Source organism: Bos indicus x Bos taurus, chromosome 29 (assembly GCF_003369695.1).
Source record: "Bos indicus x Bos taurus breed Angus x Brahman F1 hybrid chromosome 29, Bos_hybrid_MaternalHap_v2.0, whole genome shotgun sequence".
NCBI classification, from domain to species: domain Eukaryota; kingdom Metazoa; phylum Chordata; class Mammalia; order Artiodactyla; family Bovidae; genus Bos; species Bos indicus x Bos taurus.
The window spans coordinates 33,302,734-33,794,259 of NC_040104.1; the positions used below are offsets into that span (position 1 = coordinate 33,302,734).

Genomic DNA, 491,526 nt, shown 5'->3' on the forward strand with positions numbered 1-491,526 from the left:
TATGATTGTATAGCTATACAAAAACCTCATGGTAACTGCAAAAGAAAATCTGTAATAGATATAGACACAGAAAAGAAAAAGCAATTCAAGCATAACACTACAGGCAGACATCAAATCACAGGAGAACAAAAGAAAGGGGAAAAAAGACCTACAAAACAAATCCAAACGATTACCAAAATGGCAGTAAGAACATACATATTGATAATTATCTTAAATGTAAATGGACTAAATGCTCCAACCAAAAGACACAGTCAGGCTGAATGGACACAAAAACAAGACCCATATATTTGCTGCCTGCAAGAAAATCACTTCAGATCTAGACACATATACAGACTAAAAGTGAGGGGATGGAAAAAGGTATTCCACACAAATGAAATCAAAAGAAGCAAAAGTAGCAACACATATCAGACAGAAGAGATTTTAAGATAAAATCATTACAAGAGGCAGAAAATACCACATAATGATCAAGGAATCAATCTAAGAAGATATAACAATTGCAAATATATATGCACTAGTATAGGAGCACCTCAATATATGAAGCAAATGCTAACAGCCATAAAAGAAGTACTCAACAGTAACATAATACTAGGGTACTTTAACACCCCACTTACACCAATGGACAGATCTTCCAGACAGAAAATAAGGGAGCATAGGCCTTAAATAATATATTAGACCAAATGGATTTAAAGCAGCAGAATACATATTCTTTTCAAGCGCACATAGAACATTCTCCAGGATATAACACATGCTAGGGAACAAAACAAGCCTTGGGCAAATTTAAGAAAATTGAAATCATACTAAGCATCTTTTCTGACCATAATACTATGAGACTAGAAATCAGCTATAAGGAAAAAAACCCTGCAAAAAACACAAACACATGATGGCTAAACAATATGCTGCTGAACAACCAATGAATCAATGAATAAATCATAGAAGAAATGTAAAAAATACCTACAGAAAAATGAAAACAAACAAACAAAAAGTCCAAAATCTATGGGCTGCAGTAAAAGCAGTTCTTGCAGTGATACACACCTACTTCAGGAAGCAAGACAAATCTCAAATAAACAACCTAACATTACATCTAAAGTAACTATAGAAATCAGAACAAGCAAATCCAAAGTTAGCAGAAGGGAAGAAATCATAAAGATCAAAAAAGAAAATGAAAAATACTAAAAAAAAGGTAGAAAAGGTAAATAAAACCAAGAACTGGTACTTTGAAAAGATAAAATTGATAAACTTTTAGGCAAATTCATCAAGGAAAAAAAAAGGCCCACATCAATAAGGGTTTCCCAGATAGTGCTAGTGCTAAAGTGCCTGCCAACACAGGAGACATAAGAGATGTAGGTTCAATCCCTGGGTTGGAAGATCCTATGGAGTAGGAAATAGCAACCCACTTTTGTATTCTTGCCTGGAGAATCCCATGGACAGAGGAACCTGGCAGGCTACAGTCCATGGGTCAGAAAGAATTAAAAGATGCTTGCTCCTTGGAAGAAAAGATATGACCAATCTAGACAGCATGTTAAAAAGTGGAGATATTGTTTGCTGACAAAAGTCTGTCTAGTCAAAGCTATGGTTTTTCCACTAGTCATGTATGGATGTGAGAGTTGGACTATAAAGAAAGCTGAGCGCTGAAGAATTGATGCTTCTGCAGCTGTGGTGTTGCAGAAGACTCTTGAGAGTCCCTTAGACTGCAAGGAGATCAAACCAGTCAATCCTAAAGAAAATCAGTCCTGAATATTCATTGGAAGGACTGATGCTAAAGCTGAAACTCCAATACTTTGGCTACGTGATGCGAAGAACTGACTCATTTGAAAAGACCCTGATGCTGGGAAAGATTGAAGTCAGGAGGAGAAGGGGATGACAGAGGATGAGATGGTTGGATGGCATCACTGATTGGATGGATATGAGTTTGAGCAAGCTCCAGGAGTTGGTGATGGACAGGGAAGCCTGGCATGCTACAATTCATAGGGTCACAAAGAGTCAGACATGACTGAGCGACTGAACTAAACTGAACGGAACTGAGTGACTAACACTTTCACTTTCAAATCAATAAACTCAGAAGTGAAAATGAATTTACAACTGACACCACAGAAATACAAAAGATCATAAGTGATTACTATGAGCAATTATATACCAGTAAAGTGGACAACCCAGGAAAAAAAAGGACAAATTCTTTGAAAGCTACAATCTCCCAAGACTGAAAAAGGAATAGAAAATATGAATAGACCACTTACCAGTAATGAAATTGATTCAGTAATTTGAAAACTCCCAACAAACCAAAGTCCAGGACCAGATGGCTTCATAGGTGAATTCTACCAAATATTCAGAGGATAGTTAACACTGATTCTTCTGAAATTATTCCAAAAACACTGCAGAGGAAAGAACAATTCTGAATTTATTCTAAAAGCCAGTATCACCTGATACCAAAACCAGATAAAGGTATCAGACAAAAGGAAAATCAAGGGTCAATATCACTGATGGTTATATATGCAAAAATCGTCAACAAAATACTAGCAAATCAAATTCAACAATGCATTGAAAGGATCATACACCATGATCAAGTGGGATTTATCTCAGGGATGCAAAGAGGGTTCAACATTTGCAAATCAGTCAATGTGATACACTACTTTAAGAAATTGAGGGAAAAAGCTTTTGACAAAATTCAATATCAATTTATGATAAAAACTCAATAAAGTGGATGGTGGAGAGATGGGGAAAAAAGTGGAAAGTTACAGATTTTATTTTCTTGGGCTCCAAAATCACTGCAGACAGTGATGACAGCTATGAAATTAAAAGATACCTGCTCCTTAGAAGAAAAGCTATGACAAACATCAGTGAGTCAGGCAGTCAGTTCAGTCGCTCAGTCATGTCCAACTCTTTGTGACCCCATGGACTGCAGCATGCCAGGTTTCCCTGTCCATCACCAACTCCTGGAGCCTTCTCAAACTCATGTCCATTGAGTCAGTGATGCCATCCAACCATTTCATCTTCTGTTGTCCCCTTCTCCTCCTAACTTCAATCTTTCCCAGCATCAGGGTCTTTTCAAATGAGTCATTCTTCCCGTCAGGTGGCCAAAATATTGGAGTTTCAGCTTTAGCATCATTCCTTCCAATGAATACTCAGGATTGATCTCCTTTAGGATGGACTGGTTGGATCTCCTTGCTGTCCAAGGGACTTTCAAGAGTCTTCTCCAATACCACAGTTCAAAAGCATCAATTCTTCAGTGTTCAGCTTTCTTTATAGTCCAACTCTCACATCCATACATGACTACTGAAAAAACCAAAGTTTTGACTAGACAGACCTTTGTTGGTAAAGTAATGTCTCTGCTTTTTAATATGCTGTCTAGGTTGGTCATAACTTTTCTTTCAAGGAGCCAGTGTCTTTTAATTTCATGGCTGCAGTCACCATCTGCAGTGATTTTGGAGCCCCCCCCCCCCAAAAAAAAAACAGTCTGTCACTGTTTCCATTGTTTCCCCATCTATTTGCCATGAAGTGATGGAACCAAATGCCATGATCTTAGTTTTCTGAATGTTGAGTTTTAAGCCAACTTTTTCACTCTCCTCTTTCACTTTCATCAAGAGGCTCTTTAGTTCTTCTTATTCCTGAGAAATCTGTATTCAGGTCAAGAAGCAACAGTTAGAACTGGACATGGACCAACAGACTGGTTCCAAATCAGGAAAGGAGTACGTCAAGGCTGTATTTTGTCACCCTGCTTACTTAACTTATATGCAGAGAACATTATGTGAAATGCTGGCCTGGATGAAGCACAAGCTGGAATCAAGATTGCTGGGAGAAATATCAATAACCTCAGATATGCAGATGACACCACACTTATGGCAGAAAGCAAAGAACTAAAGAGCCTCTGGATGACAAATATAGATAATGCATTAAAAAGCAGAGACATCACTTTCTGACAAATGTCTGTATAGTCAAAGCTATGGTTTTTCCAGCAGTCATGTATAGTTGTGAGAGCTTGACCATGAAGAAGGCTGAGCACTGGAGAATTGAGGCTTTTGAACTGTGGTGCTGGAGAAGGCTCTTGAGAGTTCCTTGGACAGTAAGGAAATCAAACCAGTCAGTCCTAAAGGAAATCAGTCCTGAATATTCATTGGAAGGGACTGATGCTGAAGCTGAAGCTCCAGGACTTTGACCACCTGAAGCAAAGAGCCTTCTTATTGGAAAAGACCCTGATGCTGGGAAAGACTGAAGACAAAAGGAGAAGAGGGTGGCAGAGGATGAGATGTTTAGAAAGCATCACTGACTCAATGGATATGAATTTGAGCAAACTCTGGGAGATAGTGGAGGACAGAGGAGCATGTTATGCTACAGTACATGGGGTCACAAAGAGTCGGACATTACTTAGCAACTGAACAACAATAACAACAACTGGCAGAAGATCAGTGAAACAGAATAGCCAAGAAGTGAACCCACATTCTGGGCAATTAATCTGTGACAAAAGAGGAAGAATATATAATGAGAAATGACAATCTCTTCTATAAATGGTGTTGGGAAAATTGGACAGGTACATGCAAAAGAATCAAATTGGAGTAATCTCTCACACCAAGCACAAAAATAAATTTAAAGTGTATTAAAGACTTAAATGTAAGATCTGAAACCATAAAACCTCTGGAAGAAAACAAACAGTGAGCTCTTTGACATCAGTCTTAGTAAATATACTTTTTGTGTATGTCTCCTCAGGCAAAGGAAACAGAAGCAAAAAATAAACAAAACTACATCAAACTAAAAAGCTTTTCAAAGTGAAGGAAACTACTGTCAACAAAATGAAAAGGTCACGTACTGAATAGGATGCGATACTTGCAAATGATATATCCAGTAAGGGTCAGAAAAGGTAGAGGAACCAGAGATCAAATTGCCAACATTCACTGAATCATAGAAAAACCAAAGGAATTCCCCAAATCATCTACTTCTGCTTCATTGACCATGCTACAGCCGTTGACTATGTGGATCACAACAAACTGTGGAAAATTCTTAGAGACAGGAATACCAGATCACCTGTATGCAGGACAAGGAGCAACAGTTAGAACAGGACATGAAACAGTGGACTAGTTCCAAATGTGGAAAAGGGTACGTCAAGGCTGTTTATTGTCACCCTGCTTACTTAACTTATATGCAGAGTATGTCATGCAAAATGTCAGGCTGGATAACTCACAAGTTGGAATCAAGATAGGTTATGGAATCAATAACCTCAGATATGCAGATGACACCACGCTAAAGGCAGAAAGGGAAGAGGAATTAAAGAGTCTTTTGATGAAGATGAAAGAGGAGAGTGAAAAAGATGTCTTAAAACTCAACATTCAAAAAACTAAGATCATGGCATCCAGTCCCATCACATTGTGGCAAATAGGTGGAAAAAAGGGAAACAGCAACAGATTTTATTTTTCTGGGCTTCAAAATCACTGTGGGCGGTGACTGCAGCCATGAAATTAAAAGACAGTTGCTCCTTGGAAGGAAACTATGACAAACCTAGACAGCCTATTAAAAAGCAGGGACGTCATTTTGCCGACAAAGGTCCATATAGTCAAAGCTATGGTTTTCCCAGTAATCGTGTATGAATGTGAGAGTTGGAACATAAAGAAGGTTGAGTGCTGAAGAACTGATGCTTTGGAACTGTGGTGCTGGAGAAGACTCTTGAGAGTCCCTTGGACAGCAAGGAGATCAAACCAGTCAATCCTAAAAGAAATCAACCCTGAATATTCATTGGAAGGACCAAAGCTACAGTACTTTGGTCACCTGATGTGAAGAGCTGACTCACTGGAAAAGACCCTAATGCTGGGAAAGATTGGGAGCAGGAGGAGAAGAGGGTGACAGAGGATGAGATGGTTGGATGGCATCACTGACTCAATGGACATGAGTTTGACCAAGCTCCGGGAGATAGTGGAGGACAGCGAAGCCTGGCATGTTGCAGTTCATGGGGTTGCAAAGAGTGGGACACAACTTAGCGACTGAACAATAACAACCAAAAATATACCAACAAATCATACAACACCACATCAAAACTACAAACAACCCAATTTCCAAAGAAGACACACAGATGGCCAACAGGCACATGAAAATATGCTCAACATCACTATTCATCAGGGAAAACTAAATCAAAACTACAGTGATATCACTTCACACCTGTTAGAATGACTACTATCAAATAGACAATAGATAACAAGTGTTGAACAGGATGTGGAGAAATGGGAATCCTTGTGCACTGTTGGTGGGAGTGTACATTGGTGCATTCACTATGTAAAACAGTACCACTACAATACTGTAAAGTAATTAGCCTCCAATTAAAATAAATATATTAAAAAAAAGAAATAAAGTAAGTGGTGGGAATTAGTCAAAAATAAATAAATAAATAAAAACAAAACTGCAGTATGATCCAGAAACTCCACCCCTGGTTATTTATCCAAAAAAAAATGAAAATATTAATTAGAAAATATATATGCATCCCTATGTTTATTTATAATAACAAAGATATGGAAACAACCTCAGTGCCCATCAATAGATGAATGAATAATAGAACAATGATCTACCTATGCATCTATATCTATATGCATGTATATAGAATATTTCAGTACAGTTCAGTTCAGTCGCTCAGTCATGTCTGACTCTTTGCGACCCCATGAATCGCAGCACGCCAGGCCTCCTTGTCCATCACCAACTCCCGGAGTTCAATCAAACTCATGTCCATCGAGTCAGTGATGCCATCCAGCCATCTCATCCTCTGTCGTCCCCTTCTCCTCCTGCCCCCAATCCCTCCCAGCATCAGGGTCTTTTCCAATGAGTCAACTCTTCGCATGAGGTGGCCAAAGTATTGGAGTTTCAGCTTTAGCATCAGTCTTTCCAAAGAACACTCAGGGCTGATCTCCTTTAGAATGGACTGGTTGGATCTCCTTGCAGTCCAAAGGACTCTCAAGAGTCTTCTCCAACACCACGGTTCAAAAGCATCAATTCTTCGGCACTCAGCTTTCTTTATAGTCCAACTCTCACATCCATACATGACCACTGGAAAAACAATAGCCTTGACTAGATGGACCTTTGTTGGCAAAGTAATGTCTCTGCTTTTCAATATGGTATCTAGGTTGGACATAACTTTCCATCCAAGGGGTAAGCGTCTTTTAATTTCATGGCTGCAGTCACCATCTGCCGTGATTTTGGAGCCCAAAAAAATAAAGTCTGACACTGTTTCCACTATTTCCCCATCTATTTCCCATGAAGTGATGGGACCAGATGCCATGATCTTCTTTTTCTGAATGTTGAGCTTTAAGCCAACTTTTTCACTCTCCTCTTTGACTTTCATCAAGAGGCTTTTTAGTTCCTCTTCACTTTCTGCCATAAGGGTGGTGTCATCTGCATATCTGAGGTTATTGATACTTCTCCCGGCAATCTTGATTCCAGCTTGTGCTTCTTCCAGCCCAGCATTTCTCATGATGTACTCTGCATATAAGTTAAATAAGCAGGGTGACAGTGTACAGCCTTGATGTACTCATTTTCCTATTTGGAACCAGTCTGTTGTTCCATGTCCAGTTCTAACTGTTGCTTCCTGACCTGCATATAGATTTCTCAAGAGGCAGGTCAGAAGGTCTGGTATTCCCATATCTTTCAGAATTTTCCACAGTTTCTTGTGATCCACACAGTCAAAGGCTTTGGCATAGTCAATAAAGCAGAAATTGATGTTTTTCTGGAATTCTCTTGCTTTTTCCATGATCCAGCAGATGCTGGCAATTTGATCTCTGGTTCCTCTGCCTTTTCTAAAACCAGCTTGAACATCTGGAAGTTCACAGTTCACGTACTGCTGAAGCCTGGCTTGAAGAATTTTGAGCATTACTTTACTAGTGTGTGAGATGAGTGCAATTGTGCAGTAGTTTGAGCATTCTTTGGCATTGCCTTTCTTTGGGATTGGAATGAAAACTGACCTTTTCCAGTCCTGTGGCCGCTGCTGAGTTTTCCAAATTTGCTGGCGTATTGAGTGCAGCACTTTCACAGCATCATCTTTCAGGATTTGAAATAGCTCAACTATTTCAAATAGTTGAGGGAATTCCATCACCTCCACTAGCTTTGTTTGTAGTGATTCTTTCTAAGGCCCATTTGACTTCACATTCCAGGATGTCTGGCTCTAGGTGAGTAGTCATACCATTGTGATTATCTGGGTCATGAAGATCTTGTTTGTACAGTTCTTCTGTGTATTCTTGCCACCTCTTCTTAATCTCTTCTGCTTCTGTTAGGTCCATACCATTTCTGTCCTTTATCGAGCCCATCTTTGCATGAAAGGTTCCCTTGGTATCTCTAATTTTTTTGAAGAGATCTCTAGTCTTTCCCATTCTGTTGTTTTCCTCTATTTCTTTGCATTGATCGCTGAGGATGGCTCTTCTTGCTATTCTTTGGAACTCTGCATTCAGATGCTTATATCTTTTCTTTTCTTCTTTGCTTTTCTCTTTTCTTATTTTCACAACTGTTTGTAAGACCTCCTCAGACAGCCATTTTGCTTTTTTGCATTTCTTTTCCATGGGGATGGTCTTGATCCCTGTCTCCTGTACAATATCACGAACCTCAGTCCATAGTTCATCAGGCACTCTATCTATCAGATCTAGTCCTTTAAATCTATTTCTCACTTCCACTGTATAATCATAAGGGATTTGATTTAGGTCATACCTGAATGGTCTAGTGGTTTTCTGTACTTTCTTCAATTTAAGTCTGAATTTGGCAATAAGGATTTCACCATCTGAGCCACAGTTAGCTCCCGGTCTTGTTTTTGTTGACTGTATAGAGCTTCTCCATCTTTGGCTGCAAATAATATAATCAATCTGATTTTGATGTTGACCATCTGGTGATGTCCATGTGTAGAGTCTTCTCTTGTGTTGTTGGAAGAGGGTGTTTGCTATCACCAGTGCGTTCTCTTGGCGAAACTCTATTAGCCTTTGCCCTGCTTCATTCCGTATTCCAAGGCCAAATTTGCCTGTTACTCCAGGTGTTTCTTGACTTCCTACTTTTGCATTCCAGTCCCCTATAATGAAAAGGACATCTTTTTTGGGTGTTAGTTCTAAAAGGTCTTGTAGGTCTTCATAGAACCGTTCAACTTCAGCTTCTTCAGCATTACCGGTTAGGGCATAGACTTGGATTACTGTGATATTGAATGGTTTGCCTTGGAAATGAACAGAGATCATTCTGTCGTTTTTGAGATTGCATCCAAGTACTGCATTTCGGACTCTCTTGTTGACCATGATGGCTACTCCATTTCTTCTAAGGGATTCCTGCCTGCAGTAGTAGATATAATGGTCATCTGAGTTAAATTCACCCATTTCAGTCCATTTTAGTTCACTGATTCCTAGAATGTCGACATTCACTCTTGCCATCTCCTGTTTGACCACTTCCAATTTGCCTTGATTCATGGACCTGACATTCCAGGTTCCTATGCAATATTGCTCTTTACAGCATCGGACCTTGCTTCTATCACCAGTCACATCCACAACTGGGTATTGTTTTTGCTTTGGCTCCATCCCTTCATTCTTTCTGGAGTTATTTCTCCACTGATCTCCAGTAGCATATTGGGCACTTACCGACCTGGGGAGTTCCTCTTTCAGTATCCTATCATTCTGCCTTTTCATATTGTTCATGGGGTTCTCAAGGCAAGAATACTGAAGTGGTATGCCGTTCCCTTTTCCAGTGGACCACATTGTGTCAGACCTCTCCACCATGACCCTCCCATCTTGGGTGGCCCCACAGGTCATGGCTTAGCTTCATTGAGTTAGACAAGGCTGTGGTCCTAGTGTGATAGATTGACTAGTTTTCTGTGAGTATGGTTTCAGTGTGTCTGCCCTCTGATGCCCTCTTGCAACACCTACCGTCTTACTTGGGTTTCTCTTAACTTGGATGTGGGGTATCTCTTCACGGCTGCTCCAGCAAAGCGCAGCTGCTGCTCCTTACCTTGGACGAGGGGTATCTCCTCACCACTGCCCCTCCTGAACTTAAACGTGGAATAGCTCCTCTAGGCTCTCCTGTGCCCGCGCAGCCACCGCTCCTTGGATGTGGGGTAGCTCCTCCTGGCCACCGGCCCTGGTCTTGGGCAGGTAATAATAGAATATTACTCAGCCATAAAAAGAATAAAATCTTGCCATTTATGACAACATGGATGGACCTGAAGGTTTTGCCAAATGAAATGAATCAGACAGAAAAATACAAATACAGTATGATTTCACTTATATGTGGAATCTGAAAAGCAAAACGAACAAACACAACAAAACAAAAACAGAGTTGTAGATACAGGGAAAGAACAGGTGGTTGCCTGCGGGGAAAGGGAGAAGCGGAAGGAAAGAAATAGGTAAGGTAGATTAAGAAATAGAAACTCTCAGTTGCAAAATAAGTGAGTCAGGGTATGAAATATGCAGTGTGGGGAATACAGTCAATAACTCCATAATGGTGACATACTGTAACTCTGCTTGTTATTAGTAGGCCGTGCTACACGGCTTGTGGGATCTTAGTTCCCAAACTAGGAATCGGACCCAAGCCCTTGGCAGTGAAACTGTGGAGTCCTAATCATTTAACCGTCAGGAAATTCCTGTATCTAAGCTTATTTTGGTGGTCATATAGGCATTCCCTGGCCCTGGGGCCTTCTCAGTGGTGGAGGTGGTGGTTTGGGGCATCAGTTATGAAGCCAACTGCCTGTGTGCAAAATCCTCCTTCAGCCTCTTCCTTGCTGTTTTACTTCCCTGAGCCTCAGCTTCTTCACTGTCCTAGTCAGCTAAGGGTACCATTACAATGTATCAAAAGCTAGGTGTCTCAAACAACAAAAACTTATTTTCTCATAGTTTTAGAGGTTAGAAGTCTAAAGGCGTCAACAGGGTTGGATTCTTTGGAGACCTCCGTCCTAGGTTGCAGATGGCCCTGTGTCTTCACACGGTTCCCCTAGTATGTCTGCCTCTGTCCAGGTTTCCTCTTCTTAAAAGAACATCTGGGCTTTGCTGGTGGTCCAGTGGTTAAAAGTCTGCCTGCCAATGCAGGGAACATGGGTTCGATCCCTGGTCAGGGGAGATCCCACATGCTGTGGAGCAACTAAGCCCATGCACCACCACCAACTAAGCCCATGCACCACCACCAACTATGTCCGTGCACCGCAACTAGAGCTGGTGCTCCGAAAAAAGAGAAGCCAATGCAATGAGACATCCACACACTGCAATGAAGTGTAGCCCTCTCTTGCCACAACTAAAGAAAGCCCGTGTGCAGTGACAAACACCCAGCATAGCCAAAAACAAATACATAAAACTTAAAAAACAAACTAGGTGGGGAGGAGCAGATGCAGCCCACAGGAAGTTGACCCAGCCCTGCCACCGACTGGCTTTGGGGCCCTGGCCATTTTCCCTACCTGTAAAATAAAGATGGTGTGCCAGGAGTGAAGGAAGCGAGCTTCCAGGGTCGAATTAGCCCAGGGGGAAGGGTATGCAGACCTGCAGTGCCATTGCCTCTGCTGGTTAATGCTGGATTTCATTTACCTAAGACAATTTCAAGACACAAGTTTATTTTCTATTTTACCACTTAAGAATAAATGCCATCGGGTACTTCCTTGGTGGTCCAGTGGCTAAGACTATTTGCTCCTAATACAGAGGTCCTGGGTTCAATTCCTGGTCAGGGGACTAGATCCCACATGCCTAAACTTAAAGATCCCACATGTCACAGTTAATACCTCATGCAACCAAACAAATATTTTAAAAAATAAGAATAAAAAATAAAAAAGAATAAATATTGTCAATTATAATCGAAAGTTCCTATCAATTGTTAAGTCTCCCCCGGATTTCAGAAATGTTGGAATGTGAAAAAATGTCTTAGAATTGATGAAAGAGGATGTCTTGTTTCTCTCCTTTTGGAAAAATCTACTGAAGGGGAACAGGCAAGGCCACTTGGCCTTCAGCCTCAGATTTTGGCCATTATTCAATGTCAGATTTATGCAGAGAAGTAGGGTGGTGAGACACCTTTCCAACTGATGCTCATCACTTGCAGAACTAGCTGAATTCATGGCTGGGGAACAGATCTAAAAAGCAGCATAGGCCTCACTTGAGCTTTTGGTGCACCTCAAAGAGTGAGCTCATGGCTTTGGGGCCTGACAGACCTGGGTTCTGGTTCCAAGGCTGCTAACTCTCCAACCAAGATGTTGAAAGAAGAAAGACCCCCCCCCCCAAAAAAAAACACACAAAAAAAAACCCCAACAAAACAAAAAACAAAAGCCAAAAGAAGAAAAGAAGAAAGGCTCCCATGTGCAAAGAGGGCTTTGTAAGATGTGGTGTGGACAGTTGCAGTATATGGGAAAGAAGAGGGCTAGGAGGCAAGGGTCCTGGGTCCTCCCTGGCCGTGTAGCTGGAACAAGTCCCTCCACCACTCTGGACCCATCTCCTTATAGGTAAAGAAGCAGAGTTCAGTCATTTATTCAACAAATGTGAACTGAGGAGCTCCCCTTGGAGGCAGTGTACTGAAGGCTAGGGATCTAGAGGTAGAGGGGTGGTCCCTGCTTTGGGAGTGATCCCCCCATCCAGTGTTCCAGTGTGGAGAGCAAAGAATTCAGAGCCAAGGTAAGGGAGCTAGGCGCTATCCATGCATTTCCACATTTCATCATTTCATTCTTATAATTACTCTATGAGGTAGGGAGCAGGTATTTTTATCCCCACTTCCTAAATGAAGTCATTGAGACTGAGAGAGATGGTGTTGCTTGCCAAGGTCACACAGCAGAGCCAGTATTTGGACTGGTCTGCTTGACCCAAAGCCAATTCTCTTTCCTCTTCACCTTTGGTGGTCAGATATAAATTTCTTCCTGTCACAACATTCTCAGATTCTATGCCCAAAATAGCCAATGAATGTCACATTTTGACAGTCTGTTCTCTTAGCAGGCAAGTAAGGAAGCCTCTCAGGAATGCCGGTGGTGGTGGGGGTGGGGGCTCAGCTTGTCTAATCTGCCTCTCCCTTTAAGGATGTGGGGGTGCTGTGTTTCAGTGGAATGAACCTCATCCTCACAAAAACTTTAGGGCTTCACTCTTCACTCAAGGGAATATTCGACTTCCCTCGTGCTCAGATGGTAAGGAATCCACCTGCAATGTGGGAGATCTGGGTTCAATCCCTGGGTTGGGGAGATCCCCTGGAGGACAGCACGGCAACCCACTCCAGTGTTCTTGCCTGGAGAATCCCCATAGACAGAGGAGCCTGGTGGGCTACAGTCCATGGGGTCGCAAAGAGTTGGACACGACTGAGTGACCAAGCATAAGGGAATATTAGTAGTATGACATGATATTTGAGTGATTCCCCTTTGCTTGGTTGTTTTAGCCCCAGAAGCACTTAATAACGTTCAGCATTTCACACTGGAAGGTACAAAAATTCCAGGACTGCTCTATCAGTGAGTATGTTCACAGGATGAAAAGGTGGCAGAAGACAAGCAAGGCCAGTCCAGTGCCAGGAGCCCCCTGACCATCCCATCAAGGGATCAAGGGATTTAAAACTCTTTGCTCACACAGCTCCAGAGCTAGGAGGATCATTCTTCCATCCAACTCTGGCTGGAAGAGACTTCTAGCAGGTAGAGCTGAACTCTATCTTTTTGTCTTCACCCAAGGATGCTTTCTGACCCAGGACTGGATGTGATTTGCCTGAGGTCACCTGGAACATTAGTGGAAAAGCCTAGATCAGAGTCCTGGCACTTGGAAGCCTAGTTCTGTTTTTGGCTTCACAACTGAGGGGAATTAATCCTGAAGGAGGGTTCAGACTGGGTTTTCGTCTTGACTTGGCCACTTAACTTGAATCAAATGACGTAGAATTTAATTTCATAATTGGCCACCCTGGTGGATCAGTTGGTAAAGAATCTGCCTGCAATGCAGGAGACCAGAGTTCGATCCCTGGGTCAGGAAGATCCCCTGGAGGAGGAAATGGCAACCCGCCCCAGTATTCTTGCTTAGAGAAGCCCATGGACAGAGAAGCCTGGCGGGCTACAGTCCATGGGGTCACAAAGAGTCGGACACAAGTGAGCGACTAAACCTACCTACCTACCATATGCTGGTACTGTTCTTACACACGGTGTGTTCACAGGCAAGTCATTTCATCCTCATCTATTAAAAAAAAATCCCTCCTTTGCTTCTTCTCTCAGAGCCTTGCTGTGAGGATTAAATGAACAAAAGAGAGCAAACTGCTTTGTAAATGGTAAAGCGGCATGAACACTGAGGCTGTCCCATCTCTGTGGCCTTCTCTACCTGGAGCAGGCACCTTAGCACTGCCCACCCGATTGGAATTTGTTTACCTCTCTCCTCAACAAAGGTCCGTCTAGTCAAGGCTATGGTTTTTCCAGTGGTCATGTATGGATGTGAGAGTTGGACTGTGAAGAAAGCTGAGCGCCGAAGAATTGATGCTTTTAAACTGTGGTGTTGGAGAAGACTCTTGAGAGTCCCTTGGACTGCAAGGACATCCAACCAGTCCATTCTGAAGGAGATCAGCCCTGGGATTTCTTTGGAAGGACTGATGCTAAAGCTGAAACTCCAGTTCTTTGGCCACCTCATGCGAAGAGTTGACTCATTGGAAAAGACTCTGATGCTGGGAGGGATTGGGGGCAGGAGAGAAGGGGATGACAGAGGATGAGATGGCTGGATGGCATCACTGAATGGATGTGAGTCTGAGTGAACTCCGGGAGTTGGTGATGGACAGGGAGGCCTGGCGTGCTGCGATTCATGGGGTCCCAAAGAGTCGGACACGACTGAGTGACTGAACTGAACTGAACTCCCCCACTGCATACCCTGAGGCAGGAATGTGCAGGGTTCATCTTTACTTTCTCAGAGGCCCAACCCTGGGGTCGGTATACATTAAGCATATAAAAGAATATGTGAAGAAACAGTCCGTGTGATTTGAGAATCTGATTTTCAGACCCACGCATATGCCAACCAGAGGGCGCTGAAAGGCCAGAGGAGGAAGGGCTCAGTGAGAGGGTGGGGGGGCGGGGCAAGATGGGCGTCCACTGTGGATGGACAGGGTTTGGGTCACTGGAGAGGAGAGCTGGGATGCTTCAAGCAGTAGGAGTGCCTTGGGCAAAGGTCAGGAGTTAGAAATCCGTTCGGATTGCACAGGGGACACTGAGGGCATGAGTAAGATAGCAATGAAAGATACAGACAAAAGAGACTCGTGTACCCCGGTGTTCATCGCAGCACTGTTTACAATAGCCGGGACACGGAAGCAACCTAGATGTCCATCAGCAGACGAATGGATAAGAAAGCTGTGGTACATATACACAATGGAATATTACTCAGCTATTAAAAAGAATGCATTTGAATCAGTTCTAATGCAGTGGATGAAACTGGAGCCTATTATACAGAGTGAAGTAAGTTAGAAAGAAAAACACCAATACAGTATATTAATGCATATATATGGAATTTAGAAAGATGGTAACGATGATCCTATATGTGAGACAGCAAAAGGGACACAGATGTAAAGAACAGACTTTGGGACTCTGTGGGAGAAGGCAAGGGTGGGATGATTTGGGAGAATAGCATTGAAACATGTATATTATCATATGTGAAATAGATCGCCAGTCCAGGTTCAATGCATGAGGCAGGGTGCTCAGGGCTGGTGCACTGGGATGACCCTGAGGGATGGGATGGGGAGGGAGGTGGGATGGGATGGGGAGGGAGTTGGGAGTGGGGTTCAGGATAGGGAACACATATGCATCCATGGCTGAGTCATGTGAATGTATGGCAAAAACCACTACAATATTGTAATTAGCCTCTAATTAAAATAAATAATTAAAAAAAACCAAAGCAGAAAATGAAAAAAAAAAAAAAGAAAGATATGGAAAGATGATGATGATAGTAATGCTTACAGTAATGGTAGTAAGTATACTCCTGGCCCTATTCAAAAAGCTGAAGATGTAATCCTCATCAAACCCTGGGAACAACACTATGAGTTGTAGATACTATCACCATCACTTTACAGACAAGGAAACAGAAGTTAAGTAACTTGCTGAAAGTCATATAGGCATTAAGTAGCAAAGCCAGGATTTGATTCTAGGCAGTCTAATTCCAGAATCTGTGCTCTTAAGCAGGTTGAAGTCTGTCTGTAAAGAGCCAGGGACCTTTGGACTTTTTCTTGTGTTATAGGAAAAAGTTTGAGCAAGATGGAGTTTGAGTAAATTTGTCTTACTGTAATAAGACATGGTAAAAATGTCTTATTTCACAGGTGGAGGATATCTTATTTCACAGGTGGAGATGTCTTATTTCACAGGTCCCTCAAACATAATTGTGCACTTTCTGTGTGCTGGGAACCAGTGATACAAAGAGCCAGGTAGAGCCCCTTCCCCCAGAAACACAGGGTTCAGTGGGAGGCATGGACGTGTGCTGGAGGAGGCTCCCTCAGGCTCTCCAGAGCCCACTGTATGCCTCTCTCCCCCCATGATCAATGACTTCATGTTGGTGCCTTGAAATTGATTATGGTGGGAGTATTTACACCATGAAAATTGGCCGATGCTACAGATCATTGCTTTTCCCTGAGAGCTGGTTGTTAAATATTTACCAGTATACCACTGCCTGTGAACAGCTGCAGTATGCTGATAAAAGTCCACACCAGATAGAGGGTGGTACAAAGCCGGCTGGAACTGACTCTACTTGGCGAGCCAAGGAGGCAAGGTTTATGCAGAGTGTTGAAGGATGAGCTGATATGGAGGCAGCAGAGGAACGGCAGGCAGCTCTGGTGAGGTGTGGAATGGCCTCACACCGTCATTCTTTTGCTTTGTGAAGGCAGACTGTGGATGGCAAGAAGTTTGGCAACCTATGAGATGCCAAATGAAAGGGTGTTTATTAAGCAAATTCAGTACTGGGTTTATTAATTTTACTTATTTTTGGTTGTGCTGGGTCTTATTTATTTACGTGTTATTGCACTGGCTGTTCGGAGAAGGCAGTGGCACCCCACTCCAGTACTCTTGCCTGGAAAATCCCATGGACGGAGGAGCCTGGTAGGCTCCACGGGGTCCATGGGGTCACTAGGAGTCGGACACGACTGAGCGACTTCACTTTCACTTTTCACTTTCATACATTGGAGAAGGAAATGGCACCCCACTCCAGTGTTCTTGCCTGGAGAATCCCAGGGACAGAGGAGCCTGGTGGGCTGCCATCTCTGGGGTTGCACAGAGTCGGACACGACTGAAGCAACTTAGCAGCAGCAGCAGCACTGGCTGTTCTCTAGTTGTGGAGAGTGGGGGCCACACTATAGTTGTGGCATGCAGGCTTTCCAGTGTGGTGGCTTCCCTTGTTGCAGGGCGTGGGCTCCAGGGCACAGACATCAGCAGTTGTAACACATAGGCTCAACAGTTGTGGCCTCCAGGCTCTAGAGCATAAGCGTAATAGTTGTGGCACATGGGCTTAGTTGCTCCTCGGCATGTGAGATCTTCCCAAGTCAGAGATCGAATCTGTGTCTCCTGCATTGGCAGGCAGATTCTTTACCACTGAGCCACTAGGGAAGCCCTATAATGGGCTTATCAAGTGAACTAAGATCCAACCAGTCCATTCTAAAGGAGATCAGTCCTGGGATTTCTTTGGAAGGAATGATGCTAAAGCTGAAACTCCAGTACTTTGGTCACCTCATGCGAAGAGTTGACTCATTGGAAAAGACTCTGATGCTGGGAGGGATTGGGGGCAGGAGGAGAAAGGGATGACAGAGGATGAGATGGCTGGATGGCATCACTGATTCGATGGACGTGAGTCTGAGTGAACTCCGGGAGTTGGTGATGGACAGGGAGGCCTGGCGTGCTGCGATTCATGGGGTCACAAAGAGTCGGACGCGACTGAGCGACTGAACTGAACTGAATTGGGGTTGGGGAGGGAGAAACCATGTTGCAATGCAGCAGGATCTCTAGAGGATTTGTGAGTTCACTGGGCCTTTACCCAGCACCTCAGTAAAAGAGAAGCAAGGCTTTTGGGAGGGACTTAAGAAAGGGCTTGAACACTCTAGGGCTGTCACTTAACTGGAATGTTGACAAAGCCTTTGAAATACTACCAAATACATATATTGGGGTGGGAGGGTCAGGGAAGTTGGTGGGAAAGAGGACCAGGAGCGGGAGCAGTGAGATCAGACAGACCCGACTGGGTGTGTACTTCTGCCCAGAAGTCTGAGCCAGGCAGCGGCACCACTGAGCTTGTTCTGTTGCGGGGTGGGGTGCCCTGGATGCTCTGGGTTGCTCAGTGATCCTCTGGCTTCCACAGAGCAACTCTTCTTCTCAGGGCCCCGCTTGGTCCCTTTGCCCCAGACTGAGGTAAGCATGCCACCAGACTTGTCTCCACGGCTCTCTGCTTGAGGCCACACTGTCCTGAAGGTTCTGAAGGAGAGTGAGGTCACAGGGCTGTCCTGACAGATGGAGCTGCCAGAGCCAAGACCCCACAAGGCCTGGAAAGGAGCCTGGGCCCCTCTCTTTGCTGGGCCAGTTGTCAAGGTGGTTTTGCTCTGCAAGATGATCAGGGGGTCTCATTTCCCTGCCAAACGCTGCCCTAGCCCTGAGTTCCCTGGGACATAGGCAGACTCAGGCAGTCAGTTTGAATAGACTGCAGTTCAAGAAATGGATGGGCTATGAGATTCTGTGTGATTTGAACGCATGAGAAATTGGCTCAAGGCTGACCTTGACTATGCCCCCACTTACAGTAGCATGTTTTAGGAATAATTTGTACGACAAAGCTGAAAGTTTGGGGTGAACAGAGGTGCAGTTACAAAAGTGCCATGCTTTAGGCCACACAGCAGTTTACAAAGCAGAGTGACTGCATCTCAGCCTGGGGGGCTGTGTAGGGCACTGAGATGTGGGCAAGGGGGCTGGCCACCTCGGCACGGGGAGCTCTGGCCCAAGGGTGGCATCATGAGCTTGTCCTTCAATAAAGGCAAAGGGCTTCAGGTGGTCCTGAGGGTGAGGTCTCAGGGAGCGGTGCCTGAGGTGACAGCTCTGCTGGTCTTCCCACAGGTAGGGGCCCTGTTTGGTGGCCTCACCAAATGACACACCAAAATGCCCTAGGGTTCCCTTGAGCACCCTTCCTGACCATCCCTCTGCATGCCCAGGGAATGAACAGAGAGCTGACAACGTCGTGCGTCCAGAAGTGCTCTTTAGTTGGGACAAAGCTCTCACCTGTGCAAAAGGCTAAATGAACTGAGTCCAGTTGAGATCACTGATCACTATCGGGTCTTGCTCAGGGCAGTAAGGGGCTCAGACAAGCACATTACCTGCCTCCCAGTCCACCCTGACTGGTCCTCTGGGATGGGGCCACCTGCAGGCTTATTATCTGTTGCACAAGCAGGTGGCTGCACATACCAGAGTGAGATGTGTGCTCAGTGAGGGCCTTGCATGCGCTGCCCGTGGCTCCCCTTCTGCTACGGCCCCGAGTGGACACTCCCCCACCCTGCTTGGCTCCTTGGCCTTGGCTCATGGTGTTTCCTGGTACAGTGCAGCCTACCCTGAGAGGCCCAGCTCGACCACCCATTAAGCCCTTTCTGAGAGCTAAGTTTACTTTCCCCAAGTTCCCAAGCCCAGGGTGTGGACCTCTAATCTTTTCTACGCTGAACATATCTGTGACTGTTCCCATCCTCAGGGCCCATATACCAGGTACCCCAGAAGGCTTGTTAAATTGTTATATGTTTGTGGTGTCTCCAGCTTAACAATCCATCATTACTTCTAAGAGAGCAAACATTTATTGAGCTATGTGCCAGGCCTAGCTAGGAATTTTCACATACACAACCAGGTCACATAACACTGGGAGGTGGGGTTGTCATCAGATGAGGAAACAAATCAGGGAGGCCCCGGGACTTGTCCAAGTTTACACAGCACGTGCTGGAGCCAGAATTGAGACTCAGGTCAGCCTGATTCCAAAGCCAAGGTTTTTCCCCTTATATGTAGACACAAAATAATAACAACCATTTATCATTTATACTGTATTCTCATATACATTATTTCATTTGATCCTCACAACAGCCCTGTGAGGTAGATAGGGTTATGGGTTACTGTTATGCCCATTTCACAGATGAAGAAACAAAGGTGGCTCAGTGAGGTGAGTGACTTGCATAAAGTCACACAGCAAATTAGTGGCTTCACAGGTCCTGTGCTTTCTCTAAAGTCAAGCTGCTTGAATTAAGAAGCACCAAAAAGACGGAGAAATACTTTTTATGAAAAGGAACATGGGACAGTAGTGATTTATGAGATTTCTTCCTTAAATTGTTCTGCTGTGGTCACACCTTCTGCTGGCTGGTCTGAACTGTGTTCTCCTGAGTGGCTTTCCAAAATACCAATAGTCTGGTGGCCTGGGACAGTTGTGAGACTCAGGGGTCCCACTGTACCGGGGGGGGCGGGGCGGGGAAGACCTTTATTACTTAAGGAATGTGGCCTTTCCCACAGCTGAGCACACAAGCTCCTTCCTCAGCCCATCCCCTGGGGTACCTGTGGCACCAGGCGTCTCTGGCTTTGTCTGAGGGCCCCTGCCTAGTGGGGAAGACTGTGGGACTTCCACGGTCACCCTCATTCCAGGGATGAATCATAACATGCAGTTTTGAGACTTGCACTGCTTATCACCCCTGGAAAGTGGTGGCTCAGGGTGTCTTGCCCTGGGTCTCACCCCAAGGAAGTCAACAGACTGGTTATGCACAGAAACAGTACCACATTCCTCAGAGCAGTGTTATAGGTGCTGGACACTTCCTCCAAGGGCAGTGTTATGGTTCAGACCACTCCTGGGCTCCTTGCTACACACTGCCAAGACCCTGGTCTCCTTCCTCTGGGGAAGCAATCTTCAAACTTACCAGAAGATGGTCAAAAGCTATGCAGGGTCATGTCTGGTGAGGAGGGAGGGTCATAAACAAAGTGAAGCTGTAAAAACAGGGATGACCTACAGGGACAGGGATGACTTACAGGGAATGTCAGGGGGCTAACCTTGGTTTTGAAGACAAATCCCAAGGGGAATCCTAATTCCAAGTAGTAATATTTTCAGAATAGGTATGTGGCCTCTCTCAAAGTGACTATTCTGAAAAACAAAATACACATTTGGGTGAGAAGAAAGGTCTACCAGGAACAGAAAATGCTTGTGGGAAGACAGATTTCAGCTCAAGATAAGGAAGGACTTTCTAACAGCCAGCCATGACAGGGGCTGGTTGTGGGGATGACGGATGTTCTGTTGCTGAGAGTATGTAAGCAGAGATAGTTATCTCCTGAAGGTACTGGGGGGAAGCCCTCAGCCTCAAATGTGCTGGGGTGTGCTTGGGGTGGGAGAGCACTAAATGACTGTTGAATTATTTTCCAACCCTGAGAGTGCATAATATATTTGTTTAAAAGAATCTGTTTCAATGACACTTCAAATTCTTGGAGAAAGAAGTCAGGGATCAGGCCACATGATGAAGTGCCTTTCATTGTAGTGGCTCCAGATACTTTCAAATCTTCACAGGGATTAGCAGCTCATTCCTGAAGCCAGGAATCCCAAGATGCCTAGATTTGGCCCTGTCAAGAGGGACACCCCATCTTCTGAACATGCCTGGAGACTCACTCCTCTATGCCGGGCCAGCTCAAATCCCACCCCCACTACCTACTTCATTTCCAAGCCAGCCAAGCAAGCCCCAGGTCCTGGCCACATCCCGGGGATGGAGGGGCAGGCAGGATGGGAATCTCTGGGGAATTCCTGTTCTGAGAAACCAGAAGGAGCCTCTTATTCTCACTTCACCCCCCTCTACCAAAGGAAGGGCTGCAGGCAGTGCCTCATGGTACAGAGAGAGCTGGAGTCCAAGGGAAAAGTGCTGTTTTCTATCTAGCCAGGAAGTCCTCCTGTAGGACATGATGGCAGACTTCACTTACAGCAAACTGCCCATCTCCAGCTCAAAGCGGCAAGGAAAAAGGTGGCTGTGTCAAGAGGACACACAGATTCCTATGGGTGGACTGCATTGTTGGGGGGAATCAAGTCCTGCTATACGATTAATGCAGATTAGTATGGTACCCTGCCTCACACCACCGGTGAGACATTCTCCAACATCCTGGCTTTGGGAAGACCCCCTCCAGTGTTGCTGGGGTCCTTTTACCTATACCGTATTAATCGAATAATCTTATTGTTCATAAAATCCACAGCGTGTGGGTGAGAAGAGTCGATGCAGAAGCCATCACTCAGCGCAATCTTGAGCACCTCCTCCACAAAGACCTGGAAGCTGTTGATCTGCTTGTTGGCTGGCACCACCCAGAGCCTCTTGAGGTTCTGCTTGGTGTACTCCTCCTCTGGCAGGCCCTCCACATTGGCCACCCAGTCCAGAGTCAGGTGGTTGGGGTCTTGCAGGTGGCTGGTGATGGAGGAGAGGTTGCCATTGGAGCAGTAGAAGAGCTTGGAGCCGAGGAGCTTGAGGAAGAGGCAAGAGGTGCTGAAGATGTTGGCATTGAAGACCTCCATGCTGGAAGAGGAGAGGCTGTAGATCTGGGGTGCCTCACGCACGGTGAAATGGACCGTCTGCACACGCTGGTTCAGTGTGATGTTGAGCATGGCGTTCTTCTCGGCCTTGGACAGCTCCACCTCCTTCTCCTGCAGGGCCTCAATCAGGGGCTGCACCTGGTAGAAGTCGGCCTCCCTGCGCAGCAGGCCCATCTCCTGGAAGTCCTCGGGCAAGTCCAGGTGGGAGGTTCGGAGGAAGTTGAGGATGTAGCGGAACACTTTGCCGTCACGGTCAATGAAGCAATTGCCCTGGCTGTCCCTCTTGGTGGGCATCTTCCCGCTGAACATAGCACCCAGCATGGAGTCAGGGAAGCTGGTCAGGGTTGCCAGTGAGGTTGTATAGAGCTTCCCCCCGACATTGAGCGTGATGGGGTCAGACATGGCAGGAAGGCTGGGGTGCAGGAAAATAGTCCTACAGAGAGAAAAGAAAGAAATGACCATTACCCAACCATATCTGATGTCTTAGTCTTTTGGGGCTGGTATAACAAAATACTGTAGACTGGGTGGCTTAAGTAACAAATGTTTATTTCTCATAGTTCTGGAGGCTGGGAAGTTGAAGGTCAAGGTAGGGGCAGATTTGGTGTCTGATGTGTTCTAATATGGAGAAGGGGCAAGAGAGATCTCTGGAGTCTCTTTTATAAAGACAGTAATCTCTTTCATGAGGGTGGAGCCCTCATGACCTAATCTCCCAAAGGCTCTACCACCTTATACCAGCCCATTGGAAGTTGGGATTTCAGTGCATGAATTCTGGGGGACACAAACACCCAATCCATAACATCTGGGTAGTCACGGTTCTCAATTTCTTATTGTATGTCCTTGGAGTTGAAATGAATGAATAACTCGATAAACAACTGGATGGGTAATAATTGTCACTCAGACAGTAAAGCGTCTGTCTACAATGCGGGAGACCCGGGTTCGATCCCTGGCTTGGGAAGATCCCCTGGAGAAGGAAATGGCAATCCACTCCAGGACTATTGCCTGGAAAATCCCATGGACAGAAGAGCCTGGTAGGCTACAGCCCATGGGGTCACAAAGAGTCGAACACAACTGAGCAACTTCACTTTCTTTCTTTCTAAAGCATGTTAGGTTCACTAAGGGAGTTAAAAAAGAAAGAAAGAAATGAAAAGAAAAAGCAGAGAGGGATGCCTTCTGGCGAGGGTTACCCCTGCAATGTCAAGAGTCACAGTGACAGCTTGGATGTGCCAGCGGAGGGGAGCTTTGTAAGCCTTCAGGCATCTGTTTTGCTGTGAGACTGAAATACAACCCAAAGAACTGCTAAGAAAGAGAAATATCAAGACTCTACTTTCTCCAAAGAAATCTCGATTAAAACTTAGAGAGAAGAAATACAGCTCCACTCACCAGAACACCGACACAAGCTTCCCTAACCAAGAAACCTTGACAAGCCACCTGTACAAACCCACACAGAGCGAGGAAACGCCACAATAAAGAGAACTCCACAAACTGCCAGAATACAGAAAGGATACCCCAAACTCAGCAATTTAAACAAGATGAAGAGACAGAGGAATACCCAGCAGATAAAGGAACAGGATAAAAGCCCACCAAACCAAACTAAAGAGGAAGAGATAGGGAATCTACCTGATAAAGAATTCCGAATAATGATAGTGAAATTGATCCAAAATCTTGAAATCAAAATGGAATCACAGATAAATAGCTTGGAGACTAAGATCAAGAAGATGCAAGGAAGGTTTAACAAGGACCTAGAAGATATAAGAGAGTCAATATAAAATGAATAATGCAATAAATGAAATTAAAAACACTCTGGAGGCAACAAATAGTAGAATAACAGAGGCAGAAGATAGGACTAGTGAATTAGAAGATAGAATGGTAGAAATAAATGAATCAGAGAGGATAAAAGAAAAACAAATTAAAAGAAATGAGGACAATCTCAGAGACCTCCAGGACAATATTAAACGCTACAACATTCGAATCATAGGGGTCCCAGAAGAAGAAGACAAAAAGAAAGACCATGAGAAAATACTTGGGGAGATAATAGTTGAAAACTTCCCTAAAATGGGGAAGGAAATAATCACCCAAGTCCAAGAAACCCAGAGAGTCCCAAACAGGATAAACCCAAGGCGAAACACCCCAAGACACATATTAATCAAATTCACAAAGATCAAACACAAAGAACAAATTTAAAAGCAGCAAGGGAAAAACAACAAATAACACACAAGGGAATTCCCATAAGGATAACAGCTGATCTTTCAATAGAAACTCTTCAAGCCAGGAGGGAATGGCAAGACATACTTAAAGCGATGAAAGAAAATAACCTACAGCCCACATTACTGTACCCAGCAAGGATCTCATTCAAATATGAAGGAGAAATCAAAAGCTTCTCAGACAAGAAAAAGTTGAGAGAATTCAGCACCACCAAACCAGCTCTCCAACAAATACTAAAGGATATTCTCTAGACAGGAAACACAAAAACGGTGTATAAACTCGAACCCAAAACAATAAAGTAAATGGCAACAGGATCATACTTATCAGTAATTACCTTAAATGTAAATGGGTTGAATGCCCCAACCAAAAGACAAAGACTGGCTGAATGGATACAAAAACAAGACCCCTACATATGTTGTCTACAAGAGACCCACCTCAAAACAGGGGACACATACAGACTGAAAGTGAAGGGCTGGAAAAAGATTTTCCATGCAAATAGGGACCAAAAGAAAGCAGGAGTAGCAATACTTATATCAGATAAAATAGACTTTAAAACAAAGGCTGTGAAAAGAGACAAAGATGGTCACTACCTAATGATCAAAGGATCAATCCAAGAAGAAGATATAACAATTATAAATATATATGCACCCAACACGGGAGCGCCGCAATATGTAAGACAAATGCTAACAAGTATGAAAGGAGAAATTAACAATAACACAATAATAGTGGGAGACTTTAATACCCCACTCACATCTATGGATAGATCAACTAAACAGAAAATTAACAAGGAAACACAAACGTTAAACGATACAATAGACCAGTTAGACCTAATTGATATCTATAGGACATTTCATCCCAAAACAATGAATTACACCTTTTTCTCAAGCGCACATGGAACCTTCTCCAGGATAGATCACATCCTGGGCCATAAATCTAGCCTTGGTAAATTCAAAAAAATAGAAATCATTCCAAGCATCTTTTCTGACCACAATGCAGTAAGATTAGATCTCAATTACAGGAGAAAAACTATTAAAAATTCCAACATATGGAGGCTGAACAACACCCTGCTGAATAACCAACAAATCACAGAAGAAATCAAAAAAGAAATCAAAATTTGCATAGAAACTAATGAAAATGAAAACACAACAACTCAAAACCTGTGGGACACTTTAAAAGCAGTCCTAAGGGGAAAGTTCATAGCAATACAGGCATACCTCAAAAAATAAGAAAAAAGTCAAATAAATAACCTAACCCTACACCTAAAGCAACTAGAAAAGGAAGAAATGAAGAACCCCAGGGTTAGTAGAAGGAAAGAAATCTTAAAAATTAGGGCAGAAATAAATGCAAAAGAAACAAAAGAGACCATAGCAAAAATCAACAAAGCCAAAAGCTGGTTCTTTGAAAGGATAAATAAAATTGACAAACCATTAGCCAGACTCATCAAGAAACAAAGGGAGAAAAATCAAATCAATAAAATTAGAAATGAAAATGGAGAGATCACAACAGACAATACAGAAATATAAAGGATCATAAGAGACTACTATCAACAATTATATGCCAATAAAATGGACAACGTGGAAGAAATGGACAAATTCTTAGAAAAGTACAACTTTCCAAAACTCGACCAGGAAGAAATAGAAAATCTTAACAGACCCATCACAAGCACGGAAATTGAAACTGTAATCAAAAATCTTCCAGCAAACAAAAGCCCAGGTCCAGACGGCTTCACAGCTGAATTCTACCAAAAATTTAGAGAAAAGCTAACACCTATCCTGCTCAAACTCTTCCAGAAAATTGCAGAGGAAGGTAAACTTCCAAACTCATTCTATGAGGCCACCATCACCCTAATACCAAAACCTGACAAAGATGCCACAAAAAAAGAAAACTACAGGCCAATATCACTGATGAACATAGATGCAAAAATCCTTAACAAAATTCTAGCAATCAGAATCCAACAACACATTAAAAAGATCATACACCATGACCAAGTGGGCTTTATCCCAGGGATGCAAGGATTCTTCAATATCCGCAAATCAATCAATGTTATACACCACATTAACAAATTGAAAAACAAAAACCATATGATTATCTCAATAGATGCAGAGAAAGCCTTTGACAAAATTCAACATCCATTTATGATAAGAACTCTCCAGAAAGCAGGAATAGAAGGAACATACCTCAACATAATAAAAGCTATATATGACAAACCCACAGCAAACATTATCCTCAATGGTGAAAAATTAAAAGCATTTCCTCTAAAGTCAGGAACAAGACAAGGGTGCCCACTTTCACCACTACTATTCAACATAGTTTTGGAAGTTTTGGCCACAGCAATCAGAGCAGAAAAAGAAATAAAAGGAATCCAAATTGGAAAAGAAGAAGTAAAACTCTCACTGTTTGCAGATGACATGATCCTTTACATAGAAAACCCTAAAGACTCCACCAAAAAATTACTAGAACTAATCAATGATTATAGTAAAGTTGCAGGATATAAAATCAACACACAAAAATCCCTTGCATTCCTATACACTAATAATGAGAAAACTGAAAGAGAAATTAAGGAAACAATTCCATTCACCATTGCAACAGAAAGAATAAAACACTTAGGAATATATCTACCTAAAGAAACTGAAGACCTATATATAGAAAACTATAAAACACTGGTGAAAGAAATCAAAGAGGACACTAATAGATGGAGAAATATACCATGTTCATGGATTGGAAGAATCAATATAGTGAAAATGAGTATACTACCCAAAGCAATTTATAGATTCAATGCAATCCCTATCAAGCTACCAACGGTATTCTTCACAGAGCTAGAACAAATAATTTCACAATTTGTATGGAAATACAAAAAACCTTGAATAGCCAAAGCTATCTTGAGAAAGAAGAATGGAACTGGAGGAATCAACCTACCTGACTTCAGGCTCTACTACAAAGCCACAGTTATCAAGACAGTATGGTACTGGCACAAAGACAGAAATATAGATCAATGGAACAAAATAGAAAGCCCAGAGATAAATCCACGCACCTATGGACACCTTATCTTTGACAAAGGAGGCAAGAATATACAATGGATTAAAGACAATCTCTTTAACAAGTGGTGGTGGGAAAACTGGTCAACCACTTGTAAAAGAATGAAACTAGAACACTTTCTAACACCATACACAAAAATAAACTCAAAATGGATTAAAGATCTAAACGTAAGACCAGAAACTATAAAACTCCTAGAGGAGAACATAGGCAAAACACTCTCCGACATACATCACAGCAGGATCCTCTATGACCCACCTCCCAGAATACTGGAAATAAAAGCAAAAATAAACAAATGGGACCTAATTAAACTTAAAAGCTTCTGCACAACAAAGGAAACTATTAGCAAGGTGAAAAGGCAGCCTTCAGAATGGGAGAAAATAATAGCAAATGAAGCAACGGACAAACAACTAATCTCAAAAATATACAAGCAACTCCTACAGCTCAACTCCAGAAAAATAAATGACCCAATCAAAAAATGGGCCAAAGAACTAAATAGACATTTCTCCAAAGAAGACATACAAATGGCTAACAAACACATGAAAAGATGCTCAACATCACTCATTATCAGAGAAATGCAAATCAAAACCACTATGAGGTACCATTTCACGCCAGTCAGAATGGCTGCGATCCAAAAGTCTATAAGCAATAAATGCTGGAGAGGGTGTGGAGAAAAGGGAACTCTCTTACACTGTTGGTGGGAATGCAAACTAGTACAGCCACTATGGAGAACAGTGTGGAGATTCCTTAAAAAACTGGAAATAGAACTGCCTTATGATCCAGCAATCCCACTGCTGGGCATACACACTGAGGAAACCAGAAGGGAAAGAGACACGTGTACCCCAATGTTCATCGCAGCACTGTTTATAACAGCCAGGACATGGAAGCAACCTAGATGTCCATCAGCAGATGAATGGATAAGCAAGCTGTGGTACATATACACAATGGAGTATTACTCAGCCATTAAAAAGAATACATTTGAATCAGTTCTAATGAGATGGATGAAACTGGAACCTATTATACAGAGTGAAGTAAGCCAGAAAGAAAAACACCAATACAGTATACTAACACATATATATGGAATTTAGAAAGATGGTAACAATAACCCTGTGTACGAGACTGCAAAAGAGACACCGATGTATAGATCAGTCTTATGACTCTGTGGGAGAGGGAGAGGGTGGGGAGATTTGGGAGAATAGCATTGAAACATGTATAATATCATGTATGAAACGAGTCGCCAGTCCAGGTTCGATGCATGGTACTGGATGCTTGGGGCTGCTGCACTGGGACGACCCAGAGGGAGGGTAGGGGAGGGAGGAGGGAGGAGGGTTCAGGATGGGGAACGCGGGTATACCTGTGGCGGATTCATTTCGATATTTGGCAAAACTAATACAATATTGTAAAGTTTAAAAATAAAATAAAATTAAAAAAAAAAACATACAAAAAATAATAATAATTAAAAAAAAAATGAAAAGAAAAAACAAAGCCTGGGTCCCACCCTCCAGAGACTGTTTTAATTGGGTGTGGCATGTAAGCCCACCATTGACGTATTTTAAAGCTGATTCTAAATGTTCAGTTAGGACAGAGAACCACTGGTCTAAGGAAAGGCAGAAAATGCACCTGGACTGAATGCTATGCTGGCTGCCCTTACGTACATTTGCTTACACACTATCCTTTGACATACACAATACCACCAGTCATCCCCACTGTGAGGGAAACTGCCAGGATTCACTCCCCAGGCTTACAGTGGTACAGGGTCCTGCAGGATTCAAGCCCAGCTGCCTTTATACGAGACAGAAAAATGTATTCATCCTTACTAGCCAACTACTGGGCCATTCTCGGTACTTAACAGACATTCTGAGGTGTAGAACTCCAAGCCCCGTTCTCCTTCTGCTGTATCAATGTTGCCTTATTTATTTTTCTATCTAAAAGAATGCACAACAAATGGCTGTGATTAGTACCATTTCCATCTATCTTTCAGGCCCACAATGGGTCACTCGGTCCTCTGGACTCCCAGTGACGCTCCTTCTGGATTCTCACCCTCCCATGATGACCTGCCTGGCCATGAAGATGCCCTTGGCTCCTGATGGCCTTCCCTTTCCTACCATGATGGAACCCCAGGCTCCTCTGAACCTTGCTTTGTAGTGTGGATGTGGGCCTTTGCCACCGAGCACCCTTCCTGAGGGCTCTTTACCCACTCCTTAACAACTCTCCCCTGCTATCCCCCCACTGACCTCACAGCCTCTAGTGTCCATGGCTGGTGAGTCTCCTTCAACCTGAAGTCTTGGATTCTAACTTTTCTTTAAGGGTCTAGAAATCAGGGGATGTACTGTTTTTGTTCCTAACATGATACCTTCCCAGGAGTCAAATTGTGCAGTGAATCCAGGAATCTTTCCCTAATGTTGGGTGTGGGGCACAGGTAGGAATCAGTCCCAGTGCTGCCCCTGAGAAGAGGCCAGGCTGGCAGAGGAGACCACAACAACAGGCAGTGATGAGGAAAATGACCAGCTACAGCACAGTGAGGACAGCTAATATTTCATAATAACGTTAAATGGTGTATATATCTATAAAAATGCTGAGTTGCTACGCTGTAAACCTGAAACTAATGTTGTAAATCAACTCTACCTTAATAATAAAGAAAGAATAAAATAAAAAGAAGGAAGGAAGGATGGAAAAAAGGAAGAACAAGCAGGAGTAGGCCTGGGGTGAATTCTGGCACGCTTACTGTCCAGATGGGAAAACTGAGGTCCAAGCAGGGGACTGCCCTCAAAGTCACCCAGCAAGGGTAGCAAGCGGGCCAGGGCGGTTGTCACCAAACATCTGCCTTCCGAGGGGGCTGACTGCACTGTGAACCTGTGAGTCACTCAATCGTGTCTGACTCTTTGCAACCCCATGGACTATTTGCCCCACCAGGCTCCTCTGTCCATGGGGATTCTCTAGGCAAGAATACTGGAGCGGGTGGCCATTCCTTTCTCCAGGGGATCTTCCGGACTCTGGTATCGAACCTGGGTCTCCCATAGCGCAGGCAGATTCTTTACCATCTGAGCCACCAGGGAAGCCCGACTGCACCGAGACCCCTTTACTCCAGAGGGTGGTGGCCATGCTGGGTGTGGAGGACTCTTGGCTGCCTCACCCAATTCTTTGGCGGGGTTGGGGTGGGGGGTGAATTCTGTCCCTGTCCAACAGGGCACTTTGATATTGCAGAAAGGCATTAACCATCTGGAGTGTCTGAAGAGAAACAAGCCCATGATGAAGTTACAAAATCATTAACAGAAGCCTGGAGCAGATGGGCTGTGAGACGGTGGTGGTGGGTGGGTTGGGGTTGGGGGAAGGGGGGTGTCCAACAGAGAAGGCTGGGGGAGGGCTCCTAGGAAGGGGCGGTAACCACGCTGCTGAGACTTGCAGCTGAGGTGTATGCTTGGCCTGGGGCCCGAGTCTGACCAATTTTCCCTCCAGGGGGTGCAGGCAGGAGCTGGACCCAGGAGTGGGCCACCTGCTTTCTCATTCCAGCATCTCCTTTTCTTTCTAGATAATAATCTGCACCTTCAACTTTCCAGTCTCTCTTTCTCTTTAAGGCTCAGGCTCTGTGAAGTGGCTGAGCTCCAAGGAAAGGAAAGGGCAGGCTTTGGCGCGGCAGAGAGGCTGGGATGTCTTTCCTGACAATTCTCTGGGCTGCAAACCCCATATCTCCTAAGTACATAACTTCTGAAGAGCTCAAAGCAGGTGGGGAGGACAATCAGGTGCCACAGGGCAAACCGGGGCCCTTGGATGGGCACTCAAAGTCCTATTTTTCTGCATGCAAAGCGACAGAGCAGCTGCCTTCCTGCCCCCGCGCCCTGCTGTGCGGCTCCTGGTCATTCATCCAGCGCAGTGCCAGGGGTTGCAGTCTGGGCCGAGGCTGGTTAGAAGGAGGTCTCCTGACCCCTGGAATACAGACTCAGACATAGAACACTTATGGACGCACTGGGGGAAGGAGAGGGTGGAATGACTAGAGAGAGTAGCACTGAAATACATGTTACCATATGTAAAATAGATAGCTGATGGGAAGTTTCTATATAGCGCAGCAGGGAGCTCAGCCTGGCGCTCTGCAACAACCTCGAGGGGCAGGATGGAGTGGGAGGTGGGAGGGAGGTTCAAGAGGGAGGGGATATGTGTATACCATGGCTGATTCGCGTTGATATATGGCAGAGACCAACACAACATTGTAAAGCAATTATCCTCCAATTGAGAAAAAAAGAAGGTAGGTCTCCTGACCCCAGACTAGGGGGCTCCCTGTGCTCTTCTCCACAGACTCAGGAATCATAGAAGTCAGCCCTTCCAGCCCCTATTTCCTAGTCACAGTGCCCAGTGCCCACCGTGGAAAGTCCACAGGCTTGGTCTGAGAGCCATGATGACACAAGGGGGTAGGAACTGGCATCCCAAGGCTGAGCAGCTTCCCTGAGGGTGGCAGGGGCTTTCACCACTGAGCTCCAGCCCCACTGTGTACCCAGCTGCCTCTTAGACATGCCCACCTGGATTTTCTGTGGATACCAGAAGCCTCACAAAGAGTTCCTCTTCACCAGATCCTGCTGTGACTTCTCAGCCACCCATCTGCGTGAGCCCACAAGGCAGCCCTGACTCAGCATCCCTAACATTTTTCTCAACTGTCTCCTTGAACCTGTCCCTGTAGGAACTCCTGGAGCTCAGGGCTCACCCCAACTCCCCCAGCATCCTCACGTGGCTCCCTGCCTCCTTTCTGTCCACCTGCCATTTCAGTTTGCAGGCTGATTTTCCTGAAGCAGTGCTGCCTGCTCTGACTACTGTGTGCAATCCAATCTCAACTTCAATCCCGCCTCTCCCCACACTCTATGCTCCGGCCGTCCTGACACCACGGGATCCGCCCTCCCCTGCCCTGCCTTTGCTCTCCTTATACCACCCTTCTTCACTTTTTTCACTTTCTCTGCATTCAATCTATGAGTCACTGCCTCTATCTATCCCCAAACCTCCACTTTGCCAGCTCTCTTCTTGGGGCTTCTGGTCCCTTGCACAGACCACCATTCTATCATGTAATCAATCATGTAATGATCTGCTTTGGATTTGGCCCTCCTCCCTAGTGCTCTCAAGGTGAAGATCACTGGACATCGATATGCATAAAAAGAACCTCAACTCTTATCTCGAAACACAGATGAAAAATTAACTCAAAAGAGGTCACAGACAAATGGACTGTGACTCAGCAATACAAGCCAACTAGCTACTGACACACAACACAGAAGCCCCAAAGCATCCTATTAAGTGGAAGAAGCCGGCCTCAAAAGGTCACATGGTGTATGATTTTACTTATACAACATTCTGGAAAAGACACACCTATAGATACAGAAGTCAGACCAGTAATTGGAGAGGCTGGGGATAAGACTGGCTACAAAGAGACTGGAGGAATATTCTGGACTGACAGAAATATTCAATATCTTGATGTAGTGGCAGTCAGATGACTATATAAAGATTATAGAAATTCGTGTAACTGTACACCTAAAAAGCGTGACTTTTACTGCACATAAATTATGCCTTCATAAACTGGAAAAAACCAAGATTGTGATTATGTCATGAATAATATAATACACTGGGTTATGACCAGTTTTATATATATTGTTGTGAAACTTTTGTTTCATTTGTGTGTGTGTGTGTCTGTGTGTGTGAGAGGCAGAGAGAGAGAGAAAGGAACTGGAAGGTGATATAAAGTGTACCTTCATAACGTGGGTTATGATGAAACTTGTTTGTGAAAACCGCTGCCTGGTTTGTGATCTCTGTGGCAGCGGTGACCCAGCTCCTGTCCCTCTGTGTTCACTGCCGAGCACATGGCGGGTGCTGGGGGTACTGCGGAGGAGGGGCCGAGGGAGGAAGGGATGAACACGTCCTGAGCATTCTACTACATCCTAGGCCTGTACACCCACCAGCCCTTTAAACTCATATAGCAGTTCTACAAAGCAGCCATCGTTCCGTTAGGCAGATAGGAAACAAGAGACTCAGGAGACTGAGGACTTGCCCAGGACACACGGCCGGGAGTGGAAAGCTCACTCTCTTTCCCCTGCACAGGCTGCTGAGAGCTGGAACAGCAACAAAAGGCTGTTTCATAGCTTTCACAAGTTTGAGAATCCCTGAAGCAGCCTTTTAAAATAGTGCTAGGCAGCTTGCTTGGCAAGACAGAGCTACCACCTGCTGAGCACACACTTCCTGCTTTTATAATGCTTTGGCTAACACACAGTAGCATTTTATTTATTTTTAACAAATTATATAGAGAAGTATAGAGAATGATACTACCGTGCTGATTCTTTACCTGCATTACCTCACTTGATGTCTATATAAGCACCCTGCCGGACAGATGCTATTATTTCTGTTTTACAGATGAGGAAACCGAGGCTCAGGAAGGTTAAGAGATTGCTCAAGATTACAGAGCTAGTCACTGGAGGAGCTGTGATCTGAATCCAGGTCGGTGCGAGTCCAACACCTCTCACTATTTCCCCTTCCCACCCTGAGGCCCTAACATGAGTGGAAGGTGCACATTCCCTTATTCTCTGCCCAGATCCGACTGGGGTAGGTCTTTCGGCAGCTAGTCTGGGGCTGGCCTGGGACTCTGCCCACTCACATCTGAGGATATGGGGACTGGATCCTGGATGGCCTGGAGCCCCTCCATAGCTGACATACCACAAGTCTAAACCCTACTGTTTCAATAGCAACCCATGATCCTTAATGACAAAGCAGCAAAATACAAAAAGCCAGGTTTTTTTAAAAAAGCCAGATTAGAAAAGATGAATGAGAATTACAAACCGGACCATGAAACAGGAGATAAAAGAAACTCCACCACTGTCTGAACAAATAATTTGTCCTAAGCAGGAGAATTTCCAAGTCTGCCTCTCGACTCAAAAAGAACCAAGAAAAAAGATCAGCCCATTTCCCTCTCTGAGAAAACCAGGAAATTATCCCAGGCAGATCCTCGGACCATCTGCCTGGGCAGGGAAAGTCAGGGGGCCTGGGAACTTGGGAGGTGGCTGGAACTCTCTCCTCCCTGAAATAAGTCTGTGGCCCAAATGAGGGGTGGTGGATCTTAAAGCCCAGCCTGGTACCATGTGGAGGGCAATCCCAGTCTAGAGTCTGAAAATCACCCCGTTGCAACCTTTAATTGTAACAAAGGAAATAGAATTCTCTGAGAGTGAGTGTCCTGTAAGCAGGGGTAGTTAAGACATTGCTCTGGAGTCCTCCTTTAAAACTATGTCCTTTAAAACCATTCCCACAGGTCTCAAGAGACACAGCTACTGCCTGGTGAGTACTTATTAGGTACTTGCTATTAGACACATTTGCTCAGTTAATCCTTGTAACTTCCTTTGAGGAAAGCATTCTCTCCACTTCATAAATGAGAATCTGAGGCTCTAAGAGGCAGGTGACTTGCCCAAAGAAATGTGTGGCGGAGCCAGGATTCAAGCCCAGGCCCGTCTGCCTGCCATACTCTGAATGACCTTGGGAATTCAGCAGTCAAACCCCTTGCAGAGGTTTGGCACTTGTCCTCTCCTACCTCTTACCAGGTGCTCTCATACCTGCCACCTCATTTTGATTCTGACACGCATGACCAGTGAGTGTGCAGAGAACCAACATTTCCTGAGCACTGAGGACATGTCCCGAGCTATGTGAGGCATTTTCCTGTAGATTATGTCACTGCAACACCACACTGAGGCTGTGAGGCAGGTACAATTATTATCTCTATTTTCTGGATTATAAAACTGAAGCACAGAGCAGTGAAGACAGCTGCTTAAGATCACACAGCTAGCAGTAGCAGAGCTAGAATTCCAAGTGAGGCCTCTCTTCAAAGCCTGTGCTGCCCAGGGACTTCCCTCGTGGTCCAGTGGTTAAGAGTCCACCTTGCAGTGCAGGGGATGTGGGTTTGATCCCTGGTTGGGGAACTAAGATCCCATGTGCCGCGGGGCAACTAGGAAGTCCATGCACTGCAATGAAAGATCCCACGGGTCAGGCCTGCAGCCAGGTAAGTAAATATTTTTTTTTTTAAAATTACACCTATCTTAAAAAACCCCTGTGCTCCCTTCGAAAACAAAGAAGCATATGCTTCTTTATTAAGAAGCATAAATAGGACTCGAATAAACAGAGACCTGTGATGATTCTGAGAGGCAGTATCTTAAAGCTGTTCTTCCCTGGTGGCTCAGACAGGAGATCTGCCCACAAGGCAGGAGACCCAGGTTCAATCCCTTGGCTGGGAAGATCCGCTGGAGAAGGGAGTAGCAATCCACTCCAGTATTCTTGCCTGGAGAACTCCATGGGCAGAGGAGCCTGGCAGAATACAGTCCATGGGATCGCACAGAGTTGGACACGATTGAGTGACTAACACTTTCACTTCACTTAAAAATTAATTATAGTTGTTATGCTATTCTAATCCCACTCCCAAAAGTATGTTTTCAAAAGATTAAAAAAAAAAGGATTAAAATCTTATTTTGGAAAAATTGGTGATAACCTAAAAGAGTATTTGAAAAAGTATATTTTAGTATAATGTATGAAATCAGACTGTGAGGCAATGACATTTCAGACTGTGGTGTTAAGACAATGAAAAGGGGAAGGAATTTTGTAGTAACCATGTTGAAAAGACTGATTATCAATTAAAAAAAAAATATTGATCCTTACAACAACTCTGGGATGTAGGCAAGATAGATCACATTATCTTTATTTCACAGACACAGTGAGAATGAATCCCTGGCCCAGGGCTTTGTGTCCATTCTTGACCTCTGAGTCATGGCCTCTGGGAGGTTCCAGGTTTGGACACTGCTCAGAGGACTAGTCCTTTGGAGGCAGCCTAAGGTCTTCTCTAACCCGGGTCCTGAACAAGAGACTGAACCCAGATGCAGAGGTCCTAGTTAATAGCCCACACACTAACAGAGCCTTAGAACAAGCAAGGGCTCTTTCTGTGCAATTCCCTACATTATTGCCCACTAAGCCTCCATAATGAAGGTATTTTACATGCAATCTACTCCTTTTACACACCGAGGACCAGTTGTTTTAACAATCAAACTACAAGGCTTTGATAATTATTTATCTTTTTATCCATCCATCCATCTATACATCTATCATGTCTCAGCTCTGCTCAGAGCCTAGAAATGATACTCCAAGTAGCAACGAGCACACCTGACTCCGGATCGTGGTTTTTAAACCTTAACTCCTACAAAAACAAACTATGGTTTCCTGGGGAAACTGGTGATTCCAGGACTTTGACAGGAAAAATTCAAGGTGAGCCTGGAACATCTCTTTCCAGACAGCAAAGAAGACATCAAAGATTAACGTGATCAAGTCAAAAGAACGCAGATCTCAAAAGCTGTCATCACAAGGAAAAATTTTTTTCATAACTATGTGATCATTCCACAATATATACAAATATCAGATCATAATTTGCTGTTTTTCTTGTTTAGTTGTTAAGTCGTGTCTGACTCTTTGAGACCCCATAGACAGTAGCCTGCCTGTCCATGGGATTTTCCAGGCAAGAATACTGGAGTGGGTTGCCATTTCCTACTCAGGGAGGTCTTCCCAACCCAGGGATTGAACCCATGTCTCTTGTTATCTTCTGCATTGGCAGGGGCATTCTTTACCACTGTGCAGCTGGGAAGCCCACTTTAGTTACAAGAGGGAAAAACTTAACCTTTTATGGAAAGATCAGGCTGTTATGACCTTATCCAATAATCAAACTTAGCATTCATGGATAGGATAGTAGGATTCTGATAACATATGCCTCCTAATGTGATGCAATTGTAAGTACACAACATTGCCAGAAAAGAAATAAAACAAGTTGAACCTAGTTATTGCTAAAATAAATTTAAACGGGTAGAGGGGCTCTATCTAGATTAAATGAATTGCTTAGAGAGATATAATTAAATGCAATGAATGAATGTTGACTGCATCTGATTAAAAAAATATGAGATAATTTTTGACAGTTGGAGAAATTTGAATCTCAACTGTTTAGTAGATAATATTGAGTTCTTGCTATTTTTCTTAGGTATGATAATAGTCTTATGGTTATGGTACAGAATGTTATAATTAGGAGATAATATGCTGAAGAATTTAGGGGTCAAGTGTCAAGACATCTGTAACTTTTCAATAGTTTAGCAAAAACTGTACATGTGTAAAAACAAAATTGTCAATGTGAATCGGTGCATCGGTGAAAGGCTATTCCTTCAATGTTTCTGTATGCTTAAAAATTCTAAGAATATTTTTATTTTGAAGGAAGAGGGAAGAAAAGAGCACTTCTTTCCTGCGACTACAGATGTAAAGTTTAGTCAGAGTGCCTGGCCCTAGTAAATAGCCAGATTCCATAAATATTAGATGTTATTACTACTACTAAGGTGCATTAGCATCTCATGATCTTCTCCTGATGTCTCAGTGCTCTGGAGGATGAAGAAGCTAACCAGGGCTAAGCTAAAATAGCCCACAGTTGGTGGAGGGCAACTGAATGTACATCCAAGTAGTCTTCATACTCAGACGAAACTGCCCACAGGAACCACAAAATTAGGCCTGCCTGTCTCCATGCTGAGATCCAGGCTGGGAGAAGATGGCTGTTTAGGCCTTGTTTTCCCTGCTTCCTTTTGAACTCAGTCTCTGCTACTACAGTAGAAAAGAAACTCCTGTGATGGTTTACCAAGAATGTTAACAAAGAGGGGCCACTTCTGGGCCTCACAGATGTTTATGGGAAGAGGAAAGTGCTTGGGCTTTGGTGTCACCTGGGCTTGCATTTGAATCAGGCTCTGCCACTTCATTAGCTGTGTGGCCCTAGACCAATTCCTGGGCACACGATGGTGATCATAACAACAGCAGCAGTAATAATAATGGCTGACGTTTATTGAGCAGTTACTACTATGCTATGCACTTTGTGTGTGCTTAGTTGCTCAGTCGTGTCCGACTCTTTGCAACCCCATGAACTGCAGCCCACCAGACTCCTCTGTCCATGGGGATTCTCCAGGCAAGAATACTGGGGTGGGTTGCCATGCCCTCCTCCAGGGGATCTCCCCAATCCAGGGATCAAACCCAGGTCTCCCACATTGCAGGTGGATTCTTTACTGACGGAGTGACCAGGGAAGCCCTTTATGCATGTTAATTTCATAGATGAAGATGCTTATTATTATCCCTACTTTACAGACCAACCACATCACGCCCTCTCCTATCTCTGCAGTTTGGCATCTGCTATCCCTCTGCCTGCACTGCGAAGAAAATGCCATTCATCTGCCAGACCCATTGGCTGCAATTCATTCCTTTCTTCTTTGCATCTCCAGAGCATTTTATTCTTACTCCTTACCAAGGCTCACTTTCCTTAAGTAGACGGTTGCTTGGCCACCCTGTCAGGTCAGGGATCTGTACCCCAGATCTGTACCCCAAGAAGTCGGCAGGCAGGGGAAGGGGGAAAACTTTCTCCCCGTTTAGTCATATCCATTTTCCTAGTCCCAGACTATCATCTACCAATAGGGAGGTTTACCAATCTCTTCTGAATTTTCAAAACTTTCTATTTTGAAACAGTCTCTTGAATTTTCAGTTTGGAATCTGAGGCACATGGCAAAGCCCAGGTAATTACCTGGAAGTAAATATAAGAACTCCCAAAGTATAGGGGATGCATAGAACACAGCTAGGTAAACTTCAAGGATGACAGCACTCAAAGTGAGTAATGTGTCTCCCAAAAAACTAGAGCAGTCTTCCCCACCTTACTTACACAGCCCACCAGATAAAGAGTCTGGCTCACAGCCCTGGAGACTATCTGGGGATACCACCCTCCACCTCCCCTTCCTGGCCTCCCCACACCCAACAGCTGTATCTTTAGCTCTGCTTTGCCCAGTTCGTATCTCTAAAAGGCCCAAATGCTGTTTGCTCTATTATATGCTCACCAGACAGAGAAGGTGCTTCCCAACTCAGATGACACACTTGGATCTTTGAAGGAGTCAACCAACAGGGCAAAGTCAACCAACAGGGCTGGAGAAGGGAAGTCACCTGACCTGGCTTGCACAGCAAAGCATTCTCTCATCTGGTGTAGATTTCCAACAATCATCACCATCCTCTACCCTCTTCCAGAACCTTCCTTCATCCTTTTGGCTCACCCTTAGGCTTCACCTTCTGGTTTTCCTCAGGCCCAACCACTCTTCCACGGTCTTCCTGCTCCTCACAAGAAAGATAATTTATGAACAAACGTCTTTCAAACCTACCTCCTCATTTCATCCTAACAATAAGCCTCGGAGGTTAGCAGTGAGGAAGCTGGTCCTGTCACACAACCTGTGAAGGACCGGGACACTTGTCATCTATTCCCGGCCATTCACTACAGATTAAACCTCTACCTCCCTGCACTGCAGGAAAAAAAGCAGTGCCTTGAGAGTAAGGAGTCCTTGGGTGGTTTGGGGCAAGTCATTTTACTTCTCTGAGCCTCAGGTTCCTCAACTGTAAACCGATATGGTGACGTCTTCACAGGGTGTGAGTTGAATGAACTCAAATGTGTGACGCCGGGTTCAAAGGATGGGCTCTTTATTTTCTAGTCACAAGGAAAAGATGCTCCGTGCATCTGTAGACATTTGCCCATCTGGGCACTCTCTTACTCAAGTCCTATCAGCGCTGCTGATCCAGGGCCGAGAGGGATCCTTTTCATCTTTCCGTCTCCACCCTTCCCTCCCCAACGCTTTTCGGCTCATTCCACCCAATCCAACTCAGGCTTGCTTCCTTGGCTTCCTTTGCACCCATTTCCCCAGCCCCTTCTCCGATCTCACGCGCGTTCCACTTCTTATCTAGAGACCCCGCCCCTCCTTAACCCACCCACCGGACTCCTCCCACAGTCTCGGCCCTTATTATCCGGGCTTTTCAGACTATCGCCATCCGTCCAGGCTCCTTCCACCAGCTCCGCCCCTTCTTCCCCATAAACGTCCCCTCCCCCGCAGCCACAGGCGTTGCTATTCCCATTGCACGGATGAGAATGGCGAGGCTAGGGTAGGCTAGATGACTTCTCACGGTAGGACAGGTGTCCAGATGGGTCCGTGACCCCTAGCCAGCAGTCCCTGCACCCCACACCCCCGTCCGTGCCGCACCCACCTCCTGCCCTCGCTCAGCAACCTCCCCTCCGCGGGCGGCCAGCGCAGCTTTGCGAGGGGGGCGGAGGGCCGGAGCCCAGCCCAGGGGCGTGGCGGCCCGGGACCCGCCCGCTGCTCTCTGGGACTTGTAGTCCTCCAATAGGCTCTTTGTAGCTCCGCGTTTCGGGCGTCGAACTTCATCTCCCGGGAGGCATTGCAGTTAGCCGGCCCGCTCCCGCCCCGCCCCCACCAGAGCTCAGGCCGGCTGGCCTTAAAGGGGACGCAGCGTGAGTGGCGGTTCGCAGGGTGGCCCCCGCTGGGCTCCGCCCCTTTTCCCGCACCTCGCCCCTCCCCCCAACTTCGCCCCGCAGCCCTGTGGCTACGCCGCTGAGTCGAGCTCCCCAGTTACAGACTTGTGCAGGGCCGGGTGGAGAGGTTGGGCTTTGCAGTGGAAGCAGCATCCCTGCTGTCTGGGACTTGGCGGAGGGCGTCCCCACTCCGGGGGAAGCCAAGGACCCGCCCTGACCTCGTCTGGCCCAGCCTGGCTCCTTCCCGGCCAGAGCTCCCCTCCTTAGGAGCTGACTCCTGAGGCCGGGGCCACCAGGCTTCCGAAGGTAAGGGGACTGGGGCGTGTATGAGGGTTGGGGGAGGGAGTGTCTGAACCATCCTTTTGATGGTTCGAGAGCCCGGACACGCGCGTGGGGCTCTGAGAATCCGGGGCTGGGAGGCGGGAGGTCTGGGTGCATAGTGGGCCTGGCTGTGTGACCTTGGGCGAGTAGCTACCCCTCTCTGGGCCTCCATCTCCTTCATCAATTGTGTACATAGAGACCCCGCCCCTGCCCCCGCCCCCCTCAGGGTTGAGGGCACCGGCGCCCAATATATCATGAAGCTCACCGGCCTTTCGTGGGATCCGCAGACCCAGTCTGGGCTGGGAGCAGGTGCAGTGGTATAACTGGAGGGGGTGGGGTGGGGCCGAGGTGGGTTACAAACTGGGGGCGCCCGAGAGGCCACCTGCGCTTGGAATGGGCTCTGCTATTCTCTGCATTCTCGGCCAGGGCGTACTCCAGCTACAAGAAGCCTTGCGCACGGGAGACCCCGGATATGTCAGCCTGGTGCCCGCCCTTCCAGAAAGCCTGGGGTGGGGTGGGGATGGGGGCGCGGCCACCAGAAGTGTGTGAGGGGTGGCCCCCATTGCTTATGTGTTTCTGAGAAGGGAATATATCCCACCTCCTTCCCTTCTCTTCCTCAGTTCCCCTTCAGTAAAATCGTAGGTGGTTTTTACTGATAACCTCTCCCCACCTCATTTTTTCCCCTCCTTTCTTTTGGGGTGACAGTTTGGTGGCCCAAATGAAGGTCTCCCGGTAGTATGACAAGGGAATCCTTCCCAGGGCTGCCTTGCATAGAAGTTCAGTTAAAAAAATCCAGAGAGGAATGCTGCTGTCCAGAGGCCTGAGGGACCAGGGATGGAGAGCTTCTGGGTGTCAGGAAGGACAGCCTGGTGCTCCCGTCTCCCCTCCCACAGGCAGCTCCAGCACCCAGGGGAGCCAAAGGAGGGAGACTGGGTCTGAGGGTCAAAGAGGAAAGGAAATGCGCTTCTCAGTGCTGGGCTGCTGGGCCGGGGGTGGGGGTGGGTAGGGGGGGTGGGTTGCTGTGCTCCGGCATCTGAAGAGATTGAGTGAGACCTTGAAGCACCCTTCCGTGTCCCAGGAGATTCTGTGAGCTTTCTACCTGAGAGTTAACCAGGAACAGTCTTCTTTGTTTGTTTTCTTTTTCTTCAGCTCTGGTTGTTGGAGTCATTTCTAGAATGGCCCATCCAGTGACCTCTGTAGGGGCTCTCTTGGCTGAGGTTTTCAGATTCTCAGGGTTGTGGATATGCACGACTGGACCTGACCAGGGGGCGGTGAATGGACCGAGGGTCAGGCCTGTCCCTGGAAGGAGCTTTTCTAGCGACATCCTTGGTTTTATCTCATCTTGCTGTCATGTCTCTCGGTCACTTGGCACTCCTTCACCTCTGTGCCCGGTCCTGTGCTGGACACTGGGCACAGACAGGGGAATTGGACCTACTTCCTCCCCAAAGAGATCCCCACCTGGTGGGGGAGATGGATATAAAATCAATCTGGTTCCACTGCTGAAGGATGAGAGAATGAAGACGGCCTTGGGAGGCCAAAGCCCAGAGACTTGAGTTGCAGGGGGATTTGGAAAGGCTTCCCAGAGGAGGGGTCATGTGACCCGGGTATTGAAAAATGAGTCAGAATTTGCCGGGAGAGAAAAAGAGGATGTTTTCTCTTTCCCAGCAGAGAAAACATCCCCAAAGTGTTGAGCAGGAAAAAGCCCACTGCCCAAATTCCTGTAGACTCACCACCACCAAATGGAGTTTGTCAAGTTCATCTCTAACCCTGCCCCATATTAGCTTAGTGTCACAGAAAAGACTTGAAAGACAGGCTCAGGAGTTTGGACTTTACCTTGAAGGGATTGGGGAAGCCTTGAGGGTTCTAAGCAGGGACATGGCAGGATGGAGTTTATTATCTAATGAGGTTGCTTTGCCGACATTTGCAGGGTGAGTGGGAGAGACCGGGGAGGGATGGGGAAGTCTGAGCTGGGGCCCGGGGAGAGAGTGAGGCAGGGCATTGTGCACAGAGGCACACACACAGGGTGCTTTGGGGTTGATGAGTGATGGACAGTGGGTACATTCAGTCTCTATCATGCAGGAACAGAGACTGTCAATACACCGTGGAAAGGCAGAGGGTCACTTAAGAAGGACAGTTAAAGGGACCTGGGCTTTCCAGGGGAGGGGTCATGATTTTCTTCTCATGTGCTTTCCCACTTCCTGGAGCAGGCTGGATGTTGCTGGGACTCCCAGGCTGCCCATACAAGCCAAGGGTGTGGGGAGGAGCCGCAGCACTGGCTGGGAAAGGCTAAGGAGTGAGCAGGTGGTCATCTTCCATTTGGGGCTTCATAGACTCCAAGAGGTGGAAAAACACCAGCCTTGATGGTTGTGGCCACAATGGGGGTAGTAGCTGGACTAGATCTGAAACCTGGACTCTGTACTCCTACAGGACACATGCCTCTAGTGGAGGTTGGATTGGGGAAGGGAAAACGGGGATTGGTTAAGAGGCTACTGCACTAGTCCAGGCAAGAGGTAAAAAGAAGCTGATATTGGGCGGGGCTGGAGCTCAGGAGAAAGAATGGAAATGATGAGTTGGCAGTGAGGGTTAATGGATGAAATTCCTTCCAGAATCAGCTGGATCAGGAGTATGTGTCTCCTTTGTCTCCAGACAGTATCAGTTTTGCTTCTCAGTGTAGATGTCCCAAGAATAGACTCTTATTTTTTCTTATCTATTATCCAGCCCTTGGGGCTTCCCTAGTGGCTCAGATGGTAAAAGAGTCTGCCTGCAATGCAGGAGACCCAGGCTTGATCCCTGGGTTGGGAAGATCCCTTGGAGAAGGAAATGGCAACCCACTCTTGCCTGGAGAATTCCATGGATGGAGAAGCCTGGCAGGCTACAGTCCATGAGGTCACAAAGAGTTGGACACGACTGAGTGGCTAACACTGTACCTAGCCCTTGATGTGCCTTGTGACTTGAGGGATCTCATTTCCCTGACCAGGGGCTGAACCGAGGCCATGGCAGTGAAAGCGCCGAATCCTAACCACTAGCCAACCAGGGAACTCCCTGCCCTCTCAGCCTCATCAGCGGTAGGCTCAGAATGGTCCCCATTTCCAGATGAGAAGGCTGAGGAGTCTCAGGAGGGACTCACCCAGGGTCACCTGGTGATTCTAAGGCAGAGAACCCGAGTCTTCTACTCTGACTCAGGCTTTTCTGGGGGAGGGCACAGCTGCTGTTTGCTGCTGCATTTGGCATGGGGCAGGTGCCTCTAGGGTCAGAGCCAGCGTTGACAGGGTGTGTCCTCCTCCAGAGCCTAGAAGGAAGGTAGTTCCCCACCCTCCCCGTGGCCCCCCCACACACCGAGGAGCACTGGCAGTCTGCTTCCTCCTCCCCAAGGGCGGCCGAGTGCAGGTTCTAATCCCACCCTGCCAAGGTGCGTCTTTGTCCCTTGTTGGTTCTCAGCTTCCCCACCCGTGCCGTGGGGAGAGCAGGCATTATTCTACCTCCCTTCTGTGGCCTGGGATGGGTCAGGTGAGGTCCATGCCTCTAAAAACCCCGTTGCATGAATGCATCCAAGATATTCCTGAGTGGGTTCGTTGGTGACCATGGTGACAGCTGACCTCAGAGTGCCTGTGTGGGAGTGGGGGCGGACAGGCAGAGCTTGCCAGAGTGGTCAGGCCACAGACTGCACAGAGGCTGCACAGCTGGCCTTGGAGATCACACCCTCGTAGAATGGCTCCACTGACCAAGCTCCCGGCTGCCAGGCATGTATCATGTATTATGAGGCAGGTATCAAGTAGAACAGTAGGAAATTGCCAGCCTCTGATCCCTCGCTTTTTATCCCCATTTTACAGAAAAGAGGCTCATGCTATTATGTGGTCAAGGTCACACAATGAGTTGCAGGACTAAATGGGATTTATTCCAGGTCACACTTGAATGCAGGACTCCTCGTTCCTAATTTGATTTTCTTTCTACTTCCAGAGCCTTCCTTAGCGCCAGAACTCTATTTATGCCTGCCCCAGGTCTTTTTCCTCCACACATGATGTTAATATCTCATTGATTAGAATTTCTCCTTGGTTGCCTGAACACCAGGGTTTCTCTGCATTTTGGGTTGAAAGTATTAAGTCCACTAGTCTGGAGGGTAGGGGTTTGAGGGATGGTCTGCAAGGGACTGCCCAGGAAGGAGAGGACCAGGGCTGAATGCAGATTCATTTTTAAAGACACTTTTAAAGGCCTTTTGAGAGCACGCCTTACTTACATTGACACTCCACCAATGCATCTATCTCCACCACCGGACTGGAATCTCCTAAGGGCGAGGACTTTGCTTCTAAAGCAAAAAGCATTGACACTTTTTGAGCACTTTCTTGTGCCCAGCACCATGCTAAGGCCTTTATATTTGTCTTCACAACAGCCCTACAGGGTGGAAATAGAGGCTCAGAGAGCCTCTATCATTCTGGATGGTAAGCAGAATGGATCCCGGATGACTCTCAAAGAATAGAGTCTAACACCATTCCAGACTTGGGGGATATGAACTTGTATTAAATGCTCAGGTGATTCTGAAGCAGCGAGGCCAGCATTCAGGAACTGCTATCTGTGCCCTAGCTACACCCTCTAACCACAGTAAACTCCTCAGGGGCACCTACTCTGCAGTGACTGGTCCCTACCTGGAGGACCTCACAGTCTGGTGAGAGAGAGAGAGAGAAATGAGTCCATTACATTGTAACACTTGTAGTAATGGAGGTTTGGTCTCAGTGGAGAGCTAGGACAGAGAAGGGAGTGTCTCCATAGGGCCTGGCACATAGTTGGGGGTCCCACAGTATCTGTGGTTTTGAATAAAAGTTTCTGGCCCATCATCTATGAAATTTCTGGCGTGTCTTCACACCTACTCCAGGTCTTAAGAGAGTAGTTTTTACTGATCCAATAAGTTTAATTAAACAATTACCATATACTGACCCTTATACTGGGTCCTGCCCAGTATGGGATTAAACAAAAGAAGCAAAGAAATGATCCTGCCTTTTAGGACCTGAACCTGTGGGAACCAGCATGAGAGTCAGGAATCAAAGTGGGTCAGTTTAGGATGAAGTCTTCCAGAAAACAGCTCAAATGGAGAAGGGCAGAGATTTGGCTCAGAGGAATAAGGAATAACTCTCAACACACACTGCATCTGCTCATTCAGCAGATCCCTACTGTGTGCCAGGCACTGTGCTAGGTACTGGGGATACTATGGTGAACAAAATCTGACTTGGTTCCTGCCCTCAGGAACTTATATATTAATATAGTGCAGGAGGATGACCCCAACCAAGAAATCATGATTAGTACTCTATAGGAGGATAGGATGCTGTGAAACTGTTAAACAGGGGTGTTTGACCCATACAAGGACGTCAGGCAGGCCCTCTGTGAGGAAGAAGTTGGAGCTGAGGTTTGTAGTGTTAGCCAACCAGGGAGGGGACAAGCAAGTGCAAGCGCCCAGTGGCAGGGAGGATACAGTGAGCCCAAAGTGAGGGGCTGATGTAGGCTGAGGCTCGGGAGGTGACAGGCCCCCACTGTGCAGGGCTGAGCACAGAGACAAGGTGCTCTGCCTTGGTGGAGGAGATTCGAATCCGTACAACCCGGCACTGTGTGATCCCAGCTACAGTGGACGAAGTGGCCAATGGAGGTGACCAATGGAGAAATCCAGTTGAGGGGTGAATTCAAGCCTGGAGGTCCAGGGAGTTCTAATTAAGGTCTGGGTGTTTTAAGTGGGCTTTAGAGGAAAAACAGGACTTTGCCTGGTTGTATGAATATGTGTTCATGGTGGAGGTCTTGGGAGATAGGATGTTTCGGGTGAAAGGCACGGTGAAGGCGAAAGGCACGGTGAACACAAAGAGGAAAAGGGTAGGTCATTTGAGAAAGAGCAAGAAGCTGACTGGGGGCAGAATAAAGTGTGCAGGGATCTCTGGAAGCCCTGTCAGCCCTCCCTTCCTGGAGGAGTGATTTGTGTGTGCGCACAGCTCATCTTCCCGCAGGACATGACTTGGTCAGGGCTCTGGACAGCAGCTTCTAGATCCAGCTCTTACCTGCCTTGCCAAGAATGGACTAGGTGGTCAGGAAGGCCCCGGGGTGGAGGTGGGAATGGGTAGGGGAGAGGCAAAGGGGCGGAGCAAACGGGAAGACTCAGATGTTGCCTTTGTGAGATGCATCAGCAATAATTACAATCCACTGGGGCTTATTTATGTGCCAGGCATTGTGCTTTTACCTCATTAGGATACCTCCCAGGGACGAACGCATCGTTGCCCCATTACACGGATGGGGACCTGGGGTCCAGAAAGGTTGAGCTGCTCGCCCCCAAGTCTCAGCACGCAGGAGACCACGTGACGGGGGGAGGAGGGGGGCGTGGAGCTCGGTCCTGTCGGGCAGATTGTGACCCTGCTCCCTGTCCCCCACAGCCTGGTCACCATGGACAAGATCCTGGAGGCCGTGGTGACATCATCATACCCGGCGAGCGTGAAGCAAGGGCTCGTGCGGCGCGTGCTGGAGGCGGCGCGGCAGCCGCTGGAGCGCGAGCAGTGCCTGGCGCTGCTGGCGCTGGGTACGCGCCTCTACGTGAGCGGCGCCGACGAGCTGCCCCGCCGCGTGGGCTGCCAGCTGCTGCACGTGGCCGGCCGCCACCACCCGGAGGTCTTCGCCGAGTTTTTCAGCGCGCGCCGCGTGCTGCGCCTCCTCCAGGGAGGCGCCGGGCCGCCGAGCGCCCGCGCGCTGGCCTGCGTGCAGCTCTGTCTGCAACTGCTGCCCGAGGGGCCCGGGGCCGACGAGGTGTTCGCGCTGCTGCGGCGCGAGGTGCTGCGCACGGTGTGCGAGCGCCCGGGCCCCGCGGTCTGCGCGCAGGTGGCGCGGCTGCTGGCACGGCACCCGCGCTGCGTCCCCGACGGCCCTCACCGCCTGCTCTTCTGCCAGCAGCTTGTGCGCTGCCTCGGCCGCTTTCGCTGCCCGGCCGAGGGCGAGGAGGGCGCCGTGGAGTTCCTGGAGCAGGCCCAGCAGGTGAGCGGGCTCCTGGCGCAGCTGTGGCGCGCGCAGCCCGCCGCCATCCTGCCCTGCCTCAAGGAGCTGTTCGCCGTTATCTCCTGCACAGGTGCGTGTGCCCTGGGGCCGCAGTGGGGCCCGTGCGTGCAGTCTTCTGCGTGGCGCGCCCGCTTGGTGGTGTGGTGTATGCACGCTAGTGCACAGGGGTGTGTGGGGGGATGTGCCTTTACTTAGCAGGCCCCTCCTGAGCTCCTGCGGGTGGAGGTGGGGGCTCAGATCCTGTGGTCCACTCCTCTAGAGGGCCAGGAGGAGTTGGGGGAGGGGGATGAGTGAGTCAACGGGAAGCGGGGATGGTCATCATGCTCTGTGGGTCAGGTGAGTTTCCAAGTGATAATTTTTGAGGCTGGCCTTGAGAGCTGGGCAGCGCCAGGCAGCAGTAGGGTGCTCAGGGCAGGCAGAGGGGTAGATCCAGAGACATGATGGAGCCTGTACCTGTCAACTGTGAATTGTAAATCTTGGCCCTGTTGACAGCTGTGGAAATTGGACTGTAGTTTAAATGGCTAAAATAAAATTTGTGCCTTCCCTGATTATAGGGTTGTTCATGGGAAAGGAAGGGAATGCACCTGGCTTGGAGGAACCAAGGCTGGGTGTGTAAGGACCTAGGTCTTTCATACAATTGGACAACAAATTTTGATGACTAATTTTTTTTTTTTTAATGTCTATTCGGTTCACCTGGAATGTCCTTCCTCCCCTCAAGTTACATTGCCCTCCTTCCTGTTCTTTCCAGCTCCACTGTTACTATCTAAGGGCCTTGCCTATACAGGCGTAGTTAGGGGTTAGTACTTTTTTCTTTGCTCAGCTCAGGGCCAGAGCAGTGCCAGTGAAGGTCTGTTGAGTGAATGAACTAAGGTGAGATAGAGGCTGGGATGCTGTAGGAGGCGAGGAGGTGGCCCCAGTGTGCTCTTTGCAGAGGGCCCCTAGTTCCTTGGCAGCATGAAGGACATGGGGTGCTAGGGGAGGGGTGGGGCCCATTTGTCCTCAAAGCTCAGCCCCGGCCCCTGTTCCAGAGGAGGAGCCACCGTCTAGCGCCCTCGCCAGTGTGGTCCAACACCTCCCGTTGGAGCTCATGGATGGTGTCGTCCGGAACCTCAGCAATGATGACAGTGTGACGGACTCCCAGATGCTGACCGCCATCAGCAGGTGGGCTGAGAGACAAGTGGTGGTCAGGTCTCTCTCTGTGTCCCAAAAGCCCCTTCCACTGGGTGGGATTGCTGGGTTAGATTTAGTGTCAGAGGGCCCAGGCCCTCATGCTTGTTCAGTCCATCCATCCTTTGAGCCCTTCCTGTGCCTGGCCCAGGGCTGGATGTGGGAGACACACAGAGAGCTTTGCTCTAGTGATGCTCTCAGGCTGTCTACCAACTCTGTGCCCCTAGACCAGTCAGCGGAATCTCTGAGCTTCAGTTGTCCCATCTGTAATAGCAGAGGTAGTATAAGAAGTTGTCAGGCTCCCATGGGGTCAATGATAGGAGATAAAAAGTACTTTATGAAGTGCTTTCTGAGTTTGGCAAGTATGGTAAACAGAGTTTGGGTACTTTTCAGCTCACAGAGCTCTTGCACATCCCCCACCTCATGTGAACATCATCACACCTGTGATCTAGCCACACCTGCCTGGCCAGTGACCTCAGAATATGACACCTACCCTCCTGCCTGCAGGCCTTTGGCTCTGCAGACTCCATCCGCCTGGCATCCCCCCTCCCCTACCATTCTTTCCATTCCTGTGTGCAGATCCACTGTCTCCTCCATTGGGCCTTCCTGGATTCCTTGTCTTTAGTGGGTGAGAGAGTGGGCTCTAGAAGTAAACTGCCTGAGTTCAAGTCTTGGCTCTTCCACTTCTTGCTTGTGTGATTCTGGGCAAGTTACTCAATCCCTCTCTGCCTCAGCATCCTCATGTGTAATTTGTAGTATAATTGGGCCCATCTTACAGGGTTGTTGTGAGGGTTGAATTAGGTAAGATGAGATGTTACATGGTGCCTAGAATAGTGCCGTGGTAGCTGTTACTACCATATTTACTACTTCTTTGTAGCAGGAGCTACCAAGCATAAAAATAATGATATTAGTGCTTTTTTTCCCAAGTACCTACTGTGTGGCAGCTTCATGGTCTGTGCATGCAGGTGTTATCTTGTGGGGGGGTCACAGGGGTTAATACATGTAAGGCAGAGCAGTGCCTGTTGCGGAATGAATAAATGTTATCGGTTAGCCATTGTTATCTCTTAATCCATACAACAACCCTGTGAGGTAGGTGTCGTCTCTATTTGACAGAGGAAGAAACTGAGGCTAAAGAGAGTAAGTGACTTGCTCCAGGTCACGAACGAAGGTTTGCTGGAGCCAGAGCTTCTGGCCTCGGGGCAGTACTTCTCCTGCCGTTGGGCCCCACAGTCCAGGCAGAGGTAGCTGAAAGCCCTGCTCTGCTACTGCAGCGCAGTGTGTGTGGGGGGAGGTTTGGGGCGTTGAGAGGGCCTGGCTTCCCTCCTGCTGGGCTGGGAGCCCCAGTCTCTGCCGGGTGCCTGTGCTTGGCTTGTTTATAGTCCCCAGGGTGTCCTGTTCATCCCCCAGATCCCAGGGCTGCCCTGTGTAGGTGTGAGTCAGTGTGGGGGGATCTCAGGTCAGTATGGCTGGTCCCTGGGCTGCCCGCTCCCAGGCATTTGGGACTCCCCGGTCCTTGTGTCGCTGTCACTCCCCTCACCAGGATGATCGACTGGGTGTCCTGGCCCCTGGGGAAGAATATTGACAAGTGGATCATTGCACTGCTGAAGGGTCTGGCCGCTGTTAAGAAGTTCAGCATCTTGATCGAGGTTTCACTCGCCAAAATTGAGAAGGTTGGTGGGCCCCTGTCCTAGCCCTGGCCTCTGGCCTTTCCCGCTAGTCTCTTGCCAGGGGCAGTGCAGGTCTGGGAGGCAGAGCACTGAGGCTCCCACCCAAGCTCACTGTGACCTGGGACAATTCACTGCTTTCCTCTGGGCCTCAGGTTTCCCCCATTCATTCCTCTGACTCTTCATTCAAGTGTGTGCATCTGTCACTTTTGGTGCATCCATCCATCAGATATCTGACCGTCTTGCTGTCCATTTCACCAGCTGTCCATCCACCCAAGTCTGTGAGCACCTCTGTGTTCTGGCTCCCTCATGGGTCTGCTGCTTTGACTCCGGTGTCTCTGGCCCCCTTTCAGGCCTGTGGCTACACTTGGCCCTGGGTGGCCCAGGTCTGTGGCACTCCTGACCAGGTTTTTTTTTCCAGGTTTTCTCCAAGCTTCTGTATCCCATTGTCCGGGGCGCCGCCTTGTCCGTCCTCAAGTACATGCTCCTGACCTTCCAGCACTCCCATGAGGCCTTCCACCTGGTAAGGACACCTGCATGTTGCCCTGAGGATGGGTGGGTGGCCCTGCATCCCCCAGTGGTCTGGCTAGAGGCCAGACGTGTTGTCTCTGTTGGGGCTTAAGGGGTTGGAGCTTGAAGGCTAAGACCTCCCAGTCCTGGATGTTAGCACTGGAAGAGACTTGAGATCCAATTTTACAGATAGAAAACTGAGGTCAGAGAATGCATGTGACGCTCCCCCTGGGCCCTGAGTACCGGCCTAGAATGAACGGCAGCAGTGTTTCTTGGGTGCCAGCTGTGTGGCAGGCACAGTGCTAAAGACATTACACATGTTCATTCATTTTACTCCCAGAGTAGCCCCAAGACAGGTTTTTGTCATTTTCTCCATTTTTCAACTGAAGAAACTGCAGATTAGGGAGATTAGATGGCATGTTGCAGGCACACTGCTGGTGAGTGGTACAGGGAAGATTCCAGCTGAGTTGGTTTCACTGAGTTGGTCTGACCCAGTGTAGGTCAGGAGTCCATCAGGAGTCCAGTCTAAACCCTGCTGTCCATCAGCACCCAGGAGGCCTGGCCTCAGCTCCGGGCCCTTTCTGCTGCCTTCTGGGCCCTCCCTTGGGAAGAGCAGCCTGCAGCCCTGCAGAAGGGGCCCGGGATTCTTGTGGCCCTTGATCAGTGCTGAAAAATGCTTCCTGACTTGTGCAGTGGGAAGAGCACCGAACCAGGGATTGGGGTTGCATGGGGTTGAGTCTCAGCTCTGCCATTGATCAGATGTGGTGACCTTGGGCCAGACACTTAGCTCTCAGAGCGTGGGTTGGGGGTAAACCCTTAGGCTGGTGGAACAGGGTTAGATGAGGTCACATTTGTCATAGCCTGTTACGTGCAAGGGACTTGATATATATATATATATATATATATATATATATTTCCCCCCCGCCCTCATCCTTCTCCTGGGCTCCCCTGCTTCCAGTTTCTGTGCCCTGACTCTTCCATCCTTGGTACATTATGGTGTGGCTTCCCTGTAGGTTTGAAAGTTAACACTATAGCACAGAGGAAAAAAAAATGGGCTTTGGGTTCATACAGACCTGGCTCAGACAGCAATGGTGAAGTCCTTGCCAAATTACATAAGCTGTCTCATTTAATGTCTTCATCTGTAGGATGGGGAGAGTAATCGCCACATGTCACCGTGGGAGGAAGTGCTTTCCACGTTAAACATTTGCTGCCACTCATCTCTGTCAGGGCTGCCACAAGCTGACCACACTGTGGCCCCAGCATCACTCCTGGGTGACAGAGTAGCGCGGGTCACTCTGCCCTTCAGGCTCTTCAGGCAGATCGGTTGGCTGATACTCGATAGCTGGGGCTCAGGCCTGCCCTCAGCTGTGAGCAGGGAACTGTTTTCCCATTAAACAGATGAAGAGAGTGAGGCAGACTCTTTATTTGTGTTGTAAAGAGTCAGCTGCCTGCAGAGCTTAGAGCCCCAGGCAGGTGAGGGGCACAGTGGTCAGGTGGGCACAGCTCCCTGCTTTGAAGAAGCTCCGGGTGCTTCCAGCATTGATTTCCACCCCACAACTCAGGCGGGGAATCTGGTGCTGACTGACCCTCCTCTGCTCTCCAGCTCCTCCCTCACATCCCCCCGATGGTGGCGTCTCTGGTCAAGGAGGACTCCAACTCGGGGACCAGCTGCCTGGAGCAGTTGGCGGAGCTGGTGCACTGCATGGTGTTCCGGTTTCCCGGCTTCCCGGATCTGTATGAGCCTGTCATGGAGGCCATCAAGGTGAGCGACAGTCCCCACTGTTCCCGCACCCCACTCTGACAAAGGTGCCAGTTGGGGCTTTGCTCAAGGCCATGCTGCAGGTTGGTGGCAGCCGTCCCTCCTTTAGCCCTTGACTGCCTCCCGTCATCTCCCCCGGCGCATCCTGTGCTTCAGGCACCCTGAGCCACCTTTCATTCCCCTAGATGGCTCTTCCTGTCTTGACTGTTCTGAGCCTTTGTACGTGCCAATCACTCTAACTTAAACTCCTCTCTTGTTCTGCCTGGATAGCTCCTGCTCCTCCTCCTAAGCCTTCTTGAAGGCTCTGATGACTCTGAATGAGCCCCCACCCCAGCCCTGTCCCTTGGCTGGATCATGGCCTCTTTGAGCTTCCACAGCCCTAGTCCATCCCTCTGCCACACAGCGTCACTGTCTGTGTGTCGGTCTGCTCTTAGACTGAGCGCTCCAGGAGCAGACTTATGCCACACTCTGTGCCAGGCCCAGGCTGGGAACTGTGGACGCAGGCATGAGGCAGATCAAATCTCCTCCCTGTGAGAAGCTCACAGCCTAGTGGGGTGACTGACGTGTTTACCCATAACTCTGATCTAAGCAGCTTATGAAATACCTGTGAGGATCAGCCCAAGAGCAGTGAGGAGGCAGAAGAGGGACAGATCTCCTCCAGTCAGAGGTGGAAGCTGCAAGGAAGAAAAGGCTTCTGAACCCAGCTTCATCTGAACAGCTAGGACAATAACCAGTGTTTGTAGCTAGAGTCACACTTGGCAGTGTCTTCTAATACATCTGTCTTCTGTTGCTTACTAGAAACCTATGAGGCAGGTACTGATGTTTCAGTTTCATAGATGAGGAAAATGAGACTCTGAGAGGTATGGTATTTTATTCACAGTCGTGGAGATAGTGAGAGATGCAGCCAGGGCCCAGGGTTGCCGAGCCCTTTCCCACTGCATGATACAGAGGACAGGTTCAAGTGTGGGTGATGGATGTCCAGGTAGGTGGTGATCCTTTTAGGACCTCTGATCTGACTTCCATATCTGTAACACAGCAGATAAGTAACCTGAGAAATGTCCCATTGGAAAACACCCAGAAATGCTTGTTAAAATATAACAAACATCTTTTTAAGTATATAGCTGAGCTTGCAAGAGAGTAAGTAAGGATCCACAGGGTCCGAAAAGGAAGAGAAAATCAAATTCCAGAGTGGCGAATGAGAGGTGATACTCTTTAGCCATGAGGTGGGGAGGGAGGTTGGGTGAGATGGCCAACCTCAGCCCCCACGGGGCATGAGCTGGTGGGGACAGGAGTTGAGGTTAGAGCCTGCCGTCAGGAGGGAGTTAGTATCAAGGGGCCCCTGTAATTCGGGACCCAAAAAAGGCTTTACTATTAGCAAAATGATGTTCTAGAAAAAATACACATGGTCCCAAATAGACATCAAGGAAAGTTCTCCGGCTTGGATTGGGAAAAAAGAAATTTGTCATCACTGGACTGCTCTCATCTGATTTTAGGGGTTCAGGTTCATATCTTTTTCTGCAGTTATGGGACCTCTTAAGCTCAGATACTAACACTGAAAGTGGTCATAAACTTGTAATACCCAAGGGTTGCCTGATAAAAGCAGAGAAGAAACCACTTTCAAGCCACAAAGATAAAATTCTATTAAAGATGAGTTTATAATCCCCAAATACAAAACACACAAGGGAACAATCCACCATGAATGAGAGTAGGAAAACACAACATTTACCTGTCATTTACTTGGATTTTCTCAGTTCTTCCAGTTGAGCATGAGAGAGTTGTTTTTTTTTTTTTAACAGTCAGAACTAACCAACAGCAGAAGCAGCTGCCTTATTAGATCATGAGCTCCTTGGCACTGGAGGTGGTTGAGCAGAGGAGACAGGACTCAAACTTGTTGGAAATGACTGTTCCTGTGAGCTTCTGATGGGCAGGGACCGTGTCGTTTTGATCTGTGTGTCTAATAAATGAGTGAATGAACAGGACTGTGGTGTGACGTATGGTATCATGGAGGTGTGAACAAAGAGGGAGCACGGCCCTGAACTGGGCACCAGGGGAAGCTCACGCTGAGGAAGACCCGGGTTTTGCACACTGGAGGCTGTGGCCTGATCCAGGGGGTCAAGGTGAGTCTGCAAATACATATGCAATTGGCTGTAGGGAGTTAATCTCTATAAGACAGGTGTAGATAGTGTGAGGGCCCCCACTTGAGAAGATTATGGAAAGTCTTCTGGAGAGGGGATATAGGAGTTAGACCTTGAGGGACAGGAACTGGGAGGAGGAGGCCAGGGGATAAGGTGTGGGAGCAAGAACGTGCATGTCCAGTTTGGTGGTCACATGTGGTGGAAGGGAGGCAAGACGAGAAGATGGGCAGAAAATAGGGCCGAGTGACTGCATGGTCCAGCAGATCTGGGCTTCTCAACGTCTCCTCCGAAGTACTTGACCTCAGAACAGGGGACTTACGCCAAGCAGCCTGACACAAGCTCAGTTTCTGTAAAATCTCATGTCATCTCAAAGATTCAAGTATATGCTTCATAATTATAAACATCTGTTTTAATAGAAACATATTTTTCTTCCTTGGATTTTAGCTAATATAGATCTAGGAAGATGTGTGATACTTGCTGTATGGCTTTGACTGCCTTTTGGTACAAGCTAGTTTGAGAGGCAAGTCTGCCAAGTATTAATAGGATTTATTGTTTATAAAATTCTTCCACATTTTATTCATCCTTTGAATTGTTTTTTAGTTGCTAAGTCATGTCAGACTCTCTGCAACCCCACTGACTGTGGCCTGCCAATCTCCTCTGTCTATGGGATTTTGCAGGCAAGGATACTGGTGTGGATTGCCATTTCCTTCTCCAGGGAGTCTTCCTGACCTCTATATACAGGCACCTTTATAAATTCTGGAAAGTTCTCTCACTTAGGGAGTTGTGTTAAGTTATGGCAGTTTCTCTGGGGGCTGTGGTCCTTGCTGAGGGAGCTACATTTTATGTAGATTTCTAGTAACAGGAGGAGCTTGAAAGTTATTTGAAAGTTTTTGTTTTATTCTCTTTATTCTCCTATGAGTACAAAGTTACCTTCTTTGGGAAAAATGACATTTGATTTTTTTTCTAGTGTGGATATTTTTGCATTTTGTGGTGTTGGGGAGCAGAGAGTGTTGGTTCTGTCTTTTTGTCCCTATTTGTTCATGTTGTGTGTGGGTGGGGTTGGATTGGCGATCGTAGGAAGAAAAAAGAAGGGACTACAAAGTTACTGAGCCCTTAGCTTCTTTTCTTTGGGTTTCTCTGGTGGTTCAGCTGGTAAAGAATCTGCCTGCCAGTGCAGCAGATGCAAGAGACGTGGGTTCGATCCCTGGGTCAGGAAAATCCCCTGGAGGAGGAAATGGCAGCCCACTCCGGTATTCTTGCCTGGAAAATTCCATGAACAGAGGGGGCTGGCTGGCTACAGTCCATGTGGTCGTAAAGAGTTGGACACGGCTAAGCACACATGTCTAGCTTCTTACCTCAGGCACCTCCTATATTTTTACTATCTGTGGGAGGTGACTGACTAATCTGATAAATTATCTGATAAATAGTCGTGGGAAATGAGTGAGCAAATGTATTAAACCACTGCCACTGCTTGAGCCCTGCCTTTTGCACTGATGAGGGCTTTCAGTGCTGAGCTAGTTTGAAGCTCAGGAACCTTAGACAAATCTAGGAACTGTGCTAAGATCTGGAAATAAGAACGGGGCTAGAGGAACTGTCATGAATATCATCACTTAACTCTAGTAAATAATATTGCATTATTATGCTAGGGTGTCTTTCTTTAGACTATGTCCTCCTTAGAGCCAGTGCTTTGGTTATACTCTCTTCAGTGCGGCTCTCCAGTGTGAAAAGGGTAATGAATGGTAAAGTGTGCCAACCCCTGCCCCTGTGACCAAGGACTCATACCTCAGACCCCCAGGATCCTCCCACCGTCCTGACTGTGGGATCAAGTTCCCAGGGCTGTGTGTGTGTGGTGTTGATTAATTTGAAAAAGCTGACTGTGCGAACTTTAACGTGAAGAAGGTATAAATAGGAGCAGGCCCCATGAAAGTATAGGGTGCTGAACTGACATACGAGTAGGAGTGTCCTCATTTGACAGATGAGCAAACTGAGGTCCAGGGAGGTTAGCTGACTGAGTCAGGCTGGCTTACTGACCACAGCCAGAGAGCTGTGAGGATAGGAGTCAGGACCAGGGTTGAGATCTCAGCACGGCTGGATTGGGCCAGGGGGCCAGTGTTGTCATTGCTTAAAGCGTGTCACATCCTGGACTCATCTTAACATATAGTAGAGTCTTCATTTACTGCCTCTTAAGAAAATCCTTTATCTGGGTCTTGGTTTTTTCATCTACATAGTGAAGATTTTACCCCTTTCTAAAGGCAGTTGTGGCATGAAAGATCATCTCGAAGGCCCACATGTCAAGACGAAAACCTAGAGTATGTTTGAAAGCAGGGGACAGTTCACACACATCTCTGTGACATTTTTTGGGTGGTATGCTTGACCCGTGTGTAGTAGGCTGTACTCCAGGGTTTCCTGGAGGAGGTGGTATTCTTAGAGCTAACCCTGGTGCTCAGTGACCCTCTGGCTTGTTCCTCACTCAGGACCTCCATGTTCCCAATGAGGACCGAATCAAGCAGCTGCTGGGGCAGGACGCCTGGACCTCGCAGAAGAGTGAGTTGGCCGGCTTTTATCCCCGGCTCATGGCCAAGTCAGACACGGGCAAGATTGGTTTAATCAACCTGGGCAACACGTGCTACGTGAACAGCATCCTTCAGGCCTTGTTCATGGCTTCCGAGTAGGTGCTGTTTTTATATGTCTTGTCTGCCTGTGCCTCTGTCTGCTGGGCTTCCCAGTGTGTGGCGGTGGGGATGGGGGTGGGGATGGGGGGCTCCTGCTCTGTATCATGGGCACAGTTCCCTGAGGTCTCTGGGTAAGTGAAGGGCAGGTGAGAGCTCCCAGAGGGCTGCAGGCCATTGTCTAGGCAATAGGTCAAGACTTGATGGGAACTTGAGATGGGGATTTGGGGGCCAGGCTGCAGCAGGAAGTGGGTCTGCTGCGTTGGTCGACACACTGACTTTCCTCCTAGGTCTGAGAGGGTGGACAGTGTCTTCCACAGTAGAACTTCCACCTTCCTTGGCATTAGTGAAACAAAATTGTTGTCGTCAGTGGGTACCTATTCAACTGATGACTTGCTTAAAGATCAATCAAGGTTTCGGCCACAGAAGCAGACATACTTTCCTCCCTATTTTCCTTTTTTTAAAAAAAATTTATGGCTGCACTGGCTCTTCGTTGCTTCTTGCCGGCTTCCCCTAGTTGGGGTGAGCGGGAGCCACTGTGGTTGTGGTGCGCAGGCTTCTTGCTGCGCTGGTTTCTCTTGCTGCGGAGCACGGGCTCCAGGTGCTCGGGTTCAGAAGTTGTGGCACATGGGCTTGGTTGTCCCGAGGCGTGTGGGTCTTCGTACCCAGACCAGGGATCGAACCCATGTCCCCTGCGTTGGCAGGCAGATTGCCAACCACTGATTTTCCTTTTGTGTGTGTGTGTTTAAAAATGTGCATAACATAAAATTTACCATATTAACCATTTTTAAGTATACAGTTCAGTGGTGTCAGATTGTATTCACAATTGTTGTGCAGCCGTCACTACCATCCATCCCTTTAACTCTTTTCCTGTTGTAAATCTGAAGCTCTATGCCTATTAAGTAATAACTCCCCATATTCCCATTCTCCCTTCCCCACAGCCTCTGGTAATCACCATTATACTTTCTGTGATTGTTGTCTCTGCTTTAAGTACCTCATATATGGTACTTGTCTTTTTGGCTTATTTCACTTCGCGATTCATCCATATTGTAGCGTATCGCAGAATTTCTTTCCTTTAAGGGCTGGGCAATATTCCATCGTGTGTATAAACCACATTTTGGTAATGTTCATTGGTAAAATGATAGACGTATGATTGCATCTGTGTTTTACCTGTTATGAACATGGGGGCACAAGTGTCTCTTAGAGACCCTGCTTATGATTCTTTCAGATACATACCCCGAAGTGGAATTACTGCGTCATTTGGTAATTCTGTTTTTTAGACTTTTTGAGGAACCTCTGTCTTGTTCTCCGCAGTGACAGCACCAGTTTACATTCCTACAAACAGTACATAAAGGTGTAGATTTCTCTATATCTTTCCAACATGTCTGGTTTTTTGTTGTTTGTTTTTTTAATAAGTCATCCTAATAGGTGTAAGGGTTTCCCTGGAGGCTCAGTGGGAAAGAACCCTCCTACCAGTGCAGGAGATGCGAGTTTGATCCCTGGAGAAGGAAATGGCAACCCACTCCAATATTCTTGCCTGGGAAATCCCATGGACAGAGGATCCTGACAGGCTATAGGGTTGCAAAAGAGTCAGACGGGACTTAGCTAGTAAACAACAACAATAACAAATGGGTGTGAGGTGGTATGTCACTATGGTTTTTAATTTGCCATTTCTGTAATGATTAGTGAATCTTTTTATGTGCTTATTGGCCATTTGTGTCTATTCTTCAGCAAAATGTCAATTTAAATCCATTGCCTATTTTTGAGTCAGGTTGTTTTTGTTGAGGTTTAGGAGTTTTTTTGTATGTTCTGAATATTAATCCCTTATCACATACATGATTTGCAAATATTTTTTCCCAGAGCCTTCTAGGGTTGTCTTTTTACTCTGTGGATAATCTTTTTTTAAAAAAAAAAAATTTATTGGAATATAGTTGATTTACAGTATTCTGTTAGTTTTTGCTGTTTAGCAAAGTGAATCAGTTATACATAGACATATATCCACTCTTTTTTTAGATTCTATATAGGCCACTGCAGAATATTGAGTAGAGTTCCCAGTTCTATACAGTAGGTCCTTATTAGTTATCTATTTTGTATACAGTAGTGTGCCTATGTCAATCCCCATAGCCCACTTTATCTCTCCCCCCCTCCTTTTCCCCCTGGTAACTGATAACCATGACTAGTGTTTGTTTGTTTGTTTTACATCTGTGACTTTTTCTACTTTGTAAATAAGTTCATTTGTACCATTTTTAAAGATTCTCTGTGGAGTGGATAGTCTTTTTTTTTTTTTTCAGTTGTTGAAAGAGGTTGCTTTTTAAAAAATTTACTTTTATTGAGATATAATTGACATATCACATGACATTAATTTCAAGTGTATTGTGTAATGATTCGGTATACCATTAGTTGGCCCTTGAACAGCATAGGTTTGAATTGCATGGGGCCACTTACATGTGGATTTTTTTTCTCATAAATATATTGGGAAAATTTTTGGAGATTTGTGACAATTTGAGAAAAAATTGAAGGCAAACCTTGTAGCCTAGAAGGTATGTTATGAATATATGAAAAATCTGTTGATATATCAATAACATAAAAAGTGTATGTTAACTGCTTATGTTATTGTTAAGGCTTCTAGTTGACAGTAGGCTATTAGCAGTTATGTTTTGGGGGAGTCAAAAGTTATGCATGGATTTTTGACAGCATGGGAGTTGGTGCCCCTAACCTCTGCATTGTTCAAGGGTCAACCATATGTCTATATTATGAAATGATCACCATAATAAGTCTACTTAACATCCATAACCACACATAGTTACACATTTTTTTGTTCTGATAAGAAATTTAAAGATTTATTCTCTTAGCGACTTTCATATTCGATACAGTATTACTAAATATAGGAACTATGCTGTACATTACATTACATTCTCAGGACTTTTTTTTGCAACTGAAACTTTGTTATCCTTTGACAACCTTCATCTATTTCACCCATACCCAATCCCCATCTCTGGCAACCATCGATCTGTGTTGATTCCACATATAATTGAGATGATATAGTTTGTCTTTTTCTGTCTGACTTATTTTACTTAGTGTAATGTCCTCAAGGTTTGTCTAATTGTTGTAAATGGTAAGATTCCTTATTTCTTGTGCCTGCATAGTAGTCCATTGCATATATGCATACTGCATTTTCTTTATCTGTTCATGCGTCATTGGGTACTGAAGGTTGTCTCCATGTCTTGGCTCTCGTGAATAGTGCTGCTTTGAACACGGGGGTGCATGTATCTCTTTGGATTGTAATTTGTCAGGTGTGTGCCCGGGTGTGAGATTGCCGGATCATATGGTAATTCTGTTTTTAGTTTTCTGAGAAGCCTTCGTGCTGTTTTCCTTAGTGGCTGTACCAACTTACATTCCCACCAACAGTGTAGAAAGGTTTCCACTGCCTCCTCCAGCATTTGTTATTTGTAGACTTTTTAATGACTTTTCTGACCGGTGTGAGGTGAATTGTAGTTTTGACTTGCATTTCTCTGATAGTTTAGTGATGTTGAGCATCTTCTCATGCGCCTACTGGCCATCTGTATGTCTTCCTTGGAGAAATGTCTATTCAGGTCTTCTGCCAATTTTTCAATTGGGTTTTTGTTGTTGTTGTTGAATCGTATGACCTATTTGTATATTTTGGAGATTAAGCCTTCTTTCTTGTCTTTTAATATAAGCATTTTTAGTTATAAATTTCCTCCTTAGGAGCACCACTTTTGCTGTGTCACATAAGCTTTGGTATGTTGTGTTTTTGTTTTTGTTCATATCTAAGTATTGGGATCAGGGGCAGGAGGAGAAGGGGATGACAGAGGATGAGCTGGCTGGATGGCATCACCGACTCGATGCACATGAGTTTGGATGAACTCCGGGAGTTGGGGATGGACAGGGAGGCCTGGCATGCTGCGATTCATGGGGTCGCAAAGAGTTGGACACGACTGAGCGACTGAACTGAACTGAACTGAAGTATTTTCTAACTTCCCCTTGTGATTTCTTCTTTGATCCATTGGTTATTTACAAGTGTGTTGTTTAGTTTCAACAATTTTGTGAATTTTCCAGTTTTCTCTCTTACTGAATTCTAAGTTTATCTTGTGGTAGTCAGAGAAGATACTTTGTATGAGATCTATCTTTTAGATCTATTGAAACTTAATTTGTAGCTTAACTTACAGCCTCTTCTGGACAAAGGTCCCTGTGCACTTGAGAAAAATGTGTATGTTGTTGTTGTTGGGTGGAATGTTTCTTTAATATGTGTTAAGTTTCCCAGTTTCTCTGTTTATCTTCTGTCTGGTTGTTCTGTTTGTTATTGTGAGTGGGGTCATGAGGTCCCCAACTGTTAATGTAGAATTGTCTATTTCTCTTTTCAATTTTGTTAACTTTTGCATGGTTGCTTGTAATTAGGGGTGTAAATGTTTGTAATTGTTATGTCTTTTTGCTGTATTGAGCCTTTTATTAATATATAACGTCCCTTTTGTCTCTTACTACCTTTCTTGACTTAAAGTCTGTTTTGTTTTACATTAGTACAGCCACTTCTGTTCTCTTTTGGTTATTATTTGTGTGGCATTTAGTTTCCCATCCTTTCACTTTCAACTTCCTTGTGTCTTCGTATCTCAAATGAGTCTCTTATAGACAGTATTAAAATTGGATGTATTTTTATCCATTCTGCCACTGCCAGTCTCTTCTGGTGACAGAGTTTAATACATTTGCTTTTATTAAAATCCTTTATAGAGTTTTTAAAATTTATTTTTTGATTGGAGGATAACTGCTTTACAATGTTGTGTTTCTGCTGTACAACAGTGTGAGCCTCTCTCTTGAGCCTCCGTCCCACGTCCCTGCCTTCCAGGCCATCACAGAGCACAGAGCTGAGCTCCGTGTGCTGCACAGCAGCTTTCCACTATCTGTGTTACACATGGTGGTGTATCTGTCTCAATGCTACTCTCTTAATGCATCCCATCCTGTCCTTCCCCCACTGTGTCCACACGCTCATTCTCTACGTCTGTGTCTCTTTTCCTGCCCTGCAAACAGGTTCATCAGTACCATTTTTCTAGAAGGGAACTGACTTCTGCCATTGGGCTGTTTATTTCCCATAAACCCTCTAGCTTTTTTATCCTGCATTTCTTGCATTCCTGTTTTCTTTTGTGTTGAGTTGATTTTTTTTTTTTTTGGTTCAGTCCCCAGTTTGGGAAGATCCCTTGGAGAAGAGAATGGCAACCCACTCCAGTATTCTTATCTGGAGAATCCCATGGACAGAGGCACTTGGGGGGCTACAGTCCATGGGGTCTTAAAGAGTTGGACACAACTGAGCGACTAATACTGCTACTACTTTAATAACATACAAAAACTCTGCTCCTTCACAGCTCTATCCCACCTCACCTTGGTTGTTGATATCACAGAATTACATCTTTATAATCATGTGCCCTAAAACATAAGCAAGTAATTCTTTTAGATGCATTAGTCCCCTGAATTATGTGGAAGAGTTTTGAATTTCAAATCAAAGTTATAGTAATACTAGCTATTGCATCAATAATTGTCTTTTTTCTTTACATATAATCATTCACGTATTTACCTTTGTTGAGATCTGTATTTTTCTATGTGACTTTTAAAAATTTATTTATTTTTAGTTGAGTGATGATTGCTTTATAATATTGGTTTGATTTCTGTCATACATCAACATGAATTAACCACAGGTGTACATATGTCCCCTCCCTCTTGAATCTCCCTCCCACCTCCCGCCCATTCCTACCCCTCTAGGTTATTATAGAGCCCCAGTTTGAGTGCCCCGAGTCATACAGCAAGTTCCCATTGGCTGTCTGGGTACATATGTTAGTGTATATGCTTCCATGCTACTCTCTCCTTTCATCTCACCCTCTCCCTCCTTTCCCTCATCCTTGTCATGGCATCCGGTCCCATCACTTCATGGGAAATAGATGGGGAAACAGTGTCAGACTTTATTTTTTTGGGCTCCAAAATCACTGCAGATGGTAACTGCAGCCATGAAATTAAAAGACGCTTACTCCTTGGAAGGAAAGTTATGACCAACCTAGATCGCATATTCAAAAGCAGAGACATTACTTTGCCAACAAAGGTCGGTCTAGTCAAAGCTATGGTTTTTCCAGTGGTCATGTATGGATGTGAGAGTTGGACTGTGAAGAAAGCTGAGCGCCGAAGAATTGATGCTTTTGAAGTGTGGTGTTGGAGAAGACTCTTGAGAGTCCCTTGGACTGCAAGGAGATCCAACCAGTCCATTCTGAAGGAGATCAGCCCTGGGATTTCTTTGGAAGGAATGATGCTAAAGCTGAAACTCCAGTACTTTGGCCACCTCATGCGAAGAGCTGACTCATTGGAAAAGACTCTGATGCTGGAAGGGATTGGGGGCAGGAGGAGAAGGGGACGACAGGATGAGATGGCTGGATGGCATCACTGACTCGATGGACGTGAGTCTGAGTGAACTCCGGGAGTTGGTGATGGACAGGGAGGCCTGGTGTGCTGCGATTCATGGGGTCACAAAGAGTCGGACACGACTGAGCGACTGGACTGAACTGAACTGTCCATAAATCTGTTCTCTATATCTGTGTTTTCACTGCTGTTCTGCGAATAAGTTCATCAGTACCATCTTTCTAGATTCTATATATATTTGTTAATGTATGATATTTATTTTTTCTCTTTCTGACTTACTTCATTCTGTATAATAGGCTCTAGGTCCATCCACCTCTTTAGAATTAACTCAGATGTGTTCTGTTTTATGGCTGAGTAGTATTCCATTGTATATATGTACCCCAGCTTCTTTATCCATTCATCTGTCGATGGACATCTAGATTGCTTCCATGTCCTAGCTATTGTAAATAGTGCTGCAATGAACATTGGGGAATATGTGTTTTTCAGTTTTGGTTTCTTCAGGGTATATGCCTAGAAGTGGTATTGCTGTGTCCTATGGTGGTTTTATACCTAGATTTTTAAGGAATCTCCCTACTGTCTTCCATAGTGGCTGTATCCATTTAAATTCCCACCAGCAGTGCAATAGGGCTCCTTTTTCTCCTCCACACCCTCTCCAGCACTTATTGTTTGTGGATTTCTTGATAATGGCCATTCTGACAGGTGTATCTCATTGTAGTTTTGATTTGCATTTCTTTAATAATGAGTGATGTTGAGCATCTCTTCATCTGTTTATTAGACATCCATATGTCTTTGGAGAAATGTCTATTTAAGTCTTTTGCCCACTTTTTGATTGGGTTGTTTGTTTTTGTGGTATTGAATTGTATGAGCTCCTTGTATATTTTGGAAATTAATCCTTTGTCAGTTGCTTCATTTGCTATTATTTTCTCCCATTCTGAGGGTTGTCTTTTCACCTTATTTATAGTTACATTTGGTGTGCAAAAACTTTTAAGTTTAATTAGGTCCCACTTATTTATTTTTGTTTTTATTTCCATTTTTCTAGGAGGCGGGTCTTAAAGGATCTTGCTATGATTTATGTTATACAGTGTTCTGCCTGTGTTTTCTTCTAAGAATTTTATAGATTCTGGTCTTACATTTAGGTCTTTAATCCATATCAAGTTTATCTTTGTTTGGTGTTAGAAGTGTTCTAATTTCATTCTTTTACACATAGTTCTCCAATTCTTCCAGCACCATTTATTGAAGAGCTCTTTTTCCCATTGTATATTCTTGCTTCCTTTGTTAAAGATAAGGTGTCCATAGGTGCATGGATTTATCGCTGGGCTTTCTGTTTTGTTCCACTGGTGTGTACTTCTGTTTTTGTACCAGTACCATACTGTCTTGATGACTGTAGCTTTGCAGTATAGTCTAAAATCAGGTAAGTTGATTCCTCCCAGCTCCATTCTTTTTCCTCAAGATTTCTTTGGCTCTTTGGGGTCTTTTGTGTCTCCATATGAATTGTGAAACTTTTTGTTCTAGCTCTGTGAAAAATGCCTTTGGTAGTTTGATAGGGATTGCATTGAATCTGTAGATTGCTTTTGGTAGTACAGTCATTTTCACAATATTGATTCTTCCCACCCAGAAACATGGAATATATCCCTCCATCTGTTTATGTCATCTTTGATTTCTTTCATCAGTGTCTTAAAGTTTTCTGCATACAGCTCTTTTGTTTCCTTAGGTAGGTTTATTTCTAGGTATTTCATTCTTTTTGTTGCAGTGGTAAATTGCACTGATTCCTTAATTTCTCTTTCTGATTTTTCATTGTTAGTATACGGGAATGCAAGTGATTTCTGTGTATTGATTTTGTATCCTGTGACTTTACTAAATTCACTGATTAGTTCTAGTAGTTTTCTGATAGTATCTTTATGGTTTTCTATGTACAGTATCATGTCATCTGCAAACAGTGAGAGTTTTACTTCTTCCTTTCCGGTCTAGATTCCTTTTATTTCTTTCTCTTCTCTGATTATTGTAGCTAGGACTTCCAAAACTATGTTGAATAATAGTGGTGAGAGGGTACCCTTGTCTTGTTTCTGATCTTAGAGGGAATGCTTTCAGTTTTTCACCTTTGAGAATGTTTGCTGTGGGTTTGTTGTATATGGCCTTTATTATGTTAAGGTAGGTTCCTTCTATGCCCATTTTTTGAAGAGTTTTTTTAAATCATAAATGGGTGATGAACTTTATTGAAAGCTTTTTCTTCATCTATTGGGATAGTCATATGGTTTTATCTTTCAGTTTGTTAATATGGTGTATCAGATTGATTGATTCGTGTGTATTGAAGAATCCTTGCATCCCAACTTGATCATGGTGTATGAGCTTTTTAATGTGTTGTTGAATTGTTTGCTAGAATTATTATTGCAGTTTTTGCATCTATGTTCATTAGTGATATTGGCCTGTAATTTTCTTTTTTTGTAATATCTTTGTCTGGTTTTGGTATCAGGGTGATTGTGGCCTCATAGAATGAGTTTGAAAGTGTTCCTTCCTCTGCAATTTTTTGGAAGAGTTTCAGAAGGATAATAGACATTAACTCTTCTCTAAATGTTTCATAGAATTCACCTGTGAAGCCATCCAGCACTAGGGTTTTGTTTTTTGGAAGATTTTTGATCACAGTTTTAATTTCAGTGCTTGTAATTGGCTTGTTCATAATTTCTGTTTCTTCTTGGTTCAGTCTTGGAAGGTTGAACTTTTCAAAGAATCTGTCCATTTCCTTTAGGTTGTCCATTTTATTAGCATACACCTGTTCATAATAGTCTCTTATGATCTTTTGTATTTCAGCATTGTTGTAACCTCTCCTTTTTCATTCCTAATTTTGTTGATTTGATTTTTCTCCCTTTTTTTTTCTTGATGAATCTGGCTAATGGTTTGTCAATTTTATCTTCTCAAAGAACCAGCTTTTAGTTTTATTAGCCTTTTCTATTGTTTCCTTATTTTTCAGTTATTTCTGCTCTGATCTTCTTGATTTATTTCCTTCTAACTTTGCAGGTTTTTTGTTCTTCCTTTTCCAGCTGCTTTAGGTGTAGAGTTAGGTTGTCCATTCAGTGTTTTTCTTGTTTGTTGAAGTAGAATTGTATTGCTATAAGCTTCTCTCTTAGAAGAACTGCTTTTGCTGCATCCAATAGATTTTGTGTTGTTGTGTTTTCATTGTCATTTGTTTCTAGGAATCTTTTGATTTCCCTTCTTATTTCTTCAGTAACCTCTTTGTTACTTATAAATTTATTATTTACTCTCTATGTGTTTGTGTTTTTTTGCAGTTTTTTCCCCTGTAATTGATATCTAGTCTCATACCCTTGTGGTCAGAGAAGATGCTTGATACAATTTTAACTTTCTTAATTTTACTGAGGCTTGATTTGTGACCCAAGATTTTCTGTGTTACTTTGAGGTTCTGACTTGTGTGTTTTCTTTTCACCTTGTAAGACTCCTTTGAGCCTTTCTGTATGACAGGTCTGCTGCTGCTGCTGCTGCTAAGTCACTTCAGTTGTGTCCGACTCTGTGCGACCCCAGAGGTGGAAGCCCACCAGATTGCCCGTCCCTGGGATTCTCCAGGCAAGAACACTGGAGTGGGTTGCCATTTCCTTCTCCAATGCATGAAAGTGAAAAGTCAAAGGGAAGTCACTCAGTCGTGCCTGAGTCTTCGCGACCATGAATTCCTTCAGCTTTTGTTTATCTGGAAATGTCTTGATTTTTCCTCACTTTTGAAGAACAATTTTGCCAGATTTAGGATTTTTGGTTGACAGTATTTTTTTGTCCTTTGAGCATTTTGAATATATCTGTCCACCTTCTTATGGCCTCCAAAGTTTTTGATCAGAAAATCTACTGATAATCTTATGAAGGATCCCTGGTATGTGATGATTTGCTTCTCAGTTGCTGCCTTCAAGATTTTGCTGTTTGTCTTTTGAAAGTTTGATTATAATCAGTCTCACTGTGGGTCTCTTTGAATTCTTCCAATGGATTCTGTTGAACTTGGATGTTTACATTTTTGTCTTCATCAAATTTGAGTTTTCAATCATTATTTGTTTCAGATGTTCTTTCTGCCCTTTTTTCATTCTCTCCTCCTCCTTCTGGGCCTCCCACAGTATATTGGTCCTTCTGATGGTGTCCCATGGACCTCTTAGGTTCTGTTCACTCTTCTTCAGTCTTTTTTCTTTCTGTTCCTCAGCCTTGATAAAATTCCATTGTCCTGTGTTGAAGGTCACTGAGTTGTTGTTCTGCCTGCTTAAACCTGAAAATTTACCTCTATTAAGTTTTAAAGTTCATTTATTGTACTTTTCTGCTCTAGGACTTCTTTTTTTGTTTCTCTTTTAGTTTTTCTCTTTATTGATATTTCGATTTTGCCCACAAATCATTTTCTTGACTTTCTCCATTCTTTTAGTTATCACCTTGAAGACCATTGCTTTAAAGCCTTTGTCTCATACATCTGCTGTTAAGTCTTTTTCAGGGACAGATTTTGTTGAATTTTTTTTTTTTTTTTCCTCTGAGTGGGCTGTACTTTTCTGTTTCTTTGTATGCCTTGTGATTGTGGAGCTTTGGACATTTGTTAAATAATATGGGAACTCTGGAAATCAGATTCTCCTTCTTCCCCTGGGTTTTGTTTTCTTTTGTTTGTTTCATTTTTGGTTGCACTGGGTCTTCATTGCAGCATGCGGGCACAGCAGTTGGGCTGTGTAGGCTTAGTTGCCCCATAGCATGTGGGATCTTACTCCCCCAACCAGGGATTGAACTCGAGTTCTCTGCACTAGAAGACACATTCTTAACCATGGGACCACCAGGGAAGTCCCTGCTTTTGTTTTTTATTGTTATAGTCTGTCTCTGTGCTGCAGGGCAGCCTGAAGTATAAATTTAGTGTCTTCTTATGTCTTTTCTGAGGCTTTCAGATGGGCATGTGCAGTCATTTTCTAGTTTTTCCCACATGTGCAGTTGTCTTTTAATGCCCTAGTCACTAACGTTTAGCTCCTCAAAAGGGAAAAACGAAAAATGAAGCGGTGAAGTAGGAAAGTGGGAGTGGGGAGAGTGCTGGCCTTCTAAGTCTCCTGGAAGTCATAATTTAGCTTGAGGTGGAAGGATTTGTAACAGTGGTGGAACCTGTAACAGTGATGGCTGCCCATGTCTCTGTCTGCATCTGTGTGATCAGGAGCAGCAGCTGGAGCAGGAGTCCTTAATACTGGGGGATGGAGTCCTTTTTACCCACCGCAGCTCCTGCAAGATGTGTGAAAAACACTCCAGGAGCGTGTGCACAGCCGTACTCCTTCTGTGCAGAGAACTGAAACTGACTCCAGCTCACCCTGGAAGCTTTCGCCTGGAAGTTGCAAGCCTTTAACACACTTCAGAGTTCCCAAAATAGTTACATTAGACAGATTCTGCCAGTACAGTTATTGTCGAGGTGGGGAGACAGTTTCCTAATACATCCTACTCTGCCATCTTCCCAGAATCCTCTTTCTTCTTTAGAGTAGGTTTGGTTCCTCAGATGATAAAGAATCTGCCCACAATGCAGGAGACCCAGGTTTGATCCCTGGGTCAGGAAGATCCCCTGGAAAATGGTATGGCTACCCACTCCAGTATTCTTGCCTGGAGAATTCTGTGGACAGAGGAGCCTGGCAGGCTACAGTCCATGGGGTTGCAAAGAGTCAGACATGACTTAGGTTTACAGAAAATTGACTCTTAGGTTTACAGAAGATTGAGAGGAAGATTGATTTTCCATGCCCTGTGTTCTCACAGTTGCATTGCCTCCTCTGTTATCAACATCACTAACCAGACTGGTACTTTGTCTTTTCCCGCTGAGGAGAAACCTGCACAAAGACAAACTGTAATCACCCAGAGTCCATAATTAACATTATGTTCACTCTGTATTGTACATTCAGTAGGTTTGGAAAAATGTATAATGACACCTATCATTATGGTATCATATAGCGTGTTTTTAAAATTTATATTGGAGTGTAGTTGATTTACAGTGTTGTGTTAGTTTCAGATGTACATCAGAGTGATTTAGTTACAAATATATATCCATTCCAGAGAAGGCAATGGCACCCCATTCCAGTACTCTTGCCCGGAAAATCCCATGGACGGAGGAGTCTGGTGGGCTGCGGTCCATGGGATCTCTAAGAGTTGGACATGACTGAGCAACCTCACTTTCACTTTTCACTTTCATGCATTGGAGAAGGAGATGGCAACCCACTCCAGTGTTCTTGCCTGGAGAATCCCAGGGACGGGGGAGCCTGGTGGGCTGCTGTCTATGGAGTCGCACAGAGTCGGACATGACTGAAGTGACTTAGCGCAGCAGCAGCATATATCCATTCTTGTTAAGATTTTTTTTTTCCATATAGGTTATTATAGAATATTGTTGAGTTCCTTGTGTGATACAAGAGGACCTTGGTGGTTATCTGTTTTATGTGTAGTGGTAGTATATACTAGTCTCCAATTCCTAATTTATCCCCCCACCTTTCCCCTTTGGTAAGCATAAATTTGTTTTTTATGTCTGTGAGTCTGTTTCTGTTGTGTAAATAAATTCGTTCCTGTCATCTTTTTTTAGATTTGACATAGAAGTGCTGTCATAGGATATTTTGTCTCTCTATCTGATGTACTTTACTAAGTATAATAACCTCTGGGTCCATCCATATTGCTGAAAATGGCATTATTCCATCATTTTTTATGGCTGAATAATATTCCATTGAGTATATTTACTATTCTTTATCCATTCATCTGTTTATGGACGTTTAGATTGCTTCCATGGCTTTTTTTAAAAATTAATTAATTTATTTTAATCAGAGGGTAATTACTTTACAGTATTGTAGTGGTTTTTGCCATCCATTGACATGAATCAGCTGTGGGTGTACATGTGTCCCCCATCCTGAACCCACGTCCCACCTCCCTCCCCACCCCATCCCTCAGGGTCATCCCAGTACACCAGCTTTCATTGCCCTGATTCATGCATCGAACGTGGACTGCTGATCTGTTTCACATACAGTAATATACATGTTTCAGTGCTATTCTCTCAGATCATCCCACCCTCGCGCCTTCTCCCACAGAGTCCAAAAGTCTGTTCTTTATATCTGTGTTTCTTTTGCTGTCTTGCATAGAGGGTCATTGTTACCATCTTTCTAAATTCCGTATGTAGGGAAGTTCCGGGCAGAGGTCCAAGTGCCAGCGAGTCCTGTTAGGTGCGCGTGGAAACTAGGGTCATGGCTGCGCCCGGTCCAGCGCTCTGCCTTTTCGACGTGGACGGGACCCTGATGGCCCCGTGGCAGATTTTGTTGCCATGGGCACAGATTTTGTGATGACGCTCATTCTGACCTCCCCCTTGCATGAATCAGTCACTGAACAGCAGCCATTCAAACTTGGGACTGGTTCCAAGTGGCCTCACTGTCTTCAAGTTCTGTCTCTACCCTGCTTGGTTCAGGCCGGATGGTAGCAGTGAAAATTACCAAAGACATGGATTGCTTTCTGCAAAAACTGAGGCAGAAGATCAAAATTGGTGTCGTCGGCGGGTCGGACTTTGAGAAAGTACAGGAGCAGCTGGGAGATGACGTTATTAAAAAATATGATTACATGTTTCCAGAAAATGGCTTGGTAGCACACAGAGATGGGAAACTCTTGTATAAACAGAATATTCAAGGTCACCTGGGTGAAGCCCTAATCCAGGATTTAATCAACTACTGTCTGAGCTACCTCGCGAAAATCAAGCTCCTGAAGAAGAGGGGCACTTTCATAGAGTTCCGTAACGGGATGCTGAACGTGTCGCCGATCGGAAGAAGCTGCAGCCAGGAAGAACGCATTGAGTTCTACGAGCTCGATCGGAAAGAAAACATAAGACAAAAGTTCGTGGAGGATCTGCGAAAAGAGTTTGCTGGGAAAGGCCTCACGTTTTCCATAGGAGGCCAGATCAGCTTCGATGTCTTCCCCGATGGCTGGGACAAGAGGTACTGCCTGGGACACGTGGAGAAGGACGGCTATAAGACCATCTATTTCTTCGGCGACAAAACCATGCCAGGCGGGAATGACCACGAGATCTTCACAGACCCCAGGACGGTGGGCTACACGGTGGCGGCGCCGGAGGACACGCGCAGGATCTGCGAGGAGCTCTTCTGCTGACTGGCCTGCACCCCATGGGAGGGGTTGCTCCCTGTGGGAGGGCTCCCCCCAGCCCACCCTGCAGTCCTCGCTACCATCCCCGCTCGGCAGGGGAATCGCCCTCCGTTTTCAGGGCCAGAGAAAAAGGCTTGTCAAGAACGGTTCCCAGGACTGCCTCCAGCAGAGAGTTACATCCCCACCCGAGTCTCCGACCACCCCCACTCTACCCGATATGTGCAGTCACAGTGCCCCCGGGGGTTTTGTTTTTAAACTTCCCCATCATTCCAGAACAGTCCAGAGAGAATGAAATGAGTGAGCCTGGACCCTCCCTCTTCATGGGTCTCGTGGAAAATATAACAGATGTTCATGTTGGGACCCCCTGCATCAGCACTGGAAGGGGGCTCTCTTGATGAGAAAGGACAGGACGTTTATGATGAGGCCGACCCCAGCACAGACAGTTAAGACATTTCCAGAAATGAAGCCCATGAATGTCTGCGCTGGCCCAGTGACCACTGACCCCTGGGACTTTGCACGTCACTCGCTGAGGACTCGGGGTAGCTCCATATCCACTACACATTGAAGAGCCCGTTGGTTCCGGAGACATGGACGGTGCAACCAACAGCCCCGCCGAGAACCGGCCCGCAGGCTGCCCGAGATGCTGCTCTGAGCCCCAGCCCCGCGAGTGCCGAGGCCTTCACACTTCACTCCTCAGGGAGAAGGGCCTGAGCTGCTAACAGATCTGGAGCCTGGTCTTTGAATAATAAGCCCGCCCCCTCCCTCACTCCCTCACCTAGACTTTGACCCCAGGGCTGGAGCAGCTCTGTCAGGCCTCTAACCCTGTCTCCCCTCTCTCCTGCCTCCTGCAAGTTCCTGTGTGGCTGGAAGGACAGCAGCTCTGGCCCTCACCCAGAGCATGGACATGAGCTTTCCAAGAAAACGGTTCACACATCATTTTTCAGCTTTGGTCCCTCCAGACCGGGGTGGGGTCAGTCCAGGCGTGACCTCTGCTGGGGACTCTCAGACCTGAACCTGAATCTGGGGGTGGGGGAACTGGAGAGGGGTGTTCTGGCACCCCACTAGTTGGTCCCCACCAGGTGCCTTCATCACAGAGGAACCTGGTTCCCCCCTAGCCTCCCCTGAGCCCAGCTTGTCTTAGCCTGGAAGAGAAAAGCAGCACCAGTTTGGAGGTCAGCCCCAACCGGCCCCGCCCGCAGTCACGTGCTAGGGTGACCGTTCTCAGTGGTCCCCAGGACTCAGCAGTCCTGGGGCATCTTTCCTGGCTGGATTTTAAGTGATACTGTAATGATCTTTCAAAATGAAAAGTAGCAAATTAAAGTGATTTTATTGGTAAAAAAATAAAAATAAAAATAAATTCCGTATGTATGCATTAATATACTTTATTGGTATTTTTCTTTCTGACTTACTTCATTCTGTATAGTAGGCTCCAGTTTCATCCACCTAAAAAATTAGGGTTAGGGTTAGGGTGGATTATAGTAGGCTCCAGTTTCATCACCTTCACTCAGATGCGTTCTTTTTAATCTCAATTCAGTTTAGTCGCTCAGTCGGACTCACTCAGTCGTGTCCAACTCTTTGTGACCCCATGGACTGCAGCATGCCAGGCTTCCCTGTCCATCACCAACTCCTGGACTTTACTCAAACTCATGTACATTGAGTTGGTGATGCCGTCCAACCATCTTATCCTCTGTCATCCCCTTCTCCTCCTGCCTTCAATCTTTCACAGCATCAGGGTCTTTTCCAATGAGTCGGTTCTTCGCATCAGGTGGCCAAAGTATTGGCATTTCAGCTTCAGCATCAGTCCTTCCATTGAATATTCAGGGCTGATTTCCCTTTGGATGGACTGGTTGCATCTCCTTGCAGTCCAAGGGACTCTCAAGAGTCTTCTACAATACCACAGTTCAAAAGCATCAATTCTTCTACACTCAGCTTTCTTTATAGTCCAACTCTTATATCCATACATGACCACTGGAAAAAACATAGCTTTGACTAGATGGACCACTCCTCCTGTGCAGTGACTGCTTATTCTAGGTATTTTATTCTTTTTGATGCAATAATAAATAGAATTGCTTATTGATTTCTCTTTCTGATCCTTCATTGTTAGTGTATAGAAACGTAACCAGTTTCTGTGCATCAATTTTGTAACCTGAAACTTTACCAAGTTCATTGTTGAGTTCTAGTAGTTTTCTGGTACATGTAAGATATTAAGAAGATGTGGCAAGAATACACAGGAGAACTGTATAAAAAAGAGCTTCATGACACAGATAATCATGATGGTATTATCACTCACCTAGAGCCAGACATCCTGGAATGTGAAGTCAAGTGGGCTTTAGAAAGTATCAGTAGGAACAAAGCTAGTGGAGGTGATGGAATTCCAGCTGAGCTATTTTAAATCTTGAAAGATGATGCTGTGAAAGTGCTGCACTCAATATGCCAGCAAATTTGGAAAACTCAGCAGTGGCCACAGGACTGGAAAAGGTCAGTTTTCATTCCAATCCCAAAGAAAGGCAATGCCAAAGAATGCTCAAACTACCGCACAGTTGCACTCATCTCACACGCTAGTAAAGTAATGCTCAAAATTCTTCAAGCCAGGCTTCAGCAATATGTGAACCGTGAACTTCCAGATGTTCAAGCTGGTTTTAGAAAAGGCAGAGGAACCAGAGATCAAATTGCCAGCATCTGCTGGATCATGGAAAAAGCAAGAGAGTTCCAGAAAAACATCAATTTCTGCTTTATTGACTATGCCAAAGCCTTTGACTGTGTGGATCACAATAAACTGTGGAAAATTCTGAAAGAGATGGGAATACCAGACCACCTGACCTGCCTCTTGAGAAACCTATATGCAGGTCAGGAAGCAACAGTTAGAACTGAACATGGAACAACAGACTGATTCCAAATAGGAAAAGGAGTACATCAAGGCTGTATAGTGTCACCTTGCTTATTTAACTTATATGCAGAGTACATCATGAGAAACACTGGGCTGGAAGAAGCACAAGCTGGAATAAAGATTGCCGGGAGAAGTATCAATAACATCAGATATGCAGATGACACCACCCTTATGGCAGAAAGTGAAGAACTCAAAAGCCTCTTGATGAAAGTGAAAGTGGAGAGTGAAAAAGTTGGCTTAAAGCTCAACATTCAGAAAACGAAGATCATGGCATCTGGTCCCATCACTTCATGGGAAATAGATGGGGAAACAGTGGAAACAGTGTCAGACTTGATTTTTGGGGGCTCCAAAATCACTGCAGATGGTGATTGCAGCCATGAAACTAAAAGACGCTTACTCCTTGGAAGGAAAGTTATGACCAACCTAGATAGCATATTCAAAAGCAGAGATATTACTTTGCCAACAAAGGTGTGTCTAGTTAAGGCTATTGTTTTTCCAGTGGTCATGTATGGATGTCAGAGTTGGACTGTGAAGAAAGCTGAGTGCCAAAGAATTGATGCTTTTGAACTGTGGTGTTGGAGAAGACTCTTGAGAGTCCCTTGGACTGCAAGGAGATCCAGCCAGTCCATCCTAAAGCAGATCAGTCCTGGGTGTTCATTGGAAGGAATGATGCTGAAGCTGAAACTCCAGTACTTTGGCCACTGCATGCAAAGAGTTGACTCATTGGAAAAGACCCTGATGCTGGGAGCGACTGGGGGCAGGAGGAGAAGGGGACAACAGCGGATGAGATGGCTGGATGGCATCACCGATTCGATGGACGTGAGTTTGAGTGAACTCCGGGAGTTGGTGATGGACAGGAAGGCCTGGCGTGCTGTGATTCATGGGGTCACAAAGAGTCAGACATGACTGAGTGACTGAACTGAACTGAACTAATGTATGGTATCTGCAGACAGTGACAGTTTAACTTCTTCTTTTCCAATTGGATTCAGCTTTTTACCATGGAGTATGATGCTAGCTGTGGGTTTGTCATATATTGACTTTATAATGTTGGAGTACATACCCTCAATGCTTACTTTCTGGAGAGTTTTTTTTAATCATAAATTGGTGCTGAATTTTGGCAAAAGCCATTTCTTCATCTATTGAGACGATCATATGGTTTTTATTCTTCAGTTTATTGATATCATGTATCACATTGATTGGTTTGTGGATGTTAAAAAAAAAATCCTTGCATCCCTGGGATGAATCCCAGTTGATTAAGGTGTATGATCTTTTTAACGTATTCTTGGATATGGATTGCTAGTATATTGCTAAGAATTTTTGCATCTATATTCATCAGTGATCTTGGCCTGTAATTTTCTTTTTTTGTGATATCTTTTTCTTGTTTTGTTAAGAAGGTGATGGTGGCCTTGTAAATTGAGTTGCAAAGTTTTCCTTCCTCTGCAACTTTTTGGAACAGTTTCAGAAGGATAGGTGTTAACTCTTCTCTAAATGTTTGATAAAATTTGCCTGTGAAGCCAACAGGTCCTAGACTTTTCTTTGTTGGGAGGTTTTTAATCATGGTTTCAATTTCAGTGCTTGTGATTGGTCTGTTTATATTTTCTATTTCTCCATGGTTCAGTCTAGGGAGACTATGCCTTTCTGAGAATTTGTCTATTTCTTCCAGGTTGTCCATTTTATTGGCATACAGTTGTTCATAGTAGTCTCTTAATATTTCTTGATATTTCTGTGGAGTCAGTTATAACTTTCCTTTTTTCATTTCTAATTTGACTGATTTGAGTCCTCTCCTTTTTTTTTGTTGATGAGTCTGGCTAAAGGTTTATCAATTTTGTTTATCTTTTCAAAGAATAAGCTTTTAGTTTCATTGATCTTTGCAGTTGTTTTTTTTTGTGTCTATTTTGTTTATTTCTGCTTTGATCTTTATGATTTCTTTCCTTCTACCAACTTTAGGTTTTGTTTGTTCTTCTCTAGTTGTTTTAGGTGTGAGGTTAGGTTGTTCATTTGAGACCTTTCTTGATTCTTTAGGTAAGACTGTATTGTTATCAGCCTGCATCTTAGAACTGCTTTTGCTGCATCCTGTAAGGTTTGGACCATTGTGCTTTTGTTTTCGTTTATCTCTAGGTATATTGTAAATTTCTCCCTTGATTTCTTCAGTGATCCAATGGTTGTTTAGTAGCATGTTGTTTAATCACCACATGTTTGTGTTTCTTAGAGTTTTTTTCCTATAGTTTATTTCTAATCTCATAGCGTTGTGATCAGAAAACATGCTTTACATGATTTTGATTTTCTTAAATTTACCACGGCTAGTCTTGTGTCCCAGTATGTAGTCAATCCTGGGGAATGTTCTGTGTGCACTTGAGAAAAATGTGTGGTCTGCTGCTTTTGCATGGAATGCTCTAAAAATATTGATTAAGTCCAACTCGTCTAATGTGTCATTGAAGGCCTGCATTTCCTTATTGATTTTTTTGTGTGGATGATCTGTCCTTTGACGAAAGTGGAGTATTAAAGTCCCCCATGATTATTGTGTTACTGTCAATCTCTCCCTTTATGTTTGTTAGTATTTGCTTTACATGTTGAGGTGCTTCTATGTTGGGTGCGTATATAATTGTTAAATCTTTTTGGATTGAACCCTTGATCATTATGTAGTGTCTCTGTCTCCTATAACACTTTCATTTAAAGTCTATTTTGTCTGATACGAATATTGCTACTCCAGCTTTCTTATGATTTCCATTTGCATGAAATAACTTTTCCCATCCCCTTACTTTCAGGGTATAAGTGATGGTAGGTATGAAGTGGGTCTCTTGTTGTTGTTCAATCACTCAGTCATGTCCGACTCTTTGCGACCGTGTGGACTATAGCACGCCAAGTTTCCCTGTTCTTAACCATTTCCCAGAGTCCTCTCAAACTTATGTCCATTGACTCAGTGATGCCATCCAACCATCTCATTTTCTGTCACCCTCTTCTCCTCCTGCCCTCAATCTTTTCCAACATCAGGGTCTTTTCCAGTCAGTTGGCTTTTGGTATCAGATGGCCAAAGTATTGGAGCTTCAGCTTCAGCATCAGTCCTTCCAGTGAATATTCAGGTTTGATTTCTTTTAGGATTGACTGGATTGATCTCCTTGCTATCCAAGGGACTCTCCAGCACCACAGTTCGAAGGCATCAATTCTTCAGCGCTCAGCCTTTTTTATTGTCCATCTCTCACATCCATATGTGACTACTGGAAAAACCATAGCTTTGACTAGATGGACTTTAGTTGGCAAAATAATGTCTCTGCTTTTTAATATGCTGTCTGGGTTTGCCATAGCTTTTGTTTCAAGGAGCAAGTGTCTTTTAATTTCACGGCAGCAGTTGCCATCTGCAGTGATTTTGGAGCCCACAAAAATAAAATCTGTCACTGTTTCCATTGTTTCTCCATCTGTTTGCCATGAAGTGATGACACATGACACAACAATGCCATGACCGTTGTTTTTTGAACATTGAGTTTTCAGCTAACTTTTTCACCTTCATCAAGAGGCTCTTTAGTTTCTCTTCACTTTCTGCCATAAGGGTGGTGTCAGCTGCATATCTGAGGTTATTTATTGATATTACTTCCTGTAAAATTGATTCCAGCTTGTGCTTCATTCAGCCTGGCGTTTGGATGATGTACTCTGCATATAAGTTAAATAAGCAGGGTGACAATATATAGCCTTGACATACTCCTATTGCCATTTTGAACTAGTCCTTTGTTCCATGTCCAGTTCTAATTGTTGCTTCTTAACCTGCATACAGGTTTTGCATGAGGCAGGTAAGGTGGTCTGGTATTCCCATCTCTCTAAGAATTTTCCACAGTGTGTTGTGATCTACACAGTCAAAGGCTTTAGCATAGGCAGTGAAGCAGAAATAGATGTTTTTCTGGAACTCTCTTGCTTTTTCTATGATCCAGCAGAGGTTGATGTTGGCAGTTTGATCTCTGGTTCCTGTGCCTTTTTAAAATCCAGATTGTACATCTAGAAGTTCTCGGTTCACATACCTTTGAAGCTTAGCTTGAAGGATTGTGAGTATTACTTTACTAGCATGTGAAATTAGTGCAAATGTGAAGTAGTTTGAACATTCTTTGGCATTGCCCTTTTTTGAGATTGGAATGAAAACTGACACTTTCAAGTCCTGTGGCTGCTGCTGGGGGCAGTTTAGTTGATAAGTCGTGTCCAACTCTTGCAACCCCATGGACTGTAGCCTGCTATGCTCTTCTGTCCATGGGATTCTCCAGGCAAGAATACTGGAATGGGTTGCCATTTCCTTCTCCGGGGGATCTTCCCGACCCAGGCATTGAACCCGGGTCTCCTGCACTGCAGGCACAGTCTTTACCAACTGAACTATGAGGGAAGCCCAACCAAATTTGCTGGTATATTGAGTGCAGTACTTTCACAGCATCATCTTTCAGTATTTGAAATAGCTCAACTGGAATTCCATCACTTCCACTAACTTTGTTCATAGTAATGCTTCCTAAGGTCCACTTGACTTCACACTCCAGGATATCTGGCTGTAGGTGAGTGATCACATCATTGTGGTTATCCAGTTCATCATGATCTTTTTTGTACAGTTTTTCTGTGTATTTTTGCCACCTCTTCTTAATCTCTTCTGCTTCTGTTAGGTCCATACCGTTTCTGTCCTTTACTGTGCCCATCTTTGCAGGAGATGTTGCCTTGGTATCTCTAACTTTTCTTGAAGAGATCTCTAGTCTTTCCTGTTCTATTGCTTTCCCCTCTTTCTTTGCATTGTTCTCTAAAAAGGCTTTCTTATCTCTCCTTACTATTCTCTGGAACTCTGCATTCAGATGGATATATCGTTCCTTTTCTCATTTGCCTTTAGCTTCCCTTCTTTTCTCAGCTATTTGTAAGGCCTCCTCAGACAACCGTTTTGCCTTTCTTTTTCTTGGGGATGGTTTCTTGTGTAGAAAGCATATATTGGTCTTGTTTTTGTATCCACCCAGCCAGTCTATGTCTTTTGGTTGGTACATTTAATCCATTTACCTTTAAGGTAATTACTGGTATATATGATCCTATTACCACTTTGTTCATTGTTTTAGGTTTATTTTTTATAGATCTTTACCTTCTGTTGTGTTTCTTGCCTAGAGAAGTTCCTTTATCATTTTTTGCAAAACTGGTTTAGTGGTGCTGAATTCTCTTAATTTTTGCTTGTCTGGAAAGCTTTTGGTTTCTCCTTAAAATCTGAATGAGAGTCTTGCTGGATATTCTTGGTTTTCGGTTCTTCCCTTTCATCATTTTGAATATTTTGTGGCATTCCCTTCTGGCTTGCAGAGTTTCCGTTGAGAAATTGGCTGATAACATTATGGGTTTTCCCTTATGTGTTGTCTTTTTTCCCTTTTTTTTTAATAGTTTGTCTTTAATTTTTGTCAGTTTGATTATGTGTCTTGGTGTGTTCCTTATGGGGTTTATCCTGCCTGGAACTCTCTGCTCTAACTGGACATGGTTGACTGTTTCCTTTTCCATGTTTGGGAAGTTTTCAGCTATTATCTCTTCAAATGTTTTCTTGGTTCCTTTGTCTCTCTCTTCTCCTTCTATGACCCCTATAATGTGAATATTGGTGCATTTAATGTTCTCCCAGAGGTCTTTTAGTTCAGTCCAGTCGCTCAGTTGGGTCTAATTCTTTGTGACCCCATGGACTACAGCATGCCAGGCTTCTCTGTCCATCACCAACTCCTAAGTGATGTTAAGGTGATGTTAAAGGTCTGTTAGGCAGTCTTCATTTCTTTTCATTATTTTTTCTGTATTCTGCTTTGCAGCATTGATTTCCACTATTCTCCCAGGTCACTTATCCATTCTTCTGCCTTAGTTATCCTGCTATTGATTCCTTCTAGTGTATTGCTCATCTCTGTTTGTTTGTTCTTTGTTCTTTTTCTAGGTCCTTGGTAAACATTTCTTAAATCTTCTCAATCTTTGCCTTCATTCTTTTCCTGAGATCCTGAATCATCTTCACTATCATTATTCTGAATTCTTTTTCTGGGAGGTTGCCTATCTCTACTTCATTTAGTTGTTTTTCTAGGGATTTATCTTGTTTATTCATCTGGGAAATAATCCTATTTCTTTTCATTTGAGGTAGCTTTCTGTGATTGTGGTTTTAGGTCTGGAGGCTGATGGGATTGCAGTTCTTATTTCTTTTGCCTGCCCTCTGGTGGATGAGGATAAGAGGCTTGTGCAAGCTTCCTGATAGGATGGACTGGCTGTGGGGAAAACTGGGATTTGCTCTGGTGGGCAGGGTAGTGCTCAGTAAAATTTGAATCCAATTGTCTGCTGATGGGTGGGGTTGTGCTCCCTTCCTATTAGTTCTTTGGCCTGAGGCGACCCAGTCCTGAAGTCTATATGCTTCTATGTTGGTGCTGCTAAGTCTCTTCAGTCGAGTCCGACTCTGTGCGACCCCATAGATGGCAGCCCACCAAGCTTCCCCGTCCCTGGGATTCTCCAGGCAAGAACACTGGAGTGGGTTGCCATTTCCTTCTCCAATGCATGAAAGTGAAAAGTGAAAGTGAAGTCACTCAGTCGTGTCCGACTCTTCGTGACCCCATGGAGTGCAGCCCACCAGGCTCCTCCGTCCATGGGGTCTTCCAGGCAAGAGTACTGGAGTGGGGTGCCATTGCCTTAGTAAGGCTCAAGAAAATAAGGTCTGTCACTGTTTCCATTGTTTCCCTGCCTGTTTGCCATGAAGTGATGCGACTGGATGTCATGATCTTAGTTTTTTGAATGTTGAGTTTTAAGCCAACTTTTTTACTCTCCTCTTTTACCTTCATCAAGAGGCTCTTTAGTTCCTTTTCATTTTCTACCATAAGCATGGTGTCATCTGCATATCTGAGGTTATTGATGTTTCTCCTGGCAACCTTGATTCCAGCTTGTGCTTCATCCAGCCTGGCATTTTGCATGATGTACTCTGCATATAAGTTAAATAAGCAGGTGACAGCTCTGGGAGATGGTGAAGGACATGGAGGCCTGGTGTGCTGCAGTCCTTGGAGTCACAAAGAGTTGGACATGACTGAGTGATTGAACAACAACAAAAGTAGGGCTATTGATGACCTCCAAGAGGACTTATGTGGAGACACATCTCCTAGGACTGCTGCTGCTGGTGCCCCCATCCCCATGACAGACCACCATTGACCCACACCTCTGCAGGAGACCCTCAGACACTCAGAGGCAGGTCTCGCTCAGTGTCCTGTGGGGTCACTGCTCCTTTCCCCTGGGTCCTGTTGAGCACAAGATTTTGTTTGTGCCCTCCAGGACTCTCTGTTTTCTCCAGTCCTATGGAAGCTCTGTAATCAAATCCTGCTGGCCTTCCAGATCAGATTCCCTGTGTATTCCCAGTCCCTTGGCTGGATCTTCAGGCTTGGAAACCTAATTTGAGGCCTAGAATCTTCACAACAGTGTGAGAACTTCTTTGGTATTATTGGTCAACAGTTTGTGAGTTGCCCTCCTGGCAGCTATAGAGTTTGATTTTATTGTAATTGTGCCCCTCCGACTGTCTTGTTGTGGCTTCTCCTTAGTTCTTGGATGTAGGGTATCTTTTTTTAGTGGGTTCCAGTGTCTTCCTGTCAATGGTGGTTTAACAGCTAGTTGCAATTTTTGTGCTCTGGTAGGAGAAGATGGGAGAAGGCAATGGCAACCCACTCTAGTACTCTTGCCTGGAAAATCCCATTGACAGAGGAGCCTGGTAGGCTGCAGTCCATGGGGTTGCTGAGAGTCGGACACGACTGAGCAACTTTACTTTCACTTTTCGCTTTTCATGCATTGGGGAAGGAAATGGCAACCCACTCCAGTGTTCTTGCCTAGAGAATCCCAGGGAGGGTGGAGCCTGGTGGGCTGCCGTCTATGGGGTCACACAGGGTCGGACACGACTGAAGCGCCTTAGCAGCAGCAGGAGAAGATGAGCACACATCCTTGTACTCTGCCATCTTGCACCAATCCTTTCATTGTAGTTTTGATTTGCATTTCTCTAATAATTAGTGATGTTGAACATCTTTTCATGTGCCTCTTGGCCACCTGTATGTCTTTTGTGGAGAAATGTCTGTTTGGGCCTTCTGCCCATTTTTTGATTGGGTGGTTTGCTTTGATGATATTAAGCCTTATGAGCTCTTTGTAAATTTTGTAGAACCATCCCTTGTCAGTCACATCATTTGCAAATATTTTCTCCCAATCTGTGGTTTGTCTTTTCATTTTATTTATAGTTTCTTTTGCTATGCAAAACCCTTTTAGTTTAAGTAGGTTCAATTTGTTTATACATTCTTTTTCATCTTCTTTTCCATTATGGTTTATCACAGGATATTGAATATAGTTCCTGTACTATACAGTAGGACCGTATTTATCCATTACATATGTAACAGTTTCCATCTGCTAAACTCAAGAACTCGATCCATTCTTCTTCCACCAGTGTCCCTCTTGGCAGTCACCAGTCTATTCTCTATGTCTGTGATTCTTTCTATTTCATATATAAGTTCATTTGTGTTATATTTTAGATTCCACTTAAAAGTGGTATCTTATGATACTTGTTTTTCTCTTTCTGACTTATTTCACTTAGTATGATAATCTCTAGTTACATCCCTGTTGCTGCAAATGGCATCATTTCATTCTCTTTATGGCTGATTAGTGTATTCCATTGTATATATGTACCACATTTTCTTATTCCATTCATTTGTTGATGGACATTTATGTTATTTCCATGTCCTGGCTATTGTGAATGTTGTTGCTATGCACTTAGGAGTACATATATCTTTTTGAATTATAGTTTTGTCTGTACAGATGCCCAGGATTGCAATTGCTGAATCATATAGTAATTCTATTTTAACTTTTCTGAGGAACCTCCATACTGTTTTCCATGGTGGCTGCAGCAACCTACATTCCCACCAACAGGGTAGGAGGATTCCCTTTTCTCCACACTCTCCGGCATTTGTTATATGAAGGCTTTTAAAAGAAAAGTGATTAATTATTTATTTTTGGCTGTGCTGGGTCTTCGTTGCTATGCATGGGCTTTCTCCGGTTACGTCGAGTGGGGGCTTTTCACTGCGGTGTCTTCTTCTGTGGCAGAGCACTGGCTGTCGGGTACCTAGGTTTCAGTAGTTTCAGCCCTTGGGGTCGGGCTCTGTAGTTGTGGCATGCGGCCTCTAGCGTGTGTGGGCTTCAATAGTTGTGGCATGTGGGCTTAGTTGCTCTATGGTATGTGGAATGTTCCCAGAGCAGGATTTGAACCCGTGTCCTTTGCATCAGCAGGCAAATTCTTAACCGCTGGACCATCAGGGAAGTCCCTGTACACTTTTTTAATGATGGACATTCTGACTGGCACGTGGTGGTACCTCATTTGGTTTGTGTTTCTCTAATAATTAGTGATACTGAGCATCTGTTTTACTGAAAGTTTTCACTTTCGTCTCAGGTTCAAAGAATTTGTTAACAAAATAAGCTATTTGTTTTATACAAATAATACAAATATTTATTAGAGAATTATCTAGCTTACTTTCAGTATACTAACATTAAAAGAAAAGAGAAATAGAAACAGCAGAGGATACATCACCAAATTGGATTTTGACCAACATCTAGACTCAAACAGTGCTGGGAAGTCCTGTGTCACAGCACATATGGAGTCCCAGCTGGGGAAAGGTCCCAAGTAGCGTGTCCACTCCATGGGTGAGACTTAAAAAATTGCAGTTTGCGGTTCACGCTTGAAATCCTTGGATGCAAACTGATGTCATCATCAATCTGCATAAAAGTAGAAGAGCTGTCAAGGTGACTAGAAGAAAGGCCAGCCAGGAGAAACAGGACCAGACATTGGACCATGGTGTTAGTGTTTCTCTAAGTATGAGAAGATTGAAGAATTTGGGCTCATAAAAGATAAAAAACATTACCTGAAAACATCTGACTATCTGAAGGCCTGTTTTTTCCCTTTTTCCTGGAGCACAGAGTGAGCGCCTGCTTCCTGATATCCACCCTGAATTCTTTTCAGAGAATGTTGAAGGTCAGCAGTGTAGTGGCCGTGATTTAATCTTTGCAGAGGCAGTCTGCTAGTGCCAGTTTCCAGTTAGCAGGGCCCTTCACAGCCACAGAAATGACTATGCTTTGGGGGCATTTCATGGCCATTGTGTCCCATGGTGCTAGAAAGGCTCGTTCCCAGGTCTAGACAGGATTTCATTGATAGGCCACTCAGTGTGCTGTCATTGGACTAGGCCCCATGAATACCAAAAAGTCTCCAGACCATACCTATCTTATTAGCCTCTTGAACCAGGAAAATATTCTCTCTTGTTGCTTCTTCCCATATCTGGAGTTACATTATTAAACCCATTGATTTCGTAGGGAACTAAATACATCCTTTTATCAGTAGCTCAGTCATATACTTGGTAATGTGAGAGACAACAATTTTCTGGAACAAGTGACATAGAACATAATATAGCTAGCCGTTATTACTAAGGTCACAAGTAAGAATTTAAGCCAGGAACTGTCATTAGGTATATCCCCAGGTCATCTGACTTAGGTAAATAACTTACTGTTATTCTTAGTGTTAACTTAGTGTTAATCTCCTGGTTGTAGATCGTGGAGCATCTGATCTTTATCCAAAGATTGACTACTGATATAAGAAACAAACTTAAAGTGTCCTTTTAACAACTTAATTAAATTTTAAACACTATAACAACAAGGAACTATATCTGAGAAATGAGTAACAAAACTGGAATTTAATGTTGTTTGAAACATAAACATTTTTCATTGTTAAGGGTTTTAACCCTGCAGCCAGGGAACGCTTTGTCCCATCAAATAAAAATGAAGTTTGTCAGGGAGTAGAGAATAGCTAAGTGGATGTTTTGGGTTTCCCATAGCCCCTGACTGTTTGATTTACAGCTATTGCTTACCCATTTTAAACTCCCCAATTTAATTGCACTCATCTCACATGCTAGCAAAGTAATACTCAAAATTCTCCAAGCCAGGCTTCAACAGTACGTGAACCATGAACTTCCAGATGTTCAAGCTGGATTTAGAAAAGCAGAGGAACCAGAGATCAAGTTGTCAACATCCATTGAATCATTGAAAAAGTAAGAGAGTTCCAGAAAAACATTTACTTCTGCTTTATTGACTATGCCAAAGCCTTTGACTGTGTTCAGTTCAGTTCAGTTGCTCAGTTGTGTCCTACTCTTTGCAACCCCATGAACCGCAGCACCATGTGGATCACAACAAACTGTGGAAAATTCTTAAAGAGATGGGAATACCAGACCACCTGACCTGCTTCCTGAGAAATCTGTATGCAGGTCAAGAAGCAACAGTTAGAACTGGAAATGGAACAACAGACTGGTTCCAAATTGGGAAAGGAAAACGTCAAGGCTGTATATTGTCACCCTACTTGTCTACCTCATATGCAGAGTACATCATGAGAAATGCTGGGCTGGATGAAGCACAGGCTGGAATCAAGATTGCCAAGAGAAATATCAATAACCTCAGATATGCAGATGACACCACCCTTATGGCAGAAAGTGAAGAAGAACTAAAGAGCCTCTTGATGAAATTGAAAGAGGAGAGTGAAGAAGTTGGCTTAAAACTCAACATTCAGAAAACTAAGATCGCGGCATCCAGTCCCATCACTTCATGGCAAATAGATGGGGAAATAATGGAAACAGTGTCAGACTTTATTTTTGGGGACTCCAAAATCACTGCAGATGGTGACTGCAGCCATGAAGTTAAAAGATGCTTGCTCCTTGGAAGAAAGCTATGACCAACCTAGACAACATATGAAAAAGCAGAGACATTACTTTGCCAACAAAGGTGTGTCTAGTCAAGGCTGTGGTTTTTCCAGTAGTCATGTATGGATGTGAGAGTTGGACCATAAAGAAAGCTGAGTGCTGAAGAATCAATGCTTTTGAACTATGGTGTTGGAGAAGACTCTTGAGAGTCCCTTGGACTGCAAGGAGATCGAACCAGTCCATCCTAAAGGAAATCAGTCCTGAATATTCATTGGAAGGACTGATGTTGACTGAAACTCCAATACTTGTGGCCACCTGATGTGAAGAACTGACTCATTGGATGAGATGGTTGGATAGCATCCCTGACTCAATGGGCATGAGTTTAAGGAAGCTCTGGGAGTTGATGATCGACAGGGAAGTCTGGTGTGTTGCAGTCCAAGGGGTCACAAAGAGTCAGACATGACTGAGCAAGTGAACTGAACTGAATTTAGGAGTAGACTATTGCCATGTTTTAAGGACATCAGGATAGCAATAGTCTGAGAGTGCTGGGAAAGCTTGAAGGCAGGTGGAGAAGGGGATGACAGAGGATGAGATGGTTGGATGACATCAGTGACTCAGTGGACATGAGTATGAGCAAGCTCCAGGAGATAGTGAAAGCCAGGGAAGCCTGGTGTGCTGCTGTCCATGGGGTGGCACAGAGTCGGACACGACTGAGCGACTGAACAACAGCAAAGCAGAATGAGCTTTATGTTCAGTGCTTTACCAGAGTACCATAATCTTCAGAGATCATTGTGAAGTAATACTTATTTACTTTACCAAAGGGATAAGATATTTAAAAAAATAGGATTTTAAAAACAAATATAAATAACTTAAAGGCAAAGAAATTCACAATCTGTTACCAAAGCTGCATTCTAAGAAAACTTTGTTTTCTTAACAAATTTCAGTCTGGTACCGTGTTAACTGTTAATAACAAAATGTGTTTATCTGGTTTCTCTTAGAAAGTCTTTTCTATAAATCTTGAAGACGTAGCATTATTTTTGCAAAGGCATCAGAATGAAACCATAGAAGGCGTGTTTAAAATCTGATTATGTTACAGTTGACAAAGCAACCTGGTCATTGCTGTGACACATAACACTTTCATATGAAAAGTAGAATTTTAATTGACAACATTTTATCAGGACATATCAGATCTTTATGAATTCCACATAATTTTAGGATATCTATATTAGTAAATCAGCCATACAGTATAACCAAAGATTTGTCACTCCTCCAACAATACTTCTCATGTAATTTAACATGTCAAATGAACCCAGGTAGTTTAATATCTCTCTTTGGGATGTCTCAGGGGCCCTCTAAAGCACTTCAAAGTCAGCTAGAGATCAAAAGAACTTCATTATATGCAGAGTACATCATGAGAAATGCTGGGCTGGATGAAGCACAAGCTGGAATCAAGATTGCCAAGAGAAATATCAATAACCCCAGATATGCAGATGACACCACCCTTATGGCAGAAAGTGAAGAAGAACTAAAGAGCCTTTTGATGAAAGTGAAAGAGGAGAGTGAAAAAGTTGGCTTAAAGCTCAATATTCAGAAAACTAAGATCATGGTATCTGGTCCCATCATTTCATGGCAAATAGATGGAGAAACAGTGGAAACAGTGTCAGACTTTTACTTTTTGGGGCTCCAAAATCACTGCAGATGGTGACTGCAGCCATGAAATAAAAAGACGCTTACTCCTTGGAAGAAAAGTTATGACCAACCTAGACAGCATATTGAAAAGCAGAGACACTACTTTGCCAACAAAGGCCTGTCTAGTCAAGGTTCTGGTTTTTCCAGTAGTCATGTGTGGATGTGAGAGTTGGATCATAAAGAAAGCTGAATGCTGAAGAATTGATGCTTTTGAACTGTGGTGTTGGAGAAGACTCTTGAGAGTTCCTTGGACTGCAAGGAGATCCAGCCAGTCCATCCTAAAGGAAATCAGTCCTGAATGTTCATTGGAAGGACTGATGCTGAAGCTGAAACTCCAATACTTTGGTCACCTGATGCAAAGAGCTGACTCATTTGAAAAAACCCTGATGCTGGGAAAGATTGAAAGCAGGAGGAGAAGGGGATGACAGAGGATGAGATGGTTGGATGGCAAAGATGGTTGGATGGCATCACCGACTCAATGGACATGGGTTTGGGTAGACTCCGGGAGTTGGTGATGGACAGGGAGGCCTGGCGTGCTGCAGTCCATGGGGTCCCAAAGAGTCAGACAGGACTGAGCCACTGAACTGAACTGAACTGAGAATTTAATTTTAGAAAGTTTTGCCAAAACTATAAAAAAGGTTTATAACACTCAGTTAGATAGGATCATATAGGTCACCGTGAAACAGTTATTTACTTGGCCAAAGTAACAAAAGATTTTGAAGGTTAACATAGAACAGATCACTTTAGAGGTAAAGAAACTTAAAATCCATTATCAAAGGCAATTAGATGTCTGAAAATTTGTACTATGCACAAAACTCTTTTCTTGGCGTCCGTCTTCCATAAACCTCTGTTTAAAAAAACAAAAATCACTTTGTTCATTTAGAAACAGATACCTGTATGTCAGACCTTTTTTTCTTAATAAAATGTAATTTCAATTTTCATACTTTTTTTTTTAAACTAAAAACACACATCCTACTATCCTTAAGCAACCCTGAACTGTCCTTTATATTAGCATTCTGTAAATTGGTGAACATAAATACCAGTGATAATTTCTAAAAACATTTGCTTTCTTATAGAGAAAATCTCAGGGTGGCACCAAACATACTCATTAATAGTGCAGGATCTCTTTAGTTTCTCTGTAAGAGGAAGTTAGTGTTCAGTAATTAATATTTTAGAATCTTATTTTATTTGGAAATGACCTAGCTATTCAGTAAACTTTCATCAATTAGTTTAGCACAACTCTAGAAATTCAAGTTACTCCAACCTGGAGAGACTATTTTAGATAGACATTCCTAAAGCATAATGAAGCATTTATAAATTAATAGAATTTATCTAAAAGCTCCTGTCTCTTTTACATTTTTCTTTGTTTAAAAGTTTCTTCATTTGAGTTACTTTCCTTATGGACAAATTTAGCTTACATTAAACTAGGCACAATAAAAGTATTACACAGTGTTGATGACTCAAGACATGTCTTAATTAGATTAGCAAATAAACATTAATGATGAGTTGCTTCAGTTGTGTCTGACTCTTTGTGACCCCATGGACTGTAGCCCACCAGGTTCCTCAGGTCATGGGATTCTGCAGGCAAGAATCAGATCAGATCAGTCGCTCAGTCGTGTCCGACTCTGGGACCCCATGAATCGCAGCACGCCAGGCCTCCCTGCCCATCACCAACTCCCGGAGTTCACTCAGACTCACGTCCATTGAGTCAGTGATGCCATCCAGCCATCTCATCCTCTGTCGTCCCCTTCTCCTCTTGCCCCCAATCCCTCCCAGCATCAGAGTCTTTTCCAATGAGTCAACTCTTTGCATGAGGTGGCCAAAGTATTGGAGTTTCAGCTTTAGCATCATTCCTTCCAAAGAAATCCCAGGGCTGATCTCCTTCAGAATGGACTGGTTGGATGTCCTTGCAGTCCAAGGGACTCTCAAGAGTCTTCTCCAACACCACAGTTCAAAAGCATCAATTCTTCAGCGCTCAGCCTTCTTCACAGTCCAACTCTCACATCCATACATGGATTTCTATTTCCTCCGCTAGGGTATGTTCCTGACCCAGGGATCAAACCCATGTTTCTTATGTCTCCTGCATTGGCAGGCTTTATCACTAGAGCCACCTGGGAAGCCATAAAATATTTACTATTTCCCAGTTCATGTGAACCTGAAATTCATTTAGGTTGATTTCTCTTGTAATTGTTTGATTTGTAAATGCTTACTTTTTTTAAGTCAATTGAATTAGAGTTCATATGCAGATTAACCTCAGCAATATTATCCAAAACAAAGACACACTGAGACATACATAAATCCAGACAGAGATGTCATAGTTTTCTGCTTGAGATTTAAAATGTCTCTTTGACCCCTCCCCCCAACCCTTTCTTTCTTGGCTTGAAGTTATAATTTACCCAAGGCTGAGGTTTCAGGCAAAGTGGGCTGTGTATTTCAAGGACATGCAAGGGTTAACTTCAAGCTTTTCCCTGTGTGAGTGCTTAGTCACTCAGTTGTGTCTGAGTGGCGGGCTTTAGCCTGCCAGGCTCCTCTGTCCATGGGATTCTCCAGGCAAAAATACTGGAGTGGGTTGCCATTTCCTTCTTCAGGGGATCTCCTGACCCAGGGATTGAACTTTGGTCTCCTGAATGGCAGGCAGATTCTTGACTGTCTGAGCCACCAAGCTATTCTCTAGGCAATGCTTTTTAACAGCCTGCCTGTGTTTTAACTGCAAATGCAAAAAGAACCAGTTTTGCAGTTTCAAAGAGAAAAAAAAATCCAGAGTCTAAAGAATATCATGGCCATCCTGTGTCCAAAAAAAAAAGTCATCTTTCTATAGTCACAGTTGTACAGCTGAAATATAGACCAAATAGTGCTAAAATTGACTGTGATAAAAGGGGCAGATGGGCTGATAAAAATCTTGGATTGTACCCCTGGGGAGGTGGGGTCTTTGATCAGAAGAATCTGAAGGGGCAAAGAAACTTGCTAGAGTTGGGGAAGCTAGGCTCCTCACTCCCCTGATAGGGGAAGTTAGAAGGGGATTAGCTGATGGAGAGGGAGACAGCGAGTTGGGGAGGTAGAAGTCCACAACTGCACAAACAGGAGAGAGAGGGCATTGGGGGACACTGTTAGAGCTGTGGGCAGGCGCAAGGGAGAGCCTACTTAAAAAGTGAACATTTAATGCCAATTTTTTTTTTAATGCCAGTATAATTTTGGCATTGTAGCATGGACAGTTGCCCTCACAAATCTCATAATTCTTTTTCCAGTTGTAACTTCTTAGACAATTTTAAGTTAGCTTCATGTACCTTACAGTAGGCAGAGAAGAGGATCCAGCGTCTCACCCAGAGTGTCACATTCTTGTCCTTTTTCAGTCTGTGCGAACCGCAAACATTCAGTAACTGCTCAGGGTTTGGACCACTTTTTAAGATTCCAATTCTCACATAATCCAGTGACTATGTACCGTTCATTAGCTGACGAGCAATAAGGTGAATCTTGCCATCTGGAAATAAACTCTTCATCAACCTTAATCTCTTTCTTCTTGAAGAGGGCGTTTTGTTTCACAAATCCTACTCAGCCAACTAGTGTCTTGTTTTCACTTTCGTCTCAGGTTCAAAGGATTTGTTAACAAAATAAACCACTCCTTATATACAAATAAGTAATACAAATATTTATTAGGGAATTATCTAGCTTGGTTTCAGTATACTAACATTAAAAGAAAAGAGAAATAGAAACAGCAGGGGATACATCACCAAACAGGTAGGTTTTTGGGAAAAGGTCCCAGCTAGTGCATCCGCTCCATGTGGTGAGACTTCAAAAATTGCAGTTTTGGGTTCCTGCTTTTAATCCCTGGATGCAAACTGATACCATCAATCTGTGAGCAAATTGCAGCTCTGGTTTCATGTCAATGCTATTTTTTTGTCCTGTAAAACTTGGAATCTTGTTAAGCCTGGCGCTTGGTTGACCAGTACCCCTCCAGGGGCTCAACGATTTCAGAACCTGTCTCCGATCTTATCTGTGGTGCCTCAAGTCTTGCATTCACAGCAGGCAGTCAGGGCACTCAAAGTCAGGGCAGTGTCCAGGCAGGTGAAAAGCTAGGTCAGAGGTCTGCTCTGCTTTGTCTCTGAAGCCTAAACAAGACTATTGATTTAATTTCCCTAACAGCATTTTTTCATGCTACTGGCCATCTGTTTGTCTACTTTGGAGAAATGTCTGTTTTGGTCTTCTGCCTGTTTTTCTGTTGGGTTGTTTTTTTGGTTGTTGAGTTGTATGAGCTATTTGTATATATTTTGGATATTAAGCCCTCGTTGGTCACATTGTTTGCAAATATTTTCTTCCATTTTGTAGGTTATTATTTTCATTTTGTTTATTTCCTTTGCTTTGCAAAAACTTTTAAGTTTGATTAAGTCTCATTTGATTTTATTTTTATTTCTATGGCCTTGGGAGTCTGTCCTAAGGAAACATTGGTACGTTTTGTATTAGACAATGTTCTATGATCTTTGTTTTGAAGTCTGTTTTGTCTGATAAGAGTATTGCCACCCCTGCTTTCTTTTCATTTCTATTTGCATGAAATATATTTTCCCATCACCCCACTTTCAATCTTTGTGTGTCCTTTGCCCTAAAGTGGGTCACTTATAGGCAGCATATTGAAGGCTCTTGTTTTTTCATCCAACCTTCCATTCTGTATCTTTTGATTGAAGTATATTTAGTCCATTGACATTCAAGCATTCAAGGTAATTATTTATAGATCTGTATTTTTTTTTTTGCCATTTTAAACCTTGTTTCCCTGTTCATTTATTCATTTGGCTGTGCTGGGTCTTTGTCACGGCGTGTGCTGTCTTTTAGTTGTGGTATGGAAACTGCTAGCTGTGGATGTGTGATTTAGTTCCCTGATCAGGGATCGAGCCTGGCCCTCTGCATTGGGAGCATGGAGTCTAAGCCACTGGGCCACCAGGGAAGTCTCCCTGTTGATTTATATTTCTTCTTTGTCCCTTTCTTTTTCCTGTTGTGGTTTGATGATTTTCTTTTGTATTATAGTTCCCTTCTTTGTGTGTGGGTGTGTGTGTGAATTTATTGTATGTTTTTGATTTGTCGTTACCCTGGTTTTCAAGCACGGTAACCCCTTCCTGTATCTACTTGCCGTGGACTGGTGGTCATACACCCCCAGGTGTAGTCACACTGGATTCCAGCCCCAGTCCTCTCCCCACTTCTGATACCTGAAGCCTGAGTTCCAGCACTCCCTGCTGCCAGCTCCAGTGGACCTGCATGTCAGGCTGGGGAGTGCCTGGTGGTACTGACCATCTGTGCAGTTCTTCCTCTGCTCTGGCTGCCACGAACAGGCCGCTGCGCTCTCCTCTGAGGCCATGAGGCTCCCCTTCCATCCTGGCTGACCTCCTTGCCAGTCAGGAGGCTTCCCAGGTTGCAGAAGTCTTTCCTCCTTTATAGCTCCCACCCAGTGGTAAACATCCCATCCCAATTCCTGTCTTGCTTGCTTGCTTTTTTTCCCTACCCAGTTACATGGAGATTTTATTTTTTGCCCTTTTAGCCTGTCTGAGGTCTTCTGCCAGTGTTCAGTAGATATTCTGTGAGGATCATTTCACATATAGGTGTATTTGTGGCAGAGGGTGAGCTTCATGTCCTACTACTCCAACATCTTGATCTCTCCCTGTGGTCAGTACTTCTAATCCCTAGTGTTGTGGTCAGAAAAGATGCTTGATATGATTACAAGTTTTCTTAAATTTACCAAGGCTTGCCTTGTGGCCCAGCATGTGGTCAATCCTGGAGAAGTTCCACCTGCATTTGAAAAAGAATTTGTATTTTGCTTTTGGATAGAATGCTCTATGAATATCAATTAAGTCCGTTTTGTCTAATATGTCATGCAAGCCCGTTATTTCTCTATTAATCTTCTGTTTGGATGATCTGTCCCTTGATTAAAGTGTGTGGGGAGGGTTAGTGTCCTCTCCTATTCTTGTACTGCAGTTGGTTTCTCCTTTTATGGCTGTAATGTAAGCATTTGCCTTATATATTGAGGTGCTCCTGTGCTGGGCACACATATTTATAGTAGTTAGATCTTGGATTGATCCCTTGATCATTATGCAGTGTCCTTCTTTGTCTCTTATGCTATGCTATGCTATGCTAAGTCACTTCAGTCGTGTCCGATTCTGGGCGACCCCATAGACGGCAGCCCACCAGGCTCCGCCATCCCTGGGATCCTCCAGGCAAGAACACTGGAGTGGGTTGCCATTTCCTTCTCCAATGAATGAAAGTGAAAAGAGAAAGTGAAGTCGCTCAGTTGTGTCTGACTCTTCGCGACCCCATGGACTGTGGCCCACCAGGCTCCTCCGTCCATGGGATTTTCCAGGTAACAGTACTGGAGTGGGTTGCCATTGCCTTCTCCATTTGTCTCTTATAACAGTCTTCATTTTGAAGTCTGTTTTGTCTGATGAGCTACTCCAGCTTTCTTTTGATTTTTATTTGCATGGAATCCCTTTTTCCATCTCTTCATTTTCAGTCATATGTGTCCCCAGATCTGAAGTGAGTTTCTTGTAGACAGTATATATATGGGACTCGTTTTGCATCCATTCAGCCAGTCTGTGTCTTTTGGCTGGAGCATTTAATCCATTTATATTTAAGGTAATTATCAATATGAATGTTCTTATCGCCATTTTGTTGTTTTGACTTTGTTTTTGTAGGTCTTTTCCCTTCCCATCTTCTTTGCTTTCTTCTCTTGTGATTTGTTGACTATCTTTAGTGTGGAGTTTGGATTCCTTTTTCTTTTTTTATGAGTGTATGTAGTGTAGATTTTTGGTTTGCAGTTACTATGAGGTTTTGATATAACAGTCTCTACCAGATTGTTTTTTAAGTTGCTAGTCTGTTAATTTCCCATGCATTTCCAATATGCTGCATTTCTGCTCTCCTCTTAACGTTTGCTGGTCTTGATGTCATATTTGTGGGTAGATGATTTCTTACCTTTTTGTATGTTTGCCTTTACCAATGGACTGTCCCGTTCATAATTTTCTTGTTTCTAGTTGTAGCCTTTTCTGCCTAGAGAAATTCCTTTAATATTCGTTGTAAAGCTGGTTTGGTGGTGCTAGATTCTCCTAGTTTTTGCTTGTCTATAAAACTTCTGATTTCTCTGTCAAATCTGAACGAGAGCCTTGCTGGGTAGAGTGTTCTTGATTGCAGTTTTCTCCCTTTTATCACCTTAGCTATCCCATACCACTCCCTTCTGGCCGGCAGAGTTTCTGCTGAAAAATCAGCTGATAAAGGTATGGGGATACCATTTTATGTTATTTGTTGCTTTCCCCTTGTTTTTAATATTTTCTGTCTTTAACTTTTGTCAGTTTGATTAATATATGTCTCAGTGTGTTCCTCCTTGGGTTTATCCTGTATGGGACTTTTTCCTTTCCCATATTAGGGAAGTTTTCAGCTATTACCTCTTAAAATATTTTCTCAGGCCTTTTCTCTCTCTCTTCTCCTTCTGGGACCCTGTAATGCAAATGTTGGTGTGTTTAATGTTGTCCCAGAGGTTCATTTAGTGTATTTTCACTACCCTAAAAATCCTCTGCTCTATCTGTTCATCCCCTTCCAACTCCTGGCAACCTTTTTACTGTTTTCATAGTTTTGCCTTTTTCAGAATCATACAATTGGAATCATATAGTATGTAGTCTTTTCAGATTGAGTTTTTTAACTTAGTAATATGCATTTAAAGTTCTTCCATTTCTTTTCATGGCTTGAGAGCTCATTTCTTTTTAGCACTGGAAAATGTCCAGTGTCAGGATGTACCACAGTTCCATTTATCCATTAACCTGTTGAAGGATATAGGATATTTTGTTGCTTCAAAGTTGGCAGTTATGAATAAAGCGTGCATCAACATACTTGTGGAAGTGTTTGTGTGGACATAAGGTTTCACCTCCTTAGGGTAGATACCAAAGAGTATGATTGCTGCATGGGATGGTGAGAGTATATCTGGTTGTGTAAGAAATTGGAAAACTTTCTTCCAAGGTAGCTATACTATTTTACATTTCCACCAGCAATAAATGAGAATTCCTGTTGCTCCCTGTCCTTGCTAGCATTTGGTGTTGTCAGTGTTCAGGATTTTGGCCTTTCTTTTTTTAAAAAAGTAGTACTTACTGGAATATAGTCGCTTGCTAATGTTGTGTTAGTTCCTACTGTACAGCAGAGTGAATCAACTATATGTATATATTTACCCCCTCTTTTTTGGATTTCCTTCTCACGTAGGTCACCGCAGAGCACTGAGCAGAGTTCCCGGAGCTGTACAATAGGATCTAATTAGAGCACTGAGCAGAGTTCCCGGAGCTGTACAATAGGATCTAATTAGAGCACTGAGTAGAGTCCCCGGAGCTGTACAATAGGATCTCATTAGTTGTCTGTTTTATACGTACTGTCTATAGTGTATGGATATTGGCCTTTCTAGTAGGTTGTTGTTGTTGTTCAGTGGCTCAGCCGTGTCTGACTCTTGGTGACGCCATTTACTGCAGCATACCAACTTTCCCTGTCCTTCACCATCTCCCGGAGTTTCCTCAAACTCACATCCATCGAGTCGGTGATGCCATCCAACCATCTCATCCTCTGTCGTCCCCTTCTCCTCCTGCCTTCAGTCTTTCCCAGCATCAGGGTCTTTTCTAATGAGTCAGCTCTTTTCATCAGGTGGCCAAAGTATTGGAGCTTCAGCATTAGTCCTTCCAATGAATATTCAGGGTTGATTTCCTTTAGGATTGGTGTGATTTCCTTGCTGTCCAAGGGACTCTGAAGAGTTCTCCAACACCACAGTTAGAAAGCATCAATTCTTTGCTGCTGAGCCTTCTTTGTGGTCCAACTCTCACATCTGTACATGACTAGTTGGAAAACCATAATTTGACTATACAGACCTTTGTCGGCAAAGTAATGTCTCTGCTTTTTAATATGCTGTCTAGGTTTGTCATAGCTTTTCTTCCAAGGAGCAAGTGTCTTTTAATTTCAAGGATGCAATCACTGTCTATGGTGATTTTGGAGCCCAAGAAAATAAAGTCTGTCAGAGTTTCCATTGTTTCCCCAATGTATTTGCCATGAAGTAATGGGACTGGATGCCATGATCTTAAGGTTTTTCTGAATGCTGAGTTTTAAGCCAGCTTTTTCACTCTCTTCATTCACCTTCATCAAGAAGCTCTTTACTCCTTGCTTTCTGCCATAGGGGTGGTGTCATCTGCATATCTGAGGTTATTGATATTTTTCTTGGCAATCTTCATTCCAGCTTGAGCTTCATCCAGCCCAGCATTTCACATGATGTAACTCTGAATAGAAGTTAAATAAACAGGGTGACAATAATAAACAGCCTTGATGTACTTCTTTCCCAATTTTGAACCAGTCCATTGTTCCATATCCAGTTCTAACTGTTGCTTCTTGACCTGCATGCACACGGGTTTCTCAGGCAGGTAAGGTGGTCTGTTATTTCCATCTCTTTAAGAATTTTCCACAGTTTGTTGTGATTCATACAGTCAAAGCCTTCATTGGCTAGGCTTTACTGTAGTCAATGAATCAGAGGTAGATCTTTTTCTGGAATTCTCTTGATACTGTAACAGAAAAATTTTAACTTTAGTGAAATTTGGCTTATTATTTTGGTGATTTTTCTAAAAAGGTATTCACCACACTCAAGGTCATTAGGTTTTCTCTTGTTGTTTTCTAGGAGTTTTATACTTGAGCATTTTATGATCCATTTTGAGTTAACTTTTGTGATGGGTGTAGGGTTTGTGTTCAGATTACTTTTTTTGGTGGGGGACGTGTACTTGTTCCAGTACCATTTTGTTGACCAGAGTGTGTCTGCCCCATTCTACTGCCTTTGCTCCTTTATTAAAGATCACTTGACTGTGTTTATGGGGGTCTGTTTCTGGGCTCTTTATTCTATTTATCGGTTCCCCTGTTCTTTGACCAGTACCACACTTCAGCATCTTTTTGACAAGTCTCAAAGTAAGGCTTGTTTTTGGCTGTGGGAGGAGCTCCAGGCAGTTTGTCCTCTCAGCTTCAGCTCCAGGGGAACGAGGTTGGAGCTGAACTCCAGGACTTCCTGACACCACTGCTGCTGTGGTTCTCAAGCTGCCTGGGGAAGGACTAGCTTTGTTTTGTTTTTGGATTTCCAGTCTGCTGTAGACTCCTACTTTTGTACAATATAATGCAGTGACTTACTAGGTGATGATCACGTGTCTGTATAACAGTGGTGTCAAATCACTATACAAGTTTCTAAATGCTCTCTCCAAACTTGCTTTGTCACAGCCTGCTAAGTGGACCACATTTTGGTTACACTGCCCCTGTATGCTCAGAGCTTTTTGTGAGAACAGGAGCTCAGCTGGGGCCTGGGAACTGGGTTGTTCCAGGGGATGTGGTTGTCAGGAAGGGCTTCTTCTCGTCTCCCATAGGATCAGACGTGTCAAGAGCCCCAGTCTACCCCCACAGCGCCCTCTTTTTTTCAGCATATTCTTCACATTGACCCCTGCCTCGCTCATTTGAGGAAAGAGGAACAACTTGGGGGTGGTCCTAGTGGAAGGGGCTCTGGTTGGAGTAGGGGCCTGCTACTCTGGACGGTCTGAACACCATCACCCAGGGACGCAGGGCGGAGGGTGTGCGCGGCTGGTGGTGATACTGGCATGGACTCTGGAGCATGTCTGAGAGTTCAGATATTAGAACCTTAGGACATTGAGCTCTTGGAGCCAGGGGCTGTTAGAACTGGAAGGGGGATGGCAGGGGTCATTTAATTGTCCAAATCGAGTTGTTCACCTGCCCCCCTGCCCGGATTCTGGCTGAGTTGAGCTACAAGTGTCTGTCCTGCCTGTGGCCTGGAGGCCTTGGGTTGCCACAGTGTGGGTGAGTTAGAGGCTCTTTGGGTGCCCCGGCTTAACTCTGGGTGCTCTGTTTTGAAGTTTCAGACACTGTGTGCTCCGTTTGACCGAAAACAACTCGCAGCCCTTGATGACGAAGCTGCAGTGGCTCTTCGCCTTCCTGGAGCACAGCCAGGTGAGTGCAGGGGGAGCGGGCTGGGGGGTGTGGGGCATGCTGGAGAGGAGGCCTGGTCTGACGCCTCGCCTTCACCGGAACCCGCCTGCACCTGCCTCCAGGCCCCTGCTTGCTGTAAGCTGTTGGGCCCCAGTCCAGGCGGGCGTGGGTTCAAGGGCAGAGCCCATGGGGCCGGCTCAGTGCCCTGACTGGGCAGGAGAGGGCGAGCCAGCAGAGCCCCCCTGTGCAGTGCTGCCCACTTCGCTCCCGTCGGTGATCCAGTTCACCGTATGAGGTGTTGCTCTGTTGGCCGGCTGTCATTTTGGAGCACTCACACTGCCAGGCACCCTGAGGGCTGTATTTGTTCAATTCACTGCCTCTGCCCTCATGGAACCTAAAGGCCTTGACCAGGCATCACACCAGGCCCTCTGCAGGGGCAGGGGCACAGAGGTGCATCAGCCAGTCATGCTTTCACAGGGCGCAGTCTGGTGGGGAAGATGGACCTGTAGACTGGAACTGTAGTGCTTAAGCAGAGAACGAGGCGTGTGTGGTTTCCACGCAGGGTAGGGGAGGCTGATCATGAGGGGGATGGTGGCCCTTGGAGGACTGCGTGGGACAGGGGACCGTGCATCTGGGACTTGAACTCTAAGCTAAGCTTCTGATAGGGGAAAGGGTGTTTCAGGCAGAGGGAATGGCAACAAACAAGGGAAGAAAAACACATCCTCTATGTGGATGCCGTGCTCTTAGGTGGCATGGACTTGGAAGGATGGGAGAAGTCAGGGACGGACAGCTGGGAATGAATGGGGAGGCTGGGAGTTTGAGGCAGTGACTCCCCAGGGTGACCCTCAGGCCCGGCACGCTGTGGAGCTGGTTGGTGAGTGGCCCCCCAGCTCCTGACTTGTCTCTCTCCCGCTTTGGTTGCAGCGTCCCGCCATTTCTCCAGAGAACTTCCTTTCTGCATCCTGGACACCCTGGTTCAGCCCCGGCACCCAGCAGGACTGCTCGGAGTACCTGAAGTACCTGCTGGATCGGTAGGGGAGACGGGGCCTGGCTCTGCTCAGGGCTCCGTGTCTGCAGAGGGTGCTGGGGGGAAGCCCCATGCCCCTGGGCGGCGCTGTCTCTTCCTGGAAACTGGGCTGTGGCCGGGCGCTTGTGGAAGGCTTGGAGAAGATGGGGACAGGGGCTGCGGGTGGGGGCACGTTCTGGAGGTGCTGAGGGGAAGCATGTCCGGGGAGGGTAAGTGTGTGTATGTACACTGTGCTTGCCTGAGTGTGTACCTGTGTGTTTTCTCATCAGCGCCCTGGGGGCACGTGCACAGCTTTTTGTGGCAGGTTTGTGAGCTTTATGCAGGTTTAAGTATATAGCGTGCGTGCTTGTCCTGAGAACACGTGCAAGTGTGTTCCCTGTGCCATCTCCTGCACGTGTATAAACGTGTGTGACCCATGCGTGTGGACGAAAGCCCTTTGCTCCCCGCGCCAGGCTGCACGAAGAGGAGAAGACCGGGACGAGGATCTGCCAGAAGCTCAAGCAGTCGAGCTCGCCCTCCCCGCCAGAGGAGCCCCCCGGCCCGAGCGCCACCTCCGTGGAGAAGATGTTCGGGGGCAAGATCGTGACTCGGATATGCTGCCTCCGCTGCCTCAACGTCTCCTCCAGGGAGGAGGCCTTCACGGACCTCTCACTCGCCTTCCCCCCGCCCGAGCGCTGCCGCCGCCACCACCACCATCACCACCACCGCCGCCGCCGCCTGGGCTCAGTGATGCTCCCCGCGGAGGACGCTGGCGCCCAGGAGCCAGGCAGCGCCGGGCCTCGGAGGCAGAGGAAGCACTGCATCACGGGGGGCGTCCCCCCCACCATCCTGGACATGGAAGGCCTGGGCCCCCATGGCCTCGGGGGGCAGAGCGGGCAGGAGGAGAAGGTGGAGAGAGGGGAGAGCACAGAGGAGGAGGAGGCGGCGGGAGAGGAGGAGGAGGAGGAGGAGGAGGAGAAGGTGAAGGCGGAGGTGGAGGAGAAGGTGGAGGAGGAGAAGGTGAAGGAGGAGGAGAAAGTGAAGGAGAAGGTGGAGGAGGAGGAGGAGAGGGCAGCCCAGGAGGAGAAGGAGAAGGTGGAGGAGGAGAAGGAGAAGGTGGAGGAGGAGAAGGAGAAGGTGGAGGAGGAGAAGGAGAAGGTGGAGGAGGAGAAGGAAAAGGAGATGGAGGAGGAGAAGGAAAAGGAGATGGAGGAGGAGAGGGCGGCCCAGGACAAGGAGGAGGAGGTGAAGAAGAAAGTGAAGGAGAAGGTGGAGGAGGAAGAGAAGGTGGAGGAGAAAGAGAAGGAGGCCCAGGAGGAGAAGGAGGCGGCGGCTGATGGGGAGGAGGCGGCTGCCGGCCCGGGCCCAGGGACCCTCCAGAGTGCTGCGGCCGCCTCCGGGGACGGCTCCCGCTCGGTCCTGGACCTGGTCAACTACTTCCTGTCGCCCGAGAGGCTGACGTCGGAGAACCGCTACCACTGCGAGTCGTGCGCGTCCCTGCAGGATGCCGAGAAGGTGGTGGAGCTGAGCCAGGGCCCGCGCTACCTCATCCTGACGCTGCTGCGCTTCTCCTTCGACCTGCGCACCATGCGGCGCCGCAAGATCCTGGACGACGTGTCTGTGCCCCTGCTGCTGCGCCTGCCGCTGGCCGGGGGCCGGGGCCAGGCCTACGACCTGTGCAGCGTGGTGGTGCACTCGGGGCTGTCCTCCGAGAGCGGCCACTACTACTGCTACGCCCGCGAGGGCGCCGCCCGCCCCGCCCCGGCCCTGGGAGCCGCCGAGCGGCCGGAGCCCGACAACCAGTGGTACCTGTTCAACGACACCCGGGTGTCCTTCTCCTCCTTCGAGTCTGTCAGCAACGTCACCTCCTTCTTCCCCAAGGACACGGCCTACGTGCTCTTCTACCGGCAGCGACCCGAGGAGGGGTCCGAGGCCGAGCCTGGCTCACCCCGCACCCGGGCAGAGCCCACCCTCCACAAGGACTTGATGGAAGCCATTTCCAAAGACAACATTCTTTTTCTGCAGGTGAGCAGACCCCCACGGGCTTCCAGCAGCCCACTGGCTCGGATTAAGTTGCTGCTCCTCTCTCAGAGTCTTTTCCTTTTTCCTTTGATCCACTCACCTCACTCAGTGCTGGGGAAAAAAAAATCAGTGCGCCAGACAGACCTCCTGCTTTAGAGGGACACACATTCAGTTCAGTTCAGTCGCTCAGTCATGTCTGACTCTTTGTGACCCCATGAACCCACAGCACGCCAGGCCTCCCTGTCCATCACCAACTCCCGGAGTTCACTCAGACTCATGTCCATCGAGTCAGTGATGCCATCCAGCCATCTCATCCTCTGTCGTCCCCTTCTCCTCCTGCCTTCAATCTTTCCCGGCATCAGGGTCTTTTCAACACATATTAGGAAGGACCGTTTCTTTATCAAGCTGTCGTGTGCTGGAGGAGGGGCTCCATGAGTAGTGGATACGAGTGGGTGGGAAAGGCCTTTGGGAGGGTTGCCGTCTCACTGTGCCAACTCCAAAGAGTCTAGGGTGGCATCACTTAGCAGTGAAACAGCCAGGGCTCTGAGCAGCGTGAGGCATGCTGCCGTAAACAGCTGGGGTGGTCACACCTGGACCCTGGCCTGCAGCACCTGGGTGGGGACACTGGGTCTGCTTTTCCATTTCCGCCGAGTCCTTCAGGGGGAGGTGGGTCTGGGGCCAGTGGTGAGGGGTCTCCAGGGCAGGCCCCAGCGCGGCAGGAGGGAGAGCTTTCTCCTCGGCAGAGTCTGTCCCTCCTGCCTCGACAGGAAAGAAGCCTGCAGAGAGGTCCTGGTGGGGCAGGAGGTGACCTTTGAAGTCTCTAGACTGTCTCCTCCAGGTGCCACCTGAGGCCCCTGTCCGCTGTTCAGTCTAGTAGTGGAAGTTCACCTCAGTAGAAGTGAGGTGCTGGGAGTTCAGTCTAGTCAGTGGGAGTGAGTTCCTTTTCTCCAGGGTGCTGGGAGCTTATACTGGGAGGGGAGGAGGAATGGTTTCAAAGCCTAGATACAGGATGGCTGTGGGTCCGGCCCTCCCATCCTCCGGCTGAGCAGGAGTGCCCTTGGGGGGAAGCTGGGGCTCTCCTCTGTGCCCGGCTCTGGGGCCCTCCCCAGGGGTGAAGCTCCGAAGGGCTGGGTGGCCGCGGGAGGCGGGGTGGGTGGTGAAGGGGGCACTGTGGCTTCAGAGCCTACGTTTGAAGCCTCCTGCTCCATCCCCATCTGTTTCCAGGAGCAGGAGAAGGAGGCGCGGAGCAGGGCGGCCTACATCTCCGCGCTCCCCGCGTCCCCACACTGGCGGAGGGGCTTTGACGACGACAAAGACGAGGACAAAGGCCCTCCTGGGGGCTGCGGCCCTGCAGGTGGCAGCGGTGGTGACTTTAACAGACTGGTCTTCTGATGGGAACCTTCGACCCACCCCTCAGCCCGATCTCGCTTGTGGGGTGCCACAGCCAACCTCGGGGTGGGGGGCCCAGGTCCCGGGCAGAGGCGCTCAGCCAGGTGGGGTCTGGGGGAGGCCATGGAGGCAGCCCCTTCCAAGGGCGAGAGCGATGGAGCAGGGGCTGCCGACCTCAGCCTGGCAGGCACAGAGACTCAGAGGCGGAGGTGAGACCCGAGCCCCTTAAACTGCCCTCGGGCCCCCACGCTGGGATCAGCCCCCTTAAGACTTGCACCTGAGAGTTGTGGTCAGCTTGGAGAAGCCGAGATGGACACTCCCTGGGCCTCAGCTCCTGCCCCGTGTTTGCCATCAAGTAGCAGTTCCCGTCCAGCTCCTTTCAGACGACAATCCTGTGTGTCTATAGCACAGACCTGAGGAGGGTCCCAGCCCCAGCATAAACAAGGGGCTGCGTGTCGCCCCTACGGCCGCATCTTGCTTCTCCGAGGGGACTGAGGCGGTGTGTGTGGGTGCCGACGCTGTCCTCTTGTGAGGCGCGCAGGTGGGAAGCAGGCTAGCGCGGGATTAGAGAGGCACCCCCGCCCCCTCCCCGCGAGCAATGCAGAGGGGAAGGACGGCCGCTTAGCCCCCTCTCCTGCCTCAGTGCCTGAGAATGCCCCCTTCTGGGTACGAGAGAGAGTCCTTATTTTACTGCAGGTGTGTGTGTGTGTGTGTCTCACGACGTCTGTCCTGAGGGACGCTGGCTGGCTCAGCGCCTCAGCTGTTGGTCACGGTCCCCGGGGCTGGTGGGGAGCAGATACTGCCCGCGTTGTGCCCTGACACTGCTGTACCCTTTCTAAACGGAGCGGAGAGAACCAGAGTGTCAAACAGGAATAAAAAGAGGTTCTCTGAAGCCTTCAAAGCTGTCGTTCTTCCCGCTCTAGCCATGGCTTCTCGCGGTCTCTGGGCAGGAAGGCAGGGACACCCCCTTGCCCTGCCGACCTGCATGCTGCACCAGGGAGGTGAGTGTGCCCTGCACAGAAGTGCTGTGTAAATGTGAGGCCTGGTGGCCGGGATGTGCCCAGATTAGGGGGGGTTGACTCTGGAGGGATGGGTGCACAGGCTGGGGCCACCCAGACAGGACGCTGTAGACGGATTCATCTATCAGCTCCTGGATGCCTGGAGCTCGCGGCTGCTCCCACACTCCTTTCTTACCCCGGAGAACCTGGGTGAGTGGGCTCAGGCCAGGAGCAAAGCAGCCTGCAGCCCTCAGGGCCTGCCCATCTGGGAACCTGGCACAGTGACGGCCTGGCCGGGGGCTTCCTGGGCTACAGTGGAAGAGCTGAGCTTTGGCCCCAAAGCCCACAGAGCCCCGAGACTCGGACCAGCGCAGGTGGGCTGACGGGTCTGTCAGAGACCGAAAGGTCATACTCAGAACTCACCTCTGTGGTCCAGCGCGCCTTTTAAGAAAGATGAGCGGACAGCGGTTGCTATTACTTCCATTTCACACACCAGGAATACAGATTCCAAGGTAAGGGGGATTCGCACTTGTTCTTACAGCCAGGAAAGGTCCCCAGTTGGCTCCTGTTGAGCGGAAGGTGGAGTGGCCGGGGATGGGGGCGGACCGTCTGGCCGAGGACCGCTGTCCTGTGAAGCCCGCCGCCCGCCCCCCGGACGAGGCAGACGCCGCAGCCTCTCTGCTTTCTTCTCACGGACTTTATTGTCATCTAGCTCCGCCTCCAGTAACAAGGGCCCTGCAAGCTCCAGGCCTGTGCCACCACCGCAAAAACAGGACGCCTGTGAACGCATTCCCATCCCACCCCAGACCTACTTACAGGATAAATACATGTTACATTTTTTTTTAAAGAAAACAATAAATTAATAACTTAAGTGATTAGGCACCAACAGCGATTTGAAAAATTAAATGTCAATTTTAAATGGTAACAGGGCCAGAAACCTAAGACCAGGCTTCTTCCAGCCCATTTTCTCTTCTTGATAAAGCAATGATTCCGTGGAAAATGATTCTACATTTCAAGACACGTGTAACCAACAAACACATAAGAACACACACCACCAAATATCACACGCCAGCCCCACGGCAGACGGCCCACTGGTCCCCCGAAGAGGTCAGTGGGTTTCAGAAGGCGGCAGCTTGGTGCTCCTGTGCGCAGCCTCTGACGCTCGCCGTGCGCAGGACGGACGGACGGACGGACGGACGGAGAGGGGAAGGACACACCGACTTCCCTCCTGCCCCGTGCTCTGCTTCCAGCTTCCGGAGCTCCCTCAGAGGGCTGTGGGCAGGGCAGGGTGGGGTGGCCACAGCTGGGGGCCTTAGCCCCGGGGCAGGCTGAGAACCATTGTGCTTCTGTCCTAGGGATGGGACGCAGTTGAAGGTTTCGAATGTAAAAGTTACTGCAGTCAGGTCTAGGGAGGGCACTGGGTTAACTGGCCCTCAAGACAGGTCACAGAGCAGGGAACAGCCACAGACAAGGCCTCAGCGCCCAGCTGACCCCACCAGTGGGGAAGAGACACAGCTCCCTGCAGGCACTCCTCCCTGCCTCTGACCCCGCGGAGCGGGGGAGCTGGACCAGGAGGGGACAGCTGCTGCTCCTGGGAGCCCCAGGCAGGAGGGGGCTCTGCTGGCTGATGCAGGGCTTCCTGGGGTCTCCGTCCACGCTGGGCCACCAACAGAGGTGAACTCTGAGCCACCGAGGGAAATCTCAGACACCTGGTACTTGGGGCTTTTGAGCCCCAAGTCTCTGCTTTCAGCAGTCTCTGCTCCCGCCTCCACCCTAAGGGTTTGGAGGTTGGAGGAACCAAGAGCTGGAGGGAGGCCTCCTTGTAGGTTAGATTTGAACACCTCCATCTCTCGAGACTCCAACCAGTCTCACTCACCTTATGGCACATTCGGAAAACATTGACATCATTAGGGCACCTGATGATCAATAGGGAATGATACTGGGAACTGACGCATCCATACCTGGGCCCACCTGTAGCCTCTGGGGTGGGGGTGGGCGTACCATTCAAAGCCCTGCCGTATGAGACTGTCTGCAGAGGGCCCTAAAGGGACACAGGGCTGGGCAGTGACCTACCAAACCCTGCCCAGGGTAGGCCACTGCCACCATCACGACTTCATCTGTGCGAACACCAAGGCCTTGCTGCTGCTGAGGGCCTGGCCTGGGCCCATTCTCCCAAAGGTCTCCTGTTCCCAAAGCACAAGTCTCTCCATCTTCCTCCACTGGAGCCCAGACCCACCCTCCTTCCTCTAAAAATCTGACCCTTCTTCCCCTCCGGCCAAGTCAGGCACCCGCTTTTCCTAGAAACCACATTCCCTGATCTGCACACCTCCCCACTCCTGCCCACACACCAGCCTCCTGGAGAAGTGGTCTTGACTTCTCCACACATCCCCAGCTTTGAGTCTCTCACGGCCATCATCAACGTGTCCTTGTCTTTTTTCCTGATCGAGCGTGACCTTCTCAAACACAAAGTCTGATTAACTCCTGTGTCCTCAGGGTGCAGTCCAGACCTGGCCACAGCAGCCGCTGCCATCACTTAACTGAGTTGATGTGACTAATACTAGGAAGAGTTCTCACCTGTTGAGACCATCTCTCCCAGGACAGAGTACAGTCAGGCCTCAGGCTGCTGAGGGGGTGAGTGTGTGTGTGTACACACGCTCACAGGACCAGAAAGGTGAGCAGCAGCCACCTCCCTTAGGTAGGGTCAGAACTCATTTCTTTTGGAGGAAGAAGGCCTGTTCTCCCCAGGGTAGGATAAAACAGCTGGTCCATCCAATTGCCTCTGAAACTTTTTAAAAATTTGGCGAAGAACTTTAACATAAGAGAGTCTCCCTCCCCAGACTTGGGAGAAGGAGCCTGGGGGTGATGCCCCACTTCTGTCCTGGCAGAGGGTGACACCGACCTGGGGGCCTTTCCAGCCCTGCCCTTTCCTGTCCCTGTAGCCAGGCCTGAGTCCAACAGGGCACCTGGGACTCCACAGAGCAACAGCGGGTGACCTGAGCTGACTGGGCACCAGGCCACGCCCTAACCTTTCCTGGGCCCTGCACAAACCTCAGTCGGAGGGCACAAGCCACCAACCACCCTGCCACATCCTCGGGGCTCTGTTCCACCCGCCGTCCGTCAGTCCTGGGGACTGCCCTCGCCTGCCACCAAGCCAGCTGCTCCCCGACAGCGACGTCACCAATCCCTTTCTGCTCAGCCTGCGCCTCCGCGGCACTGCCGGGGGCTCTCTCTCCGGCAGGCGTGCTGGGTGGGGCGCAAACCCCACAGCCCCCACCCCAACTCTCAGCCGCCCCAGCTGCGCCGCCCGTCTTACAGAAGAAGCTCACTTGCTGTGCCGTCTCCATGCCAGTCCCGGGCACCCCCAGGTGCCTCCGCCCAGGCTGTCCCAGGGTGGCCCCTCGGTACCCCCACCCCTGCACGTCCCGCTTGCACCCCGCGTCACCCCCCCACCAGCTCCACCTCGCCATGGCCCCCCCTCGCCATGCTGGCGCCCCCGCCCCCACGCTGTCACCCAGCACAGTCCAAGCCTTGTCCAGAGCGGCGCCTCCAGGCTGGCAAGGTCAGGGGGAAGGCTCTCTGTCCCGGACAGCAGAGCCAGCCCGGTGCTTCACGTTCCCAGGGGCCGGGCCCCACAGCATCTGTCTCCCCATCTCCTGGGCTCTGAGCCCCGCTCCGTGTTCTCGGTGGCCGGTTGTCCCCAGCCTCTCCCTCCTTCCACATCTCCCACTCCTGAAAGTGGGGGGCTGCCCCGAAACCCCTGCGGGGCTCCACTGCCCTTCCGTGTCTCGGGCTCTAATTCCTCTGTCCCTCAAGACGGTCTCTGACGGTCCTCCGCCTTTAGGTGGCCTCGCCCCGCCCCTGTCAAGGAAGACCGTGTCCACACTGGCCTGCTGATCCTTGGGTGCCTGGTCAGCAGGACAATGTGGCCTCTTCTGGGACCGAGGTGGGGAGCCCAGTAGCTGGAGGCCCAACGGTGAGGTGGGGAATCAGCTCGAGCCGCGGCCCCGCCCCCGCACATCCTGTAGATATTCGGGTCTGAAGGGCAGGCGGAGGCTTAAGGATGCTTTTTGGCAAGAGCTCTAACTAAGGTAGGATGGCCATTGCTGATAAAAATCAAAGGTGGGCCCGGAGAGGGCGGAGGAAGTGCCTCCATCAGGCCCTCGCCTCCCAGGGCGAAGGAGTCAGGGTCCCTGATGCCAAGTGCTTTGAAGGCCAGACTGGCAGAGGAGAGAGGAGGTGGGCAGGAGGGCGCGCTGGAGAGGCGAAGGGCAAGAAGACAGGGAGGCCGGCTCTGCAGACGTGGCCTCTGGGCCCCTCCCTGGCACGGGGTGTCACAGCTTTGCGCCCTTGGAGGGCTCCGAGGACTGCCGCACGTCTGTCCACTCCTGCATGGTATTCTGCAGGGCCTGGGTCTTCTCCTTGTCCACTTGAACGTAGTCCACCTTCTCGTCGGAAGTGACCGATGATGTGGATGGCTGGGGGACAGGCCAGGGAGGTGAAGGGGCTGTGAGTTAGCGTAACGTGGGGAGCAACAGGTGGCTGTTCCTGAATGGTGTCTGGGCGAGGAGATGGGCTTCTACCTGCCTCTCTGACCTGTTTTTTCCCCCTCAAAGTGGCCTGTAGAGCCTGACCTCCACCTTGCACCAGCCCTCCTCCTGCTCAATGCCACAGCCTCTGCCAACCCTCTTGCTGTTGCAGTTCTGAGGGGACCCAGGCCCTTCCTTGGGTCCAGGCCTCCACCCACTCCCCATGGCTCCTTGTCCAGGAGAGGGAATTGGGCAGGCGCCACCAAGCGCCAGCTGCAGGGCTCTGTGGGGGAGCGTGGTGAGCACGCACAGCCGCCCTGGGTGGAGGGGACTGTGTCAGTGCTGCTGTCGGGACCCGGCAGCTAAATGTGCCTCTGGGGGTGGGGTGGGTGGGGTGCGGGTATGCCTTTTGCAGGCTGTGCCTGGACAGCGCATTCTCAAAGAGCTCAGCACCGGGACACATGATCCCCGCATCTCAGCTCTGTCACAGATTCACACGTGATCCTGAGCGGATCACGACTCTGTGTGTGCTCATCTGTCCAATCGCATGGTGAGGGGAGGGATGGGTGGATGGACGAGGGCCTGTGGACTCAGGGTGCCTGAGTGCTGAGGCTGAGGGCGCATCAGCCCACTTGAGACCCAGACCTCAGTGCAGCCCAGCCGGATGAGGCCCCTGGCCTCCAGGACCCCTCCCCCCAGGGCCCCTGGAGCTCAGTGGGACCACCCCCCACTCCCACCCTAGGCACCTTGCGGTGGGGGCTCGGGGAGCTCGGCTGGAAGTCCAGGGCCAGATAATCCACACTGCCAGTGCTCTTCTTAGGGGCTGGGCTGTTGGTGCCGCTGGGAATGGGAGATGCAGACACGGGGTTTTGCTATCACAAAGGAGGGGAAAAACTGTTAATAACTTCAGGAAGTGGACTAACCGACCACTGGGGGAAAAACATGCCTCTGGGAGTGAGAGCAGCTAGCTCACCAAAGGCCTGCTCTGTGCCGGGGACAGCCCGTGTTCCTGTTTAAACCCTCACAACAATCCTGTAGGCATTATTACTTCTCTTATTATTTTTTTTACAATGAATATAAAACTGGTTCAGAGAGTTAAAGCAACTTGCCCAGGGCTGCACAGCTGGTGGGCAGGGCAGACCTTCCAGCCTGGGCTGCCCTCGCTGTGCCGCGCTGCCTCCTGCCTGGGCCGTCAGGCCGCGCCTCACCCTCCCTGCCTCCCAGACCGGCCCTCGCTCGCTGCCCTCAGAAGGGAGCTGTGTCCAGTGTGCGCTGGACCAGCCCTGCTTCTCTGGGGCTCCCACCACAGCCTGGAGCGGAGCAGTTACCCCGCAGCAGCCTGGCCCCCAGCCTGTCCCAACTCCTCAGGGGTCACTAGAGAGGGACCTCGTCACCAGGCGGCATGAAGCCCTGGTCCCCCAGCAGCTCTCGGATGACCCACTGCAGGGCCAGTCTCCCCAGGCGCTGAGGCCAGCTTGTCTGGCTCTCTCCTGAGGACGCCTTCTCATGAGAAAGGCGACAGTCCTGTGCTGCGCTTCGGTTCCTTCACTTGACGGGTGGGTTCGCGCTCTCACTATATGTCTCTTACATGTCCATGTGTCTCTGTGTCTCTCACATGTCTGTGTGTCTCTGTGTCTCTCTGTCTCTCACACGTCCGTGTGTCTATGTGTCTCTCACATGTCTATGTGTCTCTGTGTCTCTCACATGTCTGTGTGTCTCTCACATGTCCATGTGTCTGTGTCTCTCACACGTCCGTGTGTCTGTGTGTCTCTCACATGTCCATGTGTCTGTGTCTCTCACATGTCTGTGTGTCTGTGTGTCTCTCACATGTCCGTGTGTCTATGTGTCTCTCACGTGTCTATGTGTCTCTCACGTGTCTATGTGTCTCTCATGTCTATGCGTCTCTCACATGTCCGTGTCTGTGTGTCTCTCACATGCCTATGTGTCTCTCTCATGTCTGTGCGTCTCTCACATGTCTGTGTCTATGTGTCTCTCACATGTCTGTGTCTCTCACATGTCCATATGTCTATGCGTCTCTCACATGTCCGTGTCTGTGTGTCTCTCACATGCCTATGTGTCTCTCTCACGTCTATGTGTCTCTCACATGTCCAAGCGTCTCTCACATGTCCGTGTCTATGTGTCTCTCACATGTCTGTGTCTCTCACATGTCCATATGTCTATGTGTCTCTCACATGTCCGTGTCTGTGTGTCTCTCACATGCCTATGTGTCTCTCTCATGTCTGTGCGTCTCTCACATGTCCGTGTCTATGTCTCTCTCACATGTCCGTGTCTCTCACATGTCCATGTGTCTATGTGTCTGTCTCTCACATGTCTATGTGTCTGTGTCTCTCTCACGTCCATGTGTCTACGTGTCTCTCACATGTCTGTGTCTACGTGTCTCTCACATGTCCGTGCAGCTGCACCCTGGGGAATCCCTGTGGCCCACTCTGTGAGCGCCCCCCCAACACGTGCGCTTTCCTGCCACGGGGCACTCAGTGGACGCCCATACTCCCACGCCTCCTCCCAGTCATGGGGACAATGGGATGAACAAATGAGGAGACCTTTTGCTTCTAAAGTTTTAACAGGATGGAACAAGGGGGTTAACTTGGGAAGCTGCCCCAGTTCTTCCCTGTAGGCTCCCCCGATGACGATTCTGAAACACGGTCTAACTGCCTGGCCTGTGGACCCTTGCGTGGCCCCCACGGGACAAGTGCAGGCTTCTGGAGATAGCATTAGGGGTCCTTCGTGGTCTGACTTCTAGTCCAACCTCCCCGCTGGCCGCCCCCACCTTCAGACAGAGTTAATGACCATGATTCTCCATGTCCCCATCCACACGGCCATCTCTGCCCAAGGCCCCCCGTTTGCCCACCCTGCTGTGATCGCCCGTCCTGTGGGTGCGCCCCCATAACATCGCCTCTCCAGGGCACTGACCACACTGCTTGGGTCACAGTCGTGAGAGAGGCAGGCCTCCTCTCCTCCCTGAGGGCAGGGACTGCATCTTCCTTGCCTCTGATGACGAGTCCACAGAAACTGACATGTATGTGCTCCAGACAGACAGATGAGTAGCAGCACACTGCCCTGGGGCTGGGGTGAGTCAGCGGGCTGGGAAGTGCGGAAGCACTAGGTGGGCTCCAGGGGTCCCCAGAGGACTCACCATAGGGACGTAGTTCTCTTCACTGTCTCCGGAGTCGGTGCTGGTGATGCTCTGTGTAGAGATGGGGCGGCAGTACTGGGAAGAGCTGGGGCTGAAGGAGTGGCTGTTGGGGGGCGAAGACAGGGAGTAAACCCTGGGTACGGCCAGCCTCCTGCCGGGCCCTGGACCCCACACCTCTGGACAGACCTCTGGCCTCCATTATCAGACTAAGATCTGACACGGAGAGGGGACTGTCTTCCCTTCATCACAAAAGAGGAAGCCAAGCCCTGAGCTACCAACAGCATCAGGAACGTGGCGGCCTGTTCCACTCACCAACCCACTGCCCCATCCCAAGCTCTCGCATCCACAGACAGACACTCACATGGCCCTGGACCAAGACCTGGTGATGGGGGACTTGAAGGGGAGCTCATCGATGACGGTGTTGTTTCTCAGGTCAAGTGGTGTTGGCTTTGCTGCAGCAAGAACAGAAGGTCGATTCATCAGCCAATGATGACAAGGCCACACATACAGACCCTTACACATAGCACACAAGTGCGTTGAAAATCCCTCCTACTCATCCCAGTTATACATGGGGAGACGAGGCTCCGTGAGGGTATACGATCTCTGCTCATGAAGTCATGTCTTCAGATACCAAATTATCTATTCCTCACACTGTACTGATGGCAATCATACTTTCAGATCTAAAATGAGCACATGGGCTGTGAAAATATTTGTGACTGAGAATGAAAACAAGAGATGATATCTGAAACATCATGGAGAAGGCCACCATGAGCCCCCCTGCCACTTCTGGGCCAGGACTGTGGAGCCTTCTATGGAAGAAGGTGAATGTCACAAGGCCCTGAGGGCTCCGATTCAAATGCTGAGCTCTGCATTCTCTGCTGACCGGACCCAAGGGGGCTTCTGTCTGCCCACTGACTCTGCTTCTCCCCTTGAGTCCCTGCCCCTGATGCAGGCCTGCAGAATGCGGTCGAGGCAGACCCGGAACCTGAACTGCAGTTCTTCTTCCTGGTCTAAATGCACCAGTCATTGTCTTAGATGCTTTACTTCTGAACAAACCCAGGAAGTAGGCATGACCATCCCCACTTCACAGATAAGAAAACCAAAGGCTCAGAGAACTCACATGATTTACTCAGTCACACTCCTAGGAAGCACATCTACCCGGTTTGAGAGCTCAGTACTTCCTTTTATAGCAGAGTGTATCTTTTAATGGAATACTCTGACAGTTCTACCTTTTTCAGCCCTAGAGCTAATAAAAATCTCTTATCCTTGAGTTGCACTTCATACACTATGAAGCATATTAAGATATATTATCTATGCCCTTCAATGTCTCTGATAGGCATGTTTTTAAAAAATTAATTTATGTATTTTAATTGGAGGCTAATTTCTTTACAATACTGTAGTGGTTTTTGCCATACATTGACATGAATTAGCCACGGGTATACATGTATCCCCCCTGTCCCGAACCCTCCTCCCACCTCCCTCCCCACCCCATCCCTCAGGGTCAACCCACTGCACTGGCTTTGAGGGCCCTGTCTCGTGCATCAGACTTGCACTGGTCATCTATTTCACATGGTAATATACATGTTTCAATGCTATTCTCTCAAATCATCCTGCCCTCGCCTTCTCCCACAGAGTCCAAAAGTCTGTTCTTTATATCTGTGTCTCTTTTGCTCTCTCACATATAGAGTCATCGTTACCATCTTTCTAAATTCCATATATATGCGTTAATATACCGTATTGGTGTTTTTCGTTCTGACTTCATTCTGTATAATAGGCTCCAGTTTCATCCACCTCATTGGAACTGACTCAGATGTTTTATACTTCCCACTTCACAGATGAGAAGCGAGGCATAGGGACAGAGAAGGATTCGTTTACAATCACATGTTAGCAGGTGGCAGGGCTGCAACCTGAATCCATCCTATCTTTCTGATCCCTGCACTTCTGCATTCTGGTAGCCAGTCCCTACTGGGATGAATTTGGAGAGTGTGTAATGTGTGTGCGCGCACATGTGTGTGCGTATTTGGGGCGGTTTAGGCTCCAGAGGCTGTCACTTCCTTGCAAGGCAAGTTTAGGATCCACGGGATCCCTAAATGAATGCACAGTCCCTGAAGAGTGTCCAGAGCTGGGCTGGGGAAACCGTGGACTTACCCTTCCGGTCAGGTTTGAGGTTGCGGTTGACAGGGGGTGGCTGGATCTCACTCCCTCTGCTGGAGCCTCGGTGCAGAGAGAGGGCTGAGGAGGGGTAGCCGAGCGGGTCAAAGTGGTGCGGCCCGGGGCTCATGGGGATGTAGACACTCTGGGAGTTATCACCGGCTCGCTCCAAAGCCAGCAGGGTGGAGGAGCCTGGGTTCATGGGCACGTAGTTGTCCTCGGAATTGGTGCTGTCTGATCGACCCACGACTGCTTTCGCTGGCTAGAAGTGGAGAGAAATACTGCTGTTACCAGGGAGAGGAAAACAAGAGGGGGTGCAGATCTGTACACCCAAGGGCAAGAGAAGACGGAGCTGGGCGCACGGTCAAGCTCTAAGGCAGACCCTGGGAAAACCAGGTAAGAAAGCAGCGGGGAGACAGGAAGAAACGAAGCCTGTGGGCCTCTTCTAGCTTCCACGATCCCTTGAAGCTTACTTATAATTTGTGATAAACCTTGTATAAAACATCCACAGGCTTTCTGGCTGCCTGACCACGTCAGAGGGCCTGGGTCACAGGTTTGGTTCAGGACCTGCCCCCCTCCTCAATTCCACACTCATCACTGGAGGTCAGCGGCTTAGGCCCTGGGCAGGGCAAGGAGCCTCTGGGGGGCCTCGGCGCTGGCAGGCGAGGCCTGGGTGGGCAGGCTTCCCCAGGGCAGCTCTCAGTGTGACTGCCGGGCTGCAGTCAGGGCTGCAGTGCGGCCACCACCCTGGCTGCAGCCTTCCTCTACCTCCTGTCCTGTCTGCTGGATGCATATACACCTAAGCTGCTTTTGTGCACGATCTTCCCAGGGAAGCTGAAGGCAGGCCCTCGTCGGCGTAGCTGGGCCCGACACCCAGCAGGGCTATCATCGACGCCCTCCTGAAGGCGGCCTGGGACGCTGCTCTGACACCATCCTTCTGTCGCTGTGCCCGACTCTGAGCGCCACCCCTGCCTGGGGTCTCATCCCCCGGTGGGACCTCACGGTTAGAGTGCTGCACATCCCAGCGCCTGCGTCCCCTGCATTCTAGACCCTCCCTGCTCACCCTCGGTGATGAGCCTTCTTGTCTAGGGCACCTAAGTACACACATTTCTTCCAGACCAGGATACGTGCATCTTTCCAAACACTCAATCCAGGAGTTCTCAACGAGGAAGCAAGGCAGGCTCCTAAGAGGTAAACACCCAGGCTGTGGTTTCAGTTCTGTGGGCCTGAGCCTTGATCCACCTGAGCTGCCTTAAGGACCCCTGATTAAACCCCACTCACCAGGAAAGCGCTGACTGCATCGCTCATGGACTCGGCAGACCGGCCGGCACTGTCTCCACCACGCTGCGGGTAGTCGTAGGACTCGCAGGAGGAAGCTACAGCAGAGAAGAGAAGACCCCTGAGAACTCAGAGTTTGTCCCTGTGCTGACACTTTCCCACACCCTCCCCAGTGTTGCTCAGGATCGTAACTGCTACTCCAGGAGATACCGCTCTCAATTCCTAAGACAAGGTATTGCTTCTACCACATCACCCCTCAACTCACAAATTCCTCCTGGGCTTCTGGGCATAGCTCCAGGGTTGTTCAGTCGCTAAGTATTGTCCAACTCTTTGCAACTCTGTGGACTGTAGCCCACCAGGCTCCTCGGTCCGTGGGATTTCCCAGGCAAGAAGAGTGGAGTGGGTTGCCATTTCCTTCCCCAGGGGATCCTCCCGACCCAGGTATCAAACCCATGTCTCCTGCATTGGCAGGTGGATTCTTTAATGGTGAGCCACCAAGGAAGCCCAGCTACAGGGTTATTACCAAGATGTAAAATGAAAGAGATTAATATTATTCTACTTTTTCATCAAACGGAGGAGGTTACATGCAGAGTTGGAATACTCTCAGTGGGAAATGAGCAACAGTAGAATTTAAATACCTCAAATAGACATTCAGACTTTAACCAGAATTGCAAATGTGGCTTAGAAAATATTTTGTAAATCTAATTTTAATAGTCTGTTGGTCCACAAAGGTTTGGCTCCAGTTTGGACTAGTCTTCTAAATTTATTTTTGAAATCTTTCATTTGATTTATAAATGAGTAAAAGACTATGATCTGGACCTCTAAACCCCTAATACGTTGTAATGTGGTTAACCAGGAATGTTGTTTCCTTAGTGGAACAGTAACTTCTCTCAGGCAGGATCTGCTAAACTCTTGCTGCTGTGGTGTTCACTAATAGCCTCCAGGGTTGGGGGCCCAGCTAGGAAAGGTCTGGGGTGAGAAGATGCCTAAAGCTGTGAGCATCGCTGACCTAGGTGGGCCTTAAGCCCCTGTGGCCTGGATGACCGAGAACTCGTACAATGCTGAGTGCCCTGTGCCCCTTCCCTTCCTCCCACCTGCTCTGGGTGCAGCCAGGGCTCACACTGACCTCGGTGAAGCCGGCTGTTGTCCATGGCTGGGAGGGTGTTACGCCTGGGGATGGTGGCGGCGGCAGAGACCGATCTGCTGCCTTCCCCGGTGGGAGGTCTCTGCTGAGGGCTGCCCCATCGAGGTGTGTCTGCCTGACTCGGCTTGGGGGGCCGGGGCGGGGGAGCTATGGCCGAGTCCCCAGGCGTGGCCACTGCCATGGCGTTGTGGTTCTTGTCCAGCGTGAACGTCCTAGGGATCTGGTAGGCCGAGAGCGGGGTGGTTGGAACGTCCACGTTGTCCACCAGGAGGTCCCCAAACTCCCGGCACAGGGTGCTGCTGGGCGTCTTGAAGGTATACACATCCTCGTTGTCTGTCTCGGAGCCGGTGAGGCTGCCCTTGGTGTGGCCGTGGGCGGCCAGGCTCCTGGGGAGGTCGTAGGCACTGTCTCTGAACTCTGTGTTGTGCCGGCTTGGCTTCGGGAGGCTGTAGAAGCCGTGGACTTGACCACCGACCCCGTTGACACAGTGCCCGTTGCCCTGGGCAAGTTTCTGCACAGCTGTGTCGCTCCTCATGAGGAACGAGGCCCTGGAGCCCTGAGAGAAGCTGGCACTCCTAGGAGACAGAAAGAGGGGGGCGCAGGGGTTAGAGGAGGCTGGCCAGAGTGTCCATACCCCGCTGCAGCGACGTGGTGGGGAACAAACACAAGCTGAGGAGGCTGGAGGCCTGAGGCTTATCTGGACACAGTATATCTCCTCTTGGAGTTTCAGTAAATGCATCTGCAAGAATGAGGATTAAAATCATAACTTTGCAGCTTGTTTAAAACTGGACTCTGGCGCATCTGGTAAGTATGTGTTCAGTGTCAGCCTTTGTCCCGTCCCCTACCCCCTCATGGCTGCGATGAATAGAGGTTGGTCTTACCTCCTCAAACAGACATCAACAAACTACTCGCATCAGCCACGTGTTCACCGCTTTAAGTGGCACAGAATATACGCATGTGTATACAAAGGCTGTGAGACAGTGGGAAGAACCCTTAAGTTGGTATCAGAAAACAGCAAACAAGTCATTTTACCTGAGTCTCAGTCTCCCCACTGTAGAACAAGTCAGCTGACATGTTCTAGGTTAAACAGAAGTATTCAAATGTAAGCTATAGATTTATTTTCCATCATGTTCACTGAGAGGCATTCGGAGGGGAAAATCTCTCTCCAGAAGACTAAAATACTATAGGAAAAATGTTTTCCAGTTTAGGAACTATACTCAGGAGAGGAAAGGTCTTGATTATTACTTTTTAAAATTCAGGTTTTGGGAAAACAAGGCAAGATTAAAAACTAAATGATCTGGGGGTGAAGGGTTTGTGTGAGTTCCATCCCCACCACTAATACACGCTGTGGGCTTCCCCAAGGAGGGACCTGGGTGTCTTACACACTGCAGGCTTCCCCAAGGTGGGACCCGGGGGGTCTTACAGGCTGTGGGCATCCCCAAGGCGGGACCTGGGGGGTCTCCAGGGTCTTTTCAGGTCCATCTGGTTCTGAAAAGCCATGACCCCTTGGCTGTACTAGCATGGCTTCCAAACTGCATTCTGTGTTCTGTGTAGGTCCCTCCAGAAATGAGAAGATGACGTTCTGAGCAAGCAGAGATTCACGTCTGCTTTTCTCTCTCTCATAGGATGACTCTTCATAGGATTCCATTTGGGGAAAATGAATCAGAATTCTAGAATAATCCTGTACAGTGGTGATTCCCAGCTTTTGGGAGGCTATATGCCTCTTTAAGGATCTGATAAAAATCTCTTCTGGCACTTCTCACCAGAATAAGGCAAATCTCACACACATACAGATTTGCAAGCTATCAGAGGGATGGGCAGCCCTTAACCCACTGAGGCCAATCCATGGAACCCCTGCCTTATACAAGCTCTCTCAGCTCATGGGGAGCTTGTTATTTATGGATGTAGCCACCAGATGGTGATAGATATTAAGGCCCATCAGCTTAGAAAGCGGAAGGGAAACAGGTGTCTAGGCCAGGCTCTCTTTGTTAGTTAACTTGCATCTGTGACGGCTGGGACTGACATTTCAGACCCCACACCGTTCACGACCCTCGTCCCTGGGCCTCCATATTCTCTTCCTTTCTGTTCCATTTCACACACGTAAGCAAGCCAGCATCCCTGGCCTAGAGCACTGAACATCCAGCCTTCAGATCCTGGAGGGCCTGGGTCCGAGGCCGGGGAGCCAATGGTAGACATCAGGGGCTCACATCTGTCTTTGATGCCTTTCATTGTGTCTTTTGGAGCTTCCAACTCTGGCGGATGTTCCCATCTGGATCTGTCCATTGAAACAAACCTTTCCTGACATCTCACTTTCCATCTGGGCCAGGCCCAATGGATACAGAGAAGCCTCCTGCCCTGGCGGAGGGGGCACTGTGGTAGAGGAGGTGACAAGCCTGCAAGCCTTACAGTCAGGCCTGTGAATATGCGGCTGTTGACATATTTAGAGCAACCCTCCCCGGCGGTGGTGGTGGTGCAGAGTGTCAGGGAGGCTTCTTCAGCGATGTCACTCTGGACTGACTGGCAACTGGCCAGGCAAAAGCAAGAGAAGGGAAAAGGTGTTCCCATAGAGGCAGAGAAGTAGAATGCCATCTGGCAAGTTCAAGAACCACAAGCTGTTCAGGCTAGAGCAGGAGCCTTGGGAGGTGGGGTTGAGGGATGACAGTGGAGGGCCAGGCCTGGGCCGAGGAGAACAGGAGTCCTTGAGAGTCTAAGGTGGTGAGGGGTGTGGAGAGCATCTCAGGGAGCCTGCAGTGGCCTTCGTTATCTCTCTGCTGACTCTCCGGTTTGGGGAAAGGCACCAAGCCACTCAAGCCAAAGCCCAGGAAGAACCTTTCTCATTTCTCACTCCATAAGCACATCAGGTCCTACTGACTTCACCCCAGTTCAGGTCCTCCTGATTTTCTTCCGCATTAACAAAAGGGCTAGTAACGAGACTCCGTAATCATCTGCCCGGCTCTCTGGTCCTCTTTTCATCCCACTCACGCTTCCTTTCCTAACTTCCCAGCTTAACAATTCTCAATGCCGTCTCAGTGTCTTTAGGGTGATGGCATGTCCCAGCTCCACCTCACCCACCCAACCTCTTCTCCCCAGCCACCCTCCCCAGGCTGGGATCTACGCAGTTGGCTCTCCAGGGTTCCCAGGCAACCAGGCAACCGGGCCTCTGTGCCGTGTTCGCTGTCTCTGGAAGGCCCCTCTCTCCCATCTGGCAGCTCAAACTCAGCTCCAGTGGCACCTCTTTTGAAGTAGGTTCTTGCATTCCCCACCTCCCAGCACAATCGCTTGCTCACTCTCTTCTTGGAGCAGGTAGGAACTGTTACCTGTGTCACATACCAGTTGCTTATTTCCTCCACCAGGTTGATTTCCTTGAGGAAAGAAACAGTGTTTTATTCATTTTCCTCTCATCAGCACCCAGATTAGTGCATGTCATATAGTGAATAGTGAATATGTGTTTGCTGAATGAACAAGCAAATAAACTTATAAACAGACACACAGGTAAAGAAAAGCCTTGGTGCTGCCATCCACTTTCCCCGAGCTTGGCCTGAACCCTCAGGAGCAGCAGATGGAAACTCTTTCCTCTTCAGAACACGAGAGCTCCTGTCCCAGCCTCCTGCTGCCCTGGTGTCTCCTCTCCAGTTACCGAACTGCTCACTCATCCCTGAGCTCCCGGCCTGGGCTGGCATTATCTACATTTCTCTGGAATGTTTCCTTGATGCATCACGATCTTACAAAGCGCCAAAGAAGCCTTTCTGCTCCACAGAAGGGTTTCAGTCCCTCAGACTTTCCTCGTCACTTCACTCACTCTTCCTGCTTTGCTCCCACAGCACTCCATGTCCCCCGCACACACTCACCTCAGCCGTGTCTTGTGTGACAGTTATTTGAGTCTTGGTCCTTCTACCTGACCCTGTGTTCCCAGAAGGCAGGGCACCAAATCCCATCCCCAGGCACAGCCCCTGGCATGTGGTAGACGACACCCATGCCTGCTGAGGGGACTGGTCATCACTGCAAGAATCGGGTCAAAGGAGCTGAGCAAGGGAAACAAGCTTGCCCAAAGATATGCACTTTGGCAGCAGAGCCGGGGCCAGCTCCCAGACCCCTGGACTCCCTGCTCCTAACCCACATGGCTGTAGTGTGATCACTCCAGACAAGAGTCAAGAGCAGGCATTCTGAGCACTCAGGAGTCCTTGGCTTTCTACCACCTTCCCGGAAACCTTCACTGAGGCCGGTATCACCCTGATGTGCCGAGGTGCTTTCTGGGACAGATACCCAGAAGCAGTAGATTTGTACAAGGGTTTCTCTTCTGGGCTCTGGGCTGACGGAGACCTCATAAACTGAGCACCGTACTGTCCCAGGTGGGCTTCCCTGCTGGGTCAGGGATAAAGAACCTGTCTGCCAACGCAGGAGACATGAGTTTGATCCCTCAGTCGGGAAGATTCCCCTGGAATAGGAAATGGCAACCTGCTCCAGTATTCTTGCCTGGAGAATTCTTGCCTCTATCCACAGGGGTGGATAGAGGAACCTGGCGGGCTACAGTCCATGGGGTCACAAAGAGTTGGACATGTCTTAGCGACTAAAGAACAACTGTGCCAGGGCCATCATGTGTGATATTGCTTTTAATCTTCCTGACGGTTTTGGGAGACAGGTATTACCCTCGTGCATCAGAAGAGAAAAACAGTAAATGGCAGAGATGGTGCAAGAAGATATTCAATCACAAGTGTATAGGGGAGCTCCCTGGGGACAGAGGGAAGTTTGCCAGAAAATATTCCCCCGTGCCAGCAGCTTCCCTTTCCATTGCTGGCCCCCTGCTGCTCTAGAGGCTGCTGGTGGGTGGGGCTATCCTGCCACCTCGGTCTGAAATCAACTCCAAACTTCTCTCTCGGCTTTTAGAAACGCTTTCTTAGTTTTTCCCAGCCACTTTATTTTGCACTTTTTTTATTTTTTTAACACATTGTCACACATCATGGAACATACAATTTCACTCTTTTCCACTCTGTGAGATACCAAGTACGATAACAATAAAAGGCCCGGTTTGATTTTCTTTTACAACTTCTTCTTGTTCAGTCGGTAAGTTGGTTAAGTCAGGTCTAACTCTTTGTGATCCCATGGACTACAGCATGCCAGGCTTCTCTGTCCACTATCTCTTGGAGTTTGCCCAAGTTCATGTTCACTGAGTCGGTAATGACTGTGTTCCCATTTAAGGAAATCTTGTAAACACTTGTAAGTAAATTAGCCACCATTTTAGGGTTCTGGCCCTGTCGCTGGCAATCTTGAAAGGTCATTTGGACCATCATTCTGCATCTGACTCATTCCAAAGGGATCCTTCCAGTGAGGGAAGAAAGCTCAGAAAATTCTGTCTCACAATCTCTAAGAGGTGACATAGTCTTTGTATCTCAAACTTTTCTGGCTGCAATATTGAGCTTGCCTTCTCTCTGCAGTGACAGAGAAAAGCTGTGTATGTGAAACTAACTGAAAGTAAAAGCTGTATCTTCTGCCTTTGGTTAATCACAGCCACAAACAATCAGTCACCGGTTAAATTCTCCGTCGACATTTCTGGTTTTACTTTTTACCCACCATCTTTCTGTAGAAGACTGCTACAGGGTCCGTGATGCTTCCATTTTGGAATTTCATCCCTTGAAATTTTGCTTCCCTCAACTCTTACCAGAATTATGGCTTTCCAGGACGTGTGATTTACCACATCACGTCACTTGTTGCCAGTTTAACAGCCTTAAGACAGAGGTTGGTTAAGACTCGCTAGAATCTAGAATGAGGTCCCGAGTGCGTGTGTGTGTTCGTGTGCTAAATCAGTTCAGTTGTGTCCAACTCTGTGACCCTGTTAACTGCAGTCCGCCAGGCTCCTCTGTCCAAGGGATTCTCCAGGTGAGAATACTGGAATGGGTTGCCACGCCCTCCTTCAGGGGATCTTCCCAACCCAGGGGTCGAACCCAGGTCTCCCGCATTGCAGGCGGATTCTTTGTTGTCTGAGCTACCAGGGAAGCCCGAGGTCCCAAATACTAGAGGATAAAAATAAATCTAGTGAAACTAAATTGTTTCCAAAAACAAAAATGATTCTGCTTGCTTTGACAGAATCAGTTCAAAACTCCTTCCACTGGCAACAGTTACTGTTTTGAATGATTACTTATTTTAGCTCAGTGGAAGAGCTGGATTTTTAGAACTGAAGTCATTTTAACCAGAATACATATTATCCAGTACTTAAAGAAACATTAGTGGCTAGTAGTGTAGTAAGAGTAATAAAAAATTCATGGTTTTATCTCTAGGATGCTTAATTTCTTGTAGCTGTATATCAGGATCCCTCATAAATATAAAAGGGATAGAGAGAAGGCTAGTATTTTTAGCCTCAGTAAATATGATTTCAGTAATCAATCAGGCGTATTTACATCTGTGCTAGGCAGAGATGAATGAGCTGATTCTCTCTCAAAATCCCTACTCAAAAGTAATCCTGTGAGATTACTTTGGAGATCAAAAGAGGTAACTACTGTTAAAGTGCTTTGTAAACTGTTTGTTTCCAGAATGAAGTATATAATGAAGCTGTGCATGACTAAAGCCCATCCACACACTTGCCAACGCTTGGCATTGCTAGTTTTTTTTTTTACTGAAGTCATTCTAGTGGAGATTAAGCAAAACCTCACTGAGGTTTTAATTTGCATTTCTCTGATGCTTCAGCATGTTTTCATGTGCTTATTATTGGCCATTCTTATATCTTTTTTGTGAAGTGTCTCTTCACATCTTTTGCCCATGCAAAAAAATTTGCTTGCTTGTCTTCTTCTTGAGTTGTAATAGTTCTTTATGTATTCTAGAAATTAGTTCTCTGTCAGATATATGCTTTGAGTATTTTCTAGTATTTGTTGAGTAGTATTTGCTTTTTGTTGTTGTTGTTTTACTTTTTTGTCTGCACTGCACAGCATGCAGGATCTTAGTTCCCTGACCAGGGATCATACCATGTCCACTGTAATGTAGGGCAGATTCTTAACCACTGGGCCACCAGGAAAGTTCACCATTGTATTTTCCTAATGGGATCTGTTACAGAGCAAAAGTTTTAATTTTGATAAAGACTATCAGTTTTTTCTTTTATGATTCCTGCTTTTTAAATACCATTTAAAAATCTTTTCTTACCCCAAGATCACAGAGATATTTTCTTCTGTAAGTTTCAAAGTATTAGACTTTACATTCAGGTCTCTGATACTTTTTAGCTTTTGAGTAGTGTGATAGAAAGTAAAGGTTTTTAAAAATTCCTATATAGGTATCTATTTGTTGAAAAAACTTTCATTTCCCTATTGGCACCTTAGTAAAAAACAAACAAACAAACAAAAAATATATATATACACACACACATACATATATTCATTCTAGCCCCTCCAGATTCACAAATCTGTTCCAGTGATTCATATGTTTAGCCGGTCATTAATACACCTATCATGATTAACCTTAGTTTGACAGAAGGTCTTAAAATCAGGTAGTATAAGTCCTCTAACTTTGTGCTGTTTTTTCTTTTTTTAAAAATCACTTTGGTTATTCACATTTTCATATAAATTTTAGAACTAGTTTATCAATTTCTGTGAGAAAGCTTGCTGGGATTTTTATTTGGACTGCACTGAATCTACAGATTAATTTGGGAAGAATTACCATTTTAATAATATTAAGTCTTCCAATTCATAACTATAGTATATTACCCCCCTCCATATTTAGGTTTTTAATTTCCCTCAGCAATGTTAGTGATTTCAGTGAAGAGGTCTTGCATGTCTTTTGCTAAATTTATTCCTAAGCAGTCCACTTCTTTTGGCATCATTATATAGATTTTTAAAGTTCATTTTTTTCATTTTTTTGTTGCTAGTAAAAGTTATTTTTGTATAGTAATCTTTTCTCCTGTGAATTTGCTAAATTCACTTATTAATTCTAGTACTTATTTTCTATTTTCTTTAGGATTTTTAATACAAACAAGCATGTTACCTACAAACAGAGACTGTTACATCTTCTTTTCTGGTATTTGTGCCTTTTATATATTTTTGTTCCCTTATTGAACTCACTAGGATCTCTAGTACAACTGTGAATAGAACAAGGCAGAGCAGGTATTGTCTCCTTGTCCCCAGTATTAGGGGAATATATTTACTATTTTTCCACTAGGTGTGATACTAGCTGTAGGCTGTCCTTAGAAATAGTTTGAGATATTTCTCCTCTATTTACAGTTTGCTAAGAAATATTTTTTATAAAGATGTATTCAGATCAGATCAGATCAGTCACTCAGTCGTGTCCGACTCTTTGCGACCCCATGAATCGCAGCACGCCAGGCCTCCCTGTCCATTACCAACCCCTGGAGTTCACTGAGACTCACATCCATCGAGTCAGTGATGCCATCCAGCCATCTCATCCTCTGTCGTCCCCTTCTCCTCCTGCCCCCAATCCCTCCCAGCATCAGGGTCTTTTCCAATGAATCAACTCTTCGCATGAGGTGGCCAAAGTACTGGAGTTTCAGCTTTAGCATCATTCCTTCCAAAGAAATCCCAGGGCTGATCTCTGTCAGAATGGACTGGTTGGATCTCCTTGCAGTCCAAGGGACTCTCAAGAGTCTTCTCCAACACCACAGTTCAAAAGCATCAATTCTTCGGCGCTCAGCCTTCTTCACAGTCCAACTCTCACATCCATACATGACCACAGGAAAAACCATAGCCTTGACTAGATGGACCTTTGTTGGCAAAGTAATGTCTCTGCTTTTGAATATGCTATCTAGGTTGTATTATGTTTTGTCAAATCTTTCTTAGCATCTACTGAGGCATATACATGCAATGAAATATTTCAGTTCAGTTCAGTCGCTCAGTCGTGTCCGACTCTTGCGACCCCATGAATCACAGCATGCCAGGCCTCCCTGTCCATCACCAACTCCTAGAGTTCACTCAGACTCACGTCCATCGAGTCAGTGATGCCATCCAGCCATCTCATCCTCTGTCATCCCCTTCTCCTCTTGCCCCCAATCCCTCCCAGCATCAGAGTCTTTTCCAATGAGTCAACTCATGAGGTGGCCAAAGTACTGGAGTTTCAGCTTTAGCATCATTCCTTCCAAAGAACACCCAGGGCTGATCTCCTTCACAATGGACTGGTTGGATCTCCTTGCAGTCCAAGGGACTCTCAAGAGTCTTCTCCAACACCACAGTTCAAAAGCATCAATTCTTCAGTGTTCAGCTTTCTTCACAGTCCAACTCTCACACCCATACATGACCACTGGAAAAACCATAGCCTTGACTAGATGGACCTTTGTTGGCAAAGTAATGTCTCTGCTTTTCAATATGCTATCTACGTTGGTCATAACTTTTCTTCCAAGGAGTAAGCGTCTTTTAATTTCATGGCTGCAGTCACCATCTGCAGTGATTTTGGAGCCCAAAAAAATAAAGTGTGACACTGTTTCCCCATCTATTTCCCATGAAGTGATGGAACCGGATGCCATGATCTTCATTTTCTGAATGCTGAGCTTTAACTTTTTCACTCTCCTCTTTCACCTTCATCAAGAGGCTTTTTAGTTCCTCTTCATTTTCTGCCATAAGGGTGGTGTCATCTGCATATCTGAGGTTATTGATATTTCTCCTGGCAATCTTGATTCCAGCTTGTGCTTCTTCCAGCCCAGCATTTCTCATGATGTGCTCTGCATAGAAGTTAAATAAGCAGGGTGACAATATACGGCCTTGACGTACTCCTTTTCCTATTTGGAACCAGTCTGTTGTTCCATGTCCAGTTCTACCTGTTGCTAATGAAATATTTACTTAGCCTTAAAAAGGAAGAAAATCCTGACACTGGCTACTATATAGATGAATTTTGAGGGCTTTATGCTAAATGAAAAAATCCAGTCACAAAAAACACTGTAAGAGAAGCCTAATTCATATAGATAAAAAGTAGAATGGAGGTTGTTAGGGGCTGGAGGGAGGTGAAATGAGACATTAAGGGTATAGTGTTTAAATTTTGAGAGATGAGAAGAGTTCTAAAGATTGGTTGCATGAGTGTGAAAGTACTTAACACTACTGAACTGTACACTTAAAAATGGTTAAGATAGTACGTTTTCTATCATGCATATTTTAACACAATTTTTTTAAAAGAGAAAAAAATCAGAGGAAGAAAGATACAATTACATCCAGGAGAATAAGAATATAAAGAACAATTGACCTCTCATCAAAAACAAAGAAAGTCAAGAAGACCATAGGATGGCATCCTTTAGAATGCTGAAATAAAGCCATTTTTACACTCAGCAAAAATGTCTCTCAAAAATAAAGGTGATACAATATGGCACAGGGAACTATACTCAATATTCTGTGATAAACCATAAGAGAAATATGAAAAAGAATGTGTATTATACTTGTGTATAACTGAACCACTGCTGTCGAGCAGAAATAACACCACACTGTACATCAATTGTATACTTCAATAAAATGAATAAAATCAAAGGTGAAATAAAGGTATTTTCAGATAAGTGAAAGTTGGGAAAACTGGTCACCAGGGGAATCACATGGCCATGACTGGTAAAGGAGGCTCTTCACGCGAGTTTCCTGGCTGTCCAGTGTAAGGACTTGGCACGTTCACTGCCATGGGCCTAGGGTCAATCCCTGGTCAGGGAATGATCCCCACAAACCACGCAGAGTGGCCAAAATGAAATAAAGTTAAAAAAAAAAAAAGGAACTTCAGGTTGAAGAGAAATGAAACCATGTAAAAACACCACTAGATAATGTTTAATATTTGTTTTCTACATTCATACATATTTTAAAGAATTTAGAAGGGAAAAAAACACTTTATAATTTTGAAGATATTTACTATTTCTGCTTGTCTTTCTTCATTCCTGCTTACAGTTCTCTTCTGGTAAGACCTTGGCTTCAGCCTTATTATTTCTTTAAATTAAATCTCCTAGAAATTCTTTTACTTCTTTTTCATCTGAGAATGTCTTTGTTTTCATTCCTGAAGGAATACTTTTGCAGAATTCAGACCTCTGGGTTGATAAGGGTTTCTACTCCTTTTCATTAATTTCAAGTGTGTTTTCTTTTCTCATATGGAATATCATTATAATGTGGACTTTTAAATCTGTGTGTAGAAGCTCCAACACTGGTAATAATGAGATTGGTCCCTGTGCTCGCCCTTGAGAATTAGTTATAGTTTGCTCATTTTCTGTATGCCCAGAAATTTTGGATTATATTCTGAATGTTATGCAGACTGCGTTCTTTTATCATCCTCTGGAAAATGCTGATGTGTTTGTTTTTGCAGGCAATCAACATGGTTAGGTTTAGCCTTTTAAGTTCTGTTTCTCCTTTTGTGTGTAGTAGTAAAAATCTCAGTTTAGTTCACAAAGCTCTTGTTATGCTGGTTTGAGTCTACCTCACACATGGGTTCCCTGGTGGGTCAAACAGTGAAGAGTCTGCCTGCAGTGTGGGAGACCTGGGTTCGATGCCTTGGGTTGGGAAAGATCCCCGGGAGAAGAAAATGGCAATCCACTCCAGTATTCTTGCCTGGAGAATTCCACGGACCCTACAATCCATGGGGTCGCAAAGTCGGACACGACTGAACATCTCACTGTCTGCACGGCTCCATGCCCATCCCACAGCCTCCCATCAAGGTGAGCCTGAGACTTGTGTGGTTTTCATATCCAGAATTAGGAACTCCCTTCTCTAGCTCTCTCCACTCTGGGATACTCCACTCTTCCCCAGCCCCCGAAGGGCTCCTTTTCTGGTTCCTCTAAGCAGAAAGATGAGATTTCTATTAGAGTTTCAGCAGCCTGCCCCACTGGGCTGCTTTGGGAGGGGGCCCATACTCAGGACAAATCCACCAGAGACAGAAAATTCACTCTGCGTAGTTGCATCTCCAAATTTTGCTCTGCTACATAATCTGCTTCCTTTCATTTACAGAGTCTTTGGGTAATTATATTTTGCCTGGAGTTTTTAGTTGTAATTAGTGGGAGGGATAATCTGTAGTGGCTTCTGCCACCACAGAGAAACTGAAACTTATACATTCTTTTTCAAAGTTTCTTTTTCCTAAATTTCACCATCTCTTTACTCATTATCCGTTTTCCCTCCCTGCCACAGATTAAAGCAATCAACACAACTATTCTAAAGTCTTTGTATGCTAACTCCAAAAGCTGAGCTTATTTTGTTTCTATGACCTGAGTTCTCTTGACTACAGGTCAACTTTACAGTGTCTTCAAATGTCCAGCAATTTCTCACTATCTTCCGAACACTTGGGATGCTACGTATGCGAATTTCGTTCAAAAGAAAAGTCATGTAAATTGAATCTTGTTCAGTGTGGGTCCCTTTTTTTAAAATAAATTTGTCCTGCTTTTTGATTGCTTCAGTGCCTTCAGTTGTTTAAAGTGTTTTGTCTGGAGTTTGTAATTGTTATAGTATGTTTGCTATCATGCACACTACTCTACTACCACCAGAAACTATGTATCCCGCTGAAGAAAGCTTCCTTCCCACCCTCCATTCCTGCTTGGAATCCTACAAACACTGAGTTTACTATTTTTTAAAATCTCCCTGAGATCCTACTCATCAACCTCTTGCTCCCTCACCCACACAAGTCAAAACAAAGACCCAGAGGAAAGCACGACTTGATCAAGGCCCCACAGTCAAGTTGCTTCCCCAGATGTAGGTAAGTTCTGTTTCATTCATGAACATCCACAGGCTATGGAGATAACATATTTCTGTAACAGATTTGTTCAAATATTTATCATGCAACGATACGCGATCTGAGTCCTGTCCCAAAGGACAGTAACGCATTAATATAAAAATGGAAGGGTGACCTGCAGTCTGTGCTAGCATCATTTACGGTTTTGCAGAATACCAGGATCTCAGGACCCACCGCAGGCCCACCGAATCAGACGCAGCATTTCAACAAGATGCTTGGGTATTTCGTGTGCCGTTCCTGTTTGAGAGACACTAATATAAAGTGCTCTGTCTTTCACTAAAACTATGACTGTACAGCCTCTCATTCCTTACTCCCCTGTGATCCTATGTGTAGCAGAAGGGGTGGGGGCCTGGGAGAGCATCTGGCAGTATGTCCCGAGGACCTCCTACCTCATGGGTACCTCAGGAATGTTTTGCCATTTTATGTTCATTAATTATGCTCATGAGTTAATTATTCTCACTCTGCAGAGAAGGAAACTGAAGGTCAAGAAGGCTAAATAAATGGCCCCCAAGGTCACAAAGTGGCCAAACCTGAATCTGAAACCATAACTGACTGAACTGAAAAGCCTGTGAAATACTTTGCATTCTACCAGTGTCCCTGGTCTGTGGTTCAGAAGAATTAGGTGCTAACTAGTTCAGGGATCTTGGCTAATTCATTCTACCCATGTAGAACTCAGCCCCTCATGCGTACACTGATGGAGGTCACCTGAATTAGCGAAAGTTCACAAATGAATCGTGCTGCTTGAGGAAAATGAGTTTTTGAGGCAGATTTCAAACTGAGTATTGGGAGTGTATGAAAATGACTCAGAAAACCAGAATCACAGAACAGCACAGTGTAGAGAAAAGAGTACACGACCAGAAAGGAGAAGCCTGGGTTCTAGTCCGACCTCTGTCATTCAGAAGTTGTGAGTCTCAGTTTCTTCATCCGTGAAACAGAGAGAAATGATCGATCCTAGCAATTTCTCAGTGTGTTTGATTGGTTTAAGTGTGATTATGCATGAAAATATTCCGTAATGTGATTTATCAATAAACCAGCTCTCTAACTGCCTTAATTCTCATAACACAAATTAGTTATTTCTAAATTAATTAATTCAGGAACATGATTTGCAATCTGCTGGCCATGGTAGAATTGGGAACCAGTTCCAGCAAAGTCCAGAAGCCCTGTGCTTTTGTTTACCCTAATGATGAGACTAAAAGGTAATAAAAGTATGTACAGGCTCTATACCTGAGAGAGTTTTCGCTGTCAGAAAAACAAAAACTTACTCTAGAGCAGAGAGTTCTTGCTATGACTTTCTGTGATGATGAAAATGTTTTGTATTTGCATGACCCTGTATGGTAGCCAGTGGCCACGTGTGGCCACTGAGCACTTGAAATATGGCTGGTGCAACTGAATAACTTAATATTCAGTGCAATTTAATTAAAATAATTTTCTTTTAAATTTATGCTGTTACAGACATCTTTGGCATCTATTTTCTTTCATCATCACCACAGTCACAACTGTTCTTTATTTCACTGTGTCTGGTCTTAGCTGCATCATGGGGGACTTTTGTTGTGGCTCACGGACTCTCTAGTTGTGGCATGCAGGCTTAGTTGCACCACGGCTTGTGGGTAGTAGTTCCCCGATCAGGGATCAAATGTGTGTCCCCTGGGCTGGCAGGCAGATTGTTATTCACTGGACCACCAGGGACATTCCCGAGTTTTATTTAATTTTAATTGATTCCAATTTAGATAGCCACATGTGGAGAGTGGCTGCCACATGGAACGCTGCAGTGGTAGCAAAACTGAGATACGGATTTACTCAACAATGTTAAGGTTTTATAGCTATATTGTTAGGGTCAACAAATGCACTGACTTTGTTTTTGATTCTGAAACTCTAGCTTCTTAACGCCTTTTTTTCCAAATTAAAGTTTTTATAGCAAGATTTTTGATAATGAAAGGATTCTTTGGAATCCAAGTATCATTATATAGCAATGTAGATGATACCCATAAAATGTGAAGGTTACCTAAACTAGAGCAATGGTGATTTTGTTTTATAATTATGTATCTGGTCACCTGGAGAGATGTAATGATAGTTTACTCCCGCGCCTTCAAAATTAAAAAGCAGAGGCTGAAAAGGACCGGGCCCTGCGAGCGCTCGGCAGCGCGCCTACCGTGTGCTCTCCGCCCTGCGGCTGATGCACTGGTGCAGATAGAGGTACTCCTGAGGCGCGCTGGCGGACAGGGCGGGCTGCACGTGGTTGGACAGCGCGGGCTCGAAGGTGAACAGGGTCGGCTGGCTGGAGTGCGACGGGGCCGAGGCTTTCCGCTCTCGGAGAAGGTGCTGGCTGGAGCTGCTGAGCTCGGCTGGAGAGGAGCGCGGCCCGTGCGGGGCCGAGGAGATGTTCCGCAGGGAGTCTGTGAACAGAGAGCAAGAGCTGTGTGAGGGGACGGGGAAGGGAAGGCGGCCCTCTCCCGGACCGGGCGGGCGGAGGACGAGGGGCTCTGAGGGGCAGAGGCGATGTCCCGCAGCGGCAGCGTCCTCAGCGCCTGCCCGCCCGCTGCCCTCCCTTACTGCCCCCTCCCGGCTCAGGACCTCCGCGCTGCCCCCGGGGTCGCCCGGAGGCCACTGTCGCCCGGTCACCACCTGCCCCGCTCCGGGAGGCGAGGCTGCTCAGGGTCCAGGCCCTCGGCGAGGCCAGCCTCGGGCAAGGGAACGCCACTGCCTCCCCTCTCTCTGGGGGCTCCTGGGGCATCGCCTCCCTCAAAGCTACGCTGGCTTTATTAAATGAAGCTCTGCTTCCCGAAGACTCAGGCAGCAAGGGGCCTGGACCATGTCACCGCACTACCTGGTAAAGTACACGGAACGGAACCACCAGTCCCTTCAGACCGTCCGGGGCCCCTCCAGCCTGCCCTTCCACGTCCTCCCAGGACAACGCTGCCGGGCTCCTGTACTCTATGGGTCTTTTTTTTCTTTTTCTACTTAACTCTTATCTTAAACTCTCGCTGTTGTGTTAGAAAGGAAGCGAGGTACTAAAGACAGATAATAGTTTTAGAGTGCTACACCCCAAGCCAAGGGCATTATTCATTTGGCTGGCTCTCTAAGCTTAGTCCAAATGCCTTAGCACAACATACAAGGCCTTTCACAGTCTGACCCATTTCCTGCTTTCCTCCTCCCATACCCCAGGCATATGGAAGCTTCATCAGTCCGTGGACACACCAGCCCCTTTTATGATTCTTTGCTTTGGTTTGTGCTCTTCCTTCCGCCTGGATTTTACTTCTTTAGCATCCACAGGCAGACTTTTAAGACCCTACACGGATATCATATTCTCCCTGAAACCTTCCTGGACTTGGTCATTGTTTTGGGTGTGAACAGCACGTGGCCCACGCTTCATTATACCCACTGTCACCCTGCTTCCTTGCCTGGCCCATGGGTGTCTAAGAGCAGTGACTGCTGACGTTACCTCTTCAGTGCCAACATTTATCTAATAAAGCCCAGATACACAGAACAAGTTCTGAGTCTCTTTGCAGAATAAGCAAAAAATAAAAAAATGTATTCGGCATACAGTAACTCCACCAGCAAAACTTTTTGTTCAAAAGAAAGGTTAGATGTCATTTCTGGCAGTGTGATGGCCAGTGGGGCTGATGTTTTAGTGGTGATGATGGGGGCTTTCTGGGGCTAGTGAACATTTCAGAGGGGACTTAGTTCTCTTTCTGCCCTTTGTTATCTGACCTGTTTTAGCACCCTTCTCATGGCCCTGGGCGGGATCACCAGCTCTACCGCATTAATGACTCTCCAGTCTTTTCTGATGCTGGAGAGGTCAACTAATGCCAGCGTATAGCAGGAAACGCCATGGGCCTCTGGGGAAAAACTGTTCCATCGACAGCTCTGTCGACCTCCAAAGTGAATGCCCATTACAGGTCTTGTGAACTGGATGTCTGTTAACAGAATCGATGGCTATGTTACTCCATTAGATGTGCGAGATGAGCTCTCCAATGGCAGAGGGTTGACACCCGGGAGAGAGGAAGGCCCAGCGCCAGGGGAGGTGCCAGGGCAGCCTCTTGGGGGGCATCCTGCACTCTCCGTGGTCTCTGGACCCCCTCTCCCCCGGCCAGCCCATCCAGGGGGCTTTCCTCAGTGCTCTGCGCACACCCTCCTGTGACCTTACTCTCCCTCTGGAGACTCTCCAGGGTATCCTGTCTGTTCTCACAGCTTCAGCTATGTGATGACAACTCACAGATCTTAATCTCTGGCTTGGTTCTGTCTCCTGAGCTTTCTGTCCTATAACTGCTCCCCCGTCCCTTCCTCCCCGCCAGCCCCCCAATCTGCCGAGCACCACCATTCAGCTCTCCCACAAGCAGGTCAAGCTCAACAATCTCAATGGAACTCCTCCTGCATCCTGTGTCTCAGTGACGCACACCAACACCGCCATCCGGTCAGTTCTCCGAGACAGAAGCCCAGGCGTTATCTATCACCCTTCCCTGTTTCTCAATGACCACCTCCTGTCTTTGTGCCTCTGCCCTGCTTAAAATGCATCAGTGGGTCCCTGTGATCCTCAGGAGGACTTACAGAGGTCTCTCTTTTTAAAACCACTTCCTGTTTATTTCTTCAACTGTGCTTCTCACTTGAACTTTCCTGTGTTTCAAACAGAATTTCAGGAGAATACCAACTTCTTCTGCATCACTGCATACATTAGGCGATGAACTCAGTGACGGCAGAGGTACTGTCTCTTTTGTAAGTTTTATTCCTAGAAGGAAGCCCCATCTATGACACAGGTCCACAATCGTGTGTTGACTGAATGTCTGAAGTACACAGCATAATAAGTCAGACCCCCTCAATACCACCCATGACTCCTCATCACCTTCAGAATAAAGACCAGGTTCCTCAAACTGACAAGAATAGCCATGTTGTGACAACCAACTTATCCTGCCTTCTCACCCAATTCCTTTTTCACGCCCCCTGTGTTGAATGCTTGTGGGTCAAGCATTCAAAGGAAGACTGACCCAGCCTCAGTGCCGCCAGCTCAGGCTGGGGATGCAAATGTGACCCGGTCTGTTTAGTCACAGAGGAGGAGAAATCATTTCACCCTGGTCTCAGTTTCCTTGTTTACAAATCTCCAGAGGGTGGCTGTAAGGATGAAACGCAGAAAGGGCCAGAGAAATGTTGCCAGTTGTAGTACTCAAGATGTGTTCCAGTCTCCTCTGTCATCTGTGGTGCCTAGAACAGTCCCAGAACATAGTGGGTATTCATTACATATGTGTTGAATGAATACAATAATTTTCTCTGGCACAAAAATCCATACATGCTTGTTTCTTGTGGTCAAGATCAAAGAGGTTTTCGAGGTCTGGTAATAAGATGGAGTAGGTGTTAGGATGAGTTGGGCCCAGAGACACTTGGAATTTCACTCTTCTGACATAAAACCACGTCTATGAAACCAGTTAGCTCCATAATGGTCTACAGCCCCAGGAAAGTTCTTCCCAAGCTGTTTTGGTATGAAACCTTGCCAAAAATCCTACCTCAGCTTGCAACTTTAAAAGACTTCTATCTGAATTCATGTGATTACTCCTTCGTGTCTTTATGGGTTGAACAGTGTCCCCTCCAAAACTCAAGGAACCTCAGAACATGACATTTGAAAATAGGGTCTTTGCAGATATAATGAATTAAAATGAAGTTACATGGGATTAGTGTGGGCCTTACTCCAGTGACGGGAGTCCTTATAAGAAAACAGAGATAGAGACACACAGGGAGAACACAATGGGATGACAGAGGCAGAAGCTGGATAAATAAAAGGTGGGATATTCATACAAGGGAATATTATTCAGTCATATAAATGAATGAAATACTAATAACTTGCCACAGTATGGCTGGATCCCCAAAACACTGTGCTAAGTGAAAGAAACTAGTGACCAGAGACTGGATCACATGACTTTGTTTATGTAAAACGTCTAGAATAGGAAAATTCAAAGGTAGCAAGTCAACTAGCGGTTGCCTGGGAAGGAGGTGGGCTGGTAAGCAGGAATGGAAAGTGACTGCTAATGAGAACGGTGTTTCTTTTTGAGGCTGATGAAAATTTCCTAAAATTAGACTGTGGTGATGGTTGCACAACCCTGGGAAATGCTAAAACCACTGAACTGTATACGTAAATGGGTGACTTTTATGGTATGAGAAATTGTTGCTTAGAAGCTAAGCCGTGTTCGACTCTTTGGTGACCCATGGACTGTAGCCCGCCAGGCTCCTCTGTCTGTGGAATTTCCCAGGCAAGAAATCTGGTAGGGTAGCCATCCCCTTCTCCAGGGGATCTTCCTGACTCAGGGATCAAACCTGCATCTCCTGCACTGGCAGGCAGATTCTTTACCACTGAGCCACCAAAAAGCCCAATATGGGAAATATATCTCAGTAAATTTCTAAACACACACACAGTTGACAGTTCCTCAAAAAGTTAAACACAGAATCACCACATGACCCAGCAATTCCACTTGTAGGTATGTCCTAGGAGTAAAGGAAACACACATCCACAGAAAAACCCGTAAACAAATGTTCACAGCAGCTTTACTCATTATAGCCAAAGTGGAAACAACCCAAATGCCTATAAGCTGATGGATATATAGAGAGAATTTGGGATATCATATAATGGAATATTATTCAGCAGTAGAAGAATAAAGTACAAATACATGTTACAAAATGTGTAAACTTTGAAAGCACTGTGCTAAGTGAAAGGAAGCTAGATTCCACCGGTATGAAATATTAGAATTGGTAAATATTCAGAGACAGAAAATAGATTAGTAGTTGCTTGATGATGGGAATAGGAAATGACTTCTAATGGGGACAAAGTTTCTTCTTGGGGTCATAAAAACGTTCCTAAATTAGACTGTGATGATGGTTGCACAATCCTGTGAATATACTAAAAACACTGACTTGTATACTTTGAGTGATATACAGTATGTGAATTAAACACACACACAAGCATAAGCCCTTTGCAAAGCGTGCAGTGTAAAATATATGCAAGAGATTAACAGTCATCCAGTTAAACTCATGTGACCTTTATTTTTTATTTCCTCTCTGAAAACTGAACGCTCAGTAAATACCAAGCCCTTGCTAAACTCCCTTGAGAAAAAGACATTCCCTGCTTCCTACCTTCAGTTCCCTATACTTCCCTCCAACCCCACTGTAGAGGGTTTTACCCCATCATCATAGCAAGGCAGTGGGCAGCTCAGGTAAACAGAAAGCTAGAACTTATGGTTTGGGGTGAAAAGCCTCAAGCAGGTTGGAATTCCACCTCACAGTGTGTGGGCCTCGTGCATGGGACAGGAGTCAGGAGACCAGGGACCCGGCTCCAACTCTGCCTTTATGAGGTCGTGGACAGGTCTCTGAGCTCTGGCTGCTTACCTGTGAGCTTGGGAGGATAAACCCTGGGCTGCCTACCTATCTCACTGGGCTGCTGTAAAGGGCAAATGAGATAAGCTTGTGAAAACAAGTCTAAGCACTCATATAAAATGTTCGTTTAAGATTTGTTTTTATTGCCTTGGGTACCTCCTGAGGAAAGGAAAGAATGCTAAAAATAAAGGAAAACATTAGACAATATGTGGCTGGGCTGTTTTTGGTGTGTGGCTATCAGGCAGTTGTAATGATGTGTCTTGGGTCATTAGGAAGGTCAGTTACACAGCAAGAAGAAAATGGGCATTTCCAGACTTCTGGCCTGAGCTTCGATCTCCAAGTCTAGACGAAAGATAATGTCAGAAAACGCCTGAGTCAATTTGTTTTCTTTTCAACAGGGTTTTATTTTTTCCTCGTCTTCCTGGCTTCTTTTTAGGGCCCTACAAAATCACTCCCCTTCCTTTCCACAATCACTCATGGGAAGCCTGCCCAGCATAAAAACACTCCTCCCACCTTCTTGCAAAACTCTAGAACAGGAAAGCTCTGAAGGATTTCAGCAGAGGAGCCCAGCCCAGCCCAGCCCAGCCATCCACTGGCTAGTGATAACAGGAGCAGGAAAGGGGCGGTTGGCGAGAGTTTCTGGAAAAGATGACTGGCCAAATAATGACTGGTTCCCTTATCTCAATGCCCTTTTAATCTTTATCCCCCCTCCCAAACCCTCACCCCAAGCCTCGGTGGGTCTCAGAACCCATAAAATGGCAGACCAAAGCTGATGCTGGAGCCCAGGCTGGACTCAAACCCTGGCCCTGGTCACTCCTGGCTCTGGCCTTGGACGGGTTACATAAACCTCTTGGAACCTCATTTGTTCAACAGGGAGAACACATAGTTTGCAGGGCTGCTGCAAGGACTGGAGATCATTTATACAAAGTATTTAGCAGAGCACCCCACTATTCTTACTGCTCCTATTCCTAGGGTACACATGAAACTGACTGAGACCTTGACATTGGCCAAGGTATGGAATCGCTTTCCAAGTCACAATTATACCTTGTATAGACGTTACATGTGAAAGTAATAAGAACAAAAATGTCTATATTGACTGTAACAACTACAGCTGCCATTTAGCAAGCACCTGCTATGCGTCTCTGGTCTACCCTGTGAAGTAGATATTATTTCCTCCGTTGTTTGTTTGTTTTCTTTTATGGGGGGGATGGAGAAATTGAAGTGCAGAGACGTTAATAATGAGTTCTGGGTCACAGGCCTAGAACGCAGCAGAGCCTAGATCTAAATGAGATCGCTTTGTCTTCAAAATCAATTCTTTTCAACCATGGAGAGAGAAGAATTCCTACACAGTCCTTATGTGGTGAATGGTACTAGCTTTATGGGAGGCAGAGTCAAACAACAGAAGGAGGGTCAAGGCCCAGCTCTGTCAGCCTTGGCGGACTGACCTCCGGCATGCCATCTCACCTTTCTGAGCCCTCTTTTCTCTATTTATAAAAGCAAGGACTTGGATTAGATGAGGGATTCACATCAAAGTCATCTTTGGGGAACTTAGGAGAGCTGCTCCATGTAAGATCTAACGAGTTATATTTACACAGAGATTTAGATTCAGAACCAGTGGCTTGGTTTTTAATAATCTCTGGTTCTTAATTCTGGGGCAGGGGCAGAAGTGTTAGGGCTGACTGAAAAATCAAGGGCAAAGCAAGCTCTGAAAGCCAAACGAAAGAACAAATTCTTCCCCAAATCTTTCTTGGTATCATCAAACTTCCAAATTGGAAACCATCCACATTCTTCCTGGCCCTCCTTATCATCTGTTCATGGCCAATTCAAAAGGAACGGGCGAGCAACAGAAAGAGGCTAAAGTGGGTCAGAAACGTGGGAGTCCACATTCTCAGATGACTTTGCCGCAGGGCCTTGGACAAAACTTTTAATCTCTCTGCACCTCCTCTCCCACACTGTGAAATGCCAAAGAGAACCGAACACTTTACAGGGTCCTTTGAAGGACTCAATGGGATAAAATATGAGTAAATAGTAACTATTAAATACTAAGTAAATGGTTGTTGGTTGATACTTGTTACATTATATCATTTGTTCCTAGAAGTAGAAAAGTGGTAAGATTCTGAGGGTTTCTTCCTGGGAGAAGATGAGTAACGAAAGAATTTTGCAAACAACGGTGTAGGATTTTATGGGATGAGTGATCCCTGGAGAAAGCTAAATGAAAAGCAAGAATCAGATAGGCGGTGAGTTCTAAAAACAAAAGCCCTGGACTTCTCCGGTGGTCTAGTGGCTAACTCTGTGCTTCCAATGCAGGGGGCCTGGGTTCAATCTCTAGTCAGGAAACTAGATCCCACGAGCCACAAATAACAGGCTGCATGCTACAACTAAGAATTTGTGTGGCACAAGGAAAGATCCTGTATGCTGCAATCAAGACCTGGTGCAGCCAAATAAATAAGTAAATATTTAAAAAAAGGAAATAAAAACATCCTGTTGACAGGATGGCTGATGGCAAAATTGGATCAATAGATCCAGGTCATTTTAACTCACAATCACAAGCCTGAAGTAATTTAAGAAGGAATAATCCTCAAAATCCTCTCACAGACATCATCATTAAGAGAAGTTATTCTTACATTTACGGTCAAACACAATAACTCCCATAACACGGCAACTGGAAGGGATCCTGGTGTCCAGTCATTCATTTATTATCACTGCCCAGAAAGGTGAGGCTACTTGTCCAAGGACATACAACGGGTCAGATGTAAACTCTGGAATTAAAACTTAGCTCCTGTAGCCCAGAGGTCCTTCTGAAGTACCAGTAGAAAGATGTATCCATGTGAACAAAGATATATTCTCTATAATGGGGGGAGGGGGGCAGGGCGGAATCAAGTCAGGAGATCTGATGACCAAGACACTGGGTATCAGGACTGCTGTTTTGTCATGAGTTTATGTTACTCATATTTGCATGGAAAGTAAACATTTGCTGGATCAAACTACTGAAGACTAGTATAAATAATTCCCCAAGTTCAAAAATATAAGGCTCCTAATGTTTATAAAAACTATAAAGCAGAGGAAGAGAAAAGAGGACGCAGAGACAGGCAGAAACATGGGACCCTGTGAGACCTTTCAGGGGCCAGACTTCCCCATCGCCCCCTCCACCACTTCTGAGGAAGGATCTGGGAAAAAACAGCATCCCAGAGATCCAAGAGCCAAGTCCAAGGGCCCTGACCTTGATGGATATGATCTCTCAGTCTACTTTGGCAGAAATCGATCCTGCAAAGGGCCCGGGGCAAAGGCAGTGAGTGGCTGCAGCTCACGGGCATGTCAGCCAGTCTCTGGTCACACATCCTTACGTAAGGGGCATCTCAAGTCAGAGATGGGAACCTAAGGTCCACAGCAAATGCCATGCTTTCTAGGTCTCTGGTGAGAGCCAATCGTGCCTTCCTCTAAATCTTCGGCAGTGTTTCATTCTGCATTTCATGTTGGGAATTCACAAATCTCTTGTACAGAACTAGGCTGAGAGCTGTTAGGACTCAGGACCTAGACTGTTTTCTCTGACAGTGTTCAGTACAACACTGTGTGCCTACTCAACGTCCAGATCAGAACAAAGGGCTCAATAAACACATCACAGCAGCAAGTTTTGTCAGAAACGATCCTTTTTGGGTCAGAAGAAGGAATGAAGAGCTCCAGGATCCACAGGTCAGCTGCTGTTCCAGGTGAAGGAACTGTGATCACTTAGCGAGGCTGTCTGAGCTGTGCTTGCTTCTGGGTTGGGACAGCTGGTCTATATTTAGGCACGCATGCACTGTCCTGTCCATGACAGACAGATCAGGTTACGAGCTGCCTTCTCATCTTACCTGCCACGTGGACAGCACATCTCAGTTGTGACAGACCTTACGTGGTTGACTACTGACTGTGTTCCCCCCTCATCCCCAAATCTCTCATTTACAGTTGGAGACACTGTGGTTCCCCCACAAAGCCAATCCATAAATGGAATGAAGCACTCTGCTGTTTACTTAGGGTCATGAGGACTGATTGTGGGAACTCTGCTAAGAGCTGCAGGCCTATCAAAAAGAGTGGCCCTGGTCCTCGCTCTAGGAGTTTATACTACAGTTGGGAGAACAAGTTTATACTCAGGGCAGCACTTCTCCCTTCCCCCAAGGAACTTTGGGAACCCATTAGTATTCCCATGAGAATCAATCCATCTAGTGGGCGCCATAAGCTCACACATCAATGATGCATTTGACCTTTGTGACCTTTCCATTGAAATACTGAAACCATATCACTGTATTTTTAAACTAACCAACTCCACAAGAGGCAAGTTTCCCCTTTCTTTGACAGTGGCTTTCACTAAGAGACAACTGGCCACCAGCATGAACCATGAGTGTCAGACGTTAATAATGGGAGTTTATCAAGGATCATTAGCAGTGGCAACAATCATAAGAACAATTCCTGGAACTGCTCAAGTCTGGATGGGGAGGCTGGGATTCTAAGAGCTCCAGCTTGCCGAGGGAATTCTCAGATCCACAGCATTACTTGACCCAGAACTGTGCCTTCGGGAGAGGCAGCGTGGTTCAGGGAAAGGAATGTGGGTTCTGAAACTGGAATCTCAGCTGGTTTTGCTGTGGAACCTAGGAATGGCATCTGAATCTGTGTCCTAATGCATAGAATTGGTACCGACAGCTCCCTGTAGGGTTGGCCCAGGGACTCCAGAGGTGCCCCAGTGCCTGTGGGTCAGTGCTCCACAAAGGAGCCCTCTCCCTCAACACTCCATCCGGGGGTCACCTGGTGTGTGAACTGCGTGTGCAGACCTTCAGGGTTTGGTTATAGAGGCAGGATTGGTCCTCTGGACTTCCAGAGGTGGCAGAGGGCAGCAGGCAGAGAGCCTGGCAGGACTCAACTTCCCGCTGGCAGCTCTTTCTCAGCCGCGGCCTCCATCCTGGGGTCGTAACAATCGCCCAGCTTCGTATCTTGAGCTTCCCTACTCATCTCCCACTCTTGTGTCTTGATGCCTCAGCAATCCTCATTTTTTCCCACTGGGATCCAAAAGGGAGAGTTATTTTTTTTAACATCCCCAGGAGGGCCCGCACACTACGACCATATGTACATGGATCTGAGCAGGCTTGCCAAGGCATATTATCATCACACCAGAACAGGGGTTGGCAAACTAAGGACCGTCAGTCAAATCTGGTCCCCTGCCTGACTTTATAAACAAAAGTTTTACCCCTAGTCATGTACATATTGTTTATGGCTGCTTCTATGCAAAGTGGAGTCCTTGTGACAAAGAACATACAGGTGGTAAAGCCTAAATATTGACTATCTGGCCCTTCAGAGAAAGTCTGCCAGCCCCTAGACTAGTAATTCTCTGTCTGGTTTGTACAATCATGTCCTCTCTCAAAAATCTTAGTATCTAATTTAAGTTTGTCACTAAGGATACAGAAGTGGGTTGAAACTAAGACCCATGAATCCTAAACTCATGCTTTGGAATAATCAAGAGAAAGAACCACAGGAAAAGCCAGTTTGGAGAGCTCATGAATGTAATTATAAGAAATCATACTCATTCTCATTTTAGCACACCTTGGGCACAAACAACAAGCTAGCTGCTGGTCAGCATACAGAATCAGAAGGTGTAAGAGGATAACAGGACTGATTTACGCTGCCAGACTTGGGAGAGAACACCAGTTTTTTTTTCTGATTCTTAACCATTTCTTCTTCTTCCATATCATAGATGCACAGATGTCATTTTCTGTATAGAGATCTTGTGTGTTTCTGGGGGCGCTGGGGAGGGGGGTTAGAGTTGCTTTACAATGTTGTGTTAGCTTCTGCTGTACACAGAAGGACATCAGCTATATATGAGCGTGTATATACACATACATATATATCTATCTCCACTCCGTGGGTCTCCCTCCCACACGCCTAGGTCAGCACAGAGCACTGAGCTGAGCTCTCCGTGCTATACCGCAGCTTTGCACTAGCTACCTATTTTACACATGGCACTTCCAGTCACTCCGTAACACATTACTTTGTCTCCTTTTCATCAAAGCACTTATTACTACTATTTCACCTCATGTGACGCATCGCTGATGCTTCAATATGGTGGCCATAAAAACACGCCTCTCAGATCTCCTGATGTGGGTAGCATATTTTCTAACAGCCCCAGCTGTTGGCCCTCTGCATCCCTTAACTCCCCTGGGCTGTTCTCATCCACTGACAAAGAACAGCATCCTGTTCCTATGAGGAGATGGGACTCCTTCAATGGGAAACCTTGGCTTGAGACTTCCCAGTGACCAGCCCGAAGCTGTCTTAGATCTGCACTATGCTCCAATCCTCCTTCCTTCCTTCTCTTCATCACTGGTGTCAGACCTGCAGCCCAGTGAGGGCTTTCTTCCTTTCTCAGGGTCCTTCCCAGCATCCTTCACAGGCATCTCCCCCAGTAAGTCTCTCGCACATCTAAATGCATCTCGACAGCAGCTTCTTGGAGAACCTGAACCAACATACCCAGTGTCTACAAGAGTCTGATGAACATCTGGTTGGCCCAGGTTCATTCTGCAAGTAAACCACAGACCCAGAATCACAGCCCAGTCCTCCACATCAAAACCTTTTCTACCGACAACAATCATCTGAGAATTACGTCCTTGGTACCTTTGTCCAGAGGGCCACTGCTCTGAGGAATCTGATGAGAAAATGTGTCCACCAATGACCAATCCCCACGGCTAGCCTCTGAGCTCTCTTTACAGTTATGCGGACTCTAGTGGGCATGAGGACATATGTCTTAGATTCAGAGAAAGCTAAAAATATGGTTTAGGGCAATCAAGAAGAGCTGGCTTAGGTTGAAAATAAAAGCAGAAAGAGCTCTGTGTGATACTCTCTTAAAGGAATGTAGGGAAAGCAGCTACAAAGGTAAAGACAGAGAAGGTCATCACAAAGGAGCAGACACAGCAGTGGCCCTCCCCAGGTCATCATATGTGCGCTGAGGACCCCACACAGGCACTGTGACAGCATGAAGCAAGGAACAGTACCTAGAATTTCAGGGTATGGTTTAATTATTAGGAACAGATTCTGGAGCCAGGTTGTCTGTGTCTGAATCCCAAGTTCTTTAATTAGTAGTTGTAAGAACCAGGGAAAGCTGAGCCTCTTTGTGCCTCGGTTTCTTCATCTGTAAAGTGGGACTAAGACAGTAAGATCCCTACCTATGAACCTTCAACCTCGAACTTTCAAAGGTGTGACTATGCATTCGTATGTCCAATCACGCGAGTTAGTGCCTCTGTCTGGTGTACACTGTGAGTGAGTGCACCTCTACGAGTGGGTATGCTCCTGTGTGCTTTACTGTACAGAGCGCAGTAGCAGAGCAGCTTCATTTCAAGCTAGGTCTGCAAGAGGATGACTTCACTGAACTCCTGGCTGTGCAACCCGAGGAGCTTATTGATGAAGACCTGATGGAACTGGAGGCCCAGAGAAAGGATGAAGGGAGACAAGAAGAATTAGTGAAGGGGTTCACAATGCAGGAAATGGCAGGGGGTTTTCTTTGTCTGAGGAGGCACGGTCAGTTTTTGAGGCACAAGACCCGAATGTAGACCGGGCCGTGGCAGCTGTTCAGGATCCAACCCGGCATTACCGTGTCGTCTAACATCCAAAGAGTTGGACATGATGAGAAAAAAAGAGCTACTACCCAGGCATCACTGTATCGTTCTTTTCAAGAGGGTCGACAGGATTGACTCCAGCAAGGAACCAGAACCTGAGCCATCAACATCAGGCATGAGTGATGCAGCTTGTCCTCCGTCTCCTACTGCTGACGATTCTTCAGCTCTACCATCTCCTGCCTCCTCTAGTCAGTAACTCTTCTTGCCCGTTCACGTGATGCCAGCCTGTATGTCAGCTGCTGTACTGTAGCACTGTACTTTTCAAGGTCCTGGACTGTAAGACTAAAAATGTTTTATTTTTCTGTTTGTCTGGTATGTAGTATTCGTGTGAAAACTATTATAGACTTATTATAGTACAGCGCTATGCAGCCAACTGTGTTAGTTGGGTCCCTAGGCTAACTTTGTTGGACTTATGCACAAACTGGACTTACTAATGTGTTCTCGGAATAGAACTCATTTGTATGGAGGAGACTTCACTGTAATAGATGTCCACTTCGTAAGATTATGAGTTAAGATCTGTGAAATGCTTTGAACACTTCCTCCTACAAGGTAAGCTCTAGGTAAAGATCTCTTTGTTAGTAGTAGTACATTTAAAGAGACACCTTTGTTTTTGAGCATCTCAGTAACTTAAGTATAATGCATTTCAAATTAAGAAAGTCAGCAAAGTTTGTATGGTAAACATATAAATCACACACAGTAAAAATGTTTCTGAATTTAGGCAAAACAGAGATAGTGTTCTTTAAAATGGTTCATTTTGGGGGAGATAAGACTCTTGAGAGTCCTTTGGAGATCAAACCAGTCAATCCTAAAGGAAATCAACCCTGAATATTCATTGGAAGGACTGATGCTGAAGCGGGAGCTCCAATACTTTGGCCACCTGATGCGAAAAGCTGACTCATTGGAAAAGACCCTGATGCTGGGAAAGATTGAGGGCAGGAGGAGAAGGGGGCAGCAGAGGATGAGATGGTTGGATGGCATCACCAACTTGATGGACATGAATTTCAGCAAACTCTGAGAGATAGTGAAGGACAGGGGAGTCTGGTGTGCTGCAGTCTAAGGGGTTGCAAAGAGTTGGACACGACTTAGCACCTGAACAACAACAATGACAAAGAATAACATGCCATACACACTCAAAGGACTGCTTTGAGGATCACGGAGAAGGCTGCAACAATTTATTAGCTATATACTCCACAGATAATTCATGTGTACTTATCATGTACCAATGGCTTCCCAGATGGCATTAGTGGTAAAGAATCTGCCCGCCAATGCAGGAGACACAGGAGATACAGGTTTGATCTCTGGGTCAGGAAGATCCCCTGGAGAAGGAAATGGCATGCACTCCAGTATTCTTGCCTGGAGAACCCCATGGACGGAGGAGACTGGAGGGCTATAAGCCATGGCATCTCAAAGAGCTGCAGATGACTGAGCACGAGCACAATACAATGCTATCAGGGACCAAACACCACGCTGTGTGGTTTACATGGATTCTTATGTAATCTTAAACAATGCTTACAGATGGGAATACCAGACCACCTGACCTGCCTCCTGAGAAATCTGTATGCAGGTCAGGAAGCAACAGTTAGAACTGGACATGGAATAATGGACTGCCTCCAAATTGGGAAAAAAGTACGTCAAGGCTGCATATTGTCACCCTGCTTATTTAACTTATATGCAGAGTACATCATGAGAAACATTGGGCTGGATGAAGCACAAGCTGGAATCAAGATCGCTAGGAGAAATATCAGTAACCTCAGATATGCAGATGACACCACCCTTATGGCAGAAAGCGAAGAAGAACTAAAGAGTCCTTGATGAAAGTGAAAGAGGAGAGTGAAAGCTGGCTTAAAATTCAATATTCAAAAAACAAAGATCATGGCATCTGATCCCATCACTACGTGGCAAACAGATGGGGAAACAATGGAGACAGTGACAGATTTTGTTTCTCGGGCTCCAAAATCACTGCAGATGGTGACTACAGTCATGAAATTAAAAGATGCTTGCTCCTTGGAAGAAAAGCTATGACCAACCTAGACAGCATATAAAAAGCAGAGACATTACTTTGCCAACAAAGGTGCATCTAGTCAAAGCTATGGTTTTTCCAGTAGTCATGTATGGATGTGAGAGTTGGACCATAAAGAAAGCTGAGCGCTGAACAACTGATGCTTTTGAACTGTGGTGCTGTATAAGACCTGTGAGAATACCTTGGACTGCAAGGAGATCAAACCAGTCAATTCTAAAGGAAATCAAACCTGAATATTCATTGGAAGGATTGATGCTGAAGCTGAAACTCCAGTACTTTGGCCATTTGATGTGAAGAACTGACTCACTGGAAAAGACCCTGATGCTGGGAAGATTGAAGGCAGGAGGAGAAGGGGACGACAGAGGATGAAGGGTTCGATGGCATCACTGACTCGATGGACATGAGTTTGAGCAAGCTCTGGAAGTTGTTGGTGATGGACAGGGAAGCTTGGCATGTTGCAATCCATGGGGTCACAAAGAGTTGGACCTGAGCGACTGATTATATGGTCTTTATAATAGTCTTGGAAGAATGTCGTTTCTATTGTACTAATGGAGAAACTGAGGCTCAAAAAAGTAAATTGACTTGCCCAAGACCATGTTAAGACTGAACTCATCCATGCTGTGGATTCATGTATTTATGATTCCAAGACCTGTGCTCTTTGCCCCTTACTAAATTGACCTTCTGAACTGGTGTGTATGTATGTACGTATATACACACATATATGCATATACACACATACATGCATCACACAAGTGAGAGGTGAAGCCTGGGTTTCATCTCTAACCTTGCCAGTTAGCTATATGATCTCGAGCAAATTAGCTCCCCTTTCCTGACCTCCAGACACTGTCATCTGAGGAGTGTGGAACTAAACACCCTCTAAGGGCCCTTCAAGAGCTCATATTCTAGAATTTTCTCAGTCTATGAAATCTACTCCCTTCTCTGTCTTGGCTGAGTGTTTTGGCTATTATGATTCACAAGTTATGATGAATTTGTTCACTGATCTCACCCACAAAAGGAGTGAGGAGGTGGGAAATAAAAGCAAACAATAAATAAGTGATAGATATATAAAATAAAGTTCAGGTCACTGGCATATTCTATCTTTTCAGATTAGTTAGATCATCATCCATTTTGAATTTTTTTTTTTTTTGCTGTCCTTTTTCATTGTATACCACTGTTTTATACAGAATTTTAGACTCTATGTCCTGTTAATAAGGTTAGCATTTCTTGAAGCTTCTTTTTGCACCCCCCACCCCCCACCCCCAACAGGGAATTTCTCAAAACAACAATGTTTGGAAGTAAACTGTCATTTTCAAACTGTCATTTTATATAATTATAACTATTTACAAAGTTATAAGCAAACACTATAACTAAATCATTCATTTGAATCATCACTGGCCAGCTGCTATGAGTCTCTACTAATGTGGTGCCAGAAAGATAGAAGGGCCATGTTCCCAACCTCAGTCTCTCAGTCTCCCCTCATTCCCAGACTCTGTACTCTAGCCTTGGCGAATTAGTTTCAGTTCCCTAAGCTCTTGGGAACTTGAACATGCAGCCCACAGAGAAAGCAAGAGAAACCTGAGCTTTGGGGTGGTAGATGTGTTAATTGCCCTGACTGGTAATCATTTTACAATGTTTGCATATATCAAACAGTCATGATGTATACTTTAAATATATACAGCTTTGTTAATTATAATTCAATAAATAGATGGAAAAATAAATATCTGGTTATTTATTTCTATTTATGTGGGGATAAAAGAAGAGAGAAACCTGAAGTAACAGAAAATCCTGTATTGATGGGTTTTAACCTAAGTTGATTAAAACTTCAATTTCTATCACTACCTTGATATTGAAATTAAACTCAGAAGTCTGAAAAAAACTTTTTCTTTTCACACTTGAGGTTAACCTCAATTTTTTTTTTTTTAATCTGTTAGTCATATTCTGGCATATAGCCAAGGCAGAGTTCAGTTAAAGGCAGGCAAATCTTGGTGAAGACAGAGGGCCCCAGAGTACCCCAGACTGTGGTACAACACACAGAGGAGGCAGGCAGTCACTTTAAGAAGGGCTCCAGGGGCAGTGTGGCAGAAAGAACACAAGCCAGAGGACTTGATAAAGCTCGAGAGCGAGATCATGGCTTAAGCTCTTCGCTGGCACATGACCCTAGAACGTGACCCAAAAACAGGTACTCAGTGTGCTGAGTGAGTGAATGTAGAGCAGAAACTGGGATCACCCAGCCACGTGGGCAGCAGAGGCCAAGAGGAGGAAGAAGCATGTTTAGGGAAAGCAGAAGCAGATTTTCATCAGAAATTCAGGTAGACCACTGGCCACCTGGAAGTCAGCCACTGGGTAGATGGGCTCCAGCCACTGGCTTACTGGTTCGGGTAAGAGAGGGGCTAAATAAAAGCAGGAGAGGGTACAGGCCTAGGTGGAATTCGAGATGACAGTCAGGTTAACAGGAAATGACTCAAGAATAGGAAAAGTAGACAAAGTCCCAGGGCTGACCTCAGTTTACACGCAAAATGAAGGTCAGAACTGAGCAAAAAGGATGAAGAATCCCAAAGCCCTGACTCAAGGCTGGGGTGCAGGGTGGGCCTCAATGGGAAGGCAGAGTCCAAAGGCCTCTGGCCGAGTACAGAAGCAGAGGCTGGGAACTGGGTGATCCCGACACCATGTAACCTCTAGATGACCGCTCCCCAGACTTTTCCATCTTATGGAGGAGTGAAAACACTGCCTCTCTGTTTATTTGTTTGTACACTTTAAAAAACTGACACACAGGGTTCACAAATTTTTACTGTGAATATGGAAAAACTATTGTTTACTGTAACTGTCATTTCACACACACACAAACACAAGGACACTTTGACAAACACGCACAGCCCTAAGAAGAGAAGCTCTGGATAAAGGCAAGTTATGAAATCTGACTACATTTAGCCTTATGAAAACTGACTACATTCTCATTATGTTTTTGTTTTTGTTGTGGACTGAGGACATTTTTCACAGCTCAGCACTGGTCTGTGGGACCTTGTTTGGCAATAGTTGCTGCAGACCAATATTTTTGCACTGTGTTCCAGCCTTCCCAGGCCACCAAGGGCGAGAAGGAGGGCAGGCCATCTGGGCCCAACGCCAGCTTACAGTGCTTGACTCCACCTCCCCTGCAACATTTAGAACAGCTCCTTCTCGCCTGTTTCACATATTGTGTCCATGTAAGATTTAGTTAACAAGCATTGCAAGGAAAAAAAAAAAAAGTTTGAAAATCACTGATCCCCAAGCTCCTCGTTTACTGTTGAAGAAACCAAGAGCTACACACTGGATTCAATAACAAAGCTGAAATAAAAAATCAGGACTTTGACTCCCAATTCAGATCTCAGAGAAAGGTGACCATACCTACTGATTTTGCAGAGTTCAAAATCCTGGGCAGAACTCTATATAGCTGGATGTTTTAACCATAACCAAGAGCTTTAGAGGTCCAAGGTGACCTTACCACTAAATTCAAAATCCTAATTCTACCTTTAGCCAAAAATTAGAGTTATGTTGGGCTTTGGAGTCTGGTCTGGGACCAATTCCACAATAATTTATTACCCTCCTTCACTAGAGATAATTAGAAATATTCAAAGAACAGGAAAGGGGGGAGCATCTCATGGGATGTCTGGAAGTTATCCAAAGCTTCTGGTGTTGAAGAGCTGGGGTGAGGCGCTCTCATTTCTAACAGTCTGTGGGTTTGGCAGGTAACACTAGACTTAATCTAAGCTGGCTGGCTGGGGTGCTGAAGGGCAGTCTCTGGTACACGAGGGAAAGCAGGAAGGAGGATCAAGGCTTAGAACGAAGCAAAGAGGGTCAGGTTTCTCCCTGTCTCCCTTGCCTCCTCCAGAGGGTCTGGACTTTGCTGCAAGTCAGGGTTGAAGCCTGTTCCAGGACAATGCAAAAGTGTCTGTGTGGATTTTATGGAGTTCATGTCCCAGCTCAGAGCCTACTCTCAGGGTGACCAGACCCAGCTGTGGACAAAAAACAACAAACAAACAAAAAATCGAGGAAGGTCTGATATTTCAGGGTTATTTAGAATAACATTTTCTTTTTCAAAATAGGGCTTGAGGACTTCGGATCTGGCTGGAAACTGGTCTGGATGTTTATTTTCCTCATTGTCTCTGGAAAAAAAGGGTGGGTGATTCAGACATCTGCCTCCGCCTCTGGGCTGGGGCCTGGGTCAGTCTTCACTCTGATCTTCACTCCTCAAGGGACCTGTGTCAGTCTGCGGGGGAAGCTGCCTACCACCTCCCACATTTGCTCTAAGCTTCCCACAAAGGTCCCCCAGAGGAGTGAGAGATCTGAACTCAGTTTAAAAAGGCAAAATACAAAAGGTAGGGGAGGGAACAAGGCAGGAAAAGGTCCTCCCAGAATGAGAAGAGAGATAGGGTGAGGTCTCCAAGAAAGGCTTCTTCCCTCCCCAGCCTCGTCTACTCCCAGCTTTTCCCTCTAACCCCTGCTTCTCCCTTGGCACCACTCCCTGTGTGAGGGGGAAGGACCAAGGTCACCAGAAGGTATCTGAGTGGACTGCCTGACTCCACCACAGCCCTCCCTGCTGTAAGAAGTCCAGCTGGAATAAGGGGGCCTGACCTTTCAGGCACTAATCATTCTCCTGGAGAGGAAGGAGCTGTTTGAAGACCCTGATAATATTCCTCCACTGGAGGTTGAAGACTTTCCCAAAAGCATATTGATGAGTATCATTTCATCTCAGAGGGAACCAGGACTTAAAATAATTCTGCTATTGAGTTACTGGGAAAACTCATGGATTACTAGAAGTTTATGGCCCCTGCCCAAGGATAACATGCAAATTCGTGAAGCATTTCCATATTTTATGGAGCTTCCCTAGTGGCTCACACAGTAAAGGAACTGCCTGCAATGCAGGAGACCTGGGTTCGATCCCTGGGTTGGGAAGATCCCCTGGAGAAGGAAATGGCAACCCACTCCAGTATTCTTGCCTGGAGAATTCCATGGACAGAGGAGACTGGCAGGCTACAGTCCGTGGGGTCACAAAGAGTTGGATACAACTGAGTGATTAACACTTTCACTTTTCAAATATTTACAAAATGCTTAAAGGGGGGCAGTCTCACCCAAAATTTTAGTAGGGACAGATAAAGAACAGTTGGCTGGAAGGTCATCTTTCCATAGAGTTAGTCATGCAACTGTCGTGAAATTCCTGCTAGGGAGTTTAAGAAGAGAAAAAGCTACAATAAGAGACAGGATATGGAGGAGGCTCTGGCCTTATTTCAAAATCTTCAAGAGTTGCAAATGGGGGTCTGGTGATCTAACCTCCCTGAGCTTTTAGTTCACAGTAGTTTGTTGGCTACTTTGAGATGGATCATGTTGTCTTGCTAATTTAGCCCTTTGAGATTAATATTAGTGCACAGATAGCACTTTGTATATGTAAAGCTCTCAGTGATATATCAACTTCTTGCTTCTCTTCCTTGCTGGCTATTTTGTGATTTACAAACAGCCACAATAAACAGGTCTACGAGGCCAATATCACTGATGAACATAGATGCAAAAATCCTCAACAAAATACTAGCCATCTGTATCCATCAATACATCATAAAGATCATAAACCATGATCAACTGGGATTCATCCCAGGTATGCAAGGATTTTTCAACATATGTAAATCAATCATTGTGATATACCACATTAACAAATTCAAGAATAAAAATCATATGATCATCTCAACAGACGCAGAAAAAGCTTCTGACAAAATTCAGCACCCATTTATGATATAAACTCTCCAGAAAGTGGACATAAAGGGTACATAACTCAACATAATAAAGGCCATATATGACAAACATCAATAACCTCAGATATGCAGATAACATCACCCTTATGGCAGAAAGTGAAGGGGAACTAAAAAGCCTCTTGATGAAAGTGAAAGAGGAGAGTGAAAAAGTTGGCTTAAAGCTCAACATTCAGAAAATGAAGATCATGGAATCTGGTCCCATCACTTCATGGGAAATAGATGGGGAAACAGTGGAAACAGTGTCAGACTTTATTTTTTGGGGCTCCAAAATCACTGCAGATGGTGACTGCAGCCATGAAATTAAAAGACGTTTACTCCTTAGAAGAAAAGTTATGACCAACCTAGATAGCATATTCAAAAGCAGAGACATTACATTGCCTACAAAGGTCCGTCTAGTCAAGGCTATGGTTTTTCCAGTGGTCATGTATGGGTGTGAGAGTTGGACTGTGAAGAAAGCTGAGCGCAGAAGAATTGATGCTTTTGAACTGTGGTGTTGGAGAAGACTCTTGAGAGTCCCTTGGACTGCAAGGAGATCCAACCAGTCCATTCTGAAGGAGATCAGCCCTGGGATTTCTTTGGAAGGAATGATGGTAAAGCTGAAACTCCAGTACTTTGGCCACCTCATGCGAAGAGTGGACTCATTGGAAAAGACTCTGATGCTGGGAGGGATTGAGGGGCAGGAGGAGAAGGGGACGGCAGAGGATGAGATGGCTGGATGGCATCACCGACTCGATGGACATGAGTTTGAGTGAACTCCGGGAGATGGTGATGGACAGGGAGGCCTGGTGTGCTGCAATTCATGGGGTTGCGAAGAGTCGGACACGACTGAGCGACTGAACTGAACTGAACTGATGACAAACCTATAGCTAACATAATACTCAATGGTGAAAAGCTGAAAGTTTTCCCTCTAAGATCACGAACAAGACAAGGATGCCCACTTTTACCACTTCTATTCAGCATAGTTTTGGAAGACCTAGATATAGCAATCAGAAAAGAAAAAGAAGTAAAGGGAATCCAAATTGGATAAAAAGTTAAACTGCCACTGTTTGCAGATGACATAGTATTATACATAGAGGATCCTAAAGATGTACTATAAAACTACTAGAACCCATCAATGAACTTGGTGAAGTTGCAGGTTACAAAATTAATATACAGAAATCTATTGCATTTCTATACACTAACAACAAAAAATATGAAAGAGAAATTCAAGAAATAAATCCATTTACGATCACATAAAAAAAAAAAAAAACAACCTAGGAATAAACCTACTTAAGGAGGCAAAAGACCTATACTCCAAAAACTATAAGATGCTAATGAAAGAAATTGAAGAAGACATAAACAGATGGAAAGATATACCATGTTCACGGATTAGAAGAATCACTATTGCCAAAATGACAATACTACCCAAGGCAATGTATAGATTCAATGGAATCCCTATCAAATTACTAATGGCATTTTTCACAGAACTAGAACAAAAAAATCTCAAAATCTGTACGGGGACACCAAGGAACTCGAATAGCCAAAGCATTCTCAAAAAAGAAAAACTGAGCTGGACAAATCAGGCTCCCTGACTTCAGACAATACTAGAAAGCCACAGTCATCAAAACAGTACGGTACCAGCAAAAAATATAAATCAATGGAATGGGACAGAAAACCTAGAAATAAGCTCATGCACCTATGGTACAGTAATTTATGACAAAGGATGTAAGACTACTCAGTGCTGGAAAGACAGTCTCTTCAACATTTGGTGCTGGGAAAACTGGATAGCCACATGTAAAAAAATGAAATTAGATCATTCTTTAACTCCATACACAAAAATAAGCTCAAAATGGATTAAAGACCTAAATGTGAAACCCAACACTATAAAATACCTAGAGGAAAACATAGGCAGAACATTCTCTGACATAAATCACAATAACATCTTTGTCAATCCATCTCCCAGAAAAATGGAAATAAACAAAACTAAACAAATGGGACCTACTTAAGCTCAAAAGCTTCTGCACAGCAAAGAAAACAATAAACAAAATGAACCGACAATCCAAAGATTGGGAGAAAATATTTGCAAATGATGTGACTGATAAGGGATTGGTCTCCAAAATTTACAAACAGGTTATGACCCTTAACAGTATCAAAACAAACAACCCACTCCAAAAACTGGGCAGAAGATGTGAATAGACATTTCTGCAAAGAGGACATACTAATGGTCAATGGGCAGAAGAAAAAGATGTTAAACTTTGCTAATAATTTGAGAAATGTAAATTAAAACTACAATGAAATGCCACCTCATACCTGTCAGAATGGCTATCCTCAAAAAACTCCACAAACAACAAATGCCGGAGAGGGCGTGGAGAGTAGGGAATCCTCTTACACTGTTGATGGGAATGCAAACTGGAATAGCCACTATAGAGAACAGTATAGATGTTCTTTAAAGAACTAAAAATCGAGCTACTGTAGGACCCTGCTATCTCACTCCTGAGCATATATCTGGAGAAAACCATGATCTGAAAGATTACACGCACCCCAGTGTTCACTGCCTCACTGTTTACAGCAGCCAAGACGTGGGAGCAACCCACACGTCTATCAACAGAGGAATGGACAAAGAAGCTGTGGCACATCTATACAATGCATCTATACTCAGCCATTACAAAGAATGAAATAACGCTATTTGCTGAAACATGGATGGACCTAGAGATTGTCATACTGAGTGAAGTCAGTCAGACAGAAAAGGAAAAATATCATATATTCCTTACTGTGGAGTCTAAAAACAAATGATACAAAATAACTTACAAAACAGAAAGAGACTCAGAAAACCAACTTATGGTTGATGGGGAGGAGAAGGGATAGTTAGGGACTGTGGAAAGATCATGTACAGACTGCTATATTTAAAATGGATACCCACTGGGGACCTACTGTATAGCGCATGGAACGCCACTTAATGTTATGTACCAGTCTGGATGGGAGGGGGTTTGGAGGAGAATGGATACATGTATCTATAAGGCTGAGACCCTTTGTGTTCACTTGAAACTATGACAACATTGTTAATTGGCCATACCTCAATACAAAACAAAAAGTTTAAAGTTTGATTAAAAAAAACAGGTCTGTGAAAAGGGATTGGGACCAATGAAAAGGAATCAGAGCACACAGTCCTAGGATGGAGTTAAAGCTCTTAAGAGTCTGGACCTGGCGACACTGCTTCTTCGGGAACGTCAGTGCCTTTAAACCTCAGCTTCCTTACTTGTGCAACAGGGATCACGCTAGCGGCCCTGCCTCTCTTGTATCTTTATGCTCAAAGGAGACTGCGTATAAGTGTTTCTATAGACTGTACAGTTCTCTAAAAACAACAGGGACTTAAATCATATCCTGTTCATCTTGACCTTCAGATATAAACATCGTCACATTCACCGAAAGCACTACATGGAAAGCAGAGAAACAAGCCACTGCCATTCACACTGCACACCTATGCACTTCCCCAGCTTCCCCCCAACCCCTCGGTGAGGGAGCATCATCTCCACATTACAGATGGTAACACCTCCGAGAGACACTTATTCAACGTCTAGAGCACATAAGTAGCAGCAGCCAGTGTGCCTTTCAGAGCACATGTGAGAGTGAGGGGCTGTGCAGGCCCTGCACTGGCCATGGGATTAGAGGAAGGCGGGGGCCACCGGGGACGAGAAGCTCTTGGCTTAGAGGATTCAAAGGGCTGGGGGCCTTCCAAGCAGTCGGTGGCTCCTGAGCCCATGAATAATTCATCCAAGCTCCGCACTGGGAGCTGGTTCTTTTTGTGTGTGGTACATCTGGTCAGGGACAGCTGCCCATGACGGAGCCACAAACGTGAGGTCTCGGCTCTGCCTGCTCGTAAACACAGTTCAGAGCAGCTTTCTGCTCCCTGCTCGGGGGACTGAAGGCTGTTTTGATTCCCAGAGAAGGCAGGGTTCTTACTGTTGCTTGTGCATGCGTGTACACACACACGCACACACACACCCACCCCCCCAAACAAACAAAAAGCCAACTCCACATATATGACCTGAAATCCTGATATTCACTCTTGGAACTGTTTTTCCTTCCCGAGCGTTGTTCTTGGCTTCCTGTCAGCCTCCTGTTTTCCCCACCCTTGGGTCAATACTCACACTCTGTGTCACTCTTGGTTTGGTCTTGATACTAGGCAGGTTTTATCCTAAGCATTTTTGGCTGAAATATGTGAGGAATTGGAGAGTCGTAGCAGAAAGAAGAAGCTGGGGGTGGCAAGAAGGATTAAAAAAAGACTCCATCTGCCACAGAACTCCTTCCAGCTGAAAGTGAAAAACACAAGTTTTTTTTTTTTTTTTTTTTAAATGACAGGTCCCATCACAACTCTTAAAAAAAAAAAAAAAAGAAACAAGGAATATGTACTTGGAGGAGGCTCTGTATGAGAAGGAATTTCTACAGGACCAACAGCAAGTGAGGGTATGGACCACACAGGTCTTGGGGACACCTCTGCATAGAAACCAATGTGAATCCTCCATTGGGAAATATGAAACTTGAGGGGCTGCCAGTGGTCTAAGGTCTGTGCTGATAAGCTCATAGAGAAACAGAACTGGTAGATGAAAAGATTTTCTCTGTTTGAAGAAAGGAAACTAAGACCTCAATCAAGTGACTTCTTCACATCATCCCAGAGTTGGGATGTGAGCTCAGGCACACCCCTCACCCACCCACCAGAGACTGACCAACAGAGACTGATGGCTGGGTTAAAGCTCTACAAGTTACTAAATTCTTGGAATAGTCCAGCCCGAGGATTTCAGCAATATGGACCGGTAAGGAGGGAAACCTGAGCCAGCTGCAGGACCCCGGCGGAAGGGGTCAAAGAGTGCTTTCAACCTAATATGTGGCATCCACAGGGGCGAAAACAACAGGGCTTGGTTCTGGCTGATGTTCACATTCCAGGAGGGCCGGGGCAAAGAGATGGCGTGTGAGAATGCAGAGTCAGACTCGGGTTAGACTAGAATCCCGGCTCCATCATTTTCTAGCTGTGACCGTGAGTCAAGATCATTGCTACCTCAAAGGATTACTGTGCATTTCGAGTAAGAATGTATTTTACACACCCTATTTTACAAAGGGTAGATGCTCAATACACAGCTCCTATTATGTCCTTTTGTGGTCACTGAGGGTTACCTATGAGTACAGGATGCATCCCACATGAGGCAGGTGAGCAAGCCCCAGCAACAGGAGAGTGGCGCTGTATTTAGGAGAAAGCTTGGCTTCCCTGGTGGCTCAGAGGTTAAAGCGTCTGCCTGCAATGTAGGAGACCTGGGTTCGATCCCTGGGTTGGGAAGATCCCCTGGAGAAGGAAATGGCAACCCACTCCAGTATTCTTGCCTGGAGAATCCCATGGACAGAGGAGCCTGGTAGGCTACGGTCCATGGGGTCACAAAGAGTGGGACACGACTGAGCGACTTCACTTTCACTTAGGCAGATGAGGGCTGCAGAGTCTGTCTGAACCCAGCCAATGCATGGGTATGACAGACAAGAGCTTTAGTCCTAGAGTGTTAGGCATGGGAAAAAAAATAGCACTCAGTTGTTTTTTTTTTTTTGAAAGAAATGGAAACACAGTTGATTAAATGAAATAAAGCACTTTAGCAAAAGTAGGTAGTCAAATGTTAACTTCCTTCCTGCTTTTCCTCATATCCTGATTCTAAAAGAAACACTGACTTAGATGATTAATCTTCCTCTCCTTACCTGAGGGTTTCATAGATAAGACACACTTTTAGGAAAAGCTTCTAAGTTAAAACAAAACCTATTATGTGGCTGAATCTTGTTACATACCAGATTCTACCAGAGGAAGAAAAGCCCATTTGGTTTCATCAGAAAGATCTCACAAAGAATCCTAAACCTCCATCATAGACAACTAATATTCTTGCTCTGACAATTAACACACTAGAGATCTATTAAATAATCCCTTATAAAAGAAGTTAAAAGTTAAAGGGAATATACTGTCTAACAGACAAAGCTGTTGAAAAATACTGACTTGCTTACTTGTTGCCGCCTTAACATTCTCCCTCTTCCTTCCTTCACTGAGCTGGTGGTGTGTGGGCTGGTGCCTCCATCCCTGGTGATGCTTCTGTTATAGAACTTCCCTGGGACTGTCTGGTTATGTCTGTTCCCTCCACTAGACTATGAGGTCCGAGTGCTGGAACTCTACTGTTCATCTTTATAGTCTGTAGCCTCAGTGGTTATGACAGGGACTGTCACAGAATAAGTCTTCCATAAAGATCTGCTGAGTGAATGAACAATGTATGAATGAACAAATGAATATTCCTACCAAAAGAAAGTAAGCCCAGATGATGCAGTTCTACATATTTGAATTTGAATCATACTTAAATTCTATATAGTTAAAGTAGGGATTCAGACAGTAACTGTTTTTAAAATACATGATTTAAAAACAAGATATTTGCACCAGGAATAAATTTTGCTACATTTTAAGGATAAATTTTTTTTGTAGGGACACCTCTAATCCCATAAGAGAATAGTTCAAAGTAACTTTCTTTCCAGTTCCTCCCCAACCCCATTATACATATTTCCTAAAATCTGATGTATTCCTTGGACTTACTTCTCACATTTACGAAAGCTTTGAGACTAGAGGGTCTCTGGATTTTTTCTCCTGCTTTTTAAAAACCTCTTTCTTATTTTCTTCCTCTTTTTTTTTTTTTTTTTTTGCATAAGCATTTTATTCCTCCATCAAAAATAAAATGTAAAACAAAATCCATAAAAGCTATAATAATAAAGATTTGGTCAGATGGAACCAAAAATTCCACCCAGAAAGCAAAAATTGTACCAAAGAATTTAAGAGCAAAATGGGGCTTCATAATCCTTCCTCAAAGATCACACAATTCCTAGGGAAGGACATCTAGTCCAGGCACAATCAGCTACATAATTTGCAGAGCCCAGTGCCAAGTGGCAAAAGCCCTTTGCTCAAAAATTAAGGACTTCAACACAAATAAATGTAAAGATAACTTGTGCTCATGGATTTTAAGAATCTGTATTGTTAAAATGTCTATACCACCCAAAACCATTTACAGATTCAGTGCAATCCTCATCAAGATTCCAATGACATTTTTTTTTTACAAAAATAGAAAAAACAATCCTAAAATTCATATGGAACCACAAATCACCCCAGATAGCCAAAGCAATGTGGAGAAAGAACAAAATTGGAGGGGTCACACTTCTGGATGTCAAAGTATATTATAAAGCTACAGTAATCAAAACAGCATGGTACTGGCATATTAATAAAAAAACAGACACACAGACAAGTGGAACAGAATAAAAAGCCCCAGTATATGGTCAATATTTCATAAAGGAGCCAAGAATACTCAAAGGAGAAAAGTCTCTTCAGTAAATGGTATTGGGAAAACCAGATATTTACACGCAAAAAAAAAAAAAAAAAATTAAATTAAAACCCAATCTCACATTATGCACAAAAATTAACTTGAAATGCATTAGACTTAAATGTAAGACCTGAAACTATAAACATCCTAATAGAAAACACAGAGGAAAAGTTCTTTGACATTGGTCTTGGCAATGATTTTTTTTTTTTTTTTGATGTGACACCAAAAGCACAAGTAGAAAAGGCAAAAATAAACAAGAGGGACTACATTAAACTACAAAGCTCTGCACAGTGAAAGAAAGAAACAATAAAATGAAAAAGCAGCCTCAGGAATGTGAGAGAAATACTTGCAAACCTCATATCTGATAAGGTGTTAATACCCAAAATACACAAGGAACTCATATCATTTGACAGCAAATCTGAATAGACCTTTTTCCAAAGAAGATATCTGAATAGTCAACAGGTACAGAAATGCAAATAAAGTCAAAACCACGAGATACCATCTCACACCTGTTAAATGGCTAGTATCAAAAAGATTGCGGTAAGTGTGACCAGAGATATGGGGAAAAGGGAACCCTTGTGGACTAGAGGTGGGAATATAAATTGGTACAGCCACTATGCAAAACAGTATGGAGGCTTTCCTCAAAAAATTAAAAGTATAACCATACAACCCAACAGTTCCAGTTCTGGATATATCACTGAAGGAACTGAAATTACTGTCTGGAAGAGTTATCTGCCCCCTCACGTTCATTTCAGCATCATTTACAGTGGGAGTGACATGAAAACAACCAAAGGTCCACTGAGGAATGAATGGATAATGAAAATGTGACCATATATGTGTGTATATATGTATCAAATTATACACACACACACACACACAATTTTTTAAACTGGTGTATATTTATAATGTTGTGTTACTTTCTGCTGTACAGTGAATCAACTATCCATAATACACAAATCTACTCTCTTCTAGACTCCAAACCCATATAGGTCACTGCAGAGTCCTGAACAGAGTTCCCTGCACTATACCGTAGGTTCTTATTATCTTTTATATACAATAGTGGGTACGTGTCAATCTCAGTCTCCAAATTTATCATCCTCCTTTCCTCCATGGCAACCATATGCTTGTTTTCTGTATCTGTGAATCAATTTCCATTTTGTAAACAGTTTCATTTGTACCATTTTACATTCCTACCAGCAACATATGAGGTAGGATGCATGAGCAAAGTATGTTTCTTCACATCCTGGCCAACACTGGTCACTGTCCATATTTTGATTACAGTCATCCTAGGGGTGTGAAGTATTATCTCATTGTGGCTTTGTTTCACATCTCCCTAATGAGTAAGGATGTCCAACATTTTTGCATCTTCTCATGGGCTTACTGGTTATTTGTATATCTTCCCTGGAATAATGTCTATTCAGATCCTTTACCTATTTTTAAATGAGGTTATTTTGTTGTTGTTGTTACTGAGATGTAATAGTTCTTTTTATATTCTAGATACTAGACCCTTATCAGATATGATTTGGAAATAATTCCTCCCATTCTGTAGGAGGAGTATCTCAAAACTGTTTTGCAGCCCTAAGTCAGATCTACTGAATCAGTACCCATAAATTAAAAGAGGAAAGTTTTTAGGGTGATTCTGATGACCCACCAGGTTTGTGAACAAATAATCCAGACCAGAGCTTCTCAGATTTTACTGTGCCTACAAATCACCTAGGTATCTTAATACAATTCAGAGGGAGATACAAAACTTCCTTAGGATACCATGGTAATAACGGTTGCAAACATGATCAGCTGATGAATGCTAAAATTAGTGGGCAAAAGTTTAAGCAGAAATGGGGTATTTGCACATCATTAAAGTACTTCCTGCAAAATATTTATTAATTATGAAAGCACAGATAGCAGCTTTACAGCAGAAGAATGTGTCAGATACCATCTTAACCAAGCGATGAGGTAACATGACCAGTAATAAGGCATATTGATACCATGTGTCTCCTGATACAACGTGCAGAGAAAGGCACATTACCTCTGTGGTAGTCTCCCCTAGACCTCAATCTAATCATGAAAAAACATCATACAAATTCAAACTGAGGGAGATTCTACAAAATATCTAGCCAGTATGCCTTATAAGTGTCAAGGTCAAAGAAAAACAAGAGAGGCTGAGAAACTGGCATCCCAGATTGGAGGCCCTAGAGGCAGAACCACCAAATCTAATATGCTATCCTGGACCGAATCCTGAACAGAATAAAGACGTTGGTGAAAAACAAGTGAAAGCCCAATACACTGCAACTAACTGTATTGTACCAATCAATATTTTGACAACTATACTCTGGTTAAGAAAGATATTAACATTAGGGAAAGCTGGATGAAAGATACATGGGAACTTGCTGTACAATTTCTGCACCTCTTCTGTAAGTTTAACATTATTTCAGAATAAGAAACTTAAAAAAATATGCAGATTCTGATCCTGTAAGTCTGAGCAGAAGTTTTCTGTCTTCCTAACAAGTTCCCAGGAGAGGTTGATGCTGCTCATCCATAAATCCCACTCTGATAGTAACAGTCTAAATCGGTGGTTCTCAAACTTAACCATGCATCAGATCACCTGGCAGGCTGGTTAAAACACCTCCAGAGTTTTCTGATTCACTGAGTCTGGGGTGGGGCTTAAGAATCTTCATTTCTAATAGGTTCCCAGATGAGGCTGATGTTGTTGATGTGCTAGAAACAGTTTTTATGTTTTTAAAGGGTTCTAAAAAGTTTAGAAAGCAGGTATAGGAATCAGAGATTGTATGCAGCCTTCAATTATTTACAAAAAATGGATGCTGAGCCCCAGACCCTTGCCACTCGGTGTGAAGCCTTTAAAAGACGGATGCCTAGGTCCCACCCCTGACATTCTTAGCTAACTGATTTGATATGTATCTTTAGCATCAACATTTAAAAAATGTTCCTCTTTAATTCTGATATGTAACCAGGTTTAGGAAACTACTAACTTAGGCTTTCCATCAGCCACACACACAAAAAGAACCCTACTCCTCAATCATCCTAGAGTTGGGGATAAGCCCAAACAAATGTCAAAGAACATTTCTGCAACTGAAGCCTCACTTAAAAATGTTGAGCTACTCTTTCTGTGAGGGCTAACAAAATCTGAACACAAGTCAGAATCTCCCCCTTCTCATGTGTCCATTCCCAGGGAAACATAAAGAACAGTGGATTGTACATCAACAGTACTCACAAAGAATCCCACACCTCCCCTTGCCAGAAAAGTGGCAAGTATAACCATGCAGGTTGTTCTGAAACAAAGGACAGGAGTGGACAGAGGATGCATCAAAGAAGAGAGCAAGGTGCAAGCTGCCCGTGTGTGGGTGACAGGTTAACCAGGCGCAGACAGCTAGAGAGCTGAGGGGGGGGAAGGGCAGACCTGAGAAACGGGGTAGCATGGAGGTACCTGAAGAAATGCCATCAAGTACCTCGAGCTTCATCATAACCCCAGCATGCCTGCTTTCCATGTGAGCAGACTCAGGGCTAGGAGGCCCTCTACTGTGGCCAAGCCCTTCACACTCTTATCCTCTGCCTACTTCCCCCCCGCCTCAGAGGACAGCCTTTAGCTAAAGCCCACTCTGCTGTTCAAGAAGTCTGAAGGCCGTTCCCTGGGCCCCAGGGGCCCAGCCACTGCCAGGAGGCGCCTGCCTGGTCCCTACCGAGAAGCGTCTCGTACCTGTGCTCTCTTCTGCCTGGTTGAAGCCGCAGATCTGGCAGATGCTCTGGACCCACTTATTCATGTCCTCCTCCGTCTCGGCCACCAGGTAGAAGGTGCGCTCGCTGGTCTTGATGTCGAACACGAAGCTGTCCTGCAGCTCCTTCTTGTTGAAGGTCAGGCCGGCATCCACCTGCTCGCAGAAGTTCAGGTTGATGATGCGCAGGGGCTTCTTGGAGTGATCGTTCTTGTAGTATTCCAGGACGTCGGGGTCACCGCTCATCCGGCCGCTCCGCAGGATAAACCAGCGCTTCTTCCAGGCCTGAACAGGAAGGAGTGAGAGGAGGGGGAAAGTCATGAGTTACTTCAAAGCTTTTCACAGGTCCTCAGATATCACCAGGCTAAGGGTGGGGACTGTTGCACCTGCCGGCCGAGCGTGGCCTCTATCTCCTTTTTGTGTTTCCCCAGAGTTTAAGACGGAGAAGGCAATGGCAACCCACTCCAGTACTCTTGCCTGGAAAATCCCATAGATGGAGGGGCCTGGTAGGCTGCAGTCCATGGTGTCGCTAGGAGTCAGACATGACTGAGCCACTTCACTTTCACTTTTTACTTTCATGCACTGGAGAAGGAAATGGCAACCCACTCCAGTGTTCTTGCCTGGAGAATCCCAGGGATGGGGAGCCTGGTGGGCTGCCGTCTATGGGGTCGCACAGAGTTGGATATGACTGAAGCGACTTAGCAGCAGCAGCAGCAGAGTTTAAGACACAGCAGATGACTTTAGTACACACGTTACTGCAGCATTTCACTACTGAAACAGGGTCTTATCACTATGAAATGAGATATGTCATTTCAAGAAGTCAGATGAGGGCTAAAAGACTTTACACAATTATTCCATCAAGCTAGAATACAGCCTCAAACTCACAGGACTTTTAGTCAGGGTGGAACTTGCAAAGCTGTAACATCTCAGTTTATGGATGGGGCCCCCCACTAAGACAGAGTGAGCTGAAGCAACAATGTCACAAACAGCAGGTAGTGGAGAAAAAAGCTTCCAAGCTTTCAGCACCTGGTGCTTTTTACCCAGAATCACACAGAAACCCTTCTAAAACTTCCCTGAAGCACATAACTTCAGAATTTCCCCCATGTCATTCACTATATACAGTGGATAATACTATGTCCCTAGTATTTACAATACAGCCCTGTACCTAATAAGCATTCAATATATATTACTGAATGAATAAACTCCTTATGTCATGCCATATTATAGAATTTAACTCAGTTGCACACTTCCTTATGTGGTTGTCTACATTCCACGTCTTCAGTGAGACTGAGTAATCTGTGAGCAGACATCACACGAAGTGGTAAAAAGATACCACAAATAAAACAGAGCCTCGGGTGGAGTCTATGCTTCATCACGGACTAGCTGTGCGATTTTCACATAAAGTTATTTATCTCTTTGGAGCTTGCTTTATCTATAGAATGAGAACCACCACTTTATCTATAGAATAGAAGATCACCACCAACTGTCCTACCTACCATATAGGGTTTATACTGCACACAAAGCACTGTGATGCAACCCTGAAGCGCCACCAATGCCAAGGATCTGACTGCCATCACGGTTCTTTAGACCTCACTGAGACTTCACTCCATTAATCCTGGCACCTTGCACTCTCACCTTCTATCTCCATCCTCACTTCCTTCTACCTGTCTTGTTCCTGTGATCCATCATTATAATCATTCTCTTGCTTCTCTTCCTCTCTTTATCTGGGAAACCATAACCCTTGACTAAGTCTAATGCTTAACCTACTCTGCCTGTTCCCACTCAGTGGAGCCGGAGAAAATCACACAACCACATTGGCTGCTCTCACTTTAAGCTCAAGTGAGCCCTCATGCTGTGACAGTCTGACTACATTGATCTGGTCCGTGATTTTCCGTTGCTCTTTGGCAATCTTCTGAACCTTCCCCTCTTTAAACCTGTAGCACCTCCACTCTTTGGTATGAGAATATACAAGCAAGCAGAAGAGAATCTACACATGTTCCATTACCGTATTTACCAGTCTGTTCCATTACCGTATTTACCAGTCTGCCTGCATTAGAGCAAAGTACTTTATTACTGTGCAGCAGGGGTGGTCCACCCAGTCTAAGGCCCACTTTCTTCCACTAGAGCATCACCCCCTCTCACTACAGGGGGCAACACTGTATCTTGGCACTCACTGCATCTTCCTTCCCTCCTAGGATCATTCCCACCAGGACACCAACTTGTCCCATCTCAGAAAAAAAAAGTTTGGCTTGATCTCACATTCCCTTCCAACTATGGCCCAGTTTTCTACTCCTCTTTACAAAAAAACCTCAGAGATTTCTACAGTGTTAATCATTGTTTCCTCTCCTCCCATTCTTTTCTTGGAAGCAATACAAACAGGCTGCCCCCAACCCCCACCTCCTTCAACAGAGGTCTTAAAGACTTCAACACTCAAAGCAACTTTTGGATTTTACTTGATCTCTCAGCAACATCTGAGAACAGTTTATTATTCCATTCTCTTTGAAGCATTTTCCTCATTTGGCTTCAGTGCTCACTCTCAATCTTCCTATCTCCCAGCTTCCCTTTTTCAGTTTCCAGTTCTGGTTCCTCCTCGTCTCCCTGACTTCTAAAGGCTGGAATGCCCCCATGCTCAGTTCTTAGACTCTTTTCTTTCTATATCTACTTCTTAGGTTATTCTATTTAATTTCACAACTTTAAAAGTCATCTAACTGCTGTAATTCGCAAATTTATAGCTCCGGCCCAAACCCATCTATAGAACTCTAGAGTCTCATACCTGCTCCTCACTAACAGGCATCTCAAATCTTTATTTATTATTTTTTTTAATTTAAATTTATTTATTTTAATTAGAGGCTAATTACTTTACAATATTGTATTGGTTTCGCCATACATCAACATGAATCCGCCACGGGTATACATGTGTTCCCAATCCTGAACCCCCCTCCCACCTCCCTCCCTGTACCATCCCTCTGGGTCATCCCAGTGCAGCAGCCCCAAGCCTCCTGTATCCTGCATCGAACCTGGACTGGCAATTCGTTTCTTATATGATATTATACATGTTTCAATGGCATTCTCCCAAATCATCCCCCCCCCCCCACAGAGTCCAAAAGACTGTTCTATACATCCGTGTCTCTTTTGCTGTCTCGCATACAGGGTTATGGTTACCATCTTTCTAAATTCCATACATATGCGTTAGTATACTGTATTGGTGTTCTTCTTTCTGGCTTACTTCACTCTGTATAATAGGCTCCAGTTTCATCCACCTCATTGGAACTGATTCAAATGTATTCTTTTTAATGGCTGAGTAATACTCCATTGTGTACTGTACCACAGCTTTCTTATCCATTCATCTGCTGATGGACATCTAGGTTGCTTCCATGTCCTGGCTATTATAAACAGTGCTGCAATGAACATTGGGGTACACGTGTCTCTTTCAATTCTGGTTTCCTCGGTGTGTATGCCCAGCAGTGGGATTGTTGGGTTGTATGGCAGTTCTATTTCCAGTTTTTTAAGGAATCTCCACACTGTTCTCCATAGTGGCTGTACTAGTTTGCATTCCCACGAACAGTATAAGAGGGTTCCCTTTTCTCCACACCCTCTCCAGCATTATTGCTTGTAGACTTTCGGATCGCAGCCATTCTGGCTGGTGTGAAATGGTACCTCATTGTGGTTTTGATTTGCATGTCTCTGATAATGAGTGATATTGAGCATCTTTTCATGTGTTTGTCAGCCACCTGTTCAAATCTTTCTTTAAAAACACATTTTATTTATCTGGCTGCATCGGGTCTTAGCTGGGGCATGAGGAAGCTTTGTTGTGTCACGTTGCATCTTTCATCAAGCCACATGGACTCTAGTTGTGCACGAGGGCTCAGTGGCAACACCGCTCAGGCTTGGCTGCTCCACGGCATATGGGATCGTAGCTACCAACCAGGGCTCGAACCCGCGCCCCCTGCTTTGGAAGGCAGATTCTTAACCACTGTGCCATCAGAGAAGCCCTGGCATCACAAACTTCCTTTAAACTGAGCTCTTCCTATCCTCCAAGTCTGTTCTTCCTTCAACGTTTCCCATCTCAGTTACAAGCAGCTCCAACCTTCCAGCTGCCCAGGCCAAAAATCTTGATGTCAGTCATCAAATCCTAAACCCAACAGCAAATCCTGTTGGTCCAAACAGTTTCAAAATACATTTACAACCCGGTCACTTCTCCACACCTCCACTGTTACCCACTTGGTCAAGTCCACCGTTCGGCCGCCTTCCTGCTTCTATGCTTTCATCCGGCAATCTGTTCCCGACATCGAAGCTGGCGTCAATCAGAGCACAGCACTTCTCTGCACAAAGTGTCCTCTGGCTTTCCACTTCACTCAGAGCAAAAGCCGAAGTCCCCACAGTGGCCAGTGAGCCCCAGGCGACACCCCTTCACCCACAACCCTCACCTCAGCCCTGCCCCTCTCTGCCGCGCCCATTCTGCTTGAGCCACGCTGGCCGAACACTCCTGCCTCAGGGTCTCTGCTCTGGCTGTTCCCTCTGCCTGGAATACTCCTTCCCCAGACATTCCCATTGCTTATGTATTCCATCACGTCACTATTTAAATGTCACATTACTGGACAGACGGTTTTTCTGGCCGCCCAATAGTCACACTCTCTCCCCCTTACTCTGCTATGCTGATCTCACCAGCAGCCACACCACCTAAAACACCGTAGGGTTGCTGATTCTATCCAGCTCCTAGAACGGAAACTTCACGAGGGCGGTATCGGCTCTTTTTATCCCACGCTATATTCTCCGTGTTTACAGCTGAGCCTGGCACATAGGTGGTTATCAGTAAATAGGTACTGGATTGATTACTGAATCATCCTCTCCCATCCAAGTATTAAGCAGGCCCAACCCTGCTTCGCTTTTGCGATCAGACGAGATCAGGCACGTTCAGGGTGGTATGGCCATAGACTGAATCTTCTTACATGAACTCCTGACAGAATCTAGAAGGTCAGGGGACATAACTGGTGCCTAATAAGCCTTCGGTGGAAGTGAAGATAAAGGAATAGGATAGAGCTGAGGAAAATAAATGTGAGTACCTTCAACTACAGTTGCCTAAAATCTTGCTCAGGCCACTGTGTACCAAACTCTGTGTGCGCTTGTGTGTGTGCAAGCCTCAGGTGCCTGTATATAATGCAGGGGTGTGGACAGCACAGTGAAGGTTTTAGAGGTATTAAAGTGTGTGTTTCAGTTGACGTGTCCTCCTTTAGGGCCTGGCTCTGTAGAAAGAACTGTCTCCAAATCACTGGGGTGCAGGTGCAAATGTAAACACACACACAGGCACCGTCACAAGCAAGGAAAAGGTGTGTGTGCAGATAACATCGGAGCCTGTCAGGTTCTGCTCGCAAGAAGTGGTGGGGGCTCATCAACGGCTGCGTACGAAATGCTGATAAATTTATGATAGAGCAGGCAAAGCCATCTAGTCTGGTCCCAGATTCACATCCCTCTTCTGCCACAACACCCTCTGCTCCAACTTTCATGTGTTATTTTTTTTTTTTGGAAACCACATAATTCAGAAGCAAATATAAGCAACTCCAAAGAGTCTAGCTCAAAAGACAACTTCTCCAATGCCTCAGCTGCAATGGACTTCTACTTCCCCTGAACCTTCATAACACTTTTTATGAACTTCTCATGGCATGTCACTTTTTTTTTTTTTACAACATATTACAGATATTTTAGTATTTGTTATTTCTTCCCAAGTAGACAATGAATAAAATCTCCTCCTACTCCTCTCTGAATCTCCATGGTAGGTGTTTGCTAAACATTACTAACTTGAACTGCTCTTATCTCCTTGGCCTCAGGTATGTTTATGTTTCCTTCCTGCCATCCATCTATCCATCCATCCACGCAACAAATATTTATTTAGTGCTTCATATACTTCAGGGCCTTCCCAGGTGGCGCAGTGGTAAAGAATCTGCCTATCAATGCAGGAGACACAAGAATGTGGGTTTGGTCCCTGGGTCAGAATGATCCCCTGGAGTAGGAAATGGCAACCCACTCTAGTATTCTTGCCTGAAAAATTCCATGAACAGAGGAGACTTTACTAACTTCTCAAAGGAGGACAAAGGCATACAGATTGCTGCATTTAGAGGGTATTGTGGCAGAAAGTGAAGAGGAACTAAAAAGCCTTTTGATGAATGTCAAAGAGGAGAGTGAAAAAGTTGGCTTAAAGCTCAACATTCAGAAAATGAAGATCATGGCATCCGGTCCCATCACTTCATGGGAAATAGATGGGGAAACAATGGAAACAGTGTCAGACTTTATTTTTGGGGGCTCCAAAATCACTGCAGATGGTGATTGCAGCCATGAAATTAAAAGACGCTTACTCCTTGGAAGGAAACTTATGACCAACCTAGATAGCATATTGAAAAGCAGAGACATTACTTTGCCAACAAAGGTCTGTCTAGTCAAGGCTATGGTTTTTCCAGTGGTCATGTATGGATGTGAGAGTTGGACTGTGAAGAAAGCTGAGCACCGAAGAACTGATGCTTTTGAACTGTGGTGTTGGAGAAGACTCTTGAGAGTCCCTTGGACTGCAAGGAGATCCAACCAGTCCATCCTAAAGAAGATCAGTCCTGGGTGTTCATTGGAAGGACTGATGCTGAGGCTGAAACTCCAGTACTTTGGCCACCTCATGAGAAGAGCTGACTCATTGGAAAAGACCCTGATGCTGGGAGGGATTGGGGCAGGAGGAGAAGGGGACGACAGAGGATGAGAAGGCTGGATGGCATCACCGACTCGATGCACATGAGTCTGGGTAGGTTCCAGGAGTTGGTGATGGACAGGGAGGCCTGGTGTGCTGCAATTCATGGGGTCGCAAAGACTTGGACACGACTGAGCGACTGAATTGAACTGAACTGAACTGAACCGAATGCCAAATGAAATAAAGCAGACAGGGAAGGACAAAACACCACATGGTATCACTTGCATGTGGAATCTAGAAAATAAAACAAACTAGTGAAAATAACAAAAAGGAGAAAGACTCACAGACACAGAGAACAAACTGGTGGTCACCAGTGGGAGAGGGAAGAGGGTAAGATGGCGGTAGGGGATTATGAGGTACAAACTATTACGTACAAAATAAACAAGCTACAAGGATATGTTGCACAACACAACGGAGTGTAGCCAATATTTTTAGTTGCAAGTGGAACATAACCTTTAAAAATCGTGAACCATTATGCTGTACACCTGTAAATTATATAATATTGTACATTAACTAGATTTCAATTTTTAAAAAGGCATACAGATTGAAGAGGAAGAAAAAAAACTGTTCCTATTTGGATGGCATGATTGTCCACATAAAAAATCCCAAGGAATTCTGGAAAAAAAACTCCTAGGACAAGTAAGCAAGTCTGGCAAGGTCACAAAATACAAGCGAACCTCACTGTGTGGAGCATTGCTTTATTATGGTTTGTGGGTGTTGCATGTTATACGAATCGAAGGTCTGTGGCAACCCTGTGTCAAACAAACCTGTTGGTACCACTTTTCAAACAGCATCTGCTCAATTTGTGCATCTGGCTCACATTTTGGTAATTCTTGCAATATTTCAAACTTTTTCATCATTACATTTGTCATAGTGATCTGTGATCAGTGATCTGACGAAGCTCAGGTGACAGCATTTTTTAGCCATATTTTTAAAAATAACTTTCATATGCACCAGGAAACCAAAAACTTCAGATGACTGCAATATTTGCTTTATTGTGGTGGTCTGGAATCTAATTTGTAATATCTTCAAGGTATGCATGACAAGATGAACATACAAAAATTGATTTGCTCCTGTAGTCTATCAAATAAACACACTGGCGTAGAAAATGAAAATACAATGCCATTCATTTATATAATCATTTCAAAAACACCAAAGAGGCATGAATCTAACAAAACATGTTCAATACATGTATGCTGAAAACTATACAATGTTGATAAAAGAAAGTTTAAAAAACCTACATGGAGAGGCACACCATGTTCATGGGTTGAAAGACATGACACAGTACAGCTCCCCAAACTGATGTCCAGATTTAACACAACTTTAATCAAAATCCCAGCATGAGTTTTTATGGATGTAGGCAGAAGTATTCTAAAATGTACAGGGAAAGGCAGAGAAAGTATAATAGTTCAAGCAACTCTGAAATAGTGGATAAAAGGGGAGAAACAAGTCCACTAGATTTCAGTAATTACAGTATAGCTACAGAAGTCAAGACCACGTCATCTGGCACGTGCATGCACGCGCACACGCACACACACACACACACACACACAGAACAACGGAATGGAACAGGAAACCCAGAGAGAGTGAAAGCTGCTCAGCTGTGTCCGACTCTTTGCGACCCCATGGACTATACAGTTCATGGAATTCTCCAGGCCAGAATACTGGAGTGGGTGGCCTTTTCCTTCGCCAGGGGATCTTCCCAACCCAGGGATCGAACCTAGGTCTCCCTCATTGCAGGCGGAGTCTTTACCAGCTGAGCCCCCAGGGAAGCCCACACAAATATGTTCAACTGATTTCTGACAAAGGTGAAAAAGCAATTCAGTGGAGGATAGCGTTTTCAATAAATGATGCTGAAGCAACAGGGAAAAAAGTGAATCTCAATCTAAGTCTCATACCTTATACAAACATGAACTCAAAATGAATCTTGAACTCAAATATAAAGTTATAAAACATTTAGAAAAAAAATTGGAGGAAATCATTGGATCTAGTGCTAAGCAAAGAGTTCTTAGACCAGACACCAAAAGCACAGTCCATAAAAGGAGAAGTTTATAAATTAAGATTTCACTGAAATTCAAAACTTTTGCTCTGCAAAAGAAGAAGCTAAAAAATAAGCTATAGAGTGGGAGAAAATATTTGCCAACCACATATTTGACAAAGGCGAGTATGGAGAACACATAAAGAACTCTCAACACCCAACAGTTTAAAAAGGGAAATAGTCCAAGTAGGACATAGGCCGGAGAAGGTAATGGCACCCCACTCCAGTACTCTTGCTTGGAAAATCCCATGGATGGAGGAGCCTGGTAGGCTGCAGTCCATGGGGTCGCTGAGCGTCAGACACGACTGAACGACTTCCCTTTCACTTTTCACTTTCATGCGTTGGAGAAGGAAATGGCAACCCACTCCAGTGTTCTTGCCTGGAGAATCCCAGGGACGGGGAGCCTGGTGGGCTGCCGTCTATGGGGTCACACAGAGTCAGAGACGACTGAAGCGACTTAGCAGCAGCAGCAGCAGGACATAGGCAGAACATGAAACATGAAGAGACATCTCACTGAAGAGCATATACAGATGGCAATTAGGCACATGAAAAGTTCAACATCATTAGCAATTCAGGAAACACAAAACCACAAAAAGATATTATCACAAATGTAACAATGGTTAAAATTTTTAAAACTTGTAACAACACAAAATGTGGGCAATAATGGCAGAGAAAATGTGTCACTCAAACATTGCTGGTAGAGTCTAAAAGAATATAACCACTCTGGAAAACAAGTTTGGCGTTTAAAAAAAAAAATTTTTTTTTTATTGGAGTATAGTTGCTTTGCAATGCTGTGCTAGTTTCAGGTATACAGCAAATTGAACCAATCATACATAGAGATATGTCCCTTTTTTTTAATGTTCTTTTCCCACATAGGTCATTACAGAGTACTGAGTAGTTCCCTGTGCTATAGAGCAGGTGCTTATTAGTTATCTGTTTTATATATAGTGGTGTGTATATGTTAATCCAATCTCTCTGTTTATCCTCCTCTCCATTCCCTGGTAACCATAAGTTTGCTTTCCACATCAGTGCCTCAACTTCTATTCTGTAAATAAGTTCACTTCCACCCTTTTTTAGATTCCACATATAAGCGATATCATGAGATATTTGTCTTTCTGTGTCTTACTTCACTCAGTGTGACAATCTCTAGGTCCATTCACATTGCTGCAAATGGCATTACTTTTTTATGGCTTAGTAATATTCCATTGTCTATACTAACAGGTGTCACATCTTTATTCATTCATCAGCTGATGGCCATCTAGGTTGTTTCCGTGTCCTGGCCATTATAAACAGCACTAAAATGAACACTGACGTGCGTGTGTCTTTCTGAAACATGGTTTTCTCTGGCTATATGCCCAGTAGTCAGACTGCTGGGTCATACAGTAGTTTTATTTTTAGTTTTTTAAGGAACTGTAATACTGTTTTCCATAGTGGTTGTACCAACTTACACTCCCACCAATAGTGTAGGAGGGTTCCCTTTTCTCCACACCTTCTCCAGCATTTACTATTAGTAGATTTTTTTTGATCATGGCCATTCTTATTGGTGTGAGGTGATACCTCATTGTATTAATAGCTTTGATTTGCATTTTTCTAATAATTAGTGATGTTGAGCATCTTTTCATGTGCTTTTTGGTCATCTGTATGTCTTCTGTGGAGAGATGTTGGCAATTTCTTAAAGAAAATAAACATGCAACTGCTATATGACCCAGCAATTGTATTCCCGGGCATTTATCCCAGAGAAATGAAGATTCACATTTATATAACTTTCACATGAATGCTCATGTAAGTTTTATTATAATAACTCAAAACTGGAACAATCTAGACTTCTTTCAGTGGGTAAGTGGTAAATAAACTGTCATACTTCCTTGCCATAGAATACTACTCAGCAATAAAAAAGGACAAAGCATTGACGCATGCAAAATCCTGAATGAACTTCCACAGAATTATGCTGAATTTTGTTAGAACCAATCCCAGAAGGTTACATAATGTGTCATTCCACTTATAGAGCATTCTTGAAATGAGAGAATTTAGGAACGGACAGCAGATTAGTGGGGCTTCCCTGGTAGCTCAGTTGGTAAAGAATCCACTACAATGTAGGAGACCCTGGTTTGATTTCTGGGTTGGGAAGATCCTCTGGAGAAGGGATAGGTTACCCACTCCAGTATTCTTGGGCTTCCCTCGTGGCTCAGATGGTAAAGAATCTGCCTGCAATGCAGGAGACCTGGGTTCAATCCCTGGATTGGGAAGATCCCCTGGAGGAGGGCATGGCAACCCACTCTAGTATTCTTGCCTGGAGTCCCCATGGACACAGGGGCCTGGCAGGCTACAGTCCATGGGGTCGCAAAGAGTTGGACATGACTGAGCGACTAAGCACAGCACAGCAGAATAGTGACTGTCAGTGGTTGAGGAGAGGGTTGGAATGGGATAGAAGTGGGTGAGGCTACCATAATAAATAATAAACAGCTGGTGGGAACCCACTGTATAGCACAGGGAGCTCAGCTCAGCACTCTGTGATGACTTAGGTGGGTGGGGTGGGGGTGGGTAAGAGCGAGGTTCCAGAGGGAGGGGATCTATGTATACATATAGCTGATTCGCTTTGTTGTACAGCAGAAACTAGCAAAATATTGTAAAGCAATTATACTCCAATAATTTTTTTTTTTTTTTTTTTAAGGAAAAAAGAATTGGCTGTGGCTTTCCTGGTGGTTCAGAGGTAAAGAATCCGCCTGCAATGCAGGAAGCGCAGGAGCCGTGGGTTTAATCCCTGGGTTGGGAAGATCCCCTGGAGGAGGAAATAGCAACCCACTACAGTATTCTTGCCTGGAGAATCCCATGGACAGAGGAGCCTGGTGGGCTATAGTCTACGGGGCTGCAAAGAGTTGGACACGACTGAAGCAAGTTAACACGTGGCTATAAGAGGGCAGTATGAAAGAGTCCTTTGGTGATGGAAATGTTCTGTATCTTCACTGTAACAATACCAACATCTTTGTTGTCATACTGTAGCACAGTTTTGGAAAATGTTACCAGTGGGTAGAAAGTGGTACAGGTTACTTGGGCTATTATTTTTACAACTATGTGTGAATCTAAAATTACCTCACAATTGAGAGTTTAATTTAAAAACTTATCCACAAGAGAACTGAAATGTTCATAGAAGAGAAGTAAAGATCATGGAGAGAAAGGGTGTTCATACTTGGCGGATGATTATAACCAGACCTAGCTGTCCTCAATCTTTCCCACTCAAGGACAAGAGAGGGGCTCTTCAGGAATCACATGAAAATATGATTAAACTTAAGAGCATTCAGGGTCCTGAGCAGGAGGACACAAAATGGAGTGAACTAAGAGTTATCAGCATTTCTAAACTCACTGAACTATCTGCCAGATCTAGAAAATATTTGCTGCAATGGCATACATGATTCTCTGCCTTGGGGAAACATATTAAATAAGGTACCAGCCAGCTTCTCCTATTTTTCTGTGTAGTAGCCAGGTTCCAAGACAGCCCCTAATGAATCTCGTTTCCAAGTGCAGCCTTATGTAGTCCTCTTTCCTACTGAATGCAGATGAATAATAGGATACTGCTTAAATGAAAGTGTGTGACTTCCAAGGGTAAGGCATGAAAGACACTGTAGCTTCTGTCTTGCTCTCCTTTGGATCGGCTGCCATGCTATAAGGACACTCAAGCAGTACAAAGGAAGAATGTATATGGTGGGGAACTGAGGCCTCCTGCCAGCTGTGAAAAAGAGCTGTTCTTAGAATCATATCTGTCAGTCCTAGTTAAGATCACAGCAACTATAGGTACTTTTTGACTGCAATTTCATGAGACCCTGAGCCAAGTCCACCAAACGAAACTGCTCCTAAATTCCCAATTCACAGAATTCACATTAAATACTAAATATTTATTTCTCCTTTAAGCCAGTAAGCTTTAAGGTAATTTGTTATCCTGCAATAAATCATACATTTTACTTTGGGCTTCCCAGGTGGCTCAGTGGCAAAGAATCTGCCTGCCAATGCAGGAGTAGCAGGAGATGTGGGATTGATCCCTATGTTGGGAAGATCCCCTGGAGGAGAAAATGGCAACCCATTCCAGTATTCTTGCCTGGAAAATTCCATGGACAGAGGAGCCTGGCAGGTACAGGTCATGGGGTCGCAAAGAGTTGGACATGACTAAGCATGTATCATGAGCACAAGCACATTTTAATTTTCACTACTAGGGCCATTTGGGAGAAGGCAATGGCACCCCACTCCAGTATTCTTGCCTGGAGAATCCCATGGACAGAGGAGCCTGGTAGGCTGCAGTCCATGGGGTCGTGAAGAGTCGGACACAACTGAGCAACTTCCTTTCACTTTGCACTTTCATGCATTGGAGAAGGAAATGGCAACCCACTCCAGTGTTCTTGCCTGGAGAATCCCAGGGATGGGGGAGCCTGGTGGGCTCCCGTCTACGGGGTCGCATAGAATCGGACACGACTGAAGCGACTTAGTAGTAATAGTAGTAGTAGGGCCATTTGGGTGTAACCTGAAACTCCAGTACTTTGGCCACCTCACGCGAAGAGTTGACTCACTGGAAAAGACTCTGATGCTGGGGGGGATTGGGGGCAGGAGGAGAAGGGGACGACAGAGGATGAGATGGCTGGATAGCATCACTGATTCGATGGACATGAGTCTGAGTGAACTCCAGGAGTTGGTGATGGACAGGGAGGCCTGGCGTGCTGCAGTTCATGGGGTCACAAAGACTCGGACACGACTGAGCGACTGAACTGAACTGAAAGGTATCCACTAGGAGGAAAGCCTTGTCTATTTAGAAGACTAAAAGTAGAGCCTAAAAGATGGATTAATAGGCTAAAGGAACAGAAGAATCTAGAAAGAGACCCATACATACATCACCTCTAGATTTAAGAAGAAGACGATACTGCAGTGCTGTGGAGAAAAACAAAACTAATTCAAACCTGTCTTTTCAATAAGTGGAACTAGGTCAATTTGATAACGGTGGGAAAAGATTCTTTATCCTTATGTCATGCCATATGTGAAAATTAATCTCAGATCACTGTAAACCCAAATGTGAAAGATGAAATAATAAAGTATTTAGAAGAAAACAAAGGAAAATATGTTCATGACTTTGGGGTAGGTAATGATTTCTTGAATACTCAAAATGTACTAAGACAAGAGATAAAGAGAGCAATTATACAACATTAAACTTAATTTCTGATCATCAAAAGGTACTGCCAAGAGAGTGGGAGGAGATATTTGCAATACATATGTCTCATATTCAGAACACATCTAAAAAAGTGTACAAATTAGCAGGAATAAGACCACTCAACAGAAAAATGAGCAGACACTAAACAAGTTTGATCAGACACTATACAAAAGAAAATATTCAAGTGGCAATAGACATAAAAGGATCTCAACTTCTTTACTCATTGGAAAATGTAAATCAATAACACGAAACCACCAGAATGTTTATTTTTAAATTTTTAAAAAATTTTATTTATTTTAATTGGAGGCTATTTACTTTACAATATTGTATTGGTTCTGCCACACATCAACATGAATCCACCACAGGCGTACATGTGTTCCCCATCCTGAACCCCCCTCTCCCACCTCTCTCCCTGTACCATCCCTCCGGGTCATTCCAGTGCACCAGCCCCAAGCATCCTGTATCAAACCTGGACTGGTGATTCGTTTCTTATACGATATTATACATGTTTCAATGCCATTCCCCCAAATCATCCCACCCTCTCCCTCTCCCACAGAGTCCAAAAGACTGTCCTATACATCTATGTCTCTCTTGCATACAGGGTTATCATTACCATCTTTCTAAATTCCATATATATGTGTTAGTATACTGTATTGGTGTTTTTCTTTCTGGCTTACTTCACTCTGTATAATAGGCTCCAGTTTCATCCACCTCATTGGAACTGATTCAAATGTATTCTTTTTAATGGCTGAGTAATACTCCATTGTGTATACGTACCACAGCTTTCTTATCCATTCATCTGCTGATGGACATCTAGGTTGCTTCCATGTCCTGGCTATTATAAACAGTGCTGTGATGAACACTGGGGTACACGTGTCTCTTTCAATTCTGGTTTCCTCGGTGTGTATGCCCAGCAGTGGGATTGCTGGGTCATAAGGCAGTTTTGTTTCCAGTTTTTTAAGGAATCTCCACACTGTTCTCCATAGTGGCTGTACTAGTTTGCATTCTCACCAACAGTGTAAGAGGGTTCCCTTTTCTCCACACCCTCTCCAGCTTGTAGACTTTTGGATAGCGGCCATTCTGACTGGCATGAAATGGTACCTCATTGTCGTTTTGATTTGCATTTCTCTGATAATGAGTGATGTTGAGCATCTTTTCATGTGTTTCTATCTGTATGTCTTCTTTGGAGAAATGTATGTTTAGTTCTTTGGCCCATCTACCACATTAACAAATTGAAAAATAAAAGCCATATGATTATCTCAAGAGATGCATAGAAAGCCTTTGACAAAATTCAACATCAATTTATGATAAAAACTCTCCAGAAAGCAGGAATAGAAGGAACATACCTCAACATAATAAAAGCTATATATGACAAACCCACAGCAAACATTATCCTCAATGGTGAAAAGTTGAAAGCATTTCCTCTAAAGTCAGGAACAAGACAAGGGTGGCCACTTTCACCACTGCTATTCAACATAGTTTTGGAAGTTTTGGCCACAGCAATCAGAGCAGAAAAAGAAATAAAAGGAATCCAAATTGGAAAAGAAGAAGTAAAACTCTCACTGTTTGCAGATGACATGATCCTCTACATAGAACACCCTAAAGACTCCACCAGAAAATTACTAGAGCTAATCAATGAATATAGTAAAGTTTCAGGATATAAAATCAACACACAGAAACCCCTTGCATTCCTATACACTAATAATGAGAAAATAGAAAGAGAAATTAAGGAAACAATTCCATTCACCATTGCAACAAAAAGAATAAAATACTTAGGAATATATCTACCTAAAGAAACTAAAGACCTATATATAGAAAACTATAAAACACTGGTGAAAGAAATCAAAGAGGACACTAATAGATGGAGAAATATACCATGTTCATGGATTGGAAGAATCAATATAGTGAAAATGAGTATACTACCCAAAGCAATCTATAGATTCAATGCAATTCATATCAAGCTACCAACGGTATTTTTCACAGAACTAGAACAAATAATTTCACAATTTGTATGGAAATACAAAAAACCTTGAATAGCCAAAGCAATATTGAGAAAGAAGAATGGAACTGGAGGAATCAACCTGCCTGACTTCAGGCTCTACTACAAAGCCATAGTCATCAAGACAGTATGGTACTGGCACAAAGACAGAAATATAGATCAATGGAACAAAATAGAAAGCCCAGAGATAAATCCAAGCACCTATGGACACCTTATCTTTGACAAAGGAGGCAAGAATATACAATGGAGAAAAGACAATCTCTTTAACAACTGGTGCTGGGAAATCTGGTCAACCACTTGTAAAAGAATGAAACTAGAACACTTTCTAACACCATACACAAAAAGAAACTCAAAAGGGATTAAAGATCTAAACGTAAGACCAGAAACTATAAAACTCCTAGAGAACATAGGCAAAACACTCTCCAACACAAATCACAGCAGGATCCTCTATGACCCACCTCCCAGAATATTGGAAATAAAAGCAAAAATAAACAAATGGGACCTAATTAAACTTAAAAGCTTCTGCACAACAAAGGAAACTATAAGCAAGGTGAAAAGACAGCCTTCAGAATGGGAGAAAATAATAGCAAATGAAGCAACTGACAAAGAACTAATCTCAAAAATATACAAGCAACTCCTGCAGCTCAATTCCAGAAAAATAAATGACCCAATCAAAAAATGCACCAGAATGTTTATAATGAAAAAGACTGATAGTAGAAGTATGGTGAAGACTGTGGAGAAACTCTCATACCCTGTTAGTAGGAATGTGAGTTGGTATAACCACTTTGGAAAACTATGGCAGCATTTACTCTAGCTGAACACACACCCCAGGGCCTTGGATTTACTCCCAGATGCCTACCTCAAATAACTGTGTACATATATTCATTCAGACATATAAAAGTATGTTCACTGCAACATCATTCATAATAGCCCAGATCATGCCTGCCTTTCCGCATTCCTTATTTCAAGTGCTTGCTATCTATAGTCTGAACTATTTTCATAGCTTCCTACCGTTATTCTAATTTAATGCTTATAAATGACTCAAGTTTAATCTTCCAATCAGAGAAAAACTCCAATCACATCATTTCCACTCCCCTATCCAAAAATCTAATGACTCCCTATCACTTGCATAGCAATGGCTAAGTCCTATGGCTTAGTTTTTTTTTTTTTTTAAAGCTAAAATTTGAAAAAGATTTTCAGTATGGTAAAACATAACATAAATTTTACCATTTAAATGTATAGTTCTGTGGCATTAAGTATATATACACTGTTATAGTGTCATTGATATTATCCATCTCCAGAACTTTTTTATCTTCACAACTGAAATTCTCTACCCATGAAACATTAACTTCCCATTCCTCCCTACACCCAATCCCTGAAAACCACTATTAGACGTTCTATATCTTTGAATCTAACTACTCATATATGTGGAATGACATAATATTTGTCCTTTTGTGATTGGCTTCTTTCAACTTAGCCAATTTGACTTACTTCACTATATGGCTAATTCCTGGCATAACCCAGTCAGGTAGAAGAAACACTATTAATTCAGATCAACAAAAACTCAACCAAGGGGCACCAAGTGCAGAGAAATAAGGAGAGCAGTGAGAATGAGACACTGAGGTAAGGAAAGAATAAGATAGATGATTCAGACTGTGATAAGCAAAGCAAAGCTTGCGATTACGGTAAAAGACTCAAATTAGGGTAAAAGACTCTTGCTCTACAATGTTGGACAAACTTAACATCTCCTAAGCCTTAATAACCAAATATATAAAAGGGAAAATAACAAAACTAATAATATTGACTTGAGAATTAAATATGGTTATTAAGTGTGAAGGCAGCTAGGACCAAACTGCATGACACACTCCAAGAACATAGTTATTGAATCGAAAGCAGCCCAAGGACATTCTGAGATCATGTAACTGGCAAAAGACTTAACACTATGAATGATTCCCAGATTTCCAACTTATTTTTTTCACCAGTAAAAGGCGTTATTTTGTCCTTTGTCTGGCCCCATACCACACAATAGCAACTCCTCTGAATTTTAGTTAGAAGTATCAGGATTCTTCCAGTCTGTTGGATTCAAAATCATCTACTTCCAATTCAACTCTTCTTGCTACTTAACTGTTCCTGACAAGTCAATAGTTATATTCACTAAAACAAGCACAAATTCTCCTAAATGCTTTGAGGGATAAAGAAAGGAGGCAAGACCCAAACATTCCTTTCAAGTAACTTTCAATGTTTACAACAATGCAGGGAGGTAAGACATGATCACATATCCCTAAAACAAAAAGCAGATTTTTATAAGCAACATAAAAGGAAATACAATATGATATTGGACCACTGAAGCAGAGAACCAAACCTTTAGGAATGGGCAGGAAAGGGAGGGGGAGAGAGAGAGAGAAATGAACATGAATGAATATGAACTGAAGAAGGTAGGGTTTGATATATGGTTTTGGGAAGGAAGGAGAAAAGGTCAGTTCTTATAGAGCACATAGAATGACCAAGACCTGGGTATGGGAAAATATAAGACAGGTTCGGAGAACATGGAGTAGTCTTCTCTGAATGTGGAAAAGAAGGAGGAAAGGAAGAGTTTGGTGGTCCTGGAAAAGTCAACACCATCCTACAGATTTTTTAAAATTTAGTTTTTAATTGGCGCATCCTATGAATTTTTAATCTTTCCTTTATTGATAAGGGGGGGGGGTCACTGAAGTGAACAGATCAGCAGAGAAATGATTACTACTGCTGTACCCTTAACTGGCAGAATGAGGAAGACCAACACGAGAAAGGAAAAACAAGAGGCAGGAAAACTAAGAAGCTGTTGCAACAGCCTGCAATAGTGAGAGACGATGGTGGGGGGACAAGAACGCAGAAGACAACGCAAGTCACTTTACTCAATGACAGGGCTTAAAGAAGTACATGGCACCAGGGTCCACCCTCAAGAAAGAACCTTCCATTTGCATCAGTGATTTACAGAACACCACCACCATCTCTGTTGAAATAGAAGTGACTGTTTTCCTTTTGTGCCCAGATTCAGTAAAAACAAACAAAACAAAACTGTTTCACAACCACCCAGACCACAGACGTGCACCGTGGATACACATGGCCCAGAAGTTGCATCATTCTGGCTTTAAGTGGAGAATTCATACCCCACATGAAGCTGTCTCTGTTCTTCAGATTAGATCCCAAGGTCTCCTTCCAACCATGTAGAATGCAGCCATTACTTCTTCCTATTGAACCTGGCACCTAGAATACTTAGAGGGATCCCAATTTAGCTTTACACTGGCCAGATCGCATGGGAGCACTATGATCAGTTTCAGCGGTGTGAAGGGTCTTGAAATACAATGGTACCAGGATTTAGCAAGGTTCTGACCAGAATCTTGACTGTTGTCTTCTGAGCTACAAGGAGCTGATGCACAGCAGAACGATTTGATGTGTTCTGGGTGATCCCACATACTAAAGCTCAACTAGGGTCAGCAGGGGCATGCCACAGAAAAGTAGATGTTTTTTACACTGTAAATAAGAACTTTCTAAAAGAGTGGTCCAAAGCAGGTCCTTTGGAAACTGCAGAACTACTCAGCATCAGAGATACTAAAGAGGATTTAGCCTAGAGCAGAGTTAGCAAACTTTCTCTGTAAAGAGCAGAGAGTAAGTATTTTAAGCCTCACAGATCAGACATTCTCTTACAACTACTCAGGTCTATAGGGGCATGGAAGAAGTCATAGACAATTTGTAAGCAAACAAGAGTGGCTATGTTCCAATAAAACAATTTAGAAAAAGAGCTGGTGGGCAAGATTCACTCGCTGTCCCCTGACCCAGACTAGAAGGAGGGAGGGAGATTCAAGCAGTAGATCAGTAAACAGAAAGGGACTAAGGTCTCTTCCCACCTGGAGAGCTTTATACATTTTTAACCAAGAAAATCTGACATGGTAACACCTCATTTAATCAGATTATTCAGATTCTTGGAACGGAGGGATATGTTCTTCCCTCAAACCAAGTATTAACTAGAACTCCCTTAGTTTCAGCCTTGACAGTTGAAAATATTTCTGAAACTCTAGAATTGTCTGCTTTGCCTTAGGTATTTTACCCAAGATAACAGAACTTTGATGACTAAGGACTTCTCAGAGCCTCAAACCATCTTTCCAGATACCAAATCTTACATGTCTTGTGGCTAAAGTTGTAGAAGGGTCAAGGCATTTCTTGGAAGAGGGTTTTGTGTAACTCCTGGAAATGGGCGTGTCCTTTCAACTTCCCTCTTTCTGATGAGGGTAAAGTCAAAAACTGCCAACAAACCAGGAGAACCCTGTTAAGTGAGAATTATAGTTAATTAATTAGAATCTAACTGAGGTTACTGGCTGATGTCAATAAAATGAACTTACTAGTCAGGGACATTGAAAAATAATACATCTTCAAAAAGCTCTTTGCTTTAAACACATTAAAAAAAAAAAACAAAAACAACCCCACCTATAACACATGCACACAGTCATACTCACACTTACCTCTCCCCTGGTGAAAACTCCCAAGTGGTGATATGATTTGAGTGCCAGCTCAAACGTCACAGAGAAGAATTTGATCTGACCTGTGAGTACATGATACACAACTATATCCCAACACACAGCAGATCACACTTATGCCCCATAACAGTTAAGAGCAAACAGTAAGAGTACAGCGGGTTCCCTAACAGTCACACATTTCTAGAGGAACACTTCCTGAGAAAGAAGCTTCATGCTATCCTTCCTCTAGGTATCCTTCAGCTACTTTGGACCATGGTGACTTTACACTCGGAAGGGGAAAAAAGGCACTTGCCTGAGCTCCTGCTACATTCCAGGTGCTTTCTATCTATTATCACATTTAATCCTCAAGCGTGTGCTACAAGGCAAATCCTTTTTTACAGGTGAGGAAAAAGAACTTCATCGAATTTAAACCATTTGCAGAGATAACAGCCCCAATCTTCTGGTTCAGTGAGTCAGGACTTAGGTCCAGAAAGAGAAGAAGAAGCTAATGCAGATGAAGTGCTGACTACATTTTGAGAAACACTGGCCACAGAAAGGTTAAGTTCACAGTCAGTAGGTGATGGCTATAGAGGGATTAGAAAGAATCTAGCTCTCAGCAATTAGTCCAAAGTTATTTCCAGTCCTCAAATCCAAATGCCTGAGATCACAGTTATATGCTCCCGACTCGGACAGAGGATCCTGGTGGCTGCCGTCTATGGGGCTGCACAGAGTCAGACACGACTGAAGCGACTTAGCAGCAGCAGCAGCAGCATTCATCTGAGTAACAATGTTTCTGACTCTAATGAACCTTCTTTGCTTCTTTGGCACAGAATGAACTTTACCTTACCGTAAGATGGGTCCATTCCGAGGTCAGGGGCTTTTTTATCTCCAAAATTTAGCACAGTGCTTGATAGATGTTATCCACTATATAACTCTCCAATGAAAGATACACCAAAGGAAAAAAAAAAAGGAAAGTGTCTATTTGCCCCCTCTTTTGGTGAAAACAAACAAAACCTCTCAGTTCTATGGTATGCTCTAGGATTCTAACCTAGAGAAGGAAATGGCAACCTACTCCAGTATTCTTGCCTGGAGAATCCTGTGGACAGAAGAGCCATAAAGATCTGACATTAAGATTCAGCTCTAGGGCTTTTGTTTGTGTTATTCAGAGTGAGAAGGTTGGGATGACAGGAGCCTGAAGTTGCAGTGACCACCCTTTGGAGTCTAAGAACAACCAAGACACAGAGAGCAGAGTGAAATGGACCTGCGTTAAATGTGAGTCCTAAATCAAGATGATTCGGAAGCCAGGTTTCCCTTCTTGGCTTAGGTGTCTCCACAAACTCTCTTTTCACTTCAGGCAATTTAGGGCACTAGCTAATCAACACAGGTTTTAAGTATGTGAACTATTCTGGGACCCAGGACCAGTTTGTTATCAAAATGACAACTCAGGGGTCCTTTCCACATGCTCTTGTCAAATTCATTATTCAATCTATTTTCTACTTCCTTCGCTTTCAATTTCTTTTCCACTAGTATTTACTCCCCTTTTCCTTCCAATCATTCAATCAGCATTCATTAAATGTTGATAAATGTTAGTGCTTACTAGCGCCAGCTAGCTCCTTTAAGGTCTCATGACCTGTGGAAAGGACAGGCAGGTACAGTGCACGGGGCACTCAGAGGCTGAGGTCAGGGCTCCGACAGAGGCATGAACAGAGCGCTCTCTGCGTGGAGGGGTCACAGAATGTTGCAGGGCACAGGTGACACCTGGATTGGGTTTCAAAGGATGAGAGGAGTTTTGCTAACTCTCTCCAGTAAGAAAAAATACTGGAGGAGGAACTTTCCAGGGAAAGAGAATACTACAAGTACAGTTAACTTTCATTATTCACCATAGTTATGGTCTATAAAGTCACCACGGACACTGAATTAGCAAATACTGAATCATTTCTCCTCGAGGAAATTCAACGGTTAGGTTCCTGCAAGCCTCTGGTCACATTATCTTTACATAATCCATACATAATCTTGTTTTATGTTTGTTTCTGTATAAAGACACCTTATTTAACATATACCGCTCATTCGTTAGTATTGAACTCATGGCTAACAGGGCTCCAGCTCAAGTCTGTTGAGTATCTAATATGTGTTTTCTCCATAAGGCACATGATGATCTTCTTGTGCTTAGGACTCTGGAGAATAGTTCAGCTCTCTGTTTGGGAGGCATTTTATTTTGGTTTAATTAATCAATTTTTTTTTTTTTTGCTAAGTAGCTCCCATTTCTTTTTTAACATTTGAGTATAGTTGCTTCACAATGTTTTGTTAGCTTCTGCTGTAAAGCTAAGTGAATCAGTCACACACACACATATATATATATATATTATATTCCATTTTTCTTGGATTTCCTTCCCATTTAGGTCACCACGGAGCACTGAGTAGAGTTCTCTATGCTATATGGTAGGTTCTCATTAGTTATCTATTTTATTCATAGTAGTGTGCATACATATAGTGTGTATCCATAGTGTATACATAGTATGTGTGTGTGTAAGCCACTCCCAGTCTTGAGGGGGCATTTTAAATAGTAAAATCATCAAACAAAACAGTGAATAAAAATGGCATTAAGAGGAAAAGGCATTAAAGTTATGTCTTTGAAGCTGAAGGATGAAGGATAAAAAATAGCATGGAAAGGTGACCACTGAAAGGAAGGCTACAAGAGTGATTTGTGGCTGCTTTAAGTAGGGTTTCACATGCTGGGTTTTACATATTTCCTGCAGGCCAATCATTTTCAATGTAAAATTTGATACAAAACTAAAAATTTGAGGGGCCTCCCCAGGTCCAGGGGTCAGGACTCCGCCTTCCAGTGCAGGGGTGCAGGTTCGATCCCTGGCTGGGGAACTAAGACCCCAAGTGCCTCCCAGCCAAAAAACCAAAACATAAAACAGAAGAAATACTGTAACAAATTCAAAAAAGATTTTTTAAATGGTCCATATCAAAAAAAAAAGAACCTTAAAAAAATTGAGAATTCCCCCATAGAATAATAATATACATTTTGTGTGCATACTCAGTCACGTCCAACTCTTTGCAACCCTATGGACTCTAGCTTGCTAGGCTCTTCTGTCCATAGAATTTTCCAGGGAAGATTGGAGTGGGTTGCCATTTCCTACTCCAGGGGATCTTCCCGACCCAGTGACCGAACCCACGTCTCTTGCGTCTCCTGCATTGGCAGGTGGATTCTTTACTACTAAGCCACAGAGAAACCCCAATATACACTTTAGTATTTATTAATAAACAAAAGCCACTAGGAATTCATTAACTCAATTATTTTACTAACCACGGTATCTACATATTTTTTAAAAATACAAACATGAAAAACATTTATTCATTGCATAAGTAATGCATGGTGCCAGAGAATGTGTGTGTTTTCAAGGATCCAGTCCATCGTGCTGGAATCACTGTCGTGTACCTAATGGAGCAGCCCAGGCAGAGGGAACAACATGTGCAAAAGCCCTGAGGAGAAAGGAAAGCTGGCTCATGGGAGGACCTGGCCGCAGGCCACGGAGCAGAGAGACGGCAGTGGAGACCATCAGAAGGAAGGCGCACGGGCAGAGCATGATGAAGCTCTGGAGGTCACTTTATGAAGTGCAGCTATTATCTTAAATAGAACAAGACTGGAACTTTTCCTGGTGGTCTGGCCAAGACTCTGTGCTCCCAATGCAGGGAGCCTGGGTTTGATCCCTGGTCAGGGAATTAGATCCCACGTGCTGCGGCTAGGAGTTCACATGCTGCAAGTAAAGATCCATGTGCCACAACTAAGACCCCAGCCAAGACCCAGTGCAGTCAAATAAATAAATATATAGATTAAGAGAAAAAAAATACGACTTAAAAACAATACAGCAAGATCCCTCAATGGGGGTATATTAAGTAAACTTAATTAAGTAAACATTAGAATTGAAGAATCAAGAACAATGTGGTATGATCTGACTTATAGCAAAAACCCTGTATGTTTATGGATTCATATATGTGCACACCACATATATGTGTGTACATATGGTTTACATATACAGTATATACCTGCATACTCACAGTGTCTTACAAATGCTCAGAAAAGCATTCCAAACTGTCACCAATGGGTTCTTGGGGAGGAGAAGGGGTAATAAGAGACTAAGGGACTCTCACACCCTAATCCACATACTTCTGTATTTTTAAATACACAGACATGAGACCACTGGGTGGATCTTCATTTTTTTTGTATTTTACATTTCTTAAAGATCATTCTGGCTTGTAGCAAGTGAAGGGCAGGGTGGAAAGAGCATGAGCAGGGAGCTCAGACAGACAACTGGAGTCCGGATCAGGACAGTGGCAAAGGATATATACTTTCAGGATATATGTCAGAAGCTGCAATGGCTGACTCTGGTGATGGACTGAATATGGGGGATATGGGAGAAGGAAGAACAAAGCAAGTCTCTAAGACTTCCAGCTTGAGCAAGCAGGTTTTCTGTTATGACTTATGGGGGAGAAGGGAGCCACAGCCACGATTCTCTGCCCTCTCACAGTGCATTCTAACAAAGGAGTAAAATGAATTTGACATGTGTGAGAGGGAGAGGGTCACAATCTGGGAAACCAAAGAGCCTTGTACCAGTGATTACATTGACTGAATTCTATGAGATTGATTCCCCAAAGACCAGGTCAGTCTTTTTGCAGAGGACTCAGGGAATCCATTAGTGAAATTACCTCTCCCATTGAGAAAACGGCAAATGAATCATTGCCAACCCTTTGCGTTTTGGAGGAACAAAGGTCATTTCATTGAAGGGTTTCCCTTTCATGTCCTTCAATGTTCTGACCTGAGTTGTATTCAATGCTTTGAATTAAGCGAAAGTTGCCAGGGCAAACAAGGGCAAAGACGGGGAAAGGGTAGACAAATAAGGCCCACAAATATAATTAAACTGTTTCCTTTCCTCTAGGACAAAGGCTTCTCTCATGCATCTCCCCTACTCCAAGTAAGAGAGAGAAGACAGCTTCACAGGTTTCTGCTTCCCTAAAGACCTGGTTTCGCGCTTTCTTAAGCAACAGTGGTATTTAAAACTCCGTGTGTCAGGATCACTGAGACACCTGTTCATAGGTAGATGTTCCCAGGTCCTAGTTTCAACAGAGATTCAGACTCGGTAGGTCTAGAGTGCGGTCCAGGGACACAAACTCCACACGACTGGCCCAAGGAGCCCAGTGTGAGAAGCACTGCACTACACTGCTCACGACAGTTGATTAAATGTCGTCATAATTTAGTGAGCTGCTCTGCAGAAAGAAGCGGATCATGCAGCTCTGGGTTATACTTTTAACTCTGTCTCTGGTCAGTTGGCTGGGCATGGAGAGAACACTTCTATGCTCTGAGTCATGGTTTTCCCATTAATAAAGCACAAGTGTGACTTTCTGGATCTCAACTTCCCTCTAGTCTCTGACATTTTAGGACCCCAGGAAAAGAGAAAGGGTTGGAAACATCAAGTAGGGCTTCCTACTTGTACCAGAGTGACTCTCCCTGAGGTACTCGGACAGTGGATATACAAGAATAAGAGCGTAAGATCCAGTGCTTTCTGGAACTGGCTGGTTATAAGCAAATATGGAAAAGCTACTCTTAAGGTACAAGATGAACCAGGCGTGGGGCCCTTCTGGAGCCTGGCTTCTGTTTCCTAATCACAGCACTCAGTATAAAAGCAGGGAAGTAATTCAAAGGATGGAAGGAGAGACTGAACCCAATTTCAAAGATTAACCCAGGTGTTCAAGTAAATGCCCTGTCTGCCCCCTGGGAGCCCTCATTTACATCAGTCCAGCTGCCTGAACTATGTATATCTGAAAATACATTCCCACACAGAGACTCCTCTATGGCTTCCATGTGATTTATGGAAAGGCTTTCGTTTAATTTATAAGTCAGTATACACCATTAGAAGAATGACCTCTGGAGCTAACATTTCTTTTTGTTTCCCCCCTTGTTTTAAATCGATATTACAGAGGTATATAATTTATATGCAATAAAAGTCACCGATTTTAAGAGTTCAGGCCGATGGGTTGTGATGAATGTAAACACCACATAACTACCATCACAAGAGAGAACACTTCCATCATCCCAAGGATCTGTCTTCTCTAGAGCATCACAGTAACGGGAACATACAGTAAATATTCTTTTGTGCCTGTCTTCTTATGCACAACATAAAGTTTTATGACTCATCTAGACTGTTTCATGAATCAGTAATTGCTGATTTTAACTGCTGATAGTATCACATCTTAAGGAGTTACCATATTTGTTATCCATTCACCTTTTAATGGACAGTTACATTCCAGTTTGGGGCCACCGTGAATAAAGCAGCCAGGAATAATCACGTGTAAGCCTTTTTGTGAAAATGTCAATTCTCTTAGGTAAATACCTATAAGTGGAATGGCTGGGTCACATGGTAAGTATACACTTGATTTTATAAGAAAATGCCAAACCGTCTTACAAAGTGGTTGTCCATTTTTCAGTTCACACTAGCAATCTGTGAGCATTCTAGTTTTCCACAACACTTCAGAGCCAATCTAGTGGGTAGGTAGTGGTATCTTGTTGTGGTTTTAATTTGCATTTCCCTGACGACTAATGATGCTGAGCATTTTCCATGTGCTTATTGGTTGTTTTGGGGAAGGAAATGGCAACCCACTCCAGTATTCTTGCTTGGAAAATCCCTTGGACTGGTAGGCTACAGTCCATGGAGTCGCAAAGAGTCGAACACAACTGAGCAATCTCACTTATTGGTTGTTTATCTTCTTTTGTGATGTCTGTTCAAATCTTTGGCCCATTTTTAAATTCACTTTTTATTACTTAGTTTTAAGAGTTCTTTACATATATTTTGGTTATGGTCCTTTGTCAGATATATGTATTGAGAATATTTTCTCCCAGTTTATGACTTGATTTTTATTTTTTATTTTTAAATAGTGTCATTTAAAGAGTGAATGTCCTTAATTTTGTCCAATTTATCATTTTTTAAGTAGCTGAGGCTTTTTGTGTCTTGTATTTCTTACCTAAGAAAGTCCTAACTCAAAGTCAGAAAGATTTTCTGCTTTGTTTTCTTGTAGAAGTTTTATAATTTTCGTTTTTATGTTTAGGTCTATGATCCATTTTGGGTCAGAGTGAGGTAAGGGTCATGGTCCATGTCTTTCCACATGAATATATAGCTGTTCGAGCAGTGTTTGCTGAGAAGAAATATCCTTTTTTTATCAAGTTGCCTGAAGTATAAACGACACAAAATTTAAAATCTTTAAATTATACTTTATATATGTGAAAGTGAAAGTCACTCAGTCAAGTCTGACTCTCTGAGACCCTGTGAACTGCAGCCTGTCAGGCTCCTTTGTCCATGAGGATTCTCTGGGCCAGAACACTGCGTGGGTAGCCATTCCCTCCTCCAGGAGGGATCAAACCCAGGTTCCATCGAACCCAACCCAGGGATCAAACCCAGGTCTCCCGCATTGCGGGCAGATGCTTTACCATCTGAGCCACCAGGGAAGCCCTTGATATATGTGGGGACCTGATAAATATATACATCCTATCTCTTAATTTGCAAAAATTTCCTAGAAGTTGTCTACAACAACTTATCTTTACTTTAAGATGTGAGACTGTTATCAGATGGGAGAGATGGAGTTGAATGAATCCTGAGTGTTGTACAGAGCATTTCACAGGGAAGGGGCAGTGACACACTGGGGCTCTGGTGCCCTGAAGCTTTATTACTTTACAAGCTACTGTTGGTCACTTAGCTGATTCAGAGCTGTCTCTAGGTGTGGAAGTGTGTATTGACCACTTCAGAAAATAGAAGAACCAGGATCTTTTCATCTTAAGAGGTAGAAACCACTTATTCCATTTATTTCTAGGTATCCTCTCTTCCTGCCTCTGCGTGAACAATGCAGCTGAATAAATATCAGAGTGGAAAATTCAGCTCTCAGATAATTTTCCATCTTGAGGCAACCCGACTCTGTGATATAGGGTCCTCTGGGGCCCTAGACTCTCCCAGAGTCTCAATCTCTTCCATGACTTCAGGACAAAAGTTTTCAGGTTCCTCAAGCATGTCCCAGACTCAACCCTGGTTCCTTTCTAAATAAAGCTCTGTGATTGAAACCAACCATTTCTGACCCTAACCCTTTTCTGAGAAAATAATGTTCCACTGTAGCAGTTAAAAATACAGAAGTCCAGCAGTTTAATATCTAGACTGCATATTTCTACATTAAAAACCTTATACCTATTCACCATGCCTGACCTCTACAGAAATTTGGCACTTTATTTTTGTTAGAACCTTCAACTTCTACTGTATCCTAAACTCAAATGAGCTTTCCATAAATCTGGATATAACATGAGTCATTAATCTTAATAAATCAATCCCAACCAAATAAAAACCTATACACTTTCTAAAATATCAACCCAGAGTGAAATTAGACCAGAAAATTTCTCTAAAAGGATTATGAGTAAGCAGTCTTTATTTATAATAGCTCCAAGTTTCATCACGAACATTATTACTTCAGATGCAGAGGTATTTTGTAAGCTTCTTGAAGGTAGAGAAAAGATGCATGGTACAGTGGAAACTAAACAGGATTTAGAATCTGAAGATGTAGGTTCAAATTCCTGGAATCACTTACTAGTCATGTGACCCCAATGAGTCACCTAGCCTCTGCGAGCCTTAATTTTCCCACCTGTAAAACAGAACGAAAGCCACCTACTTAACATGGTTATGGAGAGAAAAAATAAGGCAAGGTTTATGTTTTTAAATGCTATGTACAAATATAAACCTTATCTTCTAATTGTTTGGAACATGAGCTTATTATCCATGTATTTGGCCATAATTCAATGCAAGAGACCATAGTAAGTCAAAAAGGATCTCCTGATGTCTATGTAGGAGACATAAGTGGCCACTGAAATCACACACTCTTAAGAAAAGTCAGGTACGGCACCCATATATAAACTCCTAAATTTGAAATGTTAACTTTCCAACCCGGTCACTAAGGATGCTTAGTGAGCACCACCAACTCTCACGTGCACCTGTAGTCCTGGATGTACAGACTTCACCCTTTTCCATACACGAAGCTGCAGCTGTAACACATGGCACAAGGCTCGAGACAAGTGGTGGTGGAACGCTACACGTCCTAAGCCACGGGCCTTCTCGGCCAACTTAGACTTGTCACTATTAATATCTGGGTTTCTATTAATACTCTCCCTTTCCCTGTGAGCTAATTTAAATCTGTTCTGTAAAGCTATTCTTAAACCACACATTCTGGAGCCTGGGCCTGGTTCCCAACTACAGATCATAACTCTCCATTTTGGCTTTTCTACTTGCAGAAATATTAATAATAGGAATTTTGCCCCAACTGATTCTCAGAGGAGAGGTGGCGCTCTGTTGGAATTTGGGGAGGGACAAGTCTTTGTTATGCAGGACTGTCCCATGGCCCTCACACACACACACATTTCTACATCCCAAAGGGTGTGGTACTGCCACTGGCTGAAACCCACTATAACCTGACATCCACCTGTCTCTGCCACCTTGATCCCTGTTGACTTTAGTCTCTTCTCAAGTAGAACGAGGACTGGGGGTGTTCCCCTCTACATCTTGAGAAAAGGTTCTTAGCTTCTCCAGAGATCCCATCTTTATGGAGAGACAGATTAAGGTTCTGATACAAGATCTGCTGAGGACTGGGTTGCTGAGACCAACTGAATGTCATTGTTGCTCTACTGAGACAGTTTTAATCAACACAGGTTTTTATTCTCTTCAAGTCACATGAGGGCTGAGGGGCGGGGAGGCTCAGGTAATGGGGTGCATGCTAAGTCACTTCAGTCGTGTCCAACTCTTTGCAACTCCATGGACTGTAGCCCGCCAGGCTCCTCTGTCCATGAGGATTCTCCAGGCAAGAATACTGGAGTGGGTTGCCATACCTTCGTCCAATGGATCTTTCTGACCCAGGGATCAAACCCACATCTCTTATGCCTCCTGCATTGGCAGGCGGGTTCTTTACCATCTAGCACCACCTGGGAAGCTCCCAGGAAATGGGGAGCGACTGCTAATGAGTCAGTGAGCATGGGACCCAGGGAGGTGGTAACCAGACAGAGAATGGTGGGTCCTGAGAGAGGTTCCTACCATAGCTCAATCACAGAAATCAGCTTTGTGCTGTGCTGCAAATGACTAAGAATACTGACTTCCCTCCCAACTCCAGGCTTCGAAACAATTCTTTTTCCATGTCTACAAGGCAGAAGGTTATGCATTAATAAGATGCCCTGAACCCACTGAATGCCACAATCAAATGAATGCCCCTGGTGTTTAATGTAAGCTCTGAGCCAGGCTGTCCCGAGGAGGAGGAAGAAATGGAGGAGGAGGAAAAGTGGAAAGGATAGATCATCTCCCTATAGTTCTTTAGTAAGAAAATACAGAAAGGCCAGCCTATGTGGCTGAGGGGAGAGGGAGGGGGTTGAGGCGGCGGGAAGATGCTGTACTCTGGGGTAAACTGCAGTCAATGAGGGATCGTTTCTCAGAAACGAGCCAGAAGTGAGTTCAGGCAAGTGTGGATGCCGATGCTGCTTTGAACACCTCAGAAGGGAGGATGGATTTCTCAGGAGTGAAAAAGATGAGCTCTCTAGGAGTCAAAGAAAAGGATAACAAGTTGAGCACTAGGCCTCCTCCTCCTACCAAACGCAAAGGCTGCTCTGATGAGAAGTCCAAGGATCGCTCTAAAGAAAAAGGGGCCTCCAAAGAGTCAAGCGAGAAGGATGGTGGTGGGGATAAAACTCTCAAGAGCCACAGCGCTGCCAGTGGTAGCGGCAGCACCAGCTCTCCTCCAGCTCCTCTTCGGTACTGAGCCGCCCAGGAAGTTCCAGCACACCCCCCAGCCCCAGCAGCTCTGTGGCACCCCGAGTCGCACTCCTTCCTGGTGTAGACAGGACAACAGGAGGCATTCCTGTTCCAAATTGAAACCACCCAAGAGAGAAGGAAGGGACAGGAAAAGGGAGCCATTCCCTTATATCCACCAAGGAGCACACTGGGATGCTGACCAGGAATGTGCCCAAGGATCATGTCGGGCAATCCTCTCCAGCTTCGGGAAAATAAACATGATTGATGTGCCTCCAGAAAGGATGCACCCTCATCTGTCTAAAGGCTATGCCTGTGCGTGGTTTGAGAATCCAGATGAAGCCCAGAAGGCACTAAAGCACAGGGATGGAGGACAAATGTGTGGCTGGGAGGATCACTGTCACCACTGGGCTGGGCTCCTGGCCTCGGCCACCCACCGGGTGATTCGGCCCTGCCAGGAGAATGTCGCCACCGCCTCCCAGGTGGCGCAAGTCACCCTGACGGTGCAGGAGAAGGTCATGGTCCTGGCACATAGGTCCCTGTGTGTGGTGATCCTAGCCCCCACCTAGATGCCACAACACGAGCCACTCCAGCTCCAACTCCGCCCCGACAAGCAGGGCTGCTGAAGCTCTGCCCCTGTGACTCACGTCTCACCCAACTCACTTCTGTCAGTTTTCCAGCCAATGGAGGATCGGTAGGAAAGAAATCCCTCACTTTGGCAGGCTTCAAAGGTGCGGGCAGCAACCAACACGTTTCCCCTGGCGGTGGACTTTCGGCTGCAGAAGGGTTGTTGCTTTGGGGTCCTGCCTATTAAGACACCCCCCAGTTTTCCGGCTGGCCAGCTCCCACACTTCTGGTGCCTGAGACTCAACTTAGTGGCAAAGCCAGCTGGGATGAGCAGAGGGCTGCAGGTTGTGGTTCGGCCCCAGCCTGGGAGCACGTTTTCCATCCCACAGATGACCTGGGGCCAATCTGGTGGCCCGGTCAGGCCCTAGCCTGCGGGTCTGCAGGGTCCCTCAGGAGAGAGTGTGATTTTACGCAGCTGCCCTTCCCGTTAGCCTGGCCCTGCTCGAGTCCTCTCCTGACCTCTAGGGTCACATACCCACTGTTCAGCTCAGTTCAGTTCAGTCGCTCAGTCGTGTCCGACTCTTTGTGACCCCATGAATCGCAGCCAGGCCTCCCTGTCCATCATCAACTCCCAGAGTTCACCCAGACTCACGTCCATCGAGTCAGTGATGCCATCCAGCCATCTCATCCTCTGTCGTCCCCTTCTACTCCTGCCCCCAATCCCTCCCAGCATCAGTCTCTTGCAATGAGTTAGTGCTTCGCATGAGGTGGCCAAAGTACTGGAGTTTCAGCTTTAGCATCATTCCTTCCAAAGAAATCCCAGGGCTGATCTCCTTTAGAATGGACTGGTTGGATCTCCTTGCAGTCCAAGGGACTCTCAAGAGTCTTCTCCAACACCACAGTTCAAAAGCATCAATTCTTTGGCACTCAGCCGTCTTCACAGTCCAACTCTCACATCCATACATGACCACAGGAAAAACCATAGCCTTGACTAGACGGACCTTTGTTGGCAAAGTAATGTCTCTGCTTTTGAATATGCTATCTAGGTTGGACAACTTTCCTTCCAAGGAGTAAGCATCTTTTAATTTCATGGCTGCAGTCACCATCTGCAGTGATTTTGGAGCCCCCAAAAATAAAGTCTGACACTGTTTCCACTGTTTCCCCATCTATCTGCCATGAAGTGATGGGACCAGATGCCATGATCTTCATTTTCTGAATGTTGAGCTTTAAGCCAACTTTTTCACTCTCCACTTTCACTTTCATCAAGAGGCTTTTTAGTTCCTCTTCACTTTCTGCCAGGTCATCTGCATATCTGAGGTTACTGATATTTCTCCTGGCAATCTTGATTCCAGCTTGTGTTTCTTCCAGTCCAGTGTTTCTCATGATGTACTCTGCATGTAAGTTAAATAAGCAGGGTGACAATATACAGCCTTGATGTACTCCTTTTCCTATTTGGAACCAGTCTGTTGTTCCATGTCCAGTCCTAACTGTTGCTTTCTGACCTGCATACAGATTTCTCAAGAGGCAGGTCAGGTGGTCTGGTATTCCTATCTCTTGAAGAATTTTCCACAGTTTATTGTGATCGACACACTCAAAGGCTTTGGCATAGTCAATAAAGCAGAAATAGATGTTTTTCTGGAACTCTCTTGCTTTCTCCATGATCCTGCGGATGTTGGCAATTTGATCTCTGGTTCCTCTGCCTTTTCTAAAACCAACTTGAACATCTGGAAGTTCATGGTTCACGTATTGCTGAAGCCTGGCTTGGAGAATTTTGAGCATTACTTTACTAGCATGTGAGATGAGTGCAATTGTGTGGTAGTTTGAGCATTCTTTGGCATTGCCTTTCTTTGGGATTGGAATGAAAACTGACCTTTTCCAGTCCTGTGGCCACTGCTGAGTTTTCCAAATTTGCTGGCATATTGAGGGCAGCACTTTCACAGCATCATTTTTCAGGATTTGAAATAGCTCAACTGGAATTCCATCACCTCCACTAGCTTTGTTTGTAGTGATGCTTTCTAAGGCCCACTTGATTTCACATTCCAGGATGTCTGGCTCTAGGTCAGTGATCACACCATTGTGATTATCTGGGTCATGAAGATCTTTTTTGTACAGTTCTTCTGTGTATTCTTGCCACCTTTTCTTGATATCTTCTGCTTCTGTTAGGTCCATACCATTTCTGTCCTTTATCGAGCCCATCTTTGCATGAAATGTTCCCTTGGTATCTCTAATTTTCTTGAAGAGATCTCTAGTCTTTCCCATTCTGTTGTTTTCATCTATTTCTTTGCATTGATTGCTGAGGAAGGCTTTCTTATCTCTTCTTGCTATTCTTTGGAACCTGCATTGAGATGCTTATATCTTTCCTTTTCTCCTTTGCTTTTCGCTTCTCTTCTTTTCACAACTATTTGTAAGGCCTCCTCAGACAGCCATTTTGCTTTTTTGCATTTCTTTTCCATGGGGATGGTCTTGATCCCTGTCTCCTGTACAATGTCACAAACCTCATTCCATAGTTCATTGGGCACTCTATCAGATCTAGGCCCTTAAATCTATTTCTCACTTCCACTGTATAATCATAAGGGGTTTGATTTAGGTCATACCAGAATGGTCTAGTGGTTTTCCTTACTTTCTTCAATTTAAGTCTGAATTTGGCAATAAGGAGTTCATGATCTGAGCCACAGTCAGTTCCCGGTCTTGTTTTTGTTGACTGTATAGAGCTTCTCCATCTTTGGTTGCAAAGAATATAATCTATCTGATTTCGGTGTTGACCCTCTGGTGATGTCCATGTGTAGAGTCTTCTCTTGTATTGTTGAAATAGGGTGTTTGCTATGACCAGTGCATTTTCTTGGCAAAACTCTATTAGTCTTTGCCCTGCTTCATTCCATACTCCAAGGCCAAATCTGCCGGTTATTCCAGGTGTTTCTTGACTTCCTACTTTTGCATTCCAGTCCCCTATAATGAAAAGGACATCTTTTTTGGGTGCCCCCAAGTTACATGTGTCTTTTCACATGTACTCATGCGCGTGGCACGCATGCACACATACCCCATGGCTCCCTTTCTCTGTCTGAAAATGGTGAGTGAGTTGACAGCCAGCTCTGCCCCGCTGTCACGGAATCCCCAGTTGTGCTGGTATCCATGGTGGTCTTACAGGTTACCCTGGCAGCTTTTTTGGCTCTTCTCGTAGAGTCAGTACTACAAATTTTCTGTTCTGAGTTTTACAACTTTGTAGCGTTGTAGATAGTGTTGTGTTTGTACTTTATTGTGTAGAATAAAAGGGCTGTGTTTAATAAACCTAGGATTAGAGTGCAAAAAACAAGAAAAGAAAATATGGGAAAGGCAAGAGGGAGACTATTTTCTGCTTTCTCTAAGCTGTGGGGTGTTCAGCTTAAGAATAATAACTAAATTCATCTACTCTATGTCAGGCACTGAACTATGCACTTTATTATATATATTTCATCCTTATAACCATCCTATGAGTAGTTACTATTTCTGATCCCATTTAAAAGATGAAGAAACTGGGGTATAAAGCAGCTAAGTAAACTTAAGAATAGATAAAAAGCTATGATGTGTCAAAGCCAGGATTTCTGATTCTGTCTTCTGGGCCCTTCTTGCTAACCAAGGCTTCTTCTCTTAAACTCAGATCTCAGCTAGAGATGCCTGCAACTTTTTTAGATCTGAAGTAGTAAGACTCTCAACAAGGGTGGCAGAAACTGGAACTGAAAATAGGACATTCCATGGTGGTTTAGTCTCTCAGTCACGTCCAACTCTTTGCAACCCCATGGACTGTAGCCTGGCAGACTCCTCTGTCCATGGGGATTCTCCAGGCAAGAATACTGGAGTGGGCTGCCATTTCCTTCTCCAGGGGATCTTTCTGACCCAGGGACAGAACCCAGGTCTCCTGCCATGCAATAATATACTGCTTTGTGTTAAATCTGTCTTGTTTGGCTGTGCTGGCTCTTGCCTGCGTGTGCAGGATCTTCGCTGTGGCACCCGAGCCCTTTAGTTCAGCCTGCAGGATCCTGACTTGCAGCACACGGGCTCTTAATGGTGGCATGCAGGTTCTAGTTCCCTGGCCAGGGATCGAACACCGGCCGGGGTCCCTGCACTGGGAGCACTGAGTGTTCACCACTGGACCACCAGGAATGTCTCTATGTTGAACCTTATAATTAGAGAAACTTTCAGTGGTGATCTGTCAGAAAAACTGGGTTCAATTCTTAGTCTATCTTTTATTGTGTAATCCCAGCAACGTGCCATGACCTCTCAAAGATGCATGAAGTATCACCTGCTCTGTTTATCTCATGGAGTTGTAGTATTTATCTCACGAGGTTGTAAAGAGAATCAGGTGTGTGTAAGCATTAATGTATCGGCTTTGGGACCACTTTGAAGATTTTTTTTTTAAGTTCTCCAAATGTTTGGATCAATGCAGCTGCTGGATAAACCAAGTGTTACCCACCACAATAAAGCAGTCCTGAGACCAGACCAGAATCCTGGATTGTTGGGAATATTAATAGCCACTCCTGCTTTCTTTATACATGAACCCTATGGAAAGCACCTGATGTGATTTCTCTGTGACTCAGGTGCTCAGGGAATGATTCCCTTCCTCACTCCTTTCCTGCACCGATCCCTCCCCTACTCCTACCCTGCCGGCTTTGTGCTTTTATCAGTGAATTACGAGGGGCTTGTTACTCCAGAGCCTAAGAATAATCCAGATACGAACAGAACAAGAACTGTCTGGGATTCCCCCATCTCAGGATCACTGGGGCTCACAAGCAGCGCTAGCAGCCTCCCTATGGTTCAGTTCCCCATCCCCCAAACAGGCTGATTCATTTGTTCAGGGGACACCATGGAGTCCTGCCAAATGCAAATAGACTGACTATGGGGCACGTGCCAAGCTATGCTGGGAGCAGGCTCATTACTGCCACAGTCACTACAACAAATAACAACAAAAGCCTCTAGGTACAAATTAGCACACATAATAAACTTAATTCAAGAAACACTGAAGAGACCCTTAGTCGCATTTTAATTCAAACAGCACCGTTTATCACAGAAGGGCCTGGCGGCCTCTACAAACTGAAAATAAGATGCTGGTACAGATTAGCTTCTACTATGCTCGGTGACCTTACCAACCTAAATTCACTTACTACTACTGCTACACACACACACACACACACACAAATGTGAAAGGAATGCTGGGAAGAGTGCAGAGTAACTGAAAAGAACTCATAGTCTGGAAATTATGAAGGGGGTCTGTGTTCTATTCCAAACTGGATTATTCCTTAGCCTCCGGACTTAGAAGTATCAAGTCCCATGTAATTCGCTCATAAAAGCACAAAGCCAGGAGGGAAGTAAAGGAATCATTCACTGAGCGCCTGAGTCAGACAGCAATCACATGAGGAACTTTACATAGGACTCACACGTGAACAGGAGTGGCTATTAATGGTTCCAACAAACCAAGACAAAACCACTGTGATGGGACTGGCAAACCTCTTTTCCAAAATAATAAACGCAGTGTGCTTCAGCAGGGGCAAAACACCAGCTACAGAGACAAATAATACTAGTCAGCATCTGAGCACCTATACGATGTGCAGTATTGTGCTAAACTCTTTACTCATGGACGCTGTCTGATTTTCAATACTCACAACCACCTAGGAAGTACATGATACTGTCTTCAATTTGTGGATGAACGAACCGAGTTGCTTAAAGTGGTTAAGCATCTTTTCTGGTCAGTCAACCAGGTTCAAGTCCCACCTCAATCATCTGCCTGTGTGACTTCAGCAAATCCCTCAGCTTTGCTGGTGGCTCCAGAGGTAAAGAATCCGTCTGCCAATGCAGGAGACACAGGAGACACAGGTTCGATCCCTGGATTGGGAAGATCCTTTGGCAAAGGAAATGGCAACCCACTCCAGTATTCTTGCCTGAGAAATACCATGGACAGAAGAGCTTGCAGGCTACAGTCCATGGGGTTGCAAAAAATTCAGACACGATTTAGGGACTAAACAACAATAGCAGCAATATCCCAACAGTGAACGGAGATAAGACCAGTCCTCCCTGGCACTCACTGACTGCTGCAAGGACTGCATATTACACAGAAGAGTGATGTGTATATAAAACTATTTCACCTTCTCTTAAGTGGACTGCAGTCAATGGCAGGCAGAGACTATGCCACATGATCTTTTAAAAACCCTGGAGGCTCAGACTGTAAAGTATCTGCCTACAATGTGGGAGACCCGGGTTTAATCCGTGGGTGGGGAAGATCTCCTGGAGAAGGAAATGGTAACGCACTCCAGTATTCTTGCCTGAAAAATCCCATGGACAGAGAAGCCTGGTAGGCTACAGCCCATGGGGTTGCAAAGAGTCAGACATGACTGAGCGGCTTCACTTTCACTTTCAAGACATAAAGCATGTACTGAATGATTGTACAGTCATCATCACTATGAATGAGTAGATGGTATCAATACAAATATGAATACGATGATTATGCACTCAAGATTACAGATGAACAAAGTCTGTCTGCCTAGTCATCTTTTCAACATATTTACTGAGCACCCACGTCTGTGACTAGCACTGTGCCGCCTGCCATGGAGACACAGGGATGAGTATGAGGCCCTGGAGGAGCCCAGCAGTGCACTAAAGGGAGGCTGAAAGGCGGCAGTGAGAACCAACACAGCTCGAGTCGGGGTTCATCATGGCAAGAAAGGAGAGACACAAGGAAGACAGGCTGGGACAGATGGTGGAAAGGCTATAAATGACCCTCTAAAAAGAATTTCAAAAGAATCAGCAAACTGCAAGAGCTACCATGAGGAAGGAGGGAAAAAAAGGGCAGGTGGAGAAACTGTTGTTCAGTCCCTCAGTCGTGTCTGACTCTGCAACCCGTGGACTGCAGTATGCCACGCTTCCCTGCCCTTCACCATCTTTTGGAGTTTGTGCAAGTTCATGCCCACCGAGTCAGTGATGCCATCCAACCATCCCATCCTCTGTAGCCCTCTTCTCCTCCTGCTCTCAGTCTTTCCCGGCATCAAAAGTCTTGCGTGAACTTGAAGCCCACCCCTAAGTTCTGATTAGGGCTGGCTGCTTATGCGATTTCTTCCCCTCTTACTCCATTCCTGTCTTCTTCTTAGCCTATACTGATATCATACAAGTCTTCTTCTTTTATGCCTTTGGCCTACCTAGGTTACAAACGGCCCTGATTTTAGAGGGTCTCCAGGCACATTTCAATTTCTGTTTTCTTATCTGCTAGATCTTTATAACATCCCAAGAGTATCATGCACATAACATGAGGTGTCATGTAACTGCTCAACAAGTAGATCTCCACATGCAAAAGACAGAAGATGAAACTTAATACGGTATACAAAAATCAACTACAGATGGATTAAAGACTTAAGTGCAAGGGTTAGAACTATAAAACTCTTAGAAGGAAACACAGGAAAAGCTCCGTGTTGGATCTGGCAATGATTTCTTGGATATAACACCAAAAGCACAGGCAGCCAAAGGGACAACACAGGTAAATTGAACCACAGAAAAATTACAAACTTGGGTGAATCGCAGGACACGGTCAAAGGGTGAAAAGACAGCCCAGGCTGAGAAAAAGAATTTCTGCACATCGTATATCTGATAAGGACTTAATACCTAGACTACGTGAAGAACTGTTACAACTCAACAACAGCAAAAACCACCTCAGTAAAAAAAGGGGCAGATGTGAACAGACATTGTTCCAAAGAAGATATACAAATGGCCAATATGTGCATGAAAAAATGTTCAAGCTCACCAATCATTAGGGAAATGCAAATCAAAACCATAGTGAGATACCAACACATGTTCACTAGGATGGTTGCTATCCAAAAAAAAGAAGAAAGTAACAAGTGAGGCAAGGATGTGAAGGAACTGGAGCCCTTGTACACGATGGTGGGAATGTGGGTGGTGCAGCTGCTATAGAAAACAGTTTAGTGGTTCCTGAAAAAATTAAAAACAGAATTTCCATATGACCCAGCACTTCCACTTCTGGGTATATACCAAAAAAGAATTGAAAACAAGGTCTCAAATGATATTTGTATACCTGTGTTCACAGCAGCATTATTCAAAGTGACCAAAAGGTGAGAGCAATCCACTGTTCATCTATGGATGAATGGAGAAACAAAATGCAGTATATAGATACAATGGAATATCACTCAGCCTTAAAAAGGAAATTCTGACACATGCAACAACATGGATGAACCCTGCAAGCTGAAATCACAAAAAGACAACTCCTGTACAATTCCACAATTCTCACTGAGTTTTGGAATTTTAACCATTAAAAAAAAAGAAGAAAAAAAGGATTAAACTACTCTACATTTCCTTTCAGCTGTAAAAATTACAAACACACTGAAGGCTAAAAAGATTAAGAATAGGCTAGCAGAAAGGAAGCATTTTTGAGCGCTTATTATGTGCAAAATACTGTGATGGGGCCGAGAGATTCACGAATACAAACCTAGAAAAGGAAGGCAACAGTTTCTGATTTGAGAGAAACAAAGGTGGACATCACCATGTAGGTGTAAGGTTACAGGAGATCGTGATTACCTGCTAGGGGAAATCCAGGAAAATCCACCAAAGAGGTGATAATTGAGGGGCCTTGATTTTTGAGGAGGGATGCGAGGGATTAGGAAGAGTCAGTCGGGCAGAACGAGGCAGAAGGACCAACGGGAGTCCTTACAGAGAACGGACGCACTAGCAAGGGCACAGGCCACAGCAGAGATGGGAGCCAGGCTGGAAAAGCAGTCTGGGACCTGATTGGTAAACACCAAAGAGTGGGAAAGGGAGCTCGGATTTTATGCTCTAAGCAGTGAGGAAACACTGACAGCTGAAGCTGGAGAGAGACAAGATCGGACGTGCATGCCATAGAAACATCACTTTGGCAAGAGTGGACAAGAGGGAAGGTTCAGGGCAACAGGAAGCTGCCGCGGTCGCACAGACAAAACAGGATGAGGGAAGGCCGTGGCAGAAGAGGAGGGAAGAAAGCTCTCCCTGCCTCCCGCAGCTCCCACTGACGCAGGCAGGAACGGTGCGCGCGCTCCAGAAGGTTGGCTCTTAACATTATGGGCCCTCAACCACATTCCTACTATCTAAATGGTTTCTCACTATTTGTGAATGTCTCCAGGTCCAGGGCAATCACTCAAAGGGAGGAAACTGGCACAAAAGTTAATCTGTTTCAGCTGCGAGGCTACCTCTTCACCCTCTTTGGACGAGAAATAATGGAAGGCAGCAGTGGAAAAGAGCATCTGGCTGCAGCAAAGACCCATCCCTTCCCGTGCTGGAGCTGTTGCCTCATCCCTGGGAATCACGACAATCAAGAATGGAGAATCGTTCTTTTCATCCCTTCTCACAGCATTATCCCTGCGACCTCATCCCCTAACAATGGTGGGGTCTGTGTTATGTTTTCCCTCCATCGCCACCCCTCCCCACCACGGCCCAACGGAAAGGCTGTGCCCCAGGGACCCGTGATGGTGAGGCTGTGAGCCTCACAGCCTCTGAACTGTCTTTGAGGGGCAGGACACTCCTTCAGAAAGGGCTGCCTGAAGGAGCTGATTTAAAAAGACCCATCGTTAGCTAGAGGGAATGGGGAAGACTTGTTTCCCCTCCCTCTATTACACTAGCAAAAAAGATTTTCATGACGTTCCCCAGTGGTGGTAAGTGTGTGATTAAACAGACACCCCTGTCCATTGCTCAAAGCTATTTGCTGATATGATGTATTTGGAAAACAATTTGGCAGTATTTCAAGAGCCTTAAAAATGCTCATTCCCTCTTGCCCAATAATTCTCCTTTCTGGCAAGTGACAAAGGAAAGAAAACTGTACATGCGTGAAGACACACAGCATCAGAGGCCAAAAAAAGTGGCAGTTTCTTTTTATTGAGATTTTTTTTTTCTTCCCATGTCTACCTCTCTGACTTTCCCTTAGGCTTTGTAATGTTGATCTCTGCAAGAGAACCAGATATAATGACAGAAATTGTAACCTCTTACCTGAGTAAACAACTTAAAGTAGACATGCTGTAAGAAAATTTACATGACTAACCAAACTCAGCAATGAGTTACACGAGAGGCTTTCTATTCATTTTTAAGGCAGGAAATTATTATTAAAAATTCATTTAAGGTAATGAATTTATACATTCAGTATTCTACCATGTACTCTTCCAGGCACTCTGCCAGGGGCTGAGGGACTGAGTAAACAATACAGACATGGTCCTTGATCTCAGAGCCTGGTGCCTAGCAGAAATGTCAACAAGAAACAAGTAATTACAATAAAGCATGATCAATATTATGATAAAGATAAACATGGTGTGCTAGTGGGATGAATAGAAGAGTGTCTTATCCTTACTGAAGGGATCAGAAAAAGCCAGTGGAAACAGTTAGGGAATTCGGACTTTATCCTCAGGACCAGAGAAGTATTGTAGTTTCCAGAAGAGGAGAGCTTATGGCTGGATTTCTGTTCTGGAAAGATCACTCTGGTTGGTGTGTGAAAAGCTGGAGAGGAGTAACTACAGTCAAGCACCATCAACCAGGAGGCTATTACAGTCCCAGTGAGAGGTGAGGCTGGCTTGGGCTACTGTGGGGTAATGGAGAGAAAGAGGAGGCCACACAAAGGACATATTTAATAGCTAGAATCAACTTCCTATTCATTGCTAGGACTTCCCTTGTGGCTCAGACGGTAAAGCGTCTGCCTACAATGCAGAAGACCCGGGTTCGATCCCTGGGTTGGGAAGGTCCTCTGGAGAAGGAAATGGCAATCCACTCCAGTACTCTTGCCTGGGAAATCCCATGGATGGAGGAGCGTGGTAGGCTAGAGTCCATGGGGTCGCAAAGAGTCGGACACGACTGAGCGACTTCACTCACTTGATTCATTGCTAGAATGTGAGGGCTGATACAGAAGAATGACTTCTAGACTTCTGGCTTGAGCCAACTGAATGCAGCTTTCCTGGAGCACTAGGAATTTGGTACTGGGTAGATGATACTGAGTATAATTTTAGACATTTACACCTGGAAGGTCTCCAAGACATTTCTGTGGCACTGAACTATGTAAGCCAAGGATTCAGTCCTCACAGTGCACAGGTGGGCTGGAAATACAGATTTGGACGTCATCAGCCTATAGGCCTGGTAACTGAGGCAATGGGAGTGGATATGATCATCCTTCTAACAAGGGTTTATTGAGCTCAGCACAGTACCAACTGCTATGAGACACGGCAGAGGGGAAGAGTTTCCCCAGATCACTCCTTCCAGGATGCCTTCCCACGATCGTAGACTAATGGAAATACAACTGACCTCTGTTACTGTTACTACTTACTTACCTATTTATGCTGTACCACTCAAGAGGTAAGTCTTGGCTGGCTTATCTTGCCTATAGATTGTAAATAATTCCTCACAGGCAGGAACCGCGTCTCATATCTCTTTACTTCCAGACCACAGCAGTGTCTGGAGCATAGTGTGTGTGTTTAGTGTTTGGAAATTGATGTTGTAATAAGGAAATACAGCACAAATTACACTGCATTTCCTCTAACACCATTTGTTTTATAAACATTACACAGGAGGAGGGAGAAGACTATATTATCTGTTTTAACCAAACTTTTGTTTTTGGACAAGTTTTCAAAAGTGCTCCACTTGCTGAAAAAAACAGATACGTTCTTAAATTGTGAAATTATTTCCACCTCCTGTCAAGTCTTTGGTCACGAGCATATACCAGGTGTCTGCTACTAAGCTCTGGACAGCTCTGCAGCAGTCTTCAATGGTACCTGCCTAAGAGAAGCTCTTTTTCATAGTACTCTTGATCCTGAGTGGTGATTTATTAACACTTATTTATTCATGGTGTTGTGATGGAGGCTAGTCTGAGAGACACAGAGCTGGCGTCTGCCCACAAGTGTGCCTATAATCTCCAACAGCATAGATTACCAAGAGAGGTTTGGATAGAAGATACAGATAAAACATTAAGACTAGGTAAGATTAAATACTGACATTCCACTCAGACAGAATACTGAGTACATCAGAGTAGAGCAGAGAAAGGAAAAGGGAATGTTAAGGGAGTGTAATGGTTAGAAAAAGAGAAGGGTTGGAGGGAAAACAATGACAAGTTTTTTGGGAGTCTGAGAAAGATAAAAACACAATCAAGCATAGCAGCCTCCACACTGTTAAGGAGAGGGGAATATCTGAGGTCACAGAAGGGGACAGGCTTTGTGCTAAGTGATTTACATGCAGTCTCTCATTATTGATTGCAATCCTATGAGGTAGGAATCCTTCGTCCCATTTTATGGATAGAGTAACTGAGCTCAGGGAAGTGGAAGAATTTCATAAAGATCTCATGACACTCAAGTATTTCCAAACGCAAAAGACTGTAAAGCCTCTGGATAAAATTCTGTAGGGTGGTTGGTCATTTTCACTTATTTAATTCAAATTAATTCACTTATTAATTCACTTAGTTAATTCAAAGTCATCCATTTTACAGTGATGTGCTGGAGTCAGCTTCTATCAGCTCACAAAAGCTGATTGTTAAATTTTCAGTAATTCTGCAACTCAGCTGACTTCACCTTAGTAATCTGAAATCAGTCGGTGGGAGTATTTACATCATGGAAACTGGCAAATTCTATAAATCAGGGTATCTTTTTTTTTTTCTTTCTCAGAACCTGCTGTTAAACGTTTATCAGCACACTGCTGCTTAAGAACCTTAGAGACGGAAGGGAATGATTTTTATCTCACTTGCCAAGTCCCATCCAAGTCCTACCTATGGGTTCCAGTTGGACTGTGCTGAGAAGCGTTCTGAGACTTCTTTTGTGTTTATCTACCGTAAAGAAACTGCTAAAACCACAGAGATGTTTCTCATGGGCAGAGAGGGGGAAGTGGCAGCAGCCGTTCCTTGTACCTTCCACCTCTGGCACAATCTAATGCTTTGAATCTAGAGATGGAGAAAAAAAGAGACCCAGAGACGGAAGGTCGTTTACCTGAAGCCACTTAGTGAACAGGGTTGAGGCTAGACGTCCGATAACCCGATGTCTTGTCCAGTGATCTCCCTAGGCAGCACAGAGAGGGTGAAGTTGAGGCACTCTTACTTAGCTAGCATTAGTAATGCTGAGCAGCATTTAGTAACTGTGGCCACCAAGCAGGAATGCCACAGAGGGCATACAGGTATACAGCGACGGGCGAACTGGACGAACTCCTGGGCCTCTTGGCCCTGAAAGCCTATGATGCTAGGTTTCCAGGAACTCTATCAATCCTCATACGCACCTTCTTCCTGACCACAGAAACTACTACCAACCTAAAGTATGCGATTTCTAAGAATCTTACATGACTTAGCAACACCCTGACAACCACCACACTGTCAGTAGTCGAGAGATATAGAGATTATACTTAGAGGGTGATTTTACCAGAAAACATGAGCTGAATAATGCCATGAACAAAAAAGAAAATCCACAATTGCTTACTCCTATGAATTCCACTAGTAAATTATTCCTAAAGCATTTTCACTCATTTAAACACTGCATTTTTTGAAGTAACAATGCTCAAGAATCAAGAGGTATAAAATGGCAAACAGAAAAACGTCTTCTTTCACCGTAACTCCAGCCATCTTGCTTTCTGCTTTGTAGAGATAATCACTGTTATGAGTTTCTTGTGTTTCAATTCAGAGACAGTTTATGTATGCATCAGTGAATATGTATAATATTTCCTTTTTCATACAAATGGCCGTATACTATGATTCAGTATCATGACAGATAATGTAACTGAGGCTTATTTTTTTCCACTTAAATTATATCTTGGGGCTCATTCCATATTAGTACCCAAAGAAGATGCTTCCAACCTTGTCAGATAAATGTCTTATTTAAAACCATCACAACTTGATGCCAGAGGAGGGCCAGCAAACACAAACACCATTCAAATGAAAAAACTACTTAAGCTCATGTTGATAAACATTTCGGGGGATTTTGCTTTTGCATTACTTTAGTTTTCCTTGTAAAAATGAAATGATACGTCATGGTCACAGGTCAATAAAATTAGAGTAGTAAACTCTAATTGAATCAAATTTGTACAGTATTTTTTCTGTGGGTTAAAAAATCTAAATGAAGAGCTAAAAACTAAATTATGGTCATGAAAGTGTTCTGAAGGGCTTTCCTATAGGAAATGAAATTGTTACTTTAAATTAGCTTTGTCTTATTCCAAAAAAGATTCAGATTAATTATTTCATTATTTGCCTGTGAGGTGTCTACATTCTCCTCTGAGTTTCCTGAAGTGCTTGAGCTTCTCAAGAGTAACAGTTTGTTCATCTTTGTATTCTCAGATACAGACAGAGACACCAACATGAACAGGGACCTCAGTGATTCTTGTTGAATAGATGAAAACACAGATTAGACAATATTCAAATCACTTGAGCACTCAGTTTGCTACCCTGAAACATGTCCAGAGAAGACACAGTTCTGACCCAGTGAGATGAAGGCTAAGGAGAAACTGAATAGAAATGTATTTGGGCAGAGGACCCTGTCTATTTAACCACAGCCTATGCTCAAGATCATTCATTCCTACTAAGCGCAAATGCAAGTCTCGCTTCAGTCGTGTACGACTCCGCAACCCCATGGACTGTGGCCTGCCAGGCTCCTTTGTCCATGCGGATTCTCCAGGCAAGAATACTGGAGTGGGTTGCCATGCCCTCCTCCAGGGGATCTTCCTGACCCAGGGACTGAACCCGCGTCTCCGTCTGCTGCGTTGGCAGCTGAGTTTTTCATCACTAGTGCCACTTGGGAAACCACACCTCTTATTATTCAATACAATTCTGCAAGTATGTACTGAGCATCTGTGCTGGGTCCCCAGTGGGAACTGGACACGTCTATATCTGGGTCAATTTTTAATCCCTATATTATCATCACTTCTGTACACATCTTATTCCCACCACAGACTGAAACTCTAAAGGAGCATGATTCAATCACCTTTGTATCTGAATATGGAATGGGACTGCTGGGCATTCGAAGTCTAATATATGATCAGAATAGAGACCCATGTACCTCATGCTCGGAATCAGCAGAGAGGGGTGGGGGCAGGGGAAAGTAAGTGATCCAGGGATGTTTCTTGTGGAACTAATAATATCAGACACAAGTCTTAAAGGATTGGAAAAAAAACAATTCCCAAAAGCAAATTCTAGGAACAAGAGATCAAAGATGGAAGAAAGAAAAAAAAAAAAAAAAACAACTTTGAACATAAAGGGGAAGCCATGATCATCAAAATGTATGGAGGTACCAATACTCGTGAAGTGTTCAGGAAACACTTTACTACTGAGTGTTTCTAGAACCGAGAGAGTCTCGGGAAAAGAAGAGAATGAAATAGTAGGTTGAGTCCCAATCACAAGGGGTCTCAGATCATTTAAGAAATAAAATGGTGGGGCCCCAAATTTTAAGTAGAAAAAATATGATATCAGGAGAAAAATTCAGGCTTTAAGAGGAAGACAGAGCTGGGATTATACCCTAAACTCTTAATCAACAGCAGTGAGACTCTGGAGAAGCAATTTAATTCCTTTGACATTGAGTATTTCCTTTATAAGGTGAGTATAATATATACCTTACTAGATTGAAATGAGGAAGAAATGGATGTTTATGAGCTTTATAAACTGGCAAGGGCAACATAAATATTAATTGTTGTTACAATCATAAATTGTGCTTTGGGAAAAAGTCTTATAGCCTTGTTGAAGATTTGCTGGATGTGAGAGGAAAGCCTAGAAGTGGAATAGATAGAAAATGGTGGTGGAGCAATCATTTGCTAGTGCAGACCCTGTTCCTCCACCTGCAGACCCAAGGCCCTGACCCTGAGCTCTTCCTGGAGCAAGACCCTCAGGAATGAAAGGATATATATATTAACCTCTAGACATTCATGATTCCAACAGACTGGACAAAATAAATCCTGGGTCAATGATTTAAATGGGATGACAAAATCAATTTCCTGTTGCAGAGTATTTACTGGTAGCATTGCATCTTCAGTCTTTCCAAACATCAATCCATTAAGCAATCAGCCAAAAACACTGAGTCAGAGGGAGTCTTAAAAAGGACATTAAGTGTAAGATGTTAATAACAGGGGAAATTGGGTATAGGTATGTGGGAACCCTCTGTACTATATTCTTGATTTTTCTACAAATCTAAAACTGTTTGAGGAGATAAAAGTCAATTTTTTTAAAGTAAAAGTTCAGAGTTCCCCACCCCACCCCACCCCCCCATATTAGCCCCAAGCTGAAAACAATCCAGGTATCCATCCATAGGAAAACAGATAAACTATGGTGTGTGCATGAAATGGAATACTGCTAAGCAATAAAATGGAATGGGCTATTAAAATAAACAACAACATGGATGGATTTCAAAAGTATTATGCTGAGTGATAGAAGACATACACAAAAAAGCACATGCTGTAAGACTCTATTTATATGAAATTCCAAAACAGGCAACAATAATTTACAGGGGGGAAAAAATATCAGAATGATGGTTGTTCCTGGAGAGTAGGGTAGGAACTATCCAGAAAGGGCATGAGAAAGCTCTCTGGCACGATGGTAATGTTTTATAGATTTATTGGTGCTTGAGTTACTACATAGGTATATGTCTACCAATTCTCAGAGAACAACCACTTAAGACTTGGGCGTTTCACTCAGTATTTTTACTGAAAGTGAAACTTTCAGTTAAGTTCAGTTGCTCAGTCGTGTCCGACTCTTTGCAACCCCATGGACTGTAGCACGCCAGGCCTCCCTGTCCATCACCAACTTCCAGAGCTTACTCAAACTATGTCCATAGAGTCGGTGACGCCATCCAACCATCTCATCCTCTGTCATCCCCTTCTCCTCCTGCCTTCAATCTTTCCCAGCATTGGGTCTTTTCCAATGAATCAACTCTTTGTATCAGTTGGCCAAAGTAAACTTTACCTTAAAGAAAAATACTGAACAAATACTGAACAAACCCTGGACTTTGGTTAATCAGTTAGTGATATGCATACTGAAATATTTAGGGGAAAATACAATGATGCCTGCAACTTATTTTAAATGCTTTAAAAAATAAGATGAATAATGGATCGACAAAGGGATTGATAGGTGGATAGATATGCAATACAGCAAGTGTCGTAAAATATTAATGGTGGAATCTGGATCGTGGATATATGGGCATAAACTGTAAAATTCTTTGAACTTTGCTGTATGTTTGACATTTTTCATTAAAAGGTTTTGGGAAAAATAAAGAACATTTTGGGGTCTTGTGTCTGGGTTGGGTGATTGAGAGAAAGAGATTATATCTAAGCTTATCAGACCACACTTATAGGCTCCTAAAATTAATAAAAATCCTTTACACTTAACTCTTTACATGAATACACACAGTGTTTCTATATTTATCCTCATTTTATCCCCCAATCTGATTTATGTATCTTTCATCTGTGATCCTTGAGAACATCTTCATTTTAGCATTTGTTGTCATTTCCTATTTTCATTCTGTGTCACCCTACTGGACTTTCGAGAGCTCCTTAAAAGCAGCGTCCTGCCTCTCTTTTCTGACTTTGTGTTCCCTTTGCCTGGGACAATATCTGACATATATACAAGGCATTCACCCAACATTTTTCGGTATATCCCATGAGTGACAAGGAGAGCCGACCAGGTGAATCAGTCCCCTTTGAAAGCCAGGTGGAAACAGAGAAGATTTCCCACAGAGATATGCATCCAGAACATATTCTATGGAAGCAGTTCTGCGCTTGGAAGGAATCAACTAGATGGAGAAGGGCCTGTATTTCCTCTTCTAGTTTCTATCCTGACATATTGCTACCCAAAATACTTTCTAGATGAAACCAGTGTGGCATACACTGTAGGTTGGCTCACTCCACTGCCATCCCACTCTCCTTCTAGTTGAAAATAGTGGAAAACTAAAAAATCACTTTACAGACTGCTTGCAGTTAATCTACCAATTATGCGTATTCACACAAGACAGGTAAGCTGGAAGTGGGGTGACGGCCACTGGCCTCCTCTTGGCTACTTCTTGTGTCCTCTGGCAAGTAAGGACACAGATATTGATACCACAGTGTTCATGAAGCTGAGGCGTTTTTCAGTTTCCTGAGTGCCATGGGGCAGTTGCAGCAGGAGCTTCTCAAGTGTGACCTCCTAACTGCCAGATCACGGCAATGGAGCAGGGGAAGAGGGTTGGATTGATCACCTCAATGGTATTCTAGGGGCGGGCAAAGAATGCGTATCACTTCTGGAGTCCTAGACCAGAACACACAGCTTTAGTTCTTGCTAACATTTGGTTAGCATCTAATACCTAAAGTTAAATTCCTTCCTGTTCAAAGTATCTGGAGTGGTTTCCATTTCTTGCACTGATTCCTGGGTATAAAAATCAAGAAATAAGTTTGAGTTTAAGGGCAGGCCCCTGTGGATGGGAAAGAGATTGCACTTCGGGGTTTTTCCGAGTACCCATTCAAGTACGTGTTGAACCCTACTCTGCGCTGAACATTTGGCTAGTGACTGGCCCTCAAGAAACAGTGGTTTGCTTTAGGTAGAAGATCCATGCAATCATGTGAAAGAAGAGGGCACAGTGATGGATGTTTGAAAGAAGGAAGGAATGGTCAGAATGAGGTCAGATGAACTGGGTGGCTTTAAAGGAGAGAGAAAATGCTTATCCTGAGACCTCAACTCAAACACTAACTAAAATGGTTATTAGGATTTTATGCATAGCACAGTCATCTCCATTATCTCCTTTAACGCTCCTTTCCCACCATCCACTCCCATTTCTGGGGGTTAATATTTGAGTGTTTCCTACGTGGCAGGAACTCACATACATTTTCTCACGTAAACTCTGGAACACCCTACCAAGTGGGATCTGTTATTAGCTCCCTAACTTGCCTGAGGTCTCACAGTTATTAAAAGAGCAGAGCCAGCACTCAAACTCCTATCTTTTGATCCAAATCCTACATTCTTAAGGGATCACAAAGCCAGAATTTCACTTCCTCAGAAGACATAACATGTTTAAAAACTAACACTGTACAAATATGAGGAACTGTTATCCTTGTCACGGAAAACCTCTTTCTCCAAGTTTGAAGTCTTCAAGGTAAGAGAAACAGTGTCCAACTGGTTTGGGCCCTGGAAAGGGACTGAGAGGTCCTAGGCTGGCTTAAGTCAGACTAAACCCACAATGGACAAAAGCAGTGAGGGGCAGAGAAGGAAAAGCAGTTGCTGCCACTACCGCGTCTTCACTAAGCCAGCGCTTTCTCTCCTATATCACTGTTTACAGCTCGCAGGACACTATCCGGGCCTAATAAATGAACGTATCCATTGGGAAGGGGGAAAACACACATGCCCCCTCTGCGTACAAAGGGACATTTGTGTCGGGCAGTCTCAGAGGCTGACACACACCAAGGGTCTGCCCCTCCTCCCCGCACGCCTAGAAACAGACAAGAAAGGCAGCTTTCTGGTACCCACAATGGGGGGAGGCTGTGGCAGGAGAGAGAGCACGCTCTCTCCAAAACTGCTGACTTGATTCATCCCCAACTGACACAATGTGGAGAGGAAGACTTCAGGAAATGGGCAGATTATGTCCAAGAAAAGATTTCCTGCAAGCAGTTAACGGGAAACTAACATGAAAAGCAAGGACTAAAAATACACAGGCTATTGGAAGCTAGCGGTGAGGCCCCAGGGCCCCGCAGTTCTTCAAGAAGTGTCTAAGGAAGCTACTGGCTTGAAACTCTCCCTGAACACCAGCCTAGGAAGACCAACTTGCCACTGGCTTTATTCCTTAGAAAAAGCTCATCAGGCCCCCAGTGTGATTTAAATTTCAATCTAACATTCATCAAATCCTCATTGTATTCTAGGCTCTCTGTTCATATAAGTCATTACTACACAGAAGGCAAGGACCCTAGAGTCTTAGACACAGAGCCTAACTCAAATGACGAGCGAAGGGGATAGGTAGTGTAAATGATATCCCATGTCCATGTGAATTTCGATGATCAAGGAATAAACCTCACAATGTAAGACTTAGGAAGATTTAAAGGGTTGGAAAACCTGCCGGAAGGTGGCTCTGGAATGCAGGAAATCTATTTGTACTTGAAGGCATTTGTAATGACAGATCAAAGCTTGGCTTGAACAGTGAGAAAACTAAAATGCAACTTGAGGAGACTAAAAATTATCTATTACAGGGTGTTGTTTGTTTGATTTTTAAGAAAGAACGTTTCTGTAGATGTTTAAAGGCAGAGGCAGGCCCATGGAGTTTCCTCCATGCCCTAGGGCCTGAGCAGAAATTTGAAGAGACGGAGTTTGTTTTCAGAGTCTTCTCTTTCCCCTTCTCTTGTTTTACTTCTAGAAGCCTAATTTTGCCAACTCTTTATTGAGCCCCAGCATCAGAGTACCCCCTGCAGCACTGAACAACAACAGATCAAGAATCTCAGTTTAAAAGGAAAAACGCATTCTACAAACATCAGAGGGAGGAGGGCATAACTTCTGAAGGGTGTATCACCCTGCCGCCCCATGAATACACTCCTAACCGAGCAGTTTATAAGTCCTCACACCCAGAACCTTGGGCCCCGACTACAAGAGGAAAATCTCATCACAAGTCATCTTTCAAACACTCAAACATGTATACTTTCAGGTTTATAATAAATACTCTGAGACCAAAAATCTTTCTGTGCCATATTTTTGCACCCAATGGGAGCCAGATGTGAAGGTACACTGGAAACCAAAACGTAGGTGGTCCTACGTGATCAGTGTCTAGGGAGGCTGGGCAGGGAGAACAGAACGTTGTTTTTGCCTTTTTTCTTTCTTTTTTTTTAACCAGGGACGATGATCTAAGACTTCTTTTGTTGTAAAATCCCCTGGATGCCTTTGTTGTTGCTGCATTCGACGCCTCTGAGAGCTCCTTCTCTCCTAATGCGGCTCCCAAATCCTTTGGATTATCTGACACCACCACTTCCTGCATCTCTGTGCTCCTTTTCAGTCTTATGGGATCCATTTAAGATCCACAATCCCCCAGGATTTCATCCTCAGCTTCCTCTGTTCTTACTCTCTATACTCCTTGGTGGTTTAGATTCCACTCATTGCAGAGAGTTCTCCTAGACTTACCTTTCCAAACCACACTTAAGGAGCTAATGGGTGGCTGTGAGTAGAACTGGCACCTTTACCTCCATTTGATACCTTCTTCCTATCATCTGTATCAGAGGGAAAGGGGAATTATTTAACTGGCACCCTGAATCTCCTAAGCCTTGGTGAACTGCTTTATTATATAAATAGATAATGAGGATTTTGTGTTTTGTCTCTGTGTGTCTGCACATTAAGTTTATTTTATAACTTGGAAATGTACGTACTGCACCTGTCATTTCATTGCATGTGCGTGTTTGTGTGTGCTCAGTCGTGTACGACTCTTTGAGACCCCCAGGCTGTAGCTCACAGGCTCCTCTGCCCATGGAATTCTCCAGGCAAGAATACTGGAGTGGTTGCCATTTCCTTCTCCAGGGGATCTTCTGACCCAGGGATCAAACCCTCATCTCTTGTATCTCCTGAGTTGGCAGGCAGATTCTTTTCTGCTTTGCCACCTAGGAAGCCCATATCTAAATAATAAGCATCATCAAAGAGTGAAAATTGGACAGGAATTAAAAATATGGGAAAATCAAGTGGCCAAAGGGTGTGAAAACATGATGTTAAGAAATTCTTGGTTTTTGTACTATTGGAAATAAAGAACAAATTCGATCAGTGACGTAAGAAGTGATATAAATTAAACTAGAATATGTTAGCAAACTCTCTGCTTCTAAAATCGGAGTCATGATGAAGAGAAGAGAGCCACTGGATTCACCTACTCGGAGTCTGGCTGTAACTCCCCTGGCGTTACTTCTGAAGACTACGGCGTTAGCCAACGGTGATGCTGAGAGAATACTGGACCCGGCAACGGGGCTCTCCAATGAGCTCTGCTACTAAACACTCCTGTGAAGCATTCACTTAATATATACATTCTTAGCATGTGGTCTCAGCAAGAGATCAGATAATGATTCATACCTCATTGCATATTTCAGTCAATGGGCTTGATTTCCTCATCCAATACTATTTGTCTCTTAAGCCAACTCTCCAAAAAGTTGTAAGGACAGTGGTGGAATATACAAAAGGCACCAGAGAAGCAACCCTGCAATGGTTTCCTTTGGTTGCAGTCTCACATGCGGCAGTGAGGGGGCAGGGCCTAACAGAAAGAAAAGGGCGAAATTCTTCTTAGTGAAGTCAGAGTCAAGACTTAGTTCAGAAGAGGCTAGGGAGTCATAACACAGTACATTGGGGAGAGATGATATACTTCACCCCCTGACAATTCATACTGCTCTCTTAGGAGGAAAACAGCAAGAAGGTGGAAGCTGGAGAAAATGGTGGAGGTCTGAGCAAAAGAAGATAACATTCTTACCCACAGAAAAGCATAATTCAAATCATATTCCACCCCTATACTGTATCAAATCCAGCTAATGGTGAGAAATAGGAAATGTTCTGTCAATCAAAGAATAGCAATTGAGTTCCTCCCTACATTCCATTTCCTTCTCCAGAGGATCTTCCAGATCTAGGGATCGATCCCATATCTCCTGCATTGCATCTGATGGCTGAAAGGCAAGATATTTACCCCTGAACCTCCAGGGAATCCCCGCTTCATACATTCCAGAGGGCACATTCTATGCAAACTCTGAAATTAAGGAGCTCAAAATCTAGCTAAGAATCCATGTGTATTTAAAAAATATAAGTAGCAGATAAACACTATAAGTCATAAGTGATATCAGGAGTTTAGAGCAGTGAGTAACTGCTGCGCTTCTGGGTGGTCTAGGAAAGCTTTATAAGCAACAAACCTGGAGCTGGGCCAGGTCAATGTCAAGGCTTGAACTATGCTGTCCTTCCTGGTTGACCTTTATTCTTTGGATCAATCATCAAGGAATCTTTAAATATGCAATAACAGAAGCCACCAAGTTCATTACATGAGTAAGTAAAAGTACTTTGCAAAATGTAAAATATCATATCACTTGAATCTTTAGAAGAGTAAGATTATTTGTCACCATCAGCATAATAATAGCATTTAACAGATGCAAACTATTATACAAAGGATGGATAAAGAAGGCCTTATGGTAAAGCACCAAGAACTATATTCAATATCCTACGATAAATCATAATGGAAAACAACATGAAAAAGTATATTTATATGTATAACCGAATCACTTTGCTGTACAGCAGAAGTTAACCTATATGTAAATCACCTATACGTCAATAAAATGTAAAAAACAAACACCATTTAATGTTAATTGAATGCTGTGCCAGGCATTACATTATTGACTGGAAAACATAATACCTATTTACAACCTCTGTCTTCCTCTATTATAGTCTAGAAAAGCAGAAGGTTTGCTTTCCTAGCCTTCCTTCTAACTGTGGGTATCCATGTTTCACAGTTCTGGACAGAAAGACATAAGCAGATATGTGCTGAGGGCTCCTGAGAAAGCCTTTGATTTTCATGTAACCATGAGGTTGAAGGCTAACACATGATGAATGGGTGAATGGGAAGATATACAGAATAAACGTCCTTGATCACAACACTGAGTCTCTAAACCAAAGGCAGAAACTTCTTATTTTAGACCTGTAAGGTGGTAATGCTATTTAACATTATTAATGAACACGAGCAAACTCTGGGAGACGGTGAGGGACAGGGAAGCCTGGCATGCTGCAGTCCGTGGGGTTGTGAGGAGTCGGATACGACTTGGTGACTGAACGACAACACTATGTAAACCCCCATCAGTCAGCTTAATAAACTGAAGATATTCCTGACATACTTACCATACACTTAGCAAAGGTTATAGAGTAGACAGGTGACAGAAACAAACTTCAAGCCCGTGTCTGCCAGACCCGAAGCCCTGACCCTTAACTACTGCACTAACAATGGTGTGAGCGGTGTTAGGAAAACCTGGGTCTCCCAATGACCCAAAGCCCTGACCCTTAACTACTGCACTAACAACGGTGTAAGCGGTGTTAGGAAAACCTGGGTCTCCCAATGACCAATCCTGTGTTTGTTTCAGTTGGAGGAAACTTTACGTTCTGGGTACATCTTAGTGATACATTTGAAAGAACAATGACGCTAACTTCCTTGGCTCTCAGTTTAGGAGTAAAGGGACTCAACTTATTGATTTATACCAGTTATCTTCTCCTGATTCCCTTCTTGACAAGTCTATGACCTTCTTCTTCCACTCTGATTTTCTTTCATGTTTGAAATCCAGAAAAACATTTCCCTGCAGAAAATTTTCATATCCCCTGTCTGTTCTGCACCCATCTGGACTTTGGAGATGGCCACAAATGAATTTTGTCCTTGTTTTCTATACAACAGACAAGTTTCATTTCCACAAGCATCTGATAACACTTAAAAATAAACAGCAGACTGTTTCTGGAGCATCTCTTATCCCCTTGCAATAGACCAAACTGGAAGATCATTCAGAAATATCTCAAAAAGCCTAAAACAACACTGAGCTGATGGGGATAGTGATCAGCTGTTGGCAGCTTGTTAGGGTTTTCATGACTTCACTTGAGAGTGAAATGTACTCTTCCTCTGTGGTTATGACTGGTCATTAGCAGGAGGATTAATGGGGCTGCTTTGGCTGTCATGGAAAGCTTAAGACACGTTCTTTATGTGGATCCCTTCTCTGCAAAGCTGATGGGTCACCTCCCTCAGCCAATTAGCTAATTGTCTGAAATCACTCCTCATAGATCAAGAAACACTGTCTGGTGAATGAACTCTGTTCATGCAAAAAGCAAGAGCCTTTTGTTTCCTTTTGAAGACCCTATTCAACTCTAAGGCCCCTTCCATCTACAACATTCTAAATTCTACAAATATGAACAATCAGTTCCAATGAATGAATCTTTCTGGGTTTATGACAAATGAATGTTTGTTTTTTTAAAACTATGGGGGCTTTTTTTTTTTTTAAAGAAAAAATTGTTTCTTAAATGCAGCTTCCTGACTGTGCCAGGTGTGAAACAGTCAGTCAGAGCAGCAGCAGTGGTGCTGGGCATCACTGGCTGTTCCCCTCAAAGCTTGTTGGATTAATGTCATCCTGGATGCTTTCTAGTCTGCTGACCAAGCACGGTCTTCCCAGAAAAATCTAGACTGACTGCTCAATTCTAACCAAAACAAAGCACCAAATCCTAAAAGTTCAGGGCTATCTGGAAGACTGGTAGCTGGCTCTCACTATATAAACAAGAGTGAGTGGCCCCTTTTTTTGTGGCTAACACTAGAAACTGGAGACAACGTCCATCTTCGGCCTGCTGGGAGAAGATGGGCTGAGAATCAGTCACCTTGCATTGGGTGGCAAGACACCCTTACTTACACTATTTGCATAATGTCTCTCAATGATTCTTATTTTCTTCTTCCAAATACAGTGTTATTTTACTCAGGTGCTATTCCCCCTAGTACTAAGATTTGTTTCTTCAAAAGACTAAAATCCCACAAGGACAGAAAAAAGGGAGAGCCCAAATCTCCTGCAACTGAGAATATTGGAAAAACTTTACTGGAGATGTAATATAAGACCTAAATTAAGGATGGACAGAATTTTACTAAATATAGATGAGAGAAGGAGTAAAAGAAAGTTCCCCAGGAAAGAGATAACGGAAAGAGTACATATCATGTAACAGATACCATGCTTTCATATAAATTCTTATCTATGCCTTATAATGACAATGCTAGAAAAGCCGGGTTCTCTCATAGCCTTTAAACACTTGAAGAAATCTACCCCAGGTTACAAAGCGAAGAAGTGACTCTAGGTCTCAAACCCAGATCTGGCTCCCAAGCATCTTTCCCACCACACTACTGAGGAATGGCATGCAGAGGTGGGAAAGACGTGGCTCATTTAGGGGACGTGAACCGAAATAATGTGGCGGGCAAGGTTACGGCAGCTTCTGAGTACCTGCTCTTTGGGAGTCACCCTTGAAAGAAAAGAACCCCGTAAGACAGACCCTACCAGTGCTTTCAGGTATAACCACAGTGAAACTGTCAACCCTTTGACAAGGGAAATCAGAGAGTAAGGTCATGTCTTTTAGTAGTCATGGAGCTGACACTCTTGTTCAGGGCCATGATGGTTGCTTCTTTCATCATCTCCATTTGGCAACATATTCAGATTGAACCTCAAAACTATCTGAGCCTTGATCCCACTGTGTACTAGTGACGCAGGTCAGCGTATACAAAAGGCAATGGTTATTCAAGGGGAACACATGGTTATTCAAGGATATTCAAGATATCCTACATATCTACATTTTGAACTCTATATGGATTCTCCCCAAATATCTCATAGTCTTTTTCCATTTACCAACATTATGCCTTTTCCTATTTCTCTATTCACAGGCTCTAAAATAAGGGCTAATGCATAGAAGTTGCTTATTAGAAGTTTACTGAAAAAATGATAAATAATAGGCATTCAATAAGTGCTTGTTGAGTAAATAAATGAACTGGATATTTCTGTTAGAAGTGCATGAGAGATGTTAAGCCACAGACTCAAGGTTAGAGGACTGGGGTACAATGTAAAGTAACATGGTAAATACAAGCTAGAGCCACTAGACAGACTAGGGGCACCCCGAATGCCAAGCATGGGAGTCTGACTCATTTTAGGCAACGACAAAGAGAATCCTGAATGTTGCTGAGGATGAAAACCTCATGCACGATGGTGGTGGGGTAAAACCCCAAAATGACTCCAGGGTTTTGGCTAACAGCCTGAAGGTACCAGACAGCTGTTGGGAAGACAGTGAACTCTCTGAAGGGAGAGGGCCAGGGAGATGGAATGAAAGCAGAATCCTTGTCTGTCTTTGCTTCACAAAGTTCCTCACTTTTCCATGATGATCCAGAAGATCTAATTCCCCTGCTATTTTCTTACTGTCATCTTCACCCTTTGTCTCAGCTATTTTTCTCTTTGGAATCCTCTGACCACTCCTCACATTCCTGATGCAAGTTACCATTTGATTGGATAAGTGTAATAATGTGTCACCGTCTCAGAAATGTTTAAAATGCCTCAGAATTTCCAACCTCTGTGGGAGAGAAAGGTCAGTGTAAATATATTGTGTTCTTGTCCCTCTGGACAAGACAAACTTCGCCTACTCAGTTCTGGCCAAGAGCCAAGGCTGAGTGAATTGCTTTCTTTCCACCTACCCTACTAAAGCAAAGCAGAAATAAATACAGGGAGTATCTCACTGCGTGGCCTATGCGAGTAAGACTGCACCTGCCTTTTGCTTTCCAGATGTGCCTACATGCTAGTGGGAACACCATTAACTGTTCTGCCCGGAACTCAGCCCAGTGCCTGTGCTTAAGCTCATCCTCACACCTCCAGGACCCTCACCTCACTCTCCCACTGTGCTGAAACTATACTCCTCCTTCAAGGCCTACCTTAAATGCTACCTCTATGATGCTTTCTTTTATCTTTTAAATGAAATGCAAAACCTTCCCCATGTAAACCCCTTTGACACCCTGTCCCTTACAAATCACAAGACTTGTGAGATAGTTTCTGCTGAATGTCTTTTCTCTCACTCTATTCCATTCATAAGACATTAGTTTTGAGGCCAGGGGCTATGTAATTTGGACATTCCTTATGGTTCCAAATAGGAAAAGGAGTACATCAAGGCTACATATTGTCACCCTGCTTATTTAACTTATATGCAGAGTACATCATGAGAAACGCTGAGCTGGAAGAAGCACAAGCTGGAATCAAGACTGCCGGAAGAAATATCAATAACCTCAGATATGCAGATGACACCACCCTTATGGCAGAAAGTGAAGAGGAACTAAAAAGCCTCTTTATGAAAGTGAAAGAGGAGAGTGAAAAAGTTGGCTTAAAGCTCAACATTCAGAAAATGAAGATCATGGCATCTGGTCCCATCACTTCATGGCAGATAGATGGGGAAACAGTGGAAAGTGTCAGACTTTATTTTCGGGAGCTCCAAAATCACTGCAGATGGTGACTGCAGCCATGAAATTAAAAGACGTTTACTCCTTGGAAGGAAAGTTATGACCAACCTAGATGGCATATTAAAAAGCAGAGACATTACTTTGCCAACAAAGGTCCGTCTAGTCAAGGCTATGGTTTTTCCTGTGGTCATGTATGGATGTGAGAGTTGGACTGTGAAGAAAGCTGAGCGCTGAAGAATTGATGCTTTTGAACTGTGTTGTTGGAGAAGACTCTTGAGAGTCCCTTGGACTGCAAGGAGATCCAACCAGTCCATTCTAAAGGAGATCAGTCCTGGGTGTTCACTGGAAGGACTGATGCTAAAGCTGAAACTCCAATACTTTGGCCACCTCATGCGAAGAGTTGACTCATTGGAAAAGACTCTGATGCTGGGAGGGATTGGGGGCAGGAGGAGAAGGGGACGCCAGAGGATGAGATGGCTGGATGGCATCACTGACTCAATGGACGTGAGTCTGAGTGAACTCTGGGAGTTGGTGATGGACAGGGAGGCCTGGCGTGCTGCGATTCATGATGTCGCAGAGTTGGACACGACTGAGGGACTGAACTGAACTGAAATCTGGTTCCCAGTGTAGTGTCTGTACTTACTACAAGTAGAAAGCTATCAAACACTTGCTGAAATAATGAAATTATTACTTTCAATGAACTTCCACACATATTACTTCCAGGCATGATTATCCCTACTTTACAAATAAGAAAACGCAGGCCACGTAAAAGTGACTCAGAAAACAGACCAAGTTTTTCACAGAGGCTGAGATAAAAGGCCCACATAAGAGGATGCAGATTGACTCTGGACACTTCTTGGATAACTGCTCCCATCTTTTATTGAATAACCCATCGAGAACATAAACTGCTAGATTTTTGGGGAGTAAATTTGTTGATATGCATATTGAGTCAAGAAGAAATTCACGCAATCTGAACCAGTACGTCTATTTCGCAAAATTCATCTTAAGAAAATATCTAGAGATGTGGACAGACTTGCACAAGAAGAGGACCACTGCACTGTTGTTTAAGACAGTAATAAAATCTGTAAAATCTCTTGCTTCCCAATTGACAGATTGAAAGTAAGTTTGTATCTCTTTCTTTCCAAATCCCAAAGAGGCACACAGGGAATAAATTAGTACTTGTGGTTATGGTGGAGAAAGAGAAATAAAGGGAGAAAAAGGAACAGACTAGAATTTTTTAACACTTTTCAAAAGATGAAAAATAGATGTATGTACATAAAACCCAAGTGACAACAGGCCAGGCAAAGAAACATGGGGAAAAATTGCATGCAGTATTCAATGTTGATCCTCAGTGGGCTGGGAAAGGTCCCATGATGAACATTAGAGCATCACTGTCCAATAGAAATGTAATGCAGGCCACATACATAACCCTGAAATTTATTTTTACATTTAAAAAGTAAAAAGAAGTAGGTGAAATCAATTTTAATAATGTCAACTACAAATTGGCACTTGCCATCTACCTCTACAAGGATTAAATAACGTGCTGCTGTAGCCACTGACTTTCAATACCCTCTGAAAGGAGTTCAGGGTGCAGAAAAGAAATGAGGCACTCTTTGCTCTAGGAAAAACTGGCACAACAGGTCTTCAGATAGTTAGGTATTTTCAGGAGCCAATTTTATGAGCCCAATTCTTGTATTTCCTATCTAGAAAAGCACTAAACTCCTTCATGGTGATGACTACTCCTCATTACCAGTGCAAGGAAACCTTCTGCAAAAAAAATATGTGCTTGACTGCATGTACTCCCCCTTCACCAAAATCTCATATATACTGACTTGTACCTTACCTCCCTGGAGCAGTTTCTTAGAGTTATATGAGATGCTGTCTCCTGGGCTATAGTCCTCATTTTGCCCCAAATAAAACTTAACTTAAAAAAATGCACAATGTGAAAGCTGCAATTCAGCAATAATATATCCAAAATATCATCGTTTTAACATATAATCAATATAAAATGAATTTTGAGTTTTTCTTTGAAATCCAATGTGCATTTTACACTTATAGCAGATCTTAATTCAGATGAGCCAGGTTTCAAATGCTGAACAGCTCACACTTGGTTACTGGCTATTATACTCCACAGTGCAGAATTAGAGGTTAAGGAGAACAAGGTCAGGAAGAGGAGCAGAAATCAAAGTGATTAATTTCAGGGCTGCCTAAATAACCATCTGGGCAAAACATTTTAGATATGCATGGACTTCAAAGTTTAATTCCTATGCGTTCTTTCTGAAACTACTACCAAGGATGCTAAAAGCAAAAAAATAAAAAATCTTAAAAAGAAGATGACATGGGGCACAAGAAAGGAGATTTAACTCAGGACTTCAGGGAAATGGCAGCAGGCTTTGAAAATAGAAATGAAACTCTCTGGACTTAAGAGAAGAATGTGTCAAGATGGAAGTCATTTCCCGCAAAAAACAGTATGAATACGAGCTAAATGATGTGAGTAGTCATAAGGTAAAGGCAGATGTTTCTTTCTTCAGTCCAGGAAAAAAAGGCAATTAGAAAATCCAAGGAAAACAAAAAGCAAAGACAAGGTATAAACACAAAGCAAAGAGAATGTGGCAAGTGATGGAATGTAGAAAGAGAATCTCTTTGATCTTGATGTTTAGAACATTCTGGCTTAAATGTCACAAGTTTGTATAGCTGAACCTTATTTTCTTCCTAGTGAGTCAAACTATGCAACTCAGTTCTGTTGTGATAAGTAGGTAACTGTAATACTACAAAATATACACACTACTTAATTCTTAGAATCAAATGCACAGGTAAAACTTCCGACTTATTTTATAGATCTGAATATAAATATTATCTAGCTACACAGTACATGTCTTAAGATAGGAATGGACTGATTTTCTCTTTTTACCCGGTGGAGAGTCAAAATATTCTATATACAGTAGGGAGGGAAAAACACAATTTTAGGACTAAGTGGTATGCTGCATACAACAAGTTTGATGTACTGGCTTTAATGATTCAGTGATGCCTCTTTGTGCAGGAAAACAAAGGTTCCAGTTATCTAGTGTTACAAACTGGCTTCATGAGTGAGCCACACTACGGCCATTAAATTATCCTCTGAATTTATAATAAGTGTTTTTAAGCTTAAAATGTTAAATGAAATAAACTGTACCCAAAACTGTAGAGACAGAATGAAGCCTAGGCAAATGGAATGAAATCTGAGCTACACTTACGTATTAGGAGAGATTTAGGTTAGAGTTCAGTAAGCACGAAACTTAAAGAGGCGTGGGACTCTAGCTGAGACAAAAGTGCTACAAGGAGCAGCCAAGGTTAAGAGTGAGGCACTGGCACCACCTCTGATCCAGCTCTGTCATTATTCCCTCTTTCCCAAAGCACACACTTTGTACTCATTAAATAGCCACAGATTTAGATCCTCAAGGCTACTTGAATGATTTAGGATGGCCAAGGAACCATCAAACTAGGCAGGGTAGTCAAGGGAGGCTTTTTAAATTTTTGTTTATCTATTTAATTATTTCTGGTTATACATTTTATTGCTCTATTGTTTAAACTTTTTATTTTGTTTGGGGGAATAGCCAATTAACGATGTTAATGCTAGTTTACTTATCATTTAGTTAGTATGTGATAGCTTCAGGTGGACAGTGAAGGGATTCAGCTATACATATACATGTATCCATTCTCTCCCAAACTCTCCTCCCATCCAGGCTGCCACATAACACTGAGCACACTCCCTATGCTATCCAGTAGGTCCTTGTTGGTTATGCATTTTAAATACAGCAGTGTGTACATGTCCATCCCAAACTCCCTAACTGTCCCTTCCCGTTATACTTTCCACACCCAGCTTCGCAACTATAAGTTCGTTCTCTGTTTCTATTTTGTAAGTAAGTTCATTTGTATCATCTCTTTTTTAGATTCCACATATAATGGATGTCAAATGATATGTCTCTTCTGTCTGACTTACTTCACTCAGCATTTTTTTTTTTTTTAATTCAAATGTGGGCTTTCCTGGTGGCTCAGTGATAAAGAATCCACCTGCCAATGCAGGAGACGCAGGTTCAATCCCTGGGTCGGGAAGATCCCTTGCAGAAAGAAATGGCAACCCATTCCAGTGTTCTTGCTTGGGAAATCCCATGAAGAGAGGAGCCTGGCGGGTTACAGTCCATGGGGTCGCAAGATTCAGACATGACTTAGTAACTAAACAACAAAACAGTTGCTGTAGAATATTATATGTTATAGGTATACACTATAGTGATTCACAATTTTTAAAGCCTGTATTATAAAACATTGGCTTTACTCCCTGTACTGTACTTGTAGCTTGTTTTATACCTAAAAGTTTGTACCTTCTCCTCCCCTCCTCCTCTATTGCCCCTCCCCTTCCCTTTCCCTACTGGTAACTACTGATTTGTTCTCTGTGTCTGTGAGACCACTTCTTTTTTTTGTTATGTTCACTAGCTTGTTGTACTTTCCAGATTCCACATATAGATGATAACACAGAACACTTGTCTTTCTCTGTCTGATGTATTTCCCTTGGCATAATGCCCTCCAAGTCAACCCACATTGCTGCAAATGGAAAAATTATTTTTTATGGCTAAGTAATATTCTATTCTGTACACCACATCTTTTTTATCTATTCATCTGTTGATGGACACTTAGGTTGCTTCCTTATCTTGGCAATGCTGCCACAGACACTAGAGTACATGTATCATTTAGAATTAGTGGTTTTGTTTTTTCCGACATATACCCAGGGGTGGAATTGCTGGCTTATATGGTAGTTCTGTTTTTAGTTTTATTTGAGACACCACCATCATATTTTCCACAGTGGCTGCACCGATTTACATTTCCACCAACAGTGTACAGGGGTCAAGGGAGATTTCTTGGAAGAGCTAAGCCCTGAACTGTAACCTCAAAGGATATGTAGGTTGGAACATGGTAACTGTGGAGACCACGGAATCCTTAATGGACAAAGTGGAAGCAGAAACCAGCTCCCAGACTGAAGTGCTAAGGAGGATCTCATGGAAGGCAGGAGAACGCGGTCAGCTGGAAGACACGGTGACCAGCAGGCACTGGGAGACGCTGTCTTGTCCTCACCCCACCGCCGACACAGAGACTGCTTTTCAGGACTGTATTTCAGAAGATGGAGGTGTAACCACAAATGGGTAAACTGGGTTTCCGTTTTCCTCCCATCAACCTACACTCGATCCTCTCTGTATGAGACCGACTGTCCTTTCTCTACTTGTCTTACACCTCACATTTCTCCCCATAAGTTTCCCACTAGCAAATAATCACATCAACGACAGAAGAGTTTGCTTCCAGGGACCAGGACAGTCGACTTGGCAGCTGGTCGGACAGTCCAGCAGGCAGAATGACTACAGTGCTTTCCCACGCCGGACTTTGAAATCTGACTGCCCCACTCGGCCAGAGAGAAAGCAGGGTATTTATTAAGGCGCCTTAGATAGATCTTTGTACTCAAAAAACATCCTGTGTAAGTCTCAAACACCTCTTCTCTGCACTTTCCGGGAGCTGGGGTTGGAACCTAAAACTTCTCACCCCAAGTTCCATGCTCTTCTCTCTATACCATACTACCTCCTAGAGAGTGAGGAAGAAGAGGGAGTGAATTTACCAAAGCTACAACGATGAAGAGCAAGAACTGAGCACTATAGCCTGTTATCTTCCCATTCCCTCCGGTATTTTTAAAAAGAAACAAAACACTCCTGCTAAGCAAGACTCAGAGATTCCTCAAAGACGACAAAAGTGAACAGCCTTAAATAGACTTTTCTTTAAAGGGCAGGAGGGCACATTAAATATCAGAGCACAGGGGACTTTTCTCTGACATGATTCTGTCCTGGCTGAAAGAAGGTTTTTGGGGGAAAAGACTATTTCCCCAGTATGAGCACAGCATCTAAGAGATTCCACAAGGGGTAGTGAGTTGGAGAGGGAAAGGAGGGAGGCTGACTCACTGTTTGTTTTCCAAAAATAAAAACTCAAACCAAACACAGTGAGACTCAGCTATCCAGCTGGGTATTCCAAGGATTAACTGTCTGTGTGGCCAGGCACTTAACTTCATATTTCTGATGGACCAGCTGTAAAATGGGAGAAGAATTCAGAATATGGTTTCTGGTCAAGAGAGCACCAAGAGAGCTGTATTTATAGCTTCTGAAATACAAACCAATGCAAATGGCCTGACATAGAACCCTTGGCCTTAGGTCCCAACATCCTTACTATGGAAAATGTAAGTTTGGGCTGGGGATATGAATGTCCTCAGAAAGGCAGTGTTACCTCACATTTTTATATTCTTTTCACAGGTTACAGCTGGGCATTTTATAATATAGATTCTACCTCAATGTTTAAAACAAAATGCCGGCATAATAGACTAGAAAGTATATGCATTTTGTTGTTGGGAAATTATGAGTTTGAATTGTGGTTGTATGATTTGAGCAAATTACTTAATCTTTCTAAGACTTCTTTTCCTCATCGTTAAAATGGGGATATTTGTCTATCTTAGAATCTTTACTTATTCAGAATTAAAGTTTCTGATACATAAGACACTCAAAAGATAATTTCCATATCAACCCTTACCTCACACCACATACAAAAATTAACTTGAAATGGATCATAGATCTAAGTGTAAAAGCTCCCAGAGGGAAACACAAGAGAAAAGTCTTTGTAAGACTGTGATTTAGATAAACAAACAAACAAAAAATTATAAAAGAATAAAACAGATCATCAAAATCCAAAGCTTTTGCTTCTCAAATGGAATCATTAAGAAAATGAAAAGGCAAGCCAGCCCCAAGGAGAAAATACTCACATGTTTTCACAAAAAGAAACATTTCACATATTTCTAGCTTACAAAGAGCTGTTACTCAGACCATGTTAAAAAAAAAAAAAAAAAAACTCTTAACAACTTAATAACAAGAAGATAAATTATGCCATTTTAAAAACAAGTAAAAGATGGGAACAAGGACTATACAAAAGAAGCTATATAGACAAAAGACTAGTTATCACCCCAAAAGATGCTAAAGATTATTAGATATCAAGGAATGCAAAATTAAAGCCACAATGAAATACTACTACTTGTAAAGCCATCAGAATGGCTAAAATTAAAAAGGCTGACCACTCTAAGTGCTGGTGAGGAGGTGGCACATCTGAAATCACACACATACACGGTCGGTGGGAATGTAAAATGGAACAGACAACTTTGAAAACAGGCCTGCAGTTTTAGAAAAAAGTTTAACCAACAACTACCATATGACCCAGCCATTTGCAACCCAGGAGAAGTAAATATATATGCCCACACACGTGCAAATGAATGTTCATACCAGCTTCGTTTAAAATAGCCAGAAACTGCAAACGACCCAAATGTCCAGCCACAGGAGGTATAACCATGCAGTGGACTAGAACTCAGGGATAAAACAGACATACGCACAATGACACGGACACATCTAAAAAAATCATGCTGAGAGAAAGAAGACAGGCAGAAAAACGCACACACTGTATGATTCTATTCATAAAAGGCAAACTAATTTATAGCGACAGGAGAATGCTAACCTGGGGCAGAGGGCAAATGGAAGGACAGAACACGAGGAGACCAGAGAAGTCTTTGGGGGCTGACAGAGATATTCCGTATCTTGACTGTAGGAGTCACTTCATAGGTATACACAACTGTTAACATTCAGTGAATTCATTCAGATGTAATTTATTGTGTGTAAATTATCCCTTAAAGTTGATAAGGAAAAAATAAATTCACTATGCTACGCCTCCTGCTACTAGAATCAAGGGAGAAAGTTACTGTTGCCAATCTCATGGCCACACGGAACACGGGAAACTGCATACACGTTGCCGAGGACAGGAATGGTGCTGCAGAAGCCTTTCATTTACTGAGGATCAGTTTGGGTGTTTGGCAATGTGCTGGGCACTCTATACATCTCTATACACATTATTTAATACTGTGTAAATAATATTCAATGTTGTGTAAAGCTATCTTATTAATTCTAACAAGTTTGATGAGGTAGGCACTATTACTTCTGTTACACAAGAGGAAACAGGCTCAGAAGGAACTCATCAAATCTACCCCACATGGTAAATGGTAGGTCTGGATTCAATGATGGATCTGGAATCAAACCAGGTAAGCTAGACTTCAAAAGACAATGCTATCATTTCCTACAGTGCATAAGGCCTCCTCAGGAAGGCAAAGCCCTGACGGCCCACAGACAGGAAGGGTTCCTAGAGAGCCTGTTCATCAGGACTGGCAGATCCTCGCAAGCCCTTCTCAAAGGGGCCTGAGAGGGTGGGAAGAGGGGTATGCCTCTGCTTGTGAGGCCAAGGAGAATCCTCTCACTGGGCTCCAGCATCTGCTGGTATTTTGTTAATTCTTGGCTCCTCCATACTCACCCACCCACTGGTTTCCCAGAGAAGAAAAGCCAAAATATCTTGGCTGAACAGGCGAATGGGTCACAGATGACAGAGGTAAAAAAAAAAAAAAAAAAAAAAATCAAGAAGTTCTGTAATAAGCTTTTTAAAAGCAAAAACAAATTGCACACTTCCTCGTTCTGCATTTTCCTTATTCTCTTTGAGTTATCCATCTTGTGAAACATTCTTCCGTCCACATTTTCATTCATCACAATGGAAAATGTGAGGCCAATGGGTCATGCTGAAAGTTTAAATAAATTTACAGTCTTCCCGTTTCAGACCAGCAATAACCCAGTTTCCCTGAAGCCAGCCAATGGATCAAGAAGAAGGTGGCTTGAGCTGCAGAGAGTGGGCCACGGAGAGAAAACACGGGAAGCTCAGATCTAAAGGGGTATTTCAGGATGGGGACCAGCTCTGAGACGACGGGGCAGAGACCTGAGTTCTGGGATTAGCACTGTCGAATCATCTGTGAGGCTCTGGCAAGTCACCCCCTCTCTCCGAGCCAATCTCAGAAGATTAGATTGGTTATGTTTTTCAACTCAAAAACAAAGGCCCTCCATTTATAACCAGAAATAATCTTTCCCCTAAACCTTTAAGATTCTCATGCACTTCCTCTTTGCGAATTGCTCTGTTGCCTCTTTAATTCCCCAGTAGCCAAGCTTTACTTTCTGAAATCTGTACTATAAAAACGGGCAGCTTTTCATTTATCAGCATATATTGTGACACCAAATAAAAAATCTTAAACTATATACAAACATACAGTGAAATTCTGTCATAATCCTGAGCGTGTGTTAACTGATGGTCAGGGATTAAATGTGCTAATTAATGTAAATTGTGTTTGGGGTGGTTCCTCATTTCCATTCCTGACTTAGTATGAACTGCAATATTACCAAAGCTCTTTGCTCCCTCCTCACGCAGGTTAAAAATTCATTCACACAGGGAGGTGTGCTTTTGTGATCATATAACTGGCTTCTCCTCCCCCAACCAGACTCTGCCAAATTGTTTCTGGTAAGTCAGCTCTGGAAAGTAAAAATTCCCTAGACGCTCTGGACGTGGGGTGAGAGGAAGACACATAACCCAGCAGGGGAACTGAAACATTCCCCCTTGTGTTCACTTCTGTCCCGGGAGGATGGGGGCAGGGAAGCTGCAGAAGAAGCTTTCAGAGGAAACAGACTTGCAGGACTTTTGCTGCAAACAATCGGGTACTGCATCCAGCTCCTGACTGAGGCAACTAAAACCACTGGAGAACAAGTGGGCCAGAGTTCTTGCTCCAAAAACAAGAAAGTAGCTCACTTCTGCTTCACATATTATAGCCTAAAACCTATATTCTAGTGTCATCCCTGGAGCTCAACGCCAGTGTTGGAAGGCAACTTTGACATCATTAGGCCAGTGACCCCCCCTACCCCCTTTTTAAAGAAGTAGAACCCTTTATTTCTACATAGAAAGTTTCCTGCAGAACCATGACATATAAAAACAAAAACAGAACTGCTCGGGGGTGGGGACGGGGGACACACACAGGGAGAGGCCTGCCAGCTCAGCGGCCGTCATCCCTCTCATCGGGCACCATTCTGGATTCCCAGGACCGTAACCAACACTATTAAGTCTGCTGATGTGTGCTGATTTGTGTGTGAATGGTAGGTCCACTGATTTGTGGAGTTTACAGATAAAAACATCGATGACCACACCTTTATTTTGACTCAGTAGGCTGGGGTGGGTGCTCTCTGTGTTTTCCCTTGGATCTTCTCCTCCAGTGATCTCATTAACTCTCAGTGCTTCACTTACCATTTCTACATGGAAGACTCAAACTGTACATTTTTAGACATACAATCTCTCTACTGGGCAAAACAGGGTGTCTGCGACATTCTGACGGGAGGGGGCAAGCATGGATCCAGGGATCCATGTAGACAGGAATCTGGACATCTGGAGGCAGAATCCAAAATTCTGGACAGGTCTCTAGTTGTAAGAGAACTACTGAGAAAAAAAGAAAAACAGGACTTTCTAAAGACTCAGGGTACAAGGCAGGGACTCGGTCAAAGGAACAGATTTTGAGCAAGAGCCCTTTTTAAAATTGGGGGCCAAAGGCAGAGGGGGACTAGCTTTCAGGCTGACATGATGTCAACTTTTAGAGGTTCAGATCTGGTCCTTAAATTCTACCCCACCTCACTCCCATCGTGAGCAGAACTGCTTCACAGGTCTGTCATAAGCTCCGAGAGGACAGAGCCAAGCAGACCTTCACAGCTGAGAAAGTCCAGGTCCTACTTGTCTAGCAAGCTGGAAGCATGTGACAAGCTGAGAAGATGCAGGCCAGATGTCCCTAATCCTTTTTCAGGTCATTCACTGGGACAGATGCAGATCCCTATCAACCCTAGAGTCATTTCTCTCCTTATTGCTGCTATAAAACTAATGTTTTGTCCACAAAACTGCTATGAGACACTATGGTCCCAGGGAAGGTAAACCTCCTCCCATTCAGCCCCAGAAGTCGAATCCCAGTTAGTCTAAAGCAATTATGCAAACCCATTCCCCTTTGCCAGGAGTGGCCCAAAGGCGGGCCTGTAACCTAGTTCTGACCAAAACAACAACAACAACATCAAAACCCAACTCCATAAGGGGTTTTTGAGGAGGGAAAGCGCCTAACTTTCTTGGTGACATACTTGAGCCACTGAAAGAACCCTGACACTTCCTGCCTCTCACTCTGCTAAACGAACACCAATGTCCTTGTGATTTAAGTCACTATTACTCAGATTTTCTGTTAACTGCTGCTAAAAGTTTTCCTGACTGATCTGCTGACCTACTTGAAAACCAGATGAGCTCTGTATCCTGTAACCTTCATTATGTGGATATACAATGTTTCTTGCCTTCAGTTTTAGGAGGTTTACAGATTTTAGAATCCTTACTCTGGATTAATGGTTCTCAAAGTGTGCTCCCTGGACCAGTAGTACTTAGTGTCACCTGAGAACTTGTGATACTTGCTATTTCTTGATGATGACCCCGGACCTACTAAATCAGAAACCCATTCAATGGGGTCTTGCAATATGTGTTTTACTAAGTCCTCCAAGTGATCTGATTCATGCTGAACTTTGAAGAACATTGTTCTGAGCCAAGCATTACTCAATTTTTGTGATGATAGAAATGTTTATATCTGTACTGTCCAGTATGGTAGTTGCTAGCCACGTGTCTTCTGAGCACTTATGATGTGGCTAGTGTAACCGAGAATTAGTTTTAATTTATCCAAATACCTGCCCACAGCTAGTGACATCTGTAAAGGGATTTTATATTTTCAAGTCACAAAATAAGCCAGCGGTTCTTACACTTCAGTGTGCATCAGTGGCCCCCCCTAACCTTTTTGGCAATAGGGACTGGTTTCATGGAAGGCAATTTTTCCAATGAATGGCGGGGGTGGGGGGGTAGTTTGGGGATGATTCAAGCACATTACATTTATTGTGCACTGTATTTCTCTTATTATTACATCAGCTCCACCTCAGGTCACCAGGCAAGATCCCAGAGATTGGATTGCATTAGAGGATTTTGTAGAACAGACTGCAGGCCCCAACATGTAGAACTGATGATTCAGTAGATTTTCCTAGGGCCTGAGAATCTGTCTAGTTGGTTCCTAGGAGAAGGGCATGACAACCCACTCCAGTAACCTTGCCTGGAGAATCCCATGGACAGAGGAGCCTGGCTATGTGATGCTGATGGCACCAATGCAGGGACAGCACTTTGAGAACCACTGGGCTTCTAGCGGCACTAATGGTTAAGAACCCGCCTATCGATGGAGCAGACACAAGAGACTCGGGTTCAACCCCTAGGCCAGGGAGATGCCCTGGAGGAGGACGTGGCAAGCCACTCCAGTATTCTTGCGTGGAGAATCCAATGGACAGAGGAGCCTGGCAGGCTACAGTCCATCGGGTCGCAGAGAATCAGACACACACAGCAGGAGGTAAACCAAACTTTCTTGTGCCTTCCTACAACCTATATGAAAGCCACTTTTCTACCATTCTAACCAATGTTTTCCTTTGTGTTCATCAAATTAACAAACTGGTAAAGTTCCCGGACAGTAGACGCTGGCATCTTCGAGCTTTGTATGTCCCACTGTACACTCTAGCTCAGTGCCCTGGGTCTAACAGGTGCCTGATATTATGAAAAAATGACTGTTCCCTCAAAGAGGAAAAGTTTTGGAAGGGTCTACCATGCTCCACAGACCATGATTATGTCCTTTTAATCAGGTGGCAGGCCATAGGTTTCAAAAGAGATGCACATAAAGGTTAAGTGACTAAGGTACTAGGCCCTACTTCTTATCTTTCTATATTTCAAATTATTACCTCATAAACTGTTTAGATCTATTTGTAGAAGTGATGTGTGTGTGTGTGTGTAAATACTGAAAACTAAATTATTCCAGAATCAAAAATACTTCTGACGCTATAATGGTGGTATGAAAGGCAAAAGGACTGGTGATCTAGACAGGGTGCTCCACCTTCTCAAATTACACCACACAGAAAACCATCTCTGCCAAAGACCTGGCTGGCCAGCAATCCAGCTTTTTCAAGCAAGCATTAATGGGAAAGACAAGAATCAAGGACAAACACACAGGGGACTTTTCTGAAGGTCAGAAAAGCAACAATAAATACCATGCCCAGAAAAGCTTTTAAACCTGACCTTTTTCTCTGCCGAAGCCATTCGCTTTCCAGCATCTTCAATCTAATAGACTGAAGTGGGCTGAAATGGCTCTTAGGAGAGAGCTGGGGCTAGTCTGTTCCTTAATGCTGCCTCTCCAGCGCTACTCTAGCAGCAGCATTCCGGGTAATTACATCATTATACCATAATGGAACACATGCAGTTCGAGTGAAACAGCCCAGCAGCTCCCCAGTTGAGAGAGGAGAAAAAGGCTGCCACTTTCCCATTCAATTTCCATTAACCCTTCAGGTTCTGGATTATTCTCAAAGGCAAACCACCCTCATATAGGACTTTTCATAATTTTAAAACAGAGGCCGTGGAGGTGGAGCTTAGCTGAAGACTAGGAGCCAAGTGTATACGTTCATGTCATGGAAATCTTTCACTAGAACAGCCATCAGGAGACTTGGCTACAGCTCTGGCTGTGCTATGAACATCTTGCATAACCTTGGGGGAAATCATTTGCGTCTTTTAGGTTTCAGTTTCCTTATCTATAAAGAACAGTAAAACTCTCAGAGGATCCCAAAATGTCCCGGTAGGCAATTTGGGATTAGATCGAATGATTGCAAGAGCTCTTCCAGCTCTAATCTATTATCTAAAAAGACTCCACCAATAGGGAAGGCAGAGAAGGAGTAAGAGATGAAAGGCCAACTCAATATGGTTTTCAATAAGTTAATTAGATAAGGGTTTCTGCCTCTACTCTGATCCATGCATCAGTGTCAGACTATCTTCATCAATATCCATAGCAACTTTTCAAAAGACCAAGGTCAGAACTCATTAATGTATCTTAAGCCTGTCTCCCCAAAGAGAGAAAAGACACAGGAATACAAAACACATTGGGATAGAAGCTAGGAAACCAAGGTCCTAGCTGTCACTGACTCCTCCTATAACCCCGAGTCAGTCGCTTAACCTTGGCCAACTCATCTTTAAGGCACCGTGGTACAGGGGAGAGGGGTTAGGATTAGACCCTTTCAGTTCAAGCAGTCTACGATTTGAGATCTCTGAACAAGTTTCAAATGTGCCTACTGGATACTGAGGCTGCAGGGGTGGGTGGCGGTTGGCACCAACAGCATGCTAAAAATGTCAAACCCTGCAAGACAGAAATGAGTTCTCTTATGATATTCTAAAGGTTTTCTCACAGACATGTCACAAATATTATCTAACAGACCTCAAGGAAAGAATTAAAACATACAAAGAAAGAATTAAAACATACAAAGCTACATATTCATCGTATATCTGAGAATCTTCTCTTTCTAGTGTCCAAAAGGAAGAATATAAAATGCGTTCTCTGCACTTGTCTTCTGGGCTTCATACAGAAGGTAAGAGACTTTGATTTTTAGTGGTAAGGTAATGTAGATATTCTGGAAGATCTTCCCAAGAAAACAATTTAAAAAGCTAGATAAATAGTCCTAAAAATTAGTTTTAAAAGTGCATCATTGGCACTTCCCTGGTCCAGTGGCTAGGACTCCATGCTCCCAAGGCATGGGGCCTGGGTTTGATCCCTGGCTGGGGACCTAGAACCCAACTGCCACAACTAAGACCTGGTGCAGCGAAAGAAATATTTGTTAATTAAAAAAATAAAAATGCATCATGCTGAGCTGTCAAGAATACTTGAGGGAATGAAAATTAAAGGAATCTGCACAGAGCAAAAATTAAATGAGATGAAAAGCAGGTGGAAACAACCCAGATGTCTGTTAATAAATAAAGGATAAACAAAATGCATCTATCTTATGCATATGATGGATTACTATCCAGCCTGAAAAAAGGAAGTTCTGACACATGCTAAAGACATTATACTATGTGAAATAAGCCAGAGACAGTGCAAATTTTCTGTGATTGCACTTATATGAGGTAACTAGAATAGTTAAAATCAGAGACCAAAACTAGAATGGCAGTTGCTGGGGGCTGGAGGTAATGGAGTGTTATTGTTTAATGGGCACAGAATTTCAGCTTGGGAAGATGAAAATGTTATGGAGACGGATGGTGGTGGTGATCACCACTGTGATATCTACCACCACTGTGATATTACCACCACTGTGGTATCTAATAACACTGTGAATTATCTAATGCCACTGAACTGCATACTTAAAGACTGTTTACATGGTTAAATTTATATTGTATACCTTTTCATAATAACAAATAATTAAATGAAAGCAGAAATCCTGGAAGGAAAGAGAACACTACAGCCAGCTTTTGCCCTGTGGCTATGTAACAAACACTAGTGACCACTGCAACGATCACTTATGGTATGGGCAACTGAAGATAAAGTCCGGAGCCCACCTTAGGTGAAGCAGTCTTATATGAAATCTCCTTTTAATTTGGGATGCCAATGGACTATACCCTCAATATAGAGACGAAGCATAAACAAATCCACAGCACTGAAAGGACCACAAAGAAGCTATCCTGTCTCAACCAGAAGAGGAGAAATGTCTCTCCTAAGAATCCATAACCAAAAGCTGGCTCTGATGAAGATTTGTGATCAAATTCATGCAACCTTAAGTGAAGATCTACAAATAGTCCACTTAGCAATATTTTCAAAGATATTGGCAAAAGCAACTCCTCATCCTTTCTAGCAGGATAAAGGTTTTACCCAGGCCTCAAATAATTCCCACAGATAAAAGTCCTAAGGAACATTAGATCTTAAAACAAAAGCAAAACAAAACCCACACATCCCAAAATAAGCCACATGAGGGACAGCCAAGAAAAACAGAGCAAAATAAGATCCTCAAAGCCTTCAGATATTGAAACTAGAGACAAAATATGAAATGTCTATGATTTTTATATCTTAAGATTTAAGAGAAAGACTGGAAAAAAACTAGTGAGGAACAACAGAGTATTGAAAAAGAACCATGCACATTTGAAAACATACCAAACAGAACTTCCAGAAATGAAAGTTATAGTTGAAATTAAAAAGTCAATGGCCAGGTTAAACAGCAGATTAGATACATCTAAAGAATTGATTAGTAAATTAGAAGAGCAATCCCAAGAAATTCCATCGAACGTGACCAAGAAATGAAGATAAAAAAAAAATCAGAGTTTAATGGATGATAGTGCTAGAGGAGTCTAACATGTATCTACTCTTTTCACTGAAGTTCAAGTAAAATTAGAAAGAATGGAGAAAGGCATTATTCAAACAGCTAATGGCTGAGAATTTTTCCAGAATAGCTGAAAGAACACCAAACTTCAGATCCAGCAAGCTCAACAAATGTCAAAAAGGATAAATAAAAAACAACATATTATGATGAAATTTAAGAACACCAAAGACAAAAAAAGATATTAAAAGAGAAGCAGAGAGAGATCATCCACAAAAGAAGAGCAATTAGACCATCAATTGGCTTCTCAACAGCAAAAGTAAGATCTAGAAGACCACAGAAAAATATTTCCAATGTATTAAGAAAAAATAACTGTCAAGAGAACGAGGAGACAAGCCACAGACTGGGAGAAATTTGTGTAAAACAGAGATCTGATAATGCACTGCCATCTAAAATATACAAAGAATGCAAGACCTCACTAAAGAAGACACACAGATGGCAGGTAAGCTATGACAAGATGCTCCGCATCATATGTCACTGCTGCCAAGTCGCTCAGTCGTGTCCGACTCTGTGCGACCCCATGGACTGCAGCCCACCAGGCTTCTCGGTCCATGGGATTCTCCAGGCAAGAACACTGGAGTGCGTTGCCATTTCCTTCTCCAATGCGTGAAAGTGAAGTCGCTCAGTCGTGTCTGACTCTTAGCAACCCCTTAGCCTACCAGGCTCCTCCATCCATGGGATTTTCTGGGCAACAGTACTGGAGTGGGGTGCCATTGCCTTCTCCCATATGTCATTAGGGAAATGCAAATTAAAACAATGAGATATCTCTACATATATACTGCTGCTACTGCTAAGTTGCTTCAGTCGTGTCCGACTCTTTGTGACCCCTTGGACTGCAGCCTACCAGGCTCCTCCATCCATGGGATTTTCTAGGCAAGAGTACTGGAGTGGGGTGCCACTGGCCCAAATCCAGAACACTGACAACACTAAATGTTGGTGAGGAGATGGTACCAATAGGAACTCTCATTCACTGCTGGTGGGAATGCAAAATGATACAGCTATTTTGGAAAACTTGATAGCTTCTTCAAAAACTAAACATGCTCTTAGTTTATGATTCAGCAATTATGCTCCTGCTACATTTACTCATGAAGCTGAAAACTTATGTCCACATAAAAACTTGCGCATTGATACTTAGAGCAGCTTTATTCATAATTACTAAAACCTGGAAGCAACCAAGATGTCTATCAGTATGTGAATGGATAAACTGTGGTACATTCAGACAGTAAAATATGATTCAGCACGAAAAAGATACATGAATTAGTCCCAACACTAGAAGAAATAATTATGCTACATGATAAAAGGTATTAACTAATGCTACTGTGGCAATCACAAAGAAAATACAAGTATCAAATCAGTATGGGGTACACCTTAAATTTGTATGTCAAATATAATCCAATTAAAAAAATACATGATCAAGCCATAAAAAGATATGAAGGAATATTAAATGCATATTACTAAATGAAAGAAGCCAACCTGAAATGGCGACATACTGTGTAACATTCTGGAAGAGACAAAATTATGGTAACAATAAAAGTATCAATGGTTGTCAAGGGGAAAGGATGAACAGGCAAAAAACAGAGGTCTTTTACAGCAGTGAAAAATACTCTGTATGATACTATAAGGATGGATACATGCCGTTATACATCTGTGCAAACCCACAGAATGTACAACCATAATGTCAACCGTGGACTCTGGGTGATTATGACCTGTCAATGTAGTTTCGTCAGTTTTAACACATGTACCACTGTGGCAGAGAATGTGGATAGTGAGGAGGCTATGGGATTTCCCTGATGGCTCAGATGGTAAAGAATCTGCCTGCAATGCAGGAGACCTGGGTTGGGAAGATCCCCTGGACGAGGCATGGCAACCCACTCCAGTATTCTTGCCTGGAGAATTGCTATGGACAGAAGAGCCTGGCGGGCTGCAGTCCAAGGGGTCACAAAGAGTCGGACAACTGAGCAACTGAGCACGGCGCACGCATGTATACAGGCAGGGGGTATATGCGAAATCTCTGTAATTTCCCCTCAATTTTGCTGTGAGCCTACAAACGCTTTGTAAAAATCTTAAAAATATTAACTATCAATGCATAAGTGTATAGCTAATTAAACTTTCAACAATGAAAGCAAAATAAAGCTATTTTCAGACAAAAACCGTGATTGCCACAGACAAACCCTCATTGAAGTCAGTTTTAAAGGATATATTTTAGGAAGAAGAAAAACAATCCCAGATGGAAGGTCTCACGTGAAAGGAAACAAAGATGGGCAAAGATACTGATAAATACGTGGGAAATCTGAATTCTGCCAGTAGGAAATAAGATTACTACTTAATCTGTAAAGTAATAAAGAAGTTAAAACTAAAATACTGGGTAACAACAGCATAAGTTGGGAGGAATGATTGGAGTTTTTCTAGGTTTCTTATATAATTTAGAAAAATGGTGGCTCTCCAAAAAACATGTGCACATTTTAATCCCTGGAACCTGTGAATATTATTACAAGCCAAAAAAAAAGAAAACCTGGAGCCACCATAAGCTTAGAGAGGCATGGAAAAGATTCTCCCCTAGAGTCTTCTGAGGGAGTACACCCTATGACACTTTGATTTTGGACTTCTGGGCCTCCAAATTGTGAGAGATTACATTTCTGTGGTCTTAACCCAACGAATTTGTAGTTATTTCATACAGTAATGATGGGAAACTAACATAGAAGGTAAAGATGTTCACTTTAGACCAATCAAATTAAAATTTATATGCGGATAAAGAAATCAGTTCTCACTAAATGGATTTATAAAAATTAAAACTGAGTAAAAATACTGACTTTTAAATAGGAAAGGGTAAGTGTAAGACTCATACAGAAAGACAGAATAGCAGGAAGGAGAGACTTAAGCAACCATATGATAAAAATATACTATAAAGCCTCATTAATTAAAACAAAGTGCATGGTCATATATACAGATAGACAAATGATTGGAATTTAATGTATTATAAATTCACAAATGGGTACTAATGTGTAAAATACTTAGTTTATGATAGAGGTGACATCTCAAATTCTGGGAAACAGGTAAGCATTAGTGCTCAGTCGTGTCCAACTCTTTGCGACCCCACGGACTGCAGTCCGCCAGGCTCCTCTGTCCATGGGATTTCCCAAGCAAGAATACTGGAGTGGGTGGCCATTTCCTTTTCCAGGGGATCTTTCTGACTGAGGGTCTGAACCTGGTTCTCCCACTTTGCAGGTAGACTCTTTACTGTCTGAGCTACCAGGGAAAAAAGATATGAGATGGCATTTAAGATTTAAATGAGACTGACAAATTTGAATCTGTCCTAAGCACAGATCAAGATAAATTCCAAGTGATCAGAGATTTAAATGTAACATAAAAAGAAACTATGAAAGCAACAGAATAAAATGTAGTACATTTCTTTTATAACTTTTTATTACAAAGATGCCTAGAAGCCATAAAAAAAAAAGATGATTAAAGTGACTACACAAAAATCTATAAATCTTACATGGCAATACAAACAAGTATGTGTAGGAGCATGCATACCCAAAGCATGCTAACACATACATGTATAGGCAAAACCAGAGAACAAATGTTAAGCTGTGTTAGAAGTAATAAACATTGTGCTAACATTTGCGATTCCCACTATAAAAGGCCAATCTCTGAAATAAAGAGCTTCTACAAATCAATGAGACCAAGAACTGGAGAAAATGAGCAAGGTATGTGACAGATTGCTCATAGCAAAGGAAACACAAATGATTTTTTAAACACGTGAAAAGATGATCAGTGATGACATACAAAAGGAATACAAATTGAAACTATACTGAAATTCTATTTTCTACCCATGAGACTGGCAAAAATCCAGAACTTTGACAACTATGCTGGTAAGACTGTGGAAACGCACTCTCATATATTGCTGTGGGAGTGTAAACAGATCCAAACCCTCTGGAAGGTAATGCGGGAAAATTACATAAAACATATCTAAATTACAACAGTACAGATATTTTAACTACAAGATTCTTTTCTAGAAATTTGATCTAGAGACAGACTAATACATGTGCATAATGATATAGGTACATTTTGTAGATTTACTTAAAGAAGAAGATAGAAAACAATGTAACTGTCCATCAATAAACATTTAGTTATGGTTCCTTCAATTGATGAAATACCACCTGACTATAAAAAAAAAAAAGAAAAGGGGGCTTCCCTAATAGCTCAGCTGGTCAAGAATCCGCCTGCAATGCAAGAGACCCCAGTTCGACTCTTGGGTCGGGAAGATCTACTGGAGAAAGGATAGGCTATCCACTCCAGTATTTTTGGGCTTCCCTGGTAGCTTAGATGTTAAAGAATCCATCTGTAATGTGGGAGATCTGAGTTCGGTCCCTGGGTTGGGAAGATCCTTGGAGGAGGGCATGGCAACTCACTCCAGTATTCTTGCCTGGAGAATCCCCATGGACAGAGGAGCCTTGGCAGGCCACAGTCCCTGGGGTCAGATATGACTGAGCAAAGAGTCAGATATGACTGAGCAACTAAGCACAGCACATTAAATACATGTGCGTGTGTGTGCACATATATAGTGGGGAAGTAAACCCATGTATCAATATGGAAAGAGTATCAGGATATACTAAGTAGAACAAGCTAAGTACATAGAAAGTTGTGCTTTATTACTACCTGTATAAAATAGTTAAACAGAATACTTATATACTTGTATCTAATAATTTGTATTAGAATATAGCAGCCTAATATATATTTATTATAGGCATATATATATATTGGGGAATTGGAATTGAGCATATGGACACAGGAGGATAAAAGGGAGATTCTTCATAGTACACTTTTTGAATATTTGATATTAAAACCATGTGAACATACTGTCAATCACATTTAAGAATTTTACAAGTATGAATAACAGAATATGTAAGATAACTTCTAATCATTAAACAGAGTATAGCTTCCAAATTAGTAGAGGAGTAAAAATAAAATGAGGAAAAGTAAAGTAAAATACTCAATCCAAAAGACAAGAACACATATCACAACCCTAGATGGTTGAAATAAATCTAAATATTTCCATAATCACAATAAATGTAAATCCGTTAAACTCACCAATTAAAAGACAAAAACTGTCTTAACGTATTAACCATAACAAACGTGAATTAATGAAACTCTTGACTTGAAAGACAAAGACTGTCAGACTATATAAAACATAATCCAGTTATACATTGTTCTTAAAAGGGACTTCCCTGGCAGTCCAGTGGTTAAGACTCAATGCTTCCAATGCAGGGGACACAGGTTCCATTTCTTGTTGGGGAACCAAGATCCTATATGCCACACTTGTGGGGTCAAAAAAAAATTAAGAAAAAAAAAGATACACCTGAAATATAAGAGCAGTGGTAGGCTCAAAGTCACAGGATGGAAAAAATAAAAATTGCTTGAGGCATGTATCCTATGCAGAAGAATGCTGGTGCAACTAAATGACTATCAAGCAAGGAGATATTAAGACAAAAGGTTAACTTTACACAGATAGGAGGTTCAAAGGTCCAGGAAGATACATAATTCTAAAACATGGCTTCAAAATATATAAAGCAAGAGCTGTGATCACTGCAAGTAGAAATCGACGAGTCCATTATCATAATGGGAGATTTTATACAACCTCTTAGTAGATTTAAAAAGGGCAAGGCTCCTTCTGTCCCCTCAAATTAATCTGCTTTGGACCACTACACCATTACATCAGAAAAAAAGTTTATCACTTATTACTGAGAAAATCAATCACGATGGAGAGACATGCTTCCTGTCTGGTTTTAGTGACCAATATTCAAACAGAGAAATGGGAAGTTACACATTATCCAAACATAACAGCTAGATACTAACTCAGATGGCTTTGTCAGCACCTCTATGTGTTTTACGCTTCAACTTTTTAATCCGTAAGCTCCTCAAAGGAAAATATTGCTCTCACACATATGTGTATCTATCCCAGCATCAACCACATACCTGGTATATAATAAGTGTTCATTAAGTGTTTTATTGAATCATCTGTTGTCGGAGAAGGCAATGGCACCCCACTCTAAGTGTTCAGTAAGTGTTTTATTGAATCATCTATTGTACACCCCTTTAAAAAACGCCTATTCACTCCAACATTTATGAAGCACCTCTTATGTACCAGGCACTAGGTTAAGTGCTGGGAATACACAGATGAAGGAAACAATGTCTGTATTCCAGCAGAAGAGAAACAGGTATTTTTTCAAAAACTACAAATGGAGACTATAGTTATAACTATAAAAACTACTGATGGAGAGGTAGAAAGAAGAGCCCAGAAAAAGTACCTGGAGACCTGAGGGAAAGTTCTCAACCACTTAACAGGTTATTTACAAGCAGTTACTGTATTTCAGTGGAGAAGGCAATGGCACCCCACGCCAGTACTCTTGCCTGGAAAATCCCATGGATGGAGGAGCCTGGTAGGCTGCAGTCCATGGGGTTGCGAAGAGTCGGACACGACTGAGCGACTTCATTTTCACCTTTCACTTTCATGCACTGGAGAAGGAAATGGCAACCCACTCCAGCATTCTTGCCTGGAGAATCCCAGGGATGGGGGAGCCTGGTGGGCTGCTGTCTATGGGGTCGCAAGAGTCAGACACAACTGAAGTGACTTAGCAGCAGCAGCAGCAACTGTATTCCAGAATCAGACAGATGCTATAGAAGGGACATTTAAGTCAAGCCTTACCAAGCATATATGGGGGGCAAAGTCAGGCAGAGGACATTCAGGACAAGAAAACAGCAGCATATGAAGTTGCAGGGGAAACGTGATTTGCTCAAGTAGCTTGGGTAATGACCAGAACCTACATTCCCAATGTCTTTTCCATATTAATTCTTGACACTCATTCCCCTAGGACCCTATTTATTCCAATAGAGATCCTTGTCTAGGTCCAAGTCTTTCAACCACAATCCAAGATGAAATTCTCTTAAAATTACAGCAAAGTATCCATAAATTTAACTTAAAAATTTCACGAGATTAACTGCACTGAATACAACGAATGCTACTATTTCATGTTCAACAATGCTGCTTACAGCTCACTACTGACTTCACCACTTGTTAATTGCTTTCTACCCCAGAAGACTCTTGAGAGTCTCTTGGACAGCAAGGAGATCAAACCAGTCGATCCTAAAGGAAGTCAACCCTGAATATTCATTGGAAGGGCTGAGGCTGACGCTGAAGCTCCAATACTCTGGCCACCTTGATGCGAAGAGCCAACTCATTCAAAAAGATCCTGATTCTGGGAAAGATTGAGGGCAGGAGGAGAAGGGGACAACAAAGGATGAGATGGCTGGATGGCATTACTGACTCAATGGACACGAGTTGGAGCAAGCTCTGGGAGATGGTGAAGGACAGGGCAGCCTGGCCTGCTGCAGCCCGTGGGGTCGCAGAGTCAGACACAACTGAGTGACTGAATGACGACCATTTTGTAAAACTCTTACTGTTTGTCACAGTTCAAATGTGTTTTCCCAACTGGAAGTGTATCTAATTCCTCACTGGATAGCCTAGGACGAGCCCTTTTCAGGCGTATTTACTGAGCAACTGCTGCGTGCAGAGGAAACACTGTACTAGGCCTCAAGTGAGGTGTGTGTGGCTAAGTTCTCCAAAGAGCATAACCCAAGGATATTCTCAAATTTTTCTGGAAAACTTTTCCCAAACTAGACACATTCATCTCATATCTACTAAGATAGAGTAAGATTTGGATACACAAATGTTGGGAAAAGCTTCCCAGGTGATAGCAGCTTGATACTATTACAAAACAAGTATTTGTTTTGCAAAGAAATAGACAGCAGACAAGAAAAATGAAACCTCAGGTAAGTAGAGGGACTCTCACCAGTGATCAAAAAGCCACTAGAAGCAAAGACTAGAATTCAGCTTATTGGATGCCCAGTCCATTTCAGAAAGTTCCCATTAGGAAAACTCTCTCTATTGGTGTTCCTTCTTCTTTTGTACTGACCTTTATCAGAAATTCCCCAAGGGGGCCTTGGCTTACTCAGTGCTAATTAGATTTCCTCCACCTGCTCTGGGATTTAGAGGGCAGTGCTAATGCAGTGCCCTCCTCAGCTAACAAAGCCACTGGCATTCCCGGTATGCAGGGGCTGGCCTCCAGTTCTTCAGTCAACAGCAATTAAAGGGCTCCTATCCAAAGCTCAAGGAGGAAGACAGAGATGGGAGGGGTATTCCTCAAACCAAAAAGTCAAGTCCAGCCAAAGACTGGGATTGACTTACTGAAGAGCTGAGGGGAAACAGGGAAAGTCTTGGGAGGTAGGAATGGAATCTGGGTGAGGCAAGCCAACTAACAGCTACTCATCATCCTCTCACTCCCCTGAGGAATGCAACCGCCACCCAGACTGAGGGGATAAAGCCTCGGGGGGATAGGAGCCCTCACCTAAAAATAAGTTATCAAGAAACATTTCCCTTTCTCGTTTCAAGGCGGGTCTGAACTGCTCAGCCAAGAATGATGACCCCTCCCTCTCCAGGCATCATGTGTAAGTGGACGTTCAGCCACTGACTGGCAGAGTACAGTCTGGATGTCCAGTCATTAGCTGGTGTGTGACTCTACACCAGACACAGTTTCTCTGGGTTTGATTTTTCTCAACTCCCAGAGTTGATTCTAAGATCAAACGGGAGAACAAATATAAAAATGTTTTCTAAACTATAAAATGGTGCAAAAGCTTTAATATACTCACAATATAAACTCAATTAGATTCCAACATTTACTAAGTTCCTAGAACAGTGCTTATACAGATTTGGTGCACAGATGTTATAACACAAATACTAGCTGTTGGATGTAAAAAAAACAAACAGAATTCTTATGTGGAAATCAGACTGGCACAGAAGATAAGGTCTCCAAAAGAATATTGTGAGTGTGAAGACAGAGTAGCACAAAGTGAGGAATAAGGAGTAATTTATCCTGCTACTAAGGAATAGTGTTTGTCTGGCCAATCAACAGATTAAAATTGCTCATTGATATAATTAATTTCCAACTGCTCTATGATAGGCTTGCTCTCCAGAAAGATATTCAAAAGAATTTTGTCACCTCAAATTCTCAAACCAAGGACTTTATGCATATTATTCTAGGCCCCCCCAAAGTTACCTTAAAAGATACACACACAAAAAATGAGCCCATTCAGTTCTCTCATGATTTTCATCACTTCTCTTAATTTGACAGCGAAAATCCACATATACTTTGACCCAGAAATTCTACTAAAAACTGACTCTACAGCTAAATCACATATGCCTAGAAGTCATTGATATATAGTACTGGTGATTAGAAAGCACGCTATAATCTCAACTAAATGTATACAGATTGCTATAAAGGTAGTCACACTTTAATAAAAACTGGAACAAAGTATACTATAAAAAGCAGGAATTTCACTAATTATTTGTACAAAGTAAGTAAGAGAAGCAACAATGGACTCGAATAGAAGGTGGTATTTCAATGAACATGGTAGTTTCCCCTTATCCGCAGTTTCACTTTTTGGGGTTTCTGTTACCTGTAGTCAACTGTGGTCCAGAAATATTAAATGAAAATTCCAGAAATAAGCACCCCATAAGTTTTAAATTATGCACCGTTCTGAGTAGCATGATGAAATCTCTGTCCTGTTTGGAATCTGCAACCATTGACAACATCTTCTGAGATTCAATCATTGACGCTGTCATGGCTCGATGACTCAGGATCCCACAAAGCAAATGATCCTCTTCCTGATATATTGTCATAAGGTCAACAGTGGCCTAATGCTTTGTCACAACACCTGTGTCATTCACCTCACTTCACTTCATCTCATTTTTCCATCTCACATCATCACAAGAAGAAGGGTAAGTACAGTACAATAAGATATTTTGAGAGAGAGATGACATCTGCATAACTTTTATTACAGTATATTATCATTGTTCTATTATATTATTATTGTTGTTAATCTCTTACTGTGTCAAGGTTATAAACTGTGTATACATACACAGTGGTATATGTATAGGAAAAGACAGCATATATACAATTTGGTACTAGCCACAATCTCAGGTATCCATTGGGGACCTTGAAACATATTCTCCCATGCATAATGGGGGACTACTATAGGTATACTATATAATAGTATATAGTATACTACACTATATGTATACTATATAATACTATATAGTATACTATATGTATACTATATAATAGTATATAGTATACTATATTATATAATAATATATAGTATACTATACTATATATAGTATATATATACTATATACTATATGTATACTATATAGTATGTACTATATAAGGAACTATACAGAATACAAGTTATGACAAACCTAGATAGCATATTAAAAAGCAGAGACACCACTTTGCTGACAAAGATTTGTATAGTCAAAGCTATGGCTTTTCTAGTAGTCATGTATGGATGTGAGAGTTGGACCATAAAGAAGGCTGAGCGCTGAAGAACTGATGCTTTTGAACTGTGGTGTTGGAGAAGACTCTTGAGAGTCCCTTAGGCTGCAAGGAGATCCAACCAGTCCATCCTAAAGGAAATCAGTCCTGAATATTCATTGGAGGGACTGATGCTGAAGCTGAAGCTCCAATATTTTGGCCACCTGATGCGAACAGCTGACTCACTGATAAAGACCCTAATGCCGGGAAAGACTGATGGCAGGAGGAGAAGGGGGCAAGAGGAAGAGATGGTTCTATGGCATCACTAACTCAATGGACATGAGTTTGAGCAAACTTAGGGAGATAGTGAAGGACAGGGAAGCCTGGCGTGCTGCAGTTCATGGGGTTGCAAAGAGTCAGACACAACTTAACAACTGAACAACATACAGAATAACAACAGAAAAGAAAAATAATAAATTGTGTAAGTTTTCATCTTCAACTTCAGGCTCTAAAAGATCATCTTCAGAGTCAGGTAAACATCCCTGAGGCCAGGAAAATTCATCATCCCTTTTGGTCTCCAATTGATTCTTTTAATCACTGCCACTCACTGCAGTAGAAACTTAGTCACCTCTGCTTTTAACATTGGGTTCTGTTGTCCATTAACTGGGTGAGCTGCAGTGTATATGAACTTGATAGTTAAGTATGTGTCTCTACTACTTTTGAGCCACAACTTAGTGTAACAAAATTTAAATCTAAAATGTAATGGAATAGCCAAAAATGTACCTCTGATCAGCTAACATGGCCTATAGCTTCTTTTGGTTGCTAAAACTCTAGGATCTGAAACTTGTATCTCTGTCACATTTTGTGGGGACATCCTCCTCCATTAGAAGATTCACATCAGGGCAGATCATCTTGCTGTTAAGTATCTTCTGCTTTGGGCCAGAAACTTTCCTCTGCAAAACAGGTGCATGTGACACAAAATAAAAAGTGTTTTTGGGGGTGGGGGAGGAAAGAAACACATCTTATGTGTTAGGAAATTACAGGAATAACAAAAGCATTTATCCGCACATAAAACTATACAGTTGTGAAAGCCTGAAGTTTACGAGAGCTGTATGGAATGTTATTCGGTGAACAGTTATTCTCAGATGATGGGATTTAGGGGGTGAATTCTTGTTTTTTTCCCTTTGAATTTTCCAGCATTTTTGATTAATAACAAACACGCTCCATTTTAACAAAAGTGATAACCATCCTGCCAAAAAATAAAAATGTCATTGATCTGTAGATGCTAACACAGAACTATCGCCGTGGTTTATCTCACGGGGTTGCAGTGCACAAAGTCATAAGGAGTCAGAACAGCACCTGGGATACGAAGCATTCCAATGTTACCTGTTATCACACGGTTGGGTGAAATATAACAAGAGGCAAGACAGCGCCATCTCAGCAAGGGTCTGGGGTGGAAAAGATACTTATTTTTCTTTTTTAAAAAAATCTTTATTTTTTGCCGTGCTGGGTCTTTGTTGCTGGGTGAGGGCTTTTTCTACTCGCGGTGAGAGGGGACTACGCTCTAGGTGCGGGGGCGGGCTTCTCCTGTGGTGGAGCACAGGCTCTAGAATGCGGGCTTCAGTAGTTGCCGCGTATGGGCTTACTTAGCTCTGCGGCCTGCGGGATCTTCCCTGACCCGGGATTGAACCCTGCGTCCTTGGCTTCGGCAGGCAGATTCTTAACCACTGGCCCATCAGGGGAGGCCCATTTATTTTTCACTGAATACCAACCTGCCCAGATTCCTCAGAAAAGAGTTCCAGGCCAAAGTCACCTGATTCCTCAGCTGTTGAACTGTCAGAGCAGAGGCAGGGGGGGAAAAAGACTAGTGAGGCAGGGTAAGGAGGAAAGCAAACACAAGGCTGTGTATTAATAAGCTGGCTACAGTTTAATATGAAAGTACAAGCAAGGGCACAATCATTCGGAATGTTCCAAGCTGAATGACACAGAACTACTGTAGCTAAGAACAGTGTCTGTGAGGAACAGAGGGGGAATGATGGGAGGAGAAAGGCAGACAGCAAGTAACTCATCTGCTGGCTCCTTCCCCTCCCTAGCAGAGGTGTTAAGGCCCCCAGAGCCAGGCTGTGCTACCCCAACCCCTTGGGACAGCCCCTGGGGAAAACACACCCAACATCTGCATGTGGAACTGCTAGGAGGAGCCAGAGCCTTCGTCGGTCTGGCTGGATGGAGCTCAGGCCTCAGAGGGGCCACGGCTGTCTCCATGATGGGCATGACAGAGACGTACCAGAGCCCAACCCTCACTCAGGGAGGTGAGACACGCAGCAGTGCTAGGAAATGAGGAGAAAGCCCCAGCAGCTGAGACTTGCCATTGAGCAGCCAAGGCAGGCCTGCAGTGGGGGAAGGGGCAGGCGGAACCAAGGAAATCGACACTGAGTCCCACACAACACATACACTTGTGTATAGAATGGGACTCACACCACTACGTATATGTTATTTTTTAAAAAAACATTAGAAGAAACTGTACTTAGTCTATACTCAGTGGCCTAATGGAAAGGGCAAGAACTTGGAACCGGAAAATCCCATTCACTGAGTACTTGCTGTGAAACTTTGGGTGGGTTGCTCATCCGTATAATCAGGATATTACATGGTTATTGTGAAGATTAAAAGAGCTCAGGTGGCTAAAACAGATGTTAGGCTCTGACAGACACGGCTCTGCCTCTTACATGCGCGAGGAGGATCCTTTTCCTTCTCTCATTGGCGCCTTCATCCACGCTCCTCCAGGAGACCTCAGGTTACACGACCAACATCATTCTACTTAGCATTATTTATATTATGATCATTCACTACCCTGGAAGCTCCTTGGGAAGAGGGTTATTATTTGATTCTCTAGTGTTCCCTCTTGGGATCCAGCATAGCTATGCTCACATGGGATGGGGTAGGGGGCAAGCACATGATTGCTGAATGAAGGAGAACTCCAAACACCAATTCTTAAGGGAGACAACTTTTGTTATGGCTATTAGTAAAGTCACAGAAAGGACCCACGCGACTTCTTGAACATAGTCTAACATCTGTTCTGAAAGGTAGGCAAAAATAAAATTGAAGGCTCTGAAGTTAGGCAGATTTGCATTCAAATCCCTGTACCATCCCTACAAGGGTGACATTTGGGTAAGTGACACAAATCCTCTAAAACTTTAGTTCCCTTAAACATAAAACGAGGACCCTACCGGATTTAATAGAGTTACTGTAAGAACTGAAATTACGTAATACAAACTATGCCTCGGGATACTCTTATCCCCCTACATTCACCCTGACCAAGGCTGCATAGTCCTACAGCTCCTAAGAGCTATCATCCTTTTCCTAACCTCCAAGGCACTGTTCTGCAGGAGAGACTCCGTGAACCCAAGTGAGAGAATGATTTGTACAGCTATAATGATGACACAGTTTCTTTCCACTATATTCGAAGAGTCATTCATTCATTTGATGAACCTATATCCTCTGGGAGGCTCCAGAGGAAGGACACTTGAGCCCTACAAACAGCATTCTTCCACCTGTTTCCTTCTTTTCTGAAAACTTACCATCAGAGAGAATAAATGGTCTGTCGTCCTTTCTAGGAAAAAGAAACTACTTTGAATTACTACTGGCATCTTCCAGGATACTGATTACCTGCACTGTTAGTGGTGTTGTTACAGATTATACACACAGCAGAAATACAGCAGATTCAGCAGCGGTTCATTCTGTGTTTTGAACCTTTTGGTACAGGCTGATTTTTGGAGCACCACTGTTATTTCTATATTCAAAGCAGCAGCAGAAAGGGGAGAGCTTTCTCAGCTGGTTAAGGATGAAAGTCACCAGCAGCAAAGACAGAAGGACCCTAGGTCCCTAAAGACTCAATGCATCCATTAGACCAACCCTGGATTCCAATCTCTGAGCTTCTTTTACATGAGAGAGTAACACTGGTATGTTTAAGCTGCTGTGGCCAAGTTTCTCTTACTAGCAACCAAAGAATTCTAACTTACTGAATGGTGGTCCACCATGTGGGCACCGTCCACATAGGTACACACAGGATGATCAGCAGGTTCAGGCAGTTGGGCAACTCTTTGGCAAATGTCCTAAGATGTAACTAAATGGCTTTTTTGGGGGGGGGAGGGGTGGTAGGGTGGAAAAGAAGAGATTTTTGGTATGGGTAACAGGTATCTGCTTTTTTTTTCCTCCTCTTTTCATTTAACACACTTTTACTAAATGTCACTCTGTGCCAGGCTTTGTACAAAATAGCATCCTTTGTAGGTTGACAAAATGCTTTCACATCAGCCACTCTGTTTCAGCTCCTACCCTCCTGCCTTTGCTTTAGACCTGCCAGGGACACTCACCAGAGGTGCTGAGAGAGTAAGAGCGTCTGTGATCCCTGCTGTGGATTGTAGCAGCAAGCACAAAGGCAATAAATAAGAAAGACACTGAAGTCTTAGTTGACAATATGGTAACAATGCTTCAAATCAATCTGACCAGTCCCTTAAGGTTCAACACTGGGTACTTAAACTACATCATTCCACTAGTGGCCCTAGGGTTAGGCCCACTCTATCCCTCTAAATGGAAAACTCTGAGAAGGAAAATAAGAATTCCTCATTTTCCAGCTACTTGCCTAAAGCGAAAAACTATGAAGCAAGGAAAGGGACAAAAAACCAGCTAAAGTGGAGAGCGATACGTGTAACCCGAATAAATCCTAACAGTCTAAGTGCCTTAGTCCTGGGCAGAATGGCATTTAGAGACATTCCAGCAATTAAAGGTTAAAAAGAAGAGGAATAATCTCAGTCTTTACTTATCAGTGGGTATAACCCATCATTTTACCTTCTCATCATCAATGGCTGAAATCGTTCAGGGTGTCTCACTTACCAGTCTACCTACCCCAACCTTCCACACCCAGTTTTAAATCTGTACTCTTCTCCTTTCTCTTTCTCTTTCAACTCTTTTCTATGGAGATTCAGTGTGACTTCCTGATTTTTACATTTTTATCCCTTCAGTTTATTAGAACAAAGTTGAGTTTTGAGAGAAGACCCAGAAAACAAGAATCTGTCCACTTCAGCAACCAGGGAGAGAGTGGTGGGGAAACCATCAATACTGATGTGAATAACTATTCTGTTACCCATTCTATACAGTCAGATCTAAGGCTGCCAGGTGGTTGTCATGACTCCCTCCAATCAAATTAGGGACCCCAAGTCATAAAACAGCAAAGGTCAAAGCTTCTAAACATGGAGTTTAAAATTCTTTGATACATACTGAAGGGGGCCAAGACAAGGAGAACTTTCAAAAACATACACAATACTTAATACATGTAAACTGTTTAGAACACAATGCCTGGCACGGCACTCAATTAATGGAGCTATTATTATGCTTTATGTTAACTAGATCCTTTCCATCTCCAGCTCCTCTGTTGTTAGAGTATCCACACGTATTTCTGTAATAGATTTACTATGTTGTGTAATACAACCATCCCTTGGTATCCCAGAGATTGGTTCCAGGAGCCCTAGTGGATAACAAAATCTAGGGATACGCACATTCCTTACATTCAATGGTGAATTACAATGACTACAGTTGGCCTTCTGTATCTGTGGGTTTTTCCATCTGTGGATACTGAGGGGTGACTACCGCTCAATCTAAGGAGTGTGGTGGACTTGCTAGCTCCCCTAAAGCCAGGCTCTGTTCATGCTTCCTTGTTGCCCCAGCCCAGTGCAGGGCCTGACACAGCTGGTATCAACACCTGCTTGTTGAAGGACTTGCTTTTGTTAAGTGAAACATTCCAGGCCCAGTTTACTTTCCATGAGACCCCTTGGCAGAGATTTGATACATCATGAGGTCCGACTGAAGTAATACCCTATTAAAGCACGATCAGCAGACCAACCTTGGTCACACATTCCAACCAGTGACTTACAAAGTTGATCCCAATTTGGTCTTATAACCTCAAAACACCAACTTTCTCAATAGAGATTTTCCACACACTTGACTCCCCCAGGTGTCTCTCCACCCTCAAGACTTCCTCATTGGCTCTCAGAGAAAAACAAACTTTGACAGACCAGGGTCTATGATGCAAACGATCTTGTATTTATGACAGGTGTGGCTTTGGTTGTGCTATTTTTGGACTCATTATAACATGATGTCCCTGTCAACAAACACTTACAAAAATGAAGGACCTGGAAGGAGGGTAGATGCGAAGCCCTGAGTTCGTGGCTCAGGTCTGCCAGTCTCAGATATGTCAGGCATCGTATCTCACTAATCATTCATTTCTTACTGTGTAAAATAATGATTCATTCAAATATTTGCTAAATGCCTATTATCTGCCAGGCACTATTCTGAGTGCTAAGCCTACAAAGATGAATAAGAATATCCCTATCTCCCAGGTTTTGATAATTCTATTGGAGTTGGAGAGAGATTGTATGCAACAATAATACAGTGTGGTAAGTATTGTAATTCGAGGACACAGTTCTACAGAAGTACGAAGGTAAGACTCTTTATTTCCTCTGCGTGGGTGGTAGACACAACAGGGAACTAAGAACTAAGGGGAAAAAAACCATGCTAGGGCTTTATTAATTCTGTGCATACAACAGGTAAAGGGGTGGTGAGGAAAACCAATGCAAGAATGCAGTTGCTAAGTTGGATCTCAAATGAAGAACAGATCAAACCCATTCAGATATTGTTTTAATTGCAGTGTATACTGAAAATTCTACTTCACACACAGGGACATGTGTAACAAAGGGAAGATCATAAACCATACAGTTTCCAATATTCAGGCATTTGACTTAAGCTACTATTATGAAACATCCTCATCCATCATATTAACTTTTTCAAATCAAAGGCTACAACTGTTCACTTTGATTTTAAAGTAGTCTGATTTTTGTCTTTTAATCCAGATACAGTTGGAAGGATCCAAGGCTCTGCCTCTGTATAAATGTCTCTACAGTCTCACAGACATGGGGGATGTTTTTGTTGTAAAATGCTTCATATGGAAAAAGCGTTTAACTGTACAGCAAATATGGATAAAATGACAAAGACAGAGGCAATAACAGACCAGTAATCATTAAACAACTGAAAGGCGTATGGTGGTATCATTCCAAATGTGGCCACTGGTAAAGAGGCAAAATCTTCAGACTTATCGATTATGAGTTCCAGATCCAATCCTAGAAACCAGGTACAAATATATGAGCTAGAGTGCGAGGCAGAGAAAGGGCCCCAGACGTGGGCCACCCCAAAACCTGTGAAGCTTATGGAGCCAGTGTGTGGTGTGTCTCCATCGCTCTCTTTGACTCAGTGACTGGGGCTCCAGATTTTCTTTGGGAGCCTTGCAACCCTGAAATCCTGCCAGGATGTCCTAGCTCTTCATTTAGTAAAGTGTATTCCATTCAGAAGCCACACACACAGACCCTCTTACCACATACACTCGGACACTCCCAGTCCTCACATCACCCTTTTGCCAAACCACCGTCAGTACCTTGGAGGAAGTGACCACTGTGCCCTCCAGACTCATGCATTTACCCTAGTCTGATGGATCTGACAAGGGAAGCTTATTTAAACTCACATGTTTAAAAGATCAGTATGTAGTTATGATAAAGGGACATACAAGAAAAATGTTAATAGTAGGTGTGTAAACAGGACCAGACAGGCAGGAAGACGGATTTCCCTTTAGAGCTGTGCTCCCTGATCATAGCAGTTTATTGCCTTAGACTATACTAAGGTGTGTTTGCTTCTTTGAGAGCTCAATGCATACACCCATATATGAATCCAAGTAACAAAATGAAGATTCCTTAAGTGGAAAGTCTGCCTTTTTTTGGCACTAATCACAAGAGTCCACTAAAAATCACACACTTTAATAAAGAGATCTAACACTGATACAGTACTTGCAGGTACTCTAAGTGCTTTATATATTAGCTTATTTAATCCTTGCAACTAACCCTATGAACGAGGTTCTGTCATGAGCCTCACGTCATGGGTGGATATGGAGAAGGCAATGGCGACCGACTCCAGTACTCTTGCCTGGAAAACCCATGGACCGAGGAGCCTGGTGGGCTGCAGTCCATGGGGTCCCTGGGAGTCGGACACGACTGAGCAACTTCATTTTCACTTTCACTTTCCTGCATTGGAGAAGGAAATGGCAACCCACTCCAGTGTTCTTGCCTGGAGAATCCCAGGGACACGGGAGCCTGGTGGGCTGCCATCTATGGGGTCGCATAGAGTCGGACACGACTGAAGCGACTTAGCAGCAGCAGCAGTAGCATGGATGGATAAACTGAAGCACAGAGTATGCTGCCTCGCTGGTAGTTAGTGGGATTCAAATACAGGCCATCCAGCTTCGGCTACAACTCTTGTGCTACTTAAGTAAAAGGCTGTGTTCAGAAATCTGTTTTCCAGTTTTAGGTCAACACCCAGGCATTTAATTTTATTTTAGGGGGAACACATTCTTTGTCTATTACGGGATGAGACAAGGATGTTCTGTAGGTCTGGAAGAACCTCGGTTTCAAGTTACAGACCCTTGTTCCTTTTCTTTTTGTCTGTGCTGTGTGGCTCGTGGGATATTAGTTCCCAACCAGGGACTGAAGCCAGTGGTGAGAGCACAAAGTTCTAACCACTGGACCACCAGGGAATACCCGCCCCACTCACCCAGGTTTCAAGTCTGACTCCAGGCTCCTGACAAGGGAGAGATGGGGTGGGTGTCCAGGGGAGGACAGGGAATGACATGCCGGCCAGAAATGTGTAGCTTACTTCACTCCGAGAGTGTGCTACACTTTGGAGAAAAGAGGACCCAGCTTTAGCTCCTGGCTCCATCACCTGGATGTTTGGTGGTCCAGGGTGGTCAGTTTCTTAGCCTGCACATGTTTCTGGCTGAAATGGCAGTATTATCTACCTCGCAGGATTATACTAAAGATTTAATAAGAGGTAATAGACTAATATATGCAAAAGTCACTTACTACGTAGTAAGTGAACTGTAAGATTCACACTGAACCTCCTTCCCTACTTCACATTTCTTGCTTCCCACTCTGATTAGAGAGAGGAGGAGAATAAATCTGCTTAGGAAGAAAAGCAAGACTGAATAACTATGGACACTGGTTCTACTATTCAGCACCATTTGGGAAAAACTGCTCTTCATGCAGTGAGGACATGAACTCAGTGGTGTGGCCACTCACACCCCGCCCCACCTACAAGGAAGTGTTCAACCAAGTTCTCTGAAACCTGGCCGCAGCCCATGATCCATATTAATATGACCCAAGCTGTTAGCATTCTTCCCCAAGACTTTTTAATTTGGAGTTTCAAGAACAGGGACCTTGCCTTTTGGGTCACGGGACAGGAACACTAGAGGCTGCAGGTGACTTTCCTGCTTATGACTTAGAGAAAAGAAATCCAACCACAGACAAGCAGTCATGAGACACAGGGGGAGCCCCGGGGCACTGAAATCTGACTGCGGTATCTCAAGCCCTCAGAGTTGCCCAGGCATCCAGAACACGTCCTTCAATTTTCTGAGCTTCCGTAGTACCTTTCTAGCTTTCTGCTTATGTTTGTCTGGGGTAGTTTCTGTCATCAGTAATTTAGAAAGTCCTTAAAGCATTAATTCGTATTTTATGCCAGACTTTCTGCAAGGTGCCCTATGAACTCCCATGCAATCTTCACAGCAGCCCTGACAGGGAGGCACTGGTTCTTTCTCCCTTTTCACTCCAAGGGCATATCCACAACAGCGGGAACCTCTTTGGAAGCCTAGGGTCAGAGTACAGATTGATAGCTAACTCTCTGTAACCAAATCACACCCACACACCACACCAACCAGAGCTTATTTAGATTACACCTCCTAGGTCACATTCCCAAGTCAAAATAATCATGGTGGCCGGGGGAATGGAACTTTCTGACTGGCCAAACCTTGATTAAGGGTGGATGGAACCAGCATCCTCAGAGTCACACATTTGTCTTAACAGAAATTAAGGCACTGCTAGGATGGAGACAGGGGAAGTGGATTCAGGGGAAGCAGTCAGCAAGTGTTCACTACACACTTAAAAGGAAAAAGAGAATAAAAATGTTTTTAAGGTGATTTAGATTTCTGAACTATCTGATCAACAACTCCCTCTGCTCACATTACTGTCTCTTGTGATCTCATACTTCCTTAGTCTAATTTAGGACTATTTTCCTTCTGAGGCTTCAACTATTCTCCACGGGCAAGCTAGTTAGTTTACCAGTGACTCTCTAAACACTCATGAGTACCAAATTGAAATGTGGATTTGGTGAGATTATCAAGAGATCTCAAGGCGCTTTCCAGAAGCTATAACACTAAAACCTGATTAAAAGCATGTCCCATTTGACTCAATAAAATGTCCTTGGCTGTCTCCTTGCCCTGGCTTCCTCCTTAGTAAGCATAAACCTGAAATTACGGGAAAATCAGGCTTCCCTGGTGGCTCAGTTGGTAAAAGAATCTGCCAGCAATACGGGAGACCGCCTGTTAAATTACTAAAGGATAACTGTGAACTTGTGGAGGCTTTATTTTATGCTTTGTTGGGTCAGGGCTATTTCGGTATTACGTTCATCAGTCCCAAAAGGTCTCTTTGTCTGGGGATATAATCTTTAATTCTAAACTGCAGCCCTTCTAGGGTTTCATTGAAAAGTTTCAAGTCTTTATCATACCCCCCAACCTGACATATCTCTGCTATGTATGAAATCTCTCCTGTGTTGAGAAGCAGCTGAAATCTCAGTTCAGTTCAGTTGCTCAGCCGTGTCCAGCTCTTTGCAGCTCCATGGGCTGCAGCACACCAGGCTTCCCTTCCATTAGCAATTTCAGTCTTCCAGTCGTGGTTTCCTCCCGGCTCCTGAAATTCTTGCTTGGTGGTGGTGGTGATCTAGTCACTCAGTCATGTCCGGCTCTTTTGTGACCCCATGGACTGTAACCTGCCAGACTCCTTTGTCCATGGGATTTACTGGAGTGGGTTGTCCTTTCCTTCTCCAGGGGATTTTCCTGACCCAGGGACTGAACCTGTGTCTCCCGCATTGCAGGCAGATTCTTTCCCACTGAGCCACCTGGGAATAACAAAAGTCTCACTTCTCCAAGTACAATCCGGAGGTCATCCAAATACGTGAGGGATGTTTATACGCATAGGCTCTATTGCTCCCGTCTTCCAAGATTTTCCCTTTCAATTTCCAGCTGTTTTGTCAACCCAAACTCTTCAGGCAAAGAGTACAGCTTTCTATCTGAGTTCCAGCCACCCTGCCTTGTGCCTCCTGGGAGATAATAAAACCCTCAGAAGAAAACCCACGTGACTGTGGCTCTCACTCACGCTTTGTATCTCTCCCTTATTTCAGGAGTCAAACCCTCTCTCGTTTTCGTCTACTCTGGTTTCTCTTCAGTGACATCAGACGATAGTTTTCACATAGTTTGTTAAGAGCTTATAATTTTTTTAACTTCTTATTTTGTATCGGGGTATAATGATTAACAATGTTGTGATGGTTTAAGGTGAATGGTGAAAGAACTCAGTCATACGTATTCATGCACCTGTCCTCCCCCAAACCCCTCCCATCCAGGCTGACATTGAGCAGAGTTCCCTGTGCTCTACAGTAGGTCCTTGTTGGTTATCCATGTAAAATATAGCAGTGTGTACATGCCCATCCCAAACTCCCTAACTGTTAGAGCTTAAAATTTTTTTTTCCTGCAGATTTAATCTCATACAAGGTACTTCACCATTACCAGAATTGGAACTTCTTCCACTCAACGTTTAAGGATGAAAAGCTCCACACTCCTGCAAGAGAAACCCATCTTCAATCCAGACATACATGAAAACAGTACGGAGAGAAAGTGTTTCAGGCACTCAGACCATACATCATTTAGTCACCTGACCCCTTAATTCCTTCAGAATGCTTCTTTCACTTTTACCTCACTCAGTTAATATGAAATACCCTGCTCAAGCTTTCTGTTTTTAAAAACTTGGCTGTGTCAGGGCTCAGTTGCGGGGCATGGGATCTTCTGCTGTGGTGCACGGGCTTCTCTCTAGTTGTGTTGCGCAGATTCCAGCGCGTGCGGGCTCCGTGGTGTGTGACACATGGGCTTGAGCTGAGGTGCGCAGGCTCGGTAGCCCCTTAGCGCTAAGTTTCCTATGCCCCCTCACCTCTTCATGTCCTACCACACTGCCCTTACTCGGGTGCTCCAAATGCTCTTTTACCCCAAAGCCACTGCCCCTGAGGGTCCTTCTTCCTGAAAATTCCTGTTCCAAGTAACTGAGAGGTTTCTTCCGGCCTTTTAGTTTTGTTCAGGTGTCAGTTTCTCGGTCAGAGGCCTTCTCTTTCTTAAACGCACGTTCCTGTCTATGCTTTGCTTTTGCCTTCACTGCCCCTGTGCACCTCCTCCCTGGTGAACTGAAGCCCCTCTGTCAGGCACCTTGTCTCTTTCAGTTCCATACTCGATGTCTAGAACATGGCTGTATACACAGTAGGTGTTTACTAGGTATGTTTTCACAAAAAAGCACTACATTTCATTATGCATGTATAGAGTATATGCTTCTTCAAAGGCAGGGAACTTCTTTTATACTGCTGTATCACTAACACCTCCTATGGAGGCCTTAAATACAGTAGAGACTGTCTACTGAACTAATTTAATAGGACCAGATAGAAGACAGCATGCAAATGCCAAGTGACACCCAGATGTTTTATGATGCCCTCATTTGTGGCTTTTATTATAGATGTTTTGCAAAGATATACTGCATTCCTGATTTATACTCTTACCTTCCACTACTATGGTCATTTATTCTTCCAACCAACAGATATGTCTAATACAGTGAAAGAACCTGGTGAATGCGGGTATCTGAGGCGCTGACAGTGTAAAATAGTAATGACAGCGAATCTGGGGAATGGAAAACAAGTTGGAATCAAAAAGACAGACAAACAATAAAGATGAAAATGAAGGGAGGAAGCAGAATTAGAGCAGATATTTCTAAGGATCTTGAATTCTTAGAAGTAGAGAGAGATTTTACTTTAGACGTTAAGTAAGGAACCTGTATAAAAATGCAAGGAAAATCATTAAGATGACAGAAATAGGACGCATGTATTCCAAACTATGGGAGGAAGAGAAAGAAAAATGAAGGAAATCAGATGAATTCAATGGAAGGGGGAAAAAAAGAAAAATAGACTAGCTTGTCTCTGTGCTTGGCTTTGACCAGCGAAGCCAAGGTTTTTTGTTTCTTTTCTGTCTTTGTATATAGCTTTATGGTTCTGAAGTAAAATGTGCATTTTAGACTGAAATGTCCATATGTTAGCTTCCATCTGTTGCCACTGAGGAAGGTTTCTGTGAGGGCCTCAGGAGAGCCCTGGTGTCTGTGCTGACCTGTGTGTTCCACTTGTACATCAGGCAACTAAGTGCAGTCTAATGACCTTGTGAGTTGGCTCTGTCATGTCTGACTCTTTTTGCAACCCTATGGACTGCAGCCAGCCAGGCTCCTCTGTCCATGGGATTTCCCAGGCAAGAGCCCTGGAGTGGGACTGCCATTTCTTTCTCCAGGGGATTTTCCCAACCCAGGGATCAAATCTGGGTGTCCTGCACTGCAGGCAGATTCTTTACCATTTGAGCCACCAGAAAAGCCCTTGAAACCTTGGATCCTGGCTTAAAAATGGGGAAAAAAAAAAAAAAAAAGGACACTGAAGAGCCAAATGTAACAAATGGAGAAAGAGGTGGTTCCTAGATAATTAATTATAATCCATGCCTCAGGGATGCAGAGCAAAGGAAAGAGGGCAACAGAATCAGCTTGTTCTGGAAAAGCTTATTCTTGGGAGAGAAGACCCTGCGGGGAAGGAACAGGAGTAAGATACTCCCCCATGTATCTTGCTTTTGCAAGGACTTTTGCCTTGACTTATTCCCTCTCACCTTTTCTCTCTGCTTAGACTAAGAACAGCAAAAATACTGATTAATAATCAACGAGGCATAACTGGAGACAGGTGACCTAGGAGCTCTTAAATGTGCCTGATAAGGAACAAGCCCCAGTGGCCTCTTCTGGGAGGAGACCGGCCCTGAGATGCCCCCATCTTCAGGTCACTGGGTCCAAGTCTTGCTCTGGAATGCCAGATCTAGCTTCCTTGCTATATTTCCCTGCTACATTAGTAGACATTCACACTATTATTCACACATTCGCAGACTTCACCTATTTCAGAAAACAAGAACACACAGCAGGTCCCATGTTAGTACTGGAGACAGAATTATCCTGATGCTGTACCATGTCTGGACATGTCTAAACTATGAACACATCTATCTGGCAACCAAAGATGATAACTCTTCCAAGACTGCAAAAACACTGAATGTTTTTTCTGGGACCTCTATTCACTCTGACCATGGGCTAGCTCTGCAAAGCATGGTCCACAACCCTGTATCTGTGTTTTGGATATAACCAGGAGAAGTAGAAATAACGAAAACAATGGAAAGAGCAGTGAACAAAACTACAAGTCCCAAGCCTGCCACTGACTAGCTCGAAGGCTGTGAAGGAGCCGATTTCTCTCAATCTCAACTTTCTCCTATTAAATAGGCCAAAGATTAAGCACTGAAGATACATTGCAATGCTCTATACATGTTAATTCCTCCTGTCAAAAGTGTTATTAATCAAAGAGAATATATACAGAGTGCATAATAAGTGCCACTTAGTAAGGCACTGTTCTAAGCGCTTTGCAGTTACTCTTCTCAATAAGATAAGTTACTATCTCCATTTCACAGATGAGGAGATTGATTCAGAGAGGTGAAGAAGCCCGCCCAAAGTCACAGAGCTTGTAAGGGGAGGATCTGGGCCTAGAATCTAAGCAGTCTGTCTCCAGGATGTATTCTTCTTATTTCTGAATACTGGTCCTGCTGCTTCTACCACCATTTGAACTTCAAAAAGCTATCATATTTCATTGATTCTAAAACCCTTTCTTCCTTAAACAGTTTAACTTCAAAATCAGAATGTTTTTTTTTAAAGTATTTATTTTTAACTGAAAGATAATTGCTTTACAATATTGTGTTGGTTTCTGCCATACAGAAATGTTACACTTTTAACCTGTCAACTTTTTTAAGTCTTTTTAAAAATACATATTTATCTGTTTATTTGACTGCACCAGGTCTTAGTTACAACACAGAGGCTCTAGAGCCCATAGGGCTCACGAGTTGTGCTCAGGCTTAGCTGCCCTGTGACACGTGGAACCTTAGTTCCCTGACCAGGGATCAGACCAGTGTCCCTTGTATTGGTAGGCAGATTCTTTTTTTTTTTTTTTTTAAATTTTATTTAACTTTACAATATTGTATTGGTTTTGCCATATATCAAAATGAATCCGCCACAGGTATACATGTGTTCCCCATCCTGAAAGCCTCCTCCCTCCTCCCTCCCCATACCATCCCTCTAGGTCGTTCCAGTGCACCAGCCCCAAGCATCCAGTATCGTGCATCGAACCTGGACTGGCGACTCGTTTCATATATGATATTATACATATTTCAATGCCATTCTGTTTCTTACAGGCAAGCTACAGTCAAGACACAGCTGTCAACAAGAATGTACGTGGTTGTCATTTCTGGTGGTGTGACCGCATCGGAACAACTCTGAACAAATAACTCAAGGTCCGTTTCAGGGAGAAATGTGAATTTCAGTAGTTGTGAGAAGACTTTGTTAAGATCTTCCGGTCAGCTCAAGAAGGTGCCAGCACTGAAAATGGCAGAAACATCTTAAGACAAGTGGTACTATCGGTGCTCTTGATGACCCAGAGGACAACTATCAAATAGCAAAATATGGATAAGTCAAAAACTGATTCAAAGCTGGAACTGAATATCAGAAAGTCTTAGAAATCCTTTACCATATACTTCAGATACATTTTTCTTTTTGTGTATGCAAGAGAGTAACACACTATAAATCCATGTCCAAGTAAGTCTAAGAGTGTTCTGTTAAAAAGGCATTTTCTCATAAAATAAAATGCATAAAATAACAACGTACGTTTAAATATATACCATCTCACACTAAAGGAACACTGAATAATAACGTTTTAAAGGCCTCATTTGAAAGCTGGGACGATAAAATGCAAATAAAACACAAATAACACACAGCATTCAAAGGCCTTCTACAGACCGACTAAACCCCGCTTTGCCAGTCCTGTCTCCTCCCACTCTTCCGAATGGGCTACATATCAATTATTATATATGTGGTTCCTTGAAGTCTGCCTACCCCTTTTTACTTCTGTGCTTTTAAACTGTTTCTTCCACTGAAAATGTTCCACCCCTGACCCATCTAAGACTCCTTATTTACTAAAAAGTGACTTTGAATAGTTCCTTTAATCTTTTAATTCTTCAGTTTTCTTATCTCTGAAATGGGAACATAACTCTAGGTTTGATCTAAGGATTTAGTGAGCTAATGCATGTAAAGTGCTTAACACAGTATTTAATTAATTTGTAGCCAGGCAGTATCATATGTGCCTGGAGGCTGAGTTTCAACACTGAACTGGTCTTAGGCACACAGTATACTTAACAGCAAAGCCAGAACAAGAACCAAAACTTCCTCGTGCCCAGTCCAGAGTTCTCTTTAGTTTAAGAAATGGCTCCCCTTCCCTCCTCGCCAATCCCAAATATTGATAGACTGGTGAACAAGGTTCTTCTATTTTTCTAGAAGCCTGTTGTTCCTCCCGCTCCTTTCTCTTTATCAGACGTCCTACACATGATAAAAGGTAAAAGAAATCTGAAAGTTTCCATGTTTGAACACGCTGGACCATGCATGAAAAAGTTAAAAGGGTTTATCTTTCAGAGCCTTCGGTGTGGTTATATACACAGAGTCTCCAAAAAAAGAGAAATACTGTGTGGAATGTTTGCCAAATTATGCGATCCCCAAACCAAAGGCATCACATATGTGAGGTCAGGCTATTAAAACCTATGCACACACCTTCACAGTTTCCAGGATCCCCAGAGAATGAAAGTTCTAATTCCCTAACATGACACATGAGTCCTTAGAACATGACCCCATCGACCTTGTAAATCCCACTACTCCTCCCTCATATCAGCTCCATTCCGATCATTCCAGCATGTCAGGGGCCAGTTTCACAAGGTCTCCCTCTGGCTGAAATACCTTTCTTCTCCTCTTTCAGTCAGGTCCCTTCACTGAGACCTTCTCTGATCATTTTCACTCAATTAACTGGACCCTCCTCTGTTCTCACATTGCACTTTGCTGATGTCTGTACTGTAGCACTTTTCTCAGTGGACCTCAATTAGTGGTTGCTTGATCAATGTCCTTCTAATCCAGGCTCTTGAAGGCCAAAAACCGTATTGTTTACATCCCCAGAGAGAGGCGTCCCGCAGACACTCAGTACAAGCCTATGCACTGCCTTAACGCTCTTCTGCTGGGACCTCCATATTCCAAGATCCACAAAAGGAAGACTCGAGTTAGCGCTATTCAAAGGGATACTTATATTTTTAGGTCTAATGGACCTTCCAAGAACAGCAGTTAAGTAAGTCTTTGTGTATTGCACAACTCCTACACAGAACTAAGTCATCATGCATGCAAATAGAGCCAATCCTTCCTGTTTGCAGTCAGTTGTCATCCTAAGCCTCCCTTAGACTTAGCCACTACAAATTTTTTTTACAGCTCAAAACACTGGAAAATACTCTTCCTCCAATTTTAATAAAGTCCCTGTAGATTTGGGAGCAGAAAACATTTGATTTATTTGTGTCTACTAATAATCAGGAATTCTGACAGGATCCATGGTTATGAGATCAAAACTAGTGGTTTATGAGCCATGATTTTTCTACTCACAGGGAAAGTTTTGTGCTTCTCAGATTCTCTACATGAATGCTTTTCAAAAAATACATTTAATGTAACTTTGATCTGACTTTAGAAACAGGCTTCCAGCAAAGGCAGTAAGTCATTAGGGAATTCTACCATTTCCACGGAAAGTAGGAAGAAGATAAATAATTCACAGACTGAAACACTGAAGACACTGGTGGTCCAGTGGTTAAGAATTTGCCTTCCAATGCAGGGGAAACAGGTTTGATTCCTGGTCAGGGAACTAAGATCCCACATGCCATGGGGCAACTAAAGCTGTGTGCCACAGCTAGAGAAAGCCTGAGCACTGCAGTGGAGATCCAGAATAGCCATGAATGAACAAACAAACAAATAAACAAACACTAAATTTAGCACAAGAAAAATCACAGCTAGAAGAAAAGTAATCAACTTCCTCTTCTTTTCCTCACACCAAAAGGGCTCTGAGGCTCTGACCACTCCTTTTTTGATATAATCCCTTGGGTGTCTTCTCTAGATGTACAAGCACTGGTCAAGATTTCCAGGTACACACTTTCTGAAATACACATTTCTAAAGTCTGGGGTTCTATATTCTCTCTCTTCATTGATAGCAAACTAAATTGAGCATCATATTCCCAAGCTCTCACCAAGTTCATATTACTAAAATATTTCCCACCAGGTCAGAATTAAACCCATAGTAACAGCGAGTTTAGAATGCAACGTTGTAACATGGCCAGAAAAGGACATGCTGAATAGCTTGCTTGTTATACAACCAAACACCAAAAAATTTCAGTTGAAATCTGCCATCATGCTCATACTCTGCCTCTGAAAGGCTGTGTAATATTAGCCAAGACATATTTACATGGAAGTAGCAGGGGGAGCTAAAAGGAAATGAAGAGCTTTACTCCCAATCTGCTGGCTACCTGAGGCTCAGAGAGATTAGATAAACTGTCCAAGGTCATGTTCTTATTAAACAGTAGAGCCAGGATCCAAACTCGGACTTGTCCCACAAAAACATGTGCTTATTCTATATAGACAGGCCAGGCTGCTTGGGGCCAAAAATCTGCTTCCCTTCTTTTCTAAGGGAGAAGACTTGGCAAATTTCCTAAATTTCCCTATTTTTCAGTTCCTTATCCATAAAATAGAGAAAATAAAAGTGCCTATCTCTTACGGCTGCTGTGAAGATTAAATGAGATAATACGTAAAAAATACACAGGAAATGCTCAGAACAATACCCCATATACATAAGAACAGGCAAGTCTATCCGCGAATAGGCAAATCCATGTAAATATTTTATACACATACCTACATATACGTATTTGTGTGTTTGGCTCACAATATATTCTCATAAAATAATTTCTTTCCTCTTGACTCAATCCTCTCTACCAATCTTCTGATCTCAGAGCTATGGACATGCTTAGAGAACATAACTTCACAGTAAGTAATGCAATAATCCTACTCCCACAACTAGTCTTGCTTATTTTTGCTTTAAAAAAAAGAAACAAACTTAACTCTTGCCTTGCCTTAACACATACTTCTTTGGGCGGAAAAAGAAGAATGAGAAACTCCACATAACAGAGACATGAACTAGGGATTTTGTTCAGAAAACAATTTTCCTCTTAATATCTAGTTGAAAAGAATAAGGATGCTAATATAATTCAAATCAATATTTAATGGGCATATATATGCTCTGCTGTGCTGTGCTCAGTCCTGTCCGACTCTGCAACCCTATGGGCTGTAGCCCTCCAGGTTCCTCTGTCCATGGGATTTCACAGGCAAGAATACTGGAGTAGGTCACCATTTCCTCCTCCGGGGAGATCTTCCTGACCCAGGGACTGAACTCATGTCTCTTGTGTCAGCTGCACTGGTAGGCAGATTCTTTACCACTAGCATCGCCTGGGAAGCCCCAGGTGTATAAACAGGAAAACAAGACTTATTAGTCTTTCCTCCCTCTCTAGGTGCAATCTAGCAGGAAAGGGGTGTACACATGACTTGATCACTGGCAGAATTTGTTTAGTGCTAGGCAAGAGTTTCAGTCAACACGCTCTGGCAAACGGCATATATTTTACTATGGGGGAAACATCTAAGATTTACATGAAGCGTGAGTCCATGGTCTTCTCCATTTCTTCTTTTAGAGACTCTGACAGAAGGAAGTTCTACTGTTCTGATTTTGTGACTTTATAAAAAATTAAGAAGCAACAGAACTTGGTGAGGTCCAGAAAATACAATCAGAACTAGATATATACGCTTCTTAGTAACCCTGTAAAATTTTCTATTTTAAAAGTCAATTAAAAAATTGATTCATAACTACAAAAATAGTGCATGATATATTCTTTTTATTAAAAAAATTGAGAAAAACCATTTGGCAGCTCTTTAAAAAGTTAAACATAGAGTTACTATATGACCTAACAATTCCACTGGGTCCTTTACAAAGAATGGGATGGGAAATTGGTTTCCATACAAATCACCCAAGCATTCATTTTAACAGTCACGTTAAACCGGTTAAACAAAATGTGACATAGGCACACAATGGAATATTATTCAGACAAAAAGGCATGAAGTACGTAAATGCTACAGCACAGATGAACCTGGAAATGATTATGTTCAGCAGAAGAAGCTGAACATAAAAGGCCATGTATATGATTCCATATATGAAATATCCACAACAGGCAAACCCACAGAGGCAGAAAGCAACGGTGGTTGCCATGAGCTTTGGGGAGGAGGGAATGCAGAATGGAATGGAGACGGCTACTTCAAGGGTTACAGAGTTTCCTTTTGGGGCGAGATTGCTCTGGAATGAATAGTGGTGGTGTACAACCATGGGAATTACGCTCAAAACAATGAACTGTACACTTTAAAGTGCCAAATTTTATGGCATGTGAATTATATCTTAATAAAGTAAAAAAGAAAAGAACTGAAACATTATAAAGTCAAAGTCCCTTTGACCATCTCTTCTCAGCCAAATCCCCTCAGGGTACCAGTGTTATCCGTTTCATATGACCCCTCGTTATAACATTTATCCCTCACCGCGCCTAGCAGAGGTCCCTGCACCCGGCAGGCATTTAGGCATTTGTTGCACAGCAACTTCCTACACGGGCAAGATAATGTTATTTTGTTCTCTTAAGGATCATATAGGTCCCTTTGTAACCACCATCACACAAATTCATCCATTTTAGGATCAGGCAGCTTTAGACAGTCTATGTTAACACCACGCACGGCAAGTGCAATAACAAAAGAGCACAGCACTTGCTGGCTCAGAGCTCACCAACCACAAATCCAGTTAACAGAAAACCCTGATAGGGACATTCATGCAAATGAGGAGGCCATTTGCATCTGTCCCCTCTGTTTACAAAGCATTTGGAACTGAAACTGGGCTTGGCAAGGCTATTATGCTGAAGCCCACAACAGCAAGCAGTAAATAAGTGATTTCTAACCTGGTCAAGTCCAGCTTAAAAAGAAGTCTTACAGAGTCTCATAAAAGGACTCACTCCCAGAATACTACAATATTGTATTTCTAGTCTTTTTTTCTGCAGAGGTCTGTATAATCAGGGGGTGCACAAAGTCACATGAACTAACTTTTTAACACATACTCCTGGGCCCCATCCCTCAGAGGTTCTGATTTATTTAGACCAGAGCAGGCTGGCATCTGTATTTTCTAAAGTTCCCTAGGTCTTTTAGAAACAGTGTTAGGAAACTTCAGGAAGAATGGGATGGGAAACCGGTTTCCCACACACATCATCTAAACATTCACGTAACGATCCTGCTAAACTTACCTGAGCTGTGTGCTCAGTCCCTCAGTCGTGTCCAACTCTTTGCAACCCCATGGACTGTAGGCTGCCAGGCTCCTCTGTCCATGGGATTCTCCAGGCAAGAATACCGGAGTGGGTTGCCATGCCCTCCTCCAGGGGATCTTCCCAACCCAGGGACTGAATCCTGCACTGCAAGCGGATTCTTTACCATCTGAGTCACAACAGCTGCCAGTCAGAAGACGTGAGTGTATTCCCATTTTACTGAGGAGAAAATTGACACTCAGGGGTTCACCTTTTAAAGTCAGTAATGAGGACAGGGCAGCACTTCACAGTCCTGACAAACACATCCCATCTTCCTCATACAGACTCTCCAGACTCCTTTTATGGTCCTGGAGCTGTGAAAATGTGGTCTGGTAGTGCAAATTTGGTTGATAACCAGTTTAGGTCATTTCACTTGGGACTTAATGTAATGGAGCGTAACTGCTTCACTATCTTTGAAATGCTTCCCAATTTGTGTTCCCTTGTTGACGTAGCAGTTTCTCATCATGTGCTCCATCTATAAAGTGCATCCTTATTTGCAGCGGTTTGAGTTGGAAAGGAGGATGTGATACGAGAAGCCCCAGCCATGGAAGGGGAAGTAAAAGAGAAGCCTCCCCACCCCCCACCCCGCCCACCCCCGCTTTCTGGGGAAGGAAAAGGGCAGAACAGGTAAACAAAGACCCAGTCCCCATTCACACACCCGCTCCTCACACACATGCCTTCTTGTCACCAAAACCTGCTTCAAGTCAGGGAGCAACGGAACTTAAAAACCCTGAGACTCCAGTTTCCCATACGGTAGATGTGGGTGGCCTTCAGGCTCCTGAAGCTGAAGCTTCAGCTCTGTGCCAGTGTATGCTACGGGAGCAAGGGACTGGAGGCAGCAGCAGGCGGCCGCCAGAAAGAGGAGGTTGGGGCAGCACCATCCACTCTCTAAAGTCTGAGCGTGGCATTCAGGGCATCTAGAAGCTGCTGAGAGACTGGTGGGCCAGCAGAGGTCTGCCGTTGGCGCAAAGAGGCCTCAGTGCACAGGGACTCTGGGACAAATGTCTAGCACCACCACCTCCATAGCGGCTTCCTGCACATTGTTCCCGAAGGACAGACACTATTAGTAACAACTCAACAGACAATGCCAGGATACTTCCCAAACTAGATAAAGAAGCAGAGGACACCACACAGACATCAATACGGATGGCCACACAGATATCCTCTTCTAACTCACACAAAGACATAACAGGCCTTCTCACCAAAGCAGTCAGTAACAGGTACTAAACATCAACTATTTGTCCCACACTGTTCTAGGTTGGTGAAGACCTGCAGATAAATGATGCAACAAAATCTCTACCTGATCAAGTACAACTTGGGGGTGTAGAAAGGGAAGGGGGTAGAGTTCTGAAGAATGAAGTATTTACTCAAAAAGCTCTGATTAGGAAGTTGAACTTGGAAAAGAGTCAAAGGATATTGTTTATCTGGAAAAATTAAACTACTAATATGGCAGTTTTAAAAAAATGGCCACAGATTCTTTGACATTCCATCGACCAAGAAATTTTGAGTCTGTGTTTCCGCCCCTTGAATTTGAGTGGGCCTGAGACTCCTCTGATCACTAGATTTGGCAAAGGTAACACTGTGTGACTTCAAAGATGAGGTCCTTTAAAAAAGGCCATGAAGTGTCTATCTTGGCCACTAAGACCCTCACTTTCAGAGCCCGTGAGCCACCATCTAAGAAGTCTGATTACTTAGAGGCTGCCATATTGGGAGGAAGCCCCAGCTTTGTGTAAAGGCCACTTGCAGACACTCTTAGTCAACAGCCCCATCTGAGTGAAGCCTCTGAGTCATGCCAGCCCTGCTGACACTTTTCAGATTCCAGTTCCCAGAAGTTGAGGGACCCTTTGCCATTCAAGTCTTCACAGCTGAGGTGCCAGACATTTGGGAGCAGAAAAAAGTCCTTCCCATGTCCTGTCTGAATTTTTGACCCATAGTATCTGTGAGCAAAACAGTGGTTGCTTTATGCCACGAAGTTTGGGGCATGCCTTATCATGTCCAAAGATTTATTATGAAGCAAAAAAATTGGAACAACAGATGAGAACTGACAGAAACCCAGATCAATGATGTAAAAAAGATATGAAGCTATATTTTCTTTGATTGCCTAAGGCTGGTTTGAGAGAAACTGTTATCATGGGGGACTAAAGAAACTGGAATACTCCTTTGATTATTAAGAATATCTATTTTATCCACAGCTGCTACAATAGAAAAAGCCTCAGTTATGTGGAATCTTAGCAGTCCAAAAAGCATCAGGTAAGATACCACACTCCTGTGATGATTTTCAGCATGGAGCTAACATTCACATGATGCCATTCAAGGTTGCCCAATGACTCATTTTTGCCTATTTTCCATGGTGCATGGTGTATAATGGCTATTCAGTAACTCTGCAGAATGACTGCTAAGGTCTGAGAGCTATGGGAGAGACATTCTAGACGAGCCAAAGGGATCATGGTGAGGAAAAGGACTGAAAATGGGGTCCTGGCGGCCACTGGAGCCTCATTCTTCCTCCTTCCTCATCTACATACGTTCCTTCAACTGCCTGTATCTTTAGACCTTAGATAAGCTGTTCTCTTTACTTGAAATGTTCCTCTCCCATCTGCTTGATGAACACCTACTTATTCTTCAAAGCCCAGCTCCACTGTCCTTTTTGCTGTAGCTTTCTCTGTGGCCCTATTTTTTAAAAAAATTTTACTTATTTATTTATTTATTTTAATTAGTGTGGCCCCATTTTAAGTGAAATTAATCCTTCTGTTCCACTCTCCTGCAACACTTTCCACAACCCCGAGTACAGAAGAATGCTCTCCATTATATTAAGTTTAGATGTCTACTTTCTTTGATAAACTGTGAGCTGCCAGAGAGAAAGGATGGTTCCTACTCGTCACCTTACTTCTTGCCTAAGTGCCTGTGTGCCAAACACCAGAGGTCAAAACCAAACAAACAAAACTGCTGCCTCTGAGATACCCACGTAATTAAGAGGAGCAGTCTAAAAACACAGTCACAGCAACATCCTAAGAGCTGGACAGAGGAGTGGGGGGATGGTGTGAGAATTTACATGTCCTTCAGGAGGGGACCTGGGAGTGGCACAAAGTAGGTGACATTCTAGGGAGGTCTTGCCATTGAATCGAGATGAGAAGCCTGCCCGGCGGAAATCTATGGAGTTGGAGCTAAAAGTTCCCAGAAAGCAACGACTAAGTAAAAGGAAAGCCTGGTCAGGTCTGGTCATTTGTTTCCCTCCCTACTGCTGGAGATTCCCTGTTCAAGCTATTTTAAGAAGCCCCCTGCCCCACCTTTTTTCACACCCAAAGCCATTTAATCTTCCCAGTTGTGTTAAAAAGCAACTAGTATCTGAACAAGCAATTTGTTAAAAAAAAAAAAAAAAAAGAGTCTTTGATACATGAAAATGTATTCAAACCAGTAGCCATCAAATACATCCAAATTACAACAAGGGACTACTTTTTCATTTGTCAGATTGTCAAATATTTTCAATAATTATACTGCCTGTTATCGAAGAAGAATCAGGTATCAAAGAAGAATCAGGGAAATCAAAACTCCATCCTTTCTGAGAGGCAGTTTGGATATAACAGAACCCATGCAAATAACTCCATTTTTTGAACTAGACATTCCATTTACAGGACTTTTTCTTAAGGATAAAAGTCTTTGCTATAAAGATCATCAGACTATTATTTAAAAGAGTGGAAAGCAGTAAACCACCTAAAGGTCTAACAACAGAAGAGTCAAATAAACACAGGACTGCGAAAACTGTGACAGTACCGCTTACAGAGGGATTGCAACGTGCCTGGCACTATCATATTTAATGCCACAGCAATGTATAAAGTAGGTATTGAAGTGAATGCTGAGTGTGACTTTTCCAGCTGCACCAGGTTGGCAAACAGAGGCCACAAAAGAAAGAGAGCAGTCAATAACTGAGGCTGGGCTCATTCAAGATTTTATTAATAAAGTATAGTGTGAAACCTTTTTAATCCAACCCCCTGTGCCCCTGCACTGCCCCTCCCCCTCCCCCGCCCGCAAAGGAAGAGCAGCAACTGGAGGGGGCCTTGGCTCCTCTGACCTCATGCGTTGTGTGGTCCTCTGGGGTGATGCTCTCCCTCCTCCCACAGTGGGCTTCTCCAAGTCAGTCAGTTACAGAGCTTATGCGGCTACTGCTGCTGCTGCTGCTAAGTCGCTTCAGTCGTGTCTGACTCTGTGCGACTCCACAGACAGCAGCCCACCAGGCTCCTCTGTCCCTGGGATTCTCCAGGCAAGAACACTGGAGTGGGTTGCCATTTCCTTCTCCAAAGCATGAAAGTGAGAAGTGAAAGTGAAGTCGCTCAGTCGAGTCCAACTCCTAGCGACCCCATGGACTGCAGCCCACCAGGCTCCTCCGTCCATGGGATTTTCCAGGCAAGAGGACTGAAGTGGGGTGCCATTGCCGCACAAAAAAGAATTGGGACAAGAATTTTTAAAAACTGTAAGGCCTGGTGAACATCTGCTCAGGCAGCTGACTGACAGATCTGCCCTGGATCATCCTGGACGGGAAAGGGAGGAACGGCATGAGAAGGGCACCAATGCTGCTTGAACCATGCTTTGGCATGGACGTGAGTCTCCTCCATCAAGGAGTCCCATGGACCCTGAGGACCTTAAGCCCTCTTGCCAGGTTCCCAACCAAGACAGCCGTCCATTAGGTAAGTGGACTCCAGCTGTGGGGTGCCAGCAGAGGGAAGGGTTGGCCTACAAGAAACTGAAAGAACGGAACACCAGTTTCCTCTTGGTGTCTGGAGAACACACAGTGGGGAAAAGCCTGTTCTCTAGAGAGCTTACAAGTGCGGGGAATGCACACAGGCAGTGCTGGTCAGGTAACCAGCAGGTGCCATCAAGGAGGACCCAAGGGCAGCCATTTTTTTTTACTTTACTTTTTACTTTTTTTACTTTACTCCTGGCCCTCTCCCTCTAGCCCATCCCTACACACCAACCACTGGAGCCGAGACAAGAGCAGGGAAGAAATACTCCAGACATACATATACATCCTCCCACCCCCAAACTCTCTGAGGAGAGGAACAGGGAAGAAGAGTAGAAAGACAGACCAAATCTACCTTTTCCCACTTCACAGCCCCAGAGTCACAAGTCTGGACAGTACTAGGAGGAGGAAAAGCTTTCAACCAGGTAACAGTGAGATTTTACAATGATGCACTTTCAGTAACCCAGGGTGACCGAGAAGCCTGTGGACTCTGCCCTCAGTCTCATCAGGGATCGGGCCCCTGGAGAAGCACTCCCCAACCTTTTTGGCACCAGGGACTGGTTTCGAGGAAGACAATTTTTCCACGGACTGCGGTGAGGGCAAATGGTTTTGGGATGATGCAAGTGCATTACATTTATTATGCAATTTATTTCTCTTCTTAATACATTAGCTCCACCTCAAATCATGAGGCATTAGATCCTGGAGGTTGGGAACCCCTGCCCTAGAGGAAACGGAGATTTTGACAAAGCACAATTGGGAGTTCTGACTAGAGGAGGGCAAAAACGTTCATGTTTACACTCCTCTGAGTTAAAATTATGCAATTAACTGATTAAAGTTATCCCTGTCTCCACTTCACGGATTATGAAATGAAAGCTCTGGAAAGATTAAGAAACTTGCTCAGGGCTTCCCTGGTAGTTCAGTGGTAAAGAATCTGCCTGCCACTGCCAGAGACGTGGGTTCAATCCCTGGGTCGGGAATATTCCCTGGAGAAGGGAATGGCTACCCAGTAGAATTCTTGCCTGGAGAATCTCATGGACAGAGGAGAGTGGCGGGCTGCTGTCCATGGGGCCGCAAAGAGTTGGACACGATTGAGTAACTAACACAACACTTCTTTAAATTTGATACACTAATGACTAATGAGAAAGAAGGACAGAGGTGATGGCATATAAATAATGTGGTCATACTTATTAAAAGCTAAATAAATGGCTTGCTAGACAAACTCACTGTAGGTCAAACAAAGAAAGGAATGGGACACAGAGCAGACAGCCTCCATAAGAGTAAGGGCTATATCCACATTTTAAACAATTTAGTTTCAGCAAAATATCCAGTGTTGCTAATGTGAATTATATTGATTTCAAAGTTAAATCTGTAAAATTTTTTTGTTTTAATAATTGTAGAAGGGCTGTAAGAAAACATTTCTACATCATAGTTTTTGTTTATAGACATTTGGGTAACATAATAATAAAGATAAATTAATTCAACATCAAGAACCTGTAAAAAATGTTTATAAAGTGTCCTTACATTACACATGCTTGAGAAGCTCTGTGTTATGACACATTAGGGCTTTCCTGGTGGCTCAGACAGTAAAGAATCTGCCTGCACGATGGGAGACCTGGGTTCGATCCCTGGACTGGGGAGATCCCTTGGAGGAGGGCATGGCAACCCACTCCAGTACTCTTGCCTGGAGAATCCCCATGGACAGGGGAGCCTGGCGGGCTACAGCGCATGGGGTCGCAAAGAGCCGGACACAACTGAGTGGCTAAGCACAGCACACGTGACACATTATGCCAGAGCAACCATTTAAAGCCATGTCTTAGCAGACCATTTGTGTCACAGGGAGATACTTTCAATACTATATTAACTTAAGCATACAAAAGGTGGTACAGTCTTGCTCCGATTTTGTAAAATACAGAAATCACATATAAGCATAAGAAAAAAGAGATTAGGATATACACTAAAACGTTAACAATGTTTATGCTACAGTAGGTGCTACAGTAGGTATTACAGGTGCTTTTTATTAATGTCTCTGCTTTTTAAATAATATTCTGTATTTATAAGTTTATTACATGATTAAAATTTAAACATTACCAAAAATTCAATTTTTACAGCCTATCCCAAAGTTTCCACAAATTGCTGCTAAAAGACAAAAAAAAACAAAACACCACTCTTTCAGTCCAATTCTAGCTCAAGCTCTTTATTCTCCAAAGAAATGTAACCAACCCTAAAGTAATATTTGTTCAAAACTTAAAAACATATAAAGTCCTCTGGTGGCTCAGACAGTAAAGAATCTGCCTGCAGTGCAGGAGACCTGGGTTCGATCCCTGAGTCAGGAAGATCCTCTGGAGAAGGGAATGGCAACCACTCCAGTACTCCTGCCTGGAGAGTTCCATGGGCAGAGGAGGCTGGCGGGCTGCAGTCTATGGGGTCACACAGAGTCGGACACGACTGAGCGACTAGCACTGCTACACTGAAAGCACAGAAAGTCCTTGTCAACCAGTGACTCACTGGGCTTCAGCACCTGGGCTACAAGGATGAGCAAGGTCACGGTGCACTCCAGAAGACACCATCCTGGGGAAAGCACAGCATAGATTACCAGTGCTGCTAGGGCACAGAGACACAGGAGCACGGAGAAGGGGTCCCATAACTCATTCTGACGGGGCCGACAAGGCAGGAAAGGCAGCCACAAGGTGACACATGAACGCAGAGCTAAGAATGCGTCAGGAAATGGGTGCAGAAAGGTGAAATGGCAGATTCCTCAGCAAGTAAAATCTAGACGTACGTCTTGTGACACTGGCGTCACTGACCACACTATACCAACCTCTCCTGGGCTCTTTGCCATTTGTATTGTCTGCCATTAAAATCCACGCTGCTTCCCCAGCAGGACTGTAAACTCTGAAGGGAATGCCACGGACACTGCAGACCCATTATTCATTAATGATAGCATCTTCAGATAGGCTTCTAATGGGCACTGAACTTAACATACTTAGCCTTTGCTGGTATGCAAAAAAATTATATATCTATTGAGCCTATATTCATATTTTCCTCTAGAAAATTATGTCAAAAGATCAAAGTAACAGATTCATTCCTATAGTCCTCAAAAGAAGATTAATCTCTTCACTACTGTATATAAAACTTAGCTCTCTTCCTTGCTCTTGTAAGTCAGCCAAGCTCCAAAGAGTATGTTTCTCCAAGGTAGGCTAAGGAAAGATATACAGACTGCCTGTCCAAGAAAACCTTTCAAGTGTCCCGTGGTGACACTTAATGATACTTAAACGCTGTGACTTGCCAGCTAGGGTGAAACTCTCAGATGATGCTCTACCTGATAACACAATGAGCCTATACTGCCTACAGCTGTGAATAACTTGAAGTAACATCCTCGTCTAACCGGAGGAAATGTGTACATAAGGGATGGTATATTCACACATCTTTTTTTCCTTTGTTTTCACATATATGCTTATAAGACTTATGTACATGGCGAGAAATTTACTTTAAAATATTCCAGCAAAGAAACAGTAAAAGGGACAGATGAAGCCAATGAGATGAAGTCCTGATAGTATTTGGAACTGTGTGTGTGACCAACACAAAAGTAATGAGCGCCCCTTCAAGCCCATGAGGGTTTCTAGATACCATTTTTACTAAAAGAATTCTTACAGGAAACGGCTAATTCCAAGTCTGGATCAGAAATGTACAAGATAGGCCTGGAACATCTTGTCGTTATCAGATAACAAAGAAAACTATCAAATGCCAGTAAGGTGAGGTCAAAAGGACCCAGAAACCAACTTGAACAGGCTCCCACTAGCTAAAGATAGTACAAGCTGGACATCAGTAAGGACAACAACCAGAGCCGGTTCAAATATATCAAATGTGTATAAATATGTCAGCTCATAATACTACTCCAAAACACCTTAATTAATCACTTTGAAAGTTATTAAATCCAAAATTTTGACAACTGGTAGATAAAAGAGAAGCAAACATAAACTGGGGGGGGGGGGGGTAGTTGTAAAGCAAAAATGACAGTGACTTTGAACGTGCCTTGCTTACAGCTGGTGCTTACACTGTAATGCAAGGGTTCATAATCTCGCAAAGGGAGACAGACAAAAGCCTAGCCTGAGCGTCCAAACTAGAAGTGAAAAAAAGTGCCACAGAAACAAGCCAAAAAGAAGGCTCACTTTGGAGGGGCCTGGGAGGTAGGAGACATCAGAGCTTTAAAGGGTTACCACTTTGTCAGTTTTTGCATTTTAAGTCATTCTCAAACATGGGTTCCTGAATCACACATTAATTTTTATATCCCTTAGCACACAAGGTTATAGCTGCAGACAAAACCCCATGTGGTTTCATTTTCCTTCCTTGAGATCAGGTGACCCTTGGGATGTTCCTTTTCGGAAAAAGAAAATAACTTCTTACAATTGGATGTAATTGTAATATCTAGCTTGGGAATTCCACTTACATTCCGTCATTGTGAACTTCAGGCCTAACTCAACCTTGAAAGGGATGTGAAGACAACCATGCTCATGTCCTAAATGTCTATGGAATAATAAAGAAATATAAACAAACATCAGACCCTACTGCCACATCCCTCAATATTAAAGGCCTACTCTAGTCTAGACATTATGCTAAGTTTTTTTTTTTTTTTTCCCCACATGTTATCCAGTAAATTCTCAAACCCAGAGAGGTAAGATGTATTTCGCCAATTTTTACAAACAAGGAAGCAGACTCAGAAAATCACCTCATTTGCCCAAGGACTCAGAGCCCCTTGAAACACTAAGACAGAGGTCTTCTGAAGATAAACAGTGTCAACACACCATTGACATTTCGCACTGAAGGAGTGGCTATCTGAAGGCAAAACCTTCCGGAGTTAGAGTGATGCTCTTCATTAATAAATGTCATCCTACCATCTAAGGACTACTTTTATGGACTATTCTCAGCTTTCACTTACTTCTCAATCCTCTGATTTCTGCTATAGACTCCTCCAGTCTGGATGGATTTCCACTGCCTCTCAAATGCCATGTACACTGCCCACTACCCATTTTAATTTCCAAGTTCCTTTCTAAGTCCAAATCTTTTGAGTTCAACTCACATCCCAACTTTCTATTCCAGGAAGCTCTTCAATCTTTTTCCAGGCTAAGAGCTCTCACCTCCATGAAACCTGTTGTCTGGACCACACAACTCCATATAAGGACATTGCTCTGTTTCACATGTGTATTTCTGGTATCTGTAGCCTGTAAATTCCTTGAAGGCAGGGTTTAGTACTGATTTATGCCCTTTGGATGGTAAAAGATACAAAATACACTCTATAAACAAGTGTCAATGTTAGCTTTGATGCAGGCAATTAGCCTGCTCAGGAACCTATACTCTCAGCATTTCTCATAAACTTGAGGTTACCATAACCTCCATTTTCCCTTTCCAGTTAGAGAAAGGTCAGCTAGAGATAGACAGCAACATCAAAGCTGTTTCATTAAGCAAAGCAGCAGGCGTGCCTTCCTGATTTGTACAACTTTACGCCCTCTGGTCCTTAGATCCCTGAAAGAACATTCCATTATCATTCAAGGCTGTGGAGATTCCATCCTGTTTTTTCTCTCGGATAAGTACTAGCAGTGCCGAGTACTAACAAATAAGGGGTCTTTTAACTTGTGGAAAGATACATATAACATAAAATTTACCATCTTAGCCATGTTAAAGTGTACAGTTCAGTGACTTAAATATTCACACTGTTGTGCTAACATCATCAACATCCACTTCAAGAACTTTTCATCTTGTAGAACTGAAACTCTGCTCATTAAACAACAGCTTCCCATTCTTCCCTCCTCCTAGTTCCTGGCAAGCCTCTATGAATTTGACTCCTCTGGGTACTTCATATGAGTGGAATTACACAATTTGTCCTTCTGGGATTGGCTTATTTTACTTAGCATAATGTCATCGAGGTTCATCCACATTGCATCATGGCCTTGTGTAAAAATTTCCTTTCTTTTTAAGGATGAATAACATTCCACTAATATGTATATCCACACTTTGTTTATCTGTTGATAGACATATGGGTTGCTTCCAAATGAGGAATGCTGATCCAATGCTGGTGACAAGCAGCTCAGGAGACTGGCCCTGGAATGGAGCAGTCTCTCTGATGCTGTGAACACAAAGAATGAATCCAGTGATTAGGACCACAGAACACAAAACCGCTAAAAGGAATCTGCATATGCTTCTCTCTCCTAGGAACCGGAACTAGAAAGAGCTTTTGTTTAAATACTCAAATAATACGTTGGAATACAGCTGTGGCTGCCTAGGATGGTCTAGAAACAAATCCTGAATTCTCTAGTTTCTGCAGACCTCCCTTCTCCCCTGTTCTTTTCTTCCCCTCAGCGTTGAGACATAATCGACATATAACACTGTGCTAAGCTTAAGGTATACAACATGCTGATCTGATAGCTGCATATGTATCCTATGCTGATACGATTTGATATGATTCACATGCAGGTCTCCCTGGTGGCTCAGACCGTAAAACATCTGCCTACAATGCGGGAGACCCGGGTTCAATCCCTGGGTCGGGAAGATCTCCTAGAGAAGGAAATGGCAACCCACTCCAGTGTTCTTGCCTCGGAAATCCCATGGACAGAGTAGCCTGGTAGGCTATAGTCCATGGGGTCTCAAAGAGTCAGACAAGACTGAGCAACTTTGCTTTTCACATATGCTGCAATATGATTACCACTATAGCATTAGCTAATACCTTCATTCACATCACATTCTTTTCTGTGGCAAGAACCCTTAAGATATACTCTCCTAGAAATTTTCAAGTGTACAATAAACTAAAATTATAATGCTGCACATTAGATCTCCAGAAATTATTCATCTTCTGATCTGAAGTTTGTACCCTTTGATTAACATCTCTTCAATTTCCCTACCCCCTGGTCTCTTAAATTCTACGATTTAAGTCTGGCTTTTTTATATGCCATACATAAGTGAGACCATACAGTATGAGTCTTTCTCTGACTTATTTCATTCAGTATAATACCCTGAAGGTCTCTTCAGTTGCTGCAAATAGTAGGATTTCATTCTCTCTCGTGGCTGAATATTACTGTATTGTGTGTGTGTGTGTGTGTGGGGTCACATCTTCTTTATCCATTCATCTACTGATGGATACTTGGATTGTTTTCATATTTTGGCTATTGTGAATAATGCTGCAATCAACACTGTGGTATACATATTGCTTCAATATCCTATTTTCACTTCCTTTGAATATATACTCAGAAGTGGAACTGCTGGATCATATGACAGTTCTATTTTTAGTGTGGTGGTGGTGGTTTAGTCGCTAAATCCTGTCTGGCTCTTGCGACCCCATGGACTGTAGCCCACCCTGCCAGGCTCCTCTGTCCATGGGATTTTCCAGGCAAGAATCCTGGTGTGGGTCGCCATTTCCTTCTCCAGGGGATCTTCCGGACCCGGGGATTGAGCCCCGGTCTCCTGCATCGCAGGTGGATTTCTGCATTGCAGCCGGAGTCTTTACCGACTGAGCCACGAGGGAAGTCCCCTCCATACTGTTTTCCATAGTGGCTGTGACAATTTGCATTCCCACCAACACTAAAACAAGGGTTCCCCTTACTCTACAGTGGCAAGTATTCTTGCCAAGACTTGTCGTCTCTGGTCTTCTTGAGGAACAGCTGCTCTAACAGGGGTGAAGGAATAGCTCATAATGGTTTTGATTAGCAGTTCCCTAATGATTCCTGACCGTGAGTTCATTTTCATGAACTGTTGACCATTTTTGCTTCTCCGACCACATGTTCTCTCTCGCCTACCTCTCCAGTCTCACAGCCCTCTACTTTCAACATCCTGCTGGTGGTCCAGCAACACTGAACTGTTTTGTGTCCCTGGACACACACCACGCAGGTCCTGGCCACCTGGCCTCCACTGTCAGTGGTTTCTCTGGCTGGAAAGCTTTCCTCTCTTGGCTTCCTTCTAGTTATGGCATCTCTCCAGGAGGCCTTTCTTTTTCTTCTTTGTAATCCCAGGATTTGAGTGCTTGGCATGTAATGGCTGCTTGATAAATTATTGAACTAAACTATATTTGTTACATTCACAATCTCTGTTGAGAAGACAAGTTTAAAGAAAAATTCAAGGTCAACGGATTACAGGTAATTTTTATTTATACTTCAATATTGTTCAAGCTTTCTAACGATGTGATGACCTGTCAAATTTTAGAAAAATTTAAGAACACTCTGATCAAGAATAAAGTGGAGGAATCAGTGTACCAGATTTCAAGACTTATCAAAAAGCTAGAGTTATCAACAGTATGCAGTATTGCAGAAGGATAGACACATGGGAACCCACGGATCAGTACAGAGAACCCAGAAACAGACCAACACAAATATACCCAACTACTACTACTACTACTAAGTCACTTCAGTCGGGTCCAACTCTGTGCGACCCCAGAGACGGAAGCCCACCAGGCTCCCCCGTCCCTGGGATTCTCCAGGCAAGAACACTGGAGTGGGTTGCCATTTCCTTCTCCAATGCATGCAAGTGAAAAGGGAAAGTGAAGTCCCTCAGTCATGTCTGACTCTTAGTGACCCCATGGACTACAGCCCACCAGCCTCCTCCGTCCATGGGATTTTCCAGGCAAGAGTACTGGAGTGGGGTGCCATTGCCTTCTCCGATATACCCAACTACTTTATGACAAATGGAGAAGGAAATGGCAACTTGCTACCTATTCTTGCCTGGAAAATCCCATGGACAGAGGAGCCTGGCAGCACAGTCTTGTTAACAAAGGGTGCTGGAGCAATCAAGCATCCACTCCCAAGTAATAATGATACTATTAATATTAATGAAAATAATGAATAAAATAAAAATCTCAATCTAGGTCTCACATCTTATGTAACAATTAACTTAGATCATGGACTTAAGTTAAAAATATAAAATCAAAATATTTGGAAGGAAAAACACAGAGAAAATCTCTGCAACAGGGCTAGACAGAGCTCTTGTATTTGACCAAAATAATACAACCCATAAAAAGAAAAATTGCTAAAAAGGGCTTCATCCAAATCAAAAACTTCTCCTCTTCACCCTGTCTGGTAGATGAAAAGACAAGCTTCAGACTGGGAGAAAATATTTGCAAACTATGTATTGACAAGAACTGATAGCTTGAGCATATACAGAACTCTCAAAACTCAACAGGAGAGCTTCTCCAGTGATTCAGTGGTGAAGAACCCACTTGCCAATGCAGGAGACACAGGTCTGACCCCACGTGCCTCAGGACAACTGAGCCCGTGTGCCACAACTACTGAGTGCATGAGCTACAAGTGCTGAAGCCCTCACGCCCGAGAGCCTGTGCTCTGCAGCAAGAGAAGCCACCACCGTGAGAAGTCGCGAACTACAGTGACGAGCAGCCCCTGCTTGCCGCAACTAGAGAAAAGCTTGTGCAGCAACAACGACTCAGCACAGCCAAAAGTAAATAAATAAATAATTTTAAATATATGTAAAAAAATTTTTTTTAACTCCACAGTAAAAAAACAAAGAATCCAAATAGATAACAGACAAAAGACTTGAAGAGAGACATTTGACCAAAGAGTATATACAGGTGGCAAGTAATCATATGAAAAGATATTCAACAACACTGGCCGTTAGAGAAGGTAACCAGTGGGTGAGTGGCTAAACAAATGAACTGTTTTACATCCATGCCATGGAATATTACCCAGCAGCGAAAAAGAATGGACTAACTAGTGATACGTACAACAATGTGGATGAATCTCCAGTGAATCACGCTGAATGAAAAGAGCAATCCTCCAGAGTTATGCTGTGTGAATCCACTTATATAAAACTCTTGAAATAATATATTAGCACGGAGAAGGAATCACAGGGTAAGGATGTGGTGGGTATGGGACAGTAGAGGTAAATTTAGAAACGTGACTGCAGTATGCACAGACAGGTACTCCCTTAAAAGCTTCGGTTTTCTTTGTGAAGGGGTGGGCAAGGTCGTCCGCTAAGACTGAAGGGATGGATTAACTTCTATTCCCAGAATCTAATACAGTTTCTGGGACACAGATCTTTTAATAAATGAGCTTACTGAACAAACAAGAGTTTTCTTAACTCAGGTTGTTCTTTAGCGTCAATACACAATTTTCTCCAAACCAGCCACTAGGGGGCAGTGCTGCTGCCTATCTTTTCCCCTAATATTTTAACCCAGTGAAAACAACAGAAAATAACCGGGCAGTGTGTGTCAACGTGTTTTTTTTTCCTCAAGAAGATATCGTTTCAACTTTACATCCATGCATACGTGCATGCACACACATACACATGCAGACTGTGGAATGATGGGAGGGCAGTTCCTTCTGCCAGCCTCTCACTGCAACCATACTATGTCGCCCCCGAGGTAATACTCACCATTTCCCAGAGGTCATTTTTTTGGTAATTCCTCGAGGGCACACAGCAAATAATGAACAGACCCTTTAAACTTTCTTACAATTGATAACTTAGACCACACATTAATGAAGGAATCCCTAAAGTTAATCCTGGTAACTAACATACATTTTCCATAGCTTCAAGTTGATTTTTTTTTAAAACCCCTATACCTACCACCAACCCAAATTAACTAAAAAGTAGATTAAAAAAAATAATTTTAAATGGTGTAATCTATTTCATAAACTTCTTTTTGCTTTGTTTCAGATTCCTAACACAGTCTTATAATAAAGATTTCTCAATCTATAATATCACATGGCTAACATATATAACAGAATAAGCAACAGTTTGGGGGTGTGTGTTTAGTCATGGGGCTAGAAAATTTCCTACTTTGGTTCTAGTGAACTTGGGCCTCTAATGAACAGAGGAAGCTGGCAGAGTTCTAACTTAAAACAGAAATTCTCAAAACCCCCAAAGAAAAGAAGATGTAAAGGAAGACAGGGTTACACAAACCAGCTCAGCTTCAATTAAGACAAGTGAACATCCACAGTAGGGGAGACTTCCAGTCATACCAATGGAACACATCACACCCTAGCCTAAGAAAACCTACCAGTTTGGCCTTATGGTCTGGAGTACGAGGGAGATAACGAAAAGGCTGAAGTCATCTTATGACTTAAGGCTGTCAAGTACTTCAAATGAGGGCAAAAGGTGCTTGACCCCAAAGCCTCTGAACCCGGTTATTTTGAACTAAAGTTGCTTGGAAACAAAAATACCCAAGAAATAGATCATCATCATCATCATCTACAGTCAATGTAGATAAAGTGTCAAATTGCGAACTGTTTCAAAAACAAAGTTTCAAGGTTGTTTAGGGCAGTGTTCTAACTTGACAATTAAGTCTCATTTTTATTGGATACTTTATTCCACTAGCTCTGGTAAGGGATGGTATTACACTTTGATTGACAGTCTTCTGAAGCTCTTGGGGCCGAAGATTTTGTTTGCTTTATACTTGTGAAAAGATTAATAGCAAATTACTCTTCTTAGCTAATATAAAAATGCACCTTTGCTAAGGAACTGATATGGCCCTCAAGAGGAGAAAAGCTTCTTTCTTAACAACTATAGTTCTTTGGCTACATGGACATCTCTGAAAATGAGCTTTAAAACTGAGATGAACACTTTATTGTCTCATACCTTCTATATTTAAAATCTGTGTCCACTTTTGAAAGTCATGTGCTAAATCCTTAGTCTTTTTTTTCCGCCAGCAGATGATCTAAATAAGAGCCTGATTTCATTTACATACACACTCACTTGCACTCCCCAACAACACTTCCTTTGAAAAACAGAATGTCACTTCCTCAATCCAGAGGCCAGAAGTCCCTTGGTTCTGATCTGGGGAGCCAAGACAGGAAACTCTGGTAAGCTTTTGCCTCTCCCCCTGTGGACAGCCACGGGTGCAGCTGACAGCGGGCAGGGTCTATTCAGAGCTCCCTTGATGCACTGCAGCTGGAAGGCAACAGCTCACTTCCATGCTGTGGGAACGATCCCAGAGTCCAGCACGGACAGGCAGTTTAACAACGGCATTTCACAGCAAGGGAAGAGGAGAGGATGGGAGACCCGGACATCTTTTAGCGACCTTACTTCTATTTCCAAACTCAGTCGAATAACCCAAGGCTGATTTCAGCCAAATCTCAGTCACTGGCATCATCTTGTACTTTGACCCCACCAAGCCAGGCATCTTCTGGTGGGACCGGGGCGGGGGGGGGGGGCGGGGGAGGGGAGGGGGACCAGACCACTCACAGCTCACACCAGGCTGCACGACCCTCCCCAGGAGTGGAGCCTCTCACTTAAAAGGGAGCGGCTGTCCCGGTAATTTCAGTAAACTCTGTCGGTTAGCACCACCTGGCAACTGAGACCCTTGATCTCTCCTGACCCCAGACGCCAAAGGGCTGTACAACACAAGAGCCGGGCCAGTAGTAGCAGACCAAACTGCAGTGTCACCTTCGCGGGGTGGGGGGATGCATGTGAGAGACATACAGCATAAAGGCAAAGAAGGGGGACAAACAAATGAGTCACTTAATACAAGGGCTGCACATGCTGCTGACGCTGCCCGTGATGCAGCGGCTGTGGACTGGAAGGAAGCAGGCGGCCACCGGGAGGGGCGGGCAGGGAAAGCGCGGTGGGAAAGGGTGGGAGGCGCGTCGCCCTTTGTGGGGGGCCCGGCCGCGCGGCCCCTCGGCCTACGTCCCCCCTTTCCCGCCCACTCCCCGAGCCCCGCAGGCTGGAGCCGCTCGGGGTCAGTACGGACCCCCCGGCCGCGGGAATCAACTCTTTACGGTCTATGAAAACAATCAATACAAACTTCAATACGGGGTTTAGTTTACGGGGAGGCTGGCCGGGGAGGCGCCGCAGCCTCAACCTGGCCGCCCGCCCGCCCCGCCCCTCGGCGGCGCACCTGTGACAGGTGTGCAGCAGCCCCGGGTCGCGGGGCGCGCCGGCCGCTCCCGGCACCCCCGCTCGCGCCTCCGCGAACCCTCCCGGGGAGCCCGGCCCGTAGGCAGGCCGCGGAGCGCCCCTCGCCCCCGCCCGCACTCACATAGCGCCTCAACTTCTTCTCGGGGGGCGATTTCCTCAGCCAGCCAGTGCACACCACGTCGCCGCCGCCGCCGCCGCTCATGCTGCCGGCAGCCCGGAGCCCGCCGCGGGGTCGGCGGACGAGGGCGCGGGCCGCTGGCTCAGCCGGCCGGCGGTGCGCGGCTCGCGGCGAAGGGGAGGGGCTGGGGCGGCCGGCGGCCGCGGGGCGAGGGCGAGGGCGAGGACGAGGCGGCGCGGCCCGGCTGCCTCGCGCGCGCCCGCGCCTTCTCCCGGCCCGGCCGCGGCGGGGGCGCCCCGGCAGGAAGGGCGGCGCGCGCTCGCCACGCCCACAGCCCGCCGCGCCCCCGGGCGGGCCGCCTGCGGAGACGCGGACACCGCCTCGCGCCCTGGACCCAAGGCTCTCGGGAGCGCCCGCGGCCGGCCGCGCCCCCCGGGGTCTTTTTTCCGAAGCCTCCGGCAGTCAGCGGGGCAGGCGGCCGCGCCCTTGGTGGGCGTGGGGTAATGGGCAGGGACTGCGCGCCCTCGATGGTGAATCGACCTTTCACAGAGGGTCGTCAGCCAGGGGCCCGAGGGCTGCTCCTCTGTCCATTCCCCCTTCGTTTCAGGTTTCAGTGGGTCAGGTTCTGGCTGAAATGAGTGATTCGCTTTCCAAGAGTTTCATTAACTCTCACCCCCTTGGTGGGAGAAGAAAAAAAAAAAGATTACTACGTGTTGGGCTGGGCGTACGTTCCTTGCTTACATGATCTTCGTTACGAATCTCCAAATTGAGTGGGGTGCATTATTACCATTTCACAGATAGCCTAAAGCCTTGGCAGTGCAGTCAACTTTCTCATTCTAGGGATGGGTCGGGGTTGGGAGTGGTACTGCTCATCTATTTAAAGTGGAGAACTGCTTTCACGTCCGCATTAATTTAGGGTCCTCTTATTATCAGAATGGAGCAGGAACTGGCAACCCACTCCAGTATTCTTGCCTGGAGAATTTCATGGACAGAGGAGCTTGGCGGGCTGCAGTCCATGGGGTTGCAAAGAGTAGGACACGACTGAGCGACTAACACACTATTATCAGAAAATAAAGTTCTGCTGGCTTCCACACTGCCTCTGGGAAAAGCAATTCAGTAGAAAATTCTTACGATCTGTAGAATCAAGGGGGCAAAAATGAGTCAAAAATACTATTTCATAGTGAATTGGAAGGCAAGATGGTGTAGGGCAAGAAACTGGGGTCAAAATTTTTTAGCGCTCCAACTTACTGACACAAGTTACGAGAACTCTCTGGGGCTCATATGATGCAGATGCCTCTTACTGCGTTGTGGAAAGGCTTAACTGAGATGGAGAACGCAGAAGCACATACCTGATGAATCTAGCATTTTGTGGGGAGGGAAAAGGGGAAAAAGCCCTCAGCAAAACCGGAAACCTTTGGTTAAAGGCTCTTTTGAACTCACAAAGTACCTTTACAAGCAGCGTTAAAAGGTTAGGCTCTCCACCCTCGCCCCGGTTTCTTTGAAGAGTGGATAGTAACCCGTTATGTCAATAGGGAACTTCTGCGGGCATCTTGCACTCCCGAAAACATCAGACTAAGGCTACTTTGCTCATTTCCCGATCTCTGTGCAGCAAAGCTAGCTGTTGCAAGCTGTTGGACATCCTTCTGATTTTACAGATCTTTGTTGGGTTGGGGAAAACTCAACCATTTCAGTTTGTAAACGCTAATTCTAAGCTAATTCTATGCTTAGCTCTTCTAAGCACCTGGGAGGGTTTAGCAATCAGCAACCCTGGACCCAATTTTCACTGATTTTCTTCACTATCCGGTGTGCTGCTGGATATCCATGTAAAAGCAGGACAATCGGGCTATCTCGGGTACCAGGGCCTTTTAGCCTTTCAACTGAGGTATACTTAAGACACATGCAAGGGCCACCACCAGAATTATAGCCATTTTAACCTCTGGCTTTAAGTACCTTCTATAAAACCTGACACAAATATCAAAATATTCAAAGCCTGCCAAATCAATCAGGAGGCGGTGACTCTTGACCAAAATAAAGCAATCCTCTGACTTCATTCACATCTGAGTCATGGTGCCAAGACTCAGGGATTGCAGAGTCTGAGAAATCTGCATGGCTTGTTTGCAGCTGAGGTTTGTGATGCAAGTCAGGCATACACACAGGAGGCCTTATCTTTCCTTAGAAGAGTAGTCTTCTGTTAAGTGTCTTTTTATAGCTATAGGATTCAAGACAGACTGGGAGACTGTTCAGCAACCATTAGTTGGGAGTTGGGCTGCACTTGGCCAGAAACTCTTGAGGGTCTTATTTTGTTTAGCTAAAGATGCCACCCACCTGTATTTTATTTACAATTTCCTGTGGAAACATTTCGAGGCCAATGACAGGAGAGAGCCTTGAAATACAAGAGTATCAGCGTCAGAAGTCTTCTCTGAACATACCCCTCCTCCCCCAAAGGTTAGAGGAAGGGGCTCTTCTTGGTGCTCGCCCCCGGCTCCCCAATCTTTTCATTACTCAGTTGCCAGTACTTAGCTAGGGCTGCTCATGGGTGGAGGGACTGCTGCTGAGGTCCTTGGCTGCATCCCCATGTGGCTCAGTCTTCTGGGCCTGAGATAGGTAGAAGCCAGGCCTAGAAACAGACTTCGCACAGGACGTTCCTGTCCGGGCCTTTGCTAAGTCCTCTCCATTCCTTTGCTAAGTCCTCTCCATTCCTTGCCCTTTTTTTTTTTTTTTTTTAATGCTCCTTGGTTTTCACTGGGGAGGGATGGAAAACAAATCATCTGAATGATTTATTTAGATGAAGATCGGCGCCATCTATTGGAACCAGTTGGGACGACAGTCCCCCCCTTCCCCCGAGAGGACGTGCATCACTAGTCTATAATTTAGGCAATTTTGATTAAAGACCACAGGTATTTCCTGGGGGAATTAATGACCCGCTGCAAGGAGCGCCGTTAATTCTGTATTCATTAAATCCCCAGGAAATGACCCATCTTATAAGGAGGGTTTCTCTGGAGGGGCACTGCAGAGATTAGAGAAACGCACACCTGGGAGGAAAGCCAGAGCACCACGTTTCGCTCCCGCCCCTCCCCCCACAGAGCCTGAGTTCTAAAGGGCGCACTCTGACTTTTGAGTGTCCTCAGCGACAGCCTGCATCCGTGCCTGTCTCGGAGTTGAGGCTTTGTGGCCGGTGGCAGGTGCATGGCTGGTGGAACGCTCCCAGGAGCGGGCTGGAAGGAGAGATGTCCTCAACTGCACACCAGACCGGGTGATTAATACCGCCCACGCCAAGCCTGACGTCAGTGATCGGACTGGGGGTGGGAATAGATGTTTGTGTCCTAGCCCTTCTGCCTTTTCTCCCTTTCAGTTTAGTTGACAGGTTAATTTCTGCTTGCTGCTTGTCAAGGTCAGTATAACCAGCTGGGCCACCTCAGCTGGTGACTTTCAGGACACTTCTTTCTCAGGCATGTTGAGCTGGCAGCCTTTCTAACACCCAGGTGCTTTGAGCCCACTTGCTTCCCTCCATCACATTAATCTGACCTACTCAAATCAACTTTCAGCATTTGGGTGGGACTGAGATCTGAAAGTGAGCTTGGAGTGTGGTTGAAGACCTAACTGGGTTTCCTCCCTGTTATACCCAATGGGAGACATTCTGGAAGTAAGCTTTCTTAAAGAGAAAAGTTTGAGCAAGTTGTTCCCCAATTTCTCCTTTGTAAAGAATAAGAACCTGTGCTAATTGCTTTAGGGCAGTTAGGTTCCTGGGACATCTCTGCTGCCATGGTGGTGACATCACACTACCCCCAGATCAGGCTGCAAAATCAGGTACCAAATTCTTGGAAGAACAAAGGCTGTCAAGGTCCCTGGCAAAGTGCCTTAGAACTCCAAACCCTACTTTGCAAGATGACTCCTTACCTCCTTCAGAGTCCTTCTACCTTGAATTAGGCCTTGAACAGATTATTTCAAGACCCCTTTCCCTAAAATTCATGTATCTAACCCCCAAAACAGTTGTTCATTCTTAAGGGTCACACTGCACCTGTATAAACTGGGTTATCACACTGTACTGTAAAAAGTTCCTGTTTACTTGTCAAAGAACTGTGAGTTCCCTGAAGGCTGGACTGCGTTTTCCTTTTTTTTTTTTGTATCCCCAGAACCTCCAAGCATGATGTCAGGCATAAAATAGATGTTCAGTAAACATTTGTGAATGAAGGAACCAGCCCTTAAAGGATGACAAGTGAGAGCTATGGACCCTTGGGGCATCCAGTACTCTCGGATCATCCACACCGGATAACAGTATCTAAGAAGGTACCTGTAACCAGCAGAAGTGCTTAAACCCAGAGGGACTGGCCTGATGGGAGGGGCTGAGCAGCTGGAGGTAATTCTTTGAAGTTTCACTTGTTAACCCTCGGTTTCCAAATCTGTGGTACAGATTCCCCAGAAACCCCCCTGTCTGGGACTAATAATTAAAATCATTTGTGGTTGATCTGGTGTCTGGCCTCGTTCTGACAATTCGACAGGGTGCTGTCACCTGTACCAACAGTACTAGCAGGGGCCAGAGGAACCATTCTCCCTGACTCAAGCTGGGTTTCATAGCACGGTGGACCAGAAATGCCTTTCTTCTGCACCAAATGCAGGCAGAGTTGCTGTGCGGATTTGTTAGTCTTTGTTTTGCTGGGGATCCAAATGCCACAGGAGATTATCTAACTAATTCCACCAGTTATCCAAGATGACGGTTGGACCCATACAACCAGTGATGGGCTGGTAAAAGTTTAAAACCTGGCTCTCTGGTAGGGTCAGCAGTAGCCTTGATTTGTAGTATGTGACAATTTTTGTGCAGCAAATATGAACCTCCCCACAATTTTCTCCCCAACTATTAATGATTTTAAGCTATCAACTTCATGTCTTTGAATACAGAGTTAAAAAATGCACAGTAATACACCTTTAGTACTTCCATCAAAAAGATACAATAGACATAATGCCAAAAGCAAATAGTAAAATGTATCAAAATAATTAGTAACTGATGAATTCTGGTTAGTTTTTAAATTAAAGTATCATTCACATACCAGAAGTATCACGCTTTTAACCTGTACAGGTTAAAAGCGTGTACAGGTTTTTAGTATATTCTTGAGTTGTGCTACCATCACTGCTATCTAACTTTAAAACATTTTCATCACTCCAAAAGAAACTCCACATCTATTAGCAGTCACTTCTCATTTCCCCAACAGCATTTGCTGGCAACCACTAACTTACTTTCTGTCTCTATGGATTTGCCAATTCTGAACATTTCATATAATCGGACTCATATACCACATGGCCTTTTGTGTCTGACTTTTCACTTAGTACAATGTTTTCAAGGTTCATTCCTGTTGTGACATCAGTTTTTCTTTATTCCTCTTTATGGCTGAGTAATATTCCAGTATAGCCATGCACCATGTTTTACTTATGTATACTCATCAGTTAATACATATTTTAGTTGTTTCTACTTTTGGACTATTATGAGTAATGTTGCTGTGAACATTCATGTACAAGTTTTTGTGTGAATCTATGTTTTCACACTCTTCACTATACAGCTAGGAGTCAAACTGCTAAGTCACACTGTGACCCTGCGTTTAACTTTTTATAGAACTCTCTGTTTCCCACAGTGGTTACACCATTTTACATTTCAAGCAGCAGTGTATGAGGATTCCAAGCTGTCCACATCTTCTCCAATACCTGTTATTTTCCACTTTTAATGATAATTTAATTTCAATGTTATTCTTTAGCAATCAGCTTGCAAAATTTTCCATAATTTAACAATCCCTTCTCACAGGCTGGCATGAGCCAGCCCAGAACACCAGTACATACAGCCCTCCACAGAAAATCCCACTGTCCTTCTCTGTAGTCAGTTCCACTTCTTTTTGCTGACAAGAATAATGCCCAACAGATTTGGATTTCCTTCTTACATCCTTCCTATAGAAAACTGAAACAGAAAACCTCAGGGTTTTTTTTCTCTTTCATTTCTGGAATTAAGAAGATTTTTGAATCTGGAGAATCACAAGGTTTTCAGCTCCCACCAAGCACTCTGGGCAGAATAGAGAGTTTCCCTCCTCCATTTACGTTGAGAACAAAAATAAAACCCAAAATGTATTTTCCTGACACCCAGATGTATCTTCTGGATGAGCTCTTGAGCAGTTGCTTCAACAGGGCAAACAGCTGTGGTCTGTTTCAACATAATTTGATGTAATCAGGGTTAATTTTGATGATGCAGTAACTCCGAAGACTGTTTTTTAACTGGATTACTGTTGGGTCAACAATCATGTGGCATTACATTTAGTGGCTGAAACAAAAGCCAGAATTAAAGCAGCCTTCCCCCCAGCCCCCTTCTAAATGACAGCCCCGCTGGGATTAGAAGTTATGAGGCACATGTAACACAATTAACTAAAAAAAGAAAGTAGCTGCAGTGAAATTACACGCAAGCTTCTCCAAGGTCCAGAGGGTCCACTGAGAGAAGAGCTGGAAGCGTATTTGTTGTTGTTGTTTTCTTTTCCTAGAGTAGTGAGAACACGTTGGCAGACATCATTATAACTTCGTATTTGGAACCGTTTCTGCAGAACAAAGTCTTTATCTTACTTTGAGGGATCTGGCTGTCAGTGTTTATGCCAGCCCAAAAGCAGGGTCTGAGCTGCTCTAGGCACACACACGCTTTATTTAGTCTCTTCCCACTTTTCAGTTTTGGCTAGTCTGAAACACAGCTAAGGCCCGTGACAAAAGCCATTCTTCAACAGTTCTGGAAAGCAGAATCTTCAAAAATAGATGTCTTGGGAAGCTGCCAAATGTGTTGGTTCTTCAAAATCTCTTTAATTCAATTTTGTAGTTCAAAAAATATCTCATATGCATCCAATCCCCTCTGTAAATAAGTCTCCATTCATTTCTGTTTTTGTGATTTAGGGGATCAAAAAACTTGAAAAGCAAAGAAGTCATCACCCTCCTACTGCAACTTATTTATTAGGAATTCCTCATCTAAATAATTTCCTGATCAACAAATATTCTGAAATAATATGTAAGTGTGACAAAAAGGTAATGAGACAAAGAATAACAAGAATTTTTTTCTACTAGTTTACTAGTGTCTTTAGTTGTAAAAGCAGATATCCATTTTAAATTTGCTTATGCCCCTACAGGGAATTAACTGGTTTAAAAAAAAAAAAAGGTATATCCCATGGAACCCAAGAAAAAGTTGAATGTGGCCTCAGGAAGAACAGCAACCAAGGACTAAATATAGCAAGAACTAGGCAGCCAGTTTGTATGTGTGTGTGTGTGTCTCTCTCACAGGCCATATGGTTTTTCATTTCTGAGTTTTTGCCTTTAGTTCTCTCTGCAAACTGCTTTCTCTGTCTCTTATGGTACATGTTTGTATTATGGCTCCTAAGTTTGTGTGTTCCTGGTTCAAGCAACCAGTCCAGGCTCTCTAGTGTTCTCAACCCCAATTTCCTAAGAGGAAAAGAGACTGGTCCACTTGGGGTCAGGTATCTACCCCTAACCCTATCAGCAAGGGAAGCTCATGTCCCCCCGCCGTTGGTGGGCCACCCACTGGCTAGTATAAGGGTGGGGGATTCTCAGGTGAAAGATGGGTTCAGTAACTAACTAGATACCTTGAACGGTGTTTAACAGAGACACAAACACCAATCTTGTTCTTTCAGGACATATCCAGTATTTATCATCTGAAGTTCAGAGAATACTTAGGAAGGCATGTATTTCTATTCAAATACAAAATATGTTTATATTCATATATATATGTGTATATATAAAATTTAGGGGTTTCACATACTTGTTTGTTACTCAGTTCTCAATAAAGATTTTCTGAGAACCTACTATGTATGACAAATTCAGCATAGGAATACTGAGGTAAGATCAAGGTCTTATTAAGAAGTTCAAGCTATTTCTGGGGAGAGAAACAGATAAGCGGGTGTCTACAGTGGCATCTGGGCAAGGTTAGAGCATGAGAAATGATCAGCTAACTATAAGGGACAAACAGAAAGGGCTTAGGTTTTGCTTGTCTTCGGGTGCCTCACAGAGAGGCACAAGAGTAGGCATCAATTAACGTTTGTTCAATTAGATGATGTAAGCAGTAGCTCCTTCCATTTTTAGACAAGAAACTTGTCTAGATTTAGAGAGCAAGGTGGAGAAAACCACTAACTGAAAATATGAGTGACTTTCCGTAAGTTCATCTTAGGACTTGCCTCTGAATTTCTTCCATCAATCAAATACATTCATTCAACAAATATTCACCAGGAACCTACTAGGTACAGGGCACTTGGCAAGGTGCTGGCTATGAAATGATGAACAGCATGGAGAGGCTCTTGAGAAGCCTACTAACTCACTGTACTCTGGAAGCAGTATCGGAGAGATGCCCTTGAAATTCACATTCAGTAACAGATTTCAACAACAAATTACGAGTTGAACTCATAGTTACTTCTCATTCCTGAGTTTTTGCTCTATGTTCAGGCAAGGCTGAAAAGGTTAATTTAAAAGTTCAATTTATGCAAGATTTTAGAGACATTTAGGGGAGAAAACCAGTTTGGGAGTTATATTTTAAGGAATATTTCCCTTTTGTCTAGTGGACACATTTCCCTTTTTTGTTTTTGGACACCTAATTCATTCAAGGGTTATTTAATGAGTACTCACTATGTTTCACATACTCTCCAAAGCACTAGACACACAAAGATAAATGCCCTCTCCTTCTCACGAAGCTCATGTTCTGACAAAGAAGAAAAACGACAGCGTGAGACGACTGGTACTTGCGTATGGTAGGAGGGAGGGAGTCTGGAAACCGCTGGCCAACCCCTGGTATCCTGAGATGCAAGTACTACAAATACTAACACCAGTAATACAAACATATGAAAATGCAGCAATCCTAGCTGCATTTTGGAGTGTCACCACTCTTGAAATAAAACCCCATGGCCTCGGAGAGCGTGGTTAGAGTTGTTAATATCTTGAATCTGGGTGACTAAGAGGCGACAGGTGTGTAGCTGAGAAAGCCACCCAAGCCCTATCACAGGCATGTGGAGACAGGCAGCGCTCAGCCAGGGTGCAGGGCACACTCCAGCTCGACAGGCAGGACAGGACTCTGTTGAGGGCTGCCAACCCATGAGAAAAAAGTTAATCAAGAGTGAAATGACAGTCAAAATAAACACCCGAAAGTTTCCATACGTATTTTTGTGGTTGTTGATCCATGAATAGCCCACTCCTACGTTTTCTGAGAAACATTAACCCGATACAAGAGCCTTCCAGCACAAGTTAGTGAATTGGGTTAGTGAGCTGGGTTTTTTTTCAATAAAGGTGACATGTGTGGTTGGGGGCAGGGGTGGAGAAAGGAAGGGGAAGCACCTGGATGTCACTTTATTACAGGCAAAGGAGGAATCAGAGTGGGAGAGAAACACATCACAGAGAAAAACACAGGAGAGGTAGTGGAATAGAAAGGAAGAGAGGGAGAGGGAGAGGTTGAGAGGTGCGGCAGGGTCTGGGCCTCATGGGTTCCAGGGCCACAGCCTTCTGTGGGCTGGCTGTCCAGTCCTTGATAGAGAGGCACAGAAGCCAGCTCAAAGGTCCAGACAGAACGGTCAAATTCTTCAATGAGCAGATCTGTGTAATTATTACTTTTTACTGTAAAAACATTAAGACCTCACTGAAGGTTTCACACTAATAGTGTGATATTAAACCATCTATATTAGAATCATTCGGGTTTCACAGGTGACACAGAAGTAAAGAATCCGCCTGCCAATGCAGGAGATGCAAGAGGTGGCTCAGTGGTAAAGAATCTGCCTGCCAACGTAGGAGACATGGTTTCAGTCCCTGGGTTGGGAAGATCCCCTGGAGAAGGAAATGACAACCTACTCCAGTCTCAAACTTAAACTGAAGAAGTAGGGAAAACCACTAGGTCATTCAGATATGACCTAAATCATAAATCAAATCCCTTATGATTATACAGTGGAAGTAGATCAAGGGTTAGAGCTGACAGACAGAGTGCCTGAAGAACTATATGGATGGAGGCTCCTAATGTTGTATAGGAGGCAATGACCAAAACCATCCCCAAGAAATGCAACAAGGCAAAATAGTTGTCTGAAGAAGCAAGAATATTAAGAGGTGGCAAGAATACACAGAAGAACTATACAAAAAAGATCTTCATGACCCAGATAACCACAATGGTGTGATCACTCACCTACAGCCAGAAATCTTGGGACTGCAAAGTCAAGTGGCCCTGAGGAACCATCATTATGAACAAAGCTAGTGGAGGTGATGAATTCCAGCTGAGCTGTTAAAGTACTGCACTCATTATGCCAGCAAATTTGGAAAACTCAGCAGTGGTCACAGGACTGGAAAAGGTCAGTTTTCATTCCAATTCCAAAGAAGGGCAATGCCAAAGAATGCTCAAACTATCACACAATTGCACTCATCTCACACGCTAGTAAAGTAATGCTCAAAATTCTCTAAGCCAGGTTTCAACAGTATGTGAACCAAGAACTTCCAGCTGAATTTAGAAAAGGCAGAGGAACCAGAGATCAAATTGCCAACATCCATCAGATATTAGAAAAGGCAAGGGAATTGCAGAAAACATCTATTTCTGCTTTGCTGACTACACTAAAGCCTTTGACTGTGTGGATCACACCCTCTTGATGAAGGTGAAAAAGGAGAGTGAAAAAGCTGGCTGAAAACTCAACATTAAAAAAACTAAGGTCATGGCAACTGGTCCCAGCACTTCATGGCAAATAGATGGGGAAGAAGATGGGAACAGTGACTTTCTTTTCTTGCACTCCAAAATCACTGCGGACAGTTAACTGCAGCCACGAAATTAAAGATGCTTGCTCCTTAGAAAAAATGCTGTGACAAACCTAGACAGCATATTAAAAAGCAGAAATTTCAATTTGCTGACAAAGGTCTGTAGAGTCAAAGCTATGGTTTTTCCAGTAGTCAGGTACAGATGTGAGAGCTGGACCATAAGGAAAGCAGAGCAACTAAGAACTGATGCTTTCAAATTATGGTGCTGGAGAAGACTCTTGAGAGCCCCTTGGACAACAGGGAGATCAAACCAGTTCATCCTAAAGGAAATCGACCCTGAATATTCATTGGAAAGACTGATGCTGAAGTTGAAGCTCCATACTTTGGCCACCTGATGCCAAGAGCCAACCCACTGAAAAGACCCTAATGCTGGGGAAGACTGAGGGCATGAAAATGGGGTGTAACTGAGGATGAGATGGTTGGATGGCGTCACCGATGCAACGAACATAAGTCTGAGCAAGCTCAGGGAGATAGAGAAGGACAGGGAAGCCTGGCACGCTGCAGTCCATGGAGTCACGAAGAGTCAGACATGGCTGAGTGACTGAACAATTAGAATTATTCAGGATGACTGTTAAAAGAATGCAAATTGTGGGCTGTTCCATCCTAGACCTTTTAGGGTGAAACAGACTTTCCAGGGTGATACCAGGATAACCTGAATTTTTAATAAGCTTCCCAGGTGATTCTTACACATAATCAGCTTTGGCAAAGATTATACTAAAGGGGAATCCCTGAGTCATGGGAGCACCTCCTATTTATCTCTGTATCCACAGAATGGAGCACCACACCCAGCACAGTGAGCCTACTGAACTGAACTGAATACACCAAAGACGTTTTGAGAGAAAAGTCACTCCATCCCATATCCTGAAACAGCTGATTCCATTTTCCCCCATACACTTCTAGTCCATCGACATAGCTTTTACATTGTTGTAATTCCAAAGTACAGTTAAAATTTCTTTTTAACACACTTTTTCTTATAATTTCTATGGCTATAAAATATTTCATTCAACATGCAATAAATACCTTTGTTCATACAGATTTTTTGTTTGTTTGTTTTGAAAGGGATTCCCTTTGGAGATTTTACATTTGTGTAGTGTTTTCAATTTATGAAACACAACACTGTATGTTAAATATTATCCTCATTTTGCAGATGCATACACAAACTCAGAGATAAAATAACCTGCTCAAGGTTCCACAGCTAGTATGCAGTATGTCAGACACAAACCATAGTCTTCTCCCTCTACATCTAATACCCGTTCCAGGACGCCAAACATCCAGCACATTTTCTGGCAGGAATCTGACCCCACAGTTTCCTGATGCAGAAACCTGTAATGGAGGATGTAGATGGAAATTACATTTCAAGAGATCACTGGCCAGCTGTACCCTAACTGTATAAGGCATCACTTCCTGCCTGTTGCTGCTGCTGCTGCTAAGTCACTTCAGTCATGCCTGACTCTGTGCGACGCCATAGACAGCAGCCCACCAGGCTCTTCTGTCCATGGGATTCTCCAGGCAAGAATACTGGACTGGGTTGCCATTTCCTTCTCCAATGCATGCATGCATGCTAAGTCGCTTCAGTCGTGTCCGACTCTGTGCAACCCTATGGACAGCAGCCCACCAGGCCCCTCTGTCCATGGGACTCTCTAGGCAAGAATACTGGAGTGGGTTGCCATTTCCTGCCTGTTAGGGAAATGCAAAAAAAAAAAAAAAATGTAATAGTGGTAGAAATCTTCGGTGAAAGAACTTACTGTTCTTCAACAGCAAATTCATAGCTGACCCAAGTCCATTTCTGCAAAGGGGGCTGGGACTGTCGTGAACACTGTGACACTATTAACTGAGCTTCTTCCACAGCATGACAGATAACAGGAGGAGGAACAATCACTATAGGCTACATAAGATGACAGGAAGGAGGCACTTGAGATGTTAAGCCCTTCTAACGTCACGACTGGCGTCACAGGGCGCTTGGGTAGCAGCTAAGTGGATGGTGCAGGGAAGCATTCCTCGACCAAGAGAAAGGCCCGCTTTCAGGATACACTGCCTGGTGAACACCCTAGGGAGGGGTGCAGCCCTTCGGGGAAGGACAGACTGTCCCAACTGAGCAGCTACAGAGTCTATTCTGGAGAAGAGATGGCTGAGGAGAAGGAAGTGTGAGGTGGTTTCTAATTTATTATATTTGCATGCCATGGAGAAGCAGGTTCTGTTACTATCAGGTCACAATCAAGATTTCTCCAAGGCTTTAAAAAAAAGCTATCTCTTGGGCTTCCCTGTTGCCTCAGTGGTAAAGAATCTGCCTGCCAATGCAGAAGATCAGGGTTCAATCCTTGATCCGGGAAGATCCCACAGGCCTTGAGCAACAAAGCCCGTGTGTCACAACTGCTGAGCATGTGCTCTAGGGCCCAGGAAGCCACAACAACTGAGCCCACGTACCACAGCTACTGAGGCCCGTGTGCCCTAGAGCCCATGTTGTGCAAAAAGGAAGCCGCTGCAATGAGAAGCCCACACACCGCAGCAAGGGAAGAGCCCCCATTCGCTGCAGCTAGAGGAAAGCCTGAACAGCAATGAAGATCTAGCACAACTAAAAATGCATGCATAAATAAAATTTTTTAAAAAGTCTTAAGATAGACAGTTTTTACTCACTGACGCTTCAGTGGGTTAATTAGAAACTTGGAAAAATACAGAGGCGAATAATTTATATATTATATACAGGGGGACGGACAGACGAAGAGATTTTTCAAATCTGGGACCACTGGAAAACAGCAAACTAGCAGTTCTTGTTTAGCCAGTGTGCAGAGAACATTCTGCACGTGACAAAAACCAGGTTCTGAGAAATACAGTTCTCACTGTATATATATGTATTTTTAGCATGGAAAAAAAAAAAACCCTTTGCTACAAGGACCCACCAAGTTTCTATTCTCAGAGTATCATCTTGAAATATCAAAGGCTGGTCACTCTGTGGAGGATATTAATAATTCCTATCAAAGCTCTTTCATCTACCTTCCTATGTATATTCTAAGATGATCCCAAGAGAAAGGTAGGAAAAATACAAACACAGACATGAAACAGAGAAAACACACAGTGAGCGTAAGTACACTGCTGGGTCTGGGACGCTATATTCCATTTTCAATCTTTACTACCATGTATGTGGGCTCAAGCATCATTTTCCATCACATTCTTAACTTTCTTTTTCCTGTACAGAACAAGGAAATCAGAGGCCAGTGTGCTCTGCACTGGGGCTTAAGATGCAAGATTCGTTGATGACTATAAATAAAGTTTTGTGCTTTCAGTTTTCTCTGGGGGCTGAGAGTGGTGAGCTTTATTTGTAGTCTTACTCTCCAGCATTATTAGGAATTCCTAATAACCAATTTCCGTTAACAAACAAGCTAATCTAACCAAACAAATTTCTGGCACAGTAAGCTACAAAGGAATGAGGTCCATAATCCATTGTGGATATGTTAAAAAAAATATAGTAAACTATAAAACAATGCCCACATGATAGCTGTATTACAAATAACAATTATGAACAGTAAAATCACTGCAGATGGTGACTGTAGCCATGAAATTAAAAGACATTTGCTCCTTGAAAGAAAAGTTATGACCAACCTCAACAGCATATTAAAAAACAGAGACATTACTTTGCCAACCAAGGTCTGTCTAGGCAAAGCTATGGTTTTTCCAGTAGTCATGTATGGATGTGAGAATTGGACTATAAAGAAAGCTGAGTGCCGAAGAATTGATGCTTTTGAACTGTGGTGTTGGAAAAGATCCCCTTGGACTGCAAGGAGATCCAACGAGTCCATCCTAAAGGAAATCAATCCTGAACATTCATTGGAAGGACTGATGCTGAAGCTGAAACTCTAGTACTTTGGTCACCTGATGCAAAGAACTGACTCACTGGAAAAGACCCTGATGCTGGGAAAGACTGAAGGCAGGAGGAGAAAGGGACGACAGAGGAGGAGATGGTTGGATGGCATCACCGACGTGATGGACATGAGTTTGAGTAAGCTCCGGAAGCTGGTGATGGACAGGGAAGCCTGGCGTGCTGCAGTCCCTGGGGTCGCAAAGAGTAGGACACAACTGAGCAACTGAAATGAACTGAACTGAAAGATGTAGTTGAAGAGTCATAATCTGTTAATTCAGTGACTAGCTGCCTGAACGGCAGTTTAAAAACCATCTAAACTCCAGATTTCCTTATAAAAGTTCTCCAGAAACTACAACACACTGTATTAATAATGGATGTAAATCCACTGGATTCCAAACCAAACTTTACAGGAGCCAGCTGGAGTCTTAGCTGACCCAAGGGGCAGTCTAGGGCTCCTGTCAACGGTGGAATGTCTCAATTTCTGGAGGGGTGCTGACCATGATCTAACAAGATCCATCTTACAGAAATCCTACTGAATCATTTTGGCTCAGGGTGATTAAGGATGGTTTCCATTCTTTCCTTAATGCTTTTTCCATTTTTTTAAAATAGGTATTTTATTTTTGGCTGCACTGGGTCTTTGTTGCTGTATAGAGTACTAGCTAGTTGTGGTGTGGGGGCTTCTTATTGTGGTGGCTTCCTTTGTTGCATGCCCTAGGGCACAGGGGCTTCCTCCCTTGCAGCATGTGGGCCCCGTGGTTGGGTTGAGTGGGTTCAGTAGATGTGGGGCACTGGCTTAGCTGCTCTGTGGCATGTGCAACTTCTCGGACCAGGGATTGAACCTGTGGTCCCCTGCATTGGCAGGAGGATTCTTGACCACTGGACTACCAGGGAAGTCCAGCTTTTTCTATCTTTTAATTGGAATATAAACTGGGAAGAACTACAATCAGATATTACTCCCACTTCTTTTTTTTTCTTTTTATTATACATACTTTAGATTGCAGACTGAATACAAATATTGATCAGAAGCCAAAAAACCCCAGACATTTCTTATCAATTCAATCCAGGCCAATCTGTCTTTCAACTCTGCATTTTTATGTTCTTGCCTCACCACTTACTAAAATAAATACATGAATAAATAGCAATCCAATTCAAATAAGCATCTTTCATCTATAATTATCTGAAGTAAAAGATTTAAAGAAGGGTAGAGTTAATCCATCTCACCAATTGCATCTTCAGTGCCTGTTCAGTCATGCTTGAACGTCTACATTCAATTTACAGAGAATATAAACGTACAGCTCTGTAGAGGGATGTTTCTGGCCAATCCCGTTTTAGAGGAACAAAAGGTCAAACAGTCCCTTTGCTGTTCTGTGACAGAGTCTCTGGGCTCGGTCAGAGGCTGGGAGAGCTGTGTCTAGATCTGGAATGGATCACTTACACAATTAAGTTCTTGTCAGACCCTCCTACCCACAGCCACCCCCCACCAAAAAAAAAAAAAATTGACAGCACAACTTCCCCAGGCAGGAGGATAAGCAGATGGAAAGTAACTATTTTTCTCCACCTACTTCAAAATTTGAAACAAGAAAGGGAATTAATGATGGAAAAAACATTCCTAAGTTTTAGAATACATTCTTACTTGAGTTACTATTCTGAGGAAATGTTTGGAAATCTTGGGAAAGCAGAATCTGATTTTTTCCCTCATTGGAAACTGGTTATTCAAGAGAAAATAAACACCCTCAGATCACCTTTTAACTCACAGATTAAGTCCTATAACAGAATAGTCTGTCCTTAAGTATTAAATCCATACCTTTATTCATTATACACAGAATTATACAATGCTGTTTCTGTGTAGAATTTGGATATTCACATATAAGCTGACAAGTTAACATTTAAAAGTTTTTTTCCATTGATGCTGCCTACAAGCAACAGTTTAGTTTTGGCATACTGCCCCCCGCCGGCACCCCCCTTTTTGGACATGCTGTGAGGCAGGTGGGATCTTGGTTCCCTGACTACAGATGGAACCTGCGCTCCCTACAGTGGAAGCATGATTTCTCAAGCCCTGGACCACTAGGGAAGTCCCTAGTTTTGGCTTTTCATCATCCTTATCAGATATCAGTACTTGTTGTTTGTTCACTTATTGGTAAAATGTTAAGTACTGAGTCAAAGATGGGAAATTACTAGGCTGTTATATAAGTGGCCAAGTGTTTGGCTTCAATCAGATACTCATTATGTAATCAACTGTGAGAGAAAAGAATGAATGAGTGTGACAGTTTGGAAATACACTCCTGGAGACTCAAAAAGATAAGGAAGAATATATGTTTGATGCCTTGAGAAGGAACCCTTTCTACCTCACATACACACACATTGAACACACTTAAGTCTACTGTTAAACAACCTTATTATACGTTTGCAGAGACCAAGTATGTACTAAAAGAAAATCTAAAAGTCAGACTCTAAATCAATTATTGTTAGTGACTATGTCCAACAGATTCATAGAAGATTAAGAGACAGATCCTTAGAACTGACCTACTTTAACATGATAGCTCTGCAGCTGAAATAACTGGAGGCCACAAGGATGATCTTACTTGCCTAATGTTCCACAGTTAAGCTACTGGTGGCACTGGGGCCAGAAACTGGGGTTTCTCTCATTCAGTATTCTATCACTGTTCTTTTTGATGCCCAGCCATCATGTTAATTACCATCACAATTCTATCTGGTTCCTCAAAGATCACTGCAGGTATGATTCCTAACAGCCTTGGAAACTATTACTGCATCCAGGTTTCAGGCCTGTGAATATTTGTGATTCTTGCACCACAAAATATAGTATCAAGGCTTAAAGGCCAAATCAAATTAACTGACGTCACGAATGTTTTAAAATAGTTTCTCTCTTTTATCTTCCAGGTCTACGGCTAAATATCATCTTTTCAGAAATGCCTCCTCTAGCAAGCTTATCTACAATTGTCCTATTCTTTACAACTTTTATGTGTGTGTGCGTGCTAAGTCGGTTCAGTCATGTCTGACTCTTTGTGACCCTATGGACCACAGCCCACCAGGCTGCTCTGTCCATGGGGATTCTTCAGGCAAGAATACTTGAGTGGGTTGCCGTGCCCTCCTCCAGGGGGTCTTCCTGACCTAGGGATCGAACCCATGTCTCTCAGGTCTCTTGCATTGGTGGGCTGGTTCTTGAACACTAGTGCCACCTTGGAGCATAGGTCACATTTTGAAACAATACATTTGTTTACTTATCACTGGAATATCTTCTCTAACACACTGTAAATTCCATGAAAGCAAGGATTCAGGACACTACTGTTTATTTAGCAACTAGCACAGTTTGTGGCATGTAGAATAAGCTCAGATAATATTTGCTGACTAAACAAATGAATTTATCTCACTATCCCATGGTTGAAACAAGTCATATGGAAGCCATAATTGTCCCTTTTATGCTGTCCCAAGGCTTCCCAGGTGCTCAGTGGTAAAAAAAAAAATCCTGCTGATGCAGGAGATATGAGTTCAATCCCTGGGTTGGGAAGATCCCCTGGAGAAGGAAATGGCAACCCACTCCAGTATTCTTGCCTGGGAAATCCTATGGACAGAGGAGCCTGGAGGGCTACAGTCCATGAGGTTGCAAAAGAGATACAACTTATTGACTAGACAACAACAACTCAAACTTAGTATCTAAACCCAAGGATTAACGTTCCAGGAAAGCAGATTTTAGCTCAGCAAAAGCAACCAATTAGATTCAGAAATGGAATGAGCTGTTTTGTGGGGTACTGAGCTCTTTCCCAAGAGGCTGCCAAGGCACACAGATCCCACTGCTTTGGGCAGAAGTCTGACCCTGACATCTTAGTGTCTCCTATGACTTCCAACTCTAGGCTCTGCAGTTCTTTCCAAATGTTTGATTCTGAGTTAGGTGCATACAGTGCACACAGAAATTCATTAGGAAATAAGCTAAGAGAAGTTATCTAATGAGACTTGGAAAATAGATTATTCACGTATGCATGCCTTTTTACGATTATTTGCTGCATATGAATTCTGAGTTTACAATCTGCCATAAGTCCATGTACCTGTACGTCAATGAAGACTAAAAACAGAGTTAAAAAAATCTGGGTAGCATTTTATGGTTTTAAACACACACACACTTTCATATAATTACCATATCAAGTCTGTGAGGAAAATTATACCTGAGCTTGTACAGGGTAAATGGCTGATCCAAACTCATACATGTACCTGCTAGAACCGTCAGGATGCAAACTCCCAAAGTCAGTGATCTTTCTGACTCCAAATTATCCGCCCTTTAGGTTTAGCTATATATCCTCCTCTTGGATGAAAAATACCTTTCTTCTAAATTCAATGGGAAAAGGCCAAATAGAATTTAAAAACCTGTTTTTTTTCTTTCATAGGTATCAAGAATATCTTTTATTGATTATCAGAAACATTACAAACATCTAATATGAACAAACTGTAACATGACAGTGATTAGTTTGAACAATTAATACATCTCATTAGCTTTTATACTTAAGGATCAACAGTTACTAAATGTGATTTTTTTTCACACAGTCTGATGAAAAATATTTCAATTCACAATAGCAACTTTCTTAACTCAAGATTCAAAAAAGGAATATTTTCTTCTTTAGTAAAGCACTGAGAATAAGATGGGAATTTATCACAGGTTAAATGGCAAGGGAGAAAAGGTCCAGCAGCATTTTATTTTCAGCCAGTAGTTTCTTGTCAAAGGTCATAGAGAGCAGTGGTCTACGATTAATACAAAGGGAAATACACGTCATCCCATCCTAGTGTTTGAAGGGACCTTTGAGACCATCTAGTTCAATTTCTTCTCTTTTTTCTTATTTGACACAATAGCTTTGAGATTTTATTTGCTATAAATACCTATTGAGAGTTCATGTTTCCAAGAAATGCCTTCAACTTTCTAAGAAAATCATGATCACATGTATTTTTCAGGCATCTTCTGGCATGACAATTACATACCGAAACATTTGCAATTTTGTTCTCCTATATGCATATTTATGTTCAATACCTCTGGCACAGGGTGGTTTTCCTTAGTCAGTCTTCCAGCTACAAAAGACACGAATGAGTAAATCTTGGAAAAGGGATAACATCCTTGATATTGTCAATTCCTAAGATGCACTGCAGATAGCGTTCAAATCCCATCCCAAAACCTCCATGTGGCACAGATCCAAATCGACGGAGGTCCAGGTACCTGATTTTGAAAAACAGAGTATCATTACCTATAAATGCTTCATTTAAGATCAGACGTTATGATAGAATTTTATGTTTCAAAAGTATCTTGCAGTCATTTGTGCTCGTCACATCATTGTGGCAGACCCGTCTTTCCACCTTAAGACAGATGAAGGACACAGGAGTTAGAGTGATCTGTCCAAGATTATGGAGACGAAACAGCAGCAAATCCTGCCATGCATTCATGGGCTTTGGTCACATGATCCTAAGTTTTTGTTTATTGGATACTTATATACAGAAAACTTGTCTCATTAGGCTATAGAAAAATTCCTAAGAACTGTATTATTTTTCTTTAAATACACTCCTCTTCTGCTTCCTAGTATATCAATGATAATGTTCTTTTTTTCCTTATCAAAATCATACTGTTCAATATATAGAGGAAGGTGAAGCAGTTTGCCTGATGTATTACAAAAAGAGATTCCCTTCCTACTAGTCTGTAAGCTACATCAAGGGCAGGAACTGCATCTTATTCAACCTTTATCTCCAGTGACTACCCAGAAACAGATGCTTACAACATGGAGAGTTATTGTTTGAAGGTATAATAATATACTCTTGAGGGCTGCAGTGAGGAAAAACTTCAACTCCTCTGCATTAAGCCTGGTGGAAAATCTCCAGAGTCGTTTTTCTGAAAGGCTACACAGCCTCTGAAGTCCATCCATGCACGTTCTACTCCCACATTAAGACTACATGCTAGAAAACGGTACACTCAGGATTCAAACTCAGATTCCAAGATACCAGTCCAGGATACAGTTATTTTATGAAAGGAAGAGAAAGAAGAAGACTCTATAACTCTTTTTATTATGTCACTTGATGGTGGGAATTCCTGAATTATATAATACAGATTAAAATAAATTTATAGTTTCTTGAATGATTTGTAAAATATACAAACATACAGCATAAAACTTAAACACCACAGCTGGTAGTCATTTGGCTCTTAAGAATAAAGACTATAACCTATTCCCCCACTATTAATGACTACATGTATTGGTATTTTAGCTAATTAAGTACTTCTCTTTCTAAAATAAAAGACAAACTACAACTAGGTGAGTTACAACCAAGTGAGACATCAATAAGAAAGAAGTTATCTAGGATAAAACCTGAGATTAGTAAGCATGATCAGGAATAATGGAAGGAACTCAGTCTTGAGTAACTGAAATGTTTGATAGCTGAATTAACTTTATAAGGCATGGAGGCAGAACATACTTTGATTTAGTGAGAAAATGAGATGAAAGGCATATCATACCACCTGTCACAAACACCTGCAGGATTTGAGCTGGCTGCTAAAAGTCCAGTATCCAGCTTTAGCTGGCTTTAAATTTCTCATACACAGATGTCAGAACACTGGCATAAATATCTGGAAACTGAATTCAGAAGAAGCATTCTGCCTGTAGTATTTTTCTTACCTTTGCTTTGATAGATGGAAAGATTTACTTCTAAAAATAAGTTTTCAAAAGAACCTGTATTTGTTTGATTGTTGCTATATTGGTTCTATAGAAGAGATGGTAAAAATTGTGGAACTAGTTACAGATTTCATTTGCATGGGGCATGTAGAAACGAGAAGTGAAAAAATTCTTAGACACCTGGGGTAGCTACACATTCAGTGTGGTAGAACACTAGCAGAGATCACAGACTTGAAGATTTTTAAGGTCATTTTTACCTTTAAGATACCATGATTACCATATAAAAGGAAGCAGATTCCAACTGTTAAAAAATAAAATTCAATGAGTCAATTTTAAAAAATCTTTATTCTATGATTCATCAATCAGGCAGGACCCACCTAGCAACAGAAAAGAGCTCTACAAAATGATTTTAGGCAGAAGGGGGCAGGATAAGGAAGTTAGTAGCAAAGAGTGAGTGGTTTTAGGCAAGGTCATCTTCCTTTAGGAGATGACAGGTGTCCATCAGGCAGACAACCTCACTAGTGTTGACCAGGTAATTCTAGACTCTCTGGTTCAAGATTCCACTTCTGGGAGATGTTGAAATTATAATTAAATCAGATATTAAGTCTAAGTTTGGGGATGTGAGTTAGCACAAGTGACCTCATTTGGGCCTGTTGTCTCTTAAAATAATAAATACTTACTTTTGGAGATGTTAAGAATTTGAAAATTTTAGTTGGGAAAAAAGTAGTATTGAAATGATTAATAAAGACCAGAACAAGTCTAAACCAATGATTAAGATATATCTAGTTTTTATATATATATATATATATATATATATCTAGTTTTTATATACTATGAATAACATCTTATAGACAGAAAATAAATTGAAGTAAAACGTGTAAGTGTGACAATCAGGTTCATCAACCCAACAGCAAAACTCAGCACTAAGGAGGAAAGGCGGAAAGAAATTAAACTAAACTTCTACTCTGTGTACTTAACTTATATTGCTTCATTTCATCCTCACAAAAATCCTGTGAAGTAGATATTACCATTCCATTTTATAACCAAGAAAACCAAGGCTCAGAAAGATTAAATATGCCAAAGTTCATTACTGATAAATAAAGCAATCGAGGGCCATTACTTGAACCCAATTTCAGGCTTTTTGCATCTCTGAAATCTAGTTCCATTACCAAAAGGGAAGTGTGTAATTTGATCTTTCCCTCTGCTGAGGACAGCAGAAGAGTTAATAATATGGTTGATACTATTATACAAGATCCTGAAAGAGTCTTATTACAGAAATATGAATAAATAAATAAATAAGTTGTATATAATGAAAAGTACTTGAAAAAGGGATCTGCAGAAGGAATACCAGAACAACTTAGGAATGCAGAAAGATGATCTTCCCGAAGCAGCTTAGATTTGTACAGTTGGTGGAGACCCCAGGGATCACTTAGCTCAAGCCCCTAATTTCAATCATAGAGAAAATGAAGCATAATGGTTAAGAACCAAGTCCCAGTTCTACGCTTCTGTGTGCTCTTGATTAAGACAGTTAACACCTCCAGGTCCCAGGCCTGGATGGATAATAAAAAGGGAATAAGAATGGCACCTAACTCAGGGGGTATTGTGATGATTACACAAAACAATATCCATCAAAATTTTAACATTGTTATCTGGCACACAATTGGTAATAAACAAATGGCAGAATTATTATTACTACTTTTCAAAGACTCAAAGGGAATAACTAATCTCAGGACCTGTTCATTGTTTTAACCCTCTTCTATAGCACCCTGGAAATATAAGTGAAAACTATGTAACATTCAGACCCAGAGCCAGAACAAGAGTCATCAGGGGTCGTATTCTTACCATTGGTAGGCTTCTGTCAGTCCTAATCTGTAAAATGAAAATAAGAAAATTCTTTCAGAGAATGACAATAAGATCAATATACTAACCACCAGACATTTATTTTGGGTTGTGTGCAAAGTGCTCTTTATAAAGAAGTAAATACCCAAACTTGTGCTCTTAAATAATAATATATAATACAGTTGAGGAGCTGCACCTTTATTAGGTGGTAAGAAAGGTAAGAAAACCAATATTAAGAAAACCAACAGTCCAATATTATCAAATAACAAATGCTATGGAAAGAAAGCAAGGTCCACAGCTCAAGAGAGGGGGTTCATCTGAGATAAACTTATTGTCCTGTGATATAAGAAAACCACTATTACTACTTCGTAAGGATGTCTAAAGGTACACCCAGACAAGGGATGTACAGACACAATTTTCTTTCCATAATGTAAAATAATAATATAGATTCTGAGGCTACTTCATAATATGGTTGCAAATTGTTTTTTTGCCAATTTGAGAAATGTTAGTTAATTAAAGTTCTTAGTACTCATTAAAATTTATTTCAGTCTTTAAAAGTATTTGGGACCATGGTGTATCTCAAAGTGATCGGGATTATGAAAAATTCAAATATGCAAAAATATGAAAAACATGAATAGAAGTCAAAGACAGATCCCGGCGATAGGGAAACACATATATCCACTTAATTAGGAAAGATAAATTTGGATATTATCAGATATTAGGTAAACATTTAATGTTATGAGGAAAGGTTTCCTGAAGGAAGGAAGCAAGTACAGAAAACAGACCAATTAATCTTTCAACAGATGAGATTTCTTGCCATGTGTGATTTTTATTGTGCTTTTAAAAAAAAAAAACCCAGAGAATCTTCAAATTCTTTCCATCTAAGGAGTTTTACTGTCACTTCAATTCCACAATTTTCCCAGAACTTCCTAACACTATAAAAAATACTAAGGAGTTAGTAGTCTAGCTGATAAAAAGAGTCCTCCCAGAACATATTTATCCCCTTTCTTCTGGATGCTAACCCAAACAGAGCAGTTCGGATGACTGGGATTACAAAACCAAATTACTCCACAGATTTATAAGTTGGGATCTTGGAAAAGCAACAACTTTTTAAGCACTTCTCCATTAGGAAGAGAAGGCCTTACAAATGGCTAATTTAACAAACACGTCAAACAATCAAGACTTTTCCAGATTACTATGAAACCTAGTATTATCTGGAGAGAAAGATTATGCCTTCAACATGGGAAAGTCTTTTTTTTTTTTTTTTTTTCAAAAGTCTGGCACAGTAAAAGTGGAAACCATGGAAAACAGAGGTTTATAACCTTGGTTAGTTTAGGAAGTCATTGTGGTTTTTTGGCAGACCATGCATATACAGGAGTGGTAGTTCAATTAGAAACATGATTCCCCTACTTCTCATCTCCAAAACATTTTCTGTGTGTTTATGGATACATTTCCCAGGTCTCAAACAGTAAGTAAAAGTTATTCAAATACTTAAATCAAGATACTTACATAGTAGAAAACCCGAGGAAGGGAAAACTGCTTATTCTAAATGCTACCTTAGCAGATAAATTTTAGTTTCTTTCTTCCTCCATCTTAATCCTTTCCCTGGTTCAGAGCCTGTCTTCACGATTTAGTTTAAAATCACACACACACAAAAACCCAACAATTCCTTTTCTCCCAAAACACAGAGAAAAGGGAAGAACAAACTTTAAGGGGCTTTAGTTGTCTTTCCTTTCTCTATCACTAACTTTTAAAAAAGCTATTTCTATAGGGAGAGAGATATACAAATAGTGGACAAAAGAAAAAAAAAATCATTGTGTCATATAACAGCTCTAGGCTTTCAGAAAAAGAAGCTCAGAGAGGTTAAGTAACAACTTGCTTCAGTTCACACAGAATCTGAGAGTCAGGTCTGTCAGGTACTAAGACCTACGTACTACTCTGTTAGTCTGCCATTACTGCCTCTGAGTGCTCCATTCCCATTTTTTAAGTTTCATTTTTTCTAGTTCTGATCAGTACCTGGCCAATTGCTGTTCTAATAAATGGTACCGTTCCTCTCTGAGGCTTCCTCCAAAGAGTTCTCCAACTCCAGGAACCAGAAGATCAACAGCAGCAACCTGAAAAGGAAAAAACTCACAAACACCATTCTGTTTTCATACCATCCCAACAATGTCAGCTTCTGAAGCAAGTGGAACTTACAACATTTTGATGACTGGCTGTTTAACTGCTTACAGTTAAACAGAATCTTATTTATGTTAGCTGTTCATGTCCCCTGTTTTAATACTAAATGTTTAACTATTATGTTTAGAATATAAAATGCAGGTGGACAGTTGCCCCTCTGGCACCATTTATGTGGTATACTTAAAAAAATATGTTTTCTGCACAAATGTGGTACAAATGTTAGTCATAAAAAATGTGGAAAGTATTAATAATTATAAAAATATTTTAAAACACCTATCATCATGCAGAGGCAATTATACGTTAGCATAGTTTCTTTCAGGTTTTTTCCTTGTATGCTTAAAGAGTATAACAGAGATCAAATTACATATAAAATTTACCATTCTCATTATCTTAGCCAACAAAATACAATAAATATTTTTCCTATGTTAGTAAAAATACTTCACATACTTAATGTTTTAATAGCTGCACAGTTTACTGTTTAGAAGTATCATAGTTTATTTAACAGCTTTCTGTTGAATATTCAGAGTGTGTGTGTGTCTTTCATAAACAATGTGGCAATGATGTTTTTCTTTAATTTGAAGTATGTTAGTACATGTAAAATATGCTCTGATTGTTAATCAAATTAAAACAGAGAGATACCACTTTGGTGTTATCAAAATGGTGCAGATAAACAATATAAACAAACATGGATTAGAGAATGCATAAACTAATACTCTCATACCTCTGATACAACCTTTCTGGTCAGCAATTGGGCAAAAGATAATCAAAAGCTTTAAAAGTGCAATTTGCTTTGACTCAGCAATAGGAGTTCTAGGAACTAGTTCTAACAAAATAATCAGAGATGCAAAAAAAGAAAAAAAATTCAACACACAGAATATTTACTACAGTATTGCTTATAATAACAAAAAATTCAAGTGTACATCAAGAGGAGACCATCAGATAAATTTTAGACATGGAAGAAAATAGACTGACATCTATAATACATAATGAGGTGTAAACTGTGTTGCTATGATTTCTTTTCTTTTATTCCTATTTTCTTATTTTCTACAAGAAAGGTGTTATACTGTTGTAATAGAACAACAAAAAAATTGTAATAGGGTAAAATGGTGGCTTGATGTTTTAACTTGTATTTCTTCACTTACTAGTAATATTTACATTTTTGAGAACGTTTATTTGCTATCTATATTATTTTGTGACTTGGCAATTCTTTTTTGCAAGTTGGGGCGGGGAGGACAAAGAGGTGCCAGGTAGACATTTATAAGGCCAGTAATAAGAAGGCACAAAACTCAGAAAGATTTAATTTACAAATAAAAATAAGGAATCCATAGAACACATTTAATAATACATAAAAATCTAATCTTTAAATGTACATTATATTATAAACTCTTTTCTTAAATTTGCCTTACTTTAATATTAAGCCATTCCCCTGTTTTGATTTCAGAATTTTTGACTGAGGTATACTTTATAAATAACTAGTTTAATAAAAACTGTAATAATTTAAGAATGTGTGCCAAATGCTATATAATCCTCATTAATATCATTAAAGAGAAAATATGAGATGTGATTTTCATCCCTCAGCCAAATTAAATTGAGACGGGACAGAAATATACTAATGGTTTCTAATTTTACAGAGTCTCCTGCTACTCAATAAGCTGGTGAGAAGTAAGTGTACAAACAGGTCTTTTTCACACTACAACTGTTGGTTGACTACATTTTACATTATCATGTACTAGTATAAAGGAAGAAGACTGTTCTACAAACCATAGGAAATGTATTTGTGGTTTAAGCCTCTATGAGCTTGGCTCTAACTGCTGACTCTGACAGTATCTGGCCCCTAAAAACACTGAGGTGCAGTTGGAAAAGAAAGCCTTCCAGAAATGACAGTGTGAAGGTGCAGATGGGCTGCAGGTAACAAGGAATGAAAATCCCCTTTGGATAGTAAAACGGCTAGTCTGGGAGAATTTTAGATGTGCTGAAATGCACTTTTTACTTTGACATAAATTCCCCAGGTATGGGCAAAACTGGAAATTCCCTTCATCACTACTGCTGGATTTGAGGCTCAAGTTATTTTGATGCAGTTCGATTCATAAGCCCCAGCAAGGGAAATTCATTAGATATCCTTGGTATTTAAGTCCTAAAAGATAATGTTCTTAAAGTGCTACACTCAATATGCCAGAAAATTTGGAAAATTTATCAATGGCCACTGGACTGGAAAAGGTCAGTTTTCATTCCAATCCCAAAGAATTTTCAAACAATTGCATACAATTGAGCTCATTCACATGCTCAAAATCCTTCAAGCTAGGCTTCAATCTGGAGAAGGCAATGGCACCCCACTCCAGTACTCTTGCCTGGAAAATCCCATGGACGGAGGAGCCTGGTAGGGTGTAGTCCATGGGGTCGCTAGGAGTCGGACACAACTGAGCGACTTCACTTTCATTTTTCACTTTCGTGCACTGGAGAAGGAAATGGCAACCCACTCCAGAGTTCTTGCCTGGAGAATCCCAGGGACGGGGGAGCCTGATGGGCTGCCATCTATGGGGTCGCACAGAGTCGGACACGACTGAAGCGACTTAGCAGCAGCAGGCTTCAATCGGACACGAACTGATAACTTCCAGATGTACAAGCTAGATTTAGAAAAAGCAAGAGAATTTCAGAAAAATATCTACTGCTTCATTGACTATGCTAAAGCCTTTGACTGTGTGGATCACAAAAAACTGTGGAAAATTCTTAAAGAGATAGGAACACCAGACCACCTTACCTGCCTCCTGAGAAACCTATATGCAGGCCAAGAAGCAGCAGTTAGAACCAGACACAGAACAACGGACTGGTTTCAAATTGAGAAAGTAATATGTCAAGGCTATATACTGTCACCATGCGTATTTAACTTTTAAGCAGAGTACATCATGCAAAATGCCAGGCTGGATGAATCACAAGCTGAAATCAAGACTGCTGGAAGAAATATCAACAAACTCAGATATGCAGATGATACCACTCTAATGGCAGAAAGTGAAGAGGAACTAAAGTGCCTCTTGATGAAGGCCAAAGAGGAGAGTGAAAAACCTGGCTTAAAACTCAACATTCAAAAAAACTAAGATCATGGCATCCAGTCCCATCACTTCATGGCAAACAGATGGGGAAACAATGGAAACAGTGACAAACTTTATTTTCTTGTACTCCAAAATCATTGCATATGGCGATTGCAGCCATGCAATTAAAAGATACGTGCTCCTTGAGACCCCATGGAACTATACAGTCCATGGAATTCTCCAGGCCAGAATACTGGAGTGGGTAGCCATTCCTTTCTCCAGGGGACCTTATTGACCCAGGAATCAACCAGGGTCTCCTGCATTGCAGGAGTATTCTTTATCAGCTGAGCTACCAGGGAAGCCCTCCTTGGAAAGAAAGCTATGACAAATCTAGATACAGAGACATCACTTTGCCGACAAAGGTCCGTACAGTCAAAGTTATGATTTTTCTAGTAGTCATGTCAAATGTGAGAGATGGATCATAAAGAAGGGTAAGCGCCAAAGAACTGATGCTTTCGAGTTGTGGTACTGGAGAAGACTCTTGAGAGTCCCTTGGACAGCAAGGAGATCAAACCAGTCAATCCTAAAGAAAATCAATCCTGGATATTCACTAGAAGGACTAATGATGAAGCTCCAATACTTTGGCCACCTCATGTGAAGAGCTGACTCACTGGAAAAGACCCTGATGCTGGGAAAGATTGTGGGCAGGAGGAGAGGGGGATGACAGAGGATGAGATGGTTGGATGGCATCACTGACTCAATGGACATGAGTTTGAGCAAACTCAAGGAGATAGAGAAGGATAGGGAAGCCTGGTGTCAGGCAGTCCATGGAGTCTCCAAGAGTCACAAACCACTTAGCGACTGAACAACCGCCACCACCCCTTGGTTGAGTATTCTTCCTTCCAAGTTGACTTCACAATATGTGGTCTATTGAGTGTACATATCCAATGTTTAAAATTTTATGATTTACTAAGTAACACTGATACAATTTTAAAAATTAGAATACTACTGGGTGATCCTGGCATCTTATCAGGGACTTCTGGGCAGTCATTTGTCCTAATCACACATGGCTGAATGGAATGAATGGACATTATTTTCTGTGAAACCAATACCCTAGCTGAATATTTGCCACCAGCCTTTGGAGGAATTGCTTAGGACTCAAATTCATGGTATGTGATATTTTGCATGTTTGCTTAGATTCACTTCATTTAGATCCACAATCTGTCCCTTTCAAATGATCAAATATGTTTGGTCATTTATAAGTTATTCTTATATGTTCAAATGAGCAAAAACTTAGGCTATCTGAAATCAGAAAATTTTAGAGCTGGTTAGTACACTGTAGGTCATCCAGTACAATTCTCTAATTTTTATGGCGGGAGAAGCTCAGGCTCAGAGAATGGAAAGACATGCCTAAGGCCATACAAATAACTAGTCCAGACAAATAACTAGTAAGAGAGCTGGCTTTCAAACAAAGCACTAGTAACTTCTTAGTCCAGTGTACTTTTCACTATAACAATTGGGCATACCACTATTAAAATTATTATTTTTTGGAGAGGGTGAGGGGAAGAAAGAAAGAAAAAGAAACTATAACTGTAAAAATATACCGTATTACTATGCATTACCTCTGGCCAAATGTTATAAGCCTAGGTTAAACATTTTCCTACTCCCCTCTCTTGACTTCCCAGAGAAGGCAACTGTGAGACACACTTGTTTCAATATTTTTAGATTGCATTGCACCCTTTGCAGAAGCTCTTGCAACCCTGCTCATAATCTGTAACTGCATCCCTACCAAAAGAAACACAGAATTCAGTTAGCTGACCCAAAGCCTGTTCACTCACCACTGAAAAAAATAAAGTAGGGATGGAAGCAGACACTTTGTTTACGTGAGCTGAAAAGAAATCTAGGTTGCTAATAAATCAGTGTTGTATATATCAGTAGATTAAGTAAGTTACATTTTAATAATTAGCTCTGAGAAGCTATAGCACTGCATAAATTACAAAAGTACATGAATGTTTATTATAATACTTTCAGGTTTCAGGCTGTGAGATCACATTAGAGAAAGTGTCATAATGAAGGCCTCCCGGTACTTCTAAAGGTAACTGTGACTGCAGTCTACGAGAGAATTGCCTTTCAAGGAATCTTATGTAATGGCATTTAATGGAATCCCCCTGCCCTGCGCCCCCCCACATACACACATTTTAACAATACTGTGCTTTAACATAATAAAGACTTCATCAAAATTTAGAAAGAAAGAGGACTTCACACTTATTGACTACCTACCATCCCAAACACTGTGCTATGCATTTTGCATATATTATTAATTATGAATTAATTCAATCCTCATAATTCTGGAAAATATTATCATCTAATTTTTACAAATGGAAAAATAAAACTCAAAGAAATTAAATGGCTTACCTAAGATCACATAGTTTATAACACAAAGACCTGAGACCTGAACTCAAGGGTGCCTGATTCTAAAGCCTCGGGACATTCTTATTCCATGGAGCCAACATCAAAAAAAATTTAGAGTAAAAGTTGCTCTTTAGCTTCCTAGGAACTTCCTTAGCAAATCAACTCACTCACTATTTGTCCCAGACTGTGCTGGGCTCAATTCATCCATCTTCCAACCATGTGTGTGTGTGTGTGTGTGTGTGCGCGCGCACGTGCGTGCATGCACGCGCTGAGTCCTGTCCGACTCCTTACGATCCCATGGACTGTAGCCTGCCAGGCTCCTCTGTCCATGGGATTTTCCAGGCAAGAATACTGGAGCAGGTTGCCATTTCCTACTCCTGGGAATCTTCCCAACCCAGGGATCAAACCAGTGTCTCTTGTGTGTCCTGCACTGGCAGGCGGAATCTTTACCACTGAGCCACCTGGGAAGTCCATCACCAAATAGACATCAGGTGCCTGCTATGTCCCAGGCATTATGCTAGGCAAGAGGACACACTCATAAGTGGAAAAAAAAAGGCCCTCAAGTCCTTTGGCATAGAGAAAAGTGTCACTAAATAAACAGATAAATGTAACAATACAACCGTGTTAAGAAATAGGATGGATTAAGTTAGTAACCCCAGGTTTGAAAAAAGTGGTACACTGCCGTTTAGTGAATCTCTGACTCAGAAGAGAGGATTAAGGAAGGTTTCTCTGTGGAAACGATTACTGAGAAGAAGAGATCTAAGAATAAGCAAAATTACTTAGGTGAAGGAGGTTGTTCTTAATTTAGGGAAGACTATGTACAAAGATCCTGTGATGAGGGAAAATCCTGCCTACCTACCAGAAGACATGAGATAGGAGCAGCCAGACTACACTGAGGCTTGTAGGCCAAATAAAGAATCTTGACTTTTGGTGTAAGAGCAGTGGGAGGCCACTGAACGGTTTTTAGAAGAGAGAGAATGTTACCAGATTTACATTTTCTAAAAGTTCAAGCTGAAATGGGGAGAATGAACTCAGAGGAGGAAAGAACAGATGCAGGCAAAAGACTGGTTAGAAGTTAAGACTACTTAACTTCAGTAGTTAAGACTACTGAAGTAGTCCTGGCAAGATATGATGATATGTTAATCCAGAAACATAAAAGTGGAAATAAAGAGAAGTAGATGGATTAGAGATTTATTTAGGAGTATAGAAATGACAGAACTTAGTAACAGTTTCAATATGTGAAGTGAGAGAAGAGAACATTTCAAAGATGACTCAGGACTCTGGCTTGCACAATTAGATGAACCCTGAATTTTCAAAGAAAATCAAATTTTGTGGGAGAAAGGGAGAAGAAGTGAAATCACAGGTTCAGTTGGGGGTATGTTAAGTTTGAGATGGTTTTACCATGTGTAAATGGTGGTGAACTCACAGGAGAAGCCTGGATTCAAGACATAAATTTCTGAGTCATGTGAAAATACACAGTGAGTTGTGGGTAAAGATGAAATAATCATCTGGGGAGAGAAAAGATCTGGGGAGAAAAGGATGGAGGCATGAGGAATTCCAGCATCTAGTGGAAGAGGATGAACCTGAAAAGGAGACTGAGAAAGAATAATTCACTAAGAAAGGGAGAAAACTAGGAGAATGCTGTCACAGAAGTCAAAGGGGGAAGAAGTAAGTCCTAAATAGTGCTGAATAATGCTGAGAGGTGAAGTAAAAGACTTTTTAAAGAGTCTGTTGAGCTTAATAACATGACAATTATTACTGCTCCCAGAGTTTCAGTGGTACAATTAGAGGGAATGACAGTGGTTTGAATATAAATCACATTAGAGGGCGGAGGAATGAGTGGTATATACCATGGTGGTTATGAAATAGTCACCTTCCTGAAGAAGACTTTAATTTGAGAAAGGAAAATTTATATAGAGACTACAAAAAACAGACATAATGCCACTAATTAGTTTTACTGATCCTTTAAATGCCATAGAAATCCAGAAAAGGCAGGCTCAGGGTGACTGGGTTAGCTAGGGAAGTCGTCACAGAGCAGGAAAACCTTAAGCAGAGTATTTTTAAGTGCAAAATTGAATGACTGAAAAGTGCTCTACTGAGGGAAATTATGAGAGGAATATACAGTGTGTGTGTGTGCTGGGGGAGAGAGGTGGAAGTGGGATAGGGTGGAGTGAAAAAAAAAAAAAAAAGCAAGAGATACAGACATATTCCTGTTTTTTGATGTAAACTCAACACCAAACAGACAACCTGCAACTGGATAATCCACTCCCTAGTCACTCTCCCTTTTTCTGCTGCCAACCTGTGGGCCTATTCATTTCTCATAACTGATTATACCAGAGGCTTGGTAGGGAGAAGGGAAAATAAGTGTCATAAATCAACTATGTTGCTTACTGCATTTGGATAATGCTGGTGAAAGGTAGGGATGTATAAAATCAGTGGCTAACGTGTAATTTTATATTTGTGACTTCTGAGGTAGTGTAATAAAGTAGAGAACACAGACTTCAGAGCCAGAGGAATCAGGTTTGAATAAGAACTCTATCACTTTCTATCCATGGAGCCTTAAGAAATGCAATTGGTCTTTTTGCACCTCACTTTTCTATATGTAAAACTGGAAAAACAACGAGTTTCTTGGCAAGGTTGTTTTGTGATTTATGACTTAAGAGATGACATGATAGTATTTGCTTCATACTAATTGGTGGCTCCTACTGTTTTAGGAATGCTGTAATATGAGCAAAGACAGGAAAGACATTCAAACAGATAACCTTGTATACCTAAGATGAGGTAATTTTATTTATTAGGGGGTCCTGATCTACATTTTCCTACTGGTATTTATCTAAAAACAAGTGAAAAGTACAAGACAGCAAAGTTTACATTTGGGACCTTTTCTGAGATAAACATATTTGTCTCATAGATTTTTACAATTAATGATATTAAATAACTATTCAATACATATTTAAAGACTAAAAAATATTCTTATTTTATGTTACTGCCAATTTTGTGAAGGAGAGAAGAGACAAAAAGGAAAGTACCAGAAATATAAAAGCCAACTGTAGTTGAGGGAAAAAGAACAGAGGACAAGAAGAGCTAAAGAAGACAGACAGACAGAGACAAGATAGGCAGAGAAGAGAGCCAGTCAGAAGAGGAACAACCAAGAGGAGAATGCACCCAGCCCTCTTCGACCCCTGCACAGCCCTCCCCTCACCACTTCTATTTGATAGTCAAAGTACTCTAAGCTGCCTGCTATGCCAAGCCAGCTCTTCTTTTGTCTGATAATGCCACTACCATCATCTCCCCCTACCGCATGTGGTCTCCTAATCAGTATTTAATTTGATAGAGACTGGGCATATTGCTATACACTGCTCTAGGGCTCTCAGTAATTTAAAAATACAAAACAAAATGCACCTACATTTGCATCTGTTTAACTGAGAAGGACACCCTATAACAGAAATGAGGGAGTGTGCTTACAGAACACTGGGATCTTCTTTGGAAACACATTTTTAGAGGTGCCTGTGAGGAACATTATCATTTTAAGAGATACAGAGTGAATGATATAATTTAAGAAAATATGCCAAAGGATAAATTAAATTAAATCAAGGGGAAAACCTCAGACTCTGGGATGACTAACCCCGATTTATTTAGTGTGTTTACTTACTGTGTGCTGAGGGCCATCTTCATTATCCCTCATGTAGAACGGCTTGAGTACTAACGGATAATTAATGACAAAGACTGGTATGTCGCCACAGTGCTTCACCAGGTATTTTTCATGTTCAGTGTGTAGATCAGCACCCCACTGTAATGAGAAAAAAGAAATTACCAAAGGAGAAGACAGAGCTGAAATATATAATGCGGGACCTAAAAATAGCCTGTATCAGTGCCAAAGGCTTCTTTTCCCTGAGGATCAGGGATGTGTGGAACCGTCTGCTGAAGTTACACAGATAGAGAAACTAGAGAGAGATGTGTGAACAGAACATTCAAAAGCCTGGAAAGATGAAAGCTGGAACTAGTAGATAAACACTGTGCTTTTCTGTGCCCCAATGAGGGAGCAGCATTTAGCAGACAAATAGGAAGACACAGTATGCTTTCCACAGTGCAGAAAAGCTGATTCAGAATCATAATTTTTATTAATATTGGCCAGAGCTGCTTCTACAGTTACTGTTCCTAAGTCTCAGGAAATTAAATGATGAGAGATAATATTCCTAATACTGAGTCTATCTTTGGCTAGCTGGCTTCTCCCAGTGAATTTTTTTTTTTTTATAGAAGAGTCAACTAATATATCAGGTGCTCTTTGATGAATATTTAATAACACTGTTCATCTATTTATTCAGCAAACACTAATGTGCCTATTAAATCCCAAGTACCATCTAGGTACTGGAAACAGTGGTAAGGAAAACAAAACCCCTAACTTCATGAAGCTTCTAGGGTAGAAGACAAATATTAAATTAAAAAATTATACAAAGAAATCAATTGATTATAAATATAATAAGCACAGGACACTCATAACTTAAGAGAAAATCTAACCTAACATCTAACATCTAACTTAAGAGAACATCTAACTGGGAATAGAACTGGTATAAGCAGTAGTTTGAAGACAAAGGTATTATATTCTTAACATTATCTTATAGTCCCCTTTGTCTGGCAGTATCTTAATTACAGGAAAGAAGCACTGGCAGAGAAATGAGGAAACCTGCCTCTAACATTATGTGCATGGTCACTAGATCATGCTGTCTTTCCAGACCGATATCCTTGCCAATAAAATAAAGGAGTTCTGGGAAAAAGCAAAAACATAAAACTCAAGTGTTCTTCAAAGTGGGTCACAAATTAGAAGCCTCCATAAAGTTCAAAGGAAAAAGAAACCTGTTTAATGTGTTGCCTAAACTTATTTGATCACATAACCTCTTTTGTCTGTCAGCTGAAACATCATTCAGAAAATACTTTGAGAAACACTGAACTAGTTGATTGCTACACTGATATTCTATTCTATATTCTATGATATTTCTAAGGAATTTCATCTTTAAACTTGGGAAACTTCTTTATAACTCCTTTTGTCACTGCTAATCCAAATGATATGATTCTACTTCAAAACAATTTTTCAGTCTATATATGTCAACAAGGTTGGGCAAACATCAAAAAAACCCAATGAAATACTGCATATTGCTAATAAGAGAAATAAGGTTATTTTAAAGGATTCTTAATGAAATCAGATAAATATGAGAAAGAAATTTTCATATATATATCCTACCTCTGGAGTGAAGGTGAAGTTCTGGGATGCCTGCTTTAAGATCTCCACTGCCTCAGTGTAAGAAATGCTGGAGAGAAAAAGGGTAAAATCAGAAAAAGGTCTATACAACGGGCTGTTGTTAATTAGTGCATCTGAAAACTGTAAAAGGCTTATTTTCACACTGTTTTTTCAGATCACACATGAGTATCAAATGATTGCTGGGTTATCAGCAATGATTATAAAAAATGATTATTGATAATCAGGAATTATGGCTGATTTAATCTTATGAGAGTCTGAGCAGTGTGAAGAGAAATGGCCATTCAATAATCACACTTGTAGTGTACACAAAGAAGCTAGTCACTCAAGAAAGTAAAGATTTTCTCTGAATTCATGTTATGCTAATGCATGAAAAGGTGTTAAATACTGAGACTGAAAGAGGAAAACTCTTTCCTGAGAGCTATCACTCATTCACCCAACATATACTGAGCATTTACCATGTTCTAGGCATCATTCCCGGCACTGGAGATCCAGTAAATAAACACAAAGACCCTGCTTTTATGGAGAGAGTGTGTGTGTGTGTGTGTGTGTGTGTGTGTAGAAAGATAAATAAACCAGAATAATAAAATGTCAGGGAGCTACTGGTGCTATGAAATAAACAAAGCAAGACAAAAAGAGGGTGTGTATGTATGTATAGAAAGATAATAAACAAAAATAATATAATTCCAGGGAGCTACTGGTGCTATGAAGATAAACAAAGCAAGGTAAAAAGGGGGTGTTTGGTGTACTATTTTAGATAAGATGGTCAAGAAAGGCCTTGCTGACTTGGTGACATTTGAACAGAATCCTGAATGAAGTAAGGAAATGAGCCATATAAATACCTAAGGAAAGTATTCCAGGCAAAGCGAACAGTGAGTACAAAAACCTGCAGTGAGGAACAGTTTGGCTTATTCAAGGAACAAAACAAAACAAAAAAGCCAATGTGACTACAGCATATTGAATAAGGGGAAGAATGCCAGGAATTAGATGGGAAAGGTAATGAGAGGTCAAATCCTATGAACTATTTCAGACCATGGTAAGGGATTCATAATATATTCTAGTATTGGAAGATTGTTCAGGAAAAATACCACTGGTTACCTCAGTAAGAAAGCACCATGCCTAAAGCAAGCCAAACTAAAAATTTAACAATTTGAATAGGTGATATATGCATATAGTTAAAAAAATCAAGATGAATAAAACAGTATACATCTTCATTCCACCCCTTTCACATAGCCACTTAGTTCCTCTCCTCATAAACAATCATTGTTACTGGTTTCCTGTGTACTCTTCCAGAGGGCTTAATGCATCTCTAAGCAAATACTAATACTCAATCTCCCCTTTTTATAGATGGCAGCTGCAGCGTAATGCTATAGCATGTGCATCATACACACTCTTTTAAATCGTTTCTTGCTCAATATATCTTGCAGATATTTACACATTAGTATATGAAGAACTTCCCTGGTGGCTCAGACAGTAAAGTGTCTGTCTACAATGCGGGAGACCCATGTGCAATCCCTGGGTTGCGAAGATCCCCTGGAGAAGGAAATGGCAATCCACTCCAGTACTACTGCCTGGAAAATCTCATGGACAGAGAAGCCTGGTAGGCTACAGTCCATGGGGTTGCGAAGAGTCGGACACGACTGAGCGACTCACTTTTACTTTCACCATATGAAGAACTTGACCTTTTGAACTATTACATAACATTCCACTATGTGGATATATCCTAATCAGTCAAACCAGTCACCTACCAATGGGTATTTCAGCTGGTTCCAATCTTTTGTTACGGCAAATCATGACCACATATATCTAATTTATGCTTCCCAGACAGCTCAGTTGGTAAAGAATCCATTTGCAATGCAGGAGACCCTGGTTTGATTCCTGGGTTGGGCAGATGCCCTAGAGAAGGGATAGGCTACCCACTCCAGTATTTTCAGCTGGTAAAGAATCAATCTGCAATGTGGGAGACCTGGGTTCAATCCCTGGGTTGCAAAGATCCCCTGGAGAAGGGAGAGGCTGCCCACTCCAGTATTCTGGCCCGGAGAATTCCAAGGACTATATAGTCCATGGGATCACAAAAGAGTTGGACACGACTGAGCGACTTTCACTTCACTTCACATGCTCACACAAATTTTGAACATGGGAAAAACAGAATTGTTGGCTTCTAGAGTACTTGCATCTTGGAGTTTTTATAGTTTTGAAAGACACTGCCAAAGATATCATCCATTCCCCCTTTATAGGGTTACACCAATTTATGCCCACTAGTAGTATATGAAGGTGTTCTCTATTTCCTCTCCAACAGTATTTTGCATGATTAAAAACAAAAATCTACAAGCTTTCTGAAGACCTTTGAGCTAAAAAAATATCTTACCCAACCCAAACTTATTCTCTGAAGCAAAAACAAAGTTCAAATTTATAATAACTAACTGGAAAGAGCTGTGTCATAAAGTACAAATAGACTTCCCGAAGCTATGTTTTGAGTGATAGGTTTTTTAAGATGGAAATTCTATTCAAAAGAAAATCTAGTATTAAATAACACATAATTTCTAAGTTAGAATGGTGCTGGTGTTGATAGTAGTAATGCTTTTTAAATGAGCATTTTATAGGAGGGAAATTGAAGTGTAGAGAGGTTCAGTAATTTGCCAAAAATCACTCATGTAAGTAAGAAGTAAAGCTTGATGTGCTGACTCCAGAGTCTAAGCTTTTAACTCCTGAGATAACGCCTAAACCACTTGCAGTTTCATATGTTCTATCGAAATGAAACATAAGGGGCCCTGGGTTCTCCCTCTGACTCTACCACTTACTAGCTATGTAAATCACTTCATCTCAATGAAGGTTTTATAAAATGTCATCTTTATTTAAAAAAATCTAAAAATACAAATATTAAAAAATTAAGTATTTACACTTATAAAATAAGGACACAGGGCTATACTGTCTTAAGCTTTTTTCTACTTAGATATTCTACTGTTCTGTTCCATCAATTACTTGATATGATCTATTCATTATACTGAGAAATAAAAGAGCAGTCAAAAAGGGAAGCACTAGAATCTTGTACCATTGATATATTACAGGTACAATATCAAGAAAAAAAAGACTCTTCGTGTTTAAATAGCTCTCCTTATTCTAAATGTTCTATGATACTCTGCCTATACCTTAAGTTGAGGCAGAACTTTCAAGTTCAAGTTAGAGTTCTGACACTGGATATCCTTGATGGCCTTCAGCAATTCTCTCTACTTTTTCTTGGTTACGCACGCGTTCGTGCTTAGTTGTGTCTGACTCTGTGTGACCCCATGGACTACAGCCCTCCAGGCTCCTTGGTATGTACAGGGAATAATATTTCTTCTCCTTTCCAGAAACTATTTCCAAAGTGCTATGAACTCTGAGAATCATGAACTCTGAGAATATTCCCTCTGGTTGTTCCCCCTCTTTGTTTCTAGCTGCTGGGACCTCTCTTATATGCTAATGAAGCCAACAGTGCATTTCAGAGGAGTTCATAATATTTTAACTAACGTCTTTAGATGTCTTGTAGGAGGGTTTTCAAGTTATTGAGTTTTTGACATACTGCTTAAGCAGCATTTGGTCATTTCAACAAAATTACTCAAGTTATCACTTTTGTGATGAGAAAACTGAAGCTTAACTACTCAGAGTTGTTGTGAAGATAATGAACTTCAGTATATGTACAGTTTATCACTGTCTGATACATAGTAAATATTCAATAAATGGTGGATATTTTCCCTCCATCTAAGATCTTACTCATTAGATAGGAGCTGGATAACTTCTCTTAAGATCTGCCTGATTCTCTGTTTCCAGCACAGATTCCTCGAGATGCCCAATTTATTTCTTTCCTTATCTACTTAATTAAAAATTTTATCAATACACTTATGTCCAGAACTCTCCTGTACACTCCAGATCTGGACACTCAAACTGCCTACCTGACATCTACAAACGGACATCTGAATGGATCTCAATCATAATGTGACACCTCACGGGAATGAGCCTGTTACCACCCCATCTCTCTCTGCAACCTGGCTGCTACTCCTTCCTCTGTCTCCATTTCCATAGCTATGTAAGTCAAAGGCTTTCAAGTCACTCTCTTTCTCTCTCACTCTCAGCAACTCCTGTTTGCTCTATCTTTAAAACCTATCCTGACTAGGACCATTTCTCTCCCCCTCCACTGTCACCATCCTGGTCTGTTGATGGCTTTATGTGTCAAGTTGGCTGGGCTGCAGTATCCAGATATTTGGTCAAATATTCAGGATATTTCTGAGAAGGTGTTTTTGGGATGAAGTTAACATTTAAATCAGTGGATCCTGACTAAAGAAGATACCCTCTCTAATAACATCTAGTTTGAAGGCCTTACTAGAGCAAAGAATGGCCTCCTCCAAGAAGGAAGGAATCTGCCAGCAGGCTGCTTTTGACTTGCTCTTCGCTGAGTCTCCAGCCTTCAGATTTTGAATTTGCCTAGTCTCTACAAATACGTGAACCAATTCCTTAAGATGTTCTTCTCCCACTTACCCATATAGCTGGTGCTCTTACTTTACTTTCTCGAGACCTTTACTCAAAAATCATCTCAGTGGGATCCTCCCCACCATGCTATCTACTATTTCTATCTCCTCATTCTTCCTATGTCATATCTTCTATCTCTTTTTTGGTTTCTCCCCCCTAAGTATTACTCATTTTCACAGATTATATGTTTCACATTTTTATCTTGTTTCTTGGCTATTATTATCTCCACCAGGAATGTAAGCTCAGTGAAGGCATGGAGTTTTATCTACTTTGTTCATTGCTTTAAAAGCAGTTTTTAGATGCTAGAACAATGCCTGGCATATAGTAAATATTCAATATACATTTAAGTAAAGAAAAAGTCTCCAAAGCCTTCACTTTTACTTCACTGTCCTTTGCTTCTCTACCACAGGGCTCTTGACTCTTCCCTCATTTGCTATTCCCACATTTGCTGCCTTGTTATTGGTTCAGGGTCAACAATTCATCACTTTTAACCTGTAGTCTGCAGGTCTAGGTTGCTACCTGATTCTCAGCTTGGTCCAGTGTGCCAAGTTTTTCTTATTTCCCTCCTCAAGGATAGGTTGGATTCTTTATTTTCTTAGAACAGAAACCTGCTAAGTTTAAGATGGCAAGAGAAAAATGATACTAACTACTTTGAGAGACAATCTTTTATTCTTCAGAGTATCAACCTTGCTTCCTTGATACACTGTAAATACCCTGAATACAAAGTTTTTAAAAATTTGTTTTAATTGGAGGATAATTACTTTATAATATCACGATGGTTTTTGCCAAACATCAACACGAATCGGCCATAAGTATCCGTGTGTCCCCCCCAATCCTGAATCCCCTTCCCTATCCTATCCCTCTAGGTTGTCCAGAGCACCAGCTTTGGGTGCCTGGCTTCATGCACCAAACTCACACTGGTCATCTAATTTACATACGGTAATGCTGAATACTAAGTTTTATGTAAATTGTTTGTATTAGATATAAGAAGTTATTTGCTGTTTTTCCCATATCAAGTATGTGTTTAATAATAAACTGTGAAAAGAACAGCCTATCTGATTAATATGACTGGTTGACTAAACAACCAGTCCAATATCAAATGCTATATAATGGGATTACAGTGAAAATGAAGCAATAATGTATGTGCAGTATTTACAATATGGATTTTTAGGTTTTAAAAAATTGGCTTAAAAACAGTTCAGAATATATTTTCAGATTTTAGGCAGCAAAAGCAAAGAAAAAGAAAGAAGATTGAAATAGAGAAAAACGGAGAGGCAAACATTACATGTATCTTAAAAGCATAGTTTTTAATCAAGCTAGATTTTGATTACTAAAGCATTAGTCTGAATTGCAGTAATACGGCTAATAATTACCATGTTCATTTATCTTGCTAAGATTTATTCATTTATTTATTAATTCAACATTGATTGTCAACTATGAACCAGACACAAGAACTATAACTATCATTAAAATACAAGTGTCCCTTGAGTCTAGGGAGTATGATAAGCAGATAAACAAACAAAAAATTTAATACATAATAAATTATGATAAATATGATGATAAATTATGAATAAAGTTCAGAGAAAGTATAATATCTACTTACATTAGAAAGTTGTTTTTTAGCATATGTTCTAATCTGTCCTTCGTAAAAAAACAGAAAAAAGAAAATTTAGTAAATGCAATTAGAGTCATTGCATGTAATTAACATAGTCAGAGGGCTTTATCCACAAAACTAATTACCTTTTGGCCAGGAGCTAAGAATTTGTGACAGAGTTCAACATCTTTAGGACAATTTGAGAGAACTGTCATTGCTGTAGTCTTGAAGAGGCTCTCCATAACCTAAGAGAAATGATACAGAATTGTCTGACATGTTAAGTTTCATGAAAAAACCAGTTTAGGGCTCTGCAGGGACTATTCTCCAGGTTTTAGCAACTCCAAAGCCAACTCATGCGAAGAGTTGACTCATTGGAAAGGACTCTGATGCTGGGAGGGATTGGGGGCAGGAGGAGAAGGGGACGAGAGAGGATATGATGGCTGGATGGCATCACTGACTCGATGGACGTGAGTCTGAGTGAACTCCGGGAGTTGGTGATGGACAGGGAGGCCTGGAGTGCTGCGATTCATGGGGTCGCAAAGAGTCGGACACGACTGAGCAACTGAACTGAACTGAACTGAAAGCCATTAGGCCTCTTACTTTCTGAATATACTGCAGCAAGCTAATTCAGTTTCTAGACTGATTAAAAGAAACATCACAACTTCTTCTCAGAGTAGGAGGGGAAAAAAGAAAGAAAGAAAGAAAATGTCTGAAGTTTTTGTTAACAGTTTCAAAAGTAGTAATGAAGTGAGCTGTCAAATGAACAACTAAAACAAATTGATGCCTCAATTTCAGTCTACTTGCTTGCAGAATCAGAGCAATAACAGTACCTGTTTTACAGGACTGCTGTGAGAATTAAATGAGATAATACATGCAGAAGACTTAGCTCAGTGCCCAGTTCAGAGGAGCACACAACCAGCATCAGTTGTTGTGAAGAGTGGAACATTCTGAAAAGTGCTTCATTGAGTCACTGATAAATGAAAGTAAACTTTAAGATTATAGAAGCAATGAGATCTAGCTTCATCCAAATACATACATTTTTGCTTTGCTAAGGTATAAAGTAAAAATAATACAGATCAATATGACACAAATCAGTATATAAGATTTCATTCTACCAGGGGTGTCTGTAAGTCTCTCAGGGGAAAAATTTGTTCTTAGAAGAAAAAAGTGACTGGAATGGAAAATATTTCTAAAATATTTTTAATCCAAACTAAAATTCTTCTTTTGAAGTCAATGAGATCATACTGTGGTTTCCAAATGTGTCCCCATAAAGAAATACATATTAAGTCCAGGTTGCCTCACCAGACAGTTGTCTCCCTTTCCTCTGTGAATCACCAGACACTCTATCAATGTTGCAAATACAGTGGGGCTATATAAGTGTCTGAGTAATTTAATCAATCAGCTACAGGAAAGAATTTAATTATCAAATAACAACTAGTTAGATTTATGTACGTATATAAAATATTTGGGGCTTCCCTGGTGGCTCAGTTGGTAAAGAATTCACCTGCAATGTGGGAGACCTGGGTTTGGTCCCTAGGTTGGGAAGATCCCCTGGAGGAGGGCATAGCAACCTATTCCAGTAATCTTTCCTGGAGAATCCCCATGAACAGAGGAGTCTGGCTGGCTACAGTCCATGGGGTTGCAAAGAGTCAAACATGACTGAGCAACTAAACAATACACATAAAATATTTTATACTTCTCTTTATATTATTTTATATTATACATGTATTTTATAGAAAAGTAAGGAATAACTTGATGAAAGAAGAGCAAACGGAGGCTAAAGATGTTTTACTTTGAGGCTATATCATCTTCAATCCAGCAGAGAGATAAAGAACTTACTAAGTAACTAAATGATTTATGAAGGGTTATATCTCTCAATCACTGAAAAAAGCCAATGTATTTTGGGAGGAAAAAACATATAAATTGGAGAGTATGCTTACACTATTGAGAGACAAAATACACCTATTTGCAAGATAAAGACTTTGCCACTAGGCTGGTAAAACAGTATCTTTGATGAGCAGTATATTTCCCTTTGAAGAAGAAAACACTGGCTCTTCTAACATTGACTTTCAGACTATGTTTTATGAATATATTAAAGAAAACAAGAACTTAACTGAAGAGTTAACATAATCCTCAGAGGTTTTAAAAACTATATTATTCAATAGCACTGAAATATCAATAGTACTATTTAAGTGTTTATACTTCATAAGAGGAAAATATCCCTTGTTACAATACTGATTTAAGAGACTGCTCTTCATCAAGATAATAATTTCCACAGAATTCAATTTATCAAAGGGAGAAAATTAAAAGAAGCAGAAGATTACTTTGGGAAGAACATATTTTTTTTTCTTTTATCTTTTGGAAAAGGTTTATATTTCAATTAATCAAACTATTCAACAGTGTATATGCCCGGAGTATCAGTCAGTAAAGTAGCAAATAATTAAGAATCAGTTACAGAATACATAATTATAGAGCAAAGATTATAATGTTTAATTAATTCTAACATAACCATGTCTATTGTCTTTATGAACTTTCCCTCTGGTTTTATGTTGGGGCAGTGAAGAAGCAGGAGGTAAAAGGTGTGCTTCCATTCTCTACAATACTGTCATCGCTTGAGCCAAAGAATAATAAAGAACTGGGTGGTGAGCTAAAACTAAAAGGTGATTAAGGAATTTTACTGACTCCATGAGGCTCATATTCTGAATCCCTAAATCTGGAAAGGTGTTACTCAACAGTGTTACTATTAACATTTTTGGCCAGACAATTGTTTGTTAGGGGGGAAGAGGCTGTGCACTGTCGACGTTCAACAGCATCCTTAGCCTTTACCCACAAGATGCCAGTAGCAACCAGTCTTCCCTATTCCTCCACCCACTCCCTGGTGTCTCTGGGGAACACTGCTCTAGAGAAATCAAGGAGAGACAGTAAAGGAGTATATGTAATATGTATATGTGGGGTGTGGCCAGAACACCCGCTCAGGACCAAGATCTTCATCTGCTGGGAATATTAACTGCTGATGTTTCATAGTTGGGTCCTTCTTCAGCAACTGCCCAGACCAAGAGTGCTATCTTACCCACCCAAAGTTACAACTTGTCCCAGGTTATCTTGTGTCCAATGACTGGCTAACATCGGGAGGCACTTGCTTTCCCATGGGACAACCATGAAGGGCAATTCTAGCTTCCAAGGTCCTCACAGAATTGGCAAAGGCCTCTTTGTGTAAACACAAAGTGTTTGAGGCAAAGGCCTCAAAGTGTAAACACATCACACTTCAACTTTTCCTTCTGTTCAGTAGTGCTGTCTTCCTTTCCTTTCCAGATATTTCTCTAGAGAGCATTCCCCAGTACTATCTACACACAAATCTCTGCTTTAGAGTTTATTTACTAGGAAATCCAACTTAGGATAATAAAATTGTGACTCCACTCTGTTAAGAGGAAAAGGTAGTATTTCTGTTTTAAGTGGCATTGGGTCATTTACTGGGTGAGTAAGAGTAGAAATGCAGGTCAGGAAGCAACAGTTAGAGCTGGACATGGAACAATGGACTGGTTCCAAATTGGTAAAGGAGTACGTCAAGGCTGTATATTGTCACCCTGCTTATTTAACTTATATGCAGAGTACATCATGAGAAATGCTGGGCTGGAAGAAGCACAAGCTGGAATCAGATTGCCGGGAGAAATATCAATAACCTCAGATATGCAGATGACACCACCCTTATGGCAGAAAGTGAAGAGGAACTCAAAAGCCTCTTGATGAAAGTGAAAGTGGAGAGTGAAAAAGTTGGGTTAAAGCTCAACATTCAGAAAACAAAGATCATGGCACCTGGTCCCATCACTTCATGGGAAATAGATGGAGAAACAGTAGAAACAGTGTCAGACTTTATTCTTTGGGGCTCCAAAATCACTGCAGATGGTGACTGCAGCCATGAAATTAAAAGACGCTTACTCCTTGGAAGAAAAGTTATGACCAACCCAGATAGCATATTCAAAAGCAGAGACATTACTTTGCCAACAAAGGTTCGTCTAGTCAAGGCTATGGTTTTTCCAGTGGTCATGTATGGATGTGAGAGTTGGACTGTGAAGAAAGCTGAGCGCCGAAGAATTGATGCTTTTGAACTGTGGTATTGGAGAAGACTCTTGAGGATCCAAGGGACTCTGCAAGGAAATCCAACCAGTCCATTCTGAAGGAGATCAGCCCTGGGTGTTCTTTGGAAGGAATGATGCTAAAGCTGAAACTCCAGTATTTTGGCCACCTCATGCGAAGAGTTGACTCATTGGAAAAGACTCTGATGCTGGGAAGGATTGGGGGCAGAAGGAGAAAGGGACAACAGAGGATGAGATGGCTGGATGGCATCACTGACTCGATGGACGTGAGTCTGAGTGAACTCTGGGAGTTGGTGATGGACAGGGAGGACTGGTGTGCTGCAATTCATGGGGTCACAAAGAGTCGGACACGACTGAGCGACTGAACTGAACTGAACTGAAGAGGAGAAATGAATAGAAGAATTGATACAAATTTCTAAAATAAACATATTGTAATTAGAAAATCAAACTAAGATATTAACCAAAATGGTAATGGAGAGAGAATTCATAGTAACAGTTAACAAATTCTGGGTACTTACTAAGTATCAGGAACTATCCTAAGTGCCTTATAATATTATCTGCCTAATCCTATGCTGCGATTCATGGGGTTGCAAAGAGTCGGACACAACTGAGCGACTGATCTGATCTGATCTGATCTGAATCCTATGAACTACCCCATGAAGTAGGTATTATTATTCCCATTTTCTGGATGAAGAAATTGAGGCTCAGAGAAATTAAGTCCCATGTGTAAGGTCACACAGTCAGTAAGTGACGGAGCTAAGAATCAAATCCTGGCCCATCCAACTCCAGAGCTATGTTCTCTCTATTGATTATGGCCACAGCCTCCTGAAAAGTCTCCCATCCCTGTTTTTATCTCCTCCTAAATCATTCTTCATCATGCTGCTAGACAGATATTTCTAAACTGTAACTCTGACCATGGCCTTTCCTCACTAGGAACTCTCTCTCCTTATCTTTTGTATTAAGTTCAAATCCCTCAGCATGGCATTTAAATACAAACTCTATCATGATCTGACTCTTGACCATCTCTCCAGCTTCATTCCTGTTCCAGAGTTCTGGCAGCTCCTGTGGATGCTTTCTCATATTATAGCTATAGGCATGTTTCTCTAACTATAAAGATGCTTTGTTTATTTGCTTAGCAAATACCAAAAGCTACTATTTACTAAGCCTGCTTTATGCAGACCCCATACTTAGTGCTTTACACTATATACAGTCTCTCATTTGTTGTTGTTGTTTTACTTGGTGACTACTAAGTTGTGTGTGACTCTTTGCAACCCCATGGACTATAGCCCACCAGACTTCTCCTCCATGGGATTTTCCAGGCAAGAATACCGGAGTGGGTTGCCATTTCCTTCTCCAGGAGATCTTCCTGACCAAGGGATGGAACCCACATCTCCTTCATTGGCAGACAGATTCTTTACTACTGAGCCACCACTGAAGCCCACTCTTTCATTTACTTCTCACAATAAACTAATAAAATAGCTACTATTTTTCTCATTTTACAGGGCGGAAGCTAAAGATCACTATGGTTAGGTAACATAGCAAAGTTAATGGCAGCGTTTGGACATGAACTGAAATCGGTATGATTCCTGTAGTTTAAACTATTACACTAACAGCATTCAGTAGATGTTTATTAAATTAAGTAGTTCTCTATCTTCTTCATTCTGTGAACACCTGTAAGGCACAAATGTCCGAGGTAAAAATGTATACAGAAGCATTTTAATGTCACAGATGTCTGATATTTAGAAACTATTTTAAAACTTGAGTACCTACCTGCATGAGATCTTGAAGGCTCTCCAGAAAAGAAATCTCTGCTTCTACCATATAGAACTCTGCCAGGTGCCTCCGGCTCTGAGAATTCTCTGCTCGGAATGTTGGACCAAAGGTAAACACTTGAGTAAAAGCTCTGCAATTCAAGATTAACAGTATAAAAATAGGATTTATATGATTAATTCTAAGTTTTAAAAAATTCAGTGAATGCTTAAGGAAAAAAAAGTTTTGTGCCTCTGTCTCATCCACAAATCCATACATATTAGCTGTTATATTTCTTTAATGGGTGATAATAATAGTTTCATTAAAAATGTTACATTTATAGAAACCATTTTATCCCAAAGGAATTTGCAAATGTTTTACAAACCCTACAGCTTACTAAATATAGACTTATAACCACTTCTGGGTGCACTCCACTGCAGCTGCCTTAAACAGCAGACAAGTACATTTCACAGCAGTTGAGAACAAAGTCAAAGACAAATACCATAGCCCAAGAAGCCACACAGAGAATCTAGATAGCAACAGTTAAAATCAGAATTTCATGTGGATGAGGTGAGTCAAGCATTTTCTAAATATGTGAAAAAGGAATATCAGATATGCGTGGCAACTTGCCTTGTTAGGCTTACTCAAGTCCTTTACGCCCACTCAAGAGTTTTATTCAGTGTTGAATGACCCCTGACATTTGAGGGGTGGGGTGGATTTTGAAGAACTGTCTATTTTAACTGTGGTTTTCAAGAACCACTATAGCTCAACAACATACATGGAAAAAAATTATTTTTTTTATGTCCTGCAGAGAAGTGGTCATGATACCTTCATTCTGTAATATTTATAGTGCCCTTCATATATGAAAAAGGTTAACAACTGGGACTAGATCAAGCATGTATGAACAAATGAGTATTTCATGAGGCCATGTAATCTTTGAATTGTAAGGTTTGGCTGGAGCAAAACAAGAGATTTGGGGCTCCTTAGCTGTTATCCTGAACACTCTTCATTTGTCTGTCATCAGTCAGATAACATTAAGATCAGAAAATAGTACAGAAAACAAATGGGTTATAGATATCAGGGTTTTTGTTTTGTTCTTTAAGTAAAAATACTCTAGAAAATTAAACAGTAAAACAATAATACTGGAAATTATGAGATTTATTTTTTCTTTCAAAGGTCATTTCAGCTAAGGCCTAGTTGGTAAGAAGCTTAGGAATTTATGTTTTGGTTCTACAGTTACCTTCCCAAGACCACAATCATTTAACCTCTGTGAATCCTAGTTTCTCATGGAAAAACAAACAGTAAAAACTCAAAATTACTACAGTAACCTCTCCCAAGATTCAGATCCAGACTTCCCTACTAGAATGTTTCTGAAAACACTGACCCTACCTTGTCCAAAATGAAAACTGTTCCCCAAAACAAGAGAAAAATAAAATAGTGAACAATCCTGGTTTTCCTTTCACATTTTCCCCAGTTCTATTAATCTCAGTTAACCCACCTCATCACCCAAACCAGATCCCCATCTCCCTCACTGCTCACACATTTCCTGTCACATAATTTCAACTGTTCACACCTAGGAAAACTCTTGCAAATCTAGAGACTATCCCTTCCCCCTCCCCAAATGCTTGTTTATTTGCTTGGCTGTGCCGGGTCTCAGCTGTAGCACATGGGATCTTCAATCCGATCTTTGTTGTGGCATGCAGGGGCTTTTAGTTGCAGCATGTGGGATCTAGTTTCCTGACAAGGGATCGAACCCGGCCCCCCCAGCACTGGCAGCATGGAGTCCCAGCCACTAGACCACCAGGGTAGTCCCTCGAGACTCTTATTTCCACAGATGCCATCTTAGTGTCATCTCTTGTGTCTGGCTCCTGCCTTTCTTTCACCAGTCCCAAGTTTTCAAATTCAAATCTGACTATATATCAGCCCTAATTTAAAAACCTTCAACGGCTGCCCCCTGCTCAACGGTTAAAATTCAAACTCCTAACTTGGACCGGACCTTCCTTGCCAAAGCCTTTCCTCCAACACACTGAGGACACTCTCCTTACATGCCCTGCATGCCTTAAGGCCTTTTCACTGGCTATCTTCTGTCTGTAGTGCCCATCCCCTGTTCCTCCCTCTCTAATGGCAAATCTCCATCCTTCAAGAATTGACTTAAATGTCACTTTTTCTTACCATATGTCCCCAACTTTATTGTTTCCTCCTTTATATGACTAACATTTTGTTTATGTATTTATTATATAAAATGTATCACTTAGAAATATAATTATGCATTTTGTATCCTTTCCCCTCAAGAAACTGTGAAATATCCTAGAACAGGAATAATGTTTTATTCATTTTTGCATCTCCAGTGTCTATGATAAAACAGGTGCTCTAGTGGAATGAATGAGCAATGATGATGATGACAGGCCTCCTCAGCTGTGAACTGGAAAAGCACAACATTCTCACAAACAGTAACATTACAAATAATGCACAGGAAAATACTTAGATGTATTTTACCATGGCTGTCACACAATAACTAAAATGGATCAGAAAATGTAGGTCTGTCCCAACAATAAATTAAAAAATTACAGGGCCATGAGTTTCCAATATATGCCTATGCAATCTCTCGCAAGGCTGGCAACAGTATATCTAAATAAATAAAGTGACATTTTTTCTGACACTGTATCACAAGAAATTGCATATACAGATGTGCACTAATGACAAAGGATATTCTACTGAGATTTTCCAGGGCATAAAAAGAAACTCCATGGTACAGCAGAAATTTACTTTGAAGGCTCTAAGAAAGACTTCTAAGAGATGGACAGCTATCCTGAAATACAAGGAAGGCCAATGGGATTGCTGTTCAGAAGTGACACATTATATATCAAGGTACTAGATACAGAGAAAACAGTGATTTCTGAAAGTACCACAGATTCAAGTCACAAGGGCATCTACTTCTCACATGGACAGGGAACTCTAAGATGAGCAGTGTCAGTGATTTTTAACAATGGTTAACAATTTTCTCTCGCAATAAATATAGCGGTGCTTCCGAGGTGGCTCAGTGGTAAAGAATCCACGTGCCAATGCAGGAGACGCGGGTTCCATCCCTGGGTCAGGAAGATCCCCTGGAGAAGGAAATGGCAAACCACTCTAGTATTCTTGCCTGAAGAATCCCATGGACAGAAGAGATTCTTGTGCTACACGACTCTCGCAAAACAGTCAGACACAACTTAGCAACTAAACAACATAAAATATAGAAGAAGATCGGGGATTTTTATTTTGGTAAGGATCAGATTCTAATTGTGGTGCCCAAAAGTTAAGAATTTCTCTAATAGAGTAAGTAAAAATCAATGGTCATGGTGCTTCCTCTGAATTACCAGAAAGATAAAATGAGCTGGAATGCATGCTGAAAATTTCCCTAATTTTGCATCTAGTCTTTAAGCAGATAAATGTTTAAATAATTCAGTAAAGATCACCCTATGTAAGCATCCAGTGTTTTTTTAAAATTAATTTATTTTTTAACTGAAAGATAATTGGTTTACAGAATTTTGTTGTTTTCTGTCAAACGCATGGGAGTGACAGTGGTCACTGTTAGCAAGTGCTCCTTGTGGACCAACCATTAGTTGTGAGAACCGTATAGTTAACTCCTTTATCATTAACTAAATATATATATTGTTACTTCTATTTTCCAGGCAAAGAAACTGAAGTTCAGAGAGGTTAGGAAACTTCCCCCAAAGTCATCGAGTCATAGCCTAATAAGTGGTGGAGGCCAGATTCAAATCTAGATCTGACTCTTAATGATCATAGCCTTAATTATGATATTAAATTAATGATGCTCATAGCCAAACATGGACAAACCCAGGAAACAGGAGAAAAAAGTTTGTAATATGTGCCTGCCCCTGATCCCCTTTCTCAAAGATAGCTAGGGTGAGTGGTTTGGTTTATTGTGAATAGCTTATTTATGTGTTAAAATCTTAGCTCTCTAAAATAGGTTGCCCTCATGCAAATAATGAGAAGATAAATTTTAATCAGTATTTTGTAACTTTCAGCAGGTCATTCAGCCTTTCTGGTCTTCAAATTCTTACATGAGTGGGAGATAGGGGCAATTTGGCATTCTCGAGTATCTTTTACAATAATTTTGTTTCTAGGTCCCTGTGAAATTGCTACGTTTTAAATTTATGCTGATTTCCTTTTTTTTTCTCTACCTTCCACACACATGCAAGTGGTTTGCAGCAAGGCTTGGCCCAAGCAATAGTTAAAATAAGATCTGAGAACAAGGCCATTTCTAAAATAAGATACAAAACCAGGTGAAAGGCCAGTACTGCTGTGAGAAGAAACTAGCAGAAAAAACACTCAGCACTAAGAATCATTCTTGTGCCAAATTATGGAGAGAGGAAAGCTATATAAGGAAAGTCCATGAGCTTGGAGTTGATATTTAAGATAACAAAAGTACATTGAATACACATCAACTAAGATAGCTACAAAAACAGCTTTTTAAAAATAAAAAGTAAAGTTACCAAAAATAGATTCTACAAAGGTTATTTTCTCCCTTGTGTGGAATTTTATGAAGCCCTAAATTGGCAAGTGGATTATTATAAAACAGTCACTGATTGCTTGGCCATTTATTCCTCTGGCCCTAAAATTTAAGAGCTAATCTTTTCAAAGAAAAGAGGAATTTCTGTTGTTTTTAGCTGAGAAGAACTCATCTCTTAGCATAAAAGGGATCAGCAACTTTCCCTAAGGCCACCCACTTCAAACCTTCTATCACTTCTCAACTTCATTCAGGAAATGTTCATTGAACTCAAGTGAACTCAAAGACAGCTTTAAACAGGCTTTTAAAACAATCTTTCTCAAGTGGTATTACCATCATCCAGAAAACAATCAACTATTTTGCTACTGCTTTGTATCCATTGGGTTAGCAATTCTGTGACATATTTGTCATTCACTGCTTTTACATGCCTAACAGAGTGGACACCAGGCACCTCCTTTTCAGCTTCCCCTTTCCTCTATCTTGCAATAATACACTTGGTGGAAGGGTTTATAAAGAGATGGAGCTCTCACCACTTCATTAATTCTTATCAAGACATCCTAGCAAGGAGGCACTCTAAAATCTAAAAATGTCTTTATCATTATTGCTAAACATTTCTGCAAAATTAATTTTATTATGTCCTGTTGTAATTGTTTACTCATTAAGTTGTGTCTGACTCTTGGGACCCCATGGACTGTAACCTACCAGGCTCCTCTGCCCATGGGATTTACTAAGCAAGAATACTGGAGTGGGTTGCTATTTCCTTCTCTAGGGGATCTTTCCAACCCAAGTATCAAACACATATCTCCTGTATTGGTAGGCGGGTTCTCTACCACTGAACTACTAATATGTCCTAAGTATCTGATTTAGAACTGAATTTGAAGTCCAAGAAAATTTAATCTTAATTGTAGGATGAGAGTCAAAGTTTGATAGAGCCTGACAACAGACTTGCTAAAGGGAATGAAGAGTTGCCTCCTCTGATGAGCATGTGAACTGGGGGAGGGACATTCAGCAAAGGGAATACAAATCACACAGGTCCTGAGGTAGGAGACAGCCTGACATCTTTAAAGACAGAAGTAGGCCAGCAGCAAGATGAATGGTAAGAGATGAGGTCAAAGAGGTAGGAAGGGATCAGGATCAGAACACAGAGGGTGGTCCTTGTAAGCCACTGTAAGGAGAGTCTGGATTTTATTTACTACTCCTTGAAATATCTAACATTGTATTTTTCTGTTTTTCTGACCTCCATCTCTGCCTCCTTCTACATTCTACACTAGCTGTTCAACAAACACTGCTAACTCACTTCAGTTGTGTCTGACTCTGTGCGACCCGGTAGACAGCAGCCCACCAGGCTCCCCGGTCTCTGGGATTCTCCAGGCAAGAACACTGGAGTGGGTTGCCATTTCCTTCTCCAATGCATGAAAGAGAAAAGTGAAGGTGAAGTCGCTCAGTCGTGTCCGACTCTCAGCGACTCCATGGACCGCAGCCTTCCAGGCTCCTCTGTCCATGGGATTTTCCAGGCAAGAGTACTAGCACTCTTCAAACTTAGTCCGAGAACCTCTTCTTTTCCCCCTGTATACATTTTCCCTAAATGACCTCACCTCAGTCATTTAATTAATTTTCAATTAATTACTTGTTGGCACACACAATTCACCAATTTGTATCTCTGGCCCAGACTTCTCTAAGCTCTAGAAGCACACACTCAGCTCTACTCAATCTTTCACTTGTCTCAAATAGAACTCATGCCTTCCTGACCCCTCACACTGGCTTCAGTCTTCTTCCAAGTTTCTAGGTCTATCCTCCCATTAGATACACCATGTACTACTATTCACAGAGTCTTTCAAATTTTTTTAAAAATGACATATATGGATGTGACTATTTGCTTAATGTCCATCTTTTTCACTAGACTGTAAATTTCATGAGTGACCTTATCCATTTTTTGATTCATTACAATATAACCAGTTCTTAACCCAGTGCACAACACACAGCAGATAATCAAAACTTGTCAAATAACTCATTTTCTATAAAATACGCTGATGCCCATAGTCTGAATCTTTGAAACAGCACTGGGATGGGGGTGAGGACAGAGGAGCAAGAAGAGGAAGACATTAAATAGAATATCAATTACTAAGCAAAAAATTCTGCTATGCCCTGAAATAATTTTTCATAGAAGGCACTAGGAGATAAAAGAATCAGTTTTTTGAAAAGACTCCCCACATGTTAGTTTTCGTTCTATAGGTAACAAGTACACTTTTGAAAAGTACCGTATCAGAAGAACTTCTCTAATTAGCAAAGATTTTACTTTTTGAGAAACTAAAATATAACCACACGAAAAAAAATTTCCCTAAGTCTTTTTCTATGTAAATGGAGAAGCACTTGACGTTCTGGCTTTTGCCGGAGTGGATACCAACAAGTTAAAACAATTATTGTCATTTCATCATTCCTGCAATGATGGACTTTTCAGAGGATGGACTATATTTAGAAAATAGCATGTTTCTCCAGGATCAAATTTTGCTATTTTTTTTTTTTTTTGCCACTTAATTTTTTAAATTGAAGGATAATTGCTTTACAGAATTTTGTTGTTTTCTGTCAAATATCAATAAGAATCAGCCATAGGTACACCCATATCCCCTCCCTCCTGAACCTCCTTCCCTATCCTGAGTCATACAGCAAATCCCCACTGGCTATCTGTTTTACACATGGTCATGTAAGTTTCCATGTGACTCTCTCCATATATCCCACCCTCTCCCTCCTCCCTTCCCCCCAGGTCCAAAGGTCTGTTCTCTCCATTGCTGCCCTGCAAATAAATTCATCAATACCATCTTTCTAGGTTCCATATATATGTGTCAGTATACAAAATCTATATTTCTCAGCATTTCTGATTACTTCACTTTGTATAATAGGCTCTAGGTTTGTCCATCTCATTAGAAATGACTCAAATACATTCCTTTTTATAGCTGAGCAATATTCCATTGTATATATGTACTACAGCTTCTTTATCCATTCATCTGTTGATGGACATCTAGGCTGCTTCCATGTTCTAGCTATTGTAAATAGTGCTGTAATTGACACTGGGGTACATGAGTCTTTTTCAATTTTGGTTTCCTCAGGGTATATGCCTTGGGGTAGCATTTCTGGGTCATATGATGGTTTTATTCCTAGTTTTTAAAGGAATCTCCATATCATCTTTCATAGTGGCTGTATCAATTTGCATTCCCGCCAGCAATGCAAGAGGATTCCCTTTTTCTCCACACTGTATCCAGCATTTATTGTTTGTGGACTTTCTCATAATGGCTATTCTGACTGGTGTGAGGTGGTCTCACATTGTAGTTTTCATTTGCATTTCTCTAATAATGAGTGATGTTGAGCATCTTTTCATGTGTTTATTAGCCATCTGTATGTCTTCTTTGGAGAAATGTTTGTTTAGATCTTTGAGAAAATAAAGTTGACAAACCATTAGCCAGACTCATGGAGAAAAAAAGGGAGAAAAATCAAATCAACAAAATTAGAAATGAAAAAGGAGAGGTTACAACAGACAACACAGAAATACAAAGAATCATAAGAATATTATGAGCAACTATATGCTAATAAAATGGACTACCTAAAGGAAATGTACAGATTCTTAGAAAGAATTCTAAGACTGAACCAGGAAGAAATAGAAATTATGAACAAGCCAATTACAAACACTGAAATCAAATCTGTGATCAAAAATCTCTCAAAAAACAAAAGCCCAGGACCAGATGGCCTCACAGGCGAATTCTATCAGACATTTAGAGAAGAGCTAGTGCCTATTTTTCTGAAACTCTTCACAAAAATTGCAGAGGAAGGAACACTGCCAAAGTTATTCTATGAGTCTACCATGACCCTGATACTTAAACCAGGCAAAGACACCCACAAAAAAGAAAATTACATGCCAGTATCACTGATGAACACAGATGCAAAAATCTTCAACAAAATTCTAGCAAACAGAATTCAACAACACATTAAAAAGCTCATTCACCATAATCAAATCAGGTTTATTCCAGCGATGCAAGGATTCTTCAATACACACAAATCAATCAGTGTGATATACCATATTAACAAATTGAAAGATAAAAATTATACGATCATCTCAATAGATGCAGAAAAAGCCTTTGACAAAATTTAGCACCCATTTATGATAAAAATGCCTCAAAAAATGGGTAAAGAAGGAACCTACCTCAACAGACTAAAGACTATATATGATAAGCCCACAGCAAATATTATTCTCAATAGTGAAAAACTAAAACATTCCCTTTAAGATCAGGAACAAGACAAGGATGTCCACTTTTACCACTATTATTCATGATAGTTTTGGAAGTCCTAGCTACAGCAATTACAGAAGAAAAAGAAATAAAGGGAACCCAGATCGGAAAAGAAGTACAACTCTCACTGTTTGCAGATGACATGATACTACACATAGAAAACCCAAAAGAAACTATCAGAAAATTACTAGAGCTAATCAGTGTAAAAAGTCGCAGGATACAAGGTCAATACACAGAAATCACTTGCATTTCTATAACCCAACAATGAAAAATCAGAAAGAAAAATTAAGGAATCAATCCCACTTACCACTGCAAGAAAAAATAAAATATCTAGGAATAAACCTCGTAAGTAGACAAAAGAACAGTTTATGGAAAATTATAAGACACTGATCAAAGGAATCAAAGATGATATCAACAGATGGAGAGATATTCCATGTTCCTGGGTAGGAAGAATCAATATTGTGAAAATGACTATACTACCAAATGTAATCCACAGATTCAGCACGATCCCTATCAAATGACCAATGGCATTTTTCACAGAACTAGAACAAAAAATTTCACAATTCAAATGGAAACACAGAAGTCTCTGAATAGCCAAAGCAGTCTTGAGAAAGAAGAATGGAGCTGGAGAAATCAATCTTCCTAAGCTCGAGCTATACTACAAAGCTACAGTCATCAAGGCAGTATGGTACTTGCTAATTGCTTTAACTGTGTATTTGTCCTCACATTTTCAACGAGATACTACAACCATCTTTTCAAAAAAGGTATACATTTTGTCAAATGCATCTATTCGTGCCTGGATTATCCCTCCTGTAATCTCCCATGTTTAGTAGTCCTTGTACTGAGAGAATATACGAGAACTTTAGGTACATGCACCACATAGTATTTACATGTTATTTAAGTCTATGAAGATTCAAAGGCTACCTTTTCTGAAATCTTATACTATAGCGGAAGATGAGTCATTGTGACACTGAACTGTCAACAATGTCCTGAGCTCAAGTCCTGTACTGATGAGCCTTACTTTTTAAAGGTCATATAGTAATTAATCCAAAGCCTGTAATCCAAAGACCTAAACTGAAATTCTGGCTGCTGCTGCTGCTAAGTCGCTTCAGTCATGTCCGACTCTGTGCGACCCCATAGATGGAAGCCCACCAGGCTCCCCCATCCCTTGGATTCTCCAGGCAAGAACACTGGAGTGGGTTGCCATTTCCTTCTCCAATGCATGAAAGTAAAAAGTGAAAGTTAAGTCGCTCAGTCGTGTCTGACTCTTCGTGACCCCATGGACTGCAGCCCACCAGACTCCTCCGTCCATGGGACTTTCCAGGCAAGAGTACTGGAGTGGGGTGCCATTGCCTTCTCTGAAATCCTGGCTACTCTGCTTATGAACTAGCCAGGTTAACTTCTTTGAGATTGAATTTTTCCATGTGACAATGAAGTTAAGTATACACTTGTGATGGGACTACTATAAAGATGAAATGAAACAAAATATGAATAAAGCTTAATGTAATGTAAACTTAATGTAGTATTAATTAATGTAATTAATATGGTAAGTGGTTCAACAAACGGGTTAAGACTATTTTTTGGTCTCTTTCTGTTTATGTCTCCTTTCTTTCCAAAGGTCTATCGTTCTCATTTCGTTGGTCTCAAAATCTCTTTATAACTTTCAATCAGTGCAAAAGAGATTTTGCTTATGTAGGCTATGTCTACCAATATTTACTATTAAAACTGAGAAATTTTTAAACATTGTTCACTTAAAAACAAACGATACACCCATCATGTCATAAAAACATCTTTTTAATAAAACTTTATAAGAGGAGTGGTATTGTTTTATATTTTTGTAAATTTTCTTCATATCTGGCTTAATAGAAGACAGCTGGATTCTCATATCTGCTTATGCATTCAATCATTGTGTTATCATAACTGGAAAACTCAATGTATACTCACGAAAAAATAAAAATGAAAAGAACAAATACTGGCTTAGTATTATTATGAAAATAGTTTTCATTTCAAAGGACTTTCTGAAAGGGTCCTGGGCAGGGGGCAGACAAAACTTTGAGACCCATCACATTAGGCAATGATTCTTAATAAGCAGTATTAATTCTGGGCTCTACCTGTGGAGACTTACATTCAGAAAATCTAAGAAGAGTTCTGGCCATGAGTATATTTTGAAGTTCTACATGTAATTACTATGTGAACTCCTGATTAAGCACTGCTGCTGCTGCTGCTAAATCGCGTCAGTCGTGTCTGACTCTGTGCGACCCCATAGATGGAAGCCCACCAGGCTCCCCTGTCCCTGGGATTCTCCAGGCAAGAACACTGGAGTGGGTTGCCATTTCCTTCTCCAATGCATGAAAGTGAAAAGTGAAAGTGAAGTCGGTCAGTCCTGTCCGACTCTTAGCGACCCAATGAACTGCAGCCTACCAGGCTCCTCGGTCCATGGGATTTTCCAGGCAAGAGTACTGGAGTGGGCTGCCATTGCCTTCTCCATATTAAGCACTACTACCCTAAAAAATAGTTAAGATCACTAATCAATGTATTTTTTAAAAAGTTTGATAGCTATCATTCTTTAAATGGATATAATATATGCTGGTGAGGATGGAGGGAACTCCTTGTACATGCTGATGGGAATGTAAAATCGTGCACTTACTGTGAAAAAGTCTGGTGATCCCATAAAAAGTTAAAAATAGAATTATCATATGATCCAGCATTTCCACTCTGGAGTATGAACACCAAAGAAATGAAAATAAGTGATCAAAAAAACCCCTCCCTGTATGTTAGTCACTCAGTTGTGTCTGACTCTTTTTGACCCCATGGTCTTGTCAGGCTCCTCTGTCCATGGAATTCTCCAAGCAAGAATACTGAAGTGGGTTGTCATTCCCTTCTCCAGGAGATCTTCCTGACCCAGGGATCAAACCCAGGTCTCCTGAACTACAGGCAGATTCTTTACCATCTGAGCTACCAGGGAAGCCCTCTCTGTGTGGATGTTCAAAACAGCATTTTTCACAATAGTCAAAAAATAGAAACAATTCAAATGTTCATCAAAGAATTAACAGATAAATGCTGCTGCTGCTGCTGCTGGTGCTAAGTCGCTTGAGTCGTGTCCAACTCTGTGTGACCCCATAGATGGCAGCCCAGGTTCCCCCATCCCTGGGATTCTCCAGGCAAGAACACTGGAGTGGGTTGCCATTTCCGTCTCCAATAATGGATAAATGAGATATGGTACATTTATATGATGGAATATTATTCAGTCATGAAGAGAAACAAAGTACTAATATATCCTACAATATGAATGAACCTTGGAAACATGATGTTAAATGAAAGAAGACAAATACAAAAGACCACATATGGTATAATTTCCTTTCTGTGAAATATCCAGACTAGGCAAATGCAGAGAAACAGAAAGCAGAAGAGTGGCAGCCAGAGCTTGGAGAAGAGGGAACGGTAAACGACTGCCTCATCGGTATGTGGTTTCCTTTTGGGGTGATAATAATGTTCTGGAACTGTATAGTGGTGTTGGTTATAGAGTATCACTAAAAGTAAATTTCAGGTCATATGTATTGAATTCTATCACAATAGAATTTTTAAAAAGAAACTAACTGTCCAATAGGCACTTTACACATGTTTTATTTCATTCTTGCTTCTCTATGAGGCAGGTGATTTCACTTTATTTACAATGGAAGAAACTGAAGCTCAGACAAGTTAAGTAATGAGCGCAGAGCAGCACAGCAAAGGTAGTTTTAGCCAGAGCAATTTGGCTCCACAGCCCACTTTCTGCTGAGCTGTGTGTGTGCACTCTTCAAAACTAACAAAGTGTAGCACAGACGATCAATGGTCCCACAACCCCACAAAATGTGCTACAAAAAGAAGTTTTGTACCTTTAATGTCACCGTTACTTGAGTGGAATTTGCCCCTCTATACAAGGTCATTTCATTCCTGGTTGCTGTTTCCGAAATACCTTTCTTCTTCCACTTGCTATCTCTGCATTTGCCACTTCCTACCATTTACAGCTCCTTTTGTCTCTCTTAGGTGTTACCTACAGCTCCTCCTTAGTGGAAAGGGGAGTCATTTATAAGCTTTGATGGTCAATCAGGATACTTTTTCATTCCGTTTTAGGTTACAGAAAAGGATAACATGTAACACTATAACACGATAACACTGTGGGTCCTAAAAGGTTGAACTTGAGTTAAAACGAAGCTTTGTTAGAAATGCTTAAATGATCTACAGCAATAGTTTTATTACTTTAGCACACATTAGAATCATGGAGGGTTTGTTATCACACAGTTTGCTGGACCCCACACTCAGAATTTCTGCTTCAGCAGGTCCGAGGGTAGGCCTGAGACAACTTATAGGTGATGTTGATGCCCCTGGTCCAAGGGTAACACTTGGAGAGCCAATGATCTAGAGTGGTTCTCAATCTTGGCTGCACAGAATAACCTATGGTACTTCAAAACACAATGTTGATGCCCAGAAAAACCAATTAAATCTGTTTATCTTGGAACTTGCACTAAAATCTGATGCATCTGTATTTAAAAAAAAATCTCCTTAGATGCTATAACCACTGATCTAGACCTTCTAATTGTTAATTATGATTGAAGGTAAAAGGTACAAATAATACTCTTGTGGTTTCACAAAAAGGGTATGGTTTGTATAAAAGCTAGGGGACTACTACGAATAAAATATTTCTAATATTCTTGACAGATTCCTAATCAGAGCTTGGTATATGAACATAAAAGCACAAAGGGACCATGGCACACTAGGAATAGAGGCAAGATCCTTTCAAAGGAGCACTCAGCCTATAGAAATAATGCAGAAACATCTTGATTTCTCTGCATCCATTTTCCCCGAATCGGAACATGAGGAAAGAGGTCAGTGGAGGACAGAGTTACTGGATATTCTTCTGAATCTGTTCAAACGCCCAGTCATACATATTCTGTTTATCCCACATCTCCTACTCTACCAAGGGCTTCCCCAATGGCTCAGAGGGTAAAGAAACCATCTGTAATGCAGAAGACACAGGACGTGTGGGCTTGATTACTGGGTTGAGAAGATCTGGAGGAGGAAATGGCAACCCACTTCAGTATTCTTGCCTGGGAAATCCCATGGACAGAGGAGCCTGGCCGGCTGTAGTCCATGGGGTCACAAAGAGCTGGACATGACTGAGCATGAGCACGATGCTGCCCTGCCATACCAGGCCTCTTTCCCCCTCTTCTGATAAGATAACTCTCTGAAAGGCATTGATAACTTTAGAATTATTCAATAAACTATGCTTCCACCTTCTGTTAACATTCCATCTATATAAAGATGCATAACTCTCAGTATCAGGCTTTTCTGGGCTCTTTACTCAAAATGAGTAAATTTAAGCCATTTTATTCATCATCTTCTGAATTAGAGAATGAATGAATTGTTCTCCAGTGGTCGTGGCTCCCTGAGAAAGAATATCCAAAACTGATACACAATGAAAGGGACACAGCCTTCATCTTTTGATTTGGCTTCACTGATAAATGTGTCTGTAAAAGCCACAATGAAACCGTGAGTGCTGCACAGAAACTAAAAAGAAATATTCTTAATGGTATATTAATAGATCATGGAGTGATCTACACAAAAGGTAGAGACTTTGGATTGAACTATCTGAGCAGTTGTTTTCAAATTCCCAATTCATACCTAACTCTTTAACAGCTCTCTATAAAATCCATTATCAAATCAAACACATATTTTGGCTACAGGTGAGCATGCATCAAAGTTTTTGAGATACTTCTTTGTATGTTGTTCCTTTTGTTTAGTTGCTAAGTCATGTCTGACTCTCTTGTGAGCCCATGGATTGTCACCCACTCTTCTGTCCATGGGATTTTCCAGGCAAGGATACTGGAGTGGGTTGCCATTTCCGTCTCCAGGGAATCTTCCTGACCCAGGGATGACACCCACATTTCCTGCATTGACAGAAGGGTTCTTTATCACTGAGCCATCCGGGAAGCCCACTTTCTTGTAAAGTAGTCCCACTATCTGCCTAGAGTTCAAATGTTTTCACTGAATCTCACACTACACTGTCTGAAGAAGAATCAGGAGGAAAGTACAGAATAGTCACCCAGTTGAAGACACTAAGAAAAGTCACTTAACGATGTTTCAGAAAAAAAAAAAAAAAAACTTTAGGTTTTTATCTTTACTTCCCAATCTCCATAATTCATCAGTACTAAATCAGCTTAAGGGTGAAAAAAGGATGGCTCAGGTTTTGTACATTCTCCAAATTGTACGTTTATGTGGCACTTCAGTTTACTATCCTATGAACCTATCTCAAGTGCAAAACATACATTTTATTTTTTCAGTGTAGGGATGTACTATGGGAGATCAAGTGGGGGTTGACATCAGGATAAATAAAAATATGAACATCAACCAGTATATGTTACTAAGCTTGTTACCAATTTCTACTGCAAGAAAGAAGCAAAATGCATGGCTGAGTTTCTTTATAAGCAATTTCACCTAGAGCAGCAAAGATGAAGTTTCCCTTTATTTTGTAGAAAAGCAAGTAAATTTAATTTGATAAAGTAAAATACAAAGAAATGTTTCAGTAGTTTTCATGTGCATAGTTTACAGGTGAATTTTTAAAATTTTAATTTTTCTTAAAAGACACTAAATTTCTGAACTCATACAAAGAAGAAGTCATACCAACACCAAGGGAATGAAATGAAAATGAAATTCTGCTTTCATATAACGAGGTTACTTTAAAATATCTAAACAGATCCAACATAGTATTACCCCAAGTTTGTTAATGCATATTCTCTTGGGTGACTTTTTTCCCACCAACTAGAATAGATTGATGAAATAAATTAAAATTACAGGTACAATTCAAGCCCACAGATCATATCAGCCAAGAAGAAAAAGATACTGCAGCCTAGAGTCTAGCTATGTGTCCTTTATCTTATAGTCGTCATTATCTACCATGAAATCATATTCATTTATTTCTTCAACAAATATGTATTAGGCTACTGACCAATATGGGCTTCCCTGGGGGTTCAGTGGTAAAGAATCTGCCTGCCAATGTAGGAGACACAGGTTCAAACCCTGGGTTGGGAAGATCCTCTGGAGAAGGAAATGGCAACCCACTCCAGTATTCCTGCCTAGGAAATCCCAAGGACAGAGGAGCTTGATGGGTTACACTCCACAGGGTCACAGAAGAATCAGAGAGTTAGTGACTAAACAACAACTAATCACTATGGAAAATATAGACATAAATTGGACATGGCCTTTCAGTTCAGTTCAGTCCCTCAGTCGTGTCTGACTCTTTGTGAGCCCATGAACTGCAGCACGCCAGGCCTCCCTGTCCATCACCAACTCTCGGAGTTCACTCAGACTCACGTCCATCGAGTCAGTGATGCCATCCAGCCATCTCATCCTCTGTCGTCCCCTTCTCCTCCTGCCCCCAATCCCTCCCAGCATCAGAGTCTTTTCCAATGAGTCAACTCTTCGCATGAGGTGGCCAAAGTACTGGAGTTTCAACTTTAGCATCATTCCTTCCAAACAACACCCAGGGCTGATCTCCTTTAGAACGGACTGGTTGGATCTCCTTGCAGTCCAAGGGACTCTCAAGAGTCTTCTCCAACACCACAGTTCAAAAGCATCAAATCTTCGGCGCTCAAGGAACTTACAGACTATTAACAGTAGGGACATCACAGATCTAAATCTTCAAGCTACAATTATAAAATTCCTAAGAAAAGAAACACAGAAGAAAACCTTTTGCATTTTTTGGAATAAAATTCAAAATTCATGAATCACATAAGAAAAAAAAACTGATCAAGTATACACCAACAAAATGAAAAAACTTTGATCTTTAGAAGACAGTTAAAAAGATGGAAACAGATGACAGACTGGGAGAAAGTAATTACAATGCATAAATCTGATACAGGGCTAATATCCAGAACATATAAAGAATTCTTACAACTTCACAAACAGATGGAAAGATATACTGTGTCTCTGGACTGGAAGAATCAATACTGTTAAAATGGCCATACTACCCAAGGCAATCTAGGATTCAATGCAGTCCCTATAAAACTACCAATGGCATTTTTCACAAAACTAGAACAAATAATTTAGAATGTGTATGGAAACACAAAAGACCCTTACTAGCCAAAACAATTCTAAGAAAGAACAGAAGGAATCATGAAGAACTGAAGGAATCATGCTCCCTGGCTTCAGAATATAATACAGAACTGCAGTCATCAAAACAGTATGGTACTGGCATAAAAACAGGTACACAGCTCCACAGAGCAGGAGACAAAGCCCAGAAATAAACCCACACACTTATGGTCAATTAGTCCACAACAGTGGATGCAAGAAAACACAATGGAGACAAGACAAGCTCTTTAATAAGTGGTGCTGGAAAAATTGGATAGCTACATACAAAAGAGTGAAATTAGAACATTCCCTAATAGCATATACAAAAATAAACCCAAAATAGATTAAAGATCTAAATATAAGACCAGATACTATAAAACTCCTAGAGGAAAACTCTTAGAACACTCTTTGACTGAAGTTACAGCAATAATTTTTTGGATCTGACACCTAGACTAATTGAAATAAGAGCAAAACTAAACAAATGAGGCCTAGTCAAACTTGTAAGCTTTTGCACTGTGAAGGAAACCTAACAGAAAAAAAGACAACCTACGGAATGGGAGGAAATATTTGCAAATAATGGGACTGATAAGGGATTAATTTCCAAAATATATAAACAGTCAATATAAAAAATAAAAACAACCCAATCAAAAAATGGACAGAAGACCTGAATAACATTTCTTCAAAGACATACAAATGCCCAACAGGCACTTGGAAAGATGTTCAGTGTCACTAATTATTAGAGAAATGCAAATCAAAACTACAATAAGGAACCACTTCACACCAGTCAGAATGGCCATCACCAAAAAATATACAAACTATAAATGTTAGAGAGAGTGTGGAGGAAAGGGAACCCTTCTACACTGCTGGTGGGAATGTAAATCTGTGTAGCCACAATGACAGAAAGTCTTGAGGTTCCCTAACACACTAAACATTGAGTCACTATGTGAGCCAGCAATGCCAGATCTGGCATATATCTGGAAAAGACGGTCATCTGAAAAGATACATGTACCCCAATGCTTACAGCAGCGTTATTTACAATAGCCAGGACATGGAAGTGACTTAAATGTCCATTGACAGATGAATGGATAAGGAAGATGCAACACACACACACACACACACACACACACACACACACAGAGTAAAAAATATACTACTAAGCCACAAAAAAGAATGAAATAATGGCACTGGGAGCAACACGGATAAACCTAGAGATTAAAAATATCATAGGAAGCTATTTATACATGAAATCTAAAAAAAAAAAAAAAAAGAGAGAGAAATGAACTATTTACAAAACAGAAATAGACTGACAGACATAGAAAACAAGTTTATGGTTACCAATTGGGAAAGCAGGGTGATGGGGAGGGACAAATTAAGAGTTTGAGATTAACATATACATTCTATTATATATGAAATAAACAATAAGCACCTACTGTATAGCACAGGGAACTATATTCAGTATCTTGTAATAACCTATAATGGAAAAGAATTTGAAAAAGAATATACATATTCAGTTATATATATATATAACTGAATCACATTGTTGAACCCTTGAAACTAATACAACATTGTAAATCAACTATACTTTTATTAAGAAAAAAGAAAAAGAACTCATAACTCGATAATAAGAAGACAAACAGCCTAATAAAATGGGCAAATGAATTCAAAAGACAATTCATGTAAGATTTATAAATGACCAGTAAGCGCACACACACACAATTTAACACTACTATCACAGACACGCAAATTAAACTATAATGAGATACCATATGCTTAGTAGACTGATTAAAAAAATACAACACTGGACTTCCCTTATAGCTCAGTGGTTAAGAATCTGTCTGCCAATTAGGACACACAGGTTCAATCCCTGGTCTGAGAAGATTCCACATTTCTCAGGGCAACTAAGCCTGTACACAACTACTGAGTCTGTGCTCTGGAGCCTGAGAACCGCAAGTGCTGAGCCCAAGCGCTGCAACTACTGAAGCCCTACAGCCAGTGCCCTGCAATAAGAGAAGCCACTGCAGTGAGAAGCCTCCATACTGCAACTAGGGAGTAGCCTTTGCTAACTACAAATAGAGAAATCCCCCACACAGCAGTGAAGACCCGTCACAGCCATAAATAAATAAATAAAAATATAATACCAATTTTTTTCAAGGATGTGGAGCAAACAGAACTTTTATACATTGTTGGAGAGTACAAGAATTTCAGAAATCTGTGTGGCAGTTTCTTCTAAAGTTAATCATACATACAACCCAGAAACTCTTAGGAATTTACCAAAGGGAGATGAAAACTACTTGAACATAATGGGCATATATGCATGAATTTCCACAGAGCTTCATTCATAATAGGCCCAAACTGGAAACAACCCACGTGTCTACCAAAAGATGAATGAATTAACAAATTGTATGTCCATGCAATGGAATAATATTCAGAAATTAAAAAGAACAAACCAGGGCTTCCCTGGGTGGCTCGGTAGTAAAGAATTCGCCTGCTAGTATAGGAGACACGGGTTCAGTGTCTCATCCAGGAAGATCCCACATGTGCAGAGCAACTAAACCCGTGTGCCACAACCGTTGAGCCTGTGCTTTAAAGCCTAGGAGCCTTAACTACCGAGTCCATGTGCCGCGACTACTGGGGCCCACAGGCCCTAGACCCTGTGCTAGGCAACAGGAGAAGTCATGGCAATAAGAAGCCTGTGCACGGCAACTAGAGAGTAGCTCCCACTCTCCCCAACTAGAGGAAAGCCTGCATATCAACGACTCAGCTCAGTCAAAACTTAAAAAAAAATTACAACGACAACAACAAAAAACCACTGGATGAACGTTGAGTGAAAGATGACAGAGAAGAGTCTGATAAATAAGATACTGCTGTCGTTGTTCAGTGGTTCAGTTGTGTCCGACTCTGTAACCCCACGGACTTCAGCACACCAGGCTTCCCTGTCCTTCAACATCTCTGGCAGCTTGCTCAAATTCATGTTCATTGAGTTGGTGATGCCATCCAACCATCTCATGCTCTGTCATCTCCTTCTCCTCCCGCCTTCAATTATTCCCAGCATCAGGATCTTTTCTAATGAGTTAGTTTTTCACATTAGGTGACCAAAGTATTGGAGCTTCAGTTTCAGCATTAGTCCTTCCAATGAATATTCAGGATTCATTTCCTTCAGGACTGAATGGTTTGATCTCCTTGCAGTCTAAGGGATTCTCAAGAGTCTTCTCCAACACCGCAGTTCAAAAACATCAATTCTTCGGCGCTTAGCTTTATGGTCCAACTCTCACATCCATACATGACTACTGGAAAAACCATAGCTTTGACTAGATGGACCTTTGCTGGCAAAGGAACTTCTTTGCTTTGTAACATGCTGTCTAGGTGTGTCATAGCTTTTCCTCTAAGGAATAAATGTCTTTTATTTTCATGGCTGCAGTCACAATCTGCAGTGATTTTCAGATCAGATCAGATCAGATCAGTCGCTCAGTCATGTCCGACTCTTTGCGACCCCATGAATTGCAGCACGCCAGGCCTCCCTGTCCAACACCAAATTCTGGAGTTCACTGAGACTCACGTCCATCGAGTCAGTGATGCCACCCAGCCATCTCATCCTCTGTTGTCCCCTTCTCCTCTTGCCCCCAATCCCTCCCAGCATGAGTCTTTTCCAGTGAGTCAACTCTTTGCATGAGGTGGCCAAAGTACTGGAGTTTCAGCTTTAGCATCATTCCTTCCAAAGAAATCCCAGGGCTGATCTCCTTCAGAATGGACTGGTTGGATCTCCTTGCAGTTCAAGGGACTCTCAAGAGTCTTCTCCAACACCACAGTTCAAAAGCATCAATTCTTCGGCGCTCAGCCTTCTTCACAGTCCAACTCTCACATCCATACATGACCACAGGAAAAACCATAGCCTTGACTAGAGGGACCTTTGTTGACAAAGTAATGTCTCTGCTTTTGAATATGCAGTGATTTTGGAGCCCCCCAAAATAAAGTCTGTCACTGTTTCCATTGTGTCCCCATCTATTTGCCATGAAGTGATGGGACCAGATGCCATGATCTTTGTTTTTTGAATGTTGAGTTTTATTTATTTATTTATTTTAATTTTATTTTATTTTTAAACTTGAATGTTGAGTTTTAAACCAGCTGTTTCACTCTTCTCTTTCACATTCATCAAGAGGCTCTTTAGTTCCTCTTTGCTTTCTGCCATAAGAGTGGTATCACCTGCAGATCTGCAGTTATTGATATTTCTCCCAGGAATCTTGATTCCAGTTTGTACTTCATCCAGCCCAGCATTGCACATGATGTACTCTGCATATAAGTTAAATTAGCAGTCAAAGGCTTTAGCAGTAGACAATGATACAGATGTTTTAAGATACTGTGTGTTACCATTTATATAAAATATATAAACAAATTAAATATTATATAAACACTTTTATATGAAATTCTAGAAGAGGGAAATCTATGATGAGAGAAAGCAGATCACTCATTGCCTAGTACACAGAGCTGGGGAGAGAGACAAAGGGCAATTAGGGACTTTTTTTTAAGGTGATAGAAATATTCTACGTTTTTATCATAGTAGAAACTACAAAGCTTTAGACATTTTTCTAAATTTATTGAATGGTACATTTAAAATGAGTGCATTTTTATATGTAAAGTTTACTCAATAAAGCTGATTGAGAAGCAACAATAATGAAAAGGGTTTATCTGTACACTGACATTCCATTACTTACTACTGAAATTACAACCTTATCCCAGCTATAGTATAAAAGGTGAAGTGTCAACCTCTTGGAACCAAAGAAAGGGCACAGCAATGATTTACTTAAAGAACAAAAGAGTCCAGAACACAGAGATGCCTCACTATAACAGATTATGTTGACCTAATCAACATTAGAGGAGCACACCTAATCTGCTCTTACAGTTTATTTCTGATTTGGTCTTCAAATTATGACGAGTATCTGATTTTTGTGTCCTAGTCTCTTCCTTTATTCCAGGCACTGGTTTTAGTCTGATGTTCTGACCTGTCTTTCAAGTCCTGAATCCTGGCTGACTCTCAATTTGTCCAAATCCTCTGCTAGGTGTAAACTCCGTTCTATTACTGTTGCAAAACAACTTGATTCCTAGCTATCAGCTATTCTTTCTGGCTACACCACCCTGGCTTCTTTCTTTAGCTGGTCTTTCATAATCACTCCGGGTTTTCCACGTCCCAGTTGTCATCAGTACTGCCAATACAGCACTTACCATTTCAATGTCAAACTGTGATAAACACTGGGCTTCACACACACTCGAACTTTCACAACAGTTCTGCAAGGTGGCCATTACAATTTATCTTTTTGGTTAGGAAGTGGAGGCTCAGACATTAAGCTTAAAAAACTAGTACATAAGTAAGCTAGAATTCCAATTCAAACCTCTCAGAGGTTTGTTAATTTCTTCAATTAACAGAGCCATTCACTAAATGAATTCAGTACCTCTCGGCAGGGGTAATATTATCTTAGTAGCTAATTAATTCATAACAGCACTGGCAAGTCTCTACATGTCAATCAACAAGGCTATCTCATATTCCTTGGTATCCAACACAGTTACATGTCATTAGGGTGAACATGAAAATTACTGCTGAATAAATGAGTAGCCATAGAAATTTTCAGATAGAAGAAAACAAGCTTGTGAAAAATAAGCCAAAATGATAGAAATTCTCTCTGTTCCCAACCTAACCTAAATTCTGCAAACATGCAACCAACACAGATTTCCCCCTTTTCTCCTAAAAATATAATTAAAGCCACCTAAGCAAAATAGAATTTGAACAAGATTCTATAGTAATTGAAAGAAGTAACATCAGTCCTGCTTTTTATAGCTCCTATATTGTCCATATTAGTCAAATTACTAAGTATTAATTTGATGTGTCACTATAGTAACCTTTCAGAAAATGCATATAGGCATTGCATCTCATACACAATGAGTTCTGTATCATTATTCAAAGGACTGACTGAGAATTTTTTTTTAACTCACAGCAAACTTGCTTATTTCAAAAGCACTCAATATTTCAGATATTCTGTCTGCTTAACCAGAACTCAGCAAGCTAGGTAACCCAAGAGTAGGGCTACTCTCCTGTACACTTGAGATAAAGAAAAGGTAGGTTAGCAATCTCGCCCACAAAGGAATGCAAAACTCTAAACAGGTAGAGAGCCCAATGCTTAGACTTTCAAGGTGGTATACTGCAGATCTAACACATTTAAACACAGGAACTAAATCATCATGCAAATAGTACATTAACTAGTAATTAAAGAAAAGCAAATTAATACCTTTCAAGTTAGTAAAAACTGAGGTCAAATAGTGCACAGATATTTATATTCACTCCTTCCTGAGATAACCTCAAAATAATAATTTAAAAAATTAAAAGCAAGAAATAGGAAGAGGGCCTTCAGTGGATAGGAGCTCTCCCACACACCTTTGGAGGACAGAAAACGAATGGCTGAGTGATGACCAACGCGTCAAAACATGGAAACCATTATCTGGAACACATAGTGAGCACACTGCAGCAGAAGAGTCAGCCTGCACAAAGTACCATGGTGAGGTTGGGGAAGCGGAAGTGGAGACTCACTCAGAGTCTGCACGTGGACATGCCAGCCTTCTCCCCTCTCCCACCCGAGTGGCTGGACACCTTGTGTCGCCACTAATCAGGCCACAGAGGGTGGCCTAACCAGCACCTGATCACTAGGGAGGTCTGTAACAACACAGATTGCTGGGGCTACTCCCATTGTTTCTGATTCAGCAGTGTTTGCCAGGTGCTGAGAGGAGAGGGAAAAGGCAACTTCTTTTTAAAGTGATGAAAATACTATATAAAGTCAGTGATGAAAGTTGTAAAACTGTGTGATGGTAATAAAAACTACTGATTTGTACATTTAAAAATATTTTTTATTTTAATTACTTTTTGTTATTGAACTGTCCATTTTTAAAGGGTGAATTCTATGGTATAGGAGTTATATCAGTTAAATTGTTCTTTAAGGAAAAAATCATTCTGTTGACCTTTGACCAATTTGCAGTAGGGGATGGCCATCAAATATCTGAGTATAACTTGGTGAAACTTCTATATCAGCAGTCTGTCCATGTTTGTGGTTCTTCATCCATGAATTCAACCAGGCAAAATAGTGTAGCACTGTAGTATTTATTTACTACTGAAAAAAAAAACAACTCTTGTGTAAGTGGACCTGGACAGTTCAAACTCAAGTTGTTCAAGGGTCAGCTTGTATTTAATTGCACACAAGTCTCAGGGCTTCCATGGTAGCTCAGCTGGTAAAGAATCTGCCTGCAATGCAGGAGACCCCAGCTTGATTCCTGGGTCAGGAAGATCTGCTGGAGAAGGGATAGGCTACCCACTCCAGTATTCTTGGGCTTCCCTGGTGGCTCGGCTGGTGAAGAATCTGCCTGCAATGCAGGAGACCTGAGTTCAATCCCTGGGTTGGGAAGATCCCCTGGAGAAGGGAAAGGCTACCCACTTCAGTATTCTGCCCTGGAGAAGTACATGGACTGTATAGTCCATGGGGTTGCAAAGAGTTGGACATGACTGAGAGCCTTTCACTTTCACTCACAGAAGCCCACCAAATAGATTTGAACTATTAAATCACTTCTCTCCTTTGTCATCCCTATGCTCAATATATCGAGTTTCTTCATCCATTTCTTTAAGCCAGTTATCCTGGCTGTTGTCCTAAACTCAGACAAGATACACAGTCATAACCTTTTCATATAAAGTTTAACAACAGATTCTAAGTATTTCCAAATGGACAAAGGAATAGGAAATAGAAACTAGTCTTTTAGCTTTTGAGGATTTGGATAAATAAAATTAATTCAAGAATAACTATTAAACACAATATAAAAGTACCGAGGGTGTCCCATTGCCAGATACAGATTAACACGTACTGAAGTAACTAAAACATTCTTTCTACACCACAAAATGCTCTGGAATAATGGTAAGAGAAAGTTGCATTAACCAGGTTTCTGTTGTTCCAAGGGTAGAAAAGCAACAGAATACAAACCAAATGTAACATTCAGCGATCATTAAATATAAGTAACATTTTTTAAAATGCACTCTCATGTAATCATTCCACTGATAAAGTTACCTCTAAATTAAATTCAACCTAGACAAGGTGAAATTCCCTTGCCATATGCTCTTCTTGCCCTCAGGACAATCTTTTTTACAACAGCTACATTTCTAATTCCTTATTTAGTGTCTGCCTTGCTCATTAGACCATGCAGGGTCAGAAAGGTTGGAATCATATCTTTCCTGCTGCTCTCTATCTCAGCACCTAACCTAGTGCTAGGCACACAGTGGGCTCTCAACAAATGTTCAATCAAATTAAGATTGATTTTTGAGCCCTGCTTCATGTAAGTGGTAGTAATAGAAACCAAGACAACAAAGAGGAACAAGATACAGTTTGAGGAATTTACAGGCTAATAGGAAGATAAAGATACAAACAGGTAATTTCAACATTTTTAAATAAATAAAATTGATAGAAACCCTCTTCTAACAGATATTTAAGTCTTTATTCTGTATCAAGTAACAAACTTAAACACAGTTCCTAAATACAAAATATAGCTCAGTCTTAGCTATAGAGGAAAATAGATTCTAGAGACACAAAATAGGTAAGAATAAAGCAACATGCACACACAAAAGGGCATTTAAACAGGAAAGATGTGGTGGTGGTGGGTACAGAGGTGGGTAGGGATTCTGGGTGAGATCATTTTTAAGCTGAATTTAGACTGATGTGCAGTGGTTAGCTTGACAAAGTCATGGGGGAAGGACATTCTAGGTAGAAAGAAATAAACAACATATGCAAAGGAAAGTGAAACAGGATGATGTGATGAGAATATTATAAGCAGTTTAGGACAGCTGAAGCAAGGGAAGTGGAAGCAAATGACTGAAAGAATGCAAAGGGTGTGGGGAAAGAGGCTCGTGAAATGATATCCATACAGCTGCTGTGACGAGGACAGAAGGATGGTAGTGACATTTTCTCTAATACAGGGACTTCAGAAGGAAAAAACAGATCTGGAGAACAAGATGTTGAATTTATTTTTTAACATGTTGAGATGAGTATCCAACAGCCAACTGAAGAAAACAACTGGCGCTAGTTTACAGGTGGGAGCTGAGCAGAGATTCCAAGTTGGAGAGATGAACTTCACCATACTATTCTTTGACTGTCGCCTTGTATTTTTCCAGGCTTTTACTCGAGTATGTCTTCACCAACAGTTCTTCGGTGAGACGTCCAATTCTGTAAGCCTACCACTTCTGCCAACATCATTCTCTACTTTTATTTCCTCACTTCCCTCCTTACTGAAGCACAGATTCCATGATCTTTCATTATAACCTTCTGTACTTAGCTACTTTCATCATACTCATTTGGTAACATCCAACCCTGGTTAATCCACATATTCACATTCTCCACTCATACCTGAGAAAGCTAAATATTCCGAATAAGAAGTCTCTGCATTTTCTGCTCAATTTGCTGGAAATGCTCATCCCCTGTCTATATTATACAAATAATGAATGAAGTTCTTGAGTCATTCACATCAATAGTATGTTAATTCATATTTCTATTAAATAGGGCTAATTTTTAACATAAATAATACATTTGAAGTAATCTATGTGTTTTAAGGTCCCATAATTAAGAGAACAACATAATCATCATCACTCACACACAGTCAGGAAACAATAAGGTAATTAAAGATTTCAAAGTTTCATGGTTATATCATTTTCATGAATAGAGTAAAAGCAGTGATGAATGTACATTTAATTGCTGTTGCAGACTAAACTTTACAGTAGAAATGGTAAGAGGAAAAATTTTGAAGGATGAGAATTTGTGTTCTACAAATTCAATTTAACAACACTTACTAAATCACCCACTATTGTTTAGTACGTAAGGATGTTTAGAATATTTGTCTATGAGACAGGCACATGAGAACAATTACAAACTGGCTAAATGTTAAAGACAATAGAACCTTTTTTTTCCCCTCTAGGATATGAAGTGATAGTCATTATAAAAGAACAAAAAAAGAGAAAAACAATCTCAGTTGAGAGAAAAACAGGGAAGAAGTCAAGGAGGAAATTATATTTCAGTCGAGCAGATATGAGCTAATATGGAAAAAGCAGCATTAGAGGAAGACTATTAGAAACACAGAGATACATGAAAATGCAGAGCAGGAATAAAACAGCCAAAAGACCCTGAAAATCAAATGAGTATCAATTAACAAAGTTCAGATAAGTAGCTAAATATTAAACGTATGAAGAACGAAAAGACATATGGGATGGGAAGACAGTTTCACACCCAGTTTTAATTGGTACCGCACTTTAAATCAAGTTCACATGCTGACATATTACCACAGCCACTTAACAGGATGAGTGCATCCTGAGTATGAATGTTTCATGGCTTCTGAGCTCAGCATCTGAACTGATGAGATAACCCAAGGAAATAAATGAGTTTAGGAGTGCTCATACCAGTCACAGAGCAGCCAATTAATCAAACTGGAATGAAATCAATTCAAAGACCAAACTGATTCTTTTCTCCCAAAAGAGAAATAGCCAATTTTTTCTCACTATCAAAGTAATAAACACTAGTTTTTCAAATATGAAAAAAAAGTTAAGTTTAAGGGAGACAATAAAAATGAGCAGAGATACTCATTGCTTACAAGTTGAATACTGGTGCATATTTTCCAGACTTTCCCCCATATATACATGCACACACATTGTAAATAACCTCATGAGCACTTTTTTTCTCTTTTAACAACATGTTGTAAAGCTTCATCAACAATTTTAATGGCTGTACAGTAATCCATTCTTTAGATGAATCATAATTATTAATAATTAATTCCAAGTTTATTGTTTTAATTTTTTAGTTTCTCTGTTGAGCAATTTTAGCTATTTCTAAAAAGTAGTATTCCATGACTTTTATACTTCCTTAGATTGCTGTAACAACTTAAAACAAACTGATAGCTTAGAACAACAGAAATTTATTCTATCTAGCTTGTGGAAGCTAAAAGTCTGAAACTGAGATGTTGGCAGTGCCTTGCTTCTGCTTGATCTTAGGGAAGAATACTTCCTTGTCTCCTCCTAGTTTCTGACAGCGCTGGGCAATCTTTAGCATTCCTAGGCATCACTTCAATCTCTGCCTCTGCCTTCATATGGTCTTCCTGCCATGATTAGATCTTTTTTGTATCCAAAACTTCTCCTTTCTCTTATAAAGATACTAGTTATCAGATTTAGGGCCCACTTTAATCCAGAACTTTAATTTGATCACATTTGCAAAGATTTTATTTCCACAGAAGGTTGCATTCAGAGTTCTTGTCTTTTGGGGAGACAAAATTCAAGACATTACAGAATCATCCAAGGAACAGAAATCTCTACTATTTTTTTTCCTAACAGAATAAACCCACTGAATTCTTTCATGAATCTAAGAAAATATGAGGTTTTAGTGATCTTATGTTTCCTGTATATTAAAACATTTTGCTATCTCATCAGCCTAGAAATTATTTTATTATTCATCAATTATTCCTAATTAATTGAAAAACAGTAAAACATTTTGAGAACAGAATGATGGATGTCTCAGATACATAGTGATAAGGGAGAGATGCACAGTGAGATCACCTTCAGTTTTCTCATTGCAGTATATCAACTATCATGTCATTTTTTAAGATATTAGAAAAGCCCAGAGACACTATTATTGTAGTCTTTTCTGTACTTTTCAAAGAACACCATTGAGAACCGAGATTTCTTATTTTTCACTCAAAATGACAAACATTAAGAAAAATGATAGAGATGCTTCATAAATACTGAACAAACCAGCAAAGGAACACAAAGAGACAGATAGTAACAATCTAGTCTCTAACAATGTTCATAAAATTGATTGTGTAAGTGAAATCTGAGACTATGAGGCTTTAGATAACAATATCCTAAATCAATTTCTCAGACACAAGAACTGGTAAGTGAATTATACAATACTATGGGCAAAAAGGAAACATGGTACTTTCATCTAACAAATCATTCCATAGCAAGGACTGCATCATATAATAATTTGCAATACCAACTTGGACCGTACTATTCTGCTAAAAGGATATGTGACAATATTCTTTTTCTGTTTTAAAATACTTAATGTTTTTCTTCTAGTTTTACTGAGATATAATTGACATGCAGGACTGTAAAAGCACCTTATAATGACTTAAAATTTCAATAAAATGATTACAATAAGTTTAGTAAACATCCATCATCTTGTATGTATCAGTTCAGTTCAGTCACTCAGTCGTGTCCAGCTCTTTGTGACCCAACGGACTGCAGCATGTCAGGCCTCCCTGACCATCACCAACTCCCAGAGCCTACTCAAACTCATGTCCATTGAGTTGGTGATGCCATCTAACCATCTCACCCTCTGTCATCCCCTTCTCCTCTCGCCTTCAATCTTGCCCCGAATCAGGGTCTTTTCAAATGAATCAGTTCTTTGGATCAGGTAGCCAAAGTATTGGAGTTTCAGCTTCACCATCAGTCCTTCCAATGAATATTCAGAACTGAGTTCCTTTAGGATTAACTGGATGGATCTCCTTGAAGTCCAAGGGACTCTCAAGAGTCTCCTCCAACACCACAGTTCAAAAGCATCAAATCTTCGGTGCTCAGCTTTCTCTATAGTCCAACTCTCACATCCATAAATGACTACTGGAAAAACCATAACTTTGACTAGACAAACCTTGGTTGGCAAAGTAATGTCTCTGCTTTTTAATATGCTGTCTAGGTTGGTCATAACTTTTCTTCCAAGGAGCAAGCGTCTTTTAATTTCATGGCTGCAGTCACCATGTGCAGTGATTTTGGAGCCCCCAAAAATAAAATCTCTCACTGCTTCCACTGTTTCCCCATCTATTTGCCATGAAGAGATGGGATCAGATGTCATGATCTTAGTTTTCTGAATGTTAAGTTTTAAGCCAACTATTTCATTCTCCTCTTTCATCAAGTGGCTCCTTAATTCTTCTTCCCTTTCTGCCATAAAGGTGGTGTCATCTGCATATCTGAGGTTATTGAATATATATATACAGCCTTGTACATATACAAAATAGAAAAAAAGTTTTTTCTTCATGATGGGAACTTTTAGGATTTACTCTCTTGACAACTTTCATATACAAGACACAGCAGTGTCAATTATATGAATCATGTTGTACATTTCATCTTATAACTAGAATTTTGTACCTTCTGACCATCTTCAGCCACTTTCCCTCTTGCTTCACCCCTTGCCTCTTGGTAACCACATATCTAATCTCTTTCTCCGTGAGTTCGTTTATCTTTGATATATAACTGACTTACAGCACTAAGTTAGTTCCTGGTGCACAATATAGTGATTTGGTATTTCCACACATTATAAAATGATCACCACATTAAGTTGAGCTACCACTTGTCACCATATGAATATTATCACAGATAATATTCCCCACTCTGTACATTTTATTCGCATGACTCATTTATTTTGTTAACTGAAAGCCTGTATCTCTTAATGTCTCTTCCCTATTTCACTCATTTTCCTACCCCCTCATCTCTGGTTAACTACCTGTTTGTTCTCTGTATCTGTTTATGACACTGTTTATGTTTAATTTGTTTATTCATTTGTTTTGTTTATTCATTTGTATTTTAGATCTCACATATAAGTGAAATCATACAGTATTTGTCTTTCTTGGATTTCTGTCGTTTATCATAATATCCTGTAGGTCCATCCATGTTGTTGCAAACGGCAAGATTTCATTCCTTTTTATGGTTAAGTATTACTCTATTGTATTCTATACTATATCACATCTTCTTGTTCCAGTCATCTGTCGACGGACATATGTAGTTCTCATATCTGGCCATTGTAAATAATTCTGTAATAAACACAGGGGTGTATATATCTTTTCAAATTAGTGTTTTTGTTTTCTTTGGAAAAACACTCAGAAGTGAAATTGTTGGATTGTATGGTAGTCCTATTTTTAATATTTTGAGGAATCCCCATACTGTTTTGAAATGGGAATACCAGACCAACTTACCTGCCTCCTGAGAAATATGAATGCAAATCAAAACACAATCATTAGAATTGCACATGGAAAAACAAACTGGTTCCAAATTGGGAAAGGAGTACATCGAGGCTATGTACTGTCCCCCTGCTTATTTAACTTATATGCAGAGTACATCATGCAGAAATGCCAGGCTGGATGAAGCACAAACTGGAATCAAGATTGCTGGGAGAAATAATAACTGCAGGTATGCAGATGATATGACTCTAATGGCAGAAAGTGAAGAGGCACTAAAGAGCCTCTTGATAGGGTGAAAGAAAAGAGTGAAAAAGCTAGCTTAAAACCCAACATTCAAAAAACTAAGATCACGGCATCTGGTCCCATCATTTTGTGGCAACAGATTGGGAAAGAGTGGAAACAGTGGCAGATTTTATTTTCTTGGGCCCAAAAATCACTGTGGGTGGTGACTGCAGCCATGAAATTAAAAGATATCTGCTTCTTGAAAGAAAAGCTATGACAAACCTAGATAGCATATTAAAAAGCAGAGACATCACTTTGTTGACCAAAGTCCATCTAGTCAAAGCTTTGGTTTTTTCAGTACTCACGTACGATGTGCTGGAATCAAGATTGCCGGGAGAAATATCAGTAACCTCAGATACACAGACAACACCTCCCTTACGGCAGAAAGTGAAGAAGGACTAAAGAGCCTCTTGATGAAAGTGAAAGAGGAGAATGAAATAGTTGGCTTAAAACTCAACATTTAGAAAACTAAGATCATGGCATCCAGTCCCATCACTTCATGGCAAATAGATGGGGAAACAGTGGAAGCAGTGAGAGATTTTATTTTTGGGGACTCCAAAATCACTGCAGATGGTGACTGCAGCCATGAAACTAAAAGACGCTTGCTCCTTGAAAGAAAAGCTATAATCAACCTATACAGCATATTAAAAAGCAGACATTACTTTACCAACAAAGGTCCGACTAGTCAATGTTATGGTTTTTCCAGTAGTCATGTATGGATGTGAGAACTGGACTATAAAGAAAACTGAGTGCTGAAGAATTGATGCTTTTGAACTGTGGTGTTGGAGAAGATTCCTGAGAGAGTCCCTTGGACAGCAGGAGATCCAACCAGTCCATTCTAAAGGAAATCAGTTCTGAATATTCAATGGAAGGACTGATGCTGAAGCTGAAACTCCAATACTTTTGCCACCTGACACGAAGAACCGACTCATTGGAAAAGACCCTGATTCGGGGAAAGAATGAAGGCAGGAGGAGAAGGGGATGACAGAGGATGAGATTTTTGGATGGTATCACTGACGCAATGGACATGAGTTTGAGTAGGTTCCGGGAGTTGCTGATGGACAGGGAAGCCTGGGGTGCTGCAGTCTGTGGGGTTGCAAAGAGTCGGACATGACTGAGCGACGGAACTGAACATGTACAATGTGAGAGCTGGACCATAAAGAAGGCTGACTGCTGAAGAATGGATGCTTTCAAATTGCAGTGTTGGAGAAGACTCTCGAGAGTCCCTTGGGCAGCAAGGAGATCAAAGCAGTCAATCCTAAGGAAATCAGCCCTGAATATTCACTGGAAAGACTAATGCTGAAACTGAAGCTCCAAAATTTTGGCCATCTGATGCAAGAGACTACTCACTGGAAAAAACTCTGATGCTGAGAAAGTTTGAGGGCACGCAAGTATGTCAAGGCTGTATCTTGTCACCCTGCTTATTTAACTTATATGCAGAGTACATCATGAGAAACGCTGGGCTGGAGGAAGCACAAGCTGAAATCAAGACTGCCGGGAGAAATATCAATAACCTCAGATATGCAGAAGACACCACCATTATGGCAGAAAGTGAAGAGGAACTAAAAAGACTCTTGATGAAAGTGAAAGAGGAGCGTGAGAAAGTTGGCTTAAAGCTCAACATTCAGAAAACGAAGATCATGGCATCTGGTCCCATCACTTCATGGCAAATAGATGGGGAAACAGTGAGAGACTTTATTTTTGGGGGCTCCAAAATTACTGCAGATGGTGACGGCAGCAGTGATATTAAAAGACGCTTACTCCTTGGAAGGAAAGTTATGACCAACCTAGACAGCATATTCAAAAGCAGAGACATTACTTTGCCGACAAAGGTCCAACTAGTCAAGGTTATGGTTTTTCCAATAGTCGTGTATGCTTGGGGCTGGTGCACTGGGACGACCCAGAGGGATGGTATGGGGAGGGAGGAGGGTTCAGGATGGGGAACACATGTATAATTTTTTTAAAATTAAAATTGAATAAAAAAATAAATAAATAAAAAATAAAAAATAAATAAAAAAATAAATAAAGCTGAGCGCTGAAGAATTGATGCTATTGAATCTTGGTGTTGGAGAAGACTCTTGAGACTCCCTTGGACTGCAAGGAGATCCAATCAGTCCATCCTAAAGGACATCAGTCCTAGGTGTTCATTGGAAGGTCTGATGTTGAAGCTGAAACTCCAGTACTTTGGCCACCTGATGCAAAGAGCTGACTCACTGGAAAAGACCCTGATGCTGGGTAAGATTGAGGGCAGGAGGGGAAGGGGATGACACAGGAGGAGAGGGTTGGCTGGCATCAGACTCAATGGACATGAGTTTGGGTGGGCTCCGGGAGTTGGTGTTGGACAGGGAGGCCTGACATTCTGCAGCTCATGGGGTCGCAAAGAGTTGGACACGACTGAGCGACTGAACTGAATTGAACTGAAGAGTAGAAGGAGGCAACAGAGGATGAGATGGCTGGGTGGCATTACTGACTCAATGGACACGAGTTTGAGCAAACTCCGGGATACAGTGAAGGACAGGGAAGCCTGGAATGCTGCAGTCCACGGGGTCGCAAAGATGTGGACACAATTTAGTGACTGAACTTAGTCACAATATACTCTTTTGCATAGTGAATGCACCAATTTACATTTCCGGCAGTAGCGCATGAGGGTTCCTTTTTCTCCACACACTTACTAACTTTTGTTATTTGTTGTCTTTTTTATAATAAGCATTCTAACATGTGTGAGGTGATATTTTATTGTGGTTTTGATTAACATTTCTAATAAGAGTGATGTTGGGGATCTTTTCATATGCCTGTTAGCCACCTGTGTGTCATTTCTAGAAAAATTTCTATTCAGGTCCTCTGCCCAGTTTTTTATATTGAGTTGTTTATTTTTTTTGATGTTGAGGTGTATGAGTTCTTGGTATATTTTGGATATTAGCCCCTTATCAGACATATTGTTTCACATATCTTCTCCTTTTCAGTAGGTAGCCTTTTTGTTTTGTTGATGGTTTCTTTCACTGTGTAAAAGCTTTTAGTCTGATGTAGTTTTTGTTTATTTTTGCTTTTTTAAAACAACTTTGCCCAAAGAGACATATCCAAAAAAAAATATATTGCTGAGCCCAATCTCAAATGCTTATAGTTTCCTCTGTAAGTTTTACGGTTTTAAGTCTTACATTTAAGTCTTTAACCTGTTTTGAGCTTGTTTTTGCACACTGTATGAGAAAATAGTTCCATTTTTCCAACAGCATTTATTGAAGAGGCTGCCCTTTTTCCACTGTACATTGTTATCTCCTTTGTCATAGATCAACTGACCACGTAAGTGTGGATTCATTTCTTGGCTCTCTATTTTGTTTCAGTGATCTACATGTCTGTTCCAGAATCATACTGTTTCGAATCCTCTAGCTTTGTAGTATAGCTTGAAATCAGGGCATGTGATACCTCCAGCTTTGCTCTTCTTTCTCAAGACTGCTTTGGCTATTTGGGGTCTTTCGCTTCTATACAAATTTTAAAAATATCTGTTATAGTTCTGTGAAAATCATCAGTGGGATTTTGATAGGAATTGCACTGAATCTGCAGACTGCCTTGTGTAATATGGTCATTTTAACAACAGTATTTATTTTTCCTTGTGTGACAATATTTTTTTACTGTTCATGACAATCATACATCAAAATTTATTTGATATGGTTAATAAGTGGACAAATGCTTAAAGGCAAGTGTGTACACAAAGTTTTTTGGAAGGAAAAAAATAACATGTAGAAATGAAAAAATTCACTGAGTTGATCATTCTGACTGGTGTTTAGTAATATAAAAACAAAAATGTTTTGCAATTATTGAGCAAAGAAATGGCCAACCTCTCTTCAATAAAATTAAGAGGTATCAAAGTTATTTTTGATAATGTGCTGCAAGAACCAGAATAATAAGCTAGAGCCTATTAAAGATGTATCTGAAATTGGAACCTGTATTTAAAGTACAGACATATTCCAGGATCATACATGGCAACTGATACACAGCTGGCTACATTCAAAAGGGCGTCTATTTGGAGTACTTTCAAAACCTAGAAAGGTAAAGACAAGAATCTGGGTTTAGCCATCATATTCAAGAAAATAAAAAAAAAACCACAGAATGAGAAAATATATTTGCAAATCAGGTATCAAATTCTTATATGATTTGATATCTGATATCAGATAGATACCAGTTTATCTGTTATCAGATATATATCAGTTTACCTGATAAGAGACTTATATCTAGAATATATTAAGAATTTTTTTATAACTAAACTATAAAAAGACAAATAACTAAAATAACTGAAAACATGAACCAAGGATTTAAATAGACATTTCTCCACAGACAACATCTGAATGGCCAATAGGCACGTGAAAAGATGTTCAACATTAGTCATGGGGGCAATGCATAATAAAAACCATAAAGAAACGTCACTTCACACTCAGTGAATATGTTAGTCCCTCAGTCCTGTCTGACTCTGCAACCCCCAGACTATAGCCTGCCAGGCTCCTCGGGTCCATGGAATTCTCCAGGCAAGAATACTGGAGTGGGTTGCCATTCTCGTTTCCAGGGCATCTTCCCAAGCCAGGGATGCAGCCTGGGTGTCCTGTGGCACAACAGAAGATATATAATAAGTGCTGGCAAGGATGTGGAGAAATTGGAATCTTTATACACTGCTGGTGGGATTGTAAGTTTGGTGCAGCCACTGTGAAAAACAGTCTAACAGTTCCTCACATGGTGAAACTTCCCATGTAACCCATCATTTCCACTTCTAAGTACCTATCCAAGAGAAATGCAAACATGTTCACACAAATACTTGTACTCACACAGTCGTGTGAACATTATTCATAATAGCCAAAAAGTAAAATCAACCCAAATTTCTATTACTTGCTGAATGGATAAACAAACATGCTATATTCATAACATGGACTGTTATTCGGCAATAAAAAAGAATCAAATACTGATACATACTACGACACTGACAGACATTGAATATATTCTGCAAAATAAAGTAAACCAGTCACAAAATGCTATATATGGTGTGATTCCATTTATATGAAATATCCAGAATGGGAAAATTCACAGACACATAAAGCAGATTGATCAGTGGTGCCTAGGATGGGAGAGAGGATGGTGAGGGACTGCTAATAGGAAAAAGCCTCTTTCTCGGTGGTTAAAAATATTCTTAGATTATAGTGATGTTCAGAAACCTGAAAACATACTAAAACCTACTGAATGGTACATTTTAAATTGGTGAATTTTATAATAAGTAAATTATCTCTCAATAATAAAATTCTTAAAAATCTGGGTTTGCTCTATTTAAATACTCACTGAAATTCTAATAAAGTTGATTTTCACCATTCCTTTATTTTTACTTCAGCAAACTATTCATAACATGGCTTAAAAATATTTATTAAAATTAAGGTCCATTACTCCCAGATGGTAAACTGTGCTGAATATTTTCTTGGTACACTGAGGATTAGTCAATCTTCTTAAATAAGTATTTAGATTGTTAGTAATTTTTCATTAGTATAAAGTTGATTTCAACTATTTTTTTTTTGCTCATCTTTACAGAAACTGTCAAATCATTTCCTTAAGAATAATTCTCACTGCAAAAGTATTTCTCTAGAGAGGCTGTACTAGTTTATACTTCTAATAGCAATGTTCAAAAGAAAAGCATCAGTTTTATCCTGAAATGTGCCTGACTGTGGTTTTATAAAAATATATATAAAGGGGAAAAAAAATACCTGCAACAAAACTAAAAATCAACAAAACCAATAAAGAAAACAAAACAATAATAATCAAAAATCCTTTTAAATACATTAGGCCAAGGCTTCCTCTAATTCTGGGTTTAACTGACAAAAAAATGGAAAACTTTATTACATGACATCTTGTAAGTATAAGTTTTACAATTTAGGGCATTTCTAATTCTTTCAGAACAGACACTCAACTTACACTGCACTATTTATAGGCAGACTGTAATGAAAACACTTAGCTTTTGTTTATTTAAAAAACATTTATAGCTATGTCTGCTGAAAGGGCTTAAAATCAATAATCCCTCAGCAGCAGCAAGATACTAGTGACTAAGTCTTATTTTCTAAATACCATTTTCCAAGAAAAGAAATCAGGGCTCTAGAAGAAACAGCTGATTCTGAGATCAGGGTGTGGAAAATTAAAAAATATGGTTGGGATAACTGCGAAAACATGAAGCAACCAAGATGTCCTTCAGTAGGTGAACAGAAGGATAAACCATGGTACTTCCAGTTAATGAAATACGCCAGTTCAGTTCAGTCGCTCAGTCATGTCCAACTCTTTGTTACCCCCATGGACTGCAGCACTCCAGGCTTCCCTTTCCATCACCAACTCCCAGAGCTTACTCAAACTCATGTCCATTGAAAAAGTGATGCCATCCAACCCTCTCATCCTCCGTCATCCCCTTCTCCCGCCTTCAATCTTTCCCAGCATCAGGGTCTTTTGCAATGAGTCAGCTCTTCACATCAGATGGCCAAAGTATTTGAGCTTCAGCTTCAGCATCAGTCCTTCCAGTGAATTTCTTTACAACTGATTGGTTGGATCTCCTTGTAGTCCAAGGGCCTCTCAAGAGTCTTTGCCAACACCACTATTCAAAACCATCAATTCTTCAGCACACAGCTTTCTCTGTGGTCCAACTCTTACATCCATACATGACTACTGGAAAAACCATAGCTTTGACTAGATGGACCTTTGTTGGCAAAGTAATGTCTCTGCTTTTTAATATGCTGTCTAGGTTTGTCATAGATTATCTTCTAAGAAGCAAGCGTATTTTAATTTCACAGCTGCAGTCACCATCTGCAGTGATTCTGGAGCCCAAGAAAATCAAGTCTGTCACAGTTTCCATTGTTTCCCCATCTATTTGCCATGACGTGATGAGACTAGATGCCATGATCTTCGCTGTTTGAATGTTGAGTTTTAAGCCAGCTTTTCCACACTCTCTCACTTTCATCAAGAAACTCTTTAGTTCCTCTTTGCTTTCTGCCATAAGGGTGGTGTCATCTGCATATCTGAGGTTATTGATATTTCTCCCAGCAATCTTGATTCCAGCTTGTGCTTCATCCAGTCCGGCATTTCACATGATGTACTCTGCATACAAGTTAAATAGGCAGGGTGACAATATATAGCCTTGATGTACTCCTTTCCCAATTTGGAAGCATTCCATTGTTCTATGTCCAGTTCTAACTGTTGCTTCTTGACCTGCATACAGATTTCTCAGGAGGCAGGTAAGGTGGTCCGGTATTCCCATCTCTTTAAGAATTTTCCAGTTTGTTGTGCTCCGCACAGTCAAAGGCTTTGGAGTAGTCAATAAAGCAAAAGTAGATGTAATACATCAATGTAATGAAATACTACTCAATGCTAAAAAGACATGAGCCATCAAGCCATGAAAAGATATGGAGTATTAAATATTAATACATATTACTAAATGAAGAAAAGGCTACATATTGTATGATTCCAACTCTATGACATTCTAGAAAGGGCAAAACTTTGGGGACAGTTAAAAGATCAGGGATTGCCGGGGATTAGGAGGGAGGGAGGGAAGTAGGGAGGGATGATTTGCAGGAGCGTACATTTTTAGAGCAGTGAAACTACTCTGTATGACATCACTTCTCCAAACCTATAAAACGTACACTACCAAGAGTGACCCCTAAGCAAATGATGGACTCTGAGTAACAGTGTAGGTTCATCAATTACAGAACAGGAAAACAAACTAACAAAGGAAAAAATCTTGGTATCTAACAGTACCAGAGAATAAGGAGGTACTTAAAAGACAAAAGGATAGGGGCATGTGAAAGGGATACAAGAATTAAAATACAACAAGTCCCAACACCTTAAACAATCTGAGGAGTAAAGTAAATAGCAGAGCATTGAAATACAGCCTAAACCATACATCAGTCCATCATGATACAAATGATGACATAAATAAATAAATCATAGCGAAGAGACAACAAATCATTCATACAGACTAATTCTGAATACTGTCCTCATCCCAGGACATGGTGCATAATTCCATCTCCCACTTCCCAACCCCTCACTCCTACCTCCAGTAAGGGTGGGTAAACCCAGTAACTCATTTTCAAAGAACAAAGCAGAGGAAGAGAAAAACAGTACATTTTCAGTGGTGAAACTTGGCAAGTAACACAAGCAATCAATGTGAATAGCATCATATTGATACCAAGTCCTCCCTGACATGATATGACAAGAAGAGCATTTCACTTCCGTGGTATTCTTTCCACTCCCATTGCCTCCCTGAAATTTAAGAAAAACATAAGGAAAACCCAGACTGGCATACTTCCTACAAGCCAGGAAAAATAAGGAAAGACTGAGAAACCGTTACAGACTAGATGAGACCAGGGAAACCTGAAAACTAAATGTAATTCCCTGGTGGCTCAGATGGTAAACAATCTGCCTGCAATGTGGGATAGCTGGGTTTGATCCCTGGCTTGGGAAGATTCTCTGGAGAAGGGCATGGCAACCCACTCCAGTATTCTTGCCTGGAGAACTCAATGGACAGAGGAGCCTGGTGGTCTATTGTCCATGGGGTCACAAAGAGTCAGACACGACTGAGCAGCTAAGCACATCCTAAAGTGGACCCTGGAAAGAGGCACTGACGGAATGCCAATGAAATCTAAATAAAGTCTGGAATTTATAGTTAATAGTAGTGTATTAACGTTGGGTTCTTAAGTTTTCACAAATGTACCACAGCAACGTGTAAGATGTTAACAATAGGGGAAACTGGGTGAGAGGTATACAAGAAGTCTGAGCTGTCTCTGCAACTTTTCTACATTTAAAAATTATGCAGGGTTTCCCTGGTGGCTCAGTGCTAAAGAACCCTCCTGCCAACACAGGAGACACAGGTTCCATTCCTGATCCAGGAAGATCCCACATGTTGAGGAGCAACTATGCCCCTGCACCACAACTACTGAGCCTGCGCTCTAGAGCCCTGGAGCCACAACTACTGAGCCTACGAATCACAGCTACTGAAGTCGCATGCCCTGCAGCCTGTGCTCCGCGCCAAGAGGAGCCACCATAATGAGAAGCACATACACTGCAACCAGACAGTTAGCCCCTGCTCTCCGAAACTAGGGAAGAGCCCGTGCAGCAACGAAGACCCAGCACAGCCAAAGATAAATAAATAAATAAAATTATTTTTTAAATGTTATTTTAAAAAGTTATTAAAAAATAGAAAGTTTATTTAAAATAACAACAAAATTAAACTTTAAAATGGAGCCATAAACCCACGAAAGCAACATAGATATCCTTTTAGAAAATGTTAACCTTCTAAATATAGCGACCATTTACTCCGTTTTAAAAGTCTGTTAAAAAAATTTAGGAAAAAAATGCTAAGGAAAAGAAGACTAGCAATTTCTTACTGGAGACTAAATCATGCATTAATCTTAAAACATAATGTACTGTGTACTAATAGTACTAAAACTATATTAAACTAGCAATATTTGACTACCCCTGTCAGAAATACTTCATAACACACTAAAAAATCCCTCATATTCTGTCCATTTAATCTTCTGTCAAGTTTCACAGTACCGTGTATTCTGTGGTTCACTGTACTTTACTGGTAAAGAGGGAACATAATCCACTACTGATATTATAACAGAAAAAATTGGCAAACTTATACTTTTCCCACATTATGACACATTTGAGGGAAATAAACCTTTTCTCTAGTTTGTAGATAAAAAGAAACAAATAATAAAAGGTTGTTAAGAAAGGTTAGCCTAAACTTGGATAAAGCTAATAGGGAGATAGCACATCCTTCCAATATAATACAAGGCTACGGACACACTCAAAGGTTATTTAATTACCTAAGAGATGACCTTTGCTCCATTATTCTATTTACTATTGAACTAAATAGCCCAGATTAAGTAAAGTTACATGTTAACTTATAGATTTTTGTCCAGTAGAGATGCAAATCATTTCTGTCAGGTAGAAGAGAAAATTCTAAAGGTTAGAGTTAATTGATCTGCAGGATATCAGCTACTTTGTAACTAATCTAGCAATCTTATTCTAAAATTTCTTTATTAAACTGCCTATTAATTCACAGCCTCCCAAATGCTCTTTGAACTAGTCTTACTATTTTACTTATTTCCTCAGTAATTAATAACTGAATAAAATATTTGATACATGTTCACTTTATATTTCTATTAATGTTTTAAATTTAAAAAAATTATACTGACAGGCACAAGAAACTTTCCATGACATGCCTGACATGGCCTTTCCCACAAACAATTCTGCAGTTCCTACAATCTCACAGAGCTATTATGGTAATAGTTTTTCTATACCATATTCTGATAATATTTTCTATTATTTGGTCTCTGTAGTTATCAAATAGTATCTTTCTTTCTCAAAGGTAAATCAGAAAAGAATCTAAGTATATATTATTTTCAAGACTATCTTTATTCCACCATTGACATTCTTTATCCTGCCAGTAAAGTCCATTAAAAAAAAAAAGAAAGCTGGGGTACATATACACAATGGAGTATTACTCAGCCCATTAAAAAGAATACATTTGAATCAGTTCTAATGAGGTGGATGAAACTGGAACCTATTATACAGAGTGAAGTAAGCCAGAAAGAAAAACACCAATACAGTATACTAACACATATATATGGAATTTAGAAAGATGGTAACAATAACCCTGTATACGAGACAGCAAAAGAGACACTGATGTACAGATCAGTCTTATGGACTCTGTGGGAGAGGGAGAGGGTGGGAAGATTTGGGAGAATGGCACTGAAACATGTATAATATCATGTATGAAACGAGTCGCCAGTCCAGGTTCGATGCATGATACTGGATGCTTGGGGCTGGTGCACTGGGACGACCCAGAGGGAGGGTATGGGGAGAGAGGAGGGAGGAGGGTTCAGGATGGGGAGCACGGGTATACCTGTGGCAGATTCATTTCGATGTTTGGCAAAACTAATACAATATTGTAAAATTTTTTAATAAAATTAAAAAAAAATACAAATACTATTTCCCCTCAGTTTTTCCACCTGCACATTTAAAAACAATGGGAAATACACAAAGATTCCCTATTTTCAATGTAGCCATTTCCTAAAAAGATTTTTAAGTCTCAAGCTCTGTATGAGAAAACAAAGATATTTATATCTGGGTAAAGACTCAGTACTTGTTGAGTCAGCATTAAGAAAATTACCCACAGAATCACAGAATATAAGATTTAAATAATAAAGATTTTCCTGTTTAATCTCTAAAAAGAAGGAAATTGCACTGAAAGGATTATAGTGACTTTCCAGAGATTTGAAGACTGGCTAAAATTAATGGGCTCTGACTTCTAACACTTTTTAATTGGTCACACATCATGATGATTGTGTGAGTTAATTTCCTTTATTTAAACCATAATTTTAAAAAGTTTTTTCTTCCATCTGTTCCAAGTACCTCTCTTATAATTTTCAGGTGTGAATTATAACTGTTTTTACTTTCATAAACATAATTAATTATACTTATATTTTGATTATATATTTTGAGATTTAAGCAAAAAAGATTAGTACAAAGAAAAAAAAAACACTTCATATTTCCAAAGTTACATTCTTCACCAAAAAAACTGTATACTACCATGATTTTTTTAGTAAGACATCTGGATATTGTCAAAGTGTCAATCTAAATGTACTTTTAGTGAACTGAAGTAGACTAACCACAAACCTTAACTTCAATTATTAGGTTTTAGCACCGGGAAAGGAAACATTATTACACTCTCACCCAACCCATAAACAGTAGCCCATGCGAGTAAAATCAAAGAAAACTCTGTACCCTGACATCACTTCAAGATGAAGCTGTCCTGAGACAGTTAAGAAAACAGGAATATTGAAGAAATTCTCCTCAGGCACCTTTATTTTGCTTGAAGGCTGCAAAAGAAAACAGAGGCCACAAGAAGCTATTACATGTTCTGAACAGCATTCACATTTCTGTCGCAACTAAAAATCACAAAGCAATTTAAAATATATGAGGACAGGTCATTCTCATGAAAAAAAGGCAGTTTTCAGTACACACTTAAAAGAGAAAATCCCTGCTTGGTAAGTGCTAAGGTCAAGGAAGTTTGCTCCATATTTTTGAAACACACAACAACTAAAGGGCAAAGTACTTTGGTCACAAAATATACTCTTTCCTAAAAACTGATTTTGATTGAGGGGCAAGCTGAAGCAAGAAATTATGTTTTAGATGTGAAGCATTACACAGTCTTTCACAATTCTGACCCATGATTAAAATTTAATTTTCCCAAGGGAATAGCCTCTAAAACATGTCTTGTCATATTATTATTAAATTGTTAATAATAATGCTTTTAATAGATTTTTATAAACACATTATAAACTATAAACATGTTCATTTCACTTAATCTTCATGACAACTAGGAGATAAGAAAAGCCAGATCTTATCTTTCAAAGATAAGATGAACATTTACATTTAACGATTTTTATGAACTTGTAATATAGAGTGATTAGTCCATTTGAAACTGGTCAGAAACAAGCCAGTCAACATTTATTAACAGTTAAGATAAAAAGTTATTTGGAGGTCATGCATAATTTAAATAGTATAATTAAGAAACCTTCTGTATCAAGTTATGACTATTATATTCATTTGGAGTGAAGGAAGATAATTTACCTACTCTTATATTTCAAATTGTGATCTGAAAATGTTTCAATGTAATGGTGCACTAAAACCAATACTGTAAAAGCAACCAAGCCAATATAAAACTTTCAACAAAGGATGTAAGACTCCTTTTAAGAGGCAGAGTACCAACTGCTGAATTATAGAAACAAATGAAATGAAGGTATCTTATTTAATTCCTTTGGTTGTTCTAAAAATACTGCATATCATGTATGGGTATGTGTGTGTATGAACATGACTATTGTTGTTCAGTTACTAAGCTGTGTCCTACACTTTGTGATCCCGTGGACTGCAGCATGCCAGGCTTCCCTGTCATTTGCTATCTCTGTGGAGTGTGCTCAAACTCATGTCCACTGAGTCGGTGATGCTATCTAACCATCTCATCCTCTGCTGCCCTCTTCTCCTTTTGTCTTTGAAAGGAGAATGAATGTAATACCTAGTGTAAAATTACCAAATGAAATTATTCATTTATTTTGTAACTGCCTATTATTTTTAAAACTTAACTTTGATCTGGTCCTAAATGCCCTATTATTGCTTTTTAAAAATTCATCTTTTATAAACAGTGCTGTGATGAACATTAGGGTACACGTGTTTCTTTCAATTCTGGTTTCCTCAGTGTGTATGCCCAGTAGTGGGATTGCTGGGTCATATGGCAGTTCTATTTCCAGTTTTTTAAGGAATCTCCACACTGTTCTCCATAGTGGCTGTACTAGTTTGCATTCCCACCAACAGTGTAAGAGGGTTCCCTTTTCTCCACACCCTCTTCAGCATTTATTGCTTGTAGACTTTTGGATCGCAGCCATTCTGACTGGCGTGAAATGGTACCTCATTGTGGTTTTGATTTGTATTTCTCTGATAATGAGTGATCTTGAGCATCTTTTCATGTGTTTGTTAGCCATCTGTACGTCTTCTTTGGAGATACGTCTACTTAGTTCTTTGGCCCATTTTTTAATTGGGTCATTTATTTTTCTGGAATTGAGCTGCAGGAGTTGCTTATATATTTTTGAGATTAGTTGTTTGTCAGTTACTTCATTTGCTATTATTTTCTCCCATTCTGAAGGCTGTCTTTTCACCTTGCTTATAGTTTCTTTTGTTGTGCAGAAGCTTTTAATTTTAATTAGATCCCATTTGTTTACTTTTGCTTTTACTTCCAATATTCTGGGAGGTGGGTCATAGAGGATCCTGCTGTGATGTATGTCGGAGAGTGTTTTGCCTATGTTCTCCTCTAAGAGTTTTATAGTTTCTGGTCTTATGTTTAGATCTTTACTCCACTTTGAGTTTATTTTTGTGTATGGTGTTAGAAAATGTTCTAGTTTCATTCTTTTCCAAGTGGTTGACCAGTTTTCCCAGTACCACTTGTTAAAGAGATCGTCTTTTCTTCATTGTATATTCTTGCCTCCTTTGTCAAAGATAAGGTGTCCATAGGTGCGTGGGTTTATCTCTGGGCTTTCTATTTTGTTCCATTGATCTATATTTCTGTCTTTGCGCCAGTACCATACTGCCTAGATGTCCATCAGCAGATGAATGGATAAGAAAGCTGTGGTACATATATACAATGGAGTATTACTCAACCATTAAAAAGAATACATTTGAATCTGTTCTGATAAGGTGGATGAAACTGGAGCCTATTATACAGAGTGAAGTAAGCCAGAAAGAAAACCACCAATACAGTATACTAATGCATATATATGGAATTTAGAAAGATGGTAATGACAACCCTGTATGCGAGACAGCAAAAGAGACACAGATGTATAGAACAGTCTTTTGGACTCTGTGGGAGAGGGAGGTAGGGGATGATTTGGGAGAATGGCATTAAAATATGTATAATATCATATAAGAAATGAATCGCCAGTCCAGGTTTGATGCAGGATACAGGAAGCTTGGGGCTGGTGCACTGGAATGACCCAGAGGGATGGTATGGGGAGGGAGGTGGTAGGGGGGTTCAGGATGGGGAACACGTGTACACCTGTGGCAGATGCATGTTGATGTATGGCAAAACCAATACAATATTGTAAAGTAAAAGAAAATAATAATAATAAACATATAAAAAGATAAAAAAATTCATCTTTGAGACTCATTATCACTTAAACGATATTGTTTCCACGGACTTAAACACTCAAGACTAAAATATCTGACATGTTAGGATTTCAAAATAAAAGATGTATTCTCTGATATGTCTTCATTATTTACTAAATGATTACATTTCAAGTAAGGCCCAGTACATTTGTATGAACATTATAACTTTTTCCTTTCCTTCACCTCTTTAACTTCTTTCATCTGTAATTTGTACAGGTGTTTTATTGACTTCTCTAAAAGTGGTTTCTCTCATTTCATGTATAAATAAAAAAATCTAATATTTAGGAGTTGATTTTACTCTCATTTATTAGCATTTGTACAAAAAGGAAATCTGAGTTTCTTACATCTCTTAAATTCAACTGTTTTAAAGTTACAAACATATCACTACTTCATTATGACTTTCAGTGTCATATGGAAACATTTACTTACTGAAATTCATACTATTTTAATAAATTACTTCCTTTTAGTTTTCCTTTACATTACAAGGAATGCACTACAGCAAACTTTAAAAGCTTCTGTATGTTTTAAGTTATGCTATCTATAAATTTTATTTCAGGATATTAAAGGGACATTATAAAATATTTCTTTTAAAAAGTAATTGCTGAGAGATATCAGCAAAAATGGTGGGGCAGGCAGCTTCAAACTCCAACCCCTCCACAGAAAAACTGAAAATAATAAGTAAAAACTGTAAGAATCGATTATGAGAACTCTGGAAATCAGTCAAACATGGGTTTCCCTGGTGGCTCAGATGGTAAAGAATCTGCCTGCAATGCAGGAGACCTCAGTTCGATTCTTGGGTCAGGAGGAGCCCCTGGAGAAGGGAGTGGCTACTCACTCCAGTATTCTTGCCTGGAGAATCCCATGTACAGAGGAGCCTGGCGGGCTATCACCCCTGGGGTTGCAAAGAGTTGGACACAGCTGAGGAACCAAACAAATGCTGATTCAAGAAAGAGTAAATTTAAAAATGGTAGACTCCACCCAACAACAGTAGACTGTGAACTCTTCAAGTGCACAGGCACACTGTCCAAGACAGACTAAACGCCAGAACACAAGTCTCAACAAATCACATAACTTATCTTCTTTGTATATAATGGAATGAAACTATAAATGTAAACTGGTACCCTTACTGGGAAAAGAGTTTGGTGGTTTCTTAAAAAGATGAACAAGAAATACTATATATACAACATACAGATTTTACTTCTAGGTATATGTCTAAAAGAATTAGAACCAAGTATTCAAAGAACAATATATTGAAAGTATCAAACACCATTATGAAGTGAGATTGATCCTAGGGATGCAAGGATTTTACAATCTCAGAAATCAATCAATGTGATACACCATATTAACAAATTGAAGAATAAAAATGATACAATCACCTCAAAAGATACAGAAAAAGCTTCTGATAAAATTCAATATCCATGTGAGATAAAAACTCTTCAGAAAGTGGGCACAGAGGGAACATACCTCAACATAATAAAGACCACATATGACAAACCCATAATGGCATACTCAATGGTGAAAACCTGAAAACACTTCCTATAAGATCAGGAACAAGACAAGGATGCCCATTCTTGCCATTCTTATTCAATGTAATTTTGGAAATCCTAGCCACAGCAATCAGAGAAGAAAAAGAAATTTTTAAAAGGAATCCAAACTGCAAAAGAAGAAGTAGAACTGTCACTGTTTCCAATGACATGATGCTATACATAGAGCATTCTAAACATGCTACCAGAAAACTGCTACTAGAGCTCATGGATGAATTCAATAAAATTGCAGGATACAGAATTAATACACACAAACTGTTGCATTTCTATACACTAACAAAGAAAGATTAGAAAGAGAAATTGAGGAAACAATCCCATTTACCATCATATGAAAACAAACAAAATTCCTAAGAATAAACCTACTTAAGGAGGCAAAGACCTATATTCTGAAAACTATAAGACCACCAGTGAAAGAAACTGAAAATGATACAAACAAATGGGAAGATAAACCATGTTCTTGGATTGGAAGAATCAATATTGTTAAATGGGGTCATTTCCCAAGGCAATCTAGAGATTGAACACTAATCCCTATCAAATTATCAATGGCATTTTTTTATAGAACTAGAAAATTTTTGAAATGAGTATGGAAATACAGAAGACCACACGTAGCCAGAACAGTCTTGAGACAGAGCACAGCTGGAGAAATCACACTCCCTGGCTTCAGAATATAGTACAAAACCACAGTCATCAAAACAGCATGGCACTGGCACAAAAAAGAACACAGATCAATGCAGCAGGACAGAAAGCCCAGAACAAACCCATTTGCTTATGATCAATTAATCTATGACACAGGAAGCAAGGATATACAAGGGAGAAAAAAAACAGTCTCTGCAATAAGCGGTGCTAGGAAAATATATACACACAAAAGAATGAAATTAGAACATTCTCTAACACCATATACAAAAATAAACTCAAAATGGACTAAAGATCTAAATTTGAGAGCAGATACTGTAAAGCTCCCAGAGGAAAACATACACAGAACATTCTTTGGCATAAATTGCTGCAATATTTTTTTGGATTTAACTCAGAGTAATTGAAATAAAATCAAACACAAATGACACCTAATTAAACTTGTAAGGTTTTAAATGAAAAGACAATTTATGGAATGGGAAAAAATGTTTGCGAACAATGTGATCAACCCAGGATTAATTTCCAAATGCACAAATAGCTCAATATTAAAAAAGAAAAAACAAAAAATTTTAAAATGGGCAGAAGTCTTAAATAAAGATTTCTCCAAAGAATACACACAAATGGCCAACAGGCACATGAAAAGATGCTCAATATCACTAATTTTTAGAGAAATGCAAATCAAAACTACAATGAGGTACCACCTCACACTAGATAGAATGGCCATTATTTAACAGTCTACAAACAATGAGTTCTGGAGAGGGTGTGGAAAAAAGGGAACCCCTTCATACTACCAGTGGGAATGAAAATTGGTGAGCTGTAGTCAAGAACAGTCTGGAAGTTCCTTGAAAAACTAAAAATAGAGTTACTATATGATTCAGCAATCCCACTCCTGGGCACATATCTAGAGAAATACAAAGCTCTAACTTGAAAAGATACACGTACCCTAATGTTCATAGTGGCACTATTTACAACATTCAAGACAGATGAATGGATAAAGAAGATTTAGTGTGTATGGGCTCGATAAAGGACAGAAATGGTATGGACACACACACATACACACAGTGGAATATTCCTCAACCACACACAAAAAAGAATGAAAATGCCACTGGCAGCAAAATGGAAGGATTGATCATATAATAGCACTTCAGATCAGATCAGTCGCTCAGTTGTGTCTGACTCCTTGCGACCCCATGAATCGCAGCACGCCAGGCCTCCCTGTCTATCACCAACTCCCAGAGTTCACTCAGACTCACGTCCATCGAGTCAGTGATGCCATCCAGCCATCTCATCCTCTGTCATCCCCTTCTCCTCTTGCCCCCAATCCCTCCCAGCATCAGAGTCTTTTCCAATGAGTCAACTCTTTGCATGAGGTGGCCAAAGTACTGGAGTTTCAGCTTTAGCATCGTTCCTTCCAAAGAAATCCCAGGGCTTCCAAAGAAATCAGAATGGACTGGTTGGATCTCCTTGCAGTCCAAGGGACTCTCAAGAGTCTTCTCCAACACCACAGTTCAAAAGCTTCAATTTTTCAGCACGCAGCCTTCTTCATAGTCCAACTCTCACATCCATACATGACCACAGGAAAACCCATAGCCTTGACTAGACGAACCTTTGTTGGCTAAGTAATGTCTCTGCTTTTGAATATGCTATCTAGGTTGGTCATAACTTTCCTTCCAAGGAGTAAGCATCTTTTAATTTCATGGCTGCAGTCACCAGCAGCATTGATTTTGGAGCCCAGAAAAATAAAGTCTGACACTGTTTCCACTGTTTCCCCATCTATTTTCCATGAAGTGATGGGACCAGATGCCATGATCTTCGTTTTCTGAATGTTGAACTTTAAACCAACTTTTTCACTCTCCACTTTCACTTTCATCAAGAGGCTTTTGAGTTCCTCTTCACTTTCTGCCATAAGGGTGGTGTCATCTGCATATCTGAGGTTATTGATATTTCTCCCGGCAATCTTGATTCTAGCTTGTGTTTTTTCCAGTCCCGCGTTTCTCATGATGTACTCTGCATATAAGTTAAATAAGCAGGGTGACAATATACAGCCTTGACGTACTCCTTTTCCCATTTGGAACCAGTCTGTTGTTCCATGTCCAGTTCTAACTGTTGCTTCCTGACCTGCATACAAATTTCTCAAGAGGCAGGTCAGGTGGTCTGGTATTCCCATCTCTCTCAGAATTTTCCACAGTTTATTGTGATCCACACAGTCAAAGGCTTTGGCAAAGTCAATAAAGCAGAAATTGATGTTTTTCTGGAACTCTCTTGTTTTTTCCATGATCCAGCGGATGTTGGCAATTTGATCTCTGGTTCCTCTGCCTTTTCTAAAACCAGCTTGAACATCAGGAAGTTCACGGTTCACATATTGCTGAAGCCTGGCTTGAGGAATTTTAAGCATTACTTTACTAGCATTTGAGATGAGTGCAATTGTGCGGTAGTTTGAGCATTCTTTGGCATTGCCTTTCTTTGGGATTGGAACGAAAACTGACCTTTTCCAGTCCTGTGGCCACTGCTGAGTTTTCCAAATTTGCTGGCATATTGAGTGCAGCACTTTCACAGCATCATCTTTCAGGATTTGAAATAGCTCAACTGGAATTCCATCACCTCCACTAGCTTTGTTTGTAGTGATGCTTTCTAAGGCCCACTTGACTTCACATTCCACTGACCTAGAGCCAGACATCCTGGCTCTAGGTCAGTGATCACACCATCTTGATTATCTGGGTAGTAAACATCTTTTTTGTACAGTTCTTCTGTGTATTCTTGCCATCTCTTAATATCTTCTGCTTCTGTTAGGTCCATACCATTTCTGTCCTTTATCGAGCCCATCTTTGCATGGAATATTCCCTTGGTATCTCTAATTTTCTTGAAGAGATCTCTAGTCTTTCCCATTCTATTGTTTTCCTCTATTTCTTTGCATTGATCGCTGAAGAAGGCTTTCTTATCTCTTCTTGCTATTCTTTGGCACTCTGCATTCAGAGTTTATATCTTTCCTTTTCTCCTTTGCTTTTCGCTTCTCTTCTTTTCACAGCTATTTGTAAGGCCTCCCCAGACAGCCATTTTGCTTTTTTGCGGAATCTAAAACATGGTATGTATAAACTCACTTACAAAACAGAAATACACTCAGAGACTAGAAAACAAATTTATGGTTACCAAAGGAGAACAGGTAGGGAGTGATAAATTAGGAATTTGTGATCAGTGCAAAGAAATAGAGGAAAATAATAGAATGGGAAAGACTAGAGATCTCATCAAGACAATTAGAGATACCAAGGGAACATTTCACACAAAGATGGGCTCAATAAAGGACAGAAATGGTATGGACCTAACAGAAGCAGAAGATATTAAGAAGAGGTGGCAAGAAAACACAGAAGAACTGTACAAAAAAGATCTTCAGGACCAGATAATCACGATGGTGTGATCACTCACCTAGATCCAGACATCCTGGAATGTTAAGTCAAGTGGGCCTTAGGAAGCATCACTACAAACAAAGCTAGTGGAGGTGATGGAATTCCAGTTGAGCTATTTCAAATCCTGAAAGATGATACTGTGAAAGTGCTGTCCTCAGTATGCCAGTAAATTTGGAAAACTCAGCAGTGGCCACAGGACTGGAAAAGGTCAGTTTTCATTCCAATCCCAAAGAAAGGCAATGCCAAAGAATGCTCAAACTACCGCACAATTGCACTCATCCTACACACTAGCAAAGTAATGCTCAAAATTCTCCAAGCCAGGCTTCAGCAATATGTGAACCACGAACTTCCAGATGTTCTAGCTGGTTTTAGAAAAGGCAGAGAGGAACCAGAGATCAAACTGCTAACATCTGCTGGATCATGAAAAAGCAAGAGAGTTCCAGAAAAACATCTATTTCTGCTTTATTGACTATGCCAAGCCTTTGACTGTGCGGATCACAATTAACTGTGGGAAATTCTGAAAGAGATGGGCATACCAGACCACCTGATCTGCCTCTTGAGAATGCAGGCAGGTCTGTATGCAGGTCAGGAAGCAACAGTTAGAAGTGGACATTGAACAACAGATTGTTTCCAAATAGGAAAAGGACTATGTCAAGGCTGTATATTGTCACCCTGCTTATTTAACTTATATGCAGAGTACATCATGAGAAATGCTAGACTGGAGGAAGCACAAGCTGCAATCAAGACTGCTGTGAGAAAGATCAATAACCTCAGATATGCAGATGACACCACCCTTATGGCAGAAAGTGAACAGGAACTAAAAAGCTTCTTGATGAAAGTCAAAGAGGAGAGTGAAAAAGCTGGCTTAAAGCTCAACATTCAGAAAACAAAGATCATGGCATCTGGTCCCATCACTTCATGGAAAATAGATGGGGAAACAGTGGAAACACTGTCAGACTTTATTTTTGGGGGCTCTAAAATCACTGCCGATGGTGACTGCAGCCATGAAATTAAAAGATGCTTACTCCTTGGAAGCAAAGTTATGACCAACCTAGATAGCATGTTCAAAAGCAGAGACATTACTTTGCCAACAAAGGTCCATCTAGTCAAGGCTAAGGTTTTTCCTGTGGTCATGTATGGATATAAGAGTTGGACTATAAAGAAAGCTGAGCACCAAAGAATTGAAGCTTTTGAACTGTGGTGTTGGAGAAGACTCTTGAGAGTCCCTTGGACTGCAAGGAGATCCAACCAGTCCATCCTAAAGGAGATCAGTCCTGCGTGTTCATTGGAAGGACTGATGTTGAAGTTGAAACTCCAATACTTTGGCCACCTCATGCAAAGAGCTGACTCACTGGAAAAGACCTGATGCTGGGAGGGATTGGGGGCAGGAGGAGAAGGGGATGACAGAGGATGAGAGGGTTGGATGGCATCACCGACTCGATGGACATGAGTTTGAGTAAACTCCGGGAGTTGGTGATAGACAGGGAGGCCTGGCGTGCTGCAGTCCATGGGGTTGCAAAGAGTCAGACATTACTGAGTGACTGAACTGAAATGAGGTTATCATATACACACGCCTATGTACAACATAGACCTACTATACAGCATGGGGGACTATATTCAGTGTCTTGTAATAACCTATAATGGAAAAGAATCTGAAAAAGAATAACAAATATAAAACTATCACTTTTTTGTACATCTGAAGCTAACAACACTGTAAAGTAACTATACTTCAATTTTTAAATTGTTATAAAAAATAAAAATAAAAAACAAATATTCAAATAGATACTTGTACATTAATGTTCATAACAATACTACTCATAACAAAAGTAGAAATACTGGTAAGTGGATAAACAAAATGCAATATATATATAAACAGTGAAATACTATTTAGTTATAAGATGGAATGAAGTATTTATATATGCTAAAACATGGATAAAGCTTGAACACACTAAGCTAAGTAAGAAACATTTTAAAAAAGGCCACATACTGCACAATTCCATTTATATGCAGTATCTAGACTAGGTAAATCCATACAGACTGATTGGTGAGAGCCAAGGTCTGAGGAGCCATGGTCTGATGGCTCAGACGGTACAGAATCTGCCTGCAGTGGAGACCCAGGTTCTGTCCCTGGGTGGGGAAGACCCCTGGAGAATGAAACAGCAATCCACTCCAGTACTCTTGCCTGTAGAATCCCCTGGACAGAGGAGCCTGGTGGTCTACAGCTCATGGGGTCGCAGATTTGGACACGACTGAGAGACTAACACTTCACTTTCGTGGTCTGGGGAGAAGAGGGAAATGAGAAGTGACTACTTAATGGGCATGGAGTCTTCTTTTGAGGTAATGAAAATGTTTTGCAACTTAATAGGTGTGGTAGTTGTATAACACTGTAAATGTAGTAAATGCCACCAAAATGTACCCTTTAAGTAGTGAATTTATATTATATGAATTTCAATTTTTTAAAACACATACATAAACAAGTAATTATTGAACCTGATAGGGTCAAAAACTAATATGGGATTGCAACTTTAAAATTCACAGTCTAAATATTTCCATTGTAATGAAGAAAGAATAAGAATATATTAACTATTTAAACTTAGTGATTTTGCCAGTGGGAAAGGACCTCTTTAACAAGATCCTCAAATGGCAACACTGAAGTTAAGGATTTTATTTAATAAAGGAAGAGATAAGAAGTCAGCAGAACAACAGATTAGGGATAAAATATTTTGAACATCTAAAATTGACAAGTAATTAATGGGTAGAAAATGTAAGGACCTCCTTGAAGAAAACAAGAAAGAGAAAATAAGCTGCTCGCCACCTGGACAATGGGTATGAAAAGCAGATTTAGAGTAAGGAAAATTCAAAAGGTTAAGATGTATGAAGAAGCACTCAAATTCACTATGAAGTAGAGAAATACGAATTAAAACAAGGCATTTTAAGATGAATTCATTACATATATCTGACTCACAAAGATTAGAAAGTTACATAATATCAAGTGTTAGAGGTATAGTCAGTATGTAATAGGCAGATTTCTATTAATAAAATGTGTTTCAAGATTCTCAGCCCTGGTTTATTCAACCACTAAGCCAAATATTGATGTGAAGAGATTTTACAAATTTAATTAAAGTTCCAAATCAGATGTCCTCAAGATCTGGAAATTTCCTTGCTAGTGCTTTAAAAATAAAAATATTTAAGTAAAAAGTTTTCTACAGCTGGCTGTAGGAAAGTCAGAAATTTGAAGCATGAGAAGGATCTGAAATGCTGTTGCTCACCTGAAGACAGAGAAAGACATACGGAAAGGTGCTTAGAGCAGTTTCTAGGAGCTGAGAGGAATCTGGCTAGCAGCTAGCAACAAAATGGGAACCTCAGTCCTATATATAACCCTATAGCAAGAATGGGTTTGGAAGAGCAAGCTCCAGATGGCAACACAGAAAGCTTAGAGAGCTGATACACTGGTTTGTATATCAAACCAGTGAGACCCTGAGCTGAGAGATTGATCCCAGCCATGCGATTCTGATTACTGACACAGCTATAGAGCTGTGAGCTAATAAATAGGTGTTGTTTTAAGTCACTAAGTTACAAACTGATAGAAAACTAATTCAGAGGAAAACAGGAATGCTGAGGTAATGCCAGTATAGTATAAACTGGTACAGTTATTCTGGATAACAGTGAAATTAATCCATATACCCTATGACTGAGGAATTTCTGGATATACATTCTAGAGAAATTTTCATACAAGTGTATTATGGAATATGTAGAAGCCTATTGCAATTTTTTTTGGGGGAGGATGTAACTTAGAATTGGAAACAACCTAACTTTCCATTACTAGAAATGGTAAGCAAAATGTAGAAGGCAAGCATAAAGAATATCGTGTGGCAATGACAAGCAAAAAATAGATATACCTATAGCAGCACAGAATTTCAAAACAGAGCTAAATGGAAAAAAGTAGAAAACAGAATAATATAACAATAATGACTCTATTATCATTAATGTGAATTTAAAACATACACAAAAAATCACTCATATTTTATGAAGCTATATTAATAGTAAAAAGATATAGCAAAGAAATTAAGGTGACTGCCTCCAAGAGAATATAAGGAATGGAAGTGGTGATTGGTATCAAGCAGAAAAAATAAGGCGAGAAAAAGATTATGCTGGATGGTATTTTATCAGCTTGGCATTATTGCTCCCATCTAAACTGAGGACTCTGTTTCCTAGAATCCCCAATCCTGCATGGTTCCAGGCTACGGCTGGCCTCCTATTGTTGAAAAGGAATGTGCGTAAGATTTGAGAGGAGAAAATGGAACTGAAGTCATTACTCTCAGAAGACTGTGGCAGTCTGACACCGTGACACACTTAGCACAGTGCCTGGTGATCTTTTAACTTTCAACTTGTCCGCCTTACTACTGACCAACAATAGCTGTATGGCAACCACCAAGTGCTGGACGGCAGTTACTACAGAGTCAACTGTGTTAGATTAGTTGCATTAATGTCTCCAATTTGTCACACCTCTCTATTTCAACCCCCTTGGCATATTACACACTAACCCTGAGCCTGGCCACGTGACTTGTTTTGGTCAGTGGCGTGGTAACAAAATTAACACAAATAGTGGCCTGAAAACCTGCTTGTGTAGTTCACATTCTTTCTTGGAGCCACGTTACCAAAGAGATTCACATCCTGATTAGTATAATGGGGAAATCTGAGAAGTAAGTGGAAAAGAGATGAGTCATCCCACACAAAACCATTCTAGATGGCTCAGCTCTCAGCCAACCCATCAGCTGACTAAGCCCAACCCAATCAACCACTCAAATGACCTGTAGACTCACAGAAAAGAATAAACAGCTTTGCTACACAGTGATAGGATACAAGGGCCTTGCAGAGACCAGTAACAACTGTGTGCTGTGAATAAAAATTACCTTTAAATAAACTATTTTCCTGAGGTTAAAAAAAATAATCATTTAGATACAGATACTTCTACAAAAACAACCATAGCCAAGGAGTGTATAAGCATCTAACAAAGAGTATCCCCATTTACAGAGAAGGAAACTGAGACACACAGGTTAAGTTCCTGTCTAATATGACAAAGAGAATGAACCAAGGTGGTGAGACTCCAGGACCTCTATCCTTAACCAAACATTATTTCCAGGATTCATAAGAAATGCAATGGTTGTACTGAATCAATAACAATGGTTGATTCTGGGGAAGGAAATTAGATTACTGGAACAAGGTGTGATGGAATCCTCCTGTACTTTGAAATAGATACCTTTTGAACAATTCAAAAACTAAATTTAAAATAGCTTATTTCTTAAAAAGTGGAACTCTGAGGTATTATCAGCAAGTACTTAAAAAGTATACTGGTTTTATTCCCTGTGTATCCTTTATCACATAAACACTAACACTTTAATCTTCTGTCGGTGGTGTGGATTAGTTTGATAAGCACAAACAGGAAAATCAAAAAGCGAAGAACCAAGTATGAAACAAAGTCAAATACCAAGAAGAATATAGGTGGTTGGTAAAATCTAACACTGCACTACTTATAATGAAAATGGGCTTCCCAGGTGGAGCTAGTGGTAAAGAACCTACCTGCCAATGCAGGAGACATAAAGAGACATGGGTTCAATCCCTGGATCAAGAAGATCCCCTGGAAGAGGGCATGATAACCCACTCCAGTATTCTTGCCTGGAGAACCCCATGCACAGAGAAGTCTGGCGGGCTACAGTCCACAGGGTTGCAAAGAGTCTGACATCACTGAAGTGACTTAGCATGTACACGCACAAAGTCTAACACTGCACTACTTTTAATGAAAACAGAGTTGGTGCAGGACAAAAGATGAGAAGGTCAAAATACGGAGTTCTTTGAGTGCGTATGAAGTTGCTTCAGTTGTGTCTGACCCTTTGCAATCCCACGGATGGTAGCCTGCCAGGCTCCTCTGTCCGTGGGATTCTCCAGGGAAGAATACTGGAGTAGGTTGCCATGCCCTTCAACAGGGGATCCACCTGACCCAGGGATCAATTTCACGTCTCTTATGTCTCCTGCATTGGCAGGCAGTTGTTTACCACTAGCACAACCTGGTAAGTAATTGTTCCATAAATGCTTGACCAAAAGAGTGCTGAAAAGTGTGAGTGAGGGGATCAGCAATCAGAAGCACAATGAGACATAAAAGCTTCTAGCCAAGTGCCATGGAATTGCTGGCCTAAAAGATATCCTTGGTGCATATTTAACTTCATGTTTGTTTTCAAACATAGGTACTGATAAGCAGAAATAAACTATTTCTTATATTAATGTATTGCTTATAAATAATTCTCCATTACTTTCCTAGCAGAAGTGTAAACAGATGTGTACTGTGGTTTTTCTTTAATATCACCATCATCTTAACACTGACAAGTATTTTAAAAAACATAAAAGGTGCAGAATGTATTTTCTGCAATATGTAGTTGTAAGTTTAAAGTACATTAGAGGAAAAGTTTCATTTTCTTTAGAGATGTAAACTGTGTGACCACTATGAATCCATCTCCTTCCTATCTACTCCCACTCAAAAACACGTAATTTGTAGATATCCTATATAATTAAACACCAGTTTTGACTAAATATAAAAGACATCAACTATCCTCTGCCTACCCTCCCAATACCAAGTTCCTAATTCTGACATCACACAGAAAGATTTGAAAGAGATGATGAGATAGTATCATCAATATCATCTTCTGATCACCAAAAAAAAAAAAAGCTCTTCATCTTTTTTCAGCTTTCTCAAGACTGTGTCTCACTTACTTCTAAAGAAGGCATCTCCCAGTATATTCTCTCATATAATCTTTCACTCAACAAATCTTCAGTGACCTCTGGGACAGCTTCATATCCCACCCGACCCCTTCACCCCCATCTCTTTTATTTGGTATAGAGACCTTAGTTCCCTGATTAGGGACTGAAATCGTGCCCCCTGCATTTTAACCACTGGATCACCAGGGAAGTTCCTCTGTCTCTCTTTTTGCTTGCAAGTCTTAAAATCATCCAAAACTACATTAAGCACTGTGAGAGTCATAAGTAAAAATTAAACATAATATAAAATGCTATGCTTTATTTATTTTTAAATAAATAGACCTTATTAAGATCCTGAAGCAAAGCACTGAGGTGGGTGACAGTATTTGGCTGTTTACAGTATTATTCTGTTCTTTTCTGTATGTTTAAAGTTATCCCCAAAAATTGATCAACATTTACATTTCTTAAAAATGTACAGCATATTATTGTGTTATTCCCACAGATGTCAATACTTTTCATTCTATTTCCCTCAAGCATAAAATAAATTATTTTACTTTATTCAGGTTCTCTGTTTTTTCTTTTGTCTAATTACTAGCGTTCTGTAAGTTTAAAGTTGTAGTATTTTATCTATATGATGCATTGATGCATCATATGCATATGATCCAGTCTCATGGTTGCACTGTGAATATAATTATTATGTATTTCAAAAAAAAATTTATTATGTATTTCAGAAAGGGAAAAAAGAGTTCTAAAATTGAAAATAACCAACTTAAAAATTAACTTTCCAAATCTGTGATTATATTTCTGCCATACTTTAAAAAAAGAAAAGAAAACAAAATAACTAGTCTAAATAAAAAGTAAAAAATAAAATAAAAATTAAACTGTTTAACACCCTGTCAAAAAACCCGTAAAGACAAAAATCAATAAGCCTGAGACAAGTAATGAGATGCCAAGGTACTCTGGTTGGTATAAGTTAAAAAAATACACAATAAATGAAAGCTCTGATTCCAAAAATTTATTTCACTGAATAAAAATAAAGAAACATCATCATATTCTACTGTTTTTCCCAAATAAAATATTAAAGGGTTTTACTACATACTAAATACTAAAGAAATATATTGAAGATGGCATAAGAATAGCTAAAAAAAATTACCACAGCATTATTATCTTGATATTCCTCGGGAAAAAACATATATTCACATCACGCTATCTGCCACAAGGTAGATTAAAATTCTGCAACTTATTTCTGATTGACACAATTACAGATGGTCCCCTGCCGTCTGAATTACAAATTTTTGACTTCATGAAGGCATGAAAGCAACACATTCAGTAGAAACCATACTTCAAAATGCAAATTTTGCTCTTTTCCCTCCTAGTATGATACTCATGACGCTGGCAGCAGCTGCAACTTTCAGTCAGCCACTCAATCATGAGGGTAAACAACAGATTCACTTACAACTATTCAGTAGCCACATAACCACTGGTTTTCCACTTTGGGCACGATATTAAATAAATTACATGAGATATTCAACACTTTATTATGAAATAGGCTTTGTGTTAGATGATTTCGCCCAACTGTAGACTGATGTAAGTGTTTTGAGCATGTTTAAGGTAGGTGAGGCTAAGCTGTAATGTTTGGTAGGTTAGTGTGTTAAATGAATTTTTTACTTAATGCTATTTGTTCCATTTACGATGAGTTTATTGGGATGTAACCCAGCTGTAAGTAGAATAAGGTCTGTATATGGTCACCAAGATGCCTAGTACCACATACATTAGTGACGTGAGAAAGTATCTTTATATATTTTCACATGAATGTGGGTCTATTTCTGGGCTTTCAGTTTTATCCCACTAGTTTGTGTACTGATATCACACTATTTTAATTTAGATGCTTTATTGTGCATTTTAATACTTGGTTACTGAAGCATTTTTGATTACTGGATTCCTTAGCGTTACTATGAATGGAGGAGACATTTCCAAGGTTTCTCCACTGATAAATAAATTTGTGTCTCATTTCAAATACAGATATTCCCATACTTCCAAGTTCTGTTTCATTTTTCAATTGAATAAACATTTAAAATAACAGTAGTTGCAGAGTGAACTACTGTGTGCCAGGTACCAGACTAAATGCAGGAATACAGTAATGAATAAGAGACATAAGGAACTCCAATATTTTTAATTTTATGGATCAACACTGTGAGACAAAAGTAATTTAATAAGAAGCTTTAATCTAAGTTTTCGAAACTTGTGAATATGTTTAAAGGAGGTTACACTGACAAAGTCTTACTTTATTTATTCATTTATCAATTGGTCTGTTAATAGCCTGAAGGAACTTACAGAACTTTCCCCAAGTTTCCTAATGGCTGAATAAGGAGGTAGAAACCATGTGATCCATAGAAAATGACTCACAAGCAGTATCCTGGCCAAGTCTGCTGAAAAGCCAGTTAATACCATACACATCTAGTAGAATGGCCAAAACCCAGAAGACCGACAATACCACTGGATGTGGAGCGAAAGGAACTCTCATTCATGTCTGGTGGGAATGCGAAATGGCACAGGCATTCTGGCAGTTTCTCACTAAACATACTTTTGCCATACGACCCAGCAACTGCATGCCTCGGTATTCACCCAGAGTTGAAAACTTAGATCCACATAAAAACCTGCACATAGATGTTTACGAAGTTTTATTCATAATTTCCAAAACTTGGATGCAACCAACAGGACCTTCAGTAGGTGAATAAATAAACTGTGATAAATCTAGATAATGGAATATTATTTCAATGCTAAAAAGAAATGAGCTATCAAGCCATGAAAAGACATGGAAGAAACAAATACATATTACTAAGTGAAAGCAGCTGAAAAGGCTACATACATACTATATGATTCCAACTGTATGACATTCTGGAAAGCAAAACCATGGAAATAGTAAAAATGTCAGTGGTTGGAGGAGTTAGGGAGGTGAGAAGGATGAATAGTTAGAACACAGAGGCGGAGGACTTTTAGAGCAGTGAAACTGTCGTGTATGGCAGGGACTACAGTGGTGGATGTATCTCACTATGCATTTGTCCAAACACTCAGAATGTACAACACGAAGAGTGAACCCTGAAGTACACTACGACTCTGGGTGACAATGATGTGTCACTGTACTACCATCAATTGTAACAAATGCACCATTTTTGTGAATGAGGCTGATAACAGGAGAGGCTAAGCATGGGTGGGGGCAAGGAAATATTTGCATCTTCACTCAATTTAGCTGTCAACCTAAAATTGCTCTGAAAACTAAAATCTGTTTAAAAAAGTCAGTGAACATATGGATCTTTATGATCAATATGATATATATCCTTCATCTGCCAAGAGAAATGATTTCTTCTCTATCAGTCTCAGCAAATGTAAGGAAGAGAGACATAAAGAACTCTTCAGATAGAATACCTGTAGCACCAGGAAGCTTAGGAAGTTGTTTGTATTCATACAGGGTACAACAGGATCATTACTCTGGCTTCTTTACTGCAAAGATAAAACTCAGAAAAAGGAACGTGGGGGTTTTTTGTTTTTATTTTTTCATACTTTGTAAATGAGCCCAGAGGTTTCAGAATTAAATGATAAACCCAATAAATAAATACTGAAGAACAGGGCTGACTTAATTATTGCCATGCTATTGTAGTATACTTCAACGGTCAAAATTTGAAGTATACTACAACAACAATAAAAATATAATCTCACTTGATAAAAACAAAAAATTAAATTTCTAAACATGTTCAGAGTCTAGAAAAAGCACTTTCTGAATGCAGGGGTAGTGAGGTTTAAGCCATTTAAAAAACTGATGATAATTTATATTTGAAACAGTCTATTTCTACTAAAAGTAGTTTGCTGAAATCCACTAAAATTTTGCTAATGTGATCTTTTTTTCTATAACTTTTCTGTTGAGACATACAACACGCTAACGCATAAAAGGAAAAAGTACACCTCAATGATTTATTACAAAATGAATGCCTATGCAACAACCACTCAGATCACAAGATAGTAAAGGAACAGCATCTGAGAAGATTCCAGTGTCCATTCCTCCAGCAATTCCTCTTTCCTTCCCAACGCTGACTGTTCATCTGGCCACTAAATTATTATATGATTTTTCTAAGAATAATGAAAGACTAGAGATCTCTTCAAGAAAATTAGAGATACCAAGAGAATATTTCATGCAAAGATGGGCACAATAAAGGAAAGAAATGGTATGGACCTGACAGAAGCAGAAGATATTAAGAAGAGGTGGCAAGAATACACAGAAGGATGATACAAAAAATATGTTCATGACCCAGATAACCATGATGGTGTGATCACTGACTTAGAGCCAGACATCCTGGAATGTGAAGTCAAGTGGGCCTTAGGAAGCATCACTACGAACAAAACTAGTGGAGGTGATAGAATTCCAGCTGAGCTATTTCAAATCCTAAAAGATGATACTGTGAAATGCTGCACTCCATAGGCCAGCAAATTTGGAAAACTCAGCAGCGGCCACAGGACTGGGAGAGGTCAGTTTTCATTCCAATCCCAAAGAAAGGTGATGCCAACAAATGTTAAAACTACCGCACAATTGCACTCATCTGACATGCTAGCAAAGTAATGGTCAATGTTCTTCAACCCAGGCTTCAACAGTATGTGAACAGAGAACTTCCAGATGTTCAAGCTGGATCTAGGAAAGACAGAGGAACCAGAGATAAAATTGCCAACAATGGCTGGATTATACAAAAAGCAAAAGAGTTCCAGAAAAACATCTATTTCTGCTTTATTGACTATGCCAAAGCCTTTGACTGTGCGGAGCACAATAAACTGTGGAAAATTCAAGAGATGGGAATATCAGACCACCTTACCTGCCTCCTGAGAAATCCATATGCAGGTCAAGAAGCAACAGTTAGAACTGCATGGAACAACAGACTGGTTCCCAACTGGGAAAGGAGTACGCAAGGCTATATATTGTCACCCTGCTTATTTAACTTATATGCAGAGTACATCATGCAAAATGCTGAGCTGGATAAACCACAAGCTGGAATCAAGATTGCCAGGAGAAATCTCAATAGCCTCAGATATGCAGATGACACCACCCTTATGGCAGAAAGCAAAGAGGAACGAAAGAGCCTCTTGATGAAAGTGAAAGAGAGTGAAAAAGCTGGCTTAAAACTCAACATTCAAAAAATGAAGATCATGGCATCCGGTCCCATCTTTTTATGGCAAACAGATGGGGAAACAATGGAAACAATGACAGACTTTCTTTTCTTGGGCTCCAAATCACTGCAGATGGTGATTGCAGCCACAAAATTAAAAGATGCTTGCTCCTTGGAAGAAAAGCTATGACCAACCTAGACAGCATATTAAAAATCAGAGACTACTTTGCTGAAAAAGGTCCAACTAGTCAAAGCTATGGTTTTTCCAATAGTCATGTATAGATGTGAGAGTTGGACCATAAAGAAAGGTGAGTGCTGAAAAATTGACACTTTTGAACTGTGGTGTTGGAGAAGACTCTTAAAAGTCCCTTGGACAGCAAGGAGATCCAACCAGTCCATCCTAAAGTAAATCAGTCCTGAATATTCATTGGAAGGACTGATGCTCAATCTGAAACTCCAACACTCTGACCACCTCATGCAAAAAACTGACTCACTGAAAAGACCTTGAAGCTGGAAAAGACTGAAGGCAGGAGAAGGGGACAACAGAGAATGAGATGGTCAGATGGCATCACTGACTTGATGGACATGAGTTTGAGCAGGCTCTGGGAGTTGGTGATGGACAGGAAAGCCTGGCATGTTGCAGTCCATGGTGTCGCAGAGTTGGACACAGCTGAACGACTGAAGTGAACTGAAGAATAACAAACTAAACCCAAAGTTAGCAGAAAAAGGAAATAACAAAGATAAGAATGGAAAGAAATGAAAGAGAAACTAAAAAGATAATAGAAAAAAAATAAAATCAAGACCTGGCTTTTTGAAAAAATAGAGAAATGGATAAATTCCTAGGAACATACAACTTCCCAAGACTGAATCAAGGAGAAACAGAAAATCTGGATAAACAAATTACTAGTAAAAAATATTGAAACAATAATCAAAAACCTACCAACAAAGAAAAGGACTAGATGGCTTCACTGGTGACCTATATTAAACCTGAAAAAAATAACACCAATCCTTCTCAAACTGTTTAAAAAATAAGACAAGGGAACACTTCCAAACTTGCTTTACAAGGGCAATATTACACTGAAAAATACCAAAGCGAAGCAAGGCCACTGCAAGGAAAGAAAATTACAGGGCAATATTCTTAATGAACACAGGTGTAAAAATCTTTAACAAAATATTAGCAAACCAAATCCTTTGAAAGGATCATACACCATGATCAAGTGGGGTTTGTTCCAGGGAAGCAAAGATTGTTCAATATCTACAACTCAATTAAGGTTTTCTCTCAATAGACACAGAAAAAGCATTTAACAAACTTCAACATCCTTTCATGATAAAAAACTCTCAACAACAATGAGGGTATAGAAAGAATGAACATCATAATAATAAAGGTCATATATGACAGGTCTACAACTAACTTCAAACTCAGTGTTGAAACGCTAAAAGCCTTTTCTCTAAGATTAGGAACAAGATTTGGAAAACCACCGTCACCATTTTTATTCAGGATAGTCCTGGAAAACCTAGCCAGAGCAACTAGGCAAGAAAAATAAAGGCATCAGAATCAGAAAGGAAGAAGTGAAACTGTCACTATTTGCAGATGACGTGATATTACATATAGAAAATCCTAAAGACTGCACACACACACACATACATACACACAAAGTTGGAATAAATGAGTTCAATAAAATTGCAGGATACAAATATATTAAAATCTGTTGTATATTTCTATACTAACCACTATCAGCAGGAGAAAAAAAAAGTCTCATTTACAGCTGCATCAGAAATAATAAAATACCTGGGCATAGATGTAATCGAGGAGGTAAAAGACCTATACACTGAAAACTGAGACACTGATGAAACTGACAGCACAAACTAAATGACATTCTGTTCTCATGGGTATGAAAAATTAACGTCGTTTAAACGTCCATAGTATCTAAAGTAACCTACAGATTCAATGTGATTCCTGTCAAAATTTTAATGGCATGCATCACAGAAACAGAAAAAAATCACCTCAACATTTGATGGAACTACATAAGAGCCCAATTAGCCAAAGCAACCTTGAGAAAGAACAAAGTTGGAGGTGTCATGCTTTCTGATTTCAAACAATATCACAAAGCTATCAAAACAGAATGGCACTGGCATAAAAAGAGACATCAATGGAACAGAAGAGAGAGCCCAGAAATAAACTCATTACATAAGATCAATCATTTTGTGACAAGAATATACAACGGAAACAAGATAAGTCTTTTCAATAAATGGTGTAAGAAAAACTGGACAGACATGCAAAAGGATGCAACTGCACTCCTAGCTTATACCACACACAAAAGTTAACCGAAAATATATTCAAGGCACAGAAGTCAACCCTGAATTTAAAAAAACAAAACAAAAAAAAATTGAACTTTTGAATATAAGACCTGAAACCATAAAACTTCAAGAATTTTAACAGAGGGAGGAAAGTTCCTAGACATTGGCCTTGACAAGGTTTTTCAGATTTGACACCAAAACCAAAAATAAACAAGAGAGTTTATTTGAGACTATGCTGCTGCTGCTGCTAAGTCGCTTCAGTCGTGTCCGACTCTGTGCGACTCCATAGATGGCAGCCCACCAGGCTCCCCTGTCCCTGGGACTCTCCAGGCAAGAACAGTGGAGTGGGTTGCCATTTCCTCCTCCAATGCATGAAAGTGAAAAGTTAAAGTGAAGTCGCCCAGTCGTGTCCGACTCTTCACAACCCCATGAACTGCAGCCCACCAGGCTCCTCCATCCATGGGATTTTCCAGGCAAGAGTACTGGAGTGGGGTGCCATTGCCTTCTCCGATTTGAGACTATATTAAACTACAAAGTTTCTGCACAGCAAAGGAAATCACCAACAAAATAAGAAGGCAATCTATAGAATGGGAGAAAATATTTTCAAGCCACATATCTGATAAAGGGTTAATATCCAAAATACATAAGGAACTCATAAAACTCAACAGCAAAAAATAATATATAAGAAACTGAACTAAAAAAATGGCAAAAGGACCGAAATAGATTTTTTTTCCCCAAAAAGATGACATACAGATGGCCAACAGGCACATGAAAAGATGCTCAACATCACTAATCATCAAGGAAATGCAAATCAAAACCACAATGAGATACCACCTCACATCTGCTAGGATGTGTAGCGTCAAAAAGATAAGAGATAAATGCTGGGGAGAATGTGGAGGAAAGGAACTCAGGCTCACTGGTGGTGAGAATGTAAACTGACACAGCCACTATGGAAAACAGTATAGTGGGTCCTCGTGAAATTAAAAACAGAACTGCCATGTAACCCAACATCCCCACTTCTGGATCTATATCCCAAAGTTTTCCAAAGGAAACAAAATCATTATCTCAATGAGAGATATGTATTGGCATGTTCACAAAAGCATTATTCACAACAGCCATGGTATGGAAACAATGTGTCTGTTAGCGGGCAAAGGAAAGAAAATGTGAGACACACAAACACACAGGCTTGCACACATACAAACAATGGAATATTCTCTCTTAAAGAAGGAAAAAGGAAATCCCTGTCCTTTACAATGATAGGATGAACCTGGAAGGCACCATGCTAAGGGAAACGGCTTGACAGAGAAAGACAAATACCTCAAATGCCTTGCAATATTACTTAAATGTAAAATCTAAAAAAAGAAAAAGGTCAAACTCACAGAAACTGAGAGTAGAATGTTGTTGCTGGAGCTACGTGTTAAGGACAATAGGGAGAGGTTGGTAAAAGGGGAAAAACTTTCAGTCATAAGATGAATAAGGTCTGAAGATGTAATGTGCACTAGATCTGCACTATATAATAGTACACTATAGTGACTATAGCTGATAAACACTATACTGTGTAAGGAAAACTTGCTTAGGGAGTAGAAAGTAAATGTACTCCCTTTCTAAAAAAATAAACAAATATGTAGGGTGATGGACATATGAAGTCAACTGAGGGAATCCTTTCTCAATGTGTAAGTTCACTAAATCACCACACTGTAAAATTAAAGTATTTTAAAATTTTGTCAACTGTATCTCAATAAAGCTGGGGGGAAAGAAACCTTTATATTACTTTTTGGTTTCTGACTTAATATAATCATATAGTATATTTGATTTCATTCACTCAAAACTGTAGTTGTGAGTTTTAACCATGTTGTCTGTTCCTGTAGTTCATTCATTTTTACCATAGTAGGGTATTCCAGTTCATGATTTTATTACAACATATCTATTCTGTTGTTGGTACACATTTGGATTGTTTCCAGCTTGAAACTAATATGAATAGTACTGCTATGTACATTTTTGTAAATATCTAGTTATACGCATTTCTATGCAGTAGAACTATTGAGTAATTGGGTATACATATCTCTGACATCAGCAGATTATGTCAAACTGCTTCCCAAAATTGCAACACCAATGTCCTTTTTCACCAGCAGTGTATAAGACTTTACACTGCACTATATCAAAACAGTGATTCTCAGTATGTGATCTGTGGTTATCTGGGGTTTCCCAAGATTCTTTCAGGAGGTTTGTGAAGTCAAAACTATTCTCATAATATTAGTAAGTTACTTGCCTTTGTCATTGTGTTGATACTTGCCCTGATAGTGCAACAACAGTGGCTAAATCTGCTGGTATCTCAGTTCAAATCATGGCAGGGGACTGAACTGTTCTATAGTCATTGTATATATTCTTCACCACTATGTGTTCATAATGAAAAAGAAAAAGCCAGACTGAAGAATGTCTCCAAAGAAGCTGTTTCAAAAATTATTTTTTTAAGTCTTTACTGATTTGTTACAGTATTACTTCTATGTTCTGTTTTTTTAGCTGGGAGGCATATGGGATCTTAGCTCCCAACCATGGATCTAACATGCACTCCCTGCATTGGAAGGCAAAGTCTTAACCAATGGACCACCAGGGAAGCCCCTCAATAATTACTTTTATTAAATACTGACCTTTAGTACATGCCTTTCTAATATCTGATGTGACAAAACAGGAAGTACACATAAAGCCCTTGTGCTGCATGGTGAAGTGCGACTGTTGTTGCAAACAAAAACACCTGCGTAACTGCACTGAGCAAGCTGCTCCATGTGTGTGCTGAGTCGCACAGTCGTGTCCAACTCTTTGTGACGCCATGGACTGTAGCCTGCCAGGCTCCTCTGTTCATGGGATTCTCCAGGCAAGAATACTGGAGTGGGTTGCCATGCCCTTCTCCAGGGGATCTTCCTGACCCAAGGATCGAACCCAATCTCCCGCACTGCAGGCAGATTCTCTGCCTTATGAGCCACCAGGGAAGCTTTATGGACACCATTTTTTTACTTGAAAGGCTGACATGATTATTCAGTCTTGAATATTTCAGTAATGTTTTCTCAAAAACAACTGAAGGGAGACTACTGCCACAAGGAACGTTACTGATGGAATCTTTTTTTTTTAACCAAGGATAAAATTTGAGCTCTGAAATGAGATTTTGAAAAATGTGCATCTGCCACTGTGACCATGATAGCGTTCCAGTCTTTACCGACTTTCATGATGAGACAGAGTGATATTATTGAATACAAATGTTTAAAAAATCTGCATAATTCAGGGAATCAGCACTTTGCAATTAACAAATGATTAATGCTACAAAATTATACATCATAAAGATTCACTCAAATTTTAAGCTAAACCAAAGGATTTCAATGTAACAAAGTGTGAAAGCATGAAAATATATTTGTTATAGTATGAACTGGGAAGAGTATTTCAGCCAGCAGAGTGGTAAGTACCTTATGATACCAGTACAGATTCCACATTGTAACTAATCTTTAAGGAACTATCATTTGCTGAGTTGTGGAATAGAATCAAAGAACAGGCACAACCATCTAAAAGGCTATCAGAACACTCCCTTTTCCAGTTACATACCTACATGATGCTACATTTTAATACACTTCAACCAAAACAACGTATTGAAACAGACTGAATGCAGATACAAATAAAAGGATATAGATGTCTTGTACTAGACAGACAGTAATGAAATGTGCAAATATGTACAAAAATACCACTCTTCTAATTCTTTTTTAGAAAATATATTCACATAAATATTTTACATATGCTAAAATGTAATGAACTGATGAATTTTAGGTGGAGTAATAAATATTTACAGTTTTTTCTCAGCTTTGATGGCTAATATGGCAAATACCAACACATTATGCCTCATGGGCCCCCATAACTTTAGGGTCAAGGGGCCTGGGGAACTGCTGAACCAAAACAATCTCTCTGGGATGGCAAAAAGTTGGACATGACTGAGTGATTGAACTGAACTGATCAAAGTTTAATAGTGAACAATATAACCCCGTCTTTCTCTATACAATAGAAAAAATTTTTGCTATGTTGTTTTGCCAACAGAAGACAGAAAATGCAGAGCCAAGAAAAGGGAACCCAAGAACTACTAAATATTTTTAAATGTGTTTCCCCAAAAAGCTTCATATTATGGGGCTCTGAAATCCTGTTTCTTTGAGGTCTTCCAAGAAAAATACATATTTTTGAATTGCTCTCCAGGTATCTGACACAAGTCTGACTCTGTGTCCTTGTAAAGTATGTAGCAAGGAGAGTAAGCAGCAGTTAACTAAAGAGTGGAAATCAATATTATCAGCAATGGAAATTTTATTTGACCTCCACAGTTACTGAAGTACCCACATCCTATTTTACCTCTTCTCATCTTCTACTTTGTCCCCCACCTCCCCATATTTTCCCCTATTCTATTTACTCATAATACCAGACAGGAAAAATTGAGAAGAGAATGTACAAAGAGGAAGCAAGGCACAGAAACTTAAGAGGTCTCAAATCAAAACAGCATGCCCTTGCCGTGTTTCCCCTAAGCTTCCATTTCCTTTAAAGAGCATGAAGGAAAGAGACAGCACTCACCGTCTTTAAGTTCCACATAACCAGTGAGTATCTGTTTTCTCTCCTTACCCCAACTAAGGGTTTACAGACAGGCTATGTCTTTTGTGATACAGATGATACAGAATCAAAGAACCTTTGAGTTAGATGAGACCTTAACAGAATGTTCCTTTCATTATAAAAGAAAAGACCCTAAAGCTGAAAAATGTGTTAAAATGTTAAGCCACATGTCACACACAACAAGTTTTTGGCAAGACCAGCAGCAGATTCCAAATTTCTCAGCTTCCAGTACAATGATCTTTCTAATATATGAAGTTGCTCCCTTATTTTCTTTCCCTGTGCAAAAGGAATATTGCTATTGGACTCAAAATGCTTTTTTAAAAAAGTGTCTCTTTTAAGTATTGAAATTCTGACCATATAAAACAAATCAGAAACTAAATCTGTTATACAGTCCCCAAAGATATGTGGGTTTTAAGTTTTATGTTCCCCATCAAGCTATGTCTCAAAGGGGGGCTGCCATCACACTATAGGAATCATCCTTGCACGCCATGAAATTCCATCTCATAGATGAAAACTAATACCGGGGGAAATAGGCTCAATTAACTGCATCCTCTTTGGTTTTGTTAGTTTTGAGATGCTCCCATTATTAACAAGCCATGTAAGTAAGCCTTTCACTGATCTAATAATTTCCAACAAGTCCTATTGATGGTTCCATATTTCCCAGTTGCGTACACTGAACTTCTAGTATAAAAATAATCTTTTCTCAAAATAAGGACCCACTTGCATTCCAGAACACCCACTAACTAGAACACCCACTCTTAGCCCTGAGAAAGGATTCATTCTGGCAACTTTTGATCAGTAGAAAAGGAAGTTATTAGTTAAGATTATTTGTAAACAGTCTGCTTTCCTGCTGAGCAGCCTGAGAAAGAACCAACAAAGAAAGAACCAAGATACAGATCTGGGGAGCCTGCAAGATCAGAGGGTGACACAGGCAAAACAAAAGGTGAGGAAACAATATTGCCTCGTTATTATCATTTTCTTTTAGGAAAGAAATACAAGGCAAATTGCCCAAAGTCAAATTTGCTCCCAAATGTAAAGGGGTCAGGGAAAACACACCCAACATTTTCTTCATTATCATTCAAAGGATGTTAATTTTGGCTTATTAGTTGTCAGGCTGGGGCTACAGAGACAAATATATTGTCCCAGTTCATTAACTACCCTCTTATATCAATTTTCTAGCTTTCTGTGAGAAGGGAGATCTGCTGTTTACAATTCCTCAACCACTCATACAAATCAATTAAATGAACATTTCCTCCCACTTCAGTGTGCTAAAGGAAAAAGTGAGATTCTGGGGAGGAGGAGGTGAGAGGGAATTATTCAAGCAGTGAAGGCAAACTTGGAATATTGCTTATTAGAAAAATTTCCCTTTAGCCCTCGTGGATCATGAAACATGGATTTCAGATGTTTTCTTCAACACCTAAAACTGTTTTTTTGTCTCTTCCTTTGTATTTTTACTCTTACTTCAGTAGCTGGTGAGTTATCACTTTATACCTAGATTTTATGCCAATGGCTACTATCTCCTACTCCCCTCTCTCCCTCTTCTAACCTGGTCTTGCTGCTTTCTCCCTTAAGTCTTCTCCAGGCTTATAAACCTCACTGATTCCACAGTGCATCCTCTGCTCTGTCCTAACCTATCTTACCTTTTCAGGCTTCTTTCCTATTATTCTCCATTAAAAACACCCAGAAGGAGAAAAACATGTTGACAGTACTCTTCCAACCTAAGTAACCTCCTTTCCCCATTTTGCCTTAGTCATCCTTACCTTGAGTGTTTGCAGATGCTGTATTTTTCCCCTGGAATGTACTTGCGCCTCTCCCCACTGAGAAAGAATGCTTTACCAATCTTTTACCGCTTAATTATATACTGCTTTATAATGTTATGCACCTCTGTATGTATCCATCTCTTCTGCTGGAATATAAGGTCCTTATTGGCAGAGACTATTTTATATTACTTTTAACCCCGTTAAAGGACCTGGCTCCGACTAAACACACTAGGCATTTAATAAATATTTAAAAAGCAAAACTGCAGTAAGTATCAAGTTGTTTAGTCACTAGGTCATGTCTGACTCTTGCAACCCTAAAGACTAGAGCCCGCCAGGCTCCTCTGTCCATGGGATTTCCCAGGCAAGAATACTGGAGTGGGTTGCCATTTCCTTCTCCAGGGGATCTTTCCAACCCAGGGATCAAACCCATGTCTCCTGCGTTGGCAGGCAGATTCCTTACCACTGAGCCACCTGGGAAGCCGCACTAAGTATCAAGAATCCTCATCAAATTTCCTTCTATGAAAGCTAATCACTTATCTTCCACGCCTCCTCTCAATATAAAAACTGAATCCAACCAACTATAACTAAGATGACATAGTTTCTTGCAGTTGCTATGAAATGTACAACAGGTTACTGACAACTGGACCAGAAAAACTTGGTCATCCTTCACCTCTGGCTGTGGTACTGAGAGATAATATACAAATTTCATCATTTGATGCTGTTTAAAAATCATGCAGAAAAAGTTCGTATCATTTGGGGGGATAAAAGTGTCCCTCGAGTCAAAAATGCCATGGACTGCTCCCTTCAAGGATGGTATTAGCTTAGACTGTTTGTAAACAGTGTGCTTTCCAGCTGAGTAGCCTGAGAAACAAAGAACAAGGAAAGAACCAACACTATTTCCATCGAAAACCCACTCACCCAAATAATCAAATGGGTCTGGTCCTAAAGAGTATAAGCTCAAAAGGCTTCCTAGTATTTATAAAGCTGACATTTTCACTTATGAGCATTTAACTGAATTCTACTGAATTTTAATTCCTGTACTGACAACATGCAAGTTCATGTGAAAACAAAAAGGAAAATCCACTTTCCACTTTCTTTAGCAATGGAAACAACCATTTGTAGGGAAAAAAAAAATCCCCTCCATATTAAAAGTTCAAAGGTTGCCAGCAGTCCTGATGTAGTTAACATAACTACTTCTGGGAAAACATAGGCCAAGAGTAGAGATAAGAAAAACAAAACAAACATGTGGCCTGGTACTGACATGCAAAAACTACTTTTTAAATATATCCAGATTCCAAACACAGTGTAGAATCTACAGTTTCAAGTCTGGTCTAAACTACTATCATCTGTTCACCTGGATTATGGGATTAGACTCAACTGGTTTTTCTTCTTCTGTACTTAACCACCCACCATTTATTCTCCATACAGCAGCCAGAATGATCTCATTAAGACAGTAGTGATTTACGCTACTCCTTTTCCTAAAACTCTCCAATGACTTGCCATCTCATGCAGAGTTAGAATTCTTATAATGCCTGCCAAGTCCTGTGTCCAAGATTCCTAGGAAATGTTTCTGATTATCACATGAAGAAGGGGAGCGTCTGCAGTTTAGTTGGTACTACCAGAGTTTCAAATAGCCTATGGAACATTCATGTTAGTGAATTATGTTAGTGAGTTATGTGAATTTTGTCCTTTCATTATACTCTGAATTTTTCAGAATGCCTCCTTCATGTAAATTAAGGGAAGGCTGCACTTTGATATAGGACATTATCAATAATTACTCACCATTTCACAAAATCCCATCACAATTACTGTTTACAGTATTTGAGTCAGCAATATACACACATGCTTAAGTCCTAACTTATAACTCTTAAAGTCAGACACTCTACATAATCACCGCTTCAGTCCTGTCCAACTCTGTGCGACCCCACAGACGGCAGCCCACCAGGCTCCCCCGTCCCTGGGATTCTCCAGGCAAGAACACTGGAGTGGGTTGCCATTTCCTTCTCCAATGCATGAAAGTGAAAAGTGAAAGTGAAGTCACTCACTCGTGTCCGACTCTTAGCGACCCCATGGACTACAGCCTACCAGGCCCTCCGTCAATGGGATTTTCCAGGCAAGAGTACTGGAGTGGGGTGCCATTGCCTTCTCCAACTTGTATTCTGAATTGTCATACATAATGAAATATACTACTTTCATTTACGTCTTCTTTATATTAAGTTGGAAACACTGTATTATTTTAAGTGCTTATATTATCTGTATTTCATTTCAGAGGAGAAAAGGGATTTTTACAATGTATTTGTATAAATATATACAACATATTACAAATATATAAAATAGAGTGTTCATCTTATCATGTCCCTGTACAACATGCACTTACTCTCAAACCCCTCATTTCCCACTATTCTTTCCATCATTCATTATGCTCCACACACAGTGTCCTTCATGACTACTTCTTGAAAACTTCAGGCAGTTCCAGCCACGGGACCTTTGTACTTGCTGTTTCTTCTGACTGGAATGTTCTTTCCCCAAGTATAAACATTACTCACTCTCTCAACTCCAATTCTCACTATTCAATAAATAGTACTGCATGCCATAAATTGTGAAAAAACATTTGCAACAATATACTCAGTGGAAGACTGATACCCAGAATATGAAAACACTGATATGCAATATATAACATAGATAACCAACAAGGACCTAATCTGTACCACAGGGAACTACACTCAATATTCTGTAATAACCAATAAGGGAAAGGAATCTGTTGCTGCTGCTACTGCTGCTAAGTCGCTTCAGTCGTGTCCGACTCTGTGCGACCCCATAGATGGCAGCCCACCAGGCTCCCCTGACCCTGGGATTCTCCAGGCAAGAAAGAGAATATATATATATATCTGTATAACTGAATTATTTTGCTGTATACCTGAAACTAACACAATATTGTACATCAACTATGCTTCAATAAATAAATAAAACCTGCAAAAAACAAACATAAAAAAGACAATACAATATAAAGTATCACAGAAGAGGAAACGAGTGGTCAATAATCATAAGAAAAAAAAATCTCAATTTCAATAGTTATTGGGGAAAAGCAAATTAAAATCACATCAAGGCCCCATTTTACATCCATGAGGTTTGCAAAAGTTTAAGACTGAAAATACTGGATACTGGCAAAGATGTAGAACAGCACACCCTGCTGATGGGAGTTCAAATTCCTTCTTCCCTCTAAAAAGTTACATTTGTCTAGTCAAGTTGAAGCTATGAACATGTACTTCCACTATTCTGTATATACACCTGAAGGCATACTGGAATTACCTAGAAAGTCTCAAAAAAATACAAATACTTGAGTCCCATTTCCCAGAGATTCTTATTTAATAGAAATATAATACTGAGGGAAAAAAGCTCATCCGAGAAAAACAGTATGATTCCATTTGTGTAAGTTGAGGAACATTCAAATTGAAACAATTTTTCCTAGGGATCCATCCATATGGCAAAACTATTTTTTTTTTTAAAGCATAAGAATAAAACACAAAATCAGGATAGTGGGAAAAGGCGGGAGATGGAACAGGGAGGGCAGAGTGGAGGATCAAAGGACTTTATAATGCCCTATGTCTTAAGTTTAGTATTTCAGTGGTACAATTGTATGCATTATACTGCCCAGAGCTTATACTAATAGGTTATTTATACACATAAAACTGCAGCACCCATAGTTCTTGCCAACAGTAGCCTATCAGTAAATGTTGTTACTCTCCTTCTTCATGACCCAGATAATCACGATGGTGTGATCCCTCACTTAGAGCCAGACATCCTGGAATGTGAAGTCAAGTGGGCCTTAGGAAGCAGCATTACGAACAAAGCTAGTGGAGGTGATGGAATTCCAGTTGAGCTATTCCAAATCCTGAAAGACAATGCTGTGAAAGTGCTGCCCTCAATATGCCAGCAAATTGGGAAAACTCAGCAGTGGCCACAGGACTGGAAAAGGTCAGTTTTCATTCCAGTCCGAAAGAAAGGTAATGTCAAAGAATGCTCAAACTACCGCACAATTGCACTCATCTCACACGCTAGTAAAGTAATGCTCAAAATTCTCTAAGCCAGGCTTCAGTAATACGTGAACCGTGAACTTCCTGATGTTCAAGCTGGTTTTAGAAAAGGCAGAGGAACCAGAGATCAAATTGCCAACATCCGCTAGCTCGTTCTTCGAAAAAGGAAGAGAGTTCCAGAAAAACATCTATCTCTGCTTTATTGACTATGCCAAAGCCTTTGACTGTGTGGATCACAAGAAACTGTGGAAAATTCTGAAAGAGATGGGAATACCAGACCACCTGATCTGCCTCTTGAGAAACCTAGGAAGCAACAGGAAGCAACAGTTAGAACTGGACATGGAACAAGAGACTGGTTCCAAATAGGAAAAGGAGTACATCAAGGCTGTATTGTCACCCTGCTTATTTATTTATTTATTTATTTTTATATATATATATACACACACACATACACATATATATGGATATGTTTATATAGACATGCATTTAAATAGTTAAGACCAAAACAGGGCTAAATTAGGGATTTTTGCAAATACTTTCTTGATCCTCACAACTGCCCTGGGAGAGAGTATTGCTTCTTTATTGTAACTGCAATATACTTGATTTTAACTTATATGCAGAGTACATCATGAGAAATGCTGGGCTGGAAGAATCACAAGCTGGAATCAAGATCGCTGGGAGAAATAATAACTTCAGATATGCAGATGACACCACTCTTATGGCAGAAAGTGAAGAAGAACTAAACAGGCTCTTGATGAATGTGAAAGAGGAGAGTGAAAAAGTTGGCTTAAAGCTCAACTTCGATTCAGAAAACTAAGATCATGGCATCTGGTCCCATCACTTCATGGCAAATAGATGGGGAAACAGTGGCTGACTTTATTTTTCTGGGCTCCAAAATCACTGTAGATGGTGACTGTAGCCATGAAATTAAAAGACAGTTACTCCTTGGAAGGAAAGTTATGACCAACCTAGATCAGATCAGATCAGTCGCTCAGTCGTGTCCGACTCTTTGCGACCCCATGAATCGCAGCACGCCAGGCCTCCCTATCCAGCACCAATTCCTGGAGTTAACTGAGACTCACGTCCATCGAGTCGGTGATGCCATCCAGCCATCTCATCCTCTGTCATCCCCTTCTCCTCTTGCCCCCAATCCCTCCCAGCATCAGAGTCTTTTCCAAAGAGTCAACTCTTTACATGAGGTGGCCAAAGTACTGGAGTTTCAGCTTCAGCATCATTCCTTCCAAAGAAATCCCAGGGCTGATCTCCTTCAGAATGGACTGGTTGGATCTCCTTGCAGTCCAAGGGACTTGCAAGAGTCTTCTCCAACACCACAGTTCAAAAGCATCAATTCTTCAGTGCTCAGCCTTCTTCACAGTCCAACTCTTCACATCCATACATGACCAGAGGAAAAACCATAGCCTTGACTAGACGGACCTTTGTTGGCTAAGTAATGTCTCTGCTTTTGAATATGCTATCTAGGTTGGTCATAACTTTCCTTCCAAGGAGTAAGGGTCTTTTAATTTCATGGCTGCATTCACCATCTGCAGTGATTTTGGAGCCCCCCAAAATAAAGTCTGACACTGTTTCCACTGTTTCCCAATCTATTTCCCATGAAGTGATGGGACCGGATGCCATGATCTTCGTTTTCTGAATGTTGAGCTTTAAGCCAACTTTTTCACTCTACACTTTCACTTTCATCAAGAGGCTTTTGAGTTCCTCTTCACTTTCTGCCATAAGGGTGGTGTCATCTGCATATCTGAGGTTATTGACATTTCTCCCAGCAATCTTGATTCCAGCTTGTGTTTCTTCCAGTCCAGCGTTTCTCATGATGTACTCTGCATATAAGTTAAATAAGCAGGGTGACAATATACAGCCTTGACGAACTCCTTTTCCTATTTGGAACCAGTCTGTTGTTCCATGTCCAGTTCTAACTGTTGCTTCCTGACCTGCATACAGATTTCTCAAGAGGCAGATCAGGTGGTCTGGTATTCCCATCTCTTTCAGAATTTTCCACAGTTTATTGTGATCCACACAGTCAAAGGCTTTGGCATAGTCAATAAAGCAGAAATTGATGTTTTTCTGGAACTCTCTTGCTTTTTCCATAATTCAGTGGATGTTGGCAATGTGATCTCTGGTTCCTCTGCCTTTTCTAAAACCAGCTTGAACATCAGGAAGTTCACGGTTCACATACTGCTTAAGCCTGGCTTGGAGAATTTTGAGCATTCCTTTACTAGTGTGTGAGATGAGTGCAATTGTGCGGTAGTTTGAACATTCTTTGGCATTGCCTTTCTTTGGGATTGGAAGGAACACTGACCTTTTCCAGTCCTGTGGCCACTGCTGAGTTTTCCAAATTTGCTGGCATATTGAGTGCAGCACTTTCACAGCATCATCTTTCAGGATTTGAAATAGCTCAACTGGAATTCTATCACCTCCACTAGCTTTGTTCATAGTGATGTTTTCTAAGGCCCACTTGACTTCACATTCCAGGTGAAGTGATCACACCATCATCATTATCTGGGTTGTGAAGCTCTTTTTTGTACAGTTCTTCTGTGTATTCTTGCCATCTCTTCTTAATATCTTCTGCTTCTGTTAGGTCCATACCATTTCTGTCCTTTATTGAGTCCATCTGTCCATGAAATGTTCCCTTGGTATCTCTGATTTTCTTGAAGAGATCTCTAATCTTTCCCATTCTATTGTTTTCCTCTATTTCTTTGCATTGATCACTAAGGGAGGCTTTCTTATCTTTCCTTGCTATTCTTTGGAACTCTGCATTCAAATGGGTATATCTTTCCTTTTCTACTTTGTTTTTCGCTTCCCTTCTTTTCACAGCTATTTGTAAGGCCTCCTCAGACACCCATTTTGCTTATTTGCATTTCTTTTTCTTGGGGATGGTCTTGATTCCTGTCTCTGTAGAATTTTACGAACATCCACCCACAGTTCATCAGGCACTCTATCTATCAGATCTAGTCCCTTAAATCTATTTCTCACTTCTACTGTATAATCATAAGGGATTTGATTTAGGTCATACCTGAATGGTTTAGTGGTTTTCTCCACTTTCTTCAATTTCAGTCTGAATTTGGCAATAAGGAGTTCATGGTCTGAGCCACAGTCAGCTCCAGGTCTTGTTTTTGCTGACTGTATAGAGCTTCTCCATCTTTGGCTGCAAAGAATATAATCAATTTGATTTTGGTGTTGACTATCTGGTGGTGTCCATATGTAGAGTCTTCTCTTATGTTGTTGGAAGAGGGTCCCATCACTTCATGGCAAATAGATGGGGAAACAGTGGCTGACTTTATATTTTGGGGCTCCAAAATCACTGCAGTTGGTGACTGCAGCCGTGAAAATAAAAGACGCTTACTCCTTGGAAGAAAAGTTATGACCAACCTAGACAGCATATTCAAAAGTAGAGACATTACTTTGCCAACAAAGATCCGTCTAGTCAAGGCTATGGTTTTTCCAGTGATCATGTATGGATGTGAGAGTTGGACTGTGAAGAAAGCTGAGCGCTGAAGAATTGGCGCTTTTGAACTGTGGTGTTGGAGGAGACTCTTGAGAGTCCCTTGGATTGCAAGGAGATCCAACCGGTCCATCCTAAAGGACATCAGTCCTGAGTGTTCATTGGAAGGACTGATGTTGAAGATGAAACTCCAATACTTTGGCCACCTGATGCGAAGAGCTGACTCATTTGAAAAGAACCTGATGCTGGGAAAGATTGAGAGCAGGAGGAGAAGGGGACGACGGAGGATGAGATGTTTGGATGGCATTACCGACTCGAAGGACATGTGTTTGGGTAAACTCCAGGAGTTGGTGATGGACAGGGAGGCCTGGCATGCTGCGGTTCATGGGGTTGCAAAGAGTCAGAAACGACTGAGAGACTGAACTGAACTGAAAGTACTATACAGATATTAGTTGATTTAACATACTTTACAAATGTTAGATGGGTTCCCAGCTGGCTCAGTGGTAAAGAACCCACCTGTCAATGCAAGAGACGCAGGAGAGACGGTTCAATCGCTGGGTTGGGAAGATGTCCTAGAGGAAGGCGTGGCAACCCACTCCAGTATTCTTGCCTAGGAAATTCAATGGACAGAGAAACCTGGTAGGCTACAGTCCATGGGTTTGTGGAACAGCTGGATGGCACTAAGCAACTAAACAATGACAAACTTTTACCTGGATTATCTTTTTTTGTTTGTTTTTAAGTAATACATGCATATGATCAAAAATTCAAATAATATACAACAGTGGGCCCCATGTCCAGGGGTGAATGTACTATGAGTACCTAACTTCTAGATATGTCCTAGGCATCTTTGACATCCAAAAACTGTACTTCCTTAATAGAAATAGAAATTCTCAACAGAAAAATAAATGACTAGTCAAAATTTTCTTTTACAACTGAAGCATAGTTGATATACAATGGTTTCAGGTGTACAGCAAAGTAACTCAGTTATATATACATCCGGATCTATTTTTTCAGAATCTTTTCCCTTACAAGTTATCACAAAGTATTGAGTTTAGCTCCCTGTGCTTTACAGAGGTCCTTGTTGTTCATGAAAATGACTGGTCTTAAGGATGAAAGTTGTACAAAACTAAAAGAAGCCACAAGTATCATCAACAAGCACACAAATTTTCCACCATTGTCAGGTAGTATGGAGGGCAGTTTTCCCCATAAGGATCTTACAATCTAGATGAGGAAACAAAACTAATGTCAAAGAACAACTAAAGGACATTGACAACTAAACTACTAAATCGGAAATGACAACTAAACAGGGGTTGGAAGAAAAGAGTTGCTTGGAGAAGACGTCTGACTTGGGTTAGCCCTCATCCTATATAAAAAGATTAAAAGAAACAGGGAAGAGTACTGAAAAGTGAACATATCAAGCAGAACTAAAGTGATGTGTGCCATAAATAACTTAGCCATAAGAATTCATAAGCACCGAAATTCCCAAGGCCAAGTAAGTTCTCATTACCACTTCTAGAATGCACAACAGTTTGGAAGATAAGCCTCTAGTGTTTACAGCAGCCTGCTTCTGTCAATACATATTACATTTTCCTTATTTTTGATTAGCAATGTTAAGTTTTCATATGGTGCAGTGGTAAAGAATCTGCCTGCCAATGCAGTATTCTTGCCTGGAAAATTCCATGGGCAGAGGAGCTGGGTGGGTTACAGATCATGGGGTAGCAAAAATTCAGACATAACTGAGCATGTAAGCATGCACGGCGTCTTTCACATTGTATAAGTAGGACATTGAGAACCATGGCAGTAAAAAGTAGTCCCAAAACGACTGGCTTTTTCTTCTTCTGGCATGACAGTGTGGGGAGTTCCACAGACCCACTCCTCAGTGAAACTGGTGAAAGTTATAAAATAAAATAAAAAAACAAAAACCTACCCCCATCCCAGCCTTCTAAAGTCCCTTTAAATGGTCCTAAGTGCTTATGGCAAATGAAGAAACACAGAATTCAAGAAAATCTACTAGAACTTGGTAATGACAAGGAACTTTAGTGGTGTCTATAAACGACAATCTTGCTCCCACCCTTCCCCATCACAGCTAAGCAGGACAGAATCTCCACCCCAGACTGATGCCAAGGACACAGGGTTCTTCCGAACCCCAGCTCTTAGGCAGAGAACTATTTCAGCAGGATGAGCACCATAGCATGCTGGCATTTCTCATCTTGCCCACAGTTACTTGATGCTGAGGCTACACAGAGTGTGAGTATGGCCAAGAGGTAGCGGCTCCTGGAATGGAGGGTCTACATTTGGTGAGGAACTGCTAAGAACACTAGACCCAAATTCTCTTGCCCCAGCTCAAACCAACAAGACCTGGGGCTGTAGCCACCACTCAACTGAGGACTCAGCTCCTAAACTGTAATGTCACTTTCAGAGAAGTGTCCATTGTTCCTGCCCTCAGCCCTAGAGCCTGATTCACAGAGTCACCAGGGCTAGAAGCAATCATAAACCAGACTTCCAAGCCTCTCTCCAAAGGAACTGACTTTATTAGCAACAGGGTGTGGATAATCTCAAACCTAAGGGTGCTCTTAAAAACTGTGGTTGTAGTGATAGGCCACTGGGAAGAGACTGACATTCACTGGAGATAAAGGCTGAATAAACTATAGATCTGCTAGTTTGCAGAAAGAAATGGAAAGAGACAGGTAGGAAGAGATCTTTTGGGGGTCAGAATAAATTTCAAAAACCGACCTTAGGAAGCGTATCTTTAAAGTTGCCTGAATTTGACTGCAATAGTCTGTGAAGCAACCTATGTCCGTGAACACTGTTGAAAACAAAAGAGCAAGCAGCTGTAATTAGTTTAAGAGCTGGGTATGGTCTGGGAAAGAAATAGCCAAAGAGAGTCCTGCCAGAATCAATGTTATCCCTGGGTGGTAGTGGGCATACCCCCGGCTACATCCACTGAGGGGCAACACTGAAGACTTCACACTGCAGGGGGAGGGGAAAAGATAGATTTGTATCTAGAATAAAGAATTCCTATAACTCAACGACAAAAAGACCAATCAGGCAATTAAAAATTGGGCAAAGGACTGAAACAGATATCTCTCCAAAGAAGATATACAAATGGTCAATAGCCACAAAAGGATCTTCAACATCCTTAGACATTAGGGAATGGCAAATCGAAGCAACAAGATAACCACTTCCCATCCATCTGGATGGCTGTAATCAAACTGAAAATAATCAGCACTGGTGAGAATACAGTAAAAGTGGAACTCTCAAATATCACTGGTGGGAATATAACACGCTGCAACCACTGCAGAAAATAATTTGGTAGTTCCTCAGTAAGTTAAACACAGAACATACACATGTGACCCAGCAATCCCACTCCTAGAAATATATTCAAAAGAACTGAAAATATGTGTTCAAACAGAAATTTTAACATGAATGTTCATAGTATTATTATTTGCAAAAGCCAAAGGTGGAAATAACCCAATGAACATCAGTGAATGAATGGTTAAACAAAATGTGATATATCCATACAATGGAATATTATTCAGCAATAAAAAGAAATAAAATTCTGATACAAGTTAACAGAAGGCAGACACAAAAGGCCAGGCACTGTATGATTCCATTTATATGAAATATCCAGAAATCCACAGAGACAAGAAGTAGATGTGAGATTACTAGGAATTGGAGGTAAAAGGAAATGAGGAATTTTGGCTACAGAGCTTCTGCTGGGGTGCTGAAGAATTCTGGAACTATATAGCAGTGATGGTTGTACAACACTGTGACTATATGGTATGAACAGTTCATTAAAAATGGTTACTGTAATACATTTTATATTATGTACATACCCACAATAATAAAAGCAAAACAATCTAATGCCAAACTTCAGTACATACTATGAGAATTCCCACAGTATAAGATTCAGATATAAAACTACACACCTTCACAGGTTCCGTTTAATAGACTTTCTTTTTTTTTTTTTTTTTAGACTTTCAAATTATTCTTCACTTTATTTTTTTTTTTTCTTTTTTGGGCTCATAAAATCTGTTTTTTTTTTTTTTATACAATGGAAATGACAAATAGTTTCAAGAGATTAGATCAGATAGAGTGCCCAAAGAACTTTTTTTTTTTTTCTTTTTATTTTATTCCTTTATTTCTCATGTGTTCCCCATCCTGAACCCTCCTCCCTTCCCATACCATCCCTCTGGGTCGTCCCAGTGCACCAGCCCCAAGCATCCAGCATCGTGCATTGAACCTGGACTGGCATCTCGTTTCATTTGGCTACAGAGCTTCTGCTGGGGTGCTGAAGAATTCTGGAACTATATAGCAGTGATGGTTGTACAACACTGTGACTATATGGTATGAACAGTTCATTAAAAATGGTTACAGTAATACATTTTATATTATGTACATACCCACGATAATAAAAGCAAAACAATCTAATGCCAAACTTCAGTACATACTATGAGAATTCCCACAGTATAAGATTCAGATATAAAACTACACACCTTCACAGGTTCCGTTTAATAGACTTTCTTTTTTTTTTTTTTTAGACTTTCAATTTATTCTTCACTTTAAAAAGTATTTAAATGTATAAATGCTGGACCTGAATACTGTTCCTATTATGTAAAGTATTACTCCAAGATTTTCTCAGCCTAATTTAATTTCACAATATGTGATTATTCATCTAGCACATTTTGGCATAGAACTGTAATTAAAAGCTTAAATATGAATCACATATTTACATATAAACTGTATCTTATCGAAAGAAAAAGGCAAACAGAAAATCCACAGTGAAATACCACTTCACACTGTCTGGTATTGCTATAATAAAAAAACAAGAAGAAGAGCAATAATAAGTGTTGGCTACACTCAGGAGAAATTGGAACCTTCATACACTGCTGCTGGGAATGTAAAACAACACAGTCACTTTGGAAAATGGTTTGGTGGTCTCTCAAAATATTAAACATAAAGCTACCATGTGATCCACCAATTCCACCCAAGAGAAATAATATCCAAATGTTTTCACAAGTATTCACAGTAGCATTAGTCATAATAGCCAAAAGATAGAAATAATCCAAATATCCATCAATGCCTAAATGGATTATAAAACACTGGATATCTTTATAATAGAATACTAGTCAGATATAAAAAGGAATCAAGCACTGTTGTATGCTACATGTATGAACCTCAAAAACTTTGTGCTAAATGAAAAAAACCAGACAGAAAAGGCCATATGTAGTATGACTGCATTTATAGGAAATACTCCAGAAGAGACAAATCTATACAGAGTGGCTAAGCAGTTACCCAGAGCTTGGGGTGGGAACGAGAAGAGACTGCTAATGAGTGCGTAGTAAGTTTCAATACGGGGTGATGTAATGCTCTAAAATTAAACTGTGAGGATGGCTGCATAACTCTGTCACTGTACTGAAAACTATGGAACAGGATCCTACACCCCACCTTTATTTTTTATGATTCACCAATATAAATCTTTTAATCTTCCATCCAGAGCCCAGTGAAAACCCCCACACTAATTTCAACTGCTTGACTCTGCTCACACTGTTCCCCTACCTAAAATGCTCTCCCTAGTGTAGAGTACAGGGGCTTCCCTGGTAAGTGCAGATGGTAAAGAATACGCCTGCAATGCAAGAGACCCAGGTTTGATCCCTGGGTCAGGAAGATCCACTGGAGAAGGGACTGGCAACTCACCCCAGTATTCTCGCCTACAGAATTCCACGGACAGACCATGGGGTCACAAAAAGTCGGACACAACTAAGCAACTAACACACACACACACACACACACAGGGTACAGTTAATTTACATACTTATTTTGAAGATGTTTCTGATCAAGTCAGTCCTCATGAACCTAATCAGTCCTCATGAACCTAATCAGTCCTCATGAACCTAATTATATTCTAGATTTCATATATACCACTTAAAACGGTAACACTGTAACCTCAAATATATACATAAAGCAGTTCCACCTTACTTCCTATCAATGTTTAGATTTTGCCAGAATCTCTAATTCATGCTTTTAATCTCTTTTATCTTCTCAGAGATAAACCACTCACTGCAGAATCATGAGGATCAAACATAATTGTGGGAACTCAAATAGGGCTCTAAGACAAAGAGGAAAAAAGTGTACAACCAGGGACTATTGTAGGATAAGTAGCATCAAGAGTGAATGAAAAGAACCTCTATGGTGGTTCAGTGGTTAAGAATCCCCCTGCCAATGCAAGGGTCATGGGTTCGAACCCTGGTCCGGGCAGATCCCACATGCCAAAGGACAACAGAGCCCGTGTGCCACAACTACTAAGCCTGTGCTCTAGAGTCCACGAGGTGCAACTACTGAGCCTATGTGTTGCAACTACTGAAGCCCAAGTGCTCCAGAGCCCATGCTGTGCAACAAGGGAAGCCACTGCAACAGGAAGCCCACACACTGCCACGAGAGAGTAGCCCCCGCTCGACACAACCAGAGAAAAGTCCACCCAGCAATGAAGGCGCAGTGCAGCCAAAAATAACTAACAATTCTTTAAAAAAAAAAAAAAAAAAAAGTGAATGAAATGTGCACTCCTTTCTCTATCAAATCCTGCAAACACACCTGCTTCACCGACCAGAACTGTGACTACATCTTTATATCCCTCTTAATAGCGAGCAACTTTTCTGGTGGCTCAGACAGTAAAGCGTCTGCCTACAATGTAGGAAACCCCAGTTCAATCCCTGAGTTGGGAAGATCTCCTGGAGAAGGAAATGGCAATCCACTTCAGTATTCTTGCCTGGAGAATCCCATGGACAGAGGAGGCTGACGGACTACTGTCCGTGGGGTCGCCAAGAGTCGGACACGACTGAACGACTTCACTTTCACTTTTTTCAGTTAATAGTGAGCACATCATCTTGAACACAGATGGTACCAAACGTCTGCTGAATAAGAAACTGATGCTTTGAAAGCAACTTCCTACATGTTTGTTCAGTAGTACCCAAACCTTAACAAGTACCTGAAATTGTAAAGCAGGAAATACGGATGAGGAAAAAGAAAATGAAAATGATGGGACACACACTCACTTCTCGACAGTGTATGATGTTCTTACTGTGTATTTCAAGGTGGCCACCTTACTGCTTTCCTCAAACCTAAGTATGTATACCAGGCATCCTTACCTTTAAGTAGTCACTGCACTTCATCATTATCAGAGGAAAAAAAGAACACTAATACGAGAAGCAAAAATTTAGGTATGACACTTCACTTTCTCCTAATAGTGGAGTGCCAAGACTCAAACTCCTATCTCTCTACATGCAGTCAGGAAGAAACCCACACCATGAAGCTTGGAAGCGCATTGATGTGTGAGGTGGGAATAAGGAGCACTGCTTTCAAAGGAAAGAGGGTTGGCAGGGGCAAAAGGCAAGTCTTAGGAGATGAACTGCTGAAAACAGCAAAGACAATGGGTCATTAAAAAAAAAAAAAGCCACAGATTGGAATTTGATCTAGACCCTAACTGCAGGAGCCTAGGATCAATCAATTCAAGAGCATCTCTTTCTGACACTCTGAATAAACAAAGCTAATTCCACTATCTAAAATTCCTCAGCATGGCCCTGAAGAACTATGAACATAGAAGTTATTTGTTTTACTTCTGTTTAGTCACTCAGTTGTGTCTGACTCTCTGTGAGCCCATGGACTGTAGCGCGCCAGGCTCCTCTGTCCATGGGATACTCCAGTATCCAGGCAAGGATACTGGAGTGGGTTGCCATTTCCTTCTCCAGAGAATCTTCCTGACCCAGGATCAAATGTGCGTCTCCTACACTGGCAGGTGGATTCTTTATCACTGAGCCACCAGGGAAGCCCTCTCATTTATTAAGCTTCAGAAATTCATTTTCCCCTTTCTATACATTTATACTTGCCTTGTGTTGTTTAGAGTCAAAAACATACATGTTCTAATCATTCAGACTTGCCTGGAGGATTTCTCTGGTGGTAAAGCACTTAGCTCCGAATTTATCTTATTTAAGTTTGCTACACAAATATTTTTTATTTAATTTGGGCCTAATAATTCCCTTTATACTTATAAAAACTCCTTTTTAAAAATTTATTTATTTTTTAATCGAAGGATAAATGCTTTACACAATTTTGCTGTTTTCTGTCAAACGTCAACATGAATCAGCCATAGGTGTACATATGTCCCCTCACGTCAGGACAACTATTGTAGTGAATACACTGTTCGATTACATGAAGGGAAAGCATCATTACCAAGAGTCAGAATGTACTGAACCACAGAGAGTAGTTTTATACAGGTCCTGTCATTTGATGGAATCACCCAAATGTATAAAGAATTTTGACTTCCCTCAGAGACATAGAAATCAGTGAATAAATACAAAAAGCACCAATTATCAACATATATTTCTCTTTGTACGTTGTTATACTAACTGGCCAATGATTTTAAACAGGCTGTCTAACTGGCAAATGAAAGGCTTTCAATTGCCTACAAGTAAGAAAAACTGGTAACTTTTAAATTTCCTGCAACAAGTGCAGGCTAACAATGCCTGGCCCATAGAAGGAGCTCAAAAAATAATTGCTGAACAAAGGACTGAAATAAAAGCCTTCACGAGGTATACAGACTAAATCATTTTTATGAAAAATACATTTTCTAAAGACTCTGAAAAGAGAAAATATTCACATGTGTACTTTTCTATTTTAGTTTATCCCTTAAAATAAAAATTACACCCAAAAATGTTAACTGGGGCTTGAATCTGTATAAAAGATATCTTAGAATTTTTATTAATTTTTTCAAATTTCTCTAGCTTATCACTTCACAGTTATCAAAAAGGCAAATAGAGTGGTAAATTAAAAATCCACTCCTTTCACAAAGGAGGCAAGAATATACAATGGGGCAAAGACAACCTCTTCAATAAGTGGTGCTGGGAAGAAAACTGGACAGCTACGTGTAAAAGAATGAAATTAGAACACTTCCTAACACCATACACAAAGATAAACTCAAAATGGATTAAAGACCTATTAAGACCAGAAACTATATAACTTTTAGAGGAAAACCTAGGCAGAACACTCAATGACATAAATCAAAGTAAGATCCCCTATGACCCCCCCACCATAGAATAATGGAAATAAAAACAAAAGTAAACAAGTGGGACCTAAATAAACTTAAAAGTTTTTACACAGCAAAGGAAACTATAAACAAGGTGAAAAGACAACCCTCAGAATGGGAGACAGTAATAGTAAATGAAACAACTGACAAAGGATTAATTTCCAAAATAGATAAGCAGCTCATACAACTTAATACCAGAAAAACAACCAACCCAATCAAAAAGTGGGAAAAAGAACTAAACATTCATTTCTCCAAAGACATACACATGGCTAACACACACATGAAATGATGCTCAACATCACTCATTATTCAGTTCAGTCGCTCAGTCATGTCCAACTCTTTGCGACCCCATGAACTGCAGCACACCAGGCCTCCCTCTCCATCACCAACTCCCGGAGTTCACTCAAACTCAACGTCCATCAAGTCAGTGATACCATCCAGCCATCTCATTCTCTGTCGTCCCCTTCTCTTCCTGCCCCCAATCCCTCCCAGCATCAGAGTCTTTTCCAGTGAGTCAACTCTTCGCTTCAGGTGGCCAAAGCACTGGAGTTTCAGCTTCAGCATCACTCCTTCCAAAGAACACCCAGGGCTGATCTCCTGTAGAATGGACTGGTTGGATCTCCTTGCAGTCCAAGGGACTCTCAAGAGTCTTCTCCAACACCACAGTTCAAAAGCTTCAATTCTTCGGCGCTCAGCCTTCTTCACAGTCCAACTCTCACATCCATACATGACCACTGGAAAAACCATAGCCTTGACTAGACGGACCTTTGTTGGCAAGTAATGTCTCTCCTTTTTAATATGCTATCTAGGTTGGTCATAACTTTCCTTCCAAGGAGTAAACGTCTTTTAATTTCAGGGCTGCAGTCACCATCTGCAGTGATTCTGGAGCCCCAAAAAATAAAGTCTGACACTGTTTCCCCATCTATTTGCCATGAAGTGATGGGACCAGATGCCATGATCTTCATTTTCTGAATGTTGAGCTTTAAGCCAACTTTTTCACTCTCCTCTTTCACTTTCATCAAAAGGCTCTTTAGTTCCTCTTCACTTTCTGCCATAAGGGTGGTGTCATCTGCATATCTGAGGTTATTGATATTTCTCCCAGCAATCTTGATTCCAGCTTGTGCTTCTTCCAGCTCAGCGTTTCTCATGATGTAATCTGCATATAAATTAAATAAGCAGGGTGACAATATGCAGCCCTGACGTACTCCTTTTCCTCTTTGGAACCAGTCTGTTGTTCCATGTCCAGTTCTAACTGTTGCTTCCTGACCTGCGTATAGATTTCTCAAGAGGCAGGTCAGGTGGTCTGGTATTCCCATCTCTTGAAGAATTTTTCACAGTTTATTGTGATCCACACAGTCAAAGGCTTCGGCATAGTTAATAAAGCAGAAATAGATGTTTTTCTGGAACTCTCTTGCTTTTTCCATGATCCAGCAGATGTTGACAATTTGATCTCTGGTTCCTCTGTCTTTTCTAAAACCAGCTTGAACATCAGGAAGTTCATGGTTCATATATTGCTAAAGCCTGGCTTGGAGAATTTTGAGCATTACTTTACTAGTGTGTGAGATGAGTGCAATTGTGCGGTAGTTTGAGCATTCTTTGGCATTGCCTTTTTTTGGGATTGGAATGAAAACTGACCTTTTCCAGTCCTATGGCCACTGCTGAGTTTTCCAAATTTGCTGGCATATTGAGGGCAGCACTTTCACAGCATCATCTCCCAGGATTTGAAATAGCTCAACTGGAATTCTATCACCTCCACTAGCTTTGTTCGTAGTGATGCTTTCTAAGGCCCACTTGAATTCACATTCCAGGATGTCTGGCTCTAGGTGAGTGATCACACCATCGTGATTATCTTGGCCGTGAAGCTCTCTTTTGTACAGTTCTTCTGTGTATTCTTGCCACCTCTTCTTAATATCTTTTGCTTCTGTTAGGTCCATACCATTTCTGTCCTTTATCGAGCCCATCTTTGCATGGAATGTTCCCTTGGTATCTCTAATTTTCTTGAAGAGATCTCTAGTCTTTCCCATTCTGTTGTTTTCCTCTATTTCTTTGCATTGATCGCTGAGGAAGGCTTTCTTATCTCTTCTTGCTATTCTTTAGAACTCTGTTTCAGATGCTTATATCGTTCCTTTTCTCCTTGGCTTTTCGCTTCTCTTCTTTTCACAGCTATTTTAAGGCCTCACCAGACAGCCATTTTGCTTTTTTGCATTTCTTTTCCATGGGGATGATCTTGATCCCTGTCTCCTGTACAATGTCAGGAACCTCAGTCCATAGTTCATCAGGTACTCTATCACTCATTATTAGAAGAATGCAAATCAAAACTACAATGAAGGTACCACTTCACACTGGTCAGAATGGCCATCACCCAAAAGTCTACAAACAATAAATACTGGAGAGGGTGTGGAGAAAAGGGAATGCTCTTGCACTGTTAGTGGGAATGCAAATTGATACAGCCACCATGGAAGACAGTATTGAGATTCCTTAAAAACTAGGAATAAAACCACCATATAAGTGAGCAATCCCACTCCTAAGCATATACCCTGAGAAAACCAAAAGAGAAAAAGACACATATATCCCATTATTCATTGCAGCGCTATTTATAATAGCTAGATCATGGAAGCAACCTAGATGTCCATCGACAGACGAATGGATAATGTTGTGGTACATATATACAATGGAATATTACTCAGCCAAAAAAAGTCAATCAGTTCTAAGGAGGTGGATGAACCTAGAGCAATTATACAGGGTGAAGTAAGTCAGAAAGAGAAAGATAAATATCGTACATGAATGCATGCATAAATATGGAATCTAGAAAGATGGTACCAAAGAATTTATTTGGAGGGCAGCAATGAAGAAACAGATATAAAGAACAGACTTACGGACACAGGGAGAGGGGAGGAGACGGTGAGATGTATGGAGAGAGTCACATGGAAACTTACATTACTGTATGTAAAACATAGTCAATGGGAATTTGCTGTATGTCTTAGGGAACTCAAATGCGCTCTATATCAACCTAGAGGGGTGGGATGGGAAAAGAAATGGGAGGGACGTTCAAGAGGGAGTGGAAATATGTATACCTATGGGTGATTTACACTGAGGTTTGATAGGAAACAACAAAGTTCTGTAAAGCAATTATCCTTCCATTAAAAAATAAAAATTAACTTCTTTAAGTCACAATGTAAGTAATATAGCTTGTTGCACAGAAAATTAAAGAAGTATGAATTTCCTATATATGTTTTTTTAAGAATTATTATCAATAAAACTTCAGGTTCCGGTCATGGTCTATCCATATAACTCTCATTAAATTTAAATCAACTGTCAAGTGAAAAATATTAGCAAGCAATATAACCTCCAAGATGGGATGCACAACTTACTTCAACTTGAAAAAGTTCTCCAGCCCCCTCACAGTCATTGGATGTGATTACTGGAGTATGAATATGCACAAAGCCACTGTCCTGGAAGAAAAAGAGAAACCACTTGTCTCAGTACATCTGTCTGTGAAACAGTTCCAAGAATATACACCTTTTTATATGATTAAAATAGCACTAAGAGAATGTCACATCAAATTTTTCAATCACTCAAATAAAACTACTGAAATATCAAATGGAGTGTTTATTATGCACAAAAAATATTATTAATAAATCCGAACTAACTTAGACAATATCTAGTCCAACCTCCTCACTTCCAAGATAAGGAAACTGAGGCCCAGAGAAATTTAATGAGAGGCCAAAGTCACACAACTCGTCAGTGTTGGAGCTGCAACTGGAACCTGGGTGCTCAGGCTCTCTGGTGCCATTTCTTCTCTCATCTCCAACATACTGGTAGTGATTTAACACACACTCACTCACTCAGGCTAATGCACCATGATGTTGCCCACATTACTAAGGGAATACAAAGTGATCAATATTAAGTTCAATTATTTTGGGATAAGAAATTGTAACAACTCTAAAAAGGAGAAAAATTTGGCAACCAGGGACTGAAGAAACAAAGAGCAAAACAGGCAGAAATATTATTTAGGAAGTCTGCCACTAAACTGCTAGCACAGCGCACTGCACGTGGCGCAGGCAGTGTGCTTCCTCCGCCTCAAGGAAGACTCTGAGCAGCAAACCCTAAGGCACCCAACTGCGATTCTCCCACTCTGAAGTCTGAGACTACCTCCATTAGTGAACCACAAAAGCTGTTACTAGTAAAATTGAGATAACCCAGCAACTTCAAAGGTATACTTTCATTTTGACTATGGATGTAGGTAAAAGGTTACAATCAGCATAAATGTTGCAAGGTAGGGGTGGGGGCAGCTATAGTGAATTTATGTTGCAAAGGCAGAAGAACATGTGTTTAATAGACACATTTTGCTCTTGAAATCAATACAATAAATTCATATATATACATCTGTCTGTGTGCTCAGTCACTTCAGTCCTGTCCAACTCTTTGCGATCCCTTAGACTGCAGCCCTCCAGGCTCCTCTGTCCATGGAATTTTCCCAGCAAGAATACTGTAGTGGGGTACCACGCCCTCCTCCAGGGGATCTTCCTGACGCAGGGATCGAACCGGAGTCTCCTGCACTGCACAAAGATTCTTTATAGCCGAGCCACCAGGGAAACTCATATACACATCTAATCTCTGCTACATTCTACCGGTCATGGGTGAAATGTAAAATATGTCAGTGCACTACCAAGGGCCTCCCATATTTGCCCCTTCCTTCCTAATAAGACTGAATTCAAGTATTCTGGCTAGGATACAAAGCATCCAGCCAAGTACTTGCCTTATGAGGTAGAATGATTACATTTTCAAGCTATAAATTAGGAGTCTTAGGAAGTATTCAAATATGTACTTAATCTGCGAACAACATTCGGAGAAGTGCTGCAGAGAGCACGTTATAGAGAACAAATGAAACAGAATCAATAACATGACTGCATTAAACTTTTACCTCCCAGGAGCCAAGAATTATGGACATGAATCATTTATTCCACATGAATGCAGGCAACTATGAGCATGAGTGCAGTAAACAAAGAAAGGAAGTGAAAAATCCAAAGGAAATGAGGGTGGCGAGAGGGAGGGGAAAGGGAGGAGAAAATTTAACGGCTGAATGTAATTGCCAGAGTTAGAACTGGTCAACTGCTACGAGAAACAATGCTGTAAATCTTATGGAAATAACTGGATGGGATTTTAAAAAATAAAAATTACTCAAATAATGCTAAACCTCCCAAAAGGCGTCACCAGCTTTTTAAGTCTAAACAGTGCTAGCAAGGCCTATCATATCTAAGACTATAACATTACCACCAAAAGTTATAAAGAAGAAGGTACAAAGGAATAACAAAGGTGAGAACAAAGTCCAAAAATGAGAAAGTGAACAGCGAAGCAGGAAAATAGCAAGAGTACCATCAGTGGCTGCCTCCAACGGGGTTCCGGTGTCAAGTACTTATCCCATCCCATAGCAAAGGGGTTCCTAACGAGAGATACAAATGCCAGAGAAGGGGGCAAAAATAGTGGCCCAATTATTCAGATCTCACCCACCACCTCTAAATATCTAAGTATTTGGACAGATACATATTTCTACAACCAGATATGATAAACAATGAGTACTTGAAAGTTAAAAATTCGTGTACTAAGGCCCATATGTATTACCCAAAGACTCATGGACTGTTTTTAACACACACAAAACAAGTATCGTTATTTAATCAGACTCAACAGAAAAGAAACAGGATAGCAATTGCTGGCCGCAGGCGCACCACTGGGGACAAACAGTGACAGCAGGAGGAGACCAACCAACAAAACGAAACCCAAAAACACTCCCCATAACAAGCAGTCACAGGAACTCAAAAACACAGCAGTCTAGGGTCATTTAACCCAGGGTCAAAGAACGCTCCCCACTGTGACAGGCTTTGAAGGCACTGCCATGCTGAGAAGGAAACAATCTGATACTCAGAGGAAGAAACTCAACTCACCAAGAAAGGGCAAACACATATTAACATCTTTTCAGGAGCCTCAAGTAACAAACACAGAAACAGCACCCAATACAGAATAATATATAACTCTAATTTAGTATGTCCTATAACACTCATACACAAGTGGGAAGCATCTTAAAAGGGGAATATCAGGATTATGTTTTCTAGGGCCTTACAATTAAAAAGTGAATTTTAAGATTCAAAAGTGCCTATCTTTACAAACATGTCCAACACTGCAAAAATTCATTATTTTTAACCACCTAAAAGATCCCTGGGTTGGGAAGATTCCCTGGAGGAGGGCATGGCAACCCACTCCAGTATTCTTGCCTCGAGAATCCCATGGACAGAGGAGCCCAGCAACCTACAGTCCATGGGGTCACAAAGATCAGACACAACTGAGCGACTAAGCACAGCACAAAATGTTTTTTAAACTTTACTTTGCTGATTCTTTGATTTCAGAGTTTTCTAGTTTATTCTCTCATGTAAAAATCGTTTATCTGTAAAAACTTCAGATAATAAACAACTGTGTTAAAAAAAAAAAGTGAAATGCATGAATTAGGAAAAGCCCACTTGTTAATGGCCTGCCAATACCACCACCTAGTGGCCAGAAATCCATAAAACTTTCAGAATTGAAGCAAGTCCACTGACTAATAGCTGAAGACAAATGGGGGAAAATACTTTTACATCTGAACAAATTTTCTGTTTGTATAGTTCAAGCACTACTGAAAAGCCACATGGAAGCTGTGTGAGAAAGCTTATGACAGCATATGAAAATGCACCCCTTTAAACCATAATGGGATGACATTGTATAATGTGATTTATTTTCCTTTGTTTATTCTTATGCTTTAAAGCCATGCTGTTCTTTAGCTGTCACACCAGAAATTATCTCTTAAGGAGCTCTGCAAAGAGCGAGAATTTTCTTGTGTTCTATGGCAGGGCTGCACCTGCATGAAGTTGGATGCTGTCCAAGGGAAGGGTGTGCTGTCAGACAATGTTCCCAAAAGAGCTGGATCTGGAGAAGTGGCTTAGGAAGAGTTCCAAACCACATGGAATGATACTGAATTCTGTCTGTCGGCTCCCTCTTGCCTTTGGAGCCCTTCCATCTACCACATGGGAGGAGGGTCTCACCAACTGACCAACTACATTCCACTGTGGCTTTCTTGGGTTGGGGATAAATGGCTGAAAAGCAAAGCTAAATGAGACAAATGTCTTTAGTCATTAGATCAACCTACTTGATCATCAATAATCCTTTAAAATTAGCGCTTACTGTATATATAATCTCTGTGACCAAGATGGAGAAGCAGGAACTAGATTTACCCTCCTGTCTGAAACAATCAAAAGACAAAACAAAAGAATCCACGAGCAAACCACATGGAACGACAGTTTTCAAGACACTGGATATCAGACAATAAAGGAGAGTGAACCCTGAGAGACAGGAAATAAACATAATGAACCCCACCAGCAGCCCAGCTTATTGCTTTAAGATTTCCCAGATGACAACAGGAAGCAGGAATAAATAAAGCAGAGCTCAGCAGATTCCCTGAGTTGAAGAGACAGAGCTGAGAGTCTGAGGCCAAAATGGCAGGAATCGACAGGACTGAGTTCCAGAGAGCAGAGAGGTATGCAACAACTCCAGAGAAGCACAGAGAGTCACCCTGGAGTATGGATCAGTACTGATCAAGTGGAGGAATGATCAGCTCAGGCATGTGAAGAGACCATCCAAGGCCAGGGAAAGAACCATCCAAAATGATTAGAGGAAACAGTGCCAATTCCCACAGCCAGGTTAGAAGATCTCAGGAAGGCTTTGCCTCAGTAGTGGGGAATAACAGACCTAGACTGAGCACTGCTTCGGATTTACCTGAAAGTCAAAGTGTCAAGTCACTCAGTCGTGTCCAACTCTGTGACTCCATGGACTGCAGCCGGCCAGGCTCCACCGTCCATGGAATTCTCCAGGTAAAAATACTGGAGTAGGTTGCCATTTCTTCTCCAGGGGATCCTCCTGACCCAGGAGTGAAACCTGGGTCTCCTGCATTGCAGGCAGATTCTCTACCATCTGAGCCACCAGGGAAGCCCAGAAAAAAGGTTTCCCTGACTGGGAATTGACCCTGGGCTGCAGCAGTGAGAGTGCCGAATCCTAACCACTAGACTACCAGGGAGCATACAAATCATAAAAGCAAGATCCTGCCAGTAACTTAACTACATACCAGAACAAAACATAAAAAGCTTTATAAATATCCAGCACCCAGCAAGATAAAATTCACAAGGTCTGGCAACTAATCAAAGATTAGCAGGTATAAGAAGAAGCAGGAAAACATAATCTCTAATGAAGAGACTAATCAATTAAAACTGACTCATAACTGACTGACATGTTAGTACACAAAATGGTAACGAAACAGCTATGAAAACTATACATAGTTTCAACTAAAACTTCTGATTATGTTCAAAAAAGTTAGTAGAGATATGGAAGACCTAAAAAAAAAAGGCCCCGATTTCTCCAAAGAAGACATACAGATGGCTAACAAACACATGAAAAGATGCTCAACATCGCTCATTATCAGAGAAATGCAAATCAAAACCACAATCAGATATCATCTCTACCAGTCAGAGTGGCCATTATCAAAAAGTCTACAAACAATAAATGCTGGAAAGCGTATGGAGGAAAGGGAACGCTCTTGCACTGTTGGTGGCAATGTAAACTGATACAGCCATTATGGAAGATGGTATTGAGATTCCTTAAAAACTAGGAAAAAACCACCATATGACCCAGCAATCCCACTCCTAGGCATATACCTGGAGGAAACCAAAACTGAAAAAGATACATGTATCCCATTGTTCATTGTAGCACTATTTACAATAGCTAGAATATGGAAGCAACCTAGATGTCCATTGACAGATGAATAGATAAAGAAGTTGTGGTACATATACACAATGGAATATTACTCAGCCAAAAAAAGTGAATCAGTTCTAATGAGGTGGATGAACCTAGAGCCTATTACACAGAACGAAGTCAGTCTGAAAGAGAAAGATAAATATCATATTCTAACACATATATAAGGAATCTAGAAACATGTTATGGAAGAATTTATTTACAGGGAAGCAATGGAGAAACGGACATAGAAAATAGACTTATGGAGACATGGGGAGAGGGGAGGAGAGGGTGAGATGTGTGGAAAGAGTAACATGTAAACTTACATTACCATATGTAAAATGGAGAGCCAACGGGAATTTGCTATATGGCTCAGGAAATTCAAACAGGTCTCTGTATCAACCTAGAGGGGTGGGATGGGGAGGGAGGTTCAAAAAGGAGGGGATATATGTATACCTATGGCTTATTCATGTTGAGGTTTGAAACAACATGAGAAAACAACAATATTCTGTAAAGCAATTATCCTTCAATTAAAAAATAAATTAAAAAAAATAAAATTAAATTAATGATCTGAAAAAAAAAAAAAAAAAAGGCCCAAATCAACCACTTACGAAACCTATAATGTATGGGGTGAAAAATGCACTGAATATGAACAACAACAAAACAGGCATTGCAGAAGAAAAGATCAGAAAGCAAAAAAGACACAGCAAAAGAAACACACTGGGGGAAAAGAAGATTTAAAAAAAAAAAGAACATGAGTGAGCTATGGGAATATCATCAAGTGGCCAAATATATGCGGGTAACTGAAGTTCCCCAAAGGAGAGAGGTAACATAAAAAATATTTGATGAAAAATGACTGAAAACCTAGTGAAAACTGAAATACATAGATAAGAAATTCAATGAACTCCAGACACAAGAAGCATTAAAAAGCTATGCCAAGGCACACGTTAATCAAATTGCTCAAAGTTAGTGATAAATAGAAAATTTAGTATCAGTCAAAGAAAAAAGCATCACATAATAAAGCATGCCTGGAATAAACAACCAGAAGACTTTTCAGGATACTACTCCAGTGTTACAATTATTCAACTTCTTCACCAGAATGAACACTGAGAAGCAAAGCTCCTTACCTTAAAGAAAGAATGGATAGCAGCTGTGGCTTCACTGCGAACCCTCAGTACAGAACCCAGAACATTAGTCCTACACCTGAGGTGAGGATATTGTCTCAGATATTCTAGAGGATGCCTCTCTTTATATTTAAAAGGGAAAGCCTGAAACAACAAGAAAAACAAGTGAGAAGCTAACAAAGATACTGCTTTATAAAATCAGTTTACAGGGCATTTGTTAAATAGCAGTGTTTTAGTATAAAACTAAGATGCTTTCCTTCTCATTTTCTTAACATAATTGAATATGGTCCATATGAATTCTAACACATTAGTACAACAGTGAGTGAAATCAGAGATATGGGTTTGAATCCAGCTCAACTTCGTACTAGCTTTGGGGTTTTGGGCAAAATTACTTATTATCAGACAGGCTAATATGTTACTTACCAAATTTCTACCCATTAGCTATCAACCACTATTTACAAACAGAGATTAGGATATAATCATGCAAAACACTCCAGGAGAAGGAAATGGCAACCCACTCGAGTATTCTAGCCTGGAAAATTCCACAGACAAAGGAGGCTGGAGGGCTACAGTCCACGGGGTCGTGAAGAGTTGGCCACAACTGAGCAAATGCAAAATACTCCACTGTTGGGCACACAGTTTAGAATATTGTAGATATTAAAGATTACATTTTCTACAGCAGTATACACACAGCTGGTGTTCAATTCTAAAATCATCATAGTATCTTGAAAGTCCACAAACACTCATAATCTATTAGCACTACTTATCACCATTTCTCAACATGTGCTACTGTTTCAGAACATGGGGGATGGTCAACAGCTGTCATCTAGGGGAGTATATATTCATAAAAATTGTAAAGGAAATTTTGACACTACCTAGAAGAGCTTTCCTAAAAACTGTATGACCAAAACCAAAGTTTCAATAAGAAAGCTAACAGAGAAGTGAAGTAAAAGAGCTCCTGTTGTTCAGTTGCTCAGTCGTGCCCAACTCTTTGCAACCCCATGGACTGCAGCACGCCAGGCTTCCCTGTCCTTCACTATCTCCCAGAGTTTGCTCAAAATCATGTCCATGGTCAGTGATGCCATCCAACCATCTCATCCTCTGTCACCCTCTTCTCCTGTCCTCTATCTTCCCCAGCATCAGGGTCTTTTCCAATAAGTCAGCTCTTCACATCAGGTGGCCAAAGTACTGGAGTTTTGGCATCAGTCCTTTCAATGAATATTCAGGACTGATTTCTTTTAGGATTGACTGGTTTGATTTCCTCGCTGTCCAAGGGACTCTCAAGAGTCTTCGCTCACCATAGTTCAAAAGCATCAGTTCTTCAGCACTCAGTCTTCTTTATGGTCCAACTCTCACATCCCTACATGACTACTGGAAAAACCATAGTTTTTCTTTGCACCTTTGTCGGCAAAGTGGTATCTCTGCTTTTTAATACACTGTCTAGGTTTGTCATAGCTTTCCTTCCAAGGAGTAAGCGTCTTTTAATTTCATGGCTGCAGTCACCATCTGTAGTGATTTTGCAGCCCAAGAAAATAAAGTCTCTCACTGTTTCCATTGTTTCCTCATCTATTTGGCATGGAGTGATGGGACCAGATACCATGGTCTTCGTTTTTTGAAAGCTGAGTTTAACCCAGCTTTTTCACTCTCTTCTTCCACCTTCATTCAAGAGGCTCCTTAGTTGTTCTTCGCTTTCTGCCATAAGGGTGGTGTCATCTGCATATCTGAGGTTATTGATATTTCTCCCAGCAGTCTTGATTCCAGCAAGTGATTCATCCAGCCTGGTATTTCTCATGATGTATTCTGCATATAGGTTAAATAAGCAGGGAGACAATATTCAGCCTTGATGTATTCCTTTCCCAGTTTGGAACCAGTCTGTTATTCCATAGCCAGTTCTAACTGTTGCTTCTTGACCTGTATACAGCTTTCAGGAGGCACATAAGGTGGTCTGGGATTCCCATCTCTTGAAGAATTCTCCAGTCTGTTGTGATCCACACAGTCAAAGGCTTTAGTGTAGTCAATGAAGCAGATGTTTTCTGGAATTTCCTTGCTTTTTCTATGATCCAACAGATGTTACCAATTTGATCTCTGGTTCCTCTGCTTTTTCTAAATCCAGGTTGTACATCTGGAAGTTCCCAGTTCACATACTATTTAAGCCTCGTTTGAAGGATTTTGAACAGTACCTTGCTAGCATGTGAAATGAGTGCAAATTGTGGGGTAGTTTGAACATTTTTTGGTATTGCCCTTCTTTGGGATTGAAATGAAACTGACCTTTTCCAGTTCTGTGCGCACTGCTGGGTTTTCCGAATTTGCTGCCAGATTGAGTATAGCACTTTAACAACATCATCTTTTAGGATGTGAAAATCTTAGCTGGAATTCTATCACCTCCACTAGCTCTGCTTGTAGTAATGATTCTTAAGGCCCACTTGACTTCACACTCCAGTAATCAGATCAGATCAGATCAGTCGCTCAGTCGTGTCCGACTCTTTGCGACCCCATGAATCGCAGCACGCCAGGCCTCCCTGTCCAACACCAACTCCCGGAGTTCACTCAGACTCACGTCCATCGAGTCAGTGATGCCATCCAGCCATCTCATTGTCTGTCGTCCCCTTCTCCTCCTGCCCCCAATCCCTCCCAGCATCAGAGTCTTTTCCAATGAGTCAACTTTGTGCATGAGGTGGCCAAAGTACTGGAGTTTCAGCTTTAGCATCATTCCTTCCAAAGAAATCCCACTCCAGTAATGGTAACCTATTTTAGAATTATCTATTCCTTTTAGGCCTGTGCAAACACTAGTGACGTATAGAAATAGGTCCCATACCTACGAAAGTGACAATATGATCAAATTAACAAGAATCTGGGGACTGCTAGCAGGCTCAGAGTTCCCTAACATGTGAATACTTACAAATGACACTGAAATGAGGGGGAAGAATACGGGAAGGCATCAATATTCACCAAGGAAAAACAATTTACAAAGAGTAAAACACAGGGCAAATTTTTAATAATGAAACCTTTCTAAAAAGCAAAAATAGTAATGGTTACCATTTTCATTCTTCTGAGTTCCAAATTATTTTCACAGTCTATTTTTCAGACACCTTCATATCTGATTCTTAATTTTAAATGTCAATTAGAACTTCTTAGAATATTGTTCAGAAAGCCATTTTTAAAAATTGCCTATTTTCTTTCTTTCTTCCTTGTTTTTAATTTCTTCCCGTTATCCAAAAGAACTAAAAATGAGCTAAAATAATGCTCTTTCCCTGTATTTCCTCACTTTTTATTCATTAAATATTTGAAGATGAGTACAGATAAACCACAGGGGAGTCAAATGGCTAGGGCATAAACTTCAGCTGTGCCACAACATGACCTAATGCAAGTTATTGTGCCTGGTTGGGCCTCATTTCCTCCAATTAGAAAATGGATTGATAATCTATGAAATTATCCCCTGTGACCTCTTTGTTGCTGTTCAGTTGTTAAGTCATGTCCGACTCTTTGTGACCCCATGAACTGCAGCAGCCAGGCTTCCCTGTCCATCACCATCTCCCAGAGTTTGCTCAAACTTATGTCCATTGAGTCAGTGATGCCATCCAACCATCTCATCCTCTGTTGCCCTCTGCTTCTCCTGCCTTCAATCTTTCCCAGCATCAGGGTCTTTTCCAATGAGTTTGCTCTTTGCATCAGGTGGCCAAAATATTAGAGCTTTACCATCAGTCCTTCCAATAAATATATGGGGTTGATTTCCTTTGGGATTGACTGGTTTCATTTCCTTACTGTCCAAGGGATTCTCAAGAGTTTATAACCTCTTTATCAATCTATAAATAAAAAGCTACCACCACTCCAGTATTCTTGCCTGGAAAATCCAATGGACAGAGGAGTCTGGCGGGCTCCAGTTCATGGAGTCACAAAGAATCAGATGCAACTGAGCTAACACACACACTAACAAGAGAGTGTTCCAAAAACAAAAGTAAACATGTCTTAATGTAACATTTGTCTTTGTTCCACCCAAACATGACCACACTCTAGCACTGTCCAGTAGAATTTCCTGTGATAAATAGAAATGTTCTGTATCTGTGCAATGCAGGACAGAAGCCATTAGGTGCATGTGACTACTGAGCACTTGAAATGTGGCTAATGCCACTAAGGAAGGGAATTTTTTATTTAATTTTGAATCATTTAATATTAAATAGCCACAGGTAGCTAGTGGCTACTGCGCTGGATGATACAGTTCTAGATAACGGAAAAGTCATTTCAAGGCAGAGCATTCCTAAGAACTCAGTTTGCCCTGGTATGTCTTTGTCATTGTAGCTGACTAGGCATGCTTGTAAAAGTGGCAAATTTCAACAGTGAAAGGCACCACAGAGATGCACGGAGTAGTATCACTTAGCTCCTACTCCTAAGACTCAACCATTTATATGAGTACTTTCTGCTACTCTTTCTACATTCCTCAGTCTATAGTCTGTTTCAATTATCTAGGAAGTCACGATTAAAATGATCCAAGTGCCATCTTCCTAACATTACACATAAAACACTGCTAGTTTTAACTAAGCCATTTTAAAAACAGCCTCCGTAAAAGTGTTATAAAACATACCTTGGCATCACAACTGCCAACAACTTCAATTTTTTCTGCCTTCAGTTCCACATTTTGCTTTTTGGATGGACTTTTTACCAACTGCCCTTGAACTTCCACAGAACTCCCAAAAGCCAGTTCTCTATAGTAATGAAAAACCAACATAAACAAGATCTTACAAGTAGCCCTCATATTAATACAAATCTTGCTATCAAAACACTAAAGTATTTAATGATAGAAGTTTACCCTTAATTGGGTTAAGAACTGCATGTAGTTAAGAAAGAAGCAAAGGATAGGTAGGGGATATTGTCATATGAAAATGTTAGACAAGAAAATAATCTTGATTCTATGCATTTGGACTTGAGCATCAATGCTATGAAAAGCAGATCTGTTTAGAAAGATCACTGAGGGGCAATATGAACACCTAGATGATGGAAATGAGCAACAGAGGAGATGAAAAAACAAACCAAAAAACCCCAAAGTATTCTTAAAACAAAACAAAAATCTCACCTACTGTCAAAGCTTGAATCTGCTACAACCTGGAGGCTTTCCAAAGATGACCCATCATTTACGTGCAGGAACAGGACTTCCTTCTGGGAGCGGATTGAACGAATCCATCCCTGATGAGAAATATTTCTAAACTTGAGTTTAAAACACAAACATTTTATATTTTCATTACATATACACACAGAAGACTAAATGAAAAACAAAAAAATCCTCATAATCCTGCCTGAACAAATCAACTGCTTTTATAATAGCTCATCTACATGCATATATAATTTTATATGGTCCTTATCACAGTGAAATATAGCTTTGGCATTCCACTGTTGTTTCATTAATAAAGCTCATCATTTTGAATAGATGCCCCAAATACCATTAGGTTCATGAGCCTAATTCACATAACCAATCCCCCAATATTCCAGGTTTTCTTCCTGCCCCTAACCCCTCCCCTACGCAACAGGGCACATATCTTGGTTCCCTTCTCCTTTTGTATCAAATTCCCAGAGAGATTACGTATGGACTAGAAAGGTCTTTGTGGGATTTTGGTTTTTTCCCCCAAAGTATCACACGAAAGAGTTCTCAAGAAACTTAGTAAGAACACATACTAAATAAAACATAAACTTTCAAAGACACTCTGAATTTAAATGATAGGTATGTATGAGGGCTTCCCTGGTGGTTCAGTGGTAAAGAATCCGCCCGCCAATGCAGGAGATGTGGGTTCGATCTCTGTGTGGGGAAGATCTCCTGGAGAAGGAAATGGCAATCCGCTCCAGTATTCTTGCCTGGAGAATCCCATGGACAGAGGAGCTTGGTGGGTACTGTCCATGGGGTCACAAGAGTCAGACACAACTTAGACACTAAACAACACAACAAGAATGCAGAAGTACAAATGAGATGTCTTCAAGTAGACCAGTAACAGTAAAAACAGCTCTCTGATGACAATCAACTTACATTTAACTAGCATAGAAGTTGAGAATATTCTAACAGTCTTTCAACAATTATGAAACAACTGATGGTGTCTGATTAACCATTTAAACACTGGAAAACCACGATTGGCTATTAAACTTGGGGAAAGTGGTATGATCCTACTTAGAAAAACTGTATTCACCCTGGCTTTCTTTGTATCCTCAGCACACCCTTTAGACACTGTTATTCAAGCCCTTCTATTACTTATTTGCATGTCCATATTTTGGGGATTTAGGAACGACGTTTGTAGTTGCCTTGAAGGCTGTTGTCAGGGACACAGTAGATAACCCACAAGTATTTTTCAGTGGAAGAATATCTATCATATACTGAACACCTTCTATGTGACAGGCATTTTACTACCTTCTTCATATACTGTCTCAATCTACTCCTCACAACAGCTCTATGGATTTTCATGAGTCACATCTTACAATTGAAGAATTGAGGCTCAGAGAAGCTAAATAACTTGCATAAGGTCACACTGCCAGTAAAGGATAAAGACTGAATTTGAACTCAAGTCTACCAGGAAGCCCTTGATCTTTCTCCAGGGCTAGACCAAATAAAAGGTAAATTACCTCAGTCTCATGCACAAGGCCCTTCATAACTTGGAGCAAGGCCAATCAACAGTAATTTCCAAAGCACCACAGTCTTGCTTTTTACTTGTTAGTAAAAGTTAACATTTATGAAACACTGTTTAATGTGCTTCTGTTCTACTTCACTCTGTGAAATAAGGAATACCATTATCTCCATTCTTATAAGAGGAAATTGAGGTTAAGAGCACATAAGCGACATGCACATCATTAACAAGCTACCAAGTGGAGAGATTTAAATGCAGGCAGCTTAACCACAGCTCTGTCAAACTGCTATACTCCATTTTGCTCTTTAAAAATATTTATCTACTTAATCCTCACAAGAACTTAATGAAGTGAATATTATGTTCAGTTCAGTTCAGTCACTCAGTGGTGTCCGATTCTTTGTGACCCCATGAACCACAGCACTCCAGGCCTCCCTGTCCATCACCAACTCCTGGAGTCCACCCAAACCTATGTCCATTGTGTCGGTGATGCCATCCAACCCTCTCATCCTCTGTTGTCCCCTTCTCCTCCTGCCCTCAATCTTTCCCAGCATCAGGGTCTTTTCAAATGAGTCAGCTCTCTGCATCAGGTGGCCAAAGTATTGGAGTTTCAGCCTCAACAATCAGTCCCTCCAATGAACACCCAGGACTGATCTCCTTTAGGATGGACTGGTTGGATCTCCTTGAAGTCCAAGGGACTCTCAAGAGTCTTCTCCAACACCACAGTTCAGAAGCCTCAATTCTTCGGTGCTCAGCTTTCTTTATAATCTAACTCTCACATCCATACATGACTACTGGAAAAACCATAGCCTTGACTAGACGGACCTTTGTTGGCAAAGTAACATCTCTGCATCTTAATATGTTGTCTAGGTTGGTCATAACTTTCCTTCCAAGGAGTAAACGTCTTTTAATTTCAGGGCTGCAATCACCATCCACAGGGATTTTGGAGCCCAGAAAAATAAAGTCAGCCACTGTTTCCCCATCTATTTGCCATGAAGTGATGGGACTGGATGCCATGATCTTAGTTTTCTGAATGTTGAACTTCAAGCCAACTTTTTCACTCTCCTCTTTCACTTTCAGCAAGAGGCTCTTTAGTTCCTCTTCACTTTCTGCCATAAGGGTGGTGTCATCTGCATATCTGAGGTTACTGATATTTCTCCCAGCAATCTTGATTCCAGCTTGTGCTTCTTCCAGCCCAGCGTTTCTCATGATAAACTCTGCATATACATGAGAGGGTGACGATAAACATTATCATGTTAGGGATGAAGAAACCTATTCGAGAAGTTAGGATAACCTTGTTAAATACTCAAAGTTACCAAGTAGTAGAGCTGGAATTCAAATACAGTTCTTAGTTCAAAGGTCACATTTTTAATCAATGAATTCTTCTGAAATGCTCTTTCCACCCCATTCCCCTATTCTCTACCCAGGAACACATCCTTCAGCATTCAGCTGAAATGTCACCTCATGCAAGAAGTCTTCTTTGACCGCCTCACACTCTTAAGAACTTCCCTCTGTCTTCCCAAAGTTTTCTATAGAAATACAGCTAATACTTATCATACTGTTATAATTTCTTGTCTTAGCCATCAGCCCAGGGCTGTATATAATACAAAGTGAGCCACATATGTAATTTTACATGTTTTACTGGTCACATGAAAAGTAAAAAGAAATGACTAAAATTAAATTTAACAGTATATTTCATTGAATCCAAAATATATATCGACACGTAATCAATATAAAAAATACTGAGCTACTTTGCATTTTTTTTTTGCTCTTCAAAATTGGTATGTATTTTACAACTACATTACCACTCAATTCAGATGTTTCTAAATTAGACTGTTTTTGCCATTGTTCAGTCACTAAGTTGCGCCTGACTTTTCGCAACCACAAGGACTGTAGCCAGTCAGGCTCCTCTGTCCATGGGATTTCCCTGGCAAGAATACTGGTGTGGGCTGCCATTTCCTTCTCAACGGGATCTTCCCCCATCCACAGATCCAATCCTCCTCTCCTGTCTTAACACTAAGCCACCTGGGAAGTCCCCAAATTAGACTGTACAGCACTAAAACTGAAGCCTGCTCACCTAGGGAGTAGGTTCTGTTCTTCCTCCTCTCTAGACTACCACACAGAAGGTATCATTAATATATGTTGAATTAACAGATGAATGCAAGAAAATGTTTTGATTTGTATCATAGAAACCCATGAAAAATAAAGAAACACAAAGAGGAGGAAACTGGTCACACACCTAGAAATCAAGGATATGTGAGGACAACAAAAATAACTGTATGAGTGTTACAGCAACCTAGTAAGTCAAACCATCTTGCTTGGTCTGCTCCTCTAAGCAGGAATCTTCTGTGTGAAGCTCCTGCAAATATTATTAACAAGAGAAATGTTAGCAGCTAACATTTACTGAGATGGACTACTGTCCTAAATATTTTATAACTAATCTTTAGGACTATGAACTAAGGACTATTATTATCTCCATTCTTATAAGAGGAAACTGAGGTTTAGAGCACATAAGCGATATACCAATCATTAACAAGCGAATAAGTGGCAGAGATCTAAACCTAGGCAGTTTCACACCAGAGCTCTTTCAAACTGCTACACTCCATTTCTTTTCCTAATTTACTGCATGTGTGTGTGTGTGTGTGTGTGTCCATCCCCATGGACTGCATGCAGCCCACCAGGCTCCTCCGTCCATGGAATTCTCCAAGCATGTACACTCCTACACTCCATTTGTTCTAATTCGGTGTGTGTGTGTGTGTGTGTAGGGGCGGGGCGATGGACTGCAGCCCACCAGGCTCCTCTGTCCATGGGTTTCTCCAGGTATGAACACTGGGGTGAGTTGCCATTGCCTTCTCCACCTAATTTACTAAACATAAGTTATATGCGAAGCCCTGTGGTAGTTAAAAGTTGAATAAACGGTATGGTTTGGTTGACCAAACGTTTACTGCCAACCATGTATGAATACTAAGACGAGTAACAAGACAGTTCCTGCTCTCAAGGAGCTTTGTCATTGTGAACACACGGCATGAGGGACAAATGAAAAGGGATTCGTTCATTTTTCTCTGTGATTAACACCACCCTGCGCCATGAAAGCAAACTTCCAGCACTTTTCAGGCACTGAAACAGTTTTCCGAAAAGTAACGGTAACCAAGGAAAGGAGAAAAATGTGGACACACGCTCGCCTGTATTTTCTAACTCTCCCCGCCGGTCGTTCTGTCCACCGACAAGCTGAGAGGTGGGTGAGCAGGACAAGCTTAGAGGCGGATGCGCCACATCCGTCAACGAGGACAAACCCGCCCGCTGCCGACACACTAACCTGGACCTTAACGCGCTCCCCGTTCGCGCTCTGGACCCCCAGAGCGCCCCGCACGCTCACTCTGGCTGCAGGTCTCTGCCTCGGGCAAGGAGCCGAGGAGCAGGAGCGCAGGGCTCGGAGCAGGCACCGCGCCCCGAACATCGCGCGGCCGCCCCAGGCCCTCCTCGGGACCAGCCCTGAGGCCAGCGCGAGCGGGCTCTGCCGGGGGGGACCCTCTCTCCTCCCCTCTTCCGGGCCGCAGCCCTACACTCCAGCGCTCCAGAGCCCCACGCGGGCTTCCTTCCCCTTCACGGGCCCCCGTTCGGTCTCCACAGGACCTCTGCTTCCCGAAAGGGCGGAACGGAGACCGCTCATTCAGCGGCGAATGGCGAAGAGAAAGCGCTCCCTGTGGGCGCGTGGAACACCTGACAGACTCCCTCAGCTTCTAAACCCACGCTCCGAGCGCGGGCTGAAACACGCGCCGCGGTCGCCCGAACGTCACCACGCCAACGTTCACGTCATCACGTTACGAGGAGGTTCCGAGGGAGCATGCGTACTTACGACTCCGTTTAAAGAGGCGCTGGGGCGGAGGAAGGGGCGGGTCAGGAGCTGGGGTGGGCGGAGCTAAGACCCAAGGGTTGTAGAGATTAGCAAGGAGGTAGGTAACCACTCCTAGAGAAGGCAATGGCACCCCACTCCAGTACTCTTGCCTGGAAAATTCCATGGACGGAGGAGCCTGGTAGGCTGCAGTCCATGGGGTCGCTAAGAGTCAGATAGACTGAGCGACTTCACTTTCACTTTTCACTTTCATGCATTGGAGAAGGAAATGGCAACCCACTCCAGTGTTCTTGGCTGGAGAATCCCAGGGACTGGGGAGCCTGGTGGGCTGCCATCTATGGGGTCGCACAGAGTCGGACACGACTGAAGCGACTTAGCAGCAGCAGCAGCAGGTAACCTACCTAGGCTGACGTCTGACAGTCTTCGTTTCTAAAGATTCCAGGTGAGGAGCTTCCCTGGTGGTCTAGCAGTTAAGACTCCGTGCGCCCAACGCAGGAGGCTCAGGTTCACCCCGGCTCAGGAAATTAGATTCCGCATGCAGCAACTAACGATTCTGCACAGTCGCCAGTGGCCACTAAGACCCAGCGCAGCTAAATCCATAAATTAAATAAGTAATTTTAAAAAAAAGACGTTTTACTCAAACTAAGTGAAACACTGATTTCATTTTTAAAAAAATAAAGCTTCCAGCTGATGCTTAGGAACGCAAAGTGGAAGACAAGGAGTGACTGATGGAAAAAGAAAGTGGACCAGAAGACTTGAATTATTGAGAGGATTAGCATGACGATATCAGTAGCTGAGCACCCAAGAATTGATGCTTTTGAACTGTGGTGTTGGAGAAGACTCTTGAGAGTCCCTTGGACTGCAAGGAGATCCAACCAGTCCATTCTGAAGGAGATCAGCCCTGGAATTTCTTTGGAAGGAATGATGCTAAAGCTGAAACTCCAGTACTTTGGCCACCTCATGCGAAGAGGTGACTCATTGGAAAAGGCCCTGATGCTGGGAAAGATTGAGAGCAGGAGGAGAAGGGGACGACAGAGGATGAGATGGCTGGATGGCATCACTGACTCGATGGACATGAGTTTGAGTGAACTCTGGGAGTTGGTGATGGACAGGGAGGCCTGGCGTGCTGTGATTCATGGGGTCGCAAAGAGTCGGACACGACTGAGCTACTGAACTGACTGAACTGAACTGATCAGTTCTGAGAACAGAGAAAAACAAGACAGAGCACCTGCTCAAGTTACAGATGGGTGGTATCAAACATCTAAATAGAAAACTGAATAAAAGGGTGATCAGTTCCCTGGCACTGCCTTAGCGTGCGATGCTAAAGATGGCTTGCTGGAGCTGGTAGCCCTTTGATGGGTAAGAGTAAGTGAAGTCTTCAGACAGGGTAGTCGGAGAAGGCATGACAGTGTGAAGCTGTTGGACAGTGTGTGGAGGAATTGCTGGGCATTGCCTGCCAGAATCGTCTAGCCTCTCTCTTTCCTTTTTCCAACACAGTTATCTGCATTTGTCTGACCTGAAAATGACTCTTTCCTATATTGTCACCTTTTATTTAAACCTACACAAACACACAATTTCCCCCAGATAACTCACTGATACTCATGAATTAAGTTTTTCTACATAATTAAAAGACAGAAATAAGGGCTATTACTTAAAACTGCACTACTACTATGCCCATGTTTACAGGTAAGAGAACTTATTAGGCACAGAAAAGTTAAATGACTTACTCAAAGATATACATCATATAAGTGCGAGATTTAAACCTGGAAATCTTGGCTCCATCATTTCAGTTCAGTTCAGTCGTGTTTGACTCTCTACATCCCCATGGACTGCAGCACGCCAGGCTTCCCTGTCCATCACCAGCTCCCAGAGCCTGCTCAAACTCATGTCCATCAAGTTGATGATGCAATCGAACCATCTCATCCTCTGTCATACCCTTTTCCTCCTGCTTTCAATTTTTCCCAGCATCAGGGGCTTTTCCAATGAGTCAGTTTTTCACATCAGGTGGTCACAGTATTGGAGTTTCAGCTTCAACATCAGTCCTTCCAATGTATATTCAGGACTGATTTCCTTTAGGATTGACTCATTGGATCTCCTCGCAGTTCAAGGGACTCTCAAGAGTCTTCTCCAACACCACAGTTCAAAAGCATCAGTTCTTCGGTGCTCAGCTTTCTTTATGGTCCAACTCTCACACCCATACATGACCACTGGAAAAACCATAGCTTTGACTAGATGGACCTTTGTCGGCAAAGTAATGTCTCTGCTTTTTAATATGCTGTCTAGGTTGGTCATAGCTTTTCTTCCAAGGAGCAAGCATCTTTTAATTTTATGGCTGCAGTCAGCATCTGCAGTGATTTTGGAGCCCAAGAAAAGAAAGTCTGTCACTGTTTCTATTGTTTCCCCATCTATTTGCCATGAAGTGATGGGACCAGATGCCATGATCTTCATTTTTTGAATGTTGAGTTTTAAGCCAGCTTTTTCCCTCTTGTCTTTCAATTTCATCTAGAGGCTCTTTAGTTCCTCTTTGCTTTCTGCCATTAGGGTGTTGTCATCTCCATATCTGAGGTTATTGGTATTTCTTCCGGCAATCTTGATTCCAGCTTGTGCTACTGTTAATATTAATGTATAATGTTAATATATTCTTCACATATTCACTCATTCATTCCTCACAATAACTCTCTAAAGTAGGGCAGAAGCATCATCTCCAGTTTCCAAAGGAGAATCTGAAGCTCAGAGAGGTTTCATAGTTTGTACTAAGTTACACCAGCAGTTTGGCGATATCCTTTCCCTGGTTTCTTCTCTTTGCTTTCAGGAGTCCCTTACTTTCTTATACTACATGACCACAACAAAATAACCTAAAGTCCAGGCTGCCTTTCAGGTTTAGAGTGAGGAGGCATCAGTGGGTGCAGTGGAATATGACTTCAGAAATATAGAAGGAGCCTCTTCCTCAGCTGGCTCTGTTGGGACTTCAGGCCCTTCCTAGGCTTACCTCTTACCACTCAGCCACATCTCACCCCTCCTGGGCTAGGAGCGTGTTAGGAGCCTCCCCCTCTTTAGACACAAGGGCTAGAATCAAACTGGAGATAAGACCAATCTCCCTTAAACCAATGTTTTCCAACTGTGGTCATGGTGCAGTACGCTTGCATATTTAATAGTAAAACTAATGATGATTCACAAATTAACTTAGTAGGTTTCAACCAGAAGAATGGAAAGGAATACAAAAATATCCATATGTGCCTAGGCTAATAAGTAACATTTTGTGAAATTTCTAAGATGTAAATGAATTTCCTGGTATGGATGGGCAAGAAAGAGTTTAAAAACCACTGTCCTGAGCCCTGTAATGTAGGGCCAGTGATATGAATGGAATTAGGCCCCTGCCTGAGTCTCTTGTTAGTCCCCCAGAGAATGGTTAATTCCAGATGTTTGCTGCAACTTTTATATACTGCATATTTAAAGTTTACCATGAAACAGTGTCAACAATTTTTATTACTACTATTAAGAAAACCTAAGCACAAACATGAAAAAAATTTTAGGCAGGAACAAATGGTAAATTGAAGAAAGCAGGGAAAACCACAAGACCATTCAGGTATGACCTAAATCAAATCCTTTATGATTATACAGTGGAAGTAACAAATAGATTCAAGGGAGTAGATCTGATAGACAGAGTGCCTGATGAACTACGGACGGAGGTTTGTGACATTGTACAGGAGGCAGTGATCAAGACCATCCCCAAGAAATAGAAATGAAAAAAGGCAAAATGTTTGTTTGAGTAGGCCTTACAAATAGCTGAGAAAAAAAGAGAAGGTAAAGGCAAAAGGGAAAAGGAAAGATATACCCATTTGTATGCAGAGATCCAAAAATAGCAAAGAGAGATAAGAAAGCCTTCTTCAGTGATCAGTGCAAAGAACTAGAGAAAAACAATAGAATGGGAAAGACTAGAGATCTCATCAAGACAATTAGAGATACCAAGGGAACATTTCATACAAAGATGGGCATAATAAAGGACAGAAATGGTATGGACATAACAGAAGCAGAAGATATTAAGAAGAGATGGCAAGAATACACAGAAGACCTATACAAAAGAGATCTTCATGATCCAGATAACCACGATGGTGTGATCACTCACCTAGAGGCAGATATCCTGGAATGTGAAGTCAAGTGCGCCTTAGGAAGCATCACTACAAACAAAGCTAGTGGAGGTGATGAGATTCCAGTTGAGCTATTCCAAATCCTAAAAAATGATGCTTTGAAAGTGTTACATTCAATATGCCAGCAAATTTGGAAAACTCAGCAGTGGCCACAGGATGGGAAAAGGTCAGTTTTCATTCCAATCCCAAAGAAAAGCAATGCCAAAGAATATTCAAAGTAGCACACAATTGCACTCATCTCACACACTATCAAAGTAATGCTCAAAATCCTCCAAGCCAGGCTCCAACAGTACATGAACCATGAAATTCCAGATGTTCAACTTGGATTTAGAAAAGGCAGAGAAACCAGAGATCAAATTGCCAGCATCCATTGGATCATTGAAAAAGCAAGAGAGTTCCAGAAAAAAAAAAACATCTATTTCTGCTTTATTGATTATGCCAAGCCTTTGACTGTGTGGATCACAATAAACTGTGGAAAATTCTGAAAGAGATAGGAATACCAGCCACCTTACCTGCCTCTTGAGAAATTTGTGTGCAGGTCAAGAAGCAACAGTTAGAACTGGACATGGAACAATAGACTGGTTCCAAATAGAAAAAGGAGTATGTCAAGGCTGTATATTATCACCCTGCTTATTTAACTTATATGCAGAGTACATCATGAGAAACGCTGGGCTGGAGGAAGCACAAGCTGGAATCAAGATTGCCAGGAGAAATATCAACAACCTCAGATATGCAGATGACACCACCCTTATGGCAGAAATTGAAGAGGAACTAAAGAGCTTCTTTATGAAAGTTAGAGAAGAGAGTGAAAAAGCTGGCTTAAAACTCAACATTCAAAAAATGAAGATCATGGCATCTGGTCCCATCACTTCATGGGAAGTAGATGGGGAAACAGTGGAAACAGTGACAGACTTTCTTTTCTTAGACTCCGAAATCACTGCAGATCCTGACTGCAACCATGAAATTAAAGACGCTTGCTCCTTAGAAGAAAAGCTATGACCAACCTAGACAGTATATTGAAAAGCAGAGACATTATTTTGCTGACCAAGGTCCATCTAGTCAAAGCTATGGTTTTTCCAGTAGTCATCTATGGATGTGAGAGTTGGATCATAAAGAAAGCCGAGTCCTGAAGAATTGATGCTTTTGAACTGTGGTGTCACTGAACTGAATGACTGAACTGAACTGTGGTGTCGGAGAAGACTCTTCAGAGTCCCTTGAACTGCAAGGAGATCCAACCAGTCCATCCTAAAGGAAATCAGTCCTGAATAGTCATTGCAAGGACTGATGCTGAAGCTGAAACTCCAATTCTTTGGTCCCTGCTGTGAAGAACTGACTCATTTGAAAAGACCCTGATGGTGGAAAAGATTGAAAACAGGAGGAGAAGGGGACGACAGAGGATGAGATGGTTGGAGGGCATCACTGACTCAATGGACATGAGTTTGATTAAGCTCTGGGAGTTGGTGATGGACAGGGAAGCCTGATGTGCTCCAGTCCATGGAGTCGCAAAGAGTTGCACAGGATTGAGTGACTGAACTGAATGGAACAAATGGTGTATCTATAAAAAAATCTCTCCAACCACCCTCTTTCCCTATACCATCCTCAGTGGTAGCTACTATTTTTCTGTACATACATTTTCTAGGCATAAAATTATATATTTTTGTAAAAACATATATGTATGTATATACATATATATGCAATTAAACAGTCCTTGTTCTATACTTTCTGCCTAATATGAAGATATTTCTACATAATTTACATAGAACATCTATATGACCTGTAATGGAATCATGTGACTCTACTTTAAGGCTGAATTATAGTTAAACAATTTTCCCTATTGTGTATATTTAAATTGTTTTTGATCCTTTTTCTCATGTCCTATGTATATAAAAATTGTATATGTAGAGGATAAACTCCTAGAAATAAGACCAAAAACTTGTTTTAAAAATACCTTTAATGTCATTAACTGTGTCCAGTCACTCTCTCCACCCCAATTTTGAGATCTTTCCCACCATGGTTTTACTAGTTCTGGTACTTTCTATGTTTTTGGTCAAGAGTTTGTGGAAAATTTACAAAATAAATTCCTGTAATGCTCTGTGACCACATTGCAGATTAAAGAAAACATACTTACCCCACAAAGTGCCTAAAGGGTGCATGACTCTGTAAAGTTTAAATTTAGCAGAGATTGGACACAGCCTGCCACTAGGTGGAGTGCTACAAATTCTGATTTTTCTCCACTGCTACTGTTGGAGTTTAATATTTGTTTATTGGCTGACCCACTGGTAAATGTTTGCATTTCCTAAAATGGGGTGGAAAGTAGATTGTAACAGCCTTTGCAAATAGGTAAATGGGTGAAGCATACCAATTTTATGCCATATTCTAAATCTAAGTCACTTCAGTCGTGTCCGACTCTGTGCAACCCCATAGACGGCAGCCCACCAGGCTTCCCCGTCGCTGGGATTCTCCAGGCAAGAACACTAGAGTGGGTTGCCATTTCCTTCTCCAATGCATGAAAGTGAAAAGTGAAAGTGAAGTCACTCAGTCTATCTGACTCTTAGCGACCCCATGGACTGCAGACTACCAGGCTCCTCCGTCCATGGAATTTTCCAGGCAAGAGTACTGGAGTGGGGTGCCATTGCCTGGGGTCATTTGGCTTACAGGAATTGTCTGGATTTTTACTACTGAGGATAAAAGGTTTTAAAAAAAGTTTTTGTTATGAATCAAATAACAGAGCAATGCACAGATGTGTAGGTAGGAAATGGTTATAAAACGGACACCATCCAGGTTATGAAGAAGAGCACTGCCATCGCTTTTCTAGCCCCAGCCCCTTCTCCTTCATATCACAACTTCCCTACATTTCTGACCTCTGCAGTAATCTTTTCTTTATAGTTTTACCATTTCAATATGTAGCCTAGACATTATCATTTAGTTTTGCCTGGTTTTGAACTTTCTGGAAATAGAAGCATACAGTATGTGCTGGTTTATGTATGGTTTCTTTTGGTCAATACTGTTTTTATCAGAATTAACTATATCATTGCTTGCAGCTATAGTCTGTTGATTTTCAGGGCCCTGTGGTATCCCATCTTGTGACTATAACTTATTTATCCATTCCGTTGATGAATTTTTAAAAAATTTAGCCTGAGTTTTTATTTGGATTTCCTGTATCATACATTTCCACATTACAGAGTAAATGCCAGAGTTTATCTTTTTTCTTGGATTATTTTATTTTTAAATTGAATAGTTGGTTTCTAGTATTAATTTCAGGTGTATACGACAGCAATTCAGTATTTTTATAGATTGTTCTCCATTGTACGTTACTACAAGATAATGGCTATAATTCCCTGTGCTGTATACAATATATCCTTGTTGCTTATCTGTTTCATCCATAGTAATCTGTGTCTCTTAATCCTACACTCCTAGTTTGCCCATCCTTCCTCTTCCCTTCAGATAACTACTAGTTTGTTTTCTGTATCTGTGGGTCTGTTTCTGCTTTAAACCCTACATGCATTTGTAGTATTTTTAGACTCCATATATAAGTGATATCATAGTATTTGACATTTCACTAAACACAATATTTTCTAGGTCCATTCATGTTGCTGCAAATGGTAGGATCTCATTATTTTCTATGGCTGAGTAATATTCCATCGTATAAATATCAATCACATCATCTTTATCCATTCATCTGTTGATGAGCATTTGGATTGCTTCCATGTCTTAGATAGTAAATAGTGCTATATGAACATGGGGGTCTATGTATCTTTTCAAATTAGTATTTTCATTTTTTTCCAGATAAAAACCCAGAAGTGGAATTGCTGGTAGTTATATTTTTAGTTTTTTGAGGAACTTCCATTCTGTTTTCCATAGTGGCTGCACCAATTTACACTCCCACCAAGAGTGTATAAGGGATCCATTTTCTCCATATCCTCACCAACATTTTTTGTTTGTAGACATTTTTTTAAATGTATATATTTTAATTGGAGGCTAATTATTTTACAATATTGTGGTGGTTTTGCCATACATTGACATGAATCAGTCATGGGTAAACATGTGTCCCCCTGTCCCAAAACCTTCTCCCACCTCCCTCCGCACCCCATCCTTCTGGGTTGTCCCAGTACACCGGCTTTGAGTGCCCTGTTTCATGCATCGAACTTGGACTGATCGTATATTTCACATATGGTAATACACATGTTTCAGTGCTATTCTCTCAAATCATCCCACCCTTGCCTTCTCCCACAGAGTCCAAAAGTCTGTTCTTTATATCTGTGTCTCTTTTGCTGTCTTGCATATAGGGTCATCGTTACCATCTTTCTAAATTCCATATATATGTGTGGTAATATACTGTATTGGTGTTTTTCTTTCTGACTTACCTCACTCTGATTAATAGGCTCCCGTTTCATCCACCTCATTAGAACCGACTCAAATGTGTTCTTTTAAATAGCTGAGTAATACTCCACTGTGTATATGTACCACAACTTTCTTATCCATTTGTCTGCCGATGGACATCTAGGTTGCTTCCGTGTCCTGGCTATTATAAACAGTGCTGCGATGACCCCTGGGGTACACGTGTCTCTTTCAGTTCTGGTTTCCTTGGTGTGTATGCCCAGCAGTGGGATTGCTGGGTCGTATGGCAGTTCTATTTCCAGTTTTTCAAGGAATCTCCACACTGTTCTCCATAGTGGCTGTACTAGTTTGCATTCCCACCAACAGTGTAAGAGGGTTCCCTTTTCTCCACACCCTCTCCAGCATTTGTTGTTTGTAGACTTTGATAGCAGCCATTCTGATTGGTGTGAGATGGTACCTTATTGTGGTTTTGATTTGCATTTCTCTGATGAGTGATGTTGAGCATCTTTTCATGTGTTTGTTAGCAAAATGGATTAAAGATCTAAATGTAAGACCCAAAATTATAAAACTCCTAGAGGAAAACATAGGCAGAACACTCTCTGACATAAACCACAGCAAGATCCTCTATGACCCACCTCCCAGAGTAATGGAAATAAACAAATGGGACCTAATTAAACTTAAAAGCTTTTGCACAATGAAGGAAACTATAAGCAAGGTGAAAAGACAGTCTTCAGAGTGGGAGAAAATAATAGCAAACGAAGCAACTGACAAAGAATTAATCTCAAAAATATGCAAGCAGCTCATGCAGCTCAATACCAGAAAAATAAATGACCCAATCAAAAAATGGGCCAAAGAACTAAACAGACATTTCTCCAAAGAAGTCATACAGATGGCTAACAAACACATGAAAAGATATCTGTTGACATTTTGATGATAGCCATTCTGATGTGTGAGCTGATATCTCACTGTTGTTTTTATTTGCATTTCTCCAATAATTAGTGATGCTGAGCATCTTTTTATGTGCCTGTTAGCCATTTCTATGTCTTATTTCAAAAAGTCTCTTCAGGTCTTCTGCCCATTTCTTACTGAATTTTTTTATATTGAGTAGTATGAGTTGTTGATATATTTTGGATATTAATCCCTTTTTGGTCATATTATTTGCAAATATTTTCTCCTAGTCCATAGGCTGTCTTTTCATTTTGTCGATGGTTTCCTCATTAAGCTTTTAATTATACCTCACTTATTTTCTGACTCTATTTCTTTTACTTAGGAGACAGATCCAAAAAAGAAAAATATTGCTGGTTTATGTCAGTGTTCCACCTATGTTCTCTTCTAGGAGTTTTCCAGTTTCAGGTCTTACATTTAGGTCTTTAATCCATTTTTATTTTATTTTGTATATGGTGTAAGATATGTTCTAATCTCGTTGTTTTACAGTAGGTGTCCAGTTTTCCCAGCACCACTTATTTCCAAAGAAAGAACAGATATTTTTCCAAAGAAGACATCCAAATGGCCACCAGGTACATGAAAAGGTGCTCAATATCACTAATCATCCGGGAAATGCAAATCAAAACCACAGTGAGATATCATCTCATACCTGTTATTATGGCTATTATCAAAGAATAAGAATTAACAAGTGCTGGTAAGAATGTGGAGAAAAGGAAACTCTCGTGTACTGTTGGTGGGAATGTAAATTGTTGTAGCTACTATGTAGAACAGCATAAAGGTTTCTCAAAAACTATAAATATAACTACTATATGACTTAGCAATTCTACTTCTGGATATTTATCCGAAGGTAACAAAGAGATTAACTTAAAAAGATATCTGAATCCCCATGTTGACTGCAGCATTATTTGTAACAGTCAAGACACGGGAGTAACCTAAGCGACCATCAAGAGATGAATAAAGAAAATGTGGCATACACACACACAGACACATTTACACATACATATGTATACACATATATTGGAATATTATTCAGTCATAAGAAAGGAAATCCTGCCATTGGTAACAACACACATCAACTTTGAAGGGATTATGTTAAGCAAAATAAGTCATACAGGGGAAGACAAATACCATATGATCTCACTTATATGTGGAACCAAAAAATAGATATAATTTTTGGTTCCAAATATAAGTGTGTATATATATACACACACACATATACAAATACATCATTGTCATATAATCATTAGTACAGAGGTTAAGGAAAAACATACCCTTGAGCAAAATGAGTTGTTCTGTTGTGTGATCATTAGCTCTGAGCCTAAAGAAAGTTAGTCTTGAACACTGTTGTCATAACAACTCAGTTTAAGAAAAAAGTGCCTTATGTGACTAAGACAAAGCAACACGGAAAGAACACTTTTGTCCCTTTCTCCTCCTTGAGGGCACCGGACTCCTTATCAACTGACCTAAGAATTAACTCTCGCATTCCCCCCTTTTTCTTTTAGGAGAATATGGCTGCTGAGGGAAAGGGGGCTTGCTCTCATTCTGTAGCTACTTCCTGCTGGCTTGGGGAACAGACTCTAAATTGTCGAAGCAGCACATTCTCCTTACCCTCATACTGAGGGTCTCTGATCCAGGGGCCCCAAGTAATAGTTGGAGGAGGCTATAGAAATTGTAGGGGCATGAACAATCATTTGTAACCTAAAAACTTTTAGACAGAAACAAATCCCATTATACAATTCCAGATATAAGGCAAAATAGTCACTAAACCAAGTTGAGATAATCAAAATTATAAGTCACATTATGTCCATAGTTAAAGTACAATGTGTTATACCAGTCCATCTTAGAATTGTTAGATATCATCAGCTCATGAAGAGACATCACATGTGATTGTTGTTGATGAAGGTATTCACACAGGTGAGTAAAGCCCTGTCCTTGAAGTGGAGAAACGCACCACGTGAAGCCATCCATTGATGAACCCCCCACCATGGTAGTGGACCGAGAGGAAAGTGGGCCAGGGGCTGCAGGGAGCACAGAGAAAATTGCCCCAGGGCGTCCAAAAGGAAATGGACGGACTGGCCTTCCACAGTTATTAATACCTGGGGTTCCTCAGGTGCAATTAGGACCGGAGCTTGTGTGGAGACCCCTGGGCACCTTCAGTCCCGATTGTTTTGAGAGTCCGACCCCTGGGGCCTAGGCCTTGGAGGGCAGTCTCTTCTCCAGCGTGGGCCTTTGCAGGACATGGAGCTGGGGGTGGCTTAGGTGCCTGAGGGCAAACCCGCTGGAGATGCCCCTCCTTTCCACAGTAGTTACAAGTCCCTCCCTTTTCACCTGGGTCCCTCTGGGCGTTTTTCCCTCAGGCTGTTTCTTGGCAGTGCTAACAGCCATTATTGAGGCTTCAGTCTTCAGCCTAGTTCTTTTCTATCTCCTAGTTTCCTCCTCATATGCTCTGCCACGGTAAACTGTCTGATCCAGTTGCAACAGTGTTCTAAAGACTGATTTGGCCCAAATGCCTGTTTTTGTAACTTATGGTGAATATCTGGACTGACTGAATGAGGAATTTATCTTTTAAGATCATTCCTCCCTCTGTACTTTCAGGATAAACATCAGTATACCTGCAGAGAACCTCCAGGAGTCTATCTAGGAATTTACCAGGAGCTTTCTTCTTTTCTTGTTCTATGTCAGCCAGCTTAGCATAGTTTAAAGTCTTAGTGCATGCTCACTTGAGTCCTAAAAGAATACATCTGGCAAAGTGGCTCTGTTATGGGACCTGCTCAGCTCCCATCAGATCAGATCAGATCAGTCGCTCAGTCGTGTCCGACTCTTTGCGACCCCATGAATTGCAGCACGCCAGGCCTCCCTGTCCATCACCAACTCCCGGAGTTCACTCAGACTTATATCCATCAAGTCAGTGATGCCATCCAGCAATCTCATTCTCTGTCGTCCCCTTCTCCTCTTGCCCCCAATCCCTACCATCATCAGAGTCTTTTCCAATGAGTCAACTCTTCGCCTCAGGTGGCCAAAGTACTGGAGTTTCAGCTTTAGCATCAGTCATTCCAAAGAAATCCCAGGTCTGAACTCCTTCAGCATGGACTGGTTGGATCTTCTTGCAGTCCAAGGGACTTGCAAGAGTCTTCTCCAACACCACAGTTCAAAAGCATCAATTCTTCGGCGCTCAGCCTTCTTCACAGTCCAACTCTCACATCCATACATGACCACAGGAAAAACCATAGCCTTGACTAGACGGACCTTTGTCGGCAAAGTAATGTCTCTGCTTTTGAATATGCTATCTAGGTTGGTCATAACTTTCCTTCCAAGGAGTAAGGGTCTTTTAATTTCAGGGCTGCAGTCACCATCTGCAGTGATTTTGGAGCCCAGAAAAATAAAGTCTGACACTGTTTCCACTGTTTCCCCATCTATTTACCATGAAGTGATGGGGCCAGATGCCATGATCTTCATTTTCTGAATGTTGAGATTTAAGCCAACTTTTCCACTCTCCACTTTTACTTTCATCAAGAGGCTTTTGAGTTCCTCTTCACTTTCTGCCATAAGGGTGGTGTCAAAAAAAAAAAAAAAAGGGTGGTGTCATCTGCATATCTGAGGTTATTGATATTTCTCCTGGCAATCTTGATTCCAGCTTGTGTTTCTTCCAGTCCAGCATTTCTCATGATGTACTCTGCATATAAGTTAAATAAGCAGGGTGATAATATACAGCCTTGATGTACTCCTTTTCCTATCTGGAACCAGTCTGTTGTTCCATCTCCAGTTCTAACTGTTGCTTCCTGACCTGCATACAGATTTCTCAAGAGGCAGATCAGGTGGTCTGGTATTCCCATCTCTTTCAGAATTTTCCACAGTTTATTGTGATCCACATAGTCAAAGGCTTTGGCACAGTCAATAAAGCAGAAATAGATGTTTTTCTGGAACTCTCTTGCTTTTTCCATGATCCCGCGGATGTTGGCAATTTGATCTCTGGTTCCTCTGCCTTTTCTAAAACCAGCTTGAATATCTGGAAGTTCACGGTTCACATATTGCTGAAGCCTGGCTTGGAGAATTTTGAGCATTCCTTTACTAGCATGTGAGATGAGTGCAATTGTGCGGTAGTTTGAGCATTCTTTGGCATTGCCTTTCTTTGGGATTGGAATGAAAACTGACCTTTTCCAGTCCTGTGGCCACTGCTGAGTTTTCCAAATTTGCTGGCCTATTGACGGCAGTACTTTCACAGCATTATCTTTCAGGATTTGAAATAGCTCAACTGGAATTCCATCACCTCCAAACTAGCTTTGCTCATAGTGATGCTTTCTAAGGCCCACTTGACTTCACATTCCAGGATGTCTGGCTCTATGTCAGTGATCACACCATCGTGATTATCTGGGTTGTGAAATCTTTTGTACAGTTCTTTTGTGTATTCTTGCCACCTCTTCTTAATGTCTTCTGCTTCTGTTAGGTCCATAACATTTCTGTCCTTTATTGAGCCCATCTTTGTATGAAATGTTCCCTTGTTATCTCTAATTTTCTTTAAGAGGTCTCTAGTCTTTCCCATTCTATTGTTTTCCTCTATTTCTTTGCACTGATCACTGAGGAAGGCTTTCTTATCTCTCCTTGCTATTCTTTGGAACTCTGCATTCAAATGGGAATAGCTTTCCTTTTCTCCTTTGTTTTTCACTTCTTTTCTTTTCACAGCTATTTGTAAGGCCTCCTCAGAGAGTCATTTTGCCTTTTTGCATTTCTTTTCCATGGGGATGGTCTTGATTCCTGTCTCCTGTACAATGTCATGAACCTCCGTCCATAGTTCATCAGGCACTCTGTCTATCAGATCTAGGCCCTTAAATCTATTTCTCACTTCCACTGTATAATCATAAGGAATTTGATTTAGGTCATACCTGAATGGTCTAGTGGTTTCCCCCACTTTCTTCAATTTAAGTCTAAATTTGGCAATGCCGCCTTCCTGCAGTCATAGTATAATCAAGGCTTTATATACTTTTAAGAGACCCTCTCCCACATAAGATAACAGGATTAGTCAGAGGGTCCTTGTTGACAATTAGTAGAGAGCTTAATGATATGATCTGATCTGATCTGAGAGAACTTAAGGAAAAACATACCCTTGAGCAAGATGAGCTGTTTTGTTATATAATCATTCAGTTCAGTTCAGTGGCTTAGTCGTGTCCCACTCTTTGCAACCCCATGAATCGCAGCACGCCAGGCCTCCCTGTCCATCACCAACTCCTGGAGTTCACTCAGACTCACGTCCATCAAGTCAGTGATGCCATCCAGCCATCTCATCCTCTGTCGTCCCCTTCTCCTCCTGCCCCCAATCCCTCCCAGCATCAGAGTCCTTTCCAAGGAGTCAACTCTTCGCATGAGGTGGCCAAAGTATTGGAGTTTCAGCTTTAGCATCAGTCATTCCAAAGAACACCCAGGTCCGATCTCCTTCAGAATGGACTGGTTGGATCTCCTTGCAGTCCAAGGGACTCTCAAGAGTCTTCTCCAACACCACAGTTCAAAAGCATCAATTCTTCGGTGCTCAGATTTCTTCACAGTCCAACTCTCACATCCATACATGACCACAGGAAAAACCATAGCCTTGACTAGATGGAACTTTGTTGGCAAAGTAATGTCTCTGGTTTTCAGTATGCTATCTAGGTTGGTCATAACTTTCCTTCCAAGGAGTAAGCGTCTTTTAATTTCATGGCTGCAGTCACCATCTGCAGTGATTTTGGAGCCCAAAAAAATAAAGTCTGACACTGTTTCCCCATCTATTTGCCATGAAGTGATGGGACCAGATGCCATGATCTTCGTTTTCTGAATGTTGAGCTTTAAGCCAACTTTTTCATTCTCCACTAATATAATCATTAGCTTTAGGCTTAAAGGAAATTAGTCTTAAAGATTATTGTCAAAAGAACTCAGAGTTTAAGAAAAAAATGTCTTATGTGATGAAGACAAAGCAATGTAGAAAAAAAGATTGTCCCTTTCTCCTCATTGAGGGCCCCAGACTCCTTATGCCTATGCTAGAGTGGCGAGCGGCTGTGAGGAGATACCCCACATTCAAGGTCTGGAGCGGGGCCATGAGGAGATACCTCATGTCCAAGGTCTGGAGTGGGGGCCAAGAGGAAATACCCCACATCCAAGGTCTGGAGCAGCAAGTGGCCGAGAGGAGATATCTGATGTCCAAGGTCTGGAGCAGCAAGTGGCCGAGAAGAGATACCCCACGTCCAAGGTCTGGAGTGGGGCCAAGAGGATATATCCCACATTCAAGGTCAGAGAAACCCCTTTAAGATGGTAGGCTTTGAGAGAGGGCATCAGAGGGCAGACAGGCAGAAACCACAATAACCGAAAACTAACCAAACTGATCACATGGACCACAGCCTTGTCTAACTCAAGGAAATGATGAGTCACGCCGTGTAGGGCCACCTGAGACAGACGGGTCATGGTGGAGAGGTCTGACAAAATGTGGTCCTCTGGAGAAGGGGATGGCAAATCACTTCAGTATGCCTCCCTTGAGAACCCCATGAACAGTAGGAAAAGGCAAAAAGATAGGACACTGAAAGATGAACTGCCCAGGTCGGTAGGTGCCCAACATTCTCCACTGGAGATCAGTGGAGAAATAACTCCAGAAAGAATGAAGAGACAGAGCCAAAGCAAAAACACCACCCAGATGTGGATGTGACTGGTGATAGAAGCAAGGTCCAATGCTGTAAAGAGCAATATTGCATAGGAACCTGGAATGTTAGGTCCATGAATCAAGGCAAATTGGAAATGGTCAAACAGGAGATGGCAAGAGTGAACATCGACATTTTAGGAATTAGCGAACTAAAATGGACTGCAATGAGTAAATTTAACTCAGATAACCATCATATCTACTACTGTGGGCAAGAATCCCTTAAAAGAAATGGAGTAGCCATTATAGTCAACAAAAGAGTCTGAAATGCAGTACTTGGATGCAAGCATAAACATGACAGAATGATCTCTGTTCATTTCCAAGGCAAACCATTCAATATCATGGTATTCCAAGTCTATGCCCTGACCAGTAATGTTGTAGAAGCTGAAGTTGAACAGTTCTATGAAGACCTGCAAGACCTTTTAGAACTAACACCCAAAAAAGATATTCTTTTCATTATAGGGGATTGGGATGCAAAAGTAGGAAGTCAAGAAACACCTGGAGTAACAGGCAAATTTGGCCTTGGAGTACAGAATGAAGCAGGTCAAAGCCTCATAGAGTTTTGCCAAGAGAATGCACAGATCATAGCAAATACCCTCTTCTGACAACACAAAAGACTCTACACATGGACATCACCAGATGGTCAATACCAAAATCAGAATGATAATATTCTTTGCAGCTAAAGATGGAGAAGCTCTAGACAATCAGCAAAAACAAGACTGGGAGCTGACTGTGGCTCAGATCATGAACTTCTTATTGCCAAATTCAGACTGAAGTTGAAGAAAGTAGGGAAAACCACTAGACCATTCAGATATGACCTAAATCAAATCCCTTACTATTAAACAGTAGAAGTGGAATAATAGATTTAAGGGATTAGATCTGATAGACAGAGGGCCTGATAAACTATGGATGGAGGTTCATGACATTGTACAGGAGACAGGGCTCAAGACGATCCTGAAGAAAAAGAAATGCAAAAAAGCAAAATGGCTCTCTGAGGATGCCTTACAAATAGCTGTGAAAAGAAAAGAAGTGAAAAACAAAGGAGAAAAGGAAAGCTATTCCCATTTGAATGCAGAGTCTCAAAGAATAGCAAGGAGAGAGAAGAAAGCCTTCCTCAGTGATCAGTGCAAAGAAATAGAGGAAAACAATAGAATGGGAAAGACTAGAGATCTCTTAAAGACAATTAGAGATACCAAGGGAACATTTCATGCAAAGATGGGCACAATCAAAGACAGCAATGGTATGAACTAACAGAAGCAGAAGTTATTAAGAAGAGGTGGCAAGAATACACAGAAGAACTGTACAAAAAGATCTTCATAACCAAGATAATCATGATGGTATGATCACTCACCTAGAGCCAGACATCCTGGATTGTGAAGTCAAGTGGGCCTTAGGAAGCATCATTATGAACAAAGCTAGTGGAGGTGATGGAATTCCAGCTGAGCTATTTCAAATCTTGAAAGATGATGCTATGAAAGTGCTGCCCTCAATATGCCAGCAAATTTGGAAAACTCAGCAATGGCCACAGGACGGGAAAAGGTCAGTTTTCATTCCAATCCCAAAGAATGTTCAAAGTACTGCACGATTGCACTCATCTCACATGCTAGTAAAGTAATGCTTAAAATTCTCCAAGCCAGGCTTCCACAGTACGTGAACCATGAACTTCCAGATGTTCAAGCTGGATTTAGAAAAGGCAGAGCAACCAGAGATCAAATTGCCAACATCTGCTGGATCATTGAAAAAGCAAGAGAATTCCAGAAAGATATCTATTTCTGCTTTATTGACTATGCCAAGCCTTTGACTATGTGGATCACAATAAACTGTGGAAAATTCTTAAAGAGATGGGAATACCAGACCACTTGACCTGCCTCTTGAGAAATCTGTATGCAGGTCAGGAAGCAAGTTAGAACTGGAGATGGAACAACAGACTGGTTCCAAATCGGGAATGGAGTACTTCAAGGCTGTATATTGTCACCCTGCTTATTTAACTTATATGCAGAGTACATCATGAGAAACGCTGGGCTGGAAGAAGCACAAACTGGAATCAAGATTGCCAAGAGAAATATCAATAACCTCAGATATGCAGATGACACCACCCTTATGGCAGAAAGAAAAGAAGAACCAAGGAGCCTCTTAATGAAAGTGAAAGAGGAGAGTGAAAAAGTTGGCTTAAGGCTCAACATTCAGAAAACTAAGATCATGGCATCTGGTCCCATCACTTTATGGGAAATAGATGGGGAAACAGTGGCTGACTTTATTTTTTCAGGCTCCAAAATCACTGCAGATGGTGACTGCAGTCATGACATTAAAAGATGCTTACTCCTTCGAAGAAAAGTTATGACCAACCTAGACAGCATATTAAAAAGCAGAGCCATTACTTTGCCAACAAAGGTCCGTCTAGTCAAGGCTATGGTTTTTCCAGTGGTCATGCATGGATGTGAGAGTTGGACCATAAGGAAAGCTGAGCGCCGAAGAATTGATGCTTTTGAACTGTGGTGTCGGAGAAGACTCTTGAGAGTTCCTTGGGCTGCAAGGAGATCAAACCAGTCCATCCTAAAGGAGATTGGTCCTGGGTGTTCACTGGAAGGACTGATGTTGGAGCTGAAACTCCAATACTTTGTCCACCTGATGCAATGGATTGACCCATCTGAAAAGACCCTGATGCTGGGAAAGATTGAAGGAGGGAGGAAAAGGGGATGACAGAGGATGAGATGGTTAGATGGCATCATTGAGTCAATGGACATGAGTTTGGGTAAACTCTGGGAGGTGGTGATGGAAAGGGAGGACTGGCGTGTTGCAGTCCATAGGGTCGCAAAGAGTCGGACACCACTGAGCGACTGAACTGAACTGAAGAAGAATTAACTCTCTCAAACTCGTAGATACAAAGAACACATTGGTGGTTGCCAGAGATGGGGAGTAGGTCCATAGGTCAAATGGATGAAGGTGGTCATAAGGTACAAACTTTCAGTTTATAAGATCTGGGGATGTAATGTATCCCATAGTTACTCTAATTAAAAATACATTATTGTATATTTGAAAGTTGCTAAGAAAGTAGGTCTTGAAGTTTTCTTCATAAAACAAAACTTCCAACTATGTGAAGATGGATGCTATTCAAACTTATTGTGGAAATTAATCATTTAAAAATATATATTCAATCATACTGGGGAAAAGGCAATGGCACCCCACTCCAGTACTGTTGCCCGGAAAATCCCATGGATGGAGGAGCCTGGTAGGCTGCAGTCCATGGGGTCGCTAAGAGTCGGACACGACTGAGCGACTTCACTTTCACTTTCCACTTTCAGGCATTGGAGAAGGAAATGATAACCCACTCCAGTGTTCTTGCCTGGAGAATCCCAGGGACGGAGAAGCCTGGTAGGCTGCAGTCCATGGGGTCGCACAGAGTCGGACACGACTGAAGCGACTTGGCAGCAGCAGCAGCAGCAGTACACTTAAAAATGCTATATTGTTACATGTCAATTGTACTTCAACAAAACATTTATAATAAGAAAACAACACCAATTTAACCCATAACAAAGCTGAAATGTAATATACTGGCAATAGAAAATATTCTTGAAAAACAAGTCAAAACAAAAAAGAAATCCAAGTTCAAATTGCTCTTTAGGAATAATCAATAGCTTTTGACATTTTTATAGTGAAGAGGAAAATTTTAAACTTACAGCCAGCTAGAATGCTGGGCTTGATGAAGCACAAGCTGGAATCATGATTGCTGGGAGAAATATCAATAACCTCAGATATACAGATGACACCACCCTTATGGCAGAAAGTGAAGAGGAACTCAAAAGCCTCTTGATGAAAGTGGAGAGTGAAAAAGTTGGCTTAAATCTCAACATTCAGAAAACTAAGATCATGGCATCTGGTCCCATCACTTCATGGGAAATAGATGGGGAAACAGTGGTTGACTTTATTTTTCTGGGCTCCAAAATCACTGCACATGGTAATTGCAGCCATGAAATTAGAAGATGCTTACTCCTTGGAAGGAAAGTTATGACCAACCTAGACAGCATATTAAAAAGCAGAGATATTACTTTGCCAACAAAGGTCCATCAAGTCAAGGCTATGGTTTTTCCAGTGGTCATGTATGGATGTGAGAGTTGGACTGTGAAGAATGCTGAGCACTGAAGAATTGATGCTTTTGAACTGTGGTGTTGGAGAAGACTCTTGAGAGTTCCTTGGGCTGCAAGGAGATACAACCAGTTCATCCTAAAGGAGATCAGTCCTGGGTGTTCATTGGAAGGACTGATGTTGAAGATGAAACTCCAATACTTTGGCCACCTGATGCAAAGAGCTGACTCATTTGAAAAGACCCTGATGCTGGGAAAGTCTGAGGGCAGGAGGAGAAGGGGACGACAGAGGATGAGATGTTTGGATGGCATCACTGACTCGATGGACATGTGTTTGGGTAAACTCCAGGAGTTGGTGATGGACAGGGAGGCCTGGCGTGCTGAAGTTCATGGGGTTGCAAAGAGTCAGACAGAATTGAGCGACTGAACTGAACTGAACCATTTAGAGCCCAGCAGTCCCTGTGAATATGAAGTGTTCGTAAGTGCTGCAGTGATATAAGAAATAGTTTCCTTTTGAGTCCTTCTCTACTCTAACTGTTCCTGATCTACAGTCTGCATTGATAACTAAGTTTCCTTCTTTTCAGAAGACTAACCTGTTAAGTAAACTATCCCGCATCTGTGTGTGTGTGTGTGTGTGTGTGTGAGTTATCAGTCGGAGGGCTAATGCACAATGATTTGCCCACACTGCTAAGGGAAAACAAAGTGATCGATATTAAGTTCAATTATTTTGGGATAAGAAATTGTAACAACTACTAAAAAGGAGATAGATTTGGCAATCAGGGGCTGAAAAAACAAACAGCAAAAAGGCACACGTGTTTTTAGGAAGTCTGCCACTAAACTGCTGGCACAGTGCACGGCACGTGGTGCAGCCATGCGCTTCCTCCCCCTCGAGGAAGATGCTGAGCAGCAATCCATCCATTACTAAGGCACCCAACTGCGATTCTTCCACTCTGAAGTCTGAGACTCTTTCCATTAGTGAACCACCAAAGCTGTTACTAGTACAGCTGAAATACCCCAGCAGCTTCAAGGCTACACTTCTTTCATTTTGACTATGGATGTAGGCAAAAAGTTTCTAGAAGCTGAAAGCAATATAAATGGAGTCTGAGAACAGCCTTGTTCTCATGTTTTTATTTATTGAGAATTTAGGGAAGGGAGACTTTGCAATGAGAATAAGGTTTTTTGTTTTTTTTTTTTAATCAAATCAGCCTCGTATAAAAAAGCCAATGCTCTCTAAAGCCTACTTGTGTGTGCATGTCCAATCTCTGTGACCCCATGGGCTGTAGCCCACCAGGCTCCTCTGTGCATGGAATTCTTCAGGTAAGAATACTGGAGTGGGTTTCCATTGCCTCCTCCAGGGATCTTCCCCACCCAGGGATCCAACCTGCATCTCCTACACTGCAGGTGGATTCTTTACCACTGAGCTACCGGGGAAGCCAAAAGAGACTACCGATGAATAGAGCCCAGGAAGAAGTCAGTTACAGTCCCTACCAAAGTACTATCTTATACTCACCCTCTTCCCGTTTGGAAAGTCACTATTGATGTAGATTAGTAAGCATATTCATGCAGAGGAAATAAAATGTTTCATAATAACAATGTTAATACCAATAATTACCACTCACCACACTAAAGGCTTCAGATGTAGTATGTCATTTAATCCTCTCAACAACTCTAGTCATCTACTATTTAAAAAAATACGATGTGCCAGGTATTCTTACAGGTAATAGAGATACAACAGTGAACAAAACTAGACAAAAATCCCTGTCCTCATAGAGTGTTAACTTCTAGTAGTAAAGACAGGCAGTAAATACACAAATGGGTTAGACTGTGTGGATAAGAACCGAAGCAGGGGAAGGGCTTGGGGATGCTGGGGATAATTACAATTTTATATACAGCGGTTGGGGGAGCTCTTGTTAAGAAGGTAATACTTGAGGGAGGTGTAAGCTTTGAGGATATCTCAAGGATGTGCTTTAGAGGCAAAGGAAAAAGCAATTGCAGAAGTCCTGATCAGGCAGTGTGTCTGGCAGGCTCAAAGAACAATAGAGGTCTGTATGCAGCCGGAGTGAAGTGGGCAGGAAGAGAGGGAGGGGGTCAGACAGGTGAGCAGGAGCCCCAGGACACGGGGACTTCTATGTCAGAGGATAGGCTTTGTCTTTTACTTTGAGAGAGATGAGAGCCACCTGAAGGTTTTCAGCAGGCAGAGAAACATCATTTGGCTTATATTTTAATAAAAATACACTGCGACTGTATTGAGCATAGATGAAAGTGGGAGGGGGCAAGAAAAGAGTCAGAGAGCAAGGTTATGGCTATAATCCAGAAGAGAAATGACCCTGGTTTGCACAGGGTTGTAGGAAAGATGCTTTAAGGAGTGCTCTGGGGACTTCCCTGCTGGTTCAGTGGTTAAGAATCCACCTTACAATCCAGGGAAAACAGGTTTGATCTCTGGTTGTGCAACTAGGATCCTACGTGCTGTGGGGGCAGCGAAGCCCACGCACCTCAACTAGAGAGCCCACACACAGTAACAATTACAGGAAGGTCACACACAGCAACGAGCGGTCCTGCATGCCACAACCAAGAACTGATGGAGCCGTGAATACACACTTATTTTTTAAAAAGTGCTCTGATTCTGGATATATCTTGAAGTAGAGCCAATAAGATTTTCTAAACTACATGCATGGAAGGTACGATGTTGAGAAATGGGTCAAGGATGACACCAGGATTTTGAACTGAGCAAAGGAATCATGAAGTTGTTATTTACCAAGATGAAGATGACTGTGAGTGAAGTAGGCTTTTGTCGAGGGCGGAGGCTGGCAAGATTAGGAGCTTGCTTTTACATATGTTAAGTCTGAGATACCTTTATTTACCCAAGTGGAGAAGTTTAATAGGCAGTTGGGCATATAAGACTGAAATTCAGGAGATAACTTTAGGAGTAACTGGCATATGCTGCTGCTGCTGCTAAGTTGCTTCAGTCGTGTCCGACTCTGTGCGACCCCATAGACAGCAGCCCACCAGGCTCCCCCGTCCCTGGGATTCTCCAGGCAAGAATACTGGAGTGGGTTGCCATTTCCTTCTCCAATGCATGAAAGTGATAAGTGAAAGTGAAGTCGCTCAGTCGTGTCTGAAATCACAAAACTGATGACATCTCAAAGAAAGTATAGCTAAAAATGAAAAAGGATTCAAGGACTCAGAATGAGGGCAGCCAATATTAAGAGGTTAGGGAGATGAGAAAGACCCAGCAAAGGAGACCAAGGAGAAGAGCACCAAGGAGGAGAAAGGAGAGTGAAGTGTTCTTGGAAGTCAAGTGAAAAAAGTATTTTCAGGGGGAATGAAGGATTAGGCATGGGTCAAGTCAGATGAGAACCGATAGATGACCACTGGATTTAGAAACGTGGAATCTGGCGACACTGACAGGCTATTTTAGTGGAGTGGAGGTGGCAGAAGCCTGATTGGAGCCACCAATGAAACTATGGCTGCTTGAAGAAATGATCAATTCCAAGTCTCAGGCAGAAAGTGTACAAAAAGAGACAGCTTGTTGTGCCGAAAAGTGAGGAAGCTATCACACACTAATGAGGTCTTATCCAAAGAATGTGAAAAACAAATTTAAGGGGCTCCCAAAGGTGGAACACTATGCATCAAAAATAATACCTGCAGTTTTTGGAAACATATCAAATATGTAAACCTCGAAACATCATAAATATAGTATATTAAAAACAAGTGGGAAAAAAGCCCTATTGGCCACCTCTGGAGATTTCAGAACACCAATTTATTTTTCTGAAAATTGGTAAATAATAAGAAAGGAACAAGCATTTGTCCTGCCTTTCCTGAACTGTGTTTCAGGGTAATCAAATAGTTATAAGAGAAAGTTATTCTGTATTGAAGATCCCCAACTAAAAAATGCAAAGGGGAATGAAATTAGATAACCAGCATTTTATAATCATTAATGAAATATCTTGGCAACAATCACCAATGGATGCTAAAACAATTAGGGGAAATACTGATAGGGAACTTTATAAGAAATGGATCAGACTGACACCTCCGAAATGACTGATTAATCTAAATACCATTTAAAGTGTGACAATGAGACATTATATGCCTCAGTAGGAAATAATTAGCATACTTAGAATACTATGTGAAACATCCTTGCAAATATAAACAAACACATAAATAAAACAAATTTGATGGGAATCTCTAAATCAGGGTGAGCAAACTTATCTTGTAAAAAGCCAGATAGTGAATATTCTAGGATTTGTGGGCCACATACAGTTTTTACCATTTATCCTTCTTTGTTTTTCTTATTTATGTGTTTCTTATTTATGTACAACCCCTTAAAATATAAATGATCATTCTTAGGTTTCAGGAATTACAAAAACAGGTCTGGACTAGATTTAGCCTGCTGGCCTTGTTCTAGATCAAATACCAGTTTATATGGGAGTTAGAGGAACAAATGAAAAACTACGATAAAGAAGAAACAAACCTAGTCCAGAATTGAGGAAATTCTATAGGACAAAGAACACGTTCCTTCAACAATAAGAAACATTAAACATGATGAAGGGAAATTATAAAGAAAAATTGAGACGTATCACCCAAATGCACTGTGTGGGTCAAATCAGATGGAAAAAGATTATATATAATATGTATATGGCGGGAGAGAGACAGAAACAGAGGCAGAAATTTCAACAGGCACAGGGTATTGTTTTTTGAACTTTTTTGTGTAAGATCGGTATTATTTATTCCTTAAATGTTTGACAGCATTCACTACTGCAGCGAAGAAGGCCTGAAGCTCACCTCATGAGTAGGTTTTAAATTACAATTTTTAAGGCTTCCCTGGTGGCTCAGTGGTAAAGAATCTGCCTGCCAATGCAGGAAACACAGGTTCAATTCCTGGTCCAAGAAGATCCCACCTGCGGCAGAGCAATTAAGCCCGTGCTCCAGAGCCTGGGAGTCACAATGACTGAGCCCGCATGCTGCAGCCACTGAAGCCTCTGCCCCCAAGAGCCTGTGCTCTGCAACAAGAGAAGTCACCGCAAACAGAAGGCCACACACCGTAACAGTAGCCCTTGCTTGCCACAACTAGACAAAGTCCTCACAGCAACAAAGATCCAGTGCAGCCTAAAAAATAATCAACTAAGTTAAAAACCTCCAATGCAATATTATTATAAAAAAAAAGACATTTCCTAGCTTCCCTTGAAGGTAAGCATTGTTATGTAACTAACCAGTGAACCAGTGACGTTGCTCAGTCGCGTCCATCTCTTTGCGATCCCGTGGGCTATAGCCTACCAGGCTCCTCCATCCATGGAATTTTCCAGGCAAGAGTACTGGAGTGGGTTGCCATTTCCTCCTCCAGGGAATCTTCCTGACCCAGGGATCGAACCCAGGTCTCCTGCATTGCAGGCAGACCTGGTAACTAGGTAACTAAATTCTGGATAACAGAATATAAGAGAAGAGGTTTGTATAGCCTCTGGGCATAATCAGAAAGGAAAGGGTTAGGGGTTCATCACCTGAGTGTAAGGATGGAGGAAAATAAGGATGATTGAGAGAGGAGAAATTGTGAAAAAAAATTATTTGGGAAAGTGGAAGGGCAAATGCATTAGAGAACTATGTTATGATCATTACAGAGCTTTAGGGAGTTCTCTTGTGGGTTAGTGGTTATGGGATCTTATCTTATACATGGAAATACCAACACTTAGACTGAGATGGACTCCTAAAATCTCACATTGGGTGGCGATGATTCTGAAACTTTCTAGGCGTATCCCCTGTATTTCGGCATAGACAGTGGAAGATGCTGCTTATCTGCAAAGCACACCATGTGTCCATTCATCAGTAAGCAAGAATACATAACCCCTGAGTGAGCACTCACACAGTAAAGCTGCAGTTGCTATTGCAGGCCAGGCTGATCCCATGATGCAGTCAGCAACTATCTCAGGGCACCTTCTACATGCTTGGTGAAGCGCTTGGAACTAGAGCTACAAAAGGGAAAGGCAGGCAACTAATACTCTTGTGCAGGTTTCTTTTGTGCCTGTCATATGCAAGAATACAAGCATGCATTCCAGTTATTATTATTATTTTTGTATTTCCTAAGTACTGAACTGCTTCTCTGGTGGCTCAGTGGTAAAGAATCTGCCTGCCAAGTAGGAGATGTGGGTTCCATCCCTGGGTCGTGAAGATCCCCTGGAGAAGGAAATGGCAACCCACTCCAATATTCTTGCCTGGAGAATTCCCTGGACAGAGGAGCCTGGAGGGCTACAGTCCATGGGGTCGCAAGGAGTTGGACACAACTGAGTGACTAAACAACAGTAACAACAACAAGCACTGAGCTGGGCACTGTCATAGGTTTGCGGGATATAACACTGAACCCTTTGGGAAATTGATTTTGCTGGATCCTGTCCCCCAGCCCTGTTCTGATTCACTAAATAGTTCTTTCTCTCCTGGAACTGCGAGTCTTGTGCAAAGTGGGGAAAAGAAAGAAGAAGGTCATTTTCCCCTCCAGTGCTGTACTCTGATAGCTGAATAGCTCGTGTCCTGGTTCTGGTCCAAGTTATAAGCCTGCTTCTCCAGCCTTCCTGTTGATTTGCAAAGTTCCAAGATTATTTCAATAAATCTATTTTTTTCTTTAAAGATCTTTTAAAATTTGAAATTATTTTAAATTAATTTAGAGTAATAAGAACAGTTCAAATAACTCCATACCCTTTACCTGGGTTCTTTAATTACTAATATTTTACCATATTTACTTTGCTGCACTCTGCGTTTTACATATATATTATATACATGATATATAATTTTTCCTGAACTATTTCAGAGTTGCAGACATCATGCTCCCTTACCCCCAGATCCTACCTTACTTATTTCCTCAGGACAAGCTGCTTCTCTTACATTACCACAATAGAATGATCAAATTCAGAAAATATAGGATTAACATACACTGTTTTATAATATACAATCCACTTTTCAGATTATACTACTTGTCCCAATAATATCAATTTCTATCATTTCTATCAATTTCCCTTTCTGACCCAGGATCCAATTCCAGATTATACACTGTATTTAGTTGTTACGCACTTCCCCCGCCCCAAATTAGCCAGTTATATTTGTTGCTTATAAGCAAAGAATCTTAATGATACAGCTTCTTTCTGTTAACAACCAAAGAACCTTTATAATATAGTAGATTACATCACAGTGCTAATGAACTCTTCCAGGTAGGTATTAAAATACCTAAAAACAAGGGTTTTACAGAAACAGATCCACAGACATAGAAAACAAACCTATGGTTACCAAAGCGGGAAGGGGGGATGAGAGATAAATTAGGAGTTTGGGATTAACATATACACACGACTATATACAGAGCAGGTGACCAACAAGGATCTACTGTATAGCACAGGAAACTGTTCACTAGGGAAGAAGAATCCGAAAACTAATATATATAACTGGATCCCTCTGCTGTGTACCTGAATCTAACACAGCATGGTGAATCAATGATACTTCAATTAAAAAAATTCCTGTTTTCAGATTCATATTATGAGGTCCAGAGTAGTTAATTTGCCCATGATGATACACAAACTTCTCGAGCCAAGATTTAGATCCAAATCGTTTTTTACTCCCAAGCTCCTACTTATGCCATTGTAGGCCTGGCAAACAGTAATAAAGCACAACCCCAGCACAGTCTTACAGGCTAGTATGGAACTGGTAAACAAATAATTAGAATAGAAAGCAGTAAATCCCAACCACAGAAGTATATACAGGGTGTAGATGGAACATAATCAGTGAACTTATCTCAAGTATGACAAGAGATACGGTCAGGGCTTCAAGAGCAATAGCAGAAAATCAAATCAGTTATTTTCTTTGGTGTCAACTGGGTGTTTACAGACTGTCTACTGTCCAAAGTATGATTAATATCAGTACTGATCAGCTAACATCCAACATATGCTCAGGAACTGATATGTCTCGTTGGCTAACATTGTTAACTGACATCTGCTCATGGAATATTACCTCTTGAATGTTAGGGACCCAAGTAGTTCCTACATCACTTCAGTTCTTAGTTGGTCATTCCGATGAGAGCTGACATCATCTAGTTCTGATATTTAGCTGCAATGTATTGCAATGATCCTAATCTGTAAGCCTACTTAAAATCTGCCCTGTTCAGTTTGATAGTTTTAAAATGTAGACATTACAAAAAGGCATTCTCAAGGTAGAAGGGTCCGATCTCTTCGAGAAATCTAGAGCCCTTTTCTCTTCTCATTTTGGAAAAAGTCAAATGAAAAACAAGCACCAGGCAGGAGGAAAACCAGAGCGGCAAAGTCAGAGTAAATAGCATGTTTCATTTTGTGGCTTCCATTCTGAATCTAGTGACAAAGAGAAAACATGCAAGGGTCAGGAGCTGGGATGGCATTCAGGGAGCCGAGTCTTGGGACAGTTATGAGTATTCTCAGAGGACAGGACGGTGGCAGCAAATCAATGGACTCCTGGGCCCAATCAGGGAGCTGAGTATTTGCTGGTGATCCCAAGAGGGACCTGGGTGGTCTGTGAAGAACTGGAAAAACACAATAATAACATATTATCAATTATATGTTATTGATAAGAGTATCTTACTTGTTATTTAGCAGAGGTTTTCTTTTAAAAAATACTTGACTTTCATGTGAAGTTGGTCCTAAGTACCTTGCATAAGTAGGTGCTCAAGTAGTGTTGAACTGGATTAAGCTCAAAGAGGTGAGACTAGTGTACACACAAAGCTTTATGTTACTGGCAGCTCTTGCTATGCAGCTCCAGCCTGCTGTGCGTGTGCTCAGTGGTGTCCGACTCTGTGACCCCAATGACTGCATCCCGCCAGGCTCCTCTGTCCATAGGATTTTATGGGCAAGGATACTGGAATGGGCTGCCATTCTTTTTCCAGGGGATTTTTCTGACCCAGGGATGGAACCCACGTCTCCTGTATTGCAGGCAGAACCTTTACCCGCTGAGCCATCGGGGAAGCCCCCATCTTCAGCTTCAGTTCAGTTCAGTCGCTCAGTCGTGTCCTACTCTTTGTGACCCCAGGAACTGCAGCACGCCAGGCCTCCCTGTCCATCACCAACTCCCGGAGTTCACCCAGACTCATGTCCATCAAGTCAGTGATGCCATCCAGCCATTTCATCCTCTGTTGTCCCCTTCTCCTCCTGCCCCCAATCCCTCCCAGCATCAGAGTCTTTTCCAATGAGTCAACTCTCCTCATGAGGTGGCCAAAGTACTGGAGTTTCAGCTTCAGCATCATTCCCTCCAAAGAAATCCCAGGGCTGATCTCCTTCAGAATGGACTGGTTGGATCTCCTTGCAGTCCAAGGGACTCTCAAGAGTCTTCTCCAACACCACAGTTCAAAAGCATCAATTCTTCAGTGCTCAGCATTCTTCACAGTCCAACTCTCACATCCATACATGACCACAGGAAAAGCCATAACCTTGACTAGACGGACCTTTGTTGGCAAAGTAATGTCTCTGCTTTTGAATATGCTATCTAGGTTGGTCATAACTTTCCTTCCAAGGAGTAAGCGTCTTTTAATTTATGGCTGCAGTCACCATCTGTAGTGATTTTGGAGCCCCCCAAAATAAAGTCTGACACTGTTTCCACTGTTTCCCCATCTATTTCCCATGAAGTGATGGGACCGGATGCCATGATCTTCATTTTCTGAATGTTGAGCTTTAAGCCAACTTTTCCACTCTCCACTTTCACTTTCATCAAGAGGCTTTTGAGTTCGTCTTCACTTTCTGCCATAAGGGTGGTGTCATCTGCATATCTGAGGTTATTGATATTTCTCCCGGCAATCTTGATTCCAGCTTGTGTTTCTTCCAGTCCAGCGTTTCTCATGATGTACTCTGCATATAAGTTAAATAAGCAGGGTGACAATATACAGCCTTGATGTACTCCTTTTCCTATTTGGAACCAGTCTGTTGTTCCATGTCCAGTCTAGGCTATCCCAAACAAAGATACCTGTGACCTCCTACCAGCAACCTAAATCCCTGTTGCTGGGGTTGACAGATTTAATCAATGTTTACTGAAGAGGTGTTGTGGATCACACCTTGTCTCAGGTGCCAGGGACACAAAACGAAAACATCTTTATCCCTACCTTCAAGGAGCTTACTGACAATGGCGTCCACAATGATGACTGCCAGCCGTCCAACCTGTCTCCTCATGGGTCGTCCATGGAAGTTCCAAAATCTGAGAGTACAGGACATCAGTTCAGTCGCTCAGTTGTGTCCTACTCTTTGCAACCCCATGGACTGCAGTATACCAGGCTTCCCTGTCCAGACATAAGCATCAGTATAAACCACTGAGATAATTTCCTTCAACCCCTGCCCCGTTTTGCCACTCTAAGTTTAACCTAAACGATAAGGAGGCAGGTACTCCTTTTTAAAGCTCTCCTAAGCTAAGAGTCGGACAAGACTGAGCGACTTCACTTTCACTTTTCACTTTCATGCATTGGAGAAGGAAATGGCAACCCACTCCAGTGTTCTTGTCTGGGGAATCCCAGGGACAGGGGAGCCTGGTGGGCTGCCGTCTATGGGGTTGCACAGAGTCGGACACGACTGAAGCGACTTAGCAGCAGCAGCAAGGTAACAATGAATTTACTGTGTGATCTAGTCTAGGGTCTCACAACTCACTGTGTGGAATTCCTTCCACAGAATAATGATGCTGATGCAGTGATGACAGCAACCACTATTGATCACGCACGTGGTACATTTCAATTCCTGTGCAAGATACTCTATGCATTTTGTTAGTGCATATTAATTGCATTTATTTTTGAAGCTAAAAGAAAATAGATGATGTGTAACTGAGGACTAAGTATCTAAGACTCCTGAATGTTTATATCATATTTTACTTTTCATAAAATATATCTTAATTTGATTAACAACATTTCCAACTTACTTGAAACTTACAAAATGGCACTGAATGTATCACATACTCTACACATCTTATCTCAGTTCAAACTCATAACAATTCTGTGAGCTAGGAACACTGTTCCTAATTTATATTTGGGAAATTTGAGGATCAAGAACTTAAGTGGCTTGCCCAAGGTCACCTATCTCGTGGGCGGCAGAACTGGTTTTCCATCTTGGGCTGTCTAGACTCCATGAAGCACTAAATCTCAGCATTCTTTCTCCTCGTCTGTGGTAGAGGTGCCGCTCGCCTCCCCATTGCACACTCTGATCACCCTATTGGAGCATGTGAACTGGCACTCTGAAGGCGGGTGCCAGGGTTGGGCAGTGTGGGTGGGTGTGGCCCAGGGAGGAGGGAGGCTAACTTCAGATCCCCAAAACTGAAATGTGGTCACACACGTAACACCCTCATCACAGCCCCATCATATCTACAGGGCTGTAAGCTGACTCCTGTGACACTGAGATAACTCAGGCCTTTTCTGGAATTTCTTTGTCTAAATTGTTTGAGGGTGTCCCTGTCCTCAAGGGTTACTTCAGCAAGAATAAACACTTACTGGAGGGCTCCCAGTGGGCCAGCTTCAAAGTAGCGACAGAACAGAGTTCGGTTTTCCGAGCTCACGGTGTGCCGCTGAGGGCACGATCGCGGATGCTCAGCAAGAGTGAGGCTGGGAGGCCACAAACACCTTATGAGCTCACTGTCCTGAGCTCCCCGCCGCCTCCTCCACAGTCTCCCTGGTCCTCTGTCTCCTGGAGGCTCCTTGTTTTGGTTTTCCAGCCAGCTACCTGGGGCTTTACTTACCCTGCTTCTGACATGCCCTTCCTGCATTTATAACACCTGTGTTGGGGCCATCTGGTGGGAAGATGGAGAGAAACAAAGGAGCAGAGACCCTTGAGACCATTACTCCTCTATCAAAGGGGGACAGTTCCCCTCCCTTAAGAGGCTTAGGTGTCTGTGGGTCTCTATAGTCAGGACACCCCTTTCTCATCCCTCCAGCCTGCCGTAGAGGGTTTCTCCTGAAGTGAGAAATGGGCACCTGAAGTGAGAAATGGGCATCTCCACACTGCTGCCCATTTCTGAGTCTTCAGCTGTCTTGAGTCAGGTTGGCAGACACCAGAGGGGAATAAAAAAGATGAACTCACTGCCTATTCAGTGGCACCCCAAATCCTAGTTTTCCCCTCCCAATCCAGCTGCTGCTGTTCACTTTCCAGCCCTCAAGTACCTCCGCACATTCCGTCCAGATTCTGTGGTTGTTCCATCTTACCTGAAGCCAGAACCTGAAAGGTCCTCTTTAGAGACCAGATCCAAAATAAAGAGAAAAAAATAAACACCAGGCCCATTTAATAAAGGAATAACAGACTCAGACAGTCAGCACTTTTTGTATTGCATTAACATCACTCAATCTCAACATCACAAGAAGTCAGACAATCAAACTTTAGGTGCCTCTTGATGGGATGGGATATAAAGCATACAGGAATTAGTCTTGCTGGAAGCAACTGAAGTGGGATTCCATTAAGCCTTTAGAGCTTCATGCCAGCTAATAGGAGACATGGAGTCAAGTGTAAAATGACAGTCTGAAGAACCATCACCCAAATCCGGGTTGTGAGACCTTCTGTAGTACAGTGACCTGGTGTCTCCAACAAATAAACAGCACGAAGAAGGTGAAACTATTACAGAATAAGGCAATTTCAGAGGCACGACAAGTAAAAGGGGGATAAATCTCACAGGATTCCTGAGACGATTCAAGGAGATAATTAACATAAGGTGCTTAGCAGAGTCTGCTGCTGCTGCTAAGTCACTTCAGTCATGTCCGACTCTGTGCAACCCCATAGATGGCAGCCCACCAGGCTCCCCCATCCCTGGGATTCTCCAGGTAAGAACACTGGAGTGGGTTGCCATTTCCTTCTCCAGTGCATGAAAGTGAAAAGTGAAAGTGAGGTTGCTCAGTTTGTGCGACCCCATGGACTACAGCCTACCAGGCTCCTCCATCCATGGGATTTTCCAGGCAAGAGTACTCATTGCCTTCTCCGTAGCAGAGTCTGGCAAGTGGTAAATGAGTTATTACTATCTCCTGTCAGCTCTCAAGAGTCTCAGCCTCTTCATTCACAAAACACGGGAGATGACAGCCCTTCCCTCTCACGGCTGCTGGAGGACCAAAGGGTTCAGGTCCCTTTCCCTCTGCACCTGGGCAGGAAGGTCTGACTGCAGCACTCTCCCATGCAGTGTCTCCCGTTAGCCAGTAGATGGCAGCCCAGGCACGTTTATTTGGAACCCCGGGCTGACGCGGGAGCTAGTCTTTTGCTCTAAGAAGCCGGGTCCTGCCTCATCACCAGTATTCCCCTTCTCTTAGGTAGGAGGCCTAAAAATGATGAGAGAGAATCGGAGTTTCTGAGATACAATTAGGGTTCTAGTAGCAGTTTGCTGAGGATTCAGTATCTGCTGGACAGAGAGGTATTTCTGACCCAGCTGGATCAGAGTTCAGGCACTACTTGGCTGGCTGCGCCTGGACCCTGCTTCCTGTCCCAGTGCCATTCTGCTCCATCCTGAATCACCTGTGCACAAGTCCAACATGGTTTAGTTTCTCTTCCCCATCAGACTGGGGATAGTTTAAAACTATGCTCCTACCCACACCTGGAGCAAGATGTCCTTTGGGAAAAGTTTGTCAAATGAGTAAATATGTATACACACTCTGGAGATGTAATCACATATCCTCCTTTCCCAGAAAACTCCATATACCACAGGGTGTATGCATTTTCTTTTTGTCTATCAGTTGAGATAACTGGGGTTGTGATTAAAAGTGCATGCCCTGGAACAGGATTTGTTGTTGTTCAGTCACCAAGTCGTCCCAACTCTCTGTGACCCCATGGACTGCAGCACACCAGGTCTCCGTGTCCTTCACTGTTTTCTTAATCCACTTTACACACCACCCTTGTGGCCAGGGGGCTTGCGTAACTCAGTGAAGCTACAAGCTACACTGGAAGGGTGGTTATGAGCCACCAGAGACAGACGGTTCATAGTGGAGAGTTCTGACGAGATGTTATCCACTGGAGAAGGGAATGGCAAACCACCCCAGTATTCCTGCACTGTATTGCGGTGTTCATGAACTGTATAAAAAGGACCAGCAGTCTTTAGGTTCAAATCTCAATTTCTCCACTTACTAGTTGCATGTCCTAGGAGAAGGGCCTCAGTTTTTCTACCAGCAAAATGGGATAGGCAATAGTATCTTGTGGGTTGTTCTATGGTGAGGACTAAACAAGCAAATGCATTTTAAGTGCTTAGGAAAGTGCCTGGCACACGGTAGGCACCCAATGCATATTAATTACCATTTGAACACTGCCTTCCTCTGGGACAGATGGAATGCACCTGCAAAATAGGCGCTCAAGGAAGATATCGAATGGCCTGGGGTGGCTCTCTGGCGTGAGGTGAGGAATGGCTCTCAAGAAACAGCAGTACTGCTTCCAGCTCCCCCACCCCTTCCTCTTGTTATTGATGGTATCATTATTAATCATTTGACGAGGCCGAAGGGAAGTCTCCAACCCCACAAGTCATGAATGCTGTTTTGCTCACCTTCCAAACCCAAGCTCAGCAGTGGTGTCTGCAGTTGTCTGCATGTTGCTGGGGACAGCACGTTCAGGACTGAGGGACCCCCCTCCCTGTGGCCCAAGGCTGAGAAGGCACTGACTGAGGCAGAGGAGTAAGGGACTTCCAGGGCTATTTCCTATCTCTGTCCCCTTTCTGGGGTGGGTGGGTGGGTGTGTGTGTGTGTATGTGTGTGTTTGTGTGTGTGTGTGTGGTGCTTTGGGGAGCATCTTCCAAAGGTCCTTGTTCAGCTCTGGAGATGCTGTGTAGCTCAAAAGGATTCCTATATGATGGACATCTGTACCACACAAAGAGCAGGAGCAGGAAAGGGATTACTATGGTCCTAAAGGTTCATCTAGTCAAGGCTATGGTTTTTCCAGTGGTCATGTATGGATGTGAGAGTTGGACTGTGGAGAAGGCTGAGCACCGAAGAATTGATGCTTTTGAACTGTGGTGTTGGAGAAGACTCTTGAGAGTCCCTTGGACTGCAAGGAGATCCAACCAGTCCATTCTGAAGAAGATCAGCCCTGGGATTTCTTTGGAAGGAATGATGCTGAAGCTGAAACTCCAGTACTTTGGCCACCTCATGCGAAGAGTTGACTCATTGGAAAAGACTCTGATGCTGGGAGGGATTGGGGGCAAGAGGAGAAGGGGACGACAGAGGATGAGATGGCTGGATGGCATCACTGACTCGATGGACGTGAGTCTCAGTGAACTCCGGGAGTTGGTGTTGGACAGGGAGGCCTGGCGTGCTGCGATTCATGGGGTCGGAAAGAGTCAGACACGACTGAGCGACTGATCTGATCTGATCTGATCAAATCACTTATGATTATACAGTGGAAGTGACAAATAGTTTCAAGGGAGTAGATCTGAAAGAGTGCCTGATGAACTATGGATGGAGGTTTGTGACGTTGTACAGGAGGCAGTGATGAAGACCATCCCCAAGAAAAAGAAATGCAAAAAGGCAAAATGGTTGTCTGAGGAGGCCTTACAAATAGCTGAGAAAAGAGAAGCTAAAGGCAAAGGAAGGAAAGATATACCCATTTGAATGCAGAATTCCAAAGAACAGCAAGGAGAGGTAAGAAAGCCTTCCTCAGTGATCAGTGCAAAAAAATAGAGGAAAACAATAGAATGGGAAAGACTAGAGATCTCTTCAAGAAAATCAGAGATACCAAGGGACGGTTTAATGCAAAGACGGGCACAATAAAGGACAGAAATGGTATGGACCTAACAGAAGCAGAAGATATTAAGAGGAGGTGGCAAGAAAACACAGAAGAACTGTACAAAAGAGATCTTCATGGTCCAGATGACCACGATAGTATGATCACTCACCTAGAGCCAGACATCCTGGAGTGCGAAGTCAAGTGCACCTTAAGAAGCATCACTATGAACAAAGCTAGTGGAGGTGATGGAATTCCAGTTGAGCTATTCCAAATCCTGAAAGATGATGCTGTGAAAGTGCTGCACTCAATATGCCAGCAAATTGGGAAAACTCAGCAGTGGCCACAGGACTGGAAAAGGTCAGTTTTCATTCCAATCCCAAAGAAAGGCAATGCCAAAGAATGCTCAAACTACCGCACAACTGCACTCATCTCACACACTACCAAAGTAATGCTCAAAATTCTCCAAGCCAGGATTCAACAATATGTGAACTGTGAACTTCCAGATGTTCAAGCTGGATTTAGAAAAGGCAGAGAAACCAGAGATCAAATTGCCAACATCTGTTGGATCATTGAAAAAGCAAGAGAGTTCCAGAAAAACATCTATTTCTGCTTTATTGACTTCGCCAAAGCCTTTGATTGTGTGGATTACAACAAACTGTGGAAAGTTCTGAAAGAGATGGGAATACCAGAACACCTGATCTACCTCCTGAGAAATCTGTATGCAGGTCAGGAAGCAACAATTAGAACTGGACATAGAAAAACAGACTGTTTTCAAATCGGGAAAGGAGTACCTCAAGGCTGTATTTTGTCACTCTGCTTATTTAACTTCTATGCAGAGTACAACATGAGAAATGCTGGGCTGAAGGAAGCACAAGCTGGAATCAAGATTGCCAAGAGAAATGTCAATAACCTCAGATATGCAGATGACACCACCCTATGGCAGAAAGTGAAAAAGAACTAAACAGCCTCTTGATGAAAGTGAAAGAGGAGAGTGAAAAAGTTAGCTTTAAACTCAACATTCAGAAAACTAAGATCATGGCATCAGGTCCCACCACTTTATGTCAAATAGATGGGAAAACGATGGAAACAGTGTCAGACTTTCTTCCAAAATCACTGCAGATGCTGACTGCAGCCATGAAATTAAAAGACATTTGCTCCTTGGAACAAAAGCTTTGACCAACCTAGACAGCATATTAAAAAGCAGAGACACTACTTTGCCAACAAAGGTCCATCTAGTCAAGGCTATGATTTTTCCAGTAGTCATGTATGGATGTGGGAGTTGGATTATAAAGAAAGCTGAGCGCCGAAGAATTGATGCTTTTGAACTGTGGTGTTGGAGAAGACTCTTGAGAGTCCCTTGGACTGCAAGGAGATCCAACCAGTCAATGCTAAAGGAAATCAGTCCTGAATATTCATTGGAAGGACTGATGCTGAAGCTCCCATACTTTGGCCACTTGATGTGAAGAACTGACTCATTTGAAAAGCCCCTGATGCTGGGAAAGATTGAAGGCGGGAGGAGAAGGGAACGATAGAAGATGAAACAGCTGGATGGCATCACCGACTCGATGGACATGAGTTTGAGCAAGCTCCCGGAGTCGGTGATGGACAGGGAAGACTGGCATGCTGCAGTCCATGGGGTCACAAAGAGTCGGACACGACTGAGTGACTGAACTGACCGGTCTCACCGTGTTTTTCTGCATGTCAGTTTGGACAGACTTGAAGATGTGACAGGCGACCACTAGGTGGCATTATCAATGTGAAGGTGCCATCTGTGTGAAAACGCATCGGCTGCCTTGTACAAGGAAAGTAAACCTCTGTCTGGAGAAGATTAGACCCCCTCATCTCAATAAATTTCAGCCACCTGGTAAGACCTGGGTGCAAACGGAGGCTGTTCTAGGACAATGTACAAGTACAGTCAGTTCAGTTGCTACAGGAGGACAGAATTTGAAGGGGGGTGGGCGGAGAGGAATAGCCTGGCTCTGCCCCAAGGCCCACGCTGGATTCCTGAGGCCCCGCCCCTTTCGCCCAGGAGCCACGCCCAGCTGCTGCAGGACCACTCAGCACCCCTACCTCACCAGGCGCTCTGCCTGCTGTTCCCTACTTTCTTCCCTTGTTTTCAAGTCAGTCGAGGTGCTAGCTTCCCTGATCCATGGATGGAACTGGCTCGTGGCTTCTTTGTGCCCCACTGTCTCTGCACCTGCTTCTTTCCCGGGTCTTTGCCGCTTTAGTGGACGGGGCTGTTTTCCACTGACTGGAGATCCCCTGGCTTGGTGCTGGGAACAGGTCGGGCTGCTTCTCTTCAGTCCCCACACTCCCCCAAAAATGTACAAGGGCTTTCTCACCCACAGCACCCCTTGGGGGTCCAGGGACCACCCTCTGTCTTAGGGGTCCTAAGGATGCCCTAGAACACTGAAAGTGTGTCCACACCGGGCAAGCAGTTGTGGAAACAGAGGGCTGGTTATATAACCTGCCCTGCCCAGTGCATAATGAAAACACAGGACTCCTGATTTTAGAATTTCAAGATGGTGACAGCAGAGCATTAAGCGGGCTCTTCTGAGTACAGGGCCCAGGATGACTGCACCATCTGCATGCCCTGAGACAGTCCTGAGTTTGGAGTTGTGTCAAGGGATGGGGTGGCGGCTTGTGTCTGCTGAAGAGTTATCAGGGGACCTGCTGGCTACCTGAGAGGTGGCTGGCCATCTGCAGTCTTCACAGGAAGCCCTCACTCCAGAAATTCCCTTGCTCCCCAGCTTTAAGACATCAGAGAAACAGCCATTAAGCAAACCTAGATTCAAATTCTGAATCCATTTCCATAGCAGAAATCATGAACGTCTCCAGGCTTCACATGCCTCATCTGCAAAATGGGGGGTGGTAATACTTACTGTGAATACCACCATAGGCTCTAATGAGATCTAACAGGACAAGCCCTGGGTCTAGAGCCCACACCTACTGCACTTCTCTGAGCCTGCCCCTGCCCCCGCCACTAGCCAGCACTGCTTGTCCTCAGACGCACCCAATCAGGACAGAACAGGGGCAGACATCGGGACCTTCCAATTTGGGGGTGCCTGCTCAGTGAGGAGGTTTACCACGTGGTGAGGTTTACCATGTGGTGAGGTCCACGGAGCTCCTCCTGGGTGCTCCACGGGCCTCTGGCAGCATCGAGTAAGCAATGGAAGGGAAAACCCAGAAGACCCTGGAGCAGCTCTTGGAGCATAGGATCACTGTGGAGGAGTTCACTCATCACTCTCCTAACAAATGTGTATGAACACTTCTTGCGCCAGGTGCCAGGGGTATGGTGGTAAGCAGAACAAGGGGGGTCCTGCTTTCTGTCAGCCTAACGCTTGCATGAATGTGTCCCCTTCTCCTCGATGCACCCCCTCACCAGCCAACCATAAGCTAGCATTTACGAGGCGCCCACGGTGAGGCAGAAAATGAAAGCACAGCAGGTGCTGAGACACTCTACCAACCTCCTCTGATTGAATGAATAAAAGCTGTGTGCTTTGCTTCCAACAGCCAGCACCTGCGACTCTTTGTAGGAGGGCTGTCCTCCAGTTGCTGGGGCCCCCTTTGCTGAGTACACAGAAAGCCAGAGGTGCCTGGGAAATGACATCCCCAGGGACAGCCCTTACCCGATCTCCACCAGGCGCAGATGTGTAAATACTCCAGCCTCTGCCTGGCTGGGGACAACTCTCGGGTGTGACTTAGACTGTTTCCACAACCCCTCCCCCTGGACTTGGCCAGATTCCTCTCCTGGGACCCTGCCTGAGCTCACACTCTTGATGGTCCTCTTCCCTTCCTTATCCCTCTTCTTCACGCATCCGTTTTTTCCTGAGACCCCTACATGATAACTTCAGGCAGATCTTGGTGCAGGGTTTCCTTATGCAGAACTCCCCCACTCAAGACACAAAGAGAAGCAAAGGGGAGGTAGTGATCCCTCCTGGTCTTTGTGTTACTACCCACAGTGATGCAAGTCAGCTGTCAGTCATTATAAATAATAGAAGAATAATTCCTTTCACAATAAATTTGAGTGCATTCAAAATTATCCCTGTAATACTATGATCAGTCTCCCCTCACTTCAATTCTGGTTACTTTATGAGTGTGGAGAAAGAGGAGGCATTCCTGCTTGCTGGGGTTTGTACATAACCTACACTTTTATTATTACATCAAATCTAGATAAATCCATGGGATTGGGTCTTGAACGTAAACATCAACCATCGGGTGTTTTGCTGTGTGAAAGACGTTGAGACTTGCAGGATCAGATCCCTGGGAACCAGGGGGCTTTTTGCCTGCCTGGACTAGGTTCATGGGAGTAAGTCTTGGGGGCCCAGGCTCCCCCAGGACCACGTGAATAGCACACCTTCCTCCCACCAGAAATGTCTTCTGCTGTCATCTAATAGCTTCTCACTAAAACCTCTTGCAGGAAATTCTGATTCTTCCCTCGTTCCAGCCAGCGTACCCTGGGATTTCCTTCTTTGGCACTATGGAAAATGGTTTTGCTGCAACCATGGTCTTAGCACTTGGCTCACCCCCTTCCCTCCCCTGAAGCTAGCTGGAGTCTCAGCTTGTAGGCAAAAATCAGACTGTCAGGCAAAGGGTGCATGAGGGGCCTCAGTCAAGGCAGGAGGTGGGAACCAGGGCTGGTCTTGTTGTCACAGCATCATGATTAAGGCAGAGGGGGAGCTTAAGTTCCCCAGACCTTGGTTCCTCCTACAACCAGATCTATGCCAGGAAGTGTGGATGCCAGGGCATCTGTCCAGCCCACCTGTCCAGACCCAGACACCTCCCTGGAGGTCTGGATCAACCCCTTGGACACTGATGGGGTTCTGCTCCCAACAGCCCTACACCATCCTATTTATATCCCCACACACCATAGTGTCTGGAACCCCTGGCTGCTTTGCTGTGCTTCTGGCAACTTCCTATCCCCAAAACTGATCTTGAGCTTATGGTGACTCTTGATTCCAGAGACTGGGCCCTGGTACCTGCCTCAGGGCAAAACCTCTAAGATTTCTGTTCTCCTTTACCAGACCTCTGAGTTCTAGCAAGCCTGGATGCTGAGGCTGCTGGAGTAGTGATAGAGCTTGTTGGTATCACAATCTAGTTTCTGAATCTTTCTAGACTTTCTGACTGGGTGGTGGTGTTTATAAGCAAAGGGTCCTGTGTTACATCTTTATGTCCTCTAAGGCTGCTTACATATGTGAAAGAGAAACATTGTCTGCTATAAGTAAATAAAGGCTGTTGCAGCCATCAAGCCATCGCATTACAGCTGCCCTGAAGGTGAACGCTGAGGGAACTAAGAACAGAAATAGGGTGCCTGCCATCAAGCAGCCGCTGCAGCCAACCCCTCCTTCCCAAAAGATGCACCCTGAGGAGACAGGAGACAAGGCACAGGATACTGGCCTCAGAGAGCTGAGGTGCTCATCAAAAGAATGATTTCATTGAGTCCAGACCCTTGCATATTCTCATATATAGAGAAGCGCTAAATTCCTTACTTGAGATATCTAGTCTTTAACAATTATCTTTTGATGTTCCAACTACATAGTTTTTGTTGCAAAAACTCCTATATATTCTGGCTCCCCCTACTCTTTACAGAGCGGTCTCTCAGAATTATTTGAAAATGCTGTGCCCCGGGCTTAAGTCCTCAGTTTTGCCTCCCAGATAAAACATAACTCATCCCTTTCAGGCTGTGCATTTTTTTTCCCCCCAGTCAACATGCACATTAAATGCTCATTAAACATTTGCTGATTGACTCAATTTTTTCTCTAGGCCTCTTCAGGAGCCACCATGGCATTCATTTATTTAATCATGTTATCTTTCCATCCACCCATCTTATAACAAACATCTGTGTCTGAAAGAATGATTCCCTCTGTCCCCATCTCACAAACTGGGGAAGAGATTTTTACGCTACAAACTCAGTCCTGGGAGTGTGGAATAGGTATATTTTAAAGGTGTGGGAAGGGATGACAAAGCCAGGCCCAGATGCTCTGCATACAGTGTCAGGTGCTGACTTCTTCATTGGAGAAGTGGGCTTGCAGATTATAGAGTAGGAAAAAAAATGCTTCCATTCTTCCTGGTAGGTTTAAGACTCTACTGCCCCTAAGAGTTGATGTCAGTCCTTGTCAAACAGGAGGGAAAGAGGCAGGGTACAACCTTTTAAAAAATGACATAGCCACTGAGGATATGACAAAAACTGATTAGAACCAACCATCCAAGATGGCAGGAGATCTGACTTCCAGTAGACCTTGAGCCTCGTTATATGCTCATTATAGAATATCAGCATATGCTAAATGACACACCCACAGGCGCCATGACAGTTTAGAGGCTCATCATAAAATGCCAAAAGTGGCCAGTGGCCCAATTCTTGAAATCTCTGCCCCTGCTCAAAAATAGTTGGAATAATCCTCCCACTGATAGGCTCAAAACTCCCAGCCTGTAAAGACTAACCATGTCGTGTTCTGGGGCCTCTGGCCTTCTGAGATGGCCCACAATCTGTCTCTGAAGCGTGTGTCTCCCAGGGGCACTCTCACTTTCCAAGACCAACCCCTGACCTGGGGCTGTGCTCACCTTTTAAAAGGGGCCACATTCTGCCTGTGGAATGTGTCACCTCTCCAAACAAATTCACTTCTTACCTATCACTTGGTCTCTCACGAAGTTCTTTCTGTGAGGAGATACAAAGCACCTGAGCTTCATTACGTCCTAAGACCAGGTGCCTAATCTCAATTAAAACATGGTGAGTTCTAGGGATTTCCCTTATGGCGGTTGACTCCGCGGTCCCAACGCGGGGGGCCCGAGTTTTGCCGCAACTAAGATCTTGTGTGCCATAGCTAAACAACCCGAGTGCCAAGCAAGATCCCGCCAAACACCCTTCACAGAGAAAGAAAAAAAAAAAAAAAAGACTGGGTTTGAACCCCAATCTGGGTTCTCACTGGGTTCCAATTCTGGCTGGTGGGTTCGAGTTCTAGTCTGACTTGCAGGGTTTCACCTGCAAGGTGGGTGGGTCTTCACAAATATGGTTTGGGTTCTTGAAGGATTAAAAAATAATGTAACTTTAACTTCGATTACCCTGAGACTCTGAAAAAGGGGACTGGCTTGGGAATGGTGGCCAGAGACTACCATGGGGCCATTACTGATAGATTTGGACTTGAGAAATTAACGCTGGATGGCCTGATGGGGGCAGGGTGGGCACTCCTGCAGCAGGGCAGCTTTCCAAGGCGTGGAGAGGGATTGCCAGCGTGGGGCTGGAGAGAGAGATGCCTGCTGAAACGCCAGCATAAACCGGGTGTGAGGGCAGGGTGGGTAAGACTAAAAGCAACACCCTGTAAAAGGCTACACCCTCCTCGGCTAGATAAAGAAAAGGCTAATACTCCTCCATGAGTTTGAGTAAACTCTGGGAGTTGGTGATGGACAGGGAAGCCTGGCGTGCTGCAGTCTATGGGGTCGCAAAGAGTCGGACATGATGAGCGACTGAAATGAACTGAACTGAACAGTACTCACTGTAAAGCCTTTCTCCTCCCGCGTTGTGGCTTTTTCCACCACCTCCCCTCTCCGATCTCCCACACACCCACGAGGGCACGGTTATAGATCTCGGCAAGCACGTGACACTTAGGAGAGGAGACCCACCGCTCCCGCCCACTGCTTGTTCCTAGAGGCCCTCCCACCTGCAGCTAATTCAGAGGAGAGGCGGCCCCTTGCCTCTAATCAGAGGCACAGACGCCACACCCTGCTGTTTCTCAAATACATGAGACAGGGTGGACCCCTGCGGCAAAGGCAAAGCTGAGCTTAGGGTGACCCACAGCTGGGCAGCTGCTTTGGGCTCTGGGGACGCACAGCGGATCAGATACACACAGGTCAGGCTGGGGATGCTCAGCCCAAGTCGAGTCCATCCTGAAGGTGCGTGGCTCATGGCATGGGCGCGGTGATTGCCTTCTGAGAGGAAAGGAGCTACCAGAGGGCTTCGGGAGCACGTTTCAGCTGGGCTTGAAGAAGCGCTGAGTGCAAAGGCCTGCAAGGTGTGAAAGGCTGGGTATCTCACGGAGGGGCACTCTCCCCTGCAACTGACTGTAGTGTGGTGGCGAAGAGGGAGGGGACGTCGCCGAGGAGGACATGATACACTGATACACTGGCTCTGCTGGCTGTAAGTGGTAGGTCTCCTTGAGCAAGGGCATCTGAGGGTCAGGCTGAATAGCTTATGGTGTCCACAGTGTAAAGAGTTGTTGGCAGCAGTTCTCAAAGCGTGGAGATTCTCATCCACATCATCTGAGAATACGTTAGAAATGCACATAGTGGGGCCCCATGCAGACCCAACCAATCCACCCTAAAGGAAATCAGTCCTGAATATTCATTGGAAGGACTGATGCTAAAGCTGAAACTCCAATAATCTGGCCACCTGATGAGAAGAACTGACTCATTTGGAAAGACCCTGATGCTGGGAAAGATTGAAGGCAGGAGGAGAAGGGGACGACAGAGGATGAGATGGCTGGATGGCATCACTGACTTGATGGACATGAATTTGAGTAAACTCCAGGAGTTGGTGATAGACAGGGAGGCCTGGTGTACTGTGGTCCATGGGGTCACAAAGAATCGGGACACACCTGAGCGACTGAACTGAAGCAGACCCATTGATTCAGAAATTCTGGGGGTGGGGCCCAGCAATCTATGGTTTGAGAAACACCAGCTGAGTCTGATATAAGCCAGAGTTTGAGAACTACTGGTGCAGTGGAAAGAGTACCAGACTTCGCAAGGAAGGTGGGGAGGGGCCTGGGGAGAGAGAGGTGAAGGGGAAAAGCTGCAGTCGGCCAAGAGCTGTTGTTCAGAGAGCAGCGGGCCACAGTACATACCTGCTTCTTTAAGGCGATCTGAGGAGGAACTAAGGTATGGGCCGCCTTGTTACAGATAGAAGACTGAAGCTTAGAATTTAAATTACTCACCTAAGATCAGCCTCCATCCCTGGCACCATGGAAGAATGGCAGCCTGGACATCGGTGCCTGGTCAGCCCATGGCTGCCCGGGTGGAGGGAAGAGGCCTGGAGCTTGAAGCTCCTTCCT

General features: G+C 42.5%; 5 protein-coding genes, 1 long non-coding RNA gene, 1 other non-coding gene and 1 pseudogene across 13 annotated transcripts; 4 read left to right on the plus strand and 4 right to left on the minus strand.

Annotated features, from left to right (window-relative positions):
- Positions 1 to 19,654: 19,654 nt before the first annotated feature.
- On the minus strand, positions 19,655 to 40,833 carry KCTD21 (potassium channel tetramerization domain containing 21). Of its 3 annotated transcripts, none has more exons than XM_027531765.1 (2): positions 40,728 to 40,833; positions 19,655 to 22,848 (listed from the first exon to the last, which is right to left on the minus strand). In XM_027531765.1, the coding sequence occupies exon 2, from the start codon at positions 22,815 to 22,817 to the stop codon at positions 22,035 to 22,037; it is 783 nt and encodes a 260-aa protein (XP_027387566.1). In that variant the 5' UTR covers positions 22,818 to 22,848; positions 40,728 to 40,833; the 3' UTR covers positions 19,655 to 22,034. The 3 variants fall into 3 exon arrangements, with proteins under 3 accessions (XP_027387566.1, XP_027387571.1, XP_027387567.1); XM_027531770.1 differs by lacking the exon at positions 40,728 to 40,833 and adding an exon at positions 39,857 to 40,383; XM_027531766.1 differs by lacking the exon at positions 40,728 to 40,833 and adding an exon at positions 39,542 to 39,810.
- Positions 40,834 to 40,961: 128 nt separating this feature from the next.
- USP35 (ubiquitin specific peptidase 35) lies at positions 40,962 to 105,309 on the plus strand. Its single transcript, XM_027531771.1, has 13 exons — positions 40,962 to 41,319; positions 47,736 to 48,418; positions 49,377 to 49,509; positions 51,056 to 51,185; positions 51,601 to 51,702; positions 53,293 to 53,451; positions 58,058 to 58,251; positions 99,928 to 100,021; positions 100,925 to 101,031; positions 101,480 to 101,987; positions 102,099 to 102,211; positions 102,362 to 103,031; positions 104,253 to 105,309. Exons 2-13 carry the CDS (start codon positions 47,746 to 47,748, stop codon positions 104,418 to 104,420), a joined length of 3,051 nt encoding a protein of 1,016 aa, XP_027387572.1. The 5' UTR covers positions 40,962 to 41,319; positions 47,736 to 47,745; the 3' UTR covers positions 104,421 to 105,309.
- On the plus strand, positions 71,783 to 72,923 carry LOC113885927 (phosphomannomutase 2-like). Its single transcript, XM_027531772.1, has 2 exons — positions 71,783 to 71,930; positions 72,100 to 72,923. The coding sequence occupies exons 1-2, from the start codon at positions 71,866 to 71,868 to the stop codon at positions 72,773 to 72,775; spliced, it is 741 nt and encodes a 246-aa protein (XP_027387573.1). The 5' UTR covers positions 71,783 to 71,865; the 3' UTR covers positions 72,776 to 72,923.
- A 785-nt stretch (positions 105,310 to 106,094) lies between the features above and the next one.
- On the minus strand, positions 106,095 to 289,884 carry GAB2 (GRB2 associated binding protein 2). Its single transcript, XM_027531764.1, has 10 exons — positions 289,715 to 289,884; positions 164,177 to 164,477; positions 132,478 to 132,721; positions 117,651 to 118,243; positions 116,528 to 116,622; positions 115,244 to 115,508; positions 113,457 to 113,547; positions 113,096 to 113,198; positions 110,688 to 110,813; positions 106,095 to 109,890 (listed from the first exon to the last, which is right to left on the minus strand). Exons 1-10 carry the CDS (start codon positions 289,793 to 289,795, stop codon positions 109,747 to 109,749), a joined length of 2,043 nt encoding a protein of 680 aa, XP_027387565.1. The 5' UTR covers positions 289,796 to 289,884; the 3' UTR covers positions 106,095 to 109,746.
- Positions 194,601 to 196,622, plus strand: LOC113885925 (annotated as a pseudogene).
- On the plus strand, positions 206,676 to 206,747 carry TRNAC-ACA. The gene has a single exon. It is a non-coding gene; the product is annotated as a tRNA-Cys (tRNA).
- An 18,857-nt stretch (positions 289,885 to 308,741) lies between the features above and the next one.
- Positions 308,742 to 446,624, minus strand: NARS2 (asparaginyl-tRNA synthetase 2, mitochondrial). 5 transcript variants are annotated; one of them, XM_027531499.1, is made up of 14 exons: positions 446,143 to 446,304; positions 441,299 to 441,429; positions 440,810 to 440,930; positions 436,234 to 436,374; positions 429,670 to 429,750; positions 380,636 to 380,730; positions 337,685 to 337,817; positions 331,967 to 332,065; positions 331,830 to 331,867; positions 325,709 to 325,775; positions 324,122 to 324,259; positions 314,870 to 314,967; positions 312,857 to 312,883; positions 308,742 to 309,576 (listed from the first exon to the last, which is right to left on the minus strand). In XM_027531499.1, the coding sequence occupies exons 1-14, from the start codon at positions 446,281 to 446,283 to the stop codon at positions 309,432 to 309,434; spliced, it is 1,455 nt and encodes a 484-aa protein (XP_027387300.1). In that variant the 5' UTR covers positions 446,284 to 446,304; the 3' UTR covers positions 308,742 to 309,431. The 5 variants fall into 5 exon arrangements, with proteins under 5 accessions (XP_027387300.1, XP_027387304.1, XP_027387305.1 ...); XM_027531503.1 differs by lacking the exon at positions 380,636 to 380,730 and adding an exon at positions 445,066 to 445,185 and having other exon boundaries at positions 441,299 to 441,408; XM_027531504.1 differs by lacking the exon at positions 446,143 to 446,304 and adding an exon at positions 443,652 to 443,686 and having other exon boundaries at positions 441,299 to 441,408.
- A 28,512-nt stretch (positions 446,625 to 475,136) lies between these two features.
- On the minus strand, positions 475,137 to 477,108 carry LOC113886463. Its single transcript, XR_003509446.1, has 2 exons — positions 476,935 to 477,108; positions 475,137 to 475,368 (listed from the first exon to the last, which is right to left on the minus strand). It is a non-coding gene; the product is annotated as an uncharacterized LOC113886463 (long non-coding RNA).
- Between the last annotated feature and the right edge of the window lie 14,418 nt (positions 477,109 to 491,526).

Coding starts and splice junctions, on each gene's coding strand:
- USP35 (XM_027531771.1), top strand. CDS start 47,746: ATGGACAAGATCCTGGAGGCCGTGGTGACATCATCATACCCGGCGAGC. Junction 58,252..99,927: donor GCCTTGTTCATGGCTTCCGA/GTAGGTGCTGTT, acceptor TCTGTTTTGAAG/TTTCAGACACTGTGTGCTCC. Junction 101,988..102,098: donor AGGAGGAGGAGGAGGAGAAG/GTGAAGGCGGAG, acceptor GAGGAGAAGGAG/AAGGTGGAGGAGGAGAAGGA.
- GAB2 (XM_027531764.1), bottom strand. CDS start 289,795: ATGAGCGGCGGCGGCGGCGGCGACGTGGTGTGCACTGGCTGGCTGAGG. Junction 116,623..117,650: donor CAACAGCCGGCTTCACCGAG/GTCAGTGTGAGC, acceptor TCTCTGCTGTAG/CTTCCTCCTGCGAGTCCTAC. Junction 113,199..113,456: donor AGGTCTTGGTCCAGGGCCAT/GTGAGTGTCTGT, acceptor GCCCCCCAACAG/CCACTCCTTCAGCCCCAGCT.
- NARS2 (XM_027531499.1), bottom strand. CDS start 446,283: ATGTTCGGGGCGCGGTGCCTGCTCCGAGCCCTGCGCTCCTGCTCCTCG. Junction 331,868..331,966: donor TCTTAGCTCCTGGCCAAAAG/GTAATTAGTTTT, acceptor TTTTTTACGAAG/GACAGATTAGAACATATGCT. Junction 314,968..324,121: donor AAGATGGCCCTCAGCACACA/GTAAGTAAACAC, acceptor TTTCCTTTTCAG/GTTGCTGCTGTTGATCTTCT.
- KCTD21 (XM_027531766.1), bottom strand. CDS start 39,708: ATGGTGATGATTGTTGGAAATCTACACCAGATGAGAGAATGCTTTGCT. Junction 22,849..39,541: donor GGAAGCACCTTCTCTGTCTG/GTGAGCATATAA, acceptor TTCTCTCTGTAG/GACTATTTTCCTGCACCCCA.
- LOC113885927 (XM_027531772.1), top strand. CDS start 71,866: ATGGCTGCGCCCGGTCCAGCGCTCTGCCTTTTCGACGTGGACGGGACC. Junction 71,931..72,099: donor ACCCTGATGGCCCCGTGGCA/GATTTTGTTGCC, acceptor GATGGTAGCAGT/GAAAATTACCAAAGACATGG.